Below are 495,830 nucleotides of genomic sequence, written 5' to 3' on the forward strand. Positions count from 1 at the left end.
TGATGGAGGAGACCAACAGTCTGAAGGCTCAGGACTGAGTTGCATCTCTAGTCCAAACACATTCTGCTGATAAACCAGGAAGAGCGGGTGTTGCAGATGAAGTCCAAAGTCAATCTACCAGCATAATTCCCTCGCTGAGGGGAGATCAGCTTTTTGTTCTATCACTTTTCAACTGATTGGATGAAGCCTGTCTGCATTATGGAGGGCGATCTATTTTACTTAAGCTTACTAATTTAAATCAAAGTCTCATCCAAAAATATCCTCATAGAAATATCCAGAATAATATTTGATGAAGTATCTAGGCACTACAGCCCAGCCAAGCTGATACATAAAGCTCACTATCACGTGGTGCTAATCTCTGCCTTTATCTCTGGGATGCGATATTACTTTTGACTCAGTATCTTGAGTTGGGAAAGTAGTCATTTCAGAGGCCTCCTTTTGGTCTTCCCTAATATGATGGTTCTTACTCTGCTTGTCAAGGATTTGAGTGAGTCAGATTGCCAGGAATGGTAATCCTAGTTTTCCCTAGGGTGGGTGAAATTATCGACTGACTTTATGGACCCAGCAGACCCATCATAAACTGGACTTCAGCCAGCCTGCTTATGCTACTGGGTCCCAGCTCCAACAGGGGATCCTGAGGACACTTTAGGTTTTCAAGTATTAAGACCAGCTTTGAAAATATGTCCAAAGTCCTCAATGTGTGTGCTTTTCCTTTTTCAAGCGTGTGATCATCTAAGTATATGGCTGTAGGTCCCTTTAGAGCAGGACTGGGGAGATCACTTTGGTTAACACTTGTCATGGTCTTGCAGTCTTCTTCCTCTTTGAGACAATCATCTCTCAGTCATTGCATACTGGGTCTCAAAATTTTCTCAGGTCCAGGAACTGAGCAATGAATCATGAATTTTTACTGGGGCAACTACCCTTATCCTCCCACTTCTCTGTTCTTGCCTATTTCTGATTATAGATGTTAAATGATGTTCTCATTGGTTACCCTTCTATTTTACCCCTAGGGGCACCGAACTATTAGCCATTTCCAAACTTCCTGTGAGTCAGGCTCTCTTGTTTAGTCATTCAGCCATGTCTGGCTCTTTGCAGTCACATGGTCTGCAGCCTGCCAGGCTCCTCTGTCCATGGGATTTCCCAGGCAAGAATATTGGAGTTGGGTTGCCATTTCCTCCTCCAGGAGATCATCCTGACCTGGGAATCAAACCTGTGTCTCCTGCATTGGCAGGCAAATCCTTTACCCCTGAACCACCAGGGAAGCCCACCAGTTATTCCAACGTTGCTGGTAGTTATAGTAATGCTTGTTCCTGGTTTCAATTTGCTTGCTTATTGGCTTATTTTGGAGTGCAGTCATCTTCATTGCTATTAACAAGCTGATGTTTGTGATAGCCTCATCCCTGGCCTGCAAAGAAAGCCACCACTAGACTTTTAATGATGCTGGTGCATTCCTGATGGCCTTGGAGAATGATGTGTTCTCTGGGTCCTGCTGTGGAAATACAATTTTCTGATGCGACCTCTGGTCCCATGCTATAAACCCATTACAGCTCACCCCTTCCCACAGCCTCTTTGTTCCGTCCTCTATCATCTGCCATGGCAATGCAGGCATTTCCACATCAGCATGGCCATCACTTTTTCTGAACTTCCAAGAGCCAGACTTCACTAAAGTGAGTGTGCTCCATCCCCTGGGTGGGGGCGAGTCCTTGTAACGGTGTTAAATCCCATTTTCCAAGAAAATGTTCCAAGCCAAGCAGGCTCTCTGTCTCTCACACTGTGCCTGTTCCTGCGTCATTGCTTCTCAGTTTCTCACGATCACTCCCTAGGGCATCAGCAGAAATCTGAAATAAGCAGTCACCACCACCATACTTGTAGCCATTGTTTGCCTCATACCTTGAAATGCCTACATCTTCAAACTAGAAGCCTCTTCCCCTCTCCCAGGACACATTCCCAGGTCATCACCAGTGAAATCTTTAGCAACTGGGGCGTCCACCTTTTGCCAAGGACTATCTGTTCCCCACATTGCACTCAGATGTTGTCCTACTTGTTGGCCAAGTATGAGTAAACAGTCCTCAAACCTAATTTTACTGTCTGCTTTCTTGGGCCACTTTTTATTGACTGTGTTAATTAGGCTTCCTACATAGCAGACACAAAGCCAAAATTAGACGTGTAAAAGATATATGGGGGAAACATCTGCAAAGTAGAAGGGGAAGGGGAACAAGAGTAGGTAGGACTGGTAAGTGTGCAGAGTAAAGTCTGGACACTTTAAATCACAAAGCAGGTCAGATACACATGTAAGGAGAGAGAGAAGGAGAGAAGATTGGGTAGGAAGAGCCCCAGGTTGCCACTGTATAGCCCTGAGAAAGTCTTGGCCAGGTGATTGAGGGGCCTGGGAAAAAGATTGCCCAGAAAGAGGCAGAAAGTGCCTGGCTACAATACCCTCACTGTTTAGTCATTGGCAGGGAGCTTCCTGGGGAGGAGAGTGGCCTCAGTGTGACTGCTGCAGAGCTGGAGGTACAGTGGCTAGCTGGAGGTGGTCAGCCAACTACAGGTCTTACACTAATTGAAGGGAGATCTGAGTGGCACACCTCTACACTCAAGTCTAACTGGCAGGAGCAGGAAGAAAAGAAGCCAAGGCCAGGAGGCCACATGGAAAATAGAATGAGAGCCTACAAAGGAACTTTGTGGATAATAAGCTTGGGCATGTGCAAATTTATCGTTGTTTACCTGTACATGGGTTTGGTGAGCTGGTTAACGTCAGCATAGGCATGAATGAGTACACACAAGTGTACAGGCCTCCAGGAGAAATGTGTGTTGACAAGGAAGGAGACAAAAAAAAATCTATGAAAAGCAGACATAAAAACTTAGAAGGCTAGCTTTATGGAACCATTTAATTTAGGAGGAAATCATCCTATAAGCCTCAATATGCCTAGAGGGCAATCATGCTATTATTGAAAGCATCACAAAAAGGATAATTCATGTTGAGTATCATCTGTTTTATGAAGTAAATATATACTCTTTAATATGTGCATTTTAATAAGATTTTCAACAAAATGATTTTTAAAATGTCACATAAATGGTAAGTTCCTCCAAACTACACAAAAACCTAATAATAATTTTAAGATTTATTTCCATGCCAGATAGTTGGGTTATACTTTATTATCTATCAAATATCATGCTCCCTGTTCCATGGCTTTGTCTGTAATTTTATAGCAACCATTTTTTAAAATTACATATTTGATTAAAAGTATACTACTTCCACTTTTCGCTTTCATGCATTGGAGAAGGAAATGGCAACCCACTCCAGTGTTCTTGCCTGGAGAATCCCAGGGACAGAGGAGCCTGGTGGGCTGCCATCTATGGGGTCGCACAGAGTCGGACATGCTGTTCCTAAGTCGCTTCGGTCATGTCCGACTCTGTGCGACCCCATAGACGGCAGCCCACCAGGCTCCTCTGTCCCTGGGATTCTAGGCTTCCATAATTCAGCAAGCAAGGTGACAAGAGAGTCAACTTCAGTGGCAAAGAGTACAATTCTTTTTGTATTATTCAATACAATTCAAGGTTCAAGGGAAATGTTTATAGTTTACACACTAACAATTTTCAAAATATCTTGTGTAACTTTAGAAATAAAAATAAACCTAAATTGTAGCAAGTTTGTAAATATTTTAAAGATATGTTTGGACAAAACAGAAACAAAATTCATAAATGCTATGTTGTGGCTATATTAGAACTAAGAAAAGTAACTTGTACTAACATCCTTTAACTGGTGTTAAATTGTGTTTAACATTTAGGGTGGCTCAATGGTAAAAGAATCCACCTGCCAAGCCGGAATGTGGATTTGATCCCTGGGTCAGAAAGATTCCCCTAGAGAAGGAAATGGCAACACACTCCAGTATTCTGGGAAATCCCGTGGACAGAAGAGCCTGGCAGGCTACAGTCCATGGAGTTGCAGAGCTGGACACAACTTAGCAACTAAACTAAGGCACTGTGTTTTATGTCATAACGTTAGACATGAGGCTATTACTTGCAGTTAAATTTGGTGTAAAAACATTAATTTCTGTGGTATCATTTGCACTACCATCATCTGATTCATCTTACTCATTATTACCACTATTATGTACTTATATGTGAGCAGTAGTATTTATAATACTACCACTGTTATTACTATCACAACACTTTCGCATTCCATTCAGAGGCTACTCTAAATCTAAATGCAGTAAGAAAAGCCACAGAATTAGGATACAGACCTGGGTTGAGTTCTAAATTTGTCTCCCATCAGCTGTATGACTTAAACTCACTATGTCAGTTGCCTAATGTATGACACAGGGATAACAATACCCACTCTAAATGGGGGTTGTAAGGATTAAATATATAAAAATCACCTATGTAGACCACAAATTTTAACTTTCCACTAAAATCTCCTCACTGTCAGAAAGTGATCTCCTTTCTGCTTCATGGGGAAAAGTAGAGGGCATAAAGTTTATCTCACCAATTGTTTTTCATAGACTTGTCTCTTGTCTCTACCAGGTTCTTGAAGTTGCTCTCATTCAGAGATACCAGGAGCTTCCCAAATGCCGAATCCAGTTACCTCCTTTTCAGTCCTAATTCTCTGTCCTTTCTGCTGTATTGACATGTTGACCATTCTGCATTTTGAAATGTTTTGATTTCTTGGCTTCTCTGAAGCCTTTCTTTCTAGTTCCTTTTCAATATTTTTTTTCTTTCTTATATGGAGTTTCTTTTATGGCTGGTGTGTCATGGAATGTAAGGTCAATAGCAGAAGATAGTGAGTGGTGAGTGGGTTCAGCTTGTAAGCCAAGAAAGAAGTTTAACAAAAAAAAAAGATCAATCTTGTGAAGACACAGGAGCCAAGAAGAGGATGTGCAGAAGCTGTAAAGGAGAACTGGTGCTAGAGAATGGATCAGGAGCTAGAGAGTGGCCTAAAGTAACTAGAGATAGGAATACAGGGAGCTCTACCTAATGCAATCCAACTATTTTTGCCTGATACCTTTTTCACTTTCACCTGGCTTTCTTTTCTTGGACTGGACACATAAGTAGTATAAGCAGAGACTAACAGGACTACCAAGTACAATACCTTCCACTTGTTTCCCTTGTGGCCTTTAAATATTGTCTTCTTTCCTGGACTATTTCTTGGACTTCCCTTTCAATCTACACATGCAGCCTCAGTGATCTCATCCAACCTTATTTTTAAACTACCTAGGTCTGTTACAAGTTATAGTCGGTCAATTGGGTATTTTTATCTATGTGTCCTGCAGTATTTGAAGCTCAGATATCTAAATTGAGTTTATCTTTACTTCCTAAACTGTTCCCTCTTTCAGCTGCAGCATCACTCCCTGCCCCCATCTAATCTCTCGTATTAGAAATCATGCCATTCTTAACTTCTTTCTCTTTGATGACATTCAATGAGACACCAAGATTTTTAAAAATAATTAATAATTATTTTTATTATTATGAATGCTTTTTTATACAGACCTTGAGCTAAGCACCCTATTAAGCCCTTTATATATATTACCTCATCTAATCCTCATAATGGCCCTTAATAATAGCCTTATGGGGGCTCTTATTATCTATTTCAGAGATGAAGAATCTGAGGCTTGGCATATTTGAAGTATTTACTCATGCTCTATGGGGGCCTCCCTGGTGGCTCAGATCATAAAGAATTCTCCTGCAATGCAGGAGACCTGAGTTCAATCCATGGGTCAGGAAGATCCCCTGGAGAAGGGAATGCAACCCACTCCAGTATTCTTGTCTGAAAAATCCCACGGACAGAGGAGCCTGGCAGATGACAGTCCCTGAGGTAGCAAAGAGTCAGACACAACTGAGTGACCAACACTTTCACTTTTTTTTTTCACTTTCTCGTGCTTTAAATAACTCACTCCAGTTACACAGAATTGAATTCAGATATTTTAACTCCAGATCCTACTCTGTCCACTGCTGGATTCTGCTTCTACTTTATTCCACTGTGTTTCTCTCAGAAAAATCTTATAAGTGCAGCCCCTCTTCCAGCTACAGTCACATGAGTGTACATACCTGGGCTCCAAGTAGATGGATCTGCATCGGAATCCTGGGGCCCCTGCCTACTGTGTGACTTTGGACAGGTTACCCTCTCTGCCTTCCACTCCTCATTGGTTAATAAGTGTGTGCCAACTATGTCATGAGTTGATTATAGAGTTTACAAAGAAAAAAAAAGAAAGCTTAGGTAACCCATGTAAAGCTCTATACACTTAAGACCTACGTGAAAGCTTAATCCACTTGTTATTTTTATTATTCTTCTCCATATAAGTCCTTCGAATGCTTTCACTGTCTCAGAAGGCTTCCAGTTGATCTCCCTGACATAATGCCTCTCCATTGTTGTCAGAATTGTTTTTGCAAAAGCTAAGTCTGATCTGATCATGTAATTTCTCTGCCTAGGAGCCTCTGATATTCCTTTTCTCTATGGGATTGCCTTTCATGCCATACTTAAGCGGTGACTTAAAATGAAATCAACTGCTTAAAGTGGAATGACACCTGTTACCTTTCTCATATATTTCCTGCTACTCTCCCCAGAGTAGCACATCTTTTATTGGCACCAGACTTACTGTTCCATGGGCATGCCAGTCCCTTTGATGCTTTTTGGTTTCCCTCTGTTCCCTGTTTCAGTACTTGCCCCTTATCATCTAGAAGACTGTTACCTGTTCTTCATAGCCCCTCAAGATACTTTCCCCTACATCAAAATCAGTCATCTGTCTATGTTGTTAAGAGTATCATATTCATAGTATTTTTCATGCTGAATTTAAAAATTCTGAATTTCAATGACTTTCCCCAGGGAAAAGGCCTTTTTTTGAATAAAAGTCAATCAAATCTGCTGTGCTGTAGAGTATCTGGTACATTGTAGGCCCTCAATATATATCACTGAATAAATAAACGGTCACTAAAAGTGTATCATTCTTACAGTTTTCACGTATTTGTTTTCATCACATTGTCATATAAACTTAAGATTTTGTTTGGATACCAGGGGCTGTATTGTTATCATTATTAATTGAAACTTATTAAACCTTTCCAACATTTTGCTCAATTGCAGTGCTTTAAAAATAGCCACCAATAATTTTTAAAATAAAAGCAAAAGTGAGCACATGGCTCCTGTGTTAAGAACAAGGTAATTATATAGCTCATGATAATTACCTGTGGGCATTGGTAAATACCTGGGGGTATTGGTAAATATGTTGCAGCTTGATAATTGTACTTCACTGCAGGTTCAGATTAGAGTGTTCCCTAAGTTTATCACAGAAGCTGCTATTTAAAGAGTCAGGCTAAAACCTAGAATGAGAGGAACTCTCGGGACATATAGCAGCATTTCCAAGTCTTTGCAATTTCCATCCATTTCTTTCATGTGCCAGTAACAATCAATTCAGTTAAATATTTTAAAATCAACAGATTATATTATTTCCCTGAATTCCTGGAAAACAGTTGAGCCAAAGTAATGAAGGAAGATAGTTGGTCTGAAACCTGGACCACTGTTTAACAATGAGTTAGGACTCATTAGTGGCACATTCAATCAATTTAGCATGTCACCCTCCTCCTCAGCAATTTTTAAAAAGTGGAATAGAATACACTAAAAAAATACTAGAGTATGCTGCTCCATGGAAGGGTATATTGTTCTGTGAAATCTGTTTCATTTGTATGTATGTGTGTTTACTGGTTTGTAAAGTAAAATATGTTTCCCAATGAAAGTGAAAGTCATTCAGTCATGTCCAACTCTTTGCAACCCCATGGACTTTACAGTCCGTGGAATTCTACAGGCCAAAATACTGGAGTGGGTATCCCTTCTCCAGGGGCTCTTCCCAACCCAGGGACTGAAGCCAGGTCTCCTGCTTTGCAGGCGGATTCCTTACCAGCTGAGCCACAAAGGATGCCCAAGGATACTGGAGTGGCAAGCCTATCCCTTCCCCAGCGGATCTTCCCGATCCAGGAATCAAACCAGGGTCTCTTATGTTGCAGGCGGATTCTTTACTGAGTTATGAGGGAAGCCCTATATTTCCCAGTATGGAATATATTTCCCTCTGTGGTATACATGTTTCCCACTGGTTTGAGTCAAAAAGGTTTTAAAGTCACCACTCCATAGGACACAGTAATATTGTTCAAGGAGTGGGATCAATTCCATGTAGCCACTTAATAAAATTGGTTTAATAACTTGATAACATTGAATTATGTACCACTTGGGACAAAAAACCCCAATTACATAATCAAAATCCCAAGAGCATAATCAACACCTGATTCACTCACCAGACTTGGCTTCAGAAAACATATTATTAGTTCAAAAAATCAAACCCATCTCAAAGGGAGGAACATTCACTACTACAGAAATTGTGCCCAAGAATTTGTCATAAATTCTGAAGCCAATACCAAAAAAGCAATTAGAAAAATATTTTCAGCCAAGGCAAAAAACTCTAAAATTAGACCCAGATCACTATTTTCCAGGGCAGCTCCTGATGTTTCTGCCTGCATATTTATCATATTTAATTCTTGTATAATTTTTTTCTCAAGAATGAGTCCTTATCATATAGAAACTTTTATTATTTCTGTATTCTTAATGCCTTTGTATATATTGTCTAGTACAGAAGAGACATTTTAAAATGTTTATCAAGAAAATGGTACTCATTTAGATAAATACATGTTCTCAAACTTAATGACTGACTCAAGGTCCGAGTGAATGACTGACTCAAGGTCCGAGTGAATGCTAAGCCTATTCATGTTTCTTGCTCACTTTAAAGAATATACATCTTAAAGTCTCTCAGCTCTTTGGAACAGCACTTAATTGGAGCTTACAACTCATAACTTTTAATCAAATAAATAAACTTTAGAAATTCCCTGGAGTCCAGTGGTTAGGACTTCTCGCTCTCACTGCCAAGGGCCTGGGTTCAACAATTCCTGTTTGGGGAACTAAGATCCCACAAGCAATAAAATTTAAAACCAAAATGAGACATTATTTTGATATCAAATTATCATGGATGCAAGCAGGAAAATGAGCACTCTCATACAGTGTTTGTGATGTGGGGAAAACTGAGAAAGGTAGTTTGGAAATACATATCGAAAATCTTCATATATCCTAATTTTATTAATGAAGATATATGGTTTCTAGTTCTTTGCTCAATGGAAAAAATCGCAAATCTGCAAACACGGACATGGGATATTAATCTCAGTGTGGTGTAACAGTAGATAAAGATGTCTAATACTAAACAATTAGTGATGTAACTATGGTAATTATCACAATAAAATAATATGCAGCCATGAAAAATAATGATGTTCAATTATACCGGCATAGAAATAGGCTCTGAAAATATAAAAAGCAGATAACAGCTGTAACTCTAGAATATCATTTACATTTTTTATCAAATGAAACTCATTAACCATTTTACAGTGAACTATTCAGTGTTAACTTAGTACTTTCACAATATTGGACAACTGCTGCCTCTGCCCAAATCCAAAACATTTTCATCACCCCAAAAGGAAACCTGTATCCATTAAGCAGTTGTTTCCCATTCCCTGTTCCCGCAACCCCTGGTGACTACCAGCTTCAGTTCTGTCTCTAAGGATTTACTTATCGGAACATTTCATGTAAATGTAATTGTGTAACGTGACCTTTCTTGTCTGATTTCGTTCATTAAGCATAACGTTCTGGATGTTTACCCACCTTGTAGCAGTACTTGATTTTTTTTAATACAGCTGAGTAATATTCCATTGTGCACATATGCTGGAGAAGGAAATGACAACCCGCTCCAGTGTTCTTGCCTGGAGAATCCCAGAGATAGAGGAGCCTGGTGGGCTGCCATCTATGGGGTTGCACAGAGTCAGACACGACTGAAGCGACTTAGCAGCAGCAGCAGCAGCAGCGCACATATGCTATAGTTTATTCATTAGAAGACCTTTCAGGTGCTTTCTACGCTTTGGCTATTGACAATAGTGGTACTAAGAACATGGGTGTAGTGCAGAATCATTTTAATGATACAAGTATTTGTTGGCAGAGAATAAATGCAGGAATGTTAGCAATCATTATTTTGTGATGGAGATATGACAGGTGAGTCTTTTTATGTTATTAAGAGCGTTGGGCTTTAGAATTAAGCAACCTGGCTGTTTCTTCACGTGTAAAGTGAGGGAAATAAAACTTACCTAATTGAATTATTGTGAAGAGGAAATGAAACATTTGTACTTAGACGTTTGTGGGGACACAAGTACTGAATACATAGAATGTTTTTTAAAAATCTTTTTTGTTTTCACTTTTTGGTGACATTTACTGAAAATATCTCACCCCAACGCAATAACATTGTTATTAAACAGGCTTTGGTGTTGTTTGAGAGTCTATTTGTATGCCATGAACTTAAGATGCATGTTTCTCTTTGCTCACAGTTATTTGGGCTGGTGCCAGTCAAAGGCTCCCCAACTGTTTGATGTTATAACATCGCTTTGACTTAGTTCTAAAATGTTACTCTCCCTCCAAGTTTCAATTAAAATAACGTTCCAAGTAGCGTTTTCTCCAGCCCTCTGTCATAGATCGTCTCCATTTGTCTTTGTTTCGGCACCCCTTTATGCACTGCATATGCAACCATCGAGGTTTTACATTTTAGGAAATGTACAAAAGAAACGGAGGGACGGGTCAAGGGCACAGGCTTTCTCATAGATACAGCAAGGAAAATACTCTGCCATCAGGTTTTCCCAAATATTGCCTCCGGAACATCTTTGTACTCCCTAGAAAACCTCACATTTTATTTTTCACTGCGAACTCTTAATTTCTTTGCCAAATGTGTACACGTTGAGCACGGCGGAAGGGTCACCGTCCGGGGTGGGGAGGGGCCGCCCGGGTTTGCAGGGGCTGAAGGCGCGTCGTGAGCCCCGGAGCTATCCCAGCGCGGGAGTTTCGAGGGGAGCTCGGGGACAGTTACGGTGTCACGTGGGAAGGCCGCGCGGGGACAGGCTTTTGGGGCTCGAGTGCCCCCGGGGAAGCCGGTGCCAAAGGGCCGCATACCTAGTGTCCAAACCTGGGAGTTCCCTAGGGCTTTGCGGGGAGGGGAGCGCCCGCCCGCGCCAGCACAGGTGTCCGCGGGGCGGCGCCGAGGCCCTCGCGGGAGGGCGGGAGGGGCGGGCGCTCCAGGGCTCCGGGGCCCGCGGCCCGAGGGGAGGTTCCCGCGAGGTGGTTCTGGGCTCCTCCTCGGCGCTCAGGTTTCCTCTTCCCGCCCGCCGGCTGCTGGCTGCGGCGCCGCCTCCGTCCCCCTTCTCCCTCCCTCTCCGCGGCTGGGCCCGCTCTGCGGCCTCGGCCCGCCTCGCCCCCGCCCGGGCCTCCTCCCGCTCGCTCTCTCCCTTCCCCTCGAGCCTCCGAGGAGCCCGCAGCCGCGGGGCGCCCGGGAAGATGGCGGCGGCGGGAGACGGCGGCGGCGAAGGGGGCGCGGCGGCGCCGGGGCCGGGGCCGCGCGGGCCGAGCCCCTTCTCCGAGGCGCGCGACGACGCCCGGAGCCCCGTACCCGCGGCGCTGCACCCGGAGGAGGTCGCCTCGCGGCTGCAGCGGATGCGCCGGGAGCTTAGCAACCGCAGAAAAATCCTGGTGAAGAACCTGCCCCAGGACAGCAGCTGCCAGGTACGGGGACGGGCTGCGAGGCGACGCGTCCCCGGGGGCTCCGGCGCAGCAGCTGCAGAGCAGAGCTGCCCCTTAGGTGTCCAGGCTAGTGCCCGGCGTCTGCGAGCGGTCCGGGGGAGGAGGGGTCGTGCAGAGTTACGAGCACTGTCCGTGGCTTTTGCAGAGCCCCCCGGTTTCTGAGCCCGCCGTCGCCCCGCGAGGGAGGCACGTTAAGAAACTGAGGCTCAGAGAGGCGAAGGGGCTTCTCCAAGGTCACGGGAACCCGGAGCGCTGTCTCTAAGTCCGGCCGGTTCCAGGATCGTGTGTCGCGGGAAGGGTTTGGGGGAGTAGATGAAGGAGAGTAGCGGTGGGCTGCAGAGCACAGTTTGGGTTGGGAGGGGGCGGAAACCAAGGCTTTGGGAGCACGTTGAGACGGGCGAAGGGTCCCGCAGGGTCCTCGGGACCTGGGTGTGCCATGGGGGGCGGGGTCACGGGAGAGCTAGGAGTGAGTTTTGCTGCTGTTTGGAGCACTTGCCCGAGTTTGTATGAAACAACTCTGTCCCCTCAGTTGCTAAGACCCTGGTAATAGAGGTTATCGCAGCGCTCTGGGGAGACTTGCTGCCGTCTTACTGACTCCGAGAAGGCTTCAAGATAGGTTTCTCTGCGTCTTTGAACCAAATTAACTGTTGCTTTAAGCTCTACATCTAATTGACTTTACCACCACCCCGCCCCCCGGCCCCCGCCTCCTGGATTGCCAAATTAACGGGCTCGTTTGCTCCTTGTAAGAAAACTAGAAAACACAAAGAAGCGCAACGGAGGGTGGGAGTGGGATAGAAATCACCTGTATGTTTGATACGTAAAGATAACCACTGTTAACGTGAAATACTATCTATCTTTTCATGTGTGCATTTTTTTTTAAACCAAAAAACCCCCGAATTTCTTTAGACTGTTCAGGGTTTCTTAATTGTCTAGATGTTCACGTATATTTAACGTTTAGCTAGAATTTCTATATTTTGTGGAGATGGGGAGGGTGGGCTGTCCTAGTGGTTGCAGATTTGAGGCAATTAGTGTAGCTTCCTCCTTTACTGGGATGCATGGTATTACGGGGGCGGGGTAGTGGGGGGGGGGAGGCTGCTGATTGATAATTGCAGCGGTTCTTCCATGAGATCCGTTAAATAATGAGACCAGTGCCTCGCTGCTTTGTAATTAGATCTTACATAGCCATTCACAATAAATGTGAGCATGTAACCTTGTAACCCATATGCATGAAGGGACATTTTGTTTCAAAAAAGCAATGTAAAAAAGTCTCTGTCAGTATTTGTACATCTCATCCCTCTTTCAACTCTTTCCATTATTGTCCACTTCCCCTCAGGCGGGTAATGTTTTGTAATGCTGTAAGGACAACTGCAATGGACTGATTTCATTGAAGCAACTTTCCCGTGCCCACGCAAAGAGAGGATAGCAAGTGAGCTCAGAAAGAGGGAGGCTTGGAAAAGGCAGATGGCATTAAAAAAAAACACAAAATTGAAGGAATAGTTTTATGTATAGGTAATCTAGAAGAGAGGGGAGTGTCTTGATTTCCTTTGTAGAATGTCAGCTACTTTTGCTATCACATTTCTTTGCATTAATTCTAAAAATATTTGGACCATAAATTTTAGGAATTTCTATTTTTCCTTTGCTGTTGGTATCTTTCTCATCTCCCATCTTAAGAGACTTGGAAAAAATATATCAGAGTCCAATAAATGGAATAGTTAATTACTTGTTAGTGATGGAGAGAGGTTTTATGAAAATTACACTGATTTATATTTTTGAGATAGTCTCCCTCAGTTATGAATTTATGTGTAATCTCAATTTTAGGATTTTCTGTAAGATAGATGGAATTTGAGCAAACTCTGGGAGAAAGTGAGGGACAGGGAACCCTGGCATGCTGCAATTCATGGAGTCGCAAAGAATTGGACTTGACTTGTGACCCAACAACAATGATAAGGTAGTAAGCATAAATTATCAAATGAAACTGGTATAAGATCTGTATATGTAGATGGATCTTTTACTGGCAAGTAAAGTATCTTAAATTTTTATGTTAAGTTAATTTTTATGCCAAGTTTTTTGAGAACTGAAGAGTTTCATCTGTAACCAACAAAACAAACTGTTATTAGCACCTGAAATACTGGTTCCCAGACTTGTCCTAGTCTTTATTTTTTGTATGATCATTTCTATAATGAAATATTTTAAGTATTTCTGATAATCCAGTTTTAAAATTTAAACAGATCAGTGTTAGATTACAGATAACATTTGTTTGAGTAGTGTTTTTTTTATTGTCTTTAGTACTTGTACTGTTCCTAGGTTTTCTGATAACAATCATAACTATCAATGGTCTGTGTTACATAAATAAGTAGAGTAGGCCAAATATGCTAATTTTTAAAAGCAATTAAAAGATACTTTTCTTCAAAATATTTAAAGTTAAGAATTGCTATTTTTACTAGTGCAATAAAATTAACATTTACTTGATCTACTTCTCAAGTTGGAATATTTCCATGAATGTGTTCTGCAAATATTTTATGTTTTATTTCCTATTGCTAAGTCACTTCAGTCGTGTCTGACTCTGTGCGACCCCATAGACGGCAGCCCACCAGCCTCCCCCACCCCTGGGATTCTCCAGGCAGGAACACTGGAGTGGGTTGCCATTTCCTTCTCTAATGCATGAAAGAGAAAAGTGAAAGTGAAGTCGCTCAGTCGTTTCCAACTCTTTAGCGACCCCATGGTCTGCAGCCCACCAGGCTCCTCTGTCCATGGGATTTTCCAGGCAAGAGTACTGGAGTGGGGTGCCATTCTAATTCTGATTTTACCTAGTGGCTGCATTTTACTGTCAACTTACTAGTGAAGGATTAAGTTTAATTTTATTTTGTATTGTTTAGCCAATATCACCTAGATAAACTCCTATTTATTCCTTATAAAATGACTAATATGGTTAAAAATAGTTTAAAGACTACTTTTTGTCCAGTTTCTAAGTAATGAGATATTTTAAATACCCAAATTATTGCTCTGTTCTAGGAGAAACTATGTTGATTCATTCATTTATTTGGTAATATCACATTAAGGATCAAAGTCATTCCTAACTTGAGTTCTCAAACTGTATAGTCATGTTTCTAGAAATGCTGTGTTGGTGATTGATCAGTAGGAGCCCAATGATTTCTTATCATTTTGAAAACGTGGACATTTTCTTAATTAAAAATAGTTTTCTTAAATCTTACTCATCTTTTGTTTAATTTTAGGTATAAGAGATTTACAATACCATCCCACAGCTATACTGTTCCTATGATTAGAAGACATACAATGTTATTTTTAAGTTCAAGCTTTTAAAGGTACAAATATCAAATACCTTACAGTAGTAGAAATACTTGCTCTAAAAAAAGGAGCACATTGAGAACTAGTAAGTTCTCAAAAGAATAGTTACCGCCATCAGTCAGGTGCTGCCTGGTGATTGTATGCTTTCTGGAGTCCTCGCAGCCCTCTGTGTTCTCATAGCTTCAACTCTGGTTCATATCCTTTTCATTTCTTGCACAAGTTTGCAACTTTTCTGTTTATTGCCTACTCTCATTACTGTGCTGTCTTCTATGTTTTAGCCCATCCTGTTCCATTTCCCTGAGAGAGCGTCCCAAAGCGCAGATCTGACCATGTCACTCTCCTATTAAAACAACAACAAATCTTTGGCTCCCCCTTCCCGTTCCCAACACTGATTCTCAAACTTTCCTTCAATTCTCCATTATTGGTCTCTTTTCCTCAATTTGTAAGGAACAGTGAACCTGAATTAGCCTACTGCAAGAGCGAAATTCCTTTGAAGCTTCATGTTCTGTCTGAAAAATTCACATTGATTTTATGTTCTAGTAAAGTTGGATTTAATATAAAAACAATGACTTAAACTCAGTTAACTTCCCTCCAGATCTTTTTTTCATAAACTTGGCACTTAAGGAAGAGCCACTGTCTTTATCCTGTGATTTTCCATACTCTGGTGTTACCATGGAGTACTCAGACATCACTTGAGAAGCATGACATACTAGGATAGAAATGTAAGGCTCTAGCTTTATGTGACTTGGCCCCTGCCTACGTTTCTAGTCTCATTTTTTTATTGGTCCTGCCCTGGATTCAACTCTAATTTTTTAGAGCTACCTCAATCCCTGAGTACTCCATGCCACTGTGATATGATATTTATAGTTATGTCTTTGAATGTATGTGTTTTGGAATGTAATTGTAGTGATTGATTTATTATGACTAATATTTACAATATTTATTTATAATGAATAATAACGATGCTGTGAACACTGGTTCTTATTCACTGTAGCCATTGTGTGTATGTGTATGTCCATATGTATGAATAGTCTTTTGCAACTCTGACTTTAGAATTTTGATTAGTTAAGGTAGTGCCCTAAAACATGGACTTTTAAATTGTATGTCTATAAATTGTGTATATTTTATGATTAACCTGTTTCTGGTTCAGTAGCATTGTTACTAGGGTTTCAAAATGGAGAAACAGTGATATTTATTTCCTGTATTGTTTGAGTTCACTCAGGTTTCTTTCTTACCTATCGTCTGTGTGTATTTTGTCTTTGTTGTATTTATTTTAAAATCTGAAAGACATTGAGTAATTAGAAAATGTGAAGTACTTGGATAATAGCCAGGATTGGTAAATAGAAAAAACACTCTGTTGTCTTACTTTGGATATTAGTAACTTTCATTTCATGGCCAGTAGAAGGGGGAAAAATGGAAACCGTGAGAGACTTTATTTTCTTGGGCTCCAGAATCACTGCAGGTGGTGACTGCAGCGATGAAATTAAAAGACATTTGTTTCTTGAAAGAAAAGCTATGACCAACCTAGACAGCATATTAAAAAGCAGAGACATTACTTTGTCAACAAAAGTCCGTCTAGTCAAAGCTATAGTGTTTCCAGTAGTCATGTATAGATACGAGAGTTGGACCATAAAGAAACCTGAGTGCCAAAGAATTGATGCTTTTGAAGTGTGGAGTTGGAGAAGACTCCTGAGAGTCCCTTGGACTGCAAGGAGATCCAACCAGTCCATCCTAAAGGAAATCAGTTCTGAATATTCATTGGAAGGACTGATGCTGAAGCTGAAACTCCAATACTTTGGCCACCTGATGTGAAGAACTGACTCATCTGAAAAGACCCTGATGCTGGGAAAGATTGAGGGCAGGAGGAGCAGGGAGGGGATGACAGAGGATGAGATGGTTGGATGGCATCACCGACTCGATTGACATGAGTTTGAGCAAGCTCCGGGAGTTGGTGATGGACAGGAAAGCCTGGTGTGCTGGTGTCCATGGGGTCACAAAGAGTCAGAAACAGCTGAGCAACTGAACTGAACTTTGATTTCAAAGTGCTCTATTATGGTAGTCAACTGAGAAGCTTGATGGTTAATTCATGGAGGCCCATTTGAAAACATAGCACTTTTTTAGAATAACAAACCACCAAATGTAGGAAACTCTGGGTGATTTTCTCCTTAAATGCTGTTTATTCCGACCTTGTTTTTTATGTTAGTCAGAAACCAATAGAGTTTTCTCACATACTTTGTGTTCTTTAACTGTGGGATTTAAAAATATACCTTATTTGTTTTCTCTAACAATATATTCAGTAATTATTGCCTCGTTTTAAGCTGGGGCTGTTAATTCATCACTTTTTCCTGGCAATACCAGGATGTTTTTACATTATAAAATCAATTCTTTTTCTTACTGAGGATGTCATTTTACTTACTTCAAAAGTTACTTTTCTTAGTATAGTGGTTTCTACTACTTAGAAGTTACCTATTGCATTTTCTTTTTTTAGTGTAATCACAATTGACTTAGGGGTTCTACATATTTCCTGGGTCTCAGTGTAACAGGGACACTGAAAGCTGCTAAAAGAATATATTTCTACATTTCTGGGACACCACTGGCTCAGTGAATTTCTTGGCAGAAATTCTTAAAAAGTGTTTCAGCAATGCTTATTCTTGCTCTAAAAACACATTTGAGAAGAGTGCTTTGTGGTTAGCATCACAATGCTGAGTGTTAATGAGCAATCTAGAGAAGTTTCAGGTGATTTATAGACCATTCCCTAATTAATGAATGAGTTATGCTTATAAGTTAATTTTGGACTTGCAACGTGTTTTCCCATAGAAGTAGGTGGTATTTAGCTTTGCTGGTTAGCATTTTAACATTTACTTAAGCTATGATGCTTCTAAAGTGTAAGATTACTCTAAATAGTACAATAATATCTGGTTAGCTTTGTGCTGGAGCAGAGACTTCCAGTTTCCAGTCATTGATGGGCGCACCTGTGTCTTATGTGAGACGCTCAAGAAGGGGCTGCATTTAAGGGAACTGTTCTTTAAATAAATAAGATTCAGAAGATCAGGGCAGCCTTAAATGAGATCAACTCCAATCAAAGGCTGTTGCTGCTAACAGGGTTACTAACCCCCTGAGTTTTGTCTCTTGATTCTTCTATTTGCACTCACTGTCCCTGTGTTACAGCCAGTAACCCTTAAGGGTCTCCAGGGCTCATGTTTCATCTGTGGGCAATAAGCTTTGTGCTTAGCCCAGCTAGAACAGGCTAATGAAAGAAAATTAAAATATAAATACAGAAAACCAAATCATCTATAAATTTAAAGATCTATAATTGCTTATTAGAAATCCTGGGTGTGTTTTTACTTTGTTTGCCTAAGAAGCAGTTGTCTTACTGACAGGGGATAGTGTTCAGTGAGGTTACTTATGAGAAGTGGGAAGATCAGACCACTTAGAACACGTGTGTGTATTATCAATTTTGGCTCATGATTATCTGCAGAAGACCGTCCTTGGTTGCTATACCGAATATCTTCCAGTTGTGTTTCCAGACCTTTCTCCACCCTTATCACCTGCTTTGTGTCCTTGGAGGCTGACTTTGCTGTGGGTTGCACTAACAGGGCTCTCTCATTCTCTGGTTTCCGATTGCATTTGGCCAAACCTCTAGTGGGAGATCAAAGGGTGGAGGAGAGAAAGAGTGAGGCAGTTCCCTATCTTTATTCAGCCAGTTCCCTATCTTCCAGGTTACCTGGGGCTTGGTTGTTTCCTCTTTCAGAGGTCACAGTTTCTTTCCAGTGGGCCTCTACATGCAACTAGAGGTGGCTCAGCTGGTAAAGAATCCGCCTGCAATGCGGGAGACCTGGGTTCAATCCCTGGGTTGGGAAGATCCCCTGGAGAAGCGAATGGCAACCCACTCCAGTATTCTGGCCTGGAGAATTCCACGGACTGTATAGCCCATGGGGTCGCAAGGAGTCAGACACGACTGAGCTACTTTCATTTTTATTCAACTAGGCTACCTGGGTGGTTGTAATCACTCCCCTTGCCTAATTAGGCCTGGGGGTTATAGCGGACTGACTGTTGCTAACCATGGGCTTTCTGTGAACTCTTAAAGATAGTCTCTTTCAAAAATTCTCTCCAGCTACTTAGGTTTTGAGTGTGCCATCTGTTTCTTGCTCAGACCCTGATGCTGTTGCCTACCTTCTCAGTCTCCTTTTTACTTCTTGTTTTTCCTAATAGCGCCCAGATCTTTCTCTGAGGACCTACCCCTCCCTTATTTAGTGATGTGATTTGACTGGGTTTGCTCTCTGTCCCCATCTGTGCGAGTGACATAACCAATGAACAGAATTCTTTGCTTTGCCATTGTAATTGTTTAAAGGATGGGCAATAACCTGGACCTACGCCAGTCAGCACAGGGGAGTCCCTTGGCCATGGTGATTATTTCAGCCTGGTATAATAAAGAAGCTTAGGACTTTGGTTGTTAAGGTAAGTAATTCTTTCTTACCTTACCTCTGGAATATGAATGCAGAGACTCATTGCTCTGATTCAGCTGACATTATGAGGACAAAGGAGAATTGACCTGAAAAGAAAGAAAGAAGGAAAAAGAGTAGAGAAGCTGAGCTAGAACCCTGGTCAAACTGTGTCTAAAACTTGACCTACCTTTGAATTTCTTAGTTATGTAAGAGTCTAACTTCCCTTCTCCTGCCCTCAATCTTTCCCAGCATATCAGGGTCTTTTTCAATGAGTCAGCTATTCACATCAGGTGACCAAAGTATTGGGGCTTCAGTATTAGTCCTTCCAAAGAATATTCAGAGTTAATTTCCTTTAGGATTGACTGGTTTCATCTCCTTGCTGTCTAAGGACTCTTAAAAGTCTTCTCCAGCACCACAGTTGGAAAGCATCATTTCTTTGTTGTTCAGCCTTCTTTATGGTCCAACTGTCACATCCATATAGGACTACTGGAAAAAGCATGGCTTTGACTATACGAACCTTTGTTGACAATTTGTTGGCAAAGTGATGTCTCTGCTTTTTAATATGCTATCTAGGTTTGTCATAACGTTTCTTTTTCCAAGTGGATCTTATGTTATTACAACCAATAGTATCCTAAATAATACAGAATTTTAATTTAAAAAACATGAAACCTTAGTGGAAAGGATGGCAGAAGACATTTTATCTAACCCTTTTGTTGAATAGTGTGTTAGTTGCTCTGTCTTGTCTGGCTCTTCACAATGCCATAAACTGTCGCCCACCAGACTCTTCTGTCCATGGAATTCTCCAGGCAAGAATACTGGAGTGGGTTGCCATGCCCTTCTCCAGGGGATCTTCCTGACCCAAGGACTGAACTCGGGTCTCCTGCATTGCATGAATACGATTTGCAGGGTCCTAAACACATGGATTCCAGCACATTTTTAACACGTTTAGTCTCAAATCACTTCTTTGTAAGATATCCTGCTCCATTTTCAGACAGCTTTTGTTGTTATAAATGTCTTTTTTATATTAAATATATAAAATCTATTTCCCTAAAATTTTGATTTCTTGATCCAACTTTTCTCCTCTCGTAGCATGGAGAAATTATGGTATTCTCTTTTTTAACTTATAACCTTGCTTCCTTCAAACCACTCGATTTAGAACATGAGTCTGAGTTGCCTCACCGTCTTGTTTTTTTTTTTCTCTAAACACACACACGACTATCATTTTGTTGTTGGATCTCTTAAAATGTGGCACTCAGAGTTGAGTATGGTAGTCTAGCTGAGATCTCCTTGATAATAACCTTTGTTTATTGGAGGCCTGTTGTGGCGCAGTGGTAAAGAATTCGACTGCCAGCGCTGGAGATGTGGATTCAATCCCTGGATTGGTATCCCCTGCAGAAGTAATGGCAACCCACTCCAGTATTCTTGCCTGGAGAATCCTGTGGACAGAGGAGACTGGAGGGCTACAGTCCATGGGGTGGCACAAGAGTTGGACAGGATTTAGCGACTAAACAACTGTGGCTAGGCACTGTGCTGCTTTTGCATTGTGTTTAATCCTTTTTTCAAGGCTGTAAGATCAGAATTTTTTAATGCTCATTTTATTGATAGGGAAACAGAGATGCAAAATTAACGTCAAGCAGTCTGTGCAGTCATTCAGCGTATTGGTAGAGTGGAGAAAAGCTAATGTCTTTTTGATTCCAAAATTATATTCTTAACCCACACTGTGTTATGATTGTAATTCCCATACATACAGTAGATCCTAAGTGTTTCAAAGGACAGGGATTATGTAATATTTACCTCGGTGTCACCAGTGTTTAACCTAGAAGCTGACACATTGTTCCAAGGGAAGTTTAAAACAGAAGGAGACTACCCACCTCTTTGTTCTAAAATGCTATGCTTCTGTTAATGTGTCTGGCACATGGCAGGCTTTCAGGATTAGTTTGTAAGATGAACACATATTGCATTGTAAGATTGCGTTAGCTTTTTTGGCAGTGAACTCCATTCACATATAATTATTCTATCAGTCAACTGTTTATGGCTTCTGAATAGGTGGAAAGCTGTAAACCCTCTCTCAGGAAAAGTTCTAACGTTCATGGGCAGGTCGCTCACTTGTGTTGGACTCTTTGTGACCCCATGGACTTATACAGTCCATGGAATTCTCCAGGTCAGAATACTGGAGTGGGTAGCCTTTCCCTTCTCCAGGGGATTTTCCCAACGCAGGGATTGAACCGGGGTGTCCTGCATTGCAGGCGGATTCTTTACCGTCTGAGCCACAAGGGAAGCCCAAGAATACTGGAGTGGGTAGCCTATCCCTTCTCCAGCAGGTCTTGAACTGGGCTCTCCTGCATCTTTATCAACTGAGCTATTGGGGAATCCCCTCTAATGTTCATAGGCACATAGAAATCTGCATGTAATTTAAAGGTGCTGTGGATCTCTTGCGATTTGCCTCTGATCTCATTCTGGGAGATTTTATACCTAGTCTGAGTAACACCTTCCCACACTGTTATAATTTTGATCATGTTTTTGGGACTTCACCTGAGTATGGACCACTAGAACAGGTCCAAAGCTGCTTCTTGAGAAAAGTTTTCAGCGGAAACTTCTGTGGGCCACACTTACGCATAGGTGGCACTGTCCTCTTTCTGGGCAAAAAATAAATCAGGCTTCTTAATTTTCTTTCTAAGAAAGTTACCTATCACTTAATGTTTGATGTCAGTGATCATTGTTCTCTGGTTATGCAGTGTTACTAACATTTTACATAGTATGCCTGGCACAGAGTAGATGTTCAGAATTTTTTTTCTTAGAGTCTGAGATACTCTAATGTATTATTTCCCACTTAACATGTGTGGATGCAAAGGTTTCTCTTTTAAAAACATATCAAGACTACTCACAGTAACTATTGCTATGATAAATTTTTTCTGTGTTAGATTTCTGAGTCCTAACTTATTGTGTGTCCCTAAATTTGTTTTCTAGGCATTTGATGCTTAATTTTGAGCTTATTTACCATCATTATCTTTAGATTTGCTTCATCCTTATGCTTGTACATATGCTTTGTGAGTCTGAAGCTTTCTGTTAAACCTTTGTTACCAAAATAGCATTAGAATTGCAGAAGAGAGTTCCAGAAGAACATCCGTTTCTGCTTTATTGACTATGCCAAAGCCTTTGACTGTGTGGATCACAATAAACTGTGGAAAATACTGAAAGAGATGGGAATACCAGACCACCTGACCTGCCTCTTGAGAAACCTATATGCAGGTCAGGAAGCAACAGTTAGAACAGGACATGGAACAATAATAGACTGGTTCCAAATAGGAAAAGGAGTACGTCAAGGCAGGGTGTATATTGTCACCCTGCTTATTTAACTTTTATGCAGAGTACATCATGAGAAATGCTGGGCTGGAGGAAGCACAAGCTGGAATCAAGATTGCCGGGAGAAATATCAATCACCTCAGATATGCAGATGACACCACCCTTATGGCAGAAAGTGAAGAGGAGCTAAAAAGCCTCTTGATGAAAGTGAAAGACGAGGGTGAAAAAGTTGGCTTAAAGCTCAGCATTCAGAAAACGAAGATCATGGCATCTGGTTCCATTACTTCATGGCAAATAGATGGGAAAACAGTGGAAACAGTGTCAGACTTTATTTTTTTGGGCTCCAAAATCACTGTGGATGGTGATTGCAGCCATGAAATTAAAAGACACTTGCTCCTTGGATGAAAAGTTATGACCAACCTAGATAGCATATTCAAAAGCGGAGACATTACTTTGCCAAAAAGGTCTGTCTAGTCAAGGCTATGGTTTTCCAGTAGTTATGTATGGATGTGAGAGTTCGACTGTGAAGAAAGCTGAGTGCCGAAGAATTGATGCTTTTGAACTGTGGTGTTGGAGAAGACTCTTGACAGTCCCTTGGACTGCAAGGAGATCCAACCAGTCCATTCTGAAGATCAGCCCTGGGATTTCTTTGGAAGGAATGATGCTAAAGCTGAAACTCCAGTACTTTGGCCACCTCATGGGAAGAGTTGACTCATTGGAAAAGACTCTGATGCTGGGAGGGATTGGGGGCAGGAGGAGAAGGGGACGACAGAGGATGAGATGGCTGGATGGCATTGCTGACTCAATGGATGTGAGTTTGGGTGAACTCTGTGAGTTGGTGATGGACAGGGAGGCCTGGCGTGTTGCAGTTCATGGGGTCGCAAAGAATCAGACACGACTGAGCGACTGAACTGAACTGAGCCTGTATTTGCACAAATATTCTTTGCCTCTTTCCTGCCATTGCCTTTCACCCAACCCTACCTCACTTCCTTTACCCTAGCCAATCAGTTTTTATATTTTTCCTTAAGCTACTATAGTGATTATCTGCTTGTAGTTCCCAGCTTGCCTTTATTTCCTGAACTTTGAATCTTCTATTACCCTCAAGTTCAGCTGCTTGCTTTTGATTTCAGATTAGTCTCCATCTCTCTGACTTTATATCTTGTTAGTTTTTTGCATCCTGATCTAGAATAGAAGTAACAGCAATAAACAAGAACATGTGAATCTGGGAAGTTTTAAATTTTGAAATAATCACAAACTTACAGAAAAGTTATAAGTACAAAGAACTTATTTTTCCTGAGCTGTTTGAGAGAGTACTGACCTACTTTCTATCAACCTGAGGACTTTTATTGTGTATTTCATACAAATATGGACTTTCTCCAGCATAAACACATCATTACCGTGAAACTTTGTGAAACTACCATGAAAAAGTTGGCTTAAAACTCAACATTTAAAAAACTAAGATCATGGCATCCAGTCCCATCACTTCATGGTAAATAGATGGGGAAACAATGGAAACAGTGAGAGACTTTATTTTCTTCGGCTCCAAAATCACTGCAGATGGTGACTGCAACCATGAAATTAAAAGACTCTTGCTCTTTGGAAGAAAAGCTATGACCAACCTAGACAGTATATTAAAAAGCAGAGACACTACTTTGTCAACAAAGGTCCATCTTGTCAAAGCTATAGTTTTTCCAGTTGGACCATAAAGCTGAGTGCTGAAGAATTGATGCTTTTGAACTGTGGTGTTGGAGAAGACTCGAGAGTTCCTTGAACTGCAAGAAGATCCAACCAGTCCATCCTAAAGGAAATCAGTCCTGAATATTCATTGGAAGGACTGATGTTGAAGCTGAAACTCCAATACTTTGGCCACCTGATGCGACGAACTCACTCACTGGAAAAGACCCTGATGCTGGGAAAGACTGAAGGCAGAAGGAGAAGGGGGCGACAGAGGATGAGACGGTTGGATGGCATCACTGACTCGATAGACATGAGTTTGAGTAGGCTCTGGGAGTACTGCAGTCGATGGGGTCTCAAAGTGTCGGACACGACTGAACAACTGAACTGAACCATGAAACTAAAAACACTACCATCTAGTCTTCAGATCATGTTTAAATTTTGCCTGTTTTCCCATTAATACCTTTTATAGTGAAAGGATCCAGTTCAGATTCACATATTGCACTTAGTTGTGTTGTCTTAGTCTTCAGTCTAAAATAACTTGTCTTTTTACAATTTCAACCCTTTCAAAGATTACAGGTCAGTTACTTTCTAGAGTGTCCTTCTGTTTGGACATTCTTTATAATTAGATTAGTTCTGCATAATTAGATTCATGTTATGCAGCCTTGGCAGGAACATCACAGGGTGGTACATGTTGTAGAATTTTCCCATTGTTGGTAAAGTTATCTTGACCCCTCTGGCTTTTTAAAAAGTGGCATCTGCCGGGCTTCTACAAGCAGATTTGTAATTCTGTTTGTAATTAATAAGGATTTTGAGATGACATACTTCAATTAAAACTCAGTTAAAACTGGCATACCTCATCTTAGTGTGCTTTGCTTTATTAGCACTTCGCAGATATTGCATTTTCTTTACAAATTGAAAGTTTATCAAGCAAGTTTCTCAGCCCCATTTTCCCAACAGTATTTGCTCACGTCATGTCTCTGTATCACATTTTGGCAATTTTTGTAGTGTTTCCAACTTTTTCATTGTTACATTTGTGATGATGAACTGTGATCAGTGATCTTTGGCACTACTGTAAAGAGTATGATGTGCTAAAGCCTCAGATGATGGATAGCAATTTTTTAGCAAGTTCAGTTCAGTTGCTCAGTCGTGTCCCACTCTGCGACCCCATGAACCAGAGCACACCAGGCCTCCCTGACCATCACCAACTTTTGGAGCTTACCCAAACTCATGTCCATTGAGTCGGTGATGCCATCTAACCATCTCATCCTCTGTCATCCCCTTTCCCTCCTGCCTTCAGTCTTTCCCAGCATCAGGGTCTTTTCCAGTGAGTCAGTTCTTCGCATCAGGTGGCCAAAATACTGGAGTTTCAGCTTCAACATCAGTCCTTCCAATGAACACCCAGGACTGATCTCCTTTAGGATGAACTGGTTGGATCTCCTTGCAGTCCAAGGGACTGTTAAGAGTCTTCTTCAACACCACCGTTCAAAAGCATCAATTCTTCTGTTCTCAGCTGTCTTCACAGTCCAACTCTTACATCCATACATGACCACTGGAAAAATCATAGCCTTGACTAGACGGACCTTTGTTGACAAAGTAATGTCTCTTTTTTTAATATGCTGTCTAGGTTGGTCATAACTTTCTTTCCTAGGAATAAGCGTCTTTTAATTTCATGGCTGCAGTCACCATCTGCAGTGACTTTGGAGCCCAGAAAAATAAAGTCTCTCACTGTTTCCACTGTTTCCCCATCTATTTGCCATGAAGTGATAGGACTGGATGCCATGATCTTCATTTTCTGAATGTTGAGCTTTAAGCCAACTTTTTCACTCTCCTCTTTCACTTTCATCAAGAGGCTTTTTAGTTCCTCTTCACTTTCTGCCATAAGGGTGGTGTCATCTGCATACCTGAGGTTATTAATATTTCTCCCGGCAATCTTGATTCCAGCTTGTGCTTCCTCCAGCCCAGCGTTTCTCATGATGTACTCTGCATATAAGTTAAATAAGCAGGGTGACAATATACAGCTTTGATGTACTCCTTTTCCTATTTGGAACCAGTCTGTTTTTCCATGTCCAGTTCTAACTGTTGCTTTCTTACCTGCATACAGGTTTCTCAGGAGGCAGGTCAGGTGGCCTGGTATTCCCGTCTCTTTCAGAATTTTCTACAGTTAAGTATTTTTAAATTATGTGCTGTTTTAAGACAATGCTACTGCACACTTAATATATGGCAGTATAGTGTAAACATAACTTTCTTATGCACTGGGAAGGCACAAAAAAATGTGTCTCACTTTGGATATTCACTTTATTGAGTGATTTGGAACCAAACTTACAGTATCTCTGAGGTATGCCTTAATTCCCTTTCCGGTGTTCAATTCATTAATTTATTACTTTCTATCAAAAGTACACTCTTGGTTTCCTATGTTGTTCAGTGAATTATTTTCCATTACTCTCCATTACTTACTTTTATGCCTTAATTGTTTTACATTTGGACAGTGGGAGCTTCTTTAAGCTGGCTCCTATTTCCTTTTTTAAATAAACTTTTCATATTGGAATAATTTTTGATTTACAGAAATAGTTATAAAGGTAGTCCATGGAGTTCCCATATATTCTTTACCCAATTTTCCCTAATGTCAAATCTTGTAATCAAGGTAAACTAGTCAAGAATAAGGAAGTCACGTTGGTCCATTATTATTAACTAAACTATAGACTTTGCTTGGATTTCATTTGTTTTTTCACTTACGTCCTTTTCCTGTTGCAGGTTACAATGCAGGGTACCACATTCAGTTATCACATCTCCTTAGTCTTCATTAGGCACCCCCTTCTTAGTCTTTTCTTTGTTTCTCATGACTTGATAATTTGGTCAGAAATTTTTAAGAATGCCCTTCACCTTGGGTTTGTATAATTTTATTATGGGAGATCAGGGTTATGGAATTTGGGGAAGAATTCCACAGAGGTGAAGTCCACTTCTGATCACGTTGTTTGATGGGGTACATGGCATCAACATGACTTCTACTGGTGATGTTAACCTTGATCAGTTCAGTTCAGTTCGGTCACTCAGTCATGTCCGACTCTTTGCGACCCCGTGAATTGCAGCATGCCAGGCCTCCCTGTCTATCACCATCTCCCGGAGTTCACTCAGACTCACGTCCATCGAGTCCGTGATGCCATCCAGCCATGTCATCCTCGGTCGTCCCCTTCTCCTCCTGCCCCCAATCCCTCCCAGCATTAGAGTCTTTTCCAATGAGTCAACTCTTCGCATGAGGTGGCCAAAGTACTGGAGCTTCAGCTTTAGCATCATTCCTTCCAAAGAAATCCCAGGGCTAATCTTCAGAATGGACTGGTTGGATCTCCTTGCAGTCCAAGGGACTCTCAAGAGTCTTCTCCAACACCACAGTTCAAAAGCATCAGTTCTTCGGTGCTTAGCTTTCTTCACAGTCCAACTCTTACATCCATACATGCCCACAAGAAAAACCATAGCCTTGACTAGACGGACGTTAGTCGGCAAAGTAATGTCTCTGCTTTTGAATATACTATCTAGGTTGGTCATAACTTTTCTTCCAAGGAGTAAACGTCTTTTAATTTCATGGCTGCAGTCACCATCTGCAGTGATTTTGGAGCCCCCAAAAATAAAGTCTGACACTGTTTCCCCATCTATTTCCCATGAAGTGATGGGACCGGATGCCATGATCTTCGTTTTCTGAATGTTGAGCCTTAAGCCAACTTTTTCACTCTCCTCTTTCACTTTCATCAAGAGGCTTTTGAGTTCCTCTTCACTTTCTGCCATAAGGGTGGTGTCATCTGCATATCTGAGGTGATTGATATTTCTCCTGGCAATCTTGATTCCAGCTTGTGTTTCTTCCAGTTCAGTGTTTCTCATGATGTACTCTGCATATAAGTTAAATAAGCAGGGTGACAATATACAGCCTTTTTTTTTTTTTTTTTTTAATATACAGCCTTGACATACTCCTTTTCCTATTTGGAACCAGTCTGTTTTTCCATGTCCTGTTCTAACTGTTGCTTCCTGACCTGCATATAGGTTTCTCAAGAGGCAGGTCAGGTGGTCTGGTATTCCCATCTCTTTCAGAATTTTCCACAGTTTATTGTGATCCACACAGTCAAAGGCTTTGGCATAGTCAATAAAACAGAAATAGATGTTTTTCTGGAACTCTCTTGCTTTTTCAATGATCCAGTGGATGTTGGCAGTTTGATCTCTGGTTCCTCTGCCTTTTTGAAAACCAGCTTGAACATCAGGGAGTTCACGGTTCACGTATTGCTGAAGCCTGGCTTGGAGAATTTTGAGCATTACTTTACTAGCGTGTGAGATGAGTGCAATTGTGCAGTTCTTTGAGCATTCTTTGACATTGCCTTTCTTTGGGATTGGAATGAAAACTGACCTTTTCCAGTCCTGTGGCCACTGCTGAGTTTTCCAAATGTGCTAGCATATTGAGTGCAGCACTTTCACAGCATCATCTTTCAGGATTTGAAACAGCTCAACTGGAATTCCATCACCTTCACTAGCCTTATTCATAGTGATGCTTTCTAAGGCCCACTTGACTTCACATTCCAGGATGTCTGGCTCTAGATTAGTGATCGCATCATCATGATTCTCTAGGTCGTGAAGACCTTTTTTGTACAGTTCTTGCGTGTATTCTTGCCACCTCTTCTTAATATCTTTTGCTTCTGTTAGGTCCATACCATTTCTGTCCTTTATCGAGCCCATCTTTGCATGCAGTGTTCCCTTGGTATCTCTCATTTTCTTGAAGAGATCTCTAGTCTTTCCCATTCTGTTGTTTTCCTCTATTTCTTTGCATTGATCGCTGAGGAAGGCTTTCTTGTCTCTTCTTGCTATTCTTTGGAACTCTGCATTCAGATGCTTATATCTTTCCTTTTCTCCTTTGCTTTTTGCCTCTCTTCTTTTCACAGCTATTTGTAAGGCCTCCCCAGACAGCCATTTTGCTTTTTTGCATTTCTTTTCCATGGGGATGGTCTTGATCCGTGTCTCCTGTACAGTGTCATGAACCTCATTCCATAGTTCATCAGGCACTCTATCTATCAGATCTAGGCCCTTAAATCTATTTCTCACTTCCACTGTATAATCATAAGGGATTTGATTTAGGTCATACCTGAATGGTCTAGCGGTTTCCCCTATTTTCTTCAATTTGAGTCTGAATCTGGTAATAAGGGGTTCATGATCTGAGCCACAGTTAGCTCCTGGTCTTGTTTTTGTTGACTGTATAGAGCTTCTCCATCTTTGGCTGCAAAGAATATAATCAATCTGATTTTGGTGTTGACCGCCTGGTGATGTCCATGTGTAGAGTCTTCTCGTGTTGTTGGAAGACAGTGTTTGCTATGACCAGTGCATTTTCTTGGCAAAATTCTATTAGTCTTTGCCCTGCTTCATTCCGCATTCCAAGGCTAAATTTGCCTGTTACTCCAGGTGTTTCTTGACTTCCTACTTTTGCATTCCAGTCCCCTATAATGAAAAGGACATCTTTTGTGGGTGTTAGTTCTAAAAGGTCTTGTAGGTCTTCGTAAAACCGTTCAACTTCAGTTTCTTCAGCGTTACTGGTTGGGGCATAGACTTGGATAACTGTGATACTGAATGATTTGCCTTGGAAATGAACAGAGATCATTCTGTCGTTTTTGAGATTGCATCCAAGTACTGCATTTCAGGTCTTTTGTTGACCATGATGGCTACTCCTTTTCTTCTAAGGAATTCCTGCCCGCAGTAGTAGATATAATGGTCATCTGAGTTAAATTCACTCATTCCAGTCCATTTTCGTTCACTGATTCCTAGAATGTCGATGTTCACCCTTGCCATCTCTTGTTTGACCACTTCCAATTTGCCTTGATTCATGGACCTGACATTCCAGGTTCCTATGCAATATTGCTCTTTACAGTATCAGATCTTGCTTCTATCACCAGTCATATCCACAACTGAGTATTGTTTTTGCTTTGGCTCCATCCCTTCATTCTTTCTGGAGTTATTTCTCCACTGATCTCCAGTAGCATATTGGGCACCTAATGACCTGGGGAGTTCCTCTTTTGGTATCCTATCATTTTGCCTTTTCATACTGTTCATGGGGTTCTCAAGGTGAGAATACTGAAGTGGCTTGCCATTCCCTTCTCCAGTGGACCACATTCTGTCAGACATGACCCACCCGTCTTGGGTTGTCCCACAGGCATTATTTGGTTTCATTGAGTTAGACAAGGCTGTGGTCCTAGTGTGATTAGATTGACTAGTTTTCTGTGAGTATGGTTTCAGTGTGTCTGCCCTCTGATGCCCTCTGCAGCACCTACCATCTTACTTGGGTTTCTCTTACCTTGGGCGTGGGGTATCTCTTCACGGCTGCTCCAGCAAAGCACAGCCGCTGCTCCTTACCTTGGACGAGGGGTATCTCCTTACCTCCGCCCCTCCTGACCTTCAACGTGGGATAGCTCCTCTGGGCCCTCCTGTGCCTACGCAGCCACCGCTCCTCTGGTTGCTCCTCCCGGCCACCGGCCCTGGCCTCGGGCGTGGGTGGCTCCTCCCAGCTGCCGCCCCTGGCCTCGGGCTCAGGGTGGCTCCTTAGGGTCACTGCCCCTGGCCTCGGGGCGTGAGGTGGCTTCTCCCAGTGCCCCTGACCACAGACAAGGGATGTTTCCTCCCAGCCGCCACTGTAAACATTCTTTTTTTTTTTTTTTCCTGTTCACTGTTCTTTGGAAACAAGTCACTAATTCGGTTCTCACACTTAAGGAATGGGTCCTTTTTTTCAAAAATTATATAGTTGATTTGCAATGTTATATTAGTTTCAAGTGTACAACATAGTGATTCAGTATTTTTTTAGATTATAGTGCATTTAAAGTAATGAAATATTAGCTATATTCTAGCTATATTCCCTGTGTCATATATTACATCCTTATATCTTGCTTATTTAATACATGCTGCTTTGTACCTCTTCATCCCCTACCCCTGTCTCTTGCACCCATATCTCTCCCCCTTGGTAACCACTAGTATGTTCTCTATATCAGTAAATCTGTTTCTGTTTTGTTATATTCATTTCTTTTCCTATTTTATTTTTTGAATTCCACATGTAAGTGATAATACAGTATTTATCTTTCTCTGTCCAATTTTCACTAAGGATAATACCTTCCAGGTCCAAGTATGTTGTACAAATGGCAAAATTTCGTTGTTTTTACCATTATTTTAAACTAATTATTAATCATTTTAAGCTAATATTCCATTGTGTGTGCATATACAGTATCTTTTTTACCCATTCATCTTTCCATGGACACTTGGGTTGCTTCTGTATCTTGTCTCTTGGTCTGATATGCTTTTGACATGTCTCTCTCATCCACGGAGCGGTTCCTCTGTTTTTGACATGGTAAGGTGTCGTAGCTTGTTACTTTCTGTGCTTAGCCCAGGGTCTCAAACCCAGAGGCTGTGGGCTGGTACTGCTCTGTGGCCTGTTAGAAACTTGGCCGCATGGCAGGAGGTGAGTGGTGCACAAGCAAGGCGAGCTTTATCTGTGTTCACAGCCGCTTCAGATCGCTCCCCTAACCACCAGAGCTCCGCCTCCTGTTAGATCAGTGGCGGCATTGGATGCTTATAGGAGCGCAATAAATTTAATGTGTGTAATCATCCCCAAACCATCCCCACCCCCTGCCTGCTCTGTGGAAAAATTGTCTTCCACAAAACCGGTCCCTGGTGCCAAAAAGATTTGGGACCACTGCTTTCGCCCTTGAATCATCCATTTCTTTAAGGTTGTGTCCCCCCAAACTCATGTGTTGAAGCCCTAAGTGCCAGTATGGCTGGGGTCTTTGTGGAAGTAATTGAATTTAAAGGAAGTCATAAAGATGGGGCCTTGACCTGATAGGATAATTGTCATTGAAGAAAAGACACCAGAGAGCTCTCTTTCTGCTGTGTGCCTCACCCCCAGCCCTACCCCCAACGAGTACAATCACCAAGGAAAGGCTATGGGAGGACACAGTGAGGAGGTGGCCATGTACACGCCAGAGAGAAGAGGTCAGCAGAAGCCAAACCAACTAGAACCTTGATCTTGGAGTTCTAACTTTCAGAATTGTGAGGAAGGTAAGTTTCTGTTGCCTATGATATTTTGTGGTAGCAGTCTCGATGACCATTACAGAGCCTAGTTTTTTTTTAGGGGAAATGATGTTAGGAAGCCAGGATCTGGGAGCTAGATGTACTCATTGCCTTTGAGATGTCACTGCTGTCAATTGCTCTTAGTAGGCAAAGCTCAAGAATGTACGGGCATATTTATTATGTCAGAGAAGGCAATGGCAACCCACTCCAGTACTCTTGCCTGGAAAATCCCATGGACGGAGGACCCTAGTAGGCTGCAGTCCATGGGGTCGCTAAGAGTCAGACACGACTGAGTGACTTCACTTTCACTTTTCACTTTCATGCATTAGAGAGGGAAATGGCAACCCACTCCAGTGTTCTTGCCTGGAGAATCCCAGGGATGGGGGAGCCTGGTGGGCTGCCGTCTATGGGGTCGCACAGAGTCAGACATGACTGAAGCAACTTAGCAGCAGCAGGAGCATGTATTATGTACACACATACATTTCCACCTTAATCGAGAGTAATGAGATAAGACTGATGTATCAGATTGTAGTCTAACATAATGGATTTCTCGCTAGCTCTCTCCCAATCCATATTCCTTCTTTTTCTGAAAGTGAGAAACCTGCTGTTCATTGTCCTTAACATATTTACTTATTTAAACAATTCTCCTGTGAGTAAGTAATCTCCCATCACCGCTGTGAGGAAACTGTCTCCTCTTCCATGCAGATGCCCGCCTCATCCAATTTAAGCTCCTTCTTCCTGCACTGGGCTGTTCCTCTGGCCAGAAGGCCTCCTCACCTTGCTTGAGTTCTTGACACTCTGTGCTGGGTTTCCCTTCTGGGCAGGTGTCCTTCTCACCCTGCTTGAGCTCTGAAACCTGAGGTATTAAATAAGATAGTTTTTGTAAAGTATGTTTAAGGGACAGTTGTTTAGTCGTTAAGTCATGTCTGACTCTTTTGTGACCCCATGGACTATAACCCACCAGTCTCCTCTGTCTGTGAGATTTCCCAGGCAAAATTACTGCAGTGGGTTGCCATTTCCATCTCCAGGGGATCTTCCTGACCCAGGGATTGAACATGCGTCTCCTGCATTGGCAGGCAGGTTCTTTACCACTGAGCCACCAGGGAAGCCCAAGGGTACAGTGTTATCTACTGTTAGTGATTGTTGTGCGCAGAATTAAAAATAGCCCCCCGAGATTTCTAGTCCATGAGACTGTGACTATGTGCGTAATACATACGCTCGTATATTCTTGAGCTTTGCCTACTAAGGTGTCACATGTGTGATTGTTACATACATGACAAGAGAATTTTTGCAGATCTAATTAAGGTTATTACTCAGTTGATCTGGGATTATCAAAAGGGAGATTATCCAGGTGAGCCATATCTGATTATACTAGTCCTTTAAAAGCAGAATTTTCTGCAGCAGTTACCAGAGGGAAAAGTCAGATGATTTGAAGCACAGGAAGGATTTGATGCACTGTTGCTGGGTTTGAAGATGGAGGGATCTACATACAAGGATTTTAGAGCCATCTCTAGAGGTTGAGTGTGGTCCCCAACTGACAACCAGCAAGAAAATGGGGGCTTCAGTTCAACAACTGCAAGAAACTGAATTCTGCTAACTGCCTTCATGAGTGGAAGTGCATTCTTCCTTAGAGCTTCCAGATAAGAGCTCAGCCTGCCTAAGACCTTGATTTTGGCCTTGAGAGACTCGGAGAATTCATTTGAGCCTGCCAGAACTTTTGACCTACAGAACTGAGAGATATCAAATGGGGGTTATTTTTAAACAATTTAATTTGTGATAATTAGTCATACATCGAGGTGATGTTTGAAAGAAAAACACTTGTGTCAGAGAAGAGGAAATTGTGATTTCTGTATGGCTTTTCTTTGGGAAAATAAAGAAATTTTCTTCGGTTATCTAAATCTATCTCTTGGGGATGTCTGTAAGCAAGAACTGCTCATGGAGAACCTCTTATTGCTGCTGCTGCTGCTAAGTTGCTTCAGTTGTGCCCGACTCTGTGCGACCCCATAGACGGCAGCCCACCAGTCTCCTCCATCCCTGGGATCCTCCAGGCAAGAATGCTGGAGTGGGTTGCCATTTCCCTTGCCAATGTGTGAAAGTGAAAGTGAAGTCACTCAGTTGTGTCCAACTCCTAGCAACCCCATGGACTGCAGGCTACCAGGCTCCTCTGTCCATGGGATTTTCCAGGCAAGAGTACTGGAGTGGGTTGCCATTGCCTTCTCTGCCTCTTATTGCTAGATATATTATAATCATTAATTTGAGGTATATAAATATTATCTTTTAAAGAAGTAAGTTATGTATTAGGTTAGTATAAAGAGAGTAATTTTTTTGAGCAGTTTATTTTTTCTTTTTGCTCAGAACTTTTCTTAAATGCAATATAATTGCTTTACAATGTTGTGTTAGTTTCCGTTATACGATCAAGTAACTCAGCCATATGCATACCTATATCCCCTCTTGGACTTCTTTCCAGGGCCCCTCACCCAACCCCTGCCTCAGGTGCACCTAACTGAGCTTCCTGAGCTTTATAGCAACTTCCAACTAGGTGGTGGTATATATATGTCAATCTCAATCTCCCAATTCGTCCCACCCCTACTCTTTCCCTTATGTCCATATGTCTGGTTCTCTATTCCTGGCTTGGAAATAGGTTCATCTGCACCATTTTTCTATATTCCACACACACGTGTTAATACACAGTATTTGTTTTTCTCTTTCTGACTTCACTCTATATGACAGACTCTAGGCCCATCCACGTCTTTACAAATGACCCTCTTTTGTTCCTTTTAGTGACTGAGTAATGACTCAGGCAGTAAAGAATCTGCAATACAGGAGACCTGGATTTGATCCCTGGGTTGGGAAGATCCCCTGGTGAAGGAAATGGCAACCTGCTCCAGTATTCTTGCCTGGAAAATTCCATGGACAGAGATGCCTGGTGGGCTATAGTCCATGGGGTTGCAGAGTTGGACTCCATTGTATGTATGTACCACACCTTATTTAACTGCTCATCTGTCATTGGACATTTAGGTTGATTGCTTGTCCTGGCTGTTGTGACTAGTGCGGCAGTGAGCATTGGGGTGCACGTGTCCCTTGGAATTATGATTCTCTCAAGGTATATGCCCAGTAGTGGGATTGCTGGGTCATATGGTAGTGCTATGTTTAGTTTTTCAAGGAACCTCCATACTATTCTCCACAGTAGCTATATCAAAGTACATTCCCACCAGCGTGTAAGAGGGTTCCCTTTTCTCCACATCCTCTCCAGCACTTATTGTTCGTAGATTTTTTGATAATAGCCATTCTGACTGGTGTGAATTGATAACCTCATTGTAGTTTTGATTTACATTTCCCGGGCAATGGCAACCCACTTGCCTAGAGAATCCCAGGGAGAGCCTGGTGGGCTGCTTTCTATGGGGTTGCACAGAGTCGGACATGACTGAAGCAACTTAGCAGCAGCAGCAATAATTAGTGATGTTGAGCATCTTTTCATCTATATGTCTTCTTTGGAGAGATGTCAGTTGAGGTCTTCTGCCTGTTTTTTGATTGGGTTGTTTTTCTGATATTGAGCTGCATGGGCTGTTTGTGTCTTTTGGAGACTAGTCCTTTGTTGCTTCGTTTGCAAATATTTTCTCTCATTCTGAGGGTTGGCTTTTTGTCTTGTTTATGATTTCCTTTGCTGTGCAAGAGCTTTTAAGTTTAATTAGGTCCCGTTTGTTTATTTTTGTTTTCATTTTCATTGCTTTAGGAGGTGGATCAAATATTTTCTTTTAAAGAAGTGAGCTATGTATTAAGTTAATGTAAAGAGTAATTTTTGAGCACTTTAAATGTATTGGCTTATGTTTAGATTGTAAAATAATCTCAGAAAATAATACTGTATGGGAGTTGATAAAGATGACATGTAGAAACAAATATGCATTTAAATATTCAAAGTCTGCTTTTTGCTAGACGTTGGAGACCTTTTTACGAACAAGGTCAGATGCATGGTATTTGCTATTTACTAAGCCTGCAATCAAAGGGAGATTCAGGTATATAAGCACAAGCTGGAATCAAGATTGCCAGGAGAAATATCAATCACCTCAGATATGCAGATGACACCACCCTTATGGAAGAAAGTGAAGAGGAACTAAAAAGCCTCTTGATGAAAGTAAAAGAGGAGAGTGAAAAGTTGGCTTAAAGCTCAACATTCAGAAAACGAAGATCATGGCATCCGGTCCCATCACTTCATGGGAAATAGATGGGGGAACAGTGGAAATAGTGTCAGACTTTATTTTGGGGGGCTCCAAAATCACTGCAGATGGTGACTGCAGCCATGAAATTAAAAGACGGTTACTCCTTGGAAGAAAAGTTATAACCAACCTAGATAGCATATTCAAAAGCAGAGACATTACTTTGCCAACTAAGGTCCATCTAGTCAAGGCTATGGTTTTTCCAGTAGTCATGTATGGATGTGAGAGTTGGACTGTGAAGAAGGCTGAGTGCCGAAGAATTGATACTTTTGAAGTGTGGTGTTGGAAAGACTCTTGAGAGTCCCTTGGACTGTAAGGAGATCCAGCCAGTCCATTCTGAAGGAGATCAGCCCTGGGATTTCTTTGGAAGGAATGATGCTAAAGCTGAAGCTCCAGTACTTTGGCCACCTCATGCGAAGAGTTGACTCATTGGAAAAGACTCTGATGCTGGGAGGGATTGGGGGCAGGAGAAGAAGGGGACGACCGAGGATGAGATGGCTGAATGGCATCACGGACTTGATGGACGCGAGTCTGAGTGAACTCCGGGAGTTGGTGATGGACAGGGAGGCCTGGCATGCTGTGATTCATGGAGTCTCAAAGAGTCAGACACGACTGAGCAACCGAACTGAACTGAACTGAACTGAAAATACAGATGATGGGTGCTACGAGTGTTGTGATGGGAAAAGTAAAAAATGCTGTGAGAGCACAGAAGAAGGATATCTACTCCACACTTGACAGATTCAGAAAGGCTTCTTAGAGAAATTCATTAAAGTTGAAACCCAGGGAGAGAGAAATAAACTAGGGGAAGGGAGCCAAAGAGAGGCGTGAGGAATATTCATAGCAATACACAGAGTTTGAGAAGGGTAGTGATTCAATATAAGGCTAGCACATGAAGCAGGACCAGATGATTGTAAGTGATTTAAGAGAATTTGAATTTTATTTTAAAGAAAACAAGAGTTCATTGAAATATTTAAACAAGAGAGTGATGCATTCAGACAGACGTCTGTCTGTCAAAAAGTAAAATTGTTGCTTTTATCTCCCAGACTTTGTTCTTAACCCTGATCTCTGCTCTAAGGTTAGGAGGTTAGTGATGTAGTAAACGTTAGAAACGTGATGGAAATGAATAGTTCGTAGATTTTATTTTTGGATCACTAATACTTAAGATTTAGTATAGTAGTTCAGTGTGTTTGCTCTAAAGTCTGTCAAATTGTGTTTGAATCCCAGATTCATTACCTGTTGTCTGTACAAGTTCCTTCTCTAGGCCTTGGTAACCTTGGCTATAAACTCCATAATAATATCCAGCTTAAAAATCCATACCATGGGGTTGTTATGGTTAAGCAAGATTATTTCAATAAAAAGCCTGGGATAGAATAAATATTTAGTAAATTATTATTATTATTACACCACTAATAAAAAAGTTGAAAGTTTACTAATCTTTTTTAGGCCATGTCAAAATGTTTCTCTGGCAAAAACTTGGTATTCAAATGAACTTTTGAGCAAAACAGCTGCATTGAAAGCTGTTAAAAATTTACCTGAGTTAAAATTGACACCACATTTACTCAGCCAAGGTGGCTTTCCTAGTGGCTCAGACAGTAAAGCGTCTGCCTACAGTGCTGGAGACCTGGGTTCAATCCCAGGGTCAGGAAGATCTCCTGGAGAAGGAAATGGCAATCCACTCCAGTATTCTTGCCTGGAAAATCCCATGGACGGAAGAGCCTGGTAGGCTACAGTTCATGGGGTCGCAAAGAGTCAGACACAACTGAGCAACTTCACTTTCTTTCACACTTTACTCACCCAATATCATGAAATGTGTACAGCCTTGTGTTGGGCCCAAAAAAAGTATTATCAGGTGTGTAACATTCAAAGGTAGTTCTAAGCAAGCAATGGCATACATAGGTGTGGCTCCTCAGAGAGACATCTGAGGTGGAAATAAAAATTTCGAGACCACTGGCATGAAGATAGGATTTAAGTCATCGCAATGGATGTAGAAAAAACTACTGATAACATTTAATACCCATCAGTACTCTTGCCTGGAGAATCCCATGGATAGAGGAGCCTGGTGGGCTGTAGTCCGTGGGGTCGCTAAGAGTCGGACACGACTGAGCGACTTCACTTTCACTTTTCACTTTCACGCATTGGAGAAGGAAATGGCAGCCCACTCCAGTGTTCTTGCCTGGAGAATTCAAGGGACGGGGGAGCCTGGTGGGCTGCCGTCTATAGGGTCGCACAGAGTCGGACACGACTGAAGCGACTTAGCAGCAGCAGCATAATAAAAACTGATAGCAGATAGGAATAGAAAGTTCCCAAACTTAAAGATTATCCCAAGAAAGCAAAAACAATCATATTCAATGGTAAAATATTTAAAATTTTCCCTATGAGGTTAAGGGCAATACCAGAATCACTTTATGGCTAGAGTAATGTAGCTAACCCTAACTGACTAAAAACTAAGTTAATAAAGCATTTTACAACTTTTGGAAAAACAATAGATTATATATAATATTTATATTAATTTGTATTTATATACATACATGAGCAAATATGCCAGCAAAATGCAGTATGCCAGCAAATTTGGAAAACTCAGCAGTGGCCATAGGACTAGAAAAGGTCAGTTTTCATTCCAATCCCAAAGAAAGGCAATGCCAAAGAATGTTAAAACTGCTGCACAATTGCACTCATCTCACATGCTAGCAAAGTAATGCTCAAAATTCTCCAAGCCAGGTTTCAGCAGTACATGAACTGTGAACTTCCAGATGTTCAAGCTGGATTTAGAAAAGGCAGAGGAACCAGAGATCAAATTGCCAACATCTGTTGGATCATCGAAAAACCAAGAGAATTCCAGAAAAACATCTATTTCTGCTTTATTGACTATGCCAAAGCTTTTGACTGTGTGAATCACAACAAACTGGAAAACTCTTCAAGAGATTGGAATACCAGACCACCTTACCTTCCTCCTGAGAAACCTGTATGCAGGTCAAGAAGCAACACTTAGAACTGGACATGGAACAACAGACTGGTTCCAAATTGGGAAAGGAATAAGTCAAAGCTGAATATTGTCACCTTGCTTATTTAACTTATATGCAGAGTACATCGTATGAAATGCTTGGCTGGATGAAGCACAAGCTGGAATTAAGATTGCCGGGAGAAATATCAGTAACCTCAGATATGCAGATGACACCACCCTTGTGGCAGAAAGTGAAGAAGAACTAAAGAGCCTCTTGATGAACGTGAAAGAAGAGGGTGAAAATGTTGGCTTAAAATTCAGCATTCAAAAAACTATGATCATGGCATCTGATCCCATCACTTCATGGCAAATAGATGGGGAAATAATAGAAACAGTGGGAGACTTTATTTTCTTGGGCTCCAAAATCACTGCAGATAGTGATTGCAGCCATGAGATTAAAAGACACTTGCTCCTTGGAAGAAAAGCTATGACCAACCTAGACAACATATTTAAAAGCAGAGACATTACTTTGTGGATGAAGTCTGTCTAGTCAAAGCTGTGTTTTTCCAGTAGTCATGTGTGGATGTGAAAGTTGAAGAAAGCTGAGTACCTAAGAATTGATGCTTTTGAACTGTGGTGTTGGAGAAGACTCTTGAGAGTCCCTTGGACTGCAAAGAGATCAAACCAGTCAATCCTAAAGGAAATCAGTCCTGAATATTTATTGGAAGGACTGATGCTGAAGCTGAAACTCTAATACTTTGGCCACCTGATGTGAAGAACTGACTCATTGAAAAAGACCCTGATGCTGGGAAAGATTGAAGGCAGGAGGAGAAGGGGATGGCAGAATAAAATGGTTGGATGGCATCACTGACTTAATGGACATGAGTTTGAGCAAGCTCTGGAAGCTGGTGATGGACAGGGAAGCCTGGCGTGCTACAATCCATGGTGTCACAAAGAGTTGGACACGACTGAGCAACAGTGTCAGACTTTATTTTTTGGGGCTCCAAAATCACAGCAGATGGTGATTTCAGCCATGAAATTAAAAGACGCTTACTCCTTGGAAGGAAAGTTATGACCAACCTATAGACCATATTCAAAAGCAGAGACGTTGCTTTGCCAACAAAGGTCCGTCTAGTCAAGGCTATGGTTTTTCCAGTGGTCATGTATGGTTGTGAGAGTTGGATTGTGAAGAAAGCTGAGCGCCAATCCAACCAGTCCATCCTAAAGGAGATCCAACCAGTCCAACCAGTCCATCCTAAAAGAGATCAGTCCTGGGTGTTCTTTGGAAGGAATAATGCTAAAGCTGAAACTCCAGTACTTTGGCCACCTCACACGAAGAGCTGACTCATTGGAAAAGACTCTGATGCTGGGAGGGATTGGGGGCAGGAGGAGAAGGGGACGACAGAGGATGAGATGGCTGGATGGCATCAGTGACTGGATGGACATGAGTTTGAGTAAACTCTGGGAGTTGGTGATGGACAGGGAGGCCTGGTGTGCTGCAATTCATGGGGTTGCAAAGAGTCGGACACAACTGAGTGACTGAACTGAACTGAGGAACAGAACTGATCTGACATACATAGAGAAGTCGATTGCTTGATTGAGGGGGCTACCTAATCTAAAATCTGGTGAGGCATACCAACAGGTTAGAAACTCAGGCAGGTGTAAATGCTACAGTCTTGTTTATTTGGCTGCGTCGGTTCTTCCTTGCGGCATATGGGCTTCTGTCTAATTGTGGCCCAGGATCTAGGGTGTGTGGGCTCAGTAGTTGCAGCACATGAGCTTAATTGCACCGTGGCCTGTGCAGTCTTAGTTCCCTGACCAAAGATAGAATCTATAGCCCCTGTGTTGGAAGATAGATTCTTAACCTCTAGTCCACCCTGGGACCCCTGATGCTACAATCTTAAGGCAGGATCTCTTCTTCAGAATACCCGTTTTTCTCTTCAGGTCTTCAGTTGATTAGATGGGGCCCACCCATATTATTAAAGGTGATCTCCTTCACTTTAGAGTAAGCTGATTGTAGATATTAACCATATCTATAAAATACCTTTACAGCAACACCTAGATTATCAAGTTTAATAACTAGATTCTGTAGCCAAGTTCACATATAAAACTAACCATCACAATACCCTGCCTTATTAATCAAGGGAATGCAAATCAAGAGCACAAGGAAGTATGACTTTATATCCACTAAATTGACAAAATTTAAGTATCTGGTAAGACCAAGCATTGTAAGGATGCTCATATATTGAGGGAAATGGAAACTATAATAGTCATTCTGATAGAGAAGTTGGCACTTTCTTATAAAGGTGTATGTAGCCTAGGACGTTCATGCCTTCACAAGTTTTTGCCCATGAACATCAGGAGATGTGTAAAATTTACAAGAAGGTGATAGTAGTTTAAAAAATATATATGTAAAAGTGGCAAAAGAACAACAGCCTGGAAATAAATCAAGTATTCATTGATAGAAAAGTGGATCAGTACATCATACTGAAGTCACAGAATGGAATAAATATTCCATAGTATGAATAGTCACAGAATATTCAGTAGTGAATAAATGCACAGTAGCCATGTGGATCATGAGTGAATTTTAAAAACATAATATTGAGTATAAAACACAAGGCACAGAAGATTAAAATAGCATAATACCATTTTTATTAAAGCTCAGAAACCAACAGAATATATTGTTAGGGAATACAAACCTATGAGAGGACTCTAGTTATGGGGGATGGGTCAGTGAAGGAAGACATAGCGGGATAGAACAGTGTTGGCAGTGTTCTACTCTTTTAAGTTTGGTGTTGAACTCCTGGGTCCTTATTTCATTATAATGCCTCATATTATATGTTACAGATAATCCTTTTGTATTATCAAATCATTTTACATTTTACAAGAACATAAATAAAAATATTGGGTTGACCAAAAAGTTCATTTGGGTCCCATCTTACAGGAAAACACAGATAAACTTTTTGGCCAACCCAATATTTTTTTCATTCAAATATAGTGAAATTTTAGAGTGTTTTAATATATGAAAGTTGTTTTTATAATCTATATATCTACATATATATATATAGAGAGAGAGAGAGATAGATAGATAGATAGATATAGATATAGCTGATTTAAAGTCTGTGAAGGGCTTAGAAGACAGTGTGATTCAGATTTGAAACTAAGGCTGGCTTTCAATCAAGAAGTCCAGATGAGCTGAAACAATGGTCGTTTAACTTTTGGGGATTTCTTGATTGACTGCTTTGAGCTGAAAGTTATTGAAACTCTTCCCAGAAAACATTTCATATGTGGAAAACTTTTCAGTTCCAGGGAGTGATGGTGAATCTGGTCTGGAAATAGATTACTAAAGCTATTTAACAGTTACCAGTTTTGATGAGCTCATCTTACTGTAAGAAATGTATAGCAGATATTGCTAGTCAGAGGACAAAGAGTCTTCATCAAAGGTGCAACTTCATTCCTTAAAGTTAGTTTGTAAATTCATAGAAGTATCATAAAGCTAGATTAAAATAGGGAGACATGATCTTAGTACTTTCAGTTCCGTGTGATGTGTATCATAGGCGGATTTTGGCAAATGGTTGTCAGGACTCTCTTTTAGGTTTTAAGTTTTTAATTTGGCCAACTTGCCAAGGCTCAAATTGAGGAGTGACCTACTTTTTCCTGGGTCAGAGCAACCAGGGCATGGGGAAAAATAATTCTTTTTTTCTTTGCAGGAAGTTTTGTAAACGTTCTGAGTTGGTGAAGTCTGTATTCCACATCTGATACATGGGAAAGCTGTGCTTAGAAATATGGGTATTTTAAAAATAAAATTTTCAACTTGTAAAAATGCATCCTTGAAAACTGAAGATCTCTCTCAGGTGGTTCTCTCAGCTAAATGAGTAATATAACATGTCATTGTTTATGGATACTTGATAAAGTGAAGAGCGGTATCGTGTTTTCTTTGTCTGGCATTTGACAGCTGTTAACTAGTGAAATGAGAGATTAAGAGTTTGTGCGACTGAAAGCATACACTTGATGCCTTCAAACAAAACTGTGTCACCTTCTATATAAAGTATTCAATTAGCCTGTTGGCAAGATGTGTAGGGTATGCTATTGAGAGAGTTACATTTTCTTAGTTTCATATGCTGTTTTCCAAGTCCAATAAGATGTTGATGCTTACAAGATAGAAAATTATCATAGTTATATCTATGCTATATATTGATTGTATTACTGTATAATTCATCAAACAGTATTTACACAATTGGTAAGTATATATATTTTAAAATGTTGACTAATAAAGAATACTAAGTTATCAACTTTACCTTTCTTATCTCTCTTATATAAAAGATGATTGTCTTTTTTTCACCCAGCTTGTTTTATACTTTGCCTGTTATGTCAGTTTCCCCACCCCCTTGCATTGGGTTGAAAGAGAAAGTGTTTCTCAGTTTGAAACTACCCTCTTGTTTATTTTTCATTTCCATTTGATCCCTTATTAAGGCACTAGAGGTATTGGTCTTTTAACTATCTGTGGCAGTGTACTATTTTTAGTTAATCCTAGAAGGAATAAGTCAGTATAGCACAGAGGTTAAGAGTGTAGTTCCCTGGAACCTAACCAGTTGGTAAATCTACACTCAGAAAATTACTAAGTGTAAGACTTTGGCAAGTTGCTTGAATTTTCTCTACTCTGTGGTTTCCTGTGTTTTTAATAAAAGAGTGACTTCAGTGCTCTGGTACCTAGTAAAAACTGAGTGAATGTTAACTATAAAAATAGCAGTAATAAGAATTATTATTCTTGAATTAATTATTGATAGGTTGCAGACTTAACATCCTAGCGCTTATGTCTGTTTAGTGTATTTGTTTGTAATACAGAACAGGTTGGCTGCACCACTCTCTATCTGGGTCCAAACATCCAGTAATGTGATAGTTCAATTCCTTTAAAAAATAATGATATCTATTGTATACTATGAGTAAAATTTTCAAGGCCTAATGTCAAACGAATGACAAATTATATTCACTTTGTGTGAGTGACTAGTATATTCAAAGCAATATGGGTAACATACAGATAAAATATAGCTCTTGTACTCAAGTAGTATCAGTTTAATAGAAGAGATTAGAGAAATAGAGACAAAATATAGTGTATTTTCCCAGGTGGATGGAAGTTATGATATCAGAATTTAAGAATTCAGAATGGACGAGTAATACAAGCTGAACAAACCAGAAAACCAGTTTAAACATCTTGGGGAACTGAGGGGAAAGAAATTGGGGTGCATACTGTAACTTGAGGGTTATTGCTTCATACCCAGGAATCTCTAAGTTAGGTTTTAATTTATGTTTATTTCTTCTTCATATTGGTATTACCATCTATGGATGTGTGTGTGCTTAGTCGTGTCTGACTCTTTGTGACCCCATGGACTGTAGCCCACTAGGGGGATTCTCCAGGCAAGAATACTGAAGTGGTTTGTCATGCCCTCCACCAGGGGATCTTCCCAACCCAGTGATCGAACCCAGGTCTCCCACATTGCAGGTGGATACCTTACCATCTGAGCTACTCGGGAAGCCCAAGAATACTGGAGTGTGGAGCCTATCCCTTCTCCAGGGGACCTTCCTGACTCAAAGGTCCCCTTTGAGTCCCCTTTGATTCGAATCAGGGTCTCCTGCATTGCAAGCAAATTCCTGAGCTACCAGGGAAGCCCTCTACAAGTGTAATACTTAAAACTTAATACTTAAAAACTCAGTTTGTAGTACCCAAGTAGAAATGTTTAGCATTTCTGTAAGAGAGGCATAAAGTATGACCAATGTTAGCATAGAGGTGATGTACTGTGGGAAAGAATTAGAAAAAAAAATCTTCATGGAAGAATATTTGAACTGGGATTTCAAAGGATACATGTGATTCCAGGTGAATTTGGGATCTGTAGTAGTTGTTTGCCCCATGGAAGTTCAGGGTGTCAGCATAAATTCAGAATGAAGATTGTACATGGTATACTCTTGAGAGAGGAGGTGTTCATCTGAGCAGGAATGTGGGCATATGTTGGGAGATATTTTTGAAGAGGTAAGTTAGTGCCAGATCTGGTGGGCCTTGAATGCCTTTAATTTAAATGAGTGATAGAGAACCACAGAAGACTTTTTTACATGGGGAGTGGTGATGTTTGTGGTGGTAGGCTAATACATATGGATTATCCATCAGTTGCACTCATGTGTTCATTGAGTTCATGCTTTGTCTCTTTCAGGAAGTTCATGATTTATTACAAGACTATGAATTAAAATACTGTTATGTGGACAGAAATAAGCGAACGGGTAAGATTTATGTTCTAAGCACCTGAGTTTATTTTAATTCTGCATGTTGTCATTATAGAGCAACAAAGCTAAGTGTCTTTTTATTCTTAAACTAATCTCTGAATTTCTTAAACATTAAATCATATACACATTACATAATTTATTTTCTGAAGGTAATATAATTATTCTAAATTTTAGGCACATTAATTAATGCAGCTTTAGGGAGTTCATTCTACCACAAGGACACTGGTGCTGGCAAGAACCACTTTAGAATCTTCCATCTAGGTTATTAGTGTCTGACCTGGCCTTGCCCACCAACCTTTCTGGACCACTGCTGGGATGTATCAGGCCAAGCAACTAACAGGGTAGGAATCCAACCCCCCTAATCAATAGGCAGGTTGCCTTAAGCCCCCTTGAGCCCACAGCCACCCTGACACCAGGCCCTGTCCACCAGAGCAGCCTGGACCCAGTTCTACATACCACTAGCCCTGGGACCCCTGGGGCCCTGCACCCAGCCACCAGTGGGCAGGACCCCCTTGGGCTCTGGCCCTCGCCACTGGTGGGCTTCCTGTAGCCTCTCAACCAGCCTTACTCACCAGTGGGCAGACACCAGCCCCAAGCCCACCACAGCCCCATAGCCTGCCATGGCAGGACCTAGCCCATCACCAGCAGTCTAGCATCAGCTCTGAGACATCTTGGACCCCTCAACCAGGTTCCCCAGAATCCAGCCCCACCTACCAGGAAGTCAACACAAGCTTTAGGACACCTAGGACTCCAGAGCCAATTGTATTGGGAACCAGCCCCATACGCCAATGGACTAAAACCAGCTCAAGGATACTCAGGGCCCCCTTCAATTGAAGATCCTGGGACATGACTCCATCCACCAGTGAGCCATCACTAGCTCTGGGACCCCCTCGGACCCTGTAGCCAGAGACCCCAGGACACAACTCTGTCTACCAGTTGGCCAGCATAAACCCCAGAACCCAGCTTTACCTACTGGTGGGCCAGCACCAGTCCTGGGAGTCTCTGGATCCCAATCTTGCCCACAAGCAGGCAGGCCTGCATCAGCCTCAGGGCCACCATATCACTGCAGCCTGCTCTGTCATAATTTAACCAACACGCAGCAGGATGGTATCAGCCCAAGGACCCCTCATACCCTGGCTCTGCCCACCACCAGGCCAATATCAGTTCTGGGACACCTTGTACCCCTCAGCATCCAGGATCCAGCACCATCCACCAGTGGGTTGACACCAGATTTGGAACTCCCAGGGCACTGCAGCTGAAAAACCTGGTAGGGGGAGGGGGCGGTGCCTAGCTTTGTCTGCCAATTAGCTGGCACCAGCCCTGGGACACCCTGGGTCCCAGCTCCACCCATCAGCAGGCCAACACCAGCTCTTGGGCTACTTAGCCAGTTGCCCCAGAATCCAGGCAGTGGAACAGCACCAGCTTTGGGACACCCCAGAACTTACAGCCAACCATGTCAGGAAGCAGCCCCTCCACCAGCAGTCCAAAACTAAATCAGAAACCCTGGTCCTGCAACCACCCCTTTCCCAGAACTCATCTTTGCCCATGAGAGAGCCAGCACTGGCTCCTCAGCTTGTGACATGGTCCCACCAACCAACATCAGCAGCTTCTTCACAGTGCGAGGCCTGGCAACCTGCTGGACCAGGTAGCCACACCTACCAGACTTCCTGCAGCGGTCAGCCTGCCACAACAGAAGGACGCATGCAGCTCACATAGGGGGGACCCCTAGGGCGTATAGCTCTGGCGGCCAGACAGGAGTGCACTGTTGTTACACATAGGACATCTCCTACAAAAGGCCACTCCTTCCAAGTCAGGGTGTAACCAACCTACCAGATATGTAGAGAAAGAAACAGTGAATCAGACAAAACAAGGTGCCAAAAGAGCATGTTCCAAAAGAACAAGCAAGAATAAATCTCCAGAAGAGCTATGTGAAGTGGAGATAGGCAGTCTACTTGAGAAATCGTCAAGGTAGTGATTATAAAGATGATCAGAGAACTTGGGAGAAGATAGGTTATACAGAGTAAGAAGTTAGATGTTTTTAACAAAGGATCAGAAAATTTAAAAAAGAACCAAACAGAGATAAAGAATGCAGTAACTGAAATAAAGAATAGCAGGATGGTGGATTCCTTCTACTACACCAGAAGGGATCAAAAGTAGATTAAATGATAAGAGGAATGAATCAGTGAGCTGGAAGACAAGAATAGAAATTACTGATGCTTAAGCAGAGACATTACTTTGCCAACAAAGGTCCATCTAGTCAAGGCTATGGTTTTTCCAGTGGTCATGTATGGATGTGAGAGTTGGACTGTGAAGAAAGCTGAGCACCGAAGAATTGACGCTTTTGACCTGTGGTGTTGGAGAAGACTCTTGAGAGTCCCTTGGATTGCAGGGAGATCCAACCAGTCCATTCTGAGGGAGATCAGCCCTGGGATTTCTTTGGAGGGAATGATGCTGAAGCTGAAACTCCAGTACTTTGGCCACCTGATGCAAAGAGTTGACTCGTTGGAAAAGACTCTGATGCTGGGAGGGATTGTGGGCAGGGGAGAAGGAGATGACAGAGGATGAGATGGCTGGATGGCATCACCGACTCGATGGACGTGAGTCTGAGTGAACTTCAGGAGTTGGTGATGGACAGGGAGGCCTGGCGTGCTGCGATTCATGGGGTCACAAAGAGTTGGACACAACTGAGCAACTGAACTGAACAGAAAAAAGAATAAAAAGAAATGAGATGGTTTAAAAGACCTCAGAGACAACATCAGGCACACTAACATTATAGAGATCCCAGAAGGAGAAGAGAGAGAGGCAGAGAACATATTTGAAGACAAGTAAGTGAAAAGCTTCCCTAACCTGAGAAAGAAAACAAACATTCAGATATAGGAAGCACAGAGAGTCTCAAACAGGATCCGCCCAAAGAGGACCACAGCAAGACACTGTGTAATTAAAATGGCAAAAAATAAAGACAGTATAAAAAGCAGCAAGGGAAAAATAGTAAGTTATATACAAGGAAACTCCTATAAGGCAATCAGCTGACTTTTCTGCAGAAACTATGCAGGCAAGAAGGGAGTGGCACAATATATTTAAAGTGATGAAAGGGAAGAACCTACAACCAAGAATACTATACCAAGAAAGGCTTTCATTCAGATTTGATGGAGAGATTGAAAGTTTTACGGGCTTCCCTTGTGGCTCAGCTGGTAAAGAATCTACCTACAATGCGGGAAACCTGGTTCGATCCCTGGGCTTGGAAAGGCTATCCACTCCAGGATTCTGGCCTGGAGAATTCCATGGACTATGCAGTATACTGTATAGTCCATGAGGCCACAGAGAGTTGCACATGACTGAGAAACTTTCGCTTTGAAAGTTTTACACACAAGTAGAATCCAAAGCACCAGTTTGGATGGGTTCACAGATATTTTCTATTAAATGTTTGGAGAAGAGTTAACATGTATCCTTCTCAAACTACTCAAAAAAAATGACAGAGGAATGAATGCTTCAGAACTCATTCTACAAGGCCAGCATCACCCTGATAACAAAAACAAAGATACCACAAAAATTGAAAAGTACAAGACAGTATGACTGATGAACGTGAATGTAAAAATCCTCAACAAAATATCAGCAAACTGAAATCAGCAATGCATTGAAAAGATCATATAACATGAGCAAGCAGGGCTTATTTTGGGGATGCAAGCATAGTTCAAAATCTGCAAATTATTATGGTAAATCATATTAATAAATTGAAGAATAAAAATCATGACCATCTAAATATGCAGAAAAAGCTTTTAACAAAATTCAGCATCCATTTACGGTTAAAACTCTCAACAAAGTGGGTATAGAGGGAACAAGCCTCAAAATAATAAAGGCCCTCTGATAAGCCATGGCTAACATCATATTTAGTGGTGAAAAGCTGAAAGCATTTCTTCTAAGATCAAGACCAAGGCAAGGATGCCCACTATTGCCACTTTTATCCAACATGGTATTGGAAGTCCTAGCCACAGCAGTCAGACAATAAAAAGAAGAAAAACCCAAATTAGAAAGGGAGAAGTAAAACAGATGACACCTGTTATCCATAGAGATTTCTAAAGATGCCACCAAAAACTCATCAATGAATTTGATAGTCTCTTCAAGAAATGCTCAGAAAACTGAACAGCTCTTGTAAAAAAATGAAATTAGAACATTTTCTCATACCACATAAAGAATTAAAATGGATTAAAAATCTAAATGTAAGACTGGAAACCATAAGATCCTAGAAGACAACATAGGCAGAACATTCTTTGATATAAATCCTATAGCAGTATTTTTTTTTTTTTTGGCTATCCCTCCTAAAGCAAAGGAAGCAAAAGGAAAAATAAACAAATGGGACCTAATTAAACTTAAAAGCTTTTGCATAGAGGAGGGAACCATTGATAAAACGAAAAGACAACCTACCGAATGGAAGAAATATTTGCAAATGATATGACTGATAGGTGGTTAATATTCAAAATATATGAACAGCTCATATAACTCAATATCAAAAAAACTAAACAATCCAATTAAAATGGGCAGAAGACCTGAATAGACATTTTCCAAGGGAGACATACAGGTGGCCAAGAGACAAGTGAAAAGATGCTTAGCATTGCTAATCTTCAGAGAACTACAAATCAAAACCACAATGAAATATCACCTTGTACTTGTCAATATGACTATTATTTTTAAAAAAAAACAAAAAAACATCAGAAATATGATGAAAAGGCACTCTCATACAATGTTGGGGATTTGGATTTACACCAATGTAAATTGGTGCAACCTCTGGAAAACAGTGTGGAGGTTCCTCATAAAACTAAAAATTGAGCTACCATATAGTTAGCAACTCCACTCCTGGCTAAATAAAGTGAAAACACTAATTCAAAAAGATACATACACCCCAATGTTCATATCAGTGCTATTTACAGTAGCCAAGTATGAGGCAACCTAAGCATCCATCAACAGATGAATAGATAAAGAAGAGGTGGTACACACACACACACACACACCCAGTTCAGTTCAGTCGCGCACACACACACACACACCCCCAGTTCAGTTCAGTTGCACACACACGCACACGCGCGCACACACACACACACACACACACACACCCAGTTCAGTCCAGTCACTCACTCTTGTCTGACTTTTTGCAACCCCAGGAATCGCAGCACGCCAGGCCTCCCTGTCCATCACCAAGTCCTGGAGTTCACTCAGACTCACGTCCATCAAGTCAGTGATGCCATCCAGCCATCTCATCCTCTGTTGTCCCCTTCTCCTGCCCACAATCTCTCCCAGCATCAGAGTCTTTTCCAGTGAGGCAACTCTTCACATGAGGTGGCCAAAGTACTGGAGTTTCAGCCTCAGCATCATTCCTTCCAAAGAACACCCAGGACCAATCTCCTTTAGAATGGACTGGTTGGATCTCCTTGTAGTCCAAGGGACTCTCAAGAGTCTTCTCCAACACCACAGTTCAAACGCATCAATTCTTCGGTGCTCAGCTTTCTTCACAGTCTAACTCACATGCATACATGACCACTGGAAAAACCATAGCCTTGACTAGACTGACCTTAATCGGCAAAGTAATGTCTCTGCTTTTGAATATGCTATCTAGGGTGGTCATAACTTCCTTCCAAGGAGTAAGCGTCTTTTAATTTCATGGCTGCAATCACCATCTGCTGTGATTTTGGAGCCCCCCTCCCCCCGCCCCCGCCAAATATATATATATACACACACACAATGCAATACTATTCAGCCATAAAAAAAGAACGAAATTTTGCCTTTTGCAGCCACATGGCTAGACCTGCAGGGTCTTGTGCTTAGTGAAATAAGTCAGACAGAGAAAGATGAATACTGTATGTTATTGCTTATATGTGGAATCTAAAGATAAATGAATATGACAAAGCAGAAACAGACTCACAGATATTGAGAACTAACTAGTGGTTACCAGTGTGGAGAGGAAACAGGGAAGGGCAAGATAAGGGTAGAAGATTAAGAGGTACAAACTATTACACATAAAGTAAGCTATAAAGATACATTATACAGCACAGGGAAGTAGCCAATATTTTATAATAATTTAAATGGAATATAATCTGTGAACATTTGAATCACTGACATATACATAAAATGATATAATATTGTAAATCAACTATACCTCAATAAAATGTTAGGCAAAAAATGGAATTTTCCTAGGTTTTTAAAATATATATATAATATTGCCAGAGCTTTATGAAGCTTTATAATGAATGTCCTAATGTTATAACATTTTAATGAGTGTTTTGAATTTGCTTAGTATTGTTCATTTTTAATAATATATTATTGGACTTAGTGAATAGATTATGTAATTTGACCTTTAGTTATACAAATTGGGAAAATTGTTTAATTTTTCTGCATGTTTTATATCTGACATTAAAAGCCTAAACTAGATTGTTTTCTCTGTGTACATATGCTATGTAAATATTTAAAAACATCTCTTTGAGATGACAAAAAAGTAAAGAAATGTCTGAAGGATGATATAACCATCGTGTGTGTGTGTGTGTGTGTGTGTGTGTGTGTGTGTGTGGTGTTTAGTCGCTAAGTCGTGATACTGATGTCTGAAGGATGATATAACTATCATATGTATGTGTGTGTGGGGGGTGTTTAGTCGCTAAGTCGTGATACTGACTCCCAAATTAGCAGGGTTTTTTTTCTGGCTGCACTGGGTCTCCACTGCAGTATAGGCTTTCTCTAGTTACAGCACATGGGGTCTTCTTTAGTTACAGTGCATGGGTTGCCCCAGTGCTTAGTTGCCCCAAAGCATGTGGGATCTTAATTCCTCAAGCAGGGATTGAACCTGTGTCCCCTGCATTGGGTCTACCCCAGTGCGATGCAGGAGTCCCTGCTTTCAATGCAGGAGATGCAGGAGACTGTTTGCAACCCCATGGACTGTAGCCCACCAGGCTCCTCTGTCCATAGGATTCTCCAGGCAAGAATACTGGAGTGGGTTGCTGTGCTCTGCCCCAGGGGATCTTCCTGACCCAGGGTTTGACCCTGTGGCTCCTGCATTGCAGATGGATTCTTTACCTTTGAGCCATGGGGGAACCCTATTGTGTTAGATACTTGAAACTGATTTTATGTGTTGATTATACTTCAATTTAAAAAGACTTTGAAGTATTTTTGTCATTAAAATATTATATAGATGCTAGAGCCCTAATGTAGTACTATTAAGTGAATACCTCTGATAGTATGATAAGAAATTCTGCACTTGTTTTTTGTGACTTAGAAACATAGAAAAGAACACTACAGTTAAAAATGAAATCAAGTTTTTACCTCTCTCTGACTCCATTCCCTCCATCCCTCCTTGCCAAAGGGCAAGCACCAAAGAATTTGGTGCACACTTTCCATCTGTGCCATTCCATCGTGGTAGTTATTAGAGCTGTTCACAGATTCTTTTTGTTCCTGCCATAGGGTAAATAGTGCTTCCCTGTCTCTCTTTGAAGTTACCAGTGGACATGTGATTTGGCTTTCGATGAATGAAGTGCAGTGAAAGTGACACGTATCCCCTCCAGGTAGAAGATTTCAGAGCTAGCATGTGATTGACTGCTCACCCCACAACTTGCTAAAGTGATTGAGGAAGGTTATATGTCCTCTTTAAACACAGTCCCAGAGTGGCTATGAGCAAAGCCTCTTTCCTTCCTTTCAGCATGGGATATGCATGATGAACAAGGAGGAGAAACCCTTTTGTTTTGTTAAGTCTTTGAAATTGTGAAGTGGTTTCTTATCAAAGCATCCCAACTAATGCCGGAAATTCTACTATATGTAAAGTTAACAGTGTTGTACTTGGTGTTTTTTCAACAACATAAATGGTATTCTATATTTTTCATTTAGCAACTAAATGACCAGATGTGGCATTGTACATATAGCTTTAGTTCATTGATTTAAACTACTACATATTATTCTGTCCTGTGAATTTATCACCACTGATAAATCTGTTCATTACTGATAGGCATTTAGGAAGCTTTAACTTTTCCAGCATTTCAAAAAATACTGCAATGAGTATGCCTTTACTTTCTTCTGATAGACATTGCAGTGGTTTCTCCACAAGTGAGTTACTGGGTTTGTAAGTTATGTTCAACTTCAATGTTAAAAATATTGACAAAGGCTTTACAGCTCACTTTTAGCCAGGAATGGTGCTGTTCCTACCAGCTAGGATGATAGACATCATGATTCATGGTTGATCAGAAAGAATATTCAAAAATGTTTTGTTTCAAGTGGAGAAAATTAACTCTAGACTAACAATGCTAAAAATTTTAAAGTGAGACCTGTAAGGATCAAGCTCATTCCTGATAACTTAACCACGACCCAGAAAAAAAACCTCAAGAATATTTGTTTGAATATAAAAACATCCAGTACCCAACAAGGCAGAAATTTAGTGTCTGATCTCCAATTAAAAATGACCAGGTACGGCAAAGAAGCAGAAAAGTACAGCCCATAATGAGAAATCAATAAAAACTGACCTGGAATTAAACAGGTTATAACTGTTTCATATGTACAAGAATTTATAGTAAAAGTTGAACATATTAAATAGAGGATGGAAGATGTTAAACATACTTAATCCACACTTTTAGAAATGAAAACTACAGTTTCTGGGAGGAAAAACAGGATGGGTAGATGGGATTAGAGTAGACACTGCAGAGGATCAGATCAGTGAATGTGAATACGTGGAAACGGCCGGAATGAAACAGGAGAAAAGACTGTGAAACATGAACAGAGTTATCCATGAACTATGGGCCAACTTCAAAGCCTAATATGGGAGTAATGGAGTCTCTGTATGAGAGAGAAAGTAACACAGAAAAGACATTTAAAGAATTACTAGCTGAAAATTTTCCATATTTGTCCTGAACCCAGAGATCCTCAAAGCTTAACCAACCTTAAGCATAAAACATGAAAAACCTACAATAAGGTACATTTGTAATCAACTTACTTGTAATTAGTGATAAAGAGAAAATCTTAAAAACAGCTCTCCCCACCAGGGACATGGTATGTTTAGATGGAAAAAGATAAATATGACTGCATATTTATTGGAAACAATACAAATGAGAAGACCATGGGGCAACATCTTTTCTTTCTTTGCTGAAAGAAAAAAGATTAAAAAAAAAGATCACTTAATAAAATTATTAAGACATTTATGAAAGATACTGAAGAAGTCACAAATAAACAAAGTATTCCATGGTCATGAACTGGAAGAATTAACATTGTCCACACTACTGAATCTTAAAGGAAATCAACCCTGAATATTTATTGGAAGGATTGATGGATGAAGCTGAAGCTCGTTACTTTGGCCACCTGATGTGAAAAACCAGCTCATTGGAAAAGACCCTGATGCTGGGAAAGATTGAGGGCTGGGGTAAAAGGGGGTGACAGGATGAGATGGTTGGATAGCATCACTGACTCAATGGACATGAGTTTGAGCAAACTCTGAGAGATGATGAAAGCCAGGGAATCTGGCATGCTGCAGTCCGTGGGGTCGCAAAGAGTCAGACATGACTGAATGACTAGCATAGCACCACCACCACCCTACTTAATGGGAGAAAATATTTGCAAATTATATCTGATAAGGAGCTAATTATCCATAATACATAAAGAACTCATACAACTCAATAGCAAAAGAATAATCTAATTAAAAACCTGGCAGAGGATATCTAAAGAGACATTTTTCTAAATTAGGCATACAGGTGGGCAACAGATTCATGGAGAGGTGTTCAATATCACTAATCATCAGGGAAATGCAAGTCAAAACCACAGTGATATATCACCTCACACCTGTTAGAATATACCTGTTATCAAAAAAGCAAGAATAAGTGTGGGAGAGAAGGAATAAAGGGAACCCTTGTACATTATTGGTGGGAATGGAAATTGATGCAGTCACTATGGGAAACAGAATGGAGGTCTTTCAAAAAATTAAAAATGGAACTACCATATTGTCCAGCAATTCCACTCTGGGATACTAATTTGAAGGAATTAAAAACATTATTTCAAAAAGATATAGGAACCCCCATGCTCATTGCAGTGTTATTTACTATAGGCAAGACATGAAAACTCCCTAAGTGGTTACTGATAAATGGATAAGGAAGATGTCATATATGCGTAGACAATGGAATATCATTCAGCCTTAAAAAAGAATGGAATCTAACCATTTGTGATAACATGGATGGGTCTTGAGAGCATTATGCTAAGTGCAATAAGTCAGAGAAATACAAATACTGTGTGACCTCACTTATAGGTGAAATCTAGAACAAAACCAAAAAACCCTGAGCTCATAGATACAGCCAGAGGCTAGGGATGGGGTGAAATGGGTTAGGAGAGTCATAAGGTACAAATTTCCATATAAAATAAGTCATGGGGATATCATGTATAGCATGATTACTACAAATAACAGTACTGTAGTGTATATTTGAAAATTGTTAAGGAAGTAGATCTTAAAAATTCTCATCCCTTGCCCCTGAATTTTTGTAATTATGTATGGTGACAGATGTTAACTAGACTTATTTCACAATATGTACAAATATTGAATTATTAAACACCTGAAACTAATATAATGTTATTTTGTCATTTATACATCAAAAATATCCCACGGAATTATTTACCCACCAAAAATATATTTTAAAAGTAAGGATGAATGAAGATATTTTTTAATCATATAAAAGCTGAAAGAATTAATTACCATCAGACGTGCTTTATAAGAAGTATTTAAAGAAGTCCTTTAAGCAGGGAGAAAATGGTGCTAGATGGAAATCTGGATCTACACACAAAAATGAAGAATATCAGATGTTTTCTGTGTGTGTATAAAAACTGTTTTGTTACTATTCAGTTCTCTTTAAAAGATAATGGTTTAAAGCAAAAATAATAACACTATTGTGGAGGTTATAACACCTGTAGAAATAAAATGCATGACAACAATACAAAGATTGAGAGGGGAGGAATGAAAGTGTGCTTTGTAAAGTTTTTGGACTATATGCGGAAAGATCAATATCATTTGATGGTAACTGTTAAGTTACAGGTGTATACTACAAAGCCTGAATCACCCACTAGAATAAGGGAAGAAGCTCAGTAATTATATTAAATGACATTGCCTTGAATTTCATTACCTATGGTGGTGTTTGAGGAAACAGATAATAATAGTTTAATAAAAGTGGCTGCAGTTATAAACCTTAAAATCTGAGCTTTCTGTTATAGATAAGAAGAAATAATTGTTTTAGAATAGGATACATCAGATGTTTAAGCTGGTTCTAGAAAAGGCAGAGGAACCAAAGATCAAATTGCCAACATCCGCTGGATCACTGAAAAAGCAAGAGAATTCCAGAAAAAATATCTATTTCTGCTTTATTGACTATGCCAAAGCCTTTGACTGTATGGATCACAATAAACTGTGGAAAATTCTGAAAGAGATGGGAATACCGGACTACCTGATCTGCCTCTTGAGAAATCTGTATGCAGGTCAGGAAGCAACAGTTAGAACAGGACATGGAACAACAGACTGGTTCCAAATAGGAAAAGGAGTACGCCAAGGCTGTGTATTGTCACCCTGTTTATTTAACTTATATGCAGAGTACATCATGAGAAATCCTGGGCTGGATGAAGCACAAGCTGGAATCAAGATTGCCGGGAGAAATATCAATAACCTCAGATATGCAGATGGTATCACCCTTATGGCAGAAAGTAAAAAACTAAAGAACCTCTTGATGAAACTGGAGAGAGAAAAAGTTGGCTTAAAGCTCGACATTCAGAAAACTAAGATCATGGAGATCTGGTCCCATCAGTTCATGGGAAATAGATGGGGAAACAGTGGCTGACTTTATTTTGGGGGCTCCAAAATCACTGCAGATGGTGATTGCAGCCATGAAATTAAAAGATGCTTACTCCTTGGAAGAAAAGTTATGACCAACCTAGACAGCATATTAAAAAGCAGAGACATTACTTTGTTAACAAAGGTCCATCTAGTCGAGGCTATGGTTTTTCCAGTAGTCATGTATGGATGTGAGAGTTGGATTGTGAAGAAAGCTGAGTGCTGAAGAATTGAATTTTGAACTGTGGTGCTGGAGAAGACTCTTGAGAGTCCCTTGGACTGCAAGGAGATCCAACCAGTCCATCCTAAAGGAGATCAGTCCTGGGTGTTCATTGGAAGGACTGATGTCGAAGCTGAAACTCCAGTACTTTGGCCACCTCATGTGAAGAGCTGACTCATTGGAAAAGACCCTGATGCTGGGAAAGATTACGGGCGGGAGGAGAAGGGGACGACAGAGGATGAGATGGTTGGATGGCATCACCAACTCAATGGACATGAGTTTGGGTAAACTCTGGGAGTAGGTGATGGACAGGGAGGCCTGGAGTGCTGCAGTTCATGGGATCGCAAAGAGTTGGACACGACTGAGCAACTGAACTGAATGAGAGAAAGAAGTTTTTGCAGCTTGCCATCAAATTTGTGCAAATAATAAATTTAACTAGTAGAGCAGCCATGGCAAAGGATAAATAAAATTGTGACTTGTGAAAGGATTGGGACCAAGGTTGAATCTTAAAATTTTGGTAGGAAAATGGAAACAGAACTAATTTCCAAATGCCTTATAGTGTTTTCTCTGTAGGGTGACATCTTCCACTTCCACAGGGTCGATGTGAAAAAAGTTGGGCTTTTTTTTTTAGAGACTTTGTGGCCTTGAAAAGAAATGTAAGAAACTATAGAAGAGAATCAATGACCTCTTTTCCCTACTGCCTGGAGTTTTAAATTTGCTTTATTATGTTATATAAATTCTACCACATTCTATATAAATTCTTATTTGGGTTGAGCAAATGCAGATACCTAAGAAAAGGAAAATGAGAAGTTGTCAGTTTTAAAATGTACTAGTTAATCTGTGCATGTATACATTCATCCATTCAGCTGACACACAGGCTCCACTGTGTGTCTGACAGTATGATAGCTGATGGAGATATATTCTAGGGATCTCACAGTTGATAGGATAACAAACATCTAAACAAAGATTATAATACATTGTGATGTGTGCAATAATCCAGCCAATGTCAAAATACAGAGGGGTAGTAAAACAAGGATTAACTAACTGGAAGAGAGTATCAGAGAATGCTTCCTGGAGATCATGACACATTAACCCCTGGGCTGACTTTGAAAGGCAACTAAAAGATTTGAGTGGCTGAAGATATGGGAGAGATCTTGTAGGCAAGGGAATGACATGTACAGATGCTTGAACAAGGTGATACCTAGAGAACTACAAACAACTCAGTGTCATGGAGAATAAAGAAGTGTGGTAGGGAAGGGAAGTTTGACAGTTAATGAGGCTGGCGTCAGATCAAAAGGGCCTGGTAGGGCACGATAACTATCCTGTGTCTTGGCTTCCTTTTTGATACTAAATTGTTGCATTTTAGGCAGTAGACAGACACAATTAAACTTTCATTTTTGAGAGTTTGCTTTATTGTCATTGAAGGAAAAAAAAGCTAAAAGAATGAAGGAAAGAGGATGGATCTAAGACCTATTTGGAGGGTAAAATTTGAGGATTTCTTTAAGTGAGAGGTAAAGCAGATAGGGTCTCAGGTAATTCCCAGGTTTCCCATTTGTGAGTGTGATGCTAGCAGCTAAGACAGAGAATGAGGGAAGCTGAGCCATGTTGAGATTTTAGAGGAATGGAGAGGATGATGATCATGAGTTATGTTTGATCATGTGTGAATCAGCATGTGAATATATATGGAACTAAGGACTAGAAATGTAGTTTTGAGAGTTGACAAGAGAATAAGAGGTTTTCTCTGAGCCCCCAGACTAGCCATTTTGCTCTATTTAATTGCTTTCATAGCCCCCCATACTTCTTGGTAATATCATACTTTTAACTCTCTGTCTATTCTGTCATCCTCTATTGGATTCTGGGGTCCTTATTGAAAAGGATCTTACTTGTTTTGTTGACCCCCTCCTTTCCAGTGCCTAACACAGAGCCTGGCACATGAGAAATGAACACATGGGCATGGATGTGAGTGCCCAGGGAAGGGGGCATAGACAGGGATTTATGGCTCAGGGTTGCTGGGTACAGTCACCGGCTGTCACTGTGTGTGCTTCTGCCAGGAAGGAACCTTAAGGATTACTACCTTACAGGTGTGAGTGGAGAAAAATATATCAAAGGAAATGGAAGGAGGAGTGCTTAGGCAAGTATGAAAAAAATCAAGAAGGACTTTATTAAGGAAGTTAAGGAAGGGCATGGTTAACAGTTTCAGATACTCAAAGAATTCAAATCAAATATGAACAGATGAACTTATGAGCTAGATATGAACATAATCAGTGTGTACAAATGATTGTTGACTTGTCTGCTGGTTTTAGCGAAATACCGTTAAGTGCTATTCTATGTCAGCATAAGGAAAGAAAGGCATGGCATCAAAATAACTCAAGTGGGCTTATTAGAAACCAAGAGACAATCTCTCAGTAAGTGCAGCAAAACCATTTTCCCCCTAGTGCTGGAAGAGTTAGCTATTCCTCTGTAAGTAGTTTCCTTGTATGTGGATATCATGTTAAATACAAAATGTAATTCTTTCAATATCAGCATCACACTCACTGTGGAGAGATGCTCACAGCCTGAGAGGCACATGGGCACTAAGGCCAGCTAAGGGAAGGCAGGCCGAGTGAGACTGCGGGCAGGGCTGACCCGCTAAGGGAAGGCAGGCCGAGTGAGACGGCGGGCAGGGCTGACCGTGCTGTTTAAATTCTTTCTCTCTGGCTCTGTGCATGTTTGCCATGTTGTTAGCTTTGCATTTGGGTAAGTTAGGTACTCCTGCGGGGCACCTTCACTGTGTGTTCCAAAGAGGGGAGAAGAGGGAGAGGGAGGAAGGTTGAGAGCACCGTGTGTTTCTAATTTGTGGTTTGTGCTGGGTTGTTTCTCTTATCTGGGGTTTTAAATTTTTCTTATAATATTGCTCAAAATCTTATCAGATACACATGTGTGTATGATATTTCATTGATTTAGGATTTTATATTTGTATCATGTTTTAGATTTTACAAATTATCATGTCTATTTGTTGCTTAATGCTGGAACAACTCCATTACGTAGACAGGACATTTCCCCCCCTTTGGTTTGTTCTAGATTCAAACAAGATTTGAAGGTAAGCTACTTGTCTAGTATCGTAATCCTGTGGTCTTTTCATACCATATTGTTCATCCCAACAGTATACAAATTGTGTGTGTATGTATTGTTTCAGTGTAATTAATTTTATTTTAAGGAAACATGTACGTGAGATGGAGAAAGATTTGGCTTCCTCTGGGCATGTTGGTGTCTTTTGGCTATGCCTTTGTTCTTTTAGTATTCTTTTTAAAATAATTTTAAAATTACCTATTTTTTAGGTATATTTTAGGTATTCTTGTTATCAAATAGGGCCTTTGAGAACTGTCTGAGAAGAAAGAATAGTTCATAAAATTTTGCATCACATATTATTGATGGAAAATATCAAATCTGTGTGTAGTTTAAAAAGACTACCATCACCTCTCCCCCCAGAAGTGGGGCTCCTAATATACGTTGTCTGTTTTTTGAGTTACTGGTCATGAAATTGTTTAAGTGGGAGTATCAGCACTTAAAAACAATGAAATAGAAAATATCAGAATACATTACACATGATAGGTGTTTTGCTTCCTGATGCTTTTGTTTCAGAAATATATATATATGCTCATATGTGTGGGCTTCCCTGAGGCTCAGAGAGTAAAGAATCTGCCTGCAAGGCAGGAGACCTGGGTTTGACCCCTGGGTTGGAAAGATCCCCTGGAGAAAAGAGAATGGCAGCCCATTCTCTAGTATTCTTGCCTGGAGAAATCCATGGACAGAGGAGCCTGGTGAGCTATAATCCATGAGGTTGCAAAGAGTCAGACATGATTTAACTACTAATGCACTTACATATGTGTACTGAGGCATAGGTATAAAATCTATTTCTTACTGTGGGTCATGATTAAAAAAGCTTGAAAACACTGGCTCAGAAAACTCATTCATTTTATCTTCTTCCAGCTTTTGTTACCTTATTGAATGGGGAACAAGCCCAGAATGCAATTCAGATGTTTCATCAATATTCTTTTCGAGGAAAAGACTTAGTAGTCCAGCTCCAGCCAACTGATGCTTTGCTGTGTATCACCAACTTGCCCACTTCTTTTACATTAGAAGAGTTTGAAGAACTTGTTCGCGCTTATGGGAATGTCGAGAGATGTTTTCTTGTCTACAGTGAAGTTACTGGCCATTCCAAAGGCTACGGATTTGTAGAATACATGAAAAAGGACTTTGCTGCAAAGGCTCGATTGGAGCTATTGGGTAAACAGTTGGGAGCATCAGCTGTCTTTGCACAGTGGATGGATGTTAATCTATTGGCCCCAGAGCTCATTCATTCTAAGTGCCTTTGTATAGATAAACTCCCTAGTGACTATAGGGATTCAGAGGAGCTGTTGCAGTTTTTTTCCCGTATCCATAAACCTGTGTTTTGCCAGGTATGTATTTTTAAGGTATTATTTGAAAATATCTACATATTGCATCTGCATGCACTCACAAATTTATTATACCTATGTAAATATCACCATGGATAATCTCATTCTACTTTAGTTTGTAATGAACACTTTAATATGTTAAATTTTAAATTAATTTTTTTTCTTGATGGGCCAGACTATATTGTTTTTATGTAATTATGTCTTAGCAAACCCGTCACTTAATGCATCCACCTTCTCCTGCCATCTGTTCTTGAACCATTCATGTGTTGATCACTTCATCCACCCACATTTGATCTGTCACATTCTCAGTGCCAGATAACATACTGCTAAATGTCAGAAGTATAACAAGTAGAAAGATATTCTCTCTATACCTCACAGTTTTGTAGAGTACACTGATAAGCAAATAACTGTACATCCCATATGAAGAGTGAGATAATGCAAAACAGAAAAGTGTTACATGGTGTAGAAAGAATGCTTTATTCTGTCTTAATATAGCACCCCACTCCAGCACTCTTGCCTGGCAAATCCCATGGACAGAGGAGCCAGGTAGGCTGCGGTCCATGGGGTCTCAAAGAGTCGGACACGACTGAGCGACTTCACTTTCTCTTTTCACTTTCTTGCATTGGAGAAGGAAATGGCAACCCACTCCAGTGTTCTTGCCTGGAGAATCCCAGGGACAGGGGAGCCTGGTGGGCTGCTGTCTATGGGGTCGCACAGAGTCGGACACGACTGAAGTGACTTAGCAGCAGCAATGGGATCATGCTAAGTGAAGCATTTAGAGAAGATCCCTGAAGACTGACAACACTGATAAGAATTTTCAAGTACTTTATCAGAATAAAATTGAATAAATTCTACCAAATAGACAAGAATATATACTGTATATGGCTCCTTCCCATACAGATTTTTATAGTACCTGATGAAATCTTTCTCTTTCACTTCCCTTCGTTTCTTCCTTCTCTTTATTCTCTCCTCCTTTGCTCCTTCTTATCTCCCATCTTTCCTCTGCTCACCCTTATTTTTCTGTTATCATACACGTATTGAATCTCTACTCTTGAAGTAGAAAGTTTGAAATTTATTATAGTTTATTTAATTAAAATTAATGCTACATCTTACTTTTTCTTACATTTCTGCCTTTCCAATCCCAATATAATCATCAAAGAAACTGTCCATGGAGCTTCAAAAAATTAGAATACTTTGTGGCAAATCTTTGCCAAGTTATTGAAAATTGTCTTATTGATATGCTATTCTTGAATACTAGGAATTATACAGCGATATCCTGTGGCCAAGCATAATTCTTTGTAGTGTTAGTTGACGCCTTTGAAGCAAATATGAGGGGAAAGCTGTTTTTTACATTTTGTATTTGAATTATGAACCTTGGAGTTAGAAGGGACTTAGGTTATCTGGTCTTGTTCTCCATCTGGTTAGAAAAGAAAAAGATTTGTTACAATCATTGTAAGTGATCATTTAGCTTTTGTTAAAATATTTTGAAGTAATGGAAAATTAACTATTAATAGATCACAAGTCATGCCATTACATATTTGAATGGCTCTCATATTGAATGGAAATATTCCTCTTTAAAATTACCAGTGCTATGAAACTATAATGATATTTTCTTTTGAAAGACTTAAAATGATAGTATAGTTTATTTGGCATGAAGATTATATAATAAACTAAGAATAATAAAAACATTTTAGAAATTTTCAAAAGCTTAATAAAGCCACTTTAACTATCTTTACCAGTAAATCTGTTAAACTCAGGCTCTCTCATTTGGTAGGCTGACATAGACTGTATGGATGACACAGTCTTCTTACCTTATGATCAAAAGGGACCAAAGGGACTAATGGCTTTTACAAATCTAAATTTAAGATTTGGTTTGGATAAAAGGAATGAGGTTGTAGGAGAAATATTTGGAAGAGGTAGATATTTTCCCTTTCTCCCACATGAATGGAAGAATGTTTTATGGAGGAAAAGACATTTGAGGACAGTTTTAAAAGGAAGAAAGCATGAGAAGGGAAAAAACCAGAAATTTGGTCTAATATACAAAAAAGCTTCAAAAGTAAGAGAAAAAAAGCTAAAAAATGACTAAGAAATGATTGAATTGTATGCCAATTTATGAGATGCCAAGTCCAACAGAAGTTTTGTAGATATTTCTATTGGACTATTTCTATACTTCAGAGACATACAAAGCTAAATTTTATCACATTTATCACTAGATACAAATGTGTTTAAGATGATTCAGATATGTTCAACACTTAGAAACTTTTTAGTGTTGCATTGTTTTTCTTATTTTTGCTCTTTGTACCAGTCTTTATGGATCCGGGGCTTTAGTATCTTCCTTTACACTCTTACACATGGGTGACTGGAAATAAATTGAGTTCTGCATTGCAGAATTTTATTTGGGGCACATTCAGGAAAAGATTATGTCCTGCATTTGTATTTTAAACAAACCTGGGGCACAATTTCCTAAATAAGGTTTACTTTGGTATACTTGACCAAATTCCTGGGATCTACCTAAAATATTGAAATAAAAGTTGAATATGGTTCCTTCTACTTTTGTTCTCTTGATAATGCGTATAGATACATGATCAAATGTATCTATTTGATCAAATAGATACATGATCAAATTCAACAGGTTTCATAGTCTGTGTATCTGGTAAATTATTTTAAAGAAAGTTCAATTGTTGTGTCCCCAAATTTTTCTATAGATTATTAATTATCTATATATTAATACATAGGAACTATGATCATTTGAACATTGACTTTTAAAATAAATCAGAGATTCAAAGAAGCAGAAAGAAGCTTGACAGAATCTTACTTATCTTCCCATCTTCTAGAAAGACTGTACCTACCCAACTAGTAAACTTTTATTTTCAGAAAAAAAAGGAATACAATATTTTCACCGGTATCATGCTTTGAGACATTTGTCCTTGAATTTACAGATGATATACTTGTAAATAAATTCTAACTAAATGTTAGAATTCCCTTTTTAATGATTGTATCACATCAGCTCGCACAGGATGAAGGTAATTATGTTGGTGGCTTTGCAGTGGTTGAATATAGCACTGCAGAGCATGCGGAAGAGGTTCAACAAGCAGCTGATGGAATGGCCATCAGGGGAAGCAAAGTTCAAGTTTCCTTCTGTGCCCCGGGAGCACCAGGGCGAAGTACCTTAGCAGCACTGATAGCAGCTCAACGTGTGGTAAGTTGTTCTTTTTTAAAAACATGGAGAAATTCAAGTATCCAAACTAGTTAATCATTGATTGGACTTCCATTATATTTTTATTACATGAAGACACTCTTCTTCTTTTTTTTTAATTGACTAAATAACACTTCTGCCAAATCAACCCAGGAGTCAGTAAAATAGAGGAAACTGTGTTTTGTAAAGTGTATTCATCTCAAGAATTGAGGAAATTTTTATTTAGTCAGTAAATGTTTGAGTTCCTGTTCTGCAGGTTTTGATTACAGCATGCCCCCCTTTTCAAAAACTGTTCATAAGTGTGCATGTGGGACTGACTTCTTTATTGGAACTGTCTCTTATTACTCCCCTCTCTACTTCTCTGGTTGAAAATTCCTTGTAGGGAGCAACTATTCCTGCTTCACAGTTTCTTACTCCTTGCACCTAGAATAGTAAATACCCGTTGATTAAATGAAGGAAGAAACACACTTTTGAAGGGTCCAGGGAAGACTTCAGAATTGCAAAGGTGACATTTGAATGTAACGTTAAGGTACAATTTTGAAATGTTATGGGGGTGGAGAATAGGATTGCCAGATGAACACAGATTTTGCATGAGACATACTTACATTTAACATTGTTTATCTGGCACCCTGTGTTTTTACTTGCTGAATCTAGCACCCCCAAGGAGGGAGAATGAGTGATTGAACATACTCTGGTTGTGACAAAACCTTTCCAGCCGTAGGAGGAGACGAATTTTCATGCTTGAAAAGTGGAAGAGGTTTAGGTAGGCTGAGTGTGTAGAGATGTGTGGTGAGATGGTAGCTCGATGCAAGCAGAGGGAGGGCTGGAGCAGTCACAGCTTAGATGGAACTTGATAAGCGAGGTCAAGTTTACAAATTCCAAAGGGAATTTATAAAGTATATATACAAGGTATTGACAAGATCATAGTTAAGACAACAAGAAATCACCTAGTCTGGAAATGGTTTGTAAATAAAGTGGAGAGAGAAGGACAATCAGGGGAGGGAAGGAGGGCAGAAGAGACGAAAGGTTTCACTGGTACCCTACCGTCATTTCACTTGCCCTCCTCCTCTTATTCTTTGATCTCACCTCTGGTCCTGGATGTCTTCTCCCTTTTTGTTTTTTCCTTCCCTTCTTAGGTTCTTCTGAGCCTCATATCCTTGACTGGCATAATTCATGACTTCAGCCATTCTTTCACTGTCAATTTCATTGCCTTTAGTCAAGTTGTCTCGGTTGGATTGGATTTGCTGAGTTTCTGAGTCTGAATCCATCCAGTCACCCACTTTTGCAGTCAGCATACTCTGTCTTCTTGGAGAAAAACAGACAACTAGGTGACTTAGTGCTCCTGCAAATGTCTGACATTCTTTATAGCTGACTCCCCAGCAAAACTAGCTCAAATCTTCACTCTTTTCTAGTCTTTGTCCTTCTTTCTATCTGATGGTCGTGGCTGCTACTTTATAGAAATATACAGGCCATGTGCTGGACTCATTCATTTACTTTCTCTCACACTCCCTGAGCAAGAGTGCCCCACTTTTTATTTCTTTTTTCTCTTTAATAGCATTCATTCCATAAATACTTGGTACCTGCTACATACGAGATGTATTAGAGGTATTTAGGATTCACCAGTGAACAAAGGTCCGTCTAGTCAAAGCTATGGTTTTTCTGGTAGTCAGGTATGGATGTGAGAGTTGGATTATAAAGAAAGCTGAGCGCAGAAGAATTGATGCTTTTGAACTGTGGTGTTGGAGAAGACTCGAGAGTCCTTTGGACTGCAAGGAGATCCAACCAGTCCATCCTAAAGGAAATCAGTCTTGAATGTTCATTGGAACGACTGATGCTGAGGCTGAAAGTCCAGTTCCTTGGCCACCTGATGTGAAGAACTGACTCATTGGAAAAGACCCTGATGCGGGGAAAGCCTGAGGGCAGGAGAAGAAGGGGATGACAGAGGATGAGATGGTTGGATGGCACCACTGACTCAATGACCATGAGCTTGAGTAAACTCTGGGAGCTGGTGATGGACAGGGAAGCCAGCGTGCTGCAGTCCATGGGGTCGCAAAGAGTCGGACACAACTGAGCGACTGAACTGAGTGAACAAAACAAAGATCCTTGCTGTCATCGAGGGAGTGCCCTGTTGCCCTCCCACCAAAGCAGGGGCTCATGCCCCCACCCATCCTCATGGATCTGCCTCCTCTACTTTCTACTTGACCTGTTGTTCACTACCTCCATCCCATTTGCTTATAAATACACTTGAATCTTTTCCTTTCTAGATGCAGGCCTTTGAAATACTTTTTCCTTACAACTGGAGCTTCTTGAACAGTTAGATCCCACTAGTCACCTTTTTTTTTTTTTCCATTTCTCATTTCCTTCTCAGCCCAATGCAGTGTAGTTTCTGCCTCCACTATTAAGTGAATCTGTTCTCTTTAAGATTGACAGGAATTTTGTAATCAAGTCACATAGGTACTTTTCAGTCTTTCTTTGCCTGGTTTCTTTGCAGCATTAATTTTATTATTTTTAATATAAATTTATTTATTTTAATTGAAGGCTAATTACTTTACACTATTGTATCTTTGCAGCATTTAAAACCAACTGCCTACTGCCTTGAATTCCACCTACCATCCTTTTCCTCTCTGTCTAATTGTTCCATCCTTTTCTTCTTTTTCCCAGAGGGACACTATCAGTAGACCTCTGTACTAGGCTCCCTCACTTTGTTCCTTCATCACTCCAGTGGCTTCAGTTATTGCCTATCAGTGATGATTCCTACTCTTATATTTTTGAACCAAATTGTTCTAAAGCACTAAATCTGTATTTTAAAATGATTAGTAGATATCCCCTTTTTATGTTATATGAATAGTTCAATTTTAGCATTTCCAAAAGGATACTGTTTTTCCCTGGGACTTGCATTTCTCTGTGCTCTAATATCTGTGTGTGGCATCAGTTCATTCAAACTAAAAACCCAATCATGATTGATCTTCATCTACTCTCCAGTTCAGAATGCCAAGAATCTTAGCAAGTCTTTCAGTTCCACATCCTGATATCTACTAAATCCTTGGGACTTGTCAGCATCTTTGTTACTTTACTCAGGATCTAATTTTTCTCACCTTGATGATTTGAATAACCTGCTATATGATTGCCATGTCATTAGTCTTTCCTATTCTAATCCATCTTCTACAGTGCCACAAAAGTGATCTTTCTCATCCTCAAACCAAATTATGTCATTCTCTTGCTTAATATTCTTTAATGTGTGCGTAAGTTCAATTCCTCACCATAGTAAACAGCCCTTCATGGGACCTTTAATAGATATCATGATTAGATATTAGTAACAGTGAGAAATCTTAAATTTTTCTCAGCCTTAAAAGTAATGTACTGCATTGATTTTTTTTCTTATGTGTTCAAATTGGCATTGAACTTTATCAGAATATTTCTACAACTGTTGGGATAATTATGGGATTTCTCCCTAAGTTCATTAAAGTGCTGAATTACATTGATAGACTTTTCTAATGTTATACTATCTTTGTGTTGTGAATCCTCATTGATAAGATTATTTTTCCTATGTATTGTTTGATTTTATTGGATAATATTTGTTATATGTGCAGAGGTACTCATGAGTGGAAATGCTTAAATTTGGGGGTAGCATTTTTGCTTAGTTTTGAAATTGAGAGAACATTGACCTCATTAAGTGTTTTTTTCTCTGAACCTCTCCTTCTTTTCTTTCTATTCATGGATCAGTTTGTATGTAGTAGGGATTTTCTGTTCTTTGAAAGTTTGAGAGAGCTCATCTATGAAACCATGTGCACCTAATCCTTATGTCTCTCCCAGAAGAAAATCATTGATTAGCACTTAAGTTTCTTCTGTGAATATCAGATATATTAGTTTATTTTTCTCTGTGTGGTATATGTGGCATTTGATTATAGTCTACAAATTTATCCACTTAGTCTGAGTTTTAAAATTTATTGACGCATAGCTATTTATAAAATTTTATTTTTTAAATGTGTCATGTCTAATCTTTTTTCATTGTATGTCTTATTTATTTGCATTTTCTTTCCCCCAGTTAGTCTTGCAGACTGTTTTGCCTTTCAAAGAAATAGTTTTTGTTTATTATTTGTTTTTTCTATCTGTTGCATATTCTTGCCCTGTCTTTATAATCTTCTTGCTTCTTTCTTTGGACTTACTCTTTCTCTCCCATCTTTATTAATATCAGTAGTTAGCTCATCTGTTTTCAACCTATGTTGTTTCCTGATGAATGTAGTTAAAGTACGTTTACTTCTGTAACTAATGCTATAACTATGTGTCATAAATTTTATATTATGAATGTTTCAATTTTTTAATGATTTCCTTTTAGCTTAATTAATAGTTTTTCCCCAGGTTATAGCTACCTAAGAATTTTTAAAAGCTATTCTCCTGATATAGGTTTCTTTTGATATATAATTGACACACAGCATTATATTAGGTGAACATCCAATGATTCAGTATTTACATATACTGTGAAACGATCACCTCAGTAAGACTAGTTAGCATCCATCACCACACATAATTACAGATTTTTTTTTCTTGTGTTGGGAACTTTTAGGATCTGTCTCTTGGCAGCCTTCACATATGCAGTAGAGTATTATGAATGGTAGTCAGCCTTCACATATGCAGTAGAGTATTATGAATGGTAGTCAGCCTTCACATATGCAGTAGAGTATTATGAATGGTAGTCAGCCTTCACGTATGCAGTAGAGTATTATGAATGGTAGTCAGCCTTCACATATGCAGTAGAGTATTATGAATGGTAGTCAGCCTTCACGTATGCAGTAGAGTATTATGAATGGTAGTCAGCCTTCACATATGCAGTAGAGTATTATGAATGGTAGTCAGCCTTCACATATGCAGTAGAGTATTATGAATGGTAGTCAGCCTTCACGTATGCAGTAGAGTATTATGAATGGTAGTCAGCCTTCACATATGCAGTAGAGTATTATGAATGGTAGTCAGCCTTCACATATGCAGTAGAGTATTGTGAATGGTAGTCAGCCTTCACATATGCAGTAGAGTATTGTGAATGGTAGTCACAGTCACTGTGCTGTACATTAAATTCTCAGGACTTGTCTCAACACTAGACTTTGTGCTTTTCACCCCCTTTGCCATTTCACTCACTCTTCACCCAGTCCCTCTGGCAGCCGTCAATCTGTTCTCTATATCTGTGGTCTTGGTTTGTTTCTGTTTTAAGATTGCGCATATAAGTGAGGTCATACAGTATTAGTCTTTCTCTGTCTGACTTATTTCGCTTAGCATAATGCCCTCCAAGTTCATCCGTTTTGTTACAAATGACAAGATTTCATTCTTTTTGTGGCTGAATAATACTCCATTGTCTATATACATATACATACCACATTTTCACCAGGGCTTCCCTCGTGGCTCAGATGGTAAAGAATCCGCCTGCAGTGCGGAAGACCTGGGTTCGATCCCTGGGTCAGGAAGATCCCCTGGAGAAGGAAATGGCAACCCACCCCAGTATCCTTGGCTGGAAAGTTCCATGGATGGAGGAGCCTGGCAGACTGTAGTACATGAGGTTTCAAAGAGTTGGACATGACTAATGGACGGAGGAGCCTGGTAGGCTGCAGTCCATGGGGTCGCTAAGAGTCGGACACGACTGAGCGACTTCACTTTCACTTTTCACTTTCATGCATTGGAGAAGGAAATGGCAACCCACTCCAGTGTTCTTGCCTGGAGAATCCCAGGGACGGGGGAGCCTGGTGGGCTGCCATCTATGGGATCGCACAGAGTCAGACACTACTGAAGCGACTTAGCAGCACCAGCAGCAGCAAGCGACTTCACTTTCACCACGTTTTCTTTACCCATTCATCAATTTTTAGGACACTTATGCTGTTTTCATGTCTTGGTTATTGTAAATAATGCAACAATGAATATAGGGGTCCGTATATCTTTTTGAGTTAGGGTTTTTGTTTCTTTGGATAAATACCTAAAGCTGACTTGCTGGGTCGTATGGTAGTTAGGGTAGTATGAGTTAGGGTTTTGCTTCTTTGGATAAATACCTAAAAGCTGACTTGCTGGGTCGTATGGTAGTTAGGGTAGTATGAGTTAGGTTTTTGCTTCTTTGGATAAATACCTAAAGCTGACTTGCTGGGTCGTATGGTAGTTAGGGTAGTATGAGTTAGGTTTTTGCTTCTTTGGATAAATACCTAAAGCTGACTTGCTGGGTCATATGGTAGTTAGGGTAGTATGAGTTAGGTTTTTGCTTCTTTGGATAAATACCTAAAGCTGACTTGCTGGGTCATATGGTAGTTCTGGTTTCAATTTTTTGAGGAACCTCTGATCTATTTGCTAACACTTGTCATGTTGTCTTTAAACTTTTTTCCTTTATTTTTGTTTCCCATTTACTATTGAATAAATTAGAATTTTCTTCTGCTTTAAGAGTGATATGTTTTGTTTTATCCTATGGATGATTATTCCTAGCTTATTAACACCCAAGGCTGATCAGTATCTCTTTCTTCCTTCCCACATAGTTCATTCTAAATTCCATCCTGCTGCTTCCTTCTATTCCACCTACCACCATATTGAGAATACATAAAATACATCTTTAAGATTCCCTTAATTTGTGTTTTTTTTTTTTCTTTTTTTTGCGGGGGTGGGGGGGTGTGGGCATCATACCATGCAGCTTGCAGGATCTCAGTTCCCTGACCAGGGACTGAACCCAGGTCATGGCAGTGAAAGCACTGAGTCCTAACCACTGGACTGCCATTCAATTCCCAACCTTAATGTTTTTGCTTGTTTATATGGTCTTGGTTTTTGTATACATGATTCAAATTAGCTACAGTATTACATATCTTTATTTCCACATATCATGTAATGTCATGCATTTATTCTTATTTTCAGAAAGGATATGCATGTAGTAAAAACTTTTGAGACTGTGTATGGCTGGAAATATTTTTTATTTCTTTTCCACATTTAATAGCTTAGCTGAATAAAAAAATCTAGATTCAAAGATTTTTTTCCTGCAACACTTTGAAAATATTAATTTGTTGCTTTCTTAAATCCAGTGATGATACTTTGAGAATGAAGATGATATTAATCTGCTTCTTGTTTTGTTTTGGGATTTTTTTTTTTTTGAGATATGTTCTTCCTTACTGGAAGTTTTTACTATTGGGGATGGGCAGGGCTTTGATGTTCCTCATTTCATGCCAAAAAATATGAGCAGGTGTGTTTTTTTCTGTATCGTAATTGGAACCCTTTCATTTTGCGGTCTTGAGTTTTTTTTGAATTCTGGGAAATTCTCAGACATTATTTCTTCAAAGATTTCCATCATTTGTAATCCTTCAGATACTCCTTCTATGTAGATATTCAGACTTGCAGTCTCTCCATTGCCTTGGTTTTTTCTTTTGTTTTGTTTGCATTTTTCATTGCCATTTTATTTTGTTGTCAGTTCCTGCTTTATCCTTTGCTCATATATTCTTTGATCTTTATCTGACCTGACCTTTCAGATCACTATTTTGTTTTTCAGTCACATATATCCTACTATTTAATATATCTATTAAAGAACAGAGTCGAGGTTAAGAATAATTCTTTATGCATTTCTTCAGTTCCCTTACCTATAGAATGGGGGTATAATACCAACCCTGATGAGTTGCTTTGGGGCATTAAGTGATTTAGTCCATGTAACAGGCTTAGAACAATGCCAAGTGTATACAGTAAGTGATGGCTGCTATTATTTTTTCCCAAACAGTTGTGCTTTTTGTACATCATATTTCTAATTGGTTGTTCTTTATAACTGCTTCTCCATGATTCATGTTACCAATAAAAATCGGTTACATTTTTTTAGGATATCTGCTTTGTTTAGTTAACATTCTTACTATTTCCTATCGTCTCTTATAGGTGCTTTGGTTTGTTGCCTTTAGTTTTTGTGGCTGCATTTTCCAGGTGTCTAGTTACTTTGTTCTGTGATTGCATATTTCTTTTGGTAGCAGGGTGGCGATTAGCTTCCTTGTATGTGAGTGTGTAGACGTTGAGAGGCTAGAGGATGGATAAGGAGAGCTGGTTTTTAAAAACTGAGAACAATGTCATATATTAACAATGTCATATATTTACAATGTCATAGCTACCCAGTTATATGTATATAAAGCCCATCCATCTTTGTTTCATATTAGAAGATTAATGAATCAAGACCTAATTATAAGAAAATATTGCTTTGTAAAGCATCCCACATTATTAAACTTTAGATCAACATTATAGTAAGGTTCTTCTGTAGTATCAAAGTATTCATATTGTGTCAGGTTACCTCCCTGTTAGTAAATTCAGATTCCCTTGGAGAAGGAAATGGCAACCCACTCCAGTACTCTTGCCTGGAGAATCCCATGGCAGGAGGAGCCTGGTAGGCTACAATCCATGGGGTTGCAAAGAGTCGGACACGACTGAGCGACTTCACTTTTGCTTTGATATCTTGCCCCTTGCATGAAGAGATTTATCTGACTAAATTTTTAGTTCTCTTAAAGCCAATTTCTATTTCACTGAAACAGTCTATGAGGATTTTGGTGTATATTGCATGAATATCTTAGAATGTTGTGCTGTGCTTAGTTGCTCAGTCGTGTTTAACTCTTTGTGACGCCATGGACCACTGCCCACCAGGCTCTTCTGTCCATAAGGATTCTCCAGGCAAGAATACTGGAGTGGCTTGCCATGCCCTTCTCCACGGGACCTTCCTTACCCAAGGATCAAACCCAGGTCTCCCGCCTTGCAGGCAGATTTTTTTTTACCAGCTGAGCTACCAGAGAAGCTCATATCTTAGAGTATCTTCTTATAATTAGGAATTGTGGTAGAATGTATACAAGTGTATGACTAGAAATAAAACAAGTTGTGTTTATTATAAAATAGATCTAATCAGACAAATGAGAATTTCTGGGGGGGGGGTGGGGAAGCCTTTACAGTTTCATCTTTGTGCTTACCTGTGTTCTAATTTTTGTATTTCTGTATTCATCGAAGAGGCACAGTAATCAAAAGGGCTTACTTCCAGAGCCAAATCCAGTGCAAATCATGAAAAGTTTAAACAACCCTGCCATGTTGCAAATTCTTCTACAACCCCAGCTCTGTGGGCGAACTGTTAAGCCAGGTAAGTGTCACGTGTACTAAAGACATGTAGAATATTGGCATGAGATTAATTATACTGTTTTACATGAAAAACACATTTCAATTAGTCCACAGTATTTTTTCTAGAATTTATCAATGAATTTTAATTAATGATTTGAGGTGAAAATATGTTTTGACTCTTTTTGGTAGACACAAATTGCTTATGGATTTCCTGATTTTTTTAAAACTAAGTATTAAATATTAAACCTCCAAGTGTAGTTATTGGTTGCCATGAATTTCTAAACCAGGTTTCACATGGATTAATGAGGTAATATTTAACATACTACATTGTTACAGCTCATTTTAGCAAAAGATATAATACTTTTCTATGTAATATTTTTGGCAGAATTACTTTGTTGGAAAGTGCCAAAGATCAGTTTCCTCTCTGCTGTTATCTTTTTTTTTTCATTGTGAAGTTGTTTTACTTTGTTGAAAATGATGAAATAATATCATTTTCTTGTATTGTAGAAATTGTTATAATATTGGCATGCATTAAATATCTATTTAGTATTCATTGGAGGAGTTTGTCTTTTGAAATGCATAGCTGTACATACACAAAATGTATACTTTGTCATTAGGAAGTGAATGCCTATATTCAACATTAAGCTTTAAGATTACAAATGTTTAGATTAAATGTATTTATTCTCTTTCAGCTCCAACTGGTCTAACGCCAACTAGCATACTACAGTTCTATTGTAGCACTAGCTGCCTAGGGTTAGCACAGATGCTATGAGTGAGGGCTTAAGTCCTCAACAGGTCTGCCCCTACTTCAGACACTAGCCACACTACAGAGGTCTCCAGGCCTGTTCTGGCTAACTTGCTTCAAATTTGGGAGTTCCTGTGACACCACAGGTTCAATAATGTGTTCAGTTCGTTCAGTTGCTCAGTCATGTCCAACTCTTTGCAACCCCATGAATTGCAGCATGCCAGGTTTCCCTGTCCATCACCAACTCCCAGAGCTTGGCCAAATTTGTGTCCATCAAGTTGGTGATGCTATCCAACCATTTCACCCTCTGTCATCGTCTTCTGCTGCCTTCAATCTTTCCCAGCATCAGGATCTTCTCCAATGAGTCTATAGACTCCCATAGCTTAGGAGAGAACTGTACTTAACGATTACAGTTTTGTTACAAAGGATGTAACTCAGAAACAGCATAATCAAGAGACTTAGGGCTGTGGCTCATAGGACCTAACTACAGAGCTTTTATGTTCTTTCCACGTAGGATCAGAGCACATTTGCCTCCCAGCACACCAGTGCATTAATTAACCAGAGATCTCTACTGAACTAGCTTCAGTGTCTAGAGGTTTTATGGGGGTTTTATATGTAGGCATGACTGGCCATGTTATTGAACTCTTATCTGTGGTACTCTTCCTCTTCCTGGAGTCAGGAGGCTAGGCTAATACTTATCTTGGAGAGACAGCAGTGAGCAGTCCTGAAGAGAGATCTTAGTTCCTTGCTCAGGAATTGAACCTAGGAAATCTAAATGAAAACCAGGAATCCTAGCCACCAGGCCACCAGGAGCTATGGGCTAGAGGCAAAATGGCCCTGTCTCTTTTCCCCATTTGAAAGCAAGAATGTTTCAAGGAGGCAAAAACTATTAAAAACAGGTATAAAGTTTATTCTTAGAGTCACAGCACAATGTATGGGAGAGCACATGGAGAAATAGTGTGTATGTAAGACAGCAACAAGGCAGAAATACACACCCAGTGAGGAGTAAAGTGAAGATGTGATTTAAATCACGTAGAACATTGTTTCCCAGTCTTTGTTTACATCTGGCCAATTATTATTATATTTTAAATTAATTTATTTATTTTAATTGGAGGCTAATTAATTTACAAGATTGTAGTGGCTTTTGCCATACATTGACATGAATCAGCCATGGGTGTACATGTGTTCCCCATCCTGAGCCCCGCCCTCCCACCTCCCTCCCCATGCCATCCCTCAGGGTCATCCCAGTGCACCAGCCCTGAGCACCCTGTCTCATGGATTGAACCTGGATGGGCGATCTTTTTCACGTATGATAATATACATGTTTCAATGCTATTCTCTCAAATCATCCCACCCTCGCCCTCTCCTGCAGAGTCCAAAAGTCTGTTCTTTACATCTGTGTCTTTTGCTGTCTCACAAATAGGGTCATTGTTACCATCTTTCTAAATTCCATATATATGCATTAATATACTGTATTGGTGTTTTTATTTTTGACTTACTTCACTCTATATAATGGGCTCCAGTTTCATCCACCTCATTAGAACTGATTCAAATGCATTCTTTTTAATGGCTGAGTAATACTCCATTGTGTATATGTACCACAGCTTTCTTATCCATTTGTCTACTGATGGACATCTAGGTTGCTTCCATGTCCTGGCTGTTGTAAACAGTGCTGCGATGAACATTGATGTACACGTGTCTCTTTCAAGTCTGGTTTCCTCGGTGTGTATGCCCAGCAGTGGGATTGCTGGGTCATATGGTAGTTCTAGTTCCAGGGTTTTAAGGAATCTCCACACTGTTCTCCACAGTGGCTGTACTAGTTTGCATTCCCACCAACAGTATAAGCGGGTTCCCTTTTATCTGCACCTTCTCCAGCATTTATTGCTTGTAGACTTTTGGATCGCACCCATTCTGACTGGCGTGAGATGGTACTTCATTGTGGTTTTGATTTGCATTTCTCTGATAATGAGTGATGTTGAGCATCTTTTCATGTGTTTGTTAGCCATCTGTATGTCTTCTTTGGAGAAATGTCTGTTTAGTTCTTTGGCCCATTTTGTGATTGGGTCATTTATTTTTCTGGAATTGAGCTACAGGAGCTGCTTTATACTTTTGAGATTAATTCTTTGTCAGTTGCTTCATTTGCTATTATTTTCTCCCATTCTGAAGGCTGTCTTTTCACCTTGCTTATAGTTTCCTTTGTTGTGCAAAAGCTTTTAATTTTAATTAGGTCCCATTTGTTTATTTTTGCTTTTATTTCCATTACTCTTGGAGGTGGGTCATAGAGGATCCTGCTGTGTCAGAGAGTATTTTGCCTATGTTTTCCTCTAGGAGTTTTATAGTTTCTGGTCTTACATTTAGATCTTTAACCCATTTTGAGTTTATTTTTGTGTCTGGTGTTAGAAAGTGTTCCAGTTTCTTTCTTTTACAAGTGGTTGACCAGTTTTCCCAGGACCATTTGTTAAGGGGATTGTCTTTTCTCCATTGTATATTCTTGCCTCCTTTGTCAAAGATAATGTGTCCATAGGTGCATGGATTTATCTCTGGGCTTTCTATTTTGTTCCATTGATCTTATTTCTGTCTTTGTGCCAGTACCATACTGTCTTAATGACTATAGCTTTGTAGTATAGTCTGAAGTCAGGCAGGTTGATTCCTCCAGTTCCATTCTTCTTAAGATTGCTTTGGCTGTTCGAGGTTTACATTTGGCCAATTATCTTGTTTCTTTCTTCACACCTGACTGATCCTTGGACCCTCCTCCCAGATGTGTGAGCAACTTTTTGATAAGATGGATCCTACCACAGAGGCCTGTGGGTACATGTCCACAGGTATTATGGGGTGAGGCCCTCTCCCTTTTTGACCCCCTAAGAAGCCTTCCTGCACACATGCAGATGGGGAAGTCTTCCTTGACCTCAGGCACCTTATCTCTTTGCTTTAGCAGAACTCAGCTTGTGCCACTAGCTTTGTCCTTGGAGTGTCTGGGTAAGAACAAAGCTTAAATTTTACTCTGCTTGACAAACACCAGCTGTCCACCTACGGGCCCATCTATCTTCTACCTCAATATCACATGGCTCAAAGCCCCCATTCAATAATCACAAGTTAGGTCTTTCAGGTATGACCAGTCCCCATTCTGAAGCCATGTAGGGGCCTACCCTGAGTCACCTCATTCATTAGCATAACAAAAACACTCCTATCAACCGGGGAAGTTCCAAGGGTTTGAGTTTCCTCTCCAGGAACCAAAGACAAAGACCAGTTAAATTCCTTATTATACCAACAATGTTCGTATTAAGTACTTAATATAATCATCAATTATTTATGTGTAAAAAGTATCTTCAGAGGTATCCAACTCAGCCTATTATGCAGTCAGATATCCCTCCTACAATTTTTTTTTCGGAATTAGATGAAACTTTCAGTTCAGCCGCACAATCTTGTCTGACTCTGCGACCCCATGGACTGCAGCATGCCAGGCTTCCCTGTCCATCACCAACTCCCGGAGTCTACCCAAACCCATGTCCATTGTGTCGGTGTTGCCATCCAAGCATCTCATCCTCTGTCATCCCCTGCTCCTCTTGCCCTCAGTCTTTCCCAGCGTCAGAGTCTTTTCAAATGAGTCAGCTCTTCACATCAGGTGGACAAAATATTGGAGTTTCAGCTTCAACATCAGTCCTTCCAATGAACACCCAGGACTGATCTCCTTTAGGATGGACTGGTTGGATCTCCTTGCGGTCCAAGGGACTCTCAAGAGTCTTCACCAACTCCACAGTTTAAAAGCATCAATTCTTCAGCGCTCAGCTTTCTTTATAGTCCAACTCTCACATCTGTATGTGACTACTGGACAAACCATAGCTTTGACTAGATGGACCTTTGTTGGCAGAGTAATGTATCTGCTTTTTAATATGGTGTCTTGGACTGCAAGGAGATCCAACCAGTCCATCCTAATGGAAATCAGTCTTGAATATTCATTGGAAGGACTGATGCTGAGGCTGAAACTCCAGTTCCTTGGCCACCTGGTGTGAACAACTGATTCATTGGAAAATACCCTGATGCTGGGAAAGATTGAAGGCGGGAGGAGAAGGGGACGACAGAGGACGAGATGGTTGGATGGCATCACCAACTCAATGGGCATGAGTTTGAGTGAACTCTGGGAGTTGGTGATGGACAGGGAAACCTGGCGTGCTGTATTCCATGGGGTCGCAGAGTTGGACACGACCGAGCGACTGAACTGACATACTCCTTTCCTGATTTGGAACCAGTTGTTGTTCCATGTCCAGTTCTAACTGTTGCTTCCTGACCTGCATACAGATTTCTCAGGAGGCAGGTCAGGTGGTCTGATAATCCCATCTCTTTCAGAATTTTCTACAGTTTGTGGTGATCCACAGTCAAAGGCTTAGGCAGAAATAGATGTTTTTCTGGGACTCTCTTGCTTTTTCGATGATCCAACAGATGTTGGCAGTTTGATCTCTGGTTCCTCTGCCATTTCTAAATCCAGATTGAACATCTGGAAGTTCGTGGTTCATGGTTGAAGCCTGGCTTGGAGAATTTTGAGCATTGCTTTACTAGCATGTAAGATGAGTGCAATTGTGCGGTAGTTTGAGCATTCTTCGGTATTGCCTTTCTTTGGGATTGGAATGAAAACTGACCTTTTCCAGTCTTGTGGCCACTGCTGAGTTTTCCACATTTGCTGGCATATTGAGTGCAGCACTGCCACAGCATCATCTTTCGGGATTTGAAATAGCTCCACTGGAATTCCATCACCTCCACTAGCTTTGTTCATAGTGATGCTTTCTAAAGCCCACTTGACTTCACATACCAGGATGTCTGGCTCTAGATTAGTGATCACATCATCATCATTCTCTAGGTTGTCAAGATCTTTTTCGTATAGTTCTGTGTATTCTTGCCCCCTCTTCTTAACATCTTCTGCTTCTGTTAGGGCCATACCATTTCTGTCCTTTATTGTGCCCATCTTTGCAGGAAACATTCCCTTGGTGTCTCAAATTTTCTTGAGATTTCTAGTCTTTCCCATTCTGTTGTTTTCCTCTATTTCTTTGCATTGATCACTGAGGAAGGCTTTCTTATCTCTCCTTGCTATCAGATGGGTATATCTTTCCTTTTCTCCTTTGACTTTCACTTCTCTTCTTTTCTCAGCTGTTCATAAGGCCTCCTTGGACAACCATTTTGCCATTTTTCATTTCTTTTTCTTGGGTATAGTCTTGATCCCTGTCTCCTGTACAATGTCACGAACTTCCGTCCATAGTTCATCAGGCACTTTGTCTATCAGATCTAATCCCTTGAATCTGTTTCTAGCTTCCACTGTATAATCGTAAGGGATTTGATTTAGGTCATACCTGAATGGTCTAGTGGTTTTCCCTGCTTTCTTCAATTGAAGTCTGAATTTGGCAATAAGGGGTTCATGGTCTGAGCCATAGTCAGCTCCCAGTCTTGTTTTTGCTCACTGTATAGAGCTTCTCCATCTGTGACTGCAAATAATATAATCAATCTGACTTCGGTATTGACCATCTGGTGATGTCCATGTGTAGAGTCCTTGTGTTGTTGGAAGATGGTGTTTGCTATGACCAGTGCTTTCTCTTAGCAAAACTCTGTTAGCCTTTGCCCTGCTTCATTCTGTACTCCACAGCCAAATTTGCCTGTTACTCCAGGTGTTTCTTGACTTTCTACTTTTGCATTGTAGTCCCCTGTAATGAAAATGACATCTTTTTTGGGCATTAGTTCTTTTTTGGGTATTAGGTCTTGTAGGTTTATAAAACCATCCAACTTCAGCTTCTTCAGGATTACTGGTTGGGGCATAAACTTGGATTACTGTGATGTTGAATGGTTTACCTTGGAAATGAACAGAGATCATTCTGTCATTTTTGAGATGGCATCCAAGTACTGCCTTTTGGACTCTTCTGTTGACTGTGATGGCTACTCTATTTCTTCTAAGGGATTCTTGCCCATTGTGGTAGATAAAATGGTCATCTGAGTTAAACGAGACTTTAAAGATGAAGCTTTAACCTCCTGCAATTTTAATGGCATAGAGGTATCCTTTCTATGTCTTGACTACTCAAAGCATAAGCAGCTCATTCCCAGGCAACTATTCCCTGGTTTGACAAATTTAATTACTAGGTTTTTCCTTAGAAAAACCTTCCTTCCTTTTTATCACTTTTAGCTGCTTATTTTAGTTCTTCCTATGAAGAAACATAGAATAAATCTATCCTTCTTCCATAAGAATAGCCTTCTGATGTTTGGAGATAACTATCATGAAACTGTAGTCATCTTTGATTTTTTTTTTTGTCTTCTTTTCTGCAGACCAGTGGTCTCCTTTTGTTTATTTTTTGTCTATACATTCTATCAGTAAAGTATATTTTTAATGGAACCCCAGTATATACAGTTTACATATCACTTATGTGTCAATTACATAAATGCACCTTTGTCAACCCATATATTAAGAATTGATAAAACTAAATATTTTTATATTTTAAGATGAAAATATAAATAGCAGTCTCTTTTTAGAACCATCTTATTTATTTTAATTTTACTTTTTTTTTCATGTATAGTTGATTTACTGTGTTGTGATAGTTTCAGGTATCCACAGTGATTCAGTTATGCATGTGTATCTATTTCTTTCAGATTCTTTTCCCTTAGGTTATTACAAAATATTGAGTGTAGTTTGATTTATACACCTCTTCTACCTCTTCACAAACTATAGTTCTGTACTTGACTTTCCACAACAGGTCATAGCATATGCTCTCCAGAGCCCCCAGCAAGGTTTCCTCTCCTAGATAGGTTGTTTGGGTTGCCCTGCAGAATGGCGTACACAGACAGATTTATCCTGTCGATGGGTTCTAAGCACTGCGGAATGCAGTGGGATTTCCTTCCTATCATCATTATATTTCTGTTAATGCAGTCCAAGATTGTATCAGTGTTTAAAGAAGTATATTACACTTGTGGGTCTATTAGAAAGTAATAGTTCACACCTGGGTTATCTTTGGTAACTTCTCCCCCAAATTAATTTTTCTGTTCTTTTTATCTAAGGATATGTATTCTGCCTCTCTGCTTTTCTCCTCAGGTTGGTATATGACCATATGAGATTTATACTTTTTCACTTTAGTGCTACTTTTACAGTTTTAAGAATATTTCAGTATTATACTGATAACTTTTGCTTTATTTAGAATGGGAAGCGAAGAGGGTTAAATACCTTATTTGAACACGTGCAAAGCTTCTGGAGAATGTGTGGAAAGTTTGTTGATGTTCAGGAAAGACAAACTGCCTTGTTAATCAATAAGTTTCATTTGTTTTTTCCTTACTGTGTTTATTACTGTATTTTAACTATATTCCTTATTATATCCTAAACTCTTCACAGAGGCCTCTGAGCAAACTAAAATAGTTGCAAAGGGTCATAATTCTCTGAGATTATCTTTTTATTGTAGGATACATATATATACAAGCCTTATTTTATTGTGCTTCACAAATACTGTGTTTTTTAAAAATTGATAGATTTGTGGCAACACTGCTTTGTCAGATGATGGTTAGCATTTTAAAACTGAGGTGTATATATATTATTTTCGATATGTAGCGTAAACATAACTTTTTTATATGTACCAGGAAACAAACAAAAAAAATTATGTGACTGACTTTACTGCAGTAACCACTTTATTGGAGTGACCTGGAACCAAATCTTCGATGTCTCTGAAGTATGCCTATATGATATATTTGTATTTAAACCCTTGCATTACTTCTTGCTCATTGTATCTTTTTTTTTCCAAGTAACTGACGCATAGTTACTTGTTTATTCCCTTTTCTTCCACTAGAACAGAGAAGGCTCCATAAAGGCAAAGATTTATCTGTTTTGTTCCTCTCAGGCACCTAGAACAGACCTGCTATTTAGAGTAAAAAGTACTTAAATGCTGTTTACTGATTAAACTCCTTCCTTTACCTCTCTGTTGCATGACTTGTACATACCTAGTTATGTATGATCTAGTCTGTAAATTTTTAACTACCTTCCTTGTCTGCCTTCTTTCCTGTCTAATCTGTGCACAACCATCAGATTGATTTTCCTCCCACACCCACTTTATGTTACTTGAACCATACTGATATTTTCTTTTCAATCCAGACCTTTGAACTACCTTAAAAAAATGCAGTATAATGTAAATATTGTAACTTGTAGTCTAAATTGTAGTTTTAGCGTCTTTCAGTTCAGTTGCTCAGTCGTGTCCGACCCTGCGATCCCATGGACTGCAACATGCCAGCCTTCCCTGTCCATCACCTACTCCCGGAGCTTACTCAAACTCACGTCCATCGAGTCAGTGATGCCATCCAACCATCTCGTCCTCTGTCATTCCCCTCTCCTCCCGCCTTCAAACTTTCCCAGCATCAAGGTCTTTTCTAATTAGTCAATTCTTCACATCAGGTGGCCAAAGTCTTGGAGCTTCAGCTTTAGCATCAGTCCTTCCAGTGAATATTCAGGACTGATTTCCTTTAGGATGGACTGGTTGGATCTCCTTGCAGTCCAAGGAACTCTCAAGAGTCTTCTCCAACATCACAGTTCAAAAGCATCAATTCTTTAGCACTCAGCCTTGTTATAGTCCAACTCTCACGTCCATACGTGACTACTGGAAAAACCATAGCTTAAACTAGACGGACCTTTGTTGACAAAGTAATGTCTCTGCTTTTTATACACTGTCTAGGTTTGTCATAGCTTTTCTTCCAAGGGGCAAGTGTCTTTTAATTTCTTGGCTGCAGTCACCATCTGCAGTGATTTTGGAGCCCAAGAAAATAAAGTCTGTCACTGTTTCCACGTTTCCCTATTTGTTTGCCGTGAAGTGATAGGACTAGATGCCATGATCTTAGTTTTTTGAATGTTCAGTTTTAAACCACCTTTTTCACTCTCCTCTTTCACCATGCTTTATTGAGGTATAATTGAGGCACAGTCATTTGCACATATTTAAATTGTACAAATTGGTAAACTTTGCCATTTATATGACCCATGATCATCATAATCAAAACGATGAAGATATTCATTACTCTCAAAACTTTCCTTTTGCCTCTTTGTAACCCACCCTTCTCCTCATCCCCAGGAAACTACTGATTTGCTTTCTGTCACTAAAGTTTGTATTTTGTGGAAATTTATGTAAATGGAGTCAAACAGTCTGTACTGTATGACTTCTTCCCCTCAGCTTATTATTTTGAGATTCATCCATGTTGCTTCATGTTATCAATAGTTTGTTTCCTTGGTAACGCTGAGCAGTATTCTATTCCACAGTGTGCACTTTCATTGATTTGTTGAACATTGGGTTATTTCCTGTTTAGGTCGTTCCAGATAAAACTGCTCTGGACGTTTGCTTTCCTTTCTTTATTTGGCTGCACTGGGCTTTAGCTGTGGCACATGGGATCTCCAGTCTTTGTTGCAGCATGCAAGGTCTTTAGCTGTGGCACTTGGGACCTGGTTCCCTGATCAGGATAGAACCTGGGCCCTCTGCACTGCGAGTAGAGTCTTAACCACGGGACCACCAGGCAAGTCCCCTACCTGTTTTCTAATGTGTTTCCTGCCCAATTTACATTCTCACCATCAGTGTCCAAGGCTGTAGTTCACTCAGTGTCCTCACCAACATTTGACATACGGACCCTTTAATTTTAGCCTTTCTGTTTGGTTTATATCTTATTGTGGTTTTAATTTTAATATCCCTTTTGGCAAATGGTTTTGAACATCTCTTAATCTACTAATTTATCATCTTTATATCTCCTTAGTTAATATATCTTTTGAAATATTTTGTACATTTAAAAATTAAGCTGTTTGTCTTCTTAAATTGTTAGGGTTCTTTATTCTAGGTACAAGTCCTTTGTTGGATATATTTGGGTTTGCAGCCACTCTGTAGGCTGTCCTTTTATTTTCTTAATATCTTTTGAAGAACAAAATTGCTTATTTTGACAATGTCCTATTTATTATTTTTTTATTTTCTAATTGATATTTCTTATGTCATGTTTAAAAAATCTTTGCCAAATTTGAGATAACAAAAATGTCCTCCTGTGTTTTCTTCAAGAAGTTTTGTAATTTTACCTCTTAAGTTTAGGTTTATAAATGATTTCAAGTTAATTGTTATTTACAATTTGAGGTAAAGGTCCAGGTTAATATTTTTTTACAGTTGTTCTAGCATAATTTGTTAAAAAAGATTATCATTTTTCGTTGAATTTCTTGACACTTTTTTCAAAAATCAATTGACTATATATATAGGGCTCTGTCTCTGGACCCCCATTCTATTCCATTGATCTAAATGTCTGTATTTATACCAATACTGCATTGTCTTGATAGTTTTATAGTAAGTCCTGAAAACAGTCAGTGTAAGTGCTCCAACTCTATTCTTTTTCTATTTGTTTTGTCTATCCTAGGTCCTTTGTATGTGCATATAAATTTTAGAATTAGCTATCAATTTCTGTGAAAAATGTCTGCTGGGAATTTGGAATTGTGTTGAATCTGTATGCTGCTTTGTGCAGAATTGACAACAATTTGCCATAAATATATCTCTCCATTTATTTAGGTCTTCTTTTGTTTTATTAACAATGTTTTGTAGTTTTCAGGGTATGAATCTGACACATTTTTTTCAGATTTATCCTTGGTGTTTCAATATTCCTTGATACTATTTTGTATTGTAATTTTGAGGCACATGTCACATAACATGAAATTAATCATTTTAAAGTCAATAGTTCAGTGACATTTGGTACATTCACAGTGTTGTATAATCACCAACTCTGCTTAACTTTAAAAACATTTTCATGACCTCAAAATAAAATCTGTACCCATTAAACAGTTACTGCCCTATTTTCCCTCTGTCTAGGTCCTGGCAACAACCCATCTGCTTTCTGTCTTTACACTTTTGTTTATTCTGGATGTTTCATGTAAACAGAAGTCACTGTGTGTCTGGCTTCTTTCATGTAGCATGATGTTTTTGAGTGCTGTAATATATATATGAGTTCATTCCTGTTTGTGGCTGAATGATACTCCACTGCATGCATATGCCACAGTTTGTTTATTCATTCATCACTGATGGACAATTTGAGTTGTTTTCACCTTTTGGTTATTATGGAGAGTGTTGTCTATGAATGTTCATGAACAAGTATTTGAACATCTGCTTTCAGTTCTTTTGAGGTATATACCTAGAGCTAGAACTGGTGGATCATATGCTTATTCTCTGTTGAACTTGTTGAGTACCTGGCAAGCTGTCTCCACGGTGGCTGCACCATTTTACATTTCCAAAGCAGTGTACGAGGGTTCCAGTTTCTCCATGTCTTCATAGACTTTTGTTACTTTCTGCTTTTATTATTTTAGCCATCCAAATAGGAATAAACTGGCAACTCATCATAGTTTTGATCTGAGTTTTCCTAATGACTGTGTTGAGCATCTTTTCTTGTGCTTATTGTCTGTTTTTATGTTGTCTTTGGAGAAATGCTTAATCAAGTTCTTTGCCTGTTTTTAAACAGAGTTGTGTTTCTTTTTGTTGCTACATTCTTTATATATTCTTGATACTATTTTAAATAGTTTTACTTTCTAAGTTTTGATTTCCTGTTGCTTGTTGCTAGCATATACAAGTACACCTGATTTTGTATATTTATCTTGTATCATGCAGACTTGCTTTTTATTTCTAGCAGATTTTGCCCTTAGAATTTTCTGTATAGACTATCATGTCATCTACAAGAAGTTTTACTTCTTCCTTTACAGTACGTATACCTTTTATTTTTCTTGCTTTACTACGGTTGATAGAAACCTCAGGAAAATGTGTGCATTGAACTTTTGAGAGTGGACATCCTTGCCTTCTTCCTGACCTGACAGAGAAAGCATTCATTCTTTTATTATTAAGCATTATCTTAGCTATATTTTTTAATTTACAGGTTTCTTTTTCCAAGCTGGGAACTTATTCCTATATTGCTGAGAAATTTTATCATCATAATTTCTGGAATTTATCTACTGCTTTTCTCCATTTGTTGATATCATCAGTGTAGCCTTTTTAGTTTTGGTCTATTATCGTGATGAATTATGCACACTCAGTTGCTCAGTTTTGTCTGACTCTTTGTGACCCCATGGACAGATCAAACCCTACCCAGGCTTGATTCCTGGATCGGGAAGATCCCTTCGAGAAGGAAATGGCAACCCACTCCAATACTTTGCCTGGGAAATCCCATGGATAGAGGAGCCTGGTGGGCTACAGTTCATGGGGTTGCAGAGTTTGACATGATTGGACAACCAAAGAGCAACAGCATGCTCTCAATTATTGAGGGGAGGAAAAGGCTGAATGGGAGACCTAGCCAAGATCTAAGGGCAAAGGCAGCTAGATGTGTGACTGTGAACATTCTCAGAGCATTTTAATTCTGGTTGTTACTGTTTTGAACTGGGACATACTATATTCACTAAAAGCTGTGAAAAAATTTTTAATGTTTTTTAACAAAATGCAATGACTGAAAAATGAGGGGAGGAGGTTTTGAAACCTCTTATCATAACTGTGGATTTGTCTCCTGTTCCTTTCAGTTCTAGAAATTTTTGTTTTATGTATTTTGAAGCTTTGTTAGGTACACAGACATGATTGCTGCATCCCCTGATCCCTTTCTATTTATGAAATGACCATCATTATCCCTCTTTTCTAATAAACAGTATTTTCCTTCACTAGCAACTTATTCTGATGATCTTAATTTTCCCATCGCCTATCAGGAAACTGGTTTATTCTAAAGAAAGTACTTTCTAATGGTCAGTTTTCCAAAGATGTAATGATCTGCCTCAATAAGTAACAAAGATTTGAAACAAAGTTTTTAAATCATAAAATGAATTTGTAGTGATGTTATGTATAAATTTCAAATATGTTTCATCATTGGATTATATGCTTTTTGAAGTACTTTCTAAGCTTGACCTTCTGTGATTCTAATTAATTTTATATTATGACTACTTACATCTAATAATTAGATGAAATTGCTTCATATATTTTTTTATCTCTTGAGTCTTTTTGTCTGTATATTGTCTATTCTTAAAATGTCTCTTCTGATACGTACTCTGATATTTGTACTCTTAGACAAACTTGATAAAAAGCATGCTTATCATTTATTTATCAACTATGTACAGTATTCTTTTTTGTTATGAAGTGTTGTTTACCTGTACCTATTAATATAATGTGTTCTCTCCTCAATTGGATTATAAGCTTTAACAACAGGATTGTATATTTTCCTTCCCCTCCCATCCTGACCCTCTGCCAAAATACCAAAAAAAAAACCTGACAGAAACACTGAGCAGATAACATGGGTTTAATTAGTATTCTATTTATTAAAAGATATAATTAGTTTCCTTGCACTAAGTGCTAAAGAGAAAGACTAGGTTTGGTGTTTTGCCATTGAGACAGAAGGTACTGGAATTTTAAATTCTAGAGTTGAATGACAAGGAAAGAAACCTGTCACTTTTTGTACAATGACAAGATTAGTATATCATTGAACTTCCAGTGAATATGTTAAGTGTGTTAAGTAATATTCATCTACCCTTTTTGGAGTTTATTTTTAATTCCATATATGTATATCATAAAGATAAATTTTTGCTTTTATTTTCTTAAAGCAGTTCTTGGAACACCTCACAGCTTGCCACATCTGATGAATCCATCCATCTCCCCTGCATTTTTACATTTGAATAAAGCACATCAGGTATATAAATAGCATTATGTATTGAAACATAAAAAATTTGGAATGAATATTTTGTTTGTTCTTAACACTTAAAGTTCTCAAGGAATTAAATGAGTATTTTGTTTTTAAATAAAGTTCTTAGTAATAAACGTACCTACATAAAAACAGAACTTAATATGGTACTCAAAGCATCATAGCTTATATATTTATTGATTCCTATTTGTAGGACATTAAGAAGTGAAGAGGTATATTTTGTGATATATTTTTCTAGAAATAAATCAGTAGCTCAAAGCAAGTCTTACATGGTTTTAACCCAAAAACTTACAGAAAGAAAAATAAATGAACAATAGCTCTATTCTTAAAGCTTAATCTGTGTTATACATGAGACAGGGTGCTCAAGGCTGGTACACTAGGGTGACCCTGAAGGATGGGAAGGGGCGGGAAGGGGGAGGGGGGTTAAGGATGGGGAACACGTGTACACCCATGGCTGATTCATGTCAATGTATGGCAAAAACCACTACACTATTGTAATGTAATTAGCCTCCAATTAAAATAAATTAATTAATTTTAAAAATCAGTGTTATAAAGATAATTTTTATATGAGTGAAAAATATTTTTCTTTTTCAGATAAGTATTTTAAATATGTTTGTGTACATAAATATCCATAATATTGTAGATAAATACAACCTACTAATTTCAGGTGCTATTTAAGGCTATATCTATATAGAAGCATAATTAAAAATCAAACCTAATATTAATATGAAATAGATGGTTGTTGTAGGTTGAGTAAATGAATGTCTGTTCCTAAACCCAACTTTTTTAAAATTTATTTTTTTAACTGAAGGATAATTGCTTCACAGAATTTCGTGGTTTTCTGTCATATGTTAACAAGAATCAGCAGTAGGGACACCCATGTCTCCTCCCTCCTGAACCTCCATCCCTTCTGCCTCCCTATCCCAGCCTCTAGGTTGTCATAAAGCCCTATGATTTCCCTGAATCATACAGCAAATTCCCATTGGCTATCTACTTTGCATATGGTATTGTAAGTTTCCGTGTTACTCTCTCCATACATCTTACCCTCTCCCTCCTCCTCTCCCCTCTAGGTCCATAGGTCTGTTCTCCATGTCTGTTTCTCTACTGCTGCCCTCCAAATAAATTCATCAGTACCATGTTTTTAGATTCCATATTTAGGCATCAGTATGCGATATTTATATTTCTGTTTCTGACTTACTTCACTCTGTATAATAGGCTCTAGGTTCGTCCACCTCATCAGAACTGACTCAAAGGTGTTCCTTTTTATGGCTGAGTAGTATCCCATTATATATATATACATATATATATGTGTGTATGTATAAATAAATATATCTATATAGTATCCCATTTCATATATATATGTATAAATAAATATATCTATATAGTATCCCATTTCATATATATATATATGTAGCACAGTTTATGTATTCATCTGTCAGTGGACATCTAGGTTGCATCCATGTTCTAGCTATTGTAAATAGTGCTGCAGTCAACACTGGGATACGTGTGTTTTTTTCAGTTTTGGTTTCCTCAGGGTATATGTCTAGGAGTGGCATTGTTGAATCATATGGTGGCTAAACCCAGCTTTTTAAGGGAAAGGCCTATTATTTATGTTTCATTCCTAGAATCTAACATAGGACCTTATGCATTAATCATTCATTTACTCAACATGTACTAGAAACTCTGCTAGCCATTTATGCTATAGCATTGCACAAAATAGTCACAGTCCTTGTTCTTATAGAATTTCAGCAAATAGAGAAAACAAACAGTTAATTACAGTAAGGTTTAAAGTGATATAGGACTTCCCTGGTGGATCAGATGGTTAAGCGTCTGTCTATAATGAGGGAGACCTGGGTTCGATCCCTGGGTCGGGAACATCCCCTGGAGAAGGAAATGGCAATCCACTCCAGTACTATTGCCTGGAAAATCCCATGGACAGAGGAGCCTGGTAGGCTACAGTCCACGCGGTCGCAAAGAGTCAGACACGACTGAGCGACTTCACTTTCACTTTCACTTAAAGTGATACGGGAAAAGAGTCCAGAGTTTGACAATACTCATTTTACTTTAAAGACCAAATATTTAAAATAAAGACTGAAGGAAGTCTTTCTTGGTGGCTCAGATGGTAAAGAATCTACCCAGAATTCAGAAGACCTGGGTTCAGTCCCTGGGTCTGGAAGATCCCCTGTAGAAGGGCATGGCAAACTACTCCAGTATTCTTGGCTGGAGAATCCCATGGACAGAGGAGCCTGGCGGACTACAGTCCGTGGGGTCACAACGGGCCCCAGCGTGGGGTCAGACACAACTGAGCGACTAACACAAAGACCAAACTGTTTAATATGGCCTTGAGGGCCTGTCCAAACTGGCTTCCCCTGCCTCTCATATGCCTTAGGTGTCCCTGTCCCAGCTATAGTGAACTGCTCTTGGTCCTTGAAGGCCTTTCTTCTCTTCTCCTTAGGTCTTAGCTCCTGCTGTTCCTCCTGCTTGAAATCTTCCCCATCCCAACACCACCTCATTTCCCCAGACTTCACCTAGTTATTTCTCTGCAGCCTTCAGATCTCTGTGCATGCGTTAGTTGCTCAGGGAAACCTTCCTTGAATTTATCAGTCTAAATCAAGTTCCACCACTCTTTGTTCTCATCACTCCTTGTATTTTTCCTTCATACACTCATCGCCATTATTAATTGTATATTTTTATAATTAATGTCTCCCTTCCTCAGGGGACTATAAGATCCATGAGGACAGATCATATTGTTTTCCTCTCTGTGTAGCACAGTGCCTGGCATATAGAAGTGCTCAAAAAATTTTTGCTGAATGAATAAAATGAGCAAATAAATGATTGAAAGATACTGATATCAAAGCCAGAAGGGAGTGAGGAAAAGGGAGAAAGGATGAAAGAAAAGAAGGAAGAAATGTGGAATTAGTTTCATGACCACATGGTCACATCTTGTATGTTACTGACAGAATTAATTAGTGTTGCCTGTAATTGGAAAGTAGGATAAGAAGCTGTTGCTTGTGCTCAGATCAACAGGGGAATTAACTTTAAAATGAATTGGGTTACACAACAATTACCTCTTCAAAATTAAGCTAATTTAATGTTTTGTCATTTTCACAGAGCTCACTTATGGGTAATACTTCTAATTTATTTCTTCAGAATCTTTCTCATGTACCACTGGCTCAGCAACAGCTAATGAAGTTTGAGAATATACATACTAATAATGTAAGTATGGAATTTTTTATTTTGAAATGAGTTCACCCCTTTTCTGTAATCATGCTGTTGGTCAGGTGGTTTATGAATTTTCACATGTATAGTTTTTTTTATTAGATTATATCTTGCTGCCATGAGCAAAATTCTTTTTTCTTTTGCAGAAACCAGGCTTACTTGGAGAACCCCCAGCTATGGTACTTCAGACTGCCGTAGGGATAGGGTCACCGCTTCCATTGAAAACAGAGCTGGGCCATCTTGGAGAAGCACATAAAAGTAAATGATGTGTTTTTGCTGAGACATCAGTAAACAGTCAGATTTGAGATTTAAAGATAGTGTACCTGTATTCCACTTGTATTTACAGGAAGGTCAGATTTGAGTTTTTTTAATCATTTAAAGTTTCAAGAGCCCTCTGGGCTTCTCTATTTTTTACATTAGAATACTATTGATAAGTTATGTATTGATGGACTTGCTTCTATGCCAAGATAAGACTTTCTCTGTTGGATATGCTTTAATATTTGATGATGATTCATAGAAGCATGAGGCAAAGACATAGATGCATTGAGACTGACATGCTGCCCACTGGGCTGACAGCACATTGCAGAGTGATCCGTGTAACTTTTGCCTAGATGAAGAAACTGTTAGCTTTTATTAAGAAATATCTGGTAATTATAAATTTAAAGTTTGATTATTAAGAAATATCTGGTAATTGTAAAGTTAAAGTTTGATTATTTGTATAATTTTTAAAATGTGAACTCCAACATAGTAGCAGAAAAAAATAATGTGTACTATGTACTTCTAAAATATGACAGATTTAAACAGAACAAGTATTTTTCTTTTTAGAATAACACCATGGTAGTATACCAAGATTTCTTACTTGAGTGTGATTTTGAAAGGCATTTTCAGTTTGAAGTTTCACTGAAATTTGTTCAAAGTGAGCACACTGAGGGGGAAAAAAAGAGAAAAGCCATCACGAGTGATTTTTTTTTTCTTAAGTTGTTGAAACTCTTGTACATGAAGCCAAGTAAAATAGTTAAATGATCAGTTCAGACTATTGAAATTGACTGGGCAAAAGTTAAACCAGTATACAGTCAGGTATAGAAATTTTTATGGTGTGATGAGTCCTAAAAATTAAATTTTGTATGCTTAAAAGCTTATGCAGATATTTATTATTTATGTTGGGTTAAATAATTAGCCAATTGCTTCAGCATTGCTGCTTTAAGAACACTGAAAATTACAAGCATCCAAGTAAATATATTGCTCAAAAATAGAACTAAGACTCTATCTCCAAATATTAAGTACTAAAAGTAAGAAATTTGTTTAGAGAATTTTTAAAGTATAACTTTGATTTAATTATAATAGTTATCAAAACTAGTTCTTTTCATTTAGCTTTGACCTATAGATTTTTAAAAAATGAAATGATTCAAAGTTTTTCTATTAAAACTTCTGTTCCTTTCAGAATTTCTTGTTAATCCCTGTAAATAAAAATGTAAAACTTTCATGTATTAAACTTTCATTTGGTGCTTATCCATTCACAAATATTGATGTTTTTTAAACCAGTGGTGTGCTGATGTTTAAAAACCAACTCTCTGAGTTAAAAAAAGAAATCTCGATTTGTAGTGTTTGTGGACTTTTGTTTGTAAACAGTCCAACCAAGGCTGATTTCAGGTTACCCATGCAAGATGTTGAACTCAGGAGCTGCGAGGAGACAGTGTATTTGACTCATGAGTTGGTACAAGTCAGCTGACTAAATATAATTATTGGGTTGATGTAACTTTAATAATTTTTGACTCTCAGAGAATTTTTAATTAATTAATTTATTTGATTTATAAACAACAGAAATTTATTTCTTACAGTTTTAATGACTGGGAAGTCTGAGATCAAAGTACTGGCAGATTTTGTGTCTAGTGAGGACTCACTTTCTTATTCACTGATGGCACTTTCTCATTGTATCCTCATATCCTGAAGGGACTAGCTAGCTCTATGGAGCTAGCTCTCTCTTTTATAAGGGCACTAATTCCAATGTCTTATGATCTACTAATTTCCCAAAGGCTCCATATACTTCAGCCTATGAATTTTGGGGTGAAGGGGGACACAAACATGCAGCTCGTAGCAGAAGGTGGGAGATTATTACTCAAAGTTCAAAGAAGTCATAGTCCCTCAAATGGTAGACACAGGACTCACTAAATTGGGTATTTCTTTTGTATATATTATGCCTTTTCATCACTCAGAACTAAGGAGAGCCTTCAGAGGCCCCTATGACAATGCTCTATAATCAAAACTATTACATGCTTTTTGAATGTTGCCACTTTACTGAAGGCTTATTTAATTATTCCCTTCAAACATAGAAGCTGGAAAATTACAATGACTGGGCTTTTTTTTTTTTTTTAAGGCACTGATATAACTTAAATGCAAACAAGTACACAAATTTTGCTGTCAGCTTTAAAGTGTACAATTAAAACTTGGAATGAAAGAGTATAGTATCCTTGAGATTATACTGAAAGTTGCTGAAATAGGAAAAGCGTGATTACTATTAGAGGTTTTTGTTTTTCCATACAGGATGCTGCTAATTTACAACCTTTAACCTCACCTTTTAATTTTAACTGTTCTCTAATAGATTAAAAAATAGGTTTCTGCACATTTTGCCTACAACTTGACAAAATCAAAAGGACTATTGTGAATAAGCCTCATCTAACCAAAATTTTTTGCATTTATGATTCACAGCAGCATCTAATTTGATTCCAACTCAAACAAGTATAACAGCTGGCATGGGCATGTTACCATTCCTTCCAAATCAGCACATTGCTGGACACGCTGGGCCAGGGCATGGTAGCACTCAGGAGAAACAGCCAGCACTGGTGGGAATGGCAGAAGGAAATTTCTCAGGGTCACAGACTTATCTTCAGAGCTTTCCAAACCTTCCTGCTGGAGGCTTGCTCACAGGACATCATAAGCAACAACAAAATCAGCCAAAAGGCCTGGAGATAAGTTCAGGGGTAAGGAAACTCTGTGTGTGTGTGTGTGTGTGTGTGTGTGTGTGTGTGACTGAGTGTGTGCATGCATGCATACACACACACATAAATGCACACATGTATATACATGAAGTATATATATGTATACTACATGTGTGTGTATACTACCAAGGAATATGTATATATTCCTTTTTCATTGTATCTTAAATAATTCTAGAGTATTTAATTTTTTGGTTATTTTACAGGTGGTATAATTTATAAAGCATCAAGTAATCTGAACTATTTTGTATTTCAAAAGAAGTTGATAATATACTTAAAGTACATAAATATGGATTACAAACTACATAATTCCTATGTCAATGACATGCTGACTGTTTTCATAGTGTACATTTGCTTCTCAAAAGAAAATATTGGACCCTTAAAAAAAGCTATTATTATAAACAAAAATCTATCTTTTGATAAGTTATGCCAAATGATGTTTGGGATTCTGCTTAATTACTTGCCAGTTTGTAAATAAAATATGTGTATAAAATGTTTTTTAAATCTATCATTATAAAATATTTAAATATGAATTCTTTATTCCTGTAAATGTTTGCTTTTCTAAAAGCCTTGAGATGTGCATAATTTTCAAACACAAAGTAATATAAGTTCAAAATTTTGTAGTTTAGGAAAGCACAGGAGTACCATTAATACTTATCCAATTATATAATATTCTTTATAAGAATTTTTTAGCAAATGATAATGCCATTCTTTAAAATACAACACTATTTCTAAAATATATATTTTTTAGCTAAGTAAGTATTATTTTAATATTTAAAAGTAGAATAAATTCTAGTTTATCTGAAAGATTTCAAAACTAGTTATTAATCTCTGGTGTGTTCAAAAGAATCTAATCTTGGTTTTAATTCTGGAAGACTTTACCCAAAATTTGTTGGTTCATAAATCACTGACATTTGTAAATATTATAATTGGTAGGTAGAATAAAGTACATTTAATTTAATTTTTTATTTGTATCTTAAAATACCATTTTGAGCAAACTTCAGGAGATGGTGAAACACAGGGAAGCCTGGCATTCTGCAGTCCATGGGGTTGCAAAGAGTCTGACACGACAGAGCGACTAAACAACAACAAAAAGTACTGTTTGATTTAGAAGTGACACGTGAGGGAAAAAATTCTTGAGGTTGGCTGTATTCAAATCTCAAAATGACACCTAGTCATGACAGGAGGGATGGATAGAACACCTGTAATTGTCCATTGAGAAAGCTAAGGTGGTTCTTCATAGAAGGAAGAATTTTAAATATTTATTTGCAGGATTAATTGCTTAAGTTATTGAGGGAAGTTAAATAAAACTCATATATAAATATTCTGTTTCTTTTTGCACAGACTTTTGAATGCATGGAAAGCTCTAGGACAGCGGTCCCTAACCTTCCTGGTACCAGGGACTGGTTTCATGAAACAGTTTTTTCCATGGATGGGGGGGAGTGGGGGTGGTTTTGAGATGATTCCAGTGCGTTACATTTGTTGTGCGCTGCATTTCTGTTATTACATCAGCTCCACCACAGTGCATCAGGCATTAGATCCCAAAGGCTGGGGACCTGTGCACTAGGGTCTTTAGAAAATCTGGACTTGAGATGATTCACATAATGGGTAAGTGAAAGTGTATCTGGTAGAAGACAGCTGAAGTAGGGCAGAGCCTAGAAAACAAGTCCCGTGATGAAGAATTGAGGGAAATAGATATATGGAACTTGGCAAGGGTTGACCAGCTGTCATTTTATTTGACGTTTAAAAAAAAAAGATTCACAAACTAGTCTAGTCACATAGTATTTTATGTTTCTTTAGTGGGCAGAATTAGTCTAATAAGTATGACAAACAATAAAGTCAGTTTAGGCTTAATATAACACAGAACAATTGAAGTTTTAAAACAAAGAAAAAGTTCACACTTTCACAAAGATATGAATGTCGTATCACTGAAGGCAATTATGCAGACCCTGGTGGACACCTGTACGTACTGTTGTAGAAGTGATTCTTCTCTCCTGACAATAGGGGATTGCTTGGACCAGGTAATTTCAGAATATGTTTTCTAATTATGTAGCAAGATTTTGGACTTTGTTAAACAGTTGGCTACACTTGGATGCAGAGTTTTAGACCTGCATCTTTTGCGTTACATTGATTAGTGATTCTTGATTCTGTCTTTCCGTCACAATCACCACTTTAGGTGTCGAGGGTTGGACTCTATCTTCCTCAGCCCTGAGAATTTGATTCAGAGAGATAGGGGTGAGATCTGAATTTTAAGTGTACAAATCAGTGGCCTTAAGTACATTCACATTGTTTTACAACTATTGCTACTATCCATCTCCAGAACTTTCTCATCATGCCATGCTGCAGCTCTGTACCCATTCACCAACTCTCCCATTTTCCCTTCTCTCCAGCCCCCAATAAGCACTGTTTACTTTCTGTTCAGAATTTGACTATTCTAGGTACCCAGTGTAAGTGGAATGATACATGACTTAATGATGACTTTACTCTTCAGCAGTCATCCATGTTGTAGCATGAATTGTATTGGAATTTCCTTATTTTAAAGGTTGACTAGTATTCCGTTGTATTTATATACTACATTTTGTTTATCCATTGATTTATTAATGGACATTTGGATTGTTTCCATCTTTCAGTTCAGTTCAGTCACTCAGTCGTGTCTGACTCTCTGCGACCCCATGGACTGCAGCATGCCAGGCCTGTCTGTCCATCACCAACTCCCAGAGTCTACTCAAACTCATCTCCATTGAGTTGGTGATGCCATCCAACCATCGCATCCTCTGTTGCCCCTTCTCTTCTCACCTTCAATCTTTCCCAGCATCAGGGTCTTTTCAAATGAGTCAGATCTTCACATCAGGTGGCCACAGTATTAGAGTTTCAGCTTCAACATCAGTAGACTCTTGTGGATAATGCTGCTATGAACATTAGTATATAAGTATCTGCTTGAGTCTGTTTTCAGTTCTTTGGGGTATTTACCCAGACGTGGAATTAGGGGAATCATATGGAACATCAGTTTAGTTCATTCATTCAGTTGTGTCCGATCCTTGGTGACCCCATGGACTGCAGCGCACCAAGCTTCCCTGTCCATCACCAACTCCTGGGGCTTGCTCAAACTCATGTCCGAATCAGTGATGCCATCCAGCCATCTCATCCTCTGTCATCCCCTTCTCCTCCTGCCTTCAATCTTTCCCAGCATCAAGATATTTTCTAATTTTTTGAGGAACTGCCATTCTATTTTCCGTAGCAGCTGTACCATTTTATATTTCTACCCTCAAAGCATGAGGGTTTCAGTTTCTCCACATCCTCACCAACATCGTCTCTCATTGTGGTTTTGAATTTGCATTTCTCCAGTGATTAGTGATGTTAAAAGCCTCTTCATATGCATATTGGTCACCTGTATATCTTCTTTGCAAAAATGTCTATTCAGATTCTTTGCTGTATTTTAATTAGGCTATTTTTTTCTTTGCTATTGAGTTCCTGTGTATGGTTTGCGAATATGTTCTCCCGTTGCCTTTTAATCTTGTTGTTTCCTTTGCTGTAGAGAAACTCTTTAGTTTTTTGTCGTTCAGTCACTAAGTCCTGTCTGACTCTGCAACCCCATGGACTGTAGTATGCCGGTTTAGGTTTTTAGCTCTTGCTTAGTTCTGCTTTTGTTGTCTATACTTAGATACCATAAAATGATATCAAAAAATGATTACTAAGACCAATGTCAAGTAGCTTTTCCTCTATATTTTCTTGTAGTTTTATGAATTCAGCTCTTATTTTTAAGTCTTTAATCCAGTTTGAGTACATTTTTGTGTATTGTGTAAGATTGGGATCCAGAGTCATTTTTTTCCCATATTGACATGCAGATTTCCAACACCATTTATTAAAGAGAGTGTCCTTTACCCATGTGTGTTCTTGGCACCCATTTCAAATGTTAGTTGACCACATATATCTGGCCTTATTTCTGGGCTCTATTTTTTTCATAGATCAGCATGTCTGTTTTTATGCATGTACCATACTGTTTTGTTGACTGTAGTTTTGTAATATAGTTTGGAACCAGGAAGCGTGATGCCACCAGCTTTGAATTTTTCCTCAAGATTATGTTGGCTATTCAGGATCTTTTGAAGTTCCACATAAATTTTAGGATTGTTTGTTCTATTTCTGTGAAAAGTGCCATTGAAATCTTGACAGGGATTGCTTTGAATTTGTAGATCACTTTGGGCAGTGTGGGCATTTTAACAATATTAATTTTTCAAATCTGTAAATCTAAGATATCTTTCCAGTTATTTGTGTAACTTTCAATTTCTTTCATCAGTCATATAGTTTGCAGTATATAGATCTTTCACCTCCTTGACTAAATTTACTCCAAAGTATTTTACTCTTTTTGGTGGTATTATAACTAGCATTGTTTTCATAATTTCTTTTTGAATAGTTCATTGTTAGTATATAGAAATGTGATGGATGCCAACAGAGATAGTTTAATTTCTTCCTTTTTTATTTAGACACCTTTTATTTCATTTTTCTTGCAAAATTATTCTGGCTAAGACTTCTAATACTGTGGTGACTAAAAGTAGTAAAAGTGGGCATTCTTGTCATGTTCCTGATCTTAGAGGAAAAGCTACCATGTCAACTGTGAGGTTGTCCTTTATATATAGCTTTTATTATGTTGAGGTATATAGATTTCTCTGTGCTGGAAAAGGTCAGTTTTCATTCCAATCCCAAAGAAAGGGAATGCCAAAGAATGCTCAAACTGTCGCACAATTGCACTCATCACACATGCTAGTAAAGTAATGCTCAAAATTCTCCAAGCCAGGCTTCAGCAATACATGAACTGTGAACTTCCAGATTTTCAAGCTGGTTTTAGAAAAGGTAGAGGAACCAGAGATCAAATTGCCAACATCTGCTGGACCATCGAAAAAGCAAGAGAGTTCCAGAAAAACATCTATTTCTTCTTTATTGACTATGCCAAAGCTTTTGGCTGTGTGGATCACAGTAAACTGTGGAAAATTCTGAAAGAGATGGGAATACCAGACCACCTGACCTGCCTCTTGAGCAACCTGTATGCAGGTCAGGAAGCAACAGTTAGAACTGGCCATGGAACAACAGACTGGTTCCAAATAGGAAAAAGAATACGACAAGGCTGTATATTGTCACCCTGCTTCTTTAACTTCTATGCAGAGTACATCATGAGAAACGCTGGGCTGGAAGAAGCACAAGCTGGAATCAAGATTGCCGGGAGAAATATCAATCACCTCAGATATGCAGATGACACCAGCCTTATGGCAGAAAGTGAAGAGGAACTAAAAAGCCTCTTGTTGAAAGTGAAAAAGTTGGCTTGAAGCTCAACATTCAGAAAACGAAGATCATGGCATCTGGTCCCATCACTTCATGGGAAATAGATGGGGAAACAGTGGAAACAGTGTCAGACTTTATTTTTCTGGGCTCCAAAATCACTGCAGCCATGAAATTAAAAGATGCTTACTCCTTGGAAAGAAAGTTATGACCAACCTAGATAGCATATTCAAAAGCAGAGACATTACTTTGTCAACAAAGGTCCCTCTAGTCAAGGCTATGATTTTTCCAGTGGTCACATATGGATGTGAGAATTGGACTGTGAAGAAAGCTGAGTGCTGAAAAATTGATGCTTTTGAACTGTGTTGGAGAAGACTCTTGAGAGTCCCTTGGACTGCAAGGAGATCCAGCCAGTCCATCCTAAAGGAGATCAGTCCTGGGTGTTCATTGAAAGGACTGATGCTGAAGCTGAAACGCAAATACTTTGGTCACCTGATGCAAAGAGCTGACTCATTGGAAAAGACTCATGCTGGGAGGGATTGGGGGCAGGAGAGAAGGGGACGACAGAGGATGAGATGGCTGGATGGCATCACCGACTCGATGGACATGGGTTTGGGTAAACTCCGGGAGTTGGTGACGGACAGGGAGGCCTGGCGTGCTGCGATTCATGGGGTCACAAAGAGTCAGACACGACTGAGTGACTGAACTGATGCCCAATTTGTTCAGAGTTTTGATCATGAAATGATGTGAATTTTGTCCAGTGTATTTTTTGTATCTATTAAGACAGTCATATGGTTTTATCCTTTATTATGTTTATGTGGTGTATCACATTTATTGATTAGCCTGTGTTGAACCATTCTTGCTTCCCAGGGATAAATCCCACTTGATCATGGTATACAATCCTTTTAATGTGTTGTTAATTCAGGTTGTTAGGAGAAGGCAATGGCACCCCACTCCAGTACTCTTGCCTGGAAAATCCCATGGACGGAGGAGCCTGGTAGGCTGCAGTCCGTGGGATCTCTAGGAGTCGGATACAACTGAGCAACTTCACTTTTACTTTTCACTTTCATGCATTGGAGAAGGAAATGGCAACCCATTCCAGTGTTCTTGCCTGGAGAATCCCAGGGACAGGGGAGCTTGGTGGGCTGCCGACTCTGGGGTCGCACAGAGTCGGACATGACTGAGGCGGCTTAGCAGTAGCAGCAGCAGTACCAGCAGCAGTAGCAGCAGTATTTCATTTAGGACTGCTAGTACTGTGTTGAGGAATTTTGTATCTGTGTTCATCAGGGATATTGGCCTGTTTTTTGTTTTTTTTTTCTTGTAATGTTTTTGTCTAGCTTTGGTTTGAGAGCAATGCTGGCCTCATAAAATAGGTTAGGAGGTATTCCTTTTCTTCAGTTTTTGGGAAGAGTTTCAGAAGGATTGACGTTAATTCTTCTTTAAATCTTTGGTACAATTCACCAGTAAAACCACTTGGTCCTGGGCTTTTGATTGTTGTCAAGTATTTGATTACTCCTTCCTCATTATTGCTCTGTTTATATTTTGTTTCTTCTTGATTCAGTCTTGATAGCTTGTATGTTTCTAGAAATTTATCCATTTTTCCCCTTAGGTTGCCCAGTTGGTTGGCATGTATTTGTTGATAATAATTGCTTATGATCCTTTATATTTCTGTGGTATCTGTAATTTTAATGTCTCCTCCTCCATTTGTATCTGCAGTTGACCGTTAAACAACAAAGCGGTTAGAAGTACTGACAACAAAGCACTCAGAAATCCATGTAACTGAAAGTCTGGATAGAATCAGGATTTGTTTTTTTTTTTAATTAAAAAATATTTTTAATTTATTTTACAAAAATATTTGGTTGTGTTGGGTTTTTGTTGTGGGGCACGGGCTTTCTCTAGTTGTGGTGAGCAGGGGTTGCAGTATGCAGGCTGCTCATTGTGGTAGCTACTCTTGTGGCTAAGCACGGGCTCTAGGGCATGTAAGCTGAGTAGTTGCAGCGTGCAGGCTCAGTAGTTGTGGCGTCTGAGCTTAGTTGTCCCTCAGCCTGTGGGATCTTAGTTCCTGGACCTGGGATTGAACCTGTGTCCCCTGCATTGGCAGACAGATTGTTGACCACCGGACCGCCAGGGAAGTCCCTCAGGGACCTTTTTTGATTACACATGTTGTGATCTCTAAGTGAACACAAACTTCCCCATGCTTAGCTAAGTCAAAGATCTGTAAAATGAAAATATAGGTATTATGTTTGCTTTTGAGAAATCCACGTGTGGACCTGCACAATTCACTCTTGTTGTTCAGGGGTCAGTGATATTTACTTGAGTCCTCTCTTTCTCTTGGTTAGTAAAGCCAAATTGTCTATTTTGTTTATCTTTTCAAAACACCTACACTTAATTTCATTGATCTGTCTTTATAGTGCTATTTCATTTATTTCTGATCTTTATTATTTCCTTTTTTCTGCTAATTTTGGGCTTAGTTTGGTCTTCTTTTACTAGTAACTTGAGGTATAAATTTAGCTTGTTTCTCTGAGATCTTTCTGTTTTCTTCATGTAGACATTTATTGCCATAAACTTCTCTTTAAAGCTGCTTTTCCTGCATTCCATAAGTTTTGATTTGTGGTGTTTCCATTTTCATTTGTCTCAAGATACTTTTTGATGTCTCCTTTGATTTATTCTTTGGCTTATTGGTTGTTCAAGAGTATGTTATTTACTTTGTACATCTCTCTGAATTTTCCAGTTTTCCTCTTAGACTACCATTGTAGTCAGAACAACCCTTGATATGATTTTAGTACTCTTAAATTTGTTAAGATTTGTTTTGTGGCCCAATATATGATATTTTTTTTTTCTGGTTTCTGTTTTTTCATCTCTAAGAAATGGTTGACAAATCTAGTATTATGAAGCTTTTTACCTAAGTTTTTCTTTTAAGATTTTTAGTTTTAGCTCTTACTGTTAGGTCTTTGATCCATTTTGAGTTAATTTTTATATATGGTGTTTGGTGAAGATCCACTTCATTCTTTTATGTGGATATCTAGTTTTCCCATTTTTGTTGAAAAGGCTGCCTCATTGTATAGTTCTGACACTCATGGAAAATCATCTTATCATGTATACAGTAATTTGTTTCTGGGCTCTGTATCCTATTCCTTTGGTTTATTTGTCTGTCTTTATGCCAGTATCGTACTATTGCAATTACTACAGCTGTGTAATAAGTTCAAAATTTAAAAAATATGAGCCTTCCATTCTTGTTCATCTTTTTCAATATTATTTTTATTGTTTCGAGTCCCTTGATATTTCATGTCAATTTTAGGATTGAATTTTCTATTTCTGCCCTTTACAAAAGTTAGAATTTTGATAGGGGTTATATTGAATTTGTAGATCTCTTTCGTTTGTATTGAAATTTTAACATTAAATCTAATACATGCAAATGGGATGTTCTTTTATTTATGTCTTTAGTTTCTTTCAGCAATATTTTGTAATTAAAAAAATATTTATTAATATTTATTTATTTGGCTGCACTGGGTCTTAGTTGCAACTTGTGGGATCTAGAAGGTATGGGATTTGTTTCTTCTTGTGAGCATGAATTCTCTCCTGATTCAAATGAGAAGGTGGTACAAGATGACCTTTAGTTCTCTTTCAGTTCTAAAGTTCTATGGTTCTAGAATGGTTTTTTAAAAAACTAATTGGAAAAATAGTAACAGGTGAAATGTGATCATTTTAATCAGTATCCATAAATATTTTATAAATTTATAGCTTTAAACATTGTTTCACAAATTTTTGTTACACTAAACCACATTTATTGAAGAATAAGTATTTCCCTACACTTTCTGCATTTTAATTTTCTTTTACCTATCATTAAGCACTCACTCTCTTTTTTTTTGATAAATAGGCTGCCTCTAAGAATCAGACTTCACTCTTGGGAGAGCCACCAAAAGAAATTCGGCTCAGTAAAAATCCATACTTGAACTTGGCAAGTGTGTTGCCCAGTGTGTGCTTATCATGTAAGTGAAAAGCTCCCTATTAGTATTTTGGAGTTCTACTGAATACTTTTCATAATGAGTTTCACTTTAATTTTTAACTTAATGAAAGCAAATAATGCCTGTTGACCAGCTGAAGTCTAATTATGACCTTAGTCCTTAAATTGAAAGAATAATTAAATTAAAGCTTTTAATGTATGTTCTATTTTATTTAAGAAAAACATCTTTCATAATATTTTCTTAAGCATATGTTTATTGAATTGCTTGATTCATAATTGAATTGCATAATTGATTCCATTATGAATTATCTATTATGAGTTATAATGGAATTATGATTGAAAATAATTAGATAAAGGAATTATTTGGCAGTGCTATAATTCTTTATAGTATATATAGAATCATATTTCTTAAATATGAAGTTCAATCTTCTATATTATCTAATATATTGGGAGTATTTGCCAAATACTCCCAATATATTAGTTACTAATAATCGGCAGAAGTGGAATTCTCATTTACATTTTTAGAGGACCTCCTCATGCCTTCAATTAGTAAATTAAAACTATTAATTCAAGTATAGTTTTAAGAAAAAAATCACAAATGTGTTGTTTTCCAGGCACTAAGATACTCACTGCAGCCTTGGTTTTCAATAGTGAAAAATTGGAAAGTGCCTTAATGGTCATCCATAGGGGAATGATTAAATAGTTTGTCATAAAGTGAAATATATAGTTGAGGAAGCACTACATACACTAATATTAAATTATCTCTAAAGCAAATTGTTGAATACAAGAAACAAATGTGTTCATAGATTGATTCCATTTATGTTTATTTAAAGCTGTGTATTCTTTTATGCATGTACTTGAATGTATAAATGCATAAAGTTAAATCTGAGAAAATACTAAGCTGTTACCTCTGGGAAAAAGAATAAAACTGAATGAAAAGAGATGAAAGATGAATTTTGTTTTTAATATACATTCTTTGTTTTTTATGAAGTATCCTCTTGAACCTAACCATTAATTTATAATTTTTTAAAGCCAGAAAAAATTTAATGTGTTTCTGGTATGAAAGAAAGAAAGTGTTAGTCACTCAGTCATGTCTGAGTCTTTGTGACCCCGTGGACTGTAGCCTGCCGGACTCCTCTGTCCATGGGATTTCCCAGGCAAGAATACTAGAGTAAGTTGACATTCCCTTCCCCAGGTACCTTCTCAACCTAGGGATTGATCCCTGGTCTCCTGCATGGTGGGCAGATTCTTTATCATCTGAGCCAGGAAGGAAGTAGGCTTCCCGTATGCCCTCTCTGTTTTTATCTGGTCTACAATTTGATGGTTACAACTGTTGGATTAATAAGAATTGTTAATTTACATTTTGAATGCCTCACTTTAGAGATTAGACATATACTTTTTAAATGTTTCCATCAAGATTATTACCCATAGAGCAGGTTTCCATTTTTGGTTGTTTAAAACAAACTAGACAATACTATATATATATATTTTCCCCTAGGAATAATAAAGGGCTTCCCAGGTGGCACTAGTGGTAAAGAACCTGCCTGCCGATGCAGGTTAGATGTCAGAGATGCGAGTTCAACCCTGGGTTGGGAAGATTCTCTGGAGGAGGAAACAGCAACCCACTCCAGTATTCTTGCCTGGAGAATCCCATAGACAGAGGAGCCTGGTGGAATGCAGCCCTTAGGGTCACAGAGTCAGACACAACTGAAGCGACTTAGCACACGCACACAAGAATAATAAATGTAGATCTTTACTGGCAAACTAAAATTTGTGTTCTACTTGAGAATATGCTGAATTAATGGGTTTTATACTGTGTAATTTATAATAAAACAAGCTAACTAAAGTTTATATATTGATTTTGCCTTAAGCCCCTGCAAGTAAAACCACTGTACAGAAGACTGGAATTGCAAGCAACATTCTGGATACCGTCTCTCAGGGAAATGAATCACAACACACATTGGAGAAGTGCATTGCTTATTCTCAACCTTTTGGTGATTATGCACAGGTACCTCATTCTCAGGTTTTGATGATAGATAGAAAAATTGTTTCAGCTATATACTGAATTCACTGTATATGAATCTGTGATTCTTCTAATGTCATAAGGCAGTAAAATTGCACTGATTTATATAATATTTCTTGCCCACTGTATGTAGCTTTAGGACATGTTCAGAAGATTGCTAAGTATGATTTTGCCCTAGATATTTGTTCACATTGTTTACACTAGTGGACCACAAACTGCAGGGCAAATCTGGCCCACAATCACAACCTGGTTTTTTAAAATAAAGTTTTATTGGTATACATCCACATCCATTTGTTTGCATGTTGTCTATGATGCTGTAGTGCTACAATGTCAGAGTTGAGTAGTTACAGCAGAGACTACGTGGCCCACAAGATCAGATATTTACTATCTGGCTCTTTACAGAAAAATTCTGCTGACCTCTGGTTTATACCAGTGTAGACCTGACTAAGAAAGCTAAGGAAACACCTCTGTTCTTATTCACTGCTTATGGATATGGATACATGACCATAACTGGCACTATTATGACTATTAAATGACTATGACTAGCACTGTTTTCGGAGAAGGCGATGGCACCCCACTCCAGTGCTCTTGCCTGGAAAATCCCATGGATGAAGGAGCCTGGTAGGCTGCAGGCCATGGGGTCGCTAAGAGTTGGGCATGACTGAGCGACTTCACTTCCACTTTTCACTTTCATGCATTGGAGAAGGAAATGGCAGCCCACTCCAGTGTTCTTGCCTGGAAAATCCCAAGGATGGCGGAGCCTGGTGGGCTGCTGTCTATGGGGTCAAACAGAGTCAGACACAATTGAAGCGAATTAGCAGCAGCACTATTTTGACTATTAAAACAGTCAAAAACAGTAAAATATTACATTCAAAAGACACACTGTGTCATTACTTAAATATGTTCATTTTTCTTTTCGGGCTTTTCTCCTTCAGCTTATTTTTAGTGATTTAACGCTCAGAATGTATATCATGTTAGTAGTATATAACCTTATGTAATAACCAGAGTCTTAAAAACTAACAATTCTAATTCTTTCTTATTTCTCACAGCAGTTACCTCCTCAGCTCTCTCCTGTCTATGGGAGCAATACTTAACACTTTGCTTTCTATAGAACAACTGTGTTGGTCTCTAATAAACTTAGAAAAGAAAACCTATACAAATTCACTTAGAACAATTGATGCCTGATTATGCTTTTGTGATAGGATACTTGAAACACAGGTCAAATGAATTCTGTAGAAATAGTGAAGCTGGATATAATAAAGTCTCCTATATGCTTGCGGAAAAGATGGAGAAATATGAATCGGAAGATGATGCAATTAGATGGCAACATACCTATATTTAAGGAACAATAATGAATTGATGCAGTCTGGAACGTATCCCCTTCTGTGTTTCATAAGGCTTCATCTTTGTTCCCTTATTTGTTAACGTTTTAAGTAATGCTTAGGTAAGGATATTAATTGCATGCTGATTATATTTACAAGTGACAAAGGCAAGAAATCATCAGAGGTGTATAAAATCATCTATGAATAATTTATAGTTTTAAAAATTATAAATAACCTAAAATCCCAATAGTCTGTAGACTGAAGAAAAAAATTGTCATATTTATATCAGGAACTATAATGCATTTTTAAAAATCATGTAAAACTATATATAAATTCATGATAAATTTTCATAATCTATTAATCTTAAAAAATTATAAAACACAGTCCTATAAAATTTTAACTTTTTGGTTTTTTTATAAGGAACCAAATTTACTTTCATAAATAAGAAGAAGCACAATAAGTTTTTTAAAATTTAAAATGTGTGATTTAAGCTTTGAAAGTTATTTTTCATATTTACCTTTTCATTTATTTCAGTTTTGAAACCTGTTTTGCTCTTCTAAATAGCACGTTTGCTTGTTAGATTATTGTGTTTTATTGTACACTTATATCCATAGAAAGAAAGTCCTTTCCCATTTACTCACGGAGAAATTCTGTGAGATTTCTCACAGATGCCCCTGTGTTGCCAGCCTTCCTCCTCCTCCCTGTGTGCTTGCTTAACCAGAGAAACTGTGGAGATGTGGATCCTGCCTGGATTCAGTGTCTCCTTGGACAGTCCCTGCTGTCTCATGCTTGTTCATAAAGTGAGATTTGTTCTCTCTCCTTGTGTTCTTCCATCCTTATAACTTAAAGTTGATTAAATGTTACTAATTGACTCGTAAAAGATGGTCATTTTTTAAAATTTAGTTTTCAATTGGAGGAAAATTGCTTTACAATACTGTGTTGGTTTCTGCCATATAACAACACGAATCGGCCACGATTATACATATATCCCCTCCTTCTAGAGCCTCCCTCCACTCCCCATCTCACCCCTCTTGGTCATTACAGAGCATCAAGCTGGGCTCCCTGTGTTACATAGCAGCTTCTCACCAGCCATCTGCTTTACACAGGATAGTGTCTATATGCCGATGCTACTTTCTCCATAAATCCTGCTGTCTCCTTCCACAACTGTATCCACATGTCCATTCTTTACAGCTGTGTCTCCATTCCTTCCATGCAGATAGGTTCATCAGTACCATTTGTCTATACTCCATATAAATGCATTAGTATATGATATTTGTTTTTCTCTTTATGTCTTCACTCTGTATAACAGGCTCTAGGATAATCCATCTCAATAGAACTGACTCAAATGCATTCTTTTTTATGGCTGAGTAATAGTCCATCGTGTATATGTACCACGTCTTCTTTAACCGTTCATCTGTCAAGGGACACCTAGGTTGCTTCCATGTCCTGCCTGTCGTAAATAGAGCTGCAGTGAACATTGGAGTACTTGTTGTGTCTTTTAGAATTGTGGCTTTTTCAGGGTATATGCCCGGTAGTGGGATTGCGGGGTCATATGGTAGATTTATTCCTACTCTTTTAGGTATTCTCCATACTGCTCTTCATAATGGTTGTGTCCCTTTGCATTCCTACCAACAATGTAGGAGGATTCCCTTTTCTCCACATCCTCTCCAGCATTTATTGTTTGTAGATTTTTGGATGATGGCCATTTTGACTGGTGTCAGGTGATACCTCATTGTAGTTTTGATTTGCATTTCTTAATAATAAAAGATGGTCATATTTTAGGAATTCCCTCTGTTTTCACTGTTTGGAGAAAAGGTCCAAGAGAAATAAACCAAGATTTGTTTTTAACATTTACTATATGCTTTGTAATATAAACGTTTGATCTTTTTAATGACCTTGTGATTTTTAAATGACCACTTTCATAAATAAGTGGGAAAGCATAAAAGGGTATATCATCTTTCAAGTTTATGCAGCTAGTAAAGGATTTCTCTGGTTCCAAAATCCTCATTATTTTCATTATACTATGGAAAATCTTATTCAGGCATGGAAGTAGTGTCATGTAGAAACTTTGATTGTTTGCTTTGTACTGGCATCTGTACATAAGAAGTAGGAGAGATGACTATGTCAAGATATAAGTGGCTATAATAATTTTTATTTCCAATAAAGCTATCACATTTAAAGAGATGACTATGTCAAGATATATATGGCTATAATAATCTTTATTTCCAATAAAATTATTCACATTTAAAAATTATAATTGGAATTCCAGTATTGGTGAAGTTACTAGTATTGGATTATCCTTCTTACAGATATTAAAGTTGTATCAAATATGAAACAAAAATATTTGAAGGCTCTGAAGAATAACCAAAAGCAGGCAGAAACTGAAGAAGAGCTGTTCCTTGAAAGAGGAAAACTGTATTGGATGAAATTTATGACTTTTTGCCTAGTACCACCCCACCTTACTGCCAGTTTGTACAGAAAGATACAGCCTTACCAGCTTATGGAGTCAGAGAACAGAGTTCAGAACTGTTAGCAAGGCTGGAAAGTAAGGGGGAAATCACAGAAAAAATCTCTATGTAAATTCAGTCCAAATACACTTGAGTGACTCCTGAACTTTGTGTGAGGGAGACTCCAGGGGACCTTGCAGCAAATGGAACAGATGGGAGGCTAAAGAGCTGTGAAAAGATGTAACTCCTTTCCAGAACAGAGGAGGTGATTTGAAGTTTGAGTTCATAAAAGTTGACTCTTTATCAATGCAGATGTAAAGAACAGACTTCTGGACTCTGTGGGAGAAGGCAAGGGTGGGATGATCTGAGAAAATAGCATTGAAAGATGTATAGCACCATATGTGAAATAGATCGCCAGTCCAGGCTCGATGCACGAGATAGGGTGCTCAGGGCTGGTGCACTGGGACGACCCTGAGGGAGGAGATGGGGAGGGAGGTGGCTGGGGCGGGGGTTCAGAATGGGGAACACATGTACACCCATGGCTGATTCATGTCAGCTTGTGGCAAAAACCGCTACAATATTGTAAAGTAATTAGCCTCCAATTAAAATAAATAAATATAATTAAAAAGTTGACTCTTTCTCAATAAAAATTAGAAACCTTCAGAGGAAGATGATATAATCCATATTATCTACAAGTATATCATCCACAATATTTAATAACCAAAAATAATTAGAAAGTTGAAAAAACAAGAAAACATGACTCATGATTAGGGGGATAAGCAATTAATAGAAACTGACCCCAAGATGACCCAGAAGTTAGTGTTAGTAGAAAAGACTAACTTAAAATAACTATACTAAACAGGACTTGGAGAAGGAAATGGCAACCCATTCCAGTATTCTTGCTTGGGAGATCCCATGGATGGAGGAGCCTGGCAGGCTGCAGTACATGGGTCGTCAAAGAGTCAAACACGACTTAGTGACTAAATAACAAAAAGCCACTATCTTATGAGCAAATGCACACCCACATTGGAACCTTAGGTTTTGCAAGATTTATCTCTTGAACAATGTACAAGTTAATCCTTTTTGAGCTATTTTTTCATTGATTCTCTATCCTGGTGTTTAATAAAATTTTGTTTTTACAAAATTAAAAACAGGACTTAAGGGGAATAGGTAAAAATGAACAGAGGGAGAATTTCAGGAAGAAATATAAACTTAAACAATAGACGCTTTAAAGTACCGTATCCACCAAAAAATATACACTGTATAGGCTTAGCAGAAGTTTGGAGGAAGAAAAAAAAAAGGTTCAATTAAGATAAAGACAAATCAAAAGAAATAATTCAGTCTGAAGAGCAGAGAGAAAGAGGATGAAAACCAAATCCTCAGCGACCTAAGGGACAATATAAATAAGTGTAAGAGACAACCCAAAATAAGTGTAATTGAGTCCCAGAAGGACAGAAGAAAGATAATTGGGCATAAAATATTTGAAAAAATAATGCTAAAAAATTTCTCACTTTCAGGTTTTTAAAAAGTACAGATTTAACAGAGGCAGAGACCTCCCTGCAAAGCAGAATACATGAAAACAAAAAGGTCAATATTATGTTGGTATATCAGTTAATACACTGAAAACCAAAGCTGTAAAGAAATTATCTTGAAAGCAACCAGATAAAAATAACACATTTTAAGACAGTTTCTCAGCTTTGGCCCTATTGACATTCTGAGCTGGATGATTCTTTGTTTCAGTGGGGCTATACCATATACTGTAGGATGTTTAGCAGCATCTTTGTCTTCTAACCACTAGATTGCCCCTCATTAATTATAATTCTGATTAAACAGCTGATAAATATATGGGGAGGACTTCTCTTGTAGCTCAGTCAGTAAAGAATCTGCCTGCAATGCAAGAGACCTGGGTTTGATTCCTGGGTCGGGAAGATCCCCTGGAGAAGGAAATGGTAATGCACTCCAGTATTCTCAGCTAGACAGTACCACGGACAGAGGGGCCTGGCAGTCCGTGGGGTCGCAGGAGTCGGACTCGACTTAGTGACTAAGTGAGTGAAGTGAAGTCACTCAGTCGTGTCCGACTCTTTGTGATCCCATGGACTGTAGCCTACCAGGCTCCTCCATCCATGGGATTCTCCAGGCAAGAATACTGGAGTGGGTTGCCATTTCCTTCTCCAGGGGATCTTCCTGACCCAGGGATCGAACTCTGGTCTCCCACACTGCAAGCAGACACTTTACCCTCTAAGCCTCTAACCAAATATATGGGTAAAGAAAAAAGACTATATATTTTATCTTTATTAAAGTTAATTAAAAACAAAATTGTAACATTGCATGATGGGGCCTGTAGTGTTTGTAGACATAACATATTTGACAACAGTACTACAAAGGACAGTATGAGGTGAATGAAATTGTTTACAGGGTAATTATATTTTACCTGAAGTAGAAAAATATTAACTCTTCAGTAGAGTGTGGTAAGTTAATGAATGTATATTGTAATCCATAGAGCAAACATTTAAAAATTCAAAAAGTGTAGCTAAAATGTCAACAGTTGAATTATAATGGAATTCTAAGAACATTTGATTAAGCCCAAAAAAATGTCAGGAAAGAAGGAAAAAAAAAAAAACCAGGATGAGTAGAAAACAAATAGCTAAGTGGCAAACCTTGAATGAATGATAATAATAGTTAAGTAAAAATTAACTACATGCTCCAATTAAAGAGATTGTCAGAACAGGCAAGACTGTATACTCTTTAGTAGTTTCATTTGTCTTTCGTTTTGGCTGTGTGGGCTTGTCTCTAGTTGCAGCGAGCGGGGGCCACTCTTTCCAGTTGCAGCGCACAGGTTTTTCACTGAGGTGGCCTCTCCTGTTGCGGAGTACGGGAGGCTCCAGGGCACATGGGCTCGCGGCCCTGGCTCCCTGGCTGTAGGGCACAGGCTTACTAGTTGTGGCACGTGGCTTAGTTGCACCACAGCACGTGGGATCTTCTCAGATCAGGGACTGAAGCCATGTCTCCTGCACTGGCAGATGGATTCTTTACCTTTGAGCCACCAGAGAAACCCCAGACTGTATACTTTTACCCCTTCTATTCAACAATATAAACTTGGAGGCTTTAGTCAATGAAACAATTAAAAATATATATGAAATAGGAAAGGAAAAGTAAAAATGTCTTTCTTTGTATATGACACGACTGTTTACATGAAAAATCCATAAGAAGCTAAAAAGCAACCACTAAATAAGTAAGCTTTTCAAAGTCACAAGGTAAAAGAGCAGTATGCAGAAATGAACTGTATTTCTGTGTACTAGTAGCTACAATTGGAAATAAAGTTTTTTAAAATTTCCATTTATAATAGCACCAAACATGAAATACATAATAATAAATTAAGATTTGTAACATCTCTGCAATGATAACTAGAGAACAGTGCTGACAGAAAGTAAAGAAGATGCCTATGAATGGAGTGCTATACCACATTCATGAATTGAAAGACTTAATATTGGTATGATATCAGTTCTTCCTCCCAAACTAATTTGTAGATTCTGTATAATCCCAACCAATTTCCCAGCAGCCTTTTTCTAAAATAGAAATTGAAAAACTGATTTTCAAAATTTCTATCAAATGCAAAGGAATTATTCTACTAAAAACAATCTTCAAAAAAATAAAATTTGAGGACTTCTACATGATTTCAAGATTTATTATAAAGTCATAGTAATCAAGACAATATAGTGTTGGCATAATGATAGGGACAAATGGATCAATAGAATAAAATAGACCCATACTTAAATGGTAAATTGATTTTGGACAAAAATTTTTAAATCCAATAGGTAAACTATAGAAATATTGTTAGTACTGCTGACTATCAGTATTGGAAAACATGACTCTTGACTCTTGCCTCATACCCTAAAATTAATTTGCAACGTATCATAGGCCTACATGGAAAATCTCAGCCATAGATAATATCAACCAAAGCTCCTTAATAAGAACCTCCAAACAGTGTCTCATCCATAAAAACATCAATAATACTGGCAGAAATAATCAGAATAAACTTTTATAGAACTCTGGATGTTAACTAAAGGCATGAAGCAACTGAGGGAGTATTTATTCAAGAAATATATTTAAATATTGGCAAGAACAGTTTTACCATATTTTTTATGGTCTCTCAGCCAATCCAATTCCTGTTTTCCTATCTCTTTCCAACAGCCCATAATCATAATAAAAACCAGGAAGCTGGTAGCCACCAGAGTGGGCATGAAAGGGTTGAAACTCTACAAAGCTTCATTTCCAGAGAACTACTGTTTGACCCATCTGCGGGCTTCCTGGAGGGGCCGACCACACTTGCAAAGTTGTCTTTGTTCATTTGACTCAAGTTTGCCCATGTGAAAAGCTTTTCCTCAGGGGAGTTTGTGGAAAACATTCAGGGGAAATTTTTTAACTTTGTGGTTGCCTGAGGTGCTAGATAATATTTGAGGCAAGAAATAGGCTAACCAAAAAGCATTAAAGGAGCAAAATTGGGGTATTGGATATCCACAGGGCCTTTGGAAAGCTCTGACGTACTCCTGGGAATCTTAAAAGGCCATGCACACATGCAGGATTATTCATGTACTTGGAAAGAACTCAAGAAGGCCCTAAGCTCTCACTTGTAGAAAGTGAAGGCTAAGGCAGAGTTGTCAGCTACTGTGTTGAAAGCATGGCCCAAGACAACACACAGCAGAGTCCAGGAGACTCACTGGTTGTAGGGGTTAAGTAAATCATTGTGAATGGAGTAGAATTCTTTTGCTACTCAACAAAGGATACACAGTTTACGTAATTATTTCAGAAAAGTCAGTAAAGTAACAACAATAACAAATTTTGAAGACCAGTGTAAACTGATTTCCAGAGTTGCTACATTATATCCTTTTTCAATAGAAAAATTATGAAACAAGCTAAGGAATAAGGTGTGGCTCATAAACAGGAGAAAAAGCAACTAATGGAAACTGTCTAAGGAATCCCAAAGGTTAGACTTACTGGAAAAAAGATTTAAATCACTTAATGTAAATATGTGCAAGAAATGGAAGAAAACCATATCTAAAGAACTAAAAAGAAGTATGAGAACAGTGTCTTATCAGATAAAAGAAGAGATAAATATGGCAACAGAACTTAGTATAAAGGACCAAACAGGAATTCTGAATTCGAAGAGTATAATAATTGAAATGAAAATTTCACTAGGGCAGAAGAGCAGATTTGAGTAGGTAGAAGAAATAACCAACAAGTTTGGAAGACAGGTCAATTGAGATTATCCAGGTTGAAGCATGGGAAGAATAAAGAATGAAGAAAAGTGAACTATAGCAAATGTTGAAGTGAAAGTCACTTAGTCGTGTCTGACTGTACAGTCCATGGAATTCTCTAGGCCAGAATACTGGTGTGGTTAGCCTTTCCCTTTCCCAGAGGATCTTCCCAACCAAGGGATCGAACCCAGGTCTCATTCATTGCAGGCAGATTCTTCAGCTGAGCCAATAAGGAAGCCCAAGAACATGGGAGTAGGTAGCCTATCCATTCTCCAGTGGATCTTCCTGACCTAGGAATTGAACCAGGATCTCCTGCATTGCAGGCAGATTCTTCACGAACTGAGCTATCAGGCAAGCCCAACAAGTATTGAAGATGGAGAGAAATTAGTTCCCCCATACGTTGCTGGGGTGATAGGACTGTAAAATGGTGCAGCTGCATTGAAAAACAGTTTGGCAGTTCCTCAAAATGTTAAACACAGAGTTACCATATGATCTAGGGTATATATAATTGAAATCTGTGTCTATATATGAAATTGTATGTACATGAATTTTTATAACAGCATTATTTATAATACCTAAAATGAATAACCCAATGTCCATCAACTGGTGAATGAATAAGCAAAGTGTAGTATATCTGTACAATGGAGTAGTCCACTTGTACTTTGAAACTAACAGGATTATATAGCTGGTATGTCCTTACAATGGATTATTCACCCATGAATGGAATGGAGCACTGATCCTTGTCACAACATGGATAAGCCTTGAAAGCATTATGCTACATGAATTAAGCCAGATACAGAAGGTCACATATGTTGCCATCTATACAAAATGTCCAGAATAGGGAAATCATTAGAGCAAGTAAACAGATACTGATTATTAGGGGCCAGGAGAAGTGGAAGTTTTGGGGTGTATTTGTAGAGTGACAGAAATACTCTGGAATTGGGTTGTGGTGATGGTTGCACCAAAATCTGGTAACTGCATGAAAATCACTGCAGATGGTGAGTGCAGCCATGAAATTAAAAGACGCTTGCTCCTTGGAAGAAGATATGACCGACCTAGACAGCATATTAAAAAGCACAGACATTACTTTGCCAATAAAGGTACGTGTAGTCAAAGCTATGGTTTTTCCACTAGTCATGTATGGATGTGAGAGTTGGACTATAAAGAAAGCTGAGCATTGAAGAATTGATGCTTTTGAACTGTGGTGTTGGACAAGACTCTTGAGAGTCTCTTGGACTGCATGGAGATCCAACTAGTCAATCCTAAAGGAAATCAGTCCTGAATATTCACTGGAAGGACTGATGCTAAAGCTGAAATTCCAATACTTTGGCCACCTGATATGAAGAACTGATTCATTGGAAAAGACCCTGATGCTGGCAAAGATTGAAGGCAGGAAGAGAAGGCGATGACAGAGGATGAGACGGCTGAATGGCATCACTGACTCAGTGGACATGAGTTTGAGTAAGCTTTGGGAGTTGGGATGGACAGGGAAGCCTGGCATGCTGCAGTCCATGGGGTCGCAAAGAGTCGGACATGACTGAGCAACTAAACTGAACTGATGGTTACACAACCTTGTAACTATCAACAAACTGTTGTTGTTCAGTCACTAGGTCGTGTCCTACTCTTTGTGACCCCTTAGACTGCAGCATGCCAGGCTTCCATGTCCTTCACTGTCTCCCACAGTTTCCTCAAATTCATGTCCATTGAGTCAGTAATGCCTTCCAGTCATCTCATCCTCTGTCACTCCTCCTCCTCCAGCCTTCAGTCTTTCCCAGCATCAAGGTCTTTTCCAATCAGTTGGTTCTTACATCAGGTGGCCAAAGAATTAAGAGCTTCAGCTTCAGCTTCAGCATCAGTCCTTCCAATGAACATTCAGGGATGATTTCCTTTAGTATTGACTGCTTGGATCTCCTTGCTGTCCAAGGGACTCTCAAGAGTTCTCCAACATCACAGTTCAAAAGCTTCAGTTCTTTGGTGCTCAGCCTTCTATATGGTCTAACTCTCACATCCATACATGACTACACTGGGAAAACCATGGCTCTGACTATGCAGACCTTTGTTGCCAAAGTGATGTCTCTGCTTTTTAATATGCCGTCTAGGTTTGTCATAGCTTTCCTTCCAAGGAGCAAGCGTCTTTTAATTTCATGGCTGCAATCACTGTCCACAGTGATTTTGGAGCCCAAGAATATAAACTCTGTCAGTGCTTCCACTTTTTCCCCATCTATTTGCCATGAAGTGATGGAAGCAGATGTCATGATCTTAGGCTTTGGAATGTTGAGTTTTAAGCCAGCTTTTTCACTCTCCTTTTTCACCCTCATCAAGAGGCTCTTTAGTTCCTCTGCTTTCTGCCCATTAGAGTGGTATCATCTGCATATGTGAAGTTGTTGACATTACTCCTGGCAAGCTTGATTCCAGCTTGTGATTCATCTAGGCCTGTGTTTCACAAGATGTACTCTGCATAGAAGTTAAATAAGCAGGGTGACAGCATACAGCCTTGTTGTACTTCTTATTCAATTTGGAACCTGTTCATTGTTCCATGTCCAGTTCTTACTGTTGCTTATTGACCCACATACAGGTTTCTCAGGAGACAGGTAAGGTGGTCTGGTATTCTCATCTCTTGAAGAATTTTCCAGTTTGTTGTGATCACACAGTCAGAGGCTTTAGTGTAGTCAATGAAGCAGAAGTAGATGTTTTTCTGGAATTCCCTTGCTTTTTCAGTGATCCAGTTGATGTTGGCAATTTGATCTCTGGTCCCACTGCCTTATCTAAATCCAGCGTGAACATCTGGTAGTTCTTGGTTCACATACTGCTACAGCCTAGGTTGAAGGATTTGAGCATTACCTTGCTAGCATGTGAAATGAGCACAATTGTACCATGGTTTGAACATTTTTTGGCATTGCCTTTCTTTGGGATTGGAATAAAAACTGACCTTTTCCAGTCTCATGGCCACTGCTGAGTTTTCCGTATTTACTAGCATATTGAATGCAGCACTTTAACATCATCTTTTAGGATTTGAAATAGCTCAGCTGGAATTCCATCACCTTCACTAACTTTGTTCGTAATAATGCTTCCTAAGGTCCTCTTAACTTTACTGTCCAGGTTGTCTGCCTCTAGGTGAGTAACCATACCATTGTGGTTATCTGGGTTATTTAAGACCTTTTTTTGCATAGCTGTTATGTGTGTTCTGGTCACTTCCTCTTAATATCTTCTGCTTCTGTTAGGTCCTTACCATTCTATCTTTTATCTTGCCTATCCTTGCATGAAATGTCCCTTTGATATCTCCAGTTTTCTTGAAGAGATCTCTAGTCTTTCCCATTCTGTTGTTTTCCTCTATTTCTTTGCATTGTTCACTTAAGACTTTCTTATCTCTCCTTGCTATTTTCTGGAACTCTGCATTCAGTTGAGTATATCTTTCCTTTCCTCCCTTGCCTTTTGCTTCATTTCTTTTCTTGGCTATTTCGAATGCCTCCTCAGACAACCGTTTTGCCTTCTTGCATTTCTTTTTCTTTGGGATGGTTTTGGTCACTGCCTCTTTTACAATGTCACAAACCTCCATCCATAGTTCTTCAGTCACTCTGTCTACCAGATCTAATCTCTTGAATCAACAAATATTGGACCCTAATTTTAAAACTCAAGCCTTAACTGTACTAAATAGAGGAAAGAATTTCCATTTATTATTTTAGAGATCTTAAAAGTATCTGATCATAAATGAATTAAATAAATTATTCAAGATCTAGTTAATTAGAAACCAGTTTAAAATGGGCCACTCCTCCCAGTTCTGTAGTGGATCATAGTAATTAATGAGAATTACCACTGAGCTACAGTTACCCATTTTCTCAACAGTTACATTTCTTAACTGTTTGAACTGTTGTTGAGAAAATCAGAAACAGAAGTAGTTTTAAAATTTGTTTTGCACACTCTCACAGTGATAATAGCATTATAGTCAGCTATATATTCCTGTTAGTTTGAAAGTACCAGTGGAGTTTGGAAAGTCAGGTTCTGAGGTGGAGATAAATAGGTACATCTCTGTCAGACAGTTGAGAGGAGCCACTGTAAAGGAGAAGCCTTTGAGCTGATTTATTAAATATGTTTTAAGCACCTAAATCTAATATCTAATTATAATCTGTAAAAAATAAGACATTCTTATTAGTGACATAGGTAACATTTCTCTAAGAAGCTTTTGTTTGACATAGTTATTAGTTCTAACAACATAAAAAATAACAACTATTTCATGTCTTTCTAAGTTGTGGTTTTGGGTTCTCATTTAACACTTGCCATGCTGATGTGCCCTAAATAAGGACGGCACCATTTACTTGCATGTTGTACTCTCCTGTTGCCCTTGGTTACAAGGATATTTCCTGCCAGGAATCTGACCGCCTGTTGTAGGGAATTCACTACAGAATGTATGATGCAATGGTGTGATGAGGGAAGAGGAAACAAAAACAAAAACTTAGCAAAAAGGCCTGGCGGAGTTTTGTCCTTTCGTGTGGAGCCTAATGCTGCCCTCTAACGGGCAGATGATGCAGAGACTTGACAAAGCCTGTTTTGTGCAATGTGATAGGTCAGAATTGTGTGACCAACACTGACAATATGAAGTATTTTTTAAAAACTCAACCTACTTTAAACAGAAATTACTGAACCCCAGATTATATTAGCCCTAGATAGAAACTTGGAAAGTACGTTAAAAAATGATTTTTGCTAAAAATTAGAATTAAGGAAAGCAAGTTGTTGAAATGTAAAGTTACTATCATCACTTTAAAATCTTTTTTTGATAAAACAAACCAGTCTTTTAAGTGTTTGGAAAAGTCAACAAAAGAAGAGTATACAGTAAGAATAAATCTAAAGAGAGGTTTGAATTGCTATTCTATATATTAGTCTAAATTTTCAAGGGGTTTTAATGTTGTCCTTTGATTTTTAAAATATGCTTATATCTAAAATATATAACTTGTACAATTTGATATACTGAAACTGATTAGGTGGTGATCAAATTTTGCTTCATTAAATGTAGGTGAATTTAATTCAGACGACCATTATATCTACTACTGTGGGCAAGAATCGCTTAGAAGAAATGGAGAAGTCCTCATAGTCAATAAGAGTCCGAAATGCAGTACTTGGATGCAGTCTCAAAAACAACAGGATGATATCTGTTCATTCCCAAGGCAAACCATTCAGTATCATAGTAAACATAGTATCATATGCCCTAGCCACTAATGGTGAAGAAACTGAAGTTGAACAGTTCTATAAAGACCTACAAGACCTTCTAGAACTAACACCAAAAAAGATATCCTTTCATCATAGGGGACTGTAATGTAAAAGTAGTAGGTCAAGAGATACCTGCAGTAACAGGCAAATTTGGCCTTGGAGTACAAAATGAAGCAGGGAAAAGGCTAACGAGCTTTGCCAAGAGATCACACTAGTCATAGCAAACACTCTCTTCCAACAACACAAGAGAATGACTTTACACATGGACATCACCAGATGGTCAATACTGAAATCAGATTGATTATATTCTTTGCAGTCAAAGATGGAGAAGCTCTGTACAGTCAGCAAAAACAAGATCAGGAGCTGACTGTGGCTCAGATCATGAACTCCTTATTGCAACTTAAATTGAAGAAAGTAGGGAAATCAACTAGCCCATTCAGGTATGACCTGAATCAAACCCCTTATGATTATAAAGTGAAAGTGACAAATAGATTCAAGAGATTAGAGCTGATAGATAGATTGCCTGAAGAACTATGGATGGAGATTTGTAACATTGTACAGGAGGCAGTGTTCAAAACCATCCCCAAGAGGAAGAAATGCAAAAGTCAAAATGGTTGTCTGAGGAGGCCTTACAAATAGCTGGGAAAAGAAGAGAAGCAAATAGCAAAGGTGAAAAGGAAAGATACATCCATCTGAATGCAGAGTTCGAAAGAATAGCAGACAGAGATAAGAAAGCCTTCCTAAGCTAGCAATGCAAAAAAATAGAGAAAAACAATAGAGTGGGAAAGACTAGAGATTTCTTCAAGGAAATTAGAGATACCAAGGGAACATTTCATGCAAAGATGGATACAGTCAAGGACAGAAACGGTATGGAACTAACAGAAGCAGAAGATATTAAGAAGTGGTAGCAAGAATACACAGAAGAAATATACAAAAAAGATCTTAATAACCTAGATAACCACGATGATGTGATCACTCACCTAGAGTCAGACATCCTGGAGTGCAAAGTCAAGTGGGCCTTAGGAAGTATCACTACGAACAAAGCTAGTGGAGGTGATGGAATTCCAGCTGAGCTATTTCAAATCCTAAAAGATGATGCTATTAAAGTGCTGCACGCAATATGTCAGCAAATGTGGAAAACTCAGCAGTAGCCACAGGACTGGAAAAGGTCAGTTTTCATTCCAGTCCCAAAGAAAGGCAATGTCAAAAAATGCTCAAACTACTGCACAATTGCACTCATCTTACACACTAGCAAGGTAATGCTCAAAATTCTCCAAGCCAGGCTTCAACAGTATGTGAACTGTGAACTTCCAGATGTTCAAGCTGGATTTAGAAAAGGCAAAGGAACTAGAGATCAAATTGCCAACATCTGTTGGATCATCAAAAAAGCAAGGGAATTTCAGAAAAACATCTGCTTCATTGACTACACTAAAGCCTTTGACTATGTGGTTCACAACAAACTTGTGGAAAGTTTTAAGAGAATGGAATACCAGACCACCTGACCTGTCTCCTGAGAAACCTGTATGCAGGTCAAGAAGCAACAGTTAGAACTAGACACGGATCAAGGACTGGTTCTAAATTGGGAAAGGAGTACAACAAGGCTCTATATCGTCACCCTGCTTATTTAACTTATATGCAGAGTACATCATGCGAAATGCTAGGGTAAATGAAGCACAAGCAGGAATCAAGATTGCCGGAAGAAATATCAATAACTTCAGATACACAGATGATACCACCCTTATGGCAGAAAGTGAAGAGGAACTAAAGAGCCTCTTGATGAAAGTGAAAGACGAGAGTGAAAAAGTTGGCTTAAAACTCAGAAAACTAAGATCATGGCATCTGGTACCATCACTTCATGAAAAATAGATGAGGAAACAGTGACAGACTTTATTTTCTTGGGCTCCAAAATCACTGCAGATGATGACCGCAGCCATGAAATTAAAAGATGCTTGCTCCTTGGAAGAAAAGCTATGACCAACCTAGACAGCATATTAAAAAGCTGAGAAATTTATTGACAGAGGTCTGTGCAGTCAAAGGTATGGTTTTTCCAATGGTCATGTATGGATGTGAGAGTTGGAGTGTAAAGAAAGCTGAGCGCCAAGGAATTGATACTTTTGAACTGTGGTGTTGGAGAAGACTTGAGAGTCCCTTGGACAGCAAGGAGATCAAACCAGACAATACTAAAGGAAATCAGTCCTGACTATTCTTTGGAAAGACTGAAGCTGGAGCTGAAGCTCCAATACTTTGACTACCTAATGGGAAGAACTGACTTACTGGAAAGGACCCTGATGCTGGGAAGGATTGAAGGCAAGAGGAGTAGGGGACGACAGGATGAGATGGTTGGATGGCTTCACCAATTCAATGGACATGAGTTTGAGCATGCTCCTGGAGTTGGTGATGGACAGGGAAGCCAGTGTTCTGCTGTCCATGGGTGGCAAAGAGTAGGACACGACTGAACAACTGAACTGAAATGTAGTACAGTATTTTTTGCTGCGTGTGGACTTCCTGTTGTGGAGCATCATGGGCTTTAGGTGGATGGGATTCAGTAGTTGTGACCCGGGCTCTAGAACATAGGCTCTGGTGTGGTGCATGGGCTTAGCTGCTCTGCAGCATGTGGAATCTTCCTGGACCGGGGATTGAACCTGTGTCTCCTGCATGGGCAGGTGGATTCTCCACTGAGCCACCATGGGAGCCCTGGAGGGTCAATCTTTACATTCTCTTAAAGTACTTAAGTACTTAAAATACTTAAGACTTAAAGTACTCATAAAGAAAGGCAAGTAGCTGAGAGGCAAAAAGTGACATGAAAGTTGGACATATCTGCATATATATACAAAAAAGAAACATTTTATCGTTACTCTTGAGAGTCCCTTGGACAGCAAGGAGATCAAACCAGTCAATCCTAAAGGAAACCTGAATATTCATTGGAAGGACTGATGCTGAAGCTCCAATACTTTGGCCACCTCATGAGAAGAGCCAACTCACTGGAAAAAACCTGACTCATTGGAAAAGACTCTGATGCTGGGCAAGATTGGAGGAGGAGGAGAAGGGGAAGACAGAGGATGAGATGGTTGGATGGCATCACCGAGTCAACGGACATGAGTTTAAGCAAGCTCTGGAAGTTGATGATGGAGAGGGGCGCCTGGCGTGCTGCAGCCCATGAGGTCGCAAAGAGCTGGACATGACTGAGTCAATAACTACAGTGTCACAGAATGAAGCATGTTGGTTTTAAAACATTTTTTAACCACTAGGAAAATAATTACATTGTTTAAATAAAACTTTAGAAGTGAACTACATTAAATGCAGAGAATATAATCAAATTAATTCTTATTTCTTTAGTTATGAAGTCTAAAAGCTAGACTGGAAACTATAAGAAAGGTTATTATGGGTTTGACTCAGACCTTAGGTAAGCTAGTGGAATTGGTCATTTTGGGTTTTCCATCCCATCTAACTCCATTCAAGAGTCAAGACCTAGAAGAGATAAAGTGGGGTAAAGGAGAAGGTGACACTGAGGAGTTCTATATAGAGGCAGAATTTTCTGAAAACCAGTTTGATTTTTGTATTTAGGAAACTATGTGCAAAGTAGTTACATTTATTTTAGGAGAGCATCAGTGGAAAAGGAGTATCTTTCATTTGGACTGTAGTAGATGACCCTAATCAAAATCACACTCAGCATTAACATATCCCAAAGGAATCTCCCTGAGGAATATTCAAGATTCCACTTTCTCAAATTCTTTCAAGTACTTTTAAAATAAGCCTTTAGTTCAGTGAGTGAAATGAGCTTAAAAATTGAGCTTAATAGACATTGTAAGTATCGAACTTTAGCTGTCACATGGAAATAAAACAAGTTAGTCTATATTTACATGAAGATAAAAAGATTAATAAGAGGAAGAAAATGAGATTTCTTTTTTAATCCAAAAATAATAACTGCATAGTTACAGAACAGGTTCCATAGTAAATGTGTGCAAACTTTGGATTTTTAAAAATAAAGCAGATTAGAATAATGGTGGGAATAGTAAAGTGAGAAAAATTGAGCTGGATGCATAGCCCTAATGTTGCATAGTATGAGTAGTGAGTATTGTCGCAGTTATGTTCAAGTTTTTGTGACCCCATGGATTCTCTGTCCATGGAATTCTCCAGGCAAGGATACTGGAGTGGGTAGCAGTTCCCTTCTCCATGGGATCTTCCTGACCCAGGGATCGAACCTGGGTCTCCTGCCTTGCAGGTAAATTCTTTACCATCTGAGGCACTTGGGAAGTCTTGTGATTTTAGTCAAGTCACATAAGTTTTCTGAGCTTTTGTTTTCTGATCTCTTCAATGGAGATAATAATTGCTTCCTGTTTACTGCACAGATCAGTGATACAGTGTAGGACGTCATCAAATTACATGTTAACAATTCATACCTTTCCAAATGTACTATGGTTTGGCTGTTTTGTTGATCTGATTTCTTCCTGAATACTAGACATGCAGAACTAGTTATAGAGCTTCTCTCAATGTCTTTATTCTCTTCAAAGCATTAATACCTGTTGAAATTTTCTTCAGATTTTCAAAGTATGCCACTTTGTTCTTTCTCATCTGTAAATTCCTTTGTAAATACTAACCAAAAATTTGAATCGCATGTGCCCTGTGTTTGCCCACATGCATATATCTAAAAGCATGGACAAGTTCAGTGGCCTCCTGGAGAGACCTTCTTACGCCTGTCTCCTTCATTGCCACATTTTTTTTTTTTTTAATGAAGCTGCTTGAAGTGAAGTGAAGTGAAGTTGCTCAGTCATCTCCGACTCTTTGTGACCCCATGGACTGTAGCCTACCAGGCTCCTCCCTCCATGGGATTCTCCAGGTGAGAGTACTGGAGTGGGTTGCCATTGCCTTCTCTGAAGCTGCTTACTAACCTACAAATTCTAAGATCAAGCATGTCATTCTGTGATTGTAATTAATCAGGTATTAGCCTGGTGTTTCAGCCTGTCCACAACTGAGGCCAGATCCTTTCCAGCCTCCTTTGCCACCACTCTCGTCCACGGACCAGCCACTGGTGTCCTGTTGCTGGTGTGTGAATTCGTGCCATCTGCTTTGTCAGATATTTCCTTTCTCCTAAAGTGTCCATCCTGTGTCTCTTCCTCATATCTGACCTCACCTCCAGATCTTCACTCGGATGCCATCTCATCCTGAAACCTTTCCCCATGTTGCTTAACACGCCCACTCCCATTTTCCTGTTTCTGAAAAAGCTTTAGCACTTCACCTCTGTTTCTCTTTTGTATGATGGCATTGTCCTTTCAGAATTCTGCTTTGTGCTTTTCCTTTTATGTGTATATATATATGTGTATACACACACATGTTATCATATTATTTTCATTTATTTATTTGGCTGTGCTGGGTCTTAGTTGCAGGATATGGGTGGGATCTTTGATCTTTGTTGTTGCATGTGGGATCTTTAGTTGTGGCTTTCAAACTCTGTAGTTGCTACATGTCAGATCTAGTTCCCTGACCAGGGCCTGAATTCAGGCCCCCTGCATTGGGAGCGTGGAGTCTTAGCCACTGGACCACCGGGAAAGTTCTTGTTTTGTGCTTTTTCTTACTTCTCCTCCTAGGAAATGAGCTCTTGGAGGTTTCATTCATCTCAGTAACCCCATAAGAGAGCCCAATGCTCTCAACATTTAGTCTTTGAAGGAATAGATGTTTATATCCTGCAAATATGAAATAGAAAGAAAAGCAGATGCTTTCTTGGTTTTATTTTCTCCTTTTTGATGTTTCTTTGATACCAATATATTTCTCCCAGAACACTGAACTTTGTTTCAAAAATCTTAATCAACAACAACAAAAATCTTAACTATCATCATTTCCTATTTAATTCATCAGTTCTTACATTAGAAGATAGATATCTTTGATAGAGTGTTTTAGAAGGATTATCTTTCTTCCCTTATCATATGGGCTACCAGAACATTCATTTTCATTTCCTTTTCTTACTTACAGTTTCCCATGTGTCCTGGTGAAGTTTTTTGCTGAACTCATGCATCCCAGCAGGTTCTTTCTGTGAATGGTATAGCACGATTAGGAAATCCTTCGAATGAAAGTATCTAATAAATTTCCTAGCTGGTCTTTGAGAATGAAGATGGTATAGAAAGAGAGGAACCCTCAGGTTGCTGTTATGCTTTATACTCAGACATGACGCATGGATTACTGCACTGCAGGAAGAATCAGGGAAGAGAGCTGAGAGTGTGAGATTTCCAGACTTCAGAACGAGGTATCTGTTGTTTCTCTCCCTCTTATCTTTGAAAAATGAGTTAGATGAGTTATACAACAGCTAGCTTTTCAAAATTAAACTAGAGGGACTGATCATTTATTAGCGGAAGAAGACTAAGGAGAAAAAAAGAGTTCATTACACTGAAGCTAAGGGTGTGACAACGTTAGTGGCTTTGGTCCAAAATGCAGAAAGATCACTAGACCAACAAAGGGATGAAAGCAGAGAAGACAGCTGAAGAGAATGATGAAGAGGCATGATAGTGGAGTGAGAGGACTCGGAGGGAGGGACCCCAGCTAAGTAGGTAAGCATGCACTTTTGTTGCTGGCAGCCCTTGTTGAGGTGGAATAGCATTTTTTTGTTGAGGTGCAGTTGATGTATAACAGTAGTTTCATATGATAACATACTGATTTGACTTTTGTATATTTTGTGAGATAATTACCACAGTAAGTCTAGTTAACATCTATCACTGCACCGTTATTTTTTTCTCTTGTGATGAGAATTTTTAAGAGTAATTAACTCTTCAGTCGCTCAGTCGTGTCCGACTCTTTGTGACCCCATGAATCGCAGCATGCCAGGCCTTCCTGTCCATCACCAACTCCTGGAGTTCACTCAGACTCATGTCCATCAAGTCAGTGATGCCATCCAGCCATCTCACCCTCTGTCGTCCCCTTCTCCTGCCCCCAATCCCTCCCAGCATCAAGGTCTTTTCCAATGAGTCAATCTTCACATGAGGTGGCCAGAGTGCTGGAGTTTCAGCTTTAGCATCATTCCTTCCAAAGAAATCCCAGGGTTGATCTCCTTCAGAATGGACTGGTGGGATCTCCTTGCAGTCCAAGGGACTCTCAAGAGTCTTCTCCAACAACACAGTTCAAAAGCAAGTAACTAAAAAGGAAAATATAAGCAAGGTGAAAAGACAGCCTTCTGAATGGGAGAAAATAATAGCAAATGAAGCAACTAACAAACAACTAATCTCAAAAATATACAAGCAACTTATGCAGCTCAATTCCAGAAAAATAAATGACCCAATCAAAAAATGGGCCAAAGAACTAAATAGACATTTCTCCAAAGAAGACATACGGATGGCTAACAAACACATGAAAAGATGCTCAACATCACTCATTATCAGAGAAATGCAAATCAAAACCACAATGAGGTACCACTTCACACCAGTCAGAATGGCTGCAATCCAAAAATCTGCAAGCAATAAATGCTGGAGAGAGTGTGGAGAAAAGGGAACCCTCCTACACTGTTGGTGGGAATGCAAACTAGTACAGCCACTATGGAGAACAGTGTGGAGATTCCTTAAAAAATTGCAAATAGAACTACCTTATGACCCAGCAATCCCACTGCTGGGCATACACACCGAGGAAACCAGAATTGAAAGATTCACATGTACCCCAATGTTCATCGCAGCACTGTTTATAATAGCCAGGACATGGAAACAACCTAGATGTCCATCAGCAGATGAATGGATAAGAAAGCTGTGGTACAGATACACAATGGAGTATTACTCAGCCGTTAAAAAGAATTCATTTGAATCAGTTCTGATGAGATGGATGAAACTGGAGCCGATTATACAGAGTGAAGTAAGCCAGAAAGAAAAACACCAATACAGTATACTAACACATATATATGGAATTTAGAAAGATGGCAATGACGACCCTGTATGCAAGACAGGAAAAAGGACACAGCTGTGTATAATGGACTTTTGGACTCAGAGGGAGAGGGTGGGATGATTTGGGAGAATGGCATTCTAACATGTATACTATCATGTAAGAATTGAATCGCCAGTCTATGTCTGACGCAGGATACAGCATGCTTGGGGCTGGTGCATGGGGATGACCCACAGAGATGTTATGAGGAGGGAGGTGGGAGGGGGTTCATGTTTGGGAACACATGTAAGAATTAAAGATTTTAAAATTAAAAAAATAAAAAAATAATAAATTTTAATCTAAAAATTAAAAAAAATACAAAGGAAGCTGTTTACCCTAAAAAAAATAAAAAAAATAAAACAATGAAAATAACTATATGTGCCAATAAATTTGAATATCAAGATGAAAAAAAAGGCAATTAACTGTTAGCAACTTTCAAGTATACAATAAAGTATTATTAATTATAGTCACCTTGCTATACATTCAGAGAAGGCAATGGCACCCCACTCCAATACTCTTGCCTGGAAAATCCCATGGATGGAGGAGCCTGGTGGGCTGCAGTCCATGGGGTCACTAAGAGTCGGACACGACTGAGCGACTTCACTTTCACTTTTCACTGTCATGCACTGGAGAAGGAAATGGCAACCCACTCTAGTGTTCTTGCCTGGAGAATCCCAGGGACAGGGGACCTGGTGGGCTGCCGTCTCTGGGGTCGCACAGAGTCGGACACGACTGAAGTTACTTAGTAGCAGCTATACATTATATTCCCAGGTCTGGTTTATTTTGTAACTGGAGGCTTGTATCTTGTGACCACTCTCCCCCATTTTGTCAATCCTTGTACCCCACCTCCGGCAACGACCAGTCTGTCCTCTGTGTCCATGAGTTAGGGTCAGTCTCTTTTGTTGTTTGTTGTTTAGATTTTACATATAAGTGGGGGCATACAATATTTGTGTTTCTCTGACTTATTTCACTTAACATAATGCCCTCGAGACCCATACATTGTCATGAATGGCAGGATTTTCTTTTCTGTGACTGAATAATATTCCTGTGTGTGTATATCCCACATTTCTTTACCATTCATCCATCAGTGAACATTTAGGTTACTTCTGTGTCTTGGATATTGCAAATGATGCTGCATTGAACACAGACTTTTCAAGTCAGGTTCCCCCCGCCACCACCTTTGGATAAATACTCAGAAGTGGTATCTCTGGATCAAAGGGCAGTTCTATTTTTTAATTTTTTTGAGGAATCTTCATAGTGTTATCCATAGTCACTTCTTGTTGTTTAGTTGCTGAGTTATGTCCAACTCTTTTGTGACCCATAGACCCTGCTAGGTTCCTCTGTTCATGGAATTTCCCAGACAAGAATACTGGAATGGGTTGCCATTTCCTTCTCCAGGGGATCTTCCCAACCCAGAGATCGAACTTGCCCATCCTGCATTGGCAGGCAGATGGATGCTTTACTGCTGAGCCACCAGGGACGTCCTCATAGTGACCACACCAATTTGTAGTCCCACCAGCAGTGTATGTTGTTGTTGTTGTTCAGTCCCTAAGTCATGTCTGACTCTTTGTGACCCCATGGACTACAGACACGCGAGGCTTCCCCGTCCTTTATTATCTCTCAGAGTTTGCTCAAACTCATGTCCATTGACTCAGTGATGCCATCCAACAGTCTCATCCTCTGTTGCCCACTTCTCCTGTCCTCAATCTTTCCCAGCATTGGGTCTTTTCCAACAGTGTTTGAGGGTTCCATTTCATCCATATCTTTGCCATCACTTGTTATTTCTTGCCTTTTTTACAATAACCATTCTAACAAGAATGAGATGATCTCTCATTGTGGTTTTGATGAGAACCACCCTAGTAATTAGTGATGTTGGACATCTTTTAATGTGCCTAATGGCCATTTGTGTATCTTCTTTGGAAAGTGTCTATCTGGCTCCTCCTTCCGTTTTTTAATCTGCTTGTTTGTTTTTTAATATTGAGTTGCATGAGTTCTTATATATTTTGGATAGTAACCGCTTGTCAGATATATCATTTGCAAGTATCTTCTCTTCTCCCATTCAGTAGGCTATCTTTTCATTTTGTTAATGGTTTCCATTGCTGAACAGAGATTTTTAGTCTGATTTAACCCCATTTATTTATTTTGGCTTTTATTTCCCTTTCCTGAAGAGAAACATCCAGAAAGATATTGCTAAGAGCATACTAATATGTCAAAGAAAATACTACCTATTTTGCCTCCTAGGAGTTTTATGGTGTCAGGTCTTATATTCAAGTCTTCAATCTGAGTTGATTTTTGTGTATGGTGTGAGATAGAAGCCTAGTTTCATTTTTGTTTGCATGTGGCTGTCATTTTGTAACCATTTATTGAAGAGGCTGTCTTTTCCCCATTGTATATTCTTTTTCCTTTGCTATAAATTAATTGTCCATGTTTGTGTAGGTTTATTTCTGTGGTTCCTATTTTGTTGCATTGATCTCTGTAAGTGTTTTTGTTGTTTTTTTAATTACCGTAGCTTTGTAATGCAGCTTGAAATGAGGGTGTATGATACCTCCTGCTTTGTTCTTACTTCTCAGGATTGCTTTGGCTGTACAGAATCTTCTTACAGAATCTGTAAAGATTCTGAACAGATCTTTACAGAATCTGTTCCATGTATGTTTTAAATTTTTTTCTTCTACTTCTCTGAAAAGTATCCTTGGAATTTTGATAGGTATTGCATTGAATCTGTAGATTGCTTCAGGTAACCTGGACATTTTAACAACATTAACTCTTCCAATCCATGAGCGTGGAAAATATCTTTCCATTTTTGGTGTCTTCTCCAGTTTCAACAGCATCTTACAGTTTTCACCATAGAGATCTTTCACCTCAGTTGTACTTTCTTCATTTTGTTATGATTATAAATGAGACTGTTTCTTTAATTTTCCTTTCTGTGAGCTCAGTGCTAGCATATAGAAGCGCAGCAGATTTTTGACTGCTGACTTTGTACTCTGCAACTGTACTGCACTCATTTATTATTTCTAATAGTTTTGTGTGTGCATGTGGTCTTTCAGGCTTTCTACGTATAAAATCATATCATCTGCAGATAGTTTTTTTTGCATTTTTACTTCTTTCTTTCTGATTTGGATGCCTTTATTTTTCCTTGCCTAAATGCTTTGGCTTAGGTGTTCCAATAGTATTTTGAAATAAAAGTGGTTAGGGTGGCCATCCTTGTCTTATTCTTATAGATTAGCTATATTTTCATATATGGCCAGTATTATTCTGAGGTATATATTTCTGTACACATTTTATTGAGAGTTTTTTTTAATCATAAATAGGTGTTAAATCTTGTCAGATGCTTTTTCTCATCTATTGAGATGATTTTTGAAGCTGTGTTCTTCACAGATAATGGCCTTTAATTTTCTTCCTTTGTGTTGTTGCCTGGCTTTGATAACAGGGTAATATTAACCTTGTAAAATAAGTTAGGAAGCACTTCTTTCTCTTTAGGGTTTTGGAAGAATTTGAGAAGGATGGGTATTAAATCTTCTTTGCATGTTTGGCAGAATATATCCTCGACTTTTTTTCCCTCAGGCTTGCCTGGTGGCTCAGACAGTAAAAATCTACCTGCCAATGCAGGAGACCTGGGTTTGATCCCTGGGTTGGGAAGATCCCCAGGAGAAGGGAATGGCTACCCACTCCAGGATTCTGGCCTGGAGAATTCCATGAACAGATGAGCCTGGCAGACTACAGTCCATGGGGTCGCAAAGAGTCAGACATGACCGAGCGACTGACACACACACACACACTTCTGATTACTGTTTCCATCTCTTTACTCATGATTAGTCTATTCAGAGTTTTCTAGAGTCAGCATATAGTTGAGTCTATCCACTCTGTGTCTTTTGATTGATGAATTCATTTATATTTAGATTGATTATTGATAAATGAGTACTTAGTATTACTTTTAAAAAAATTATATGTGTGTGTGTTTTATATATATATATATGGCTGTATATCTCCGTTCTTTCTTTTTCCCTCTGTTTCTGTCCGCTATTTTGGTTTAGCGGTTTTCTGTGTTTTTCTCACTTTCATCCTTTGTTGTGTTGCTTGTCTTGGCTCTAGATTTGTATTGTGGTTACTCCAGTGCTTGTATACATCGTCTCATAGGAGAAACAGTCTGATTTTCTGCTGATGGCATCTTATCTTCGCTTGCCTAAATAGGTTTCATCCTTGTTTGCCCCCCCTTTTATGTTCTTGTTGTCTGAAATTATCCCTCTTTATGTTTTGAGTTTAACAGATTGAAGTGGTTATTTTTTACTGCTTTCTCCCCTTTAACCTTTATGCTATAATAAAATATTTTAAAAGTTATTCTGATATAGAGTGGCAATTTTCTGATACTGTTTATCACCTTACTCCAGGTTTTATGTACCTTTGCCTTTTTTTTCTGGTAGAAGAGTTCCTTTCAGCACTTCTAGAAGGCAGGTCCATTGTTGAAGAATTCCCTCTGGGAAAGCCTTTCCTTCTCCTTCATATCCGAATGACAACTTTGCTGGATAGCGTATTCTCAGCTGACAATTTTTCTTTCAATATTTTGAGAATGTCCGCTTTTCTCCTGGCCTCTAGAGTTTCTGCCAGGAAATCTACTGATAATCTAATAGGGATTCCTTTGTGGGTAACCATCCTTGTTTCCCTGGCTGCCTTTAAAATTATTTGTCATTGACTTTTGACAGTTTTAAGATAATGTGTCTTAGGGAAAGTCTTTTTTGCATTGAGGTAATTAGATATTCTCTTAGCTACATGGATTTGTATACCCAGTTCCTTCTCCAAGTTTGGGAAGTTCTCGACTATTATTTCTTTAAATTCTCTGCTGCCTTTTGCTTCTCTCCTGGGATACCCATTATCCTAATATGACCCTTCCTGAAAAAGTTGATAGTTCTCATAGATCTCCCCAGTTTTCTCTAGATCTTACTTCTCTTCTTTCTTCTATCTGTATCATTTTTAGATTTCTGTCTTCAAGCTTGCTGATTCTCTCTTCCATAAAGTCTGCTCTATTTCCACTGCTTTCCAAATTCCATTTCTCATCTCATTTATTGAATTCTTCAGCTCCAGAATTTGTTTGGTTCTCTTGTAGAGCATCAGTCTATTTAGTAAAGTATTCCTTCTGTTTCTTAATTTTATTCCTGAGCTCACTGGATTTTCTTGAATTTCTTTGTGACAGCTATTTTGAATTCTTTTTATCAGTTAGATCACAGTATTCTATGACTTTGATTTATAGAGAATTGTCATTTTCTGTTTTGAATACAGCATTATTATGGGTTTTCATGACACTTGATGAGTTGTTCCTTTGCTGGAGCAGCTGAAATAATGGACATCTTTCTTCCTTAGGTAAAACCTTTCTCTCTCTCTTTTTTTTTTTTTGGCTTGATTCTAATGATTCAACAATTTAGAAATTAAAGTGCTCTCTTTTGTTTTCCAGTAGGTGTCACTATAGCACAAGATTTTTTGTTTTCCTCCCTGAGGTGCTTCTGGTTATATGTGAGTCGGCTCTTTACCTGTCTGAGGTGTCACCTGCCCAGTGCCTTCCTTGGCACTGCTTGTGCCTCTGGGCGTTGGTGCCCTGCTGCTGTTGGTGTCACCTCCTGAGGACTGGGATGGTAGATACGCCTGCCATGTCCCAGATCTGAACTGTAGGCTCTGCTACTGCAGGGGAGGTAAGTAGAGAGGTGGGGTCACAGGTACCTCTACCATGTTGGGGGTATTGGGTTTCTCGGGTGCAGCACCGTGGATGGGAGTGAGGTAGGGGGACTAGGGGCTGGAGTCATGGGTGCCTCTGTGCTTGCAGGGACAGAACATAGCCCTCACTGCCACCGCTGCTGGGTTAGCTGTGGCCGTGAACGCCACTGAGGCCAGGAAATGGGAGTCAGGCATGCTGCCTCCCCTGCTGCCGCCAGGTTTTCCGGGCCTGCAGGCTTACCTGCTGCGGCTGGGAGGCAGGGTGGCAGGTACTGCCTCTGCTGTTCCCCTGGTTCCACGTCCTGTTTGTGTTCCAGCCCACCCACCTTTGGGCTTCCCAGGTGGCTCAGGGGTAAAGAATCCACCTGCCAATGCAGGGGACACAAGAGACACACGTTGGATCCCTGGGTTGGAAAGATCCCCTGGAGTAGGAAATGGCAACCCACTCTAGTATTCTTGCCTAGAGAATCCCATAGACAGGGGAGCCTGGCCAACTACAGTCCATCGGGTCACAAAGATTTGGGCACAACTGAGCACGCACACACACCACCCACCTTTAAATGTACAGGTGCGTGGAATTCTCCAGCATCCTGGTGTATTGGGCAGATGTGGCTTTGTTGAGCTGTGGATGTTTTACTGGTTATAGATTGAAGAGGAAAGACAAAGGGAATGTCTCACTCCAGCAGGATGCTGATGTCACTCATGTTTTGTTTTTGATGTCACAGTTTACATCTTATGTGTCCATTACAAATTATTGTAGGTGATTTTACAAAGTTCCTTTTTTAATGTTCATGCTAGCTTTGTAAGTGATTACTTCAGTGTCTTTACAACATTAGATTCTTCTGAATTTTACCATATTCTTACCATTACCCATGAGATTTGTACTTTCATGTGCTTTCCTATTAACTAAGAGAAAGTGAAGTCACTCAGTCGTGTCCGACTCTTTGCGACCTCGTGGACTATAGCCCACCAGGCTCCTCCATCCATGGGATTTTCCAGGCAAGAATACTAGAGTGGGTTGCCATTTCCTTCTCCAGGGGATCTTCCTGACCCAGGGATCGAACCCAGGTCTCCTTCATTGCAGGCAGACGCTTTAACCTCTGAGCCACCAGGGAAGCCCAGTTAACTAAACAGTACCATTTCATTTCAACTTAAAGAAGTACCTTTAACATTTTTTGTAAGGCTGGTTTCATGGTAATAAAATCCTATAGTTTTTGCTGTCTTGAAAATTCTTCATCTCTCCTTCAATTCTGAAGGACAGCTCTGCCAGGTAGGCTGGCAGGTTGTGTTTTTTTGTTCAGCACTTTGAATATATCATGACACTCTTTTCTGGTCTGAAAAGTTTCTGCTGAAAAATCTGCTTATAGTCTTATGGGGTTCCCCTTGTATTGAACAAGTTTTTTATTCTTGCTGTTTTAAAGATCCTCTTCTTGTCTTTTAACATTTGATGTTTTAATTATCATATCTTGTTGTCAGTCTCTTTGGGTTTATCTTATTTGTAACTCTCTGGAATTCCTGGATCTGGATGTCTGTTTCTTTCCTCAGGTTAAGGAAATTTTCAACCACATTTTTTCAGGTAAATTTTCTGCCTCTTTCTCTCTCTTCTCCTTTTGATAACCTTGTTGTTATCCTATAAGTCCCTTTAAGCTATCTTCACTTTTTAAAATTCTTTTTTCTTTTTGTTGCTCTGATTGGATAAGTCCTGTTGCTGTATTTGAGTTCACTAATCTTTTCTTCGGCTTCATATAATCAGATGTTGAGCCCCTGTATTGTATTTTTCAGTTTCCTTACTCTGTTTTTCAGGTCTGTAGTTTCTGTTTGGTACTTTCTTACATTTTCTACCTCTGTTGAAATTCTCACTTTGTTGATCCATTGCTCTGAGTTTAGTGAGCATCTTTACAATCATTATTTTGAACTCTTTATAGAGTAAATCACTTATGTCAATTTCATTAAGATCTTTTTCTGAGGCTTCATCTTGTTCTTTCATTTGGAACATATCCCTATTTCTTCATTTTCCTTGATTCTCTGTGTTGGTTTCTATGCATTAGGTAAAATATATGCCTTTCCAAGACTTGAAGGAGCAGTCCTGCCCTAGCTCTTGGTTATGTCCTGAACATATGATTGTCCAAGCAGCCTACTTTATTCTTAGTGCCTCCAAGGAGTTGAGCATGCGCCAGAACCTGTCACTGTCCCCAGGGGGCCAGATCGTAGCACTCGATTCAGGCTGATTAGAAGCCGGAACTTCAGGCTGTTGTTGCTCAGTCACTAAGTCGCGTCCAAATCTTTGCGGCCCCATGAACTGCAGCACACCAGGCTCCCCTGTCCTGCATTGTCTCCCAGAGTGTGCTCAAATTCATGTTCATTGAGTCAGTTGGATGATGTCTAACCATCTCATCCTCTGAATTTTCACACTAGGTATTTTGGGGGCTCATCTCTCAGACACAGAACTTATAAGTTGAAGTGCCAACCAGTGTTTAAAGCAGCATTATTTACAATAGTCAGCCATGGAAGCAACCTAAATGTCCATCAACAGATGAATAAATAAAGAAGAGGTGTATATATACACAGTGGGATACTACTCAGCCATAAAATAGAGAATGAAATAGTGCCATTTCATCAGCATGAGTGAACCAAGAGACTATCATACTAAATGAAGTAAGTTAGACAAATATCATATGATATCACTTACATGTGGAATTTAAAATATAACACAAATGAGTCGATCTATGAAACAGAAACAGACTCCTAGACATAGAGAAAAGACTTGTGGTTGCCAGGTGGGAGAAGGGGGTGGGGGGGGGAGGGATGATTGGGAGTTTGGGATTAGCAAATATAAACTATTATATTAATATATAAAATGGATAAACAACAAGGTCATATTGCATAGTACAGGGAACTATATTCAATATCTTATAATGAACCATATGGAAAAGAATATGAAATGCAGTACACACACACACACATACATACACATGATAATAACTGAATCACTTTGCTGTACACCAGAAATTAACACAACACGTTAAGTCAACTATACTTCAATAAAAAAATTTAAAAAGTTGAAGTACCAGCTTAGGGTTCAAACCTGTCACTTCTTAGGGAGATGCTCAGGGTTGTGAATTCCCTCCCAGTTATGAGTTGCTGCTCTGAGGGTGGGGTTTTTGGTGAGATAGTCTCTCAGCCTCTCCTACCCATTGTGGTGTGGTCTTTCTTTTTTCTCATTTTCTCAATGTGTAGGAGTAACTTATCTCGTTTTTTGGTTTCTTGCAGAGGAAATTGTTCCATGTGCAGCTGTAGATGTACTGTGTCTGTGGGAGGAGATAGTTCAGGATGCACCTGTGCCGCCGTTTTGAACTGGAACTGGTAGAGTTTCTTGTACCCACTGACACAGTTTTAATGATTTATCAACAGCCAGGCTTCTCTCATCTTTATTCCCACTTAGTCCCTTTCTCATTATTTCAGAGCATATATCACATATATTACATACTTAATCACCTGGAAAAATTGTGACACAGGAGTTAAAACCAAATTCTTTGCTAGTCTGTTTCACTTTGTGAAACATTCCTTTAAATGTTTATGTGAAGAAGGATTTTACTGAACTGTCACAATAGCAGACTACATCAAAATAAAGTACCAAGGTAGATGGATTTCTGATTTCCAGTCTTCTGTCATCTTTTTAAATTTTTTTAATTTTCATTATTTATCGGTTGCACTGGGTCTTCATTGCCACACCAGGCTCTTCACTGATGCCTGCGGTTTTGGTGAGGGGAGGTTGCTCATCCACTGTGGTGTGTGGGCTTCTCGCTGTAGTGATGGCTTCTCTTGTTGGAGAGCATGGGCTCTAGAAGAGCTCAGGCTTCAGTAATCGTGGCCCATGGGCTTAGCTGTGCGTAGTATGTGAACTGTGAACTTCCAGATGTTCTAGCTGGATTTAGAAAAGGCAGAGGAACCAGAGATCAAATTGCCAACATCCGCTGAATCATCAAAAAAGCAAGAGAGTTCCAGAAAAATATCTATTTCTGCTTTATTGACGATGACACCAAAGCCTTTGACTGTGTGGATCACAACAAACTGTGGAAAATTCTGAAAGAGATGGGAATACCAGACGACCTGATCTGCCTCCTGAGAAATCTGTATGCAGGTCAGGAAGCAACAGTTAGAACTGGACATGGAACAACAGACTGGTTCCAAATCGGGAAAGGAGTACGTCAAAGCTGTATATTGTCACCCTGCTTTTTTAACTTATATGCAGAGTACATCATCCAAAATGCTGGGTTGGATGAAGCACAAGCTGGAATCAAGATTGCTGGGAGAAATATCAATAAGCTTAGATACACAGGTGACACTACCCTTATGGCAGAAAGCAAAGAACTAAAGAGCCTCTTGATGAAAGTGAAAAAGGAGAGTGAAAAAGTTGGTTTAAAGCTCAACATTCAGAAAACTAAGATCATGGCATCCAGTCCCATCACTTCATGGCAAATAGATGGGGAAACAATGGAAACAGTGACAAACTTTATTTTCTTGGGCTCCAGAATCACTGCAGATGGTGACTGCAGCCCTGAAATTAAAAGGTGCTTGCTCCTTGGAAGAAAAGCTATGACCAACCTAGACAGCATATTAAAAAGCAGAGACATCACTTTGCCAACAAAAGTCTGTCTAGTCAAAGCTATGGTTCTTCCAGTAGTCATGTATGGATGTGAGAGCTGGACTATAAAGAAGCTGAGTGCTGAAGAATTGATACTTTTGAACTGTGATGTTGGAGAAGATTTGAGAGTCCCTTGGACTGCAAGGAGATCCAGCCAGTCAATCCTAAAGGAAATCAGTCCTCAATGTTCCTTGGAAGGACTGATGTTGAAGCTGAAACTCCAATACTTTGGCCACCTGATGCGAAGAACTGACTCATTTGAAAAGACCCTGATGCTGGGAAAGATTGAAGGTGGGAGGAGAAGGGGATGACAGAGGATGGAACGGTTGGATGGCATCACCGACTCGATGGACGTGAGTTTGAGCAAGCTCCTAGAGTTGGTGATGGACAGGGAAGCCTGGCTTGCTGCAGTCCATGGGGTCGCAAAGAGTTGGACGCGACTGAGCGACTGAACTGAATTGAACTAAAAGTATGTGGAGTGTTATTGGACAGAAGTGAACGTGTGTCCCCTGCATTGGCAGGAGGATTCTTAACCACTGGACCACTAGGGAGCTACCTTGCCTCTTTTAAAAAAAAATTCATTATTTTATCCAACTTTATTGAGGTATAATTGACAAAATTGTAAGTCATTGAAAGTATACAGCAAAATGTTAATCTGATATACATGTACATTGTGAAAGAGGTCTCTTCCTCACTGACTAAATTAATGCATTCATTACCCCACTTTACTTATGAAAACATACAAGTTTTCCATCTTAGCAAGTTTCAATTGTACAATACAGTGTTATCAACTATAGTCACCATATTACAAATTAGATTTTCAGACTTTATTCATCTTATAACTGAAAGTTTATGCTGTTTTTCTAACCTTGTCCTATTTCCCCCACTCTCTAGCCACTGACAACCACTTTTTCACTCTGTTTCCATGAGATTGACTTCATTTTCTTACCTCTTTAAAAAATATTTCATTTAGCATAACGCCTTCTGGGTTCATCTGTGTTGTTACAAAGGACAAGATTTATTTCTTTAAGGCTAAATAATGTTCCACTCTGTGTATGTATATGTGCTCAGTCACTAGGTCGTGTCCAGCTCTGCGACCCCATGGACTATAGCCCACCAGGTTCCTCTGACCGCGGGTTATTCCAGGCAAGAATACTGGAGTCGGTTGCCATTTCCTACTTCAGTGTATGTGTATATACATAGGGAAATGCAGATCACTACACACATGCCACGTTTTCTTTATTTTCTTCATGCACTTAGGTTTTCTCCATACCATGTCTATTTGAATAATGATTTTATGACTGTGAGAGGACAGATATCACTTCAAGTTAATTATTTGGCTACCAAAGGAAATCAGAATATGTTCAGAAGTTGGATTGCTGGATCAAATGGTAGTTCAATTTTTAATTTCCACACTGTTTTCTATAGTGCCTGTACAAGTTTACATTCCAACAAACAGTGTAGAGGAATTACCTTTTCTCCACATATTTGCCTGCATTTGTTACCTCATTTTTTTTTTTTAATAATAGACTTCTAACCTGTGTAAGGTAGTTTCAGTTTACATCTCCCCAGTGGTAAGAGGGCAAGGAGGAGAAGTGGGTGACAGAGAATGAGATGGTTAGATGGCATCACAGACTCAATAGACATGAGTTTGAGCAAGCTCCAGGAGAGGGTGGAGGATAGGGAAGCCTGGTATGCTGCAGTCTGTGGAGCTGCAAAGAGTTGGATACGTCTTAGTGAACGAATAACAATTAGTGAGAATGAGTACTTTTTATGTATCTGTTGACCATCTGTATTTATTTATTGAATAATGTCTATTTAGATGTTTTACCCACTTTTAGTTGGGGATTTTTTGGCTATTAGTTGTGTATATTCCAAGAATATTTTGAATATTAATCCCTTAACAGATATGTGGTTTGCAAACATATTCTTCTGTTTCATAGATCGAATTTTCATTTTGTTGATGGTTGTTTTTCCTGTGTAGAATCTTTTTAGTTTCTAAAAGACTAGGAATACTTAGGAGTAAATCACATAAGAATACTTTAGGATGTAATCATGTTTATTTTTGCTTTCGTTACCTTTTCTTTTGCTGTTAAATACAAAATATCACTGCAAAGACCAATGGCAAGTAGCTTCTTACCCATTATGTTTTCTTGGGAGTTTTATGGTTTCAGGTTATACATTCAAGTCTTTAATCCATTTTGAGTTGACTTTTCAGTGTTTTGTAAGTACTGATCCTGTTTCATTCTTTTTCATATGGTTATCCAATTTTCCAAACACCTTTTATTGAAGAGGTATCCTTCCTGAACTGTATATTCTTGGCTCCTTTGTCATAAATTAATTGACAATATAACATGAGTTCATTTTCAGGGTCTCTATTCTGTTCCAGTGATCTATGCGTCAGTTTTTATGACTGTATCATACTGTTTTTTGGTGTTTTTTTTTATATCATATTGCTTTGATTATTACAGCTTTGCAGGACAGTTTGAAATCAGGAAGAGTAATGCCTTTAGCTTTGTTCTATCTCAAGATTACTTTAGCTATTTAGGTTTTTTTCAGGTTTCAAAAAAAATTTTTTTGTTTGACAATTTATTAAATATACTACATTTGCACCTTCAGTTTTTTAAATCATTCATACATGAACTTTGTAAAACTCTACTTTATAGAAAACCATCTGCAAAATAAAAATGCGCATTTTTGCTCACATTTTAGATAAACTGCTAAAAATGTTAGGAATTATTTTATTGAAGGTGATCATGAGACTTGGGGTGGCTTGATTTTATTAAATCTGACACCAGACAATGACTTTAGTAAGGTTAATGTTGAAATGTGGATACAAAAATGTCTATTTACTGTTCAATCTAATGGTGTTTGAGAAAACACTACAAACAGGACAAAATGAAGTACTATTTTTTTTCTTTACAGACATTTCTCTAAATCCATTTTCTGTACACTTTCTCTCCCATTCATAATTAGTTATGCAGACTGATGAGGCCAAAAAAAAAAATTCCTTAAAAAGACCTCGATCCTATTTACATCACGTGCAAAGTGAGAATTTTAAGTAGGTGTCATGGCAGAAGTGGTTAAAAGTAAATACAGTCAAGTGACAGATACCTTTGCCTCTCCAAATATAAGTCCTTCCCCCCTCCTCTCTGGGAGAAATAACATTTTCAGGTCATAGACTGTGAAACAGCATGCAATGCAAAGACAGAAACAAATTAAAAATTCTTTTTATTTGCAGCTGTTGAGACAATATTTCTGAGAGTTGAGGTTACCTCTAGTGGCAAAACCAGAGCGAGCTGTTAAACAGTTGGAATGCTACAGTACTTGAGTACATGGCCATTTCTCTTTTAGCACGTTCTTTGGTCTCCTCTTCTAGAAGTTGTAGGTGTCTGTTTAGCTTGATTGCCTGTCATCTGAATGAAGCTACATCTACAACTGTCAGTCCTCTGAGGTTCCTTTAATAGTTGCATCCATATTTGAAATGCCTACATGGAGTCACTTCTGACCAGCTGGCCATTTTGGCTAACAGCATTTCCCACTCACAGAGTGATCTTCTTAGGCTGCCAGCTACATGACTTGCTTCATTTTGAGGGGTTGGACGAGGGCTTTCTAAATCCAGAAAATTTAGTGATCTCTCACTTACCATAAGCACACGATGTGGTATTTTTAGTGCCGTAGCCTTAAAGGGAGTTGATTGTATAAGGTCAAGATCTGCTTGTCTTGAAAATGGAATTCCGGCTACAACAGTTCTCTTTGGAACTGCAGAATCACACTAGCATTTGAAACTCCTTCTTGGAATTCTTGTTCCAGGTCAGCATTTGGTGGTGCTACCTTTAATTTTTCCAGGGCCCTCATTCACTAATACCTTCAGTGTATTCCATTTCACACCGAATTTGACTAATGTCTGCCATCTGAGCAGCAGTGGGAGAAGGAAATGCTGCCCTACTCTAAATATGTACCAACTACTGCTTGCTTTTAGGCATTGTCTGCTCCTGTGCCTCATATTAAATCTTTCAACTTGCCTCAATATGCATATGCTGGATTTGTCCCCCTGGGCCCGCTAGAGGGTCCCTGGTGAGGGCCACCACCTGCTGGCTCCCTGGGCACTCCTTCGATGGTCTCAGAGGCAGCTTGGCCCAGTGCATGGAGATGCCCAGGTAAATCACTGGCCAGAGAGCCAGGTTCCAAATTTTAAGATTTTTCTATTTATATGAAAAAAGCCTTTGGCATTTTCATAGGAATTGCATTGAATCTGTAGATTGCTTTGGGTTAGTTCAGTTCAGTCGCTCAGTCGTGTCCGACTCTTTGCGACCCTATGAAGTGCAGCACACCAGGCCTCTCTGTCCATCACCAACTCCCGGAGTCTACCCAAACCCATGTCCATTGAGTCGGTGATGCCATCCGACTATCTCATCCTCTGTTGTCCCCTTCTCCTCCTGTCCTCAATCTTTCCCAGCATCAAGGTCTTTTCCAATGAGTCAGCTCTTCGCATCAGGTGGCCAAAGTATTGGAGTTTCAGCTTCAACATCAGTCTTCCAAGGAACACCCAGGACTGATCTCCTTTAGGATGGACTGGCTGGATCTCCTTGCAGTCCAAGGGACTCCCAAGAGTCTTCTCCAACACCACAGTTCAAAAGCATCAATTCTTCGGTGCTCAGCTTTCTTTATAGTCCAACTCTCACATCCATATATGACTACTGGAAAAACCATATCCTTGACTAGAGGGACCTTTGTTGGCAAAGTAATGTCTTTGCTTTTTAATATGCTGTCTAGGTTGGTCAGTATGGACATTTTAATAATAATAATACCTCCAGTCCATGAACACAGAATATCTTTCCATTTATTTGTGTCATCTTTCCTACATTTTCAGTGTACAGTTTCTTACCTTGGTAAAATTTATTCCTAAGTTGTCTTAATTTGTTTTTTGGATAATTCATTGTTAATGTATAGAGAAGAAATTTATTTTTTATATTGATTTTGTACTCTACAACTTTATTGAAATTGTTTATTATTTAGTTCAGTCATTTAGTCGTGTCTGACTCTTGTGACCCCATGGTCTGTAGCATGCCAGGCTTCCCTGTTCATCATGAACTCCCGAAGCTTGCTTAAACTCATGTCCATCAAGTCAGTGATGCCATCCAACCATCTCATCCTCTGTTGTCCCCTTTTCTTCCCACCTTCAATCTTTCTCAGCATCAGGGTCTTTTCCAATGAGTCAGTTCTTCGCATCAGGTAGCCAAAGTACTGGAGTTTCAACTTCACCATCAGTCCTTCCAAAGAATATTCAGAACTGATTTCCTTTATGATGGACTGGTTAGACCTCCATGCAGTCCGAGGGACTCTCAAGAGTCTTCTCCAATACCACTGTTCAAAAGCATCAATTCTTTGGCACTCAGCTCTCTTTATAGTCCAACTCTCACATCCATACATGACTACTGGAAAAACCATAGCTTTGACTAGACAGACCTTTGTTGGCAAAGTAATGTCTCTGCTTTTGGATATGCTGTCTAGGTTGGTCATAACTTTTCTCCCAAGGAGCAAGCATCTTTTAATTTCATGGCTGCAGTCACCATCTGCAGTGATTTTGGAGCCCCCCAAAATAGTCTGTCACTGTTTCCATTGTTTCCCCATCTATTTGCCATGAAGTGATGAGACTGGATGCCATGATCTTAGTTTTCTGAATGTTGAGCTTTAAGCCAGCTTTTTCACTCTCCTCTTTCACCTTCATCAAGGGGCTCTTTAGTTCTTCTTCACTTTCTGCCATAAGGGTGGTGTCATCTGCATATCTGAGGTTATTGATATTTCTCCCAGCAATCTTGATTCCAGCTTGTGCTTCTTCCAGCCCAGCATTTCTCATGATGTACTCTGCATAGAAGTTAAATAAGCAGGGTGACAATATACAGCCTTGACGTACTCCTTTTCCTATTTGGAACCAGTCTGTTGTTCCATGTCCAGTTCTAACTGTTGCTTCCTGACCTGCATACAGATTTCTCAGGAGGCAGGTCAGGTGGTCTAGTATTCCCATCTCTTTCAGAATTTTCCAGTTTCTTGTGATCCACACAGTCAAAGGCTTTGGCAAAGTCAATAAAGCAGAAGTAAATGTTTTTCAAGAATTCCCTTGGTTTTTCAATGATCCAGCAGATGTTGGCAATTTGATCTCTGGTTCCTCTGCCTTTTCTAATCCAGCTTGAACATCTGGAAGTTCACAGTTCACATACTGAACCCTGGCTTGGAGAATTTTGAGCATTACTTTACTAGTGTGTGAGATGAGTGCAATTGTGCAGTAGTTTGTACATTCTTTGGCATTGCCTTTCTTTGGGATTGGAATGAAAACTGACCTTTTCCAGTCCTGTGGCCACTGCTGAGTTTTCCACATTTGGTGGCATATTGAGTGCAGCACCTTCACAGCATCATTTTTCAGCATTTGAAATAGCTCAGCTGGAATTCCATCACCTCCACTAGCTTTGCTTGTAGTGAAGCTTTGTAAGGCCCACTTGACTTCACACTCCAGGATGTCTGGCTCTATGTGAGTGATCACACCATCATGCTTATCTGGGTAATGACGATCTTTTTTATACAGTTCTTCTGTGTATTCTTGCCACCTCTTCTTAGTATCTTCTGCTTCTGTTAGGTCCATACCATTTCTGTCCTTTATTGAGCCCATCTTTGCATGAAATGTCCCTTTGTATCACAAATTTTCTTGAAGAGATCTCTAGTCTTTCCCATTCTATTTTTTTCTCTATTTCTTTCAACTGATCACTGAGGAAGGCTCTTTTCTCTCTCTCTGCTATTCTTTGGAACTCTGTTTATTGTTGGGCTGATCAAAAAAGTTCACTGGGGTTTTCCATAAGATGTTAAAAAAAAACAACAAACTTTTTGGCCAACCCAATATTTCTAACAGTTTTTTTTAGTAGATTCTTTAGGGTTTTCTAAATACAATATATCATCTGCTAACTGTGATAGTTTTACTTCTTCTTTTGTAATTTGAATGCCTTTTATTTCTATTTCTTGTCTAATTGCTCTGGCTAGGGCTTCCAGTACTATGTTGAATAAGATTGGTGACAGTGGTATCCTTGTCTTGTTCTTAAACTTAGAGGAAAGCTCTCAGCATTTCACCATTGCATAGGTTGTTATCTGTGGGTTTGACATATATGGCCTTTATTATGTTGACATGCAGTCCCTCAATACCCAGTTTGTTGACTTTTTAAATCATGAATGGATGTTGAATTTTGTCAAATGCTCTTTCTGCATCTATTGAGATGACCATATGCTCTTTATCCTTTATTTTGTGAATGTGGTGTATGTCAAGTTTTATTTTATTGACATGAACCATCCATGTACCACTGGAATAAATCCAATTTGATTCTTTTAATCTATTGTTGAATTCAATTTGCTAATACTTTATGAGGATTTTTGTAACTGTTCATCAGGAATATAGGCCTGTAGTTTTTTTCTTTGTACACTCTTTGTCTGCCTTTGATAAAGTAAAGCTGACCTTGTAAAAATAATGTGAAAGTGCAATTTCCTTTTCTGTTTTTGGAAGAGATTGAGACGGATTGGTATTAATTAGTCTTTAAATGTTTTGTGGAATTCACCAGTGAAACTGTCTGTCCCTGAACTTTCTTTTCTTGCTGGGAGATTTCCTATTACTGGTTCAGTTTCGTTACTAGTAATTTATTCGGTTTTCCTGTTTCCTCATGATCCAGTCTTGGTAAGTTGTTTCAGGAATTAGACAATTTCTTCTAAGTTATCCAACTTGCTGGCATATAAGAAATGCATAGTGGTCTTTATGATCTTTTGTATTTTTGTGGTATCAGTTGTAATATCTCCTTTTTTATTTACGTCTTGATGTAAGTTCTCTTTTTCTTAGTAAGTCTGATTAAAAGTTTGTCTGCTGCTGCTGCTAAGTCGCTTCAGTCGTGTCCAACTCTGTGCGACCCCATAGATGGCAGCCCACCAGGCTCCGCCGTCCCTGGGATTCTCCAGGCAAGAACACTAGAGTGGGTTGCCATGTCCTTCTCCAGTGCATGAAAGTGAAAAGTGAAAGTGAAGTCACTCAGTCCTGTCTGACTCTTAGCAACCCCATGGACTGCAGCCCACCAGGCTCCTTCGTCCATGGGATTTTCCAGGCAAGAGTACTGGAGTGGGTTGCCATTGCCTTCTCCAATCTTTTTTGAAAAGAAGCTGTTAGTTTCATTAATCTTTTCTGTTGTCTTTTAAATCTCTATTTCATTTATTTCCACTCCTGTTACTTCCTTCCTCTTGCCTAGCCTGGAGCTTACTTTGGTGGGACTGTGCTCAGTCCACTCTCTGCGACCCTATGGACTATAGCCTGCCAGGCTCTTCTGTCCTGGTATTTTTCAGGCAAGAATACTGGAGTGGGTTGCCATTTCCTCCTCCAGTGGAACTTAGTTTGTTCCTAAGTCCTCAAGATACAACGCCAGTTGTTCAAGATGTTCTTTCTTCATGTAAGTGTTTATCACTATAAACTTCCCTTTTAGAACTGCTTTTGCTATATCTTGTAAGTTTTGCTATGTTTTGTTTCCATTTTCATTTGTCTCAAAGTATTTTTTTATTTCTTCTTTGATTCAGTGGTTGTTCAGGAGTCTGTTGTTTAATGTCAACATGTTTGTGAACTCTCCAGTTTTCTTCTTATAATTGATTTCTAGTTTCATACAATCATGTTTGAAAAAGATGCCAGATAGCATTTCAATCACTTTAAATTTATTAAGACATGTGGCCTAACATATGGTCTGTCCTGAAGAATATTCTATGTGAGCTTGAGAAAAATGTACGTTTGATCCTTGTTCAGATGGAAAGTTACGTCATGGCTTTCAGGTTCATCTTGTCTAACGTGTAGTGTAAGCCCAATATCTTCTTGCTGATTTTTCTGGCTAAACTGGTTTTGAGTGGAGTATTTAAGTTCCCTGATATTACACTGCTCTTTTTCTCCCTACACAATCATTATTTGCTTTCAGTTCAGTTCAGTTCAGTCGCTCAGTCATGTCTGACTCTTTGCGACCCCATGAATCGCGGCATGCCAGGCCTCCCTGTCCATCACCAACTCCCGGAGTTCACTCAGACTCAATGTCCATTGAGTCCGTGATGCCACCCAGCCATATCATCCTCTGTCTCTCCCTTCTCCTCCTGCCCCCAATCCCTCCCAGCATCAGAGTCTTTTCCAATGAGTCAACTCTTCGCATGAGGTGGCCAAAGTACTAGAGTTTCAGCTTTAGCATCATTCCGTCCAAAGAAATCCCAGGGCTGATCTTCAGAATGGACTGGTTAGATCTCCTTGCAGTCCAAGGGACTCTCAAGAGTCCTCCAACACCACAGTTCAAAAGCATCAATTCTTCGGCGCTCAGCCTTCTTCACAGTCCAACTCTCACATCCATACATGACCACAGGAAAAACCATAGCCTTGACTAGAAAGACCTTAGTCGGCAAAGTAATGTCTCTGCTTTTGAATATGCTATCTAGGTTGACCATAACTTTTCTGCCAAGGAGTAAACGTCTTTTAATTTCATGGCTGCAGTCACCATCTGCAGTGATTTTGGAGCCCCAAAAAATAAAGTCTGACACTGTTTCCACTGTTTCCCCATCTATTTCCCATGAAGTGATGGGACTGGATGCCATGATCTTCGTTTTCTGAATGTTGAGCTTTAAGCCAACTTTTTCACTCTCCTCTTTCACTTTCATCAAGAGGCTTTTGAGTTCCTCTTCACTTTCTGCCGTAAGGGTGGTGTCATCTGCATATCTGAGGTTATTGATATTTTTCCTGGCAATCTTGATTCCAGCTTGTGCTTCTTCCAGTCCAGTGTTTCTCATGATGTACTCTGTATATAAGTTAAATAAGCAGGGTGACAATATATAGCCTTGACGTACTCCTTTTCCTATTTGGAACCATTCTGTTGTTCCATGTCCAGTTCTAACTGTTGCTTCCTGACCTGTATACAGGTTGCTCAAGAGGTAGGTCAGGTGGTCTGGTATTCCCATCTCTTTCAGAATTTTCCACAGTTTATTGTGATCCACACAGTCAAAGGCTTTGGCATAGTCAAGAAAGCAGAAATAGATGTTTTTCTGGAACTCTCTTGCTGTTTTGATGATCCAGCGATGTTGGCAATTTGATCTCTGGTTCCTCTGCCTTTCTAAAACCAGCTTGAACATCTGGAAGTTCACAGTTCATGTATTGCTGAAGCCTGGCTTGGAGAATTTTGAGCATTGTTTTACTAGCCTGTGAGATGAGTGCAATTGTGCAGTAGTTTGTACATTCTTTGGCATTGCCTTTCTTTGGGATTGGAATGAAAACTGACCTTTTCCAGTCCTGTGGCCACTGCTGAGTTTTCCACATTTGCTGGCATATTGAGTGCAGCACTTTCACAGCCTCATCTTTCAGGTTTTGAAATAGCTCCACTGGAATTCTATCACCTCCACTAGCTTTGTTTGTAGTGATGCTTTCTAAGGCCCACTTGACTTCACATTCCAGGATGTCTGGCTCTAGATGAGTGATCACACCATCGCGATTATCTTGGTCGTGAAGATTTTTTTGTGCAGTTCTTCTGTGTATTCTTGCCAGCTCTTTTAATGTCTTCTGCTTCTGTTGGGTCCATACCATGTCTGTCCTTTATCGAGCCCATCTTTGCATGCAATGTTCCCTTGGTATCTCTAATTTTCTTGAAGAGATCTCTTGTCTTTCCCATTCTGTTGTTTTCCTCTATTTCTTTGCATTGATCGCTGAAGAAGGCTTTCTCATCTCTTCTTGTTATTCTTTGGAACTCTGCATTCAGATGCTTATATCTTTCCTTTTCTCCTTTGCTTTTCACTTCTCTTCTCTTCACAGCTATTTGTAAGGCCTCCCCAGACAGCCGTTTTGCTTTTTTGCATTTCTTTTCCATGGGGGTGGTCTTGATCCCTGTCTCTTGTACAGTGTCAAGAACCTCATTCCACCCTATCTATCAGGTCTAGGCCCTTAAATCTATTTCTCACTTCCACTGTATAGTCATAAGGGATTCGATTTAGGTCATACCTGAGTGGTCTAGTGGTCTTCCCTGCTTTCTTCAATGTAAGGCTGAATTTGGCTGTTCTTGTTTGGGGCTCATATTTACAACTGTTACTTCCTTTTGATTGATTGGCTTATCTTTTATAATGACCTTTTTGTCTCATTAAATTTTTCAGGTTGAAGTTTATTTTGTTTAATGTAAGTACAGCTACCTTTGTTTTCTTTTGGTTTTCATTTGCCAAGAATATGTTTTTTGCATCCCTTCCCTTTTCAGTCTGTGTGTGTCCTTTAAACTAAGTGAGACTCTTAGTCAACATATCCATTTTTATCCATTCAGGCACTTTGTCTTTTGATCAGACAGCTTAATCCATTTACATTTAAAGTTTAAAAAGTGTTTATTGAAGAATAGTTGATTTACAATATTTAGCTTCATGTGTATCACATTGTGATTCAGTATTTTTGCAGGTTATACTCTTACAGATTATTATAAGATAATCACTATAATTCCCTGTGCTATACATTATATCCTTGTTGCTTATCTGTTTTGTGTATATTAGTTTGTTAATCTTATACCCCTAATTTGTCCCTCTTCCCATCCATCTCCCCTTTGGTAACCATAGTTTATTTGCTATGTCTGTGAGTCTATTTCTATTTTGCATATATATTCATTTGTGTTATTTTTTTAGATTCTACTTATAAGTGACATTATATAGTGTAGTATTTGTCTTTCTCTGACTTATTTCACTATCCATAATATTTCCTAGGTCCATTCACGTCTCTGCAAATGGCAGTATTTTTTTCTCTTGCTTTTTCGATGATCCAACGGATGTTGTCAATTTGATCTCTGGTTCTTCTGCCTTTCCTAAAACCAGCTTGAACATCTGGAAGTTCATGGTTCACATATTGCTGAAGCCTGGCTTGGAGAATTTTGAGCATGACTTTGCTACCGTGTGAGATGAGTGCAGTTGTGTGGTAGTTTGGGCATTCTTTGGCACTCTTGTTTAGTAATGCTAATATGAACATTGGGGTGTATATAACTTTTTACATTTGTGTTTTTGTTTATTCCCAACACAGGGAGTGGAATTGATGGGTCACATGGTAGTTCTTTTTTAGTTTTGAGGAACTGCCATACTGTTCTCCCTGATGGCTACACCACCTTACATTCCCACCAACAGTGTACAAGGATTCCCTTTTTTCTGCAAACTCTCTGACACATTATTTATAGACTTTTTGATAACTGTTCTAACAGGTGTGAGGTGATGTCTCATTTTCATTTTGCATTTGTTATATTCATAAATTTTGTGATTTCTATTTGGCAATTTTTAATGTTTTCTATCTTTGTTGCGATTCTTTGTTCATGCATTGATCTTTTGACCTCAGTGAGCATTTTTACAACCATTATTTTGAACTCTCAGGTAAGTCACTTAGTTCATTAGATCTGTTCTGGATATTTATCATGGCACATCTGGAACATTACCTTTGTTTCTTTTTTATTGTCACTATGCATTATACAAAGCAGCCACCTCTTCCAGTCTTGACTGAATGGTCTCTTGTAGGAGATGAATCCTGTTGCTCAGCCCAGCCTGAGCTCTTAATTGGCTTTCAAACTTTTGTGACTATTTTCTTTGAGGCTACTTCTTTGCTTTTAGTGGCTTATTTAGAGGATATGCTAAGACTTGTATATCCAAAGGTGGGGACTACAGTTAGCACCTAGATGCAGGCTGATTAGACCCTGGACCCTGAGGCTGCAGCTGAGAGTATGTAGTTAAGCCCTGTGCAGGGAGAAAAGGAAATGGGCATTTGTTTTTGTTTTTTTTTCACCTGTTCCTTTGTGCTGAGCACAGATGTACAGTCACTGGGGGGTAGGGATGGTGGTACCTGCATCCATTAAGAATTTTATTTTTGTTTGCTATAATCCTGTAGAATTCATGAATGCAAGCCCCATTGGCTGTCAGAGCCAGATGACCCAGGGACTACTCCTTGGGTATCAGACATAAAAGTTGGGGCACAGTATATAAAAACTCCTTCCAGGGAGATACTAGTGATTGGAGTGGGCTGGAAGATGGGAGAGGTGTCCTTCAACTTCCCCAGTCTCTGGGGAAGACTGCAGCTGCCCCTAGCACCTGCTAGATTAGGAGCTGGGTCTCAGGCAGCAGCTTTTAAAGCATGTGGATAAGCCTTTTTCAGGGGAAGACAGGGAGATGGACTATTCTACCTGCTCCCTCTGCACCTGGCCCTGAGGGGCTACTCAAAGTGAGCTGTGACCATCAAGAATGTTTATTTTCTATAGCTTTGTGGATCTCATAAACACATGCCCTGTTGGCTTTCAGGGCTAAGGATTTGGGAACCCATACCTCAAGTGGAAGTCTTCAAAGTTAAGAGTACTACAGGTGGAGTCTGAATGCTTCAGTGCTCAGGGAGAACCTAAGAACTGGGAGTTCTCTGCTGATGCAGTGCTGTGCCTGGGTTGAGATGTATGGTGAGAGTGTATCTCAGCCTTTCCTACTATTTTGGTATTTTCTCATTTATTTAATATGTAAGAAGAGCTGCTCAGCTAGCTTCTGGATCTTTTTTAGAGGGAACTGCTCTACATGTGTGAACATCTGGCATATCCATGGGAGGAGGAGAGGCGCTGTAGAGCCTCCTTGGTCATCTTTACCTTGGGTGAATTACCGTGGGTGATTGAGAATGGCTTTATCTACAAGGGTAGACAGACTCCTTGTCTGTCCCCTTTGAAGTTGAATCTGGTTTTAAACATTGTGGCCATTATTGTTAACTTTAATTGTAATGTGAGAAGGCTCTTCTGCACTCATTTCTACATTCTTTTTTTAATTTGTTTTTAATTGGAGAATAATTGCCTTATAATATTGTGTTGGCTTCTACCATACAGCATGAATCAGCCATAGGTATACATATGTCCCCCCTCTCTTGAACCTCCCCCACATCCCCCCCGCATCCCACCCTTCTAGGCTGTCACAGAGCACTGGGTTGAGCTCCTTCTGAAAGTGAACTGAAAGTGAAGTCGCTCAGTCGTGTCTGACTCTTTGCGACCCGTGGACTGTAGCCCACCAAGCTCCTCCATCCATGGGATTCTCCAAGCAAGAACACTGGAGTGGATTGCCATTTCCTTCTCCAGGGGATCTTCCCAACCCAGGGATTGAACCCAGGTCTCCCACATTGCAGGCAGATGCTTTTAACCTCTGCACCACCAGGGAGCCCCTTCTGTCACACAGCAAATCTCCACTGGCTCTATTTTACATACAGTAATGCTACTCTCTCAATTCGTCCGTCTCCTTCCCCCGCTGTGTCCACAAGTCTGTTCTGTCTGTGTCTCCATTACTGCTCTGCAGATAGGTTCATCAGTACCATCTATCTAGATTCCATATGTATGCGTTAGTATACAATATTTTCTCTTTCTGCCTGACTTCACTCTGTGTAATAGGCTCTAGGTTCATCCGGTCTCATTAGAACGGACTCAGATGTGTTCCTTTTTGTGGCTGATATTCCATTGTATGTATGTACCACGACTTCTTCATCCATTCATCTGTTGATGGACATCAAGGTTGCTTCTGTGTCCTGGCTATTGTAAATAGTGGTGCAGTGAACATCGGGGTGCTTGTGTCTTTTTCAGTTATGGTTTCCTCAGGATATATGCCTAGTAGTGGGACTGTTGGGTCATATGGTAATTTTATTCTTAGTTTTCTAAGGAATCTCTGTACTGTTCTCCATGGTGGCTGTTCCAATTTACATTTCCACCAACCCTGTAGGAGGGTTCCCTTTTCTCCACACCCTCTCCAGCATTTATTGTTTGCAGCTTTCTTGATGATGGCCATTCTGATCAGTTTGAGGTGATCCCTCATGTGGTTTTGATTTGCATTTCTCTAATAAAGAGCAGTGTTGAGCATCTTTTCATGTTTGTTGGCCATCTGCATGTTTTCTTTGGAGAAATGCCTATTTAGGTCTTCTGCCTGCTTTTTAATTGGGTTGTTTGTTTTCTGGTATTGAGCTGCATGAGCTGCTTGTGATTAATCCTTTGTCAGTTTCATTTGCAATTATTTTATCCCATTCTGAGGGTTGTCTTTTCACCTTGTTTATTGTTTCCTTTGCTGTGCAAAAGCTTTAAAGTTTAATTGGGTCCCATTTGTTTATTTCCATTACTCTAGAGGATCTCGCTGTGATTTATATCAGAGTGTTCTGCGTATGTTTTCCTTTAGGAGCTGTATAGTTTCTGGACTGATATTTAGGTCTTTAATCCATTTTATCTTTGTGTATGGTGTTAGGAAGTGTTCTAATGTTATTCTTTTTACACCCAGTTGTCCAGTTTTCCTACCATCAGTTACTGTAGAGACTGTCTTTTCTCCATTGTTTAGTCAAGCTTCCTTTATCAACAATAAGGTACCCATAAGTGCGTAGGTTTACCTCTGGACTTCTTCTTCCATTGGTCTGTATTGGTTTTTGTGCCAGCACCATACTGATTTCTACATTCTTGTATATTAAATACTATGTGTGACAGACTTACTAAAGAATATCAAAGCTACAACTGGGAGGAATTAGGTGGTCATGAGTTGTGAGACATAATCGGATTTATCATATTGATTACTGTGACTGCTTGTGAGTATTTTGGCCCTTCTTATGATGACCACTTCTGGATTAGAATATCTGAGATAGAACTCAGAAATCTGCATTTTAACAAGCTTTCCAGGTGATTATGTTGTAGACTACAGTTGGAGTTCCTGCTGTTCTCTGGAATGCTTCACTATGCTCTTTTGTTGGCATCCTTTGCCAGTTTTTGCCCCTACTAGTTTATTCTCCTGCCACGTCTTTTACTACTAGCTGAACTTCACATCTAATTTGACATGCAGTTCAATCCCTTAGCCATGCTCCTTCCTCAGAGGAATACTGGCATTCTGATTCTACATACGAACAGCAGAAGCAACTACGCTGTCACTTTTTCTTTCCCGAAACTGTGGGGAGTTGGGGAAGGAGGGCATTAAGAAGCTGGTTTGTATTCTTCAAAAGTTCCTCACGTGACTCTGATGGAGAAACTTTTGTATAGTTTTTTTACAACTTTGTTATTTATCCTGCTATTCTGTTTTTATACCAAATCACAAGTAGAATTGCTTTTCTTATAAATATCTTTAACAAATCAACCAATTTTAATTTAGATTTTAGCATTAGTTATGGTTTCTTTTTCTAATAGGTGTCATCTTTAAGAAATGAAAAGCGAGGCTCATCATATCTCGTCTCTGCCCCAGAAGGTGGTTCAGTGGAATTTGTTGACCAGCATTCTCAGGGCACAGGAGCATATTACATGGAAACCTACTTAAAAAAGAAGAGAGTGTACTGAGTTAAGTTCTCTCCTTATAAACTGATAAGGTTCTTTGCAGTATCTCTGCTGTTCATCGCTGCCTTAACTACATTCAGACTAGCCATATCCTTTAAATTACGGGTTTATAACTTCCCAGAACAAACTGTGTTGTGCAGCAGGCAGAATTGCCAAGTAAAAAAAGTAAGTAGCAATAAGAGACATCAATTGAGGACATATTCCACTAGAATTAGACACATCTTAATCAATGTGCTATTAACTTAGTCCATTGGAGAAATTAACATATTCCAATATTCCTTGTTTAGGACTGGGAATAATTTTGACACCATATATAGAAGTGTGAAGCAATAAAATGGGAAACATTCTTGGTTTCCCAAGCCTTAGAATAAATTTCTGGTAAGCCAATGTGCATTTCAATTTACTTTATCTAGAAGTAATCTCATTCACAAATTTTTAGACCTTTTCCTAGAATCAGAGTGCAAGTACAAAATGCAGTGACTGGTAATGTTATACTCTACATGCAAACTTCATTTTCACCCCCCCATACCAGTCATGCATTGTAAAACTCAAACACAGAGGTGACATCCAAGGTATATACCACTACAGATGCTTTACGCTTAATATATTATTTACCACTAATACCTCTTGTGGGGGAAAAAGGTATTTTTTTAAGTAGCTTTGGTGATCTAGTAATAATTTCAGGGGTTGGCAAACTACTCCCTGTGGTCAAATTCAGTCCTCCACCTGTTTTTGTACTGCCTGCAAGCTAAGAATGATGTTTACATTTTTAAATGTTTGGAGGAAAAAAAAGTATGACTTGAAATTCATATTTCAGTGTCCATACATAAAATTTTATTCAAACACAACCATGCTTATTCACTTACATATCATCTATGGCTAATTTTGTGCTACAGTGGCAGAGCTGAGTAGCTGCAAAGCCTAAAATATTTACTATCTGGCCCTTTATAAAGTTCACAGACTCCTGATCTAATACCTTTAATTCCCTAATCCTTTTATTTTACACCTACAAAAAGACTTAAATTTTGCAACGGATTTGTAAGTGGCAAGAAACATAGGTTTCTAAGTCTTGTTTCGTAGAACAGTGATTAATTTACACGTTTTGGTCATCAAATGCCCTATTTCCACAGTAAAGCAGTCAATTCTGCCATTTCTAAAGGGAGCTTATGAGGTAACAGTATTTATAACCATTCTTAGATAATAAGCTATACCTCACTCTCTGCTTTGTTTCTTATTCAGTTGCAGTGTGTTAGGCTGAAAAATTATCCAGGTGTTTAACCCAGTTTTATCCAGCTTCCTTTTGAAAGAACTGTGTTTATTGCACATAACTTTTGACATCACCATTTCCTGAAGACCTTGGTATTCAAAATGCATGAGAAACCCTTTTGCTATCCAGAATGTCTAAGTTTTTCTTTGTTATGAGACACTAATTGATGATGTGGAATTGAGGGGTCTCAGTAATCCTAGTCTTTTTGAAATCAGATCTTTAAGTATCTTGTATTTGGGGGACTTTATAATAGAGGGTTATCACTCCTATTTTAGAAGTTTAAAACTGGTATATATGATTTGTAATGTATTGCTTCTATTAACTTCTACTGGCAAATGACAGCTAGAAAGTTAAACTAAGATAATTTCCAGTAAGTATACTACCTATAAATAACCAAATCAGGATGGGCATCATTCAGTTCTGACTCAGCAGATGAAAAATGGGTTCTCCATGCTCTGCACTTCTTGTTTTCCTGTTGCATTAAGCCTCTTCAGTACTTTGTCATAACTCTATGACAGTAGAAGAAAGCAAAGATGGAAATTTTAGAACTATAAGCAGAAAGAGGTTGAAAGAACTAAAAGGTACTATGAGTTAATAGATGTGGGTCTGCCATCCATACTGGCCTGTGCCCCATTGGGACATAAGAGATATGACATGACTCAAGTGGTGTTAGTATAAGGACCATTACCCATGCTCTCCCCACCAGTCCATACTGTTATTTTTCTATGTAAACAAACTGTTTGTAATGCTTTGAAAATGAACTCTTAATATTAAAAGGCATATGCATGTGAAGGCTCCATATATTTATTTGTATAAAGAGTAAACAAAGTGCATAGAGAGTGGCCACAGGTTTGACACAGACAGAGACATTTGTGATGCCAGGTTATTGAACAGATTTAAATGGCAGGTTTATTGTTGCCATTGACTCAATACACAACTCTCTTTTCAGGCTTAAGGGGGAAAAATAATGATATCAAACAAATAATAGCATCAACAAAAAGTTTTGCAGACTCTTGGTCAAAAAAGATCTACAGTTCACATTGAATCAGATTTGACATTTTGATGACGTGGCAGTCTCCAGGAAAACTGAGAACCGCCTAGTGGGTCCTGAACTCCGCAGTCGTATGGGTGGGTCTTTCAAGTTTTGCATGATAGGGTGATGGTCAAAATAGTGATCGACTCTTGTAGGTGGATGGTAAGTCCTGAAACACTCTAAGAACAGTGCAATGTACATGGTATATATGCAGTCAGCATCCAGAACCAAGGCTGGAACAGCTTGCCCCAAAGTGGTAGAGTTACAGAAGGATATGCATTGACATTTCTGAAAAGCATGAATCCAGGTTCTTGGCCTCAGTTCTGATTAAAGGTATACTGTTTAGGGACGCACTGGCACAGGTTTAGTTCTCAAGAATTAACATCATGCAGCAAAGTATCTATTCCACAGCTGCCCCTCTGGGTATGTATGACCAGTCTCCTCAAAAATGGGTACCACTGGTCACCCAAGGGGACAGGAGCTAAGCCACTGCAAAACAACTCAAAGTTTATGTCCTACTATTGACAGGAATCCACTCACCTTTGTATAGAGACAATAGTATACTAACAGTATCTATATTTCAAGAATGTTTCATCTATCATGGTATAGATATTGAAATTTGAGGGCATATTAGAGTATTGGCTAAATTCATCAATCCTTATCTTTATGTGCCAGAAAAAAATTTCATATCAACTGGCAGCTAAGAAAAAGCAATCATCTTGAGACTCTACTTTGTCAGCTCCTCTTGTTTTGAGAAATCCCATTCTGGTACTCAACTGTGATGGTAAAATAACCAAACAGTGATATATTCTTTCCAAAAGGAGGAGTGCTTAAGTGCTTTCTAATATTTTGGTTGTCACTATGTTACTGGTATCAAATTTAAAAAGGAAGTACTTAACACATCTTAAGCACCATAGTGTGCTTCATACATGGACACGTACCCTGGTATCTTTTTAGACAGAATACAAACTTTTTCCAGTAACACAGTTTTTTAAATCGCTTGGGTACTGGTTGGGGGTAGGAGGACTTGATACACAATAGAATTTAACTGTTATTATTCATGCTTCTTAGAAGTGCTTCAAATCCTTCGATAAGGTTCTGAAAGGTTGTCCGATTAGATGGTTGAAATTCCCAACACTTTCGCATATGTTGATAAACCTATTTAAAAAAAAAACAAACAGTAAAAATGTTTAGGAGCTTTTTTTTTTTAAGTATATAAACATCAAGAGGAAGAACATAATTTTGAAAATGTGAATGAGTTTCCTTAAGTCCTACCATAAAACAAGAGTATTTGAATAACTTAAAATATAGAAAATATGGCACATCTGTAAGTATTAAATATTAATATTTAATATTATAAGTATTTTAATATTTGAGAAGTTCATGGCTTAACTGACCTTGCAAAAAATCCAGGTTACAAATTACTCTAAGCCAATTTAAGGATGACGTTATAGCTCAGTTTAAACTACAAGTCTCCACGCTGGCTGCTCCATTCTTTGGCTCAGACATACTATTCAGTGTACTTAGAGATTCTAAAGAGTTAGTCTTGAAGCAGTTCAGTTAGAAATACAGAAAACTGATTGTCACAATAAGGCAACATCAAAATATGCTCCTTTCGGGTGCTCACTGAGGTAAGCCTACTATTGAAGGGAATTCCTTCCTTTGAACACAATATGTGGTTGTCATTTGCCCCAAAGATGGTTTTCTCAGATAACCGAAATTCAGCATCAGAAATCTATTTTAAAATGCAAGCAGTGAAAACAGTTTTATTACTGTGAAATGGCCCATAAATACCTCATCTGGACAGTTAGGTGGACATGGCAAGCGTTTTCCTTCTTTTAATGTATTCACGAGTCTTGTTACCGTCATCTGACCATGAGTTGGGCCTATCATTTTCAGGAACAACTATGAAAAATAAAATCAAATGAAATATTTTACTTTTTGCACATATTTTTATAAACTCCAGAGAGGTTAAGGTAGAATTTCTAGAACTGGAAATGAAAACAAACAGGCTTTTCTCCTTAGTAACTCAAAGTGAAAGTCCAAGACGCTTTTCCTTTCCATTACAACACACTGACTGATTCTTTATGAACTAAACTTACAAAGCAAAGGGATGGACACATTTTCATTGGGGGCCAGATTCAAAGGACAAGTGTGACTTACAGCCATGGGACTGGAATCTGAATCACAGTAAGTAAGCAGCTCATGCAGAGTTACTCCGAAAGACCAGACATCAGAGGCGATATAAAACTTACACTGAATTAAACATTCTGGAGCATACCTGAAAGAGCAGAACATGAAACTTCATTTCCTGGGAAGGACATACCAAAAAACATCAGAGTAACTCAGCCCAGAGAGCTGACTTCTTAGAATATAACATTCAAAGACATGTAAATGTATGTTACATGTTAATCACACACATGCTGCCCTGGTGCACACCTGATGTGAACAGTATCCCTGTGGGCCCTCAGTTCACACAGCACAGGCTCTCCCTGGGGAGGGGTGTGGGAGGAGGCGATGACCACAGGCCTCAAGCTCACAGTGAGTGAGCAGTGACCTAACTGCCCAGTCCTCTTATAGTATCTGTTGTTTTGGTGAATGTTATCCATTGCCTGAGCTAGAAATTGAGGCATAACCGGTCTCAGAAATACTTCTCAAACCTACTCACTGCTCCTAAACCCCACCATCACTGTCCAAATCACAGCCCTAGTTCATGCCATCAATGCCCCTCTCCAAATCAGACTCCATGGCTCCAATCTTGCTCTTCTCCTCCCCACAGTGATCTTTTTAAACAGAAGCCCCCATGCTTAATCCTTTTCCAACAGCACCCCAAAACCCCAGCTCCAAAACTCAAGTGTCTAGGGCATTGCCGTAGCAACTGCAGAGACCTTTCACCATCCAGACACATCGAGCTGATTCCAGTTCCTGGGACAGCCACTGCTCTGTCTCGCTCTTGCTATCACACACATGCCTTCTTCTACCCATCTTTACAACCCTCCAGGAATCTTTTAAGGACTTAGCCTAACAGAACTTCCAGAAAACCAAGCCTGAACGCTTCTATGGTTATGGCACCATGAAACTAGCTGCCTCACCCATTAAATTCTAAACTCGCTCATCTTATTTACCCTCGAATCTCTAGTACCTGGCACAAAGCAGGGGCTTCATAGGTATTCCTTTGAATAAATGAATTCATTTATCCATTGACTATGCAATGAGTAAATGGAGGTTTGGGCTCCTTGGGTGGGAAAGACCCACCTCTGCCCATGTAGGATGCACCGCAGTGCTGCTGAGTTCTACAGGAGTGCAGACTCAGCAGCTTCCCCCTTGGACAGTGTGCCAGACCGTGACGGGTTGAAGTCGGGGTGCGGCCTTCCAACCAGGACACCGGCGATTCATGACAAGACAGCCAAACCGCCCATGGATTTTCCTCTGCTCTTGCGTTCTCCCTGAATCTGCCAAAGCCACCTCGTCACCTCACACTTGCCCTCCAAGCTTCCTCTGCATAGCTGTGACTACTCTGGCCGCTAACAGTTTTAAGAACTGTGTCAGAGGAATGCCTTCTCAAGGGAAGACAGAGATGCTGACTGCTGTTAGATTTCTTCATTGGAAGATGTTGCCCATGAAGCTCAGACATTGCCATGTATGTGGCTTTCAGTGAAACAGCTTAAGAGCTGTTTCTTGAAGGCAAAAATTAGTCAATTCCAAGTGATCTAAGTCTTTTCTAATCTGGACCAATAAGAGAATTTAACATATCTAAACAGGACCTAGCAGAACAGTGGAAGCCCTCTGAAGCACTGAGGAAATCTGTTTGATTCAGTTACCAAAACACAGGGCTGTCCCGGTCGTCCTTGACTGTGTAGTACTCCTTATCAGTTTCGATGGCTTTGGTTAGACCAAAGTCCCCAATTTTCACTTGGTGTTCACTCTCAACAAGGACGTTTCTTGCTGCTAAGTCCCGGTGAACGTATTGCCGAGAACCCAAATAGTCCATCCCCTGAGGGAGAGAAGCAAAGGCAGAGTGTGCTGCTGAGATGAAATCAGACCAGATTTTGTCTTTGCCACTTTGTAACACACACAAAGATACAAATGTCATTTCATTCACATATCACTTTTTTTGTTTTTACTTTTATGCAAAAATAGTAAGACCAACCTGATTCAAAGAAATACATATTTAAAGAAACCATCACTTTCTTAGTAGAGGCTAATTTCAATCCACATCAAGCAGAACAAAATAAACTCAGTATAATTATCAGGAAGTTTCCCACTTGTAGCCTAATTACAAACCAATTACTCAGGACAGAGTGCCTGATTTTTAAATTTTTACCAGGTTTTTTCTTTTTTCCCTTTTTACCTTACAAATCTGAACAGCATATTTTAATTGCTGTCTGAGGTTAATTTTGTTCTTATTCTTTGGAAGATATTCCTTAAGGCTCCCTGAAGGCAGAAACTCCATGATGAGCTTAATACCATTTCCACCTGTTTAGGGGGGAAAAAAAGCCATCAGTTGTTGTTTGGTCGCCAAGTCGTGTCCAACTCTTCACAACCCCATAGACTGCAGCGTGTCAGGCTTCCCTGCCCCTCACTATCTCCCAGAGTTTGTCCAAGTTCATGTCCATTGAATCAGTGCTGCCATCCAACCATCCATCTCACCCTCTGTCGCCCTCTTCTCCTGCCCTCAATCTAACCCATCAGTACAAGGCAGTCCAATGAAAGAAGAGTAAAGGGCACAGGATTTGGAGACAGAGGGCCTGAACTGACTTCAGCATCGACCCTGGAACCACAGGCAAGCTGCTTAACCCCAGACGTTCCAGAGACTCGGGATCCTCAGGAGTGACCAGGGTACCTACCCCAGGGTCGTCACCCCTCACTCAGACAACACAGTGTTCTACAAAGCACTTGGCAAATGATTTTTAAAAATCATGAGCCACATTGTTTTCACTACAAATTTTAAAGTACACTAACATGAGTGCTGTAGTGGCTTGTAAAAAAGATACATTTAATAGTAAACACTACTTGCCACTTTGATTTAGACAACCAGAAAACTAAATGCCTTGCCTAAGGTTGGGTCAGAAAAGCAGGTAAAAGAGAGCAGTGGGTGTCAGTTTCATCTGGCCTAATGTGCTAAGTATTGGAAGGGGAAATCTAATCCCCAGTGTGGGTGTAGTAGCCACCTAAAGAAACAATGCTGGAATCACCCCTGCCTAGGAGGGAGGCTGGGTAGTCTCAGAAGCTCTGCAGGTGCTGAGGGATCTGACTGTGTATGGCTTGGAAGTCCTAGAGCTCTGGCGGTTATCAGCTAGCATTCAGGCAGCCCAGATGAGGCTGAGGGTGTGGCCTGCTCAGCTCTAGCCTTTATGTGACCCCAGACAGCCACTTAGTCTTTAAACAAACCACACTTTGCATAACATACCGTCTTCTGTGCAGATGCCTTTATACTTCACGATGTTCTCATGATAAAGATTTCTTAAGATTTCGATCTCCTTCTTCAGATCAGCAATGTGGTTCCCGCCGCTCTCGGGCTTCAGGGATTTGACAGCCACCTGCTCCCCTGTATTGTCCCCCTCAGGGTCATACCTGCAGAGCTCGACCTTCCCAAAGTGGCCCTGGAGGGGAGGACGCACATGCTTGATCAGAGGCGCCAGCCTGGGTCAGCAGGACACACTCAAAGATGAGGCTTGCTCCTCTGAAGGCCGGGGAGGGGCCTGACCCTGAACTCCCACCTTGTCTCTTCCTACTCCCTGCGCCCTTCCCCACTTGGCTGACATGCCATCCCTTCTTCTATTATTGCGCCAAGACAAGCAAAGGCTCTGGTGACTGGTGAACCAACACATCAATCCTAGTTTCCATGAAAGTGTAACTCACAAGGAAATGGAAGTGTCAGGTGGCACAACCATGGCATGCTTTGACAGCCCTGGGTCCACGCTACAGGAGGCATCCCAGTGTGGCCACAAAAGGCAAGGCATGAGTCTTCAGAAGATGGGGATTAGATCCCAGCTAAGCCACCTACTAGTGAGGTGGGCCTGGTCACCCAGTCTTCCCAGCTGGCTCCAGAGGTGCTCAGTGTGCACACTGGCAATAAACCCAGGGATGCTGTGAGGAAGCGGGACCACTGTGCCTGCAGAGGGCCAGCACCCGGCCTTGACACAGGGCGGGTACCCGAGATGGGACAGTCTTTATAAACGACAGGAAATCTGTATGAAGATGCAAATCCAGTAGCTTCTCTAGTCACATTTCCTGTTAGGGAACTGCCATTCAAGGTCCAGAAGAAAAGCTAGCATTCTATTTCAGTGTTCTGTGAAGTAAATCCACCATTCATTTAAGCAGCCTCACGGGATACATATTCCCAAAAAAGTCAGAGGCAGCAATTGTTCTATTTCCACCATATCTATATGCCCATCCCCCAGGCCTCTCCCTTTATGTTCTCTGTCCCTTATTTTAAAAAAAGGGACAGAGGCAGCTCCTGCAGGAGCTGACCAGCATCCTGGGTGCATGAACAGGCAGGCGTGTGCATGCTGCCACTCTTTGTCAAATGCAGAAACACACTGTCCCCGAGAAAACACTGGAAGATGCTTTCTCTTATAAACTTTGACCTGAAATGAGAGAGAATGGAGAATGGCTCTAGATGTCCAGAGAGGTGAACGGTCAGGAGTGTAACTTGCCTCTCCCAAGTCACGGATCCTCTTTAAGAACCGCTTTTCAAAATGTGTGGGATCCACTTCAGTTGTTGGCTTTTTTTCTGATACAATGTCTGGGTCTAACAGAAGGGAGAAAGCGTGTTAAAAAGGAGTGACTGCCCCCCGCGGCTCCAAGCTGCCACCCCCTCCCTGGGCCCTGGCTGGTCTCGGTTAAACAACGTGAGGCAGCCTTACTCTGCTCCTCCAGCTTGTTGATGTCTCTCATGATGGCTCGGAAGAAGGGTCTCTGGTTGGGGTCGTAGTTCATGCAGCGGGTCATCAAGTCAGCTAGCTCCTTACAAGACGGAGTCACTGGCCTGCACCGGCTTTCGTAGAATCTCTCTTTCTGCAAAGAAGAGGACCACGTTGAAGAAACCAAAGGAGTGACCACCCACAAACCTTTTAACCCCGGGTCAGAAAGAGTTACCTAATAATCCCTAATTTAATTCCCAACAGCTCTGCTTAAAGGTAGACTTCATAAATGTGAGTGCTACTGTTGCCTTTTTTTTACAGCTGTGGAAAATCTTAGTCCTGAGACACAAATAGTCTGAATTCAAGGAAAATAGGCAGTATATACCACCCAGTCCCAAATAAGCTGTATTCCTGCAACAAAGTCATGCAACCTTCTGGAATATGACTTGGCAACACGTGTAGAAATCTTCAGATTTTTCAAACTCTTTGACTCATTAATTGCAACTACTGAATGACTCACAAATAAGTCAGATATAAACAAAGATTTATGTTTAAAGATATTCCCTGCAGATTTAATAGGACATTACAAATACGAAAACAATCTCAATACCAAGTATCTAGTTTTAGTTAAATAAATTAGAATTTAATGAAACAATGAACTCTTACATCAATTTAATCATATAGGAAATTACAACATTAAATGAAAAAATAACGATTTAGCATGGTCCCAATTTTGTTTAAAAAATTGATACAAACAGACTGGAAGACAATATGCCACAGTGTTAAATATCAGTCAAGGGTGACTGGAATATAATGATTAATATTTTCTTTTTTAAAAATAGTTTTCTCTATTTTCCAAATTCTCATCAAGTGGTTACTACTTTAAAGTTTTGAAACAAATGATTGATTTATTTAAATCATTTTAAAAATTCAGTGAATTTACTACACTCCAGATTCTAGTCTGTAGCTGAATCTCAAGGGTACTGGTTTCTCTTGTGGTCCCTGTGGATCCTGGTATGGGGTGGGGAGTTAGGCCCCAGAGGAGAGGAGGAAAAGGAAGAGAATTAAGGAGAGAATTAAGGAGCTGAGGGCTGCCCCTGCCTTGGAGTCTCTCTCTCTTCTAGGCTCCAGTGCAGACCTTTGCTTATCCTATCTCCATATTCTACTCAGCCCTGGGTAAACACAAGGTGCTCAAAAAATACTGACAGCAAATGGTATGCTATTTTGTTTCCAAGGAAGTTAAAATTAATCCCAAAAATCCTGGCTGAAAATTCCAAATAGCAGATCTACAGAGGTGCTGACTTCTCCATGGGTTTTAGCTTAACTCCTCTTTCCCAAGTCTTGCACCATGTTCATCTGTCAGAAGATTAACTGGGTAGAGGTTCTTCAGCCTCTTTGGTATCTCCCCCAAGCACACCCTCCATGCTGAATCCCCACTGCCACTTCCTGGCTCTCACCACTGAGCACCACAGGGGACTCCGTGCCCTGCCCTCTCCTCAGCCTGTCCATCCAACTACCGTCCAAGTGCACCATGCCAGGGCCGGCCTCCAAACCCTTCACTGTCCCACATCACCCCTGGCATTCAGGGCCTCTACAAAACCTGACCTCACACAACCCTGCCCACCTGTTCACCTGTCATTCCTCTCCACACTCCAGGCAAATGGAACCACTTACTGCTTCCTGCAGACGACTGAAATGCCACCTTCGCCTGGACTTCGATCATTCCCTCCCAGCTACAAGTGATGCCTGCCCCGCTAAACACACAAGGCACATTCCAGAAAGCAAATCAGCGAGTCGGGATCAGTGGTCCTTCACTGTAACTGCTACTGCAGTATCCCTTTAGAGTTAGAAAGCTCTACTAGCTTTCTGCAAGTGAACAAGCAAGAGTTAGCCTTAAAGTTGTGCATCCTAGCTGAAATAACCCAGGCCATGAGCCACCTGCATCTCGGTTACCTGACGTGTAAAACAAGGGTAATGACACTACCCTACCCAACACGCATGGCTCTTTGGGTGACAGTTTCAGATCCTTACCACTATTTTAGCCCAACTCTCCTTCTAGACCCTAAGGTCACTAAGGCCTGTGTCTCTTTCATTGTGAACCCCTAGCTTCTACTTAGGATAATGCCTGGTACACAGGAGGGACTCAATAAATACTTGTGTGTTAGTCTTGAGATGCTAGAATCAGTTCCTGAGCTCATATTGTATACCTGGCACTCTAGCTGCATTTGCTTAATTGTCATAACAACCCTGCAAAGTAGGTATTCTTTATCTCCATTTCATAGATGATGGATCCAGGCCCAAGGAAACTAACACGTGTGAGGTTACACAGCCAGTAAGCCTGCGGAGGAGAGTCAAACCTGTGACCGTCTCCTCCCACAGTGTGAGGTTTCTTGATAATTCCTGAGACGCCCCTGAGTGTTCAAGGGGCCCTCACTCAGCTCCCAACTGGAAAGCAACTGCTTACCTCAATCAGCGTCTTGTCTTTCAAGGGGATCTCGCCATTGTAGCAGATTTCCCAGAGTGTGGTTCCAAAGCTCCACTTGTCAGCAGCCACACTCAGGTTCTTGGAGTCTTCAACACACTCGGGAGCAATCCAGGGGATTCGTTCTATGCACTCTGGAAAAGCCAAGAGGTGTTCACAGATCAGTGTCTGCAACACCTGGAGAGTGTATCACCGCCACTGCAGCAAGAACTGGAAGTTAACAAAGAAACGCCTTCAAGCAGTGTTCTCCAAATGTGGGCCGTTGCTGCACTGAGCCTGTGGAAAGCTTGTTAAAGCAGCAGTTTTCCAGGCCCCTCAGCCCTGGCCCTTCTGATGCACCGATCTGAGACAGGGCCTGCAGATGTGCCTGTTTAACACAGACTCCCCAGGAGGGTGTGGGAGCCCATCTTCTGAAGCTTTGGCTTCAAAAACAGCATGGCACCCCCGAGTGGAGGAGGTCACATGGACAAAGGGTTGAGAAAGGGAAGGCCAGGGAGAAGAGGCTGACACACGCAGAGTGGGCACAGGCTAACCTCCCCGTCCCCCTACACTCTGCACCATCCAGTGTCACACTTCTTTAACATGGGTTTTCTTTCATTTGAGAAAGAACAAAAGAAGTCACACATCTCTTGCACCCAGCTGCTGACCAAGACCAGTGAGCTGTCTGGATCGCCTGCCACGTCGACAGAAATGGCCCTCAACAAGCTCAGTGGCCTCCTGGAGCAGCCTCTCAGCCCCTGATGCAAACAGGCAAGAAGCCACTCCTGAGCTAGGCAGTGATGCTCAGGCCTGCTGGCCCTTCTTCCCACCTTTTCACGTCCTTCCTCCTGACAGACAAGTGCAGGCCGGCCCTAGGACCATGTACCTACCATCACCTTGCCGCTGGCTCACCTCACTGGCCTATAAGGCCCAGATGAAACCCACCTCCTTGCTGAATCACTCTCTGGGGCCCCTGGATGTCGTCTCTCTCCTCGGAATGTTCACAGCATTTTGTTGGCCCCTCTCGCGGCATCCCCAGGCTTCTCTACTTGTTCTAGAGTCACCAGTGTCTGTGTCTCAGACCCTTGCTGAGAATAGGACCCCCGACAGGTTCAGGGCTGGGTCCGTCTCAGGACTGCTGGATGATGGCCAGACAGCAAGTGTCAAAAGGTACCGAAGGATGCTCCCTGCTCGCCTTCCAAAGAATGGATGATTTGGGTCTTATTTGTGAGGCCTGTTCTTCATCCTGGTTTCCTTCCAAACTCAATCTATTCCTTGACTGAATGACTGGGCAAAACTCTGAGTGCTGAAGATCACAGGCCATGGCAAGTTGGGGGCACCAGGCCCAGGGGCGCTCTGGGACCCCACGTGTGGCCTAGAGACACAGCACGGCGCTACGTAGCGCTTCAGCTGCCGGATCTGCCCACTCCTCTGGAATCGTCGGCTCAGGATGACTCATTCAAAGACAAGATGCCTTAGCGATGCTAAGGCACCTCCCCAAACTGCTCGCTCACTACAGGGGATTTCAAAAGGAACACAGGGAGGACCCAGGGCCCGTTTCTCCTGACACCCATCTGACCACCCAGGACCCACAGCCTCCCTCTGAGCAAGGTGCCACCCCAGCACCTCAAACAAGCTCCTTCATCACAAGGACCGGATATGTCTTGGCCAAGTGGTTTCTTCTACTGCACAGACAGCTCCTTGAGATCACAGACCAACCCTCCCTCGCACAGCATCTCCTCCGCCACCAAGGGCTGGGCAGGATCAACAGACACCTTTGGCAGAAGTATGCTTTCTAAAAGGAGAGAGAACCCCAGCCCAGCCCCCTCCCCCAGTGGCCTGGACCTGCCTGCGGGGGGGGGGGGGGGGGGCAGAGGCGGGGACAGAGGGGGAACGCACCTTGCCTGGAGAGCACAGTGATGGGGATGCCAGGGTCACTGAGCTTGATGAAGGGGCCGCACTCACTGTCGATGCCCTCACGGGCCAGAAGGAGGTTTTTGGTGCACACGTTTCCATGGACCAGGTCTTTATCCTCCTGCGGAGCGAAAACGCTGACTCGGCAGAAATGGCAGTGCTGCTGCCCTCCTCCCCAAGCCCCTCCTGTTTCCAGCCCTCAGGCCATAACCCACATTCCCCCAGCCCCAGCCAGACTGGGCAGCCAAGAGCCCCGACGGATGATCCGTGTGACCTGGGCACGTTCCATAACATCCCTCTGCTCTATTTCCCTCACCAAGGAAACAGGGATGACTGGGGGGGCGAGGGGTGGGGGGCAGGTGGGCAGGCCTCATAGGCTTTTGTGAGAATTAAAGTGTTGAGAGCCCAAAAACACATGCACAGCTGAAGCATCGTAAGCACTCAATAAATGTGAGCTACTGTTGATCCCAACAGATTCATTCACTCATTCAGCAAGTACTGTAATATTTCTACTCTCACCATACAATGCAGTACCCAAGTCAGTCTTCTGAAGGGATAAAATTTCCCTCTAAGCAGGATCCATACGTAAGCACACAGAACAGCCCAAGATGGTGGTTCTCACTTTATACAGGCACACCTGTACAAAGGCACAGAGCCCGGGCCCTCCAGTCTGCTTGGTTAGTACCTCCTTCCTGCCTCCCCTACTAGGACATTCTGGTTCTTGGTTGAGACCACAGACATCAGAACATACTTACCAAGTAACTCAGGGCGCTGGCCAGCTGTTTGGCAACTTTAAACTTCCAGGGTGTGGTGAGAACATCACTTTTCCGATGCATGAAGAGATCCAGGGGTCCCCCCTCCACAAACTCTTCCACCATGATATCTACAAACACAAAAACAGCCACATCTGCAACCTGACGTCCATCTGGGACAGCACCCCCCTGATTCCCTCAAGAGCACCGGTTTAGTGACCGGCACTCAGCTCGACAGTGCAAGTGGCACAGTGCCTCCGAGCCGGACAGGCTTGGGTTCAAGCCCTGCCTGATGCTCCTTCTACTCTGACTCTCTGAGCAGTGAACTCAGCCCACCCACTCCCCACTTCCAGCGTGGGACCCAGAGCTGGCCAGAAGTAAGCATTCAGGAAATCAATGAAAAACAAATGAGACTTAGTTCCAGGTCCACTACTGGCTTAAGCAAGTGACCTGCCCAGCGCTTTGCATTCCTTGATTACAGAAAGAAAAGCAAGAAGCCTGGGCAACATGAAGCGGATGTCAGCTCCCAGTCATCTTCTCAGCAGCCACACTCCCCAGCCAGGGCCACCCTCCCCTTCCAAAGAGACACACTTACTCTCCACGTCTCGGACACAGACCCCATAGAGGTACACGATGTGTTTATGGGAGACCTGCCTCATCATGCTGGCTGCCTCAAAGAAGGCCTGTGGGAAAACAAGACAAAGACATGTCAAGGGCAGGCCTCCACTGGCCTGACCCTAAAGTGGCTCAGCTGAAAGGGAAGGCAGTGGATCCCAGGGAAGCTCACTACTGTCCTCATCCCAAGGCCTGGCCTCAACTGCCTGGAGGCACTGCCAAGCCTCTACTGTGAGGGTCACCTGGCTGGGACATAGGACTCAGGTAGAAAACCCCACAGGACACAGTGCTGGGCTGGTGGGCTAGGCTGGCGGCAACCTCCTCACTGGACATTCAAAGGCTGGGAAGCAACAGCGTTTGACACTATATTAGAATAAAAGGAAAACCAAGGCAGCAGATGTCTGCAAGACTCGGCTTTGTCTCTAACGGGATGTGGGATCGTGGGTCAGTCATTTCACTCCTCTGGGCTTTACTTTTCCAAACTCTGAGTGACAGCCTGGGCTGCATCAGGGCTTTTGAGACCACTCAGCTAGTGTCCAAGGCCCCACGGCCTCCATGTGGACCTCTAGGAAGGACACAGGAGAGAATGGGACAGACAGGGAGGGACAGGCCAAGGTCGGGGGACTGCTCGATCCACCATATCTGTACTCCCTCGCTTGTTAACCTAAGATTCTATTTGAAGAAAGGAATCTTGCCTGGAAAACAGGCCAGAATGGGCAAAGGTTCCTCTCAGCCCACTATGCTCTACTGGCTGCAGAGATGGGGGAGGGTGATGAGGGTGACACTTGCCAGAGAAATGTCCCTGTGGCTGGGGTCTAAGACCTTCAGGATGACTTTTATTCTCTTCTCTTCAGAAGTCCCTTCGTCATCCTTGTAATCCATGAGGGTCCCAGAGTAGATGTGTGTCCGTGTGCCTCTCCCAAGGTGCTCGCCCTGAAGGAGGGAGCGGGTGGTTAGTGTGACCCTCCCCGGGGCTGCAGTGATGCGGGTCTGAGTCCTCTGGGGTTGAGGGGTGGACACACACACTGCTCGGGTGGGACAACAGCAAAGGGGCCCCAGCAGCTCACACCTCTCGGGGCCTGGGCCTGTCAGGCCTCCAGAGGAAACAAAGAGCTACTTGGCCCAACACAGCGGAGGCACTTCCTGGGCCCCAGGAGACAATCCTCTTATTCTCTGAACAGCAACCTGCTGTGTCTCCCTCCAGGAACAGCCTGGGGCCAAAACCGCGACCTTTCACACAACTTCCAACAGTGCCATTAATAGCCACCAACGTTGGCCCCACCCTGGGCTTCCAGAGCAGGACTTGGCAGGAGGTTCCTCCACCCACAGGCTGGGGAATAGGAGAACAGGCTTGTGAGTCCTGGCCCTACTGCTTACTGACCTTTGGGAGACTTTCTTTCACCACACTCAGTCTGCACCCATTTTCTGTAAATGGGTTAACAGTATACCTGTCTCCTAGGGTTGGTGTTAATTATCAAACGAAGAATTAGGTAGAAAAGTTGCTGGCACACAGTGAGTAGAAGTCAATCTGTTGGCCAGTGTGTTTTGTCTAATCGCCCCCTCGCACCTATTCGCTTTCCACCCATCTGATACACAGGTATAGGTGTGCCGCTTCCAAATCAGCGATACAATTTGCACACACACATGCCCTAGCTCTCCCTAGAGGAAGGTGACTGCTATGCAGAGGCAGACCCAGGAGGGACAGGCCTCAGTTTCCCCACATATGAAAAGGTAATAAAACCAAATGAGCAGCACGAGAACTAAATGAGATCATCTGCTCAAGGCCCTGAACATACAACGAACAATGATCTGTCTTTAAGGCCCTTTTAGCTTAAGCTTAGACTCTACCTGCAATGTGGGAGACCCAGGTTCGATCACTGGGTCAGGAAGATCCCCTGGAGAAGGAAATGGCAAACCACTCCAGTATTCTCGCCTAGAGAATTCCATGGACAGAGGAGCCTGGCGGGCTGCAGTTCATGGGGTCGCAGAGTCAGACACGGCTGAGCGACTAACACACACACACAGAGCTTAAGTTTTAATAACTCTGAATTAAATACTCTTACTATTTGGAGTGAATCCAAACATGAGTCACAAAACTCAGGCATTGTCAAGCTAATGATGTTTACCCCACAAAACGTGTGTAACTGGGAGTTCTATCATTCTACTGATATATATTATCCTAGGATCTCCTCTAAATGCAGAAAATGCTTTGTGGCTGACTCCCTAGGCTGATTTCTGTCTCTCTTAAGAATGTACACAATCGTTAATTTGGTATATTAATTTGCACAAATGCCACCATTTGTCATCTGTCACAGCAGAATGGTGATACATCTGCCCTGTCTACTGTATCCTGGCAAGGCCCTGTGACTATTCATTAAAGCTGCATCTGTCATGAAGCGATTCATCAAGGTTATGGCAAGTTGTGTTCCCAGAACATCCTGTAAAAGCCATATGCTTTCAGAATAATTACTGTTCCCCCAGAAGCATTGCTTATTCTGGGGGCCAAGTCACAGCACTATGTGGTAAGGATTCCACAGCAACTCAGAGGCCCCTGTGTGTCCCACTCCAGCCTCCCCCCACGCTGCACCCTCTGTCTTTGCTGAGTGCTTGTCCATCCTCTGGGGCTCTGCTTTGATGCCACTTCCTCCAGGATGCCACTGCTATCCCAAGACCAGGTAGCATGGTTGTCTGACGGTCCCACATCCTGCCGTACCTCTCTATTTGGGACTTGTCTCCTGGTAGTTTAATTATCTACTCAAGATAGATAAGAATCTGCCTCCCCCACCGGACTGTGTGCCTGCTGAGGGTGGCGGTCATGCCTGGCAGAGGGAAGTGCTCAGTCACTCTTGGCTAAATAAACACTGGAGACACAGAGAATGGCCCAGAGGCCCAAGGGGAAGGAGAGAAGGAAGACCCTGGGTACACGTCAAGTTCCAGGAAGAAAAGAGGCTGGGGTGCTGCCCATCTCTGGACACAGCTCTGATACCCCGAGGGACAGAACAGTGAGATCTGCCCTCAGGAAAGCATTTACATAGTGAAGCAGGGCATTTGCCACTGTGGACTTCCACTCCCTCAAGACCTTCTCAATAATTTCAGGAACTGATTTCAAAAAGCAGATGAACAACCCAGCCTCAGGCCTGCCACCCTTTGCCTGGTCCTCAAAGAGTGAGCCCATGACTTGCCCTCCAGCACCTCCAAGGTGGGGCAGCCTCTCTGGGGCAGTAAGCGGCCTGCATAGATTTCCTTCCCTCCCAGGCTGCTGGCATGCTGGCTTAGTCTCCCCCTGTGTCAGTGGGATTAGGAGGGGGGTGCAGAACAGAAAGTGGGGGTTCCCCAGACCTCATACCCTACACGGCCCAAGGGCAGCTATGAGGGAAACTAGGCCTGCCCAAGGCTGCAGACGCTGGGCCACAGCCCTCTGGAGGCTGGAACACTGGTCTGAGGGATCAGTTTCTTGGCACAGCTCTCTCCTTCAGCTCTGAACTGTGTGTCTCCTGCTCCCTCACTGTGCTCTGAGTGCCCTCAGCTTTGTTCCATCTGGAAATGTCATCAGAAAGCCCAGGACTGAAATTCAGAAGCACCTTGTCACAAAGCATGTTTTGGGGCCATGAGAGTCATCATGGCCCCTATGGAGATCTGTCAACATTCCCACCAAATTCTCCAACTACTTCTAGGGTTGGTCCCTACAACTATAGGAACCGGGAACAGAAGGTCTTTGTAGCCCTAGATAACCATTCAAAAATTGACTAAGCCATCTCTTTCAAGGAGAAAGTCTAGGGTGTATCAGCAAAGCTAGGTGGACAGCAGGGAGCCTGCTCGTTGACCAGCTTCACCTATGAAAGGGAAGTCCCCGTGTTCATCAGGGTCTCTGCAAACATGACTTTCTTCTCCCCAGGCTTCTCCACTGTGAGGAGGCAGGGCCAGGAATGGACCCAGGTATGGCAGCAATGACTCACTTGTGTAATATCTTTCTTGAGGATTCGATCGAAACTCAGCTGGCTCATGGGGTAGACAGGCTGCCACTCCTGGGCTTTCTTGGTGGCCACCAGCAGATTGGAGATTTCTATGGAAGAAAGAGAGAGAAGTCTGAGGGGAGCAGGGAAGGTCTAAGGTCCCAGTTGCCAACATCTTCTCGGCCATGGGCTTGCTCAACACATACATGTGCATTTGTTGGTCCGTCACTCAACAAATATTTACTAAGTACTCGATTCCTGCCCTCCAGGAGCTCATCAGCAAGGCTAATAACAGAGCCAAGGTGAATCAAATAATCAATCAAAACCTGTGCCACTACTCTTAAAGGGCAGGCACTCCGGGGTTGATACAGCAGGATCTGTACTGGTAAGATAAGTCAGGGGAGGAAATGAAATGTTAGAAGCTGAGAACAGAAACTCTATAAGGTAGGGCCTGTGTCTATATTATTTCCTGCTCTGCCTTCACAGCCTGGTACACAGTAGGCACTCAGTAAACAGTTGTTAAACGTATGAATGAAGAACAGGGAGTGGGCTGAAGGATGAGAACTGAGGATAGAGGAAGCACATCAGGAGTGACAGGAACCAAAATAGAAGGGTTAAAAACCTAAGTTCCGTGAAGAACAGGGTGGGTGACCCAAAAAAGAAGGCTGTGCCAGAGGCTTTCTAGTTCCCAGCAGTGCCCAACAACAAGGAGGCATTTAGTGAACTGCTGGCTGAATGTTCAGATTTCAAGCAGACCATTCCCCAGATTCTACTGATTCAAATAACAAACTAGACCCCTTACAAAATCTGCTAACTCAGGGTCAGCACAGGTGGCTAACTGGGAATTTATAATCCATGCAAGTCACCGTCCCACCGTGGAGCCACTCTGAATTCCAAGGTTATCATGAGGGAAGAAAGCACCTTCCAGATCAGACCAGTCGTGAGAGTATTCATCCACTGTCCGCGAGCAATGGGCCAAGTGATTCAAATCCTCTATCCTGCCAGGCAGGATTTGTATTTTGTTTTTTTTCAGCTCACACTTTCTGACCACTTTCTCTGTGCCAGCCACTGTCCTAAAGAGTTTTATACACATTAGCTCCTGTCCTTATGACAATCCTATGAGATACATAGTATTCTTATCCCTTTATAGATCAGAAAACAGATTCAGAGCTATTAAATCATTTGCCCAAGGTCAGGCTCTGGATTCATGCTGCTTTCAGGACTGGCTCCAGACTCTTGCCTCCACAGCATGCCTGGCCCTAGTGGAAGGGGGTACAAATCTGGGAGCCAAAAGCTGGTTCAGATACAGGCTCCTCCGTTATCATACCTTGAGTACCCCCGTTTTCAGAGTCTCCTCTCCTCCATTCTGTTATCCTGACTCTAACCCCCACTACCTGGGAAAAATCAGGTTCAAGCAGACAACTCTGGAGAAAAGACATGAAGAAAGGGCCACCTGAATGGTGCCCAAGGGAAAGGTTTAGGCAGTAGAGCCATTGAGGAAATCAGAGAAGAGAATGGGAACAGGGGCCGTTTGTGGGCCTATTATTAGCATGGCCACTTCAGAGAACATGGAACTAGGATCAAGAGTGGGGAAAGCTGTTAAACATCCAAGAACCTGTTTCCTCACTACAAAACGGGGCACACAGCTATGCTCCTCACGGGGGTGCTGTGCGGGATAAGCGAGATGATGCTCATGGAGGCCAATGCCTGGTGGGAGGTGACTGCCCCATAACTGGCAGCCCCTGTGACGATGAACGGCGTCACACCTGTCAGCACCTTCATCTGTGTTGTACCACCTGGTTCCTGCAGCTTTGGCAATGATCTGCTAAGTCCTCAGTGTCAGAGCTGAACCAGGTAGAAATCAAGCTCTAAGATTTGACTGCACGGATGAGAACATGGGAGAATCGGTGGTGACTGGTCAACAGTTCCCCGTCTCTTAACACGGTCACCCTCAGACTTGGAGAGGGGCAGCAGCACTGGGCAAGGCACAAGAGAGGTAGATTTTCTTGACTATCACACTCATTCTGAGGGGCCACCTGATTTTATTTATTCCATGAAGTTTCTTGGGTGCATTTCAGTGTGAAACCTAGGCTGGGGTCTGGCCATCGGAAACCAGGGCTCAGAAGGGCTGAGGCGCTGAGAAACACCAAATGACACTCTCTTCAGTTTTCACAATTGCGCCACTTCCCTAATTTGCAGGTGGCAGAGGAAAGACAGAGGCTTCTGAGGGCCTACGTGGAAAAGCCACCCACATACCGCAGAGTCTCACTCTACCCCCCACAGCACCCATCCCCAAGGTCAGGAGAACTGACTCTCACCCCAGAGTCTTGGGCTGGTAACTGCACTTGTAACTTTGCAGAGGGTGTGATATAGGGGAAAGAGCACTGCGGCTGGAGTCAGAAAACATGAGTTCAAATTCCCATGCCTCCTCTACCTACCTAAGCAATCTTGGGTTAAGTATAATGGATAACAATATACTATGGATTATTATGAAGATTAAACAACTTAAACCATGAAAGAACCTCAAACGGTGCCTGGCAAACTTCAGAATTACTCACGTGATAATAGATGGCAGCAGCCATTATCATCACCATTATTATTCCCTGCTACTCTCAGAGACCAGCTGTGTGATTTTGAACAAGCCAGTGAACATCTCTGATTCTCAATTTCCTCATATTTATAATAGCTACAAAGAGCTAACTTAAAGATGCAGATAAACTGCTTGGGATTAGTAGGTACACACCAATGTGTGTAACTACTCACTCGACAGACATGAGGGAGCGCCCATTCTGTGCTGGGGGCTGCCTCTCCCATGAATCATCATGGTGGGACCCAGATCCTGCCATAAGCGTTTATAACCAAGTGGAGAGACAAACACTGAACATCACATTCAGCGCAGTGCTCCAGAAGCCCCAGCAGAAGCCGAGAGGAGGGTTCAGGCCTGTTCCTGTGCCTCTCCTGCCGCAGCCGCCAGTCTCCAGCAAGGGTGGCAGCTGCACCAGCGGCCTCCCAGCACATTCCAGCAGAGAAACCACATCCCCGTCTCCAGCCCGTGCCGCCACCCCGCCTCCCGGGCCTGCGGCTCTCCATTTCCTCAGCCTCGGCCTGCACCCACTAATCCCGAGGAAAGCAAAAACGGCCTCTCATATCTGGAAGGAGAGATTATGCAAGTGAATAGGGTTGCTGGGCTCTAAGGTTAGAGTTCACCCTGAGGTCTCACAGTCAAATGGCAGATGTGTTTTTACCTTTGCAGGGTATCTTCAAGCACAAAAACAAAGGCTGCAAGTTACACCCTCAGGCTGGCAGGAAATCCTATCTGATCAACAAGCACACAAGTCCTTCCTCTTTCACCAAGTTCAATGACACTGCCTTGCTAGGAGACCAAAAAGCGATTCAAACATCAAGCACCCAGGCCCCTTTTTGTGTTGGTATTGCTTCCTCTGCCCACCACGAACGTAAAGACTCACAGACACACTCCGTTAAAATACAGACTAGAGAGCTCTTCAAGAAAATCAGAGATACCAATGGAACATTTCATGCAAAGATGAGCACCATAAAGGACAGAAATGGTATGGAATAAGCAGGCGCAGAAGATATTAAGAAGAGGTGGCAAGAATACACAGAAGAACTGTACAAAAAAGATCTTCATGACCCAGATAACCAAGACAAAAACCACATGATCATCTCAATAGATGCGGAAAAAGCATTTGATAAAATTCAACATCCATTCAAAACGGACAGAGAGGGAACGTATCTCAGTAAAGCGTGGAAACCACCTAAACGTCCACTGACAGATGAGTGGATAAAGAAGATGTGCAATACCGAGAAACATACATGAACATACACACACACACAATGTCTGTCTGATACACACACAATGGAACATTATTCAGTCATAAAAAGTGCGAAATAACGCCATTTGCAGCAACATGGATGGACCTAGAGATTATCAGACCAAGTGAAGTCAGTCAGACAGAGAAGAAAAAACCATACGATCACTTACGGAACGAACTTATTCCTAAAACAGAAACAGACTCACAAACACAGAAAACAAACATCGTTACCAAAAATGAAATGGAGTGCACGTCGGGATACATGAGGAATTTGAAATTAGCAGATACAAACTGCTATATATAAAAATAGGTAAACAAAGTCCTACTGTATACCACATGGCACTATATTAAGCATCTTGTACTAAACTATAATGGAAAAGAATCTGAAAAAATATACAGATATGTGAATCACTTTGCTGTACATCAGAAATATAACACTGTAATTCAATTTCAAAAAAAGAGCAAGGGGATATATGTATATGTATGACTGGTCCATTTTGCAATGCAGAAGCTAATACAGCATTGTAAAGCAAATTTACTACAACAAAAATTAATAATAAAAGCGGCCGAGTTCCTCGCCTCTTCTATCCATTTCACTCCGTGATCCACCCATGACTCCTCACTGCCTGCACAGTAAAGTCCCAGTTCCACGGCGCGGCAAACAAAGCCTCTGATGACCAGAGTCTGCACTAGTCGCCTCCTCCTTCCTTCTTTCTAAGTGCACTGAACACATTCAGTTCAGTTCAGTTCAGTTGCTCATTCGAGTCTGACTCTTTGCAACCCCACGAACCACAGCACACCAGGCCTCCCTGTCCATCAATCACCAACTCCCGAAGCCTACCCAAACTGGTGTCCGTTGAGTCGGTGATGCCATCCAACCATCTCATCCTCTGTTGTCCCCTTCTCCTCCTGCCCTCAATCTTTCCCAGCATCAAGGTCTTTTCAAATGAGTCAACTCTTCGCATCAGGTGGCCAAAGGACTGGAGTTTCAGCTTCAACATTAGTTCTTCCAATGAACACCCAGGACTGATCTCCTTTAGGATGGACTGGCTGGATCTCTTGCAGTCCAAGGGACTCTCAAGAGTTTTCTCCAACACCACAGTTCAAAAGCATCAATTTTTTGGTGCTCAGCTTTCTTATAGTCCAACTCTCACATCCATACATGACCACAGGAAAAACTATAGCCTTGACTAGACGGACCTTTGCTGACAAAGTAATGTCTCTGCTTTTGAATATGCTATCTAGGTTGGTCATAATTTTCCTTCCAAGGAGTAAGCATCTTTTAATTTCATGGCTGCAATCACCACCTGCAGTGATTCTGGAGCCCAGAAAAATAAAACCATCCACTGTTTCCCCATCTATCTGCCATGAAGTGATGGGACAGATGCCATGATCCTAGTTTTCTGAATGTTGAGCTTTAAGCCAGCTTCTTCACTCTCCTCTTTCACTTTCATCAAGAGGCTCTTTAGTTCTTCTTCACTTTCTGCCTTAAGGATGTGTCATCTGCATATCTGAGGTTATTGATATTTCTCCCGGCAATCTTGATTCCAGCTTGTGCTTCTTCCAGCCTTGCGTTTCTCATGATATACTCTGCATATAAGTTAAATAAGCAAGGTGACAATATATAGCCTTGACGTACTCCTTTTCCTATTTGGAACCAGTCTGTTTTTCCATGTCCAGTTCTAAGTGTTGCTTCCTGACCTGCATACAGATTTCTCAAGAGGCAGGTCAGGTGGTCTGGTATTTCCATCTCTTTCAGAATTTTCCACAGTTTATTGTGATCCACACAGTCAAAGGTTTTGGCATAGTCAATAAAGCAGAAATAGATGTTTTTCTGGAACTCTCTTGCTTTTTCCATGATCCAGCAGACGTTGGCAATTTGATCTCTGGTTCCTCGACCTTTTCTAAATCCAGCTTGAGTATCTGGAAGTTCACGGTTCATATTGCTGAAGCCTGGCTTGGAGAATTTTGAGCATTACTTTACTAGCACGTGAAATGAGTACAAATCTGCGGTAGTTTGAACATTCTTTGGCATTGCCTTTCTTTGGGATTGGAATGAAAACTGACCTTTTCCAATCCTGTGGCCACTGAAAAAGTGGCCACTCCAAATTTGGAGTTTTCCAAATTTGCTGGCAAACTGAGTGCAGCACTTTCACAGCATCATCTTTCAGGATTTGAAATAGCTCAACTGGGATTCTATCACCTCCACTAGCTTTGTTCGTAGTGATGCTTTCTAAGGCCCACTTGACTTCACATTCCAGGATGTCTGGCTCTGAATGAGTGATCACACCATCATGATTAACTGGGTCGTGAAGATCTTTTTTATACAGTTCATCTGTGTATTCTTGCCACCTCTTCTTAATATCTTCTGCTTCTGTTAGGTCCATACCATTTCTGTCCTTTATCGAGTCCATCTTTGCATGAAATGTTCCCTTGGTATCTCTAATTTTCTTGAACAAATCTCTAGTCTTTCCCATTCTATTGTTTTCCTCTATTTCTTTCAACTGATCACTGAGAAAGGCTTTCTTATCTCTCCTTGCTATTCTCTGGAACTGAATTCAAATGGGTATATCTTTCCCTTTCTCGTTTGCTTTTTGCTTCTCTTCTTTTCACAGCTATTTGTAAGTCCTCCTCAGACAGCCATTCTGCTTTTTTGCATTTCTTTTTCTTTGAGATGGTCTTGATCCCTGTCTCCTGTACAATGTCACGAACACATTAGCCCTCTACTGCTTTTCTGCAGTGTCTATCCATCTGCTTTCTGCTTTGCCCTGCACATGTGTGCTGGGAATTCCCTTAGCTAACCAGCAACACTGTTCACTATCTAACACTTGGCTCAAGATCCACCTCCTCTGTGTAGCCATCCACACCATGTGACTCAGGGATCTTGACAGTCCTCTCCTCTGAAACCCCAGGGCCTAATATGTGTGTGTGTGTATTACGCTGATGATCATATGCTACAGCGGCCTCATTTACCTGTAACATTTGTTTGTATTACACTGGAGTCCCTTGGGGCACAGGGATTGAGTTGTGTGCATTTCTCTGTGCCTCTAACATAATCCTTGGCCCACAGAAAATGTGCCAGGACAGTTTCTCAGACTGACAGATAAACCACTGACAGGGGAACTCTCAGGACATTTTATTGAAAGAAAGAAAAAAAATTCTTGCTTACTAATCCTAAACATGCCTCTTTCTGCAGCTTAACTGAGACACTGAGAAAAGGTGTATGTCTTTTCTATAGAAAATGCTGACACCCGAGGAATAGGATCTGAACCAGGGACAGACGTGTAACAAAACTCAATGAAAAACACCTAGAAGTTGTGGTGGAAGGACCATTTTCTTCAAAGCGCCCAGCACCTTCCAGTTGGCCTAGGTCTCGGAGCATGGCGAGGGGATGCAGCCTGCCTCTGGCTCGGAGAGACTGACCTCGGGGCTTGGGCTGGCAGCAGCGCTTCAGCACAAAGCTGATGTTGTCCGTGCGCAGGATCTGCTTCTTTAGGTGGCTCATGAGGTCCCCAAGGCTTGGGAAGCTGCGGTCCGAGCCATGCAGGCTGTAGCGGCCCTTCTGCACCTCGATCTGAAAGTTCTTGAACTGTTTCTGGATACCCAGCGCCTGCCATTTAGGAAAATGATCAGAAAGAATTTGTTTTAAAAGGGGTCAGGCAAACCTCTCCTGGGTATGTATGATGTTAACAATAGGAGAAGCCAGGTGGAGGGCAAACAGAAGCTCCATATTATCTCTATAACATTTCTGTAAATCTATTTATTTAGAAATGAAAAGCTTATTATATGTAAATGAAATAACATCTAATAAAGGTAAATATTATCTAATAATATATATTATCTAATAATAATACTACTAGAAATATCAGAAATAATATCTAATAAGGGAGACCCAGGAGAAGGTGCTGACAAATGGGAGTTACTAATAACACCAGGGAAACAGTCTCACACAGCAGTGACTTCCACAAGAGCATCACTTCATTTTGGCACTCAGAATGAACTCCATGAAAACACCGACCTCAGCACTGTGGCTATGGTTATGAGGCAAGGTGCATGTGAAAAAGCAAGCACTTTATAGGGGCTTTCTTGGTGGCTCAGAGGTGAAGAATCCACCTGCAATGCGGGAGACCTGGGTTGGGAAGATCCTCTGGAGGAAGGCATGGCAACTGACTCAAGTATTCTTGCCTGGAGAATCCCCATGGACAAGAGGAGCATGGCTGGCTACAGTCTATGGGATCACAAAGAGTCCGACACGACTAAGCACAGCACAGCAAGCACCTCAAAGAGGCTGGCAAGTACTGTTACATACGAAGTAAGCACTACAGCAAACTGTATCCAGGAACTCCCGCAAACCGAGCTCGTCTAAGAGCCTGTGGGGACGTGGGAGATAGCTGTCTGGTCTCGTTTCCGGGTTGCATGGTGCCCCAGAAAGGAAGTACAGCAGAAGCGTTCCTTCATGAAAACTTTTGTACAAAGAACACTATTTTAGTGGTTTGAATGAGGGCCAGAAAGATCTGCTTATGGTGTAAACTAAGACAAGATACTTAACATCTTGATGCTTCAGTTTCTTCATCTGTACAATGGGGATAATGCAACTTATCTTAAAGGGCTATAGTAAGGCTTAAATGAGAATAAACAGGTAAAGTGCTCAGCACAATGTCAGCTGAGCTGAAGCAAACAGTAGGAGTGACCGCATCTCTGATTCCTGTTTTCCTCAGGTAACCTGAGACCAGGTAGACCATGGGACTGAATCACTGACATTCTCGGTACAGCCCAGGTCAATTCCACCTCCAGGGATTGAATGCAGAAGAAAGGAATCCTGCCAAGCAACAGGCCTGCCAGGTGCTGAGCCACTGCACCTGTATCAGCCCCAAGGCCGCGGTGTCCAGGAGCACCCCAGGCGAGCAGTGGCCCCTTGAGACTTCGCCCAGGAGTCTGGCAGCACTGGGTTCCTTCCACCACTTCCCCTTCCACTCCTGACTGAGTCCAGCCCCAGGGACTGTCCTTTCCTTTTCCTCCCATGCCCGAGGCCTGCAGTACACTCATATGCTGACTTTCACCTTGCCGGCCCCTCACCCATCTCAGTTCTCCCAGCTCATGGTAAACCCAGTCAACACTAGTGTATTTATCTGGACTAATTCTATAAAACTCTCTCTTTTAAAGTAGTCCATTCCTTGTATTTTTTAAAAAATTACATGAATCACAAAGCACTGTGGTTTAGTGAGGCCAAGTCAGGAATTTGGCTTCTACCTGAGCCAAAATATTAGGATTTCTCTCACATCATTCCCAGCTTCCAACCACACCTGAGTCATTAACAGAAATCCTGTTAAAATGCAAGACTGCAATTTGTCTGGTAAAATGCCTGCAACTACCATCTGGGGAAAACTGTTAGGTCAGGTTTCCAATAGGTCTTATTGGCGCTGGTTTGTACCAGTGAATGCCACAGACAGACAGAGCGCGGGTCTGTGATGGAGCTGAGTATAAAATAAACCACTTTAAGCCCCCGGGTGTTTTGTGTGAGCTCGTTTTCTGGCCAGATTCCACCTTCCAGAGCACAGAGAACCCTGCCGCGGGTCCCCTGAAGGAAGAAACAAAGGGTCTTGAGGAACAAAGGGTCGGCTGCCTGCAAGTGGGCTCCGCCGGGAGCGCAGGCGGCCCGTGTCAGAACTGCGGGGACTCCTCAGGGGCCCAGGCCTCTCGACTCCCGCCCCTCACCTCAGACTTTTCAAAGCAGGTGACGGTCATGAGGATGTTGTCGAAGTCGGTGCAGCTCCACCGCAGCACGTACATCCCCTCCTCGCTCCCCTCCTGCCGCAGCTTATTGATGGCATACTCCGTGCTAGAAGGAGAGAGAGGCAGAGAGGGAGCTCACACCAAACAGAAGCATGCCAAGCCCCAGGGACGCCCACGCCCCTCGGCGGCCTCAAGCCTGCCGTCCCCTCGTATTACCTGGCCTGGGTCCTAACATCCTCTCCCATGTAAGACATGAGGCAGGCTGAGGTGCTGAGAAGCCTCAAAATAGACCAGGTCTCCAAGGTCGAGAAGGGGGCTCAGCCCACTGCACCAGACCCTGAGCCCACCCATCCCTGACTTCCCCACACACACCGTCTCCACTCTAGCCAGAAGAGCTCCCCCAAGGCTGGGACGTGGAGCTGCCTCGATGCTGTGGTAGAGGTCCCTCCACCACCATCCCAGGCTGCACAACTGGAACATGAGCCTCAGGATAGCAGGAATTTGGGGCTGTTCTGTTCATTGCTGTATCCACAATGACCAGAGTATGCCTGGCTCACAGCAGCTTATCATATCACTTATCAATAGATAAGTGAATAACTGAGAAATAAACACTGAATAAAGGAATCAACGAGAACTGAAAAGCTGTTGAGTAGAAAACATGCCTGTCCGACACTCCTGTGTCCCCAGGACGGAAGTCTCTCGCACAAAGGAGGCAGTGAACAAACAGCTGCTAAATAAATCCACATGTGAGGTTACTACATCCAGTGAGCTCTGCTCACTGAGGGCCGATAAGGGGGCTGTGTGGTCAACATGTGTTAGAAAGGCACCAAGGGCTCCAGTCACTGGGTGATAAGCACAGGCAGACAGAATCAAAGTACAGAAACTGAACGTGGCAGGAGGCAATAAACGCCACTGGAAGCAAATAAAGCAGAGTGAAGGAGCCAGGGAGCAAGGGGTACAGAGGGGGAAGGGGGTCATCATTTTATATAAGGTGGTCAGGGAAGACTTCACCAATAAGGTGACACGTGAGTGACCCTGAAGGAAGTGGTGGCTGTCTGGACTCGGGAGGGAGGGCTTTCCAGTCTAAGGGGAGAAGCAGGTGCCACAGCTCTGACGCTTAACTATAGCTGGGATATCTGAGGGGCCATGCTTTATCATAAAGCTCAGCCCTCGCTCTGCAATTGTGTGTGTGTGTGTGAGCCTCTCCACGCCGGGACCACACCACTGACAAACTTTCAGTCCACAAGGCACCCGGGATCAGGAAAAAGGTGGGGACCACTTCATGCAAAAGGTGGCTGAAGAGGTGCTTCCGCAGATACACTGCGGTCTGGAAGAGACTTAGAGGAAACCCAGCAGCTGTGTTCCTTTGCCCGAAGGACGGTCACGGATAAGAGGAAGTTGAATTCCTACCGCTCAAAATGGCAGAACTCAGATGAGTAGACAGAACTTACAGGGAGGCAGACTTCAACTCCCTATCAGAAAGGTGAGCAAGTCTGCAGAGCTCCAAGCTTCTCGCTGCCTTGTGAAGTACTAGGGACGCCATCACCACAGGTGTCTGAGATGCAGGTGGGATGAGATACCCAGCAAAGCCCCTTCCAGCACTAAGGCTTGGTCACCCTCACTGTGCATCTGGCACCGGAGGACAAGCCCACTCAGGATTCTGTTTCTCACTACACCATCTGCTGTTGAGATCTGTGTGCTATCTTTCTCGAATCACCCAGAGCGTTTGGCACAGCAAGGAGTTAGGATGTGTAGGGACCCCAGTGGATCCAGGGATGTAGTGCTTCTGGGTCAGCTATGGAGAGGTGAGGGGTTCAACTGTGAGGACACCCACATAAGGGAGAAGAGGTGACGGGAAGGCCTGGCCAGGATGGCAGGGACAGTCAAGGGCACCAAAGAAGTGCTCAGCCTAATGCTCGATGACACTCATGCCTGAGAAGGCCACACTCCCTCCCATCTCTTTGCTCTTTTCACACCAAAGATAACTGGAAAAGTTATCGAACCAACCAGATTGGACCATGACAGCCATTCTGTATGTTGTGGACGATCAATGGGGGAGCCACGTCAGTGCAGAGGTAGTGATGGGCATCTGCCGTGAGCCGGAAGTAGCCGTCCACCAGGGACACGAAGGACAAGGCCTCCTCGTGGGAAGACAGCTTCAGTTCCTGTAAGAGAGCAGAAATGCCCATGGTTACATCACACGCCTGCCATCTCAAGCAGCAGCTGACTCTCTGGGCAGGTACACAGTGAGAAGATATTCATGTTCAACACAATGGAAGATGCACGACCCCACAGGGAAGCTCCTTCTGTTGACAGTAACTGCACCCTTGCATTTATAAACGATTCTGACTGTTCACCACACTCTTTCATCTATCACCTCAAACCTTTTTCGCATGAGGAATAGTGTATGTTGGGGGAGCAGCTGTGTGGGAGACATGAGACCATGGAGAAGCTGCCCCTGGGACCAGATGGAAGAGGAAGGCTGATTCAAGGTGGCAACAACATAAAAGAGTGGAGGCAGGAAGAGCAGAGAGTGTGCAGGTGGTAGCCTGGTCCTGGCGCTACACATTATTCCTGCTTACAGGAAAGGAAAGAGGCACAGGTGCTTCATCCCATCCAGAGCTGGCTCAGAAGGTGAAACTCTGGATTTTAATTCAGGAATGGTCCCAGACACAATGATGAGGTTGTGAGATTAAATCCAGGGAACTCTGAGGGTCTGGAGGAGGCGCAGTATTACTCACAGCGGGAAAGGCCAAAGGCAAAAGAGAAGAGGAGGAGGGAAGGAGTTTTCATGGAAGGAAGAAAAATGCTCCGAGGTAAAGACAGGTGAGGTTTTTGTCTTAATCATATAACCCCATTTATTTGAGTGGAACTGTGGGGTCAACCAGGAACATCTGATGAAGGTATGTAAAGCCATGATTTAGAGCTTTGGCTCACAAAAATACTAACATTAACACACACTGGAGCCTTAAGAGAAGGGCAAAATGACACTGGAGTATAACACTCTTTCCATAACAGTGGAGAAAGAAAAGGCTGGTGGCAGAGAAAAGCAGAGACAAGATCAATGAAGGGGTGGGGGGAGAGGGATATAAGCAACCAGCAGAATGGAGGTAAATGGCTTACAATGAGAATTAGCTACGATGCCAAAGGAAAGGCGTTATGGCGTTGTGAGCCAAGGAGGCCGAGAGAGGGCAGGACTACTATCGGGATGGTGACCCAGGAAGGAGGTTCTGTGCTGAGTGTGCTTCCTCTCAGGTGTGACCCAGCATCTCCCTGCAGAGCCCCAAAGAGCAAAGGCAAGGCAGTCTGGCTTGGGTAGCCCTTCACCTCATTACATACAAATGAAACCATGTAAGTGCTTAAGTTTTCTGAATGCAGAAGTCTGAATAGAAAGGGGAGATGTCAAGAAGATGCAGACAGAAGAGATAAATCAAGATATGACCTGATAACATGGTCGCATCATGCTTTCCTGAAAGCGGCAACCAAAATACAGCTTGGAAATCCCACGGCTGGGAAGGGAGGGGGGACGAGATAAATGAGAAAGAGCACTACTCACGGTCAACCCACCGGCTTCAGGAGCCAGTTTCTCTGGGTTCAAATCTCAGTGAAGTGAAGTGAAGTTGCTCAGTCGTGTCCGACTCTTTGCGACCCCATGGACTGTAGCCTACCAGGCTCCTCTGTCCATGGGATTTTCCAGGCAATAGTACTGGAGTGGATTGCCATTTCCTTCTCCAAATATGCTGAAAAAATAGCATTTATTTCTGTTTTCTCCCTCTTGACATTTTCCATGTCTCCACTAACATCTATCTGGGCTCTTCTATGTCTTCCATCACATTTTTACTACAGTTTTCTTAGGCAATCAATGTATATTTATTTTTAAAAAGGGAGGATAGGGAGAATTAAAAGTTAAAGTCACTCATAATACCATCATAAACAGATAGTTGTTAATATTTGATTATTTTCCTAACAGCACGTGCATGCTTTAAACTTTTTAAAACATAACCGGTTCCATTAAGTTTCATATTCTGTTATTTTCCATTTATGTGGCATTCTTCCAGATTTTTAAAAATTCAGCAATTTGTTTACATAATATTCTACTTCTCAGATGAGTTGTATTTTATTTCCTCGTTTTCCTATAATCATATATCCAGGTTAGTTTCAGCATTTTTGACACTGTAAATACTGCTGGGATAAACATTCTCATTCATCGACCACTGCCTGTATCTCAGTTTCTAAAAGACAGATCCTAATTTCCTGAATGGAGGAATATGTAGATATTTTCAAGCCTTTTAATACATGTTATCTTGGACAGTGAGGAGATCAAACTAGTCAATCCTAAAGGAAATCAACCCTGAATATTCACTGGAAGGACTGATGCTGAAGCTCCAATACTTTGGCCACCTGATGAGAAGAGCTGACTCACTGGAAAAGACTCTGATGCTGGGAAAAGACTGAGGGCAGGAGGAGAAGGTTGATGAGATGGTTGGATGGCATCGACTCAGTGGACATGAGTCTGAGCAAACCCTGGGAGATAGTGAACAACAGAGAAGCATGATGTGCTGCAGTCCACGGGGCTGCGAGGAGCTGGAGGTGACTAAGCGACTAAACAGCAACAAATCAAACTGCTTTCCCAAAAGGTATACCCAAAAGACTAATTACTCTAGATATAAAAGGATGGCCGCTTATCCTAAACTGCATCACCAGATTCTTTCCCAGCACTGAGTGTTAGGAGTTTGACCCAGGAAAATTTGCCAATTTTAGGCAAAACATGGTACTTCCCTAGGTGACTACCTCCACTGCATGGAGCACTGTGTCTCCCCATCCTGTCTTTTCCACGAGCAGTCGGCCGTGACTTCCCTGACACAAACATGTTTGTTTTGGCTGGGCTCCCACTTCCCCTGACAAACTGGCCTGCCTGTCTAGATCATGTCCTCAAGTAATACCAGAAAAGAGGAAGTGAAGTTGAATACTCCTTCCTCTGCCCGAGAGTCACTTGGGTGTGCCTGACACCACGACGAGGACTGTCACTGTGGCCACAGCCACCGGCCCAACAGTCTGCTCAAGTGCAAAGCGGGGCTTCCCACCGACCTCATCCCAGGCGACCCACCCAACTCAGCAGAGGAGCCGTGCAGGAGCCCTTGGGAGAAAATGCTAACCCTCACTCACCAAATTTTTTTTCAAATCCACTCATTTTTGTGAACTGAATATTGATGCTGAAATATCTTTGGGATAACAAATTCTGTTTTCATTTGAAGAACAAAGAAAGGCACTAGAATGTACCCAGGTAACTTAAACACAGACACTGATAATGTCAATGTCAGCAACAGGGACTTTTTGGCTTAAATAAGATGATCACAAGATTTTCTCTCAGGGACAGGAACCTTGAACAGCACGTGCTGCATAACTGTCCTCAGCAAAGTCCCCTCCCAGCACCAAACCCAGGCCAAATCACTTCTGGAGGAAACTTACCATTTTTTTGTTGTCCTGCTTATTAATGCTGACCACAGACTCCTTGATTACAATGTGAGTGATCTCAGGGAAGTAAGAAAAATTGTTCCACTCTTCTCGGATTTTGTTTTTTTCCTCATCCTTCTTGTGTTTATTTTCCAGTTTTTTCCGTTTCAGTTTGTTTTTTTCCTTTTCAACAGGAACAATCTGATAAAATGCATAAGTGACAGAGTGAAGCCAGCTTTCTCATTTTCTATTGGCATTTCTCATTTACTCCTGGCAAAACAACATAGGGCCTTGCAGCCAAGCAATAGAAAGCCAGAGTGCCTGGACTGATGGAGGAACTGGGAGAGTCAGCACCCAGGGGCTTATTCAGGTCCCACCAAGGATTCTTAGGACCCTACCCTTGGAAAAGACCTTAAAGGACACACTGACTAAACTCTTTACATAGCGGAAACAACTGCCCACGAGGTGTACATCTACAATCAGGTCCCCCCAGGAGCATGGGCTTTCTCCTTTTAGAATCTACCACTGACTGTCTTGACTAGACAGCCATAATCAAGTTGGAATTTTCAAGGACAGGTATGAATCCCATGCTTGGATAGCTTGGGGAGTCATGCGTGTCTGCACAAGCTTACATATTTTGTGTAGCAGAGTCTTGGAGACTAGAGATCTGGATAAGATCCTGACTCTGCCAGTTACTTAACTAGTTAGGTCATCTTTTTGAGCCTCCATTTACCCATCCATAAAACAGAGATCTTATGTCTTCACAGGCTTCTTAGAGCAGAAGGTAGGTTCTTAATAACACAGTACCCACACTACACAGAAAGCCCTTGGTGAGTGTTTGGCATTATTTTAGCATGAGAATAAAACAGGAGTAGAAAGTAAATTTCACCTTTATGTCAGTAGTAGTAGAAGAAGAAGTGAAGCCGCTCAGTCATGTCCGACTCTTTGCAACCCCATGGACTGTAGCCTATAAGGCTCCTCTGTCCATGGAATTTTCCAGGCAAGAGTACTGGAGTGGGTTGCCATTTCCTTCTCCAGGGGATCTTTCCAACCCAGGGATCAAACCTGGGTCTCCCACATTGTAGGCAGGTGCTTTACCATCTGAGCCATCAGGGAAGCCCAAATAATGATGATAGCAGCTATAATTATTTACTGAACATTTATTATACACCATTTACTATTATATAAGCTCTATGCTAAATGACAGTTTTCTCAACAACACTATGAGGTAGTACAGTAAGTGTTACCTTTTTATAGATGAATAATGAATATGTGGCTGATATATATGTAGTAACCCTCCCAAGGCCATGTAAAGATAAACAGTGGAGCTAGGATGCGAACCAGGTCTATTTAGCTTTAAAACCCATGCTTTTAAACCAATCTGGTCTATTGCCTCATTCAATAAACACTTCAAAAAGAAGTGCCAAATTGCAAGAAAAATTACCCTGAAATAGGAGCCAATTACCTAAAATCAATTCTTGGCACAATCACTTATTAGTTAAAAGTTAGTTAGTTAGTTATGACCTTGGGCAAATTTCCGTACCTCTTTCTGCTCATCTATAAAGTAGGGAAAACGGTAGTAAAGTTCATAGATTTAAGGAATAAATGAGTTAATCCATGTAAATTGCTTAGGAAAGTACTTGGTACATGGTAAACACTTGGTAAATGTCTGCCGTGTGAAGTGTGTGTGAAGTCGCTCAGTCATGTCCGACTCTTTGCGACCCCGTGGACTGCAGCCCACCAGGCTCCTCAATCCATGGGATTCTCCAAATGTCTGCTATTACTATATACTATTACATATTGTATATGCTACATTTCTCTATTTCCCTACAGAACTCAATAAATATCTATTTAGATCTACTGCTACATGGACACAATAAAAGGTGAATGACACACTGTCTCTAGCCCATGAACCAAACTCAGCCGACAGGGATGGTGAACATGCACAGAGATAATACCAGCAGAGTACAGACAGCACACCATGTGACACAGGATGCTCCAACCAGCCCCTATCGGCACTTACATGTGGTTTCTGTCTCCACTGGATCCCCAGGTTTCCAGTCACCATCACTTCATAGCAGAGAACATTTCCACTATCATTTGGATGGAACCAATTCATCTCATTTTCTGATGAAATCAGTAGCATGGAAGTCTCAAATATTTCAGCACCATAATGTTTTGTCAAAGTTTCCAAGGTAGCCAGGTATTTCACCTTCAGGTCGTGCGTGGACACGCTGCTGTCGCAAATGGTCTTGTTGTTAAACTCCTTTAGGAAATCCTTGAAAACATTATTTATCCGCATCCTGGTGAGAAGGTTCCTCTGTCTGATGGACTTATTCAATGTTTCTGGAATATATCGCTTGTAGCTAAAAGAAAGTTTAAAAGAAAAAAATCTCTTTTTTATGTATAGGTTAGCAGAATAGCTCGGAAACAAACGTAAGCCTGTAACCCTTCCTTCTCTCTGTTGCCAAATGAGAAAGGTTCTACTCCCAGAGGTCTTGAAGTAAAACTCAGGATGATAATCATAGGGAGATGGAGGTGAACAGGGACTGAAAGAAAAGAGACAAGTACCTGTTCCATAGATTTTACTGAAATGGAAATTCCTACAGGAATCATCAGATTTTCCAGGTCACAAAGGCAGGCAGCAAAATGGCAGCTTTGTGTTTTTGTTTGCTAATGTCACTGTCCCTTCCCACGTACACTGGTGTTCACGTGAACACACTGTTGCTAAGGTTCAGCCAGAACCTCAGCAGTTAGAAAGTCACCTGGAAGGCGTCAAGCGTGACAACAGATGCTCCACACATTCTACTTGCACATCTGTTTGACAGTTTTTCTATAAAGATCACAGGCTGCCTTTATAAGAAATAGGAAACACACATAAAAGCTAATCAAATACAAAAGACCCAGTGTTTGCTGTGGGCAGATGTCCCAGATACATTAAATGGATCAACAGATAGAGTGAAAGATTAGTTAACCATCCAGGTGCTAATGAGAGAGTATCTATGACTAAGAATCACAGCAAGTGGATACACTGTGAGAACAAGACCCAGCTTCAAGAGGGGTATGAACATCCGAGAAAAAAAGAGAGCAAGTCCGCTGGCGGTCAAACGAGTGGGGAGACTCAGCCTGAGAAAGCACCCAGCACAGGGGAATCCCTGCCGCACTGATAGTTTCACAACAGCGGAAAACTGTGGAGCTTGAAATTCGTCCCCAACAAATACTGTAACTTCTTTTTTAGATTAATGTAACAGAGGGGAAGGTCAGAGGAGAGCTATTTTTAACTTTAGCCTCATGCAAAATAAAGAGAAGGTGCCCAGAGCAAAGGCCACAGAAACAGGAGAAAGCAGTGTAGCGTGTGTCTCACCAGTCCCTGCATTTCTGAGGAGCACCTCCTGATCTGCTCCAGACTCTGGTCAACAGCAGGGAGATACGAGATGTAACCTTACAAGAAGGTGCATGCCACCTATCACAGATAACATGGCTAGAAATAATCCCCTCTTAAAATGACTGTCTTGGGACAAACACAATAGCGCATTGATTTAAAAATTATATTTCCAGACTTCCCTGGTGGCCCAATGGTTACGATTGTGTTTACATTGCAGAGAGCATCAGTTTGATCCCTGGCTGGGGAACTAAGATGTCCCCCATGATGGGTGGGTGGCCAAAAAAATAAAATAAAAATTATATTAGTATTTCATAGATAGGTGGAAGTTATACAGATTGAATATTCCTTCAGAAGGACCTGCTTGCAAATGATAATTTTAAGTAAATACAATTTTCTTAAGGTAACAGCTGATCATGCTTCACATTGGAATTAACAGCTCTCCAGTGAACCAGTACAGGCTGGAAATGATAGCAGCTGCATTAGAGCTGCATCAAAGATTTTAGGACAGATCCAGCACAAAAGGAAAAAGTGCAGGGACAGATGCCAATGCCCAGCATGGGCAGAGAGCAAGGGGACGGGCATGTGGGCCACTCTTTTGACTGGTGACCCAGCCCAGAACTTTCACCCTAATACAAATTTCTGAGGTCGTCAGCCAACATTCAAATTCAGGGCACAATTATAATTGTACTACCTTTTATCATAAATATTCTTAAAAAAAGTTGGGTTCTGCAGAAAGCAGTAGTCAGCCAACAACTGAGGTGTATGAGAATGTATAAAAATAACACCATCCCCACAATCAGTTTTTCAGCCAGCAGGAAGGTTTACCTGATGTCCTTGGGGAGTTCTGGCAATTGCACCTTCTTCATCATGGCATAGTGGGAGATGGCCAGCACGGCCATCCCCAGACACTCGTTCTCAATGTCATGCCCATCCTGCTCCGTCTTGGGGTCTCGAATGGGAGCCAGGCATTTGACCAAATCATACTGTCCCTTTGGAGCAAAGATGAGAAGAAATGAATCACCACTTAAGTTTTAAGCATCCACCCACATTTCTGATCTTAGGAGGAAGGTTCCCCACACAGTGAAGTGCTATCCAAAATACAGTACAGCAATGAGACTAATGAGATTTAGAGTTTCCCTGGCACCTCTTTCTCAATAGTTGGGCATGAAAGGGCCTGGGAAATGTTCTCCCCAGGTTAATTCATTCCTTTAAAAGTCAATAAGCCCCTCCACAGGGCTTCCCATGGAAGTGATGGTAAAAAGTAGCATGTACTAGGCTTGGACTGCACCAGGGCATGGGAGGTAACAGCTGGCTGGGGTTTGATCATTTGTTAGCTCCACAATGAACTGAGCACCCACCTCCCTCCTGATGTAGATTGACAGAAAGGAGAAGGAATCCAGATTCTACACTGGGTTATGACCACACGTGAGTTTTTTCAACCTCTGTTGTTAAAGTTCCTAATAGTGAAATGTATCCTCAAAATACAACCCTTCACTCATGGAGGTATGCCACACATTCCAAGAGTCCATGAGGGCTTCAGAAAACAAAAATGAAAACTAAAAAGCAGTGGCCAATACCTACCTGTCTTGTACAGAGTAATGATGCCACCGCGGCTGCTCAGTCCCCTTTACTAAGCCCTGCCCTGAGTGCTAGGCACTGCGCGTGGTTCCTCGTTCACTATTTCATTTACTCTTTACAACAGCCCTATGAGGGGGATGCTAACATCACCAACTCTGCCTAACAGATGAGGAATCTAAGGCACCCAAAGGGTAAATAACATAACTCACTCTGTTGGTAATTATTGACTAACAAGAACTAATTATGGGCCAGATATTATTCAAGGTGCTAACAGCAGACCAAACCACATCCCTGATCTCATGGAGACTCCAGAAGAGAAAGAAGAACAAATGGAAATACATAACCTCAAGTAGTTACCAAAACCAAGACAAGTATAACAGCCCTGTGGGCGCCAGGGACCTCCTGAGCGCGCGCATGTGGTGAGAGGCGGAGGGCAGTCGGTATCAGACCAGATGCGACTACAGGGCTGCGGCTCTGCACCACGGAGCCACCGTCACACGCGGTCTCTGCTCACCGACTGCAAGCGGACCAAGCTCTCAGGAAGGGACTGTTAGTCTTTCTCCAGCTTGGAAAGAGACAGACATGAAGTCTGGGGTGGTGGCCCTACATCAGGAAGACACTCGCTTTCCCTGAAGCAACTTTAATGGGTTTTGGATGAAGGGTTCTCACCACTGCCGCTCTCCTTTTTTCAAGGCAGGACTTCTGGTTTCTGTCAGCGAGAACAGGACACTGACCACTTCTATAAATTACTGAGGACCAACAACAATCATCTCTGCCAGCAGCATATGTGAACGAGAACAAAATTCGAAACTGTTTTGTCTGGCTGTGATTTTCTGTAAACATCACTGTACAACTACCTCAAGTAATTCATTCCTGAAGCTCTGAAATGTCAGATTCTAATCTCATACTCACTCCTGAAGTACGGGGCACTCTTTCTTTACACTTTCTCTTCCAAAAAGGTAAAAGAATTAATCTCAGACACGAATATGTATAAAACTGGGAGGCTGGATTCAGAAAGGCCAGTGTGAAAATGGCCAGTTCACTTTACTTTTTCCACACAGTGTCTGCCCAGGGCTGTGCTGTTTCACTTCTCTGCAGTCTCTGAGGCCACTCCTCAGATACGGTATGCAAAGTGCAATCAGTAACTAAAGCTGTAGAGCAGATGGCGACTGTGACACAAAACCCAAATGTGAAAAACTATATCCTAAGGAAATAATATGGAGAACACATATTCAGAAATATGTTTGAGGCTGTTTTGTAACAGTGATAGTGTAACAGGGAAAAACAAAAAGAAAAAGGTTTAGAACCAATGACTAGTTAAATGAAGGCTGGCTTTTCCTCTGGATTCCAGTCTCATACTCAACTTCCTACCAGGAATCTCCACTTACATATCTCATAGGTATCTCTGAAAGAGAGCTCCTGGTTTCCATCCCCCCTTCTCCAATCTGCTGTGTCCACTCTTTGCTATGCAGGGAATCACTCCAATATCTGTCTGACACTGCCCAAAACGGAAATCTCAAAATCATCTTCGATGCTTCCAATACCCTCAACCTTCCACATCCAACTTCACAGCAAATCATATCAAGTCTATCTCCAAAATTAATCGCAGATCCATCCATTTCCGTCCACCTCAACTGCCACAACACTGATGCTACTTGGCACCCAAGGAGCGGGGAGGCCAGGGTGTGCATAAATATTCCACAGTGTCCAGTGCCTTACAACAAAGAATTATCCAGCCCAAAGTGTCAGCAGTGCTGCTTTTGAAAAACTGCTCCTCTCCAAAGAAATGCTTTCCCTACCCCTCCCTGAGAAATGCAGACACTTTTTTATTCTTCAAGGTTCAGTACAAATGCCACCTCTTTGGAGAGACCTCTGATTATACTATTTAAATGAGCTCTCCCCATTCAAACCTCCCTCCCCATATTCCTTACGACAAAAGCTTTTTCGTTCATAGAACTTTTCACAATTCCTTGTGTATTATCTATGTATCATTTTATCTGCTTGTTTCGTTTGTCCAACTCAATTAAGTATCTGGGGCTTGCAGAGACTATGTCTGTTTGGCTCACCACAAGACAGTAGCTTAGCCAAAAGTACACAGACACTCAGAATAAGATATTTTCAGATACCTCAAGTGCATGGTACATATCTGGATGATAAAATCAGGAAGCACACAAACAAAAATGCTAGTTATCTCAGGTTAATATAATTCGGGTGACTTGAAATTCACTTCCTGGCTTTTCTCTAGTGTCTAACCATTCCACTCACCACCGCTATGACTCAGAGCAGCTACCTCCTTGCCCTCTGTGACTGCTAAGAAGCACCTTCATGACCAACCCTGCTCAATGACACCTTCCCTCACTTAGAGCTCCCCTCTGCTCTCGGCACAGGAGGCACCACAGAGAGGAAGTGAATGGGGTTTGGGGGAAAAGGGGTGGGGAAAGGCCCACAAGTGGGATAACCAGCCCCCACTGGATGCTGAACTGCCTTCCCTTCCTCTCACTGGGAGTAAGTCCAGGGCTGACGAGAACAACCCACAGAACAGGTCATAAAGCATCTAAGCGGCCACCGTGGTCGGCTGTGCCAGGGAATCTGACCACTGCCATGTCTCACCCACTCCACAAACTCCAGGCTCCCCTGGGCCCAAACGTCTTACCTGAGCAAACAGATACTCCAGTGAGCTGGCGTCAAGGAGAGGTGTTGCATCTGGAACTTTTTTTTTCTCATAGCCATTTTTCTGCTTCTTTGGAGAATGTCGCCATACTGACTGTTCGTTGTCATTGGTCCCATGCCAGTTGGTGAAATAGAACCTGAAAGGCAGGAAGATGAAGGTTAATCATGGGAAAGAGGACCCTGGTGTGCATGGGAGCAGTGTCCTGGTTCTACCCAGGGTGATCAGTGCCACAGGCTAAACTTCCCTGAGAAGTAAGCAAACAGATAGACCTTTCATCTGGGTAAGCACTTCACTGTTTATAAGGTTCTTTTCTTTCATTCTTACTAGCACTCTGTGAAGAGCGTCCTGCCAGAACCTCGCCTATGACTCAAGGAGATAAAGTGACTTCCTTAAGATCATGGAGATAGCACCTTTGACCTTCCACTGTGTCTTCCTAAACACTGCTGACTAGAACTAGATGTTAGCCCAGCCACTCGCTCCACCTTTAGTGATGCCAGCCTACCTTGAATCTAAGACCTACTTCATTCAGTTTAATATCTCTGAAATCTAGCTTTATCACACAGTTAAGTCATACAGTTAATATAGCAGTGTTTCCTATTTCTCAGATTGCTGTTACTGATACTTTATCTTACAGTGAACAAAGTTTTAAAACAGAAGAAATACATGCACACTATTTCAAGCATCAGCTGCAGTGCCCTGGCCTAATGAACACTTCATATATGCTACTTAATGTTTACAGTAACTGTACAAGTTATGTTTCGCCACTTCCATTTTACAGAGGAGGAAACTGAGGTTCCAAGAGAGGAGGTGACCTAAGACCAAGAGCCTGTTTTCTCCACTACTTCTTTTCTCTGCCACTGTAACAGAAACACCAGGAATTCTGGAAGGTATGAAGGTGAATAAGCCAAACTGATCCAGGACAGCTTTCGGTTACAGACTCAGCAGGTCCCTGGGTCTCTCTCCCTTGACAGGCCCATGTGCTGAGGAAAAACCATGACAGCATAAGGAAGGAACAAATAAAATCTCCTCCTCAAAAGGAGCTGCCATTAAACCCAGGCACCCGTCAGAGAGCTGTCCTGGCAGAACCTGGGGCATGCAGGGCCCGGCCAGGCTCTGGAAGGCAAGGGGTTCTCAGGCACAGCCCCTGCCTGCTGTGAATCCCCTTTCTAGAGGCAATCAGTCAAATGCAACAGTAATGTCAAAGTAGCAGTACCTTATTAAAGGTAAATATAAATATAACAACTGTGGTGGTATAAAGATGAATATAATTCAGGCTGGATTACTTTTTTTCTTAACTAAAACGAAATTAACACACTTCTGCGGGGATCTAACAACACTGTGAACCCTAGGCCTTGTGCCTCACAGCTAAGTTTTTCTTAAACATGAGAATCTCAGGTAAGGCACAATGGAGGCCCAAGGACGGAGAAACTGCCCCCACTGCCAGGGGCAGCGGCAGGGAAGGGTAAAGGGCTGGGAGGGGAGTCGGGACTAGAATAAATAAACACCAGGCAGGCTATGGAGTCTGGACCAGGCACAGAAGGCAGAGGAAAACCACACGAGCCAAACTGACGTGAGGCAGGATCCCCCTGGAAGATGGACTGAAATGAGAGAGGCCGAGAGACAACAGGTTCCTGCGGCAACCACCTGGGCAACGCCGTGAGCTTCGTGGGGCAGAGGCCTCAGCTGTCCTGCTCATCACTAAATCCACAGTGCCTGGCACAGAACAGGTGCTTAATACACGTTTGTTGGATGTATGAACAGCAAATGAATGACCTAATTCAAGAAGTAGTCATTAAAATGGGAGGGATGGGTAAGAAGTTACTTTAAAGGTAAAATCAACATTTTACAACTTTCCAGTGATTCTATATAACCCATCTTTTATGTAACTTACCAAAGTGACTAATAACTTGACTGTGGCCTTTGGCATCTCTCTCTCAGGCAGAAAAAAGCCATATATCTACAGAGTCCACATGTAGCATAAACTGCAGCTACAGGACTGTCCCCGTCTATACCCTCCTACGTGAAAGTAGAAGCCTGTAGCTCTCAGCTGCCCAAGAGGCTGGCATCCATGCTGCCCCCAGGCTGAGAAGCCTGCTCTTCAAGGGCAGAACAGAGCACAGGCCAGGAGGACTCCTCTAGGATTGGCTGCCCTGGGCAGACATAAAGTAACAGGTGAACCAGCTCCAGCAGCTAAGCAGGAAATCTGAAGCTGGGGCAGAAAAAGAGGGACAAGGCCATGGCAGACTCCTCGGACCACTGAGGGAAAACCAAAATGGAGCATTCCCATCATTCATACAATAAGCTAGTGATCTATTATAAGTTCTGGGAGGTCCTGCCTGGGAGGAGACAGGTGAGAGGTCTAAATGGGATGATGAAGAGAGTAACTTAAGAGCTTCCAAGTGCTAATTATGTGCCAAGCACTCCATACACAAAGGCTCAAAGCAGGCCTCTCACAAAGAGATACGATTCCCAGGTAGTGCAGTGGGAAAGAATCCACCTGCCAGTGCAGGAGATGCGGGTGTAAGCCCTGGGTCAGGAAGATCCCCTGGAAAAGGAAATGGCAACCCACTCTAGTATTCTCGCCTGCAAACTCCCATGGACCGAGGATCCTGGCAGGCTATAGTCCACGGGGTCGGAAAGAGTTGGACACAACTGAACAACTAACATTTTCACTTCTGGGCTTCCCAGTTGGCACTAGTGGTAACGAACCTGCCTGCCAGTGCAGGAGACATTAAGAGATGAGGGTTCAATTCCTGTGTCAGGAAGATCCCCTGGAGGAGGACATAGCAACCAACTCCAGCATTCTCACGTGGAGCCTGGCAGGCCCCAGTCCATGGGGTAGCAGAGTCGGACATGACTCTTTGAAGAGACTTAGCATGCAGCACGCATGGACGATTACCTGGGATAATGAGGTAAAGGGATGTCAAGGGTGGAGGAAGCTGTCTGAAAGAGCAAAATTGATGACAGTTGGGCTTCCCTGGTGGCTCAGAGGTTAAAGCGTTTGCCTACGAGGGTTCAATCCCTGGGTCCGGAAGATCCCCTGGAGAAGGAAATGGCAACCCACTCCAGTATTCTTGCCTGGAAAATCCCATGGACGGAGGAGCCTGGTAGGTTACAGTCCATAGGGTCACAAAGAGTTGGACACGACTAAGCGACTTCACTTTTCCCTGAACCAGCAAGAACCACGGATTTCCCACATCCCCACTGATTCTCTATGATAAAGACCCACGCACCCAGCATACCACCTTGGGACTGGACAAGGACATTTCCCAAGGCTGCCGTCTTTGAGTGCTGTGAAACCAGCCTTGCCTTGGAAGCCTTTTGGTAAGATGTTCAACAAGATAAGGCAATGTACAATGTCTTCACTACAGAAAGGCTGAAGGAAGCCCAAAACAAGGCTGGATCTCTGGAAATTGCCTATAGTTAGAGACTCTAAATAGTTAGAGTAGTTATAGTTATAGTTAGCTCTCTAAATAATAAGACACTAAAATGAAAAAAACCTTTAGATCAGTGACTGCCGAAATCAACATCTTCCATAAGCAACAAGGATATATTGTATGGCACAGGGCAATACAGCCATTATTTTGTAATAACTTTAAATAAAAAATACTGAATCTCAGGGCTTCCCCAGTAGTCCAATGGTTAAGACTCCACCTTGCAATGCAAGGGACACCAGTTCGATCCCTGGTCTGGGAAGATTCTGCATGCCATGGAGCAACTAAGCCTGTGGGCCACAAGTACTGGGCCTTTACTCTAAGAGCCCAGGAGCCTCAACCACTGAGCACTCAGGCCGCGACTGCTGAAGCCCGAGAGACTAGAGCCAACACTGCACAGGAGAAGCCGCTGCAGTGTGAAGCCCGCACACCACCACAAAGAGCAGCCCCCGCTCACTGCTAGAGAAAGCCTGCGTGCAGCGACGCAGACCCCCCACAACCAAAAAGTAAAGTAGTAAATCTGTTAAAAAACATATTGAATCATTATGCTATACATATGAAACAAATTACAAACTGACTATACTTCAAGAAAAATATATAAATTAGTGTAACAATGGAAATGTTTCAAGAAAAAAAAAAATCAACATCTACCTAATCGCTAATAAGACTAAACCAGTAAGCACCCTCAAGACAGCAATTGTACACGCCTTTCAAAATTAATTATCAAACCTGGGCCACCAATTCCTGATATTACAACATGCTAATGGAAAAAAATTAAGGACGACCTAAATAAATGTAATATGATAATGGACTATATTCCTTTGCAGAATGATGTGGAAGAATACTGCAGGAAGGAAGGAGGGAGGAAGGGATCATCAGACAGACAGACCCACCAATGAGAGATATGCCTTCCTTGTAAGTTTTTGAGAAAATTATACTACAGATGATTACATAGTCTAAGCTAATGTACAGATATTATATAGAACAAATTCTCTTTAGGTTTCTATAGAACCTGACTAATGGATAGTGGAATTCATTTAGAGTTTCTTAAAGGAATAAAGAATATATTTGCCTTATATTAAGATAAATCATAAAACAATAGCTAAAAAATTATCTAAAAGCAGAAAACTATAATTAAAGTACAAAAATACTGCCCCCAATAGAGCTAGGATTCCCCTGAAATAGTCAGCAATATTTATTTTCATATTACACCTTCTTTAGTGGTGAGATGATGAGGTTTCAAAATTATATAGTTTGTTGTAATGCAAATGTTTTAGCTTAGGGTGGGATCTGTCCAAGTTCAAAGAGTTTGTGGTAACAAGGCAATATCCTGTTGAAGCGCAATGTCAGGTACAAAGTCAAGGTGCCGAAAATGAGGCAGCCATGAACTTCCTGGCAGCTAAAGGGAACGTGTGTGTGTGTATCCAACTCTGTGAGACCCCATGATCTGTTGCCCACCAGGTTCCTCTGTCCATGGGATTCTCCAGGCACGAATACTGGAGCGGGTTGCCATTTCATTCTCCAGGGAATCTTCTCAAGCCAGGGATCAAACTTGGGTCTCTTACATTGCCTGCACTGGCGATGGGGGGTTGGGGTGGGTGTCTTTACTACTAGCACCACCTGGGAATTCCCAACAGAAATGGGGAGCTGTCAAAGACAGCTTTTCATCATGAGGCAGTCACATGACCAACCAAGAGGATTCTAGTGCTAACAAGACGAGTCACTATGTATGTAACTTTGAGTAACTCACTTGTCTTTTTTGGACATCAGTTTCCCCCTAAAAAATAGGAAGAGCTGAATCAGGCAAACTCAGGTCCCTTCCAAGTCCCGTATTCTACCATTCTAGAATCTGAGTCTAAAAACCTAGAGGGAAAGAACTAGAACTGAGTGACAAGCCTCCTTCCCAGACAAATACATGTTTCGATGTTGGGTTGCAGAGCCAACCCCCAGGCCACAGAAACAGGATTACACTCTGAAAAATAAATCCAAAGTTAGCCAGAAGGCTCAGCTGGGTGGGATGAACATTTCCCTAAACCTGAGGTATGAAATCTCTCATGACACACACCTCTCAAGGTGAGACCAAGGGTGAGTAAGGAGGGAGGAGAAAATCAGCCCAGGATGATTATCAAAGAATGTACATCTGGTTCAGCTTCCACTGAGAAAAACACCCAGCCACTGCAGAATGGTAATAACTCTACTGACCCTTCAATGGAAATAGCAGTTAAGGTACTGTGGAGAGCCTCTGAGATCCCCAGGCTGTTCTACACGAACCTGCATTCCAGTAGCACCTGAGCCAACTCACTGACTTAACCCCCTCTAGGTACGTTAAGATTCTTTTCAAAAAGAATTCACCCTATTTATCAGCTTCGCTGTTAAATACACGTGTGAACCTGTGGTTAACTGGTGGTAGGTGGTTTAGTTGCTAAGTCGTGTCTGATTCTTGTGACCCCCATGGACTATAGCCCTCCAGGTTCCTTTGTCCATGGGATTCTCCAAGCAAGAATACTGGAGTGGGTTGCCATTTCCTTCTCCAGACAATCTTCCCAACCCAGGAATCGAATCCACGTCTCCTGTATTGCAGGCAGATTCTTTACCAACTGAGCTAAAGGGAAGCTTGTGGTTAACTAGTATCTCATAAACACACTTCTAATTCAACATACAGATCAAACATGTTTATAAACTCAAGAGATTATAGTGATGAAGTACTGACTATGCCACTTTAGGAGACTATGTGACACTTAACAAAGTCTACAATATGGGAGGAAAGATAAAATATTCACTAGAAGAAAAACTATAGCCCCACTAGACCAAAGTCCTCAGGCAGTGGATTGAAACACCCACCGCTTTAGAACAAGACCAAGCTAGGATTTCTAGGTTTCCACTTCAGGCAGTGTTTTTCAAGCTATCTAGTAAGAAATATCTTATTATACAATGAGCTAAAACATATAGATAATGTATTAAGAAACATTTTATTATACCAAGACCTAGAACACACAGATTATATATTAAGAAACATTTTATTATACCATGACCTAGAACATACAGATTAATCTCAAACTACAGATCTAAAAATAATATTCTTAGGTTATGTACATATGCTGATATTATCTATTCTCATCCATTTCTCTTTCTAAAAAAATTTCTGGTCATAACTCTCTTAAATTAAACTCATAACCATAATCTGCTGAATGAAAAACTCTGCTGTAAGGTACTAATTCTATTCAGAATACCCTCTGCTTTTTAATGATTTCTTTTCTAAAATGCAACAGAGGAAGGTGATCCAACTCATCTTGAATTATTTTCCAAATACTGAAGAAGTCTTTTCTCATAGCAAGCAAATACAAAACTTACAGATTACAAAAATGACTACACTGCCCCTTGCTAAGTGACTTGGGCCTCCAGGCTAACCGTCCGGCGTCACTGCACGAGACAGACTGGCCGGCACCCATACCTCATCCGGTAGTGGAGCCGGAGTGACGTTTTGTCGTCGACGGTGATGGTACGATTCGGAGCATACCAGAGCTTGGTGTTCTCATCATACAGGGCAAAGAGGTTGTGACACAGAGGAGAGATACCTAGGGAAAAGTAAAGAATGGATCAGAAAATTAAAGACAGTAGATCTGGCCATCTTTTTTCAAAGCACCACATACGTAAAGACCAGCAATTCTCTCATTCAAAAAGAATCCAGGTCATATTTGCATCCTCTTGGAGCTAAATACAACTTGAACCATGCACAATCAGGCAGTTTTAAATATAATAATAAAAAATTATGGCTCCCCAGGAATATGGACTATAGCACCTGGCAAACCAGGTAAAAAACCATTTAAAAATAAAAGTCTAATAATATTTCTCACTACAGTGTCTGTGGCAGTCTTACCAAATTCTGCTTCAAAGAAAAAAAGGCCATCTGAGAAAGTCCCAGACTCCACCTGTTTTTCACCTTGCTAATCACAGTGAGAAGCACTCTTAGAATTTAAGAAATCCTTGATCTACCTCCTACAGAGTGTTTAAACAGTTCTAACATACTCTGATTACACATTAAACATGCAAATATGTTCCTGGCAGTAGAAATGTGTGTTGGAATAAATAACCAAAGTGATTAAAATCTATTACCATTAATGGTTAATACACTTTGAAAGTACTCTGTATAGTTATTGAAGTATTTTTTACTAGTAGCCAACTAGCAAGAGCATAACTGTTGACAACAGGTGGCCTTGCCTCCCTACAAATGCTCCCTTGCCTCCCTATTCAACTAACTACCTCCTTTGATGCAAGGATGTTGGAAGCGATTAGGGAGATGATGAAGCCAGGATAGCACCTTTTCACTCAACTTCTGAGCCCATGATTAAAATTACACACACCTGTAATCTAAAAGTGCGGGAGAAGGTAGGAGAATGATTACAAATAATCAATTATTGTTGATATTTTCATGTGTGGTCAGGCCTCCAACAAAGATACAATGAACTTGTATGGCAAACCAAAAACAGGAGGGCGGGGGGGACATGAGGTAGCTGGCGCTTGATTCTCAGCTCAGATACGTGGAGAGAGACAGACACTGACTGGGGCCCCCACTGGCCCTGGCCACCTAGGCAGGGACTCTCTCCTATGCACACGCTAAGAAGTTACAGGTTTCTTGGCTTCTTCATGCTTCTGCTGAATACCTCAACTTCTGTTTCTCAAATTATTTGGGAGTTAATTCTTCAGAGTTACACTACTCCACACAGCAGAGAAGATGGAGCTAAACTTCAAAGAGAATTTTCCCCTGGAAACTATGGTGAATGGCTTTTGGATCCAGTATTACTAGGACTATATTTCAGGTAAACAACGGATTTTCATTCATAAACTGGCTTCTGTGGACTGGTCTGGAAACCTAGCTTTTCTTTATAGATATCTATATTTGAATATGAAACATGTATTTGAAGCATAATTTATCTGTAATCAAACAGATAAGTCTACAATTCTATCCCAGGTCTGATTCAGACAATATCACTACTTAAAAAAAGAAGATCAAAGATACCTACGCAGTACCAACATTTACTGAGGACTTAGTATCAGGCATCAGGCTAACACACTCTACATCTATTACATTTTAATTCTCCTAATACCTCTTGTGGTTAAGTATTATTTCTGCCATTTTACAAAGTAACTGAGATTTAGTCTGATTCAAGGTTGTCCAACTAGTAAAATGCAAGACTGGCATTCAAACCCAGATAGAGCTACCAAGGGAGGTAAAATGATGAGAGAGAAAAGAACAAAAATCTGTCCTATCTATATTGGTAAAATGGAGAAGGCAGTGGCACCCCACTCCAGTACTCTTGCCTGGAAAATCCCATGGACAGAGGAGCCTGGTGGGCTGCAGTCCATGGGGTCGCTAAGAGTCGGGCACGACTGAGCGACTTCACTTTCACTTCTCACTTTCATGCATTGGAGAAGGAAATGGCAACCCACTCCAGTGTTCTTGTCTGGAGAATCCCAGGGATGGTGGAGCCTGGTGCGCTGCTGTCTATGGGGTCGCATAGAGTTGGACACAACTAAAGTGACTTAGCAGCAGCAGCATATTGGTAAAAAATGAGAATACTGCCCCCAAAACATCATGTACCATAATAATAATAGCTACAAGAATCTGTGGTATTTCATATTCATATATTAATTTCTGCAACAATCCCCTGAGTTGGTTACAAAAGCTAATAATCATCGTCTACTGACTGGGCTTAAAAACTGATGCCCCACACTGACCCTGAGCTCAAAGTAACAGGATACAGGGGCTGAATCTGTCTTCAGATTCACAGGCTCTCCCTCTCACCTCTTGTAACAGCAGTTCCTCAACCTCTCACTAACTGCAGCCTGACAATTCTGCACAAATGATCCTTGCTAACAAACTAAGGTTTATACCTGCTATGCTAATGGCAAGACACTTGACTAAGAGAATAAACACCATAAACCAAATCTTAAGAGAAAGGGGAAAAAATGTTTTTTAAAAATGTCTTAGAACCACCAATTTACATCTAGTTGTTTGGCTATTAATAATTACAAATACTTTTAAAGCTGCTGTCATACCAACCTCTCCCCTTTTATTTGAACTCTGGTATTTAAAGAATTTTAAGCAGAAAGACAGATCAGAAAGAAAATGGGTTTTCTAGACGAACCTAACTCGGGGCTGGCTCTGAGACAGGTAGCTCATTCTGGCAACATCCATACAATCCCCCCGCCACCCCCATTGTAATAATCCTCAGAGTTGCTCTGAGGAATAAAGATGATGTAAGTAAAGCACAGATCAGGCTACCTGCCATCATAGCTAGTGAATCCACCATGATGAACTGAGTTGATTTTTTAAAAACAGCTTTACTGAAATTTGCATACCAAAAAGTTCACCCATTTTAAGTGTATAATTCAATGAATTTTCATATACTTACAAAGCTGTACAATCATCACCAAGCTCCAAGTGGATTAGACCTTTCAGTTTCTATCAATTAACTTTATCTGTCATTTAAAAGCAGGTAGGCAAAAACTGCCAATGACCCCAAGTTTAAAGGATAATGAAAGGGGCTTATTTTGTTAGATTGGTTTCCCACCTTCTGAGGGCAAAAGGATTGTGTTGTTCACAGCTTCACTGTCCTTCCTTTTCACAACTTGGTAAGCTGACCAAGCCACAAAGTGACACTTAACTTCTCACTTCAATTTAGCATCATGGTATTGCTGGGGCAGGGAGGAGGGCGTCAGGCACAAAAGAGGCAGGCCATGGCAGCATAAGGACAGATCACATTTTTCAGAAGCTTTAAACTATTAACATACTGAGAGATGGTACTTACTGAGCTTGTACCTTTGTGCTTTATTCATTTAGTGCTGACATTATTCCAATTTCATAGATACAGGGGAAATTAGAAAACTAAGCATCATTTTCTCAGACCCCATTAGTGACAGAGAAGGAATAAGTCACCTTGCAATGAAGACAGTAAAAAGTGAAATTCTCAGAATTAAATTCACCGGCCTAAGGTTGAATGCCAGTCGGTGGCTGAGGCTGGGCAAAACAGCTGAGCCCCAGAGCCCACTCCTCTTTCCCCCCGGTGGAGCTGCCAGGGGCAGAGGCCAGGCGCTGCTAGGGCCCTGGGCAGCTGCTGGTACTCACAGCACTCCTGCGCCGCCCGGATGCACAGCTCCTCCGCTGTGTACTCTCCGCCGCCCAGCCGGAGAGGCTCCCTATCCGACAGGTAGAAGAGCACCTCCACCCCCCGCTCAGGTGCCTCCAGATTCATCTCCGCCTTCTTGGAGCTCCTCATTTTAGCACAGAAAGCCATGGCACTGCAGTCCTCTTTTATATTTAGATACTGGAGTGGAAGGAAAATGAGATTACATGGTCATTCTAGGTGCTAAAAGTTGGTCAAAGAGTGTTTTGAAGGGAAGCAAGTAGAAAGATATGGTATTAGATAAGGACCTCCCTCCTGCTCCTTCCCTCCCTGAAAATCAAACGCATGGGAGCTTACAGCAGGAGCAACCATGGAAGGTTATCAATTATGCACTCTAATGAATAAATTATTGTAATACCATATTCTCAAAAATCAGAGTGATTTAGACATGACCTGAATTTATATTCTCTATTTCCACATGAGTTATAGCTGAAAAATGTGTCTCATTCTGGAACCACTGATGTTAATGTTATAATATTCCTGTTACCACTAGCTCTACTGGCACAAATTATACTGCCTTTTAATTTTATGTCTATCTCCCAGTAAATGACAAGCTCAGTGAGGGCATTAACTATCCTGACTTATCTTCATGCCCCTAGAATCTAACTCGGGGCTGACTCTGAGACAGTACACACAAAAGGACTACGGACTCGTGTTCATAAACTACATGGACAGCTCAGGAGAATTAATGAGCGCAGCCATGCCCCTTGACCCCGCAGATGGGGAGGTCAATGGGAAGCACTCTGTGGCACCAGAATGTGAGCAAGAAGCCTTGCTTTAGAAGGTCAGAACCCAAGAGTGAGAAGTTTGCAACTAAGTTACTCACCTGAGCCCCCATAGTGGGGACAGCAACTAGAATCAAAGAGCCAACCTCAGCAAACTTAATCTTGGGTGCACAGAGAAAAGGGGGGAAAACTAGAGAGAGCCTTATGTGTTCTTTCTTCCCTCACCCCAACACCAAAGGCCTCAAACTAACTTCTCTGACCCCAGGTTCCTACTTTCCTCCTGCCTACCAAGCCAACCTTCACTTAGCCCCCAAAGCACACATCACACCCTCTAAAGACTCCCCATTAATCTAGAGACCAACTCTAAGCTCCTAATAGAGGCCTTCCCTCACCTGGCCAGCTAGCTTCACGGGACTCCTCTCACATCACCCTCAGTCTCTCACTTCAGGCTTGAAATCCACAAAGCTGCCATCTTTCTATTACCTACTCCCTAGTCCACCCACCACCAATGTAATTTTTCTCATTTTCCTGCCTTTGCTCAGGCTGATCCTCCACCAGGAGTACCTTCGCACCTTATCCCTTTCATGGCAAACTTCAATTTTCTTTAGAACTCAGCTTGGATATTACCTCCTGCAGGAAGCCTCCACTGAACCTCCATCCCACCTCCCCATCTCCTGAGTTAGATGCCCTCTCTCAAACTCACCACACTGCACTGAGCACACTGAATTACGATCCTCTTATTCACATGTCTGTCTCTCTCTCACTCCCATGTGCTATGAGGTCCTGAAGGACAAGGACTATGTCGCCCATCTCTGTATCACCAGTGACTAGTACAGAGCTTGCAGAATGACCCTAAACAAGTTACCGAAGGAGGGCCACTGTCAATTCTCTTCATCAAATCCCTGTGCTTAGTCTATTAGCTGCCCCGGTGAAGAGATACTTACAGGAAGGACACAAACCAGGTACTCCTCAATGCCACAAACTAAGAGGCGGTTGGTTTTACTTGTTTAATCACCAAAGTAAATCTGAAGATCAAATGTTTTCAAAGACTAGGCAGAAAGATTAGCTCGTAACTCATCTTAAGGTTCAGATCAACTATCAAACAAGAAAGCTTTAAAACCCAGCACTGGGCTTCCAACTCTACCCTCCAATGAAAAATAAGAGATGAAAAAACAGTAGCTCAAGTCTGCTTCATAACATAAGAAAAAATTTCTCTTTAAGACTCTGAACAAACAAAGCAGGGGAAGAATTCAAAGATAGTGTTATATCCTTTTACTGTAAAAATATAATCAGGCAAGTATTCATAATTATATATGTAGAAGATGTGGGACCATCTGAAATAGAAAAAGAATATACAATGTCCAACAGGAGAGGGCTCGGTAAACAAAATTAAGAATATCAACACAAAGGAATACTATGAGGCTGTTCAGTTCAGGTCAGTTCAGTCATTCAGTTGTGTCTGACTCTTTTGACCCCATGGACTGCAGCAGGGCAGGCCTCTCTGTTCATCACCAACTCCTGGAATTTACTCAAATTTCGTCCATTGAGTCAGTGATGCCATCCAACCATCTCATCATCTGTCATCCCCTCTCCTCCTGCCTTCAATCTTTCCCAGCATCAAGGTCGTTTCAAATGAGTCAGCTCTTCGCATCAAGTGGCCAAAGTATTGCAGATTCAGCTTCAACATCAGTCCTTCCAATGCATATTCAGGACTGATCTCCCTTAGGATGGACTGGTTGGATCTCCTTGCAGTCCAAGGGACTTGCAAGAGTCTCCTCCAACACCACCGTTCAAAAGCATTAATTCTTCGGTGCTCAGCTTTCTTTATAGTCCAACTCTCACATCCATACACGACTACTGGAAAAACCACAGCCTTAACTAGCTGGACCTTTGTTGGCAAAGTAATGTCTCTGCTTTTAATATGCTGTCTAGGTTGATCATAACTTTCCTCCCAAGGAGTTAAGCGTCTTTTAATTTCATGGCTGCAGTCACCATCTGCAAAGATTTTGGAGTCCCCCTAAAAATAAAATCAGCCACTGTTTCCACTGTTTCTCCATTTATTTGCCATGAAGTGATAGGACCAGATGCCATGATCTTAGTTTTCTGAATGTTGAGCTTTAAGCCAACTTTTTACTCTCCTCTTTCATCAAGAGGCTCTTTAGTTCTTCTTCACTTTCTGCCTTAAGGGTGGTGTCATTTGCATATCTGAGGTTATTGATATTTCTCCCTGCAATCTTGATTCTAGCTTGTGCTTCCTCCAGCCCAGCGTTTCTCATGATGTACTCTGCATTTATGTTAAATAAACAGGGTGACAATATACAGCCTTGACGTACTCCTTTTCCTATTTGGAACCAGTCTGTTGTTCCATGTCCAGTTCTAACTGTTGCTTCCTGACCTGCATATAGGTTTCTCAAGAGCAGGTCAGGTGGTCTGGAATTCCCATCTCTTTCGGAATTTTCCACAGTTTGTTGTGATCCACACAGTGAAAGGCTTTGGCATGGTCAATTAAGCAGAAATAGATGTTTTTCTGGAACTCTCTTGCTTTTTCCATGATCCAGCCGATACTGGCAATTTGATCTCTTGTTCCTCTGCCTTTTCTAAAACCAGCTTGAACATCTGGAAGTTCATGGTTCACGTATTGCTGAAGCCTGGCTTGGAGAATTTTGAAAATTACTTTACTAGCATGTGAGATGAATGCAATTGTGCGGTAGTTTGAGCATTCTTTGGCATTGCCTTTCTCTGGGATTGGAATGAAAACTGACCTTTTCCAGTCCTGTGGCCACTGATGAGTTTTTCAAATTTGCTGACATATCGAGTGCATCATCTTTTAGGATCTGAAAAAGCTCAGCTGGCATTCCATCACCTCCACTAGCTTTGTTCATAGTAGATGCATCCTTAAGCCCACTTGACTTCACATTTCAGGATGTCTGGCTCTAGGGGAGTGATCACACCATTGTGATTAACTGGGTCATGAAGATCTTTTTTTGTACAGTTCTTCTGTGTATTCTTGCCACCTCTTAATATTTCTGCTTCTGTTAGGTCCATACCATTTCTGTCTTTTATTGAGCCCATCTTTGCATGAAATGTTCCCTTGGTATCTCTAATTTTCTTCAACAGATCTCTAGTCTTTCCCATTCTATGGTTTTCTCTATTTCTTTCAACTGATCACTGAGAAAGGCTTCCTTATTTCTCCTTACTATTCTTTGGAACTCTGCATTCAAATGGGTATATCTTTCCTTTTCTCCTTTGCTTTTTGCTTCTCTTCTTTTCATAGCTATTTGCAAGGCCTCCTCAGACAGCTGTTTTGCTTTTTTGAATTTCTTTTTCTTGGGGATGGTCTTGCTCCCTGTCTCCTGTACAATGTCATGAACCTCATTCCATAGTCTATCAGGCACTCTATCAGATCTAGTCCCTTAAATCTATTTCTCACTTCCACTGTATAATCATAAGGGATATGACTTAGGTCATACCTGAATGGTCTATGGTTTTCCCTACTTTCCTCAATTTAAGTCTGAATTTGGCAATAAGGAGTTCATGATCTGAGCCACAGTCAGCTCCTGGTCTTGTTTTTGCTGATTGTATAGAGCTTCTCCATCTTTGGCTGCAAAGAATATAATCAATCTGATTTTGGTGTTGACCATCTGGTGATGTCCATGTGTAGAGTCTTCTCTTGTGTTGTTGGAAGAGGGTGTTTGCTATGACCAGTGCATTCTCTTGGCAAAACTCTGTTAGCCTTTGCCCTGATTCATTCCATACTCCAAGGTCAAATTTGCCTGTTACTCTAGGTGTTTCTTGACTTCCTACTTTTGCATTCCAGTCCTCTATAATGAAAAGGACATGTTTTTTGAGTGTTAATTCTAGAAGGTCTTGTAGATCTTCATAGAACCATTCAACTTCCGCTTCTTCAGCATTACTGGTCAGGGCATAGACTTGGATTATGGTGATATTGAATGGTTTGCCCTGGAAATTAATAGAGATCATTCTGTTGTTTTTGAGATTGCATCCAAGTACTGCATTTCAGACTCTTTTGTTGACTATGATGGCTACTCCATTTCTTCTAAGGGATTCTTGCCCACAGTAGTAGATGGTATTGAGATAAATGGTCATCTGAGTTAAATTCACCCATTCCAGTCCATTTTAGCTTGCTGATTCCTAAAATGTCAACATTCATTCTTGCTGTCTCCTGTTTGACCACTTCCAATTTGCCTTAATTCATGGACCTAACATTCCAGGTTCCTATGCAATATTGCTCTTTACAGCACTGGATCTTGCTTCCATCACCAGTCATATCCAGAACTGGGTGTTGTTTTTGCTTTGGCTCTGTCTCTTCATTCTTTCTGGAGTTGTTTCTACACTGATCTCCAGTAGCATATTAGGCACCTACTGACCTGGGGAGTTCACCTTTCAGTGTCCTCTCTTTTTGTCTTTTCATACTGTTCATGGGGTTCTCAAGGCAAGAACACTGAAGTGGTCTGCTGTTCCCTTCTCCAGTGAACCACATTTTGTCACAACTCTCCACCACGACCTGTCCGTCTTGGGTGGCCCTACACAGCATGGCTCATAGTTTCATTAAGTTAGACAAGGCTGTGGTCAATGTGATTAGGTGGGTTAGTTTTCTGTGATTGTGGTTTTCATTCTGTCTGCCCTCTGATGGAGAAGGATAAGAGGCTTATGTAAGCTTCCTGATGGGAGAGACTGAGGGGGAAACTGGGTCTTGTTCTGATGGGCAGGACCATGTTCAATAAACTTTAATCTAATTTTCTGTTGATGGATGGAACTGTATTCCCTCCTTGCTATTTCCCTGGGGTCAAACTATGGTGGAGGTAATGAAGATAATGGTGACCTCCCTCAAAAGAGGCTGTTAAGGTGACATAAACCTATCTGAACCAATGGCTAAAAGATGTCTGTGACACACTGCAAAATGAAAAAGGATAGTATGTACATTATGACCCTTCTGGTATTGCATATCTACAATCTGGAAAAACAGACAATAAATTGCTAACAGTGGTGAACATCTAGGAGGAATTATGAGGGAAGTTTGACTTTACACTTCCCATTCTTCTGTAGTTAAAAAAAAAAATATCCAAAGTAGCACATGCAACATTTGGAATGAAGAAAAATTAACAATATAGAAAAATAAATGGCTACAGTAAGGTAGTACTACAAGTTTAAGATCAGTTTCATTATTCTTTACAGAGACTATTTTCTGTTTTGTCTTTCTTTTAAATATGCAAATGTACATACCTGCATTTATCCGGCTGTCCAATATCCCTTAAAATGTAGACTGTATTTTCTTCTCTACTTTCCAAAACCCATTCAGAGCTGAGCTAAAAACAAAGATAAATAAATAAATCAGCTGCAGAGGTAGCTGCATCAGAAAATAAGAGGACACTTTCATGAAGGAAGCAGCCTCAACCAAAAGCAGGCAGGAAAAAGCATTTCAGAGGAAGAAGCGGGGGGAGGGAAAACACTGATGAGGACACAGAGGATAGAGAGGCATCTTAGAGCATAAAAATCAAACAAGACATTATTTTCACTGCTTCAAGAAAGAAGCCAGGGACTTTTGCTTTGTGGCACAGAGTGCCCTGTCCATGTGAATGAGGACCATGTCTCTTTTCTGTCAACAACCTCTCTCTCCCCTGAGGCTGTGAACAACAGTTTAGGATACCCAAAGATGTGAACTTTTCTTTCCCATTTCCACTTCCTTTAGAATTACCCTCCTCCTAATCCAGTTTACCCATGGCTTCATTTTAATGGTGAAACAGCAGATGGTATGGTGATAGGAAGAGGGCCTGAGAACAAATCTGACCAATGATGCTTTCAATTCAAGAAAAAATTTTTTGAGTCATTTTTATTTGAAAACTTGGGCAGCAAATAAAGGCCCTCCCAACTTCCCAACCTCACCTCAAAGCCTTAATCATACTGAACAAGAATACTATCTTGGTTCTGTAGAATTAAAGTGCCTGGTCCCATTCTTACCACTAACCACCAAAACCACCACCACACACAGCTCTGTATTGTTTTAACAAATATCCTTGGTGCTTCTCACAAACTCTTTTTTAAGAGTAAGACTAAACTGTGCTTGCAAGTAAGGAGCAACCACTCTTAATGATTTGAAAACGGCTGCCAAATTAACAGAGATTATTGTCTCAGTTTTCTGTTGGCCATTGCACACATTTTACCAGAATCTAGCTTTAGGAAGAGTGCAGTCCCATGCATTACATGGCAGAAGTGGAGGGGTGCCTGGGGACAGGGAGATGAGTTACCTCTGAGGCTGCAAGGCCAGCATTCGCACAGGACCTTACAGTCGAGGTGGGAGACAACACGCAAAAGCAACCTAAAATCAGAACAGTGGGTGTGGCTTGATGTCACCTTTATGACCATTGCTAATTCGGTGACTGATACTGGACAGGGCTTCTCTGGGAAGGCTTGGTGCAGTGTGTGTGCAGGCTCCATCGCTCAGTTGTGTCTTTGCAACCCCATGGACTCTTTGTGATCCCATGGACTGCAGCTTGCCAGGCTCCTCTGTCCATGAAAATTTTCAGACAAGAACCCTGGAGTGGGTTGCCATTTCCTACTCCAGGGGATTTTCCCAACCCAGAGATCACACTCGAGTCTCTTGTGTCTCCTGCATTGGCAGGTAGACTCGATACCACTGTAGCACCTAGGAAGCCCTCTTTCTGCAGCGTATAAGGCAAAACTAATGACAGGAGGCCAGGCAGAGGATACGATACAAATTTTGATGTGATGACTTTGACTTGGCTATTTTGTCGTGAACAATTTTTTTTAAATTCAAACAACAAAACACTATACTTTCAGCTTCAAATTTTTATATAACCAATTGACTTAACTAGATAAATAGATACGCTGCCCTGCAGCAAAACAGAAACCTGAAATGAGCTACATGCTAATACCCTGCTTTGGCTCAGAAGCAGGGATTCAAATCCCATATTTAGGAGACTCATCCAACAATTATTTTTGAGCAGTTCTTCATGCTGGAAGCTGAGCTACATCAAAGAGGGTGCAATGAAGAAGAGCAATATGGTCACTGCTCATGTGGCGCTTACAGTCCACAGGACTAACAGAATCAAAGAAAGATGCACAGAAAGACGTAATTATACAGAACTTAAAAATGCTATAAAGGAAAAAGAGCATATAATGATGAATGTGATCCAGTATGGAACTCAAGAGGGAAGTAACATTGAGCTGAGATGGAACAGTTGTCATGCGAGGTCGGGAGAAACCGGTTTGGGTAAAGGTAGAGCATGTGCAAAGACCCTACAGAGGGAGGGAGCCAGTCTGCCTCCCAGCTGCATAAATAGAGAAAACCCTCCAAAATGCTTTTTGTGTGTGAGTAAAGAACAGCACTAACCCATTCATACCTGCTCAGAGCAGAGCATGTCTGAGGCCTTGCTACCCGTTTCTTGTAGCATGCTCCCAAAGATGAACAGAAATCAACAAGATGGGCTCCATGCTTTAAAGCAATAAGAAGCTGGCCCCAAACCAGAAAATGGACACACACTCAGAACCTTTTAGAGCAGGAAGGGACCTGAAGTTCCACCAGGCACAGGTTCTTTCAGAAGGGCTAACATGAAAATCTTTTTAAAACTCACAAAGCATTTTAATATGCACATCTGGTGACATGTTATTTGAACACAGGAGTCATGAGGTTGACCTGGGCCTCATAGAAGATTGAGGATCAGACTAAATCACCAAGATTCTATCAAAACCTATAATCAGAAAGGGTTTCATTTTTCCCTTATTCTTTCTCCACTACAAGCAACACTATATTAAAATCACATTGTACCTATTTTCAAGCTGACCTTCAGTATTAACTGGACAGGATAATAAAATGGTATCGATTTGTGATACTTAGCCTAGAGTTTAAACTCTTGAGAAATGAAGATCAGTGACAGAATTTCTTGACAATATGTATTTACTATGATGTTTTTATAGGCTGATTCAGTAAGAACAAAAGATAAAAACTTAAAACACACCCATATAGCTCCTTAAAGACATGCTAAGCACTTAAACCTAAGACTGGTGACCCATATGAAATGATGACTCATTTAGAATAACAAGTGTCTTTTGGTGCTACAGCATTTGACCAATGGCTTCATTCAACTAACATTCCCTTCCAAATAAACTAACCAATATGCTCTAGCTACTTAACTCTTAGAACAAGCAAGAAAAGAGCAAGATCAATTATAAATACTTTGGATAATTCCAAGAAATCAATTCAAGTTTCTTGCTACAAGATACAAAAAGTAAATCTTTAATGCTAGAAAAACTGACCAGTAGGAATCACTCAATACCCTTTAAAAATAATATGATCCACTGGATTCCATTCTTAACTCAAATGAATACAAAGAAGCTCAGAAAATAGGAAGGATAAAAGTGAGTAAACAAAAGCTCTTTGATGATATCAGTGAATTCTTCCACCCTAATCTACTTACAAATTTTCAAAAATTTGAAAGAAAACGCCTTTCTTCCAATGATAAAGGATTACTTTAGTGGTTCAATCTTGCAGATGCTACTGTACATGAAAAAAAAAAAAAAAACAGGGAACTTTTGTAAATTCTCAATTTCCTTTTTTTTACAAAAGTCTTTTGCAAGAGACATAAATATCTAATACTTTGTGAATGAGGGGAAAGTAACAGAAACAAAATTCGATTTTGTGAGTCTGAACAGGACTTCCTACAGTAAGTGGGATAGTACAACTATTTTTTAAGACGCAAAATTCCAGAAATCAGTGTCTGAAGATACAGAAAGTCTGTTAAATTTTCAAGGACATCTTTTGAACTGTAAGTATCTATTAGAGAAGAACATAAAACTAAATTTTGAACAGTAGAGATGACAGACATAAATACAGATCATATTAATATTCACAAATATGATGGTAAGAATATGACTGCCTTGGGCCAAAGGCCATGGCCAGGTTCATATGATAAATAGACTGGATGGTGGTTAAAATCGATGACAAATGTATATGTATAACTGAATCACTCTGCTGTACAACTGAATCACACTGTTAATCAAATATACTCCAATATGACATTTTTTTAAACAATTAAAAGGGGAATAAATGAAAGTAAAATATAAATTTTTTGAAAAAATCAATGATACAACTCAAAATATTTTGATTTTTACTAGAGAAACCAACACATCTACAGTGAGTTACTTTATGGATGACTTAAAGTAATCAAAGCTTTTGATTTCTGAAGTAGAAAATAAAATGTTGATAAATTAAGATATAAACCCAGAAAAATTGAAAAGGAAAATTTACAATTTAGAAAATGTCCTGAAATTAGCTGCTTAATATATTAAGAAATGTTAAAACTGAAGATCTTAAACATTAACTATCTCAGCAGGTACCAGCAGTATTAAGGCTGGTGGGGAAGCCTGATGTGACAGTACAAGCTCCAAGAGGGCAGAGGCTTTTGTCCCTTTTGTTCCATGCTTTACAGTATTAGGTAATCAAGAAGAAGCCAAATGGTTAAATGAAAGATGCAAGTAACAAAGCAAGCAACATTACCCAATGGAAATATCACTGTAATTCAGGGTGTGGTTTTATTGCCTCTATATGCATCTAGCAAATGGACCTTGAGAAGTCATTTTAATCTGAGCCATCCATGAACCTGAGAAGAAGCATCTTGTCCAACAGATCAGAAAGGTCTTTCAAAAAAATATTTCTGAAGCTCCTGCTGCTGCTGCTGCTAAGTCACTTCAGTCGTGTCCGACTCTGTGTGACCCCATAGATGGCAGCCCACCAGGCTCCCCCGTCCCGAGGATTCTCTAGGCAAGAATACTGAAGTGGGTTGCCATTTCCTTCTCCAATGCATGAAAGAGAAAAGTGAGAGTAAGTCGCTCAGTCGTGCCCGACTCTTAGCAACCCCATGGACTGCAGCCCACCAGGCTCCTCCCTCCGTGGGATTTTCCAGGCAAGAGTACTGGAGTGGGGTGCCATTGCCTTCTCTGAAGCTCCTACAATGCCTTTGTCAAATGAGGCTACAGAAAGATGTTAGTGCTAAAGTGATACAATGCAGGCTTTAAGGCAGAGGACTGAAGTGGCCTGTCAAGTTGCTTAGAAGAACAAAGAATAAATAAATACGGATTCTGAGCAAAAGCCTGGTCACAAACCAAAGCCCCATTTCATAAGTCTCAGATGACACAGAAGAGCAGTTAAAAGTCTGAGCTGGAGTCCTAAGGACCCCGGGTTGAATCCTGCCTTCCCCACTGACTAGCTATTATAATCTTAGGCAAGTTACTTAACATCTCAAACCTCAGTGTTCTCAGCTGTAATTGGAAGGATAAAAAACAAAAGAGCATTTATCTCCTAAAGCTGTTAAGAGTTAACTTAGTTAATGCATATAAAGCACCTAATACAGAGTGCAGCAGGCAGTAAGCATTCCTACTTTGCTTGCAATTTCAGCTTGGTGAATGCGGTTCCAGTCAAGGAGAGGGAACTCCAGTATATACCAAGCATCTGCAACATCTCATGCATGAAGCAGCCGCGTGTACTTCGTGCTCATAAAAAGCACAAGTTTTAGGCCAGTCAGTGGAGGTGCCAGATGTCAAACACGTGACGGATGCCGAAGACCCAGTTCTTTCCACAGGGCATAGAAACTGCTTTTAAGTGCCCTCCCATCACCAACACCACTGTCTTCTCTGGCTTCTTGGCACTTTCCATAGTCTAACATTCACCTAGGAGACTGATCTCACTCCAGGGCACGTCCTCCAGACACTGAAAAGACTGTCATTCTAACTTATGGGTGCCGGGGTAAGGGACAGTCGGGGAATTTGGAATGGACACGTACACACTGCTGTGTGTAAAATGGATAACCGACAGGGTATGGCACAGGGAACTCCGCTCCATGTTATGCAGTGGCCTGGATGGGAGGGCAGTTTGTGGGGAGACCATGGTCACACCTGTATGTATGTGGGGTGCCTTTGCTGTTCGCCTGAAACTGTCCCAATACTGTTTGTTAATCGTCTATACCCCAATACAAAATTCAAAGAAAAAATAAAAAGAACTTTTGTTCAAAGAAAAAAAATCACTATCAGTGAAGGGCCCCAGGCCCTGCCTGCATTCCAGCCCATAACTAACTGCACTGCTCTGGCATGAGGGTAGGGGTGGAAGGTGTGGGGAGGAAGTTCTGATGGGCCTGAAACAGGCCCACCCAGTGAGCATGAAACCTCCTAGAGACCCAACACACACACAAACAATGGGAAAGCGTCTTTCTTCCCTCTCAATCTCATCACTGAGGGCTTTGCACCCACCAGAGCCTTGGCAATGACTGTGTCTGTTGCTCCCAGTGCCCCCTGCTTTGCCGTGTCCCAGAAAACTGTTCTGATGAAGACATCACAAGATGCTATGCAAAGCTGGTGGATTCCAGCCAAAAACATGACATAAATACAAAATCTGCTTTTTTTTTCCTGTCAGCAAGTCAGAATTATGGCTTTTCTATATGCCACTCCTGCCACACAGAATAACTCACTTCTAACTATAGCAGCAATTCCAGGAATACTCCAGAACCGTAAGTGCTGCTTCATTTACAAGAAACTTCTAGAGATGATCAAACAATCAATGCCAGCTCGATGGGCCGGGGCTCTCTGCACTGCTCCCCGTGAGCCTGCTTTCCCTGAGAGACTGCTTCTGATCAAAGTAAATATATTATATACGTGTTTACCTAAAAGTCACACTGTATCAAAATGCTTTCCTATCCCCCTTTTTTCTCCTTTCACCACTACTGCATCTATAGTTTTACTAAATAGTGCAGAATATAGAGGTCTAAATACGGTGACAGAAGTGGGTTCCCCAAAGATGAAAGTGGGGGGTGGGGAAGGCTTGTCTTCACCTTCTGTGCTTTCCACCATTCATTGCTGAAATACTTATAAAACACCTGTACCTTCACAATAAAACCTTGCAGTTGCCTGGTACTTTATAGCTTAAAAAGGGCTTTCACATCTATAACCACATTCAAGTCTCACAACTCCTTGTAGATGAGAAGACTCAGCTTCAGACATTCCCACGGTCAAGCGACCAGTGAGTGTCAAGACCGGGCTTAGACACATTTCTCAGCCTCCAGCTTCACTGCCCTTTCAGTTTACCACACTCCTTGAGCAATGTGCAGGCTTTGGGGGAATCTGGCAGATAGATGGGGAAACAGTGGAAACAGTGTCAGACTTTATTTTAGGGGGCTCCAAAATCACTGCAGATGGTGATTGCCGCCATGAAATTAAAAGATGCTTGCTCCTTGGAAGGAAAGTTATGACCAACCTAGACAGCATATTAAAAAGCAGAGACACTACTTGGCCAACAAAGGTCCGTCTAGTCAAGGCTATGGTTTTTCCAGTGGTCATGTATGGATGTGAGACTTGGACTATAAAGAAAGCTGAGCACCGAAGAATTGATGTTTTTGAAGTGTGTTGTTGGAGAAGACTCTTGAGAGTCCCATGGACTGCAAGGAGATCCAACCAGTCCATCCTAAAAGAAATCAGTCCTGGGTGTTCATTGGAAGGACTGATGTTGAAGCTGAAACTCCAATACTTTGGCCACCTGATGCGAAGAGCTGACTCATTGGAAAAGATCCTGATGCTGGGAAAGAACGAGGGCAGGAGACAGGGACAACAGAGGATGAGATGGTTGGATGGCATCACCGACTCGATGGACATGAGTTTGGGTAAACTCAGAGAGTTGGTGATGGACAGGGAGGCCTGGCGTGCTGCGGTTCATGGGGTCACAAAGAGTTGGACATGACTGAGCGACTGAACTGAACTGAAAGAAGTAGATGCTAAAAATCTAAATCCACCTAAGCCTGCCAGTCCATTGAGAGCTGCCAAGATGAACATGTACATGGGGAACCTCAAGAAATCAGATGCAGAGGGGATGCTGAGAAACAAGAGTTAAGAACTACAGGAGTCAAGGAGAGAGAAGGCTGTGAAGTGACTAGGGAGAGCGGACTCTGTTTCCAGCCTTCAATAGTCTAAAAAGAAATGAAGGTGCAGCTGTCCTGGAAAAGGGCTGGAGGGAAGAAAATTGTGAGGATGGAGGCACAGGAAGGGCTAGGCAGACCAGGAGGGTTCCAGCAGGGAAGAGGGAGACACAGTGAAAAGGTGAAGCAGGGTTAGACTGAGGAATGTGTGCGTGTTGCTGCAGACAATGTGTGTGTTGTAGGTAGTAGGAAGAGCGCGTGTGTTGTAGACAACAACAAGAGTGTGTGTGTGCATGTTGCAGACAATAAGAGAAACTGCCTGGTACTGAAAAAGCCTCTAAAGCTCTCTGAGTTCAAATCCTGTGTAGTAAGTGTTACACAACCTCTACAGTTCTTCACAGAACAGAAACAGTTAGAAGCCTAGGCCTGGAGTCACCCCAACCTGGGTTCAGACCCCAGCTCTACTGTCTGTCTGACCTTAGCCAAGTTTTTCAACCTCCTTAAGTTTCTGCTTCCTCTGGGATTAATAAAGTATCTACTTTACAGGGCTGTTGTGAAGATTCTAGATTTCTCCAAACCTTTTCTTCTACAGTAAGTTTTTCCTGGCTCACACTCAAAAAGCTCACAGTTCATTAATCCATTTTCTGTGAATATAGTCAAGGCTTTTGAAAACGTTTAGATTAAAAAAAAAAAAAAAAGACGTCACAAAGCAAATAAACCCTTATCGTACAAATGTTTGAAATCATATCGTGCTGCACCCTAACACAACTAGGTCTTCATCAACTTGTATTTCCAAAGTGTCACGATGCAAAGACACAGAACCTCTTGCAGATAGGCCATCTGGTGAAACGTGAAGGTAACTATAACTCATAGGAATATACAGGAAATAACCCTGAATCCCCTCCACCCCTGGCCAACTTTTACTAATTTATTTGTGTGTCTGCTGCATATTCACCTCCTCCCTCTATTATGTACTAAGCTCTCTGGAGATAGAAATCCATCTAACATGTTCCCTGTAATTCTTTAACCACTTAGGGTTCCTGGATACAAATAACAGACACCAGCTCTGTTTACCTTAGGATGAAAATAAATCAAGGGAGAGATTTAGGAGCACAGAGACAGTCTGATAGCAACATCATCCTAGCATGGCCACCACTGGTTACCAGCCGTCACCACAGCTGACTCCCGACTCTGCTGTTTCCACAGTGACCTCAAGCCACGCCTGTATATTTGCACCCTTCCCTCCAGATGTAGGTGGCACTAGTGGTAAAGAATCTGCTGCCAGTGCAGGAGACTTAAGAGACATGGATTCAATCCCTGCGTCGAGAAGATCTCCAGGAGAAGGACACGGCAACCCAACTCCAGTATTGTTGAATCCAGTATAGAGAATCCCATGGACAGAGGAACCTGGTGGGCTACAGTCCACAGAGTTACACAGAGTTGGACACAGCTGGAGCGACTTGGCACACATACACTCCAGATGCAAGGTCTTGAGACAGAGAAATCCAAGAGGCTGGGCTTGGTTCACCTCCCGTTATGTTTCCATACCTCCTTCAACTTTCATAGCAAAATGGACAATCACTTCAGAAATGAAGGGTGTTCAGATGCTGGAACGTCAATACATGTTAACTGCTATCAATGGCAACGTCTACCCCAGTCTATACCCTAAAGGAGCTCAGCTAGTGACTCAAAAGATAAGTGACACTGGGGAGAAAAATAAAGGGAAATCTCAAGAAAAGTGTTTCCCTATATGGGCCCCTGCACCTCTCCTCAACCAAGAAACTGTCATCAGGTTTTATGTTTAGACTTGAAATAGCCTGCCAACAGTCTCCAGCGCTGCACTCAAGCAAAGCTCCTCTGTGAACCATGTTTGCACAGTGAGTAATCCACTTGGTCTTCACCAAAGCAGCAGACTTGATCGTGGGGTCAATAGGCTCCTCCCTCCAGAGCGTGGCTCCTCGCTTTCCTCCCCATCTGTCTAAGTTGTCTGGCACCAGCTGAGAGGCCAGTAACAGTTATGCACCATTATCTGACATCCTAGGAACCGTTGCTAACAGCCATGCTTTACTTTTTTTAAACCATGGTCTACAGTAAGAAATGAAACGTACAGCACATGTGCATATATGATAAAAAAAATGAGTTTCATAGAAAAATATTCTTATTACATGCAATTCACTATTTTCTATTCTATACTATTTTGTTCTTTAATAATAATAGAGTTTAAACGCTAAACAAGATCCACAAAATCAGAGTCCACTAATGAGTAATAAACCACCATTTGAGAAACACTGATTTAAAGGACTGAACGAGATTACCAAAATAGAATTTACTTTATAATCACTGTTTACAGTCAGCTGAATATAAAGCAATGAAATGTATTTCATCTGGAATCCCTTCGACTATCAGCAGGTCATTCCTCTTCCCACACAGTGCAGTCTACGATGTTTGAACACAAGCAGCTGCTCTGAGATCCACTGTACACTGCCACACTCATCGTCTTCATTTCACAATACAGTTCCTTCTCAAAGAAAGCTCTTTGGCTGCTTACCTCCTAAATCCACATAATGTTGCCAGAGACCAAGAAAATGTAGAAACAATACCTGCAGAGCATGGAAGATTCAGCTTTTAAATTCTGCCATTACCCATGATTTATTCCCACAGTCCCCAGTTTCTAATTTTAGAATCACATCTCCTAGTGATATTTTACAGTAAACTAAGAAATTCAAAGTCCATTCTGTTTGCTTTGCATCTGTGCAAATTTTTCAATGTATTTTTATGGAAACAAACATTGTGAATGGAGAGAAGAATTCAGTATATCGCCACCAATGGGTATTGCTAGGCAGAGGGATAGCTTCCCGGGCCCTGAAGTACATGGATATATGCTGAATTGGTGAGGGATCTTCTGTAGCAACTTTATGTTTTTCTATCAGTAACCTGAAAAAAGGTAAGGAAATACAGCTATTCTCTCTCAAGATATTCACTTTATCCTCTGTTCATAAGAAGGCAGAACCTCAATGAGACACTTTTGTGTACCCTTAAAGCAAGGTACTAAGTAGGTCCAGAGCATGACTACATCCATTAATTCTTTTATCAAAGAGCCTCTGTCTATTTGAATTATACTTGAATTTAGCCAAAACTTGACAACACTTGAATTTAGCTAAACAGGCATCCATTTTATTGTGCCAAAATATTCAGTGGCAATGTCTGGTCTTCATTCATTCCATTGAATTTTCCTTTCGGTATTTTTGGGGGAAGGATGGGAATGGCACAGATTCCAGCTGCGGAGCTTCTTTGGTCTCTCCTTTAAAGGGAATAAAAATGTAGAAAGAGAGAAGGGGAGGATAATTTGCTAAAAGCGCTTCAAAGATAAATATTATGGTAGGATGTTAAAGACAAATTAGACTAAAAAGAAAAACATAAACATAAGTATAACTAGAAGGAGTAACTCCCTTGCTCCTGGACATCATTCATCAGGTCAAATAACCAATCAAACAAATGCTCATCGTGAAAAGCCTGTGAAGCAGAGTTTAGTGGGAATAAAAGAAAGCAAGAAAAGATATATCAAAGGAGAGTTAGTCATCCAAGAATGTGACAAAATAATAATACATGATTGGTTGCCAAACACAAGACACACCCAATCAAAGCAAAATAACTGTTCAAAAGAGAAGGTGTGAGTGGGGAGCTGAGGTAGTTAATCCAATCCAGAGAATTCAGAAAAAAAAACACAGCACAATGGAGTTAAACATTCTAGTCAAAAAGATGTGAGGGAGAACACTGGCCTTGTCACTCAGCTGCCTGGGATCAAGTTACTTTTTAACTTTCTCTGACTGTTTACTCTCTGGCAAATAAGGATAACAGCAATTCTTTGACAGGATTGGTTTCCACTCTGAGAGAGAAAAATATACGTCCATCTAGCAGAACACCTGGCTCCCAGCAGGCATATAGTATGGTCATTATGGAGCAGGTGGGATTTGAACAGTGTCCTTAGGAATGGGGAAGATACAAACAGGAAGAGAACAGCAGCTGACTGAGGGGACATTCCAAATAATCGAAACCTGAAAAAACAGCAAAAGAAGGGAAGGGGGAAGGGCAAAACCCTTTGGGGACAGAAGGTCCGTGTAGAACAGAAAGAAATGGGGAAAGGGAGAAAGCTGACACCAGTTTACAGCAGATCATAACTGCCCAACTCAGGAGTATGGACTTTCTTTCGAAGAGAGAACCCCAGAGAAAAACTCAAATCCCCAGGCTCACATGAATTCCTCAGAAACGAGCAAGTCTCCCAGCATGTGAAAACGTGCCACGTGGGGGTGGCGGGCACTTCAGACCCAGGAGATGCTGGGGAAAGGCATGGGGACACTTTAACTTCATCTGTGGACAGTAATATCCTTCTTTTAAAATATTTTAAGTGAGTCAACTAGTCCTTCATAAATATAAGATTGTACACTAAGATCCCCCACCTCCCCCTTCCCCTGGTGTGAACATCCCAAGACAAGAAGTTAACTGAGTGAACAGCCCCCAATAGTGCCACTGGTAAGAACTAATTTGAATATCCACGAGGGATCCATACTTTAACCCCGCCTTACTATGTACACACAACTCCCACAAAGAACTTTAAAATAAATAAATAAAATGAGATGCTAGAGGTTTTCTTCTGTGAATTACACTGTGAATGAGTCAGAAATTTTCCCAAAGCTTTTGTCCTCAAAACTGAAGAGGCAGCCTGTCTGGGACATTTACTAAGAGCTCTGGGGGAGTGAACATGTTGATTCATCATCCTCTGTAGAGCAGCCTCATCACAGAGGAGTTCATGGGGCTACCCTTGGGAGTCACTCTGAATTATTTTTGTAACATCTTGTCCTTGGATAAAAGGGAACACAGAGTCAGAAATAGGAGGTCAGAAAATCATCTATGACTCAGTAGAGTTGTTTACACAGCCTTGTTTCCCTCATATCCAGAGTCAATGTTCTAGGTAATTGATAGGCATGTTTCCAGGCATATAAATATGGCAGAATTCACAAAGATCGTGTTCAATGCAAATTTCTCTGCCTTTGATGATCCAGAAGACTGTATCAGACCTTCTTAGACCTTAGAATCATGATTTTGACCAATTTGCATTTCATAGAGCCATTAAGAGGTGGAAGTGGAAGGGAAGAGGAATCCAATTAATAGAATTTGCATGAACAAGTTTCCTCGCATGATCATTCATCTAAACAGCCTCCATGAGTTTACATAAACATTTTATCAGCCCATGGAGCTCTCTCTTGTCCAGCCAGGTGTTCCCTGAACATTTCTGTCTTGGCCTAAAGAACTGGCTGTCCAGTGCATCACACCTGTACTCACAGCCACAGAGCACAGAGATGCAGCACAAACGAGGTCCTTGGACGCCACGTCTCAAGTATTCCATGCTGCACTACATGAATATTAATGAAGGACACTCTGCCTTTTTAGCCTTTCTCCAAATGAATACAAAAAAGCAAAGCTGGCATAACTAAACAAAACCATTAACTAATCAAGATCAATAAATGCAAAGTCAATGAACACAATTATATACTTTTTACAGCTTACAAAGCACTTTCAATACATGATCTCCATTAATCCTCACAATAATTTTAAGTATCATTCCTCTTATTTTAATAATAAGCAAACTAGGCCTAGAGATACTAAGTGCCTTGTAAAAGGTCATATGTATTTATTAACCAAGTCATCAGGAGGCAAAGGAATTGGAAACAACTAAAGAAAAAAATGTCAAATGATCATGGTGAAAATGTCAAGTTTCACAAACAAATTAAAATAACAGGATGCTATTTTTTTATCTAATCAGTCAATGCAGTGAAGTTGTTTTTAAATGTAGATACCATCCTGGATTAGTTATAAACTATTGTTATCTTCAAGTTATAAAAGTTATTTAGACTCATGGTAATAAAAATATACATTCAACAATGTAGAAACATATCACTGAAAAGCAAAAGTTCCTCTCCTTACTTGCCGGGGATAATTACTATTCAGTTTTTTTGTGCATCCTTTTTAAAAAATATCTTATTTTATTTGGCTGGGCCAGGTCGATCTTCACTGTGGCCTGCAGGATCTTTAGTTGTAACATATGAACTCCTAGTTGCAGAATGTAGCATCTAGTTTCCTGACCAGGGATTGAACCTGGGGCCCCCTCCGCTAGTTGTGTAGAGTGTTGGTCACTGGACCAGCAGGGAAGTCCCTACACAAACTTTCTTGAGGACAGTCTGGCTTCATATCAATTTGGACTAAAAATCCTCACATCTTGATTCAGCAATGCCATGACATGTTAATGAGAAAAGCAAGTTATAAAGCAGCCTGCAGAGGATAACCTATGCTGTACACACACACACACACACACACAAACACACACACACACACACATACTATCTGGTGGACAGTAAGCAGACAGGCATATTAATGAAGAAAAGCAGGAAACAGGACCAAGGAGGCAAACTGGGGTCCCACTGAGATGGAAGAGGTGATGGTGGACTGGAGAGAGGGCTTGGGAGTCACAGAGTGCTCACCCCTCCAAAGGATAAATAAGTCCCAATCATCTTAACTCCTCTGTCCCCATCATGCCATGATTTCTCCCTCAAATTAGGGCAACAGTCTCCTAAACAGTTTCTGCTTTCCTTTTCATCTGCCTCTATTCCAGTCTCCACAATGCAGCCTATTTCTAAACTGCAAATCTGAAAATCTTACGCCTTCTCTTAAACTCCTTTATTTTCTGCTCTCTTAAGAAAGATGGCCTTCAAAGCCTCCCACAGCTTATTGCCATTTGTACCCTAAACTCTGGTGTACTATTTGCAGTTCCTGGAATCCACTACACCATTGTCTTCAAAGCCTTTGCTACTCCACTCATTCTTCAGTTCACAGCTCAGAAATCGTATCTGTTATCCAGACTTCCCTGACTTGACCCACCTGCTACATAGAGGCATTGAGAGTATCCTATGCGTACTTTCACAGCAGCGCTTATAAGCCTGCTCAGGACTGTCTACAGAATTGTGTCTTCACTGTCTCTGAGCCTCATGAGGGCAGGGACTCTAGCTATTATCTGGCTATGCGCAGCACCCAACAGGGCCTAAGGTAGAGCAGATATTCAATAAATGCTTGTGGAAGGAACAGAAGTTTAACCATTTCCTTTCCCAGCATGCCTTCACTGACCACTCCCACTTTCCTCTAGCAGTACTCATCCAATCCAGGTCAATGGCATTTACCAGCTTGCATTTAAGAAGCTGTTTTATAAATACATTAAATGTATAGTTATAGGCCTAACTGAATTGCACAAAATCATGTCACTTAGTGTTTTGGTTTTTTTTTTTTTTGGTATCTTCCCCCACCTAAGATTTCACAAGTTGTTGGGAGTTGCCTAGGTGAAAGGAAGAAGAAAGTTTCAACACAGCATATCAAATCAATTCAATTGGACCATGAAGTAAAATAAAACTCAGGTTTATAATAAATATCACCCAAATGATTTGTTATAGAAAAATCAATGATAAATTGTGAACCAGTTCTACAGGCACAGTTTTATAACATTCCCTTACAATATTGCCCTGTGAAAGCATTGAATTTTTTTTTATTTAAGAAAAATTTTAATTGGAGGATACTTGCTTTACAATAATACTTGTTGGTTTCATACATCAAAGTGTACAGTTCAGTGACTTTTGGTATATTTGTAAAGTTGTACAACCCTTACCACTATCTAATTCTGGAACATTTTCATGTTCATGCCCATTAGCAGTCATTCTCCATTCTCCCCTACTACATCCCCTGACAGTCATTAATCTACTTGCCTATTGTGGACACTTAATATAAACAGAATCACACATTATGTGGCCTTTTGTTTCCAACTTATTGCACCTAATATGTCAAGGTTCACTCATTTTCCTAGATCTATGAGTTTCAATTCCTTTATAAAATGGGTTTCAACAAATGGTGCTGGGAAAACTGGACAGCCACATGCAAAACAATGAAACTTACATCATATTCAAAAATCAACTCAAAACGATTACAGTCTTAAACATAAGACCTGAAACCATTAGACTCCCAGAAGAAAAGGAAGTTCCTTGATGTCTTGACGACCGGTGATGATTTTTTAAATTTGACACTAAAAGCAAAGACTATATCTGTAAGGGTTTAATATCGAAAACATGTGAGGAACTTGTAAATCAATAGCAAAAACAAAACAAAATTTCATAAACAATCCAATTGAAAACTGGTCAGAGAATCTAAATGGACATTTTGCCAAAGAAGACAGATGGCTAACATATACATTAAAAAGCATTCAACATCACTAATCAGAGAAATGCAAATCAAAACCACAATGAAATATCACTTCACATCTGTTAGAATGGCTATTATCCAAAAAAAAAAAAAACAAGTGTTGGTGAGGACATGGAGAAAAGAAAACTCTTGTGCACTACTGATGGGAATGTAAGTTGGTGCAGCCACTATGGAAAACAGTGGAGGTTCCTCAAAAAAAAAGAACTACTAACATATAATTCAGGTATTTATCTGAACGAAAATGAAAACACTAACTGGAAAAGATATTTTCATCCCCTATGTTTAACTGCAGCATTATTTACAATAGCCAAGACATGGAAGCAACCAAAGTGTCTATCAAGGAATGAATGATGAAGAAAACACATATGTACACACACAACGAGATACCACAAAAAAGAAGGAAATTCTGCCATTTCTGACAGCAAGGATGGACCTTGAAGGCAGTACGCTAAGTGAAATAAGTCAGATAGAGCAAGACCTAACTGTATGATCTCACTTACATGTAGAATCTTAAAAAATAAGAAGAAACAAAGAAAAACTCAGCTACCAAGAACAGATTGGTGGCTGGCAGAGGTGGGGGGTAGAGGAGTGGGTGAAACAAGTGAAGGGGGTCAAAAGGTACAAACTCCCAGTTTTAAGATACGTAAGTCCTGAGAATGTAATGCACAGCATAGTGGCTACAGTGAACGATGCCGTATTGTCTATCTGTAAGTTACTAAAAGAGAACATCTTAAAAGTTCTCACTGTAAGAAAAAAATTTTAACTGCCTAGTGATGGACATTAAATTTACTGTGGTAATCATTTCAAAGTATAAACATACATTATACTGCATTGTACACCTAATATAATGTGTGCCTATTTGCTCAGTCTTGTCTGATCCCATGGACTGCACCTCTCCAGGCTCCTCTGTCCATGGAGATTCTCCAGGCAAGAATACTGGAGTGGGTTGCCATGCCCTCGTCCAGGGGATCTTCCCAACCCAGGGATCAAACTCAGATCATCATTAATGAATGATCTATTGACCTGACTAAAACTAGAAGGTCTAAAGTAAACAACATACCAGAAACGTATTTTTTAAATGTGAAAAAAAGAATAAAAGTTAGCAAGAATTTTAAAAAAATGGAACTAATACAGTTGCTGGTAATATAAAATCCTTGCCAGACATAAGAGAACAAAGTGGTTGCTGTCTTGACCATACCTCTAAATGGCACCTTTTCTCATTAAAGTTATGGTGGGAAATTTCCTGGTGGTACAGAGGTTAAGACTCCACACATCCACTGCAGGGGGCATCAGCTTGATCCCTTGTCAGGAAACAAAGATCCCCCATTCTGTGCAGTGCAGCCAAAAATTAAAAATAAAGAAAGAATGAAAGTTACGATGACATGACCCACTCGTGTTCTAGTCCAGACATCTGACTCAGGGTCAGAGATCATGCCCAATACATCACTTTCCTACAGATTATTACAATCAAAATCTAACTTGGGTTTTCTCCCTAGCATATCCCTGGGAAAGTCACCAACTTGATTACAAACTTCTAGAAGGCAAGAACAAGATCTTCTCTTCTTACAGCTTCAAGGCATAGTTGGCACAGTACTCTGAAATTAATAGGTACATATCTGTGCAGTAACACTGAGATGCTATTATGTGCCAGGCACTGTACTAGGCACTGTGGCTATAATGAGAAACAAAAAAGACAAGATTCCTTAATACAGAAACAGACACAACTTTTCAAATATTGGTTACCTCAATATATCTGAACCAGAAAATGTCACAACCAGGAAAGACATTAGTGTTTAAGTCATTCAATTTACTCATTATAAATGTGGACAAAGACCAAGAGCAGTGGCAAGATCAAAATAAATATTTTTGATTACATTAAATCAGTATTTCCAAACCGTGTTTTCTGGAACTTTGCATTGTTGTGCAATAATTGTTCTATACACATATATCTCAGAAAACAGAGCGAAGGACAAAAGAGATATGTAGTTAAATATAAAACTGGGGAAACACTAAACAGTATTTTAAACAAGAATACTCAGCCTTAAAAAATTTTTTATTGAAGTACAGTTGCTGTACACTATTACTTAAGCTATGTGCATGCTAAGTCAGTTCAGTTCAGTTCAGTTCAGTTCAGTCACTCAGTTGGGTCTGACTCTTTGCGACCCCATGAATTGCAGCACGCCAGGCCTCCCTGTCCATCACCAACTCCTGGAGTTCACTCAGACTCATGTCCATTGAGTCGGTGATGCCATCCAGCCATCTCATCCTCTGTCGTCCCCTTCTCCTCCTGCCCTCAATTCCTCACAGCATCAGAGACTTTTCCAATGAGTCAAGTCTTCGCATGAGGTGGCCAAAGTACTGGAGTTTCAGCTTTAGCATCATTCCTTCCAAAGAACACCTGAGACTGATCTCCTTTACAATGGACTGGTTGGATCTCCTTGCAGTCCAAGGGATTCTCAAGAGTCTTCTCCAACACCACAGTTCAAAAGCATCAATTCTTCGGCACTCAGCTTTCTTCACAGTCCAACTCTCACATCCATACATGACCACTGGAAAAACCATACCCTTGACTAGATGGACCTTTGTTGGCAAAGTGATGTCTCTGCTTTTCAATATGCTATCTAGGTTGGTCATAACTTTCCTTCCAAGGAGTAAGCATCTTTTAATTTCATGGCTGCAGTCACCATCTGCAGTGATTTTGGAGCCCCCAAAAATAAAGTCTGACACTATTTCCCCATTTCCCATGAAGTGATGGGACTAGATGCCATGATCTTAGTTTTCTGAATGTTGCACTTTAAGTCAACTTTTTCATTCTCCTTTTTCACTTTCATCAAGAGGCTTTTTAGTTCCTCTTCACTTTCTGCCATAAGGGTGGTGTCATCTCCATATCTGAGGTTATTGACATTTCTCCCAGCAATCTTGATTCCAGCTTGTGCTTCTTCCAGTCCAGCGTTTTTCATGATGTACATTTAAGTTAAATAAGCAAGGTGACAATATACAGCCTTGACGTACTCCTTTTCCTATTTGGAACCAGTCTGTTGTTCCATGTCCAGCTCTAACTGTTGCTTCCTGACCTGCATATAGGTTACTCAAGAGGCAGGTCAGGTGGTCTGGTATTCCCATCTCTTTCAGAATTTTCCACAGTTTATTGTGATCCACACAGTCAAAGGTTTTGGCATAGTCAATAAAGCAGAAATAGATGTTTTTCTGGAACTCTCTTGCTTTTTTGATGATCCAGCGGATGTCAGCAATTTGATCTCTGGTTCCTCTGCCTTTTCTAAAACCAGCTTGAACATCAGGGAGTTCACGGTTCACATAAGTCGCTTCAGTTGTGCCCAACTCTGCAGTCCCATGGATCATAACCCACCAGGCTCCTCTGTCCACGGGATTCTCCAGGCAAGAATACTGGAGTGGGTTGCCATGTCCTACCTCCAGGGGATCTTTCCCACCAGGGATTGAACTCGCGTCCGTTATGTCTCCTGCATTGGCAGGTGGGTTCTTTGCCTCTAGTGTCACCTGGGAAGCCCATTTAAGCTATAAGTGTGTACAGTATAGTGATTCACAATTCTGAAAGGTTATACTCCATAAACGGAGAAGGCAATGGCTCTCCACTCCAGTACTTTTGCCTGGAGAATCCCATGGACAGAGGAGCCTGGTAGGCTGCAGTCCATGGGGTCGCTAAGAGTCGGACACGACTGAGCGACTTCACTTTCACTTTTCACTTCCATGCATTGGAGAAGGAAATGGCAACCCACTCCAGTGTTCTTGCCTGGAGAATCCCAGGGATCGGGGAGCCTGGTGGGCTGCCATCTATGGGGTCGCACAGAGTCGGACACGACTGAAGCGACTTAGCAGCAGCAGCAGCAGCAGCAGCAGCAGCAGCAGCAGCAGCAGCAGCAGCAGCAGCAGCAGCATGCTCCATAAAATACTGCTTATATTCTCCATTTTGTTCAATATATCCTTGCAGCTCTTTGCTCTGTTGTTCAGCCACTAAGTTGTGTCCACCTCTTGCGACCCCATGGACTACAGCATGCCAGGTTTCCCTGTCCTTCACTGTCTCCCAGAGTTTGCTCAAATTCATGTCCATTTTGTCGGTAATGCTATCTAATCATCTCATCCCCTGTCACCCCCTCCTCCTTTTGCCGTCAGTCTTTCTCAGCATCAGGGTCTTTTCCAATGAGTCAGCTCTTCGCATCAGGTGGTCAAAGTATTGGAGCTTCACTACTTCCAATGAATATTCAGAGTTGATTTCCTTTAGGACTGACTGGTTTGATCTCCTTGCAGCTTATTTAATGCCTAATAGTTTATATACTTCTTCATCCCCTACCCTTATATTGCCTTTCCCCTCTTCCCTCTGGTAACTACTAAATTGAATGATGCTCAGCCTTTAATTTGGTAGTAAGTGCAGTGCGTCTCCGACCTTTGCAAAATTATTTGACTTAGGGACTTCTTTTTAATGGAACGTATATTTGGAAAAGTCCAAAGTCAGATGATCTCTATGTTCTCTTTCACGTCTCAAATTCTATGAATTTACTTAAGAGTATCAATCTCAGAAAGCCCATTCTTGGACAGATATTTTAATATATCAAATTCTTCAGAAAAGATATTCATTATTCATTCACCTACTCATTCAATCACATTCACACTGTCTGTCTCTCTCCTCCTCACATGTACACATGCCCTTGAATTAGACAGAGATCAACACTGGAATAAAATCTAAAATGTCAATTAAATCAGCTCAAACTTAAAAGGTACTCATAAAAGAGATGGTGAGAACAGAGTATTTTTGTAATGTCACCTAAAGCAGATGCTCTGGAAGGTAATGCCTGGAAAAGTTACATTTATTTCCTATGACCCAATAACCCAAACCCCTGGGGAAAGTCTTTGAAATTCTGAGAACAGCAGCTGGGCACAATGAAGACCCAAAGAGAGAAAGGGAAGCAGTCACCTGGAACAGCATGGAGGCACCTGCCCCAACTCCATCCCAGAGGATCGTCTGCCTTTATTGGCCTCTGCCTTCTGGATTCTCTCCCCTTCAGCCCATGATTTTCCTGCTTTCATCCCGGATCTTTTTGCCAGTCTTCTCTTTTAGTTATATGACATGCTGGCAGCTAGCCAGGGAGTCTTCCCAGAAGACAGCCCACTTTTCAGGAAACCCTGCCTCACTCCCAGCAAAGGGAAGACAGTGAGGAGAGGTGGCAGAGACTGAGCAATACAGCAAGTTCAAACCGGACTGGGGAACTCAAACAGATTATCTGTCCACAAAAACAGATGCCAACTGTATCCAATTCATACTTAGTACAGTTACTTTTCATAAATGTTTACCTCTCTAGGTATGTCAAACATCAGTGTTAGTTTTTTTTTAATGAGAGCTCTGTTAATACTAATAGCTCATGATCCCTCTCCTGTATATTTTCTTGGATTGATTTTTAAAACAACAGAAATAAAAGTATATTTAAAGCATACATCATGTGGTAGACCTCTTGGAAAATTTCCCACATCCTCCCCACCCCCAGCCTCTCCCCCCAGTTATAGAAGCTACACACTGGGAACCTTTGCTACATACCAAATCCACACACCTCATTCAACTCCCTAAGAACAATTCCCTACAAACAGATTTTCAGAAGAAAAATCAAGTGGGAAAATGATTTCCTTAAATAACTTCCCCTACTTCTATATTTATTCATGCAGTTATGCACTTAATAATTTTCAGTGTGTGTTGATGTGTAATAAATAGCTTACATGACTCCTGTAATAACTGGAGGTGGTGGGTTGGGGTAGGGGGGCAGTTTCTATCTAGCATACTCCTTTTCAGAGGCTAGGGCTCCTCCACTTCCCAATCTCCAAACGTTGGTGAGCCCTGGACTCCAGCCTGGATCTTCACCTTTCCTCTATCCATACTCACTCTCAAAGCAACCAAATTCAGTTGCATGACTGACAGGGCACTATATTAAAAAAAAAAAAAAAAAGGTGCCATTTTAGTCGTTCAACTGGATGTGATTGCTTTGGGAATGAGTGTGGGTGGAGGAACTCCACTTGGGGGATAACAAGCGTCTAAAGTCAATATAAAAAACAACACTAGATTCTTGCAACACCACCACACACCACCTCCCCCTCCTCTGAGTTCAACATCTCAGTAAATGTCACCACTATCAACTATGTTGTTTCAGCAAAAAATTCCAAGGTCAGTCTTGACATCTCTTTTTTTTCCTCACATCTCACATCCAAACCATCACCGATTCTACCAGTATAGCTTCAAAAAGTCACAGTCAACAATTTCTCACCACCTCATTCTCAGTCACCATTTTTTCCTTAATGTAAGCACCAAGAAGGTAGGGCTGTGTCAGTTTTACTCTCTATAGTATCTGCAATATCTGACACACAATAAATGCTCAGTAAATAGGGAACAAATAAATGAATACCTGGTTCAGAGAGGTGACAGGACCCAGAGTAAGGTAATGACAAAAGCCACATCTTGAACTCCAATCTCCACATATATAGGGAAGGACTGCTCCCACTCTTCCATATGAGCTTTTGAAGCTTTAAAGGAAAAGGGAGAGGGGGGCTAAATACTACTTCTTTCACCTTTGAATTTAAGTTTTCATTTTTTCCTTTTACTCTTCTCTCTCAAATACACATGCTCAAAACTTCTCTTCCAATAAACCTCTACTCTAAGCGGGAAGGAAATGCATACAAAGGACAGAAATGTTTATGGATCCAAAATACAGTCAAATTTTCAGTAATAACTTTGGTTTCCGTAAAATAGTATAAAATGTTTTAAAGGATAATAAGGATGATGGGGGAGGGAACCAGTTCAGATACTTCCACAGCCTAATGCCAATTCTGAACTGAAGATATACACAGGGCTGGGTGTGGGGGTGCTTCATGAACTAATGCAACACATGTTCACATTTTATCTAAGAGCACTTACACATTCCTACCGGTGTCCTTAAAGAATAACTATTAGAAAATGAAAAGGCTGGGTTCTAAAGGAAAGAAGAACACTTTTCTAGCATAATAAACCTCTCTGGGCCTTTCCCAGACCTGCAGCAAGGTAGAATTTACTCAGTATGCCAGGCCCAGAGTCTGCCACGATACATCTCTACCTTTCCCAGCCTCAAGTTCTTAGGTACAATGAAAGCATACAAATAAGATGTGTTACCAGTGTGTGCTCAGCCCTGATATACCATGATTCCCCTAATTTTAAGGAATAGGGCCCCTGAGAAGCACAGGAGCTACCTCTGAGGGCAAGTGTGAAGTGCACACATGTTCCTTTACTCCCAGGGAGTGAAGACAAAAAAGACCAGGAGGACTCCACTCTCACCGAAACTACTCACTGATTGTAATAAAATGAAAACCTTTACTCTCCTAGTCTCATTAAGCCAAAATCTTTACAAATCAGATCTCTCCAGTTTGGAGCTTGAGACATTCAAAAATGTTCAGCATTTTCCCATCTGTCCAAAACAAAACTGTTAAGAAACAAAATGACAAAGTAAAGGATACTACTGAACATTTCAGACACTTTAAAAATGTCCATTTATCTCTAAGCAGAACTGGTGATGGAAAGTGAAGTCAAGTCAGCACTGCTCAGGTTAAATATTATGCACTGTAATCACAAATAATTTTTAATCAAATCCTTAAACATAAAACCTAAAATCATATTAAGCCATATAAGGCTAGCTTTTTGGTCCTTATTCTCATAGTGGTGATCCTCTCAAAATGACATACATATTGAGCTGTATCCCTATTCATTGTAACCTGATAGAGGTCCTTCTGCTGAGCTACCATTTCCAGGTATTCCTTATTCCTTTTTATGTGTTTCACTGTTCAAGCTCTCCAGTTAAGTCTTTGTTTTACTAATTTGTTCCAATTAGTAAAAAATTTCAGCATGCAGATTTTTAAAATTATGTTTTGCTTGAATTAATGCATCTGGGAGAAGGTCCCAAAGACCCCAGAGCAGAAGCAGATGGCTAAGGCTCCTATCTTTTCCAGTCTTCATGTTTTTCTCCTTTTACTAGCAAAATGCCATCTGAATAATCCTAATAAGATATTCAAATTGCTGTATTTCATTTCAAGCTTGCTAAAATGGAAACATGCCCACAGTTTTTTAAAAATATATATTGTATGTTCACGGCACACACAGACACACCTTCAGTGTTCACCGTGTTTGTAAATATAACCTTGCTAGGTCTGAATTTTGTATCTCCCTAAATTCACATACTGGAATCCTAATATCCACTGTGATGATGTCATGAGGTGAAACCCTTGGGAGGTAATTAAACCGAGAGAGTAGAGCCCTCGTGAGTAGCATTAATGCTCTTATAAGAGACCCCCAGAGCTCCCCAGCCCCTTCTACAATGTGAGGTTACAACAAGAAGTCTGTACCCAGAGGAAGGCCCTTTCCATGCCGGCACTCTGATCTTGTACTTCCTGCCTCCACAACTGTGAAACGTAAATTTCTGTTGTTTATAAAGCTACCCAGTCTCTGATACTTTGTTACAGCAGTCCCAATGGAGTAAGACAAACCCCTATGCATAGGTGAAGTTGTGTCATTAGAGGTAGCCTTTCTCCAACTCTAAAATCACGCATTAAATTCTGAGGCAAGGTCACAGGCTTCATCAAGCTCCAGTCATCAAAAGCCCAGACCACAGAAACATTAGTGGCAACATAAACACCCAATAAGTGACTGCTGAGTCAGTGAATAAATGAATGAATGAATGAACAAAGAATACAAGAACTTAGCTGCTACCATTACTGCTGGCTAACATGCTAGCTGCTGCCATGTTCATCTCTCATTCCTACCACTGTGCTGTGCTTAGTTGCTCAGTAGTGTCCGTCTCTGCGATCCCATGGACTGCAGCCCACTTAGGCTCCTCTGTCCAGGGGGATTTTCTACGCAAGAACTGGAGTAGGTTGCCACACCTTTCTCCAGGGGATCTTCCCAACCTAGGGACCAAACCCAGGTCTCCTGCATTGCAGGCAGATTCTTTACCAACTGGGCCACCCGGGAAGCCCACCATTAGCCAATTATTAGAATGTAGTCTAAGGCATTCCCATCAAATCTGATGTGTTTTCCCCCAAATTATAGGTTTTTATTTAATGATGTATTTCTTTTCCTAGTTTGAGGACAGCTGGTTAGCATGGGTTGCTTCACACAGGAGCTGCTGACAAGCAAGCTGGCACATGGTCTGAGGTGACTAGGAAGAGAGGGTTAAGGGAAGAAGAGGTTGAAATCAGGTAGGGGTGAAGCGGTGTTTAATATTAATATAGGTTAGAAGATGATATGGAAAGGAAATTGGCTGGTCATCAAATACACAACTTTTAGGCTGGACGGGAAGGAAAGGATAAGATTAGGAAGAAAAGGTAGACAGGACAAGTGAAGCTGAGAAAACAGAGAGAAAAAGTCATGATGAAGAGACAAGGAGAGGCAGTACCATGAGAAGCACTCAGAGAAAAGAAAGTGGATGTTCTAATCCAGGCTGAATTTTTGAACTTTTAATCCTTATCTTCATGTTACTGTTTCAACACAACCATTTTATTGACTCTTTGTCCAAGAGCTTTAACAGCCAACATGGTGAGCTAATTTGTTTTAGTTAGCCCTTATTCTTATGGGAAGGTGACTTCTTCAATGGGTTGGTACATCAACGTATACTCATTAGTATTTTCAGGTAATATAGAGATATCTTTGCCACAAAAGCTTTTGCCTTTTAAACTCCAAACAGTTCCATGAAAATAATGTCAAAACTATAACACTACCTTTACATTTGTTATTTATTTACTCTGATTTAATCCGTAAGATTTTAAGGCAGTTTATAAGAATATGTTTAATAAAACAGAAAAATACTAAGAATAAAAATATTTGTTACTTATTTACTCTGAGTTAACACACAAGATTTTAAGTCAGTTTATAAGGATATATTTAATAAAACAGAAATATATGAAGACTAAAAACAAGATTCAGAACCAAGAAAATTATACCAGAGGACAAGAAGTCAAGACAAAGGGAAAATTATTTGCAAGCTACAGCTTTCCAAATAGATGAGGAACTCTGCTTCCTAGGTGTCCAAAAGAAAAGGGAAATAATACATTATTTTCATTGTCAAAGGGCACAAAGAAAATGCGCCAGTTATTTAAGAAATAGAATATTTTTTCTGTGTTATTTCTAAAACAAATTTCTCCTGAGGTGGGAAGTAGCATTTGAAATTTGATCTCCTGAAGCTTCTGTAGCTATCCTAATTACTTAAGAGATTTCTATTGCACTTGAGAATATCAACATAGGGATGTATAGTCCAAGAAAACAAGTCAAGCCACAGCCTAAAAACTTAATTTCTCTCTTTTTTTAAAAGTATTTTCCCACAAAGCCACTTCCCCCCTCTATGAATTGTGTCTTCTCCTTGACACTTAGAATGTATTAATACTTCCTTAGGATACATCAGTCAAAACGAGCAATTAAAGTGTATAAAATGCTAAAACCATGACAAATCTAGAAAATTATTCAGGAGTGGAGAGTCAAGCAAAGAAAACAATTCTTAACCACTGATCAATCGAGAGGGATAAGATTGACGTAAGATTGAAGAAAATTACTAGAAACCATGTAAAAAAAAAACAACAGTAAATTATTTGGGGTTTGAGACTGCAAGAATCCCTACTGCAACAGTAAACAATGGATGGGTGTTACGCACACAGTATGACCAAATAATTTATCACCCAAACTGGGACACCTGAAAGTTTAAGAGTGAGCGAAAGTCGCTCAGTCAAGTCCAACTCTTTGCAACCCCATGGACTGCATAGTCCATGGAATCCTCCAGGCCAGAATACTGGAGTGGGTAGCCTTTCCCTTCTCCAGGGGATCTGCCCAACCTAGGGATCAAACTCACGTCTCCAGCATTGCAGGCAGATTCTTTACCAGATGAGCCACCAGGGAAGCCCAAGTTTAGGAGGTTGCTACTAATAACGATACCCAACAACAGGTGTTGCTGCTGTGTAGACCAGGGCCTTCCCAGTCAAACAGGCACACTCTGAGCTCATCATGACTTTACATTCCTATCAAATATACTACTTCATTATATCCCCAACAACTTCATGTAGGATAGAGAAGGCCAATAATATTACTCCATTTTACAGACAACAAAACACATGCCAAAGAGATTAGTTAAATAACTAAAGTTTGCAAAGAGAAATATCAGAGCAGAGGCTCTACCCAGGTCTATCAACTCCTAACCCAATACCTTTCCACTAAATAATCTAAGTCATGACCCTAATCAGCTAGATGTTATAGATGTGGACCTACATAAGTTCTTCTCTTGCTCAATAAAAGCAATAAAACCTGAAGACATTTTCACATATAGAGAGAAAACTTCCCTCGTAGCTCAGTCGGTAAAGAATCTGCCTACAGTGCAGGAGTCATGGGTTCAGTCCCTGGGCTGGAAAGATCCCCTGGAGAAGGAAATGGCAACCCACTCCAGTATTCTTGCCTGGAAAATCCCATGGACAGAGGAGCCTGGTGGGCTACAGTCCATGGGGTTGCAAGAGTTGGACATGACTTAGCGACTAAACCACCACGTTTTAAATGCAAACCTCGGTTTATTATTTATCGAGTATTTTACATTTATAACAGGATTTTTTTTACTGTTGCTGATTTCACAGTTTTGTTACTTCATTTCTGACGACTAAAAAAATTAGTCACAGTCTGAAACTGGAGAGTTATTTTATTTGATGGGCATGTTTATGTTTAGGACCCTGAGCCTGGGAGACAGCATCTCAGTAGCTCTGAGAAAATTGCTCTGAAGAGGGAGGTGAGGGAGTCAGGCTATATACAAGTTTGCAACAAAGTGGGCAGGCAATCTGAACATCAAAGATCACTGTTAATTAAGGAAGCCAGATATCAAGCTATGGAATTTAGTGTTCTTCTGTGAATGGGAAGATGCAAGCCTCTGGGCTCACTGAATTCATTCCTTCCATATGGACCTCAGCTATCTAGGGCCAAATCCTGTTTCTTGACTGTTTCCATCCTTAATTCCTTGATCATAAGCTGTGGCAATGTGGCAGACGGCTACTTCTTGCATCTGCCCTCCTGCTTCCCGCTCCCTTCCAAGGATCCTGGATAAAAATAACATGATGCATGACAGGCTTAAATTCAAAACTTTCATAAGATTTAATTCAGCTTACCTCAGTTAATTTTGAGCTCTCCATTTTAGTACATTAACAATAACCTGTCTCTGTTTTCTGACCCTAAAATGAGTATTACTATGCCATCACCTGTCCTACATTAAGCAGCAAATTATTAGAAAACATTTTGTAGAATTACTGCATAACAGTCACTTAATCTAGTAATTCTCAAACCTAGTTGTACATCAGGATCACCTGGGAACTCTGAAAAAATATACTATTTTTTTAGTACATTATTCCATACTATACCTTGGACCTACTGAATCAGGAACTCAGAGAGGAGTATTTTTTAAATTCTTCAGGTGGTTCTAAGGTCCAGCCCTCTAATTCCAATCCAAATTTGGCCAACTCAAGACTTTCAAGGTAGATGCAGGTAACACTAGACACCCCCCCATCGACCACCGTTACATCATTCTACTCTCTCCTCTACAACGCATATGATTTTTTTCTATTTTCTTTTTTTCCCACTCTGCAATGCAGTGATGAAGGGCAGCTAAGGACTTGCACATTGCAGTCAGAAAGCTGTGCAGTAGACCCTATTCACTCTTCCCCCAACACCCTCATAAACACCTTCTGAATGAGCCTACATCAAAATATGATGTGTCATGGTAATAATAACAGCAATAGACGCTGTTATTTGCCAAGCACTTACTCCTGTGCCTCTGGCTGTGCTAACCGCTTTGCATGCCTGACCTCAATCTCCCACTAACCCTGAGGAGGGAACTATTCTCATCTCCATTTCACATTATGGAAGAGGTAAGCTCTTCTTCCTTTTGCCTTCAAGCTGCAGGACACAGTACAGGACCCCATGGAGTTTCCATGGAGAAAGAATCCAAGAAGGTTTTGCGTTTTCTATTATACTGAAACGGATTTACGTTAGCATCAGAAAAGGAAAACAAAGATGTATTTCTGAAATATAAACTGCTCCTTACAAAAGTACTTCTGGAAAAAATCATCAGTCCTTCTGGAAAATGAAACTTTCAGACTTTGAAGGTGCATCAAAGATGACTAAGTACAGTTTGGGACTTTCCTCTCTCGATGGTTGGAGACAAACAGGATTTGATATTTCAAATGCAATTTCATACCCCAAGTATTTCTTCCTCTTTAGTTGCTCCACTGGATAAAGAAAACTTGGCCTTCACCTGGATGTGTTTGATTGGTAGCTGGCCAAATAGTTTATTGTCCAAACTGGGAGACTTTAAAAGGTGGTAATGTGGTACCTTTCATAATTATGCTGGGAAAATAGAAATAAGTGGAATATATGGTTATACTATATTCAACAGAATTCAAAGACAACAAAGGAAAAATTGCCATGAACTCACAGAGTTGAAAAAGCCAACCGCAGAATAACATGTATGGCAGAATCTGATTTAGATGGAGGGGTGGGGGTGGAAGAAGAATACTGAAATGCAATGCTGTGGGAACAGAAAGCGGAATCCTCTAACCCTCTATCAGGGTGGATCAGGCAAGGTTTCACAGGGAAGAATATCCTGGGGCTGAGATTTATGAAAAATTGTAGATACTGAATTGGGAAAAACAAGTGAGAATGAAGACAGCACATTTTACACGGAAATAGAAGCATGTGTAAAGGGCACAGATTCAAGAGCACGTAGAGACCTTTCTACATGTAAGGTTGTGCGCTACATGTGGCAGTGGGTGGCCAAAGATGGGACTCAAGCAGAGAGGAAAGGCAGCCATGGTCAGCCTTCGAGGCCCGGCTAAGGAGCCAGTTTAGAGTAAAGGTTAGAGGAGGCCAACGGACACTGCATTTGAGAAGGACCAGTTTGTACTGGTCATCTTGGGCAAGCAAGAGATAGAAGGGAGAGAAACTAGCAGCTAGGAAGCAAGGCAACGAACCAAAAAAAAAAAATGATATCCAACCAAAGTATGACAAACACAAATCCTGACCCCAGACAAGGGCCTGGGTACTAGGGGATCAAAGATAAACAGGACTACTCACTGCCTTATAGAAAGTGGGATCCAAGTGAAGAGTAAGGTACAGGGACAATTTTCATATAAGAGAATGACCACAGCAGTTTGAATAAAAGGCTGAAACAACAGACAGTTTTTAACCCTCAACCCTTCAAGAACTGCTGAAGGGAATGCTAACACAAACTTCAGAAGCCATGAAGTCCTTCAACAAAGTAGAAATGAACAGCTGGGAAGAAAAAAACCTTTCTGAGACAATTGTTCAAGGTTGACCTCTTAAGTGTGTTTAACTGAGAAGTATCTGGGCTGATAAATTTAAAAATATAACTAGAACTAAAGCATTGCAACTTTTCTCCTGAGTACAAGGTGATGCACAATACTATTCATCTATAAATAGATGTCAGATTTTTAAGCCTGACTCAAGTTCAAATCCCACTTACTGACCTTAAGCCAAGTATTTTATCTGCCTCTCTTCACTCTAAAAGGAAAATAACCACACTTATAAATTACACCTCAGAATTGTGAAGAGTAAATGAATCTGGATTCTTGGTTGAACAGCAGACTGAACACAGGTGTTCAATTTCTTCCCCCCTTGAAACTTCACTAAAATATGTGTATGTGTGTATAAAGTAATAAATATAGTAAGGTATTTTTGTTTTAAGGTTGAAACTACAAAATGAGAGAAGAAAACTGCAACTTTTAGAAACTGACAATTAAGATGCACAGAAAAACGACTTTCATGACCCATGAAAACTGAATCCCAAGCTGACAGTGGCAAGAGCTGAGGACCAAATAAATGTATATCCCAGTACCATGCAAATGGGGTAAAAGAGGAAGACTGGGGAGAGGTGTCTGAGGAACAGAATTCTTTTCCCACTCCTTCACCATAGCACAAGTCTAAACTAGTACTATCTGCAATAACAGAAATATTGTCTATCTGCTCTGCAGGGTAGAGCAGCCACTAGTCACATGCGGCTACTGACAGCTTAAAATGTGACTAGGGCAAATGGGGAAGTCATGTCTTAATTTTATTCAATGTTTGTTAATTTAGTTTAAACGGCTACATGCAGCTAGTGGCTATTGCATTTTAGAACAGTACAGGCCTAGAGGCGTATTTTCTGGAAAGGATAAGACATGGGACTACAGATGCCAGGCAATGGAGACACCATGGTGCACGGGGGGACTGTACCTGCACACCCGCACACACAGAAGGCTGAGAAAGAAAAACACCAATACAGTATACTAACGCATATATATGGAATTTAGAAAGATGGTAACAATGACCTTATATGCGAGACAGCAAGAGACAGAGATGTATAGAACAGTCTTTTGGACTCAGAATAAACCAAGCTACTTTACACACAGAGAAAAAAACGTCACGTCTTCTAAGAGATAAAGGAACATATTTTACCTATGAAGCCAGAATAACGTATCTTTTAAGTAAAATTTCAGAGAAGAAGGCACTCTTGAATATTATAAGGATGACAGCAGAAATGAAACACAGGACTGGAAAAGAGTCCTATGAAATTTTCTAGGTTGATAGAAATGTCCTGTATTTTGCTTGGGTGGTGGTTGCATGAGTGTATACAATTGTCAAAACTAAGTGAAACAGGACTTTCCTGGTGGTCCAGTGGTTAAGAATCTGCCTTGCAATGCAGGGGACACCAGTTTGACCCCTGCTCTGGGAAGATCCCGCATGCCACGGGGCAACCAAGCCTCTGCACAACTACTGAGCCAGCGCTCTGGAGCCTGAGAGCCACGGCTGCTTAGACCACATGCCTAGAGCCCCTGCTCCACAGCAAGAGAAGTCACTGCGATGAGAAGCCTGAGCACCACAACTGAAGGTGGCCTGCTGGTCTCCGCAACTAGAGAAAGCCTGCGTGTAGCAACAGAGACAGCGCAGCCAAAAACAAACATTAAAAAAAACTAACTGAAATAAAAGAGGATTTGTTCACTTTACTGTATGAAAATTATACCTTTATTTTAAATTTTTCAATAGAAGGAAGGGTCTAGGGATAAAATTTGGGAAATTGTTCAGCCAAGAGTAGTTTGAAAATAAGAGAGAAAACATAAAAAAGTTAAGGTCAGAAAGTCACACATTTAAGTAAAAGGAGTTACTACAGAAAAGAAAGAGAGGATGGAGAGGAAAAAAAAAAAAATCATCAGCTAAAATCATTTTAAAAAGATTTTCCAGAACCTAGAGCCACAACATGCCAGACTGGAAAGGCCCCAAAATAGAAAAGATGCAAAGATCTGCTCTGGATATTACAGGGACCACTGGAAACAAGAGAGAAAAATCTAAAAAGCTTTCAAATGAGAATAAAAGACGCCACCTTCAAAAGATCACAAACAGAGTGTTTTGTGCTGGCTGGCTGGCTGGCTTCCAAAACTGAGAGTCTTTCTAACAGTTGCATGAAGCAAGGAAACAATCAATGCCTTCAAAATTCTGAAGGGAAACAATTTCTAACCTAGAAGCCTTTAACCAGCCAAATTATGAATAAAGTATGAAGAAGGAATAAAGGCATATTTAGACATTCAAGATCTTAAATATATATATATATATATATATATATATATCTGCTATGTACAGCATATCACTTTGCCAACAAAGGTCCATATAGTCAAAGCTATGGATTTTCCAGGAGTCATGTATGGATGTGAGAGTTGGACCATAAAGAAGGCTGAGTGCCAAAAAATTGATGCTTTTGAACTGTGGTGCTAGAGGAACTCTTGAGAGCCCCTTGGACAGCAAGATCAAACCAATCAATCCTAAAGGAAAGCAGTCCTGAATATTCACTGGAGGAATGATGCTGAAGCTCCAATACTTTGGCCACCTGATCAAAAAACCCACTCATTGGAAAAGAGCCTGAGGCTGGGAAAGACTGAAGGCAAGTGGAAAAGAAGACGACAGAGAATGAGATGGCTGGATGGTATCTGACTGAACGGACATGAATTTGAGCAAGTTCCAGAAAACAATGAAGGACAGGGAAGCCTGGTGTGCTGCAGTCCATGGGGTTGCAAAGAGTCAGACATGACTGAGCAACTGAACAACAACAACGTACCTTCAAGAAGCTAGTAGAGGAGAGCTCCAACTCAAGAAATAAAGATTAAACAGAGACAAGACAAAGGGAATTTCTAGGGGACAGAACAGAGATCACAGGATGAGAGTTGCAGCCACTTAGGGAATGAACAGTCCACAGTGGGGCCTAAGACTCAAAAAGAGAGGTAGTATCAAGACCCCCACAGACCTCATCAAGGGGCAGAATGCCAGATTCTTAACTGAATCTGTCTTCTCTTAATCATACGCAGATGAAGCTCCTTCTTTTCAGCCCATATCCTGATGCCTGAATCAGTAAAAGACCATTTCACCCCACAAAGTTCATATTCTGCTGCAGCCTACACCTGAGGGATTAACATAAGCAAGGCTGAGAAAATCAAATACAGAGCAGCCACTCCCCTTGATCATACTTCAGGCTCCCAGCAGCTGGACCCACTAGTCTTCCAGATACTCCAACTGCGAAGAGCCCCATTTCCCAGAACTTTCTCATGACCTTTTCCACTGACTTCCCCAAAAGGGTCTCACAGCCTCTCAACTTCAAATCCAGACTTGATCCAGAGCTTCTATTCCGATCCAGGAGTACTGAATTCAAACCAGGACCATAGAGCCCTTTCTCCTGAGAAGAGGGAGGGGAACACTTCCCTTTCCTTATATAACCAGGCTTGTGCTTGCTTTAGGGGCGTCTATTAAGACACTGGAAGGAAGGGAATAATTAAAGCAAGAGTCAGAATGGTTATTACCTCTGAGGAAGCTCAGTGGGGAGGGGAACCAGATGACTTCTAAAACCGCGGTCATGTTCTATTTCTTAACTTGAATGGTGACCACCTGGGTATTTTTCTCAAACTACACACACAGTTTATGTACTCTTCCATGTGTTTGATACATTTTTCAATTTAAAAAGTTCCCTCCCAAAAAGGTTAAATGGCCTAATATATTAAAGCCTCTGATAGATGAGAAGTTCTTTTTAGATGCTCATTAATTGTCAGTTACCTTATTCTCTCCAGGTATTTGACTCCTGTGCTTCTCTAAAGATCATCTCACATGGTAGCAACATTCTAAAACCTTGACTATACAATAATCTCCTTGACTTTTATTTGCCAGTTTGTGTTATTATTTACTGGTAATTTTGTCTCCTTAGCTAGACTAAGAACAGATATTTAGAAAAAAAAAATCATTACTTTTCCTAATGATTGTTTCCTTCTTTGGGCCATCCATTATCTACTATAAACACAAACAGGGGTGCAGGGGGCCTGAGTGGTACTTAATTCTCTCAAGAGAAAGCCAAGTTTTTATACAAGGCCCTTCCATCACTGAATGCCTCCCTATCCCAGTACCTGCCTAGCACAGGGCCTGGCACAGATTAAGAACCCAAATGTTTGCTAAGAAACAGTAAATTAAATCAAAAGAAATAAGTTCCAAGAAGAGTGACAAATATGGCTAAACTGATTAATAAAAAAAAAGTAGCCCCATACAAAAAAGGAGAACTCCTTATGATCATACCTAGTTAAATGAAATCAAGCACAATTTTTAAGCATAAAGAGGTGGTGTGGTTTTAAGGCTAATCCTTGAAAATTATTTCCAAGTCTGAAAAGGACTAAACCAGACGCAGTGGCTTAAACTAAACGAGCTGTGATTTTAAATGGAATGAATTGGTGGCAGTGGAGGGGGCCCTCTTAGCCTCTTAGTCAAGGCAGTGACTAAATCCCAGTGGAGTCTATCTCCCTGTCAGCACTGTGACGGACTGGGTGAGTTCTGATCCTGCCTCTGCCCTAATCTAGCTCCTGGCCTCAGTTTTCCCCCACTGCAAAACACGTGGGCAGGATAAATGACTGGGAGGCTCACTGAAGGTCAACGAGGTTGTAGGATCCATGCCTCCTTTCTGATTCACTGAGTAAGAGTCACAGCAGTACACGGGGACACAGCCAGTGCAAAACTGCCTCTCATCTGCTGGTAGGAAAATTAAAAGACAGTTTCAAATTCAGGTGTTTCACACAGGGCTTAAGTTCTAAAAGCCTTTTTAAATGCTATGCTTTAAGATAAATACAGTGACTTTTAACCTGAAAACTGCTAAAGCAGAGAAAAATAAGTTGAATCCATGCCCATTTCTACTATGATTCCATTTTTTTAAGTAACTCATAAATGTGCATGATTCATACATCTGAGTATAATGAGATGTTCCTTTATCATTTCATCTTCTGGTGCCAGCAGCCCCACATTACAGAGTGCCAAAGCCCTTTATCAAGTATAGCATGTGTTTCCGGCCACACCCCAAAACTCAGAACAGGAGCACTAGGAGAAAACCCAGTGAGGACTTCTGGGCTTTGGAATACAGAACATCCAGTCAGTAGCCCCAAAATACGATTCTCTCATCTGTCCACGTACAGCCACCTAGACTTTTGATACCTGGAACCATAACAACAATTATCCTTCTGACTTATACAGCCCTTTGAAGCTTACAAAGCATTTTCACATCTGTTAATTTAGCTGATTCCCAGTGAGCCACTAAAATATTTAGGGCAGACATCACTGTACCCATTTCATAGATGAAGAAATAAGGTTTCAGATAATTTAACTGACTTGCCCAAGAATATCCAGCTAGTAGGTAGCAAACCTGGGCTCTTCTCACCAAACTGCTGTGTGATCTGGGGATAAGAAAATAAGCAAATCAAATAAAATCTTTTGGAAACTCTTGTGGTTTTACTCATAAGACTATTTCAATCTCTTGTAAACACTGTGGATGAGAAAAATGATTCTTAAACTTCCTTCTCCCTATCTTATTTATCCCCATTGCACTGTGGATTGCCAGGGTTATCACTTTTGCCTATGAAAGTGACAGCTAAAGAAAAACAGCATATGAAAATAAAAGCTTTATTACCAGTCACTTATCTCTATCCTCAACATCACCAACGAGTGGATACTTCTATTTCCAAAAAGAACAAGTCATCATGGAACCAAAATTAGAACCAGGCCCAGAGACAGTTCTTCGGCTACATCCAATCCAATCTGGTCTCCTCACCTTTCTCTCCTCTCCCTCACAAAGGGGGTCAGGAAGCCTGGACAGACAGGGCAAGACAAGGACAGAGCAGGAATTCCAGGGGTGGGGGGAAGGACCAGGGGGACGGGAACTGAGACTGCCTACCCATTTGGGCTTGACCCCAAATGTGCTCCCTCTGCCATTCCTGACTAAAAGACACAACTGTTGAAATGCGCCCTCAGAACAGAAATTGCTAGTTCTCACGTGGCTGGAGTCAACAGAGACAAAGAGATGAAGAAACTGGCCTCAAATCACAGAGCTGCACACATAACATGGTGCAGCCTGGGACCTACGATCCTCTCTACACATTAACATTTAGACGTTTGGTAAGCCTTTCTGAGAAACAGAGATTTCAATAGTCCCTTCAGTACAAAAATTCCCTCAGCATTCAAAGGTGCTGTTGGGTTCCTTATTTGAGTATTTTTAAGAAGGAAAAAAGAAAAAATACTATTAAATGTCCTCTTCAGGTAGCTACTTGACAACAGCTAGTCAGACCACCCGTTTTAAAAATAAGATTTTATTCATTGACCAGTTTCATTGGCAGCTGCAACTAACTTCACAATAGCCATATGGGGGTGTGCAAATTCACTCTATATCCTCACCTTTAATTACACAATAAGGGCTGGAATCCCCTGTCAGTTTATTCAGCCAAGCTTACAAGAAGTCACAATGAGGGAATTTCCAAAGCCAGACTAACATCAGTAGTAAAAATACATTCACCTAGGTTTCTCAGTTTACAAACACATTTTAAAAACAGACTAGTAACAATATAAAAATCTCCCAGACCCTTCACCACTTCAAACATTTAGTATGATTTAGGTTTTTGGTTAACCATGCTTGTCAAACACTTTAAGTTGCTAAATTACTACTGGGCTGGAACCTTCTAACCATACCTCATTTAAATACAATCACAGACTATATGTCAAAAACTTATAACAAATCTCTAAGTCCTGCGCCAATGGAGATCTGCTTTATAATCTGGGTAAAAAGATGGTGAGTAAACAATTTAATCATGATCACCATTTCCAGAATGAAGATATGGAAAGGCATTAAGGAGTGGTTTTGGCATCTCTCAAATCCTGGCCCTACCACTTACAAGCTGTGTGGCCCTGGGGACTTGAATTTCTGAGCTCAAGTTTCTGCATCTGTAATACCAATTCCCTTTCATGTGTCACCAAGCACAGAGGAAACCATACATAAGGTAGAAAAGAAAAGGAATTCATTAATTACTATGAAAGTAAATTCAAACTACAAGTCAAGGTGACTGCTTGGGTAATAACAGCAAGGAATATCAGGGTAAGAAATAGTTACAGCTTTTTTATATTCTATTCTCCTCCCCTCAAGGTTCACACCAATCTAACCTCCTCCTCCACCACCTGTCTCCATCAACTTCAGTCTATAAGGATTGATGCATAATATAGTTAGCACTTTATTATATGTTTTCAGGATCAGTACTCAGCTGGCCCTAACATTTATCTGTTTAAGGCCTCCAGGGAAGAGTTCTGCTTCTCTAACTTCCAGTCTCATTACCCTTTCATTACTCTGGGGCTGATTATAAACTACACTGAGACCACAAGCGATTATGCAACAGTGTTTAATTAAATTGCAGAAGTTTGAAAATGCAAAACTCACTCTTGAGCAGTAACAGATAACTTTAATATTTTAAAAGAACATTGTGATACTCTTTGCTCTGAAACCACTTTGGTTCAGATCACATGGGGACACTCCCACTGGCTGGCTGTGGTGACTACTGACAAGAATTACAGTCCCTTGGGCTAAGATTCTCAGGCTCAGGGTGCTGTGGACTAAACCACTGTAACCACTTCACATCCATTCAGATACACCCATTTTCTAGAACTTCAAACCAACAGCTAAAAACAACTCTTTATTCAAACGAGTTTAAAATCATGGCTACACAGGAGTTCCCTGGTGGCCTAGCGGTTAGGATTCTAGGCTTCAACTGCCAGTCGAAGTTCAATCCCTGATGGGGGAGCAGAGATCCTGCAAGTCATGCAAGAATCAAGGCTTACACATACCACGACTTAGAGTTTGCACCTCTCTCTACACCAAATTCAATTAACATGAAACCAATGCACTAGACCGAAGATGTTCAACATTCTCCTCCCCCTTTTTTAAAACACATATTTTATATTGTTCCCCTTACCACCTCAAAATGAACATATATAAACTATTTACATGCAAAATTTCATAGTAATCAATATAATATCCAAATTATACATAAAGGCACATTTAAAGAAATTTATAAGAATCTGTTTTTCAATAAGTAATTGCTCTCTCATAAGTACACTAGCAGATATAATGAAGTAGTCTAACACTTGAAGCAGCAGAGAACCACAAATGGAAAAACTACAAATGCAGAAACTGAGTGTTCTTGTTGACACAAATACAAGCACACTGGTCACAAAATTTTAAAAAATGGTGAATAGCTGCTGATAAAGTTCCAAACAAAATTAAGTAGTATACTATTTATATAGGGTAGTATATCAATTTATATGGTAGCTGCATTCCTGGAAAACTCAGAATATACCAAAATGATGCATAAGATACTCTATGTAAAATGAAATTGGGTTCTAAGCTCATAAAGTTATAAACAGGTTTTCCACCTTTTGAGAATATCTGGATAGAAAAGTTTAAAACTCATGTAAGCTAAAAAAAATATTTAAAAGTCACTCAGGCTACAGAAAAATTCCTTTTTGCACAGTCCCTGTGCACAGGGTAGGATTCTTAGAACTCCGGGCCACGCCCGTAACTACCAAAGGTGCCCACCCCACCACCAACCAGCAAAGCCCCACAGAAATCACTCGCCATCTGCGCCCTGCTGTGAGGCCAAGTAGAGTCTTAGTGTCTCTGTGCTTCATATACTGACCTGAGAACTATGCTTAGCTCCTGAGGAGGTGCTTAAGAAGTCTGAGGAACTGAGTGGTAGTTCTTCTAAGACATCTCTATTCCTTCTTAGACAGTAGAAAAGCAGTCACTGTTCTAAGTCAATAGGAAGATGGCATCTACTGAACTGGAATGGAAACGTTTCGCTCACAATTAGAAGCACTTTAAAGGATGCCATTGCTCCTGCCCATGACGACAGTTGAAGACTCGGACAGCAAAGACACATCTCGGCACGATGTCCCATGGAGCCTGGGAGTGGCTTTAAAATCCATCCCAACACGGCTCCAGTGAGTCCTGCCAACTGCTTAGGCTTCCTAACCTCAGAAATATGGGAGAAGGCAATTAGTAGGTTCAAACAGCCTTCCTGTGGGTATCGAGAGCCTTCCACCTCGCATCTAGTAACTCCCACTACAATCATCTGGACATCTACTATGTACCACAGGCACACAGTGCTAAATGCTTATCTGACCCCTGCACAACAAAATGAGCTTCCCCGGTGGCTCAGACAGTAAAGCGTCTGTTTATAAAGCTTCACCTCACAGGAAGCTAAATGAGGCCCAAACACAAGGCCTGAGCTTTTGACCAAGGTCAAAAGTGGGTAACAGAGCCTGAATTCCAGTTCAGCAGGATCAGGATTAGAGGGTACGGGTGGGCAGGTTGTGCATCTCCAAGAGTATCCAACTGAGTGAGGGAGTGACAGCTGAAACCCAGCCTGCCTTCTGCTCGCCAGTCCACGCTCCCCAGTGCAGGACTGCCCCACCCAGACAAGCCACTGATTTCTCATTCTCACAAAGGCAACATGCAGATCAGCAGCAGCCCAGAGGAAACGCAATCTTATTTCTCAAGGATGGGTCTCTATACCACGGGGTTTTTAAGGGCACAAAAGATACTATCAAGAACACCCACCCATATTCCTGAAACAGTGACCTGGGGTGAAAGCATTCTATTCCATGAGATGCTTATGATCTCATAAAAAACAGGGAGCCAGTCAGCTCACTCTCACCTTTCATTCAGACTAGTTTATCAGATTAGCTACTATTTCTTGTCAGAGCAGAGCAGCCTCAAAGTTGAGTCCTGAGAAGATTGTGTTTTCAGGCAGCAAATGGTAGTGAGAATCAGAACAAGGAGTACAGCCAGGAACTGCAAGCCTGGTCTGTGGACCCCAAACTGCATACACTTCACCCTCTCCCCCTGAAGCTACCACCACTCAGGGTGTCTGGTGTGAGTCCATGCACAGTAGTGCACTCACGTGCCTACACACACGCACACACAAAACCAGAGGCGGCCACTTACATTTCTCTGCTTCTGACCCCTTGAGGAGTCCTTTGTTCAGCAAAATACAAAACAGGATAGAGAAAGAAACAAAGAGACCCAAGTACTCCTCTCTCAGCTTTCCCAGGGACTTGCGGAGTGACCTTTGAAGAGTCACCACCTCGCTCCAGGAAGGACTCAATTTCATCACTTACAAAATGAGTGAGGCTGTACTACATAACAGACAAGGATTTTCAAGTTACGTTCTAAAAAACCGAAAGGTTTTGAGTGCTATATATTACTGAGGAAAAAATAGATTCAGATTTCATTTTAAAGATATATTTGAACAATTTTTTACATCATAATAAACCCCCACAAATTCAAATTTTATAGCAAATTTTAACACACTGAAGACTACCAATAAATTCACATTTTCTTTCTGCAGACCTCAGAATAAAGCTTTTCTCATCAATTTTCAGCTTATATTTGGACATTTTATAAATATGTCACTGATTCTGAAGGAAGCTGGAATTCTATCTTTCAAATTCAGGCCTATTCTTGTCTGCCATTTTAAAACTGCTCAAGCAAGTATACTACTAGGCACACCTACAGCATGCTTAATTAACATGCCAGGCAAACCTCAAGTATATCTGCTGGGACCATACTTTTATTATAAGGGAACAGTCAGTTATACAGCAACAAATGAATCTCTTAACTAGCTGCACTGGAATAAAAAGGGTGCACACCTCATCTTCTGTCCTGCTCCATGTCATAAAGAATGAAAGCAGTGATAAAATACTGTGAGTCTACCTTGTGATAAAAGTTCCCTCTATTCTTCTTTCAGGCTTCAGGGTCAATTTAGCTGAAGAGTATCCTGAAACTACAAGGTAAGTTACTAATAAACTACCTGCAATTATTTACACAAGCAAATCAGATTTTTACGTACTTCAACCAAAACTAAATCCAGAAATATGCAAGGCAGTGAAACTGGCAGATGATGGAGACTGCCACTCTGAACCCAACTCAAAATTGGGTGCTCACGAAGTCAGCTTCCATGTTTTCTAGCCTTTATCATAAGTCAATGTTAACGATATTTGTAAGTCTGAATTTAAATCTTTTTAGTACACTGAGGTTCCATGTGGGATTGGATTTGAAATAGGGTACCCTGATTTCCAAGGAGTCAAAATCCACTGTACCAGATACTCTTAAAGTGTTTGTCAAGCTCTAACCATCATGTGTGTTGTGCTCAGTCATGTTCAACTCGCTGCAGCCCGGCTGACTATAGCCCGCCAGGCTCCTCTGTCCATGTAATTTTCCAGGCAAGAATACTGGAGCAAGTTGCCATTTCCTACTCCCAAGAGAGGAAGGCAATTTCTAATTAGGTCTGTGTTATCTACCCACCCTGTTCTTCCCCACTCCAGCAGAATGCAGCTCCCAGGGGAAGGAGGCCCTAAGCAAAAGTACTGCCTTTCTGTTCCCCTAATCTGTCAACAGTAAGGTTCTGCACCCTGAGGGCGGCTATCAGCAGTCCACCTTGGCTGTCAGTCACCTCAGTCCCCATCCCCAACCAGGGGATAAAAGCAATTCAGTCCCCCCGAACCACAGCAGTGGGGCACTAGCTATATGGCCCAAGGCTGACTTCTTGTGTCCTGGGGAATCACATTCTGGGAACTCAGAGGGGGCTCAAACTTTGGTGTGAAAATGGCACCTCTTTTGTAGAGGGATTACTCCCGACACCCCAATCTCCCATTTCTGCCTGTCAAAAATCTGTTCTCTGCACTGCTGTGGGGAATGGCAATCTGGTAATGGAATGAAAAGCCCTAAAATAATAGGAATCATGTGACTCCCAGCTGCTGCTGCTAAGTTGCTTCAGTCGTGTGCGACTCTGTGTGACCCCATAGATGGCAGCCCACCAGGCTCCCCCATCCCTGGGATTCTCCAGGCAAGAACACTGGAGTGGGTTGCCATTTCCTTCTCCAATGCATGAAAGTGAAAAGTGAAAGTGAAGTCGCTCAGTCGTGTCCAACTCTTAGTGACCCCATGGACTGCAGCCCACCAGGCTCCTCCACCCATGGGATTCTCCAGGCAAGGGTACTGGAGTGGGGTGCCATCGCCTTCTCCTAAATACATCCTAAGAAAACATAATGTATGCACACAGAAGTTTAGCTGTGAGGCTAAATCAAGGTGTTGTTTATAAAAGCAAAACATTGAAAGCAACTTTAAGATTAAAAAAAAAAAAAAAACCCTGTATAATGGTTTTTAAAAAAAACCACACACACAAAAACAGGGACATCCAAACAACAGACTATTAGGACTATCACTCTTGCATCCAACAAACATGTATCAGGCATCTACTGCGTGCCAGGCATGGTGCTATGTGCCAGTTTGGTTGCTGGTACTCTTTCTTCAACTTTTTTTTTGCCTTTTCTTTTTCTTAAATTCAAAAAAAGCTTTATTTATTTATTGGACTGCTCTGGGTCTTAGTTGTAGCATGTGGGATCTAGTTCCCTGACCAGAATCAAATCCAGGCCCCCTGCATTGGGAGTTAGGAGTCTTAACCACTGGACCACAGGGAAGTCCCTTCATTTTCTTTTTAAAAACACATAAAATTTACCCTCTTAACAGTTATTAAAGTGTACATTACAGAACTGTTAAGTACATGTTTATTACTGTTTTCACCTTGCATGACTGAAACTGTAACCACTGAACTCCCTATTTCCCCCTATTTTTAAAAACTTTTATACTGAAATAATTTTAGATTTACAGAAGACCTGCAAGGACAGTACAGAGAGTTCTCTGTATCTTTGTTCAACTTTTGCTAATACTAACACTGTGGCATTGTTTAAATTGACCCAAGGGAATAATCATTGATTCTGTCATCAAATAATCCCAAGGACCTAATCATGTGCCAGGCAGTGAGTAACTCCGCTGGTGCCTATGCCTACACATCTCTGTTACCCCTCTGACTTTTGACTCTGTACTGCACTCTCCCTGGCACTCCCCTCACCAAAGGCAAGGGAATGGAATTCAGAAAAAAAACTATCCAAACAAAAGTTTCTTCCTCCTAGTAAGAATTTTTAAGTCACTACTGATGAGCCTAAAGCCATAAAAAGGGTTGTTTTTAAATGAGTACAGAATCTCTGGGAAATCTCAAATAGGAAAGAATATTAATGAGGAAAATAAATATAAGCAAACACTGTATCAGGAACCATGTCAAGCCTTTTACCTATATTATTTCTCATTTATTTATACTCATTTAATCCTGAACCACATACGAAGAGTTGACTCACTGGAAAAGACTCTGATGCTGGGAGGGATTGGGGGCAGGAGGAGAAGGGGACGACAGAGGATGAGATGGCTGGATGGCATCACCGACTCCATGGACATGAGTTTGAGTGAACTCCGGGAGATGGTGATAGACAGTGTGGCCTGGCGTGCTGCGATTCATGGGGTCGCAGAGAGTCAGACACGACTGAGCAACTGAACTGAACTGAATCTTGAACCATCCCATAAAGTTCAGTTCAGTTGCTCGGTCGTGTCCGACTCTTTGCCACCCCATGGACTGCAGCATGCCAGGGTTCCCTGTCCATCACCAACTCCTGGAGCTTGCTCAAACTCATGTCCATTGAGTCGGTGATGCCATCCAGCCATCTCATCCTCTGTTGTCCCCTTCTCCAGCCTTCAATCTTGCCTAGCATCAGGGTCTTTTCCAATGAGTCAGTTCTTCGTATCAGGTAGCCAAAGTATTGGAGTTTCAGCTTCAACATCGGTCCTTCCAATGAATATTCAGGACTGATTTCCTTTAGGATGGACTGGTTGGATCTCCTTGCTGTCTAAGGGACTCTCAAGAGTCTTTTCCAACACCGCATTTCCAAAGCATCAATTCTTCAGCACTCAGCTTTCTTTATAGTCCAACTCTCACACCCATACATGACTACTGGGAAAAAAACATAGCTTTGACTAGAAGGACCTTTGTTGGCAAACTAATGTCTCTGTTTTTTAATATGCTCTCTAGATTTGTCATAGGGGGTAACATTATTATTCCCACTTTATAACCAAGGTGCAAAGAAGTTTAATTTTACAGAGTTCAACAGGCATTGATAATACTTCCCTTGCCTGGGAAGATAAGAATGTAGGGCTCCCTCCCACCCTCTGCTTTGAATGTCTGAATTCAATGGCCATCCTCCAGACATCAAATCTGACCAATCTCTAGCTCAGCAAAACTACTGGCAAGTACAACATTTGTCAGTCCCTGAGTAATCTTTGTAAAGAATGATGTATCCCTCTCTTACACATGTTTCCAGGCAAAGTAAAGAAACTTTTGAAGGACTTGCACAACACAGCCTAACAGCAGGATTCTGGAGGGCCTTTCGCATGTGTTTTCATGATGACCTGGGTCATCACCCACCTCCCACTTGCACCCTCCACTCGGGCTCACTCTTGAACAGAAATTCAATCGTGTCAGACTCTTTACGGAATTTCACTTTCTTCAACAGAAATTCAAAGGACACACTGGGCACTCTTGCTTCTCACGCCGCTCTACCACAGCAACTAGCCACAAGACTACGGCGACGGAATTCACTTCAAAGCATCACGTCTCTCACAACCCGATAGGTGGAGAGCACCAGGAGAGAACAGTGTAGTTCTGGCACCACACCACCCAACTATTTGCTTCACAAACATGCTGCTCTAAGCTAAAGCTTTTGCTTTCGAAGAATCCTTGGTTTCCCTTCAGACTTGCATTGTTTCATACTGAAGTGACTAACTTTGAATCATTCAAATCTGGTCTTTAGGATTTTCAGGCAATACAGACCACACAATCACTATATAAATTCTTTGCCATCTGAACCACCAGGGAAGCCCAAGAATACTGGAGTGGGTATCCTATCCCTTCTCCAGGGGATCTCCCCGACCCAGGAACAGAACTGGGATCTCCTGCATTGTGGGTGACTTCTTTACCAGCTGAGGTACCAGGGAAGCCCATACTCTCCATGGATACAAACACACCAACAAGACACAGCCAAGGGCCTAACACAGGCCCACCTCTGAAACTAGGCAGCTGGCAGAAAACAACCGAGACGCTATTAGGACGCCTAAACAGGAGGAAAGGGAAACACTGACCGCAACCCAGGAAGGACAGAGCATCTTAGGAAGCCAGGAAACACATGGAGAAATAGGAAAGGACCAAAAGCAGCCTCTGTGCCCGGTCACGAACTGAGATCAGTGAGGAAGGGCTTCAGTGGGAGCTGAAGCGGCATCACTCAAATGCCTGAAGACTGGTCCCTGCTCAATAAATGGTACAAAGGCACAACATATGCTGCTGTTTAGAGAAAGGGAGGGCAAAGGGTAGGGGCAGCCACAAGCAAGGGAATGAGGCAGTAAAGAGCTGGTTTTCTCACTGGCAGTACCTGGTGTCACTGCAAACAGAAGCTGCAGGGACTCATCAAGGTGAACTCATAGAACAACAAAGAAAAACCAGTAAAGGAAGAGCCTGGCGTTTCAGTCACAAAACAAGAGGTGCAGGGATCTCGGGCCACGGATCCCCACGAGTGCCTCCTCAACCCTGAAGTTTCTAAGGCTCTGTCCTCTGGAGATTTTTCTGATAGCTTTCCCATCAACTGGACCTGAAGAATTCTGGCTAATTCTCAAAGTCCAGCTCAAATGCCCCCCTCTTCTTTGTGAAGTCCTCTGCAGTCACTCTCTTCTCTGTGCTCCCACAGTATTTTGTTAAACATGTTAATTACAACCATAACTTGCTTTTTGCATGTATCACCCACCACACTATACTAGGGGCTGAAACTGTGTTTTATTCATTCTTATTTCTCACAGTTAGTATTGAGAACATACTAGGCCCTCCATAAACAAATGAATGTCACAAGCATGACCATCCAAAAGTCCCCAGGGCCATAGCAGTTTGCAAGAAGAGTCAGGATCAACTTAAGAGAAGCAACTTGAAAACCAATCAGATCCCAACCATGGGGATGTGCAACCTCTCCCTTCCTAACTCCTCTAAAACAGGACCGAGGGAGCTTCTCTCTTGACTGCCCTCTAGAAATGGGAGTGAGAATGCACGTGCAGCTGACATCTTGGGAGAGGACACCAAACAAATTAAACTAATTTTCAATCTCATAACCACTGTGACCAAACTAAAATATACTTTTAAAATACTTACAAAACAGATTTCTAATCTTTTTCTTCCTCTGCTTATTAGAGAATGAAACACGTAAGACTGATCTTAGTCCATTTTAAACCAAGTCTCCAACAGCTGGTTTCCCCCTCCTACTCAGCCTGAATGGGAAGTCATCTGGATCTCCGGCTCTTTGCCCAGCCTTTCCTGCTGTGACAAAACACCTGAGACGCTGATGACAGAATCACCTACAACCATGATGGCTCATCTCTGATGCTAAGGGAGAAAAAGAGGGAAAGTCCCTGGAAAACCACTGCATGGGCCTTTATTATTTTGTTCAACAGATGTCAGAGCCATACCAGGTGGACAAATCAATCAGAGAAGGCTGCAGTGTGACTTGACAGGATCCATTAGGACCACCCTAGAACAGATCTGATAGAATAACAGGCGTGTGTCTGAACACCTAGGTCAGCTGCCCCAGAAAAAGAAGGTCCAAGGACACTCCCCTCCCCTCCTCACACAGCTCCCCTGGGGCCTACTCTCCTCACCTCCAGCCTTACCCCACCAATATCAATACAGACATAGCAAGCAAGAGACCAATGCCTAAATTAATGCCAAACAAAGAGGCAATTCCTAAGTTAAACTCCCTTTTGGGCTGAGTCACTTCTTTTACTTCCAAGTCTAAGATCAAAGACATTAAGCAACACAGAGGAGAGGCAGGGATTTATTAGAGAACCACAGGACTTCAAGCCTGGAATGGAGGCTACTAAGCAAACATTCACCCTCCTCTCTCAAGATAATAACTTTCCTTATTAGAGCCAGCAAGCCTCTACCCTCACTCCCTCAACTCCAGAGGCCGAAAGGCTGTAAGAGTATCCTTGTTAAGTTTCAAAAACTCTTGTATTGTAGAAGAACTATTCATCTTCAAGGGAAAATTAAGTTCCTGTTCCCATGAAATAAAAAAGAGGCACCTAGGTACTTGCCCGTCAGCTGTCCAGACACCCAGGACTTTCAAAGCATGTCTGGGGAGGCGGGGCCAAACAAAAGTGCTAAGAAGCAGTATAGCTTCATGACTAGACTGCCTGGGTATGAATCCAGCTCCATCACTCACCAGCAGTGATCTTAAAAAGAGGGACAATACTAGGACCAACCTCATGACTGTTAAGAGGATTAAGTCAGTTTATCTCCTTACAAACAGTTAAGTGCTATATCTCCTCCATAAATAAGGAGGCAGAGTCAACGTTTCCCTAAACACACGTTATTCCACGAGAAGAATTTTCAGTGTGACAGCATAAAAGGCTCACATGATCTCCAACATTAAACTGCTTTTTTAACCTACAAGAATGGCCATGGTTAAATCAAATAGGTATGAATAAGAACACAAAGCCATGCATTTTTAACTTACCCTGAGTGCCTGGAAAAGTTCAGGCCTTTTACAGAAAATCCTTCAAATAACTGTGTTAAAAGAAAAGGAAAAAAAAAAAAGTGGGGGGTGAGGAGTGGAAGTGATAAAATACCTGTGTGAGGCTGATCTTCCTCACCCAGTTTGGTCTGCAGGACCTTATGAAGGTTGAGCTTTTGGGGAGCTAACTGCCAAGCTGGCTCCCAGCCATTGCCTGCTACTTTGACAACTGCATTCCAAGACCACTAGTACTATCTGCAAAACTCCAAGCACCCACAGGAAGCTCAAAGGCTCAAGAGGCTCAAGTGGAGTGACCAGAGAACTCCACGGCATATTTCTCCTTCTAAGGGTGCTTCTGGCTTCCAGGGAACCACTTCATGTTTCTGACAAAGACACAGTCCTGACCAGCGCCATCTGGATTTCCGTCATCATTCTAGTTGTACCTGAGGCTATTCAGAAAACTAGTTCCAAGGTTTCAGAAGTCCAGCACTGAGCATCTTTCATCTTAGAAAGTTTTTCCATAAATCTAAAACCTTAAAAAAAAAATTAAAGAGAAAAGCACATCACTTACGCTAATATTCAACTAAACAACACAAGCTCTCCTGGTACTAAATTTGCAACTTCCTGTCACTCTATAGTTATTTCAAAATTTTTTTTAAAAAATTAAGTGCAATTATGACACCAAAATGGCCCTTTAGTAAAGAACTTTATGCTTTCTAACTCTGGTACTGGAGAAGACTCTTAAGAGTTCCTTGGATAGCAAGGAGATCAAACCAGTCAATCCTAAAGGAAATCAACCTTGAATATTCATTGGAAGGACTGAAGCTCCAATACTTTGGCCACCTGATACGAACACTCTGCAGAAGTTTGGAGTCACTATAGTAGTTCAGAGCTAACATACAACACGGTTTAAGGGTAAAAGCATGAGTTCCTGCAGTCAAAGAGTTACTCATATATAAGATGAAAAACGTACTTAATTACTCCAAATCTTGGTTTCCTCATCTTTAACTGGGAATAATTCCATCTAACACACAAGGATTGGGCACATAGTAGATGTGTAATCTGTAAGATCAAGGTCGTCAGGGATATAATCCCCACACAAAGTTTAAAACAAAAATCAACAACAACAACAACAACAAAACCTCACAGAAAACCACATGGTTTCAGTCTGTACTTTGAAACTCCGATGTATTATACCACAAGTGTATGTGTGTCATACAAGTCAATAAAAGGAGGACAGGAAATAAAAGAAAAACAACGCAGACTGTGTGTCTCACTACTGCGTGGCTCGATAGTATTCCTTTCTAAATGAACACCAGCGTGCAAGGATACTCTTTATGTTTTAATGGTGCTAAGCTGCATTGTTTTGGAACACACATAAAATATGAGTTCAACAAAAAGGAATGTTGCAGAAATTTCACACAAATAATCATTAACATTACCGGTTTCCATGTCTTTTCACTTAACACTAAGTATAAAATGACTCGATGCCAAGAAGTCTGCAAACCCTATAAGAAAACAGGGAAGGTAACAAAAACTATAGAAAGGACAAGAATTCTAGTCCAAATCTAGTTAGAATGAAACAAATACACTGCGTTGTGTATATATACAACTCAATAGACCCTGGAAGATATTCCTATGACAACAATCATAAGAGCCATAATTTAGGGAAGATCTATTTTTTATCAAGTTTTTCAATCTCAGTTTCTTAAAAAATTACAAAAGTGAAGAGAGATTTTCTGTTCCAAGGCAACAGAGTCAATAACTGATAAAAATTAAATTTAAACCCAGGTCTTTCTATTTCAAATCCATGCTATGAGCACAGGGCTTACCATAACTTATGTTCATAACTGAACCTGACTAATAAAGAAAAATAAATTGTATTCAGTTACCTCAATGCAAAGGCATACAGCAAATATTTTCAAACTTTTTCAAAGTTATGTTTTTAACATATGGTCACTATAACTAAATTCTCACTCATCTAGAAAACTTGTTTGTCCCAAAATGATTCACCCCTAAGGGTTCAAAAGAGCTAAGAATTTACTGTAACTTGTATCCATATTCGAAAAAAAAAATTATACCTTAACTCTATGGAAACATTTTTAAATACAGAACACAAAGACATTACCGGAAATTCTTTCACTGGGACTTTTATTGAGGTTTAACTGCTTTTTACTGTCTTAATAATAAGACATGAAAGGTAAAATCAGACATAAAAGGTAAAGTTATTTCAAAATGCCCTTGGTTGGAATGAAAAAAAAAACTGGCCTCCTTTCAGAGTCCTCTGCTCCTCCTGCCCAAGAAATCGGGGCTGAAATGAGATATTACATCCAAATTCTTACAAAGGAGCTTCATTTTATAGATGAAGAAACCAAAGCCCAGAAGTATGAAATGACTTAGGTACGAAATGACTATGGTCTCAAAGTCAGTAACTATCAGATCTCCAATATGAAATCAGATACCTGACTCAGTAAGGTTACTGGCAATGTCTGAATCTAAAGACCAAATGAAGAGCCATGTCATGGTCAGCCATGTCCCATCAGTGCCCCAACACACACACGTGCACACACACGCTCACACACAGGTACACACACACACAGATTTCCAGGCAATTCTTTTGCCAAGGCAGGGAAGATAGAGGAGGTGTGGTATATAGATCTGCAGAAGCTGGATAAGCTGAAGTCCAGTCAGCCTACCTAGACCCTCTGTATCAGCTTGGTGTCTTTTACTGGAAACAGGTTGCTAACAAATAAGAAAATGATCCAGAATTAGACAAAAATCCAAAAAAGAGAAAAATTACCCCTCAAAAGAATACCTATACGCAAATAAACTACCGAATTAGAAGAAAAGACTAAGGTATTTTATGAAGACCATCTGAACAATAAAATTTGATATACCTTAAATGGAAGCAGATTATCTGGCTATAAGAGATAAAGAGGATGGCAGACCCAGATTTTCATGGGGAAAGAAAACATGCTAACACGTTCTGCAGGAATTTACTGCTGCTTCACAGTGGATGAAAGGAACTATGCTGCTTTCTTCCAGCTATCTGCTGGAGAACCAGAGTAGGCCATTTTGATGTTCAAGGAGAATACATGAAATTTTTGGCACAGGCAGAACAGTGGTGTCCTCTAGAGACTAATACACTACTTGTAGAAGTCCTGAAGAAGGCTGAGCATCCAAGAATTGATGCTTTCAAACTGCTGTGCTGGAGAAGACTCTTGAGAGTCCCTTGGACTGCATGCAAGGAGATCAAAGCAGTCAATCCTAAAGGAAATCAATCCAGAATATTCACTGGAAGGACAGAGGAGTCTAGCATACTGCAGGCCATGAGGCTGCAAAGAGTCAGACAGAACTTAGCAACTGAACAACAACAAAAAGTTCTAAACATAACTGAGCAGAAAACTACTATTGTTTACTTTCTGCACTTTCATTGTAGACTCAAAGCTAGGCGATCTTTCCTTTGCAAGATTATTTCTTCAGAATATTCTTCAGGTAAAGGGACAACAAAACTGGTGTTGACATGGAAGGAACTGTGAAAATGTGGACAAACCACATTCATCTTCTTTAACTGAACAAGAATAGGAGGTTCAGTAACTCTTTATTAGCATACACACTCAACTGTAACCCAAACGAAAGTTTCATTTCCCAAATCCAACTATTTAGCATGCTCGACATGAATATGATTCTTAGACTTTAAGCCAGATTATCAGTCAATGCCATGACTGCCTTAGAACTAATAACAGTAGATAACATAATTAGCTAAACATAATACATGTTTTATCCTAAAATTTTATATTGGGGTTGGAGCAGAATGGGAGAAGAACATGTTATGGAGCCCAAACAGTTGCTTATACCACTTTCTTATTCAAAGTAAAGTAATTATCCTAATTTTTGAGAAAAGAAAAAGACCAAATGAAGAATATCATAATGTGGAAAACGTAGCATTACATGTGCTTTCTATGTTTAATCATTAAAGAAATGCCTGTATTTAATCCCTTAAATAGATTTTTTTTTTAATTTTTTATTTCAATGATTCAGTTCTATTTGGCTAATGGGAAATTACTCAAAAGTCAGAGAAGCTCTTTGGTTGGTTTTTCTAATTCTCCCAAAATCAAAATGTAACCTTTTATTATGTTGTGTTACTAGTTTAAGCGTTGCTATACAGCCTCAGAATTCCTGGCCCCATCCTAATTAGTATTACAAACACTTATTCTCTAAATAGAACTTCCTGATTTATATCTACTTTCTTATCAGATCCTCCTTAGCAACTCTGGTTGAAGGTCAAATATGACTTCATGGAAGAAACTGAGTCAAAGAGAGGGTTAAGCTACCTCCTTAATATCACCCTGGCACCAATGGCCTGAAAACAGTCCAGGGCTGTGAAGTCCTTTCTATAGAACTTTGGTATAGATTTTAGTATATATGTTTAAGAAAACAGAACAATTTTTGAAGACACGGATTTCAAGTCAGTACAAAGAATGATAATTTTTTTGTAGTGAGATAACTGGATAGTAAGTTAGAAGAAAATATTAAGAAAAATAACATTCATCTTATACCTTATACTAAAATATGTGTTCCATCATTTAAAAATTTCAAATATACCAAACACTAAGTCTAAATAGAGATAAACACCTACAATTAGGCAAGTCAAAAGGTCTCTCCAACATGACATCAAAAGTAGAAACCTTATAAAGAAATATTTGATAAATTTGAGTACAAAAAATTTAAAATTTCTGTACCAACAGGCCATAAGTATATAAGCAAATAACCAGAAGAAAAATATTTGTACCATGTATCACAAAAATTAATATTCTTAATATATAGCTTATTTTAAAAATAAAGAAAAACAGAACCATACCAGTAATAAAATAGACAAAGGGCTTAACAAGGTAATCCATAAAGAAAACATGAGTTCTCAACACACACACAAAAATTTTAATATAACAATAACCAAATATCTATAGATTTTATCTTTTTTTTTTTTACTAATAGACTGGAAATTTGCTTTAAATTATAATATCCACAAAATGATGAAACAAGTATTCTCATTTAGAAATACAAACATCATGTGACTGTGTTAAAGATGACAGAGTAGGACAACGTGCACTCATCTGTTCCTGTGAGAACACCAAAATCACAACTAGCTGCTGAGCAACCATCAACAGGAGAATGCTGGATCCCTGGATACCAAAAAAAAGATACCCCACATCCAAGGGCAAAGGAGAAGCCACAACAAGATGGCAAAACATCCCTATATTTGTGATTTTCATAAAAACTTAATTCAGAGCATCCGAAACAGAAAAGGGAATGATGATGATGGAGGAGATTCACCTGTTCAAGATGTTGATACTCCGGAGGTTGGCTTACATCAATTACAGGTGAATACACTTAGGAGATAAAAAAGACACTTCACACCCCCAGCCAGACCAGGATTTAATAAAGCACAACTTGTCAAGATAGTTGGTTTCAGTGAATGAAAAAGACATCTTAACATATTTCATCTACTCAGTGAAGAAAGACAAGAACAAGTAAGCTCTCAAGGTTGATAGTAGTGTTCACTAGGGGAGATGGGTTTGAGACTAAGACTCGGATGTTCAGCTGTTAAGACTGCTTGCTTCTTTTTCACATGTAGAAATGTTCCTGGTGTATTTTTTTCTACAGAAGATTTTCTCTGGTTTTATTTGCTTTTTTGACTCTAATAATTAGTTGGAAACTCATGTAAAGTGAGCTTTTCTAGATTAAAAACTATTAAAAACTATTTTAGATAAAGGTTATAACTATTTTTAAAATAGAAATACAAACATGTGGGTTTTGAACAGCAATTTGTAAATGCTCTTTGACTTAAAAGTTCTAGCAATTTATTCTAAACAAGTAACAATGATATACAAAATTTAGCTATAAGAATCATCAAGCTATAATAATCATAAGTGTATATATGCAACCCCAAGGACTGTAACCTGCCACGGTCCTCTGTTCATGGGGATTCTCCAGGCAAGAATACTGGAGTAGATTGTCATGCCCTCCTCCAGGGGATCTTCCTAACCCAGGAAGTGAATCCAGGTCTCCCACATTGCAGGTGGATTTTTTTATCATCTGAGTCACCAGGGAAACCCATATACATGTGTAATTATTGGAAGATGGGACAATATTCACAATTAGCTAATAAATGGGGGCAAGGTTATAAAACATCATGCAGTGTATAAACACAATTTATTTGGGGCATGAGCACATAAGATTGAGAGGATACTCACCAAAATACTGATTATGGTTAAGGGATTCCAAGTGGTTTTTATTCTTTTGTCTGTATTCTAAATCCTCAATAAATAGGAATAACTTTTGCAAAAAAAAAAAAAAATTATCACTTCTCAAACCTAAGTAACTTCCAAGAAAGGGAGCCAGCAGCCAATAATGTTCTATGTAGAGAGCAACTGACTGTCCCCGCAGATCTACTTAGTGAATCAGACACACAATACAACCAGCCATTCCATCCTCAGTCCCAAGACTTAAAAGAGTAGATCAGAATGGCCAGAATGCCTAGGCTCATACCACAGTGTAACTGTGTCCTACTGCTCAGGTTGAAAAACACTAGACTTGAACAGCCCACCACCAATTAGGAAATAGGAGATGAGATCTCCTTCACTTGTACAACTCCCTCCACACTGACAAGCTGTTGTTCAGTCTTGAAGTCATGTGAGACTCTGCGACCCCAAAGACTGCAGCACACCAGCTCCTCTGTCCTCTACTATGACAAGACAGCAGCTCAAAAAACAGTGTGAAGGGTGGAGAAAGAGCTGTCTGTAATGCAAAAAAAAAATAAATAAGTAAAAGCCAATGTATGCAAAATGGTATGAATCCAATGGACAGCAATTTACTATCGATAAAAATTATTTCTAAAGAAATTATAAATGCACTTATCTTTTAACCCAACAACCCTAAGAATTTATTCAACCTTGTACATATGAGATTATACAAAGAAGCACTGTTTGCAGTAGTAAAAGCATAGAAACAAATAATGTATCCATGAATAGGAAGACTGGTTAAGTAAACCATGGTACAGAACACACTGGAGCTCTAATACCCACATGCGTACACATATACACATGTCCACATGAATAAACAGTCTAGTCTATGTCCTAATACAGAAAAGAGAAGCACATACTGTAAAATGAAAAAAGCGAAGTACAGAAAGTATATAGAGTATGCTTTCCTTTTGTATAACATGTAGAGAAGAATATACACTTGTGTATAATCATATCTGGACACAAGAAATGAATCAAAGCAGTTACTTAAATGGGCAGGAAAGGAAACTGCCAGTTTCAAAAGTAGAAGCAAGCCTTTCCGATCTATACCGTTATACTGGTTTACTTTCTGAAGCATGTGCATTCAGTACCCATGTCAAACAGAGTATCAACACTACCACCACCACTAACGATAATTATAATGAAAAGTTCGAAATGCTTGCTAATGAAGCCTTGAGAAGAGGGAAACGTGCCACCATAGAGGGAGGAGCATCAGAGCTGAGCAACAGGTGTCACAAGGAGCCTCTTCTGCCTCTGCTGCACGAAGAAATGGTGAAACCACGTACAGATTACCCACCACAGGAAAGTTTTCTGCACATGTTGTCTCATTAATACTCAAATTAACCCAAGCAGGTAAAACTAGCCACATTTCTGCAAATAAGCAAGTGGGCGTACACAGTAAATGGCAAGGCATTAGGTCACGTGTCCAAAGTCACAGGGTTATCTATGACTGGAACTCCTGCTCTTACCTGTTGAAACTCTCAAAAGAAAAACAGGTAAGTCTCAGTAAAAATAAAAATGCTCTAAGTCAGTCAGTTACTCATAACCACGCTTCCTTCTGTGGTGTTTCCGCTAGTATTCTGTTTTCTAAGTCTTGTGAATAAATGCTTGCTAAATAAAACAAACACTACAGTAATAAAAGGATGGTCTATATTTGCCAATTAATGAGCTCCAAGAAAAGTTAATTATGAGGAACATTATCAGATGATTTTTTTTCCCTTTCACTGAGGATTAACTATTGAAATGCATGCAAAATCTCTGAATGATGAACTTCACAGGAACTATAAATCATCTTTTCCAATAAGATGATAAAAAATGATGTTACTACATCAGGAAGGGAGTGAGGAAACAAATAGCAACTAACATTTATTGGACACTGACATATACCAGTCACTGTTCTAAGTGCTTTGAACATAAGGACTCACCTAATTCTCATAAAACCCTATGAAGTACTACTAGTATATTCATTTAACAGATGAATAAACTGTGACAGAGAAAGTCAAAAACCTGTCCACACAGACTGTCCAAATGTCACTGCACACACTACTCCCCACCATTCAGTATTTCCGGGCTGCAGCAACTGAAAATGAACCAGAGACCAGCTCTTCACTAACAAATTTAATCATGTAAGTTTTTATTCCAAGAAAAGGAGGCTTCAATTGCCTGCCAGATGAATCGATAAGACAAAAAAAAAGTTAAACCCCCTGATTTCAGATATTTGGGCTATAGTCCAAGCCAGAGACAAAACCAACAAATAGGCAGTAAGGAATGAGGGTGAAAGACAAGGAGCAATGAGAAATGTGTTTCTTTCTCAACTTCTTGTAAATATTAAGTGAAAAGGTATCTCCCTGATCACATATCTGAAAAACAGTTGACTGAGTAACATTCAACAGTTTCTTATTTTTGTTCTTCCAGAAAAGTAAAAATTAAGCAACATCAAGCAATTCTCAAACTTATCTGACCATAAATTTCTTTATTCACAGAGCCCCTTGAGAACAAACCATACTTACGGGAAGCTATTGGACTAAAAGGATATTCAATTGTTAAAAATCTATCAAACTTGGTGACTAATAATCCAGGAGAGATGAGCCAAAATAAGCCCCGGCTTATGGCTTAAGTGACCAGTGAAGGTGATATGACAAGGAGGTTAACATACAGGGCAGATATTCTATGGAAAAACATAAACTTAGTTCTAGACCTGTTGAAGAGTTGTGTTAAAAACAAAAAAAAAATGCCAGTTCACAAAACAACTGAAATCAGCATCTCAAAGAGATATTTGTATATCTATGTTCACAGCAGCATTGTTCATAATTGTCAAAAGGTGAAAGCGACCCAAGTGTCCACCAGTGGATGAATGGATGAACAGAATGTGATACATACATTGAATAGAATAGTATTCAGGTTTCAAAAGCAAGGAAATTCTAACACATACTGAAGCATGGATGAACCTTGAGAAAATTATACATTCATTACAAAAGGATAAATATTGTATGATTCCACTTAAATGAGGTACCTGGCTTAGTCAAATTCATAGAGACAGGAAGTAGAATGGGGGTTGCCAGGGGCTGGTGGGAGGGAAGGCTGGAGTGGAGAGGTTGTTGGTGGGTACAAAGTTTCAGTTTTACAAGATGAAAAGCATTCTGGAGACGGGCACATAACACTACCAAACTGTAACTTATAAATGGTCAATTAATTTTAACTGCCAATTCAGGACGTTAGACACTTGTTGTCTTTATCTGTGTAGAAACTTCTCATCCCATGTGGTTCTAACGGATCTACGGATCACAGTGTCCTGCCCTGACTCCCATTGATGCCCCGGGTCTGACTAATCACTGTCCTCCTATGAGACCAAAGGGTGACCAAGCAAGAGTCCTTCGGAGAGATTTACAAATGGAAGCCAGAAGAACACCACGTTGGGGCAGCCAATTGTTCTCTTGAGCCGCTGGGAGAAAACCCCACTGTGGCAAGAAATGAGACCGATGAAAGAAAAGCAGAAACAAGGAGGGGTCCTAATGAACAGGATCATCCTTGACATTAATGGAGCTCATAGATGAAGCTCCAGTTACATCAGACAAGAAATCCCAATACCTTTCCTGTGCAAACCTCCTCCCCCCATCCTCAGACACCAAAAGAGAACAGGGACATCCAAAAGAAAAGCCAAGTTCACTGAGCAATACAACCCTGAACAAGAATTTTCTCTCCAAAGCTCCTTTGGAAATTTTATCTGCAGTATCACATACTAGAACAGTAGTACACAGTTCCATCATTTAGTAAGCACAATTGCAAATATAACACAATTTTTGCCATTGGTAAATACAACAACATGTTAGGTCAAAATACCATTATTGAAAAAACAATCTAAATCTACCTAGATTATATAGAGAATGAGAGATACACAATGCATAAAACAGAAATAGATTTATAAATGTAAGTGTTTCTAAATTACCTCAAGTATAAAATAAAAGAGAACATCTAAGCATTACTCTGAAAACTGAGGCTTTGGAGGAACATTCTAATACTGATGACAAAGAACAATACACAAATAAGATCTTTTATCTGTGCCTTATTTGAAGAACTTTGCCCTTCCCCTGTTGTTCAACTCTATGCTCCGTACCTACAGGTTCCCTTGGTTTGTTTTTCACTAATAACTGACAAGGTCTAATTTCATTAAACATAAAGCTAATCAATAATGTTTATGACTGCCTAGGTATAATGACTCTCTTGTGCAAACCAGGAGACATGGAAAAAGCAAATAAAAGGAGAAGAAATGGTGCTAGCTCTGCAGACTTTGTCTGACTTACACAAAGGGGATATCTAAAAAGCTGTCGTGCTTGGAATTAATGTCAAACCAGTTTCATATCTGGAATATGAAAGGCTCACAACATAGGCTGCAAGAGAGATGCCTGAAGCAAAATTTTACAAATAAACTGTGCTCCCTGGGGATTGTAGTTGTGAACTTGTTATCACAAGACTTTGCAAAGATAAGCTAGTCTTGTTGATTTCACTGAAGTAGATCTGACCAATAAAATAACTTCACAACACTTTGGGAATACTATCCATGTGAAATCTTTATAACCACTAATCAGGAAATGATCCATCTTCTGAAACTGCCTTGAGCCTCTCTCTTATCATGAAAGATTAGTAGCCAGCATTTTAATCGTAAGAGGAAAAAAGAAAAGACGACCCTGCTTCACTTGGAAGGGCTAAAGGTGCACTGCAGCACACATGGTAAACATAAAAATGACAAAGCTTGTCTCTTCCACAGGATTATTTTCCAGCTATTTTAGGTGGCTTCATCTCACAGCTCCAGAGCAAACCTTGGAACCTGGCAGCCCAAAATGTTTACGGCGCTCTGGGGAAGATCCAACTGTTAGAAACACTGCTCAGGCATCCCACAGCCCACAGAACAATTTATTTGTCAAGAAACCAGCAGAACTGACTGTCTTAGAGAACCAACTGGGCAGACGTGGGATATTTCTGTTAAAGTACTGTGTGTGCTTTCTAAATCATGGCATAAATAATACCCCAAATTTTAAAATTTGAGCAACTTTCACGCAACAATACCATACAGTCTCCTAATAATCAGAAAATTCCCCCAAAATGTAGACACAAGATATATATAACAGGATTACTTATGGTAGGAAAAACAAACAATACATATGCAACATATTTTAGAGCTAGGTAAACAAACTTTCATTCATTCACCATTATCATATACCATAGAAAGTTGTTGCTCTAACCAAAATTTATTACCTCGTAGGGGTAAAATTGTGAGAAGTCACTTGGTGAAAAAACCAGACTGTAACACTACAATCTATTATCGCCTAGAAATTTTTTTTAACTTATAGATTCATACATACACAAAACAAAGGCTGAAACCATAAACACTGAGATAGTAACAAAAATGTTTATCTGAGTGACATCTTAGAATTATTATTTACTTCTAATTTTCATAAAATGCAAATATGTTATTTAATTTCTTCAAAATGCTAAATAAATTTCTAAAGAATTCAGCATTAGCTATAGTAAATTTCTAATGACTGCCTTACAAAGAGCCAATGTTAGGCCCTGACTTCTCTAAAAGTAAATGCAAGAATGGTTAACAGTATTTTATTTGAAACTGTAACTACTTTTCAAACAAAAATAGGATAAATAAATTATCTAAAATTAATCCAAACATAACTCTTTAGAGAAGCAACTAAAATGCAAAGGCCTAATGTCTCTAGAAAGAAAACCAAATATAGATTGATGGAGATCCCATAAAATACATAGCTTTCTTATATAAAATTTAAAAGTTACAGTTTTCAATTCGCAGCCTGAATGAAGCTTTTTAATGTCTAAAGAAAAAGGTAAAAGGAAAAAAAAAAATGAAAACTATTCTCTCCTCAGAGGCTCCAGTCGGGTTATGCAGACTGCGCTGAAGCACCCTGTTTCAGCCATACACACCTTGACTGAATTTCTTCCCAGTCTTCGATCCCACAGTGAGAATATGCCGAGAGCAGGCCCTGCTACAAGAACAAGACAAGGACAGGCAGTTCTGACTCAGGTGTGTGGACAGAGCCTTGACAGTGAGCAGAGGCGGCAGGCCTGAGACCAGGCCTCCAGGAAGTTCTGTGGAACAAGGCAGCAGAAGCGCCTGTGAGCAGCTAGACTCAAGCCGCCTCGTCGGAGGGGAGGCATTACAGGCTGTGCTGTCTCCTCGAACCGGTAAGAGCAGCGCAGCCACCTGGTGCGGGGGTAGGGGAAGGGCATGGGGCTAACTCAAAATCGCTTTGCCTCTCTGAATTTCAGTTGTTTAATGTTTCAGATGAAAGTTGTACAAGACAGCATTTTTTTATCAGTAATGACTTCTCTTTGTTTTTGCTGTTCTTAATACAACTGTTACATCCATTAAGGTCTAATTAGATTTGGTGTACTTTGTAAAGTGGCTTTTCTCTTGACAAAAGAAATAACATAAAAAAGAAATGCCAGTCAAACAACGAAACAGGCTTTCCACAAGTCTATCACCGGCATTCATGCGATCAATAAAACTCTATTACTGACCAGCTTGCTCACTGGCAGGCACGAGGCTGACTAGGACTAGAAGTGTAAGTAAGATCGACCTGGCCCCTGACCTCTGCAAGGGCCCAGTGTGGCAAGGGCCCAAAACAAGAGTTTAGAGTATCTTCTCCAACAAGACACTGCCCTTCATAATGGCCAGGGTAACGCGCTGAACCCTACATAATCCTAATTTCTCTCAGATAATCTCCAGATCTGCTATCCACAAACACATCTAGACTTCTCAGAACTATTTGAACAGACGGGCACGTATTTAGTTCCCCAAGCTCTCCATGTGACTACCTTCTGTGTCATTTACGACTCAATCACAAACTGCGCACGATACTAAAGAGGTGGCCCACAGACGTCTTGGGTGAGTCACTAAGTGCTCTGATTCTCTGCTGTAAAACTGGGGAAGTGCCCCTGGGTGGCTTTGCTTTCTTTGAACTCTTAAAATTATTGTAAGATATTATGGTCATTGTGTAGCTACAAACCATTCAACAACAATTGCTAGAAAATGTCTATAAACTTAGAACTAAATATGCTGGCCTTTCATAGCAGACCTGTCTCCATGGTCTCTTAAAACCATTACAGCTATCAGTTCTAACCTGAGAAAAGTAAACAAGACTCCAAGCCAAGAAGGAACTCGTTTGACAGCTTTTCTTGCCTCCCAATAATCAAAGCAATATTCTCAGAAGTGTCTGGCTCCCAAATACCTTTAAATGTCTCAATTCAGCCTAGCATAAGCAGTATTTTCTTCTGATTGTTAACTGCACGGCAATATTCCTCTTTAAATGTTATCTGACATTTTTTAATTGAAATATACCTAGCTACAGAGAAGTATAAAAAATCATTGATTTTTTTTTTTAAAGAGGACTAACTAGGTCTCCTCACAGGGTCCCTACTATGAGGCAAACACAATGGTAGTGGTTGGGGATACAAAGGTCAGCCGCGGATGAGGACAGACGACAAAGCAAATTAGTGCAATGATGTGTGTACTATTAAGCAAGGCACATGAGCCTTTAAAGTCTAGAAATGCAGGTAATATATTCCAACAAGTACACTGGTAGTCTCAAGTTTATAAACAGTTGGGTCTTTATAAAAATTCATTCCCAGTTGGTTATTTGAAATTTGGAGCTCATTTCCCCCCCCCAGTACACACTACTATAAACGTGGTTAGGTTTCCAAGCCAACACACTACAGACTAATTGAACACAAAATACCTCAAACACTATACAGCTGCCCCACCAAATGAGCAGAAACTATTACTGCAGCCAAAGAGAACCATGTCATCCAACCATTCTAAGCCTCAGTGTACGAATCTGAATGACCAGCACAGAATAAGCATTTCATAAATAATATCTGGTATATTTTTTTCATTTGCTTGAGATTACACACCTTTCATTCTCCTTAGAATAAAAGTATCCATAGTTGGGATTATCAGTCGTTATTAGAAAATGTTTGGGTTTTCACATAAAACAAAGAGATTTTAGTGTCTAGGCAAGAAATGCACAAAGAAGGGGATTGATGAAAGTGCACTGCACATGAGAAAAGGGTAGCATGAACTGAAATGAAGTACGCAAGAAGAGCCTGAAGACAGAGGAGAAAGACAGGCTTACGACGTACGGAGGATTCTCCTGACCAGAGAAGACAGGAGACGGAATCTCAGGAACTTTCCAGTTGACTTATTGGCTGTTTATAGAATGAGAAGACAGAGGTTAACAAATAATAACAGTAGTAAAACCTTATAGGATGTTGGTATACAATTACATGTGCTCATTTAATCTTTACAATGCTATGAAGTAGGTATGCTTTCCTTATTCTGAAGTAGGGAAAACTGAGGTTGAATAACTAGTAAAATAAACTCAACTTGTAAAATAAAGTAGGATTCAAACCCACAGACACTGGTTCCAGATTTGGGAAGTCCAAACCATTATCTTATACTGATGCTTTTGTATATTAGTGGGAACCCAGCTATTTACATAATGGGGTTTCCTGCATTAGAAGTTTATAGCATCACTGACTCGATGGACATGAATCTGGGTGAACTCCGGGAGTTGGTGATGGACAGGGAAGCCTGGCGTGCTGCAATTCATGGGGTCGCAGAGAGTCGGACACGACTGAGCGACTGAAGTGAACTGAGCTTGAATAATAAAGTTCCCACTTATAAATATGTAAACATTACATAATCATTTACAGACTTTCTGACAATGTTCAGTATCTGGGGTGGGAGTGGGTAACTAGCATTTATTAAATGGTACTGAATCCCAGGTACTGTTTGAAACGGTGAACTAAGTTATTTAACCTTCACAAAACAGCCACGGTGACAGGTTCTATTAAATCCACTTTACAGCTTCCATGACAGCTCAGTGGCAAAGAATCCACTTGCAATGCAGGAGACCCCAGTTCGATTCCTAGGTTGGGAAGATCCCCTGGAGAAGGGATAGGCTACCCACTTCAGTATTCTTGGGCTTCCCTTGTGGCTCAGCTGGTAAAGAATCTGCCTGCAATGCAGGAGACCTGGTTTTGATCCCTGAGTTGGAAAGATCCTCTGGAAAAGGGAAAGGCTACCCATACCAATATTATGGCCTGGAGAAATCATGGACTGTATAGGCCATGGGGTCGCAAAGAGTCGGACAACTGAGCGAATTTCACTTTCACAGTGGAGAGAAAGTGAGGATCAATTGAGAGCCCAAAATCACAGGGTCAGAGGAAAGCCTAAGACCAGCTGCTCCTGGTTCCAAGTCCAGAATGCTTTTCATAACACATCTAGAATACTTAGATCTAAACAGGTAATCAAGGGACATATCATACAATAACCAAGTAATATAAAGTAACAGAAAATCGAGCTTGGTTTTAAAATGTCAAAAATATTTCACAGGAAAATACTAAATTATCTTTAGGACTGCTAAATTAACCCAACTGCCCATCTCACCTCACCCCTCATCCCCCCACAAAAAACAATCCTTTCAGATCTTCTTTATTACTTAGCATCTAACAATACCAAACACAACACAGGTGGCTAGAAGCACTTCTCCTAAAGCCTAAAACTGCTTCAGAAGCATTAGGCTGGAAAGGAGGGTAGCACTGCACTCCTTGGGTCCTCATGTAAATGCCAGAAATACAAGGGAGGGAGTGACAAGACAATAGAAAGAAGGCCTTTTTAAGAGTTAAAGCGTTTGGGAGGGAGGAAAAGTAGAAAGCTTTTTTTTTTTTTCTTTTAAATGAGAGTGCTGCAAATTTGAATTTCAGCTACGCCATTAGCTTTGTTTGCTCATCTGGAAAATGATGCCATTAAGATTCAACTCTCTGGCTATTAAAAGATTAAATTAAATATCAAATGCAAAGCACATAAACAGCTGACACGTAGTAAAAGCTTACTAATCTTGAGTCTCATCCTCTTGCTCCCTCTCCTTAGCAATTGACAAGATGTGCTACAAGCCCCACAAACCTGGGGGACGTGAGCTACCTGGAGGACAAGTTCACCAAAAGAGCACAAGACACTCTGAAAGTGGCCTGCTGATTTTCCACCAAACTCACATCAGGATGCCCGTATTGCCCCAGGGCCTGTTCCCCTGCTTCTTCTAAGATATTCACCATCTTTAAGTCACATCAGGTTGCGTAAAACAGGGGCCTAGTATTTTTTATTTAAATTCCTATTTCTCACCAAAAGTTGGGGCTTCTCATACACATAAACACACACACACACACCAGCACCGTTCATTAAATGTACTTAATACATGTGACAAGTGATCTGATGGAAGACTGAGGCAGGGAAACTACTATGAGAAAAATGAACAGGAGCCTAAAATAAGCAAATAACTTGGCCTTGAGTTTTCAGGAAAGGAAACATGATTTACTGGGGAGTCTTTCTCTTCTTTTTTACAGAAGGAAACATATCAATTCCTGAAGGGGAACATTAAAACGTATGACAGGACCAAGAATATCACAGTAGTCTTCCAAAATATTTGATCTTTCACAAAACTGTACTACTTCATATAAGAGTCAGGATTTAATGTAGTCACATTCCTAGTAAAAATGTTCCCCCTTTGAGCCTCTACAAATCGTTTACACAGGATTTAGCATTTACTGAATAAACAAGCATGTACCTTCTGTGAAGGGGAATATTACGGTGAATAAGTCCCTGTCCTCAAGAACCCCGGAACTGCACAGTGGAGGCAAGTCTACAGAGGAACTGCAGCACAGGGCAGAACACAATGGCCTAGAAAAGAGGACTGCACACAGCCAGAGAGCTAAGTATATATAATCACGCCTTCTGCGGGAGCTTGAGGCGGAGGCATAAGGGATACTTAAAGGGACCCTGATAGTTTCAGAATTGGGACAGATGGAGAGCACGAGGTATGGGCAAAGTCCACAGAGGGTGCGGAAGCAGAAAAAAACATGAGCAATGTTTGAGGCACAAATGTAAAATAGTGAATGATCTATTTGGGCACAGTGTGGATGAAAGAAATGGGACAATAAGCTGGAAAATTGAGATCTTACAACAGGGACCCTCGAATACTACACAAAGGCGGAATTCGGACTGTTTTCTGCAGACAATAGAGCTTATAAAGGCAACAGTCCGGGAAATTCTATGACATGAGTCAACTGCAAGAAGATTCTCCAATGTCTGCAGGGAAGACAGACGGAAGGGGAAGGCTGGAGGGAGGGGGACTGGGCTGGAGACTACTGTGATCACCCAGGTAATGAAAGGAAAGCTAGGTCAGAGGCAGGGAACAGCAGAGGAGACAAAGGAGCCCCACACTGGGAGGGACACTGAGAGTGCCAGGTAGACTGCTGAACTGGGGGCTGGAGAGAGAGAAACCAAGATGAAATAAGACCGGGGTCAGCACACTTGGGTCCACATGCCGAGTCTGGCCTCCCGCCTGTTTTCCACAACAAAGAAGTGCACAAAGTTAACTTTTTTTTTTTTTTGGCCATACCACGCAGCATGTGGAACTTTCCCAACCAGGAACTGAACTCTCACCCTGCACCGGGAGTGCAGAGTCTTAACCACTGGACCACCACGGAAGTCCCCGATTTTCTCATTTTTAAATGGTTGGGGAAAAAGTATTTTGTGACAAGTGGAAACTCAAATGTCAGCGTCCACACATAAAGTCGCCTGGAACACAGGCACACCCGTTGCTTTACATGTTGTCTGTGTCTGCGTCTGCTTTAGTTAGTCACACAGCTGCTGAATTGTGGAGTTGTCAGAGTGGCATGATCCTCAGAGTTGAAAACTTCACTGTCTTCCTCTCAATAGGAAAAGTTTTCTGACCACTGGTTTTGAGGGCTATGCATAGACATAGTACTAAGAGGAACAGAGAAATCACCCACTGGTTGGCTGGGTCAGAAAAATATGCTGTCAACTCTGGAGCAGTTAAATGGGAGGTATCAATAAGACATTCAGGTAAGCAAGCCCACCATGGAATGGAAAGCTCATCCCACCACGGGGCCTAGGCACCTGCTGTTCTCTGCCTGGTATTCTTCCTCCAGGTCCTGGCATGGCCTGGCTCCTGCAGTCTGAGCCCAAATGTCATTTCCTCAGAGGTAGCCCCTCTCCTGCCTACCTAAGCATTCTCTACCCATACCATACTGTTTCTTTAGCCTCACCCGAAATTATCTTCTTAATTACCATGTTTAACATCTTAGAATGTTGGCTCCTTAAGAACGAGACCCCACCTCTTTTTCCTCCCCAGTGCCCTGCATAGTTGCCTAAAGCTGCTCAGTCAGTATCTGGGCAAGTAGGGAGTCGGGGGGAAGGAATATGGATAAAAGAGACAATTGGAACACAGGTGAGAGCAGGTCACCTGCACAGTTCTAGGCACACAGAAGATCTGCCATTCGCAGAACCTTTAGGAAAGTGTTTGGTGGGGTCAGGAGAGAGAGGAGAGGAAGAGAAGACACCTAGAGAAAACAACAAAGACAAGGAGAGAAAGGAAAGAAGTATTGTGTCTCGGAAGCCAGACAGCAGTGGGGCGGGGCATCTTTCAGGAAGGAGTGCTTAGCAGCATCAAAATGTCTCAGATAACAAGTGCATTAAAAAGGCCTCAGTGTGACAGCAAAAAGGTCACTGGCAACCTCAAACAAGTCTTAAGAGTGTGGACATCGTAGTCAGATAGCAAAGGGTTAAAGAAGGAGCATATCGGGGGAGGTAAGACTTTCAAGGCATTTGGCAGCAGAGTAGGCAGAAGTGCTCCCAGGGGTGGGGTGGGGAATCCTTCTCTATTGCATACAGTGGCTCCAGTCCCACCCTATAACCCACGTCTTAAAGCCTTCAGTGTCTCCTGCCGTGTTACGGTGAGGCCCCAGTTCGCCAGTTTGCCCCTCTGTCCTCTCGGCTCCAGCTGCAGTGTCGGTTCCACCTCAGATCCCTGCGCAGTTTCCTCTGGCTGGAAAACCTCTGGAGCCTCCTTGGCCTGGCTAGCTCTTTCACTCTTCATATTCCAATTAAAAAAAGAAAAAATCACAAAGGCCCCGTCTTCTTACTGGCCCCCACCTCTGCTTTATACCAAACTAAAACATCTCTCCAGGTACTCAGCCTTCTCGTAACAGTTGTGTAACTGTTTAAGTATTGTGTCTTCTACTAGCCAGGCAGCTTCTGAGGGCAGGAATCAGGCCCACCATGTTCTCACATAATATACAATCTACAGATAATGGATAAGTAATGGAATGAACATAAAAACCAAGAGCAACTTTATCTCAAGCAGTTTATGCATCACAAGTGGCTTATTACTTCCCAAATCCCACATCAGGTAGGCTTACAATTTATGTTCAGGCCAGTCTGGCCGCCTCTGATCTCCCCTTCCTACTTCTGACCAACTAGGTGAAGGTCATTCTAAATATGTTAAAAAAAAAAAAGGGGGGGGGGGTTGAGATATCATATATCAGATGATCTTCCCAATGAGGTAACTGATATACAGTGATTAACAGACTTGCCCATAGTTTTACAGATGACTTTAACTGGACAAAATCATTCAGAATATTAAATATAGGCATTAAAGCATCTTCCTTTTTAAATCTGTATTTTGTGAATTAGCCGTGAAGTGGATTTGCAGGTGCACTTGGCCAAACACCCAGAGTGCCTCTCTATTATATAATCTCATCTATCTGTCTCCCTGTTGTGTGGTCCATTCAGCTAGTTTTATAATAAGATTTTTCACTGGGAAAATATACATTTGGCAGATTGTTTTCTCCTTGATTTTTTTTTCTTCTCTCTTTTCTCCCACTGTAACATAAAAGATTTTAAATTCTACTAATTGAAAAAATTGCTATAAATTACAGCCTTGCTACAGTCTGAGCAAATTAACTGTGCAAATAAGCCTGCAGATAAAATTGTGCTTAACTGAATAAACTGCTGTCAGTTCTAATACCCTTAAGCCCTTTAAGACACCATTTAAAACAAGAGTTGCATTAACTACAACGTGTTCTTATCTATTTCTGCTTTATACATTCAACTTGTCTGAGTTACCCAACATACCTAGGATTAACAGACCTAAATTTATTTTTTTTTAATATCTATAGGTCAGTCAGCCTGTTCACCATTTGAGCTGGACTTCCCTACTTTACGCACCACCTCCCCAGTACAAACTAGGGAGTTTTACTATCACTTTCCTTGTCAAATGAGAAGACAAGGAGAAGAGACAGCTAACTTCTTTGTTAATCAGAGCACATGGAATGAGCCTATCATCAAGAGTGCCTTTCCAACCATATGACAGGTACTGTTCTTGAGAATATGAATAAATGCAACACAAACATTACTGAGAAAGAAATATATATTCAAAATGTGATTAGGAAGAAGGGCCAACTTTTGTACAATTTTATAGTTTAGGTAAGTCCTGCTTTAGGAAAATGCAACACATACATGGGAAAAGAAACTTGATGAAAACAGCATTCAGGGTAAACAACATTATTTAAGAGTTCTCATAAACGTTTATAATTCCTTAAACAGCAAATTCCCTAGGACATTACCTGATCTATAAGATTGTAAGCTTCTACACAACTCTAAAGACACCACTATACAAACAGGCATGCTGGCGCCCCTCTGCCAACAGCTCACCACTCGCTAAGTAAACTGAATCAGGGACAGCAGCACAGTATTTTTATATTGACTTTCCCAGAAAGCCTAATACATTCCTACTAAATTATATACCTTGGATGGCATTTAAAGTTAAATTAAAAGCACCTCTGTTTCTCATTTTTTCTTAAAAATGGGGCAAAACTTAATTTATTTACCACCTTGGGGCTGTCTACATACTGAACTCTTCTAGATTTGAGAAAATGTCTTCTTTAGGTGCCTAAACATTTTTTATTTATCCATTTCTAACTGAAGCCTTGCTAATATTGAATCAGCTACTCTTTGTTTTCTATTTAGTGGGTCCACTTCCCTACCATCTTACAGCATTCTGGATATAATTTGAACTCTTCATTTTTAACACAAAGCATATTCACCAATTAGAAGGGAAAAAGAAAAAAAAGAGAGCGAGAGAGCCAACAAATGTTTAACACCACAACATGTGCCTGGCACCACTCCAAAACCTTTAGGTGTAGTCAGTCACTCAATATTCAAATAATCCTAGAGGTAGGTACTACCTCAACTTCCTTTTATGGATAAGGAAACAGGTATAACCTGCCCACATTCTTACAGCTAGGATCAAACTAAACAGTCCAGCTCCAGAGTCTCCAAAAACACAGATTACATAAAAAAACAAGACAGTAAGTCTGTCTGTGTACTATCTAGAGGTGCAATGAAGTTGACCTGATTTAGTCTCTCCCCCCCTCCTCACTGGTGGGTTCCAGCAATTACCATTACCTTCTCCACAGAAAGCCACAGCTCCCCTCCTTAGGTTTCCAGAGGTAGATCACTCAAGTCACTTTCCCTGAAGAGTGAAAGCTCCTCCTGCTGAGCAAAGATTCCTCACCGGGTTTTCACACTGAAGAAACCTCTTTCTTCAAGCCTCCCCCATTGCCATCGTGACAGCAGCTTCTTACTCCACCCCACCTCTGCCTACCACTTCCATCTCTCTCAACCCCTATAGTTGCCCTTTTCTCCTAGAGACCAGAAGTACCTGGCCTCATTTCCATTATGCTCCACAACTTGACCTCTTCCCTTCTTAATGGTTTGCTCGTTTTCCATACCAATTACTGTACTGTGTTGTGAGAATGACGCTTCAATATGTTACGGTATTTATGATGGCATCTGCCTCTCCACTAAATGGCCCCATACAGGGTGCTTCACTTTGAGTTAAGGTTCTGCTTTTCATAAACCTCTTCTCATTCACTTCCAATATAAAAATTAACACTGCCTGCCTCAGACAATGTGCCTTCCTGTATTCACTCTCTTAACAATTCCCATCTCTTGCATTTGTGGTATTTAATCTCCTACTGCCTTGAGAATCAGTTAGGTTAATTGTCTACAAATCCTCTATAAATTAAAACCAAAGCAAAATAAAATTTTACTCTACTATAAGGAAAGCATACGTGGACTTCATGACATCTATTCCAAGTTATTTTCTATTTCCTAGCAGTCTTCTGAACAATTGATAAATAGTGTATAGTAAGGACCATTTTCTGTGATGCACAGGATGAACAGTTGCACAATGGTCAAATGAAGCTGATCCTTTATAGAACTGTCAGTACTTCCATTTTCTAATGATGCTATTCTGAAGCTCAAAAACTATGAATGGCTTCCCATCTTCCCAGTTCATTCATTCAACAGAGGCCACAGTCTCTGAGCTCACCATGCTCAGAGACTTGAGTAGTCTTCAGAGCCTGGCCCCATCCTGCATGTCCAAGCCCAGCCTCTTTCTGGTGCTTCTCAGTACCCTGCTCTGGTCACTGTGGCCACCTCCAAATTGGTCACCCACATGTACATGCCCACCTCTGTGCCTTTGCTCATGCTCTATCTCTGCCTCAATTTCCATCCACCCCTAAGGAAAAGAACTCCTTCTCACTCCTCAAGCCCAACTCAAATGATTTTCTACAAAAAAAAAAAAAAAAGCATTGGAGGGACTTCCCTGGTGGTCCACTGGTTAAGGCTTCTCGCTTCCTCTGCAGGAGGCTTGGGGATAGCCCCTGGTCACTAAAGACCTCACATGCCCATGCTGCTCAGAGTAGCCAGGAAAAGAAAAAAAAAAGCATTAGACAAGGGCTCCAAGCAGGATTCAGCTCTCTTCAGGGGCTAAAGTGCTCTTAACTCTGACCTCTACTATAACATCAACCACACTGTTGTTATATTTATAGCAGGCTTGTTTCCATAAGAACTGTCTTATCCATCTGCCAGGAACTTTGTACCAAAGAGATGTTTGTATATACAAAGAATGAGTTAATGAATCTATAATATAAAAAGTGGGGAACAAGGGGGAAGCTACTTGGTGCTCTGACTTTAAAGGAGTGCCATGATGGTTTCTAGGAAACATTCTATAATGTAGGATTTACTTATTTGTATGTGCATAACCTGCAACGAAGACACTCTGAACATACACAGGATCATCCACCAAACTCTATAAAAGTAGAATTTTTGCCTGTTTTTTTCTGTTTACTCCCTCCCTGAGGCTCATAACAGGAGCTCAAAAAGTATTTACTAGATGAATAAATGAATGCAACAGAGTGCTGTGTGACTTTTAATGGTAAGTAAATTCAGTTACCACAGATTTAAAAACTCCCAACAAAGACCAGCTCAGTCTTCTGTCTAGAGCAGACTTAAAGAAATTTTCATTATTCTAAAGCAGGTCTTGACTCGGCATTCGGCAGTTTACTCAGAGCACCAAGAAAAAACTGTGTGCCCACTGACAGCTGTTAAGAATCACAGATCATAAAACCGCAGAAGTAAATATACCACGGAAATGAACTTAAAAAACTTTTATGCTTTCTTGTTGCCTCAAACTGCCAAAAGAAAGCTGGTGCACTTCAGAGGAAAGAATACTCACAGGAAGTAGTTTGCTGCCCTGAAACACGGTCATTTCAACATGGCAGCTGCTAAAACCCCATGTAACCATAGGGTTTTCAAGACAGGAAGCTACAGTGGCACACCTAGCTGAGAGGAGAGCAAGAAGCAGAGAGGAAACAGCATGCCAAACAAGAACGCGGGTGAAGGGTAGTTGACAAAGTACAAAAACAAAGAACCAATTCCTCTAATGTCTTCTATAACATAACTGACTGCACATAATTATTAGGGGAAAAAATGAAGGGCACAAAAGCAAACAGCACCTTCCCTGGTCACCAGCTGCTGCTTTTTCCATAGTTAACTCTTCTCCTGCGTTAATGACTCTAATAGAAAAAAAACTGATAAGAACTTGTCCTTAAATGGGTAAGGGAGTGGGCCATGGTTGACTTTTCTCCTATACTTTCTACTTTAGGGGTCTAATGTTTGTTTGTTTGTTTTTTTAACAATGAGTTAAATGAGAAAATCTTTACATTTAAAGAAATAATAGAGATAAAAATTTTATGTTCTAATAATAATAAAACTACATTAAGTAAATCCTCTACCTTATAAAATGAAGAATTTAAAAACATCAAATCTTCGCACTCAACATACTGCACCCCCTTTCCTCCTCGACAACCAGTATATCTAACAATTCATTTATTTTAAAAAAATCACATCTTACAAAGAAATATACCAAGGGGGTTCTCTATAAGTGATTGCCAAGAGGGAGAGGGATGGGGAAGTTTGGGATTAGCAGATGCAAACAATTATATGTAGGATAGATAAACAGCAAGGTCCTACTGTATAGCACAGGGAACTATATTTAATAAATCATAATGGAAAAGAATATTAAAAAGTCTATGTGTGTATTACTGAGTCACTGCAGTATAGCAGAGATCAGTACAACATTATAAATCAACTATATTTCAATTTTTAAAAAATCACATCTTCACAATAGTCATAATGTGCACAGCCCTTCATGGTGTCCATCCATTATTTTCGTAATTTTTTCCAACAGCTTTGTGTGACGGCCAAAGTGGATATTTTACAAATGAAGAAAATAGGTGCCTGAGTGAAGCAGCCTGCCATGACAGAAGCCAGGATCTTGTTACCCACTTGGCTAAAGCACAATTTCTCAAGCCCAACACTACTGACATTTTGAGCCAAAGAATTCTTTGCTGTAAGGGGCTGCACCATGCATTGTAGGATGTTGAACAGAATCCTTGACCTCTGCCCACTGGACACTAGTAACACTGCCTCCTCCCACTCCCACCGCACCCCCACAGTTCTAACAACAATGCCTCCAGAAACTGCAGATACCTCCTTACGCACACAATTATACCCAGCTGAGGGACACTGGTGCAAAAGAATCTACAAGGTTTTTCCTGGTGTCTCTATTCTGTGATATGGCTCCACAGAACATGGGGTCATGATAAATCACAGACCGTGGGACCGTCAGAGGCTGCTTGCTCAGCAAGATTCAGTTAATTAACCAATTCTCTATCCACTTAAAATAGTGTTTCTAATGTGAAAACAAACAAGAAACATTTCCTTGTATAAACACATCTCAGATGATTTATCTTCTAAGAGCATATTACCACATTAAAACATAAATATACGCATAATAAAGATATATAAAATAATGTGCGTTTAAAACGGTAAAAACTTAAAAAACAGACCTCCGTCTTTGTTAATAAACTTTATGAATGCAGCTATACCTTAGTATCCCCTCTATTAAAATGGGTATAAACCTACACATTCTCAACACTTGCTTCAGCTGGGTTTCTGTCCAAACATATACTTCAAGCTATTCAGAAGAAACTAAGTGATAACTTCAAAACATTATTAGAATTTCTGGTCTGCAGTTGAAACCATTAGTGTTTGTGAACCCAGAATCTAAACTTGCAGATTTCATTATCCCATTTAGAAGCATTTCTTCATGTCATTTAGAGTCCCTTTTCCCGCAAAAAGCAACTCTGCCCTCAAAATTCCTTACTTTCACCAGCTTTTTAGCAAATGTCTGAATTGAAAACATTTTGCAAGCTAATTCCCCTGAACACTTTAAACCTGCAAAGGGTAGATACCAATTGATCAGAGATAATTATAAACACATACAGAGCATTAGCCAAATTGATATTAAGACTGACTAAATTACAACAAGTTGAAACACAGTTATATTTTGGGAAATGTCTGAATTATTTTATCTATGTATGTATAATTTATTCACCCTCTATCATCATTTCCCAATAATAATAAGCAATTAGTATATTGTGGAATGGGGAAACTAAACTAGCTTTATTCAATACGGAGTGTCTGCAATCCTAGTACTAAATACTAAATACACTGCAATCCTAGTACTAAAAAAATACATTTTGGTATTCAGAGACACTAAGATACAGTATAAGTGCTTAGCTAATACAACACGGAGAGTTAAGAGGTTGTGATTATTCCTATTCACACGGTTCATAATCTTGCAGGTATGATGCACTTGCGTCTTTAAATGTGATCTGGATCTATACATAGGAGACATTTTCTCCATATTACAATGCCTATTGTACCCAAAGTGTCTGGTGCCCTTGTAGCCTCCATTAACCTTCACCACAAAGTACAGAACAACACATTGATCCTTCAATAAAAACGACTGCCTGGTCTTGAAAAACAGTTACCCAAAGCAAAAGCCAGAAACAACACAAAATGGGGTTTTGGAAAGGAAGGAACAAAGATTTAATCAATATAAAATGTTCATCTTAAATTTTTTTTTTCCAGCCTGTAAATGCCCATAATGCAAATCTCTTTCTTAAAAAAAAAAAAAATAGCCAACAACCAAACACTCCACGATCATATTTGTTTCTGCATTATACTCATCACTTAACTATGTTAGGTTTTTAACGCTTTCATCCACCGAAAAAAAGTAATAACAATTTTATACAGATGTAAACCGCCACAGAGAGAAAACTCCTGGACTCTTAAAACAAAAAAGTTAATAGCATGTATCCAACCAGGGACAGAAAACAGCTCACAGCCACGTATTAAGCGAAGTGGCACGGGGGACGGGGTCCTCTTGCCATGGACACAAAGGAATTCACAAAGAATATGCCATACAAAAAAAAAAAAAAGGTGCAGAACACCTGGTAATAATCATATCCTTTTTCTAGTCTCCTAGAGAAGTTCCTCGGTAAACACATATCCAAGGCGTCCACATCCCCTGGAACCTTGGCGAGTGACTTACAAGGGGGTGTTTACTAGTCCTGCTAAAGCGACGTCTCTTTTTTGATGTTTGACGACCGCGCGCACGGAGTCTGAGGAGTTAGACAAGGAGCCAGAGACCAGCCCCACTTTCGGTTAAGTAGACCCTTTACAGAAGGATTCATAATTCGCCGAACGGCTGGCTCTCCACTGTTCCTCTTCCCTGGCCCTCCGGCACAGGGTGCGTCATTCACACTTTTCGTCGGTTGCCTGGGGCCCGAGTCCCAAAAGAACCTAAAAGGGGAGGGGACGTCTCCTGAGTCCCCAGACGCCCCTCTGCCCCAAACAGGGCCCCAAATCCTAGAAACTTTCCTTCGCTGAGATGGCAAAGAAGTCAAAGGCTAATACCCTCAGCATCCGTCCTGAGGCCTGAAAAATCCTCCTCCCGCTCCCCAGCAATTCTGCCAAAGGGCTGGCGGTCAAGTTCTCGGTGCAACAGCGAGGGACGTCAAACCTCAACCCCGCGCCTGTATCTCCGGGTGGTATAAACAGGATGTCAGCGCGTCCCAGGCTTGTTTATGAAAACTTGGTGTGCACTCTGGGGGAGGGGGCAGAGAGCCTTAACCTTTCCCCTTCGGGGCTGGGGGGCCCCGGCCCCCGATCTCCCCGCCGCCAGCCGGCTCTGCTCTATTGGAAATCCCCCGCCTTCCCAGCCCGCCCCTACCTTGGCCCGGCCCGGCCCCCAGGTCCAGCGCGAGGAGCGACCCAGGGTGCGCGGCGCGCGAGGCCCGAGAGGGGCAGCCGCGTCTCCCACCAGTGCCCGGCTGAGCGCCCCTCGTCTCGCTGCCCACGGCCGCCGCAGGCTTCCCTACCTCCACTCGGTGACACTCACCACTTCCGTGTGCGCCTGGGCCGTGGGGCTCCGGGTCACTGCGAGGGTCAGGGTCGGGCGGCCAGCTCCCTAAGCGGCTAACCCCCCAGGGCCCCGGCGTTGACGCGCCGGGGGCTGAGGAGTGGGCGTAGGGCTGGCAACCACCTTTCGGCTGCGGGCCGGGGCAAGTCTGCGGCGGCTAGCTACTCCGCGGCCGCCGCGGCCTGCGCTGGGCGATGCACCCGCCTCCCGCCCCGCCCCGCAACTGGCCCCGCCCACCACCCCGCGGCAGGTTCCTCCTCCTCCTCGTGGCGTCACGCTCAGCTGCCCCGGAAAGGGGGGCGGGGACCGCGGTGGAGGCGGAGGCGGTGGCACCGCCACCGCGCAGGACCCAGCGCCTCCAGCCTTCCCGCCCCGCCCCCATCCTGCTTTGCTCACGCCCCCGCCCCTCACTCGCTTCTTTTTACCACGTAGTCTAAAACACCAATGCAGGATGAGAGGTCCGCGGCCAGAAAGTGCAATTGTCAGGATTTGGCCGTAGATAGACCCCTCTCAGATTTGCAGTGCACTGCACCACATCTTTGTGCACTACGGTGCATTTCTCACAGTCCTTTGCCTCTTGTTCCCACTGAGCAAGAGGCGAGCTAGAGAAGCACGAGGCTAACAGGAACTTAAGAAACAAATCTTCCTACATTGACAGGTTACTTCACATCCTACCCATTCTGTATCTAAAGGTCTTAGAAGTTTTTTTAAAAAACGTATAAATAGTAATAAATACATTCGTTGATATCTAATGTGTGCCAGCGATTTTAATTTTTTACTAATAATCCCTCGAAGTAGGTTTTATCTTCCTTTCATCCATGAGGAAACAATCAAGACTTAATTATCTTAGCCAAGATCATCCTATAGCCAAGGTTCCTACCCCCCAGGCAGTCTATGACCAAATCCTGGTGATTTTGCTTCCTAAGCATGTCTCCAGTCCATTTGTTTCTCCAAGTGTTCCAACAACATGATCTTGGCTACCAGCATCTCTCATCTCATCTGAAGGACCACACAAATATATCTTAAGTTGTCACTCTGTATTCAATGCAGTCTCCAGTTCTACACAGTGAGCTTTTTAAAATGTACATGTGAGTGTTCCACTCATTCCCATACTTAAAATATACCAGTATCTTCTCATCCAAAGAGGAAATCTTTGGATGAGAACCTGCCTAGGCTGTGCATAATTAGACTTCTGCAACTCAGCTCTCTGCTCCCTGAGGCTTCCCCATGTGTCCTGACTCTACTAACCCTCCAGGATTCCTGGAGACTTGAGGAGTTACTGCGGCTTACTTCATACAGAGCAAGTTTTGGGTATGGTATGTGGTGCATGAAAATTGCATTTGAATCTGGAGTTCTGGGTTCTAAGTGTGACTCCCACCATTAACCACCTGTGTTACCCTGAACAATTTACAATTTACTCATAAGAGTTGAGGGGCAGACTGAACAATCTCCAGGGTGCCTTCTGGAAGGAGATAGCAGAGCTAACAGAAAAGACGAGAATCAGGTGAGGAAGGTCCAGACAAGCTGCCTACCTTGTGTTTGAATGTCTTGCCTTACCTGCTTCTCAACACTGTTTGCATCATTTTCTTCACCTATCAAATACAGATAATACCTTCTTCATAAAGATTATGCTGAAAGTGACCTAAGATAACACCAGGCCCCATACATGTGGTAGGCCTTAAAGAACAGGTGGCAGTGATATTAGTGGAGACAGAAACATTAAACAATCGAATTTCAGGTAAACCAAAGGGTACAGAGAAGGGAAAGTCAGGAAAGCTGCAACGAACTCACTGTGCTTGAGAACAAATCTGGTTGCTCTGCAGGACTCATGAAATGAAATAAGAAGAGGAACTTGGTTGAATTCAGACCCATTCCCTACATACCAAGCATTGCACTAGGTGCTGAGGATTCAAAAAAAGACCCAGTTCCTGATGTTACTGAACCAGGTTCATTGGTTAAAAGCTCAGCAAGTCAAATGTTGAGGCACCAAGATGTGCAGCAGAGAAAGGAGTTATCCACAAGGCAGCCAAGCAAGAAAATAGGAGAATAAATCTCAAATCTGCCTCTCCAAGGGGAGGAGTTTGAGATATTTCAGAGATAAACAGTGTAGTCTCAGGTGTGGGGAAAGATGACTGAGGGCAGGGAAAAGATGAAGCGATCAGGTTCTGAACAGGAGTATCTGAATTACATGCTTCTTCATGGTATGTAGGGCTTCCCTGGGGCTCAGCTGGTAAAGAGTCCCCCTGCAATGTGGGAGACCCGAGTTTGAGCCCTGGGTTGGGAAGACTCCCTGGTGAAGGGAACAGCTACGCATTCCAGTATTCTGGCCTGGAGAATTCCGTGGACTGTATAGTTCATAGGGTTGCAAAGAGTCAGACACACCTGAGAGACTTTCATGATATGCATATTCAAAAATGGAGGCACTTACCATAATCTGGGGATAAAGTTTTTGGCCCTCTGATGTCCAAAAGTTATTTACGGAACACTTGTGCATGCCCAGTTTTAGGGTCAGTGGTCTCAACTAGTCTTAGCAGGCTGGAATTCAGACTAGACCCAGCTGACTCCAAGTTCCCGGAAAACAAGTCAGGCAAGCATCTTGTGGTTTAAGCTATGAAGCTTGGTGGATATGCAATTTGCAACAAAATAATTAAGCCTTGCTCAGTGAAGGCAGGCTACAAGCAAGAGGTGTTTTAGCAAGCTGTAAAATAAGCTCAAGAATTTGGGATTAGTTCCAGCTTCTGTTGACCCTATGGGGCATAGTTTCACTAACCTCTGGATGCTCACAGTGGAGTGCAGGAGATAGATAAGCAACAATTCAGTATGATTCATGCTCTTCTAAAAGTGATCAATGGAAGAAACCATGAAACCCAGCCTGAAGAAATCAAAAAGAAAAGAAGAAGCTACGAATAGCAAATTAAGTCATAGGAACCAGGAAGAAAGTGGTACATATAGGCAGTGGTAAGTATATTCTGTGTGACTGGGGAAATAAGATGAGCCTTATGCAAAAACGTTTGCCCAAAATAGTTGTTTCTGAGGTATGTCAGCAGATTTTATTTGACAAGAATCACTTCAGGGCTGGGTTTCTCAACCTCAGCACTACTGATATTTTGGACCAGAACATTCTTTGTCATTGGGCAGGGGGGTGGAGGGGGCGGTGTGCTGTCATCTGCACTGCAGGAGTTTAGCAACATCTCTGTTCTCTAACTATCAGATGCCAATAGCAACCCCCTTTGCTCCTCCTCCATTCTCTCCCCACCGCCAGCTCCCTAGTCCCCACCTGATCGTTATAATAACCAAAAATGTCTTTCAGTTCAGTTCAGTTGCTCAGTTGTGTCTGACTCTTTGCGACCCCATGAATCGCACCACGCCAGGCCTCCCTGTCCATCACCAACTCCCGGAGTTCACCCAAACTCACATCCATGGAGTCAGTGATGCCATCCAGCCATCTCATCCTCCGTCGTCCCCTTCTCCTCCTGCCCCCAATCCCTCCCAGCATCAGAGTCTTTTCCAGTGAGTCAAGTCTTCGCATGAGGTGGCCAAAGTACTGGAGTTTCAGCTTTAGCATCAGTCCTTCCAATGAACACCCAGGGCTGATCGCCTTTAGAATGGACTGGTTGGAACTCCTTGCAGTCTAAGGGACTCTCAAGAGTCTTCTCCAACACCATAGTTCAAAAGTATCAATTCTTCGGCACTCAGCTTTCTTCACAGTCCAACTTTCACATCCATACATGACCACTGGAAAAACCATACCCTTGACTAGATGGACCTTTGTTGGCAAAGTAATGTCTCTGCTTTTGAATATGCTATCTAGGTTGGTCATAACTTTCCTTCCAAGGAGTAAGCGTCTTTTAATTTCATGGCTGCAGTCACCATCTGCAGTGATTTTGGAGCCCCCCAAAATAAAGTCTGACACTGTTTCCACTGTTTCCCCATCTATTTCCCATGAAGTGGTGGGACCAGATGCCATGATCTTCGTTTTCTGAATGTTGAGCTTTAAGTCAACTTTTTCACTCTCCTCTTTCACTTTCATCAAGAGGCTTTTTAGTTCCTCTTCGCTTTCTGCCATAAGGGTGATGTCATCTGCATATCTGAGGTGATTGATATTTCTCCCAGCAATCTTGATTCCAGCTTGTGCTTCTTCCAGCCCAGCGTTTCTCATGATGTATTCTGCATAGAAGTTAAATAAGCAGGGTGACAATATACAGCCTTAACGTACTCCTTTTCCTATTTGGAACCAGTCTGTTGTTCCATATCCAGTTCTAACTGTTGCTTCCTGACCTGCATATCGGTTTCTCAAGAGGCAGGTCAGGTGGTCTGGTATTCCCATCTCTTTCAGAATTTTCCACAGTTTATTGTGATCCCCACAGTTAAAGGCTTTAACATAGTCAATAAAGCAGAAATAGATGTTTTTCTGGAACTCTCTTGCATTTTCCATGATCTTTAGACATTGTCAAATATTCCTTGGGGGACAAAAATCATTCCCTTTGAGAACTGCTAATCTAGGGATAATGTGGAAGATGGACTAGAAGGCAAGGAGGTTAATCATATAGCATTGCAAAGCTCCAAACTGCAAGTGATGAGACCAACATCTACAACAATGCAACAGGAAGAGATATGGGAAGTTGTCAAACACCTGAGGAGATAGAATAGACAGTGGGTAATGACTAATGCTAAAGCTGAAACTCCAGTACTTTGGCCACCTCATGTGAAGAGTTGACTCATTGGAAAAGACTCTGATGCTGGGAGGGATTGGGGGCAGGAGAAGGGGACGACAGAGGATGAGATGGCTGGATGGCATCACTGACTTGATGGACGTGAGTTTGAGTGAACTCTGGGAGTTGGTGATGGACAGGGAGGCCTGGCATGCTGCGATTCATGGGGTCACTCAGTCGACATGACTGAGCTACTGAACTGAACTGAATGACTAATTAGATCTAGATGTTGAGGCAGAGGAAGGAATTTCATGTGATTCCCAAATTCTCTGAATTAGTTGACAAGTTGACCAAGGATGCCACCAACTAAATTGGGTGAAGAATTTAACTTTATGTTTGAAAGTAGAAAAGCTTTTAAAAGTTACTCTATATGGAATATATAGGAAGAGAGAGAAAGAGAACAGTGTAAAAGGAAAAATAAACATATTTCCTTCTTAGGTGATACATAGCAAGAAACCTACAATCTGCTCCAAATATTAATCTAAATTGAACCAAATCAAATGTAATGAAGTAGAAGTATCTTATTAGGAAATTCTCTTTTTTAAAAAAGCATCCAACCAACAATCATACATACATAGTTTTCACACATGAATTTTCATCAAAAGAGCATTTGCTCACCAATCTCTCTGCAAAAGCTGTTATCTAGATTACAATGGGAAAATAGATTCGAACAGTGAAGTTTGCCTTTAAAAGGTTATATTGAACAAAACTAAATTAAAATACCATTGTACAAGTCCTAACGTTCAGTTACAGGAAGTTGGAAAATAGAAAAGAGAAGCAAAATCACCTCTAATTTTCTTGTAATTATTTTTTCACTGGCGATATTTTTAATACAAGTATAATTATAGTGTACATGTAATTTTATAAATGTTCCCTTAAACTTATTTTAATTTATAAGCATGTTACCTAAATGCTTACTACAGAAGTTTCATAATCAATGATTTTCTTCATGTACATAACCTAAATAATAATTAAATATGTAATATTTATAATAGATAATACCTTAGGAGACATTCACAGAAATGGGATTATTGAATCAAATGGACTGCATAGTTTTAGATTCTTGATTCATAGATTCATATTGGCCTGTCACTTTCCAAGAAGTTTCCACAAAGCTATGGCCATACCACCCTGAACATGCCCAATCTCCTCTGATCCCGGAAGCTAACCAGGTTGGGCCGGGTAAGTACCTGGATGGGAGACATTTCCACAGATTTACACTGTCCTAAATAGATACAATGTTCAATTTTGTAACAATGGGCATAACTTTTTAAATGGTTTATAACCTTAATATTTCAAAAATAGTGAAAAAAAATAGTCAAGGTGAAAGTCGCTCAGTCGTGTCTGACTCTTTGCGACCCCATAGACTATACAGTTCCTAGAATTCTCCAGGTCAGAATCCTTGGATCTGGGAATCCTGGGATTGAACCCAGGCCTCCCACATTGCAGGCAATTCTTTACCAGCTGAGCCACAAATGAAGCCCAAGAATTCTGGAGTGGGTAGCCTATCCCTTCTCCAGGGGATCTTCCTGACCCAGGAATCAAATTGGGGTCTCCTGCATTGCAGGCAGATTCTTTACCGACTGAGCTATCAGGGAAGCCCTTAAACGGTTTATAACCTTAATGTTTCAAAAATAGGCCCTGTTACTTTAATTTTGAATTTCCATGGTTGTTAAAGAGATAAATAATTTTCCCTGGGCTTTCTCACTAGTATTTGTCATGTTTCTCTCACTGTATCAATGTGTTTGCCAAGGGTGAGTAGGAGAAATACTGCCTTTTTGTTTTTTGTCCACTATTTTCTGGGGTCATACTATCTTCTATCAATTTGTAGTAGTAATAAAAAATAGCAAAGTTATTCAAAGCTTTAATAAAAATAGCAAAGTTTTTCTGACATACTTTCTTTCAGCATACTATTTGCTCTTTAAAACACTACGCTTGTTAAAGTTTTCCGTTTTCTCGTAGTCAAGTATGTTGAACAGTTGTGGGTTTTTGATTTGTTGTCTGTTTGCTTACATTGTGATTTTATGTGTGATTCTTTAGGAAGTCATCTCCTTTTTGGCTTAAATAAATGAATTACAACAAATATTTGGTGAGTACCACTACGTGCCAGGCACTATTCCGTCTTGCAAATACAGCAGTGAAATAAGACAGAAGAGGTTCCTAGTCGGGGAGGATAGATGAAAACAAATGAATGAATAAATAATTTAAGACAATGCCAGATAGTTATCCATGCTGATTTTTTTTAAAAAGAGATGAAAGAGATAGAAAATGAGAGGAAATGGAATAAGTGTTCATTCTACATTACTCTAAGTTTTATCTATATAGAGCTAAATGTTTTAAATGTGTAATATTCAAACCACTTAAAATTTCAATGCTTTGAGATGCCTAAAGTGCTATTTTTTTTTACGGTCAAGACTACATTTGTGTTGAAAATATAGTATTCATAAATGTTTGCCTTTCACTTAACAATCCCTCTCCCTCATCCCACCCTCCTAAAAAAAAAAAAAATAGGGAAAAGTAAAATTAAATGTTTAGTTTGCCTCAAAACTAAAACAGTAACTGGATTGATCTTCTTCCGTGTGATATCTGGTGCACTGAGTTAGCCTCCATCTATGATGGGGAAATGATTACACTTACAAGAACAAGATCCTTTTCCACTGCTTAGCACTGTGAAGACAGAAGACTACTGAAAACATGAATTCATAAGGACAGATTGAAAGGAAGAAAAAGAGTCTGATTAAATGTAACAAGAAGGAAAAGTAAAATATAATATTTTGGTTAGAAGGAATCATGCATGACATATAGCACAAGATCAATAGATATTTGCTAAAAGTATAATTCAACAAGAAAAAAGATGAAAGCAAATGAATCATGTACGTATACTTATGAGTATACACTTAAAAATCTTTCCAGACTAAAATTTCCGAGAGAATACTGCCCAGAATAGAACTTTGATACTGCGAGGCATCACACCCTTGAGACAGTATTGGTTCTGCCCTCAAATTATTGCTTGAGATAAACCTTGATCTGGTTTGAAACCTGATTTGAGTGCCTCAGCTCACTCCTATAAGACATAAGGTCCTTCTTCCTCAGATACTTCAGCTCTCGTAAGATGTTAACTCTCCCCTCAGTCCATGTTCCATGGCCTAGTAGTAAATTTGACTTTGGACTACACTTGGGGCCTAAGTTTGCACTTCAGCTCAACTTTGCCACTTCTAGCTTAGTACCCCAGACAAGTCCTAAATTAATACTTAGTTTCCTCACAAGGGCTTCCCTTGTGGCTCAGATGGCTAAGAACCTGCCTGCAATGTAAAAGACCCGGGTTTGATTCCTGTGTCAGGAAGATCGCCTGGAGAAAAGACTGCTACCCACTCCAGTATTCTTGTCTGGAGAATTCCATGGACAGAACAGCCTGGCGGGCTACAGTCCATGGGGTTGCAAAGAGTCAGACACGACTGAGAAACTAAGACACTTCCTCACATATAAAATTGGAATAATACTAATCTACTCATTACCTCAATAAATGATCATGACAGTTAGGTAAAAAGGTCTACACAAACTTACTGTTCCAGCTCTATTACAGTGCATGGATCACACTAGATTAGCTAGTCACTAGCTAAAGAGCATACATTAATATAGGTCCATCAAGAAACAAGACAGTGTCCATCAACAGCTGAATGGATAAAGAAGATGCAGTGTGTGTGTATATCAATGGAATATTACTCAGCCATAAAAAGAATGGAATAATGACATCTGCAGCAACATGGATGGATATAGAGATGATCATACTAAGTGAAATGTCAGAGACTAACACATATTACGTGATATTACTTATACGCAGAATTGAAAAATAGTACGAAGGAACTTACTTACGTAACAGTGTTGAAACAGACTCACAGACACAGAAAATAAACATGCTTATTACCAAACAGGAAGAAGGGGAGGGATACATTGGGAGTATAGGATTAACAGATGCACACTACCATATATAAAAGAGATAAATAACAAGGATTTACTGTACAGCACACAGAACTATATTCAATATTTTACAATAACCTATAATGGAAAAGAATCAAAAAAAGAATATAGATCTATACATATACGAGCTGGTATTCATGCATGCTCAGTCGTATCCGACTCTTTGTGACCCCATAAACTGTAGCCCACCAGGCTCCTCTGTCCATGAGATTTCCCAGGCAAGAATACTGGAGCAGGTTACCATTTTTTCCTTGAAGAGATCTTCCTGACCCAGGCATTGAACCTGTGCCTGCTGCGTCTTCTAAATTGGCAGGCAGATTCTTTCACTACTGAGCCACCTGGGAAGCCTCATATACCATATATATATATATATATATATATATGTGTGTGTGTGTGTGTGTGTGTGTGTGTATGTATGTAAAACTGAGTCATTTTCCTGTACACCAACACTAGCACAACACTGTAAATCAACTATACTTCAACTTAGAAAAAAAGAAGACATGACGATTAGAGGTATAAGAGTTTTATTAGGAAGTGCCTATGACAGATAAAGAGGGGAGGGAGTAGAAGGTGAGGAAAGCCTCCAGACCCTAATGCAGCTCGACATCTGTGGGAGAGAAGAGGAGAAAAGATTGAGGACAAGGTAGAAAGAAAACAGTTCCCAGGAAGCCTCAGGTAGACCAAGCTGGAGTCCAAAGCCAAAGTGGCCACTGCTTGCTGGAACTGGCCTGCCTTGGCATGTGTGCCACGCTGTCTTTGGCACAGGTAGCCCAGTCTCCATGCTAACATGGTGGTGGATGCACAGAGGAAATGGCTGGAGCCCTCTGTTAGTCAGCCTCCCCAGAGGAGGAGATCTGAACAGAACGCTCTCAAGGCAACCATATTCTACCCAACATGCTGCTCAGATATACATGCAGCTGCAGGGAGCAGGACCTCCATGGGTCTGCCGACCTCTCCGCCTACAGGAAAATTTAGAAAAGATGGTTACTGAGACAAACTAGAGCCAGGTCACTGCCGCTAGGTCTCCAGGACACAGCTGGTTCTCATCCTCTCTCCCTCTTCAGTCTGTTCTAAATTCCTCTGACCTGTGGCTATCATTTCAGCAGGAGTGATATCATCACTTCCTAGGGAAGTGACCCAACTCTTCATTCCTGAGGCAACTGAGCCCTTGGCAATCACACGCTTCTGAGGCCAGGTTGCTGCCACTGCTAAGTTGCCGTCAGTCATGTCCCACTCTGTGCGACCCCATAGACGGCAGCTCACCAGGCGGCTCCGTCCATGGGATTCTCCAGGCAAGGGTACTGGAGTGGGTTGCCATTGCCTTCTCCGTCTGAGGCCAATAGTGCTATGCATATCCAGATATAGTTTCAGTGGGGCAACAGAGTCCCAGGAGAGGCCCAGGAGAATCTCCTGGGTCCTACACACATTCCTCTCTACCCCTCTGTGTAAAAGAAAGGCCACATCCTCCAGGTGATGAAGATGGAATCCCCCTGCCAGGAGGTGACTCTTTTCCCCTGCTGGTCCCTGGAGGCAGGAATCCAGCTACAAATCATAGTTCAACAGGACTTTTGTTATAGCTCTGGGCAAGAGCATACCTCATTTGGGGCCCAAGAAGTCTAACAACTGAAGAATCCAGAATGCGGGGACAAAAAAGACAAAGTCCCGCAGTGGGTCACTGGGAGTGATGGTAAGCAGTACCACTTCTACTCTGACCCCTTTGTTCCTTGATCCATTCATTCTTGTAATTGTGGACCCAGTGCCATACAGAGGTTTCTGATTGAACACATACCCTGCAGGTCTGACAACCTAGCCTTTCGGATGGTTGCCGCTCATCTGTCACTTCAGGGGTGCTTCTAAAGGCCTTCCAGCACTCTGTGAGGTCAACTGCCCCTGATGACTTCTTGTGTGATGTATACAATCACAGGACATCATGGGCATGGCCTACCCTTCCTAGATTTTTTTGCAGTATCTTTTCTGGCTACATATTTGCCCTAAGGATGCCAGGAGCTATTAATCCTCTCTCAGTTCCTACAGAATTCCCCTTGGGCGGCTCTTCTGACCTTACTGGTAATCAAGGTAATTGTGGTTTCTTGGCTTCTAGTAGTTAAACACTCTCAGTTCAGTTCAGTCGTTCAGTCGGTCCGACTCTTTGCGACCCCATGAATCGCAGCACGCCAGGCCTCTCTGTTCATCACCAACTCCCGGAGTTCACTCAGACTCACGTCCATCGAGTCGATGATGCCATCCAGCCATCTCATCCTCTGTCATCCCCTTCTCCCCCTGCCCCCAATCCTTCCCAGCATCAGAGTCTTTTCCAATGAGTCAACTCTTCACATGAGGTGGCCAAAGTACTGGAGTTTCAGCATTAGCATCATTCCTTCCAAAGAACACCTAAGGGCTGATCGCCTTTAGAATGGACTGGTTGGAACTCCTTGCAGTCCAAGGAACTCTCAAGAGTCTTCTCCAACACCACAGTTCAAAAGCATCAATTCTTTGGCACTCAGCTTTCTTCACAGTCCAGCTCTCACATCCATACATGACCACAGGAAAAACCATAGCCTTGACTAAACAGACCTTAGTCGGCAAAGTAATGTCTCTACTTTTGGATATGCTATCTAGGTTGCTCATAACTTTTCTTCCAAGGAGTAAGCATCTTTTAATTTCATGACTGCAGTCACCATCTGCAGTGATTTTGGAGCCCCCCAAAATAAAGTCTGACACTGTTTCCACTGTTTCCCCATCTATTTCCCATGAAGTGATGGGACAGATGCCGTGATGTTCGTTTTCTGAGCTTTAAGCCAACTTTTTCACTCTCCTCTTTCACTTTCATCAGGAGGGTTTTTAGTTCCTCTTCACTTTCTGCCATAAGGGTGGTGTCATCTGCGTATCTGAGGTGATTGATATTTCTCCTGGCAATCTTGATTCCAGCTTGTGTTTCTTCCAGCCCAGCGTTTCTCATGATGTACTTTGCATATAAGTTAAATAAGCAGGGTGACAATATATAGCCTTGACGTACTCCTTTTCCTATTTGGAACCAGTCTGTTGTTCCATGTCCAGTTCTAACTGTTGCTTCCTGACCTGCATATCGGTTTCTCAAGAGGCAGGTCAGGTGGTCTGGTATTCCCATCTCTTTCAGAATTTTCCAGTTTCTTGTGATCCACACAGTCAAAGGCTTTGGCGTAGTCAATCAAGCAGAAATAGATGTTTTTCTGGAACTCTCTTGCTTTTTCGATGATCCAGAGGATGTTGGCAATTTGATCTCTGGTTCCTCTGCCTTTTCTAAAACCAGCTTGAGCATCTGGAAGTTCACGGTTCACGTATTGCTGAAGCCTGGCTTGGAGAATTTTGAGCATTATTTTACTAGCATGTGAGATGAGTGCAATTGTGCGGTAGTTTGAACATTCTTTGGCATTGCCTTTCTTTGGGATTGGAATGAAAACTGACCTTTTCCAGTCCTGTGGCCACTGCTGAGTTTTCCACATTTGCTGGCATATTGAGTGCAGCACTTTCACAGCATCATCTTTCAGGATTTGAAATAGCTCCACTGGAATTCCATCACCTCCACTAGCTTTGTTCATAGTGATGCTTTCTAAGGCCCACTTGACTTCACATTCCAGGATGTCTGGCTCTAGGTGAGTGATCACACCATCGTGATCATCTTGGTCGTTAACATCTTTTTTGTACAGTTCTTCTGTGTATTCTTGCCACCTCTTCTTAATATCTTCTGCTTCTGTTAGGTCCACACCATTTCTGTCCTTTACTGAGCCCATCTTTGCATGAAATGTTCCCTTGGTATCTCTCATTTTCTTGAAGAGAACTCTAGTCTTTCCCATTCTGTTGTTTTCCTTTATTTCTTTGCGTTGATCGCTGAGGAAGGCTTTCTTATCTCTTCTTGCTATTCTTTGGAACTCTGCATTCAGATGCTTATATCTTTCCTTTTCTCCTTTGCTTTTCACTTCTCTTCTTTTCACAGCTATTTGTAAGACCTCCTCAGACAGCCATTTTGCTTCTTTGCATTTCTTTTCCAGGGGGATGGTCTTGATCCCTGCCTCCTGGACAATGTCACGAACCTCATTCCATAGTTCATCAGGCACTCTATCAGATCTAGTCCCTTAAGTCTATTTCTCACTTCCACTGTATAATCATAAGGGATTTGATTTAGGTCATACCTGAATGGTCTAGTGGTTTTCCCTACTTTCTTCAATTTCAGTCTGCATTTGGCAATAAGGAGTTCATGATCTGAGCCACAGTCAGCTCCCGGTCTTGTTTTTGCTGACTGTATAGAGCTTCTCCATCTTTGGCTGCAAAGAATATAATCAGTCTGATTTCGGTGCTGACCATCTGGTGATGTCCATGTGTAGAGTCTTCTCTTGTGTTGTTGGAAGAGGGTGTTTGCTATGACCAGTGCGTTCTCTTGGCAAATTCTATTAGCCTTTGCCATGCTTCATTCCATATTCCAAGGCTATATTTGCCTGTTACTCCTGGTGTTTCTTGATTGGAAGCTGGTGTTTCTCTGACAGAATGTGGTCCACTGGAGAAGGGAATGGCAAACCACTTCAGTATTCTTGCCTTGAGAACCCCATGAACAGTATGAAAAGGCAAAATGATAAGATACTGAAAGAGGAACTTCCCAGGTCAGTAGGTGCCCAATATGCTACTGGAGATCAGTGGAGAAATAACTTCAGAAAGAATGAAAGGATGGAGCCAAAGCAAAAACAATACCCAGTTGTGGATGTGACTGATGATAGAAGCAAGGTCCGATGATGTAAAGAGCAATATTGCATAGGAACCTAGAATGTTAGGTCCATGAATCAAGGCAAATTGGAAGTGGTCAAACAGGAGATGGCAAGAGTGAAAGTCAACATTCTAGGAATCACTGAAAAAATGGACTGGAATGGGTGAATTTAACTCAGATGACCATTTTGTCTACTACTGCAGGCAGGAATCCCTTAGAAGAGATGGAGTAGCCATGATGGTCAACAAAAGAATCCAAAATGCAGTACTTGGATGCAATCTCAAAAACAACAGAATGATCTCTGTTCGTTTCCAAGGCAAACCATTCAATATCACAGTAATCCAAGTCTATGCCCCAACCAGTAAACACTCTCAGTTGGTCTCTATTACTTGGGAGAAGCCCCATCATGCCTGTGGCTATTAAGGGACCACTCACCTGTTTTGAGCCGTGGCCTGCACTTGTTGGTGATAGTGGTACCCCACTTTGTAGTACATTCTTAATGATTTAGGTGAACATTGTGTCCTTCAGGCCTCCCATGGAACATAATCCTCTGCTCCATCTTCCATAATATTTTCCTTCTAGCACACTTCTCCAACTTCTTAATCCTTGCTCTGCCTCCTTCCAGGGCAACTCAGGCTTTTCCCAGAGAAGGCAATGGCACCCCAATCCAGTACTCTTGCCTGGAAAATCCCATGGATGGAGGAGCCTGGTAGGCTGCAGTCCATGGGATCGCAACGAGTCGGACACGACTGAGCGACTTCACTTTCACTTTTCACTTTCATGCATTGGAGAAGGAAATGGCAACCCACTCCAGTGTTCTTGCCTGGAGAATCCCAGGGATGGCAGAGCCTGGTGGGCTGCCATCTGTGGGGTTGCACAGGGTCGGACACAACTGAAGCGACTTAGCAGCAGCAGTAGCAGCGGCAGGCTTCTCCACTCCACTCAGGTTTGGCCATCACTCCTCCAAGGCTTCTAACAGCATCCAGTAATGACTTTGTCTCATCCTCTAAGGTCCAGGCTAAATTAAATCTTTCATCTTGAAAAAGGGCCCTCAGCTCTACAGATATTATACTTCTCTTAAGCCAGGTTATTTATTACTTATATAACTGATTATATTTCTCCCTTTGACTGTTAGGAAGCCCAGAATCAAATTTCAGTCATATGTGTATTATATACTGAAACTTATAACACATATTTTATATACTAACCTCACAGTAGCTTCCTCTTTTCTTTCACTTGTTTTTACTTCACACTGTCTTTTTCACTTGCATTTATTCAATACACTATCTGCTCAGCATGTGCTAGGTACATTAATATTATCTCACTTAATCACAGCTTTCCCTCTTGTGGGATCTTAAGCATGACACTGAATTTCTTTAAGCTTTGATTTCTTACCTGTAAGTCAAGATGATCCTAATGTACACTTCATAGGGTTGTCGTGAGGATTAATAATGATTGGTTGTTGTTCAGTTGCTAAGTCATGTCCAATTCTTTGTGACCTCATAGACTGTAGCACACCAGGCTTCCCTGTCCTTCACTCTCTCCTGGAGTTTGCTCAGGTTCATGTCCATTGAAGTCAGTGATGGTATTTAACCATCTCATTCTCTGCTGCCTTTTTCCCCTTTTGCTTTCAGTTTTTCCCAGCATCAGGGTCTTTTCCAATGAGCTGGCTCTTCACATCAGGTGGCCAAAGTATTGGAGCTGTTAATATCATTAGTAAATGTTAGTTGCTCAGTAGTGTCTGACTCTTTGTGACCCCATGGACTATAGTCTGCTAGGCTCCTCTGTCCATGAAATTCTCTAGGCAAGAACACTAGAGAACACTAGTGGGTAGCCATTTTATTCTCCAGGGGACCTTCCCAACCCAAAGATCAAACTCGAGTCTCCTGCATTGTAAGCATATTCTTTACCATCTGAACCACCAGGGAGGCCATTAGTTATTAGAAAATATTAAAATGTTTTTGCTTTAAAAATTAAAATTTTGATATAATTATTTTATAAAATGTTAATGTAGCAATGTCTGAAAAGATAAACATCAGTTTATCACAAAAACAATATACAGAGCAGAATAAGTATTACTCATCTTATTTATTATGGCTTTAATCTAATTGAAGGTTTTTGTGGTTCCTGTAATTAACGGCACTATAAAAGAATCAATAAAGCTAAGTTATAATGAATGTCCATACAGAAGGGCTCATTTATGGATTTTTTTAATATAGGGCAAATGAGATGATTCCATCTCAGAAGGCAGTGAGCCCAAGGATACTTTATGACAAAATTTATTCAGTTTTACAGGAATATCAGATTGCTTCAGACTGACTTACTAGCTATAATGATGAGGCTTATTCTACCCCAGGGACTTAGTATAGTGCATTAATAATAAATACATTTAGAAGAAATGCTATTCTGACAACTAAACTTAGTGCCCCAGAAAGACCACTGAACCTGAAAGCAGGACACGTGGAAACTAGGTAAGCTCTGCAGCAGACTCCAGAAGCATAAGGCAATCTGTGCAGCCCTCTGAACTCACATTTCACCTGGGTTAGAGCACGTGATCTTATGGTGCCTGCCAGCCTCAAAATGCCGTGTATCTTTATTCTTAACCTCGAAGTATCCATGTAAAATTTTTGGCCAAGAAATCAGAATAGCTTTTGAAGTGGAAAGCCTAAATTACATGCCCCAAAGCAATAGGAAGACAAATTATAGCTTAACAAGAATTATATTTGATTCCTTCCTAATTTTCTGGGATTTTTGGTATGAGAATTATATCTAAGAATTTTATATTTTCAGATGTTTATACTACCCAACAATTCAACTCAATTCAGCAAATAGTTATTCAGTACTAATACTTGCCAAGCACATACTAAATTCTCAAGTTTCTGAGAACATGATGTAGGACCCATATTATCAGTAACAATCAACTAAAGAGCTAGCTGTGTATATAAGGTACTGTATGTACTCAGCCCTCAGCAAGTGTGGCCTCACTTTCTGCCCTCAGGAACTGTAGTATGTAATGAAAAAGGCAAGCCATCCATTGAAAAATAAGTGATCAAGTGTCAAATTTGCTGATATAGGTAGGAAATGTCATAAGATTTCAGAGACAGGACACATAACTGAAAATCCAGGTAGGCTTCTGGAGGATGAAATGTGAGCAAAATCTTGAAGGATACTGAAAAACAAAGAGACGTGTTAGGCCTATTAGTGGATATTTATAGCCTTCTCAGAATTGTTAGGATTAGATTTACTTTTATGTGTGAAATGCATTTGTGTTGTCTTCACTCAATTTTAGGTACCCTGACAGCACAAACGATGTAGCATATTTATATTTGATTCAGTACAACAGATATTTACTCCATAAATATACGTACATATACGTACCTTACCGTATATGTCAGGTACGGTAAGTTGGAAAGGAAGGACTAGGCAAAAAAGAGAAAGGAATTGGAGAAATAACTCGGAAGTCCGCCTCTGAACGATCTCGGTAAACTTGGTTTGAACCCTCAGTCTTCACCTGGACCGTGAAAAGTATAGAGCCCTTTCAAGAACTGGATAACTTCCACCCCCTTACATCTAATCTGTTCTGCACAATGCAGAAATGAAACTCAGCCTGTTCCTGGTTTTCCCATCAAAGGCACTCACACAAAGCTGCCTGGGTTTAGAAGCAGTCACTGGAGATGTAGGTAATTGTGGGGAGGAATCACAGCTCTCTGCGGGCTGCAAGCTGCTCTCTCCCTGGTCCCTCTTCCCTCCCTCCCTCTTGTTTCCTCACTCACTCCATCCCAGATTGCATCCCCACCCCCAATTTCAAATTCTCCTAGTCTTAAAAACCAGTAAATTTCCCCTCCTCCAACATCCAGGTCCTCAAGTCTCAACTCTGCCTCCAGCGCTCTCCAACCTATTCCATTACACCTAATTTTCCAAACCTAGATGCTTCTATCCTCCTGAGGAATTCTGGCGCCAGCTATTAAGAAAGAGTGTGATAGTTTCTCCACCTCAGTTACAAAGAGCTAAGTGCACTGGTGACTCTAAGAGAAACCCAAAGTGCTGCGGAGGGACAGAAGGAGGAGGGAGAGCCAGAGACGGGTCAGGAAAGGTTTCTTGGCCCCTTTGAAACAGTCTCTCTGTCTTTTCCAAATTTATACACTATTGATTGCCTGCATCACTGCTTGGACTCTTGTCCTCTGCTGCCTTCTATTGTTATTTCTCTTTCCATCTGTCCGTGTGTTTTGTTTCCTGGATTAGATTTTTTGCAGCTTCAACACAGCAGTTTTTCCCATTCCTCCCCAGAACTCTCATGGGTATAATGGGCTTCACTGGTGAGTCTGTTGAATCTCAACCTGCGGGAGCTGTATGATTTGCCTTTCAAAATACCATCCATAAATTCCCCCCAGCCCAGCCCCCCACCAAAAGGCCATCTAGCAGGAGTCTTTTCTTTAATTAAAATAAATTACGAAGATCATGGCATCTGGTCCCATCACTTCATGGGAAATAGATGGGGAAACAGTGGAAACAGTGTCAGACTTTATTTTGGGGGGCTCCAAAATCACTGCAGATGGTGACTGCAGCCATGAAATTAAAAGACGCTTACTCCCGGGAAGAAAAGTTATGACCAACCTAGATAGCATATTCAAAAGCAGAGACATTACTTTGCCAACAAAGGTCCGTCTAGTCAAGGCTATGGTTTTTCCATCGGTCACATATGGATGTGAGAGTTGGACTGTGAAGAAAGCTGAGTGCCGAAGAATTGATGCTTTTGAACTGTGGTGTTGGAGAAGACTCTTGAGAGTTCCTTGGACTGCAAGGAGTTCCAACCAGTCCATTCTGAAGGAGATCAGCCCTGGGTGCTCTTTGGAAGGAATGATGCTAAAGCTGAAACTCTAGTACTTTGGCCGTCTCATGAGAAGACTTGACTCATTGGAGAAGACTCTGATGCTGGGAGGGATTGGGGGCAGGAGGACAAGGGGACGCCAGAGGATGAGATGGCTGGATGGCATCATTGACTCAATGGACGTGAGTCTAAGTGAACTCCGGGAGCTGGTGATGAACAGAGAGGCCTGGCGTGCTGCGATTCATGGGGTCGCAAAGAGTTGGACACGACTGAGCGACTGAACTGAACTGAACTGAACTGAACTGAAAGTATCTCTAAGAATATACTGCGTATTTCACCAATTTACCTAACACGTCTGGAGATGCCCATTCATGTTACACCAACCAGCAGCGGAAAAGGACTAATGAGGACTGAAGTATATTCCTAGGGACCAGCCACCTGCTTCAATTCTCACAATCATCTTTTGAGGTGAGATTAGGGAACTTGCCAAAGGTCACAGCACTACAGAGCAGGAATTAGAATTTTAACCCAGGAATACCTAGCTCCAAAGTGCCCAGTCTTTCCACTATCCCACATTTCTAAACTAATTATGCTTCTTTGGAGACATCTCTAAAAATAAATAATGTTTCTTTATCAAAAAGAAGAGCGGTTATTCACTATGATATAAATTAAACAAGATCACCCCAATAGTTGTGGTCCTGGAGTAGTACAAAGTAGTTGACTCTATGAACTTGAACAAGTGGCTTCACCTTTCTGAGCTTCAGGTTACTTATTTGTACATACATACAATCTCACAGAGTTGATGTCAACATGACATTACATATACACGTAAGACTTCCCTGGTGGCTCTGATGGTAAAGCATCTGCCTACAATGCGGGTGACCCGGCTTCAATCCCTGGGTTGGGAAGATCTCCTGGAGAAGTAAATGGCAACCCACTCCAGTATTCTTGCCTGGAAAATCCCATGGATGGTGGAACCTGGTAGGCTACAGTCCATAGGGTCGCAAAGACTTGGACACAACTGAGCAACTTCACTTTTTCACTTTCATACAATTATACATAAGTATAGAATTAATAATATAATTAATTATATACATAAAATACCTGGTCAGCAGTGTTAAGTGGAACTGCTTTTCCTTTTACAGATGTAAAGTGCAAGTTGACACACAGGTCTGACATTCAGCTCACTTGGACACGTTTTTAAATTGGGTTAACACATTATTTGGGAAGGGCATTAGCTGAATCACACAAGAGCATATTAATCATTAACTTAACATCACCCAACAGCAACCACAGTTCTTGGAAGTAAATTGGCACTGCTGTCAACATCCTTCAAAGTTCTTCTCCACGTTAACTACCACTGCCTCCTAAACCAGGTGCCGTCAGATAACTGCTATCGGCCAGGTAGGAGGTAAGTGGGTTTAATGTATGAGCACTATAAACTGGAATGACGTTTTGGTGGGCTGGTGTCAGGAGAGGGGACCAGTCTTCCAGTCCCTCAACTATACCAAGTCCAGCTGGCTTGTGTTTCTAAGAGTACAGGCTCAACAGTGAATAAGAGCTGGGTTTTAGCTCTGCCCATTCTTAGCTGTGTAACTTTGAGGTTTAAATATCAGTTTTCCACCAATACAGTATACTAACACATATATATGGAATTTAGGAAGATGGCAATGACGACCCTGTATGCAAGACAGGAAAAAAGACACAGATGTGTATAATGGACTTTTGGACTCAGAGGGAGAGGGAGAGGGTGGGATGATTTGGGAGAATGGGAATTCTAACATGTATACTATCATGTAAGAATTGAATCTCCAGTCCATGTCTGACGTAGGGTGCAGCATGCTTGGGGCTGGTGCATGGGGATGACCCAGAGAGATGTTGTGGGGAGGGAGGTGGGAGGGGGGGGTCAGGTTTGGGAACGCATGTAAGAATTAAAGATTTTAAAATTTAAAAAAAATAAAATAAAAAAAATAAAGGAAATCAATCCTGAAAAAAAAAATTTCAGTTTTCTCATCTGTAAAATGGGGATGATAATGTTAACTGTTTTCTAAGGTTGCTATGAAGATTAAGTTAAATGATGAATTTAAAGCACTTAGTACAGTATCTGGCATATTATAAGCCGTGAAAAAGTTGGCTATTCTTTTATTATTAACAGAGACCATGGCCTTAAAGTTCTAAGATGGAGGACAATTAAAAAAAAAAAAAAGAAAGGAAAGAAAGGCTTCCTGTTGCTAGAAAATCATGTTCAACACCATAGTTGGGCATACACGTTCTACCTCATATTCTGGCCCCACGCTCAGCTTTACCCAGAGTGCTTTACCCACTCTGCAAAAATCTCTGTAGCTCCCCAAGACACTCTGACTTCCTCCTTTAGTTTCCCAGAGTACTTTGCATATACTTTTGTACTTTCCCTTATCACAATATATTCTCATTATTTGTTTGCATATCTATCTTCACTTTCAGTTCTGTTCAGTCGTTCAGTCGTGTCTGACTCTTTGCGACCCCATGAATCGCACCACGCCAGGCCTCCCTGTCCATCACCAACTCCCGGAGTTTACCCAAATTCATGTCCATCGAGTCAGTGATGCCATCCAACGATCTAATCCTCTGTCATCCCCTTCTCCTCCTGCCCCCAATCCCTCCCAGCATCAGAGTCTTTTCCAATGAGTCAGCTCTTTGCATGAGGTGGCCAAAGTACTGGCGTTTCAGCTTCAGCATCAGTCCCTCCAATGAACACCCAGGACCGATCTCCTTTGGGATGGACTGGTTAGATCTCCTTGCAGTCCAAGGGACTCTCAAGAGTCTTCTCCAACATTACAGTTCAAAAGCATCCATTCTTCGGAGCTCAGCTTTCTTCAAAGTCCAACTGTCACATCCATACATGACCACTGGAAAAAACATACCCTTGACTAGAAAGACCTTAGTCGGCAAAGTAATGTCTCTACTTTTGGATATGCTATCTAGGTTGGCCATAACTTTCCTTCCAAGGAGTAAGTGTCTTTTAATTTCATGGCTGCAGTCACCATCTGCAGTGATTTTGGAGCCCCCCAAAATAAAGTCTGACACTGTTTCCACTGTTTCCCCATCTATTTCCCATGAAGTGAAGGGACTAGATGCCATGATCTTAGTTTTCTGAATGTTGAACTTTAAGCCAACTTTTTCACTCTCCTCTTTCACTTTCATCAGGAGGGTTTTTAGTTCCTCTTCACTTTCTGCCATAAGGGTGGTGTCATCTGCATATCTGAGGTGATTGATATTTTTCCTGGCAGTCTTGATTCCAGCTTGTACTTCTTCCAGCCCAGCGTTTCTCATGATGTACTCTGCATATAAGTTAAATAAGCAGGATGACAATATACAGCCTTGATGTACTCCTTTTCCTATTTGGAACCAGTCTGTTGTTCCATGTCCAGTTCTAACTGTTGCTTCCTGACCTGCATATCGGTTTCTCAAGAGGCAGGTCAGGTGGTCTGGTATTTCCATCTCTTTCAGAATTTTCCACAGTTTATTGTGATCCACACAGTCAAAGGCTTTGGCATAGTCAATCAAGCAGAAATAGATGTTTTTCTAGAACTCTCTTGCTTTTTCGATGATCCAGAGGATGTTGGCAATTTGATCTCTGATCTCTGGTTCCTCTGCCTTTTCCAAAACCAGCTTGAACATCTGGAAGTTCACGGTTCACGTATTGGTGAAGCCTTTACCCGACCCCATCTCAGGCTGCGAGTTTATAGGTAGTGGAAGCCATATACCGTCTTTGTATTTGTAGCCATTAGGCACTCTGCAAGTCTTGGTTGGATGGATGGTGGATGGCTGGATGGATGGATAAGGAAATGGGACAACATATAAGTTGGTAAAAGAATTGAAATTTACCGAAAGGTACTTAGGGGACAGAGCAAGATAGTCTTTATTTCATAAAGCGTCCTAAGCCTGGATCTGAGCAGAAGTCTAGACACTGTTTAGAACTATTTGCCTGATGAGGCAGTTGGGCCTCTCTCTGTGCCTTCTAGGGAAAGCATGACCACGTGGTGACTGCTGTCAAGGTCAATATCAGGCAGAACACCTTAGTAACCAGGGAGCCAAGGCAGGATGCTGTCTCTAAATTTTCCCGCAGTCTTCAAGGTTAACATGTTAAGCAATCAGGAGCAAGAAGTTTTTTCCAGGTGTCAACTGGGGACTTCCCTGGCAGTCCAATGGTTAAGACTGCCTTCGAATGCAGGAGGTACAGATTCGATCCCTAGTTGGGGAGCTAAGATCCCACATGCCTCATGGCCGTAAAAGCAAAACATAAAATAGAAGCAACATTATATTAATACCAAATTCAATAAAGACTTTAAAAATGGTCCAAAAATCTAAAAAACAAAAAAGAAGAAGAGGAGGAGGATAAAAACCAGGTGTGGTCAATTGCCAGGAGGGCAGACAGACTTATCCACACACTGTCCTCCCTGTGATTATGTTCACTGTAAACAATGACGTAAGATCTAGAGATAGTAAGGAGATATGCAAAGTGATTCCCACAGAGAATAGACCATCTGAAGATAACATTTCAAAGTACGGAGAATATTTTAGAACATAAGGCAATATAGAGGGAGATTTATAGCTTGACTTTTCAGGAATCATTCTATTTTCACTTTATTTATGTTATGCACCGAGCCCGTATCTCCGAACCAGCCGAGGCAAGGACAAGTCCACCGTGATAATGCAAAGGCAAGAAGGGAATCTTTATTTCTAGCGCACTAGGGCTCAAGCCTCATCCGACGCAGCGGAATCAGACGAGAGCCCCGAACAAAGCAGTATGGCAGTTTATATACAGTCAGCTCTTTGTCTCAGTTACAGGGTACTTGGCGATACCTGATTGGACAGGCAGAATGAGCTCATGCAACGCCTTCCTTATGCTATCGCATATAGAAATTTTTCCTTATTTGGTTAAGGAATGTTCTTCAAGAAAACAGGAAACATAACTCAGGTCCCCGGCGCTGTTATGCACCTCATTAAGCCGACCAGCCTGCCTAACAATTTAATTCTTTTTGCTAAAGGCAACTGAAATAATATTTAAATGTGCTTTGTGTACTGTGCTAAGTCACTTCAGTCATGTCTTACTCCTTGCAACCCTATGGACTGCAGCCTGCCAGGCTGCTCTGTCCAGGTGATTCTCCAGGCAAGCCTACTGGAGTGGGTTGCCATGCCTCCTCCAGGGGATCTTCTCAACCCAGGAATTGAACAGTGCCATCTGGCAAGCCCAATATTTAATCACTGATCATTTATTATGTACTTCATACCTTTTTTTTAAAGTGATATACTGGAGTCAGTTTCCACTGGCTCATTCAAGGATACTATGTGCATTTCTTCTCAATGTCTTCTTGCAGGAACAAGACAAGGATGCATACTTGCATCTCCCCTTAGATGGCTTCACAATGGCATCTTAAAATCAACCATGGCAGGAGTATTTACACCATGGAAACAGGCACACACTACAAAAATAGGGTTTCCTACTCCCACTTCCTCTAAGAGCTGATTCTTAAACTTTCACCCGTACACCACAGGTTTTACAATGAATGATCCCAATTAATCCTCCCAACACACCAATTTTACAGATGGAAAACTGATGTCTAGACAGGTAAACAATGAAAAAACTTATTACAAACTATTTGGCAGCAAAAGTAGGCTTAAAACTGACACCATCTATCTCCAAAGCTGATGAAGTTAACCATGATAGAGGGAACACTTCCTGACTCATTCTGTAAGGCTAGTATTACACTGAGACCAAAGGCAGATAAAGACATCACAAGAAAAAAAAAAATCCTTTCTGGATGCAAAAATCCTAAATAAAATACTAGCAAACCAGATCTAATGACATATGAAAAGGATTATCTACTATGACCAGGTGGGATTTATCTCAGGAATGCAAGAGTGGTTCAATATAAAGAAATTAATCAATGTAATAAACTACATTAAGAGAACAAATGTAATAAAAAATGATCATCTCAGTGTGGGCTTCCCTTGTGGCTCAGTGGGTAAAGAATCTGCCTGCAATGCTGGAGACCTGGGTTTGATCCCTGCATCAGGAAGATCCCCTGGAGAAGGGAAAGGCTACCCACTCCAGTATTCTTGCCTGGAGAATTCCATGTACTGTATAGTCCATGGGGTGGCACTTAGCGACTTTCACTTTCAACCACCTTTCACAATACAAACACTCAAAAAACTAAGAATAAAAAGGAACTTATCTAACAAGATAAGGGGCATTTATGAAGAATCCACAGCTAACATGATAACAGTAAAACTGAAAACTTTTCCCCTAAGAGCAGGAACAAGACAAGGATGCATACTTGCATCACTGAGATTCAACATGGGAAGTTCTAGCTAGAGCAAGCAGATAAGAAAAATAACTAAAGGACAAACAAATTGAAGAGATAGTAGTAAAAACCATCGCTATTCACAGATGTCATGATTTTATATATAGACAGTCCCAAAGAGTCCACATGAAAGCTACTAGAGCTAATTTTAAAAATTCAGCAAAGTTGCAGGTCACAAGATCAACACACAAAAAACAGTCATGTTTCAATACACTAGTAATGAACAATTCAAAAAGGAAATAAGAAAACATTCCACTGGTATTAAAATAGCATCAAAAAGTTAAGAATAAATTTAACCACAGAGGTGATATATACACTGAAAACTCTAAAACATCTCTGAAACAAATTAAGAAAGACCTAACTAAATGGAACTATATCCATGTTAATGGATTGGAACGTAGATTTAAATTGTTAAGTTGGCACTACTACCCAAAGTGATTTACAGATTCAACACAATCTCTATCAACATTCCAACATCCTTTTTTTTTTTTTTTCAGAAATGAAAAAACCCTATCCTCAGATTCACATGGGACTGCAAGGGTCCCAAAATAGCCAATACAATCTTTGTAAGTAAGTATAAGTAAGTGTTAGTCGCTCAGTCGTGCCTGACTCTTTACGACCCCGTGGACTGCAGCCCACCAGGCTCCTCTGTCCATGAGATTTTCCAGGCAAGGATACTGGAGTGGGTTGCCATTTCCAAAACTGGAGGACTGACAACTTCTGATTTCAAAACTTACTGCAAAGTTACAGTCATCTGAACAGTGTAATACTGGCTTAAGGATAGACATATAGACCAATGGAACAGAACTGATAGTCCCAAAATAAACCCATACATCTATGGCGAATTGTTTTTCCACAAGAGTACTATATTCATTCAGTGGGGAAAGATTAGTCCCTTCAACAAACAGTTCTGGCACAGCTGGATTCTAGATGCAAAGGAATGAAGTTGGAGGCTGTTCTCACATCATGTACAAAAATTGACTCAAAATGGAATAATGAAACTCTTGGAAGAAAGCATAGGGGTAAAATTTGGTGACTTTTGGTTTAGCAATGGATTCTTAGATATGACACCAAAGCATGATCAATTAAAAAAAATGAATAAACTGGGTTTCATCAAAATTGAAAACGTTTGTGCACCAAAGGATATCGTGAGAAGAGGTGGCCCAGCTTTCTTAGCTGGGGCAGCAGCAATCATCACAGGGCCCAGCTGAGCACATGTGGTTCTCTCCCTAGTCTGGTTGCTCTATAGCCCCTCTATCCAGCACTGCACCCTAGCCATTTGAAATCCCAGATATCAAGTACTCACTGTGGCTTATTGATGAGATTATCAGCCATAACACCAGTGGTTCTACTTCAACCTGCTATATCCCCATCACATCTTGGACTCCCTCATAAGTCATCACATCTAATTTTCAGCTCAAATCCACCATAACCTAATCACTCAGCCCTACAGCATTTCCAGGCATGATGAAGGGGCTTGATGGGCCCAATTATCAAGGTTTACTTCAAAGATACCCATCCCATTTTTTCCTACTGGAAGATGTCCTGGTCCCTGGAAAACGTGAAGACTGGAGACATCATTTCAGCACCCAATCTGGCTGCTAGTCTACCAGGGCAAAGAAAAGTTTGCCATCTGTCCAGACCAGAAACTCAAACTCATTGTCAAGAGGTGAAGTCTATTCACATGATCATGAGAGGAACAAGCATCACTTTGATGCTATGGGTGATCCACACCACCATGAGGGACTTGGATGACCACACTGTGTGCCAACTGCTCTTTGCTGATCAGAACAAGAAGGACATTTTGTTGCAGCTGGTTCATAGTAGACAAAACCCCTGAAGCAGGGGACCACACTAGGGATGGTGGACAAGGAGATGACCCAGGACCACACTCCCCAGCGAAGGAGCCTCCAGTACTCCTGCCCTGAGCCAGTATGTTGGCCTGTTGGCAGGATCATACCTTGAACACTCCTCATGCCCCATTCTCAACCAGTCCTCCCCTGCAAACGTTCTTCAAAGCTGTGGCCCCAGGTTCAACCTGGCCTGCCCATGCCCTGGGTGGTCACCCAGCAGGCCTGATCTGAGGGGTTCCTCTGGAAGCAGAGTTCTGCTTCAGGTGGGCAAACTGGCAAACTGCAGGACAAGTTTCTGTCTGGTTCTCTAGTCCTTATGACTCTGTGTCTCTCCCTCCTTGCCCTCTTCTTCCACCACAAGGCTAAGGCAGCCATCACTAGGCTTGATCCAGCCCTCCCTACGAGGGACCACAGACTGGAAATAAACAAGTAGGGGCAGCCCAAGGCTGCAGGTTCTATCCCAGCCATGGTCCCCAGACCTTTGCCTGACTCTCTTCACTGTCTGCCCTAGAGTCATGACTTAGGCCTCAGCAGCGCCTGACACCACATGAGACTGGAAACATCACAAAGTCCTGGTGGAGACTGGGTCAGAGTGCTGGGAAGACAGGCTGCCTCCCACCCTAGGGCCCAGGCAGGCCCCAGCCACCCAGGAGCTTAGCATGTCTATGGCTGGAAGGGGAAGAAGGTGCTGGCTGAGGGCCCATCAGGCTGTATGTGGGCCATCTTGAAACACTGGCATTCTCCCCATCTACCCAAACATTCAGGTAATCTTGGAAGGTACAAGTTGCGACTTAGCAGAGAGTGATTCACCCCAGGGTGGGGATTTGGGGTGGGAAATTGATGGCAGACCTCTACCCCTCCTCCTGCCTTCACCCTCAGCATGAAGATTTTGAGCAGAATTTCCTGTCTGGGAGACATTCTCGGTGGCCCTCATATTGCCTTTAAATAACAGCTATGCTAGACAGGTGCACATCAACTTTTCAAAGTTGTTTATAAGATGAAAAATATTGAAGTAAAACTTTTTATATACTAAAATAAAGTAAGTGAAAAGAGAAGTTTAAGGAAAAAAATTGAAGTAAAACTTTTTTAATATTAAAAAAAGTAAGTGAAAAGGGAACCCACAGAATGGGAGAAAAATATTTGCAAATCATATATCTGATAAGGGTTTAATATCTAAAATGTATAAGAACTTCTATGACTCAATAATATTTATATAAAGTGAAAGTCGCTCAGTCATGTCCAACTCTATAGTCCATGGAATTCTCCAGGCCAGAATACTGGAGTGGGTAGCCTTTCCCTTCTCCAGGGAATCTTTCCAACCCAGGGATCAAACTCAAGTCTCCCACATTGCAGGCAGATTCTTTACTAGCTGAACCACAATGGAAGTCCCAATAAAAGACAAACAACCCAATTTTTAAAATGCTTAGCATCATTAGTGACCAGGAAATGCAATGCAAAATCACAATGAATACCACTTCATACCTATAAAGATGACTATAAAACAAATAAAAAACAAAAACGGAAATAAGAGGTGCTGGCAAGGATGTGGAGAAATTGGAACCTTCATATATGGCTGTTAAGAATGTAAATGTAAAATGGGGCGGTCTCTGTGGAAAACAATTTGGCAGTTCCTCAAGAAGTTAAATATATAATTACCAGCAATTCACTCTTGCATATACTCAAAAGAATTGAAAAGAGGGACTCAAAGAGGTATTGTATGCCAATGTTTATTGCAGCACTATTCACAACAGACAAAAGGCGGAAACAAACCAAGTGTCCATCAACAGATGAATGAACAAAATGTGGAACATACATAGAATAATATCCAGCCATTAAAAGGAATGAAGTACTGGTACATATTACAACCTGGGTGAACCTTGAAATAAGCCAGACAAAAGGACCAAGTTTGTAGAAAATACACAGTGACAGAGAGAAGATTAGTGTTTATCAGGGGCTGGAGGGAGGAGTAATGGGAAGTTATGGCTTGATGGGTACAGAGTGCTTGTTTGGGGTAATAGGAAAGTTTTGGAAATAAATAGTGGTAGTGATTGCACAACATTGTGAATAATTAATGCCACTAAATTGTGCACTTAAAATGGTTAATATAGCATATTTTGTGTTATGCTTATTTCACCACAATAAAAAATTCCCTTACTGAACTGTTGTGGTTTATCAACCCTCCATCTGATTTTCCAGCATCTTGTCTTCCTCCTTTGAGTCCTGTGACCTAATATTTGATACTGCCCACTTCTCTCTCAATTGCCTGAAGCCTTTCTCCTCTCTGCTGTAAACCTGGCACCTTGGCAACAAGTTGTACATTTGGCAACAAGTTGTACATTTGGCAACAGCTGTGGACGTACCAACCAGCACCAATGTTGGCCCACCCCTCAGTTCAGTTCAGTTCAGTCACTCAGTCGTGTCCGACTCCCTGCAACCCCATGAATCGCAGCACACCAGGCCTCCCTGTCCATCACCAACTCCCGGAGTTCACCCAAACTCATGTGCATTGAGTCGGTGATGCCATCCAGCCATCTCATCCTCTGTCGTCCCCTTCTCCTCCTGCCCCCCAATCCCTGCCAGCATCAGGGTCTTTTCCAATGAGTTAACTCTTCGCATGAGGTGGCCAAAGTATTGGAGTTTCAGCCTCAGCATCAGTCCTTTCAATGAACACCCAGGACGGGTCTCCTTTAGGATGGACTGGCCCACCCCTACAATGTGACAAAACTGTTGTCATGGAACATAGGGCATTAGGGAAAAAACTTTAATAATATGAATACAAGAATATGTATGTACGAAAAGTATATTAAATCAAAGTTCTAGAAAGCACATGTAAACCATATTTGATAGCTTAAGAAACTTGTCCAGGGCTTCCCTAGTGGCTCAGTGGTAAAGAATCCGCCCGCCAAAGCAGGAGACACAGGTTCAGTCCCAGGTCCAGGAAGATCCCACATGCCTCGGAACAACTAAACTCAAGCACCACAGCTACTGAGCCTGTGCTCTACAGCCCAGGAGCCACAACTATTGAAGCGTACATGCCTGCGAGCCCAGGCGCCAAAGAGAAGCCAGTGCAATGAGAAGTCCCTTCACTGCAACTAGAGAGTAGCCCCTGCTCCCTAAAACCAGAGAAAAGCCCTGAGCAGCAACAAAGACCCAACACAGTCAAAAATTTAAAAATAAAAACGTTATAGAAACTTGTCCAGAAAGATGAACTTTCTTAAGGGAATCACCTTCCTCAATGGTTCTGGGAACAAAGCATCTTGACTTCTTGAAGCAAACTGCCCCTCAAGAATTAGGCCACAAAAGCTGGGGTCTCTTTAAAAGATGCTGATCCTTTAATGTCCTCTTGTTTTCCTACGTTTTTCCAAAATGTTTGTTTGATTACTTGGTTTTTCATAATTACATCAATGCTGAAGGATATTTTTTTTTATGGACCAGGACTTTCTTTTATAAATTGAGATTATTAACATAGTAAACCCCCCACCACCACCACCGCCCCACCATTCTATTCTATAGGTCTGCTGACTTGTTGAGGGAGAGGGGAACTCAAACTAGGTATTTTTTTGCTTTGGGGGACTAGACACAATTTTGTGTATGTTGTTTAAAAGTCAAACTTTAAAATGTACTTAATGTAAAATCATGTATACCACTGGTGGCTCAGTGGATAAGAATCCGTCTGTCAATGCAGGTGACGTGGGTTCAATCCTGGAAGATTCCACGTACTGTAGAGCAACTAAGCCCACGAGCCACAACTACTGAGCCCACATGCTGCAACTACTGAAGCCCACACTCCTAGAGCCTGTGCTCCGTAACAAGAGGAATAATCGAGAAATAACAAGAGAAGCCACAGCAATGAGAAGCTGGCACATTGCAAGGAAGAGTAGTTCCCCCTCACCACAACCAGAGAAAGCCAGTGTATAACAACAAATACCCAGCACAGCCATAAATAAATTAATTAAATAAAAGGAATTCTTAAAAAAAAAAAAAGAGTTGGGGCATTGGTGTCCTATATTCAGTGTTGGTTCTGCCCCCCAACCCCACCATGTGTCTTGGACGGAGTGTGCCTTCCACCTCTCCCAGCACTGCTATTCTCATCTGTAAAGTGGGGAGTGTGACACCTACCTCCAAGGACTGTGGGCTTCCCTGGTGGCTGAGAAGATAAAGAATTCGGCTGGAATATGGGAGACCTGGGTTCAATTCCTGGGTCGGGAAGATCCCCTGGAAAAGGGAATGGCAACGCGCTCCAGTATTCTGGCCTGGAAAATTCTATGAACAGAGGAGCCTGACGGGCTACAGTCCATCGGGTTGCAAAGAGTTGGACATGACAGAATGACTTTCACACACACACTCAGAGAATTATGTTGAGGTTTAAGTAAGAGAAGGTATGAGAGGCACCCAGCACAGTGCCTGGCACAGAGCAGGTACCCAGCTTACATAATCTGTTACAGAGAAGTCATGAATACCCACAGAACTCCTCTATGACATTTTCCCCAGTGAACAGCCCATGATTATTTCTCCTTTCTCTATAATACTTCATGAAGTATTTTCATGAGAATACAGTCCAAGCTGTAGCCATTTTATACATACACAAGTTTTGATCAAATAAACTCTAAGCCCTTGGGAAGCAGAAGCAATATTGTGAACTCTTGCCACCCTCAGAGCCTGATGAAGCCACATTTGTAATGAGGTTGGAAAAAACACTTGTTAAACTGAATGGCTGAGAAGCAATTTGGGGCTCTGGGAAATGCAATGGATTTATTGCCGTTAAGACTTAAGTTCTAATCCTTTTCTCACCTGTGTAAGCGTTATGTCATTGAATAAGACACTGTAAGGCAACTCTGATCATCAGATTTTTTTTAAAGTTTATATTTTGGCATGTGGCATGTGGGATCTTAGTTCCCCAACCTGGGAGTCTTAGCCACTGGTTTGCCAGGGAAGTCCCTTAGTTTCTAAATTGATATAGTATGTCAGCCTAATTTCAGTGGACTGAATGTCTCCAAGAAATTTATACGTTCAAATCCTAACTTTCATATGATGATATTAGGAGGTAGGGCCTTTGAGAAGTGATTAGGTCATAAGGGTAGAGCCCTCAGAATGGGTTTAGTGCCCTTGTTAAAGGGACTCCAAAGAGTTCTGTCATCCTCATTCCACCACTGGAGGAGACAATGAAAAGGTAGTCCGCAACCAGGAAGAAGGTTCTCACCAGAACCTGATCCTGCTGACACCTTGACCTCAGACAGCCCCAGAACCGTGAGAAATAAATTTCTATTGTTTATAAACCACTCTGTCTTTGGTACTTTGTAATAGCCACCTGAATTAAGACAAGAACCTACCTTCAGGACTGAATTGCAGAGATTCACATGTGACACCACGCATATGAAAGTGCTTGGTAATTTCCAATTTATTTTCTTTATTATAGGGTGGAAATAAGAAGGGGTGCAGGATGTGGAACCTGCTGGGTGTAATCTTTTACAATCAGGCCATTGTCCCAATCAATTAATCAGTTACACCTAAAGTTAATGCTATTTGCAACCTACTGAAAGGATGAGGAGATGGACAGATTTTTAATGGTAAATTCTTAAGTACGCAAAGGCTTATACTCAAAACTCCCATTAGCAATAACACAGGAATTATGCCTTCCAGGCCTACTGAGAGTTGAATGTGATCCATAATCTATCTTACTTAACGTCATCAGTTTCCCCATAGCCCCTTCAAACAATCAGACGCCAGTGAAATGCCATAAGTGGAAATAATAGCATTGATTTAGGAGAATATTGACAGTCTATTTCAATGAAGCTTTCCAACCTGAAAAGCCTATAGATATTCTGAAATCCTGATGTGCCTGTGCACATTGATTTGTTTTTATTTCTTAAAGGAGAAAGGCAATCTTTTAATGTTGAGAAAGTACTAGAAGGGGATAATGAGTGCATGTATGCTAAGTCACTTCAGTCATGTCTGACTCTTTGTGACCATATGGACTGTAGCCCACCAGGCTTCTCCAGGCAAGAATGAGATTATCCAGGCAAGAATACTGGAGTTATTTGCCAGACTCTTTTCCAAGAAGGGGATAATATATTTATATAATTATATAAGTACATCAGCTAAAATATTTCCCCCAATACTAGATTTTTTCCCTTTCTTCTTATCATATGAAAACTGATTACATTTGTTGCAACTTTTATAAAGTAAACAATCTTTCATACTATCTTTGGCTTGTGAGAAATGAACAAACCAAAAGAAATTTTAGAATGTTATTGATAACATAAGCACAAATATAATTTCTCTCCAGTTTTTACCCCACATTCCTCCAGTTATCAAATCCTATCACATCTTCCTTTAAACATCTGGTATCTGCTCCTTTCTTTCTTGTGCTATCACGCTCTCACTCTGGCTCTTTTAACGCAGGCCCAGACTGAGACAGCGACTTCCTAAATGGTCTTCCTTTTTTAAATCTCGTGATTTTTCAATCCATTCTACTTCTTCCAAAGTAGAATCTTGCATATTCTACTTTTCATAGGATGTAAAACTTTGAGGGCAGGGACCATGCCCTCTATTTCCTCATATTGTAGACACAGTGATCATATTTCTTGAGCAGAAAAATCTAGACACATGATCTGACAAGTATATTTATAGAGAAAAAAAAGCAGAAATCTAAAATTGGACCCTTTTCTCCAAATTTGTGGTTATGTTATCTAATAGATTCATTCTAACAAAATACCTTCCGCATCATATATATATACATACATGGGTCGATCTCTTAAGAACAGAGATTGTCAACTGGTAGACCAAAGCTCAAATATGACTCATGGTAAGTTTTTTTTGTCTAGCACTTACAAAAATAAATTTGAATTGATTGCTGACATTTAAAAATTGCTAATTTCACATAAAAAAATTGAAGCTTTGAGAAATCTGAAGATCTGAGTAGACTGGGTTTTTAGAAATCAACTTTCCAAGATGGGGAAACCTAATAAAGCTGGAAAACCCAAAGCAGACTACACTTTTAGTATATAGATAAACAGGATAAAACCTGCTGCACAGGAAAGGATAGCAATGAAACTTGCCTGTCTGGACCTCAGCACTTGAGAGAAAATATACATAGCCAAGTACCAAGGAGAGTATTGCTATAAATTATCAAAAGATAAATACATATACATATATTTTAACGTGTATATCTTTCGATAATTTATACCCACAAGCTGATTACCCCACAAATGTGTCTGTAGCCCAATTCACTCTACTTTTGTAGTTAAAAACAAGTAGCAATATTTGGAGAAGGCGATGGCACCCTACTCCAGTACTCTTGCCTGGAGAATCCCATGGGCGGAGGAGCCTGGTAGGCTGCAGTCCATGGGGTCACTAAAAGTCGGGCACGACTGAGAGACTTCACTTTCACTTTTCACTTTCATGCATTGGAGAAGGAAATGGCAACCCACTCCAGTGTTCTTGCCTGGAGAATCCCAGGGACAGGGGAGCCTGGTGGGCTGCCGTCTATGGGGTCGCACGGAGTAGGACATGAATGAAGCAACTTGGCAGCAGCAGCAATATGAACTTGGTCCTGGATAAGTAGTTATCCCAAGCAAACACTAAAAGTAAACACAAATCATCTCTGAATGAATGCAACGTCAATCTATATTTCAAAGAACTACTATAGGCAAAATCCACAGAATATGAGTTCAGAGTCAAAATCCATAAAACACACAAGTAAATGAGGCACAGAGAGTAAAAGGCAACAGAACAGATGACACAGATCAGACCTGCAAAATGCTCAGGTATAGAATGTCAAGACACGGAACATAGAATATTTACTATTGATTCATTCGGATATTTTTGAATACCTCTATTTTCCAGGTAATGTTCTAAACTCTAAGGAGAAAGCAGTTAACAAAATAAATACCCTGGCTCTCAAGACTATTACTACATTTTAGGAGAGACAAGTAACTAAAATATGCAGTATGGCATGCATGCATGTTAAGTCGCTTCAGTCATGTCTGACTCTTTGCAACCCTATGGGCTATAGCCCACCAAGTTCCTCTGTCCATGGGATTTTCCAAGCAGGGAATACTGGAGTGGGTTGCCATGCCCTTCTGCAGGAGATCTTCCCAAGCCAGGGATTGAACCCACATATCCTGCATTGTAGGTGGATTCTTTCCCGCTGAGCCACTAGGGAAGCCCATGTGGTATGGCAGGTGGTGGGAAAAATTAAAAAAAAAACAAACCTAGGGGAGAGATACGAGGTACTACAGTAGAGGCTGTCTCACTGTCCTTAGAGTGACTTGGGGATTAGCCCTGGGTATGAGGGATGACCCGAGAGTCCTGTTTTTTTGTGTGTGGGTAACATAAACAGGGGACAAAGACACAATGGGATTATGATGATCTCAAGGCAAACATGGTGGTTATTAACCACACAGTGAGCATGGGTACTATGGAGGAAGAAGGGTCTTCACAAAAGCAGTAGAGTCCTAAGCCTCTCTTTTCACTACTGATAATGCTTATGTGAGCATCAGGAAAGAGATGTGCTTATCTAAAGCACAGGTTATTCCAGGCATCCCTCTTGCTTCTGGCTGATGGAGGTAAAGAAGTCAGGGCAAATTTTGACTTTGTTTCAAGAAAATAAAGTCAATAGAAATGATTGAGAAACTATACAGAATTGACCAACAGAATTTCTAGGAATGAAAAAAAAATGAGAGAAATTTTAAACTCAAGTTCAGAAGGATTCAACACAGCTGAAGAATTAGTAAATTGCAAATTAGATCCTAAAATATTATCCAAATGAGACAGACACAACATATGAAAGAAAGATTGCCAGACTTCGGGAGTAGAATTAGAAGGTATAGGGGAGTTCTCTGGCACTCCAGGGTTAGGATTCTAAGCTTTCATTGCCGAGGGTCAGGGTTCAGTCCCTGGGTAGGGGAATTAAGATCCTGCAAGCTGTATATCTAAAGTAATGAATAAACAAAAGGTCTAATAAACATGTAGTCAGAATTCTTTAAGGAGGCAGCAAAAATGAGGGAAAGGAGGGACTCCTCTGGTGGTCCAGAGGCTGGGGCTTTGACTTCCAGTACGCAGCTAGTGGGTGGGTGCAGGTTTGTGGGAAAAAAACCGAGACATGAAAAAACAGAGGCAGTTTTGCGGCCAGTTCAATAAAGACTTTTCTAAATAAAAAAAAAAGGGAAAGGAAATATTCAAAGAAATAATAGCTGAGAACTTTCCTGAATTGTTGAAAGTCATTAGCTACCTGGTCACAGTAGACACTTGAGTTTTGTTTATAAGTAATAGTTTTTCTTAAACCACCATCTATGAAACATGTTTTTGGACTTACTGAAAGTCTTGAATTTGTTTTTCTGATAGGAAACTGAAGTGATGTCTGGGCATGCACCAGTATTAAAGCCATTCTCTTTAAGGTAAAGAAGGGAAATTTTCTCATGATCAAACTTACTAATGATAACTACATCCCAATCTTAACTGTAATGGACACAATAGTAACTACCAATGGGTTTGGATAATTCTCTGCAGCTTTCATTTCAACATGGTTTTAGAATATTTCCTTTGCAAATTTTTCTATCTTTTGTTTCTTCCCCAGGAATGATTTTGGGGGTCTACTGAAAATAACATCCATCATTGGGTTAAGTGGTGAGATCCAATTTCATCATGACCTCAGAGGCTCCATAAATCCCTTTCTCTGTTTGCTTTGAAAATAAGGTCGAAGCTTTTTAGCATGACACAAGAAGCTATTTCTTAGGCCACCAGGGTTTTGTACAGGAAATTCTCCCTTGTCCTTCTCATTGTGCTTCCCATCCTTTTTCAGTACTCTCCACTAACCTCCTCCCACCTAAAATCTGTCATTCTCAAAAAAGTCTACTGGTCTTTCATGACCCTCTTCAAACTGGACTTCTGGCTACTCAAACTTTCTCTGACAACATTTAGGGCACCTTGTGCTTCAGAGTGTTCATCTCTCTATCCAGGCATGTCTGGCATGTGATAGGTGCTCAATACATTCTTGGTGAATAAATGATATAGAAAATCTGGGAAAACACTGGGTGGGGAAGAGGGGGGAAGCCAAGCTTAAAAGGTCAGTGTAAGGCAATCTTTATCCCTGGTTTCAGAAATACCACTGGTAGGAAATTTACCTAGGTAAATAATTGAGAATGTACTCAAAGATCTAGCTACAAGGCTCATATTTTATTACTCTTTCATTAGCAACATCCTGGGCACAATTTTAAGTCCTTCAACTGGGCTTTGGCTAAATGAATGCATAAAGGAATACTAAATAGCTATTTTAAAACAAGTATGGAAAATATTTAGTGGCATGTCAGGATATTTTATTCAAAGAAAAAAGTTTGTTCAAGGAAAAAAGCAGTGTGTTCAGTCTGATTACATATAATGCCTTACATCAAATTGTCAACAATATTTTCTGGGTATCAGATTCCAATTATTTTTCTTCTTTCTGGTTCTGAAAAAAAAATTCTAAGTTTTCACAATGAGTACTAATAATTTTTATGATTTTTAACAAGGAGGGTTTCTGTTTTTAAAGGACCTTTCATGGTTCTACAACTTCCCTTTGGATCTCCAACTCTACTAAAAGACCATTCATATTCCCAACATTCCAAGGTACCCAAGGGAGAGGGCTGTCCAGACATTTTAGCCTCATTTCATAAAATGGAGCCTTGGAAAGGAAAAACATCTGCTCCAGTGAGTAGTGATTTTAAAACCCAGGCAAACAGAGTGGTCAATTCCCAAGATTTTATGATGTTTTAAGATTTTATGAAGTTAGAAAACTTCCATTAGCCTGTTTCACTTTTCAAGATAGACTCCCCTGAAAATTCTGTGCTAATTCTGAAATGATTTGCCATGGAAGGACTCTATCCCACCCAGGATAGAATCCTAAAGCTAGCATATTCTCTTACTTTAATCTACACTTGCTTGGACATCCACAGCTGGAAACACACATACACACACACACACACACACACACTTCTGGGCTGCAGCTACTCCATTCCACAGCTGGAAACACACACACACACACACACACACACACACACTTCTGGGCTGCAGCTACTCCATTCCATAGCTGGAAACACACACACACACACACACACACACACACACACATACACACTTCTGGGCTACAGCTACTCTATTCCACAGCTGGAAACACACACACACACACACACACACACACACTTCTGGGCTGCAGCTACTCCATTCCACAGCTGGAAACACACACACACACACACACTTCTGGGCTGCAGCTACTCCATTCCACAGCTGGAAACACACACACACACACACACACACACTTCTGGGATGCAGCTACTCCATTCCACAGCTGGAAACACACACACACACACACGCACATACTTCTGGGCTGCAGCTACTCACACACACACACACACACACACACACACACACACACACGGGCTGCAGCTACTCCCCAAGTCACCAAAGGGGGCCAGCCCTGGCCAATAGAGAGGCCCAGGAGCTGGGGGTTCCCCTCTCCAGGGGCGCAGGCAGGCTGTGAGCCCAGTGACTCGACTTCCTCCTCTAGCCTTCCCGGAGGTCCCCGCCCACTTCACTGCCACCGGGTCACTGAGGAAGTCACATTCAACTGGCCTCCAGCTGTTCTGAAGCTTCTGAAGGAAAAGCAGGGGGTGCAGGGGTGGCGGGGGGCCAGAGGGTGGGGGGCCCCCGTTGGGGGTGAAATGGAAAGAGCCCTTGTAGGGGCCAAGAGACAAAGCCATAGCTTGCTGTCTGTCACTAATTGAATAGTGACTTGTAAGTGATCATCCGTTGAGTGGATTAAACCTTTCATCTCTCAGAAAAGGGGCTGGCTTAGAATGACTGCGTCCCCACCTCAGTGCTGACGAGGGTGAGTGCCCGTAGGTTCCCGGGGAGCGCTGCAAAAAGTTAGAATTAACATGTGCTGAATTAAGGTGTAAAAAACTCTTTCATGTAATTTTCCAGCAACTCCATATGCTAGGTGTCCCAGATTCCGATACACAGTCTGAAAATAGAGACGCAAGGGCTGAGAAAGGCTTTCCAACCTTTTCCACTTCGTGATATACACGGAAAACATTTTTCTTTTTTAACAGCACAGTAGGGAGAATGTGTGAGCGCCAACCAGAAGCAAACTGCCCCCACCCCCACCCCCCCACCTTAGGAGGAGGGGCTCCGGTTCTCAGTGTACCTGTCCCACCTGTTACCTGTTTTCTGCTCACTGGAATGAAAGCCACGAAGCGCTTGATTCAAGAGAAATAAGATATATCTGATTCAAGTCAGCCCTAGATTTGAGGCGCAGCCCTGCCCTCTTCGACTGAGCAGATCAATAAAGTAACTTGATGTTTTAGACTATTTCCCCACCTCTAAGTGAAGCTCATGATGGTATACGCCACAAAGAGTGACGTGAGTAGTGAATGTGACCAAACGTTTAGCCTCGAGCCCGTACCCACGGACCTCTGAGAAGTGCAGCCCTCGCAGCGCGTCTCCAGCCCCCGCTCCCTGCGCCAAGCCCGGCGCGGGGCTCGGATGAGCTCCGCGCGGCCCCGGGCTGCGCCGGCGCAGGCAGGCGGAGCCCGCGGCCCGGAGGTTCCGGGTTTCAGCGCAGACTTCTGCGTACCCCGCCGGCTGCGTCACCACTCGAAAGGGCAGCCGGGCTGGCGGGGGCGGGGGCGCGGCGCCGCTGGAAGCCCCGGTGCTCTTACGGAAAGTGCGAGCCCGGAGTTCCCAGCCGCGATCGATGCGGCGAGCCGCGTCCCCCGGCGTCGTCTCGGGCGGCAGTTCCCGCTCGCGCTCCGGCCCATCGCAGAGCCCCAGGAAGCGCGCGGCGGTGGCCTCTGCCCGAGAGAGGGGGCGGCCCCCAGGGCGAAGCGAGGCCGGGGCCACCGGAGCTCCGCTGTCCTGACCGCGCCTCGCAGTACCCTGGGGGGAGGTGCGGGGGAGGTGCGGGGGGGGGCGGTAGTTGGCACTGTGGAAGCCTTCCCCGCTTCTTTCCACCCCCGGACGCCCGCCCGACTCGCCCCATTGCACAATTCGTGCCGTGGAACTGCCGCGTGACTAGGACGGAGCCCAAAGACTGTTTCCCAGGTTTCCCCGGCTGAAAAAGGAGCGGTTGGGTGTCCCGCCCTGTCCCTGAGAGCCCTTTCAATTGCATTTTTTCGGGTGACTGGATTGCCCTTTAAAATGCAGAGGTTGCCCTTTACAAAGAAAAATTCACTAGCCGGCTGGCGTGCCCACTCGGTTGGCGCCGGGTGAAGGAAACTGGCACATTTCTTTTCCTCATGTATAATTTCAGACAGGAAAAGTGTTTGGATCTCCTTGGGGGAGAATTCAGAAGCTGATTTTAAAGTAGGACGGGGAGTGGATACTTAAACGAATTGGAGACAATCTGAAGCTTTCCAAGGGTGGTGGAGTTAATCAGCGCTGAAGGCGCATAGTAGGTCCTGAATAAATTAGAGAATGAATGAATATTTGGAGAAGGAATTTAAATGTCTGCCTGTGAACCAATGCTTTCATTCTACAGATGAGGAAATTTATAGAGTTTACGTGGTTTGCCCAAGGTCACCTACCTAATTAGTGGTGGAAGGCAGGAATAGAAACTGTCTCAACTGGACGACAGAGGATGAGATGGTTGGATGGCATCACCGACTCAATGGACATGACTTTGAGTAAACTCTGGGAGTTGGTGATGGACAGGGAGGTCAGGCGTGCTGCAGTCCAGGGGGTCTCAAAGAGTCAGACATGGCTGAGCGACTGAACTGATCAACTGTTTCAACACCAAATACTTGTAATTACCAGATGGGTGTATTTTCCCTCTTTATGAAAGGAAAATGCCTTCTACCATAATTCATATCTGCAAAGTCTTATTCCACACACACTTACTACCCATCTGAAACAAGCAAAACAATCCCCAGATCTAATGTATATAGGCAAATGGTTAAATTTGGAAGTGCCAAAGCAAGATAGGCATTTTTGTCTTATTCCCACATGTACTTTTTAATCACACAAAACATGCCAGTGAACAAACAGTGCTTCTCCAAGATGGTACAGAAGATACCAGGTTCCCACTGACTCTACTTATGAAAATACAGGGTTTTGGTGTTTTGCGTGGGAACTGCTAAACCCATGAGTGACCATCAATGTTGTTCAGAGACTGGTCAGTTGGTTTATTGAGGCTTGGAATAGATTTGTTGCTCATTTTTCAGAAAAGACAAGCTGCAATCTGTGAGAACGCAAGGGACTTCAATGACAGTCTTGCAGATGGCTGGACAGCTTGTTGTCTTTGAAGTCTCAAGGCTGACCAAGTATACCAAATATCTAATTTAGGGACCAGAATTGCCAAACAAGTAGATGTGAAGATCAAAGGAATCAAAACTGGAAGTGGCAATCATGAGTAAAACTTGATTCTTTTGTGGGTTGTCAGAAATGCTTTCCATGATAATGATTATGATGTAGTTCTTGAGTGTAGATTCTTATCCAAGAAAATGGTGAGTTTTCCAGTGATGGACACAACAGCAGATCACATTATGAAATGTCTCATTTTTTAGGCCAGATACACTCTGAAATGGAACGGTTGTCTTCTCTAATTCTGTTGTCTTCCCTACTCTTCTGGTGGGAACAAACAAATACAAATTGCTACAAAAATATGAAATTTTAGACTTCCAGGTATAATATATTCTGGTTTGATAAGCCTACACAATGTTCATGAAATCAAAGCATTATCTCCTAACATTCTGATAAACCATTCTATTCTTCAGTAATAAAAATGTTGCAATTTAAAAGAAGCATTATATATTTTTCCCATACAGCAATTTCTACTAGGTTATTAAACCTGAACTCTAGAAATACAAATTGTTGGGCCCCTATTACTACCTGAGAAGAGATATCTGATCAAACAAAAACATCCTTCCAAGTAAGATCTTACAAATAATAGCTTATTTGGATGCAAATGATACTTGTTAAATATATCACATTTTTCATTCAATACCATTACATAACTGGTGAGTTTTTTGCAAAGAAAATATCTCAGAACAATTTCAATTGTTATCAACATTAATTAGTTTATAAGATATCAGTTATGGCATAGAATTTTGGAACTGGTTAGGTCATTAGAGAAAAATGCAATTATATTCCTCCTTTTACAGATAAGAAACTGAAGGCTATTGATATTAAGCAGTATATGGAGTTTCTGACATGGTCAGAAACAGAACTGAGGATTCTGATTTGCCATGTGTTTTACGAAATCATCACCATAGCCTTCATTTCATAAGTGTGTAGTTTACACCGTGTGTAAGGCATGGTGCTTGAAACTGGGAATATGGAAAGGTATAAGAAGTGCTCAAAGATTTTTTTATAATCTAACTGGTGATGTAGGCTAATGATTCTCAAACTTTAGTCTGTAGTAATCACATTTGCTGCTCAGTCGTTAAGTCGTATCTGACTCTTTGAGACCCCATGAACTGGTGTAGCACGCCAGGCTTCCCTGTCCTTCACTATCCCGAGTTTGCTCAAACTCATGTCCATTGAGTCAGTGACATCATGCAACCATGCCTCGCTGGAAGAAGAATATCCCCATCTACTAGCAGGCATATGAGCAAGAGAGAGCAGTCTTCACAGCTTCTTCACCAGGAGTAGATTCCATCCCAGAAAGCCACTAGCAACTCCTCATCTGTTCAGGTTTTATCCTGAGATTGCAGGATTTTAATCACATATTCATCAGTTCAGTTCAGTCACTCAACTGTGTCCAACTCTTTGAGACTCCATGGACTGCAGCACACCAGGCTTCCCTGCCTATTACCAACTCCTGGAGCTTGCTCAAACTCATGTCCATTGAGTTGGTGATGCCATCTAACCATCTCATCCTCTATCATCCCCTTCTCCTGCCTTCAATCTTTCCCAGCATCAAGGTCTTTTCCAATGGGTCAGTTCTTTGCATCAGGTGGCCAAAGTGTTGGAGCTTCAGCTTCAGCATCAGTCCTTCCAATGAATATTCAGAATTGATTGATACATGGCTACTGGGAAAAGCATAGCTTTGACTAGATGGACTTTTGTTGGTAAAGTAATGTCTCTGCTTTTTACTGTGCTGTCTAGGTTTGTCATAGCTTTTCTTCCAAGGAGCAAGCATCTTTTCATTTCATGACTGCAGTCACCATTCTGCAGTGATTTTGGAGGCCAAGAAAATAAAGTCTGTCACTGTTTCCATTGTTTCCCCATCTATTTGCTATGAAGTGATGGGACCGGATGCCGTGATCTTAAGTTTTGAGGTTTTTTTAAAATTAATTTTTTATTGAAGGATAATTGCTTTACAGAATTTTGCTGTTTATGTCAAACCTCAACATGAATCAGCCATAGGTATACATATATCCCCTCCCTTCTGAACCTCCTTCCCATCTCCCTCCCCATCCCAGTCCTCTAGGTTGATACAGAGCCCCTGTTTGAGTTTCCTGAGCCATACAGCAAATTCCCGTTGGCTATCTATTTTACATACGGCAATATAAGTTTCCATGTTACTCTTTCCATACATCTCACCCTCCCCTCCCCTCTCCCCATGTCCGTAAGTCTATTCTCTATGTTTCTCCATTGTTAGAGGATCTTAAGTTTTTTGAATGCTGAGTTTTAAGCCAGCTTTTTCACTCCTCTCTTTCACTTTCATCAAGAGGCTCTTTAGTTCCCCTTAGCTTTCTGCCATAAGGGTGGTGTCATCTACCTATCTGAGGTTATTGATATTTCTCCCAGCAATCTTGATTCCAGCTTATGTTTCATGCAGCCTGGCATTTTGCATGATGTACTCTGAATATAAATTAAGTAAGCAAGGTGACAATATACAGCCTTGACATACTCATTTCCCAATTTGGAACCAGTCCCTTGTTCAATGTTCAGTTCTAAGTGTTGCTTCTTGACCTCCATAGAGATGTCTCAGGAGGCAGTAAGGTGGTCTGGTATTCCTATCTCTTAAAGAATTTTCCAGTTTGTTGTGATCCACACAGTCAAAGGCTTCAGTGTAGTCAATGAAGCAGAAATAGATGTTTTTCTGGAATTCTCTTGCTTTTTCTAGATCCAACAGATGTTGGCAATTTGATCTCTGGTTCCTCTGCCATTTCTAAATGCGGCTTGAACATCTGGAAGTTCCCGGTTCATGTACTGTTAAAGTCTGGCTTGGAGAATTTTGAGCATTACTTTGCTAGCATGTGAGATGAGTGCAATTGTGTGGTAATTTGAACATTCTTTGGCATTGCCTTTCTTCGGGATTGGAATGAAAAATGACCTTTTGCAGTCTTATGGCCACTGGTGAGTTTTCCAAATTTGCTGGCATGCTGAGTGCAGCACTTTCCCAGCATTATCTTCTGGATTTGAAATAGCTCAACTGGAATTCCATCACCTCCACTAGCTTTGTTCATAATGATGCTTCCTAAGGCCCACTTGACTTTGCACTCCAGGATGTCTGTCTGTAGGTGAGTGATCACACCATTGTGGTTACCTGGGTCATTAATATCTTTTTTGTATAGTAACTTTGTGTTTTCTTGCCACCTCTTCTTAATATCTTTGGCTTCTGTTAGGTCCATACTGTATCTGTCTTTTATCGAGCCCATCTTTGCATGACATGTTCCCTTGGTATCTCTAATTTTCTTGAACTGATCTCTAGTCTTTCCCATTCTATTGTTTTCCTCGATTTCTTTGCATTGCATTGCATTATCTCTCCTTGCTATTCTTTGGAACTCTGCATTCAGATGGATATGTCTTTCCTTTTCTCCTTTGCCTTTCATTTCTCTTCTTCCCTCAGCTGTTTGTAAGGCTTCCTCAGATAACCATTTTGCCTTTTGCATTTCTTTTTCTTGGGGATGGTCTTGATCACCACCGCCTGTACAATGTCATGCACCTGCATCCATAGTTCCTCAGGCACTCAATTCTAGTTCTCTTGCTGTTTCCACCCTATCTGCAGTTGTTGCCCCCACTGAAGTCTTGAACCCCTCAGAGTCAACCACGAGGGCTGGAATCTACTTCATCCAGTAGATGAATCTACTTCATCCAGAAAGTCAAATGTTTATGTTGATATTTTGACCTTTTCCCATGAATCACAAATGTTCTTCATGGCACCTAGAATGGTGAATCTTTTCCAGAAGGTTTTCAGTGGACTTTGCCCAGATCCACCAGAAGAATCTCTGTCTATGGCAGCTATAGCCTTGTGAAATGCATTTCTTAAATAAGACTTGAGAATCAAAATTACTCCTTGATCCGTGGGCTGCAGAATAGATGCCTTTTGCCCGCAGGCCTGAAAACAACATTAATCTTATTGTACATTCCCATCAGAGCTCTTGGGTGACCAGGTGCTTTGTCAATGTTCTATTCTATTTTAAAATAAATTTCTTCTTTCGGAGTAGTAGGAATCACACAGAAATCTTGCTTAAGTGCAGATTCTGATTCATTGGTTCTGGAATCGGGCCTGAGATTCAGTTTTGACACGAATATGCCCCAAGGAGATGCCAATTCTGCTGGTTCACAGACCACACTTGCAGTAGCAAAGTGTGGGACATATAAACAGAAAGAAAACAGTATAGTGACCTGAAATTTTTGTAACATAGAAACAACAGTGAAAGCTTCTTAGCAGGGAAAAAACGTATGTTATAAAACTCAAGCTGGTTACTTCTAGGAATGTCCCCCAGACACTCAGAGTATATTTACTGTTATAAAATAGTAACCTATTTTTGTCTCTGAGAGCACAGCATTTTAGAAATAACATAAGTAGTGGGGCAAGGAGAAAGAAAGGAAGTGATGGCTAGAAATAACATCAAAGGAAGAGAGAGAAACAATTTTTTTCAAAAGAACACCACCATAGCCAACTATTAATATCAGTAGTTCTTGAGAACATCAGTGAAACTGTGTGTACAATGAATTTGGAGTCAGGATGTCTTGATTCAAGTTCTAGTCTGCCCTTTAGTAGCTATATATAATATCTTTAGATTTATCTGTAATCTGTTTAGCTTTATTTTCCATATCTGAAAAAATGAGATAATACCTCCAATCTCCCTGGACTGAATATTAAATGCATTGAATAAGATGATAAAGCACTTGACACAGAAGTTCTGAAGAATGTTTAAATTTCACGATGTATTGTAGGTTCAGAAAATGTCAGCAGTGTTATTAAGATCAATTCAGTGACAAATAGGTTCTAATCTTACATAAACTATTTCAGAGAATAGATGAAGCAGGTACCTTCTGTGACAAATTTTATGAGGCTGTTAAAATCTAGGTATTATAACCTAATAAGGACAATGCATACAAGAAAGAAAAATAAAAGGCCCATATCCCTCATTAGCTAACTACTGAAATGTATGACCAAGTTGGGCTTTTCTCAGAAATGGAAGTTGGTTTAACATTAGAAAATCATTCATATAATTAATGATCTGAACAGATTAAAGGAGAAAAGCATATGCTATCTCAATTTCAAAAGAAGAAAGTCTACAGTGAATTTTGTGCATAATGGTGAAATGCTGAAAGTATTTCAACTGAGAGCAGAAACCATATAGGAGTGCCTGATATAACCCATCCTACTGAACATTATATTGGAAGTCTTATCCACTTTTTTAATTTTTCCAGCCATATTTTTGGTTGTACCTTGGCCTTAAAGGTAGGGGGGGAAATACACACACTTACATTCATCAGAAAGGAGAAAATAAGACTGTTACTATTTGCAAATAGTTTGATTTTATATATAGAAAATATTAAAGAACCAGTTGGACTTCTCTGGTGGTCCAGTGGTTAGGAATCTTACCTGCCAATGCAGAGGATCCCTGGCCCAGAAATATTCCATATGCTGAGGGGCAACTAAGCCTGCAGGCCACAGCTACTGAACTTGCATGCTGAGCTGCTGGAGCCCATACTCTAAAGCCTGTGTTCTGCAACAAGAGGAGCTACCCCAGTGAAAAGTCCACGCACAACTAGAGACAGCCCTTGCACAGCAAGGAAAACCCAGCACAGTCAAAAATAAAAAGTAAATAAATAAAATTTTAATAATAGAAGAACCTGTAAATAAATTATAAAAATTCATAAGAGGTTAGTAAGATTACAAGATACAAAGTCAATAATACTGTAGTAGACAGAATGATGCCTTCTCAACTTACAAAGATGTCTAGATATTAATCCCTGAAATTTGTGAAAATACAGCCTTACATGGCAAAAGTGACTTTGTGGATATGATTAAATTAAGGGTTTGAAATGAGCAGATTATCCTGGGTTATCTGAATATAGTCACAAGTGTCCTTAAAAGTGAAAGAAGGCATCAGAAAAGTCAAGGTAACGAACCATAAGAACTGGGCCATTTTTGCTGGATTTAAAGATGGAGAAAGGAGTCCATAAGCCAAGGCCTGTGGGCAGTGCTAAAAACTGGAAAGGGCAACGTAATCGATTCTCCCCTAGAGCCTCTGGAAAGGAGCACAGTCTTTCCAATACTTTGAATTTTACAGTGAGACATTTCGATCTTCTGAACTACAGAAATGTGAGACAATAAACATGTTGTTTTATTCCACTGTTTGTGGCAATTTTTTACAGGCTCCTTAGAAAATACAATTATAAAACACTCAATTTCTAAATATAGAACAAAATCATAGTAAATTTAGTAAGTCAGAAAGAGAAAGACAAACATCATATGATACCACTTGTATGTGGAATCTAAAATGTAACACAAGTGAACTTACCTATGAAACAGAAACAGACTCACAGACAGGGAACAGACTTGCGGATCCCAAAGGGGAGGTAGGGGGGATGGACTGGGACTTTGGGGTTAACAGATGCAAACTATTACATATAGAACGAATAAACAGCGTGGCCCTATTATATAACACAGGGAACTACATTCAGTATCCTGTGATAAACCATGATGGAAAAGAATATGTATAATTGAATTACTTGGCTGTACCGAAGAAATAAATACAACATTGTAAATCAACTATACTTCAATAAAAAAAGAAAGGGAAAAGAGTAGCATAAAAAATATACAAAGTACACTTATAAAGTAGTAACAGACAAACACAAAGTAGGAGAATGGGCAAAAGACTAAAACAGATACTTCATGAAACGTGAAAGTCGCTCTGTCATGTCCAAGGCTTTGTGATTTCATCCATGGAATCCTCCAAGCCAGAATACTGGAGTGGGTAGCCTTTCCCTTCTCCAGGGGATCTTCCTGACCCAGGGACTGAACCGGGGTCTCCTGCATTGCAGGCAGATTCTGTACCAACTGAGCTATAGGGAAAACTCAAATAGCCACTAAACACATGAAAAGATGCTTAACCTAACAAGTAAGGAGGAAAATACAAAATAAAATCACATTGAAATATTTTTACATACCCATCAGACTGATAAAAAATAAGTCTGACCATTCCAAATGAAATGCTCTGGAACAATGAGAACTCTTATTCACTCCAGATAAGAACATAAATTTGTATAATGCAAGCACTGTGAAAAAGAGTTTGGCATTATCTCATAGGACTGAACATGTACAGTCCTATGATGCTGCAGTTCTGCTCCCAGTTATTTACCCTAGTCTGGAAACTCCAGCACTAGGAAACATGTACCTGTGTGTTTGTTGCAGCATTGTCCATAATGATAAATACTGTAAGCAGTCTGAATATCCACCAGGGTCAAATATATAATTATTATTATATATTCATAAAAGGAACTACTATACAGAGATGAGAACAATGAGCTAACAACTACACACGTTGATATTGATAACACAAACACAATGTTGAAAGAAGCAAGCCCAAGAAGAAAACATACAATACGATTCCATTTATACTAAGTTCAAAACAGACAAAACTAAAAAAAAAAAAAACCAGACAAAACTAAATACTATTTTACTTAGGAACGTACAAAGGTCCTAAGACTAAAGAAAACCAAGGGGATGATTATCCTAAACATCAGGACTTTGAGTACCCTGGTGATGCAGGGAGAGAGGAGCAATTGAAGAGGTCTAAGAGGGGAGTTTTCTTCTACAAGGTCAAAGCTCTTTTTTTTTGGCCATGCCACAGAGCATGTGGGATCTTAGTTCCCCGACCAGGGGCCAAACCCCTACCCCCTGCATAAGAAGCACAGAGTCTTAACCACTGAATCAGCAAGGAAGTTCCAAAGCAATTTTCTTAACCTGGGGAAGGTCAGACAGAACACTCACTTTACTTTTATTTTTCAGAATGTACATATATGTCTTACACATTTTCATATGAGTATGATTAATTTTTTTAAAAAACTACTCAATTAAAAATAAAACAAATCACACTGGAGATCTTGTAGGTGGAAACAAGGGGCTTGGCTCTAAACTAAAACAAATGAAATGAGATCATCACAAGTTTAATGGTAAATATAATTTATAAACTCTCTTGATTGGACACCAGCTATATCCATTTTAGGACATCCCACAACTAAATGTTTCAGCAACCTTGATATCCATACTAACGCAGAGGTAAACAATGAGTGTGGGTTTTCTAGCAAGAGAGATTTTATCTCTTCACACAAGTCTGAGGAAGCAACAGAGAAAATTTTATTTCTTGTCATGGAGAGTTAAGCTTGGTAAAATTAAATCTTACTTGGTAACCTAGTTGATAGGTTTCCAAATAGGGAGAGGAGTACATCAAGGCTGTATATCGTCACCCTGCTTCTTAAACTTATATGCAGAGTACATCATGAGAAACGCTGAGCTGGATGAAGTACAAGCTGGAATCAAGATTGCCAGGAGAAATATCAATAACCTCAGATAGGCAGATGACACCACCCTTATGGTAGAAAGCAAAGAACTAAAGAGCCTCTTGATGGAAGTGAAAGAGAAGAGTGAAAAAGTTGGCTTAAAGCTCAACATTCAGAAAACTAAGATCATGGCATCTGGTCCCATCACTTCATGGCAAATAAACAGTGGAAACAGTGACAGACTTTATTTTGGGGGGCTCCAAAATCACTGCAGACAGTGACTGCAGCCATGAGATTAAAAGAGGCTTACTCCTTGGAAGGAAAGTTGTGACCAATCTAGATAGCATATTAAAAAGCAGAGACATTATTTGTCAACAAAAGTCTGTCTAGTCAAGGCTATGATTTTCCCAGTAGTCATGTATGGATGTAAGAGTTGGACTATAAAGAAAGGTGAGCGCTGAAGAATTGATGCTTTTGAACTGTGGTGTTGGAGAAGACTCTTGAGAGTCCCCTGGACTGCAAGGAGGTCCAACCAGTCCATCCTAAAGGAAATCAGTCCTGAATATTCATTGGAAGGACTGATGCTAAAGCTGAAACTCCAATACTTTGGCCACCTGATGCAAACAGCTGACTCATCTGAAAAGACCCTGATGCTGGGAGGGATTGAGGGCGGGAGGAGAAGGGGACAACAGAGGATGAGATGGTTGGATGGCATCACTGACTCAATGGACATGAGTTTGAGTAAACTTTGGGAGTTGGTGATGTACAGGGAGGCCTGGTGTGCTATAGTCCATGGGGTCGCAAAGAGTCATACATGACTGAGTGACTGAGCTGAACTGAACCTAGCTGATAAACCATTCAGACTCTGTGAGTGGTTCACCATGTCAGAAATTTAGCTTTCCCCTTGGCACAGATTGAAGTATTTTACAGTGTAGCCTCTGAATTTGAAAATATTTTAGGCCTACGTGCTTGCTTTATAGCTTTTCTTTAATTAAAAATTTCCATTTTGAAAGACAGACAGACTCATATCTGATATCATATTTTCCTCTTCAAAGAGGGAGCTTCTTTTACTGCATTTTAGTAGCAGGTGCTCATTATATTAGTTGAACATGTAGACTTACTGAATTATGCCTTATATACAAAATATTTGATCTTTATAATGTTTACTTTGAATCATCCAGAAATGATGAAATAGTAATGCACTCAATTTAATAAGCTAGGAAATTTCTGTCATCTGCCTTAAAAAGATTCAACATGATTAAATGTTTAAAAAAGGAAAAATACTGATCTTTATTGTCCTTACCTAGAATCCCTGTTTGCAGAGTAATGTTAGATAACCACGATTTTGAAACAAAGTAGCCAAAATAAGTAGTGTTAATTCCAAGTGAATGAGCCTAAGAGTGGACCTAACTGGTGCTTACAGGTCAGGCTGGGGTGGCTGAGGAAGTCTCCCAGTATCAAAGTAAGTGGGGATCAACGTGGAAGGAAGATACAAGGGGATCCGCTTTTATGAATGTACACAGGAAGTCCAGCATCTAACAGAATCCAAGGCAGGAGTGTAACTGGGTCCTGAAAAGGAAGAAGATCCAGGTGCTATTCTGGGAAGATGCTTAGACTCCGTTTCTCGGCTCCGCTGTGCCGGTCGGTCTCCTTCTTTGGTCTCTCCCAGACAACGGTGGCTGTATTTCTGGGCCTTGTGGAGCAGAAAACACACAGCTCCATAGTGGCCCAAGTCCGGCTGCCTGGAGAGAGTCACCCTCACTTTTGGTCCCAATTCCAAGTTCCCACAGGAGAGATAGTGAGTAGCACAACTTGAAGTTGGTGCCAACTCCCAGAACTGTGATCAGGTAGGAAACCAGGAAGCCACACCTATGGGATGGACAGACCACTCAATGGCCACCCACAGCTGTGTAAGTCCAATGAGTTTAACAGGTCATTATCAGAGATATTTATATTCATGAAGTCTTTGAAGGTTAGAAAGTCCATTTAAAAAGTTATGCTTGTGAGTATGTAAATTGATACAGCCACTAGGGAGAAGAGTATGGAGATTCCTTAAAGCGTTAGGAATAGAACTACCATATGACCCTACAATACAACGACTGGGCATATATCCTGAGAAAACCATAACTGAAAGAGACACATGTATCTCAGTGTTCACTGTAGCACTTTTTACAATAGCTAGGACATGGAAGCAACCTAGATGTCCACTGACGGATGAGTGGATACAGAAATTGTGGTACATACATACAATGGAATATTACTCAGCTATAAAAAAAAAAAGAACACATTCAAGTCAGTCCTAGAGGTTGATGAACATAGAGCCTATTATACAAAGTGAGGTAAGTCAGAAAGAGAAAGACAAATAGTGTATATTAACACATGCATATGGAATTTAGAAAGATGGTACTGATGAACCTATTTGCAGGGTAGCAATGGCAACACAGACGTAAGGAACAGACCTGTGGATGCAGTGGGGGGAAAAGAGAGAACATGGAAACATATACGTTACCATATGTAAAATAGACAGCAAGCGGGAATTTGCTGCGTGACACGGGGAGCTCAACCCAGTGCCCTGTGATGGCCTAGAGGGGTAGGATGGGGTAGGAGATGGGAGGGGGTTCAGGAGGGAGGGGACATATGCACACCTGTAGCTTATTCACACTGATGTATGGCAGAGGCAAACAATATTGTAAAGCAATCATCTTCCAATTAAAAAAAAGTTTATGCTTACAACACAACTGTTCAAAATAGCAAAAAGATGGAAAAAACATGGATGCCCATTAAAGAATGGTTAAAGAATTGATGGTGTATCTATCCTATAACATTTAATATAGTCATTAAAAAGAATGATATAAAGCTATAGTCACTAACATGAGAAGATCTATTAAGTTATTAACAGAAAGAAAAATAAAGACAATTTTTCTTTAAATAGACAATTTCTGAAAGAACATTCATGAAGCTGTTAAAGTGGTTTCCTCTGGGGAAGGAAGTGGGATTGGTAAGTGGGTGGGGGTAGAGGTGAAGAGTGACATTCACATTTTACTACGTGTCGTATGCTTAAAAAGAAAAAAAGTGGAAATATATCACTACAAATTAAATCTTAAAAAAGAGTTTATTTCATTTTCAGTTAGACAAGCATAAGAATATATACCTGTCTCAGAAATTAGAATAATAATTTCTTTCTGAAATGGCCTGCAGTTTACACCTGTGATAACTAAATCTTGCTGTGTTCCAGGCACCTTTTCAGACCTTTCCAACATTTAATCCTCACAAGGATCCTATGAACTGAGTACTGTTACTCTCCCATCTTACTGATGAGAAAACTAGGGCACAGAGAAGATGAATTACTGGACCATGGTCCCCTGGCCAGTAAGTGGCAGAGCTGGGATTTGAATGTAGACCTTGGAGCTCTTGAATCTCATCTTTTGGCCACTTTTGCTAAACTATACTTACACAAAAGCATTTTCACGTGTATTGACTCATGTGCCTTCAAGCACCTATTGTCCCCCATGTCATATGGGAGAAAGCTAGGACCCACAGCTCAGTGTGCAGTAATTGCCTGTTTTCAGGTTCATGAACCTACTAGACTTTCAGCTCCATTGTGTAAGAAACATATGTTTTGTTGTTAATTTTTGCAGTCTGCACACAGGAAGTGGGCAGCAGAATGATTTTAATGCTTTGGTCGTTTACAATGTCCACACATTCCTTGTCACTGCCTTTAAGAGGCAGAGGTCAATTCCTCTCCCTTTGGGTATGAGCTGGACTCAGTGACTCATTTCCAATGAACAGAGTAAAGCAACAGTGGCCATGTGTGACTACAGACGAAGACATGATAAGCATGATGACTTCCTGCTCTCTCTCACTCTCTGATTATTTGCTCTGAGTGAAGCCAGTTGCCTGTCATGAGATGTGACCCATGTGGAGAATAAACAGAGGCCTCCAGCCAACAGCCAGCAAGTAACGGGGTCCTCCTGCTAATAGCTCTGTGAGTGAACTTGGAAGTTGATCTTTGCTGCAGACAGGCCTTCAGATGATGGCAGCTCTCACCTAGCCGGTAACCTTCTGAGAGGTCCTAAACCAGAATCACCAAGCTAAGCTGCTTCAGAATTCATGACTGATAGAAACTGTGAAATAACAAGTATTAATTGTTTTAAGCCATTACATTTTGGTCTAATTTATTACACACCAAAAGATAACACAAATGCTTTTGACTAAAAATAATATATATATCTGTCACTTGGGTATTTATGGAACATATTAATATGCTTTTATCTTTTGCATTTTCATGAACTTAACTTATTCTTTGATTGGCCTAAGGGTGGGGTTAAGACTATTAAAGCAGGAATTAATTTTTAAAAGAGTTAAAAAATCAGTTTTTGACATCCAAAATAGGATATTTGATCAAAATACTTATTTAGAAGGTTAAAGAAAAGGCAAGAGAAGATATTTTCACGTTCCTTTTACTACCACTGACACAGCAAGGGTTGAATCTGGTAGCCGAGATCACAGAGATTCTTTTATAGTATATGCAAACAACTTTGTCCACCTATGATGAACAGGCCATTGTGCTTCTGTCCCAGGATACAGCAAGGATATGATGTTGAAGAAGTGGAATGTTCGAACTTTCTTCCTGTTCCATGGGGTTGTGGGAAGAAGCTGGAGTTGGATTTAGGAAAGCCAGTCAGTGAGAAGTTTTCTTGATCCGAGGAATAAGCCTCAGAGAGAAAAGACGTGTCAGAAGTGTCAAAGGGAAGACTAAGGCCAGCGGGATTCTTCTCTATTTCCCATTTGGGATTCCAGAAGGAAATGAGTGTTTAAGGTGAGCCAGCAATACAGTGGGGTGAGGGAGAAGAGGAAGGAGAGCAAAGTAGGATAGAAGGCAAAGAGCCCAATGTGAGCTTGCATTAGCTTCTGTGTTGTGAGGAAGGGACTCAGATCTTCCCACATCTTCTGCAGAGGACAAAGAGCACGGCTCAGCTGAGAGACAGTAGTTCTGTCATGAGCAAGACAAAGTAATCCCACGGCGGGAGAGGCAAGGTCAGTGGAAAAGGGTGTGTTAGAGATTGGAAGAAATCTGTAGTGCTGATGAGAACCATGGTGGGCCTGAGTCAGGCGAGGCAAATCACCAGGTCCTGAACAAGTGGCGAAACATGACCATCCCATGAAATACTCCAGCTAAGACCAGAGCAACATACAAGAGCAGCAAGCCAGAGAGAGCACCTTTGAGACCTCGGTAGACACCAGATCAGGAGGCAGGCTGTGAAGCAGCTCACTCCAGCCACTTGACTACAGAAGTTGACAACAGAGAATGCTGGACTGAGTATAAAAAGTATCAAATAGTAAAATTATTGAAAAATAGTAACTATATTAAAAATATCCAAGCACTAATGACATGGATAAAATCTAAGATTTACTGAGTACTGAAGCCACTTTCACCCTGAGGGCATTTGTTAATCCAGCCAATTTAAGTATCTCCCTAAAGAGTAAAGTGCAACAGGAAATCCACCAGTAGATACTGGAAAGTCAAAGGCTACATTTCCCCCAAATCTCCACCCACAGGAGACAACTGAACAATTCAATAAGGAGACAATTTCATCCTTGAAAATTTGCAATCACTTGCTGGTGTTACTACAATTATAAACACTTGGTGGTCCAAAATGATTCAAGCCATAAGCACAGTTTAAATGGTACCATATGGCAAAGCCCTTAGAGATTGAAAGTGACAAATACAAATCTATTTTGAAAAGTCCTCTTTATCCTGTGTCTCAGTATATTTACATAAATAATTTTTCAAGGTCAATGAGCAGCACACAGTAAAAAAGAACAGAGCACAAACAAGCTTGAAAATATTCTCAAGATACCGGGAATTATAAAAAATGACCCAGAAACTTTTAAGAAGAACCAAAGAAAACTTCTAGAAATGAAAATCACAATTACTGATATTAAAAACAAAACAAAAACCAGTGGTTTAACATCAAATTAGACATAAATGAAAAGAGAATTAGAGAACAGGAAGTTTATGTCACAAGATTTTGCAGAATACAGCACAGAGATTCAGAGAAGTGACTATACGAAAGACAGATTACAATCCATGGAAGACAGTAAGAAAATCTAGCATACATTTAGCTAGAGTTCTAGAAAAAGAGAAGAGATGTGATATGACAAAGATAATATGTGAAGAAGTAATGGCTTCTACTTTTGAAGAACCAATGGATGGTATCAAATTCCTACCCGCAAAAAGCCTAACAAATGCTAAATAGGAAAAGAGAAAGCAAGAAAGGCGGGAGGGAACTAACGAGTGAACTTCACACTGCTGCTGCTGCTGCTAAGTGGCTTCAGTCACGTCCGACTCTGTGCGACCCCAGAGATGGCAGCCCACCAGGCTCCCCCATCCCTGGGATTCTCCAGGCAAGAACACTGGAGTGGGTTGCCATTTCCTTCTCCAATGCATAAAAGTGAAAAGTGAAAGTGAAGATGCTCAGTCGTGTCCGACTCTTAGCGACCCCATGGACTGCAGCCCACCAGGCTCCTCCGTCCATGGGATTTTCCAGGCAAGAGTACTGGAGTGGGGTGCCATTGAACTTCACACTAGATTCATCATAAAACTATGAACACCAAAAGAAAGATACTGGGTTAGGATGTGGTTGGAGATCATTGTCAAAGGAACAGCAGTTAGACTGACAACTGAGTGACACAGCAATGCAGACAGGATAACAGTACAGCGATGCTCTGCATGAAGTGAGAGAAAATAACTGTTCACCTCTTATTCTATTCCCAGTGAAAGTATCTTTCAATCCTGAGTGCACAATGTAGACACTAAATAAACAAACAGAAGCACAGAGAGTTTCCTACTATCCAGACCCTTGAAAAAGAGAATTCTGAAGGATGTAATTCTGGGAGAAAGAATGTGATCTCAGGGGAAAGCTCTGAGATGCAAGAAAAAATGAAGAGCAAAGAAATTGGTCAATGAATAAATTAAAAATAAATCTAAACAATGCATTATTGAACATTACACAACACTGTGTTGTCAGATCAAAAAAATAAGTTAAATACACAGAAGTAAAAGCATGCAAGTTAGAAAGAGAGTAAATGAAGTCAGTATTTAAAGCCTTTGTAGTATCAAACACAAAAATAACATTATTGATTAACTTTTGACTTGATAGATGATGCACAGGGAACTCTACTCAATACTCTGATGACCAAAAGGGGAAGGAAATCCAAAACAGAGGGGATATATGTACATGTATAGCGGATTCATTTTGCTGTACAGTAGAAACTAACACAACATTGTAAAGCAACTATACTCCAAAAAAATTTTTTTTAAAGATTATGTGTGTATATATAAAAAAAAAATTTATATAACCTCTAAAAGAAGAGACACAGAGACTGTAGCCTATAAGTTAGTAGAGGGTCAAAAATGAAGAGGAAAAAATAAACAATATCATATGTGGTGATACAGATTTAAAACACATTAGCTATTAATAATAATTAATTAAATACAATATCAGTGGATTAAATGCATCACTTAAAAGACAAAGGTTTTTAGACTGGACAAAACACCGTATAAATATTCAAACACTTTGAAATTTTAAAGTGGAAATATAAAAGAGAGCTGGTATTTTTATATTAAAATACTCTAACTAGGTTTTAAGGCAAAAAGCACTATTGGCAATTACTCAAAAAGCTAAATACAGAATTACTATATGACCCAGCAATTCTACTCCTAGGTATATATCCAAAAAAACTGAAAACAAATACTAAAACAGATACTTATAGACTATATTCATTACAGCATTCTTCACGATAGCCAAAAGGGAGAAAAACAAAGCTTAAGTATTCAACCAACGAATGGGTAAATAAATGCTAAAACATAAATATACAATAGGATATTATTCAGCCATAAAAAGACTGAAATTCTGACATATGCCACAACAAACCCAATGAACCTTGAAAACATATGGTAAGTGAAATAAGCCAGACACAAAATGACAACCACTATATGATTTTACTTATACGACTTATTGAGAATGAGCAAATTCACAGATATAGAAAGTAGGTCTATCAGGGGCTGGGAGGAGAAGAGCACGGGGAACTTTTGCTTTATGTTTATAGAGTTTCTATTTTGGGGGATGGAAATGTTTTAGAACTATACAGCGGTGATGGATGTACATGATGAATCCAGTTAATGCCACTGAATTGTACACTTAAAAAAGATTAAAATGGAAATTTTTGCTTATATATGTTGTTTGTTGTTTAGTAACTAAGTTGTGTCCGACTCTTTGCGACCCCATGGACTGCAGCCTGCCGGGCTCCCCTGTCCATGGGATTTTCCAGGCAAGAATACTGGAGTGGGTTGCCATTTCCTTCTCCAGGGGATCTTCCTAACCCAGGGACCGAACCCACATCTTCTGCATTGGCAGGCGGATTCTTTACTGCTGAGCCCCCAGGGAAGCACCTCGGGGCATACAGAACTTCCCTGACCAGGGGGACCAGGGATCAGAACGCACCCTTGCCCCCTGCACTGGAAGCGCAGAGTCCACCAGGGAAGCCCTCTATCAAGTAATTACTGCAGCCAGAAGGCTAGCTACGAAGAGAGGGTCCCCATAGAAAAACCATTTCAGTTCCTGTTTATTAATTTTCATATATATTTTACCAAAATAAAAATTTACTAAGATAAAGATAATTGCTTCTTCTTTTTTTTTTTTTTTTTTTTTTGGCCATATCACAGGGCATACAGGATCTTAGTTTCCCAACCAGGGACTGAACCTGGGCCTGTCAGTAAAAAAGCTGAGTTCTAACCACAGGACCATCAGGGAATTCCCTGGTTGCTTCCTAATAATACAATATCAATTCACCAGGAAAACATAAAATTTATATGCACCTAATAACATAGCCTCAAACTATGTAACAGGAAATAAAAACTATAAGGAGAAATAGACAAATTCACAATTATATGGGCAATTTAAAAATATATCTGTTAAGAGAATAAGACCAAAAAAAAATCACTGAGATAGCAATGATGCTTAATAAAATTGACCTAATTGAGATTATAAATTTATTACATTCAACAGCTGCAGAATAAGTATTCTGAAATCCACATAGAACATTTCAAAAATAGACTCATACCAGATCACTTAAGCAAGCCTTGATAAACTTTAAGGGACCAAGGTAACACAGAAGAGATTTTCTGACCATAATGTAATCAAACTACACCAATAAGAAAAAAACAAACAGAACATCCCCATATATTTGGAAAATTACTCATAACGGAAATTTAAAACTTTTTTTTTCAACTGACTGATTAAAAAAGAAACCCTACCTAACAAAAACATGTAAGATACAGCTTAAAAGTACTTAGAGGGTTGATTTATAGCCTTAAATGTTATATTTAAGGCTTTACCATCTGAATCACCAGGGAAGCCCATATGTTATATTAGAAAATGTAAAAGGCTGACAATTAATAAGCCAGTCATCTACCTCAAAAAATAAAATAAAATAAAATAGAAAGTCATAAAAAATAGATATTATCAATAAGAACAAAAATACATGAAGTAGAAAAATTATATAGTAGAGAGCAACAATAAAGCCAATAGTTGATTCTCTGAAAACACTAATAAGGGTGTCAAATGTCTGGCGAGGGAGAGAAAGGGAGAGAAAGAAGCACATACACACTACCATCAGGAGTGAAAAGGGAGGCATGTTACTCAAGATGTTACAGACATTGGAAAGATCAAGAGGATGACTAAATGTAGTTTATATGGACTAATTTCCTAGGGGAATATACTAGCAAAGCCTATGATAATATAAAAAACTTGAAAATGTCCATAACCATTAAATAAATTGAATAATTTTTAGGAAATCCACAAAGAAAACTTGAATATGAGATCAATTTTCTTTTAAGAAACAAGGTATTCTAATATCACATAAACATACAATAAAAAAGGAAGCAACTCCTCAACTCATAATAAGCTACTAAAAGTTATCATGGACACTGACAAAATATAATTATAGATTAATCTATGGATATGAATTTTAAAATCTGAAACAAAACATTAGCAAACAATGTTCGCTATATCCAGCAATATAAAAGGATAATATGTATAAACAAATTGGATTTATCCTACAATACAAATTTGGTTTAACATTAAAAATGAATCGATGTAATTTGTCATTAATAGATTAAAACTGAAAAACTATATGACCACCTCTACATATTTAAAAGCAGCAAATCATTAAAAAAATCAATATAATTCTTAATTTTAAAATTCAGCATGCTTGAAATAAAAGGAACTTTAAAGTCAATTATACAGAAAATAGCAAATATTTTACTAGTGAAACACTGGAAGCTTTCTTTTTGAAAGAAGGAAAAGTAGAAAGATGCCTACGATCACCTTTTCTATTAGACATTACACTGGTAGTTTCTGAAAGGTTAGTTGCAATGTAGAATCTGAAACCACATCAGTACACTATGTATTCTGTTATAGCACAGTTCATTGCTCTCTCTTTTTACTTTGAGTTTAACTTTTAACATAAATCAAGGTTTCTAAATGTCATAAACATTGGTCATTTGGAAAGTATTAGTAACTGAGTTATGCAGATTTTTCAAATGTTAGAATACATGTTCTTACACAATACCAAAAATCTCACATTTGTTAATATCACTTCTCTCATCCCAAAAAAATGTACTCAATGAAAATGCTCTTGAGATTTAATAAAATTAATTTTTACTGTTTCATTTATGATATTCTTAAGTGAAACTGGCATTTCCTTTAGTAAGTGGTATATAAGAATACAGTGATTACCAATACAGTTTGGTACCATTGCCTTGATTTGTACTAGGCTCCCAGAAGTTTTCCCCACCAACACTTTTGCTCCATTAGTGTAGATGTTAATACAATGGAAAAAAGCAAATAACATACCAGTGTTATTATAAAAGTAGTTTTGTCCTCACAGACTCCCTAAAAGATCAGGGACCTTGAGATGTTCATGAACCCTTCTTTGAGAGTTGCTGCTCCAGGACACAAGCTTAGAAGTGAAGCTGCCTTGTCAAAAGATATGTACAACTTTATCTTTACTGAACAGTGCCACACCCTTTTCCAAAGTAGTTGTATTAATTGATATCCTCATCAACAGCCCATTAGAATTCCCACCTCTCCACATTATCACCACCAGTTGGTATCACATTGGTACTTTACTGTGGTTAATGTTGCATTGGCAATGAGGGGAACCAGGTGGAGCATGTCTTCCTATACTTACTGGTTTTATGAACTCAGTCTTTTATGAGGTACCTATTCAAATTTGCTCGTATTCAATTGGGTTACCTGACTTCTGCATAATGACTTGTACAAATTTTTTAACGCTTCCTTTTAAAAATTTTATTATTTATTTATCTTTGGCTGCACAGGGTCTTTGTTCCTGTGCACAGGTCTCACTGAGGTGGCTTCTGCGGTTGGGTAGCAGGGGCTCTAGGCGCATGTTATCCCAAGGATGTGGACTCCCCAGACCAGGGATAGAACCCATGTCCCCTGTGTCTTCCCATGCTGTGGCTTCAGTTTTCACTCTCTAAGGTATCTATCATTTTATGAAAAAGTTCTTTAATGTCATCTGATTTATCAATTTTGGGGGCTTTGTGTTTTATATTAAGAATTCTTTCTCTATTACAAAATTATAAAAATGATTCCATATTTTCTTACTAAAACTTAAAGCTTTTAATTAAAAACACATTATTTGTATTAACATGTAATGAGTTTATTTTTTAATAAGTATTTAGATTTTGCATTTTAATTTCTAATGCAATAGATGTTAATAGGAATTTATAAACAAAAACTCTATGGGGCTCCTCAATAATATTTAAGACTGTAAAGGAGTCTTGAAACAAGTGTTTAAGAACCATTGTCCTAGAGAAACTTTTTAAAAATTATTTATTATTTTTGGCTGTACTGGGTCTTTGCTGCTGCATGGGGTGGGGGTGGAGGGACTTCCCTTGAGAAACTTTTGCATTGTGCCCTAGAGGTAACATTGTGTTTAGAGGCACAAGATTTTCTTAGTAGTATTGTTCAGAATAGGCTGAAACTGGAAACAATTCAAACACTTATCAAAAATAGAATAGATAAATTACCAATTAAATATAGTTATAGTGGAACAGTAGATAGCTGAGAAAGTGAAAACATAAGCCACGGATGTTGTACCCAACTTGGATGAATCTAACATAACACTGCACAAAAGCAAGGCACAGGATACTGTCTATATTATGACTCATGTGTAAGTTTTTCTAACAGGCAAAATGAAACTAGATTTAAAGGATTCAGTATTCTTGCCTGGAGGATCCTGTGGACAGAGGAGCCTGGTTGGTGGGCTGCTGTCCATGGGGTCGCACAAAGTGGGACATGACTGAAGCAACTTAGCATGCATGCATAAGGATGGATAAACTGTGTCTTGTATAAGTCCTGCTGTATAGCACACAGGAACTATATTCAGTATCCTGTGACAAGCCATAATGGAAAAAAATATGTATGTATAACTGAATCACTTTGCTGTTTAGCAGAAATTTTTTAAATTAATTAACTGGAGAATAATTACTTTACAATATCATGACGGTTTTTGCCATACATTAACATGAATCGGTCACAGGTATACAAGTGTCCCCTGCCCTACCCTGAACCCCCCAAACCCCCTCGCATCTCCCTTCCCACCCCATCCCTCCAGGTTGGGTGTCCTGCTTCATGAATCAAACTTGCACCGGTCATCTATTTTACATATGGTAATTGTACAGCAGAAATTTTAATACGACATTGTAAATCAACTACACTTCAATAAAATTTAAAAAATAAAGGATGCTTGCATAGCTGATAAAATATACATTAGTTGGTAAGACACAGAAAAGCAGTGAAACAATTGCCATAAAACACAGAATAAAGGTGGTTTTAACTGGAGGGTGGGGTGGGGAGTTTGTGCTTCTGGGGAGCCAGCGATGTTCTATATCTGATCATAGTACTGGTTATATAGGTGTTCATTTTGTAAATTACTCTTTAAACTATTTATATATGTTTTATGCATCTTTCTAGATGTATTATGTATTTCATTTACATTTCTAAAAGTCATATTCTTCAAAGAAATTTCACACACATTTTAAACAAAGGTCTTCTTTTGATCTTTCAATTACCCCCGTGGTTCCTGTGAAAACCTGTCTGTATTAGTCAGGGCCCCACCAAAAAAAGAAATCACTTATTCTATTTGTGTGAAGTTGGTAATTTGAGGAGAGTTTAACAAAGGGACTCTACAAAAATGTGGGCAGGATTTAAGGAACCCAAAAGTGTTAATAAAATACCCTGGTATTAGTAACTTAGTAGTACCATTACCACGTACAGGCTTTTGGGGCAGAGAGAGAAAGGCAGTATGAGAACCAGGAAACAGAGCTCTGCGCAAAGAGCTGCTTGATGGGAGCTAGGACCTCTAGTGGAAGGATGCAGCCTGTTCACAGCGCAGTGATTATAGAAAGAGCGTAAATATGCTGACCTAACACTTCTCCCTTCCTCTGACCCTCTCTCAGAGCTCCCTTGTTGTGGAACTGGACTAGAAACCAGAAGGAAGAGATGCAGTGCATTTAGATCAGCCTCCCAGGGAATAGGCTTCCAAGGTGGCTCAATGGTAAAGAATCCACCTGCCCATGCAGGAAACACAGGAGACACGGGTTCAATCCCTGGGCGGGGAAGATTCCCTGGAGGAGGGCATGGCAAGCCACTCCAGCATTCCCGCCCAGAAAGTCCCATGGACAGAGGAACTGCTGCCTACAGTCCACAGGATCGCAGAAGAGTTGGGTGCAACTTGGCAGCTAAGCACACACGCATCCAGGGAATGCAGCAGGAAGGACAGAGAGTAGATCTGGAGGGATGAGAAGCTGGTCACATGTTCATCTGAAGCTAAAACGTCAGCTGCCTCCATTATTTTTCTTTTAAAGCACGGGGTCTGGGGGAAAGGGAAACATGACTAAGTGACATAAAACATAGTTTATATAAGCCCTCTTCTGCAGCAGGTCACAGGGCCTAAGCTGGTAGTCAAGGCTACCTTCTATCACCTATTTCTTTCCTTGTGATTTTCTATCAGCACTTTGACTGAATGTTTTTGCTTGTTTGTTTTGTTTTGACCCCTCTCCTTGTTCAAGGCTGGAGAAATAAAGATGCTTTTGACTGCTTCTCTAAAACCTAAAATTTATATATATGGGATATGAGACATGTTAGTCTTATCTTCATTTTAGGCAAATGTACTTTGCCAGTGACCAGACTTGGCCTCTGGGCCAAAGAATGCTGAGGTTGCCCATTGCACCCCTGAGTTCTTTTTTTAAAATCTTTTTAAAATTGAAGTACAGTTGACTTACAATGTTGTGTTAATTTCTGCTATACAGCAAAGTGATTCAGTTATACATATATATATATATATTTTTTTTTTTTACAAATATTCTTTTCCATTATGGTTTATCACAGGATACTGAAAATAGTTCTCTGTGCTATATCAGTTCAGTTCAGTTCAGTTGGTCAGTTGTGTCCGACTCTTTGCAACCCCATGAATCGCAGCACGCTAGGCCTCCCTGTCCATCACAAACTCCCGGAGTTCACTCAGACTCATGTCCATTGAGTCGGTGATGCCATCCAGCCATCTCATCCTGTGTCGTCCCCTTTTCCTTCTGCCCCCAATCCCTCCCAGCATCAGGGTCTTTTCCAATGAGTCAACTCTGTGCTATATAGTAGGACCTTGTTTATCAGTTCTATATATAAAAGCTTGAATCTGCTAATCCCAGCCTCCCACTCCATCCCTCTTCCAACCTCCTCCCCCTTGGCAACGACCAGTCTCTTCTCAGTGTCCATGATCCTATTTCTGTTTCACAGATAGGTTCATTTGTGTCCTATTTTAGATTCCACATATAAAATGATATCATACTGTATTTGTCTTTCTCTGTCTGACTTCACTCTATGGCAATCTCTGGTACCTCCAGGTTGCTGCGAATGGCATTCTTTTGTTCTTTTCATGGCTGAGTTCCATTGTATATGTGCACCGCATCTTCCTTATCCACTCATCTGTCAATGGGCATTTAGGTTGTTTCCATGCCTTGGCTATTGTGAATAGTGTTGCTATGAACAGAGGGGATGCAGATATCTTTTGGAATTATAGTTTTGTCTGGCTATATCCCCGGGAGTGCACTGCATCCCTGAGTTCTAACCAGAGTCTTGCCTATGCCACTGTGGAGCAGCAAGCCAATTACTGCTAACAAGGACCCCTTTTCTATACAATGGCTCTACGGCCTGAGGAATCCTTAATGACCAGTCAGCTTCCATTCCATGGGTACCATGTCTACTCTACTTTATATTTTTCATATGAAGACACTGAAGCCAAGAGAACTTGAGATACTTATCCAAGACTGTGTAGTCAGTGTAAGAGCTGAAGCTCAAAAGCTAAGCATCCTGACTTAAGATTAATTTGTTTCCCACACACTGGAGGAGTGCATCTGTGTCTTATCATTGTAACAGGTGGACATGGAAAATAGCAGTAACATAATGTCAGACTGTAATAAAGGTGACTCATGGGAGGGAGAAACACAAAGTAGCAGATGTCTCTAAGTATTCAGGCACCATAGGGAATAGCAAGACATTTGTCATCCTGCTGTCTCATTGTGCCAAGCTCCAGCACTGAAGATGTTTTTGCCCTGTGTTTTTCCAAAGCAGGGCCTTTTCCAAACCAATTCAGTGTGATGACTATTCTAGCACATTTTAATGTGTTTGCTAATGAATTTCCTTGGTATTGGAAAGTAATACCATTTTTCTTTTGTAATATCTCCTCTCCATTCCCCCAAAGGAATTCACATTTTCTTTTTCTTAAGTTACGGAAAGTCCATACTAGTGAAGCAATAGAGGTTGTTCTGATCCATAAAACCATGAAGCACCATTAATATAGTTCTTTCAGTGAACCTGCAGGGATTTCCGGAATCATGGTGGGCATGTTTGTACGTGACTCTGCAGTTTAGGATTTCCATCGTCTTTCTGGGGTTAATTAAACTGATTAGTAGGTAGTAAGTGATAAGGCATAAGGCTGGGAGATGGGATGAGGAAAAGAAAGAATTAAATAAGTCAGAATGAGTTACCCAAAATAGAAACTTACTTTGTAAGGGTTGGTGGCTCTTTACCTGAGTGATCTGAAGAAGGTAATCACTATTTTATTGCTTTCATTATCTTTTTGATTTCTGAATTTTTAAATAGAAGTCACCTGCTCTCTTGAGCTAAGTTTGGTGAAATAAAGAATGCTGTCACAAAATTTTTTAAGAAAGGAGTGGAAGTTGGAAAGTAATGGTTTATAAATGTTCTCCAGTCTATGATGAGGAATGAGGCCCCGAGTAACTTGGTCACCTTATTCAGGAGTGGGTTGAGATGGCTCCCTAAGAAGGAGGAGAAACAACCTTGCAAATTAATCCTGCATTAACACAGTCACTGGGGGAAATTTAATATAACATGTAATCTATCACTTCAATGCTTTATATCAAAGGAAAAATGGAGGGGAGCAGCCCATTCTTAAGCTGGTGGGGAAAGATGTTTTTGGATAGGAGAACTTTTCACAAATATCAGATCATGTAAGTCTGGTGGATGCTTTTTTTTTTCCTTCATCAGAAATGAAAAAGCAGGAACTTCCCTGGTAGTCCTGTGGCTAAGACTCTGCTTTCCCAGTGCAGAGGGCTGGAGTTTAATTTCTGGTCAGGGAGCTAGATCTCACATGCTGCAATTAAGGCATAGCACAGCCAAATAAATAAACATTTTTTAAAAAAGAAATGAAAAAGCAGCCAACATTTTAAATAATGGTATTCATTTTTTTAAGCAAAGTGCACAGATCTTAAGGTTCAGTTCAATAATAAGTTTTACAATTGTACACACCCATGTACCTAGCACCTAAAGTTTCCATACCCTTTTGTTCATTTGTAGTTACTATAAATACCTTTTCCTTCTCACTTTCTGACTTCTGTCACTATAGGTTAGTTTTGCCTGTTCTTGGATTTCATATAAATGGATCAAACCACACAATATATTATTTTAGGTCTGGTTGCTTTCATTCAGTGTACTTCTAGATTCATTCATGTTTTTGCATATATCAGTAGCTCATTCCTTTTATTGCTGAATAGTTATTAAAAAGCAGAGACAGTACTTTGACAACAAAGTTCCGTCTAGTCAAAGCTATGGCTTTTCCAGTAGTCATGTATGAATGTGAGAGTTGGACAATAAAGAAAGCTGAGCACCGAAGAATTGATGCTTTTGAACTGTGGTGCTGGAGAAGACTCTTGAGAGCCCCTTGGACTGTAAGGAGGTCCAACCAGTCCATCCTAAAGGAGATCAGTCCTGAATACTCATTGGAAGGGCTGATGCTGAAGCTGAAACTCCAATACTTTGGCCACCTGATGCGAACAGCTGACTCATTTGAAAAGACCCTGATGCTGGGAAAGATTGAAGGTGGGAGGAGAAGGGGACAACAGAGGATGCGATGGTTGGATGGCAACACCAACTCAATGGACATGAGTTTGAGTGGACTCCGGGAGTTGGTGATGGACAGGAAGGCCTGGTGTGCAGCAGTCCACGGGGCAGCAAAGAGTCGGACGCAACTGAGCGACTTAACTGAACTGATTTCTTTGTATGATTATATCACAATGTGATTATCCATTTCCCGTTGATGGGTATTTGAATTGTTTTCCATTTTTTAAGCTATCATGAGTACAATTGTTATGAACATTCTCATTCAAGGCTTTTTGTAGACATATCCTTTCATTTCTCTGGGTATATAAGGAGAAGTCAAATTGCTGGTCACATGGTAACTTAATGTTTAGTTATTTGAGAGACTGCAGAGTATTTTCCAAAGCAGCTGCATCATTTTACATCCCCACTGGCAATGTATACAAGTTTCAACTTCCCCATATTTTCAGCAACATTTGTTACTGTCTATATTTCTGATTGAAGCCACCCTAGGAGTTGTGAAGTTATATCTCATTGTGGCTTTGGTTTGCATTTCCCTAATGACTATGATACTGAGCATCTTTTCAAGAGTTTATTGGTCATTTGTTATACCTGCTTTGGAGAAATATCTATTGTCTTCATCAATTCAGAATGTTATAACAGAATATGATAGACTGAGTAGTTTATAAACAACAGAAGTTTATTACTCATAATTAAGGAAATTGAGAGATTCAAGTTCAGGACAGATTCAAGTTCAAGGCAGATTTGGTGTCTGATGAAAGCATACTTCCTGGTTCAGAGAAGGCAGTCTTTTCAGGTGTTCTTACATGGCAGAAGGGGCAAGGGACCTCTCTGGGGTTTCTTCTACAAGGGTATTAATTACAGTCATGAGGGCTCTGCTGCAATAACCTAAAATCACCTCTTACAGACTCCACCTCCTAATACTACTACATGGGGGGAATAGGTATCAACATATGAATTTAAAGGGAATATAAATATTTAGTCTGTAGCATCTATTCAAATCTTTTGCCTATTTTAAATTGAGTTATGAGTCCCAACTGACTTTAACAGTGGTTGAATTTAGCTGAGGAAGTCTGTTGTATCAGGGACACCTCTTTCAATGGAAACTAGCAGAAAATACAGCCTATACTAGCTTAAATATAAACAGAATTTGTTGCATCACAGAACTGACAGATCTTGGGGGCAGTTTTGGCTTCAAGAATGGCCTGATCCAGTGGGAGAGAAATGACAACAAAACCCCATTTCTCCCTGTTCATCCCCTGGCTCTGCTTGTGCCACGTGAGCACCATCCTTGCACAGACTCTTCAATAATAGCAGCAGTTCAGCTCCAGCAGCTCCAGTCCACTTTCCCGCAGGTTTAGGTGAACTGGGAATGAGTGCTTTCTTTTCTCCCAGTAGCTCTGGCAAAAGACTAGTTGGTCCCGACTACAAATGAATCAGTAGAAGTAGCCAGGGGAATAGGTATACACTCATAGTTTTAAAAGGAGTCCATTCTTGAAGCCAGAGTTAGAGTCCAACCAAAGCTCATGGACTGCAGTGAGGGAGAGGAAATTCACCAGAGAGGAATTAGAATACTCTTGACCAAATTAGAATACTCTTTACCAGCATCCACTTTCCTCTTCTTTACTAAAAGAAGAGGAAAATAAACGTTGATATGTCACAAACTAGTGCTTCCTGGGACTTCCTTGGTAGTCTGGTGGTTAAGATTCCATGCTTCCAATGCAAGGGGTGCAAGTTCGATCCCTGGTCTGGGAATAAGATCACACATGTCTTGTGGTATAGCCAAAAGATTCAAATAAAACAAACAAACAACATATCATACAGTGCTTCCCCTCCATGGTCATGGTCCGACTGAAAGTTGACATGATTTTATCAAAGCAACTAAGCCAAGAGATGTGTCTACAAGATAAACTTTTTTCTTTTCTTGGCCGCACTGCTTGGCTTGCAGGATCTTAGTTTCCAACCAGGGATCAAACCTATACCTCCTGCAATGGAAATTCAGAGTCCTAACTACTGGACTACCAGGGAATCCCCTGTTATTAATTTCAATAGAGGCATATTTTTAAGGCAAGAGAATAGTTAGTAGTAAAATCATGGGAAAAAATTACAATGTTTGGAGTTGGAATACCTGGTTGGAAATTCTAGCTTTGATATTTGCTAAGCACTATGATCTTGGAAAAACCACTTAACCTTCCACACCACATTTTTCTAAGCTTAAAGTATGATTCTGACATCACAGTGTGGCTCCAGATATACAAACACATTGCAGTACCTGGCACTAAAGGGGATTTACTCTTTTTTACCTGCCCTCCATGTGACCTCAGCCCAGAGTCACTTCTTTCCCAGTGAGTGTTTGCTTTCCTGAGGGATTTTAGAGATTTCCCAGAAAATCTTTGGATTCATTGCCTGATTGAGCCCTAAACTGCAAACTCAGCTCCATGATTAGAGTATGATTCACTCAACTCTGAGAATGGTTTCTGGTTGCAATATCATTGGAGTACAGTGAGCTAGAGCCAAACGGTGGCCTCTGACTACAGCCTAGTGTGGAAGACAGAGATGCTCTTCTTAGCTGGAGGCCTAGGAAATGTCAGACTCCCATGGTTTGATTTCCAGCAACAGAAAGGAGTGGCTCCTTCCTCCTCTCTGAATGCATGCTGCCTCTTCGGATTCTAGTTTGGTAACTGAGCAGTAGGAGCCTCATTACTCCCAACTGGGTTAAGAGTTTGGAACTTATCTGTTGGTAACTCCAGAATTTCTATATAAGAAATGATTAGGGACAGCAGTCTACTGAAGTGAGTATCGATAGGAATTGCTTTTGAAATCATTTGCATTTTAATGAGTGGACAGTTTTACTTGGACTGAATACTATTTAAGATGGCTTTGGGTAGAGCTGATGGCAATTCCCTGGAAACTTTGGTTATCCCTTGACACCACCATGGACTGTACTCTTTCCTCATCTCCGTGATGCTGTACCTGACTTATGTAGAGAGTGGAGCTATTGCAAAATTTCCTCATGGGCATTTTTGTTCTGCCTCTGTAAGTCCGGATTCTCTAGAAAGCAGACAGACACAAGGATGGGGTCAGAAGTAAAAGCAATTTATTGGGAAACTTTGTGTTTGATTGCATATATTCCCTCTGACCTTCCCCTGTCTCTTTGGAGCAGTCTCTCAGAGTTAATCTGAGGTGCTGTCTCCTGGGTTGCAGTCCTATTTTTGCCCCAAATAAAACTGAATTCACACACACACAAAAGCAGTAAAAGAATTTAAGAAGAGAATGGCATGATATATTTAAAGTGATGAAAGGGAAGAACCTCCAACCAAGAATACTCCACCCAGCGAGACTCCCCTTCAGATTTGACAGGGAAATCAAAAGCTTTCCAGACAAGCAAAAGTTCAGAGAATTCAGCAGTATCAAACCAGCTTTACAATAAATGCTAAAAGAACTTCTCTAGGCAGGAAACACAAGAGAAGGAAAAGACCTACACAAAATTAACCCCAAATACCTAAGAAAATAGTAGTAAAATCATAAATATCGATAATTACCTTAAATATAAATGGATTAAATGCACTAGCAAGAGACACAGGCTGGCTAGGACGATGAAACTGTGCATGTATGCACTTCCACTTATCACATCGCTCTACTTAACCCCCCAAATTGCATGCAATTATTTATAGTGTTAGGTTAATCATGTTTCCATTATGGCTTGCAACTGTAATTATCTTTTATTTTTTATCTGTCTATCGATTAAGAAACTGATAAATGTCTTTTTCCATTGTGATTATTTAACTATTAGTCACTTAATACCATTGTATTATGATTGGTCCCCCAAAAATAAAAGAATTCTTTATCACTACAACTATCATTTAATAGAAAAACCTGTAATCACTTTTTAAAACCCAGAAGTAAAAGCAACTTGTTGGGGGGTAATGTCGGGGGAAGGTAAAAGGAGGAGGGGTAGGAGTGAGCAGGGAAAGACTTTAAACCATGATGCAGGGCTGATCCTGGTGCAAGGAGGCGAAGGAAGGGTGGGTTAGTAAGCAGAGCCTCAGACTGTGGTGTAGCTCTGGAAATGTCACAGGCAGCCTAACAGGGAGCCCTGGCACCAAGATTGCCCTTCAAGGAGTCCCATACTGCATGGCCGTGGTCACACCCAGCTTTACCCGGCTCAGTCACTGGCTGACAGCTCGGTGGGAAAACATGTTGCACCCTGGATGCTAGGGTGGATGTAGAAGGTGCCTCAGCTGGAGGCTGTCAGCTCTCTGTGCTCCTTGAAGCATGTTTCTTTTTCCTTTTTTTTAAAAAGATGTCTTTTTAAAACTATATATATTTATTTATTTGCCTGCACCAGGTCGTACTTGTGGCACACAGGATCTTCAATTTTTGTTGAGGAATGCAGAGTCTTCAGTTGTGGCAGGGGAACACTTTGCTGTGACCTGTGGGATCTAGCTCCCTGACCAGGGATTGAACCTGGGCCCACTGTATTGGCAGTGCAGAGTCTTAAACCACAAGACCACCAGGGAAGTCCCAGCACACTCTTGAAGAGAGGTCTGAGCTGTAGCCTCTACAGCTGCCACTAGCCCTCACCTCCAGCTGGCCATTCTGCTCGGGCCTATATACACACTTGGAGGAGGGAGGTGGCGTGTTGCTGTGCTCCACAGAACTGCCTTAGCTTCCTTCCTGATTCCCTCGGCTGAACCATCAGTAAGTCATCCTCTACCTTAGATTTCTGCTCTTTGAAAGATTTCCTCTGCCTGGAATGATTCTGCTTCACTCACTCTAATGACCCGCTCTGGCATCTCCTTCACGTCTTTATGCCCCCGTTTTGGTGAAGTCTTCTCTGACCATCTAATGGAATAGCAACCCCCCTCACAATCCTTATTTCCCTTCCTGGCTTTTTTTTTTTTTTTTTTTTTACACAGCACTTTTCATGCTCTATCGAAAACGTCTGTTTGTATATTTACCCTCTGTATTCTTTGATTAAAAATAATTGAAGTCAACTCTGCTGCTGCTACTGCTGCTAAGTCACTTCAGTCGTGTCCGACTCTGTGTGACCCCATAAATGACAGCCCACCAGGCTCCCCTGTCCCGGGGATTCTCCAGGCAAGAACACTGGAGTGGGTTGCCATTTCCTTCTCCAGGAAATTGTATTTGCTGTTCCATCTCTAGTGCCTACAATGGTGACTGCACATAGCAAATGTCATTCAGTATGTGACAAAGGAAAGGAAAGAAAGAGGAAGATAGGAAAAAACTGATAGAACCACACGAATGATCTAAACCTTGGTAGATACCTCTAAACCTTTCTCTTTTTGATGCAGACTTCATATCGAAGAAGCTTGTCTGACTTCTCTGTGCAAGTCAAGCATCTAACCTCCTGAAAGTAAAGAAACTTGCAAAACTGGGTCACTTAAAGTTGGAATTTTAAAGACAGGTACTGCTTTTCTATATCAGGCACCATGTTACATACCTTTACATACATTATCGTATTTATTCCTCCCACTCCCAACCACACTTTTGAAATAGGCCTAAGTCATGCCTATTTTACAGGCAAACAGACTGAAGTCCAAAGAAGGTATTTCATGTCACACACACAACTGCAAGTATGGAATTTAAATCCAGATTTGTCTAATAGCAACAAATGAGAAACAGTCTTTAGTGCTAAACAAGAAAAGAGTGACCAAATTCCCAAAGCATTTGACAGTAGAAGTAAGAATAAAATTAAAGGGTTATATTATAGAGAATAGAGTAAGGAATCATTTTTACTAGGCATGGGCTTTAACTTTCACTATCACAGTTACCTAGCCCAAGAGAGACACTCAGTTCAGTTCAGTCACTCAGTCATGAACGACTCTTTGTGACCCCATGAACCACAGCATGCCAGGCCTCCCTGTCCATCACCAATTCCCAGAGTCCACCCAAACTCATGTCCATTGAGTCGGTGATGCCATCCAACCATCTTATCCTCTGTTGTCCCCTTCTTCTCCTGCCCTCAATCTTTCCCAGCATCAGGGTCTTTTCCGATGAGTCAGCTCTTCGCATCAGATGGCCAAAGTACTGGAGTTTCACCTTCAACATCAGTCCTCCTAATGAAGACCCAGGACTGATCTCCTTTAGGATGGACTGGTTGAATCTCCTTGCAGTCCAAGGGACTCTCAAGAGTCTTCTCCAACACCACAGTTCAAAAACATCAATCCTTCAGCACTCAGCTTTCTTTATAGTCCAACTCTCATATCCATACATGACCACTGGAAAAACCATAGCCTTGACTAGATGGACCTTTATTGACAAATAATATCTCTGCTTTTTAATGCACTATCTAGGTTGGTCATAACTTTCCTTCCAAGGAGTAAGCATCTTTTAATTTCATGGCTGCAGTCACCATCTGCAGTGATTTTAGAGCCCCCCCCCCCAAAATAAAGTCTGACACTGTTCCCCCATCTATTTGGCATGAAGTGATGGGACTGCATGCCATGATCTTAGTTTTCTGAATGTTGAGCTTTAAGCCAACTTTTTCACTCTCCTCTTTCACTTTCACCAAGAGGCTCTTTAGTTCTTCTTCACTTTCTGCCACAAGGGTGGTGTCATCTGCATATCTGAAGTTATTGATATTTCTCCCAGCAATCTTGATTCCAGCTTGTGCTTCCTCCAGCCCAGCGTTTCTCATGATGTACTCTGCATAGAAGTTAAATAAGCAGGGTGACAATATACAGCTTTGATGTACTCCTTTTCCTATTTGGAACCAGTCTGTTGTTCCATGTCTAGTTCTAACTGTTGTTTCCTGGCCTGCATACAGATTTCTCAAGAGGCAGGTCAGGTGGTCTGGTATTCCCCTCTCTTTCAGAATTTTCCAGTTTCTTGTGATCCACAGTCAAAGGCTTTGGCATAGTCAATAAAGCAGAAATAGATGTTTTTCTGGAACTCTCTTGCTTTTTCCATGATCCAGCAGATGTTGGCAATTTGATCTCTTGTTCCTCTGCCTTTTCTAAAACCAGCTTGAACATCTGGAAGTTCATGGTTCACATATTGTTGAAGACTGGCTTGGAGAATTTTGAGCATTACTTGACTAGCATGTGAGATGAGTGCAACTCTGCAGTAGTTTGAGCATTCTTTGGCATTGCCTTTCTTTGGGATTGGAATGAAAACTGACCTTTTCCAGTCCTGTGGCCACTGCTGAGTTTTCCAGATTTGCTGGCATATTGAGTGCAGCACTTTCACACCATCATCTTTTAGGATTTGAAACAGCTCAACTGGAATTCCATCACCTCCACTAGCTTTATTGATAGTGATGCTTCCTAAGAGAGACACTATCTTTTCAGAATGGTTTTTTTTTTTTTATGAAGCCTATTATGGACTGAACATGTGTGTCCCCCTCTAAATTTATTTACCTAAGCCCTAACCCCCCAATGTGACGGTATTAGGAGCTGGGGCCTTTGGAAGGTAATTACTTTTAGATGAAATCATGAGGGTGCCCTGGAGAAGGAAATGGCAACCCACTCCAGTAATCTTGCCTGGAGAATCCCATCGACAGAGGAGCCTGGCAGGCTACAGTCCATGGGGTCTCAAAAGCCAGACATGACTTAGCGACTAAACCACCACCATCATGAGGGTGGAGACTCCATGGTGGGATTAATGCCCTTATAAAAAGAGTGAGAGACATCAGTGCACCGTCTCCATCACATGAGGATACAGCGACAAGGTGGATGACTGAAGCCACAAGACAACCTCGCATCAGTAACTGAACCGGCTGTCACCATGATCTTGGACTTGTTAGCCTTCAGAACTGTGAGAAATAAATTTTTGTTGTTTAAGCCACCCAGTCTATGACACCTGATTATAACAACCCTAACAGACTAAGACAAAGTCTCAGAAACATACAGCCTCCAGAACCACCACAGGGTCCATAATTCCACTCCTGGGTATTTATGTGAAGAAAATGAAAACACTAATTTGAAAAGATATCTGCACCCCTATGTTCATTACAGCATTATTTTCAATAGCTAAGATTTGGAAACAACCTAAGTGACCATCAATAGATGAATGGATAAAGATGAATGGAATATTACTTAATGATAGACAGGAATGAAATCTTGCAACATGGATAGACCCAGAGGGTGTTACGCTAAGTGAAATAAGTCAGACAGAGAAAGACAAACACTGTAGATTTCACTTACATGTAGAATCTAAAAAACAAATGAACAAACGTAATATAACAAAAACAGACTCATATATACAGAGAACAAACAGGTGGTAGCCAGAGGGGTGAGGGGAAGAGAGAAATAGGTGAGGGAGACTAGGAGGTGCAGACTTGCAGTTAAAAATAAATGAGTCACAGATATGAAATGTTCAGCATGGGGAATAAAGTCAATAATTATGTAATATCTTTGTATGGTGACGGATGGAAACTAGACTTATCAGAGTGATCAGTTTGAAATGTATAGAAATATTGAATGTTGCATACCAGGAACTAAGTGTTTTAGGATGATTATACTTGAAAAAGAAACAGACCAAAAACTCATAGGAAAAGAGATCAGATTTGTGCTTACCAGAGATGGGGATGGGGAGGACTGGATGAAAGTAGTTAAAAAATACAAATTTCCAGTTACAAGACAAATAAGTACTAAGGATGTAATTACAACATGATAAGTATAATTAACATGGCTGTACATTAGAAATGAAAGCTGTTAGAGTAAATCCTAAGATTTCTCACCACAAGGAAAACTTTTTTTTCTATTTTTTCAAGCTGTATCTATATGATATAATGGATCTTCACTAAACTTATTGTGGTATCATTTCATGATGTATGTAAGTCAAATCATCATGCTGTGTACCTTAAATGTTCATAGCGCTATATATAAGTTATAACTCAATTAGACTGGAAGGGAAAAGAAAGACATACATAGCCACACAGCATCAGAAAATCTCTTTTAGGAGAGAAGCCCGTCCTCATGGTAAAATGGCAACTAAGGAAAATAGAAGGGACTTCCCTGGTGGTCCAGTGGTTAAGAACCCAGATGCCAATGCAGGGGCACGGGTTTGATTCCTGGTCTGGGCAGATTCCACATGCCGCAGAGCAGCTAAACCCATGCACCACAACTCTATGCTCTAGAGCCCCACACCACAACTATTGAGGCTGGAACACCCTACAGCCCATGCTCCACAGGAGAAGCCACCACAATGAGAAGTCATGCACCACAACTGCAGGGTGGTTCCCGCTTGCCACAACTAGAGAAAGCCTGCATGTAGCAATGAAGACCAGCATAGCCGAAGATAAATAAATAGAAAGAAAATAGAAGGAATGATGGACATTCCAGAGTAAAGAGACATGATAACCAAATGCAATACATTGTCTAAGAATGGATGCTGGCTTGGGAAAATAAAATAGCTACAAAGGATGTTAAAGGCTTCCCAGGTGGTGCTAGTGGTAAAGAACCCGCCTGCCAATGAAGGGGACATAACAGATGCAGAATCAACCCCTGGGTCGGAAAGATCCCCTGAAGGAGGGCATGACAACCCACTCCAGTATTCTTGCCTGGAGAATCCCCATGGACAGAGAAGCCTGGTAGGCTACAGTCCATACGGTTGGACACAACTGAAGTGATTGAACATGCAAGTGACTGAGCATGCACACGTGAAGGATGTTATTGAGACAATTAATGGAATTTGCCTATTGGATCATATATTATATAACAGTATTCTATCAATGGTGACTTCTTGTTCTGATCATTTTGTTGTGGTTATCTAAGTCATTTTTTCAGAAAATATTCTGAAATATTTAGGGGTCTCTTAACATACGATATCTCTAATTTACTCCCAAAGTTTCTGGAAAAATATCATACCTACATACTAGAGAAAAAGAGGTGGGGAGGGGTGGGGAAGAGAGAGAGAATGATAAAACAAATGGGTTAAATTATAAACAATTGGTAATGCTGTGTATAGGGCTTACAGGTGTTCCATGTATCATTCATTCAAACTTCTAAATTTTAAAATACATATCAAAATTTTAAGTTACAAAATGTGCTTTTAGTCTCAAACCAAGACTCTCTCTGGATGTTAATCAGGGGGCTAGTGAAAGACTTCAGGTAATTACCATAGGTTTTTTCTTTAAAGCATTCGAATATTTTACAAGTCAAAATGAGAAACTCAAAAGACAGTTGCGGAAATGCATAGCACTAATTTCTTTTGGAAATAAAATCTACCCTTTTCCTCTAAGTGCTCATAAGATATGCCTGAGTTCTGGTCATTTTGTTAGAAGTGATGGTTTGCAATGAACCCTTTTGCAAAACAGAACATTTTATGATTCCAATTTTGTAAATGGAAATAAAATGTATGCAAAGAATAAAGACTGAAAGAAACAACCATGAATCTACTCAAAATAATTTGAAATGACTTGGCCTCATTTTCTTAATCTTGATGTTAATTTTTAAAGCATTCCATACAGGATGCCTGAATAACAGCAGGGTTTTTTAGGAAAAAGACAGTGGGTATTTTGCTTTTATAAACATATTTATAAATTAGAAATCACATGTGGCTATTGTCTTTTCAGTTTCTTCATTTATCAGTTTTCTAAATTATCTTTTTCCACTCGCTCTTTCTCTGCATTAAACTGTCCACCAGTGGTTATTGAGCACCATTTGGTGTTACGTAAAAATAAAAGAAGATGGGGACATGGGTCTCTGCAGAGACCACTGGTTGCCTGTTCAACATTCGTTTCTTTCTCAGAAACAGACTACATCTTCATTATTCGGTGAATCAGTGTACTGAGCTATAAAATATTTCCCAGGATTCCTTGCATATGTGGTGCCCAATGAGATATAAACAGAAGTTGTCTGTTTTCCCTTTTCCCTTTTCCCCTTTTCCTCCACCTTGCCTGGAACACAGATATGATGGGTGGACTTCCAGATGCCATTTTATAAATGAAAGGACAAGGCTCACACCCTGGGGATGGCAGAAAGTGAAAGTGTTAGTCAGTCAGTCATGTCCGACTCTTTGTGCCTGTGGGGCTGCAGCCCACCAGGTTCCTCTGTCTATGGAATTCTCCAGGCAAGAATACTAGAGTGGGTAGCCATTCCCTTCTCCAGGGGATCTTCCTGACCAAGGGATTGTCAGGCAGGCCGGACGGCTCAGTGAGGTGCATAGCACCAGGGACCTGAGTCATGTTTCCTGTTAGCTGGGAAAAAAACAGCATTCCTTGACCAAATTAGGAAGACTTCCCGTACACACCAACCAGAAAGAGAAAGGACATGCGCTCATCCTGCCTAGCCAATCATGTAACGCCAGCTACTCCTGTAACTGAGACAAAGAACTGCCTGTATATAAGCTGCCATACTCCTTTGTTCGGGGCTCTCGTCAGATTCTGCCATGTCAGATGAGACTTGAGCCCTAGCGCGCTAGAAATAAAATTCCCTTCTTGCCTTTGCATTACTGTGGTGGACTTGTTCGCTCTCTCGGTCGGTTCGGAGATACGGGCTCGGTGCATAACGGATCGAACTCCAGTCTCCTGCATTGCAGGCTGATTCTTTACCGTTTGAGCCAAGGAAGCCCCAGGGAAGAGCTGAAAGAAGTAGGACCATAATGCTCCCTTAGGCTCCACGTTATCAGTCCCAGCTGACCTTCTCTGAACTCCTTCCAAGTAAGAGAAAAACCAACATATATCTTATTGAAGCCATCATTACTCTGAATCTCTGCAACTAGCAGTTGGATACAAGTTTTAAATTATATAACCCCTGATTTTAAGAGGCAATTAAGGAGAGAAAACTAGCACACATAACACACTTAGAAAACACATGAAGCAGCATGGCATTAAGACACAGCATAGGTGGTAAGAGTGAGAGCTTTAGAATCTGCCTGTCATCCCTGCAGTTCTAGCCTCAGCTGAGCATTTTAGGATGGGTGACTCTGGGGAAATTATCTGATCTCTCTGAATCTTGGTTTCCTCTTTTATAAAATTAGAATGACAATAACTACCTTGTGTAGTTGTAATGAGGAGTAGAGATAAAGGGACTGTCACTTAATATGTGCTCAATAAAAGATGGTAGTAATTTATAAGCTATACAAACTCACAGTAGAGTGAAATACACATAAGTTGAAACTGTCAAGAAAACCTTAGAGAATAACTTGGATTTTGGAGGCAGCAAAGGGACTGAAATGTTCAGGATGGATAAAGGGGAAAGTTACTCCACACAAGTCAAGGAAGGGCGTGACTAAAGAGAGTTACAAGGAAATCAGTATACCTGGCACTGTTGCATTAAGGAAAGTAGATCAGCATTGATGGGGTAAGATCAGGATAGCACAGATACCAGGTTGAAAGCCAAAGAAAAGATATGTGACTTGCTATGAAAGGGCCCAGGAGAATCCATAAGTTTCATACAAAAAGAATGATTAGAACAGACACAATAAAAGCTCATCACACTAAGGTGTTCAGTTCTCCTGAGTGATTTTCTTTTAGAACAAGTGACAAGGAAATGAGCCTGAGTGCCAAATGGAAGGTAAGTATCTAGCCCAAAAAGTGGCCATTAATTTAATGGAAAAACTGCCTAATAGCAAACATCAGTCTAGTTGTTAGAAAGGTGCTATGGGGTAGCTTGAGTCCACACAAGCTTTCTTCCTGCGGTTTTTGTTTAAAACGAAGACTTTTTATAAGACTTTTGGTATTTGGCCAAAGGCATTTTTCACTAAAATATTTAATAAAGCCAATCAGACAAACTATGTTTCTCTGTACAAACAGTAAGATACCAGCAGACACTAACCCATTTTGCTTCTAATGGTGCCTTTTTCACTATCTCATTTTGAAAAGGCCACTTAGGAGTGCCATTTGTTTCCATCAAATATTTCAGGACTTTCTCAAAGTAAAAGTTAAGAGGGTCATTAACCAGCCCTTCCACTCTTTGGCTTTCACAGAATCACATTATACAAGATAAAGTTAAATTATTACTGTTTTTCCTATACGTTAAGATATAAACTAAACTAGCGGACAGACTTCTTGTAGGCCAGTACTTCCCAGATGAAACCCACCCACAAGTTCCAATTCAAAATTCTTCTCTTCTTTCTCGTAAGCTGAAATAGAGTATGTAATAAGGACTACAGACAAATGGGTATAAAGCTTGGCTGAGTAATCACATCTCTGAGATGTCATGGAAAAGCCATGAACTTGGAATGAAAAGACTTGACACTGAGTCCTGACTCAACAAGTAAGAAGGTTGGAGAAGTTGAGCAATTTAGATTTCCTGAACCTCAGTTGAGTCTCCTGTAAAATAAGGATTATAGCCCCTTCCTACTTCAAGAAGCCCTTTGTTGGGAGGACTGAATAAAATAATCATGTAAAAGTGAACTGTAAGGCTTAAAGAGTTCTATCAATAAAAATGTGATATTTTCAGTAACTACTTAAGAGTGTCTATTTACTATACAGACACTCACGGAGCACCCTGGTCATACCCTTTCAAAGGGTGGACCCAAGCAGTCATATATGAAATAAACGTTAACAATGATAATTTTAAAACAAGAGCTACAGTTTAGAATGATGGAAAAAGTTCTAGGGATGGATAGTGGTAATGCGTATGTACATACAAGCATGTGTATGTACTCAGGAATTCCCTGGTGGTCCAGTGGTTAGACTCCATGCTTTCACTGCCTGGATCCCAGTTTGATATCTGGTTGGGGAATTAAGATCCCACAAGCCAAGTGGCACTGCCAAAAAAAAAATGTGTATGTACTTTTGTCTCCTCATAGGTTTATTCTAGGTATTTTATTCTTTTTGCTACAGTGGTGAATGAGACTGTTTATTTAACTTCTAATTCTTATTTTTCATTATTAGTGTATAGGAATGCAAGGGATTTCTGTGTATTGATTTTGTATCCTACAACTTTTCTAAATTAATTGATTAGCTCTAGTAATTTTCTGATAGTATCTTTAAGGTTTTCCATGTATAGTATCATGTCTGCTGCAAATAGAGTTCTGTTACTTCTTTTCCAACCTGGATTCCTCTTACTTCTTAAAAAAATGTGTATGTACTTAATGCCACTGAATTTGGCGTACATTTAAAATGTAAAATTGTACAATTAAAATGTAAAATGGTAAATTTTATGTGATGTATATTTTTCCACAAAACAAATTTTTAAAAAAACAACTAAGAGCTAACACATATTGAGGACTTAGGACCTTTTGTAAATCCTTGACAAGGATTATTTTATTTCATCCTCACAATAACATCATGCAGTAAGGCGCAGAGCTACCCACATTTTACAGAGAAGCACACAGAGACACAGAGAAGCTAAGAAACTAACACACATCTACATGGCTAGTAAGCGGTAGAGCTCTATTTGAATCTGGACAGACTCCAGAACCCTGCCACCACTACCAAGTCTTTTCTCCTCCACCAATCAGAGGAGAGCTCGGGCCACCAAGTCTGAGGCTCGTGGCTTAGCAGACTCTTGCTTGGGAATCTGACATAAGAGATACTGAAATTCTGATCAGATAGTGGTTGGCTCTGGACTCATTTGATAAAAACCTGAGGTCTCTGGCTCCAAGGCATGTCAAAGGCTCACATGAACCAGTTATAAGGGCACAGGAAACCAGGAGTAGGCAAAAAGAAAGACAATCTAAAGAAAACAAGAGCCCAGGGAGGGGAGATGGGGTGTGCTGGACACCCCTTTCCAGTTCCTATGTGTGTCTTGTGCTTTGTATCTTTGTGATTGCTCTGTATGCTTATCAACAAACCTCTTTTACTTAGGCTGTTCCAATGAGCTGTATAATCTGCAATCTAATGAGCTCTAATTATTCTAATAGAGTATTTCAAGAGGGAAGAGAAGCTGCATATGTAAAAAATCTAGAGCATAGCTCTTTATAACAATTAAACATTGCAAAAAACAAAGCCACCCAATAACTAGGAAATAATACATTATACTATGTCCATTCAGTGAAATATTATATAATCATGAAAATGCATAAACAGAAAAACTACATCTAAGCAGAATAATCACAATAGGGAAAATATGCGAGGATGAGATGGTTAGATAGCATCACCGACTCAATGGACATGAACCTGAGCAAACTCCGAGATAGTGAAGACAGGGAAGCCTGGCATGCTGCAGTCCATGGGGTTGCAAAGAGTCAGACACAACCTTGGCGACTGAATAACAACAACAAAATATGTGAAAAGCTGTGAATGCAGGAAAGAATGGTATGTGTGTGTGAGTGTGTATGTGTGTTCCATATTGTTCAAAAACTGCATTAAATTTTTAAGAAAAGCTTGAGGGCTCTTAAAAATCTACTTTCTTAAAATATTTGGTAGAGGACTTCCCTGGTGAGAGAGTGAATAAAACTCCACCTGCCAATGCCGGGGACACAGGCTCGACCCCTGGTCTGGGAGATTCCACAAGCCCTAGAGCAACATGCCACAGAACAACTAAGCCTGCGTTGCCGCAACTATTGAGCCTGCGCTCAAGAGCACTTGAGCTGCAACTACTGAGGCGCATGTGCCTTGGGCCTGTGCTTCACAACAAGAGAAGCCACCGCAATGAGAAGTCCAGGCGCCACAACTAGAGAAAGCCTGTGGGCAGCAATGAAGATACAGCACAACCAATAATAAAAAATAAGTACATTATTTAAAAATTTGATGGCTTCACTGGTGGCTCAAACAGTAAAGAATCTGCCTGCAATGCAGAAGACCCAGGTTCTATCCCTGGGTCAGAAGTTCCCCTGGAGAAGGAAATGGCTACCTACTCCAGTATTCTTGCCTGGAGAATTCCATGGACAGAGGATCCTGGCAGGCTACAGTCCACAGGGTCTCTAAGAGTAGGACATGACTGAGCAACTATCACACACCTGGTATCAGAAGTAGAAGCAATTTTAGGCATTTAGCACAACTCTTCATTTCTCCAGGATCTGAGCACCTGTAGTGATGAGTCGTCTGCTTTCCAGCTCAGTGATTGCTTACCTTCTGCCTGAACACTTCTGGGGACAGAGGTGCCAAAGTTTCTCCTCTCTTTGGTTGGCTTATTACAAAGTTCTCCTTTATGTTATGCCTGCAGTTTCTTCCCCTTAGTTCGAGCTGTCTCTATCGGGGTCAAATCTGTCCCTTCTTTTTCACCCTCTGGCATGTCTACTACCGCTGCAGTAGACAATTCCTCTCAAAGTACAATCAGCTCTCGTCGCAGACCCTGCTCCCTCTCCTTTCACTGGCAAATACTTGGATTTCACCTTGGAGCACTGTGGACCATATTAGTTTCTCTCCAGGTAGAAAAATGTTGTCCCAGGAGAAAAAGCAAACACACACATGAACAGAAAACTGGAGAGAAAAGGGCCCTGGAGGAAAGTGAAGGCCAGCTACAAATGGAAAAACCCAGCAAAGGGTCACGGGAAAATAGCCAAAGTGGAGACCTATTTCCAGTTCCCCAGTGACCTTCTTCCCTTGATTTCTAGAACATGTGATGATATACCCAAAGCTGTGTCATTTCTCATCATATCAGAGGCCCAGGGAGTTAAAATAAATGGGAAAAAACCTTTCAAGCTAGTCTGAAAAAATAGGTCATTTGAACATATTGACTGTTCAACCCCCCCATTTAGATCTCCTAGGCGGAGTATCTCTGTGAAGACTGCAGGTAAGATTCTGCCTAATAGAGATATAAAACCCTTTGTTCCAGCCAACATAGAGTCAGTATGTTTTTGATAGAAAAAGTTAACTTTTAAATACTTCAATGACAAAGAGAAAGGGGAAATAGGAGGCAGCTCTAGAAAATATAAGAGATTCAAAAACCTTGGGGGAGAGATGGATTGGGGTTAGAAGATGCAAACCAGGATGTATAAGATGAGGGCTTCCCAGGTGGCTCAGTGGTAAAGACTCTGCTTGCCAATGCAGGAGATGCAGATTCAATCCCTGGGTCGGGAAGATCCTCTGGAGGAGGAAAGGATCCCACTCCAGTATTCCTGCCTGGCAAAATTCCACGGACAGAGGGGTCTGGTGGGCTACAGTCTATGAAGTCACAAAGATTTGGACACGACTGAGTAGACAGACGTATATATAACTGAATCACTTTGCTGTACAGCAGAAATTAACACAGTAAATCAACTATACTTCAATTTTTAAAAAGATATTTAAAAAGCTTAAACAAATGAGACAAAAACAAAAAAAAAGCAAAAAAAAGGACAATGTACCTAAACACTTGGTCCGATAAGACCCTCACTCATGAACACATTATACACATGTGCACCCATCCATGCACACAAATCTCTGCTCTCTTCAGAATGTCCACGGTAAATCTGAGTTTATGTAAAAGTGAAGACCTCCCTGGGATCTGAATAAACCTTAGGAAGAGGACTGTGTTTCCTATTTTAGCCAGGGTTACTCCTGTATTTGTCTGAGCCCTCCACAAACAGTGATAATTAGAGAGTATTCAGAAGTTGGAAAGTAAGAAGAAAGTGATCTACACACAATAAGGAAATGCCTGTCACTCTCATATCTTTCTCTGAGACCAGGTGGCTGAGGATCCTCCAGCCTTCAAGGATATGGTTTAAAGAAAGACTTAAATCAAGAACTGCAATCCTCACAAGAATCAGATAAAAGCTACTTGGAGGTTGCTATAGGACTCTGAATCATTACTTTATTCGAATTCTAGGTGCTCTGATGAAAGGTCATTTTAAAAGCATGTCTGTTTCATCCACCTCATTAGAACAGATTCAAATGTATTCTTTTTAATGGCTGAGTAATACTCCATTGTGTATATATACCACAGCTTTCTTATCCATTCATCTGCTGATGGACATCTAGGTTGCTTCCATGTCCTGGCTATTATAAACAGTGCTGCGATGAACATTGGGGTACACGTGTCTCTTTCAATTCTGGAGCCGATTATACAGAGTGAAGTAAGCCAGAAAGAAAAACACCAATACAGTATACTAACACATATATATGGAATTTAGAAAGATGGTAATGATAACCCTGTATTCGAGACAGCAAAAGAGACACATATGTATAGAACAGACTTTGGGACTCTGTGGGAGAGGGAGAGGGTGGGATGATTTGGGAGAATGGCATTGAAACGTATACTATCACGTAAGAAATGAATCGCCAGTCTAGGTTTGATATAGGATACAGGATGCTTGGGGCTGGTGCACTGGGATGACCCAGAGAGATGATATGGGGAGAGAGGTGGGAGAGGGGTTCAGGACTGGGAACTCATGTACACCCCCGTGGCGGATTCATGTCAATGTATGGCAAAACCAATACAGTATTGTAAAGTAAAATTAAAAAAATTAAAAATAAATAAATAAAAGCATGTCTGCATTAACCTTTAAGAACCCTTAAAGGTCTGGGCACCCTGGATCATCCTGGTATTTAAATCCTGGGTTTAACAGGTGATGGGGACTGAAAGGTTTACCAACCACTACAGTCAGGCACAGCCATGCACATGAAGCCATTCATCAAAGCCACCTTCTCTTCAGATGTCCCACTTTCAGGAGCACAGAATTTACCATACTAAATGTTAAGGCCAGCAACAACCCATTTCCCTTCCCCAAAGAGGGGCCATGCAAGAACCCACAGAAATAGTCTGGACACACAGGCCCTGCATCTGGGAAAATAATTAGAGTCACTGTCTTTGGCTCCAGTTCCCACCCTTGGAACATGCATTATAATCTAACTCCTAAATCGAACTAGATTCTGCTCCAGTTTAGCATCCCTTCCAAACTGCCTCAGTGAAACTGGTGCAGCCCCCTGGATGGAGTGCTAAGTACAGCTGTGGCTCAGAAGGAACGAGAGCACCACAGGAGGGAAGAAGGGAGGGAGGGCAGAAGAAGAAACTAGAGAAAATCGGAAACACATTTTAGAACAGTGGGCTTGGGGGGAGAGGGGAAATAAATTAACAAAATGTCCCAGTAATTTCACGGCAGAGCTAGAAGAGAGCACTTAGAGCTATCCCAGGACTCTCCAACAGAAAGCATTCCCTGGATGCACAGACGTTCACAACACTGACAAGCCTCAGGTGGCAGTTCTGGCTGGAACACGTGGTCACAATGTCACAGCATGAGAAGAACACCACAGAATGCCCAAAGGCATCTAGGCGGCAGAGAGAAAAACAAAAGGCTGAACTCCCCTCCACAGAACTCTATTAAAAGACAAAGCGTGTCTATTACAAAGTCACATTTTCCATTTTTCTCCTTTATAAAGTCAGCAATGCTGGAGGGTAGGAATGAGTGCAAAAGTGTTGGAGCGTGAGGCTCAGGGATGTCCCCTTAGTGAGCAGAGGGAAGGACTGGCTGGAGAATTCCCACCCATTTTAAACACACAGATGTCCAGTTTGGGGCTGTGGTTGCTAGGTCACTTGCAGTCTTATTCTACATTGAAATAATGTCTTTCTGAAACCACACAGAGACTGCAGGTGCCCACAGAGCTCCTCCACAACTGTGAACTATCCCCCGAGCAAAGCCAGGATGAGATTCTGCCAGCAACAGGATGCCAAACCCTTCCATAACAAAATAATTCACTAGCCACCATTTTTATCTGCATCATCCTCCAGACAGGACTAATTCCTTCTTTGAAAAAGTTACTGTGGCCTGTCAGATTCCAAGGAGCTACCATGCTGCCATAAAACCTTCAGGACTGCTCCTGTACAGGCAAAGGCACCAACCTGACTGATACTCTGTTCAGAGCCTGTGAGTGGGTGGGATGGCCTGGGATCCTCCTGGAGTACCAGAGAGCAGAGCTGGGCCGCAAGGGATGTTCTCAGATCTAGGACAACAGCCTTTCTCTTCCTGATGCTTCTGCCTCATTCTGATGTTTCCTCCTCATCATGTTCCCATGTGCTGTTTTATTCTTTCCGATTGTGATCCCCACTGTCATCATCTTCCAAAGCCTTGAATGTGTTCACTTTCTTGCAGCTGTTGTTACCAGGGCCTCACAGAGTGAGGCCATCACTTTTACATATTACTTTTACATGGTGATACTCAAGGTCACACCATGGGTGTGTGAACTGTCGAGCAGGGCCCCGTGCTCCTTCAATGTTCTGTGCTTGTCATCTTGAAATTCTTAATAATTTTCTGAGTAAGGGAGTCCTCTTGTGTAACCAGTCCTGAAAATGTTTCAGAGGGCTTCATGTGAAAGCTCTGCATCCATTCAGCCATTCGTTTTTAATTTTGTTGATTTATTTCTGGCTGTGCTGGGTCTTCACTGCTGTGCGAGGGCTGTTTGTAGTTGCAGTGTGCGGGCTCCTCGCTGCAGTGGCCTCTCCCATTGCCGAGCACAGGCTCTAGGCGTGCAGGTTCAGGAGTTATGGCACATGGGCCCAGTTGCCCCTGCAGTAGGTACAGTCTTCCCAGACCAGGGGCTGAACCCATGTTCCCTGCACTAGCACGTGGATTTTTAACCACTGGACCACCAGAGAAGTCTCGGCGTTCTTTTAAGGGAACTCGATTTGGGGTCTTTCAGCCATCTTGGTTGTTCTTCTCAGGCTTTTGTCCCCAGAACACACCAAACAGACTCCGAAAGTGAAAGTCGCTCAGCTGTGTCTGACTCTTGGGGACCCCATGGACTGTAGACCACTGTGACTCGCCAGGCTCCTCTGTCCATGGAATTCTCCAGGCAAGAATACAGGAGTGGGTTGCCATTCTCTTCTCCAGGGGATCGTCCCAACCCAGGGGTTGAACTCAGGTCTCCCGCACTGCAGGCAGATTCTTTACCATCTGAGCCACCAGGGAAGGCCGACCATATGACTCAGTCAGTGAGGAGTATAGGGATACCTCAAAGACGGTTGTTATAAACAAGATCGAATGTCTACTTGCAGTAACAGCAGTTACTGTTTACTATGTGACTGGCATTATGTTAAGGACATTACATGTACTATGTAATCCTCACACCAATTTTCTAGTTAAGAGACAGATTTATCCCTAGTTTGCAGATAAGAAAACTGTGGCTTAGAGAGGTGACATACCTTGCCAAAGACCATACAGTTATAGGAGGCAGAGAACGCAAACCCAGGCCTGGCAGACCCTTTTAGAGTAACTCTACTAGGGCACCTCCCAAGTTATTGGAGACATTCATTACTTGGGAGGCTAGAGGCAGCACACACGGAGCTAGTAACTAATTCTGATCATATTTTGATCTACGGTGACTCAGCTGGGAATGTCTCTTTGGATGCTTGCCAAGCTATTCCCACATGGCCATTTCTTTTCCAAGTTCATGGCTTTCATTAGGTTATTTCCACTAAGCTTAGCCTCTATATTAGTTTCCAACTGCTGCTGTAACAAATTATCACAAATTCAGTGGGCTTAAAACAATACAAATATATTGAACTGGCCAAAAAAGTTTATTCTGGTTATTTTTATTTTTTCATAAGATGGTAAGTTATCCTACAGTTCTGGAGGTCAGAAGACTTCAGGGCCTTCCAGGGCTAAGATGAAGGTGCTGGCAGAGATGCATTCATTCTGGGGGCTCAAGGGGAGAATCCTTCCTCGCATCTCCCATCTTCTGGTGGCTGCCTGCGTTCCTTGGCTTGTGGCCATGTTACTCCAGTCTCTGCTTCTGTTGTCCTGTCTTCTGCTCTGACTGTGACCGTTCTGCCTTCCTCTTATAAGAACCCTGTGATTACACTGCTCACCTGGATAATCCACAATAATCTCCGGAATTTTAAGTCAGCAGGAGAGTAACATTAACCCCATCTCCAATGTTTAATTCTCCTTTGCCATGTAACATAACATATTTGCAGTTTCCAGAAATTCAGACATGGACATTTTTGAGCGTCCATTAGTATGTCTAGCACAGACTCCCAACACACACACCCCTACCTAGTTCCTCCTATAAACTGGACTCCAAGGTCTTCCCCTTCCCATGGATCCTGTCTACCTTCCTACACATTCTGGTTCTTCCATGTTCAGTCAATAAACATTTACCAGGCACCTAATACAGACAAGGCATTTTGCTCGGGGCAGGGGAGACCAAGAAAAGAAGATATTGTTTCTGCCTGAAAGGTGCTCATTTTAGTGAAGCTGACTGGGAAACCATGAAACAAATGTGGCAAGTACAGGGATAAAAAGGACGCATATAGGGTGAGGGGCACTCAGGACTTGGGGTCTGGGGGGGGGAGAGGAATATGCAAGGATACATTATGACTCCTATTCTTATCAAGATTCACAAAATGAAAAAACAGTAGGTAGGATTCATCGTGAAAAATGAGGATGTGTAATCTGGTCTCAGGCATCAGGTCAGTGCCCAGTGATTCCAGGGAGGGCTGGGTTGTCCAAAAGCTGAGAGGCACAGGAGCACACAGATCTCCCTCTGTGCTCCTGAAGGCCTCGCTTCAGCCTGGAGTTGGTGGCGGCCAGCAGGAATTACTCATTACCAAGGTGAGGAGGACCTCTTCCCAGTGGAACAAGCTTCTTCAGTCTTCAAGTGGGATGGGCTCATCCCAGGGTGGGTGATGCTCTCATTTCCTCAGGCTCTGCCTGATCTAAGCAAAGGTCTTATTTTGAAAGTTGAAATGGGGAAAAAAAAAAAAAAGTTAAATATACAGGGATATAGTTTAGCTCCCCTCTGCATCTCAAATGTGGAGTCAAAAGAGCAAGAACTTGTAAGCTTTCAAGGATTTATGTTAGTTTTAGATACTGTATCAAAGCCCAGGACCCTGGATGTGCCTGGACTGACCTTTGTTCTTACTTGATGGCCACTTTGTAACTGTTATCATAAGAAACTGAAGTTATCCTGGGAGTCTGTAGTTCCTGCCCACAGACATTTCACAGGAAGCAGCTGGCTTTGTTTCCAGCTCTATACTGAACTCTGCTGTCCCCTTTCAGAAACACAAACAAGTGTTGTGTGAGTTTTCATTTTCCTGTTTAACCTGCACAGTCGTGGCAAACCAGGGTCTCTAAGTTTTTTAAAAAATAACATACACACAGGGAAATTTCCTTTCTAGTGGCACATAGCCAAAATGCTACTTAGATGAAACTGAATTCATGTAAAATCAAGAGACTTTGTGAAATTGCTAGTATTTTTATCGGGCTTCACAGTTGGCCAGAGTTGTTTTTGGCCATTGAATTTTGCTCCTTATAAACCCTGTGCAACCCTGTCCCTGATGGGGGCCTGTTAAGCCTTAAAGTGAAAGTGAAGTCGCTCAGTTGTGCCCAACTCTTTGCAACCCCATGGATAGTAGCCTGCACCAAGCTCCTCCGTCCATGGGATTTTCAAGGCAAGAGTACTGGAGTGGGTTGCCATTTTCTTCTCCAGGGAATCTTCCCAACCCAGGGATCGAACCCAGGTCTCTCACATTGTAGACAGACGCTTTACCGTCCGAGCCACCAGGGAAGTCTTAAGCCTTAAGGACCTTTCAAATCCAGAGTCCCTTCTGAGCGGCTGACTGAACAGGGACTTTTTATGTCTTACTCTGTTGAATAAAATACATTTGCCCGTCATCTACAAAGGACTAAACTAGGGATCAGCCCTCTGCCAAGTCCCATACCTGAGAATGCAGCCATTGGCCTCACCCTGAATGCCTCCAGTGATGTGGGCGTCACCTCACAAGGCATCTTTGCTTGTTTCTGATGGATGGCACACAGAAACATTGACAGATTTCCCTAGGATGTCCACAAGAGGGCCTTGAGGGGTTTGGCGTGGGCCCATTTCAGGTTCTTCATATTGGAATGGCCAACCAGCCGTTTAGATCTGGATAACATGCATGACAGGGAGTCACACAGAAAAGGTGGTCCTTCTGCACAAGACCTGCTCTTTATCCCCATTGTGGGAGGACTGAGTCACCCTGTGGCTAAAGAAGAGGCTGTCTTGCATTTTTATAATTAGCCTACATTAATGAGGGGAATATGGATGGACCACCTCCTCTTTGAAACTTTAAAAAGTCAAACTAAAATAAAGCTGTAATGATTATACTCACTCTAAAAGTGAGGACAAGGAGCCTCAGAAAGATCAAGCCATCCACAAGGTCTCCTAGCTAGGAAGTGACACACACTATAGCTTCAGCTACAGATTTTAATGAAACATACACACACAATCTAAGTGAATTTTCAAAAAATCAATTAAACTTAAGTTTGAAAAATTCTTAATGTATGGACTTTGGGTGATAAATAAAAACAAAAATCTGTATCATGATTTGGCTGAATCTCCAGGGGATTATACTGTGTAGAAAAAAAGCCAATTCCAAAAAGTTACATATAATACGAATCTAATCACAGAAAGTAACCAAAATGACAACATTTTAGAAAGGAAGCTAGGTTAGAGATAGGACAGGGTGTGGGTGGGTGGTCAGCAGGCTTTGACTCTGAGCTGGGTGGTGTGGAGACCACTCTCTGCCCACTGGTCAAGGGCAGAGTGAGCTTCAGGTCAGATGATCTTCACTGAGCCAACCCACAGAAAAGCCTTGGCTTCCAGGGCAATTTCTCAGTTTACTGTACACCCTAAAGACACCAAGTGAAGCTGTAAGTTTTTCAAATGAGGAGTATGACATTAAGATTAATACACAGGTACTTGCTTGGGGAAAAAGAACATTTGTGGCAGCTTAGGGCTGCAGACTCAACTGGATTCCCAAGTGACAGCAAAGACTGATGCTCACCTGTAAAGCATCGCATCTGTTCTGTGGGAAGTCACCCAAGACAGCTTGGGAAGTGAAGCCTGAGAAAGAGCAGGCCCTGCTTGGTCTAGTGAAGCCTGATCTGAGCCAGCGACTGTTCACAGTTAATGGGTCAATGGCAAGGGCAGAGATGGACAAGACAGAGTGAGAGAGCAGTGAAAAGAGAAGGAGCAACAGAGTGCAAGGGCACGGTGTGCGGCTTGATCAGATCAGAGTGAGAGAGCAGTGAAAAGAGAAGGAGCAACAGAGTGCAAGGGCACGGTGTGCGGCTTGATCAGATCAGAGTGAGAGAGCAGTGAAAAGAGAAGGAGCAACAGAGTGCAAGGGCACGGTGTGCGGCTTGATCAGACAGGGTTCCGCCTCTGCCCGAGAGACTGTGCGGCTCTGAGCCAGGCTCTGATTCTCTGAATTTCTGATTCCTATTTGTAAAACAGAACAATGAGCCCCTACCTAGCATTTGTTTCCAGGTTGGTGGGAAGAACAAATGGAATAATGTAAGTAAAAAGCATTTTATGAACACTTGGATTCTCTGCAAAGGCAAAGATCAGTCATGTGATCTGGCAAGATTCTTACTAGTGGCCCCTAAATTTCTGGACCTATGATTTGGCAAGTAAATTAATTCAATCCGAAGGCTGCTGGGTCCATGGGCCTGAAGCGAGGATCACTAAGTGATCAGGTCTTGACAGCAGCGGCTGCACTATGGATTTCTGTATGGGGTAACACCATTGGAGGAGGAGGTGTGACAGGCCACATCTAAGCTGAACTCTAATGGCTTCAGCTGGCTCCTCACCTTGCTGCTAGTACGGATCCTTGGCCCAAAGACAGGATCAGCCTATGTCTCGGCTGATGACTTAGGCTTCAGTCTTTAATAGTGAGTGAAAGCTCATATAATTTGTAAGGTTTTTTCCCTCAATTCCCACTTAAGTAATTTGGTAAGTCAGTAAGTCTCGAAATGCTAGACAGGAAAGGGGAGCGCATCAGAGAGGGTGGCAGTCTAGTGAGAGACCCTCTGGGAGGGAGGCAGTTAGGGTTCACTTGGAAATCTTCTCTGAGAAGTGGCAGAGTGTGGCAGAAAGCATGTTGGCTCTGAGCTCAGGGAGCTGTATGAATAACCAAGCTTTATCCTGAGTCTGTTTCCTCCCCAGTCAAATGGTAACAACAAGCTCTTCCCTGGTGGCCCAGTGGTTAAGACCTGCTTGGCAATGCAAGGGTGTGGATTCAGTCTCTTCTGAGGGACCTAAGATCCCACATGTCAGAGCAACTAAGCCCGAGCAGGCCACAACTGCATGCGGCAACAAAGACACGATGCAGCTAAATTTAAAAATATATTTTTTTACAAATAGTAATGACAACAGTGCTGTCCTCACAGAATTGTCCTAAGGACTATGGACTAAAAGAAACAAACAGATCTGCAACAGCTGACGGAGAGTAGGAACACAATAATTTAGATCTTTTCCTTCTTCAAAAGACAGGAAGAAGATATCACAAGGCCTTTAAAATATCTTCCTGCGCATGTTTTTCAGAGAAAGAAACTAAGAACCTTGGCTAGCTAAGCCTACTCTCTTTGTAGCTCCTGGAAATGCATCTTATCAAGTTTGGGATTTGGTTCAGACAAACAGATTCCTATTCATGCTCTGCTAATTAATGGAGCTAATGTGATCACAAGCTATGTGAGCCTAAGGATGTTAATCTCCCCTAATCTCTGTCAAGCGCAACACAGAGTTTCATAATACCTATGACCATGGTTGTTTTGAAAGTTAAATAGGAAGTATCTGTAAAGTGACTAGCACCACGTCTTCTTCTTGTTGCTGTTTAGTCATTAAGTTGTGTTTGGCTTTTTTGCAACCCCATGGACTATATAACTCACGAGGCTTCTCTGTCTGTGGGATTTTCCAGGTAAGAATATTAGAGTGGGCTGTCATTTCCTTCTCCATGGGATCTTCCCAATCCAGGGATAGAACCCGAGTCTTCTTGATGGCAGGCGGATTCTCTACCACTGAGCCACTAGGGAAGCCCAGAACAGTGTCTTATGCACAGTCAAATGCAATGAATAGTTGTTCTTATTATAACTGTCTTAGGTGTGGCAGAAATATCAGAGAAATGGTGGAGAGAGTGTCCACAGACATCACAATTACTTTTCATAACCACCAATAAAATTCTTAGTCCCATCTGTGCAATGCTTTCTTCCCACTTGAGTTCAACAGTAGTTCTTATTCAAAGACTTCAGGAGTGTGAATGAGTCACTGGGTGATGCAGCGGCCAAAAAACACCAGACGTGACCCCAACACCACACCTGGTGCACTGGAGGACACGACTCAGCTGGGTCTGAACAAAGCTAGAGAGCAAGCCAAAGGGAGCAAGTGCAATGGGGGAATGGCTAGAAGGATGCTCTGAGAAAGGTCTGAGGAACTGGGACAAGAGAAACCTGAGGAGGAGTACAAATAGACTACTATCTGAATGGATGGCTGATGTGCGAAACCATGATTTCATGTATTCTGTCATTCCCTGGAAAGCAGAATGCAGACCGATGGGGAGAAGTTACCTGGAGGTTCATTTCAGCTCAGTACAAAGAATTTGCTGACAATGTGGCCATCCAATGACAGTACACCTCTCCATCAATGGAATAGGTTGTCCTGTGAAGGAGGACCTGAGTCCACAATCTGGCATCGTGGAGGGGAGAGCTAGGGAGGCTGGCCAGGACATCTCCCAGGCCCTTCCCAACTCTGAAATTCTATCTCATGAGAAGCCCACAACTGCTTCAACACCAGCCATCTTGTGTTAGCAAGTCATTCATCAAAGGACAAAGCTTGTCCTCCACTCTGTTATAAAACTTGGGGGCACAGTAGGGTAGAAGAAAAGGATGTCTTATTTACTGTAATAGTAGCTATAGTTACTACTGCAGATGAGAGGCCTAATGTATCTATTTAACAAACACACACTGCTTTTCTGCTCTAAGGAGGGTACTGGAAGCCAGTCCAACCCCCTCTCTCGTGTGTTACAATTTCCATTCCATTCCATTGTAGCAGAGATAGGAAGCTACTACCACTAACATTTAAAAACTGATTTTGAAGTAAAAAGGAGTAACTGCTTCCAATTTAAGCACATCATTTAATATCACAAACCCCAGTTTGTGATGACAGTGATATTTACCTATAAGGGCTGTTCATGAAACAAATATTTGAGCACTATATACTATATATATAGTATATACCAGGCCTGGTTCTACTTGCTGGGGACTTCTATCATTGAGCTCAAGAGACACACCACCCTCATGGAAATTTTTCTAGTAGGGGAGAAGTAGCAATAAATACAGTTAAGAAAGTTGAAGTATGCTAGTGAACAGACTATGTAAAAGCACTACAGAAAAGCCAGGAATTCCCTGGTGGTCTAGTGGTTAGGACTCCATGCTTCCACTGGGGCCTGGGTTCGATCTCTGGTTGGGGTATTAAGATCCTGCAAACCTTGCAGCCCACAAAAATGTTATTTAAAAAAACTATGTACCAATATAAAATAGAGATTCCTAAAAACATTTCTTTTTATTTTAAAGTTTAAAAAACAAAAGAGAGCAGACATAGGGATAGGGAGAAGGAGGTGGTTTCTGTTAAAGGATTAAGTAAGAGAATGAGGGTAAAAATTACTTCATGGACAGGTGATGTAGAAAGTCTTTGCTCAGTGTTAGCTTCTTATTACCATGGGGGCTTCTGAATTCTCAGGACTTACAATTACATATGCATCATTCCACTCCTGAATTACTGAATAGGTAATGTGTATTCAAAATCAAAACCAAAAGTTCCCAACAGTGTTTATAGCTAGAAGAAAGGAATCAATGAAAATATTATGACTTTGGGGTTCTAGCACTGCGTCACTTATACAAGGATGCTGATATGAATCTGCAGGAAATATAAGGATGCAGAAGCTGAGGCTTGAACAAGTTAACTCAGGTCAGTGACCACATTTTTCTAAGCCTTAGTTCCCCTGCTCCCCCTCCCCAAGGGCTGTTGGAACAGTTAGCATGTAAATACTAACTGAATACATATGCAAAATATGATACATATGTAGAATACTGGGCACACAGCAGGTACAGTTAGCTTACATTATTATCACTGTCCAAACTCATTTGAATTTTCAGAGATTTTCAGTGCGTTCACCATAAAAAAAAAAAAACAACAAAGCTTGTTCCTCAGGAGGGAACATTCCACAATGTGTTGCGAGGAGTTGGACGAAGGTCACTTGTTATGAGAACAAACTAGGGAAACATAAGGAAGCGTTCAACTGATTAAATGCTCAGTACAGGGCTCAGCCTTGCTAACTCCTTGGCTGCAGTCTTCAGGATTCCAGAAGATGCAAACAAAGACACACTGATTCACTCAAAACAGTTCTTCGTACAAATCTGAGGATGTAGCCAAAAGGCAGTCCAGCAGGATTTATGAAGTGTGCTCCCTCCACAGAGCCTGCAAGTCGAGGAGATCCACAAACTCCCTTTAATCAGCCCTCTTTTCCCAGAGACCTCTGCAGCACCGTCCTTCTGCTGTTGCCACTCTGATGGAGAGTCTTGGGAAATGAAATTTAATTTGTTCTGGGCTGAACTTTTTCTCATGGGGCAACTTTACAAGGAATGAGTTCTCTCTGCTTTCCCAGAGGGGAAAAGCGTCCCCATCAGTCCCACTTCAAGTTCTGAAATAAACGAAAGCTTTGGGGTATTAATCGACATCAGGGCCTTTTCTGCTAGTCACCCCAAGACAAGGGCAGCTGTTTCTAGAATCGAAGTCCCTCGTTAACTGTAGATAGCACAGTAACCCCCCTCTCTGCTGTTAGGGAGCTTGTGTCCAGCAATCTGCCCCTTCCAGAGGTAACTATGACCACCTGGCACTTCAAAATGACTACAGATGCCTCAGGGGACAAAGGTTGTTGGCTTGGCTGGGTCTAAGTCAGTGCTTCTCAAACTATCCATAGTGGAGAACCACGTTTGGCCTTATTTCTAATCCATCATGGACCAATACTTTCATAAAATACAATGACAATGAATTGCTAGAAAATTATTTATTAAAGACATAAATGCAAGCCAATGCTTTTATTACTAGAGTCATCAGACCTAAAGTTACTGTCAAATTGCTATCAAAATTTTAAATGTTAACTCACAATTTCTGTATCTGATCTAGTCACTGTTCAACCATGAACATTTACTTGAAACAAAACACAATACCAACCCACCCCTTTTCCCTATGAAATAAGATGATGTCTTTAACACAGTGGTTGGCACATAGTAATTGCTCACTGAATATTAGCTATTACTTTCGCTATTCTCTCTAGGCTGGTGAGAAGAAGGGGAAACATTAATCAAGAGACTGAGATGCACATTTGAGTCCCTCCTCTTTTCCCACTGACCCTGGACAAGTGTCTTCACCATTCTGGGCTTTAGTTTCCAAAATTTGCAATACATAGTGAGATGATCTAGAATCTCACATCTTGACCAACAACTTATGAACTGAACTGAAACCCAGATAGAAAAAAAAATTGGGGTCCCAGTACACACTCACACGGGCTTCCCACCTGGCTCAGTGGTAAACAATCTGCCTGCCAATGCACGAGACTCAGGCTCACTCCCCAGTCCGAGAAGCTCCCATAGAGAAGGAAACAGCAACTCACTCCAATATTTTTGCCTGGAAACTCCACAGACAGAGGAGCCTGGTGGGCTACGGTCCATGGGGTCGCAAAGAGTCAGACATGACTTAGCGACGGAACAACACCCCTCCACACTCACAAACATACACTGAAGCAGGCAACTGCAAGGTTTCATGAAGCAATATTACTTTACCACAGCTACGCACTGTTATTTTCTATATTGTTTTATATTTATTGATTTAAAAAATTTTTTAAGAATTTTTAAAGATTATTTTTAAAGTCTTTATTGAATTTGTTACAACATTGTTTGTTATGTGCTTTTTGGCCTCGAGGCATGTGGGACCTTAGCTCTCTGACCAGGGATCAAACTTGTATCCGCTGCACTGGAAGGCAAAGTATTAACCACTGAACAACTAGGGAAGTCCCTCGTTTTATTTTTTAAATGCTGGTCAGCACACATTTAATTGATTTCAAACCCAAGGTGTTTGAAAAATGGTGGAGCAAATGAGCTCCTGGGTTCCTGTCCCTGACAGTACCCTGACTGGGTGACTAGGAAGTAGGTCCCTGTCAGTCTACGACTTGGTCTCCAGGTAGGATGGGTGTGATTAAAGGCAGGTGCATCTGCAAGTTTTTATTTTTGTTTTTTAAGCCAGCTGGTTCTGCAGAGATATTCTTAGTCAATCTATCAGGCACAAAGAAGGTCAAAGATGTAGACTCATACCACTGGGTAATTACTTAACATACTGGTAACACTGAGTTATCTTCCATCTACCCTCATGCACGGCACCTTCAGGCAAATGTGCTAGGAGGTGGGTTACCCAGAAATGTCCTTACTGGATTCTGCTTTTTGGAGAAGAGAGAGGAGACAGTATTGGGAGCCAACAGGCTGTTGGAAGTTAGGACTGAACTAATATTTCCAACTCCTTCAACATGGTAGAAGTGGCAGTGAGGGGGCTTATTAGGGAAAGAAATATCAACATGCAAACTTCTATCTAAAGGGGCACTTCATAGCCCTTTCATCCTTTTAATGAATAATTTTAAATGTTTTGATTTTCAAATCGGTGAATAAAACATGAAACTTTTATGTCCAGTATCTTCCACTTTTGTGCTCTGAAAACCTCCCCCTTCCTTGCGAGTAGTAAGGGCCTTAAATTAACCTCTTACCAAGTTGAGCCACCAAGCATTTCACTTTGATGAAGATTTTAATTCCATATTCAGTACAAAGCTCTGTACTTTCTCCAGCGAAGGGGAGGCCTAAAGCTCCAGGGGGTGGGGAGGAGGAGTCAGGTGGTCTCTCCCTCATCCCCCTACTTTCCCATGCCCCTGCCTCACCTCTCCTCGAGCTTCCTTTCTCGGTTGGTTCCTTTCATGACTCCTGACAGTGAACCTGAGAGCAGATTCTGCTCAAATGACATCTTTCCAATAAGCTCTGCATCAAATGGGGCTCAGAAGTTTCAGAAAGGGTTCCCACATGGACAACCCCACCTTGCTGGGGGTGGGTTTTCTGACTGGCCAGAGGCTGATCCTTTGGGATGTCATCCACAGCCTGGCTCACTCCTGGGATCCACTCATAGGACGTGGGGGCGGCTCTCCTGCAGGGCACTGGCCAGAAGACGTAAGTCCCAAGCTGCCTTCTTTTTTTTGGTGGCACTGATTTTCATCCCAGTGTGAGGGCCTTCTCTAGTTGCAGCATGCAGGCTTCTCTAGTTATGGTGCTCAGGGTTAGTTGCCCCACAGATGTGGGAGCCGAGTTCCCTGACAAGGGACTGAAACCCACATCCTTTGCATTGAAAGGCAGATTCTTAACCACTGCATCACCAGAGAAGTCTTCTAAGCCACAACAGATTCACATGCATTGATCATGGAGTCCAAGAAATTCACATCCTTGTCCCACCCAGTTTGCATCTCCTTTCCTCCTCCTCCCCCGCCACCCCCTGCCACCCCCGCCTTCTCTTAGCTTTGTAGAGTCTGGGTGTGGGGAGCTCTTTATGGCACAGCTGGTGGCTCACCAACTTTCAGACAAAAGATGAGCTCCAAGGGCAACTCTGCTCTCTGAACAAGGTTCTCTCCCACTCCTTTTTATAGGGATGGGTGTGAGCGATCACGGCCACCTGAGAGCCGCTTCTAATGGCACCTTTCGAAAAAGTTTTACAGAAAAACGCTTGTCACAGAGCTGCAGTTCTCTGTTCACAGAAGAGTGGGGATTTTAAACACCTTTTTAGCTGTGGACTCTTCTCACGCACTCTTAGAAAACAGGAAGGACCCCACTTGGCAAATCATACCACGTTAGGTTTCTACTGAGTCACATAGCAGGTTCTGGGCCAGGCACTGTGAACACAGCAATAGATACAGCCATGGTCCCTGCCCTCAAGGAACTCACGATCTAGTGACATGTTACACACACACACGTGCATTTATGTAGTTCAGCTGTAACAAGTACACTGAAACACACGAGAGTGCCACAGGACTGGACACAGATGGGACTGTCAGGAATTAACTAATCCGAGACTAAACGACAAAAGATAACCAGGTGAAGTGAATGTTAAGGGTGCCTCAGGCAGAAGGAAATGCACCACAGGTGAAAAGTAGCTTGATTCCCCGGACCAAGGATGGGCCAGTCAACTGGGTACAAGACATGGGACCAGAGAGGTGGGTGGAAACCAATTCATATATAAGGAATTCAAGCTGCGAATGTTCCAGGCACACACTCTCACACTTGGCATTCCCTTCCAATAGAAATCTTCAGTAACGGAGCATGCTAAGGCCAACAGTCTTGATTTCAACAGCATCAAGGAAGCCATTGGAGGAATTTAAAACATCATGTCATGATCAAATTTTCATTTTAAAGAGGCAATTATAGGTACTCAGCCAAGAAGGTAACAGAGGCAGCCACTCTGGATGGGGGAAGGTGCTGTGACATATGCTGGCTTCCTTTTCAAAGGCTCATTTACTAATCTACACTCAAGCAAAGCAGGTAGGATTAATACCTATTAACTTAGTTTTCTCACAGCTTTTTGTTCTAGATTCATACCCCCTACTCTACCACTTACTAGTTTTGTGTGCTGAAGATCTTCTGTGAGCTTCCTCGGGTTCTTCAAATATGAAACATGGAGAACTCTTTTACCTTGAAGATTTGAATTCGGATGAAACTGGAGCCTTGGTATATGCACATTCAACACATACTGACTCATCTCAAGCAAATAATCCTGACCACTTTAAAAAAAGGAAGTCCTCTTCTAGCCTATTAGACCTAATTACTTATACAAAGTTCTATATATATAAACCAGGCAAGACTGCTTAAAATGCATTTACTAAAACGTGGTAAATTTTATAGTATTAATTTTACAGGATCCAGTGAATGATAAAAAATGGGGAAGATTTATGTTGACACAATTCTATACACTATGTAGTAGACATTTTAATTAGATGCCCATGATGCCCTCCCCATATAAAGGGTGTTTATATTCCCAATGACATAACTCCCCAGAAATCTAGTCTATCAATCTAACTTTGAGAATGTCTGCCTTCCCAGAGGATCTAAACCTCTCTGTACTAAAAATACTGCAGATAGCTGGCAAGGTGTCAGCAATGTACCCCTGCATCTCAGTCTGATGCCAATGACAGCCACTGAGAGCAGACCACAGGTAGACATGGCAGGTGGTTACAGCATTCCTTTCTGTGGAACCCTGGGGCTTGGGGCTTCCCCTGGTAGCTCAGATGGTGAAGAATCTGCCTGCAATGCAGGAGACCCTGGTTCAATTCCTGGGTCGGGAAGATCCACTGGGGAAGGGATAAGCTACTCACTCCAGTATTCTTGGGCTTCCCTTGTGGCTCAACTGGTAAAAGAATCCGCCTGAAATGTGGGAGACTTGGGTTTGATCCCCTGGGAAGATCCCCGGGAGAAGGGAAAGGCTGCCCTCTCCAGTATTCTGGCCTGGAGAATTCCATGGACTATACAGTCCATGGGGTTGCAAAGAGTTGGACACGACTGGGCGACTTTCACTTTCTTTTCTGTGGAACCCAGTTGTGGCCTCTAAAGTCTTCTCAGCAAAGTGTTCTAGACAGTACCCCCACTGACCCTAAGATATCCCTGGTCCAAAGATACTCAAAGTGGGGGAAAAAAAGCAAGCAATGAGAGTCTAAGTAATATGTCTGGAATTTTATTTACAGAGACTGGCAGAAAATGACAATGAATTTCTCACCACATTGGAACTGTCCTCTACAGCTTCCCACTTTTCAGCATCACTATCCATCTCCTCATGAAAAATAAAAACACAGTAATAGTCCAAATGCATAAAACAAGGTATCATCAGCTTACTTTAATCCATTTCAATTATGTGAATTGTTTCAACATATATTACAATAGGGGCATTCATTACAATACAAACCCCCTTCAACGAATTTAAGTATAAGGAACTCCAGTGGAGAACGTTCCAGGAACACACACTCATACTTGGTGCTCCCTCCCAATAGGAATCTTCATATCATGTTTTGAATATGGAAGAATAAAACAAAGTGGTTTTTGATGTCTCTATTACTCTTGTTCATGCTGAATGAAAAACCTGTGTAGTAAAAGACTCTTAACAGGTAATGGTGAAAATCAACTCTTTGGTGAGGATTAATTGTAAATATGAAAGCAGTGTTAGAAGGAAGCAATTTTTAGGGGGGAAAAAACTCTGCATGAAGTATAACACAAGAATCTTGCTGCCTCAATAAACAATTGATTTGGAAGAAGTCAGTTTAATAATAGTACAACAAATGTGTGGCGCCTTTAGTTAGTTGGTTGGTTATTCAAAGAAGCTCAGAATGTATTATATGAGGCACAGCAAAATATCTGAAATTGCCATGGCAGAGATAAGAACTAACTTTCTGCTCCAACTTTAGATGATAATCAAGGGTTGGGATCTACACAGGATCTGGTGGAGGCCATTCTTACCATCAAAATCTGATTTGCATAGCATGAATCCAAGCAAGAGCTTTGTGAGGATGTGGATACAGTCCACAAATGATGCCTTTTACTGATGCCTTTTACAAATGATGCCTTTTAATAACACATGCAATCACTTAGAGAAGGGTTTTACTGTCTACTTTTAGTCTCTTATTATTTTACTTATCTTACTTTCAAATTTAAACACATAATAACAAACAGAAAAAATATTTCATGATGGAAAACAAGCTATAGAATGCTCCTTTTAATCAGGCTAGGAAGAGCTGAGTGACAAGTCCAGTTAGGAAGTTTATTAAAACTTTATTTTAAAATATTAACTCTATTCTTTTCAGACACTACTTCTACATTTTGAGAATAAGATATAATGCCTAAATGTTGCTTTGGTCATCAAAATAATCACACACACACACACACACACACAAAATGCATATAATACAAACTATAAACACACACATAAAACTTCACCTTTACCATGACTCCAAAGCAGCAGACAACGGAGGCAACTGGAGCATGGAAAGGTCCGGTGAATGCCACTGCAGGGCATATACCTTGAGGAAACCAGACTTTAGCGAGACACATGTACCCCAGTGTTCACTGCAGCACTATTTACAACAGCTAGGACATGGAAGCAACCTGGATGTCCGTTGGCAGATGAATGGATAGGTTGTGGTACATATACACAAGGGAACATCACTCAGTTATAAAACGGAATGCATCTGAGTCAGTTCTAATGAGGTAGATGAACCTGAAGCCTATTATGCAGAGTGAAGTAGGTCAGAAAGATAAATACTGTATATTAATGCATATGTATGGAATTTAGAAAGACGGTACTGGTGATCCTACGTGCAGGGCAATAAAGATAGATGTAGAGAACAGACTTTAGGACTCAGTGGCAGAAGGCGAGGGTGGGATGAGAGAATAGCATTGAAACATGTACATTAACATATGTAACATACATGACCAGTGCAAGTTTGATGCATGAAGCAAGGTACCCAAAGCTGGTGGTCTGGGACAACCCAGAGGGATGGAGTGGGGAGGGACCTGGAAGGGGTTCAGGATTGGGGGGGGCGGGCGACGGTGACACATGTACACCTATGACCAATTCGTGTTGATGTATGGCAAAAACCATCATGATATTATAAAGCAATTATCCTCCTATAATTAATTTTTAAAAAGTGATCTGGAAGTAGACAGTGACAATGGTTATATGAATTTATGAATATACTAAAAAACACTTCATTGTATACTTTAAAATGGTGGATTTTATGGCATATGAATTTCGTTCCAATAAGTATATTTTAAAAGTAAAAAAGAGAAAAAAAAGAAAAGGTCTGGTGAGTTGCCCAATTTCACCAGAAAAAGACATAAAAGCCAGCAAGAGGCACCCTCATCTGCCTTCTTGCTGAGGCCTTTTTCTCACTCTGCTTTCGGCACTGTTATCATCCTTTCTTTTCTTCATATTTTACAAAATTTTAAAGCTATGCTATGTCAGAAACTCTGGAAATATGCCGAACAGTCTACAGATTAGAGAACTTTAAATGCATAAAGACATGGGAATTACATTTTAATTGCTGATTTGAAACAGCAGTTTATCTTCACACTGAAGACTGTCTAAAGAAGAAAGCAACCAACTCAGTCCTGTCATTGGCTGCAAGTGCTATTACGTAGGCTTTTTTTTTTTTTTTTGGTGGTGGTGGTAAAACAGACATAAAATTTACCATTTTAGCCATCTTTAAGTGTTCAGTTCTGCAGTATTAATAAGCGCACTCACATTGTGCAACCACCGCCATTCATCTCAGAATTTCTGCATTTTCCCCAGTAACTCCAGTAAACATAAATTTCCCATTTGCCCCTTCCTGCAGCCCCAGGAACCATCATTTCTCTGGCTTTATGAATCTGACTGCTCTAGGAATCTCACCTAAGAGTCATACCCTATTTGTCCTTTTGGGTCTGGCTCATTTCACGTAGCCACCATCAAGGTTCACCCATGTTGTGTCAGAACCTCCTTCCGTAGTAACACTGAATAATATTCTGTTGTACATATACACATTTTACTTATCCATATGTTCGTCAACACACACTTGAGTTGCTTCTACCTTTTGGCTATTGTGAATGCTGCTGTGAACACAGGTGCAAAAACGTCTGATTCTGTTCATTTGGGTGCATAACTGGAAGTAGAAATGCTGCATCATACGGTGTTTCTATGTGTAATTACAGGGTTCCCATTCTCACACACCTCAACGGAAGAATACAACGAAAACACCAACCAAACACACTTAGTACGTACGTGTTTCAAATAAAGCAGCAGAAAAACACCATCAGATTTCTCTTGCATTACTTCTCACCTAACCTGTTGGGAACACCCTACATCTATGAACTGCCCCAAATGCCAAGGACTTCTCGGGTTGGCCCTCTGTAGTTCACATCTCAGGCTGAGCTCAGGCTTTCCTGTTGACAGGAAGTAGGATCCAGTAAGGTTCAGTCTGTAGAAATGCAGGAGTGATTCCAAACTACACCCAACACTCAGCTCTGTAACAGCCCACGGGTGTGGACCCTGGGGTCAAAGTCCGTTAAGTATAAAATCTGAATTTTTCTAAAACCAGTAATGGGAAAACAGGAAGATCAAGGAAGGTGGTGAAATCCCCACTAAGGCCAATGATTGCACAACACATCACTCCCTGAAGCATTTTTTTCCACCTGCTATAACACTAAAAATTAGGAGTGCTTTGTTACTTAAGAATTCACCAATCCCAGAACTTTCCTTTCTTAGAAGTTCTTCCAGGGTTTCTGTCAGAAATTCCTTTTCTGTTTAAGGGAGCAAGACACTCCAAGGAATTTCAGAACTGGTAGTATTAACACACAATCGGGCAGAACTGTCCCTCTCTGTAACTAATCAAAACCACAGTCAGTGTGCAGTCTGAAGAAACCCTGAGTGTATGCAGACATGTGGAGGTTGTGGGTCATACGGTGGTCAGTGCCACATGGAAAGCAATTTAGGGTCAATCAGGTGCAGCTCAAGGGATTCCTGCAAGAACAGCACCTTTGGGGTGGGGAAGAGGAGGGTCAGAGGACTGTGTGGACCAGCAAAGGAGCATGGTGACCAGGAATGTCTGACTACAGGATGGGCAGGAAATGGAAGCTCTTAGGCCTCTCTGCTCACTCCCAGTCACCTTTCTTCTGGACTCTGTCCCACTGAAGGACTTGATAATAAAACAGGCTTAAGACATCAACTTGGCTATGCTGCATACTGGGTAGTTTCTGTACATTAAAGGGTCACATATATAATTTTTCCTTCCCTGGCTCTTCTTGACCTGCAGTGGCAGGTCTTAACCTCAGCAGACTCTATTCTCTCTTTGCCCACTGCTTTGGTTTCTATACTAGTCAGTTATCCACGGAGTGGGAAGGTATAGAGGTGCAGATGTGAGCCCAGGAAGATACTAAGAGGTTTCTGTTTAGGGCACTGAGGCTAAACTACATGAAATTACCTGAGCCTTGCAACAGACTATGATGGAACACATAATCAGGTCATGTACTCTGATCCTTGTCTGCTGCTGTTCCACGTGTACAGCTTCCTTGGGAGTCTTCAGGGAGGAGGGATATGGGGAAATATGGCTTCTCCAATAACCCACCTCTAACTCCAGAAGTCCTCAAGGATCCAGGCTGAAGATGTGTGCTCTGTTAAATTTCCTAGTCTTTTGTGCACACCCGATGCTGGGCTGATATTCAGACCTTCACAGCCCTGAAACTGACATATTCTAGATAACACTGCAGAGTACTCCTTCATTATTTGGTATAAGTAAAATTATTTACATTTTATTTTCATGTAAAGATGACAGCAGAGGCTTCCCAGGTGGCTCAGTGGTAAAGAATCCACCTGCCAATACAAGATATTGGCAGGAGACAGGAGTTTGATCCCTGGGTCAGGAAGATTCCTCTAGAGTAGGAAATGGAAACTCCAGTACTTTTGCCTGGAAAATTCCATGGTCAGAGAAGCCCGGCGGGCTACAGTCCAAAGGGTCGCAGAGTCAGGCGTGACTGAGCACAGATGCCCACAGATGCAAAGGTGGCAGCAGCAAGAACACGGGCGTTCAACGGGGATTTTTTGCATCAGACTAGATCTTAAAAATTCCTTAAAGACAAAGATGGAATTTTATTCATGCTAAAATGTGAACACTGTTCAATGTGTAGGACTTTTTTCTCCCTGTTTAAGCTGAATTTCATTTTGAACATCCAATACTGATGACATCAAGCTATTTTAATTAGTAACTTTTTATGTTTATAAAAGTGGCACAAATGTCTCCGAATATCACTCCAGAGATATTAATCCACACTCAGCACTTACCTAGCATCAGTCTCTCAAATGTTCCACAGATCTTAATAACATGCCCAATCAGTACCACAGGACAGACTACTTCCCAACTCCTCCTTAGCCTCGTATCACGAAACAAGGCAGAGAGAGATGGAATAACATTCCCTGGCTCTAGGGAAGGAAGAAAGCAGGGACAGGGTAAGCGGGCTTCTGGGTCCCGCCAGTTTCACACGCCATCCTTCGTCTTCCGTCCTCCTTCCCAGGCACGGCGCGGCTCTTCTGACGGCAGGCAAGATGGCTGCCATCCTTCAGTTATCACAGTACTGTACCTTTAGAATGGACAGCATCAGCACTGTGATAACTGAGCCAGGGCAGCCTGTCAGTCACTGTGTCGGCCGGCAGCATCCTTTCCGGGTGGCTGCGGGACTCCCTCTGAAGGCTCCCCAGGAAGTGAAGGACTAAAAGATCCCCTTCTGGAAGGTGGGGAAGCAGAAGAAAAAACAGGGTCACAGCCCAGTAACTGGTGAGGCTGAAATAGTAAAAGGGCCGGCTGAATTATATTAAGATGAATGATGAACATGTGATTTATACATTATTAATGATGAACAACCACGAATACATCAAACATGCTTTCTGGCTCTATTTGACAGCGTTACCTCTACTGAGCATGGACTCCCCGATCCCATCTTCCTGACCTCAATCATTCATGCAATAAATACTTACTGAAGGTCTACTATGTTTCCAGACATCTTCTGGATGTCCAGGAATTGAAGGTAAATAAGAAACAGTCCTTACCCTCAAAGTGCTCATAATCCAACATGGCAATAATACTTCACATCTATCAAACATGCAATAATTTTCTATGTGCATTCTGCTTTGGTTTTCACAAGAACCCTATGGGATTGTCAATGAATCACTCATTAATTCATCACGAAAGGATTCTGGAATAGGTTAGACATCATTAGCCCATTTTACAGAAAGAGAATAAAAACCTAAGAGAGGTTAGGGACTTCCCTAGCAGTCAAGTAGTTAAGAATCGGCACTTTCACTGCAGAGAGCACAGGTTCGATCCTTGGTCAGGAAATTTAAGATCTCACATGCTGTGCAGGAAAGCCAAAAAAGAAGAGAGAGAAAAAAAAAAAAGAAAACTGAAGAGAGGTTAGGTGATTTACCTGATCACACCACTGGTTACACTGAACCTGAGTTCAAATCCATGTCAAACGATGGAACCTAGTGCTTTTTTCTCTGCCCTAACCCAGCCATTCAACTCCATCAAGTGGTTGTTCAGTTTACACAATTTACCCAAACAGAAAGATTCTGAAAATATCTACTTTCAGGTTAAAATTTTTAGTTTTCTCAGTGTCTCAGGTCATGAAGCAGGAGCTTGTGGGAGTTTAAGATTTAAGAAGAAATAAACATCAGGGCCCTCCCCCCTTAAAAAAAAAAGACTTCTGTTGTTCTTGCTTTGAGTGCTAAGAATGTACTCAAATTGATGACACTAATGATGATTACACATTTATATCACACCTACGGGGTGTTTTTCACTATAGTTAATGTCAATTCTACAGTTATGGTGAAAGACTGTTAACATCCTTTGGAATGCCTTCTAAAAAAATCAACATATACACATCACTTGCTTTGAAACTACCTGTTACCTTTAAGATGTACCCTGAAGTCATCTTCAGGGATGATGTACTTTTAATAAAAAGTACAAAAAGATTCTGAAACTGGAATTCAACCTTCAGAATAGTCAACTTATTAAAGCCATGATTCACTCATTTTTTTTCCATGTCAGTCATTAAGTTCTCAAGTTATTTCACCATGAGTGGAACTTGATAGATATTTGAAAATTAATTGTGTTTTCAATTAGGCATTTGCTCGGTTTCAAAGACTCCATTATATGCAAGTTAGATATCAGCACAGTACTTCAAATAAGTCAAAGAGATGAATCAACTCTTTAGATCAGCAGAGGTCAGAAAATAGTAGAGTACAGTAAGCCAGCTCAACTGTTAATTTTATACACTATGAAACTGACTATATCTTCAGAAAAGGAATATCCAATAAAATAATCCACCTGCATACAAATTAAAATAACTCTCTAAAGTGCAGAAATATCTAAAAGTTAAAGAAGTCATTGCCTAGGTCTTTGCCAACTAACGCAATACAGAGTTGAAACAGGAGAGGGCAACGAAGATTAAAAAAAAACAACCTGGAGTCCCTTAACCTAAGGTTACTGGAAATGGTTGCACATTTTCACCCAAATTATAAACATCTGTTACATAAACAAAGAGATTGTGATTATTTGAGAATAAAATTTTAAGATAGCTGATACATCAAAGAAGATAAAAAGATTACCACCTAACATTTCCCAGCCACAGTTCTGGTGCTGTCCGCTTTGGAAAACATGAATACTTCCTCTGAGATACTGGAGGGTAGGTAAAGATGGGAACAAATAAATAACTCTGATATACTTGGTAGTTATTGGACCATTCTTTGCATACACTGAGTGGTAGTGCAATTGAACGTCTAAATATGAAGTCAACAAGTATGAACACAAAAGTCTATAATGTACTGCAAAGCTGAAATTCACCCTATTAGTCATGACCAAAAATTAGACAACTAAAGATTTTTGGTGCAAAAAGCAAATTTTGCCTCTATTTCCTCATTTTTCCTCTCATTTCTTTTTCACCTAAATTGTGTGGAAGGGGCAGGGATACAGCAGGGAGCCAAGTGATCAAATAATAATAAAAAGCAAACTACCATTATACTGTGAATCATTAAATTAATATTTTCTCAGAATAATTCTAAAGCAGTTTCAAGGAAGCAAAAGTATGAGTTTTCAAAATCATATTTTATAAATACTAGTAAACACTTAAAATGTTTTATTTCTCTTGGAAGTTATTTCTTCTACATGTGCACCAAAAACATTTGTCAATAGACACTTCTTTAAAAAAAATTGGATTATTTTAATTTTAAAACAAGTGACAGCAGGTGCTCATGTTACAGTACAAAAGTATACTGCACAGTAAGAGGGAGAAAGGAAGAGTAAAATGCTTTCCCCCAAAGATCAACCTGGTTTTAAACTCAGTTCTTCTATGATGAAAAATGATACAACTGAGAACAATTTCTTCATGATGCATGCACCATTATTATCTAGAAAGTACTACTGGCAAACTGGTATACTAAAAATGTGGTTTTAGACCTTGTGGAACACAAAAAATATGTCATGTCTCACATCAACAGAATGAAAATGAAAACACAATGATTTTGAACTTTTAAGTATCTGATTATATATACCATGAAATAAGCTGCTGGCATGCCAAATATTTGACAATACTGAAAAACTAAAATAGTTCAAATAGTTACTTAATTTAAATCCACCCGTCTTTTACTGAAGTGTGATTGTTTTCCTTCCCCAACTTGAAAACTACCATCCAACTTGGTGACATTACAAAATGTGCAAATTTGACCCAACTGTCAAGATGTAAAAATGTACTGTCAACAGAAGATGCCACATGTCAACTACTGCTTTGTCTGGAGGACAGAGAACGTGTATTTGTGTTTCATGGCAAAGCTTTGCTGTTAAGAGTGTTTAAAAACTAACTGGTGTCAAGATTAGTAGGAAACCTGGATTGAGGAGGCTACATATTTTTTTTTTTCCTTTCTTTAGGAGAAATAAATCAGCTAAAACGTCAAGGAAAAGCCAAGGACAACTGTCTGGTGCCAAGTCAGCCCCAATTCTCACAGAGAAGCATTAACTGGGACTAATTACAGAGGGGGTGACATTGTTTTACCCATTCCAAGCACTGGACTCCAAACAGTCACGCTCCATAACCTCAGCAGGTCACATAGAAAAAAGCTAACACAGAAGGTCTATATTCGGTAATGTTGAGACAGAAAGAGGAATGAAATGATGGGGATTTCAGCCCCCAAAGCTCCAGGAGACTAAGAATCTATAAGCAGCTGGACCATCCTGCTTAATGTTTGATAGAATATACTATTCTAGTCTATGGGACTTTCTCCTTTACACATGTATTCAGCACACACACTTGTAGTCCAGCTGTCAACTTAATTCACTTTTGGACTTTGCTTGAGATTCAATTTTTGCCCCAGATTTTGGATTTCACAGTCTGCACACAAGTCAGCTTTACTTCATTTCACCTTTGTTACCATATTCTTTTAGAATAACCAGTTAGAAATATACCAGCTCACTTCAACTTGATCCACCCCTAGCTAACCATCTCTAAAAACTCTGGTCATCTTCTATTAATCTGTGATTTCCTCAGCACTGCATTTAGCAATGCTGGGTCTTACTTCTCAAATTCCCGTAACTGACAGCTGAAGGGGGGCCATACCAAAGGCATGCACTGACCTCCACTTCTAGAGCCTTGGGCTGGTGCAAAAACACAAGCACCGTCCTCTCTTCTTCAGAGTCCACCACTCAGGGCTCCTATTCCTACATCTGGAAAAGGAACACATTTCTACTCGTAACACATGGAAAAGGAACATGTTTCTGCTTGTAACACAGGGGTACTGCACTCACCATGACGTGCTGGATCTTAAACTGTGATTTACTGTGGTTCTGTTTACATTTGATTTCCTCAAGTCTACAGTCTTGTTCCTGAAGTCAGAGACTGTTCTCTTTATGTCCCTTCACAAAATTAATCACAGTCCTTCCCACAAAGTGCAAGCTCAACAAATACTTGACTGATTCACGGACAAACTTCTTCATTTCTCAGGGATTCTCTAAATAGGTTATCAACAAAAGTATATACTGAATTCCTCGGTCTATATGTCAACAGGCAAGGTACTTGATAGTTTGTCATCTGTAAAATGAGGGGATAGTACTAAACGCCCAAGTCCCTTCCAGTGTCTTTACTGAACCTCAATAGATAAAACCAAACTCCAAAGATATCAACATTCCATTCAGGTCAACACTATACTTTTTTTGAGAAAAGGGATCAGCAACTTTGTGAGCTTGATTCCCACCAGTGGAGCTATGATGTGTGGGCAGAAAGTGAAAGCAGAGAAAGAGAAAATTTTTAAAAAGTGCATGGTATCACTAAGATGTCACCAGGTGTCACAACTGTAGCACCAAGTGCCACACACTCTTCCCTGGTATAGTTTCGTATTCCCAGAAACCTTTTACAAAAACAGGTCTGGCCAGATATTTTCTCACGATACCCCTAACTAGCCCTTCCAATACCCTGGACATTTTTACCGACCTTCCTGAGGGAGGCATGCCTCCTGCAGAGAAATCTGCAGGGCTGTCACTATTATACTGTACTTGTACTGTATAATACTTTCTTGTACTGTAATAGTAACTCTTGGGGGTCCCCAAATCCACATGGAAAATAGCAGGGCAAAGTAAATGGTTGACAAACATGAAATAACTGTATTTCCTGCAGTCACCTCTTTGGAAATTAAACCTAAGAAAAAAAGGAGTGATATCATGGACCAGTGCTGTCCCAGATAAGCAAAAAGCAAGTCATGTTTGCAATCTTAGATACTCCAGTAGTCACATTTAAAAAAATAAATAAAAAAAATATAAACTGGTTAAATGACATTAACAACATATTCTCTTAACACAACACACCCAGAATATTTTCATTGGAACATGTAATCGATATAAACATTATTAATGAGACATTTTACTTTTTTGTACTAAGTCTTTGAAATCCAGGGCATATCTGCACTTAACACATCTCAATTCAAACACTAAAATTTCATCAGAAATAATCTGTAGATTTCATAAAAGTCACAGCTTAAAAAGTAGACACATACACCCAACTTCCAAACATAATGAACTTTTCCAAAACACTGAACACCAATTTTTAATTTAAAAATCAGTTCCTTATCACCCTACCAGATTTCAGGTGCTTGACAGCCACACGTAGCTAGCGGCTACTGCACTGACAGAGGTATAGAAGATCCTGTCACCTGGATTTTTAAAAATCAGAACCCTTCACCCAGAAAGTCACTCTACAGCACTCACTGGTTACTCAAATGATGTCAGGTATTTTCTGCCCTCCTAATCTTTAAGTTGTTAATACGTCAGTGATGATCACTTATTAAGAAGCCCTTTCTAAAGAATGAACAACTCTTTCAGCTCTGAGAATTCAGGGAAAAATAAAAACGGAAACATCATGATTCAAAGATACCAAGTTAACTTTCAAGGTAAAGGTGGAAAATCCTGCCATCATTATTTCTTTGTCCAGGATATTAGTCACCCTGTAAAAGTTACAGGCCTTGTTTATAGTAAGCCTCTCAACTTCCATACTCACCACAGCTGTCACTGCATCCTCAGACTCCTTGCCTTCAAGTGTTCCCTCCTACCCGCCACCAACCTCCTCTCTCTCCAGCAAACTCCCTGAAACACATTCTAGGAGCCCCTCTTTAATTCATTCCGAAAAGTACTTGTTACTGTTGACATACTGAAACACATGAATAATTCAATAAACGAATCTCAAAACTATTCAATTAATCATTCATCGGCTTAGGTACTCAACTTATCTTGGGAAAAGCTTTTCTGAATACACATGGAAAGTATTGCCAGACCCTTCCCCAAAGGAACCAATTACAAACACCGCAGCTTTCTCTCCGTGTGTCAAAGTTCAGTGTTTCTCCTGCAGCTGACTTAAAAGTTGATCTTCTAAAAGGAGCTGGATTCCTAAGGTAGTTCTATTTTGAGCCTTCTTCCTGTTCTGAAGCTAAAGTTGGAAGGGCTTAGGTGGTGATGTCATGGAAGGGAGACTGCTGGCTTTCATTGAAGGGTCTCCTCCAGCAACTCTGGGGGATGCTCATAAAGGGGACCTAAGGGAGAATGTGCACCTCTCATCGCTTTCTCCCTCTCCTTTCTGAATCCCAGCTATTCATTAGCCAGCAAGAAAACAAGTTCAAATAAGCGTGCAAACATATTTACATATTTTAATTGTTAAGCATCTCAAAAATGGAAAGACTGAGAATGAAAATGTCTCACACTAGGGAACAGGGGTGACATCTCTTTCCACACCTCCATCCCCACCTAAATATCATAGGACTACAGGCAAAAATGGGGAGCAGCTGATAAGAATAAATAGATTATAAATGCAGGAGGGTTGAAGAGGAAACTGCTGTTGGGGATACTCAGGACAGAAAGAAGACCCCTGGGTCCCTTCTCTTCCACTGTTTCCTCCTCCCTTTTGGAATGGTTAGATTTAGGGCAGGGTGTGCCTTCTGCTTGGGAGGCGTATTTGGCTTCGGAGAACCAAGAGGGGCCAGGGTGGGGCCCAGAGAAAGAGAGCCAGAAACTGGTTACTCAGGCCAGATTCTGGACTAAGCTCTTAGCGAAAGAATAGAGGGGGCAGATTCCATCTTAAGACCCACTGGGGAACGAAGAACGCACACTAAGCCCAAGGAGATCACTTCTTTCTGTCTAAATCCAGCAGTTAGTTGCTGGTTGTGAGCTGCAGGTCCAGAGGCAAGAAAAAATCCCGATACATCTGTAGACAACTTGCAGGGGTGGGTCGGGGGACGCAGGTGGCCACGCAATCGGCAGGTGAAAGCCTGGGATTCTGGGACGGGAGGGCTGGTTAACAGCTTTGGGAAAGCTGGTCGGTTTTTCAGCCCACCTCTCCTCCAAAGCGAGGAATAAGCACAGGTGTGGTCCTTCTCCAAGAAGGTGGTAGCTGGCCTGCGGGTAGCTGAGTGAGGGAAAAGATTCCTCGGAAGGGGTAAGGCAGGGGTTACGCCCATGGGGTCAGCTACGGCGGGGAGCAGGCGATCTTCGCCAAGTCCCCTCCCCCTTCTTGAAAAGCGACCGAGACCGGCATAAATTTCAGCCACGCACCCCTCCTTCCCCAATAATGCTTCTAATAAAAGGAACAGCCTCTCATGCCTACACACACACACAAAAAAACCAACTGCAAGCTCTGGTTGATGGAAATAAACAGGTGAGCCCCAAGAGGAAGCGGGAAAAGATCGGGGATGCGAGCACGAACGTGCGGAGAAATCAAGGCTTCCCCGCCCTCCCTGCACACCCCTCCCCTCTCGCCCCGGAGAATCTGCGTGGCAGGTTGTAAGCTAAAAATGCCACTCAGACAGACCCCCCTCATCTCCCCGCCCCGCGCCCATTCTCCCTCCTACCCCAGGGTCCGGCGTCCCGGCCTCGTGGTAGCGACCGGTGCCCGCGCCGCGCGGGGCTCACCCTCGCCCCGGACCGCCGCCGCGGGGACTCCGGTCTTCCTCTCTCCTCCCTCCCTCCTCCTCCTCCTCCGCCTCCTCCTCGCAGACTCCTCCCGCCGGATCCTTCATGTAAACAACATCCAGGCTCTATTTACAGTCGCCGCCGGACGGCAAGGGACCCACGCCAGCTGCCTGGAAGCAGGCGGGGGTGGGGGAAAAGCGAGTGCGCAACATTTACACACACCCGCCCCGCCCCTCCGCGCCACTGCCCCGCCAGGGGGCCGGAGCGGGACACCGGGGGTCTCCCCGCGCCCCTGTTCAACCTGCGCCGCTCCTGGCACCCCAGCGAGGGCCAGAGGTAAACCGCGGAAATACCGATGGGCGAGGTCGCTCCCCCCCCACCCCGCCGCCCCGCAGGGGAAGAAAAAAAACCAAAAACATCCCAACCACAACAAAACCAGCCCAGCAACACCCTCCAAGTCCGTGCGGGGTCCCAGCCCGCCCCGAGCCTCCGCCCCGGCGCCCCGCCGCCTACCCCGAGGTGGCGAGCTGCGTGCAGTCCCCCGCGGAGGCTGCAGGGCGGGCTCTGGGCAGCGGCGCGCCCTCAGCCCCAGCCGCCGCCGCCCGGCCCGCCCCCCGCGCGGCCGCCGAGCCGGCCGAGCCCCGCGGCGGCGTGTGCGTGTGAGGGTGCGCGCGTCGCGGCGGGCCTCGCCAGAACCGCTCTCCTCGCCCCGCGGCTTCCCGTGCTCTCGGGCGGGCGGGCTCGGGCGCCGCGAGACCCGGCCAGGAGCGGCCCGGCCAGCGCTCCACCGCGCCGCAGGGGCGCGCACACGGACGTAGACTCTCGGCGCACCGAGCCCCGCGCGGCCGCACGTCTCCCGCCGGCGCCCGGCTCCGCGCGCGCCCTGCCGCCCCCGCGCCGGGCACGCCGCCCCCACACCCACCTGCGCCCCCGGGGGGGTCCTGGACCCCCCTTTCCTTTGTTCTTCCCGCTATTTGCATGAGGATTATCTAATGACGCAGCAAGGATACAACGTGCTCGCCACAACGTGACCGTCGCCATTTTTCTGTTTTTATTCTATCTCTGCCATGTGATAGATGAGGGGGGGTGGGGGTTGGAAAAGAGAGAGAGAGACTGGATTAAAAAAAAAAAAAAAAAACTTCCGGGTCTCTTGACCGGGAAGGGAGAAAAACAAAAGGGAGACGAGACACAACTCCACGGGAAGGATGTGTGTGTGTTTGCGTGTGCACGCGTTTGAGCGCCCTTCTGCTCGGAGAAGGGAGGCTCCCGGGGCGGGCCCGGAGCATCCTCCCACCTAGGGAACCCTCTGACACCGGTTGGTCCAGATCGACCCCTCTAGCCGTGGCGGTTGCGGGTTGCGAGTTGCGGTCCCACACCCGCAGCCGACGCTCTGCGAAGCTGTCAGCTTAGTCCATTCTGGCCGCCTCCACTTGCTGGTCCACCCCAGAGCTCGCGCTCTCGCTCCTAGGCGGGTGTACCTTTCTGGGTTACATGCAAAGAAGTCTCACTAACATGAAGGAAGAAACGATCAAATTCAAAGACTACCGTATTTCCCAAGTTTTAAAATAGTTTGCTTCCCTGCTGTTGTGCATAACAACCGCGTGGCAACACTAGGCAGAATCTAATATCAGTTCGAATCTTTCCTTCCTCTCTTTCTTTACCCTCTTTTCTCTCTCATCCCGAAGCGGAACACACCCTTGTGTGGTGTTCCGAGGGATTTGTCAGGAGGGGACCGACCTTTCCTCGTGGATTGACTCATTTAGAAAGATCTTAATAAATGGTTGTTCGAGGTCAGGGAGCATTGTTTAAGAAGACGGTTGCATGGAGCAAGGTGGATTCGCGTTACACTCATGTCATTCACATTCAGAGGGCGTGATAGTTCATTCTCTCCCAAGTCTCGTGTTCACGGGCTGCTGAAAAAAAGTATTTTGGAACTCTGCCACATTTTTCAGTGAGCTATAGAATTTTGTGCTTTTGTTTACTATTGTATTTCCTTTGGGCACTTTCACTTTTGTTTCTCTGGAGTTTCCTTTCTGGTTTCTTGTACTATTCGCAATTCAGAGCAGAAATGGACTAGAGCGAACAGGGTTCCTCACTTCTCAGGCAAAGACACTGAGGCTCTGGGTAGTGACGGGAGTTGCTCCAGGTCACACATTTAATTTGAATAATTGAGCCCTGCTCACCTGATGTATCTGTTAGAGGGGTGGCGATGGAGAGTGGGGGAGGGGGGAGTTAACGATGTAGAGCAGCAGTTCTGCTTTGTGAAATTCGTATCCTAGATATTAAAGATGGAGAACACTTACCAGATCATTCATGTCTTAGGACTGCTGTGAACTGATTGCTTCTTCAAAACCCGTTTTCTTGTGCCTTGACTCCTGTTTATCTGTTCATTGAGGTTCTGCTTCACCTTTACATGGAGAGTTTGCTATCTCGCTGAACAACCCTACATGATTGCTATGAATTCACTTTATTAGAATCACAGAGATGACCACTCCTTTGGGCACTCACTGTGTCCTTTTTATATTTATTTCATGATTCCTTTAACATTTACTGTACAGGACAGCTGATGTACTTCTCTGACCAAGAGGGTCAGGACCATGCTCCTATTATATCTCCCATGTTTAGCACCCTGTCTGGCAATGATTGAGCATATAAAGGTCTGAAGAGGATTTTTTCCATAAATACATCCTGACCATTTCTAGGAAATTCCTTCCATGTTTTTGGGGAAAGCAGAACACTGAAGGTGCTTTTTGATGCTTACACCTCCACGGACCGTTTTTGGGCAGGCTTTTAATTTACAGAGCCAAGCAAATCATTTGCTATCTAAAATTTTTAATTTTGTTATTTTTAAAAATAATTTATTTATTTATTTGGCTGCACTGGTTCTCTTGGCTGCTGAAGCTCTAGTTGTGATGTGCTGGCTTCTCACTGCAGAGCCATGGGGCTCTATGGCCCTGGGACTTCAGCAGTTGCTACATGTGGGGTCAGCAGTTGTGGCTCCCAAGCTCCAGAGCAGGGCTCGATAGATGTGGTACACAGGCTTAGGTGCTCCAAGGCATTTGGGATCTTCTCAGATCAGGGATTGTACCTGCATTGGCAGGCATGTTTGTTACCACTGAGTCACCAGGGAAGCCCTCAGTTAAAAAAACAAACAAACAAACAACTATTATCTCCCCTCTTTTTAACGTATTTGGTTCCTCATCTTCAGATCCTATCCAATTAATATAATTAATTATGCCAACACTTTGAGTTTTGCTTTCATAGATTGCAAATGTTGGTGAAGTTCAACCTGATTTTACCCTGCTCAGCCTGGAATTAAATGATCAGAGGCAGCATTCTTTAGGAGACTCTGATTCTTCTTGGAACCCAGTGAACTAAGTGAAGAGGCTGGGTTGAGCACACTGAAGAGGGCTGCTGGAAAGATGTCGGCACTTGGACGAAAAGTGCATATTTGCAACTTTAAAGGATTAGAGAACAGTTAGTGTATGTAATTATATTTACAGCTTACAGGAAGGTCCAGACTGTCACAAGGGAGCTCAGACAAATCTAGACTGGTGAAGTTCCATTGCATATCTGAATATGAACTGCACGTATTCATTTGGACAAGACAGAGAAGTTGGTATTACTGACTGTAACCGCTAAAGTTCGTATGTTTGAATGGGTGCTTCTGTATTTAGAATGGCTAACCAACAAAGGCCTACTGTATAGCACATGAAACTCTGCTCAATGTTATGTAGTAGCCTGAATGGGAGGAAAGTTTGGAGGAGAACGGATACGGGTATATGTATGGCTGAATCCCTTTGCTGTTCACCTGAAACTGTCACAATGTTGTTTATCACCTATGTGTGCCTGTGTGCTCAATTGTGATCAACTCTTTGTGGCGCCGTGGACTGTATCTGCCAGGCTCCTCTGTCCATGGGATTTTCCATGCAAGAATACTGGAGTGGGTTACCATTTCTTCTTCCAGGAGATCTCCCCCACCTAGGGATTTAACCTGTGTCTAGGGTAGATTCTTTACATACTGGGTCACCTGGGAATACCTTAATTGGCCATGCCCCAATATAAAATGAAAAGTTTTAAAAAATAATAAAGTTTATATATTTCATCCCAGATAATATGTGTGATAATAATTTTAAGGGCAACCGTATCAACCTCTAGCAAGGTGAAGGTAAGGCCTAATTACATGTAAAGGCACATGCTCACTTAAATACAAAGTTAAACAGAGGAAAAAGGAGCACAGCGCAAAAACATAAGAAATACCTCTATATCTCTTGTCTTCCATATCCATATGCTCACATCATTATATTCTTTATCAAACTTAAATCCTCTGTGATAACTACATAGCTGCTGATTAAAGAGAGCTCTTGTAGGCACTCCAACAATTTTCTTTCATTTCTCTAAATACACACTTGAAAAATGGCAATTCTTGGTGTGTGAGATGAACTTTGGAATCGGGTACTAATCTCAGCTCTGCCGATCTATTAGCTGTGTCATCCTGGGTAAATTATTCATCAGTTCTGATTCTCTATTTGTTTACATATAAAATGACAATTACAACACCTACCTCAAAGAGGAATTTTAAGATTTAAATTTAATCAAAATATAATAAAATAAATGCAAAGACCTCACATGGTACTTGGAACAGAATTTTTAATAACAAGTATCTGTAATAATTTTGTTATTGCATTTGTATTTACCAGATGCACTTTTTAGAATTATTCCATCCCTTTTGGGTTCTTGCTCTTGACCCTTCAACAAACCTGCTATTGATGAAAGTTCTCTGACTATGAAGGTAAATAAGTCCAACTTTCAGGTTCACACTTCAGCCTTGGAAAAGATCCATATGCCAGTCACTATCCTGACACTGGAGAACTGAAGACAAATACTTGGCTCATACCACTTAATGATGATCTACCTGAGAAATATTTAATTAAGATCTAATTTATTAATACCCAGGCAATGACAATACTTGTGGAAGCAGTTAGGAAAATGCCAAAAAACCAAAAACAAAAAACCCAAACAAAAACATCTCAAAAGAAAACTCCACACATCTTCACATAAGTGAGGAAGATTACATTTAAAACTGCATCTAATCAGCATCAGATTTTGAAAAGCTTTCTGCAGATTTTGAAAAGCTTTCTGGTCCAGTGGAAAAGGCACGCTTCTTTTGCATTCATGTGAAAAATATGCCAGGTTGTACCTTTGAAGTAATGTTAGACAAATATAGTTAATAGGAAGCACTTCTAGTTGTTAATTAATTAGGTCACTCTAATCAAGAACTGTTTTCTGAGAAACTTATTCCCAGCCTTGGGTCAGATGCTAAAGAAACAAATATGGTGAAGATAGACTTTGCCCTTAAGAAAGTCATTCAACAAGTGTTTATTGATTACCTATGGGATAATCAATGGTGAGCAAGACATGAGCTAACTAGTGGGAGACCGATATATATACGTATCTTTCCAGCCTCCTCAAGAAGAATGTGACAGATACTGAGTTTGAGAAAAAATAAAATATATATTCCCTGCCTCACTTCCAAAGGTTTTTTTATTCCTTGAAACAAAAAGCAGCTCTTGAAAGAATACACTGGTCTCTGTAGTCCATGAAAACCTGGAAATCTCACTAGTGTTAGGGAGAATTGTGAAGTGAGCAAAGTTATTTTCAATTCTCAAACCCAGGCTATTTAAATAGCTTTCTGTTCTCTCAGTTTCTATCTATCTGAAATATTTTGTTATTCAAAGGACTACTATAATGGTGATTCTAAAATATAAATCCAATTATATTATTCCCATGCTTAAAATTTTTCTTGGCCTCCTATTATCCACCAAGCATGGCACACAGAATTATTTAAGATCTTGTTCTGTCAAGCCTTCTAGCCTCATCCTCTCTAAGACCCACATGTAGGGGTACCAGATTTAGTAAATAAAAATACCGTCTGCCCAGTTAAATTTAAATTTCAGATAAACAACAATTTTGGGTATAAATGTGTCTCAAATATTGCAAAAGACACACTTACATGAAAATATTCACTGTCTATCTGAAATCCAGATTTCAATGGGGCACCCTGTGTTTTATTTGGCAGCCCTCCCTACTCATGCCAGACAGATGAATTAACTTCCCTTTCCCCACTGGTCTCTTCATGCCTTCATCAGTTCTTGAGATCTTCTCCATCCTGCCCCTTATCCACGTGATATTCTGCTGCTGCTTCTTCACAAGGCAGTTATGGGCTCTGGAACTCTGCAAGTGTGAGCTTAGAATCTAGCAGTGTGCTGTGGATGGGCTGGGCCTGGCCGCTTGTGTGCCTTGTTTAATATCTGGGCTTCTGCCCCAGCTCCTCTTCATCTTTTCCATTCTCCCTCATGAAACTGGAGTTCTGCCCTGAACCCCAGTTTACTTGGCTAGGACCCACACGTGGTTTTTCAACCTTGCCAATTTTCTCCCTGGGGCTGTGGGGCTAGATCTTTCTCCCAGCTGCTGGCTGGACTCCTGACTAAACTAGATGGATCATTGAAACCTGTCTCAGATGCTGTCGCCTTCCTGTCTTGCCTACTATAAAGGCTGAACAAGAGCCTCAAATAAGATGAAGTTTGTGAAAGTGGTTTGTAAATTATGAAGTCTCTAGGATGGTAGTTTAGATTGGAGATGACTTGTAAGCTCTTTACCTGGTCCTAACACAGGAAAACTCTCTAAAGTGCTCTGTATTTCCCTTGTGTCTGCTCATGCCTGGTGATATATAACGCTGAATATGATGTGGAAATTTTCCAAATGTCCTCTAATTTTGATTAGTGCATTCAGCCACTCTGGCTATTATATTATAAATGAATCTAGAGCAGTGGCTTTAATTTTTAAAATTTTAATTTTATAATCCAAGATGTACTTCTTCATAACAGAAGCCAAAGTCTCATGAACTATGTCATACTTGGAGTGTGTGTACTGAACTCTGGTATTTTCTTCTGTATTTCATCTTTTAAAAAACTGGTTGTGTGTATTGTCAGTCGCTTTAGTTGTGTCCGACTCTTTGTGAACCCATGGACTGTGGCCTACCAGGCTCCTCTGTCCATGGGATTTTCCCAGCAAGAATACTGGAGTGGACTGCTGTGCCCTCCTCCAGGGGATCTTCCTGACCCAGGGATGGAACCCATGTCTCCTGCATTGCAGGTGGGTTCTTTACTGCTGAGCCAGCAGGGAAGCCAAAAATTGATTAACCCACCATATTAATTTCATAACCCACTAATAGGTTGTGACTTGGATTTTGCTAAGCACTGATCTGCACAAGTCACTGAGGTTTCATGTATTATCCAGCTGACCAGGACAGCTGTCAAATGTCTACCTCATTTGCTGCAGTCTCCAACAGGAACACCTTGCCCACAAAAGGAGTTGAGGTGACCTCACTGAGGTAAGTCAGAGTTGCCCCTTTTCATAAGATCAGTAAGCAAAGTACTGCAGCTGGATTTTTTAACCTTCCTGGAGTTAATATACAAAATTTCTGGCAAGGCCAATTATAAAGAGGGATAGCTCAAAATTATTTCAAATGGCAACTACATTCATTTTCAAATAAAAGGATATTGTTCGGGGGTGGGTGGGTGGGTGGGTGTAATTCTTTCTCAAACTAAAAAAATATATATTTCTGGTTGGGTAAAAGAGATTGCTACATGTCTGAGATTCCACACTGATTTTTACAGTTAAATGTAAATGAGCAATCTCTCCCTCTCTGCTATGATTTTAACTCTACTTTTCCTGAATGGTGAGCAGGTTAATCTGATGTTCAGAAACTGCACAACAGTAGATTCCAGAGAAAATAAATACAATATATAGAAAGGAAGTATTGTTCAAATGGAGTAGAAGGAAACAGTTTACCTAAGGAATTCTTATGATACAGGTAGTCAACCCAGCTGCTAGAATTTAGAACTTTGTCCCACTTACCCACCCTCTCCTTTTACTCAGGGTGCCTCTTTCATGCTTCTTTATGGTAGGGTTTTATTTCTGTCTGTCTTGTTGGCCTTGAAAAGACCAGATCAATGGTGGCACAAAAACTGGATTGGAGAGATTTTAAGAGAGAACCGGAGAAGAGGAATTAGAAGCAGCTAGTATAGACAATGGCAACCCACTCCAGTACTCTTGCCTGGAAAATCCCATGGACGGAGGAGCCTGGTAGGCTGCAGTCCATGGGGTCGAGGGTCGGACATGACTGAGCGACTTCACTTTCACTTTTCCCTTTCATGCATTGGAGAAGGAAATGGCAACCCACTCCAGTGTTCTTGCCTGGAGAATCCCAGGGAAGGCGGAGCCTGGTGAGCTGCCGTCTGTGGGGTCTCACAGAGTCGGACACGACTGAAATGACTTAGCAGCAGCAGCAGCAGCAGTGTAGACAAGTGTTTGGCCACAAAAGCTTGGTTTAGTCGCTAAGTCGTGTTCAACTCTTGTGACCCCATGGACTGTAACCTGAAGGGCTCCTCTGTCTATGGGATTCTCCAGGCAAGAAAACTGGAGTGGGTTGCCATTTCCTTCTTCATACAAAAGCTCACAGAGAAGTAATTTGGTAATCAAATAAGGGAAATCAAGGCAAGGGGTGGTTTTTGGTTGCTTGTCTTCAAAGTGCTTGAAACAATTCATACACTGACGGAAAGGATCCAGTAGAGGGAAAGTTCATGACATAGAGTCCCCTAGGGGAGGGGGAGAGTGTATAAGTGGAAGCTTTTATACAGGATCTCTGAGTGTGCTATGAGGGCAGGGTCTAACCTGGTACACCTTTATGGACATGTGGATTCTGACTCTTCAGTTTTCTCAAGAAAGAAGCACAGTCATGAGCTGAGTGTGAAGATAGGGGGAAAGAGAGACAAGGGTGTTAGCAGAAAGTGAACATATGACTGTAGGGTGCAGGAGAGTGAACGGATCAGGGAGTCAGCAGATATTGGCTGGGGAACAGTAAGGGCTTCTTAAGTGACAAGCTTTGGAGGAGGCAATGGCAACCTACTCCAGCATTCTTGCCTGGAGAATCCCATGGACAGAGGAGCCTGGTGGGCTATAGTCCATAGGGTCCCACAGAGTCAGACATGACTAAAGCAACTTAGCACACACAAGTGACAAGCTTAAAGTGAGACCAGTGTGGGTGGAAAGTTGAATTTGAACAAGGTTGTGATTTTCCCAATGAGTGTGACCTAATTAAGCTGATTGAGGGAATTTGGGGAATTTTAGGCTGAGTGAAAAGGGAATGGAAGACCTTGAGTGGTAAGGGACAACAACAAAAAAATGGTGCCTAGGATGCTCCTCCCTCTGGTCTTTGCATGACTGGCTTCCTCTTGTGGTTCAGCCACTCTCTAATGTCACCTGTTAACTCTCTTCTGAGTGAGTGAATGAGTGAAGTCGCTCAGTCGTGTCTGACTCTTTGCGACCCCATGGACTGTAGCCTACCGGGCTTCTCCGTCCATGGGATTTTCCAGGCAATAGTCCTGGAGTGGGCTGCCATTTCCTTCTCCACTTTTCTGAGTACTTAAAGAATTTTCTTTTTACGCATAACTTGGAAACACTGCAAATTAGATTCCCGACCACCTTAATAACTGGAATATCACAAAAAAGGAGTATCAGTAAGTGACATGAATTTTTCGGTTTCCCAGTACATATAAAAATAATGTTAACACTATACTTTAATCTAGGACTTCCTTCATAGCTCAGTCGATAAAGAATCTGCCTGCAATGCCAGGAGACATGGGTTCAATTCCTGGGTCAGGAAGATCCCCTGGAGAAGGAAATGGCAACCCACTCCAGTATTCTTGCCTGGGGAATCCCACAGACCGAGGAGCCTGGCAGGCTACAGTCCATAAGGGTTGCAAGAGTAGGACAGGACCACCACCATACTGTAATCTATTAAGTGTGCAGTGGCATTGTGTCTTAAAAAAATGTACAGACCTTAATTTAAAAATACTTTAGGTCTTAAAAAAAAAAAAAAAGCTAACCATCATCTGAACCTTCAATGAGTTGTAATCTTTTTTCCTGTGGAGGGTCTTGCCTCATTGTTGATGGTTGCTGACTGTTGAGATGACTGTGGCAATTTCTTAAATAAAGCAACAATGAAGTTTGCCAAATTGATTGACTCTTTCCTTCACAAAATATTTTTCTGTAGCATGCAATGCTGTTTGATAGCATTTTACTCACAGTAGAACTTCTTTCAAACTTGGAGTCAGTTCTCTCAAACTCTTCCACTGCTTCATCAACTAAGTTTATGTAATATTCTAAATCCTTTGTTGTCATTTAAACAATCTTCTCAGCATCTTCACCAGGAGTAGATTCCATCCCAAGAAATAGCTGTCAAGCTTCCCCGGTGGCTCAGTGGTAAAAAAATAAAATAAAATAAAATCCACTTGCCAATGCATGAGACATGGATTTGATCCCTGATTCCAGGAAGATGCCCCATGCCTTGGAGAAACTAAGCCTGTGTACTACAGCTACTGAGCCTGTGCTCTAGAGCCTGGGAGCTGCAACTACTGAGCTCATGTGTCATAGCTACTGAAACCTTCACATCCTTGAGCCCAGGCTCTGCAACAAGAGAAACCGCTGCAATGAGGAACCCAAGCACCACAACTAGAGAGTAGCCACTACTTGCCACAACTAGAGAAAGCCCCTGGGCAGCAATGAAGACCCAGCACAGCCAAAAATCAAATAAATAATGAAATAAAATTGTTTTAGAAAGAAATCACTTTCTTCCCTCATTCGTAAGAAGCAACTCTTCATCCACTAAAGTTTTAAACTGATGTTACAGCAATTTAGTCACATCATCAGGCTGCATTTCTAATTCTGCTTCTCTTGCAATTTTCATCACATCTCCAATTACTTCCTCCACGGAAGTCTTGAACTCCTCAAAGTCATCAATGAGTGTTGGAATCAACTTCTTCTAAACTCCTGTTAATGCTGATATTTTTACCTTTTCCCATGAATCACAAATATTCTTAATGGCATCTAGAATGTTGAATTCTTTCCGGAAGCTTTTCAATTGACTTTCCCCAGATCCATCAGAGGAATACTATTTATGACATCTATAGCCTTATGAAATGCATTTCTTAATAAAACTTGGAAGTCAGAATTACTGTACTCCTTGAGCCATAGGCTGTAGGGTGGATGTTAGCAGGCATGAAAACATTTATCTCATTGAATGTTTCCATCAGAGCTCTGAGTGACCAGGTGCATTGTAATAAATATTAATATTTTGAAAGGAATCTTTTTTTTTTTTCCTGAGCCATAGGTCTTAAGAGTAGGTCTCAACACTGGGCTTAAAATATTCAATAAATCATTTTGTCAGCAGGTGTGCTATCATCCAGGTTTTGTTGTTCAATTGATAGAGCCCAGGAAGAGTAGATTTAGCATAGTTCTTAAGGACCCTCGGATTTTCAGAATGGTAAATGAACCTTGGCTTCCACTTAAAGTCACCAGCTACATCAGCCCCTAATAACAAGTGAATTTGAAACGTTGAAATCAAACATTGACTTCTCGTCACTAACCGTGAAAGTCCTGGGTGGTATCTTTTCCCTAGAGAAGGCTATTTTGTCTACATTAAAAATCTATTGTTTAGTGCGGTGGTGCTTTAGTCGCTAAGTTGTGCCGACTCTTGTGACCCCATGGACTGTAGCCTGCTAGGCTCCTCTGTCTGTGGGATTCTCCAGGCAAGAATACTGGGGTGGATTGCCATTTCCTTCTCCAGGGAATCTTCCCAAACCAGCAATTGAACCCATGTTTCTTGCATTACAGGCAGATTCTTTACCAACTGAGCTACAAGGGAAGCCCTAGATTGTTTAGTGTAGCTACTTTCATTAATTATTTTAGCTGGATCTTCTGCGTAACTTGCTGCAGCTTCTGAGACTCAGCGCTTGCCGCTCCCCTTTGCACTTTCATGTTATGGAGATGGCTTCCTTCCTTCATGAACCAACCTCTGCTAGCTTCAGACATTCCTTCTGCAGCTTCCTCGCCTCTCTCACCTTCATAGAATCGAACAGAGTTGGGGCTTTGCTCTGGATTAGGCTTGCTTCCCTGGTGGCTCAGAGGGTAAAGCATCTGCCCGCAACGCGAAAGACCCAGGTTCGATCCCTGAGTTGGGAAGATCCCCTGGAGAAGGAAATGGTAACCCACTCCAGTACTCTTGCCTGGAAAATCCCATAGATGGAGAAGCCTATAGGCTACAGTCTATGGTAGGCTACAGTCTATGGGGTTGCCAAGAGTCGGACGTGACTGAGTGACTTCACTCACTGAAACTTTCTCCATATCAGCAATAAGGATGTTTTGCTTTCTTATGATTCCTGTGTTTGTTGGAGTGGCACTTTTAACTTCCTTCAAGAACCTTTCCTTTGCATTCACAACTTGGCCAGCTGTTTGGTGCAAGAGGCCTCGTTTTTAGCCATTCTCAGGTTTCAACATGCCTTCCTCGTTAAGCTTAATCATTTCTAGCTTAATCATTTCTACATTTCTAAAGTGAGAAATGTATGACTCTTCTTTTTACTTGAGCAATTAGAGACCATTGTAGGGTTAGTAATTGGCCTAATTTCAATACTGTTGTGTCCCAGGGAATAGGGAGGCCTAAGGTGAGAAAGAAATAGAGGAAAAGCTGGTCAGTGGAGCCATCAGAACACATACGTTTATTAAGTTTGCCATCCTATATAGGCACAGTTCACGGTGCCCCAAGACAATTATAATAGGAACATCAAAGATCACTGATCACAGGTCATCATAACAGATGTAGTAATAATGACAAAATTTGAAATACTGTAAGAATTACTAAAATGTGACACAGAGATGAAATGAGAAAATGCTGTTGGAAAAAATGGTGCTGATAGACTTGCTTGACACAGAGTTGCCACAAATCTTTAATTGTAGAAAACGAAGTATTGGAACTTCTCTGGTGGTCCAGTGGTTAGGGTGTACACTTCTACTGCAGAGGGCACAGGTTTTATCCCTGGTCAGAGACTAGGGATGCTGCAATTAAGATTGAAGATTCCATGTGCAACAACTAAGATCTGGCACAGTCAAACAAATTTTAAAAAAGAAAAAGAAAATCAACATATAATTTAAAAAAATACAGGACATACAAAGTGCAAAAAAATGAGATAAGCTTATACTTTCTTTTATTAATCATCTACATATGTATCTATATAGTATCTATCTCTGTATCTCTATACCTATCTATAGCTCTACGTACCTTTCTGTCATCTATTTATCTATCTTTGTATCTATTCATCCATCTATCTATCTGTCTATCTATCAGTTGATGTATGATCTGTTTCATACATCTAGAATATAAGCCCCGTAAGGACTTTGCCCATAATGTTGATTATTTTATTGCCACAGCACTTACCTGGCACAGAAAAGACCAAAAAGTATATACTAGAAGAACAATGAATGGCTAGAATATGATTTTAAGGTCTTTGCCATCCCAGTCACGCTTTTCTGCTTGTGTTCCTGTTTGTTGGTTTTCTCCTTCTAACTTCTACCAAGACAAAGAAGATCCCCACCTGCCATAAGATTAGCACTGCTTACTAGACCATCTGCTTCTGGTCTCCGATGAGGCCTTCTGAGGGTGTAAACAGGAGAGTGCAAGGAAAATTTTACCAGAGTTATGCAGAGCTATGCAGGCACTGCAGTGGTGAGCCCAAAAGTGTGTCTTGAAGACACAAGAGCCTTCTGTTTTGTTTTGTTTAAAACAGGCTTATTTAGTTTAATTTAGATGCCATAAAATTCACCCATTTTAGTGTAAATCTTGTTGAGTTTTAGTGAGTTCATACAACTCTTCGGCCATTGCCACAGTTCAATTTTAGAACACTTTCACCACCAGAAAAAATTCCCTTGTTCCTATTTGCAATCCATCTCTGCTCCCACCCTCAGTCTTAGGCAATCACTGATCTTTGTTTCTATAGTTTTGCATTTTCTAGAATTTTCATATAAATGGAATCATACAATATGTAGTCTTTTGGGTCTGCCTCCTTGCATTTAATATAATGCTTTTATTGTGTGTAGTGCACTACGCTATAGATATACAACATCTCACTTACTGACTGGCCTTTTGGTAAACACTGTTTCCAGTTTGAGGGCTGTGAATAATACTCTTTGGTGACCCCATGGACTGTAGCCCACCAGGTTCCCCTGTCCATGGGATTTCCCAGGCAAGAATACTGGAGGAGGTTGCCATTTCCTTCTCCAGGAGGTCTTCCTGACTTAATGTATCAAACCTGTGTCTCGTGCATTGGCAGGTGAATCCTTTACCCCTGAGCCACCAGGCTATAAATGGTTTCCCTGGTGATTCAGTGGTAAAGAATCCTCCTGCCAATGCAGGAGATACAGGTTTGATCCCTTGTCCAGAAAGATCCCATATGCCATGGAGCAAATAAGTCGGTGTGCCGCAGTCACTGAACCTGTGCTCTAGAGCCCTTGAGCGGCAACTTCTGAGTTTCGTGCTGCAGCTGCTGAAGCTTGCATGCCTAAAGCCCATGCTGCACAAGAGAAACCACTGCAATGAGAAGCCTGCACAATGCAATTAGACAATAGCCCACATAGCAATGAAGACCCAGCACAGCCATAAATAAATAAATAAAAATAAATCTTGTGGCTCAGCTGGTAAAGAATCCGCCTGCGCTGCGGGAAAGCTGGGTTTGATCCCTGGGTTGGAAAGATCCCCGGGAGAAGGGAAAGGCTACCCATTCCAGTATTCTTGCCTGGAGAATTCCATGGAATGTATAGTCCATGGGGGTCACAAAGAGTCAGATATGACTGAGCAACTTTCACACACAAATCTTAAAATACTGCTATAAATATTTGCATACAAGTGTTTTTGTGAACATGCATTTTCATTTCTCTGGGGTAGATACTTAGAAGTTGAATTGTTAGGTCAAATGATTAGCACAAGTTTAACTTTTTTTTTTTTTCCCAAGGACAATTTACATTTATTTGGTGATGACTCTGACTAAACATACTTCAGACACAGCAGAAGTTAAAGAGTCTGTCAGGTGACGCCATCTCCTGTGGACAGCTCAAGGTGGTCTGTGGAAAGCGGCGCGAACATGTCTTCAAGCTGAGGCCCCGGCTCTGGGCAAACAGCTGGTGCTGGACCTGGTCCTTCTGGCCTGGACGGGAGCCTCCAAGGAGCTACTCCTTATTCTCATACTTGTGCTTGATGTGCTTGCACAGCTTCCCCTCGTTGATGTGTTCGTAGATCGCGTCTGCGCCTTGATCGAAGGCGCGCTCGAAGAACAGGGCGCCCACGATGATGGTGAGGGCGAAGGTAGAGGTCCTGCAGAACAGCAAGGAGTACAACCTCGCAGTCAACGTCGGGGCCGCCATGTTTACAAGTTTAACTTTTTAAAAGTGCCGAATAGTTTTCCAAAGTGGCTGTCTTAATTTAAAATCCCATTAGCAGTGTGTGTTTCTTCCAGTCTTCACCAATATTTGGTCAGACTTTTTAATTTTAGCCATCCCAGTAGGTATGTAGTGTCATATCCTTTTGGTTTTAATTTACATTTCTCTGAAAAGAGAGAGAGAGACTTAATAAGAACGTATTTAAGATTCCAAATGAACCAGCACCAATTACACGAAAGCTTAAAACAAAGTTATGAAGCAGTTTAATTTTTATTTTATATTATTATAAAGTGATCAAAGACTTGAAGAGAATATACAAAGCTGTTAAACAGTATTTTGTGAAAGTCCATAAAGTACAATAAGAGAAATGTTTCCAATCATTTTTTCCCCCTGTTTTGGACTTGTCAGAAAGTGTATCTTCAGGTTCTAGACCTTCTAATTCAGCGTTTCATCTTCCTAACAGAATCTTAGTAGAAGAATAGATAGAGAAGAGTAAGAAATTTAGTGGCACATGGTAAACCCTTAAACTTTTTAAAAGATATAATCTTGAAACATATGAAGCTAGATAAACAGGAAAATAAGCAATTTTAAATATAATCTTCCTTCTTTGCAGTGACTGAATTATAAATGGAATCAAACAGTATGTACTCGTTTGTGTCCTGCTCAGTATAGTTTTGAGATTCATCAATGTTAATATGAGTATCAATTTCTTGTTTTTCTGATTCTTATTGTGCTTTAAAAAAAACACACAATTTGTTTATCCATTCTCCTATTAGCAACATTTTGTTTCCAGGTTTTATTATTGTGAATAAAGTTGCCATAAATGTTGCTATAATGATTTTTCATGTACATATATTTTCATTTCTCTTGAGTAGATGCTTAAAAGGGGAATTCCTGGACACAGAGTGGGTATATTCTTTACAGTAAACTCCCAAACAGTTTACCAAAGTGGTTGTACCATCTTATCCCCCACTAGCAACGAACACAAGTTGTAGGAGCTCCATCTCACTGCTAACACTTGATATTTGTCATTGTCTAAATATGTGGCCATTCTAGTGGGTGAGAGATGGTATCTCATGGTTTTAATTTGCATTTCTCTGATGAATAATGAGATGTTCATACAAATTTACATGGTATTTACATGATAAAAACTGTTTTGTGTTTGTACTAGTGATTCATATATTTTCTTTTTTGAACTGTTTTGAAATCAAGTCTTTTCTATATTTTTAAAAAACTGGGTTTTCTTTTTGTTATTGATTTGGAGGAGTTCTTTAGTGGACTTCTCTTTGAGCTACACTATACCTGCTTTTGTTATTCTTGTACAGTCAATAAGAATTTGTAACTTATAACTGCCCAGTGTTAGTATTGCTATGGAGAATGAGGGGAGAGAGACTACTGAGAGGGTGCAGAGGGGCAGAGAGAGAGCTTTCTCTGGAGGCTTGAGAGTACACTGGATGGTCAAGAGGAGCCAGGCTGGTACCGGGCAGGCTGAGTGAGTCATGGAAAGAGACCTACAGCCACTCTCTCGGAAGGAGTTCCCTAAAATGGGGACTCCTCCATTCAGGGGAGGTGCTGGACTTTCACGTAGATCCGAGAACAGGGACTCAGATTAAACATACATGTATATAGATATGAATGTATCTCTATTATACATGTATATGTATTATATATATAGTATAGCCAGAATAAATATACATATATATATATATAGCCAGAGGCGGGTGTACTTGGATGCTTATGTGTCAGAGACACAATTCAGGCCCTTAAACAAGACTTTTTTTTTTTTGCTTTATTGAAGTATAGATGATTTAAATGGTATGTTAATTTCTGCTGTACAGCAAAGTGATTCAGCTATTCACATATATATATAATATATGTATTATTTTTCCTATTTTCTATTATGGTTTATTACAAGATATTGACTATAGTTCCCTGTGCTATACAGTAGGAACTTGTTTTTTATGAGACCTTTTTATAAATGACCTAGAAAACTAATATGTGACCCAACTTCTGCCTCCCTGTGAACTCCCCAAGGAGGGCAACAAATTCTTTCAGAGTTTTTTAGAATAGAGAAAATTTAACTGTGATGCTATAGACCATTGGCTCCTCTGTTGTGTTCTCGGTTCTCCTCTCAGAAGTTGCTTGCTTAGGTTATAGGTACAATTAGCAAGCTAAGTCTTTCATGTATGGGTAGATAAAAAGCTAGTGGAGGTGATGGAATTCCAGTTGAGCTATTGCAAATCCTAAAAGATGATGCTGTGAAAGTGCTGCACTCAGTATGCCAGCAAATTTAAAAAACTCAACAGTGGCCACAGGACTGGAAAAGGTCAGCTTTCATTCCAATCACAAAGAAAGACAATGCCAAAGAATGCTCGAACTACCTCAAAACTGCACTCCTCTCACATACTAGCAAAGTAATGCTCAAAATTTTCTAAGCCAGGCTTCAACAGTACATGAACCATGAACTTCCAGATGTTCAAGCTTGTTTTAGAAAAAGCAGAGGAACCAGAGATAAATTGCCAACACCAACTGGATCATCAAAAATGCAAGAGAGTTCCAAAAAAACATCAATTACTGCTTTATTGACTATGCCAAAGCCTTTGACTGTGTGGATCACAACAAACTGTGGAAAATTCTTCAAGAGATGGGACTACCAGACCCCCTGATCTGCCTCTCGAGAAATCTGTATGCAGGTCAGGAAGCAACAGTTAGAACTGGACATGGAACAATAGACTGGTTCCAGATCAGGAAAGGAGTACGTCAAGGCTGTATATTGTCACCCTGTTTATTTAACTGATATACAGAGTACATCTGGAGAAGGCAATGGCACCCCACTTCAGTACTCTTGCCTGGAAAATCCCATGGACGGAGGAGCCTGGTAGGCTGCAGTCCGTGGGGTCGCTAGGAGTCGGACATGACTGAGCGATTTCACTTTCACTTTTCACTTTCATGCATTGGAGAAGGAAATGGCAACCCACTCCAGTGTTCTTACCTGGAGAATCCCAGGGACGGGGGGGCCTGGTGGGCTGCCGTCTCTGGGGTTGCACAGAGTCGGACACGACTGAAGCGACTTAGCAGCAGCAGCAGAGTACATCGTGAGAAATGCTGGACTGGATGAAGCACAAGCTGGAATCAAGATTGTTGGGAGAAATACCAATAACTTCAGATATGCAGATGACACCACACTTATGGCTAAAAGCGGAGAACTAAAAGAGCCTCTTGATGAAAGTGAAAGAGGAGAGTGAAAAAGTTGGCTTAAAACTCAACATTCAGAAAAGTAAGATCATGGCATCTGGTCTCATCTCTTCATGGCAAATAGATGGGGAAACAATGGAGACAGTGAGAGACTTTATTTTTTGGGGCTCCAAAATCACTGTAGATGGTGACTGCAGCCCTGAAATTAAAAGACACTTGCTCCTTGGAAGAAAAGTTATGACCAACGTAGACAGCATATTAAGAAGCAGAGACATTACTTTGCCAACAAAGGTCCATCTAGTCAAAGCTTTGGTTTTTCTAGTAGTAATGTCTGGATGTGAGAGTTGGATTATAAAGAAAGCTTGAGTGCTGAAGAATTGATGCTTTTGAACTGTGATGTTGGAGAAGACTCTTGAGAGTCCCTTGGACTGCAAGGAAATCCAACCAGTCCACCTTAAGGCAATCAGTCCTGAATATTCATTGCAAGGACTGATGCTGAAGCTGAAACTCCAATACTTTGGCCATCTGATGCGAAGAACTGACTCATTTGAAAAGACCCTGATGCTGGAAATGATTGAAGGCAGGAGGAGAAGGGGACCACAGGGAATGAGATGGTTGGATGGCATCACCAACTCAATAGACATGAGTTTGAGTAAGCTCTAGGAATTGGTGATGGGCAGGAAAGCTTGGTATACTGCAGTCCATGGGGTTGCAAAGAGTCAGACATGACTGAGTGACGGAACTGAACTGAACTGAACTTAGAGACTTATTATTACCGGCTTTAATGTGACTGTGGCTTAAGTCTTATTATTTTTGGACTTCAGTCTTTACTGTCATTATTAGATCTGCTGATCATCAGTCATTTCAGAGCCAAGACCAATAAAACACCAGAAACTGGAATACAAAGGACTGTATAATCAACTCTGTTATTCAGGGATTCATTGATCCAAGACCCCAATTTAGAATTTATTAGAATTTCCCCATTGTATATGCATTCAAGTTTAACTCTGTTGTGTCAGTAGCAAAAGATTTGGCAAAGCAAAACGATAAGGTTGCAAAAGGAATGTTCACTCAGCTAAAGAAAACAGTTGTTCTCATTGGGAGAACACTGGGAACTCATTAGAGGTTTCTATGTACTTGAACAATTAGAAGCATGCATGTATCACACAAGATATCACAATCTATTTTGTCGATTTAGTTTCCTCTCTGTCTCCTTCATTAGGCACTGCTTGGTTGAGGGCAGGAACAATGCTCGTGCACAGAGTAGATACTTAGCAAGTGTTAGCAGGTTCTTCCATGTAGCATGGATGTCTCATGTGTTATTCAGACTCATGGATCCCTATATGTGTTTACGTGTGTGTGTATGTGTGTGTATAAAACTGTCTCTATAGGGTTCATTGAGCTGTAGTTGGGAGTGCAAGAGGTTTGTCAGAGATAACATTTGTAAAAGATAACAGAGGGGAAGAAGCAGAACTGTGCAGGAAAAGCCTCAGAGCCTGATCTGAAAGTGTGTCGGATGACCGGCTGGGAAGCTCTAGAACCAAGACTGTCCCTCAGAAGAGGTCCCCATTGGGCAAAAACTACCAGGCTTAGTCTCCCACCATGCTGAAGGGGTTGGCCAGGGGCTGCTGAAAAGGAGCAGCATGTCCTTAAGCTCACAAGATTATCCCGAGACAGATCCTGAAGATGCTAACTGGAGGCTGTCAGCTAACAGAACTCCATGCAACCAAGCAGCCTCTTCTTTCTTGAAGGCAGATCTGGGTGATGAACCTCTGTGCTTGCCACAACTTACCAAGATCATGACTCCCCACCAACTACGCAAATTCAGATATGAGGCAACTGACCCTGTCTACCACTTCTCAGAACATCTCCCCACCTCTCCTCTGATGAGGTGTATATTGGGAGACAGGGAGCTCCATTTTGCAAGGGTGCCCAGTGTCCTCAGTGTTGAGTTTACATTATGAGGGTCAGTCAACCAGTTGGAAGAGTCTATGAATTGCCGCTGTGGTCCACCACCAGTAGGAAGTGCCAAACCGCAGCCCGGGCAGGGAAAGATGTGAATGGCATCAAATCTCCCCAAATCCCCTGACTGGCTGATGTGGTTTGCCCTGGTCATTTCAGTAGCCTCAGAATACCAAGGCCTCACATTTTACGCAAAAATTTTATGGCCACACCAAGATGGGATTTTATTGTATCTTTATTTTCAATTATAAAAGTCAAATATGGCTTTTGTATAAAATTTACACAACCTATTCTAGGGACTAAAGCAAAAATCATCCATAAAATCACCTCCCAAAGGCAATTATTAGCAATTTTGTGTTTTCTCTTTCAGTCACAAACATAAAATATTCCCCATCCCCTTGTTTGTCAAATGTCATGTACATTTCTCAAAGACAGACCATTCTTGCACATTTTTTAACACATCCTGAGACTGGACTGAAAAGTTCCCAGCGCTAGAGACAGATGGCAGAGTGGCTTAGAGGAAAGAGTGTGGACTGAAGGCGGTGGAGCAGTCAACTTCCAAAGCTGTATTTTACTTTAAGCACTCTACCCTCAAAAGGGTAGAACTGAGGGTCCAGGGACCTCATCACAAAAAGACTTCTTTCCTCTCTTTGGCTTGGAGTCAGGTTGGGTTGGTGAATGTTTTACATGTTTTGGAAAAACATGGGGCTAAGGCAAACTCATGCTTTAGGTCTATGCATGTGTGTGACCGTCAGCCGTGCCATCACGCAGAATGGCAGACTCACTCATCTAGCTAGCTTTTACTAAGTGCTTACGGTGTGATTGAACACGTTTCTTGCCCTCAAAGAGTATAAAGTCTAGTGATGGAGACAGGAAACTGACTTTAAAAATATATCTTGTTCCCGGGAGAAATATCAATAACCTCTGATATGCAGATGACACCACCCTTATGGCAGAAAGCGAAGAGGAACTAAAAAGCCTCTTGATGAAAATGAAAGACGAGAGTGAGAAAGTTGGCTTAAAGCTCAACATTCAGAAAACGAAAATCATGGCATCTGGTCCCATCACTTCATGGGAAATAGAAGGGGAAACAGTGGAAACAGTGTCAGACTTAATTTTTCTGGGCTCCAAAATCACTGCAGATGGTGATTGCAGCCATGAAATTAAAAGACGCTTACTCCTTGGAAGGAAAGTTATGACCAGCCTAGACAGCATATTAAAAAGCAGAGACATTACTTTGTCAACAAAGGTCCGTCTAGTCAAGGCTATGGTTTTTCCAGTGGTCACGTATGGATGTGAGAGTTGGACTGTGGAGAAGGCTGAGCACCGAAGAATTGATGCTTTTGAACTGTGGTGTTGGAGAAGACTCTTGAGAGTCCCTTGGACTGCAAGGAGATCCAACCAGTCCATTCTAAAGGAGATCAGTCCTGGGTGTTCTTTGGAAGGAATGATGCTAAAGCTGAAACTCCAGTACTTTGGCCACTTCATGTGAAGAGTTGACTCACTGGAAAAGACTCTGATGCTGGGAGGGATTGGGGGCAAGAGGAGAAGGGGATGACCGAGGTTGAGATGGCTGGATGGCATCACGGACTTGATGGCCGTGAGTCTGAGTGAACTCTGGGAGTTGGTGATGGACAAGGAGGCCTGGCGTGCTGTGATTCATGGGGTCGCAAAGAGTCGGACACAACTGAGCGACTGAACTGAACTGAATGCACGTATATTGTTGCAGGCTGAATTGTATTCCTCCCCGAGTTCATATATGGAATCTTTAGCCCTCAGTACCCCAGAATGTGACTAGAATTGAAAATAGGGCCTTTAAAGAGGTGATTTAAAAAGAAAAAGATGATTAAGTTAAAATAGGCTGTTAGAGTGGACCTTGATCTGATCTGACATGTGTGCTTTTTTTTAGTTTTCTTTTTGCTATACTGGATCTTCACTGATGCTTGTCGCTGGCTTTGTCTAGTGGCGACGCTCAGGCTTCTCATTGCGGTGGCTTCTCTTGTTGCCAAGCACAGGCTCTAGGGTGCTTGGGCTTCAGTAACTGCAGCGTGTGGGCTCAGAAGTTGTGGCTCTCAGGCTCCAGAGCTCAGGTTCAGCAGTTGCAGCACCCAGGCTTGGCTGCTCCGTGGCATGTAGGATCTTCTCGGACCGGGAAGTGAACCTGTGTCGCCAACACTGGCAGATGGATTCTTAACCACTGGACCACGAGGGAAAGCCTAACATGTGTCCTTTTAGTAAGAGGAGATTTGGACACAAGAAGAAACAGTAGGAACATGACCACACAGAGGAAGGACCACATGGAGATCACAGCTTGAAGGCAGCCATCTGTAGACCAAGGGGAGGGGCCTCAGGAGAAACCAACACCTTGATCTTGAATTTTCAGCTTTTGTTAAATCACTCTTTGGCATCTGTTAGAGCAGCCCTGGAAAACTATATTAGTATATATTATATATGTGTGTGTGTGTGTATATATATATATATATGATCTGGCAGATGTGTACCTGCATTTAAAAATATACTTTTGCTTTTTTTGTGGTTAAGAGTACTTCATCCTATACAAATCAAAAAACTTGCAGAATTTTTGAGCATAGTAGTGACAAGATCAGATCTCTGTTCTAGAAAGAGAATTCTGATGTCAGAAAGGAGACCGGACTGGAAAGGAGCTGGAAATCTAATCAGGAGGTTGTGGTTCTAAACCACCACAATGAGAACCCTGAGCACCATAACTTGAAAACAGCCCCTGCTTGCCACAACTAGATATAAGCCCTCGAAGCAACAAAGATCCAGCACAATAAAAAATAAATAAAAAACAAAATTATATTTTTTTAAAAAGCTGGTGATTAGCTTAGGGCTTTTTCCTCCTTTGGGTCTTGATTTACCTATCTGTAAAACAGAGAGGGGAAGAAAACTAATACTAAGAGTTACTCTGTCCTGTTAGGTACAAGACACTATATATTCATATACTCATTATCCTATTCAATACTCCAAATAAGTCTGTGAAATGTTACTCCACCTGTTTGACAGATGAGAAAAACTTAGTTTATCCAAGAAGGCAGGATTTAAACTTGAGTCTAAAGTTTCATGGCCCATGATTTCTAAGGTGCCTTCCAAGGCCAAAATGCTGTAATTAGTGTGTCTGAAACATTTGTTTGAATCAACACTGATGACTTATCAAGCTGCGCTAGGTAAGACAATAGATTCTCCAGTGACTACTAAGCGGCTCCGGAAGAACCACTCACCCTTCAGGGAAATGTGGTTTCTCACTGGAAGAGAGTGCAGCACATAAAGGGTGGCCAACAATCAGTTTCTGTGCAGCAGATGGCATTTTCTTAGGTTGAAATTATAGAAATCTTGAATTTGGCAAATGCTCTAGGCATTGTGAATAATGAGTGCTCTCAATCTCCGATTGCTTTAGAAGTGGAACAGGCATGTTACATCCCCAGGTAAAGGGGCATCTTTATCGCTAATTTTTTAAATATTTCTTTTTTATTTATTTAGCTGCGTCAGGTCTTAGTTGCAGCATGTGGGATCTTCAGTCTTCTTGTGGCATGCAGAATCTTTAGCTGCAGCACGCAACTGTTCCTTGACCAGGGATTGAATCTAAGCCCCCTGAATTGGGAGCACAGAGTCTTAAGCTACTGGACCACCAGGGAAGTGCCAAAGGGGCATCTTTTGATGTTGCTGCTAAAAAGATCACCTTCTATATTGACACAAAGCAAAGAAGAATAATCCAGGTCCCCCCAGTCCCAAGGCTAGTGTTCTTTCATTGTCCTAAAGTAGCTGATGTGCTGGTTGGAAAACATGTACAGTACATACCTGTTCATTCATTCACTCGGTGACTCAGAAGCGCGTTGGGGGCACTTTTGATGTGTCAGCCCAGAGTTGTACATAGGAATATAAAAGTGAGGTTTCTTATGGGTTCGTTGTGTGCCTCCCAATTCATATGTTGAAGCCCTAATCCCCACACCTCAGAATGTAACTGTATTTGGACATAGGATCTTTAAGGAGGTGATTATGTTAAAATGGGGTCCTTGGGGACATGTATGACTGTTGTCCTACAAAGAAAGAAATTAGGACACAGACATATAATGGACAGAGGGAGGACCATGTGAAGATGCAAGGCGGTGGCCAACTGCAAACCAGGGAGAGAAGAAACCAGCGTTGCTGACAGCTTCATCTTGGCCTCCAGACTGGTGAGAAAATTAACTTCTGTTGTTTAAGCCCGCTAGCATGTGGTATTTTGTTACAGCCGCCCTGGTAGACTAATAGTCTCCCTGCTTTGAGGAACGTTCAAGGAAACAAAGAAAGCATGAAGCCACAGAGGGGTGCCCAGGAGGCATGGCGCCCAGAGGTGGGACTTCCTCTTCAGATTGCAGAGGGCGGGTAGGCAGGGTGGGGGGTCAGGAGACAGTATCTAGACAAGCATCACTGCAGCGGAGTCCTCAAAGATTTGTAGGAGGTAACCAGGAGTCAATGTGAGCAGAAGGAGAGGGAACCGCTGGAGACAAGAAAGAACACAGCACCTGTAGGGAACAGCAGGTCCTTCAAGATGGAACGATGGGAGAATATGTGAGTGTGATTGTGTGATTCTGACTGAAGCACACTAGGAGTTCAGAGATAGGAGGCATTATTAAGGACAACAGGATAATATCTTATATTTTTATAAGCACCTTACAGTCTGTAAAAATACCTCCTCAGACCTTCTTTCTCGGTGGCAACGGGAAAGTTGAACCATTTTCTGCTTCTGGCAAACGAGGGTCGAGAGGCTGAATGGCTTGGCTCCAGCTTTACAGGACGTTAGTGGCAGAGTCGAGTCTAAAGTTCAGGGCCTTTTCCTCCCAAGTCCAGGTGGGATGGGGTTGTCAGAGGGTCAAGCTGAGCTATTTGCTTGCCTCTGACTTTGCTCATAGAGTTGCACACAGAGCAGCCTGGGGAAAGAGACACCCAGGTTCAACACTTAACATACCACCGTTGGGGGCAGAGAAGAGAGCTCTGGCCTGTGCTTATTTTCTCACTCATCTTTGTCCCTCCTGAAAGGGTGGCTAAGGTCCAGTGGAGACTTGCCCATCACCTCTCCCTGCCCTGCTCGGCTCTCAAGCAGGACATTTTGTAACTCTAGGAACCCCATCTAGAGATGGACATTGTGCAACATGGCAGGGGAATCCCCTTAGGATTGGTGTGATAAGTGAAAGGAGACTCAGGAAGTGCCAGGTGTTTTACAAATACAAGGGAATATCCCTTGTATCCCTAAAAACAATATGGCTTGTTTTTAGGCCCCTGAGAAGGGGAGAAGGAAAGGTTTTGAGCACTTGTTTCTCTCCCACTCCTTGCCTGCTTCCCTGGAGTAATGTTGTAGGCATTCACCCCTACCCCCACCACCCCCATCTCTTGGCTTTAACTGCTTTCCTGGTTCTGGCCTGAAAATCAACTGTCAGTGCCTGGGTTTCTTTGGCAGAGGGCGCTCTCCAGAGGAAGCCAGGTGGCTTCCCAGGTGGCTCAGTGGTAAACAATCTGCCTGCCAGAACGGGAAACTCGGGTTCAATCCCTGGGTCAGGAAGATCCCCTGGAGGAGGGCATGGCAACCCACTCCAATATTCTTGGCTGGAGAATCCCGTGGACAGAGGAGTCTAGTGGGCCACCATGGGGTTGCAAAGAGTCAGACACGACTGAGCGTACAAGCACAGGTTTCTCCAGATGCTGGTGACCTCGGTGCCCTCACCTGCTGCAGACTGGGACTTCCAGGGAGTTCATGCCCCCTGGGAACAGCTCTCTACTGTCCTCTAATGGAATTTGGTGGATAGGCACCCCAGCTCCTTCCTCTCTTGTAGGGTAACTACACTGACTCCCAGAGCTCTCCAGCCAAATCAAGCACTGTTTGTCCGTAGTGGTGACTTAATATCACAACAGTTGTGGCCGTCTGCTTCTTCCCTGTCTCATTTCCCATTCCTCTACCAGTGTCCCTCAGAGTCGCCTTTCAACCAGACCACTTGCATTCCCATCTGTGTCTCATGGTCTGCTTCTGAGGAAACCCAAACAAGGACAACCCTCCCTGTCGGGCAAGTTTTTTGCTGCTTTGGACATTGTGAAAGGGGATGGAGAAGCGAAAAAGGCAGAGATACAGACAAATCATTCATTCATTCAACGTTCTTCACTTAGCGAATACTTATTAAGCATTGATCTCATGCCAAGCACCGTGCTGGGGCCAGCTGGAAACCTCATCTCCTCAGGCTCTGAGGAGCTGTCCTTTACTCACATCCTAGTCCACACACCCAGGCCAGCACTATCTGGATTGGAGGGGGGAATGGTACCAGGAGATGCTTCATGTGAAGGAAGTGGGGGCTCAGAAGTGGGAGGAGAACTACTCCGGTGGTCCAGTGGCTAAGTCTCTGCTCTCCCAAAGCAGGGGGCCCAGGTTCCGTCGCTGGTCAGAGAAATAGATCCTGCATGCCACAACTAATACATGAAAATAAATACATATTTTTTTTAAAAGTGGGAGGAGGAGAAGACAGATTCTGGGAGCCTGTGTTGCAAGGAAGAGGATGATATGACCAGTGGGTGGGAATTAAAGTCACTTCCCCAGGGGGCAGAGGCTCTAGGTGAGTATGTATGTATGGGCTTGGTGAGCATCCGATTCTTGGGGTCGTGAACTGCCAGGGCCGGGAAGGGCCTCAGGGGTCACAGGCTGATCTTCCTCACTTTACCCCCTTGCAAACTGAGAACCGAAGAGGAGAAAGCGGTTTCCTCCACCCGCCATGCTGTGAGTGTTCTTTCTGTGGCGAGAAATGGGCTAGATCAATGTTTCTTTTTTTCATTATAGCCCAGGAACATTTTCAGGCATTTTTCCTAATCGCCCTCCAATGAAATCTCAATACCACAGATATTTGGCTATCTGCTATATACTATAGGTCTGTTTATACATTATATACATACAAAGAGCAACATTTTTTGGACCCCCAAGAACCAATATTTGCCCCCATGGGGGTGATATTACTCTTGTTGAGAATGCATGAGACAGAGAGACCAACTGTGTCCAGGTTACCTAGGTCTGGAATTCAAGCTGAGACACTGGATTTGGTGCAGTAAGCAACAGGGAGTCATAGTAGTTTCTTGAGCTGGGGAGATGGAGTGAGAAAGAGGTGGAGAACTTACCCTATGTAATAGTATCCATCAGACACTCTGTGCCAGGTGGCCTGCCAACGCTGCAGATACTACGAAGAAAAAGGCCAGGATTGACCATATACATACTGCTATTTATAAGACAAAGCTTCCCTGGTGGCTCAGATGGTAAAGAATGTAGGAGACCCAGGTTCAACCCCTGGGTTGGAAAGAGCCCCTGGAGAAGGGAATGGCTACCCGCTTCAGTATTCTTGCCTGGAGAATTCCATGGACAGGGCAGCCTGGTGGGCTATATTCCATAGGGTCGCAAAGTTGGACACAACTGAACAACTAACTTCTATGTATAAAATAGATGACTAGCAAGGAACTGCTGTATGGTGCAGGGAACTCTATTCAATACTCTGTAATGGCCAATATGGGAATTCACTGATTCACTTTGTTTTACACCTGAAACTAGCACAACATTGTAAATCAACTCTACACCAACAAAAATTTTAAAAAGAAAAAAAAAGCCATCATGGCCCTCATATGCCCTCAGAAGCTAGAGAAAGACAGTGTTAAATATAAACACAATAACTAATTTATTAGAATTGTAATAAATATTACAGTCAGCTGTATTTTTGTTTTGTTTAACCAACATTGATATAGTCCTTGTTGTGTCCCAGAAACTATGCTAAGCACTATATTAATATTAGCTCATTTAATCCTAGGACAGAGGTATAGTTATTATACCCATTTTACAGATGGGAAAACTGAAGCAGAGACCGTGTCTTGCCTCAAGACACATGGCTTTTAAAGGTAGAGCTGAGATTCAAACCCAGTCTGGCTCCAGAGTCAGTGTTATAAATGACTATACTATAATCTGAAAAGTATGGTACATATGTGTAACTATAATTCAGGTCAAACCAGACATTTAATATCTGCTTGACTCTAAAGTTCATTATCCCAATAGAATTTGAAAAACAGAGTGAGAGTTAAGACTCTCCCAACTTGGCTTGCGTAACCAGAACAAGTCAGTTGACGTCTGGCTCCCTTCTCAGCAAGGAGTAGAAGCAGCAGACACCTCTGCACCGTATGCAGAAGAAAGATAACACAGCGGCTGTAACTAAGTCACATACACGAGTCTTCAGTGAAGGACATATGTGCCCTTGGACTTAAAACTGGTGAGTCAATGAAGCCAAAAGCATGTGCTTATGCTTTACTATTCAACCACCTCTAAAACGCTTCCTCCACTCTTGGCCATTTGAATGAGATTTTTAATGATAATTTTAGCTTACATAGGACTCATATACCTCCCACAGTCTGTAGTTTCTTCCTTAATTAAAAAAAACCATTTTCCCCAATAGTCTTATCCTACTGCTCTAGAAGGGAGTCCAAGATACCAGTTTGAAGGACAATGAGCTAAACCCAGAAGAAATCCCTCTCTAAACCTATCTTCTTGTTGCTGTCCTGTCTTACTTATTGAACGCCTACTACATGCCAGGCACTGTGCTGAGGGCTGGAAATACAGAGGTCAACAACTCATAGTCCTACTCTTTGGGCACTCATAGATGTGTAGGGGAAACAGATAAGAATAGAAGTCTTTGCCATGCAGGGGATGTGTTAACATATTTAAACATATACCACATGCTCCACAATGGTTTTTTAGATTTTATTCATTTATTTTTTGGTTGGGCAGCTTGTCATGTGGGATCTTAGCTCCCTGACCTGAGATTGAACCTGTGTCCCTGCAGTGAATGCATGGAGTCTTTATCACTAGACCACCAGGGAAGTCCCTCCATGATGTTTTTATCCCACAGATTTTGCATTTGTTGTTCCCAGGGCTGGGAGTGTTTTCTGGGCATTTTGGCTGGCTTATTCCTGTAGGGATAGAACATAAATCAAAAGTCCCTAACCTAATAGAGAGACATCAGAGAAGGCTTCCTGGAGAAGAAAGCGTGTGTAGGTTGAGACTTACAGGACTGGCATTCAGATTGGATGTCATCATCTCTGATTAGTCTTCCTAACCTCATTGGCTGAGTGAGGTGTTCCTCTTTTGCACTCCTTAAACTCTAGCTCAAACCCTAATTCCAGCAAACATATTTGTAACTGCTGAATAGATAGCACTTATCAATATCCTCTGGGCTTCCTAGGTGACTCAGTGGTGAAGAATCTTCCTGCCAATGCAGGAGACTCGGGTTTGATCCCTGGATCAGGAAGATACCCTGGAGGAGGAAACGGAAACCCACTCCAGTATTCTTGCCTAGGAAATCCCATGGAGAGAGGAGCCTGGTGGGCTATAGTCCATGGGGTCATAAAGAATTGGACACGACCGAGCACACACAATGGGGCAATGGCAATATCTTGTAATTGCCTGTAGACTAGTTATTGTCTCTGTAGGACTGTGCTCTCTGAGAGAAAGGGACATGTAATTTACTTTTATCCCCATCAGTGAGGAGAGGTCTTGCCATGGTAAGCCCTTAGTAAATGTTTGCAGATTCCAAGATGGATGGAGGTATGGATGGATGGATGACCAGCAGGTAGATGGGAGCATGGAGGAGGGAGTAAATAACAGTGCTTGTATAGAGGTATGTGGATAAGTTGGACGGAAGGATCAATAACATTTTCACAGAAGTGATGACTTTGAGTTAAGCCTTAAGAATAATCTAGTGCAGTGCTTTTCAAACTGTAGTGCATTTATGGATCACCTGGGGACCTTACTAGATGCAGTAACTATTTCAGCAGGTCTGGGGTGGGGGCTCTTCATTCTGCATTCCTGACAAGTTCCAGGTGATACTGCTGCTGGCCCTCAGACTGGACTCTGAGTACCAAGGATGCTTGGGGAGTATGAGTTTGGGGATGGAAAGAAGACAGGAAGAAGAAAAGATGATCCAAGCAGGTATGACTGTTGGGAATGATGCTGGCTCTGCTGCGGTGGAAGCAGGGACCCCAGTGCACAGGTGGGGAGGGAAGTGAGGGAAAAGGGATGGCATGGGACTAGTGGACACCCAGAACTGGTTTTGAGGGTATTGTTACCAAAGACTGGGTTCACCTCTTGGTGGGTGTTGACCCAATGGACACAACTGAACCAAGAGGGAAGGGGGGAGGGCACAACTTTTAAAAGAGTGACATAGCCCAAGGACACAACATAAAGTGGTCTACAACAGTGGACAATGACAAATAGGTCCAAGATGGGAGACAAGTCAACTTCCACTAAACCTTGAGCCTCAGGATACACTCGTCACTCATTGGAACGCACCAGTATGCTAAATAACACACCCACAAGTGCCATGACAGTTCCAGGGCTGACCATAAAGATCAAAGAGTGTGCAGAGGCCCAATTCCTGACAATTGTTATCCCTTCCCCCAAATATCTGGAATACTCCTGCCACTCATTAACCTATGAAACTGTTGTTATTGTTCAGTCACTTAGTTGTGTCCATCTCTTGTGACTCTATGGACTTCAGCACACCAGGCTTCGCTGTCCTTCACTGTCTCCCAGAGTTTGCTCAAATTCATATCCATTGAGTCTATAATGCTAACTATCTTATCCTTTGCTGCCCCCGTCTCCTTTTGCCTTCAATCTCCCCCAGCATCAAAGATTGCTGCTGCTGCTAGGTCATTTCAGTTGTGTCTCTGACTCTGTGTGACCGCATAGACGGTAGCCCACAGACGGTAGCCCACCAGGCTCCCCGGTCCCTGGGATTCTCCAGGCAAGAACACTGAAGTGGGTTGCCATTTCCCATTACCCACCCCTATAAAAACTAACAGCCCTGTGCCCTGGGGCCACTCTCACCTTCTGAGATAGCCCATACTCTGGAGTGTGTTTTTCTCTGTATAAATCCACCTCTTATCATCTTGTCTTTCATGGGATTCTTTCTTCGATAAGACCTCAAGAACCTGAAATTCATTAAGTCCTGAGACCAGGTGTTATCTCAGTTAAAAGTCGGTGGGTTCAAGTCCCAGTCTGAGTTACAGGTTTCACAACCAAGCCAAAGATTAGGAGCAGGAAGGATTTATTATGACTTACAGGGAGTAAGAGAACACCAGGGATCTTCCCCGAGGTACTGTTGCCCCAACAGCAGAATGGAGAAGGTTTAAGCATATTCATGAAGGGCTTTGCATAGAGGAGAATTCAGAATTGGGGCAAAAGTCAACAGAATCCATGCTTTAGTTGATTGAAGTCGGGTCAACATCATTCCATCCTCGACCTGGAGGGTGGCCTTAGTTCCTGTTCCAAAATATATTCCTATGTATATCCTTTAAGGATCCAGAACTCCACCCCAAGGCCACATTATTGTCTCTTGACTGCTCCTCCCTTGTTGCAGCATTCCCTTGCTTCTCTTACGATCACTACTTACTGAGACCTGTTCAAGGATGAGCATTATGGCCAGGCTTAGATCCAAAATGGCTTAAGCCAAAATGGGTTCTCTCTCTTTTTAAAAGTTTTTAAAAATTAATTAATTAATTCAGTTCAGTTCAGTTGCTCAGTGGTGTCTCACTCTTTGAGACACCATGGACTGCAGTACACCAAGCTTCCCTGTCCATCACCAACTCCTGGAGCTTGCTCAAACTCACGTCCATAGAGTTGGTAATGCCATCCCACCATCTCATCCTTTTTCATCCCCTTCTCCTCCTGCCTTCAATCTTTCCCATCATCAGGGTCTTTTCAAATGAGTCAGCTCTTCGCATCAGGTGGCCAAAGTATTGGAGTTTCAGCTTCACCATCAGTCCTTCCAATGAATACTCAGGACTGATTTCCTTTAGGATTGATTGGTTTGATCTTCTTGCAGTCCAGGGGACTCTCAAGAGTCTTCTCCAACACCACAGTTCAAAAGCATCAATTCTTTGGCGCTCAGCTCTCTTTATGGTCCAACTCTCACATGCATACATGACTACTGGAAAAACCATAGATTTGAATAGACAGATCTTTGTCAGCAAAGTGATATCTCTGCTTTTTAATATGCTGTCTAGGTCTGTAATACCTTTTCTTCCAACAAGCAAGCATCTTTTAATTAATTAGTTAGTTTTTGGTTGCACTGGTCTTTGTTGCTGCATGCGGGCTTTCTTTAGTTGTGGTGAGCAGCGGCTAATCTTCACTGCGGTGTGCAGCTTCTCATTGTGGTGGCCTCTCTTGTTCCAGGGCGTCGGCTCTAGGTGTGCAGGCTCGAGTAGTTGCAGCACACAGGCTCAGTAATTGTGACTCGTGGGCTCTAGAGCACAGGATCAGAAGTTGTGACACATGGGTTTAGTTGCTCTGGGGCATGTGAAATCTTCCTAGACCAGGGATTAAACCTGCATGCCCTGCACTGGCAGGCGAATTTTTATCTGCTGTCACCAGGGAAGTCCCAAGATGGGTTCTCTTATGTCAAGAAAGTGATGTCTGGTTCCCTTTCTTCTGGGATCCCCTAACCTACCTGCTTTGAGAAGGCAATGGCACCCCACTCCAGTACTCTTGCCTGGAAAATCCCATGGACAGAGGAGCCTGGTGGGCTGCAGTCCATGGGATCACGAAGAGTTGAACACAACTGAACGACTTCACTTTCGCTTTTCACTCTCATGCACTGGAGAAGGAAATGGCAACCCACACCAGTGTTCTTGCCTGGAGAATTCCAGAGACAGAGGAGCCCGGTAGGCTGCCATCTGTGGGGTCACACAGAGTTGGACACAACTGAAGCAACTTAGCAGTAGCAGCAGCAAACTACCTGCTTGCAGTATGGGAAAGTCATGCTTTCATGGAGATGCAAGGAGGCTGGAAGCAACGACTGTGACACCCAAAGCTGAGATGAGGGAAAGGCAGGCAGAGAAGGGAACTAATGTTTCATAAATATCTCTGTGTCTTTACCTGTATCCTTATCTATAGCCATACCCGCATCTATCAATCATACTCATTTTGTCCTCACGTCCATCTTGAGAAGATGCAGAAAATGGTGACTCTTTTCCTTCCTTCCTTCCTTTCTCTTTCTTTGTTCCTCCCTCTTGCCCTCCATCCCTCCCTCCTCCTTTCTTAGTTCCTCTCTCCCTGACTCCTCTTTCTCTCCTCCCTTTGCTCTCTCTTCTTTATTGTTCTTTGTGTTTAAGTTGGTTGTTCACTATAGCTGCTGCTGCTAAGTCACTTCAGTCGTGTCCGACTCCATGCGACCCCACGGACAGCAGCCTACCAGGCCCCTCTGTCCGCAGGATTCCCAGGCAAGAATACTGGAGTGGGTTGCCATTTCCTTCTCCAATTCACTATAGCATCTTTCTCTTAATGAAGCATAGGTTGCAGGTTCAATTCCCATTGTAAGTCACACAGAAAAACTGTTTATTATCTCTGTTTATTCTATTGATCACAGGGGAAGAGAAGCATGAATCTTAAGCATTGAAAATAAACATTATAATATTTGAAAAAATATTGAATTAAACAAAAGAAAAAAAAAGTGGAGATTCAGAAAGCTTAGGTTACTTCTTCAGATTTCACAACTAGTGACAGAGTTGGGATTCCAGCGAGGGCTAAGTAGGATGTGAAGACCCAAACAAGTAGATAGAAGTTAAGAAAAGAGCTCTCAGTGCAGAGGGGAATTCACACATAAATAGGAAATCTGCAGTCCTCATGCAGTGGCAGAGGCTACATTAGTAAATCAGAAGACTGAAAGTCTGGGATCTGAGGATGGTGAGGGCAGGAGCCTAGAGTGCTTAGTGGATTCAGGGAGTAGTGCAGTTCCAGATTCCCTGACTCCAGCAAAGCAAAAGCTGAAGTTGGAGGAGCCGCAGCTGTCTGGACGGCTAGAGGATTCCATGGTGAAACCTATGAGAGAAGAAGCCACGGCGGGGAGTGGGGAGGCCTGGTGAGGACAAGGTAGAGGGAATGAGGAGTATTCAGTTAACCTGGTTAACGCAAGGATGGGAGAGTCTAGAAGGGAAGAAAGAGCCTTGCTTAACTTTTTTTTGGCTGTACTGCGCGGCATGTGGATCTTAGTTCTCTGACTAGGGATAGAACCTGGGCCCCCTTCAGTGGAATTCTGGACTCTTAACCGCTAAATTGCCAGGGAAGTTTCCCCAACTTAACTTCTAACAGTGTTCCTTTCTTTTGTCAAAATTGTTCAGTCCTACCCCAAGGCCATAGGTGTGAGACCTTGTATCAAGGCCACAAAAGCAGAGTCCAGAACGAAGGTCACCTCCGAAGGAGACTGAGTCCCTTTGTGACTGTTACCAAAAGTCCTCTGCTCATCACTAACAAGGTTCCTGACTCCAAATTAGGCAAAGATGCCCACTCCAGTACTCACCCTACCGTGCCCTCAGCAATCACCTAACACCAACCTTCCAGCAGGAATTCTCTTTGTCTTGAAGCTATAAAAATTGGCCACTAACCCACGAAAAGCATTGGCTCTCCCCTGGTCTGTCAGGAGGTCAGCCCCCTGTGCTCACAGTGCCCATGTTATCTCTGCTCTTTGTTCTTAATAAGCTCGCTCCCTTCTGAAATGCTCAATGTCTGGAAATTCTTTTCCAGCCTATGCTTGGACTGCCTCAACAATAATAAAATCACAACCTTCTTAAGATGTGTATAGATTCTTTTCAAACTGCACAGTGCAAGGCTCTCTGTACCCATTCATTCATTTAATGTTAAATAGACACTACCCATTGGAGTAGGAAATGGCAACCCACTCCAGTATTCTTGCCTGAAAATTCTATGGACAGAGGAGCCTGACAGGCTACAGTCCATGGGGTTGCAAATGGTCCAACACCGCAGAGTGTGCGTGCACACACACACACGCACACAGACATTACTGTTATGCCCAGAGTCTGAGTCCCCAAAACTGAGAGAATAAGACGTCCACAGCAATGCAAAAGCATAACGGGGTTTATTACTAGCTCGAGCCAGGGCCCAGGTTTCATCCAGCACAGTGGAATCCGACAAGGGCCCCGAGTTCTGAATCACATATACTTTTATACAGACGGTTTTTTGTTTCTGTAACAGCATAGCTGATTGGTTAAACCGTGCGCGTGTGGGACTTTTAAACCTCGCATCCCTATCTGGATTGGCTCGGGTCTGGTGGGGGCGGGGGGCTACGGGGATTTTTTTGATTGGTCTAGCTATACTGCTTGCGGGCCTGCCTCTTAGAGCCTGTCCTGGCTTCAGTTTGGTCCTAACATTCCCCCCTGTCTTCAGCTACATAGAGGAATCTTCCTCTTTATTTTGGGGCAGGGCCTGATACTATTGCCTCAGTACCATCAGTTGGACAGTATTGACGTGGTCTTTTATAAAGGCAACAAGCTTAAAGTTATTATGCATGGACCAAAAGTAAGTATTAATAGTAGCACTATTAGAGGGCCCACCAGGGTAGAAATTAGTGTTGTTAACCACAGGGACTGTTGGAACCAGAACTCAAATTAATTTTGAGACATTTTTTTTTTCTTTTTTTGATTTAGCCCTTTTTAAAAATCTTGCCCAGGGACTCCCTGATTATCCCTGAGTGATTTACATAAAAACGTTTTTCCCTTAACACAGCACATAGGCCCCCTGAGAAACATCATACTCAAGATACTTTTTGGGAATTGGGGCGGAGGTCTCCTTCTTCTGTAATTTCTTCCTGCTGTGCATGGGTGTAGGCCTGCCTAGCAGAGCAGAAGTCACTCTACCTGATCTAAGTTGGGGTTTTTCATATCTGAAACCAGCTTTTACCCTGTAGTTGCAGCAATTTAGTTGGTCCCTCTCAGAGATGAAATAGACAAGGGCCAAACAAGAGACCTAACAGGATGGTCATCTCTGGTCCCTGGAAACAAGGCAACATTTGGGGTGAGGGTTACAGGGTTTGTGACCCCTTCTGATTGGTTGGTGGTGAGGCAACAGAGCAGTGCTCCAGGAATCTTGTGTTCAGTCTGAAGTCTTTTACCTGGGTGGGGGCTCAAAGACATTGTTATGCATATTTCTTGGAGTAGGAACCAGGACTCTGTCTGGAGGCTGTACCAACCTTTGATAGCTTCTGTTTTTGTATCCCCTCCCTTCCCTGATTAGCAATTGTTTGAATCTATGCTTTGGAATTCAGGGAAGGCCAAGGAGGCTGAACAAAGTCTATATCTTACAGATAAGAAATGGAGAACACAGAGCAGATCTGTACTCCAGAGCCCCACAGAGTCCCGCTCAGTTTTAATTTTAGGGAACTAGGCAACAATGACTATGATAACTTTCTGTCAAAATGGGGCATAGGACTGCCCCAGCTTGGAGTATAGACACTGAATCGGAAGTATTTCTGAGTTCCAAGTTTTAGATCTGAGTCTTGTATGATTAAAATCCTAATCTCATTTCTTTTTAGAAGAATAGGTCTGAAACCCAGTCTGGACCTGGCACTTCAGGGAGACTTGTAGCCATGTAGCCAATTGCCTAGTTTTATAAAAAGTAAGGTTAGTAGCTTCCAGCAGACATTGTTTTGAAAATGGTGGCATCCAAGCCTGACACGACTCAGAAAACTCAAGTGTTTAGCAATACAAGGTCTAATCTGAAAATACACCCATAGCATCACCTAGTTATTTACCAGAATATCTGAACCATAGCTACTCTATTTTGACTTTTAATTGTAAACTATTTTTTAATAGCCAAAGCAGTTAACATTAAACACTGTTAATGACAGTGTTTTTCTAGATATGAGAAGATGCAAGAATTGGTACTCATAAAATCTTTTCCCGAAAAGATCTAACTATCTGATGGCCTGTTTTGCCAGTTTTTCCCAGAGCACAGAGTGCCTCATTTCTGATTTTTACCCTGAACTCCTTTCAGGGGCATTGAAAGTCAGCAGTTGCAGCAGCCATGATTTAATCTTTGTAGATGCAGATGGCGAGTGTCAGTCTTCAGTTGGCAGAGCCCCTTTTTGCTCATAAACTTGACCATGATTATGAGGGGGGCATGTCATGACCATTTTATCCCAGGGTGCTGAGAGTGTCCATTTTCAGGCAAACAGGCCACTCAATGTGCTGTTACTGGACTAGGCCATGAAACAGTATCTAAAATGCTCTGGACCACCTGTCTTACTAGCTTTTTGGTCCAGGAAAATATTCCCTCTTGTTGCTTCTTGTCATATCTAGAGTTACACTGTTACCATCATTGATCTCATACGGGACTATATGTTATTCTATTAGAGGCCTCACACACATACAGTGTAAGAAACAGCAATTTTGTAAAACAGGTGAAATACAAATAACATAGCCAGCAGTATTAAAGTCACAAGTAAGACTTATGTTAAGAACTTTCATTAGATGTAGCCCAGTATATCTTCAAGTTATCTGACTTAGTCTGCCCTGTAGAATCTTTATCTTCCAGGGAAATTATATATTGGCACCATTTATAAGGAACATAGCCCAGTTTTTTTTAGTATCACTAGACTGATTATCTTTAGTATGATTTAATTTTTTTAAGTAAATTTTCTCAGGGCCAACCAGTTAAGAGTCTGGTAATAGAGAAATTTACCAAGGTGACCCAGAACTAGACACAGGTTATTGGCCACAAACCCAACAATTGGATTGATTTTTGAAACTAGCATAGGATCAGGCCTCTGATAGAAAAGCATTCGACTTATATGCAAAGGTCTAAGAAGTCAAGAAATCATAAATGATCATACGAATCAGGTCCAGCATCTTGGGGAAGCTGTCTACCTTGATGTCGTTGTCTTCTCATCCTGGTGTAGTGTAGTTTCTCCTGAAAACAAAAGTCCTTCCATTCATGTTGGAGACAGTCCCTTAAATTATGTCTTTTTCCAGTCCTGGTTGCAGGTCATGAGGCGGCATCTGATCTTCATTCAAAGATAGATTACTGAGATAAGCTTCAGAAACAAACTTAGGGTGTTCTTCAAGAATTCAATTAAATTTTACATTAACATTACATAACAGCAAAGAACTATCTAAGAGGTTAGTCTTACTAGATGCAGACCTCCATTAACAAACTGGTATTTAACATTTCAAAATATCTTTTTTTCTTTAAAGTTACCCTTATTTTTATTAAATATAATCAAATTAAGGCTAGTTTGTTTGCAAAATAGGTCTGTTTTCACTGATTTTGGTCTAATGATTTTTATAACCATAATTGATTATAAGCTTTTTTTATTTTGCTGAAACATTTATAGAATCTCAGACTGAACTTTTAAAATAAAACAGGGCTGGGAATCTCACACCAAAGGCTTATCACAGATTTTGCCTAACAAATCTAGGTTGAATTTTTCCCTTTTTAAGGTTTCAAAAATTTCTTGAGATTTTTGTATCCGTGAGATAACCTTCCTAACTCATTTGATAGACTTACTGGAAACCTAAGAACTTCCAATTTTTGGAGGAGACAAATAGAAAATATAATTGTTTTGTTTATAACGTTTAATTTTACCAAAGTATTGTCATAATTAGAGAGGAAGATTTTCCCTACTCCCTGAAAACATAAGATTCAACCCCATAAATTTTTTAGATAGAAACCATAAAAGTTATAAGCATATTCACTGGTTTATTCAGTCCTTTTGCTGACTTTTGTGAAGTCATCAGGTTTTTCATTAAAATACCAAGACATATCAGAATGTTAAAAACTCCATATAATTTTTAGGATATCTGTATTAGTAATTTTACCCTACATTATAATATGAGCAGGTGTATTACTCATTTGATAATCTTTTTTATGTAATTTAACCAACCGAATAAACACAGTTTAATATCTCTCTTTGGGATGCTTCAGGGGCCCTCCGAAGCACCCCAAAGTTAGCTAGAAGCCAAAAGTGCTTCATAGAATAATTTAGGAAGTTTTGTCAACAAATATCAGAAAGGTTTTGAGCACTCAGTCAGATGGGACTATAGGTCACTGTGAAACAATAGCTATTCACTCAGCCAAAGTAACAATATGGGATTTCAGAGGCAAATACAGAACAGACCATTTAAGAAGCAAATGAACTTAAATCTATTGTCAAATGCAGTTCAACATCTGAAGAAAGTGTGTCCTTTTAACAGAGAGAAAAGCCAAATTCAAGTTTTTGCGCCAGCTTATTTTTAGTCATTAACAGTCCCAAATTTCTTAGCTTCTTTGTAAGAGGAAACTAATGTTCAGTAATAAATGTTTCAAAATTTTACTCTATTTGAAAATGAGCTAGCTAGTCAGTGAACTTCCATCACTTAGTTTAGCACAATCCCAATTCAAGTTACCCCAATTTGGACGGACTATTTCAGACAGACATTCCTAAAGCATAATTATTCTTAATAAAGTCTATCTAAAAGCTCATCTCATTTACTTTTTTTTTTTTGAAGTTTTTTTACTTGAGGTAATTTTTTTGTTGATAAATTTGTAACAGATATAATATTTAACATATTAAACCTAGGTACAATGAAAATATTTTTTTAATGTGAAGTACTCTAAGACATGTCTATATTAAATAGGTCAACAAACAAACATTAATATCAGGTATTTAACACTGAATATTTCCAAGTTCACATAAACCTGGAATTTATTGTTTAATTTAGAATTACTTGATTTGTAAGCGCTTATCTTTTTTAAGCCAAATAAATAGATCTCATATATAAATTAACTTCAAAAATATTACCCAGAGACAGAGACATACCAAGACATATTTAGACAGACACAGTGCGAAATCTAGCTTCAAGTCTTTTTTTTTTTTTCTCCTTCTCAGTGTCAGGAGTTAGAGATAGTCTAGATAAGTGTTCTTAAGAGCCCTGGTCTCAAGGCACAGGGAAAGAAAATCAAGTTCTAACTAATGGCGGCAGGTCTAAACCACATGGTGGCCAGACAAAGCAAAATGGCCATCAAAAATCACTACACAGATCACAGAGTTAAAACACACACATATAAACCCGGCAGTCCTCATCAAAGTGAAGATGAAGTTGCTCAGTCGTATCAGACTGTTTGCGACCTGTGGACTGTAGCCCACCAAGCCTTTCTGTAACATCAAAGATTCTAAGGGAGGAAAGGAAGCCAGGTTGAAAGAGAAGGGGGAGGAGGCGGGAGAGGGGGCAAAAGGGGTGGCCTTACAGACCTCTCCTGCCACCTACAGATACCCAGGCCTTACGGGACTTTTCCCTGGGCTTCCAGAGAAGGGAGGACTGGAACTCAGCCCTACCAGAAATCAGAACCAGAATTTGAGTTTTCTGCCAAGAGGAGGTGATCAGTCTCCAATCCTCAGCTCAGGCTGAGGGCCCTTCGACCAGATTTCTGTGTCTAGGACCAGGGGACTAGAAAAACAGGGAAGGATAGGAAGGGTTAAGGAGAGGAGACAGAGAGGGAAGGGCAAAGAGATCAATAAAGTCTTTTGTTTCTTACCGGTGGGGGCACTCTGGCCAGTTGTCCGCGTCAGGAGGAGACCAGGGACAAAAGGGTCCCAGTTGCGGCCGCTGGGTCTGGTCCATTGGCAGGCAAGCTGGCCCCTGAGTACCCCGAGTGGTCAGGATGTCAGTCTCAGCAAAGAAGAATCCCACCAGAGTCACCATTTGTTGCAGGAAGAGGGACCCCTTCCAGAGCCCGAAACTAGGCTCTTGCCTAACACTCAGAAATGAATTGTCCGAGGAGACATATGTGCTGACAAAGCAAGAGATTTTATTGGGAAAGGGCACCTGGGTGGAGAGCAGCAGGGTAAGGAAACCCAGGAGAACTGCTCTGCCGCGTGGCTCACAATGTACAGGTGGTGTCCTTTAAACCTTTCCCGAACTCTTCCAGTTGGTGGAGGCTTATTAGTTCCGTATTCTCTATCAGGATCTCCTGTCATAAAACAACTCATGCAAATGGTTACTATGGTGCCTGGCCAGGGTGGGGCGGTTTCAATCAGTGTGCTTCCCCTAACAATTCCCCCTGCAAGATGGGGTATATAGCGGCGCCGTTGGTTCAGGCTCCTTGAGATTCTTTGGGTTCTTTCTTACATGTGTCGCCAACACCTGAGGGGTAGATAATCCCTGTTGAGGCAAAAAAGTTTTACCCAAGGAGAGGGGCGGGGGGGATTGGTCAGGGTGTCCGATCCGCAGTCAGAAGATATCTCGGACTTGGTGTACAGTTCCCAAGTCAAAGGTGCCTTCTGAGGGCCAGCCTACATGGAAGGTTGGCCATTCTGCGCTGCAAAAAGTTATTAATTTGTTCTTCTTCACCAGCACCGATAGATTCTGTGCTCTAGACTTAAAATCAGAAAAATGGTCAGTCCTAAGGGACAACAGAGTGGAAGTCTCTTGCCCCATGATTACAGGATAGAACACAGGAGACAAGACGAACACACAGAGAGCAGTGACAATGCCGGCACACACAAAGATGCGATGAACAGAGGAGACAAACCTCGGCCGAGAACACAGTACTAGGTCTTCCTGGGCCCCCTGAACCCTCCTATCCCTCTAGGTTATCTTACCAACAAGGCGTTCACAGAGCCAGCCGCCTTCCCAGCACGATGCCGGGCCTCGGCCTTACCCCGGCTAAGATGACTAATTCGCCCCTGATTAAGCCTGACAAGAGCTCTCTTCTCACCAGAGCCAGCTGCCTTCCAGCGTGTAAGCTGGGCCTCGGTCTTACACTGGCTAACCAAACTTAACACCGGTGTTCAGATAGCTTTCCTCCAAGTGAGGAAACCCCTTCTACCGGGAGAGTGTTATTCTTCCCAGTTAAAGGGTTCCCAGACGAGCCCCTAAATGTTATGCCCAGAGTCCAAGTCCCCAAAATTGAGAGAATAAGACGTCCACAGCAATGCAAAAGCATTGCGGGGTTTATTACTAGCTCGAGCCAGGGCCCAGGTTTCATTCAGCACAGTGGAATCTGACAAGGGCCCCGAGTTCTGAATCACATATACTTTTATACAGACGGTTCTTTGTTTCTGTAACAACATAGCTGATTGGTTAAACCATAGGCGCGCGGGGGACTTTTAAACCTCGCATCCCTATCTGGATTGGCTTGGGTCTGGTGGGGGCGGGGGGCTACAGGGAATTTTTTGATTGGTCTAGCTACACTGCCTGCAGGCCTGCCCCTTAGAGCCTGTCCTGGCTTCAGTTTGGTCCTAACAATTACCCACTTAGTCTCTTCTGGCAACTTTTAACTAAGAAACATTTAAAATATGTTTATTTAGAAATGAAATTGATTCACTTTATTTGTAATGAACTCTGTTATCTCAACCCACTCTGTAATGACCCATTTAGAACCTTTATCAGAAAAATGGAAGACATATTCAGAAATCAATTATTTTTTACATAGTTCTGTATACATTAGGAACAAGTAAGAATTTCCGAAGTGAACATAAAAATAAACTGCATTTCGTCAAATATCAAAATGACAGTGTTTAGAGTGTGAGCCATGCACATGAGCCCTCCCAAGTAGGATATAGAACATGAGAAGTCATGGATGAAGAGACCAGGATGCTGGAGGAATCATATATGTGTATAAATCACAAGAATAATGATGGGAACAGTGTTGGGGAGGGTCACAGAGAATCAGGAGTTAAGGCAGGGACCCAGTGTTGGTCGATGACTGCAATCAGAAGGGTATTAGGCAGTGTAGTCTGATGATATGAGATTCACTGCTGGGGCTTATAGGGTTCTTGAAGGATCCTTTAATTCCTTTCACTCAGAGGCTGAAAATAGGAACCTGGTGACAAACAATTGGTGGCTCATATTATAAAGCGTCTGCCTACAGTTCCAGAGACCTGGGTTCGATCCCTGGGTCGGGAAGATCCCCTGGAGAAGGAAATGGCAACCCACTCCTGTACTCTTGTCTGGAAAGTCCTGTGGACGGAGGATCCTGGCAGGCTACAGTCCATGGAGTCGCAAAGAGTCAGACACGACTGAGTGACTTCACTTAACCTTAACCTTATTTCATTTTATTTAACAGGTGTATAATGCTTAGTATTATTATTTAGAAAGTTAACAGCTTTTTAAAAAATGTACATGTATTTGACTATGCCCGGCTGCCGGGAGCCAGCATGAGGAATTCCACCCGTGACAAGGTCACGCGGCAGAGCTCTGATGGCAAGGCTAATCAGACCTCAGGTTTTCCTCCTGGAATTTCCTGAGCATCCACCCCCCCAAAAAAATAAGAATCTGCCTGCTTTTCCACTCTTCTGATATTCTCTGGAAAAAGTCATCTCCAGGCTTCAGTCTTCTGCATTTGAAAGAGTGTTTCAATCCAAAAACCCCTCTGATGGCTTTCTAGCCTGCCTGCAGGACTCGTACAGCTGCGCCTGTGATTGTTTGAGGCCTCCTGACCACAGGAGGCACAGGAAGCTTAAAACATCCTAGGAATGTAGGGGCTTCCAAGGAGTCAAAATCATTAGAATAGGACTGATTAAAGGTTTCATTTGTTGAGCCAATACTTGCTGCCAAATTTTCATATCCTTTATTTTTAGATATAGTTGGTATATAGAAAAACAAGTAGTAGACCTGGTATTAGCAACATTAGATCTTTGAGTTAAGTACCTTCTTTGTTATAACCCACTGTGCCTTTGTTCTATAGAGATGTAACTTTAGCGCTTTAAGGAGATGCAGATTAAAGAAAAACACTTAGGGGAAACGAAATTAACATTCATTAAGGAAGAGAGCCAAAAAGTGTTAACAAGCCTCTTGGCCAGAAGATAATGTAAATCACCTGAGACCTTTTGTATACAAAAAGATATACAGAAAGAGTCTGGGCTGCTAACACTACATAATTTTGTATTACCCATTGATCTCTATGTATAATCAAAAGTATAAAAGGCCTTGAAGGACAATAGAAGGAGAGCCAGTCGCTGGACTGGTTTCCCCCGTGTCTCCTCTTTACTCTAATTTCAGGCTGAATTCGCATCTGGGGCGTGGAGGCTCACTGTGTCTACTTACTTGTCCCGGCTTCTAAGATCCATAAGAGAGAGAGCCCAAGGCGGGGCACTCTCCGATATTCAAACGGGCGCCGGCGGCCTAACGTAGATGGTGCAAGCTCCTTGTCTGGAGCTTTATTGGTTTCCCACGTAACCCAAGTTAATCAGCCTCTTCTCTCCACTTAATCTTCCTACTACACTATTTCTTCCTAATCTAATCTTATATTAATAAATACATAAGTTTTCCTCGCCAACTCCATCCACCCTTCGAATTCCCTGGATCCACCGGGGCTGGACCCCGGCACCCGGTCTTAGTTGTGGCACGTGGGATCTTTAGTTTTGGCATTCGAACTCTTAGTTGCTGCACGTAGAATCTAGTTCCCTGACCAGGGATTGAACTCAGGTCTCACATTGGGGGCACAGAGTCTCAGCCTGTGGACCGTCAGAAAAGTCCCTACACTGCTCATTATGAATCAGGCATTGTTCTGAAAACTTTTACAAATATTAAACGAGTCCTATGAGACAGCTATTATATACTATTTTACAGACAAAGAAACTTAGACATACAGAGCTCTTAGGTCACTTCTTGAACCTTAAGAAACACGTAAACCATTCAACTAAGCCCAAAGAAGTGAAAATATTTGTGCAAAGCCAAAGAGTAACAGGAAAGGATTATAACTCCTCTCTTCTGAGCATCAGCTTACCGCTTTTTAAGTACAGCATCTTGTCCACTGTTCACATATAAGATTTTAGGAACAGTTGTGTCATTTCTTTGACAGCCTTTACAGTCCTTTGTGGCTCCACCAGACTTTCAGATACCATTTGTGCACCTACCCCATTGTACTGTGGATATTCATTTTCTTGTCTTTTCCTACCAGAAATTTCCTACCAGCAACCATCAGCTGCTGGTCAACATTTAGTCTTTCTCCTTTCTGAATGGGCAGCACTGAGCGTAGCAACCAGCTAGTGTGAGATGCCCTGTAATACTTATTGAATAAGTGAAAGGATTAAAATCCCAGAAAACCCATCTAATTATTTCCTGCTCTCTTGCATTGGACTTATCTTTCTGTGGGAACCTGGAAGCGTTAGGATGTCACCTGCATTACCCGATGGCTCTCCGTCCCATCAATGTTTCATAACTGCAGATTGTGTGTTGTGTGTTCTTCTAGGCCTGGCACTATGCTAGGGAGGTAGCTCCCTGGTCTTCTGCAGAGCAGTCTTGATCTTCTATTTTCCAGATATTTTGGTTCTTGGATCTTGTTTCCTTCACAGAAGCACCAGGAGTGTCTCATATTCGTCTTGTTAGGTTATCGGAAGACTTAGTGAGGTGTGTAACTACATCAGGGACCTGGGACAGTAGCTCCTGCGCTAAACATTCCATAACCAAATAAGGAGGTCAGTAGCTCCTGCGCTAAACATTCCATACCAAATAAGAAAAATCTATAGGGAAGCAGCATCAGGGGAATGTATGAGCTCAGCTTCGCATGTAACCAATCAGGTAGTGCCAACTATGCCTGTTGCTGGACTAAGGGACAAACTGTATATAAACCGCCATACCTCTTTGTTCGGGGTCCAGCCGCATTCTGCTGTGTCAGAGAGGCTGGGACCCTGGCGCGCCAGAAATAAACTCCCTTTATGCCTTTTGCATTACTTTGGTGGACTTGTTCATTCGGTCGGGTAGGGGACACGGACACGGAGCATAACATTTGGGGGCTCGTCCGGGATCTCCGCCCCACCGGAGGAATAATTCCCCTGGTAAGAGGGAGAAGCCCCGCTGAGAGGCAAAGAGCTCTGAACTCCGAAGCACCGGTGCTAATAGTCCAGGCCTAGATTAAGTCCGGGGCCCAGTATCGTACTGGGGAGGCATCTAGGTGTGAGAGACAAGGCAAGCCCAGCGTAAGGCCGAGTCCCCGGTAGCGTACCGGGAAGGCGGCTGGCACTGAGGACGTCCTGACGGTAAGACATTTGCAAATAGAAAAGGGGTCTCTAGTGCTAAAAGAGACTGAATTGGAATCTGTTTGTTGTGTCATTTTTGTGACTCTGTGTGCCGGCACTGTCTGTGTGAGTGTCTTGTTGTCATTGTCTGTGTTCTCTGTACCCATGGGGCAATCTACTTCTACTCCGCTGTCCCTGATGACTGACCATTTTTCTGATTTTAAGTCTAGAGCTCGGAATCTTTCGTTACTAGTAAAGAAGAGCAAACTGGTGACGTTCTGTTCCGCCGAATGGCCCACCTTTGATGTCGGATGGCCACAAGAGGGAACCTTCAATCCCCAGATCATCCAGGCAGTTAAAGAGAGGGTGCTTACTCCTGGTCCTGCTGGGCACCCAGACCAGACTCCCTACATTCTGGTCTGGCAGGATCTAGTGAAGAACCCACCGGAATGGCTTAAACCCTTCGTTCTTGCTTCTCCTAAACCTCCCCGTCCCTCTTCCCCGGCTCCAACCTTACTAAACCCACAGGTGCTAGTCATGAAAGCGTCTGAGAAAACGAAAGAAAACCAGGACGAAAAACGACCCAAGCCGGTGTTCCAGGAATCTTCCTCTCTGTACCCTAATTTGATTGACTTGGAAACCGAACTGTCCCCACCCCCGTACGCGGATCCAAATCCACCTTTGCTTCCACAGGTTCCTCAAGTCTCGTCGGGAGAAGCCCAGAGGAGGGCCGAGCCCTCAGCTCCCCCTAGGGGAGGAGGCCCCGCCCAGGGAACTCGGGGAAGGGCAAGGGAGATGGCTAGCGCAGCGGAGGAGGAAGGCCCGGAATTGCCCTCCTCCACTGTTCATGCGTTTCCAGTCCGGGCGGGGCCAGCCAGAGAGGGTGGGGAACGCACATATCAGTACTGGCCTTTTGCTACTAGTGATTTGTACAATTGGAAAACCCAAACCCCCTCTTTCTCTGAGAAACCTCAAGGTCTTATTGATCTTTTAGAATCTATCCTCTTTACTCACAACCCCACTTGGGATGATTGCCAACAACTGCTACAAGTACTTTTCACTACAGAAGAGCGTGAACGGATCCTGTCAGAAGCCCGGAAAAATGTGCCGGGGGTAGATGGGAGGCCCACAATACAGCCTCACCTCATTGAAGAGGGGTTCCCCTTGGTGCGACCCAACTGGGACTTCGAACGCGTTGAAGGTAGGGAGTGTCTCCGAGTATACCGTCAGATCCTCATGGCTGGCCTTAGAGCGGCCGCCAGAAAACCAACTAATTTGGCCAAGGTAAATTCGGTGAGGCAAGAGCCAAATGAGAGCCCGGCAGCCTTCCTTGAAAGGATAATGGAAGCTTTTAGACAGTATACCCCCATGGACCCCCAGGCAGATGAGTCTAGGGCAGCAGTCATGCTAGCATTTGTAAATCAGGCAGCCCCCGATATTAGGAGAAAGTTACAAAAGATAGAGAGGCTCGGTGAACAGTCCCTACAAGATTTAGTGAGGGCAGCAGAGAGGGTTTTCAATCATAGAGAGACCCCGGAAGAAAGAGAGGACCGCATTAGAAGGGAAGACAGAGAATTTAGGGCTGAAGAAAACCGTAAAAATCAAAAGGAGCTGGCTCAGATATTTTTCGCTGGGATTGAAAACAAAAATAGATCCCAAAAAGGGAAAAAGCCAGATTCAAAAACTGAGGAGAAACCTGCAAGGCGCAAGCTTGAAAAGAACCAATGTGCATTTTGTAAAGAGTTTGGACATTGGAAAGATAAATGCCCCAAGAAAAACCTAAAAGAGGGGCCAAAAAATTCCAAGAACGAGACCCCCCCTCCTGACAGTCATATCCTCTACGCAGGAGAGGATAGTGACTAGGGGGGTCAAGGCTCGACGCCCCTCCCCGAGTCCTGGATAACTATAAATGTGGAGGGGAAACCGGTTGGCTTTATGGTAGACACGGGAGCTCAATACTCAGTCTTAAACCAAAGAGATGGGCCTATGTCTAAGAAAAGTAGCTGGGTACAGGGAGCAACCGGGACTAAGCGATATGGATGGACTACAAAACGGCATGTGAATTTGGGGACCCACCAAGTAACTCATTCCTTTCTGGTGATACCCGAATGCCCAGTGCCCTTGCTGGGAAGAGATTTACTGTCTAAAGTGAATGCCCAAATTCATTTTGGCCATGGACAAGTGTCAGTTTTAGATGGAACCGGGCACCCTCTACAGGTTCTGTCTCTGGCATTGAAGGATGAATACAGACTGTACTTGCCAGAGGCCCCAGCGACAGTAAGTCCTGAAGTACAGCCATGGGTTCAAAGATACCCTCAGGCCTGGGCTGAAACAGCAGGAATGGGATTGGCCAGACAGAGACCCCCTATTGTTGTGGAGTTAAAAGCGGGTGCCACACCAGTGAGGGTACGGCAATATCCCATGAGTCAAGAAGCCCGGCGAGGAATCACTCCTCACATACAACGCCTCACAGACGCTGGGGTCTTAAAGAGATGCCGGTCCCCATGGAACACCCCCCTGCTTCCCATAAAGAAGCCTGGGGGAACTGATTTTAGACCAGTTCAAGACCTGCGAGAGGTCAACAAGCGGGTGAGTGACATCCATCCTACGGTTCCTAACCCTTATACATTGCTAAGCAGTTTGCCACCAAGCTACGTATGGTATACTGTTTTAGATTTAAAAGATGCCTTTTTCAGTCTGCCTCTCGCCCTGGCGTGCCAAGAAATCTTCGCCTTTGAATGGCTAGAAGACGGTGGACAGACTCCTGTGCAGCTGACGTGGACTCGCCTACCACAGGGGTTTAAGAACTCACCCACGTTGTTTAACGAGGCCTTAGATGAAGACCTCCGTGAGTACCGGGTTGAACACCCTACCATTGTTTTATTACAATATGTTGATGACCTTATGCTGGTGGCGACTACAGAAAAAGAGTGCCAGGAGGCAACAGGTGACCTTCTCCAAACCCTTGGGACTTTAGGTTACAGGGCTAGCGCCAAAAAGGCCCAGATCGTCAAGCAAGAGGTTACATACCTTGGTTACAAGATAAAACAGGGCCAGAGGTGGCTAACACAGGCTATGAAAGATACCATCCTTCAGATCCCTGAACCTACCACTCCTAGGCAAGTGAGAGAGTTTCTGGGAACTGTAGGATATTGCCGATTGTGGATCTTGGGGTTTGCAGAAAAAGCCAGGCCCTTCTATGAAGGGACCAAAGAAAACAAAAACTGGAAATGGACTGAATCAATGAAAACGGCTTTTCAGGAGCTCAGGCGTGCCTTGCTGGAAGCTCCTGCCCTGGCCCTTCCTGACCCATCTAAGCCGTTCCAATTATTTGTGGATGAAAAGCGAGGGATAGGAAAAGGGGTACTAACACAGAAATGGGGACCTTGGAAGCGTCCCATAGCCTACCTTTCAAAGAAATTAGACCCAGTGGCAGCCGGGTGGCCACCTTGCCTCAGAATTATTGCAGCCACCGCGCTTCTAGTTCATGATGCTGATAAGCTGACTTATGGCCAGAAACTCTTGGTTTACACTCCTCATGCTATAGAGAGAGTCCTGAAACAACCTCCGGGCAAATGGATTTCCAATGCCCGCTTAACACACTACCAGGCCTTGCTGCTCGACACCTCCCGGATTCATTTTCAAACACCCTGCACTCTAAACCCAGCTACTCTTTTGCCCAATCCGGAAATAGATAGCCCCCTCCACGATTGTGACGAGATACTAGCCGGAGTAACAGCAGTACGAAAGGACTTAACAGACACGCCACTGGATAACAGTGACCTAATATGGTTCACAGATGGAAGCAGTTATGTTAGAGATGGACAGAGACGGGCGGGAGCCGCAATAGTAGATGACTCTGGACAGACGATATGGGCAGAGACTCTTTCCCCAGACACCTCAGCCCAAAGAGCAGAGTTAATTGCCCTGATTCAGGCATTAGAGAGAGCTAAAGGTAAAAGAATAACTATTTTCACTGACAGTCGCTATGCTTTTGGCACGGTGCACATTCAGGGCCCGATTTATCGGGAACGCGGGTTTTTAACAGCTGAAGGAAAAGAGATCAAAAACTTACCAGAAATCCGTCGACTTCTGGAAGCTGTGCAGTTGCCTCGAGCTGTATCAATAGTACATGTACCTGGACATCAAAAGGGGGACAGCCTCACAGCCCGAGGAAATCGTGCCGCTGATTTGGTGGCTCGGAAGGCGGCTGACAAAGAGTACACCGCTCCAGTGCTGGCAATCGGACTTCCGCCCCCAGGTATGGGAACTTTGCCCCCAACCCCTGAGTATTCGTCCACAGACCTGGCCTGGATCCAGGAATATCCCAACCTCCAACAAGGAAAGGATAAATGGTACCGGGACTCCGATGGCTACTTGATACTTCCTGCTCAGTTGGGACGACAACTGTGTGAACATCTGCACTCATCTACTCATCTGGGAGAGAAAAAGACTCTGCTGCTTTTTCAAACCGCGCGCCTACGATTTCCCCGGCACCAAACAACCGTAAAAAACATAGTACAAGCTTGTAAGGCATGCCAACAGATGAAGCCAGGAAAGAGGCAACACGCAGGACTGAGGTATCGAGGGGAAGGCCCAGGACAGCACTGGGAGATAGATTTTACTGAGGTAAGGCCAGGCAAGTATGGTTACCGCTACTTGCTAGTGTTGGTAGATACCTTCTCAGGGTGGGTAGAGGCTTTTCCTACTAAGGGAGAAACTGCAATGGTAGTGGCTAAAAAGGTTTTAGAAGAGATAGTCCCCAGGTTTGGCCTGCCGGTGACCGTTGGCTCTGATAATGGCCCTGCTTTTGTGAGCCAAATAATACAGAACCTTGCCCGGGCTCTAGGAACTAAGTGGAAATTACATTGTGAATACAGCCCACAGAGCTCGGGGCAAGTTGAAAGAATGAATCGGACCCTAAAAGAAACTTTAACTAAATTGGTTATGGAGACTGGCGGGGACTGGGTGACTCTCCTTCCCTTCGCCCTTTTTCGCGTGCGTAATACTCCTTATCAGCTCAATTTGACCCCATTTGAAATTCTGTATGGGCGCCACCCTCCCGTATGTCCAAAATTTGAAGGGAAAAAGTTTCCACTTCCCACCTTGGGACAATTCCAGGAGGCTTTGATGGCTTTGGGCAAAGTACATTCTCGCGTCTGGAAACTACTCCGAGAGGTACATGAGGGTCAAGGTGAGGGAATTAGCCCCTCACATAACATTGGCCCCGGGGACTGGGTGTGGGTCAAAAGGCACCACGCCAGGGCACTAGAACCCAGATGGAAAGGTCCTTATGTTGTTCTTCTTACCACCCCAACTGCCTTGAAGGTCGACGGTATCGGGCCCTGGGTGCATTGCAATCACGTACGCCCAGCTACTTCAGCCGAACAAGAAGACGCGAAAAGACAATGGGAAGCGTCTCTACACCCGTCCAACCCTTTAAAATTGAAGATCCAGCGCCGGCCGCAGGACCGACGAGACTCATCTGGACCGTCATCTGGATGACTGTGTTGCTTTGTCCTGTGACTGCCAGTGTGAACCCCCACCAACCTGTTAAGATCACCTGGACGCTCTGGAACGGACTGACTCGAGAGGTACTCAATTTGACCACCGGAATTCACCCCCCTAATACGTGGTGGCCGGATCTGTATTTCAACCTCAAAGACCTTATAAAGACTACTTGGACAGCGGCCCAGACCAGAAACTTTGGATTCTGGGCATGTCCCGGACACCTGAAGAGACATAATTGGGAGACTTGTGGGGGGCTGCAACATTATTTCTGTTGGTCCTGGAGCTGTGTGACCTCCAATGATGGGAGATGGAAATGGGAGGTCGGGAACCGGGACTTAGTCAATTTCTCGTTTGTCCAGCCCTATCGCGGGCCCTGGAACCAAGATTACCAAAACCTGTTCGGAGATTATGTCGGGCGGCAATGGGAACAGCACTGGAGCCCAATTGCTCAGGTGAAAGTAATGTTCAACCAGGAAGCGGCTAAACTGGAGAGGTCTTGGGTCTCCGGGCTATCATGGGGCCTCCAACTCTACGCTGAGTGGTTTGAAGCAAAGCCTGGGGGAATTCTGGTTATTAGTCAGACAATAGAACCGATATTAGTACACAGTATCGGACCTAATAAGGTAGAGAAATTAGGTGCTGTGACCCTATCAACCACAACCCACCCAACTTCGTTGACTTTAACTAAACCTAACAAGGATGAAGCTCTTGCTGAGACAGACCCGTTGTGGAAATTAGTCAAGGCTGCATACACCACCTTAAACCAGACTCATCCTGAGGCAACTAGATCCTGTTGGTTATGTTACAACGTAGCTCCCCCATACTATGAAGCCATAGGCCTCAATGCTTCTTACAGCTTGGTCAACGCCTCAGATCCCTCCCAGTGTCAATGGGGAGACCGCAAGGTAGGACTCACGATGAGGCAGGTATGGGGAAAGGGGCTATGTATAGGCACAGTGCCGTCAGATAAAACCCCCCTATGTGTCAATGTCACAAGATCTGTAAACGGGCCTCTGGCTAGCTGGATGATTCCCCAGATGGGAGGATGGTGGGTATGTTCCAGAACCGGGTTGACCCCTTGTGTACATGAGTCAATTTTTGATCCCAAAGAAGAATTTTGTGTCATGGTAGCAGTAGTACCTAAAATAATATACAGGTCGGAAGAAACTGTGTACGACTATTGGGCCCATAGGTCAACCCTCATTCAGCAAGAAAGAGCATATAGAATTAAAAGAGAACCCCTTACTGCAATTACTATAGCCACTATGTTTGGCTTAGGGATAGCCGGAGCTGGAACTGGAATTACAGCTTTGTCTATGCAAAGTCAAGGATTTAACTCTTTAAGGGCAGCGATAGATGAAGATATCACCCGACTAGAACAGTCTATAAGTCATTTAGAGTCTTCTTTAACTTCCTTGTCTGAAGTAGTTTTGCAAAATAGAAGAGGGCTAGATTTGCTATTTCTACAACAGGGGGGACTTTGTGCCGCCCTGGGAGAGGAATGTTGTTTTTACGCAGACCATACGGGTATAGTTAGAGAATCTATGGCCAAAGTGAGAGAGGGGCTAGCCCAGCGTAAACGAGAGCGGGAGGCCCAACAAGGATGGTTTGAGTCTTGGTTTCAACAATCCCCTTGGCTGACTACTTTAATCTCAACCTTACTAGGACCCTTGATAATCCTTCTAATAATGCTCACGTTCGGTCCCTGCATCATCAACAGACTTGTAGCCTTTGTAAAAGAATGTATTAACACAGTGCAGTTGTTTGTGCTACGGCAACAATATCAAACTATACCACCGGGAACAGAGGAAGATTCCTCTGTATGATCAAAGAACAGGGGGGAATGTTAGGTTATCGGAAGACTTAGTGAGGTGTGTAACTACATCAGGGACCTGGGACAGTAGCTCCTGCGCTAAACATTCCATAACCAAATAAGGAGGTCAGTAGCTCCTGCGCTAAACATTCCATACCAAATAAGAAAAATCTATAGGGAAGCAGCATCAGGGGAATGTATGAGCTCAGCTTCGCATGTAACCAATCAGGTAGTGCCAACTATGCCTGTTGCTGGACTAAGGGACAAACTGTATATAAACCGCCATACCTCTTTGTTCGGGGTCCAGCCGCATTCTGCTGTGTCAGAGAGGCTGGGACCCTGGCGCGCCAGAAATAAACTCCCTTTATGCCTTTTGCATTACTTTGGTGGACTTGTTCATTCGGTCGGGTAGGGGACACGGACACGGAGCATAACAGTCTTGGTCTCAGCTTTTCAGACTTTGCCATGTCCCTGAATGATGAAGTTACATATGTAAATATAAGAATTAAGATAGAAAGTATAATTAAATTAAAAATTAAAATTAAATTAAATTTATTTTAAGTAGATTAACAATCTATCAGGCTTTGTTTTATGTCTTAGGTACTTTGCATCCATTATTTCATTTAAACCTCAGAAAATTTCTATGGATGAGGTGTTATCATCCTCCTTTTGCAGATGTTGAAAATGGAGGTTCCAGGGACTTCCTTGGAAGTACATTGGTTAATATGCAGCGTTTCCATTCATTGCAGGGGGTGTGGGTTTGATCCCTGGTCAGGAAATTAAGATCCTGCACACCTCACAGGGGAGCAAAAAAAATAGGAAAAAAAAAAGGAGGTTCCAAAGTGATGGATCCAAGATTATACGTTCAGTTGTGATGCCCAGATATGTATGTGGCCAAAAATTATGTTCTTTTTGTTATATTGTCTCGGGTGGCATATTGTCCCAGTGGTAAACAATTCACCTGCCAATGCAGGAGTCATAAGAGATAAGGGACATGGGTTTGATCCCTGGGTTGGGAAGATCCTCCAGAGAAGGGCATGGCAACTCACTCCAGAATTATTGCCTGGAAAATGTCACAGACAGAGGAGACTGGTGGGCTCCATTGGGTTGCAAACAGTTGGACACAATTTGGTGACTGAGCACAGAAATGGTAAAGCCTAGATATATATGTGGCCAAAAACTATGTTCTTTCAGCATATTGTATCAAGAGGCAAAACATTAAAGCCTATTTCACAAAAACTGTTTGGGGAAGACCTGCCTGGCTACATGCCTGTATTTTTTAACCTCTGTTTTTGGCTGCACCCTGCGGCATATGGGATCTTCCCTGAACCAGCGCCCTCTGCTGCAGAAGCCCAGAGTCTTAACCACTGGACTGCCAGGGAAGTCTGTACCAGTGTTTCTTTCAGAAAGCCTCAGTGATGTGAGGGACAGTGAACTCTGGGTGAGTTGTCAGTTTTGGGGTGGGGGGACTGCTAGTAAAGCTAGCAGTGAGCTTGACCGCATTAGCCAACTTTGACAGCATACAGCATGAGAGTGCTGAGTTGCTCAGTCGTGTCCAACTCTTTGCAACCTGGTGGACAGTAGCCTGCCAGGCTCCTCTGTCCAGTCCATGGGATTTTCCAGACAAGAATACTGGAGTATTAAAATTAAAAAAATAAATAAATAAAATAAAACCAAAAAAAAAAAAGAATACTGGAGTGGGTTGCCATGCACCCCTCCATGGGATCTTCCCAACCCAGGGATTGAACCCAGGTCACTCACATTACAGGTGGATTCTTTACCGTCGGAGCCCCCAGGGAGGCCCATACAGCATGAGAGTCTTGCTCTATTTGGTGAACAAGACAGACACATTCTCTGCCATCTGGAGTTCTCCATTGGGTAGTTTTGTTTGTTTGTTTGTTCATTCGTTTGTTTTTCAGCTCTGGCCGTGACAGTTAAATTAGGAAATTGACAAGCAAGAGATTATACAGAGAAGTAAGGCCAGAATAGTAAGAAACATTCCTGTTGAATAGTTAAAAGCACTAAGAAGAGATAACAGAGAAGACCTACAGATTAGATATATTCTGAGTATGGCCAGCATAAATGAAGACAGCCAGAATTAAAAAAAAAAAAAAAAAAACATCCTCATCATTAGCGATGGACTATTTCTAAAAACAGCAAGCCTCCCATTACTGGAGGTGTTCAAGTAGAGATTGTTATCGTGTTTCAGTGACATCTTTTTAAAGAATATTTATTTATTTATTTTTGGCTACACCAGGTCTTATTGGGACATGTGGGAGCTTTGATCTTAGTTGTGGCATATGGGATCTTTAAGTTGTGCCATGTGGGATCTAGTTCTTTGACCAGGGATTGAATCCAGGCCCCCTGAATTGGGAGCACAGAGTCTTAGCCATTAGACCACCAGGGAAGTCCCCAGTAAGCTGTGTATCTGGGGCAAAGAGCATGGAATCTGGAGGTGGATAGCCTGGTCATAGTATTTATTGACAGTGTGATTTGGAAAGTTTCTTAGCCTATTTCTACTTCTGTCATCTGGAACAATGAAGCCCCTTCTTCCTAGGGATATTGTGGGGATTATATCCAATGACAGGGCTCATAGCTGATAATAAACCCTCAGAAAACGGTGTAAAGTGGTATTAATGGTAAGTGTATTGGTAGCAGGGGGAGTAAATGGCCATTAAGCGCCTTCCAAGTGTACTGATTCTGTGGTTCCAGGTTTATTCCAAGTGAAATTTTACAAAAATGATTTCTGAAGGTCCGTGATCCCATCTAAGCACCATGGCTGGGAGAGAGCAGAAGAGGTAAGGGGCCAGAACCTCCTATTGTGGGCTCTCAAGCCCCCCCAAAGCTGCTGACCCAGTTCCTTTAGTGAAGTAACAGAGGAAAATGTCTGGTTCTTTGGGGGATGTGCATTTCCTTGCTGAATCAATAGTTCTTTTGCACTTTATCTATCAATGGTCACGTGTGGCAGTTCTCTATGACATTTGTGTTTTAGAGAGAAACACCTTCTAAATTGGAAGCAAAAAGAGAAGAGAAAGAAAGAGAGAAAGAGATAAAGAAAAAGGAAAGAAAAAAAAGAAAAGATTTCTAATTGTGAAAATCAAAGTATGACCCAATGAACATGCTCCTGTTATGAACAGCAAGGGCCCCGAGATCTTCCTGAATAAATAGGGCTCTCCCTGTAGGAAATGTGATCTGATTTTTCCTCTTCCCTTGCCATGAAAAAATTCCACTCCCACCGCTAGCAGCTCCTTTGGCTAAGAGCCAAGAGGCAATCAGTCTGCCTTTTTCTGCTTTTCTCCTTCCCTAGAACACAGAGTTCTGATGGATGATTCCAGAGCTTGGGCTTCCACAGTCCTCAGCTCAGCAGGCTGGTCAATTAAAAAAAAAAAAAAAAGATTTATGCAGCCTAGCCAGAGGGTTTTAGTCTCTTTTTTCTTTCTTCTCCAGGTGTACTGCTTTAACAAGCTAACCAGAGAGACTTTAGGAGAAGTCAAAGGGATCCTGCTTGTTAAACTGTGTTTTAGATTTAAAGCACCAGTTGAGTACTTTAAAGTGTGTGTGCTGGGAAATTTGGGGTTTTCACTTTGAAGTACAAAAGTAATGCCAACTTGAGGCAACAAATCAAACAGTACCACTGTGTAAAAGAGTCAACAATATCCCCTTCTGCTTAATCTGCCTTTCCCCCACCTCCCATCATAACAAATATGAACATTTTGGTACATATCTCTTCACATCCTTATCTATGCATATTATACACACACACTTATATGTATATAAGTAGTTGAAAAAGTGTTAATCGCTCAGTTGTGTCTGAGTCTTTTCGACCCCATGGACTGTAGTCCATGGAATTCTCCAGGCAAGAATACTGGGGTGGGTAGTTAGTCTCAGCCCAGGGATCAAACTTGGGTATCCTGCATTGCAGGCAGATTCTGTACTGTCTGAGCTACCAGGGAAACCTATGTATGTATGTATGTCTATATATATATCCACATATTTAGAGATTTTTGTCATACTCTTTCAAAATGGGACTTATAAACTCATAAAAATCACTTGTTTTTTCTCACCTCTATTTCATTCAAACCCCTCCAGGAAATACATACAGACTTAACATTATTTTTATACATAATATCCATAGTTTAGATAAACCATATTTTATTTATATATTCTCCTATAATAAATGCCCAAGTGGTTTCTAGTGTTTTGTCTTATGCCACTTCAAATAACATTTTGTGTTAAATATTCGTGTATCTATCTTCTTACTTTTCCATACTTTAAGTAGAAGAGATTTCGAATTTCAGGGTTCACCTGAGGATTTTAGATATTACCAGACAGAAGGATTCAGTGCCTAGCAAAACACATAGCCCTTTGGCGACAGCTTTTTCCTCTTTGTTGGGAAAGAAGCCTGGAAAAATAATGTCCCTTTCTCTTCCTTCCCCACACCATTATTCTCCTGCAGTAGAATGGGCAGGGATAATATGTCCTTTGTAATTCAGCAAGGAATAAGAATTACCCGCTTGCAGGGCTATTAGAGGATACAAGAGAAGCCCAAATTAAACAACCGCATATTCCTCCAGTAAGTCTTTTGTTCCTTTTTTCTCCTTCATGAAAAGGCAGATCATATGAAAGAGGAGGCAGGGAAAGACTGCATTTCTGGGCTTTAATAGGCAAATAGTTAAATGATGGCACCTGCAAAACCATTGGCTTATTCCTCGTTCAGGATCTGAATATGTCTTTCTTCTCTTTGCAGACCAGAGGAGAGAGGGAGTGAGGTGAACGAGATGAATCACAATCAAAGTCCTCTTTCACTATTATTTTTGAGTTTCTCATCTCAGACACATCAGAGCTCAAGGTTGGAAGGGGCTTTAGGTCATCTGCTCTGTTCTTCCCATTGTATCTGGACTCATCTTTTCCTAGTTTCTGCATTTCTCCTTAACACAATTGTGTTATTTCTTTCTTCCTCCCTTGGCCCATCAACAGTATACCTATTGAAAGCTTCCTGTGGGCTAGACCCCAAGCTAGGCTCCGGGGACAAAGAGGAAAGACACTGACCCTGACTTCAAAGAGCTCACAAATAAGGAGAAGAAAAATCAGTAGGCTTAAAATTGTAAAGGAATGACAGAGATAGGTGCAAGTAGGGCAACACAGAACACGGAGGAGAAGCACTTAGCATAGCTGTAATAGCTCGGACGATGGGCAGTGAAAAGAGGTTGGTAAGATTAAGTTTATGGATCAGAGGTTGGCCAGTGTAAGCAGATAGGAATGACATTCTTGACACAAGAGAATCAATTTTGACCTAAGACATTTGGTGATCTAAGCCTAACCTTAATGCTTACTCTTGAACAGGTCTCAGTAATCAAAGATCTTAAGGGAACAAAGGCATGCAGGAACAGAGAAATGCAGTCAAACAATGCAATGATAAAGCAGAGTCCTGGAAACTGCCTGGCAGTCTAGTGGTTAAGGCAGTCTAGTGGTTAAGACTCTGTGCTTTCAATGCAGGGGTTGTGTGTTCAATCCCTGGTGAGGGAATTAAGATCCCACATGTGGCATGGCCAAAAAAAGAAAAAGCAGAGTCCTAGTTTCTCCTTAAGGAAGGGCTATACATACTAATATATCTTTGAGTTCTGCAGGAACTAAGGCCCCCACCCAGATGGAGGAGGAAATGATGACATTGACTCTCTTAACTTCAATCAACTAAAGACTTGGACTTTGTGGACCTTTGCCCCAATTCTATGCTGACCTTTCCTCTGCTCAAGTCCCTTAATATGCATGTACCTTTAGCTTAAAACTTCCCCGGTTCTGCTGTGTGGGGAGACACTCCTTTGGGAAAGATCCCTGATGTTCACTTTACTTGCTGCAAGTAATAATACATTCTTCCTTGAGCCTTCCTTGGTGGTCCAGTGGGTAAGAACCTGCCTGCCAATGCAGGGGACATGGGTTTGATTCCTGGTCTGGGGAGATTCCACATGCTGTGGAGCAACTAAAGCCTATGCACCACAACTGCTGAGCTTGCACTCTAAAGCCCATGCTCCGCAAAAAGAGAAGTCACAGCAATGAGAAGCCTCACACCAGAGTGAGAGAATAGCCCCTGTTCCCCGAAACTAGAGAAAGCCCAAGTGCAGCAACAAAGACGCAGGGCAGCCACAAATAAATTTTAAAATATAAACAGATAAATCTTTGAGGGAACAGTTCCTTCCTTTTCTGGATATTTGGCTTGGTTGTTTCTATTGGCTTGACACCCACCAGGAGGCCAACCCAGTTTCTGGGTAATATTTCCGCTTCAAGAAAAGAAAGATGTGCATCTCACCCATATCAATGTACTTCGGTGCATTACAATGGGGTGTAAAAATATCCAAGCAAAGGGGCAGTTTAAAGTATTGGTGAAGGTGACTCTACTGACTGGATATCACTTTCTTTTCAAATCAGATGATTTCTAATATTTGTTTTCAGCAAAACTGAAGGAGAAGCTAATCAAGTTGATAGTCAATAGATCATTAACATTTTTGATGAAATATAACTATGTGATTCTTGATATGAAACCAAGCAGGACCCTGTGGGCTTCTCCTGGGTACAAATATTTTCCATGTCCCCCATTTCTTGTTTGTAGGAAATAGTCTTCATTCAGACTCCTTGACCTTCCCTGAGTTCCAAAGGGCAGATTCAGTTCAATTCAATTCAATCACTCAGTTGTGTCTGACTCTTTGCAACCCCATGAATCGCAGCACGCCAGGCCTCCCTGTCCATCACCAACTCCCGGAGTTCACTCAGACTCATGGCCATAGAGTCCGTGATGCCATCCAGCCATCTCATCCTCTGTTGCCCCCTTCTCCTCCTGCCCCCAATCCCTCCCAGCATCAGAGTCTTTTCCAATGAGTCAACTCTTTGCATGAGGTGGCCAAGGTACTGGAGTTTCAGCTTTAGCATCATTCCTGCCAAAGAACACCCAGGACAGGTCTCCTTTAGAATGGACTGGTTGGATCTCCTTGCAGTCCAAGGGACTCTCAAGAGTCTTCTCCAACACCACAGTTCAAAAGCATCAATTCTTCGGTGCTCAGCATTCTTCACAGTCCAACTCTCACATCCATACATGATCACTGGAAAAACCATAGCCTTGACTAGATGGACCTTTGTTGGCAGAGGAATGTCTCTGCTTTTTAATATGCTTATCTAGGTTGGTCCTAACTTTCCTTCCAAGGAGTAAGCGTCTTTTAATTTCATGGCTGCAATCACCATCTGCCGTGATTTTGGAGCCCCCCCCAAAAACAGTTTCCACTGTTTCCCCATCTATTTCCCAAGAAGAGATGGGACCAGATGCCATGATCTTCATTTTCTGAATGTTGAGCTTTAAGCCAGCTTTTTCGCTCTCCTCTTTCATTTTCATCAAGAGGCTTTTTAGCTCCTCTTCACTTTCTGCCAGAAGGGTGATGTCATCTGCATAGCTGAGGTTATTGATATTTCTCCCAGCAATCTTGATTCCAGCTTGTGCTTCTTCCAGCCCAGAGTTTCTCATGATATACTCTACATATAAGTTAAATAAGCAGGGTGACAATATACAGCCTTAACGTACTCCTTTTCCTATTTGGAACCAGTCTGTTGTTCCATGTACAGTCCTAACTGTTGCTTCCTGCCCTGCATATAGGTTTCTCAAGAGGCATGTCAGGTGGTCTGGTATTCCCATCTCTTTCAGAATTTTCCACAGTTTCTTGTGATCCACACAGTCAAAGGCTTTGGCATAGTCAATAAAGCAGAAATAGATCTTTTTTTGGAACTCTCTTGCTTTTTTGATGATCCAGCAGATGTTGGCAATTTGATCTCTGGTTCCTCTGCCTTTTGTAAAACCAGCTTGAACATCTGGAAGTTCACGGTTCATGTATTGCTGAAGCTTGGCTTGGAGAATTTTGAGCATTACTTTACTAGTGTGTGAGATGAGTGCAATTGTGCGGTAGTTTGAGCATTCTTTGACATTGCCTTTCTTTGGGATTGGAATGAACTCTGATCTTTTCCAGTCCTGTGGCCACTGCTGAGTTTTCCAAATTTCCTGGAGTATTGAGTGCAGCACTTTCACAGTGTCATCTTTCAGGATTTGAAATGGCTCACTTGGAATTCCACCACCTCCACTGGCTTTGTTCGTAGAAAAGGCAGATTCAAACAGTTGCTAATCAGGAAAGGGAGTGACTACAGAAACAAGGGAGAAGTAATAGCGTATCCTTGGCACAGAACTCTGGTTCTTCTTCTATATATCTTTGCTATATCTTCAAAGATATATAACAACATCCTGAGCTCTTCTGCAGTAACTAAGGCCCTCACCCAGGCTGAGGACCGTAACTTCAGGCTGAGTACAAGATTCCTAGAACACTGCCCTGTTACCTCACCACCAGCCAATTAGAAGAAGAAAGTCTGCACACGGTGAAAGATAACAAAGACTCTGACACCCTCCCCCAAGATGAAAGTGAAAGTGAAAGTGTTAGTCACTCAGTCGTGTCGACTCTTTGTGACCCCATGAACTGTTGCCCACCAGGCTCCTCTGTTCATGGGATTCTCCAGGCGAGAATACCAGAGTGGCTTGCCATTACCTCCTCCAGGGAATCTTCCTGACCCAGGGATCAAACCCAGGTCTTCTGCATTCCAGGCGGATTCTTTACCATTTAAGCCACCAGAGAAACCCCCTAGATGATTCTCCCTTTAAAAACTTTCATAATTGGGCTTCCTTGATAGCTCAGTGGTAAAGAATTAGATGGGTTCCATCCCTGGCGCAGGAAGATCCCACACGCTGAGGAGCAACTGAGCCTGTGCACCGGAATTATTGAGCCTGTGCTCTAGAGTCTGGGAACCGCAACTACTGAGCCCACGTGCCACAACGACTGAAGCCCACTTACTCTAGAGCCTGCATCGCTGTGAGAAGTCCTTGCTTTGTAACTTAGAGTAACACCTGTGGAGAAGACTCTTGAGAGTCCCTTCGACTGAAAGGAGATCCAACCAGTTCATCCTAAAGGAGATCAGTCCTGGGTGTTTGTTGGAAGGACTGATAATGAAGCTGAAACTCCAATACTTTGGCCACCTGATGTAAAGAGCTGACTCATTTGAAAAGACCCTGATTCTGGGAAAGATGAGGGCAGGAGGAGAAGGGGACGACAGAGGATGAGATGGTTGGATGGCATCACCGACACAATGGACGTGGGTTTGGGTGAACTTTGGGAGTTGGTGACGACAAGGAGGCCTGGTGTGCTGCGGTTCATGGGGTTGCAAAGAGTCAGACATGACAGCGACTGAACTGAACTGAACTGAACTGCTTGCTGCAACTAGAGAAAATCCTGAGCAATGCAATGAAGACTCAGTCAAAAATAAATAAGTAATTGAATAAAATTATATATATATAAAACATTCATGGTTGAACAGAATCTTTGAATTGGTTTCACAATGCAAATCTGCTTTATCCCCAAGTTGCCATCCTCCTGAATAAAGCAGCCTTTCCTTTCCAACCAACACTTGTCTCTCGAGCACTGGCTTTGGAGAACGAAACCTGAGTTTGGTAACATATACAACTCAGGAATTCAAAGAACTGAGTGACATGCTCAGTGACACCCACTCCCATCTACTTATTTATCTATCTATATTTTAATATTTATTTGTCTGTGCCAGGTCTTAGCTGCAGCACATGGGTCTTTGTTGCAACATGTGACATCTAGTTTCCTGACCAGAGATTGAACTCAGGCCTCTTGCATTGAGAGCCTGGAGTCTTAGCTACTGAACCACCAGAAAAGTACCCCCATCTATATTAGGAATGAAGTTGGAATGCAGTCTTTATCCTACCAATAGTTTGTATTAATCCCTGGATTTATGAACTAATTGAAAGCACAAAAATTGAACTAGCTCATTGAAAGTTGGATTTCCAGTACAATTTGCTTTCAATATGTAATGAATGTTTATCAAAATTTCAACACACTTTTTAAAAATCAGTGAAATTGGCTTATTTTTGTTTAACAAGATATTTATGGCTTTTCTGGAACTGGTTATTTTATTAAGATAGAACATCAGACATGAAAATTTTTAAAAGACCCATATGGAAGGGTGATCAACAAATGACTTTCATGCATAAACTAAATCACAGTAGAATACAATTTTGAGGGAGAAAGGAAAAAAAGAAATGAGTCCAAGGACAGAAGGGAATAAAGCAAAATTTCTAGCCATTATTCACCTGTTCATGTATTTTTTAAAACAGATAATCTGGATACAAACTCACTTTTGGTTTTAAATTCTATGGGCTATATCTTCAAAAGTGATTCAGCCCTTCCTCTCAGTCCCTCTTCCTCTAACTTGGGTTAGAAGAGGCCAGTTAGGTCTCAAAATGGAAGTCAACCCTCTGCCCAGGTGCCCCACCTGACTCCATCTGCTACTAGAGGGTCAGGACCTGTTGGATGCCCCCAAACCTGGTACCCAGCTAACAGTAAAGAAAAAAATGTGTTGGTAGTCTTAAAGAATAAATTTTAAGAAAACATTTTGAAAAGAAGGCTAAGATTGAAACCACAGAAGTTATGGAAGACAAGCAGAGTGAAAGAGGGGTGTGGCAACTTCATGGGTCCTGGAGGGAACTGAAGCCATAGAAGTGACTTCACCGGAGTCAACTAATAGAGGTGGTGTCAGCCCAGATAGTTATGAAGGGCATAATGGTAGATGCAGATTTGCAGGTGACGGTGGCAACCGTGGCAGATGGTAGCAGAGGGGACTATGGACCAGGATGTGGAGACCAAGGTGGAGGATAGAATGGTGGCAATGTTAGCTATCGTGGTGGTGGGAACTATGATTTGGGAAATTATAATGGACAATGGCAATGAAATTATAGACCAATGAAGGAGGGCAGCCTCAGTGACGGTGGATCTGGATCTGGATCCGGGGGTAGAAGTAGTGGATATGGGACTAAAGGTTCTAAAAATTTGGCACAAAAGGGCTACATTTTAGCAGGACAGAGAACTAGAAGCTGTCAGGAAAGTTACAGAGTACTCTGAGGCAATGTACTAGAGGAACTACAAAAATCTGCCATAAAAGGGAAGATGAATGATGGCCTTCCACAGTCACAAATTTACGTCAGCTTAAATAGGAGACACTGCTTGTTTAGGGTTGTCATAGTCAGTTGGCAAAAAGGGCACTTAATGACTAATGCAATGTAGTGTCAATTAGATGTACATTCTTGAGCTCTTTTAACCGTCACAGCTTTTCCCTTTTCTTTTTATTGCATCAGGCACGTGGCCCTGATTTCCAAATTGTGGTAGCAGTACCAGAAATTTTTTTTTTTTAATTTAAGGAAATTTTAACTACATCCCTACCAAAGAAAGGTAATGAAATGCTTTTAAAATGTCAATATTTATAATACTGAGAAAATTATAGCCTTTGCAATGATTTCAACTCATGGTAAACCATTCTAGATGTCGACATGGAAAGGTACAAGGGGAACAAAAATATTTAAAGACCACAGGTACAGAGATAAGAGTACAAAGGCTTTGCTTGGAGGAGGCATAGAGACTGTGGGTCACGTGTGTGTCCTTGGGCAAGTGACTTTACCTCTGTTCAGCTTCCTCCTCTATGTAGGTAAGCATAACAGGGATTTGATAGCAGCACACCTCATAGGAGTAAGTGAGGCAAGATACATAAAAGAGCATCAAATGTGGTAGATAATAAATAATACTTCCTTCCTCCTCACAACAGAGCTGCAGAAAGGTCAATATCTTGATTCATTTAACAGTTTTTTTAGCTCCCATGTGTCAGTCATTATTCTAGGTATTATAGGACCTGCAGACACTGAGGTAAACAAAGTCCCTTGGACATGGATAAGAGTGAGCTCTTGGAGCCAGATTGTCGGGATTTGAATCTACTCTTTACCAGCTGTATAGTCATTGACAACTTGATTTGTCTTGGTTTCATGACCTGCAAAATGTGGATCATGATTGTACCTCAAAGGGTCGTTGTTTTGAATCATAAAGAGCTGACAACGTGCCTGGCCCATGGTGAACCCCTCAGTAAATGTTAGCTGTTAATGTGATTCTCCACACAAAGTTTGCAGGCTCATGTGGAGAGAAGAAGGGTGAGAATACTGGTCTGCATTTTATAGATAAAGAAACTGAGGGTCAGAGAGGTTAAGTAAACTGCCTAAGTCAAATAGATAGCAGGGTGGAGGTGAGGCTTCATCCTCTGTTCCATCAGACTTCAAAGCCTACCTGCTCAGCTATTTCTGTCTGACTGAGTGAACTCTTCCATGGCCTGTCTCCTCCGGGACATTCCCCTTTGCAAATTCCATTGGTGGGGGCAGGAGTTTTAAAGAGTTTTCAATGGAGGACTTAGAAAAATCCAAGAACACAACTTGTAAACCTCCAGAGCTCTTCATTATCAGATCTGTCCACTGCAAAGTCTAGCTTCTGTCCCTATGGATAAAAGAGCATCAGACAAGTCCTAAGGAAGAAATTCCAGAGTAAGTGTTAGGAAACATGCCATTCTTGGTGGTGGTGATTGCCTGAGATGTGATACTGGTCTCAACTGGTCTTCTGCTTGTCTGTTTTAAATTTTAAAATGGTGCAGGAGAAACCACAAATCCTTGCACCAAGTGTTGTCTCCTATGATAAGGATGATGGGAAAGCCAGCAGCAGGACTCCTGAGAAGGAGTGAACTATAGGGCCAGGTGAGACTCCAGAGGAGGCAGCATGTAAACTGGATCTCGAGGCGTGATTAGGTTGAAGAAGGGGAAGTATTATAGAATATTCTGGGATCTGAATAAAGATCTGAAGAGAAGGAAGGAGAGTTAGATGAAAGGGGATGAGACATATGGTGCGGGAAGGAATTTGGTGGCAAGGCAAGAGGATGCAGCGCCATGATGGCAGGGGCTGCTCTGGTGTCTCAGATGGTGCTTGATACATGGCTCAGTTCAGTTCAGTTCATTTCAGTTGCTCCAGTCGTGTCTGACTCTTTGTGACTCCATGGACTGCAGCACACCAGGCCTCCCTGTCCATCACTAGCTCTCAAAGCTTGCTCAAACTCTTGTCCATCAAATTGGTGATGCCATCCAACCATCTCATTCTCTGTCATCCCCTTCTCCTCCTGCCTTCAGTCTTTCCCAGCATGAGGGTCTTTTTCAAGGAGTCAGTTCTTCACATCAAGCGGCCAAAGTATTGGAGTTTCAGTTTCAGCATCAGTCCTTCCAATAAACATTCAGGATTGATTTTCTTTAGGATGGACTGACTGCATCTCCTTGCAGTCCAAGGGACTCTCAAGAGTCTTCTCCAACACCACAGTTCAAAAGCATCAATTCTTCGGCTCTCAGCTTTCTTTATAGTCCAACTCTCACATTCATACATGACTACTGGAAAAACCACAGCTTTGACTAGATGGACCTTTGCTGGCTAAATACTGTCTCTGATTTTTAATATGCTGTCTAGGTTGGTCATAGCTTTTCTTCCAAGGAGCAAGCGTCTTTTAATTTCATGGCAGTAGTCACCATCTGCAGTGCTTTTGGAGCCCTGAAAAATAGTCTCTCACTGTTTCCTTTGTTTCCCCACCTATTTGCCATGAAGTGATGGGACTGGATGCCATGATTTTAGTTTTCTGAATGTTGAGTTTTAAGCCAACTTTTTCACTCTCCTCTTTCACTTTCGTCAGGAGGCTCTTCAATTCTTCACTTTCTGCCATAAGTGTAGTGTCATCTGCATATCTGAGGTTATTGATATTTCTCCTAGCAATATTGATTCCAACTTGTGTTTCATACAGCCTGGCATTTCTCATGATGTACTCTGTATATAAGTTTAAAAAGCAGGATAGCAACACACAGCCTTGACGTACTCCTTTCTCTATTTGGAACTAGTCTATTGTTCCATGTCCAGTTCTAACTGTTGCTTCTTGACTTGCATACAGATGTCTCAAGAGGCAGGTCAGGTGGTCTGATATTCCAATCTCTTTAAGAATTTTCCACAGTTTGTTGTAATCTATGCAGTCAAAGGCTTTGGCATAGTCAATAAAGCAGAAATAGATGTTTTTCTGGAACTCTCTTGCTTTTTCGATGATCCAATGGATGTTGGCAATTTGATCTCTAGTTCCTCTGCCTTTTCTAAAACCAGCTTGAATATCTGGAAGTTCACATTTCATGTACTGCTGAAGCCTGTCTTGGAGAATTTTGAGCATTACTTTGCTAGCATGTAACATGATTGCAATTGTGTGGTAGTTTGAACATTCTTTGGCATTGCCTTTCTTTGGGATTGGAACGAAAACTGACCTTTTCCAGTCCTGTGGCCACTGCTGAGTTTTCCACGTTAGCTGGAATATTGAGTGTAGCACTTTCACAGCATCATCTTTCGGGATTTGAATAGTTCAACCTGGAATTCTATCTATCACCTCCATTAGATTTGTTCATAGTGATGTTTCCTAAGGCACACTTGACTTCACATTCTAGGATGTCTCGCTTAGGTGGGTGATCACACCATTGTGGTTATCTGGATCATGAAGATCTCTTTTGTGTAGTTTTTCTGTGTATTCTTGCCACCTATTCTTAATATCTTCTACTTCTGTTAGGTCCATCCCATTTCTGTCCTTTATTGTGCCCATCTTTGGATGAAAAGTTCCCTTGGTATCTCTAATTATCTTGAGGAAATTTCTATTCTTTCCCATTCTATTATTTTCCTCTATTTCTTTGCATTTATATCTGAGGAAGGCTTTCATATCTTTCCTTGCTATTCTTTGGAACTCTGCATTCAAATGGATATATGTTTCCTTTTCTCCTTTGCTTTTAGCTTCTCTTCCTTTCTCAGCTATTTGTAAGGCCTCCTTAGACAACCATTTTGCCTTTTTGCATTTCTTTTTCTTGAGAATGGTCTTGATCACTCCTGTACATGAAACTCTGTCCATAGTTCTTCAGGCACTCTGTTTATTAGATCTAATCTCTTGAACGTATTTGTTACTTCCACTGTATAGTCATAAGGGAATTGATTTAAGTCATACCTGAATGGTCTAGTGGTTTTCCCTATTTTCTTCAACTGAAGTCTGAATTTGCCAGTAAGGAGTTTATGATCTGTGTCACAGTCAGCTCCCAGTCTTGTTTTTGCTGACTGAATAGAGCTTCTCCATCTTTGGCTGCAAAGAATATAATCAATCTGATTTCGGTGTTGACCATCTGGTGATGTCCATGTGTAGTGTCTTCCCTTGTGTTGTTGGAAGAGGGTGTTTGCTATGACCAGCGTGTTCTCTTGGCAAAACTCTGTTAGGCTTTGCCCTACTTCATTTTGTACTCCAAGGCCAAATTTGCCTGTTACTCCAGGTATCTCTTTACTTCCTACTTTGCATTCCAGCCCCCTATAATGAAAAGGACACTTTTTAGGGTGTTAGTTCTAGAAGGTCTTGTAGGTCTTCATAGAACTATTCAACGTCAGCTTCTTCAGCATTACTGGTTGGGGCATAGGCTTGAATTACTGTGATACTGAATGGTTCGCCTTGGAAAAGAACAGAGATCATTCTGTTGTTTTTGAGATTGCAACCAAGTACTGCATAACAAACACCCTCTTCCAACAACACAAGAGAAGACTCTACACATGGACATCACCAGATGGTCAACACCGAAATCAGATTGATTATATTCTTTGCAGCTAAAGATGGAGAAGCTCTATACAGTCAACAAAAACAAGATCAGGAGCTGACTGTGGCTCAGATCATGAACTCCTTATTGCCAAATTCAGACTTAAATTGAAGACAGTAGGGAAAACCGCTAGACCATTCAGGTATGACCTAAATCAAATCCCTTATGATTATACAGTGGAAGTGAGAAATAGATTTAAGGGCCTAGATCTGATAGATAGAGTGCCTGATGAACTATGGAATGAGGTTCGTGAAATCGTACAGGAGACAGGGATCAAGACCATCCCCATGGAAAAGAAATGCAAAAAAGCAAAATGGCTGTCTGAGGAGGCCTTACAAATAGCTGTGAAAAGAAGAGAGGCAAAAAGCAAAGGAGAAAAGGAAAGATATAAGCATCTGCATGCAGAGTTCCAAAGAATAGCAAGAAGAGATAAGAAAGTCTTCCTCAGTGATCAATGCAAAGAAATAGAGGAAAAGAACAGAATGGGAAAGACTAGAGATCTCTTCAAGAAAATGAGAGACCAAGGGAACATTTCATGCAAAGATGGGCTCGATAAAGGACAGAAATGGTATGGACCTAACAGAAGCAGAAGATATTAAGAAGAGGTGGCAAGAATACACAGAAGAACTGTACAAAAAAGAGCTTCATGACCCAGATAATCATGATGATGTGATCACTAATCTAGAGCCTGACATCTTGGAAAGTGAAGTCAAGTGGGCCTTAGAAAGCATCACTACGAACAAAGCTAGTGGAGGTGATGGAATTCCAGTGGAGCTATTTCAAATCCTGAAAGATGACACTGTGAAAGTGCTGCATTCAATATGCCAGCAAATTTGGAAAACTCAGCAGTGGCCACAGGACTGGAAAAGGTCAGTTTTCGTTCCAATCCCAAAGAAAGGCAATGCCAAAGAATGCTCCTACTGCACAATTGCACTCATCTCACATGCTAGTAAAGTAATGCTCAAAATTCTCCAAGCCAGGCTTCAGCAATACGTGAACCGTAAACTCCCTGATGCTCAAGCTGGTTTTAGAAAAGGCAGAGGAACCATAGATCAAATTGCCAACATCCGCTGGATCATCGAAAAAGCAAGAGAGTTCCAGAAAAACATCTATCTGCTTTATTGACTATGCCAAAGCCTTTGACTGTGTGGATCACAAGAAACTGTGGAAAATTCTGAAAGAGATGGGAATACCAGACCACCTGTCCTGCTTCTTGAGAAATCTGTATGCAGGTCAAGAAGCAACAGTTAGAACTGGACATGGAACAACAGACTGGTTCCAAATAGGAAAAGGAGTACGTCAAGGCTGTATATTGTCACCCTGCTTATTTAACTTCTATGCAGAGTACATCATGAGAAACGCTGGGCTGGAAGAAACACAGCTGGAATCAAGATTGCTGGGAGAAATATCAATAACCTCAGATATGCAGATGACACCACCCTTATGGCAGAAAGTGAAGAGGAGCTAAAAAGCCTCTTGATGAAAGTGAAAGAGGAGAGTGAAAAAGTTGGCTTAAAGCTCAACATTCAGAAAACGAAGATCATGGCATCCGGCCCCATCATTTCATGGAAAATAAATGGGAAACAGTGGAAACAGTGTCAGACTTTATTTTTCTGGGCTCCAAAATCACTGCAGATGGTGATTGCAGCCGTGAAATTAAAAGACGCTTACTCCTTGGAAGGAAAGTTATGACCAACCTAGATAGCGCATTAAAAAGCAGAGACATTACTTTGCTGACTAAGGTCCGTCTAGTCAAGGCTATGGTTTTTCCAGTGGTCATGTATGGATGTGAGAGTTGGACTGTGGAGAAGGCTGAGCGCTGAAGAATTGATGCTTTTGAACTTTGGTGTTGGAGAAGACTCTTGAGAGTCCCTTGGACTGCAAGGAGTTCCAACCAGTCCATTCTGGAGGAGATCAACCCTGGGATTTCTTTGGAAGGAATGATGCTAAAGCTGAAACTCCAGTACTCTGGCCATCTCATGAGAAGAGTTGACTCATTGGAAAAGACTCTGATGCTGGGAGGGATTGGGGGCAGGAGGAGAAGGGGGGGGCAGGAGGAGAAGGGGACGACAGAGGATGAGATGGCTGGATGGCATCACTGACTCGATGGACATGAGTCTGAGTGAACTCCGGGAGATGGTGACGGACAGGGAGGCCTGGCGTGCTATGATTCATGGGGTTGCAAAGAGTCGGACATGACTGAGTGACTGAACTGAACTGAACTGCATTTCAGACTTTTGTTGACTGTGAGGGCTACTTCATTTCTTCTAAGGGATCTTGCCCACAAGATAGTAGTAGATATAATGGTCATCTGAGTTAAATTCACCCATTCCAGTCCATTTTAATTCATTGATTCCTAAAGTATTGATGTTTACTCTTGCTATCTCCTGTTTGGCCACTTCTAATTTGCCTTGATTCATGGACCTAAGATTCCAGGTTCCTATGCAATTGTTCTTTACAGTATTGGACTTTACTTCCACCATCAGTCACATCCACAACTGGTTGTTGTTTTTGCCATGGCTCTGTCTCTTCATTCTTTCTGGAGTTATTCCTCCATTCTTCCCTAGTAGCATATTGGGTACCTACCGACCTAGGGAGTTCATCTTTCAGTGTCATATCTTTTTGCCTTTTCATACTGTTCATGGGGTTCTCAAGGCAAGAACACTGAGGTGGTTTGCCATTCCCTTCTCCACTGGACCACATTTTGTCAGAACTCTCCACCATGACCTATCTATCTTCGGTGGCCCTACATGGCATAACTCATAGTTTCATTGAGTTAGACAAGGATGTGGTCCATGTGATCAGTTTGATTAGTTTTCTGTGATTGTGGTTTTCATTCTGTCTGCTCTCTGAGGGATAAGGATAAGAGGCTTATGGAAGCTTCCTGATGGCAGAGACTGACTATATGGGAAACTGGGTCTTGTTCTGTGGATGGGGCTATGCTCAGTAAATCTTTAATCCAATTTTCTGTTGATGGGCAGGGCTGTGTTCCCTCCCTGTTGTTTGACCTGAGACCAGACTATGGTGGCGGTAATGAAGAAAATGGTGACCTCCTTCAAAAGGTCCCGTGCATGCACTGCTGCTCAGTGCCCATGACCCTGCAGCAGGCCACTGCTGACCCATGCCTCCGCCAGAAACTGGACACTCACAGGCAAATCTGGGTCAGTCTCTTGTGGGGTCACTGCTCCTTTTTGCTGGGTCCTGGTGCACACCAGGTTTTGTTTGTGCCTGCTAAGAGTCTGTTTTCCCAGTCCTATGTAAGTTCTGGCAACGCTATGGTTGGGTTAAAGGCGACTTCCTCCAGGAGGGCTTATGGCGCACCCAGGTCTGCTGCACCCAGAGCCCCTGCCCCTGTGGCAGGCCACTGCTGACCCATCCCTTCACAGGAGACACTCAGACAGTCAAAGGCATGTCTGGCTCCATCTCTGTGGGGTCTCCTGGTGAACACAAGATTTTGTTTGAGCCTTCTGAGCATCTCTGATGTTTGGTGTTTGATTTTATATATGATTTTGCTCCTCCGACCATCTTGCTGCGGCTTCTCTTTTGCCGTTGAATGTGGGGTATCTTTTTTTTGGTGGGATCCAATATTCTCCTGTCGATGGTTGTTCAGCAGCGAGTTGTAATTTTGGAGTTCTCGCAGGAGAAGATGAGTGCATGTCCTTCTACTCCACCATCTTGGAGTGGTATTACATGGCTAGTGCGCATTAATTACCTATTAGTTACCTGAATGCCAAAACACTGTACCTACTTCAAGAGATTCCGACTCAGTTGATCAGGGGAGAACCACAACACGTATGTTTTGATGTATGGCAAAACCAATACAATATTTTAAAGTGATTAACCTCCAATGAAAATAAATAAATTTATATTAAAAAATAAATAAATAAAAATGACTTTCCAAAAAAAAAAGCAAAAATAAATAAATAAAAATTCCCCAGGTGATTCTAATGTACTTCCCAGTTTAGTAACAAACTGAATGAATGACCTGAACCAGTGGAGATGAGAAAATTTGTGTTTGTAGTTTTCCGTGTGTCAGAAGTCTTACTCCTTGAAAACACCCTGGGTGAAGGTACAGTGATATTTTTCTTCTTATAGAAAGGGGAAATGTAAGCTTCCAAAGATTTGTTTACAAAATAAGCCTGGCTGACTACTGAGCCTGTGCTCTAGAGCCTGGGAAATGAAACTACGTGAACCACGACTACTGAAGCCTGACTGCCCTGGCGTCCGTGCTCTATAGCAATAGAAGCCACCACATGAAAAGTCTGTGCACCACAACTAGAGTAGTCCCTGCTCACTGCAACTAGAGAAAAGACCCATCACGGCCAAAATTAAATACACGAAATAAAATAAAAGCCTGGCTGATATGGTAACACATTGTTGGAATCTAGATATGCAGCTGAGTGTATATGATTTTTCAATTTAGATGTTTTCAATTTTTTTCTTAATAAAATATTGGGAAAATTAGCCTGAACCAGAGTAAAAAAGCATGCTAATTGAGTGAGTGTCACTCAGTCCAGCATTTTGAGGAGGCAGAGAAGCCTCCCACATAGGAAGGCAGTGGTGCTGGCATGGTCCACTTGGCTGGAGCAGAGAAGCAGGGAGCTCTGCTAAATGAACTCAGGAGTGTTGATTTGAATGGTTTCAAGTGACTTTAGGTGATTGATGTGATGTCTCTGTACCTCATCTGCTACATGAGAGTCATATTAATAGCTCTTGTATGTACCAAACTCACAGAGCTGTTATGAGGGACAAATAATGTACACGGTATAAATCTAGTGGTTTTCAAAGACAAATACAAAGACTTTCCAAGGGATCTGATGGGCACAGGGAATGTTGGGGGAATCAGTTTCCAGATCTTGATTTCCATCTATAATCCACCAGAAAGGATTTCTCTGAGGAAATGACAAGTTGTTATGTCAGCTTTCTGTTCCCAACTCCCCTTTCATAATCACAGTTATCCCATTTATTAAAAAAAAAAAGATATTTCTGTCCCCAGCTTATTATGTTACCTTGCACTGGGTAAAAACCTCCAGGGCTCCAAAGAGATTATTTAAATTACTAGGATAGCCTGAAAGTGAAAGAGTTAATTGCACAGTCGTGTCCAACACTTTGTGGCTCCTCTGTCCATGGGATTTCTTGTCCAGGCAAGAATATTGGAGTGGGCAGCCATTCCCTTTTCCAAGGAGTACTTCCTGACCCAGGGATTGAACCTGGGTCTCCTACATTATAGGCAGATTCTTTACTATCTCAGCCACCAGGGAGCAGTGGCTTAAGGACAGGTTGCTGCTGCTGCTAAGTCACTTCAGTTGTGTCCGACTCTGTGTGACCCCATAGACAACAGCCCACCAGGCTCCCTCGTCCCTGGGATTCTCCATGCAAGAACACTGGAGTGGGTTGCCATTTCCTTCTCCAGTGTGTGAAAGTGAAAAGTGAAAGTGAAGTAGCTCAGTCGTGTGCGACTCTTCGAGACCCCGTGGACTGCAGCTTACTGGGCTCCTCCGCCCATGGGATTTTCCAGGCAAGAGTACTGGAGTGGGGTGCCATTGCTTTAGGCTTCTTCTAATCTAGGCTGCCTACACACAAAGTAGGGGCTGCATTTTTTTCCTTAATTGATGCACACCCTGTGAAGAAGGAAAGGTGGCTTCTGGAATGGGCTATTTTGGTCCCGGTTGGAAGTTTGAATCCAATGACTCTGTAGAGTAGGAACATGATGGCAATTATTATTTAATAACCTCAGCCTTCCTATCCCCTGACTATTGTTAAAAAATTTATCACTTCTGACAGAATCTTGCGACAACAAATAAATGAAGGAGGAGGGTAGAGGCTCATTGATAAAAATAATATCAACATTAAACAGGATTTTTTTTCTTTTTAAAAACAAGTTATTTTCTTTTTTAAAAACAAGTGCTTCCCTGGTGGCTCAGATGGTAAAGCATCTGTCTACAATGCGGGATACCTGGGTTCGATCCCTGGGTCGGGAAGATGCCCTGGAGAAGGAAATGGCGGTCCACTCCAGTACTATTGCCTGGAAAATCCCATGGACGGAGGAGCCTGGTAGGCTACAGTCCATAGGGTCACAAAGAGTCGGACACGACTGAGCGACTTCACTTTCACTTTCATTTTTAATTGAAGTTTAGTTGATTTGCAATGTATTAATTACTACTGTACAGCAAAGTAATTCAGTAATACATATATATATGCATTCTTTTTTCATATTATTTTCCATTATGGCTTGTCATAGGATATTTTTTATATTGACTTTTTAACTGGAGTATAATTGCTTTACAATATTGTGTTAGTTTCTGGTACAGCAATGTGAATCAGCTGTATGTATGCATATATCCCCTCCCTTTTGGCTGGTTGGTTTGACTGTGAGGGCTGACTTTGCCATTTAGCTGTTAGGCAGATATTTCCATAAATCAAATGAGCTAAAAATACAGCAATTACTTTATTTAAGAGAGAAAAATTTCTTGTAAATTTTATTACTAATAAAATTCAAAAATTTTATTACCTAAGATATTTTGAAATTAATAGTACTTTCATTTTCTAAACCTTTCTGAATATACCAGGTTAATCAGAATGCCTCTAGGTGGAGAAGTAACAGGTATGATTTACTAATTGCTTGATAATTCTTGAGAAAGCCTTTTTGACAAACTTCCCAGAAATCTAGAAAGTGAATGGCTTGCCTAAATGGACAGCAAACACTTTTGCAAGTCAGGTATTTTCTAATATTTTTTTGCAACAGAATTGAGAGACTAATTGAGTTTCAGCTAACAGACAACTAAAAAATGCATTTCAATGATAATCATTCTGTGGCTTTTGAAATATGCCTTGGAAGAAGTTCAAAGAATTAAATGATATTGCTGCAACAAAACTTTTATTTCCATCCACTGATATGTGTGGAAAGCTTTCTCAACACTTATATCTATAAAATGGAAAATAGAGTGGAATTAATGCTGAGGGCTATCTCAGTCTAGCAATAATATTTATATGAGCTAATTTTTAAAAGTATAATTTATCTTAGTAAGAGAGGCTTTCATAATAAAATATTAATTTTATTAGTATAGCAGAGTTAATGTTCGTCACTCATAGCCCCCTAACCCTCCCATGAGATGACCTGCAGACAACTCCTATGCATGCAGGTGGCTGTGTTTTTCTGCTGGAGAGACACCTCAGGAGTGACCTTCCACCTATGAAAACAAATTGGTGAACTAATACCCCAGAACAATTCTGAGGTTTGTCTACACAGTCATTCAAAAAGTCCCTGCGAGAATGAGCTCCAGTTGCCCCTTGCCACCTCCAGTTGAGGTGACCCACTAATTCCTATATACTCTGTCGACTTCTTTCTCTTCCCGTTTTCAATTCTCTCCCTCACCATGCTTTATAGGGCCACTTTTCAAAAGAAAGACTTATACTCAATTCCTTTACTTGGGAGATCTGGGAAAATCCCAAGCTAATAAGTCAGATTCTAAGAATGTAACAGTGAGCTTTCATTATATCCAGTTCATTGTATGTATTAAATTGTATGAAAATAGTAATGTAAGCTATACAAGGACAGAGATTTTTGTCAGTTTTATTCAATGATGTAACACAAACATTTAGAACAGTGCTTGAATCATAGTGTTTAATGAATAGTAGTAGTAGCTAATATTTACTGACTGTTTGCTATGTACTTAAGATGATACATAATTTTTTTCAGAAAGCATTTGATCACCAAAAACATCTTATGATATAGGTATTATTATTATTTCCCTTTTGATTTAAAGGAATTCAGTTCAGTTCAGTTCAGTCCAGTCGCTCAGTCAAGTTCAATTCTTTGTGACACCATGGACTGCAGCATGCCAGGCTTCCCTGTCCATCACCAACTCCCGGAGCCTCCTCAAACTCATGTCCATACAGTCGATAATGCCATCCAACCCTCTCATCCTCTTGTCCTCCTGCCTTCAATCTTTCCCAGGATCAGGGTCTTTTCCAATGAGTCAGTTCTTTGCATCAGGTGGCCAAAGTATTGGAGCTTCAGCTTCAGTATCAGTCCTTCCAATGAATATTCAGGACTAATTTCCTTTAGGATTGACTGGATTGATCTCTTTGCAAAGGACTCTCAAGAGTCTTCTCCAACACCACAGTTCAAAAGCAACAATTCTTCAGCACTCAGCTTTCTTTATTGTCCAACTCTCACACCCATACACGACTACTGGAAAAACCATAACTTGACTATACAGACCTTTGTTGGCAAAGTAATGTCTTTGCTTTTTAATATGCTGTCTAAGTTTGTCACAGCTTTTCTTCCAAGGAAATTTCATGGCTGCAATCACCATCTGCAGTGATTTTGGAGCCCCTCAAAGTAAAGTCTCTTACTGTTTCCATTGTTTCCCCATCTATTTGCCTTGAAGTGATGTGACCGGATGCCATCATCTTCGTTTTTTGAATGTTGAGTTTTAAGCCAACTTTTTCACTCTCCTCTTTCACTTTCATCAAGAGGCTCTTCAGTTCCTCTTCACTTCCTGGTGGTGTCATCTGCATATCTGAGGTTATTGATATTTCTCCTGGCAATCTTGATTCCAGTTTGTGCCTCATCCAGCCAGGCATTTCACATGATGTGCTCTGCATATAAGTTAAATAAGCAGGGTGACAATATACAGCCTCAACGTACTCCTTTCCCAATTTGGAACCAGTCTCTTCTTCCATGTCTGGTTCTAACTGTTGCTTCTTGACCTGCATACAGATTTCTCAGGAGGCAGGTAAAGTGGTCTGGTATTCCCAACTCTTTAAGAATTTTTCATAGTTTTCTGTGATCCACACAGTCAAAGGCTTTAGCCTAGTTAATGAAGCAGAAGTAGATGTTTTTCTGGAATTGTCTTGCTTTTTCGATGATCCAATGGATGTTGGCGATTTGATCTCTGGTTCCTCTGCCTTTTCTAAATTCAACTAGAACATCTGGAAGTTCACGGTTCACAAACTATTGAAGCCTTCTTGAGGAATTTTGAGCATTACTTTGCTAGCATGTGAAATGAATGCAATTGTGTCATAGTTTGAACATTCTTTGGCATTGCCTTTCTTTGGGATTGGAATGAAAACTGACCTTTTCCAGTCCTGTGGCCACTGCTGAGTTTTCCAAATTTGCTGACATATTGAGTGCAGCACTTTCATAGCATCTTTTAGCATCTGAAATAGTTCAGCTGGAATTTCATCACCTCCACTAGCTTTGTTCATAGTGATGCTTCCTAAGGCCCACTTGACTTTGTACTCCAGGATGTCTGGCTCTAGATGGGTGATCACACCATCGTGGTTATCTGGGTCATGAAGATCTGTTTTGTATAGTTCTTCTGTGTTATAGTTCTTCTATTCTTGCCATCTCTTCTTAATCTCTTCTACTTCTGTTGAAGTGAAGTGAAGTCGCTCAGTCATGTTAGGTCCATACAATTTCTGTCCTTAATTGTGCCCATCTTTGCATGAGAAGTTCCTTTGGTAGCTCTAATTTTCTTGAAGAGAAAATAAAGGAATCAAGGTTAGTCAAATGGATCCATATCACCCAGATTGTAAATTGTGGATCTCGGTGTCTAGTTAAGGTTCCTTTGATACTGGACCTCTTTCTTTCCAATTTTTTGTTTTGGCTTTGTTGTATTTTATTGTTGTTGCTGTTATATGTCTGGCTTCTTCATTAGTGGTAAATTGTATTAAGGGTAGCGACCATATTCAACTCTGTAGCCCCATCGCCTAGCCTAGAAGATGGAATAAAGTAGGAACTCAGTTATGTTTGTTGAATGAATAAAGTGAATCGTGGCTTATTTATACATATCTATAGTGAGGAAGAAAGGCAAAAGGATGTTTTCTGGATCCAACTGGAGAAAAAACCTTGAGTATAACCTGAGATATCATCTATTTTAAGATAAGGCATTTCTAGGATGCTGCCATTTAAAACACCCCTGAGATTTTTTTTTGAGGGGAGGTCACACGCCATGTCATGGAGAACTTCTTCAACCAGGGATGGAACCTGCCCCGCCTGCAGTGGAAGCAAGAAGTCTTAACCATTAGACCACTGGGAAAGTCCTGCCCTGAGATTGTTGACTCTACCACCAATTCAACTCGGGACTGTAATTTGGCTAGTATTTTAAAATATCTTCCTTGGTGAATTTTCCTTCTTCTAAGAATTTAAATCATATCTCTTTCTTTCATTTATAAGTTTTCTGGCAGAGGTATTTAAACCATTTCTGACTCTGAATTCCTTGTATCTGATAAACTATAATCAGTGAAAAGGGGACTCTTTTGACCATCATTATATTGAGTGACTGGCATGCAGTTGGCACTCAATAAATGCTTGTTACATGAATGAATGAAGCAGAAGTAGAGAGTAGAAATCATCTTGTTTCCAGAACCCAGAAAGAGCATGCTCCACTCAGTCATTCAAAGCCAAACTGTTTAAAAACCTTGTCCTTGGGACTTCCTTGGTGGTCCAGTGGCTGATTCCACGCTTCCAATGAAGGGGGCCTGGGTCCCATCCCTGATCAGGAACTAGATTCCACATACTGCAACTAAAGATCCTGAGTATGCCACAGTTAAGACCCAGCGCTGCCAAATAGCTCAGGGCTGGGGCACTGGGATGACCCAGAGGGATGGGATGCAGAGGGAGGTGGGAGGGGGGTTCAGGATGGGGAACACATGGACTCCCATGGCTGATTCATGTCAATGTACAGCAAAACCGCTACAATATTGTAAAGTAATTAGCCTCCAATTAAAATGAAAGAATTTATAAAAATAAATAAATAAATGAATAAAATAATAAAATACAACCTCACACTAACCAAACAGAACATGCTTGTGGAACAGATTCATTCTGTGATGCACTTCATTGTGAAGTTTTGTCACTTCTCTAGGTCCTACCCGGGGCTTTTCAGGTGGCTCAGTTGCAAAGAATCTTCCTGCAGATTCAGGACATGCAGTTTAGATCCCTGGGTTGGGAAGATCCCCTGGAGGAGGAAATGGCAACCTTCTCTAGTATTCTTGCCTGGAGAATCCCGTGGACAGGGGAGCCTGGCAGGCTACAGTCCATGGGGTCGCAAAGGGTTGGACACAACTGAGCGACGACTGAGCACGCATGCGTGACCGCAGGTCCTAGTTGGGGAAGGGGCAACATACTTCCCTGCATTTGGATCTTCTCCATCTCTCTTTTTTCTTACATCCTCCCTGCTGGGCTCAGTCCTGGGAAGTAAACAGATGGGCAGTTTCCCTTCTTTCTAGGAAATCATTTTCACTTAAATTCTCCTCTGACTCTCATCTTCCTAACCCAGGGGATTTTTCCTAGTTTAGAATACAGAATATAGTAGAAAGCTTTAAACCATTTGCAGACTCCCAAATCAACTGCATTTTTTTCCACTTCTTCTGAGATCCCTGCCCCAAACTCAAAGCCAAGAAAAGACTCTTGATTTCTCTCTTTCTGCTGCATCACCTTTCTTTCTTTTTTGTCTTAAATGTTATTCATTTTTGGCCGCACTGGGTCTTCATTGCTGAGCGCAGGCTTTCTCTAGTTGTGGTGGGCAGGGGCTACTCTTCGTTGCAGTGTTCGGGCTTCTCACTGCAGTGGCTTCTCTTGTTGCAGAGCACAGGCTCCAGGGTGGGCAGCCTCAGTAGCTGCGAAGCACAGGCTCTAGAGCGTGGACTCAGTAGCTGTGGCGCACAGGCATAATTGCCCCGTTGCATGTGGGATCTGCCCGTACTAGAGGTTGAACCCATGTCCCCTGCATTGGCAGGTGGATTCTTAACCATTGGGCAACCCATGGTTACCCATGGCAACCCAATCCTGCATTACCTTTCTTAAGGTGATGCATAACATTCCTCAGCTGTTGCATGAAGAAGGAAAGGGATCATGGTAAAATGTTATCCTGCTATGGAAGAAATACAGTGTACAGAACAAGAGAGTGTCATCAGACTACGTGCAGAATGTTTTATTTGTTGCTGTGTATCTCATTTTATAATATATCCACCCACAGAAGGTGCCAGGGATTCTGAATCACATTATGTAAGTATAATCAATAACACTTTCTGTACAGCATTCAGCATCCACGGCTGAGGATGTAGCACTCAAGATAGATTAGCTTCTGTGTGTGCGTGCGTGCTCATTACGGTACCTTTTCTTGTTGCAGAGCTTGGGCACATGGTCTTCGAAAGTTGTGGCTCCTGGGCTTAGTTGCTTTGAGGCATATGGAATCTCCCTGGACCAGGGGTCTAATCCATGTCCCCTGCATCGGCAGGGGGATGTTTTTTTTTTGAAGGATAAATGCTTTACATAATTTTGTTGTTTTCTGTCAAGCCTCAACATGAATCAACCATAGGTATACATACATCCCCTCCCTTTTGAACCTCCCTCCCATCTGGCAGGAGGATTCTTAACCACAGAAATACCAGAGAAGTCTTATTTTTTAGTTTTTAAAGGTTTAAGTCCAAACTGTTTTCCATAGTTACTGTACCAATTTACATTTCACCAACAGTGTAGGGGGGTTTCCTTTCCTCCACACCCTTTCCAGTTTTTATTATTTGTAGACTTTTTGATGATAGCCACTCTGACCATTGTGAAGTGATACCTCATTGTAGCTTTGATTTGCATTTCTCCAACAATTAGCAACGCTGAGCATCTTTACATGGACCTGTTGGCCATTTGTATTTCTTCTTTGGAGAAATGTCTATTTAAGTCTGCTGACTGTTTTTTATTGGGATGCTTGTTTTTCAATACTGAGTTATATGAGCTATTTGTATATTTTGGAGATTAGTCACTTGTCAGTAGCATCGTTTGCAACTATTTTCTCCCAGTCTATAGATAAGACACCCCCTTTAAATTATACCCTTTTCCTACCCTTTTGGTTTGTCTCTCAGCTGTGTCCATCGTGATCTGTCAAATAGATGGGGGCCCATGTCCCTGGCTGGAGATCTGGAAGCCAAGTTTGGGACTGATGTGGTGGAGAGGCTGTGGTGGTGGTGGGGGAGGGCAGCTGGAACTTGATTCCCAAGCTGGTAGGCAGGCCTGCGGTCATGAGATGGAGAGCAAAGTGGAAATGCCACCTGAGAGCCAGATCCACAGTGAGTCGAGCTCCTGTCAAAGCATTCTGGCAACAAGATGTGGGACACAGCAATGATCTGGCAACAGGTTGTAGTGGGAGGCTGACAGGCAGGTTCGGGAGGGAAGATGTAAGTTAAAACCTGTGGTAATTCCTGAGACAGAGGGTCTAGTGGGAGGAAGCTTTCATAGGACCCAGTTGATCTTACCTGGCTGTTGAGGGAGTAAAGTCAGGTTGAACATAAGTGACTTTCTCCTTGCTGTTAGCATCTCTCTACTGTAACATCCAGAGAAGCAATCTGGTGAAGATTGCTCCTGACAGAGTCAGAGGACCCTCTTCACTCAAGTACTAGGGAGACTGGGTAGGCTGTAGTGGTTATATGCTTTGATCCATGATGCTGCTGCTGCTAAGTCGCTTCAGTCGTGTCTGACTCTGTGCAACCCCATAGACGGCAGCCCACCAGGCTCCCCCATCCCTGGGATTCTCCAGGCAAGAACACTGGAGTGGGTTGCCATTTCCTTCTCCAATGCATGAAAGTGAAAAGGGAAAGTGAAGTTGCTCAGTCGTGTCCGACTGTTAGCAACCCCATGGACTGCAGCCCACCAGGCTCCTCCTTCCATGGAATTTTCCAGGCAAGAGTACTGGAGTAGGGTGCCATTGACCCATGATACCTGGGTTCAAATCCCAGCTTTGGCTCAATGACACCGGGGGATAAACTACCTAACCTCTTAGAGTCTCAGTTTCTTCATCTATAAAATAAAAAGATAACAGTATTACTCCAGATGTCTTTGAATCCGCATAGCACAATGATTAAAGAACACTGGGTCTAGAGTCAGGATGCTTGATTTATGTCCTTAAATCTTCTACTTATGTCTATAGGATGTCAGGCAACTTGCCAGATGTCTTGCTTCAGGTTTAAGATCTATAAAGGGGATACAAAATAATAGACTACCTATGGCATAGGGCTGTGGCAAGAATTAATATTGTATATAATATAATATTAACAATTTATATATATTATATATATATAATATATAGATAAGATTGAAGGCAAAAGGAGAAGGGGGAGGCGGAGGATGAAGTGGTTAAATAGCATCACTGACTCAATGGACATGAATTTGAGCAAACTCTGGGAGATAGTAGAGGACAGAGGAACCTGGCATGCTGCAGTTCACGAGGTCACGAAGAGTCGGACATAACTTAGAGACTGAACAACACCAACAAAATATATTTATATACACACACATGAAGAGAGGGAGAGAGAAACAGTGGTACATAGCAAATAATAAATGTTTATCATAGTCTAGAAATGTTCCCTTGGTATCTTTAATTTTCTTGAAGAGATCTCTAGTTTTTCTCCTTCTATTATTTTCCTCTATTTCCTTGCATTGATCCCTGTGGAAGGCTTTCTTATCTCTTCTTGCTATTCTTTGGAACTCTGCATTCAGATGCTTATATCTTTCTTTTTCTCCTTTGCTTTTCGCTTCTCTTCTTTTCACAGCTATTTGTAAGGCCTCCTCAGACAGCCATTTTGCATTTTTGCATTTCTTTTCCATGGGGATGGTCTTGATCCCTGTCTCTTGTACAATGTCATGAACCTCCGTTCATAATTCATCAGGCATTCTGTCTATCAGATCTAGTCCCTTAAATCTATTTCTCACTTCCACTGTATAATCATAAGGGATTTGATTTAGGTCATACCTGAATGGTCTAGTGGTTTTCCCTACTTTCTTCAATTTAAGTCTGAATTTGGCAATAAGGTATTCATGATCTGAGCCACAGTCAGCTCCCAGTCTTGTTTTTGCTGACTGTATAGAGCTTCTCCATCTTTGGCTGCAAAGAATATAATCAATCTGATTTCAGTGTTGACCACCTGGTGATGTCCATGTATAGTCTTCTCTTGTGTTGTTGGAAGAGGGTGTTTGCTATGACCAGAGCGTTCTCTTGGCAAAACTCTATTAGCCTTTGCCCTGCTTCATTCTGTACTCCAAGGCCAAATTTGCCTGCTACCCCAGGTGTTTCTTGACTTCCTACTTTTGCATTCCAGTCCTCTATAATGAAAAGGACATCTTTGGTGGGTGTTAGTTCTAAAAGGTCTTGTAGGTCTTCATAGAACTGTTCAACTTCAGCTTCTTCAGCATTACTGGTTGGGGCATAGGCTTGGATTACTGTGACATTGAATGGTTTGCCTTGGAGACGAACAGAGATCATTCTGTCATTTTTGAGATTGCATCCAAGTACTGCATGTTGGACTCTTTTGTTGACCATGATGGCTACTCCATTTCTTCTAAGGGATTCCTGCCCACAGTAGTAGATATAATGGTCATCTGAGTTAAATTCACCCATTCCAGTCCATTTTAGTTCGCTGATTCGTAGAATGTGGACATTCACTCTTGCCATCTCCTGTTTGACCACTTCCAATTTTTCTTGATTCACGGACCTGACATTCCAGGTTCCTATGCAACATTGCTCTTTATAGCATCGGCCCTTGCTTCTATCACCAGTCGCATCCACAAGTGGGTATTGTTTTTGCTTTGGTTCCATCCCTTCATTCTTTCTGGAGTTATTTCTCCACTGATCTCCAGTAGCATATTGGGCACTTACCAACAGAAGATATTAAGAAGAGGTGGCAAGAATACACAGAAGAACTGTACAAAAAAGATCTTCATGACCCAGATAATCACAATCGTGTGATCACTCACCTAGAGCCAAATATCCTGGATTGTGAAGTCAAGTGGGCCTTAGAAAGCATCACTACGAACAAAGCTAGTGGAGGTGATGGAATTTCAGTGGAGCTGTTTCAAATCCTAAAAGATGATGCTGTGAAAGTGCTGAACTCAATATGCCAGCAAATTTGGAAAACTCAGCAGTGGCCACAGGACTGGAAAAGGTCAGTTTTCGTTCCAATCCCAAAGAAAGGCAATGCCAAAGAATGCTCAAACTACCACACAATTGCACTCATCTCACACGCTAGTAAAGTAATGCTCAAAATTATCCAAGCCAGGCTTCAGCAATACGTGAATTGTGAACTTCCAGATGTTCAGTCTGGTTTTAGAAGAGACAGAGGAACCAGAGATCAAATTGCCAACATCCGCTGGATCAAAATAGGAAAAGGAGTATGTCAAGGCTGTATATTGTCACCCTGCTTATTTAACTTCTATGCAGAGTACATCATGAGAAATGCTGGGCTGGAAGAAGCACAAGCTGGAATCAAGATTGCCAGGAGAAATATCAATCACCTCAGATATGCAGATGACACCACCCTTATGGCAGAAAGTGAAGAGGAACTCAGAAGCCTCTTGATGAAAGTGAAAGAGGAGAGTGAAAAAGTTGGCTTAAAGCTCAACATTCAGAAAATGGAGATCATGGCATCTGGTCCCATCGCTTCATGGGAAATAGATGGGGAAACAGTAGAAACAGTGTCAGACTTTATTTTTTTGGGCTCCAAAATCACTGCAGATGGTGATTGCAGCCATGAAATTAAAGGACGCTTACTCCTTGGAAGGAAAGTTATGATCAACCTGCTGCTGCTGCTAAATCGCTTCAGTCATGTTTGACCCTGTGGGACCCCATAGAGAGCAGCCCACCAGCTCCGCCGTCCCTCGGATTCTCCAGGCAAGAACTCTGGAGTGGGCTGCCATTTCCCTCTCCAGTACATGAAAGTGAAAAGTGAAAGTGAAGTCACTCAGTTGTGTCCAACTCTTAGCAACTCCATGGACTGCAGCCTATCAGGCTCCTCTGTCCATGGGATTTTCCAGGCAAGAGTACTGGAGTGGGGTACCGTTACCTTCTCCAATGACCAACCTAGATAGCATATTCAAAAGCAGAGACATTACTTTACCAACAAAGGTCCGTCTAGTCAGGGCTATGGTTTTTCCAGTGGTCATGTATGGATGTGAGAGTTGGACTGTGAAGAAAGCTGAGCGCCAAAGAATTGATGCTTTTGAACTGTGGTATTGGAGAAGACTCTTGAGAGTCCCTTGGACTGCAAGGAGATCCAACCAGTCCATTCTAAAGGAGATCAGATGTTCATTGGAAGAACTGATGCTGAGGATGAAACTCGAATAGTTTGGCCACCTCATTCGAAGAGTTGACTCATTGGAAAAGACCCTGTTGCTGGGAGGAATTGGGGGAAGGAGGAGAAGGGGACGACAGAGGATGAGATGGCTAGATGGCATCACCGACTCAATGGACATGAGTTTGGGTAAATTCCAGGAGTTGGTGATGGGCAGGGAGGCCTGACATGCTGTGATTAATGGGGTCGCAAAGAGTCGGACATGACTGAGCGACTGAACTGAACTGATACTGCCCATATCAGAAGACCAAACTTAGAAGGCTCCCACAAGCGGGATCCACTTTACCTATCCAGTCTTGATGAGTAAGACTTGAGCAGAATAAACTCAGTGTTCAGTTCCAGTTCTTTCATCTAGGTGGAGCAGGAAAAAAAGTTGCACTCCCCCTGACAGTTAACTCTGCACAGAGAAAGACAGGGTCAAAGGCATCTGGAGTATAGAGACTTGCCTACTCAGAGACAACTCAGAGGCAACTCAGAGACAGAGTTCTGCTTTTCACTGTGGTTGGAAAGGTGGTGTGAAGAGTGGGAATGACAGAGTCTCGTCCATCTCCACTACCAGACGTGCGAATCAGAGCAAAGTTCTGAGCGAGACATCATCATTATATCATTATATTTGGAGGGTAGAGCTTAACAGATTCTTACTTTGCTTTTTAGTGTTTCACAGTGGAAAGACCAAGGGTGGGAGTTCAACACCTTCATCTCCTGAAGAAGCACCTCTATCACAGACTCTTACCCCAGGATCAATTTGTAAGTGGTTTGGTGTTGGTGGAGAATGATGGCTTATACCAGGTAAATATGAAGAACGTTGATTTATTTCCTTCCAGTTATTTTAAAAAATTAATTAACTTGGCTATTCCGGCTTTTCTCTAGTTGTGGGGAGCAGGGGCTACTCTTCATTGTGGTGCTCGGGCTTCTCATTGTGGTGGCTTCTCTAGAGCCCAGGCTCAGTATTTGTGGCATACAGGCTTACTTGCTCTGAGGCATGTGGGATTATCCCAGGCCAGTTTTGGGATCACTTATTTTTTTGATCTGAGAGTGACCTTGTAAAACAGATAATGCTGCCTCTTTCCAATAACTGTTAAGATGTTATAGTTTAATAACCGTGTGAACTAGTACAATTTGGAAATGACTCGCTTGCCACAATGTGCTGCTGTTACACATAATGCCACCTTAGTCCTCCCTATTTATTCTTCTCTCAATACAACCTTTTGGTGTCCTAAGGCTTTCATGAGTGCCGGCAGGGAGAAAGGAGCCAGGCAATCTGGGGCTAATATCTTGTTCCTTCTTCCATTATTTCACATCTTTCTTTTCTGAAACTTGCTGTATCCAAGTTGCTATTATTCCTTCTTTCTGTCCCTCCGGGCTTTACCCACTCTGCATTCAGCCATGAGTCAGTCATTTGATAATATTTGCCCTCCAAGTCTGGACTCTATACCTAACTGTGTGGAGGCCCTGACATACAAGATGAAGTCACTATGTAAACAGATATACTGGGGGAGCCCTGGAGAAAGAGAACTTCTCTTGACATAAGAGAAGCCATTTTGGCCTGAGCCATTTTTTTGATCTAAGCCTAGACATAAAGCTCATCCCTGAACAAGTTGTGGTAAAACTGATCATCTTAAGGACACAAAGGAATGCAGGAACAGAGAAAAAGCAGTCAAACAATAGTATAGAGATAAAGTAGAGTCCCTGGTGGCTCAAAGGGTAAAGTATCTGCCTGCAATGCGGGAGACCCGGGTTCGATCCCTGGGACGGGATGATCCCCTGGAGAAGGAAATGGCAACCCACTCCAGTATTCTTGCCTGGAGAATCCCATGGACAGAGGAGCCTGGTGGGCTACAGTCCACTGGGTTGCAAAGAGTCGGACATGACTGAGCGACTTCACTCACTCATTCAAAGTAGAGTCCTAGTTCCTCCTTAATACTATACATAATGATGTCTGAGTTCTGGAGGAACTAAGGCCCGCCCCCCCAGCCAGGTTCAGGACATAATGATGCTGACCCTCCGGACTTCAGTCAACTAAGACTTGAACTCTGTGGACCTTTGCCCCATTTCTCCTCTACTCAAGCCTCTTCTTGAATATGCATGTAGCCTTAGCTTAAAACTTCTCCATTTTGTTGTGTGGAGAGACACTCCTTTGGGGAAGATCCCTAGTGTTCTCCTTACTTGCTGCAAGCTATAAATTCTTCCTTTTCCTGATCTCTGACTTGGTTATACCTAGTGGTTGAACATCCATCATGAGGCAAACTCAGTTTTCATATAACAACTATGTTCAAGGAGCCTACAGTCTTCATCAAATACAACAGAAGGAAGCCTGAATGATGATAGAAAGACAGTGAAGGAGAGTGATAGTGTGAAGAATGGGGTGGGGGGGGGTAGGGGGTGGGGACATAGGGGTTAACGTTTGAAATGGGATTGGCATCATATCTGTGAACTATCCTTGAGGTCACATCATTAAAAAAAATCCTGGTGAGTTATACTAAATTACATTTCAAGGGTACACTTTGAAGTATGTGAAAGCATTCCTGATGAAGCTAGAGATAACTGGATTTGGAGATGGAGCTGATTCTAAGTGGTACATGGACCTGGCTTTGGATAATAATAAACTAAAGGTTAAGAAAGTGTTCCCTTTCTAATTCTATTTTGAGCTGTATGTTTGTAGACAAACAGTCCCATTTAGATGCTCCATGTCTTTTTATCTTTTGGCTAACACTTGGTAAACAATATCTTTTTTTTCTTTAAACAAAGACTTTTTTTTTTTTTAATAAAAGTTAAGCTAGAAACTCAACAAGTAGATTTGAGGAATTTGGCAACTTACTTTTATGTTTCTTGCATTTATTTTAGTGTATCCTTTGTATCTATGGTTCAGTTCAGTTCAGTTCAGTCGCTCAGTCGTGTCCAACTCTTTGTGACCCCATGAATCGCAGCACGCCAGGCCTCCCTGTCCATCACCAACTCCCGGAGTTCACTCAGACTCACGTCCATCAAGGCAGTGATGCCATCCAGCCATCTCATCCTCTGTCGTCCCCTTTTCCTCCTGCCTCCAATCCCTCGCAGCATCAGTCTTTTCCAATGAGTCAACTCTTTGCATGAGGTGGCCAAAGTCCTGGAGCTTCAGCTTTAGCATCATTCCTTCCAAAGAAATCCCAGGGTTGATCTCCTTCAGAATGGACTAGTTGGATCTCCTTGCAGTCCAAGGGACTCGCAAGAGTCTTCTCCAACACCACAGTTCAAAAGCATCAATTCTTTGGCGCTCAGCCTTCTTCACAGTCCAAGTGAGTTATATATAGTTTCTTTTTCAAATAAATTATTTAAACAAATTGAGTTTATATAAAGAAACATGATAAGCAGATTAAGCCAAGATGTTAGAAGATTGTGGCAAAATTGTGAAAGTAGTGTGGAAATTACTGAAGTTTAGTAAATAAGAGTACTATGCCTGGAATGAGAAAATCTGGGTTTGGACCCCACCATGTCACCAGCTAGTTCTGTGATCTTGGGCAGTTCACCTCACCTCTCAGAACCTTGGTTTTTCTCATTTGTAAAACAGGAATGAGAATCTCTGCTCAATCTTCATTGCAAGCTTGTGAGAATCTGATGAAGGAAGTGTAAAGTATGAACAGGTGTAGTCTTTATATTATGGAAAGTTGCAGAGAGGCCACACAGCTTGATGGTGAGTGTGTTCAGATGAGGGAGGGTGAGATTTGCTAACTTTTACAGATAACCTACTATGGGCAAAGGGTTATCTACTATCTATATCATTTTTTTTTTTTTTTTTGCCACACCATGTGGCATGCAGGATCCTCCCCCACAAGGGATTGAACTTGTGCCTCGTGCAGTAGAAGGATGGAGTTTCCCCACCAGGGAAGTCCAGTGCTATATATTTTTGAAAGTAGAAAAATAAATTCAATTTGGCTTCAGCCCTCAGAGTTTACAGTTTGTCTACAGACTAACACATAGATGTGAATTATTTTGAAGACTGTTAAAACCCTAGGCAAAGGAAATAGAAGAAGCCAATTACATGAGTGTTTGTGTTAAGAACAGCTACCATTACAGAATATCTTGCAAGGGCCAGGAAGCCTGCTAGGTACTTTGTCACCAGTTCAGTTCAGTTCAGTTCAGTTGCTCAGTTGTGTCCAACTCTTTGTGACCTCATGAACTGCTGCATACCAATCTTCCCTGGCCATCACTGAGTCCCAGAGTTTGCTCAAACTCATATATATGTAGAGTCGGTGATGCCATCCAACCATCTCATCCTCTGTCATCCCCTTCTCCTGTATTCAATCTTTCCCAGCATCAGGATATTTCTCAATGCTGCTGCTGCTGCTGCTAAGTCGCTTCAGTCGTGTCCAACTCTATGTGACCCCAGAGACGGCAGCCCACCAGGCAAGAACACTGGAGTGGGTTGCCATTTCCTTCTCCAATGCATGAAAGGGAAAAGTGAAAGTGAAGTCACTCAGTCATGTCCAACTCTTAGCGACCCCATGGACTGCAGCCTACCAGGCTCCTCCATCCATGGGATTTTCCAGGCAAGAATACTGGAGTGGGTTGCCATTGCCTTCTCTGATTTTCCAATGAGTCAGTTCTTTCTATCAGGTGGCCAACATATTGTATCTTCAGCTTCAGCATCAGTCCTTCCAATGAATATTCAGACTGATTTCCTTTAGGATTGATGGTTTGATATCTTTGCTGTCCAAGGTTTGATCTCCAACACCACAGTTCCAAAGCATTAATTCTTCGGCGCTCAGATTTCTTTATGGTCCAACTCATCCATACATGACTATGGGAAAAACCATAGCTTTGACTATATGGGCTTTTGTTGGCAACATAATGTCTCTGCTTTTTAATATACTGTCTAGGTTGGTCATAGCTTTTCTTCCAAGGAGCGAATGTCTTTTAATTTCATGGGTGCAGTCACCATCTGCAGTGATTTTGGAGCCCAAGAAATAAAATCTGTCACTGTTTCCATTGTTTCCCCATCTATTTGCTATGAAGTGATGGGACTGGGTGCCATGATCTTCATTTTTTGAATGTTGAATTTTAAGCCAGCTTTTATTACTAGCTCATAATCTGGGAACTGAGATCAGAGAGGCTATACAATTCTTTCATGGTTAATCATGATGATGTTCATGAATAAATACTATATGCCCAGTCCTGTGCTAAATTCTCACATACATTATCTCATTTAAGCCTTATCTCACTGCCTGTGAGATAAGTACTATTTTCCTTTTACAGATAAGCAAACTAAGGCTCACAGACATCAGGAGCTTGAAGAGTTGGTGAATGGTGCTGCTGCAATTGAATCCTAGGGTATTTGACTCCCAAGCCCATTTTTTCCAGTTCTCCTGCTTCCAATCAGCAGCTGAGTTGTGGGACCCTGAGGATGGCTGAAACATGAAAGGTCCATTAGGGCTCTTGTGAAATGTCAGGTTCTAATTTCAGCCAGGCTTCTCTTAAGTTTACCGATGTCACAACTCCTTTTTTGTTTCATAATATATGTTTGTGCGGGTGGCTAGCAGAGTCGCCTGACACCATAGGGTGATGTTGGTGAAGACATTTCAAAACTAGGCAAAAGAACTGGGTGAGATAGCAAGGTAAGCTATCTACATCTAGTTTGTGGGGGCTAGAAGCTGTCTTTCCTGTGGCAACTTACAGAATCAATTCTTGGTAAATACCAAGGGACCTCTGGCTCCAGCTAAATCCCATCTCATTTTAGAAAGAGGTTAAGGGCCAAAGATCCCAAAGCAGGTGGAGGAATCCAGACCACATGTGTCTGAATACTGATTTCCCACTGAGCAGTGGTTTTCAAAGTGACCTCTCGAGATAGGCAGCCCCAGCTCTACCTGGGAACTTGTTAGAAATGTCCACTTCATACCCACAGAATCAGAGACTCTGGGGGTAGGGATCAGCAGCCAGTTTTGATAAGCCTTCCACGACATTCTGATGCATGCTCAGAGTGTCTGCTATATATATAGGGCACATGGTAGGAAGAAGAGGGGAGATTTGTCATCCCCTCCAAAGCCCCAGAGGTTCTTTCCCCTCTTTGCTTCCAGGAAAAGTGCTAAAAGGGCTCTATATAACAACTCTGAGATCCACAGAACTTTGAGATAGTTTTTAATTTTTGATTTATTTT

General features: G+C 41.4%; 4 protein-coding genes, 1 long non-coding RNA gene, 1 other non-coding gene and 1 pseudogene across 20 annotated transcripts; 3 read left to right on the forward strand and 4 right to left on the reverse strand.

The window, feature by feature from the left end:
* Positions 1-11,177: 11,177 nt before the first annotated feature.
* Positions 11,178-157,373, forward strand: RAVER2 (ribonucleoprotein, PTB binding 2). 2 transcript variants are annotated; one of them, XM_069593758.1, is made up of 12 exons: positions 11,178-11,620; positions 45,804-45,870; positions 61,881-62,350; positions 65,355-65,546; positions 74,517-74,643; positions 88,940-89,025; positions 92,149-92,253; positions 92,403-92,514; positions 94,966-95,234; positions 104,398-104,509; positions 106,356-106,492; positions 155,171-157,373. In XM_069593758.1, exons 1-12 carry the CDS (start codon positions 11,396-11,398, stop codon positions 155,315-155,317), a joined length of 2,049 nt encoding a protein of 682 aa, XP_069449859.1. In that variant the 5' UTR covers positions 11,178-11,395; the 3' UTR covers positions 155,318-157,373. The 2 variants fall into 2 exon arrangements, with proteins under 2 accessions (XP_069449859.1, XP_069449868.1); XM_069593767.1 differs by having other exon boundaries at positions 11,209-11,620; positions 92,188-92,253.
* Positions 142,194-142,956, reverse strand: LOC138442436 (mitochondrial fission factor pseudogene; annotated as a pseudogene).
* Positions 157,370-404,170, reverse strand: JAK1 (Janus kinase 1). Of its 9 annotated transcripts, none has more exons than XM_069593727.1 (27): positions 403,888-404,170; positions 403,314-403,475; positions 303,958-304,263; positions 213,417-213,499; positions 207,390-207,588; positions 203,715-203,838; positions 196,812-196,965; positions 193,406-193,569; positions 191,219-191,561; positions 189,211-189,396; positions 185,749-185,906; positions 183,724-183,847; positions 181,432-181,618; positions 174,179-174,285; positions 171,012-171,155; positions 170,203-170,290; positions 169,611-169,738; positions 168,841-168,976; positions 166,945-167,096; positions 164,484-164,634; positions 164,274-164,368; positions 163,025-163,217; positions 161,966-162,090; positions 161,436-161,608; positions 159,778-159,895; positions 159,409-159,519; positions 157,370-158,772 (listed from the first exon to the last, which is right to left on the reverse strand). In XM_069593727.1, the coding sequence occupies exons 4-27, from the start codon at positions 213,420-213,422 to the stop codon at positions 158,659-158,661; spliced, it is 3,480 nt and encodes a 1,159-aa protein (XP_069449828.1). In that variant the 5' UTR covers positions 213,423-213,499; positions 303,958-304,263; positions 403,314-403,475; positions 403,888-404,170; the 3' UTR covers positions 157,370-158,658. The 9 variants fall into 9 exon arrangements, with proteins under 9 accessions (XP_069449828.1, XP_069449836.1, XP_069449846.1 ...); XM_069593735.1 differs by lacking the exon at positions 403,888-404,170 and adding an exon at positions 235,825-235,942 and having other exon boundaries at positions 403,314-403,479; XM_069593745.1 differs by lacking the exons at positions 403,314-403,475; positions 403,888-404,170 and adding an exon at positions 328,038-328,095.
* On the reverse strand, positions 360,200-360,273 carry TRNAG-GCC (transfer RNA glycine (anticodon GCC)). The gene has a single exon. It is a non-coding gene; the product is annotated as a tRNA-Gly (tRNA).
* On the forward strand, positions 403,529-419,536 carry LOC138442464 (uncharacterized). Its single transcript, XR_011257695.1, has 2 exons — positions 403,529-403,710; positions 418,278-419,536. It is a non-coding gene; the product is annotated as an uncharacterized lncRNA (long non-coding RNA).
* On the reverse strand, positions 418,259-453,916 carry LOC138442441 (cytochrome b-c1 complex subunit 9). Of its 6 annotated transcripts, XM_069593802.1 has the most exons (6): positions 453,727-453,896; positions 444,227-444,330; positions 441,580-441,711; positions 428,549-428,786; positions 421,694-421,827; positions 418,259-418,867 (listed from the first exon to the last, which is right to left on the reverse strand). In XM_069593802.1, exon 6 carries the CDS (start codon positions 418,684-418,686, stop codon positions 418,492-418,494), a length of 195 nt encoding a protein of 64 aa, XP_069449903.1. In that variant the 5' UTR covers positions 418,687-418,867; positions 421,694-421,827; positions 428,549-428,786; positions 441,580-441,711; positions 444,227-444,330; positions 453,727-453,896; the 3' UTR covers positions 418,259-418,491. The 6 variants fall into 6 exon arrangements, 5 of the variants coding, with proteins under 5 accessions (XP_069449903.1, XP_069449910.1, XP_069449887.1 ...); XM_069593809.1 differs by lacking the exon at positions 444,227-444,330 and having other exon boundaries at positions 441,580-441,716; positions 453,727-453,916; XM_069593786.1 differs by lacking the exon at positions 428,549-428,786 and having other exon boundaries at positions 453,727-453,907.
* On the forward strand, positions 450,111-457,356 carry LOC138442394 (uncharacterized). Its single transcript, XM_069593654.1, is given in 2 exon segments — positions 450,111-454,280; positions 454,980-457,356. Coding segments are annotated over 2 exon segments (4,269 nt in total). The 5' UTR covers positions 450,111-450,188; the 3' UTR covers positions 455,157-457,356.
* Positions 457,357-495,830: the final 38,474 nt, after the last annotated feature.

Source organism: Ovis canadensis, chromosome 1 (assembly GCF_042477335.2).
Source record: "Ovis canadensis isolate MfBH-ARS-UI-01 breed Bighorn chromosome 1, ARS-UI_OviCan_v2, whole genome shotgun sequence".
NCBI classification, from domain to species: domain Eukaryota; kingdom Metazoa; phylum Chordata; class Mammalia; order Artiodactyla; family Bovidae; genus Ovis; species Ovis canadensis.

Bases quoted from the DNA above. Each gene is read 5' to 3' on its own strand.
- LOC138442441 (XM_069593809.1), bottom strand. From the start codon at position 418,686: ATGGCGGCCCCGACGTTGACTGCGAGGTTGTACTCCTTGCTGTTCTGC.
- JAK1 (XM_069593727.1), bottom strand. The intron at 162,091-163,024 runs GTATGTTATGCA...CCCCCTAAACAG, and splicing joins AGGCATCTGCACAGAAGACG to GTGGAAATGGTATTAAGCTC. The intron at 161,609-161,965 runs GTAAAAAGGGAA...TCTCTCCCTCAG, and splicing joins ATGCTGTTCAGATTTGTAAG to GGGATGGACTATTTGGGTTC.
- RAVER2 (XM_069593758.1), top strand. From the start codon at position 11,396: ATGGCGGCGGCGGGAGACGGCGGCGGCGAAGGGGGCGCGGCGGCGCCG. The intron at 62,351-65,354 runs GTATGTATTTTT...GTATCACATCAG, and splicing joins ATAAACCTGTGTTTTGCCAG to CTCGCACAGGATGAAGGTAA. The intron at 95,235-104,397 runs GTAAGGAAACTC...TTTGATAAATAG, and splicing joins GCCTGGAGATAAGTTCAGGG to GCTGCCTCTAAGAATCAGAC.